Source organism: Rhyacophila brunnea, unplaced genomic scaffold (genome assembly GCF_057557595.1).
Source record: "Rhyacophila brunnea isolate RB1 unplaced genomic scaffold, BYU_Rbru_1.0 scaffold_7, whole genome shotgun sequence".
Taxonomy (NCBI): Eukaryota; Metazoa; Arthropoda; class Insecta; order Trichoptera; family Rhyacophilidae; genus Rhyacophila; species Rhyacophila brunnea.
The window spans coordinates 26752032-27328747 of NW_028233339.1; the positions used below are offsets into that span (position 1 = coordinate 26752032).

The following is a 576716-nucleotide window of genomic DNA, read 5'->3' on the forward strand; positions in this document are numbered from 1 at the left end:
CATTCAAGCTGAAGAGTGCTTTGCGAGTGCTCAAACCACTTCTGAAGCCAAATTGTGTGTCATCCATGTCTTCTTCGCATTTTCGAAAAATCCTATTATGGATGATTTTTAATAAGACTTTTAACATGTGGCTCATCAAACTTATTGTTCTAAACTCGCTGCACTCCTTTGCATTCGCCTTTTTTGGTAGAGCGATGAATGTCGATTTCAGCCAATCATCGGGAATTATGCCCGTTTCGTAAATTTTATTAAACAAATCAACGAGAATTTCTAATTGATCTTCTTCTAATAATTTTATCATTTCGTTGTAAATATTATCAGGGCCGACAGCTTTACCATTTTTAGAATTTCGTATTGCGTTTATTATTTCTGCCCTATTTATGCATGGGGCTTGTTCACATTCATTAAAAGTATAGCCAATAGGTCCCCTATCATCATCAAACAGATTTTCATTATATGTCTTCCAACGAGTCAGCTTCTTTTCTATATCTAATATAATATGCCCATCTTCTCAAGATAGTTGATGAGGTTCCTTTCGTAATTCCCAATGTTTCCTTTATCTTCTTGTTCATATTAAAGGAATCGTATTTTCGTTGGAGATTTTCAATTTCTTTGCATTGGTCGGACATCCATTCTTCTTTAGCTGTACGAATTTTACTTTTTATGGTATTATGAATTCTCCTATATTGAGTTTCATTTTTATTTTTCCATTTTCTTCTTTCGTCCATTAAAGACAGAATCTCATCTGTCATCCATTTTTGCTTCTTAGCTGTTCTTTTATATTCTAATTGATTATTAGATATGGAGGAGAACACATTTTTTATCCTGTCCCACTTGTCTGTTATGTCAGAGGATGTAATTACTGAAGTTTTTATTTGTTCTATTTCTGTGTTCAGTGCACTTTTTACTTGTCGTTTGACTTCGGGATCCTTCAGTTGATTAATGTCAACACGTTGGGTTGCGCGTGGTTCCCTCAGTAATCTTTTTAATCTAATTTTTGCTGTAGCTACAACAGGATTGTGATCAGATGAGATGTCAGTACCTGGATAAGTTTTAGTAGATGTTACGCTATTTCTGTAACGATTGCGAATTAATATAATTATAGTCTATTTGATTTCTTACAATGTTATTGCCATCATCTTGTGGGGATTTCCATGTATACAATCGCCTTGCTGGAAGTTTGAATAATGTGTTACAAACAACCATTCTCTCTTCCTGGCAATATTGTAGTAATCTTTCTCCTCGATCATTTCTTTGTCCTAGACCAAATTCTCCTACTAACTCTCCACTTTTACCTTTAACAATCTTTGCGTTGAAATCTCCTATAATTAAGGTAACTTCATTATCTTTCGTCGATTTTAGAATTTCATTTATCTGTTGATAGAATTCTTCTATAACATCGTCATCTTTGTCGTCAGTTGGAGCGTACACCTGTATTATATTATTAACATTACCTATCCATGATTTGAGTTGTAATAGCATTATTCTATCAGAGTAGGGAACAAAACTATTGACCGATCTGTTAATTTTATCGGTCACTATGATACCCACTCCATTTCGATGGTGGTTATCATCATTTCCCGACTAATACAAGGTGCCGTTGTCAGTTTTAAATCTGCCGTTTCCCTTCCACTTCACTTCACTGATACCAAGGATGTCTAATTTTAACCGATTCATTTCCATTATAACGTTGCAATTTTCCACTTTTAAACATAGTTCGCACATTCCAGGTCGCAATCTTCATAGCCGGCCCGGGGATTCTTAGCACCCTCTAACCATTTAAGGCCTGCCGGGGACTGAGGGCCATGCAATTTGATTTTCCAGTCATGATGATTAGTTAATGTGGTAGTTTCCCGTTGCTTTCCACATCGCAGTGTCAAAGCCATTAAAGCCGTTGCGACCGTGCCTTCAGTTATCTAAATGTAAGCTGTACCGAAGTCCATCCTTTCCACCTTACATCAGTACTGGTAATTGCTGCTGCCCAATACCAGGGATATTTATTGACCTCCCAGTCTAGATCCGCTGTGTACTGCGATACCAGGGTCACCTCTAGGAGGATGTGGTGCTGGCACCACGCACAGACGGTCTCGGTAAGGGAGAGGCTAATGATCTCTTTTAGATCTATATTACGCATCCACTTGCCTTGTAGGACAGCGAGGACCAGTGTCTGGTTTACTCAGAACAAAGGTACTACCTCTGCAGGCCTACTTAGCCCCCCAATTAATAAACGGTGTGTTTATTCTCTAGATTAGTCATAATTTATTTATTTATTATTATAGCCTGGAATGATTATAATATATAATTGCAATGTCGATATTATGTATGTATTTAATGTTTTATGAAGCTTATATAGCTAGTATTTGAACCAAAGAAATTGAAGACTGGAGAGGGAACACGCCATCATTTATGTACTAAAAAATACGAATCGGAGAAAGACAGTTGGTAATGTTGGTATTCTGTAGCTGCTCTTCAAGTTCATTTCAGAGTTAAATATATTTAGAATATCAAACAAAAAATTGTATTTATATGAAGTATGTAATAGAGTATATGTAGCGATTTTATAATCTATATATATAAAACAAAGTCGGATTAGTTACACCATTTATAACTCAAGAACGGCTGGACCGATTTTTATGATCTTTGATTTGTTGGATTTGTCTCCGCCCCGAATAGCAGAATAACTATTAAAACATCAGATAAATCACGCAAAAAATTAATTATGAAGAAAATTAATTTTCTCATACATTTTGACATTTTGAACAATGAACCTCGCGCATTCTAAAATAAAAGAAAATCACAAAAAATTTAAATCCGTAGATATACAACGCCTTCTCTGATACATGACAGAAACAATAAACAAACAAACAAAAGAAAGAATGATAGTCGAAATGTCTAACTGTCAATGGTGTAGTGTGCCCAACATTTCGTGCTTCATGTCAATAGCTCAATTTGCTTGAAAACGATACGAGTTACACCATTTATAACTCAAGAACGGCTGGACCGATTTTTATGATCATTGATTTGTTGGATTTGTCTCCGCCCGAATAGCAGAATAACTATTAAAACATCGAAAAAATCACGGAAAAAAATTGTGAAGAAAATTCATTTTCTCCTACATTTCGTATGGAGCGGCTTTTTTGATGATATCTCGAGAACTGATTGACTGATTTTGATGATTTTTTTTGTGCGTCATTTTTTCGTCGTTTGTTGTTCGTTTTGTACGTCAAAATCGAGACGGAGCGCTTCACTTTCATTCGGTTGAACCAACCCAAACTGCGTTCGGAGGAGTATATTCATTTACGCGATACAATCAGCACCGAAGGACATGCAGCTAATGTTGGTCGATTGACTATTCTACTGGCAACGTACATTGGCAGCCCGCGTCATATGCATGAATATGCGCAATATGCAATGACATAATATTATGTTCGTCATTACGGTCGTCCAGATCTATTCATCACCTTTACATGCAATCGGAAATGGATAGAAATTGTTCAATTGCTGTCCCCGGACAAACATCAAATGATCAGCACGACATCACCGCACGTGTCTTCAAACAAAAAATCCTGTCGCTGATGAACTACATTGTTAACCATCGCGTCTTTGGGGATACTCGATGCTGGATGTATTTGATTGAATGGCAAAAACGAGGCTTACCGCATGCACACATTCTTATTTGGTTAGTTGAAAGAATTCGACCAGACCAAATAGATGACATCATATGTGACGAGGTTCCTGATCCCGAAACCGATCCAGACCTGCATGATGTTGTAATTACTAACATGATTCACGGACCGTGTGGCGCCATCAACTCCCAATCACCGTGCATGGTCGACAGCAAGTGTTACAAGCGTTATCCACAAAATTTGACGGCGGAGACTATCATTGGGAACGATGGTTATCCACTATATCGGCGTCGATCACCCGATGATAACGGTAGAACTATCACAACGAAAGTGAAAGGAAACAATATCGTGGTCGACAACACTTGGATTGTTCCGTATTTTTCACTTCTTTCCAAAACATTCAAGGCGCATTGCAACGTGAAGTATTGCAATTCAGTGAAGTCCATCAAATACATCTGCAAATATGTCACCAAAGGCAGCGATATGGCGGTTTTTGGTGTTTAAACTCCCAACACCAACGATTAAATCATGCACTATCAAGTTAGTCGATATGTGAGCTGCAACGAAGCGATTTGGCGTATTTTCTCATTCCCCATTCATGAACGTCATCACACCGTTGTACATTTGGCGGTGCATCTGGAGAATGGTCAACGAATTTATTTCAACGCATAGAATGTTGTTGAACGTGCTGAAACACCTCCAGCGACAACATTGGCCAGTTTCTTTTCGATTTGCCAAAGCGATCCGTTTGCACGAACGTGGCTCTACTCTGAGATGTCACGTTATTATACTTGGAACGCTTCATCGAAGAAATTTTAAATGTCGGAAGCAAGGCGATGCAGTTCCTGATCATACGGATGTGCGTTTTGCTGATGCTCTTGGTCGCATTTACACAGTTCATCCGAAGAATGACGAATGCTTCTACTTGCGGTTGCTGCCGGTGAATGTTCGTGGGCCGACATCATTTGAATCACTTCAAACTGTCAATGGTATAGTGTGCCCAATATTTCGTGCTGCATGTCAACGGCTCAATTTACTTGAAAACGATACTCATTGGGACATGACAATCGCTGAAGTAATTATTGTTTCTGCATCTCCAAGTCAGACACGTACATTATTTGCTATCATTATTTCGACATGCTTCCCATCCATCGAATCCACCTGAACTGTGAAACAAGTACAAGGATGACATGTCAGAAGACATTTTACATTGAATTCGTGTCAGTTCAGGGAATCCCGATCTCGGGGTGAATGAGTAGATACATAACCAGGCTTTGCTTTTGATCGAAGACATGTGTTTCCTCATGTGCGGCAGTTTGTTAGTCAAGTTAGGAATGCCAACGCCACATCGTGGAATGAACGACGCTTTCAATCGAGAATTGGAACGTGAACATGAATATGATTGAGATGCATTGAACCAATCAGTTCGAACGAATGTACCACTGTTGAACCCCCAACAGAAGGAAGTGTACGATACGTTAATGAAGGCAATTGATGATGAAAATGGTGGCTTATTTTTCCTCGATGCGCCCGGTAGAACTGGGAAGACATTCCTCATGTTCATGATTTCGCCACTGTTTGTGCGAGATCCGAAATAGATGTAGGAGTTGCTTCTTCCGGGATTTCGGCCACGTTGCTAGGAGGATGCTGAACGGCTCATTCAGCGTTGAAATTGCCGATAAACCTTCAAACGACTCAAAAACCGACATGCAACATTGCGAAACATTCAGCAATGGCCAAAGGTTTGGAAGCAAGTAAAATCATCACCTGGTATGAGTGCATAATGGCGCACAAACGCGCATTGGAAGCACTCAATCGAACTATGAAAGATCTGCGATCAAGATGTTTTGGAGGCGCAATGATTCTACTATCTGGCGTTTTCCGCCAAACACTACCAGTCATTCCAAGATCGACCGCTGCCGATGAAATAAACCCTTGCCTCAAATCATCGACTCTGTGGCGCTATGTGAAGAAACTTCAGCTGACGACAAACATGCGTTGCATTGCTAAACGATCCATCTGCCGAAGATTTCTCCAAGCAATTGCTGACTATCGGTAACGGCCGTGTTCCTGTCGACGAATCGAATGGATAGATTTCGTTTCCGCTGAATTTTTGCAATTTCGTCTCAACGAAGGATGACCTCATCAACAAAGTGTTCCCGAACATCATTGCTAACCACAATCAACAAATCACAAGGCCGATCCTTGAGTGTTTGTGGCCTGAATCTAGAAAATGAATGTTTCGCTCACGGTCAATTGTACGTAGCATGATCACCATCCACTTTGTTCGTTCTCGCACTTGACAACAAAACGAAAAATGCCGTATAGCACAAGTTACTTCAATGAAGGGAATCGACCCGAGTGCAACCCATCCACCAAATAGTTTAACAGAAAGTAGTGTAACAATGCTACGCGAATCATATCTATTCGCTTCAATAAAACAAATGCCTTGCTGCCACACGAAGTACATTCATTTCAATGTAATTAAAATGCTTTTCATTTTGATTTGATTTTTGCACATTTATTGAACTTAATTAATTTTGAGTATTCATAAAAACTTAATTAAATTCAGCTAATAAGTTAACACAAGATTTCTTGATTCAGAGGCGGTACGAAGTTCGCCGGGTCAGCTAGTGTTATATAAATTAAATTATTTCAGATTTCCAAAGATTGAAGTTCTTCGGAAATTGTGGATTGATGCAGTCGGGCGGGAGAGCTGGGTGCCATCTAAATATTCATTACTGTTTGGGAAGCATTTCTTGGAAAGTGATCAGATAAAGATATCATCAAAAGATATCATCATTTAGCGAAAAATGCAGAGCAACCAATCAACCATATTAGACAAATATTTTAATAGATTAATTATACGTAGGAATCAATAGTTTTTCAAAATATTATTTTCTCAACGCTGACTTTCATACATTATATTTCAAATAAAAACATTTTCGTTTTAAATAATCGATTTTTTTGTATGAATTCATATTATATATGCAGGGCTTCTCTGATAATGATATTATGTTAAATAGATAAAATATTGTAATTAACTATATAATCAAATTTTCAACATACCTACCTGTATTTTGTGTCTAATAGGTTTATATAAACAAGTAATTTTATACACAATATGTCAAACACGAACCCATGTTATATTTTTATTTCATAAAATATTTTTAAAATACACATGTGTAAATAGGTAAGTACTTAATATAATAAACTTTTTTTTTGTTTGTAATTAACTGTAATCATTTGTGTTTTTTATTTAACCGTTTTATCTAAACAATAATGCTATGCTATTTTATATAGAACAATATGTAAAAATAAGATCATGTTTCTTATTCCAATATTTAACCATTTGCTATTAACTGATTTATGTTTAATTTTTCAAAATATTGTGTTTTTTGTGTTATTAAAAATAAAATACTTACTTCCTTTTGCATTATTCTTTCTTACCCTGAATCCTAATAAAGTTTTTATTGCGGGAACTTTTTATAATGAAAATACGTTTATCATAAATTGGTTGTAAGCTTGTGTTGATAAAAAAAATACTCAGTGGGGCGTTTGTATGTCCGAGTATGGCCCATTTGCAGCAAAGTGTACCTAATTTCAGAGAAATACAACTTTGTCTCACAAAACGAGTACACACTGACATTTGTGTGCTGCCTCTGGTACCTACCGCTGGGAGGAGTCCAATCTCTTTGATTTGAATACTTTTTTTGAACACTACGGTACCAATTCATTAAATAGCATTTTTAATCTAATGAATGGACCAAAGAATTTATTAATGTATTATGGTTGAAAAGTAGACCTTAACCTTTTTTATCTATGATTACTTCACAAAAAGAAATATTTACAGTACAATATCAGTTTTTTTGATGTAGCGGCAGATAAATGAGCAACTTTAATGTTTAAAAAAATTTCAAAATTTTCCCATTTTTTAAGAAAAACCATTTTCAATGCCATAAAATTAGTATTAACATAGTTATACACAATTAATTGTACTTACATATTGTTATAATTGTAAAATAATACATGCTTAAAATGTTTAATATGAATTCATTTACTGGGTTTTTTCAGGTTCATTCTTTAGATTCTGTGTTCAATTACTGGGCTTTTCTGTGTTAATTTATATATTATTTTTTTATTAAACAGAGATGTGTTGCACATTATATCTATTAAATCCATTTAAATCTACACAAGTTATAGATGAGTACAATATTTTTTAAAAGAACCTATTAGAATAAGTAAGTAACTTACTTTTTTAGAAATTTTACAATTGTCCAAAGTCCTTAAGTGTGCATTCACTGGGCGGCTTACCCTAACAGTCCTTTTATTAATTTCTGCAAATGGTGAGGTTTTGTATCCGTGTGTTGTATTTCCCTGTGTACGGCCTCCTAAAGATGTTATTGATAGCATGCCTGAAGAATGGCTATTAGGGAAACCTGATACAGGTTGGATGAAATCAGACATTTTTTGATTACTTACATGAAAAAGGGTTTTAACCCTTTCAAAGCGTCAAGAATACCGCTTTAATACAATAGAGCGCGTCATGATTTCAAGTTGTGATAAATCACAATAAATGTCAGTCAAACATGTACAAATACAGTCATCAAAAATATTTTAAGTGTTCAACGGTGATTATGAATAGTCGCAATATTTTTAACGATCTTAAAAATAAACATTTGTGACCTGATTATGATAAAGAATGACGAACAAGCCGCGTTATACAAAAAGCGTGTGACTTACGTTTCAGTCGCCATTTTGTTGACGTGTCGGCTCCGGACAAGTGCGTCGATGACAGAATTATGTTCAAAACTTCAGAGTTAATGCAACCGTAATCCCAGACCACTTAATAAATTATGAGAAATCCTTTTTTACACCCCACTTGATAATATTAATGGTTTATTTTGATAACATGACAATACACTATTCACTAAACAGAACACATAATCCACATAGTTTCAAATGTTATTAATTTATAAATTTCAACATCGTCTGATATGTAGGTAGGTCATTTTAGTATTTTTGAAACACTTAAATATTTTAATAGTTCACCTTTTCATGGTATTCTCTAAAGCACGGATACACGCATAATGGCACGTTACACTCGGAACACATGTATCTGGAATATTTTTTGGTTTTCGGCTTTTTTTTTGTATTCGCACAAAGATGACAAACTCTGCAAGGATTTATCCGTTTATTTGCGGGAGGAATTATGTCCGGCATATGCTTTGCCATCGCTCTAGCTGATAAGCGCAGTGGATGGTCGACGGGTTGCTGTGCGCGGGATGTGGCTGGAACTTGATATTTTTCAAATATTTGCCTGATTACTTTTAACTGAAAATTAGCTAGACCTGTTTTTTTGCCTGTGATAGTACTAAACAGAATATATGAATTTAATAAAAACAGATCTATGATATGGAAAGCCACCTTTTTGTACCATTTTATTGATTTTCGCATACAACTTAGTGTACTTAACATCATATCAGCTTTATCTACAGATCCCATACATTTATTATATTGGATAACACATGTAGGTTTCAGTATAGGCTCTCCGGTCTGCCTATTGAATTTTCCTGTGGGTGTAAATGAATCATTGTGCAATGTAGTCAACATATGGACTTCGCGCCGGTCGTGCCATTTTATAGCCAATAGCGAGCTACTATTTTTTGACTCCACTTCTCCTTTCTTGAGCTTCCTAAATGTTGGCATATTTCTTCGATTTTTTCGGACTGTTCCGCAAGCATTTGTTTTTTTTTCGTGAAGATGTTTAAATAAGTCTGGGCTTGAATACCAGTTGTCAGTCCACATAGTATGACCTTTACCGAAATATTCGTTCATTAATGTCGTTACCACAGCTCCCGAAATGCCAAGTCCCTGCTCATCGACAATATCTGTTCCTTCCCCGCAATATATTATGAAATCTAATATATAACCAGTCATCACATCGCAAAGAACGAACATTTTTATGCCGAAACGGTGGCGTTTTGAAGGAATGTACTGTTTAAACAGCAATCTACCTTTGAAAACAATTATGCTTTCGTCGATACATAAGTTCTCGTGCGGCATCATTGTTTTTTTGAATATTTCTCGGCAATGGTCGATCAGAATTTTAATTTTATGTAATTTATCTCCAGGAATTTGAGTATTGGGATCCGAAAAGTGCAACATCCTCAAAAGCAAAGTATATCTGTCTCTTGGCATTACTTTCCCGAACATTTGGCTGGATAAGAGTGGATCGGTTGACCAATGTTCCTCTATTGTGATGTGACGATTTCTAGTCATCAACATACTTACAGCAAAAAAAATGTACATTTCTGGGACGTCTGTGTTGACCCACTTATGCATTCGTGATTTCGGCGATGGTTCTTGTCTTCTAATGTCTTCTGTATAATAGTTATTTGTTTCGATTACGATTCTGTCCATTATATTTGAATTCAAAAAATGCTCAAAAAATTCTATTTCTTTAGAGCTATCTGATAAATTTGTGTGCGGGCTGACTCCAGAAAAGAAATCATCAAATTCGTGAACAACTGGTATGAAAGGTCCAGTAGTCCACGAAGACAGATCGTCAACATTACGATTTACATTTAAATTAGAGGCGGCGGCAGCAGCACTTTCTGATGGGGCACTGGAAGTATCTGAATCATCGTAGTACTCATTTTCACTCAATTCATAATCTGAATCAGGATCATGAATTGCTTCTCCCATTTCATCGCTCAAATTACCAGGGATATCCATTTTAAAATAATGACAAAATATCGACCACACACAATATGCTATCACAAAATGTTTTTAATTTTTCCGATACAGAAATTTTCAATTGTGTGAAAATGTTTATTTACTTAACATATCTTTTCTTTATAAATGACTGATAACTAAGGTAAATAAACAACTTTTGTCCGTTTTACCTATTAGTATAATCAGAAAATAGTATTTAAAAATGTTAATCAACAATAAACAAAGAGAAATATTGAATCGCGGACTCTTATATTTAAATTACACCTTGTTCAAATTATTTTCCGAAACTATTAACTCGCGGATAATATACTAGCAGGTAGACGAATGAATGCAATCTCAAAAAGCATTCCTTTTGTAAAATGTTTTGTAAATTCACTTTGATCAATGTAACTTTCTCATATTCTATATAACAGTTTATGCACCAAATAGTTTTTCAATCACTAAAAAACAATATAACATATTATATCGCGAATTCGTATCGCTACAAACGCGTCAGTCAAATATCTTCGGCGCACATGCACTAAGAAGCGATAAGACACTAATATACCCGGCAAGTTTGAATTGGCCCGATGACTGATATTTTTTTATCCAAGACACGCTCCCGAAAAATATTTATTTAAATTAGATAGAACAAAAGTTTAGGCTATTCATTGACAGATGTCAAGAGAAGGATGATTTCTGAATAAATTAAATCAATATTAGATTTTTTCGCGCCTGGCCGAAAGCAGTACTAGGCAAACGAAAATCGAAATGACTTTAGTCAGCTGACGCGCGGATGACTTGCGCGTATAGGCTGACTAAAGTCAGTTGCCGCGTTAGAAAGGTAAGTGGTTAGAAGATAAATCAATAAAAAAACCAGTTCTTGTGTTTGTTGACGGACTTAGTCTTACTTAGTGAGTATTGTGCAGACAATCAGATAATTTATACCCACTACCTCCGAATACTAGTATAATGCACCGTGCTCGAAATGGACAATTCTACGAACCGGAGCGCTGCATAATCTTCAAAGAATATCAAAGAGTGTTCGATTTTTTGTTGCCATCTTAAACCGATGAAAGAAATAAAAACAATCTTTGAACTTTTGACATTCACAGCATTATAATCAAGTTATGAGTATGAATACTTAAATTTTTTCTACAAGGTAACTTTGATAATTGTATCTATTTACATCCTTTATTTTCCGCCCTTAATAAAATGGCACTATTGAACTGTGCATTATCTGCATACTTTTTTATCATATGAAATGGTGGGTTTCCATTGTCCATCAAGATTTACGCGAAACCAAACTTTGTACCATATCAGTCGTAGCGGTTCTAATTATGCACAAAACTCTTTTATTCGGCGCTCTTGTTTAAATTATAATATGTATTTCTCCACCGTTGATCCTTTTAATAATTCACCTGTTTCATTTAAACATGCCATCTCCAAAATTTTGTATAAATAGATATATAATGTATTTACTTATACATATATATATCAATACGTTAGAGAATGAACCACGGAAGTCACGTTTGGACTTTTGTTCAGGATAGTGATTTTAGTGTAGGTTAAATGTTTGAAACTCTATAACTTTCTAAAGAACTATAGTAATTAGGGCCTGTAAACGGTATTATTGATAATTAAATTTATTTTTGACCATAGTATAGATAGAAATACCAAATTATTTAGAATTAATGAATTAATGGACCTCCGTGTTTTATGTTCTAACATATAATGTAGAAGTACCACTAAGCAATACTTCACCTATAGATAATACACGGAAGTCCATATAGGTAGGAATAAATTATTTTTATTTCCTGTGTATCATATTATTAATAATTATTTTATTATAAATACACAAAATATTTCAGTAAGTCTAAATATGAAAAGGAATTATATATTTTTTAATTTACATAAGTACAAGATTATTTGAAATTTATTATTGCTCTAGAAAAAAATCGACGTAATGAGAATTATTCCTGGTCATTCTCCGGGACATCAGTTGATGAGGAATTATATGGAATTCTATCATAAAATTCTTGAAATTCTGGAGATATCCATTGTTTCATAGTTTGCAGATCTTAACCGGACACGGTGGTTTTGCCTCGAAGCTCTTGGCCTAATAGAATCTCCGACTTGCTTATGTGCCGAATTGCAGGATGCCGATCATATCCTCTGGGAGTGTCCCCATATTATGTCGGTTGAAAGGGAAGAGCTTCTAAAGTTTCGAAAATTTGTCAGCTTTTAAAAATTTTGCGGCGTTTTACGGCGAGCGAGAAAGTCGGATGTCCACAGTTTGGAAATCTTCATCGGAGAACTTCGCCTTATAACGTAGATAACCAGCGTCATCTTAAGATATAAGTAAAAAAGAAAGAAAAAAATGTGTGCCATCAATATTCTTTTTTCGAGCCACAAAAGGAGCTGAAGATGATGCATACAAAGAGCAATAATTGTTTATATAATTTAACTCCATGTTAATAACTTTAAAAGGCTTGTTTTTTTTACATGTCCCTACAAATTGAACCCAATCCCATGGAGTAACAATCTGCATACCGTTCAGCATATTTTTTGACGTTATGTTATAGAGTGGTCAGTGTCTATCTCCATGTGTGTATGGCCTCGTAATAGGAATTTGTGATTTATGATTTTCAGCGTAGGAATGGTTTTCAGAAACCAGGTAAGTATATGAAAAACAATCATGATATTCTTATTTTGGCCAGGGCAATTAATTATCATACCAAATCGTCAACTCTTCAATATTTGCTAAAACATTGCTAGATGCCCATTTCATCAAGCAGCAGCCGATTTTATTGCCACCCCATCCACTTTTTATTTCATCCACATCAGTGTTGTGTCTCACTCACCACTTGCATCATCGTAAATTGTAAAATTCAGAGTCCACAATTTTCTCAGATGGAAACTATATGGAGTAGGTAAACACTTCTCAAAGTCAACCATTATTACTTTCATACTGGTAATTTTTTCTCTTGCAAGAGTTTTATCAATATTATTTAATTGCAGCTGCTTCCTGTATGTGGTCTTCCAAAAGGTGTCTTTTTATTCAAAAGAAATATTGACATCTTTAAGACTCATCTTAAGGCTATCGCAGGCGTCACAGGTATCATTGCTTGGCAAATCAAACCCGAATTAAATTTTTATTTTATTTAATTGAAAATCCATTTTGAATAGGTATATGGCGATAGAGCCACAATTTTGGGTTCATTCATGTGGTAATATTCTTTGGAGAATAAATCAAACATTTTTGTAATACTTGTTTATGTATAACTAGCTGCATCACCCGGCGCTACCCGGGAGTTACGTAGAGTGCAAGGAATTGAATATAAAAAAGTAAAAAATATAATATTTTAGATTTTAATTTTTTTGTACATTTATTGCATTTAAATATCTAAAAAAGTTCTACAAATTCTATTTATTATTATAAAACTGTCCCCGGGGTGCAACGGGTTAAAACTGACATTCGAGACCCCGACCACGCACTCCGGCTCTTATGCCACTACGTACATTGTCCGTGAGTAAAGCATTCCGATCTACGCGTAACACGTCGCCCGCGCCAACCTGGCGGTTATTAGTTTTTTTAATCTAACTTTGCCATTTGACCTCCGATCAAGCTGAAATAAACGCCAGTATTTTTTAAATGTACACATTCTAGCGACATTTTCAATAAAAAATGGGGGTTGCAGCATTAACTTCCGCGTTTCAAGACCTTGTACGCGGCGACTTTTTTTCCGCAATAACCGTAAAACAGTCCCCGGGTTACAACGGGCTACATCTGAAATTTGAGACCCCGACCAGCACTCTGGCTTGTCAGCCCCCGTCTACTGTCCAAATTTTGTCGAAATCCCACTGCGCGTGTGGATTTTTAAAAAGAAAAACGAAAATTATAGTATAGATAATACGTACCTACCTAAAGTTTGTTGGACTTCCGTGTTTATGGAATTATTATAATGGTTTATTAACATTTTTCTTAGAACATAAACATCGTAAAAAGGACACCCGTTATTTATGCACTAAAGTGAATTGGACTTCAGTGATTTTTCAATTAGCTATATCGGTTAATTTACTACTTATGGACTTCAGTGTTTTATTCATTTGTGTAATGCAATAAAAGAAAATTTTCTGCATATTTAACTCAGAAACGGTAAAAACTGGACTTCCGTGGTTTATCCTCTAATGTACAGATATATATTATATTCTTTTATTTTTTATGTAACTTTTTTATTTTTCTTTTGTATATCATTTAATTACCTATTCATTATTCTTCCTCATTTTTCTCATGTAATCTTCTTATATAATTTCTTTATATTTATGTTATTCGTACTCTCTATCTTGTTAGGCTTAACTATAAGTATTATAATGTATATACGGAAACTTTGCTGGTTGCAATAACTTTTTATTATTATATTTTAAATTTCTGTAATCAATATGTAACTGTTTGTTTTCCTTAATAAATAAAATTAAAAAAAATTAAAATCAACTTAAAGTTCATCTAGTCAATTTATATGCCGCACTTACCCTAACTCACCTTACCTAAATATTTTTAATTTGTTAAAAAAATGTTATGACTGTCATAATTATAGCGCCTGTACATGTTCATGGATTTACTGCCACCAATAGTGTGTAAATTAACTATCGCGTTAATAACTGTTTATACGTAACTGTCTCGCCAATCTCATTCTTCAAGTATAAGCAAAACACGTTGTTGTCATTGTATGGTGCTATTTGATAGCTTGTAAAAATTGATAAAAGTCTAAATGCTCTGCACGGCATAGTTTATATTTTTTCCGGCAGGTTCGCCACTATTGTTCTACTGCAAGTTCCAACTATCGCATGAAAATTCAGAAACCTCTGAACTTTTTTAATCCTTGCATGCAATCTTGCACCTTGCACTATAATATTGTGTACTGTCAGCAGCATGGCGTGAGATAGACACATCACAAATTTGGTCTAATAGTAAAAAGTCAGCTATTTTACTTTCATTCTATTATTTTTTTAAATATGTGGTTGTGCGATACAATTTAATGTGATTGATATAAGTACTTAAATGATAATTCACATGCAGAATTTGGAAAACGCTACTGTCGAGCATCACACTGCTCTTATCCTTAGCCATAGGTAGATGTTCCCGCTTCAGGATGTGGGGGCAGAAAATTGTTTTTATTGTAAAAAAGGTGATGCCATGAAAAAAATACAATAGTTATAAGTTCAAAACCTACCCAGTTCCAATAAACAAACACCATGAAGACCTTTTTCACAAATCACGCATATTGTACGCGATCTTTTAACGAGGCCACCATGCAAAATTTTTCTTTTCAGCTGGGTAGTTTCCTAATTCCACAACTTTGTATTATCCCTCGTGTGGCATAACCGATTGTTTCCAATAACTGATAAAAATCAAAACTCTGTGCGCGGATCGTGCATTTCGCTCGCTCTCGCGATCGCCCGTATGAGAGAGCGAGAAAGAGATATGTCAATTACTTGCCTCGTTATCTATTCAAAACGATAAATTAATTACGAAACGTGTTTTCATAATATTCCGATTTCACAGAATCAATTAGAGTGGTAAGGTGTCTAAAAATAATACAATACTTTATCAACAATTATTGGTAGCAATCCTCAACCGGATTTTGCACAACATCGTAGCAGCCAAAGGGTTAAATTAACGTCCTTACAACGCCGAGATCCTTTTTATACTAGATTATACTTCAATCTACTTCTCTTGAGCTCCCTCTTAAAGGACTGTTGCTACATGGCAGTAGAGTTGAAATTATGTAATGGTGTCAACATTGGAAAAATCATGGAACCAAATTTTGAAAAGACGGTTAGTAAGTGTCAGATTCTCAATTCTTTTCAAATCTCCATTTGGTCCTGATAATTGAGATTATGATTATCACTGTGGAGTCTGTGTAAGGATATGGGTGAAATAAAATAAAACTTCATGCATACTATTAATAATAGGTATTAATTTATTATGTTTAATTTCATATGTCAAACTATTGGAATTGATAAGAAAAATAATGTCTGTACAAATCTTTGAACTCGTAAAGATAATCAGTAACAAAAGATGTACTTATACTATTATTATTGATAATATATACATGTAACCATATATTTCAAAGATAATAATGTTTACTTGGCATACATATTTCATTGTAGTAATTTTACCAAATTTTAGATATGTAGTATTATTATGTTTTATATTTTTTTTGTATCATTTGAACTCAAGATATTCCATGCTTATGCCGCTACATGAATTTGAGGGATCCAACCATTGTGCGAACTATTGTTTATATATGAAAACGTCATTGCGACTTCAAAACCAACTACTTATTATTTGCAAAATTATTTCTTCTTCTTCGACTATGTCCGATCCTAATAGGATCATATGGGCCTCCGCAGAGTGAAGGTTTGTATTAACAGATTTTGTTTTTACGAGAAATGAATGTCAGCCACTTGCTCAATCTATTAGGTCCATACTCCGAGTCATACACAAATTGAAAAACAATATGTGTACTCGTCAGACCCAGGTCTCCCAAAAATTATTTGGGAGAAGCATAAACATTGTGAATTTTAAAGACTACATCCTCATACTACAAGGAAATGTTTTTTGAAACACTTCCGAATATATATTGTAGAACTGTTTTAAAGAAAATATTTCCATGATCTAGGGCGCAGTCATTAAAATTCGTGATGTTTTTTGTCCTACTGTATAGTTTTGTAAAAAGTACATAACTGGTTTTGAAGGCACAATGACGAAATGCAATGTGATCAAGTGTTTGCAGTTGATGAGGAAATAATCATCAATTTCAAAAAGTTTATTCTGTTGCATCATTTAAAGCAGTGCTCCGCAACCTTTTCTCACCAATGGCACACCAAAGGTCTTCCCAGAATTCCGTGGCACACCACACGTAAAATAATTTATACACCAAAACATGGACCCCATATCCTGAAGCGCGTGCCCAGGCCAGGATCTTTGGTGAGCCCCACTACCTATCGCTGAAGTTAAAGACAGTCTCATATTAGTAGCAACAATATTAACACCAACGCAGTACAATAGTATAGGCAACTTTTTTTTTACTATTAGAGCAAATTTGTAAATTTGCCCTCCAAGAATGATTGCACCAAAATTACATTGATTTATGTTTTTTTATTTGATAAATAATATAATTGAATATACATAACACATGAGGAAGAATGTACATATTTCCATGTTTTTGTATTATCACTATACATAATAACTAATTAATGTGATACCTGCGCTTGTTTCAATGAACGTAAACATTTTATATATTTTGGCTTGATATTTAAAAGAGCAAACCGAAGTTCTTGGTCAAGACCCTTCAAGCACGACTGCTTATCATTTTTAATTATAACTTGAGTTAAAAAACTTTGCTCACTTAAATATGTCATATAAAATGGGAGTTGAACTGCGATAGCCTTGTAGGAAATCCGAGGATATTCTTTATTAATCGAAATCCAGAAAATAGTCAATGGAACACCGGCGAAGTTCATTTTTTGCATCCCGTCGTTACTCAATCAACAAATTTCTATCGAATGCATAGGGAAAGCGCTTCTACAGAATTTTCAGCATTGGTTGCAAAAGGATTTCGAATCTAGTCGTATTGCTCCGTATTGATTGTATGAAAGTAATGATGAAATTTCTTTTGCAGCAAAGTTAAATGTTTTTGAACCGGATCCAAAATTCATTGCTTGTTTTCAATGGTGGTCTGTTAAGGTCCTTTGGTACATTTTTAGAGATCCTTCTCGTAGCTCCTTCCGCCAAATTTCGAGTTTATTTGTGAATCCTTCTAATTTATCAGAGCATGTCAATATATTCTCATTCTGACATTGCATTGTTTTATTAAGTTCATTCAGGTGCTCAAATATATTACCAGCTATGTACGCAAATTTGGCTATTAAGTAAGTATTGTATAATATGCAAAATAATTTGCATTTTTTTTTTGAAGCAATGCACCGCGGCACACCTAGCATCGTCTTGCGGCACACCGGTTGCGGAGCACTGATTTAAAGTATAAGCCATATTTTGAAGTGTGGCCTTACTATAGAGGCCCTTGATTTAACTGTATTTATAGATTCTCATAAGTCAATTGTATGAGTACGAACTCGGGTGGATTCATGACGTGTTATAAAATTTTTATACATTTTAGATATTAGTCATATACGTACAGATATATTGTGCATATCAATATTGTTAAACCAAAGGGAGTTGTTGACAATATTTGCAACTTTACAGGAGAGCAATTTGAAAAACATTTAACTTCGTCATTGAACAATTCTTGTTGACATAGTTTTGCGACACTGAAGATGATGACATTCTAAAATCTAAATAATTAGAAACATTGATATCTTAGAGGGTTCTAATTAAAATGTGTAGCAGATTCTGAAGTCGGCATGTCAGGAGTGGGGCTTGGACTGGAGCTGAAAGAGCTGAGCGTGTCTCGGGTGTCTTCTTTCATTTTGAACTGGTCGAGGTGGCTTTTGGCCGCCAGAGGGTGCTGCTGCTGCTGCATTTTGTCTCCTCTCTCCTTGTCCCTGGGGATGCTGTGACTTCGCTCTTTGTCTTTGGATGAGGATCTGTCTTTGCTGCTGTGCTTGTGTTTGTGCTTATGCTTGTGTTTCTTTTTGTCCTTCTTGCGCTTCTTCGACTGAAACAAATATTAAATTATGGGCATCTTATAACTTTCATATCTTTTGTTTATGAATTATCCTTTGATAATGATCTTTATACCATTGACTGAATGGAAGGTTCCAAGCCGATGCAGGTTTCATTCTCAAGGATAAGGATGAGAGAACAGAATCCCGTTGAATTGAAAATCAGAAAATTGAAAAAAAATTCGAATTACGAAATTGGTACAGAATGTATGACACAAGAAAGTAAAACATGAAAAAAGGTTTTTTGTAGCAATTTTGCAACATTGTTTCTGTATAGGTAGGTAAAAATTCTTTCAGTTTATCGAATTCATAAAATTAGTGGAAATCGCTATAAATAGATTTTATGAATTTTAATGAACAGTACCTACTCTGTCAGTAATCCACTGCTCGATTATTCGACAACTACTATAATCCGCCGTTATTTTTACTAGTTGAAAGCACAAAATCAAGCTCTATAATTTGCCGGCATTCGTATGTCAAATTCAGTAGTCCGCCGCATGCCTATATCAGCTGTCCGCCGTCGTATTTAACGTAGCTGAGGCATGGAACAACCTACCGGGACGAGCAATAGTTAATCGTGGAAAAAGCTGTGGCCCTCCATAAATCAAGATGATGAAAACTGGGAACTGTAAGACTCAGTTCCATTAGATGAATTGATTCAGAGGGCAACTGAAAACTCACAGCTAACGCAAAATGTTTTAGAAGAATGGATAGCAGAAAGTTCTGAGGAGTATGCGCCACTTCTAACTGAAAATGAGCTCATAAATATATCAAGAGGCTTGGATTCTGACGATAAAGACAATAATTGTACACTGACTGCAGCTCATACAGTTAGTTGAATCAAGAGATATACAAAAATGAGAATCTATGATATTCACCTTTGAAGAGGTAGGCGTGTCAGGGTTTGATTGGTTGAACATTCCAGGTTCAAAGCCAACAGGACCAGGTGGCCCTTGCAGTCCAGGAAGTGACACCGAATTCTCCGACAAATATTCTCTTTTACTTTCATCCTGAAAAGGTTTAAATATTAAAACAAAATGATTTTGAGTCGCTAATCAATAAAGCACTAAATACTCAGTTGTCATGGATCGGTAAAGTATTAGATTAGAATTTAAAAGGTTTAATTATTGACTGACCTGTCATAATGCAAAATTAATTTTGTTCACTTTTACATCTTAATAATACAAAATAAACTTTTTATTCGATCCACGGTATGAGAGTCTATAATTTTATTCTCTCCTTATCCACAATTCTAAACATCCTATGTATAGTTCATGCTACAAGCTACAGTAATACATACTGCAAAACCACACTGAGTTCGCCCAGAAAAAATTGATAGTAATTATTACACATTATGAATAACATACATGATTAAATACAAACAAATGGGATTAACCTTAACCTTACCTTTATGACATTATCGGTGGGCAATGGAACTATAGCGCAGTCATTGTCATCGGGTATTTCCATTTTGATATCAATGGGTTCTTGCTTGATGATATTTTCGATATCATGGCTGGTCACCGGGTTGGGCGCGGGAGGAATCAAAGAGCTAGGTATGGGTATCACAGGCTGCGGCGGGGGAGACTCTGCCCTTCGTTTAACTGTGCCTATTTCGGTTTTGATTACTGTACCCTTCATTGGCAGGGTAGGTTTTGTCTGAAATCAATAAGACATTGTAAAATGTAACACAGATAAATCGCCCATAGATGAAATATTAATAATTGAAAATGAAAAACACTCATTTTATCTACCGTCTGATTGGCTATTCAGAATAATTATAATTTTTTCATGAATGTATTTAATAAAACAATGAAAACAAATAAGCATGACTGACAAAGTTTAGTGTGCATTATTTATGTCGGATCTCCACAGCCTACCTCCATCCTTCGCCACTGTTAAATAATATAATAATATGAAATTGTGCCATCGTGGTAATTAACATTGGTTTAAAAGCACTGTGAAATAACTATTGCTAAACTAAAGTGACTTTTTTATTTTTGTTTATTAAACAATATCTACTAACATCTTCAAAAGGTGGCATCAGTGCTTTTTCTCTTTCCCTCTCCAGTTGTTTCTGCTTATCTCTCTCGTTTTGCCAATCATTCTCTCTTTCCCACTTGCTCTCCTTGTCTAACTGTCTTTGCCTCTCTTTTTCCCTCTCTTTGTACTCCCGGTGATGCGACTGTCTCATCATGGCCTGAAGCTCGGGTAGCGGCAGACAGATGGGCATTTTTGAACCGTACAATGTATAATACAAGTCGACTATATCGCATCTCAGTCTAGAGTCATTCGAGAGCAGTCCGGTGATGTTGTTCCACAATCGGTGGACCAGGCTTTCAGTGTCCAGCCTATGTTTGAGGGCCTTTTGGAAAGGTGGCATCTTCACCATTAATTGGGCGAGACCGTGACGAACGGCCGGGTCAGGGTCGCTTTCCACCACAGTCAAAAGTGAACTGAGGTCTTCCGCTCGACCATCTACCCGAACAAAATCAACTAGACACTCCAAAGCTGCTAATCGTACATCTGCAATATATTAAAAAAAGACTTATTCCATTATTAAAAACACGTTATTTGGTCATTTAAATTAATAACCTGGATAAAATTATTTAAATGCAAGTATAAAATTGATTGAATTACCGATGTATTGCCCATACTCCGCATAGCTCCTGAATAATGTCGGGGTACTGGGTAAATGACCACACTGCTGCAAGCGTCTAACGGCTCGTAAACAACTGACAGTTGCGGTGTTTTTATAACACGGTAACACCTTTTCTAAATTGAGAACTCTGGTTATTTCTTCAAGCACCAGTTTTGTATCGGCTGATAAAGATTCCGCAGTTATAGGGGCACCCTACAAAAATATCAATATATACATAAATTATTAATGGTTAACTGAACTGTCATTTACTTCATTATGATATTGTGGTAATGCATTGGTTACCTGGTGTACTACGGACACTACAGGAGTAATGGTAGCGGACAAAGCATCGACAAGAGTTGCTCGGTAGTAATTATCAGAGTAGTGATTCTTGGAATTATCATTGTACTTGAAAAGGTCGAGGAGAAAGCGGTTGACTTCAGGTGGGCATATTCCGTGAGTGTTTCTAAGTCCTGTAAGGTAAAATATTGTATAATTATAATATTGTAATGTTTGCATAATATTGAATAATTATGTATGTCGCAGATATCTAAACCCTATCCATGGAATAAGCCAAACCGAATCGTTTATTACCTTCCAAACTTACGCTGTTTCCGTTTACAACCATTTACTAACTAGTCGAGTGTTCATGGAAGTGCTTGCGAAACTGTATACAGACATCGCTTCGTGTTCCGTTATGCTTCACTCAAATCATAGTGTTCGGGTATGCTCGCATATTTGGATCAAGTATTCATTCTACCAAAATCAGAAGAATATCTTTCTCTGTGGTCACTTTTTAACAAGTTTGATGTCTATGGACGCTTAAACGTCAAACAAAAACGACACAGGACGTAATTTTTGCATTTTGCCGCGAGATACCTCTAGTAGTAATACAATGCCAATATTGAAAATGAAAGTTGTTAAAATCGCTACGTCATTTACATACTCATTATTTCTTATATTTTTAGATTAATACTACATTATGGCCGGATAATCCGAATGCCGAATAAACGTTATTGAATAAATATAATCATTACAATATAAACAAATGAAAGTAAATGGTTATCGTGATAGTATACCTACCTACCATATAATTATTATACATAAATCGATTCCAGCATAATCATGTGAATTGAGTTGTTAAAAATATTATATTATCTTTATTTGATTTTCATGAATCTGCGTCTGATGAGTATTTACTAACGAGACTCTTAAATTCGAAAACGTCGCCGCTTTTACGAAATTTGCGGCATTGTAAATTAGCTTCATCTACGAAAGCAAAGTTTAGTACCTATAAATAAAGCATTCATGATTGAATAAAATGAAGCACCAATTATAGGATCAATTGTAAAATAGATAATACCATTAGACAATAATCAAAATAATTCACTGAATCATAATGAAATACGGAAGAAAACAAGTACCTAGGTATGACAATTATCAACAAACGCGGGCTGTCAGTTGCAATCTGTCAAAAATCGACTCTGCCGAATTTAGCAATCGGTTCGCTAAACTTATGGTAGAGGGGCATTAGGTGTTCGGGTTCGGCAAGATGCTTATGTACAAAATCTCCATGAACGGAATTATACGTTTTGCACGCCATCTGGCGTAAAATCGCATTCGAAAATATTGGATGAAAGGCCCTCTAGTAAACATACCCAAATAAATCAACCAAATATAAAATTCATCGATAAAATACAAGAACAGATATTGAAGGTACTACTCTCGATAAAACACTACTCTGCATTACACTAGTACATGTCAGTGGCGGTTGTACTAACACCATAAAAGTGCACTGCGCTCCCTCTAAAGTATGACCTAGTGTTTATTTGTAATTCATAAGTCATCGCTCACTTATTGCAACACAAACTATTGTACGACAACATCTTCTTGGCTACGCTTCTAGGCGCTGCTGTCTACTAAATGGGAGGAGCTTCTTAGTTTATAATGGAATTCCGGGTAAAAATGGGCGGAGCATGTTAGTTCACAGTTTTAACACGTAGCCAAAAAGATGTTGTCATACAATAGGCATATATATCAAGAATTCCATTCATGAGCTTTGCATGTTAATGTCTGGTTTCTGGAGCCCTGCCGCATTATTATTTTGGCCAAATTACAGATGTGAACATGCGTTGAGTTTCAAGCAAGGTGTAATGGCAAAAGTTTACAAACAATTATATAATTTGGTTGCGGGTAGATGTATAAAGTTCTGGACTAGTCTTAACAATATTAACGTGTTAACAATACTATGTATAAGGAATTTAACAGGTGTGTAGATAGAAACCAAACTGAAAAACGGATGGTATTCTTACCAGCCATTGCGACGGGAATAGTCTTTTGTAGAAAGTAGTGCTGGAAGTTGTCAAAATTGTTTTGCCGGACTATATGAGGAGCCGCAAATGATCCGAACATCTTTCTAAATATCGTCAACATGGCGGGGGGACCGGTCCAACTGCCTACCATTGCATTGGCAACCTGGGAAGTAAATAAAGATAGATGATTAAAAAAAATGTTTATAAACCTACGATAGCGAGTTGTATTGTTGTATAGCAGCAGTGAATTAACAGCACAAAGAATGCGGTACAATCTGTAAAATAACAGAAGAGTCCAAGTATGTACAGAAGTAACTTTTGTGTTGACTTGAACAAGAGCTATAAACAAGTCTGAATCGTTGACATGCTTTTATAATGTGGAGAAGCAGGAAGACTGACAGATAATGAGAGAATCTTGGAGGTATGGGATAATAGCTATAAATTAAATCCATTAATTTGAAGAAAAGAATAATTTAAGTATGTATGTATGTATGTACAAAATAACCGAATACCGAAACCAAAATAACCAAAATAACCGGTAGTCAGCTCCGTTACTGGTTCTATATGGAGGATACAGCGGTTCAGTAAATCAAAGTGAAGTTGCAGAAAACGGTCATTTATTCAGAATAATCAGTACAAGCAGCGGAAGTACAATAACAGTTGTGGATGATAGCTGCCGGCTGGTATTGACAAAAGTTTTACAGCTGATTCCGTGAGAGAAATCTGATGAGAAGTGAATTCGAGCTCATATTTTTACGGTCCCAAGAGTGTCTGTGAGATTGCTATCTTGGCATCCATTGTACGTCAGCTATATTCCCCGATAGACGTGAGAGCTGGTGGCGGAAGTGCGGTAGGGATGTATATTGCAGACCAACTCAAAAACGACACACAGAGTGATTCTATACATTTAAACATTTAAAATAAAAACAGAGCATTCGATGGTAACTTAACTTGAAGTTAAACTTAATTGGTGGTACAAGACTGGCTGAAGACGTATCTGGCTATATCCTTGGGTGGCCAAAATGAGTTAGTATCGTAAGATAACATACCTTGGTGAGACACTGTGCCGCTTTGCATCTAACTTTATAGAAGACTTGTTCATTTTCGATGGTCTCTGTTAATGCAGCTCTGGTGGCAGCAGTGGAGTACTTGTCAAGCGCATAGATGGCCTCATTTTGAGCGGTCACGTCTCTCTCGTGCCGCAGTTGGTACTGCCATTGGTAATCCGGTTGGAAGATTACCACACTACGCAGTAGAGACATTTCCGGATCGAGACGGATCCATAGGACAGGAGAATCACTGGAAAAGTAGCATGCATAAATGATATTAAAAAAGTTAAATTGGACAACGTATTATAACACTTTTCAGCCAGCTCACGTTTTTAACCGTCAACCCATAAAAAAACACATTAAAATGGTGGACGAATCCAATATCCTAAGGAGACTTTTGCCCAAATGATTCTTAGTATGGATTTCTACAATTTGTCAGTTGTTTTTTCTGCCAGCTCAGGTGCGAAGGTACTTATCATAATTATCTTGCGAAAATAATTTTAGCTGAGCGGCGTATTGCAAACAATTGATAATAACATGAACCAATTAAGATTCTCGAGTTACCACTTTTATTGTTCTTTTTGTCACAGCAATTTTATTGTAAGCAATAGTGAACCATTTTATACAATGCGTATAAAAATACATGTTTTAATAATTATATTTCTAAGAACTTTTTCGTAGGTACGTACAACTACTATGCATACAAATACCAATTAATTGATACCTACAAATGTTGAAAGTTTTTGTGCGTGGACCTTGAAATATTCTAAAAGTATCACATTGATACCATTACCAAGTATGTGTATAGTATCAAAACAATAGGTTTTCTGGAAATATTCGTTTGAATAATTATTATATAAGTAATTATAATATATTATGTTATTATATATTGTGTATTGCGTCAGCCGTAATTGCATTCTTCTAAAGGTTTTGCACTTACGTTCATTATACATATTACGTTAATACATTTAGATTTAGAATATTACAGAGCTACTAATCCGCAATGCCACACATTTTACTACTTCCCGTGATTAAATTAGTTATAAAACCTTAAGTAGATAAAATGTAGGTTACAGTTAATTTAAAAAAAAGTCACCGCCCGTCCCATTTAAGGTTACATGTAAATTGTACGTAATGCATTTCACCGTGGCACAGTTTGCGGTGAGCTTTCTATCGGATCGGATCTAAAGAGATGACCGTATACTATAAGATAAGGTATCCAATTTTATTAGATTCAATATGAATATTAATTCAATAATGAAAACCTAACCTAACAAAAAATTATCCAGTAATCGGCTATTTCCAAAATTTGTTTGCCACTGGCTTCCTGTAAACCGACAAGAACCGTGTTTTATTTAGACATGAATTTTATCTCAGTACTATACGACCTAAAGAGGTTGAACAGTCTTTCATATACGACCATATTTTTTATTTTTTTTTTTTTTTTTTTTTCTCCCATACAATATTTCGGATACGGCGAACTGTGTATGTACCTACAGATTTCCAGACACGCCCATTTATTCATGTATTTAGGTATTATTATTTGATTTAAAAAGGACGAAAGGACGGCCGCTGGACAAATGCCGTCATCCAGTGGTACCCAAGGGGTACGAAACGCTCAATACACTTGGTTAGACGTTTCTCAATTTTTTTTAAACCGTCAGAAAAATAAGTTTTCGGAAGGTCCTCAAAATAAGCATTTGTCCGATCGATGACTTCTTCATTTGAAAAAAAACGTTGTCCACTTAGCCATTTTTTTAAGTTTGGGAAAAGGAAAAAGTCACTGGGGGCTAAATCTGGCGAATACGGTGGGTGGTCGACCAATTCGAACTTCAATTCTTCAATTTTAGCCATTGATCGTAAACATGTGTGAACACGGGCATTGTCCTGATGAAAGAGGATTTTTTTCCTGTTTAAATGAGGCCGTTTTTCTTCAATTTCGTTTTTTAGCTGGTCCAATAAAGATGCATAATAATCCCCTGTTATTGTTTTTCCTTTTTCCAAATAGTTAACGAAAATAATTCCACGTGCATCCCAAAATACAGTAGCCATAACCTTACCAGCTGATTTTACGGTTTTCGCCTTCTTTGGACATGGTTTGCCTTTCGCAATCCACTGCTTTGACTGTTCTTTCGTCTCGGGAGTATAGTGGTGTATCCATGTTTCATCTACAGTCACAAAGCGACGAAAAAATTCATCCGGATTGCGTTGCATGAGCGACAACAGGGCTTTAGAGGCCACCACCCTATTGCGTTTATTGTCGACTGTGAGCAAACGCGGCACCCATCTTGCAGAAACTTTTTTCATGCCCAATTTGTCATGTAAAATAGAAATGACGCTATCTTTTGAGATCCCTGTAACCTCAATTATCTCACTCAACTTTAATCTTCGGTCACTTAACACCATATCGTGGATTTTATTGATCATTTCTGGTGTAGTCACCTCTACAGGACGTCCTGAGCGTGGTTCATCCTTTGTTGATGTACGACCACGTTTAAATTCATTTAACCAGTTATAAATAGTTGCAAGTGAAGGAGCAGATATGCCGTGAACTAAATCCAACTCATTTTTTATTTCCTTTGCTGTTAACCCTTTTATATTAAAATGTTTAATAACAGCTCTAAACTCAATTTTCTCCATTTTTGTAAACAAGCAAATTTTTTTTTTTAAATGTACGAAAATAAAAAACAACAACCCGACCAATCTGATTGAAACTTCGCAGCATACTGAATCGGTAGTGCCGCTGCATGAAAACAAACCGCTTACAGTACTAGTCGCGCCACCTGTCGGCTTTTCTAAGGACTTATTGACCCACCCTCGTAGCTACATAGTTTGAAAGCACATCAAAGAAAACTGAAAAGATCTTATTAAAAAATAATATGATGCCCAGCAGGATACAAACCTGCGCCCACTGGATTCACGCCAATGTGCTCTGCCAACTAAGCTACCTGCGTTATATTCAATTGCGATGTAAATCATTCATCACAAATATATTCAGCTAAGCTGAAATTTTAGAGATACATCCCTCCACAGCTATTATATATTTTCATATGATACATTTATTTTAAATATGTTAACATATTATTATAAATATTATTAGCTACCGCAATGGGAAATTTTGTTGAATAAATTCATATGAATAGTCTGTAGGTAGATACAAGTTTGACATACTGTGCACGTATTATGATGACGAAGAGTTTTGATTCTTGGAGTAAAACATGCAGAGTTGTTCGAGGTAGATTGTAGATTTACCCAAGGGCCAAAACATCCTCCATGCAAATAACATCATATTACATAATAGTAATTTGGTTTGCAAAATTACTTAGTGTTTTATCAAAATCTATTGTGATATTTCAGCCAAAATACAAAGTACAGTGCACAAAATGTAGAATCGAGTGCGATGATGGCATCGCATGCACAAGTAAAATCACTGCCATATTTGAATTCACACATTCAGTTCGGATGCGATGATCTCTGGAAGTTCTCACATACTTGTTATTTTTTTCTCCGCCGTAGATCACATTAAATAGTTAATGAACTACTGTGACTGTATTCTTCAATAATTTGTCTAAATAAGTAGGTACTAAACTATACTAATACCATCGCTTTTACATAATGAAAATTCCTCGGTATTCATAAAGATACTATAACAATAATATTTATTTCATAATTCATTGTACCTACTACATCGTACACCTTATTTTTCTGAAAAACATAGGTTCCATAAATTATTAACGCATTTTTTAATTAAAAAATGTTGTAATATTAGAGTCCGTCCCCAAAAAAAAAGAACTCCGGCTGACCGGAGTCTAGTTATCATAAATCATCTTGATAATACATATCTGTACATTTAATAATCTACAAAATCGACTATTTGAGTGAATCTAAAATTGTATTGAATTACTTCAAGTTTTTGCGGGCAATAATAGAGTAAAGATTGCTACAAATGAATCTGCAATGCAACAGGACTTACGGCTAATTTAAACATTGGTCGATTAATCCTTTTTTCACCTCCACTTTTATATACTTAGGTCTTCCAGAGAAGGTTTTCTTCAATATTGTTAGTGGAAGGACAACTTTTAATCAAATTGAGCTATGTATATTACTTACTCCATGGCAGTGAGATCCATTTCCACTTCCTCTCCAGTACAGAGTGGAATCTTCTTCTTTTTATTTCTTCGGCTCTTCGAGTGGCACGTGATGTCAGCTTTTACAACGGTGTTTTCGATTTGAAGCGTATGCTTGAAGGTTCCATCCAATTCTTGGAGAGTCAACAGAAGCGGTCCAACGTATTTTCGAATTCCTTTTTGGCCGACCGCGTCCTGCCTGATTTCCAGTTCAACCGTATTCCTGTAAGAGCGAAAGATGATACAAGATGGTGACAGGAACGATTCGATATTCAAAATCTTACTTATTATCTCTTGGTGATTGCAGAACATAGAATATAGTCTAAACCAGGGATGGCGAACCTATGGCACAGGAGATGATTTTGCATAGCACGCGAATGTTTTGTGTTGCAGAGAAAAAAATAGATATATAATTTAAAAGATATTTTTTTTACAAATAGTTTTACACATACCTAAATATATATTATATTAGGTATAATATTAAAAATGCCTATTTTCTTCGGGGTTTAAAATATTTTTACCAATACCATTTTTCAATCGATGGGCAAACGGAAATGACAAACTTCATGCATAAATGACAGATCGCATTGTATAAAAAATAATAGGCAGCTGATACTCTTGAAGAATAAGCATTATAATTAATTTAAATTGCATATATGTGTCCTTAGGTTTTATGTGTCACACATAATATTATAGCACTGACCTCAACAGACGGAGGGTAAGCCGTGTCGAGAACCTCTGATTTTGATCGATTTACAATCATTTTACAATGCTTGAGACCACTGTTAGCGAGAGGATGCCTCTTGTGATCCGAGAAATTTTGGCGTCAATTTATGCGTAAAGAACCAAACTAAGTAGGTATTATAATAGTAATAATACTCAAGAACTCAATTGCTTATAATTTTTGAACTTTTTAAATAGAATTCTTATAACTATTTTTTCATTTTTATCCTGTTCGAACTACTCGAAAAACTGGTCGGCACATCAGACAGTCAAAAAATAATATTTGGGAAATTTTGGCACATGTACGTAAAAGGGTTCGCCATCCCTGATCTAAACCAACTATTAATTGTTGCTAATTCTCGAATCCATGAATTTCTACCTGCTAGATAGCTACTGGATAGAGGTATAATAGTAAATGACTTATACATATGAAGATATCTCCAAATGCACAGGATTTCATGAAATGATAAAATCACAAATTGTATACAAGTCATGATAAAAATGAAATGGAAACCGTCGACACGGTGAAATGGTGAATGCTCTATTGTTAATTCTAATGCTATATGTGAATCGACCATGCCATGAGAACTAAAATACAGTGTTGCCAATAAAATTGTCATTAACAAAAATAAGCCAAATAGGGTAAGATAATAAGTTAGAAACTTCACAAAGTAAAAATAATGGCTAGAAACTAACATTTCAAAAAATAATTCATGATTATTAACATGGTTTTTACGAGAGCAAAGTATGAAGAAGAATTTATTGTTTCACAACCAATAATTACAGCTAAAAACCATCGCATGTACAAAATTTGGTCATGTCGAAAATAATTTACATACCATTTATTTTATTGGCAAGATAAGGCAATATAAGGTACAAAAGGCAATCATGTTAATTTTTAAGAAAATCTGGTGTAATATTCTAGGTTTTATGAGAAAGTTAAAGCTATTTGTGATGTCAAAAAACGCTAGATTTAACACCTTATGACAGATGTCTATTCAAAAATACTAGATTTTTTTGTGAGATCTTGGGTCTTTTCTTGAGATGTTGGCAACGCTGCTAAAATATGAAGTTTTCGAGTATGTTATTTAAGACTAAATATTTTGTAGTAAGTGAAGTGCAAGACCCTGTCGGTGAAGAATTTGTGAGACTAATTTAGTTTTAATAAGTTAACCTTGTTCAGAAGATGAAAACAGCTAATATGATATTTAACCTTCATTAGACGTTGAAACAGAATGGCTTAAAAAAAACCTTTCTGATTAAAATATATTTCTTCATAATGTGACGACAGCATTATGCTCTGCCTGACGTAGATAACAATATAAATGGAAATTACCGTTTTCTGTTGAATACCGAGCTGAGTGTGAATCGAGCGTGTCCTCCAGTCCTCACCCATTGGTCGACAAAGACGGCCATGTCTTTTCCTGTTACTGTGAATATCGCCTTCACAAAGAGATTTGTTGAGAGAAGAAGATTGCCCCATAACCCACCGCTGATTCTCGTCAAAGCAGCATTTGACGCAAGTGAAAGTTGTTTGTTGAAAACCTGCAGAAGTAGTTCTTGGCCAATGCGCTGTTCCAACATTCTGAGGACCAAGTGAGATTTCTTCCTCATTACCTATGGATAGGAAAATAAAAATGTTATTTCTACACTTCTGGATAATATGTTGTGTACTTTTGCCAATCTCTTTTTCGATATTCATTTTTTTTCTTATTGACATAGAACTACGTCCTTTTTGAGTCTGAGTGAGGGGGTACGAACAGAGTTTCAGTTGTCCCAAAAAGTACTGCACTAAAGCTAATCACTTGTTGCATTGACGACGAATGTCGCTTTTCAACAATGTTGTAACTGGTAAGCAGTATGTAAGAATTGCAATGAAAATTCCCAGGATATTAGGGAACAAAATACAATCGCGACTGGTGAAATTCACGAAAAGGGTTAGCCGAGGGTTCAAAAATTGAGAAAAGGCCACATATACCAGAAGCCAAACGAAAGCTGAGTGCAAGAGTGGAAATTCGCAATGCCCAATCTCGCCATCTCAACTGTCAACTAGCAGGGCAACCGACGTCACCCTACAGTGCAAGGTCATGCTTCTGATAATGAAATTAAGAATATTGAAACAAAATAAATGTATAATTTACAATACTGATGGCTTTCATTTACTATACAGCCTCAGATGTAGCTCTATATTTAAAAGTTATGCTCCATCACTGGAAGTAGCTATTAGTTGTATAAAATGCAGTTAACATCAGCATACTATAGGAAGACTTAAGTTGTTGCTTCAATTATATTTATACATACCACTAAATATCATCTTCGTAATAATAATCTTTATGGTACAGAATCTTCATATAAATAAATCTGTCTAATTTTATCCAGGTAATTCATTCATCACGAGATTTTTATTATGTAAAACATGAAACCCAATCATATTTCATCTAAATATTTGTCAGGTCAGTATACACACCTCTACGTATCGTGGTGACATTGTGTGAATATTCCTGACTGGGAAGTAAAAAGTGTCCCGAGATGAGGCTGATGGCCCAGCAGCAGGAGGTTGCCAGGGATCCAGAACGATTCCCCCGTAAGTTTCTTCATATGTCACCATCTGTAATTATTTACATCTAAGAATTTTACGCCAGTTTTTCACTCAAATAGTAAATTAAATTGTGTCATATAAATGTAAATCGTTATTAGGCAAATAGGCATTTTTAAATGCCTGAAGATACCTGAGTTGACATCGCTCGATGCCTAGTATGGTAGCACTTTTGAAGACATTACAAAAATCAAGAGTTTTTCATTCGAATATCAAATATCAGCATCTTAATGCCATAGTTGTGTTGATAACTTCATTTCTGTTCATAATTAATTCAAATAATGTTATTTAAAAGTAAATCCAATAGATGTATATAGTTAGTGAAAGAGCAAAAGACCGACAATTTTTAAATATGAACAAAACGCTGTCTGTACACTGTGTCAGAGTGTATAATTTTAACATGATTGTAATTTATAAAAGCAAACCTCTTGTAGCTCATGCTGTATCCAATCTCTGTATTCATTATTTCCGAAGCATTTCTTAGCATACAATCCGCACAGGTATTCAGATATACCTTTGGCCAGCCACAGATCCGACCAATTCTGCATGGTAATAAAGCACCCGAAAAACTGCTCTGCAATTGCTTGCGCCATGGCTTTTCGAGTGCTATACGTTTGGTCAATTATCGCTATGGAATGCAATAAGTGCGTACTCATTATGGACATTGTGGTATACGCAGACACATCTTGTTCAACCTAAAGAAAGTAACATCGAATAGATTAATTATTAAATCTTTATCAAAACTATACTATGATGAATAAACTAAGTGATTTCAATGACAGTCAATTTAATTTTACCTCATCAACAAACACTTGTTTATAGCAGGAATATGGGTATCGAGTTGACAGTGTCTCTTCATAGAATTCAAAAGCCTCGTGCATGTATCGAACAGAATTTTTCAGATTTGGTAATAGATGTGGAAGACAGAAATGGGTGACTTCATGCATAAATGGATCAACGAATATGTCAAAAGGTCTGAAACAAAAACAGTACAAAATTAATAAACCATTAATTAAATTTTTTCAAATATCAACTGGAAGAAATAACTAGGGTTTCGTCATTGAACTACTTCCGCCAGTTCATAATATGGGTATGATGAATTTGCTGCTAAACTCTTTCGGCTTGGCCAGATAGAAGTGCACACATTATCGTTTTCAGGATGTCGATCATATAAATAAAGAAGGATGAATCACTCAGGCTGGTTATACTGATAGACTGCGAGTTTGGTTAAATATTGCAAACTGGAGTCCCAGTAGGTTTTAAGTAATAGAAGTTTGACCATTACATATTAATAACTGTCATACTTTCAGAATGCAACAAATGAAGTCATATTTGGGATACGTCCCCTAAGGTCAAATTGTGGTGTAAAATTATGTATATTATTCATTGCACATGGGTTTATAACATGGCATAAAAAGAAAGAAAAGAGGTTTAACAATATAATAAAAGACAGGGTAACAAGAAGAGTAAAAACGTACATGGAAGTAGGTCCACAGGCGAGCCAAGTTGACCCTTTTAAAAAATATTCAAAGCAATGTCTTGGGAGAACTTGGGATAGTATCAGGGAGTTGTGTTGGGATTCGCGATGTTAAATCACTCATCTCTTATAAGTTTTTAAATAAAATATTTACCCAATAGCAAGCGCAATATTGGGAGCGCATGCTGGTGTGTTCACAACATAATGAAATGTTTTTCGTCTGAGGTCCATTGTCAGGACCGTGTCAATAAGTTCCCCGCAGGACACAGCTGTGAGGCTTTCATCTACCGTGAACTCCAATTTCCACGTGCAAGGCTCTGCGAAACTGTCAACGCAAGGAAACCAAAGCCTTGCAGAATGGCCGTATGTAAACATGTGGGCGGATTTCTGTAAGTGAAAGAAGGATTACATAAGTTAATTATTAGATGATTCTTTTAATGTTCAGCTGAGATGAAATAATAAATTGAATATTATTCATATAGCGGAAACATTATTAACCTCGATGAGTGATCCTTCTCCTTCCGGTACAACGAAATGGACGCCACCTTGAGGGCTTTCTAGAGAAAATTCAATGTTGATACGCAGGCCTCGGCCTTCCCCCACAAGATGAGCAGCCTCAGGGGGAACCGCAATATGCAGCTCGCCTGAATTGTGGTCCGGGTCAATCTTTTGAGCTGCTACCAGATGGTTCGATGAAAATACTTCCAACGATCGCCTACGGATGAGAAAATTAATAAATAAAACATAGGTACAACAGTTGATTGTAGCTGTGCATTTATTGTGAAGATAAGCAGTAGGTACTAGCTGTTTGCTATCATCAGAATCGCAGGGGTAAAATTATACATTTATAATACTCGTTTTAAAATATACTAACGTTGTCGGGTTGGACTGGCATATATCCAGAAATGGATCACAGTAATTAAATGTTGCTTCATATTGGTCATTTAAAGTCACTCTGTAAATCCGACATTGTTTGGCGTTCAGTCTTATGAAACGTAGATTATCACGCAACGGTACAATAGTGAGCTCGACGAAGCCCTAAAATACATAAATCACATTAAAAATACAGTGTAATAATAATAGTATGAGTTTAGACATTTTGATTAGTATTTTGATAGTAACAATCATTAAAAGAAATTTTTTGCAAAACTATAATGATTAATTACTTACAATTATGCTCTTCCTTTCGAAGCTTATTCCAGTTAGCCCAAGAATTTGATGAGCTGTAATATAGTATAACCTAATTAATAATTTGTACAACTTTTTTCAGTAATTTATCGTTTGATGGAAAAAACTAAAAAAGATACTTATAATTTAAATGGCCGAACATTATCGGCTAATCTCTCCTTCTTCATCGTGGATAATGTATTATAATTCCGCCTATCAAGTTATTTATCAATCATAATAGGAGAATATCAAAAAAATATTTGCTGGGTTTCCAAACTTGATGACTTTTTTACAACCGAGCTGTTGTGAATTTTTGACAGTTTGTGTACAATGAAGTTGGTCACACTCACACTACGATAAGATTGATACTGCCATATTGTAGTAGTCGTTATAGCATATACTGCAAAGTGCGTATTTACGAATACCTCTATTCATATTAGTGATACCTGATACTATTTTTCAAAAACTAATAAAAGGAGTTTTACCTACCATTAAAACTCTTATTATTCGCTATTGACTCTGAAGTCCCTTGAGATGTTGATCGTATTTTTTGCCTTGTGTTCTTCTGTGCTGGCCCCTTTTTACCCCCTTTTCTTCTCGATTACTTATCTCTCTGGTTGCTCATCTTGTTTTGCCGGCTGGCAGGACTGACGCTTCTATCGTAGCGTGCTTTGTCTTTGGTTATTCAATTAGTTGATTGTTTTCCCTTTGTTCAGAAGCGAAAAGATTTTGTCAAACGTTTAAGTGCAGTTAAATTGTGAAATTTGTGCAATAATGGAGCATAATGAAGCCAGCAACGTTGCGGAGGGACTAGCGATGGAGACCGACTCGAATGAGTCGGAATTGCTGTTGGACGATCCAGTGGGTGAACTGAGGGCAACAGTAATGTCACTGGACAACAAGGTATCGCAGATTTTTTCAATCTTGACCCAACAGGGTCTGCCTGCAGTGGTGCCTACTCCGCAGAGGCCGACGGTAAACATCGACTCTCCGGTAAGTTTTTTACGGCCACCCGCAAGGCCTGAAACAGCGGAAAAACCCAACAGGATTCCGTTGCCTGTATTTAGTGTCGTAGTTCAGGTAGTTCAGTTCAGCTCGGGTAGCGGAACTTACCAGGCTCCAGCTGTTCGACACAGATAATTGGGCGGGGTGTTCGCTACGCTGAAACCCAAAAACAATATTTGGCGGCCCCGTGTTTCGTTGAGTTGGGACTCAACGATGAGTTACGCCCCTACGATCGTTTATCGCAAACGGTACATCTAATGGAGCGTACGATCACCGGCCTCCAAAATGCGATGCTCGCTCAAAAGGAGTGTATTCGGGACGCGTTACAGCGAGTGGTCGACTCTGTCAGCGACCACAACATCGGTCCGCCTCCTTTGGGACGGTCGTAAAGGAGTTCAGGCCCTCTTCAGCACTCAACAAAGTGTCTGAGGACGTCACCCGAATCCTTTGTGGAAAACGGGCAGAGTTGGTTCAGACGAGGCTGAAGAAAATCCTCTCCGGTATAAAAGACACCTTCACCCGAGAGGCTCTTAACAAGATCCCACCTAGCGCCGAACATATCTTCAATAAATATAAACTGGCAGTGTTCCTAGAAAGAGGTGGGGGTCGTGAGAAGGTCTTTGATCAGACCACCAAAGTGGTTGACCAGGGCAGGGAGAGTCAACCTAGCACTTCGTCAGGTGGACACAAGGACACCTTTCGGAGGCAGGGATAAACGAGGAGGATACCAGACCAGGTTAGGGGTGGCTTGCCGAGAGGCCCACGCCTATCCAACCGACGTTTTCACAGAGATAACCGAGGTGGTGCGAAGGGCACTTACCCTAGATGCAGGTGACCGGGTCTCCCTCACCACGTTCAAACACAACAGAGAAGTGCACATCACTTCGTCACCACCTACAATTGCAGATCCGCCACGTCCGCAACCCTACTAAGTCTTTGCCGACAGATTCTGGAAATCACCAACCAGGCCAGTAGTATATCTTTGACTGCACAGTACCTTCCAGGCAAATACAACTGCGTGGCAGACCATCTCTCACGCAGCAAAATTATCCCAGAATGGCACCTAGTTATGGCGGCTACAACTCCCATATTTCCCAGACGTATACCTGTTTGCGTCCAACACAGCCCATGTTGTTACAACGTGTGTCACACGAATGCGCCAAATCTAATTCCCGCCACCGAATCTAATTCCACAGGTATTGGCACACCTGAACACGGCAAGGGGAAAATATTTACTAGTGGCGTCCCCCTGAGAACGTGGTGAGTGAGACCCGGTTACCTGCGTTTAGGGTAAGTGCCCCTCGCACCACCTCGGTTACCTCTGGGAAACCTCGGTTGGATGAGCGTGGGCCTCTTGGCAAGCCACCTCTTGGACCATCCTCGCTAGGTTGACTCTCCACCCTGCCCTGGTCAACCACTTTGGAGGTCTGATCGAAGACCTTCTCGCGACCCCCACCTCTCTCTAGGAAAACCGCCGGCTAATTTTTGTTGAAGATGTGTTCGGCGCTAGGTGGGATCTTGGTAAGATCGCGTAAAGGTGTCTTTAGCGTATTTCGCTCCTCTCGCGTAAATGTGTTTTTTTATTACCGAGAGGATTTTATGCCGCCTCGTCTGAATCAACTCTGCCCGTTTTCCACAAAGGATTCTGGTGACGTCCTCAGACACTTTGTTGAGTGCTGACGAGTTCCCGAACTCCTTTACGGCCGTCTCAAAAAGGTCGCACAAAAGGAGTCCCGAATGCACTCCTTTTGTGCGAGCATCGCATTTTGGAGGCTGGCGATCGTACGCTCCATCAGATGAATGGTTTGCGATGAACGATCGTAGGGGCGTAATTCATCGTTGAGTCCCAACTCAACGAAGGACGGAGCCGTCAAATATTGTTTTTGGGTTTCAGCATAGCGAACCCCCGCCCAATTATCTGTGTAAAAAAGCTGGAGCCTGGTAAGTTTCGCTACCCGAGCTTTTTCTGGCGTCGGAAAATCAGGCTCCTGTACTATGACACTAAATACAGGCAACGGAATCATGTTGGGTTTTTACCGCTGGTTCGGGCCTTGCGGGCGGCCGTAAAAAACTTGCCGGAGAGTCGATGTTTACCGTCGGCTTCTGCGGAGTAGGTATCACTGCAGGTAGACCGTGTTGGGTCAACATTGAAAAGATTTGCGATACCTTATTGTCCAGTGACATTACTGACGCCCTCGGTTCACTGACACTCACGGGGACCTCCATCAGTAATTCCGACTCATTAGAGTCGGTTTCCATCGCCAGTCCTTCCGCGACGTTGCTGTTTTCATTACACTTGATTTTAATGCACAAATTCAAAATTTTACTGTACTTTCGTAAGACTCAATTTTTTCGCTTGCGAACAAAGGAAAAAATTAATCAACTATGAATAGCAGAGACAAAAAAGGACGTCACCAACGGAAGCATCAGTCCTGCCAGCCTGCTAAACAAGATGAGCAACCAGAGAGATAAATAATCGAGCAGAAAAGTGGGTAAAAACGGCCAGCACAGAAGAACACAAGGCAAAAAATACGATCAGCATCTCAAGGGACTTCAGACTCAACAATAATAATAAGAGTTTTAATGATAGGTAAAACTTCTTTCATTAGTTTTTGAAAAATAGTTAATAGCGAATAATAGCATTTTTCTCAATGTTTGGTTGCGTTTTATTAACCCTACACTGCATGACATTTTTTATTAATGAAAAAAAATATATGTGTTGTGAATTATGATAAAACCACGGGAAAATATAAAAAAAAATATTGCCTCTTTGTATTTTTTTTATTCAAATAAACAATAGGCAAGGTAAACAAATAAACTGCACGCAACAAGGTGATGAACATTTTTTGTTTTTTTTTTTAAAGATATGAAATTTTTCAAACAGTTTTTGTTTTGTTCTCCTTATCGTTATCTGTAATTCATTCTGGAAAAGAAATTAGTATTTGAGAAGCAAATCATAACTGAAGTACACAAATAAATCAGTACGTCAATGCATGATGATGCCAAATGGCATCACAAAATTTTTTCGAATTATTTTTATGTATTTGATATTCAGCATAAAAAACTATAATATAATCATAAAGTATATACCTGAATGTATCACGAAATATTTTTTTTATGTTCTTGAATAGACTTTCTTCGACTAAAAAGTATATTTGAAACAGGTGAATACTATGCATTGCAGCTGTGAGAGGTGGGACATCATGCTCATCTTGGAGAATTAAAACGTCGACCCCATGGATACATAATAATATAACCTTACTCGGAGATTCATGGCGTAATAAGAGTTTGGTCTATAGTGTCGCTAAGGATAAAAGCAATATGACGATATACAGTAATGTTTTCCAAATGGTGTACGCGTTAAAATTGATGTGTATATTTAGTGTTTTTTTTGTATATTTTAATACATAGGTACACTTGAATTATAGAGTTTTTGAGTATCGCTACACAATTATTATAAATTGTATTGTGTAACCATATAATTTTAAATAATATCATTATTGAAGGAAAATAGCGCCGCAGGCGAATTTTTTGCTATTAGAGCAAATTTGTGATATGTGTTTATCTCACTTATCGAGCCCGGGCCCCAGGCTAGAGCCCTGTCAGCCCCTCCCCTTGTGGGGGCCATGGTATGGATACATTACTAATAAAATATACACCTACCACTAAGCTAAAACATACAAAATTAAATTTAGATATCAATAAATAAATAAGCGAATAAATATAATATTAGTTAGACACTTACCCAAATCACCAGTCTGAGATGCCATTTGGCCAATTTGGCCAAATGTCTGACACATTTGGTTTGTATCATTTAGTTATACCTACGCAGATGTATTATTTTCACACCATTTTTTCTATGATATTATTGTTGTACCCTACAACATGTAAACAAAATAATTTTCCTCATTATTTTTTTAATATAAACCTAAATTTAATCATAAATACACTATTAATTAATAGTCTCAACATTCAACCGTTGATGATTGAAATAAATTACAAATCCACACTATTATCAGCAAAAAATATGTTTACAAAAAAAACGACTTAAAAGAAGGTATTGCACAGTATTGTATTCACAGCACGATAAATATGATTTAATCTAGGTAGATACCTACTAGTGTACATTTTTATTACAATTAGCTGGTACTTAACGTAAATACCTATTATATGCACGAATACTAATTGATTATGTCAAATGTCAATAAGGATTAATAATCATTATGAATAGGTATCTATTTGCAATAGGTACATCCGGCAACTTTTAAATCTCGCGAGTGACTGGCAAAAATATTTGGATAAATTAAAAAATACGGTATGTATCTACCTATAAATCTATACGATAAATTATCCTTGTTTCGTTACCAACGTTGATATTATAATATATAATATTATTTTCTTTTAATAACTATGGCGCGAGATAATTATTGGCTTTTGCGCAGTATACCTACCACTGTTATGAAAGGAACTTTTTAATCTGAGTAAATGACATTATATTATTATGACTGATTTATTATTCGTTTGTGGTGTTTTACATTCATAAAACTATTCATAATGTGTCTAGGCGCCAAGTTTATTAGGATTTGTATACGAAACCGTGCAGTCAAAAATAAAATAAAAAAATCACAAGTGGAGCGTGGTGACATCATACTAAAATCGCTGCGAGTACCTACTGGGTAATAATAAAAAAAAAGCATCCGGAACAAAACATCCCAACGATCAGGTTATAATATAACTAAGTTTAGGTAGCTATTTCCATATAATACCAAATGATTCTCCTCGATTTGCCGCCCTTCGAGTATCTGCCGTCCCCAAGCGACGCTCAATCTGCCTACCCCCACGGGACGTCACTGGTCCGTACAAATCCGCCTAGACAAAACCGAACGGTAAAAATACAAAAATATATAAAACAAGTGTTGTAGTACTGGTACAGGCGGATTTTGTTTGACGGCAATGTCCTGGCAGTTTTCTCGGGGAATCTATACTACGCGTATTTTAAAGTTTTCTTTCGCACACCCCTTCTCAAGATAATACAGCTAAATAATAAATACCTACCTACCTATGTATTTTACTTGTTTCAAATTATGAAGTTTCCTCGTAGGAAAAAAATCTTATTTTTCAACTTGGCGTGGCCAAAACATCACCAACTTGTTTATATTTCAATGCTAACTGAGAAACATTCCATACATTTTTTTATATTAACTGCGACTCGTCGCCATAAAGACATATTATTGACAATGTACGCTACGATTTACGTCGACGATCGACCTAATACATATCTTGTTTTACTCAATAAATGACAATATGTGCCCATACCTACCTACCATATTGTTTAAAAGATTTTTACGATTTTCTCATCTCACAATTAAGTATTAAGTATATATATATCACAGATTATTTTTCTAAAACCTACATAATTGATAAAGCTCTACAGAACAAATTTTCATTTTCCATATAACATCTTCTTCTTCTTCCACCCTGTCACGTCCCAACATTGGGGCATAGGGCAAGCACAAGTTGGCGCCACTTCCCTCGGTCCATCGCCAACTCTTGCGCCTCCCGCCATGTCGCACCGTTGCAGAGTGAGGGAGGGCCGGCCACGGTGACGGAACCCTTGAGGCTGTACCACAAGGGTACGAAGTGTCGCACTCTTTGGCGGCATCCGGAATACGTATCCCAGCCACGTAAAGCGTCTCTTTGTGATAACTTCAATCACCAAAGGCTGTTGTGTCTGCACACGAACTCGGGTGTTTGTAACGTGGTTGTACCAATGTACCCCTAAGATTCGGCGGAGACATCGATTTTCAAAGCTCATAAGCCGAGACTATTGAAGCTTAGTAAGATGCCATGTCTTACAGCCATACAGGAGTACAGGTAGGTAGGTACCTATTTCAAAAGTTTATGGTAGGAAGGGTCTAACCGTCTAATATTTTTGAATACCTACCTTAAATTGAGATTGACATTACAAAATGTGATTATTATAATGTAATTATTACATAAGGCCAAATAGCATTTTAGTGAGCAATAAAATTTTCCAGGAAATATTTAAAATCGTAGTGAAAAATGGTTAACCTCAAAATGAGTTTCTGCACGGTGTACTTGGTTAGTTTTTTTTATCGACAGGTTCGTCACTATCGTTCTACTGCGCAAGCGCAGATATCGAACAAATCCAACTGTCGCGTGAAAATTCAGAAGTTTCCAATTTTATTTTATTTATGCATGCAATTTTTTCAATTTGCATGATAATACATGTTTACAAGTGTACATTCCTTATATCCAGACACTCCGAACTTCGAGCCAAGCGATAAACACCAGGCCGGCAGGTATAACTTATAGTGCTCACCTACGAGTTATTACGAGCTGTCGCATCCACGAGTGGTTATCGGATGCACGTGGCCTAACGGTCATCATTATTAGGATAGTTAGTATCCGTTTGTGTTGTACGCGTTATTTTGTCTTTTAGTCATGCCGCATCAGAAGATTAATGCAAAAATTCGATGGTTGTACCAATTCATGAGTGTCACGGGTCTTCCAGTGCACACAGGCCTTACGTGTCGTAGAATGTAGAGAGAAGTGAGACCAACCTGCTGAGAAGGCTGTACGACAGTCAAATCATCCGAGTCACGATCCTCAGTCACGAGGTTCTGACGAAGAGGAAGAAGAAGTGATATTCTAATATTCTGTTCACCTAAATAGTTTGTATTTTTTCCGTTCCTGAGGGGGGTCCGGACGTATATTATCTATGGTCCGGACCCAACCCCCCCCCGCCCCTAGTGTGCGCGCCCTACAGTGTTTTATAATAAGTATAATATTTTTATATAGCGGTTATCGATTAATTATTGTCATTGTTTTATCGAGATATATCACTGTTGAAAATTGAAATTGAAATACTCACCACAGTTGTATAATGTACCTACATAGTTATAATAACTGACTTGTACTACATGTATTACTAACTTGTATTGTGTTGTTAATTGACGCCATTTTTGGTCAGAGGGCTAAATTCACACGCGCCCTGTTCTGCGGATTGCACCATATAAGGCGCCAACTCGCATACACACGATCATGTGAACTCAGTGAACGCTCGTCGCGGCTAATGAATTCACAAATACTTTGCAGTTTTTTCTACTACTTAGTTTATAAATTACTTATAGGTGTGAGGGGTGTTGGCCAAGCTAGTCCAGTATGCAAATCGTATGACAAAATAGTAATAAGAACGATCTTAAGATATTGAAGAAGGCCTTCTTCTGCCTGATGTATTTTGTAGTTTCCCCATCAAAAACGCTGAAGGAAGTTTTCTGTCTATTAAATTCTAAATTTTGATTGATTGTAAAGTAAGACTCCGTTTGAAGAAAACGCAATACCAGTGGCGTAGTTACTTGTGTAAAACATTGTGGCCTAGTCGGACAATGTGCCCTATATCTGAGGCTGATATTTGTCTATAACTATTATATTTTATAATTTATAATCGCTCACAAAAATATATTTTTAGATTAAAAATAAATTATGCCGAAATCTAAAAAAAAATTGTACGCATGTTAAAAAAACGCTCTTAATATTGAGCGTGGACATACAAAAAATTGATCAAAAAAGCCGATTAGTTTGGATTTTTTTAAAGGAAAAGCTAAAAAATACTATTGACTTAGAAACACTAAGCCGGCTCGCACATCTAAGCTCGTCTCGTCTGCAATGTGTAGAATACGTCGATGTGACGTCTCGTTATTCACAAAACACACGTTGCCAAATGGAGCTCTGCACATTGGTGGAATGCGTCATTTTAGTTTGAAAAAAGCAGCTGGAGTCACATGCAACTATTTTCATCCGACATGCAGCGCAGGTATAATCCCGAAATGGACTTTGGCGTTCATTTTGGGTTGCCGTGTGACCTCACTGTCCTCGCACGGTCTTGCCTATACACACATATTATGAAAATTTCATGTTGCGCTCAGTTTTGATTTATAACTATTTGAGACTTGACTATCCCAGTCGAGACGATGTCCGATGTGCGACTGGGCTGAGGGGTTGCATGGTTTTTGCATAGGGGCTAATAATTCCAACACCATTGGGCAAGGCAGAATCTTCTACCATTTATTTACCACCACATATCGATGTGAAAAATCTTTCTCGTCAATGGTCACCATCAATAATTCAAACATCAAGAAAGATAGAAAAACATCAAGCAAAACTACTGACGTGATAGTGTAATTAAGTAATCAGTGTTAATCTGCAATTAAGTGCTAGTGTTGTTGTGAATGTTGGTTCATTAAATGTCAATAATTTAATACTTAATGAGCAGTAGCAGTCGAACAACAGGGGTTATCAACTTCACTGAGAAAGGTCTCACACTCGAATACGCATAAAAAAAAAAAATGAGTGACACCGAACTGAAGAAGCGGCGTTCTCCACGACGCCGACTCATAAATAGCGACACCCGGGATGACTCTTCTTCATCGAGGGAAGACTCACCATTCACCCCCAGTACGCTTCTTAAGAGAACACCAACTTATTCAGAACCAAACAGTACCAAGATATGCTCAAAAATAAATTCCACTGAACTGCTGAATCAAGCAAATGGGCTGTTTATTTCCATCAAGGAAGCACTGGCTGCTCTGTCGGCTAAAAACCTAAAGGAACAAAAAACAATAATCCTAGACAAGATGGATACACTGATGCATTTGTTCGCCGCAACAGTTGCCGAATCAGCAGAAAATTCAGCATCTGCTAGAATTCTAGCACAACAAATTTCCACGAATGAAGGAACTGTTCGACAAGCAATGGAACTCATAAAAATGAAAGCCTTTAAAAGTTCGACTTCATCATATGCAGGTGCTGTAAAACAAACAATTCCACCACCTATATCCCGTCTAGGCGCTGCAGTACGTCCGACCAAGCCTGCAGTACTGGTTTTCCCGACAAATGACAAAATAAAAGATTCCGCATCAACAAAGGCCATCATACAAGAAGCGATAAATCCCAAAGAGTTAGGAGTGAAAATTACCGGCGTACGATTGGTAAAGAATCGTGGGGTCGTAATAAATACTGCCACAGAGTCCGACTCAGAACGCCTAGCAGCCGCACCAGGCTTCAAATAAAACAAACTGGAAGCAAAAATCCCACCCAAAAGACTGCCACGTATAATCATTTATGATGTACCCCGGGAAGTTGAGGACGAAGACTTCCATCAATCAATCCGCGAAATACAATTACCTGCCGAAGTGTTCACAAAAACAACCATCCGCAGTCATCTTGCAGGACCTCGAGAAGGCCCTACATGTCACCGAGTATTTTATGTCCAACCAGCAGTAAGGCACCTATTAATAGAACAAGGTCGGTGCTATTTTGAATGGTCGTCACACAGAGTGCGTGACTTTACTGGTATAACATTGTGCACACAATGTTGCATGTATGGACATCCGAGCAAATTTTGTAAAGAGCCTCAAGTCTGTTCCCACTGTGCATCATAGGGTCACATATCTACCGAGTGTCCACAGTCTAATAAAACACCAATATGTGCAACTTGTACACGCTACGGGAAGCCCGCTAGTCACAAAACAGGGGAAAAACTATGCCCTGCACAAGAAGCATATTTAAAAAAGTCTCTCAACTCAATTGATTATGGCTGCTAAAATAAAATTAGTACACGCCAATATCGGTCATAGCCAGATAGCAACAGTCGACCAATGGACATCAGACCAAAAGAAAAATCAAACTTCTAGGAATAAGGCAGTCAAAAATATTATTTTTCTTCAACAAAATCTTCAGCGATGCCGCTCAGCAATGGATCATATAATAGCTCAGGCCAAATACTATGATATATTACTTCTTCAAGAGCCTTACGTCGGAAATACGGGCAGAGTAACATCTCCCCATAATCTAACAATATATCAGGCCGACGGAACATCGGAAAACCCCTGCAAAGCCGTAATAATCGTCTCCAATCCTAACCTCCGCCTTCTTTGGAGAAGCGACATATCTGACCAGTGCAATGCATTTGCAACCTTGAAATCTGGAACCTTGCAGCTAACGATTGGATCAATTTATATACCACCACCATCCTCAACATTGGTAACACTCCAAAAAATTGAAAAATTAGGAAAAGATAAAGGCGAATATATAATAGGAGGAGATTTCAATGCAAAAAGCAGCTGGTGGGGGAGCCCGAAAAATGACAAAAGAGGCGATGAGGTCATCAGTTGCCTAGCCAGCATTGGGTGGCACGTATGTAATGAAGGATCAGTTCCAACTTACAGCACCTGGCGGAACGGGAAACATTTAAAATCTCATATCGATATCACTATCTCTTCACCAAACACAACACACAAAATTGCTAACTGGACAGTAGAAGACCAACACAACCCCATCTCAGACCACAACCCAATCACCTTTACTTGGAACAATACAATTAGCGTACTCTCACCCATGACCGACTCAACACGCATTTTTATAACAAATGAAAAAACCGACTGGAGAAAAATAAATGAATTGTCAAGGGAAAACATGGCCGAGCTTAACATAGATAAACAGTTCCTTGAAAACATACATACAACTCCTGAACTCGACACTGCAGTGGAAACGGTCACCTCGGCAATCTCTATCGCATGCCATAAAATACTCCCACAAAAAACGCAACATGATATCAGGAAAAATCCAATCTGGTGGAACGCTGAATTAACAAAAATGAAAAGAATAACTCTCAGATCAAAACGGAAATTACAGAACTCAAGTGACATCATGCGACCACAAAAGCTCACTGACTATATCGACAAAAGAGAAGCATACAAAACAGCCATTGAGGAAGCAAAAATTAAAAGCGCTAAATTATTTTATGAATCTCAGACGCCAATGACAGCATGGTCTTCGCTATACAAAATAACAAAAAAAACTAATGCCAGCAATATTCAATCGACACTTACTACAGAGGGAGTAAAGCACTCATCCGCAAAAGACTCTGCAAAAGCCCTAATGGAAAAATTCTTTCCATACGATGATCCAACAACAGATACACCGATTCAACACTACATCAGACACACATCAGACAACCATATTCCGGGCGGAGAGGATGATATACAATTCACACTTACTGAGATCCTATCCGCCTTACAGAATATGACTCCAAAAAAGGCACCTGGACACGACAACCTCACATTAGATATCTGCCAAAATTTCGCAAAAAACTTCCCTGAAGAAATTCTACTACTGTACAATAAATGTCTGACACTCGTTCACTTCCCGAAATCCTGGAAAATAGCGATCATTAAGGCCGTTCCTAAGCCTGGGAAAGATGCCATGGACACAAAATCGTACAGGCCTATCGGCCTCCTTCCCGTTTTCGGAAAAGTGCTAGAAAAACTAGCAATTCAGAGAGTGCACTGGCATCTTACAAAAAACAACAAATTGAGCACTAAACAATTTGGCTTTACCCCTCAAACATCAACAGAACACGCACTAAATAAAGCCGTACACATAATCTCAACGCATCTCGAATTGAAAGAATCACTCATAGCAATTTCCCTAGACATTCAAGGTGCATTTGATAACGCATGGTGGCCACACATAAAAAACGCCCTTGCAATCAAGTCAACACCGCCTAACTTGTACAAACTGTTTTGCAGTTATCTACAAGATAGGGAAGTAAAACTAAAGTATGCAGACGAAGAAATAAAACAAGACCAAACCCAAGGTTGCATCCAAGGCTCAACTTGTGGCCCAACACTATGGAATATCGCCTTAGACAGTCTATTAACAATACTCTTACCCCACAATACACACATACAAGCCTTTGCTGACGATGTGTTAATATTGATAGCAGCAAAAGACACCGACGAACTGGAATTAAAAACCAATAGCGTGCTTCAAAAAGTAAACTCATGGGGTGAAGACGTAAAACTAACCTTCTCAGATATTAAGACAAATATAATGTTTATCAACAAAAGGAAAATACGAACACCAGAAATCCAGTGGAAAGGAAAACCGAAAGAGTTGGTCGATTCCTTTAAAATTCTTGGCATAATACTAGACAGGCACATCAATTGGGCGAAACACGTCGACTACATATGTAAGAAAGCAGCTCAAATGGGAAAATTCTTTTTAAAAACAGCAAGAGCCACTTGGGGGGCGTCTCCTGAAGTTTTAAAAATCATCGGTCTGGAATAAAGCAACTCACAGAAAGTCGATCAAAAAAAGACTGAATTCCGCGCAAAGACCTTTCGCAATATCAATTTGCAAGGGATATCGCACAATATCGCTAACGTCAGCACAAGCTCTGGCAGGAATAGCGCCAATAGATATAAAAATACAAGAACTTACAGGAATATACCAAGTTAAAACAAGCCACATACTTCCCCGACACTTACCTACAGACAGAACATACGAAAACAAAATACACTTTACACAACTTCAAAATATAGAACACATAGGAACAGTTGACGAAGACACTAAAACAAAATACCACATCACAGGATTGGAGATCTACACAGATGGCAGTCTAATCGATAACAAAGTAGGGGGCAGCTTTTGTAGCCTACGAAAATGGAACATTAATAACACCCCGAAAATTTAAGCTCGAAAGCTACTGCACTGTTTTCCAAGCAGAAATATTTGCTATCAGAGAATCTCTCGAGTGGACACTCAAAAGATTAAAGTTCCACAGACACGACTATGTAAACATATTCTCAGATAGCCAATCCAGTCTGGTAGCTCTCCAAAACCCATCATCGACACACCCACTTGTAAGAGACATTTTAACACTGTCAACACAGCTTCGAATGATAGGAACAAACCCCAGATTCTTCTGGATAAGAAGTCACACAGGGATAGCCGAAAACGAGGAAGCTGACAAATACGCCAAACAAGCCACAACAGACAAAAGACCTTTAACCTATACACACTTCCCTCTGAGTTACGCAAAACAAAAACTAAACGAAGATACCATAGAGCTATGGAACCACAGATACACAGCATCCGCCACAGGATCAATAACGCAGAAATTTATTCCAAACATAAACTGTGCCATCACTCTTGCCAGGAATTTAAAAATATCACACGAACTCACACAGATACTAACAGGCCATGGATCGGTGCGAGCTTATCTAAAAATATTTAAATTGAGGGATGACGACTGTTGTCCATGTGACGGCAACACATCTCAAACTGTGTGGCATGTCATCAATGACTGCCCTATACTAGAAAGGGAGCGATGGACTCTCAGGACTCGATGTAGACAACATAATCACGAAATTGACCTCCAAAAGCCTCACGAAGCACTAAGCAATAGAACAACACAAGAACACTACACAAAATATTTAATCCTGGCCATAAAGAAAATTAAAGATATAAATGGAGGCACCTAATTAGCCCCACATCAATGCAACTAACCCACCCAACCACCTTGTACGAAAAAGCAAGGGTATGGTTATTATTAAAAAAAAAAAAAATTCAAACAGTTAATAAACTTTTTTAATTCTTGTTGATCAATGCGAGAAGCTCATTCAAGAAGCACCGACGTAGACATACAAATATTTTGTTCTCTTTAAATTAACGCCAGTATCTCATTGAAATATATGAATATTTATGTACAATATATATATTAGATATAGGAGGACTAGACAATTTTCCAAGTCGCTTTTGGCCCACCAATCCAATTCACCTCTGAATAGCTTTAATCAAATTGGTAAACATCACATTGTAGGACTATAATAATATTAATTATACCCGAGTAACCAATGCTTTTTGTCTGAGTGCACGCTGTGCATGTTGTGTTTGCACATTTTTCCATGGCGTATGCTTCGCTGTTCTCCCATTTGATCGCAATAAATTCACCGATTGACTGATGGGCGCAATTATAATCAGCAATACCCAGCGATGCCTACAACTGGTTTGCGAGATTGGATTGCTCGCGATGCAGCCGTCGATGTTTACACGAATTTTTTTTTGAGAGGATTTTTCTGTTTTTGTTACTGTTATAATGGCAACATCGGACATAGCGGGAATCTTTTTTCAAGAATAAATGGATTTTAACTAAAGTTTTTGAAAGACATTGCAACACGTTATAAAATCATGTCCATTTGAAATAAATACCTAGCCTTAAATTTTGTCAGCATGGAGTTATTTTTAGGTTATATTTTCTTTAATATAGTTAACACAACTTTTAAAAAGTACCAAATATTATTAGACTTATTTTCACGATTTAAAAAAGCTATTGTATAGCCCTTTACAATTTACATTACCTGTCTAGGTAAGCGTAAACGTAAAGGGTTCCGCAACCACTACAAAATATTTTTTCCCCTACCATCAGTTTTTCCATCCAAAAAAAACAAAATTTCGTCAGGATTCAGGACACATTTTTTTAGTTTTCTTTCAAAGATTTTCTAGAATTTTTCCAGTTATATCGAATCTATCTTCGGTATTGTAACCATACTGGAGGATATACCTACTGAAAAAAAGTTTAGGTACCTACCCATGGCCCCCACACGCTTAACCGGGCCCCCAGGCTAGGATCTTTGGCGGGGCCCCCTACCTATCGCTAAGGATAAAGGCAGTGTTACGCTATACAGTAGCATTTTCCAAAATGGTATACGCGGTAAAATTAATGTGTATGTTTTGTGTTTTTTTGCATATTTTAATACATCCATTTGAATCATGGAGTTGGCGATTATCGATACACAATAAAAATTTATTATTATATTTATTTATCGTATAACCACATTATTTTAAATAATAACATTGAAGGAAGCAGGCGACTTTTTTTTTTACTATTAAAGCAAATTTGTGATGTGTGTTTATCACACTTATCTGGTGGACTCGCCTCGCCGGGCCCCTCCTGAGCCCGGGCCCCCAGGCTAGAGCCCTGTCAGACCCCCCCCCCTTGTGGAGGCCATGTACATACTTACATTACCTACACATTTTTTAAAGAAAAATTGTCATTAAATATTAACATAATATACCTACATTATGCATGGAAGTTTTGAATTATTAAAAAATAATTACCTGTACGAATTTCGAAACAACTTATTAAACTACATTTTAATGATAGAATTAATCATGGAATATGTAAGTAACAACTGATATAAATCGGATAACGAAGACACATTTCATAATGTATTTTTTTAATTTTAAGGATATCTTTGAATTAAAAAAAATGTTGGTAATATTTTAAGATACGTAGATACCTACTGATTAATTATGAAGTATATTAAAATTTAAATAATCATAAATTGTATAAAGTTATTTTTTTTGTATCTAGGCATCGCTATTAGAGTAACACTACGCTAAATCTAGATTCTAGAATTTGTGGTTTGAAGACGAAATATTTTTTTCCGAATCTGTCAGTTTTTGACCCCATAGACGTACAATAAATATTCTTCACTAATACATTCCGATTAATTCATAATTTTATTATTGTCAATGAAGTAATATTATTACCTAACTAAAAGGTTTTCGTTTTATTTCCCCTGTAGATTTAATTTAAAATTTAACCGATAAATTTGAATTGTTAATCAAAAACTTTTTCGGCAATTCATTATCCATTCAATTGGTTTGAATTTTTTGACATTTAGATAATTACATATTTTAATTCTGATTTAACATTGATAAGTTTTTGATATTTTTATAGATTGATTATTTCGATAATGGTAGATATAGATTAGTTAATCTAGTTGTCATTTTTGTGGTAACATCTTGATTTAAAATGTTTTTATTGTGTAAAAAACACAATCGATAAATGGATTTCTCCCAGTACGAATCCAGTGTAGAATCCAGATTCTAGAATCTAGATGTATGTAGTGATACTATACATGTAAATCAGCACACATTGCATGAAAGTTGGTTTTAATAAATATTTAGTTATAATTATTATGTAGACAAAACATTCATTTTCAAAATATATTTTACTTAATTTCTTTTATTTTGTTAACTGTCAATTCATGGTTGAACTGCATTGTATTGTTGTTTTAATTTAATAAAACGCATTTTTTTGTAGTACTTATTCCACTTTTAATCAATAGATTCGGACCGGTTGAATCTGTGACATTGAAAATGTCTCTCTGTGGCGGACGAAACCGGTCCTAATCTATTGATTAAAAGTGGAATAAGTACTTATTATTTTATTAAATTAAAACAACAATACATATTTTACTTAAAAGTGGTAAACACATTTTATAAGTTATTGCGTAGAATATTGAAGTCAATGCTAAATTTCTTGAGAAAGGATTCAAAGTCGTCGACAAAGACCTTATATTTATAGACAAAGCCTTAATATATGATATGAAAATGAATGAGGTTACGAATAAAATAAAATTGGATTTAAGGAATTTTCACTGTAGATTCATTTATAGCAAACTTCACACTGTTTTTTTCCGAATCTGTCAAAGCTTTTTACTACAATTATTTTACATTCAATAAAACAGTAAATGCAACAAATTATCGATTGTGGTTACAAATAACCAAGAGAAACTCATAAATTCATTAATAAATATATTGACGATGTTGAACTTGACATATGTTCGACTTGTACCGGAGCCAAAGTATTGATGATTCATATTATAATAATATTATCGATAGGTACAGCTATGAATACACATATCATGTTAATTATTATGCATACGCATCAAAATAGACCAAACCATAATTATTTTGATGAGCAATCACAAAAATTTCGTTTGTCATGTACATAATAAAAAAATGTCAAAACATACCCCATCAACTATGAAGGCTATAAACAATGATTTATAGTCGCCATATTTCAATGTGCCAACGCGCAGAGTATTTTTTTTTTAAATTGCCACCAATTCAACCACACTAAAAATCATTATCATACTCAAGACTTAAGGTAAATAATTATTTATTCAATGATTCTAGTGGTGGTTTTCTATGAAGTAGGTGAGCGTAAAAAAACAATCTTAGCATACAATTAATAATATTGTAAAAAAAACGGGGGAAATTAGCTGTACCTACCTAAGTAGATATTTGTTAAGATCGAAGGTGGTTTATGTTTATCGCATACGGAATATTTTTGCGAAGGGGGATCTAAACCTGTTAGCGTCTCCTGCCTCATCGTAAGTACCCAAGACCCACCACTGTCAATGAAGATAATATTATAATAAACTATTTTTTTTATTTAATGAATTCACGAGAATGTAACGTTTTTACATACTTAGTTTGAGAATGTTTGAAAAAATACTGATTGCCAAAATTAGCCCAATTTAATATGTAAAAACTACTTTTGTCGTAATTAGATAGGACGCTTGCTGGTTTAATTGTTAAAGAACATTTTTGCGAATCCAATGGATACGGGTACGACTACCGTCGGGTGTCGTATTTTTATTATTGCAACGTTTTTATTATGTCGTATTCTTATTTGTCCGGTGATTGTTTGTCCGGTACAAATCTTGCAATCGATTTTTAATTAACTTCCCGACTAGCTAGACATTTGAAACTTTTAGGATATATCAGAACACGATGCCAATGCAATACTTTTAGCCATCTTTAAGTAGAATTAAATTCATTTTCAGTTAATTCTGTTTTGTATGAAAAGTTATTTTGGAAGAAATCCGTAGTGCAATCCAGTATTATTGGTTGTTAGGAAATTATTTATATATACGTGCGTTATTATGGAAATCAATATGAGTGTCAAAATGACATTTCATTATTATTTCTATCAAATACATTTTTTTTTGATCGTTTAAGCTAGTCAAGTCAAGTTTATATGATTCAACAGAAAATTTAAAAACGTTGTAAGTATATAAAAAGTTTTTTTTATCTTGTAATTATTATAAAATATTTTTTTCTAGTAACTATATTATCATCTGAGGTATTTTCAAATTATTTAGATATTTTAATTTTGTTTTTAGATTTAAAAAGAAAGTAACGAAACTCTGATAGACTGTTGTAACCACTGATGTTTGTTATTGAAAGTTCTTGTAAAATAATGTTACCTTAATCGATTTGAATTGTTTAAGTTTAAAAGCCGCGTGGGCTTTGCGGCACAAATAATTTTTATACTCAAATGATAAATGAATCGGGCCGCGGAAACAACATGAAAGCAAGCAAGAGATTATTAAAAATATTGAAATAATAGTAAAACATATTTTGTAGTGTCCGCGGAAGATTGATGATGGAAGAAAACATCAATAATAATTCATATCGACAGCCATTGTCAGAATTACTCAAGTATTAATAAAAAATGTATGATATATCATTCGTTCATCTAATATGATTGGATTGGGTTTTCGCTTATGGAGATATAAAAGAAACACATAATGATATTATGTCAAATATTAACAGTAATGTGTTCTGCTACCTCAGCGCTTCCAAACCATTTCACGCCATTGTACCTACTTTAATGTTCACTGAAGAATACCTGTCTACTTCCTACGTACCTACCTATAACTTATTTTAAACATACAAATTAAAATAATATGTTGTATCTTTCCCTAAAATAAAAAAAACAGATGCATTTATTTAAATGATTTACATTGCACATTTGTCTTGATTTTTCTATCTGTCTGTAACGTATAAGCTATCTGTCTCTGATGCACGCGTGCGTCTTTGTTGCGCGATCACATATATGTAATACACATTTTGCCCATCTCTCACGCGCATTGATATTCAAATCGACGCGTTATTTGGCAATAAATTATGTTAGTTATTCTATATTGCTTTGCTTATGATTTAAAAACTCGCATTCATGTATGCTAAATATATTATTGAGCGCATCGACAAGAATGTTGACAGGTGGCAGTGCCACCTGGTAATTTTAAGCTTTTAATAAATAATGATTTTGAAATACAAGTATTTTCGTAAATTCTACTTTAATTTTAAACTTAAACAATCAAACTTTTAATTTCAATCATAACATCATCTTTCTTCTTCTTTTGCCATATCCGCCCCTTAACTGGAGCATATGGACACCACGCGGCGCCTCCAAGAATCCCTGTCGCTCGCCAGTCTTCTTGCTTCGTTCCAGGTACACTCTGTAGATTGTATTTAGCGGCCTTCCAGGACGCCGGAATCCGGTCGGCTTGAAGAACAGGCAAGCCAGGTTGAAGTTCTCTTCTGGCATCCGCAGCACGTGGCCGAGCCAGGTCCAACGTCGCCTCTTCACTTTCAGCGTGATGAGAGGCTGCTTGGTGCGTTCTCTTATCTCCTCGTTGCTCCTAAAGTCATATCACCGAACACCCAGTATTCGTCGCAAACATCTGTTTTCGAAGCTCAGTATACGGTTGCTCTGAGCCTTCGTAAGGTGCCATGATTCGCTACCGTAAAGCAACACCGTCAAAATGCAAGCGTCGAATAGGTGGCATTTGGTTTTGACCGAGTACAATCGTGAGTCCCAGACATTCCGCATCATAATCATAACAAACTTTTAATTTAAACCATTATAATGGTGTTCTACCACGTAAACGCCAGTTAATCTATATAATATAGTACCTACCTACTTAATAAATAATTACATTATACAAACAATTATAATAAATAACCACACAAACCTATATTATTATTATAATATTATATCGATGTATTTATTAACTACCCAATCCAATTCCCAATCCTTTTCAAGATTTATAATTGCCATTTTGTAAGACATTGCTGATGTTGCAGTGTTAAACGGAGGTAAACTTATAATGTTATTGTTATTTATTTCATTTCCTGTAAATAATATTTCATAGATAGCAGTGGCGAAGGGTGGAGGTAGGCTGTTAAGATCCAATATAGTGCACACTTCAAATTTTAGCATTTTCGCATCACACTGAAGAATACTCATATAACTTGTTTCAGACGACTAAATTATCATATTGTGTACCTACATTTCACTAAACTAATATACTTAAAACTTATTATTTATTTTTATTTTTATCAGGGGTGGGTTTATTATGTAGTCTTCAACAGGTAGGTATCTACCTAATTCCATGTGTAGATTTGATAAAACATAATAGCTATGTTATAAGCTATAAGGTATGTCAATTTAAAAAAAAAAACAACACCTTCACGCATCAGCACTTGATAATATTTTTTTCTGTTTTACAGTTTACTATAGGTGTATGTATATTATCATCAAAATAAAATTATAGAATTAGCAAATTTATTTATTTAAAGTTATAATTGAGTTCTGTACATACATAAACAAAAACACATAATTTTTATAACAAAATGTAACCAGTAGGCTAATAATAATAATAACTAAGGAACTATATCTAATTTGAAATTTAACAGTGGTACAATTCTCTGTTATTCATAAATCAATAATACAAAAAAATAATCGTATTAAACATTTGAAAACAATAAAATTAATCAAAGAAATGGCCGGATATATTCTCGAAACGAGCTTTATTAAATGAAGGCTGTGTTTTTAAATCTGTTGTTTTTTAGCGTTGCCTTTGATCGATACAGTTCCAATAATCAAACAGGATTGATAAACATTCACAGACTAGCTTACCTACTAATATCTTTTACGATTTCGTGTCTTGTCCGAATCTGATATAAATCAATCATTTTAACTAGCATTATCAATTATTATTGTCTTACATTATAAGCAAAAGAACTCTTAATACAATAATACATTTAACAATATATTATTTGAGACAGGTAATTTAAAAAAAAGGTTCACAATAAATCTCCACATCAATTAAAATAAAGCCATTTTACTTTTATGGATTGGTCCACATTCTAATGATGTACTTATATAGATAATCGGATATCAATATGATGCAAGAATAATATATAGGTACTAAATGAATACTTTCGTTGGGACCTCATGTCTGAGGATCTTGACCAACATGATTATTAAGCCTTGGGCACAGGTAACAGAGAATTGAACTGTTCTGTGGCTGGGGAGTAACCATCTTGATGGCTCGGTTTTACTTATTTCGGCGCCTGTGTCAGTGGAAGCCTCGCGATACTCTCGATTTGAACCGTCCGCTTGGAATATTTGTTATACAGGTCTCAAGCGTTAAACCCATTCACTGCGTCCAACGCAACTGGTGCGTTGCCTATCAGGTGGCTATTCGATATAATTAGCATGTTATTCAAATGTGGTAATTAAATATTAATTAAAAGGTCCGCAGCTGCATGCTGAATTCGACCTCGTGTCTCAGGTTTAAGAGGTTGGTTTTCTGTCTGCTGTTTTACTGTTGGAGAAAAGTAAGTACATCAAACTAGATATCAAAAGAAAAACTGATAAAGTGACTACCTACCATTCAAGTTGTTACATTTATTACAAAATAAATTATACCGGTAGTTAATTACTAAAAAAACTACCCTTAAACTAACTAAAAGTATGCAAGCCGGGTGTAGTGAAATAAAAAAAAAATACCAGACAAAAGGCTTAATCTGTGCACCGACTGCGCTTCCAATCGAATCGGGAAAAAATCGCACGGCGAAGCCTTTGACCAGAAATTAACGCGTCATATCGAGCGGAGCCTGATTGGAAGGCTTTAGGGCTGCCAGATGGCGCTCGCGTTGACTGACAACCGGATATAGGCCCTCTCTCATTGCACTCAGTGGACGGTTTACCCCCACCCTCCATTCACACATATACGAACGCAAATACAATGCACAGGGCCGCCACGGTGGTAAAGGCGCCTACGTGTGAAAAAAATGCCGCCAAAAGATAATAACGAGTAGTTATTTAAGTAGTATAAGTATGTGACCCACTCATTGCAGGTCTCACGTCATAGTAAAGGCGCGGGACGTGACGCTGGACAGAACTTGTGTTTTCCCTATGATGTTGATAATAATGTAAAGTATGTTAAAAATAATCTTTTTAATACTCATAATATATCAAATTTGTTCACATTCTGCATACGAAACGTGGGATTAAAAAAATGTTTGTTCATATTAGGTATGTCTCAAAGGTGAGAAACTCTTCTGGTAGACATCGATCGTTTAAGAAACCGTATACAAGAGGTATTTTCTTTTTTTAATCGACAAATTTACGCTTCATCTCTATATAGAAAGGTTTTCTTCACGATATTTAGTATGACTTATTTAGTACAAAAAGTTTTTTTTACGATGTACCAAGATCATATTATTATGGGCATCCACAGAGTGGAAGTTTGTATTGAACAGATTTTTGTTTTTATGAGAAATGGATGTTAGCAATTTGCTCAACCTATTAGGTTCATACTCTGACTCCAAACACAAATTGAAAAATAATGTGTATATTTGCCAGAACCGGGATTAGAACCTGGGACCCATGACATTATTACCCGACGAGTAAGCCGCTCGGCTATCGTGGGCGTTAAAAACGTACGAATAGTACCTATATGAAAATTGCACAACATGAAAATGAATGTTTTAAAGAATAATTAAAATAAAACTATTATTTATTTATGAGATGTATTCAATTGTAGTCATTTACGATGTTGTTAATTATTCTTAGGATATGGTTGATCGCAAGTAGTTGAGTCTGTGGCCGCCCTGTGATTTGGGCGCTCGTATGCGCTGCACATATAAGGGTGCGGCGTCCCTGCGGCCTGCATACACACACCACGCATACACTTACACTCTCGAACGTTTCAATTTCGCTTGATGAAAAAGTTACGTTCGCTCACTAAAAGAGGGATAGTACCAATTCCGAAACGAATTTTTGGGAAGGCTAACTTTTCATTATACGGGTTCCAAAAGTTTCAATATATTATAATTATATGGTTTAACTCAAAGAGCTTGGACTATAACTCCATAAAATTATAATATGAAAAGTTTACATAACAATATTAGATGGTGATTGTGCAATGTTTTAATGTACTTGAATTTGAAGCCTTCGGAGAATTCATTTATTATGTACCCTGGAACTTGGAACATTGAGCGACATTTAGGATCTATTTTTATGTTTTGGTACTATATAAGTAGGCAGGTACGTATGACACATGGCGATTTTTTGTGATCGTTCATTTAAATATTCTAAATATTGATGACGTTTTTTTTTGGTTACCTCTCCATGTGCAATAGTTGACTTTGTATGGCATTTATTTAGCGGTTAGAGTTACATCAGGTGCATTTCAAATTTCAATGTCAATGTTTTGATTTGGGTATAAGTCGAACCTGTTTCACAGTATAGATGCCGAATAGATTAAAAACCTGGAAGAACAGCATGCTTCTGGTCGAGGCAGGACCAAGTGAAACATATGCAGATGCTGGAGTGAATAAGGCTCTATTCTAGGACGTACATAAACATACAAGAGAGTAAAACAAAACGAAAATAATCTATTTGTATTTTGATACGAGTTATTGGATTTCTATGCTGGATACCTATATACTATTTTATTTGGATCATTCCCAGGTGTTCAGGATATAATATATAATTCTGAATGCGTAGCTGAAGACTGTCAGCTTGGGTTTTTATAATAAAATATTATATTTATCACGCCGTTAAGCCAGAAGAAATAGTACGGTGAAACAAACTAATTTATCATTGTTTCAATGTGAGTCATATATACCTACCAAAACTCAATATACCTGTATATAATTATATACAATGTAAGAAGTCACGACAATTGTTTCAAAAATAAATACGATAGTTCTAAATTCAAATGAACTTTTGAAATAATACTAACATCGAACGAACAGAATTATTGTCGGAATTTGGTACTCGTAGGTAAACATGTAAATAAAAATATAAAAACGTATTAATAGATTGTTTTAACCAAAACATTAAAAGTTATTTTTTTATCTATGTTAGCACGGTAAAGTTTTCGTTAATAATTTCGTAATCCAAAATAACACGGATGTCACTCGAGGAAATTCCGTGTAGGTACAAGGCGATTATCTATAATAATATTGGTAACACAGCGAAAAGCGTGCGACACACGGCACTGCGTCTTACTTCATTCCAAATACGTCCGATTAGAAGTTCCAATTAGAAATTTGTTATACAATTGGAGAAAATAATCGGATGCATTTGGAATCAGGTATATCGTAAACGTCATTTGACGCTAAATTTTCAAAATCGCTGCATCTCAATTCTCAATTTGTAATTATTGTAGTACTCTATCTAGCTGTAAAACAATTAACACGGGGATGGTTGTCAGCAATGTTCCCTCTAAGGTGTGCGCGTGTGCGCGCGCACACTTATCAAAATGTGTCCGCACACATGTTTTCATCCCCCGCACAGTCCTCACACAAAAATATTGTTAAAGAAAGCAACAATTCAAGTGAACAATACGATTGCTTGCACAGTTACATAATTTGTATATTATAGTACAATTCTTATACCTATTAATTAGGTATAGAAAACTTATCCCCTAAAAATGCGATAAATTTAATTTGGAATAGCTAGAATCTCCATAATATCTGGAATCGTCAAAACAGAAATGCCATCTTCAATGCATTCGCAAAAAGTAAGAATTGGTGATATGTTTGTTTATTCGGAAACAGATGATTGTCAAATGCATCATATGCTTCGCAGCAATTATGCAAGAAGAATAATTCACGTCTGGAAAGAAGTGGATTGAATGGAGGTTGTACGAGTATCTTTTAAAAAGGCATTTAAGTCAAAAAGTACACCGGGATGCTGTTACGAAATTCAAAAATTTGAAAAGAGGTAGACTTTTCAAAATAATGACGGAAACGAAAGAACGAAAGAATAGGATTGATCGCTGAGCGCAAAAATTCTGGTTGCAATCTAGTCCAAGTGTTAATTTGATAATGTACTATTGGATATAAAAATAAATGATTCTGTGCATAGACTATAGATACATCATTCTGTGCTTTCTGTACAAGATATTCATAATCATATTGTATCTCAATACACAGATATTCCCGAAAGCTGGGTAAGTAAAAATTATGCGTTCGAATTTGTCGAATGCATTTTTTGACTAATTACGGAATTCTGCATGTTTAGTATTTAATATATTTTATCAACGAATACTATGGAATTTTTTCTTTATTTAATTTTTTTTATGTACATCAAAAATTATCGTTTGTGTTATTATTATATAAAATCACTGAAATTAATAAATACATTAAAATATAAGTTTTAATGAAAAATTGTATTTGTGTTTATGGGGGGGGGGGTAAATTTACCGCAATGGGTACGCACGCCACTGCTCAGGTGCGTTGATGATCCGCACACACAATAGAAAAATTAGAGGGAACGTTGGTTGTCAGTACCTACTAATTGACAGTATTATAGATTATATAAGTTAAATTGCAATTTTATTAATGCCTTTGAACGATTATTCATTTCGATCGTGAACTAAGTAAACCCCATAAACTAATATAGGTACTGATTGATAGTTCTGCCGAATAAAATAATTATATTAGTAAAATTGAAAAAAAAACTTGGACTCGAAAATTGGACGAATAGCCTTTAAAAATATGTACTGAAAATGTATGGTCGTTAAAACATTGATGCCATTTTCATCTCACTCAGTGTTACTGATGCGGATTATCGTCAGTAATATTGACCGTATAGGTAGGCCGTAGGGTTTGCTTGTGATTATGTTCAACATTATACCCCGTTTACACGTGCATGGATTTGCTGCTGACAGTATGTATTATCGCGGCCATAACAAGAGAATGCACGCGAAAAACACATATTATTTTCGTACAAGATGCAAGATTGCATGCTTGAATCAAACATGTTCGGAAGTTGAATTTAAACGCGACAGTTGAGATTTATTCGATATCTACGATATATTCGAGCCTACGCAGTAGAACGATAGTGGCGATCCTGCCGGAAAAAAATCGAAATACACCGCGCAGAGAATAATTTTGAGGTTAATCGATTTTCACGACCTGTCAAATGTATGGTACAGTAACAACATCGCGCCTTGCTTACATTTGAAGAATAAGATTGGCGAGACAGTCACCACTTTTACGTGTAAACAGTTATTATCGCGATAGTTTAAAATACACACTATTGCTGCAAATAAATCCATGTACGTGTACAGGAGCTATTACTCTATTAGACAGTTACAGACAATGCGTATTATAATCTGTATGTACATAAGCGTGCATACAATGGGGGGAGGGGGTTTCGGGTCCGAACAGTGTTGCCATCTTTTTCTATGCTGATTATAGTACAAAGGCATAAAAATTATAGTATTTCTGATAAATGTATTGTACAGGAACATTTTTCGTCTTGAATTCTTTAAAATTATAGTATTGTACTATAATTATAGTACGGTTGGCATCACTGGGTCCGAACCTCCAACAGGAACGGAGAAAAATGTGAATTGAATATTACTTGATGCGGCTTGATGTTGCGCGGACGCTAACGATCCTAATAATTATGAATTATGACAGTTGAGCCACGCACATCCGATAACCACTTGTGTTAATAATAAGTGTAGAGTGCTTAGGTATGGGGAATACGAAGTTGAAGCGACGAGAAAATATTAGTAGCAGGCAAGGTACATGTAGAAGTCAGTGGCACATGCTAGATTTCGTAAACTTTCCTGTCACCTCCCGTCGGATTACAATTAATAATTGAACAATGTCATATTATACTATTGCGTGTTACTAGTTACTACGCCAGGCAGTTCGTGTCGTTTGCAGATATTATCATACTTTAGATTAGTCGGGCAAAGGTCCCACTCAAAAATATGTGTATATGGCTATTTCTTTGATCAGATTAAACCAGCTCTCGGTCATTGTTTGTCTACCGAGTAACTCAACCTGTTGAAAGCAGTACTAGCTATACCGGTGGGTTAAATTAATTTACTAAAGTAACTATTATTATCAAAGGCCGTCTTTGCGATCCAATTGAAATCACCGGTGGGTAGGCGAGTCAAAATGCAAGAGTGGCCTAACCCACAGAATCATCCCTTATCTCAAACGGTTTATCCGCACTTAACTTGCAGAATTAAATTTACCCTCAGGCAAGTGCTATCCTTTCAGTGTCTTTGCCACCGAAACCGGTTTGGCTGTGAGATAATTCCCAAAGCTTCCGGAAGGGGGAGACGGCCGTAAGAGGGTTAGGCAGAGGGACGAATTAAGAGTATATCTACTTAATAAAGTTTAAAAAATAACAATATGTATATGGGTAATCAGAAAGTTAAAGTTTCTTGGTTAAGATACAAATTTGTATAATTGAATCAATCAGTTTTGATATTATCTTCTAATCTTCCATTGGTGCCGTCTTCTATCGAAGGTTGGCGGTCAGACTGTAGTAAATCTACTTAATCATGAGCTAGTCGTACCATAACCATACCACCCCACCAACCAACAACGTCTTGGAGATTCAGCGATTCCTAGGTTGATACGGTTTGGCCACTCACTACCCATGCGTTTATGTGCCGGAGAAAATTGTACCTATTTCTCATTAAGTATTTTTTTAATGATCTATTAGAATTATGAAGTTTTAAAATAAATTATAATGTTTTAAAATAAATAAATCAATCTTTATTGTGCTATCAAATAATAGGCTAATCGCACGGTGTACACTGCAGAGGTAGTCAATCTTTTTACACCTACCGCCCACTTTTGTATCACTGTTAGTAGTAAAATTTTCTAACCGCCCACCGGTTCAACAGTAATGGTGATTTATAAAGAAGGGAAGTAAAAAAAATATAAAGCAGAGTTACAGCAAGTTAAACCATATAATAATAATTACTTACCAAATACTTTATGTCAGACTTTCGCTAAGTTTGGCAGAATAAATATTTATAAAATAACTTACTGTAGTAAAATCTATCTTTTTATTTATACTTTGTCATATAAGCATGAAGTCTGATGAAATTACATCTACTTAATTAAATTATTAATGAGATCCCTGAAGCTGATGCTGCGAAAAAATACTGGATATCTATGGAATTTTATGTAAATATAATCAAAATGTTTTTAAAACCCCTACCGCCCACCATGCAAGCTGGAACGCCCACCAGTGGGCGGTAGGGACCAGGTCGACTACCCCTGGTGTACAGCATCATGAAACATTACATCTGTCCTGCGACGGGGTATCATGAAGACTGCAGGGTTATGAGTGATATTGGCGGTAAAATGAAAATTAATACTTACCTGTATAGTCAGATTGTGAACGAACACACGAAGAAGTAAAAATAAACGGCATAAAAGATCAATCACTCTTTCCGTAATTACGTCGCTGTCATAAACGAGGAGTCTTGAATCCAGTGTAGAAATATGATAAGGCTGTGGCATTTCCTTTTACTTAATTGTAAAAAATATCCCACAACCCATGTTGTCCCCATTTAGTCACAATGATTGATTTATCATATTATTATCACGAGCGCAGCGAAAAAAATCATATTGATAGAAGTGTAGTGGGCCGGAGCGACCTGGGATTATTTTTCCAGGCCGGAACGCGCTCCAGCACATCTAAAACAGTACCACAGAACAGAAAATAAATAGAATTCCGATAGGTAATATTCAATACACTACATTTTGATGCAGGGCTTTGAATGTGTGAGTGTCCTATGAAAATGAAACACGCATTATGCACGTACATAATGCGTGTAATACACCAATATTAAATGGGCGTCAATGAATAAGCCGAGAGCAGTTGTCAGTATTCGACGTATGACGTATTATTGACACGTGTTTAAGTTTATCCCAGATCATTCCTTACACGAGAGCAGTTCAGGTCAGTTCGCAAGTTCGCATTATTCCCTGAACAGTACACACAATAATAATTGTGAATTGCGTGAATATAGAATTATGTCGTTATTATTTAAAAAAAAATCGAGAACTTAAAACGAGTGAAGTGGGCGTAAAATGCGAGAGAAATGATAAGGCAGTCCAATTTCGAAGAGATAATTATTTATGAGATAATTAATGTACCTATTACCTTTTTTTACTAACAAAGTAATAATTCCAAATGATCAGTACCTAAACATTGAAATATTGAAAAATGTCCTTTTTAAAAATCATGTGGGGAGAGGTAACAGGGTCCTTTTTTATTTAGCACTACATCACTGCTTAATGGTCACAATAGAGTTAAAGACGGAATGTTGTTTTACAAATACTTCAGACGCGTTTTCATGATTTTACAAAAACTTATAATATCAAAACGATATACAAAACAAATAACTTGATGACACCCTGAAAAGTGGTGTCAGAGAGTGGCACGTGATAGCCCAGATAACGAAGATGGCAATTTTTCGCTGCTGCAGGGTTAAAGCTCCGTCCGATAATGGCGGTATAACGCTCGCCGCAGGGTCGTAACAACCCCACGCCCGCCCGCACCGAAATGAAGTTATCGTCGTCAAAATCGCATTAATTTTATGTTGGTTTATTAGTTGTTCGGCTTCTGATCGCGCCAATCGGTAAACTTTTAATGCACGCTGAGGGATTGCGGTCATTTTCGGATATTCGCAGCTACAGGTGAGATACAAGTACAGTAGTCATGTCATATTCCATATTATTATGTCAATATTTCAACAACACACACTTTACGTATAGTGAAATATACCTACAGTATGTGAAGTAACCATGTTATGTAATTTTCATCCACACTTTGATTCACAAAATAAATATTTTCAGCAGTACGTTTATGTTTTTGACGGGTTGGATTCTTAACATCACAAACATTACACTATCTGAGAAAATTTATTTATTAAAAAAAAACATAATATGTGCTCCCTTTATCCCGGTCATCACCGCTCGAAATAGAAAGGTTTATGAACTTGAGCACTCAATAATTTTCCAAGTGTGCGTTTTTTCTTAGGTATATATCTTATATACTACCTTAGACGGACAAATATAATAACAGTCTTTAGACATATTATTATGGTACGCACTACTACTAAAGATTTGGGCAGGAGGCTGTTTAGCGCCGCAGGCGATAAAAACTAATTTATAGAAAAAGTGCTGTCAAAAGTGATATTATTATTTTCCCTTGCTTTAACTACCGCATATAAGCTACGCATAGTTTTTCTACCCCCGCAGGACGTCACTGTGTTAAACTTATAAACCGTGGAGTTACTTCTAAAAGTCTCGAAATCATGTTATGGAGCAATTAAAATTTGAAATTTTGACGTGCCTTCTAAAACCATGCATAATGCTAATTTACTTGTGCTTTATTTGCATGTTCTATATATCGGATGAGCTTGATTTTTTTTCTAGCATACATATTTATACATTGAAGATATCGGAAGACGAATCCTGTAATATCTAATTCCAAATCTTATGGGATTGGTAGAAAACTCTCATTGTTCAGAATTTATGTTATATTATCGCCTAAAAAAATGTAGCAAAACAACACAAAACCTTATTATTGTTAGTAAAAATAAGTGTGTTAGACAAGTTTCTTATTAATCTGTATTAAAAAAATATATATAAGTTAATGTAATGATTTGCATAAGAATTCCCGAACCGGAGCGGTAGTCTCAAGGATTTCACGAATTAGGCCTGCGCTCCAGTGCGTTACGATCCATTTCGAGCACGTCGAATTTGTCGATGTGGTTTTATTGTCATTTAAAACACTGATAAATATAGACAAATAGCCTTTTTCTTTTCTTGGAATGTAAAACCGAAAAGACTTCAATATTAAATTAATCTCTAAAATAAGTAACTTTATATTGATGATTACAACTGATGATAAAACACATTATATTAAAAAATAATAATATATACTTTTTAATAAGCAGCATACGAGAATATCTGGTTACAAAAAATTTGCTTTTTCAACAGTTTCAATTTGAATGAAGCCTGCACTCTCGTTTTGAAATGCATTCCGGCTTGTCTCGACATATTACTGTCATTATGCGTGCAGCAAGATCTTGACAACATGTTATTATTGTATTCTCTCGTAAGCTTTAATGATCAAAAATGGCGTCCTCATCGGCTACCGTCGGACTAATGATAAAAAATGAGCATGGAGTAATATTATGCAAATAAGCGAGCTGGAATAAGTACAGCTCTATTCAAATGCTTGTTGTTACTATGTATATCAGAATACCTGATAATTATTGCCTGTTTCACCTGGAAATATACATAATTACTACTTGATATTATGAACTACGCCTTACAACGATTGATCGGTACCTACCTACCTTCTGTGGTGAATTAATCTGTAATAGCAACGTATTCAGTATAAAAGTTGTACGCTATTATAAACCCAACGATAATTGGTTGATTGATATGATATAATCAGGCGTGCATGCAGAAAAATGGTATGCTGAGGGTCCATTCCGTAAAAATATCCATAATAATTTATTATTGATTTTTAAGGCGGCGGAAGGGGGGGGGGGGGCAGGGATTAAGAAAATCATGCTAGTGACACTGATTTATAGATTTTCGTCACTTCAACCGTAGACCACCACCCTTTCGGGGTCCATTCCCCATACTCAGATACTTAACAATTTCAGACTAGCGATGACCAGCTAGACTGTAGCTGTAACTTCGGATGCTCACCTACGAGTGACTTTCTGGTGATTGAAGTTTTACATGGTTCTATAATTCTTTCACGTGCCGAAGTGGCACTCGATAAATTAAAGCTAAAAAATAATTAATCAGACCTTATAAAAATAGTAGAAAAAATTGCAACTTTTTATGTAAAATAAATGCTTTTTAAAAGTACAAAAAACTAATCTATTTAATATTTTATTAAAAATATGCATTTATTTTAATTATTTAACATTTAGTTTATGTGAATAGCGTTGATGCTCTTCTAATATAATAGTTTAATCGAAATTAAACAGGATTTTATAAAACAAAACATGTCTAAATGGAAACATATTGTTAATCCAGTCTTAGCGACCAAGTTGAATGATTGAAGTCGCTCACTGCTCATTGGAATATTACCTTCGACTTTGAAGTCGACAAGTGGTAATAAATTCAAGTCTCGTGTGTTGTTTTATAGCAGTATACTTATATGAGGCAATGCTGAAAGCGGACTTCATCAATAAAAGATTGAGTTGACTGACAATGGAATACAATTTAGTTATACTTACCGTCGTAAGTTCGCTCGAGAGTGCTACTCAAAAGTTTGTGAAAGCTCTTCGAAGAATTTCTTTATCTAACTAAATTATTCGTTGCTTCGAAAAATATTTGCTTCCTTCACAATAGGACGCAGAAAATTTAACAATCGTTATTTACGATATCTACGGTTTATATGTTCAAATTATCTATATATAAAGAATACATTTTCTTTTTGTGCCGTCTTCTGTCAAAAGTTGAAGACCATATTGCAGTACCAGATACTTTAAAATACCATGAAATTACCAAGAGAATCTTCCTATATCTACTTCTCTGCTATTTTTTACCTGCATTATGAACTAGAGTAAACCATGCGTATATATGGCCGATGTACGCAGCTTATCTATGCTTGACATTAGCCATAAGTTTTATTAGCTTATTGATAATTTAATCTAGTCAGGAAATCTTCTTGGCACGCCTATAATATCATCATCATCGGCACTACAACCCAATGTGGGTTTTGGCCGCCTCCAGGAACCGTCTCCACTCTCCTCTGTCTGCCGCAAGCTCCCTCCACCGCCTCAGTCTCAGGGATGCTGTGTCTCTTTCTATACAGTCCAGCCACCGCAGTCTAGGTCTGCCGACCCTCCTTTTCCCTTCTGGTCTGTTGAAGAGAAGCCTCTTTGGTGGTTGGATGTCTTCCATCCTTGAGACATGGCCTTCTCAAAGAAGTCGCCCCACTTTGACGTGTGAGACTACAGGGGGATCTTCATTCAACGCATATAGCTCATGGTTGTACCTTCCTCGCCACGTGCCATCCTCCTCACATACAGCTCCGAAGACTCTTCTTAATATCTTTCTTTCAAAGATATTCAGCTTCCTCTCAATTTTTTTTGATAAAGCCCAGCATTCCGACCCATAGGTTAATATGGGTCTGATAAGGGTTTTGTATAACTTTGTCTTAGTTTTCTTTGAGAGGAGTCTTGATTAGGGAATCCAATCCCGGGATCCCGAGCTATTTTCGATACCTATGAATCCCGGGATTGATAAACATAATCCCGGGATTTCGGGATTGATTTTTTTTATCAATTTTTATGGAAAATATAACAGAAAAAATACTTTTAATACAAAATAACTACATTAGAAATAAACTGAGTTTGAATGAAGTTTGATGTGTAGGTTGCCGATTCATTTTATTTTTTCACATAGATTATTAAAAATGAGAAAGATTGGTAAAAAAACAATGCTTCGCACTTTTAACAAAGTAATTCCACCATGATATCATTCGTTTTACGGCAGTTTCATATTTGGCTGACTAATTAGATTTATGAAGCGGAAAGGCCATAAGTACGCCATGATTATTTGCTTTACTATTTTAAATCTCGCTGATCTATTCATTATGTCTTTACTATCAGAAATAGCAATCTCATATTAAATTCACATTATTATTTATATTATAATATTATTTACTCCATTAAACTTGTGTATTTCCAAGATTTAACGTATACAATATTAACAATAAATGTCTTAAATAGTATAAATTATACTAGATTTATTTTTGACCGATTTTATCAATGTTATTTGTAAATATAAAAATTTTATATTAACAATGGAAAAAAATCCCGATCCCGGGACCAGTCCCGGGATCCCGGGATTGTCAAATTGTAATCCCGAAATCCCGGGATCAGAATTTTGGCTCGGGATTGGATTCCCTAGTCTTGATCTGAAGTGTCTCTGTAAACCGTAGTAAGATTTGTTTGCCAGAGTAATCCTTCTACTAACTTCTTGGCTGATGTCGTTTTGAGGGGTAATGCGTGATTCCAGATATATGAACTCGTCGACCCTTTCGAACTGATACGTGTCAATCGTGAGTGGTGAGCTTGAAGGAGCCTCACTTGCAGGCAAGTATTTTGTTTTTTCTTGATGACGCCTATAATACAGTCACTGGAAAACCTCCAGTCTTCTTATGGTCATTAGAAATTAGTTAGGCAGTTAGTAGCAGTTTTCGCATTCCAATGCAATCGCGAGAAAAGAAATTCCATTATAATAATATGTAAAGTTATAAATATTTTAATTCCTTGGATTACACTCCATGAACTCCAATGTTGTCATTATTATCATAAAAACGTATATATGAATAAATATTTTAACCTGATATGCACCTCTTCAAACACTAAACCCGGACGCACATACGAATTTGACACAGCGTGATTTTGTTGTCGTCAAAAACACGTCATTTAACTTAATGTACCTACTGCCGTCGATAGAGAAGAAAATTGTTGTTTTCCGTGGTCAATCACTCGCTTCGGCTAGTCACGTGACGTCACTATCCTGGCATAGTATGTGCGTAAAAAAGAGTTGCAATGTTACCGGTTTTATTGATTTGTGAACATGTAACAATCGAGACGATTTTGTATGTGTGACCGGGCTAAAACAATTATATACATAGAGAAATAGCATTTTTTGACTGAGGTAGTAATAATGGATCATTTGATCATCGGACTTCATTTACAGAATGTTGAAAACTATGAAAAATAAAGGTATGAAAAAATTATAATTGTATATTTAACTTTGAAGTCGATTTAAATGCACTTGGATCCTTTTAATCCCCAACTCAACGTCATGCAAATGTCTGCGTAATTATCAAGAGCCACATTTGAAGAATCACAATTATTTTATAGTTTCTAAATTCTGCTTTTCCTGTTTACGTCACGTTGACTTATCTACCGGCTTCTTTTCTTCGCGGCCAACACCAACACGACTGGTTCAGTTATCATAATAATTCTGAATTACAATCGTGCATCACAAACCAACGTGTTGTCTTATTGCGGTGTTGCAACTAGCGGACAGCGCTCCTCAAAGTGTTTTGCGGTCTGCGGTCTGGGAAAGTTGTAAGACCGCCGGAAAATATCACTTAAATTTTGCGTGATTGCTCGCGTATTTCGACTTTATTTCAAACGAAACCATATTTATAAAACGTGATACTTTTATATTGGCTTCATTAAAATGAATTCATTTCATTAGGTACAATAATAATTGTACGTGTTAACCAAACTGTGACTAATTTTGTAAAGAAGCTAATACAATATTAGATGATTGATAAAGATTTTGAAATCTTGAAACCTTTTTCTATAAAACCTAAATATATGAAAGTGAAGCACCCTACGATGCTGAGTCCCACACTTTGTAAACTCCTTTCCTATGCCCTGTTATATTACTCTTTTTGCTGAATTGATTCGAATGCACATATATTTTACCAACTAATATTACCTAGTACCTACTAATAGTATCTACCAGGGGCATGCGGTCCATATATACTATATGTACATATCAGTGGCGAAGGGTGGAAGTAAGCAGTTAAGATCCGACATAAATAGTGCACACTAAACTTTGTCAGCCAAAAGTATTAGTTTTCACTGAACTAAGACTACAATAATGTAGATAGTGATTGTTAGTTTTTTTTTTAATTCAATTAAACTCTACCTAATCCAAGCCATTGTAAATACTAGATAAAAAATATTCGTTTATCTATAAATATATAAAATTATACCATTCAACCATACATAACTTTAGATATTTTATACATAGATAGAAGAATATTTTTTATCGATCTTGGTTTGGTATAGGCAAAGGAACTTTAAAAAACTAACCAACACCATCTGTAATATTATGTATTTTTAATTCAACGAAAACAAATAAGTATGACTGAAACAGTGTGCGCTGTTTTTGTTGGATCGCCCATAGCATGCATACACTTTTATGGTTTGGTTTAGGCAGGGCTTAATTGAATTTTAAAAATTAACCAGTACCCTCTGCAAATTATAATCTTAGTTCAATGAAATCAAATAAGTATGACTGAAAAAGTTTAGTGTGCACTATTTATGTCGAATCTTAGCAGCCTACCTCCACTCCTAGCCACTGGTACATAATATTAAAAATAACAATTAAATTTCACAAAAAATACATATACCTAATATTATTAGGTATATGTATTTTTGTGAAATTTAATTGTATGTATCAGTCCGCAATACTATCCGCCAATATTCGGTCTGTTACAAAAGTATAATTCGCTAAGTGTAGGTACGAGTATAATATATTATTTTACCTAAAAGCAAAATACATCACCGGAATCTACCTAGTCAATGAATGCTAAATATTGCAAATGGTAGTAATCTTCTTTATTCAAATTTAACTTAAACAAAATTTTCCCCCGAAAATGGATATTTTGAAGCCCAAAGAGAACGACACAAAAATAAATAAATATAAGTATCTTTAAAAATAAAACAGCGAAACGGAAATCGTGACAAATTTAGTATCCAGATCATTTCACCTGCTGCAGCGCGCGCCATTTTGCAAAAAAAAAACGGCAATATGAGAATTTACCGAAAATGAAAACGATTTAAGTGGATAACAGAACAGATGATTTATGTGTCATATTTTTACGGTTTTTTACGAATTCTTAAAAGACTTTTTTTTCCTAACGTAGCAATAGCAACTATGACATTCTTCTTCTTTCTTTCACCCTGTCACGACCCAGTGTTGGGGCATAGGGTAACCACAAGTTCGCGCCACTTCCTTTGATCCATCGCCAACTTCTTACGCCTCCCGCCTATGATATTAGAATATTTAATTTAATATATATTTTTTTCATTGGTTATAATCCTTGGCCTCTTCACAAAAAGTTTTCTAAACATATTTTTATTACGATAAAAGCTTCTTCTTTTTATGTTGAGGCTATCTTTGCTGAAAGCGGTTAATCATCAGAACGATATTATCCGGGTAGAGCCAGATTTATCATTAAGACTCAGCTGAACAGGAACAAGGTCATTCATAGTTTAGTCAGAAATAAACCTCAGCGTTGAAAGGACGTCATTTTAATTCAGTCTAACCTCAAAAACCTCTAACCATCGGGGATTTATTTTAAGAAACGCAATAATTATTAATTACAATTCTCGGTCGAACGAATATCATTATTATTATTCCCTTCAAACATAACATGTATGCGACGTAATCTGAAACCGGCCGAACGAATACAGGGCTGTCAAAATAATATGAATCTAATTTTACGTTTTAAAGAGTTACAAATTTAAAGTTAAAAATAGCTTACTGTACCGATGGAATAATTACATACTTCCAAGCGTCAAACGGCATACAACATTCATCTAAAATAATTATGAAAAGACTAGCTGATTATGTTATGTTATTTTTGTATTGTTCTTATTTTTTTGCTTATCAAAATATTTCACATATTATCTGATGATGTGTATTTTGGATATATCGTCATATGTATCTGGTCTCATTAAAATTGCTATTAAGTTGATATAACATAGGAAAATCTGTAAATCATTAAAATGTTAATTTCGTTATAGTTTTTAATTAAACCGGTGCAATTACATATTAGATTTAAACACTGTTGTACTGTGTGACTTTTATAATATCAGATAAAACTGTAGGATGTCAGCAAAAGAGTAAACAAAACCCAGCTCATGGGATAACCGAATGGTAAGCAACTGTATATGTTATATTTTCCCGCCAAATTGCACACAATTAAAAACAATTTATCATAAAAACAAGTAAGACGTCTTCGACAGCCCTGGGTGATTGATTCGATAAAGTCGGCAGTTTTTTTTGTCTTGTTCTCTGCGATCGCTAGCTTTGAATAAAAAAAAATCTATGGGTGACCATTTTTTATGAGTATAAATTATTTCTTGCATTGGCTTTTATTAATTAATAATTATTGTACCTACCAACTAAAAGTAAAGTTGCGTTACTTGTTTGTAAAAGTGTCAGACTAAATTAATTAAACTAATCGGGTAAGTAATAAAAAGTCATTAATTGAGTTAGCATTTACTTGGTAGAATTCCATTTTAAAAGAAATGAAAATATAATTAATTATATTTTCATTTCTTTTAGTAAAAAGTCACTTTCTTTTATAATAAACAGACATCACTATATTAATTTTTTTTTAAATATGCATTAGAATTAAACAATATGTACCCATTTTTTTTAAATAGTTATGTAATAGGTCTTACATATTCAAAATAAATACTATTCATTAATAATGTTTTTTGGATAGCACATGAAATAAAAATGTAGGTAGATATGTATTTCAACATCCTTCGTATGTTTAGCTCTCGGACAATTTCAGGTTAAAGCGTTATTAATATATTATTATTAAGTTTATATCGTGGCTATCCATCATATTGGTTGCAATGTTTTCCACCAAACACCTGATTAACAAATTGAATTTAGTAACATTTACGTATATTAGAAGATATCATTTTTTGGTCACCCCATATTTTATACACTTTGACAGTGTTATGATTTAAATTAAATAAGAGATCATTATTATTACTTTAGACCAAAGCATTGTCGGCGACCTTTGCATATTACCAGTAGAGCAACAATTCCGGACCACATGTAAAAAAATCATATTTTCAATTCTCAAGGGCAATTCTGTAGAGCGTCCCCTTAAGGGGGCCGCAACTTATTAGGCCCAAAAGCATAGTCATAATGAATGCCTAAAGCGTCAATTACATTGAGCTTCTTTACGAGCTGTTTGTTGGCGAATTTAAAAGCAGGCGATACAGCTACTGCGATTTGATGATTACACACAAAACTTTCCATTCGCTGAGAAGCCACAAGCCACTGACCATTTTGACAGAACGTAGTTCGTTTTTTTACCGGGAGGTTGCTACTGTGCTCTACTGCGCAGACGCAGTGGGCCCACACGCCGGCGTGTAGCGTGTAAAGTTGACCGGCTTTCAACTTTTCTCGGTAGAGTGTTTACAACCTGCTTATTAGCTTGTTCGATGATTACACTGGGCGACTTTACAGGCAGATTGTAAATTCGCCAATAAACAGCTCGTAAATAAGCTCAATGTAATTGACGCTTAAGTGGCGTTAAACTTGAAAGTCGCTATAATAATAATAATATCTTGGTATTATTCAATTTCTGTAATCCCCTCAGTTCAGAGTGGTGGGCTCTGGAAGATGGTTCATACCGGTGGTTTTAATAGTCTGATTGATTCACCATATCATAGTCAATCATATGATTGATTTAATACATAGTAGAGAACAATATGATACGTAACTAGACAATACGTCTATCTATTCCTTGTGTGACAGTTTCGTAGTATCACGTTGTTTATTAAGTTACATGTTGCGTTATTGTTTGGCATGTGCACTGTCGAAACCAGGAGATATTAATAATCTTCGGTCTTATTTTTAGCAGCATTTATTTTGAACTCAATTAATCACCAATTTGGTGGACGTTATCAAAACTGAAATATTTTTTTTATAACATTATTAATAAGCGAATGCGACGGTAGAATGTCCTTGTATAAATTCTTTGGTCAAAAGTACATAACTGGGAAAATATATACCTAGAATAATGTTGTTTTTCAAATGTGTTTGAATTTAGATTGTAGAACATGGGCATTATAATATGTTGAGTGACTGATTGATAATTATTTCTGGTAAGAAACTTTTAACAATTGCTACAAATAATAATTGTTAACTGCAATATATAATAATAATTACTATTGTCATTTGTTGGAAATTATTTTAATTGTGATACAATTCCACATTTAAATGGGAAAGTTTTCTCTGTAAGTCATTGTTTGTTGCTTTAGACATGCTTATGAAAATCGGAAAACTGTGACAGAGAAAACTGACACAATCTGGGAACGTTTTATGTTTGTGGCATAGGCAACGTTTGTGTGTGTTTTCCCATCGTAAAAAGGTTAAAATCTCCAGAGTCCATTGTTTGCGATGTAAAAACGTACGGAAATTTAATGGAAACCGAACCATGTCCTCGAACAAACAAAAAACATGTCCCCACTAATAAGAATAATAATATGTTGTTAAGGCACATTTTTTACGAGTTCTAATTTTATTTTTATGCGTGTGTGTGTGCTTGTACAGATCCCTTTTTTTATATGAATTTTCGTGAAAATGCAGACCACACTGAAATCGGATCACGTTAAAAAATATCTGATTTATTTGGGTTATACAAAAATATTGTTTATATTTTATGAACTTGGGTGTGTGGGTGGGTTGGGTGAATGGTTAACGTTAACAACCATTTTTAGTAAAAGATGTGGAAATATTACTTCCATTCTGTGTAGGCATGTGTAGGCAGTGACCTCTAATATAGTCTACAGAGTGTACCTTCCAACCAATCAGAATTTTGACGCTTCAGGATAACCTAGACTCTAGAGTGTAGACCGATCGTATTCAAACTATCCAGTGTGGTCCAGTGTGGTGTCCCAGGGTACCGTAAAAACAGACAATCTTAATTCAATTTGCAGATTCAAGATCACAAGGATAGATTAGTATGATACGGTGGCTATATCCTGCAGTTGATAATAAAATTAAAAATGATAAATGAATTCGGATTTCACTTTACTTCCGAATGACCAAATATCGTGTGAAAAGCTAAAGAAAGGCTATCAACGCAATTCTGAAGCGATTTCTTTCAATTGATTGCTACGTAGGTAGGTACGTATTTTAGGGCGCTGTAAAACGAAACAGTTTGAGTTCTAGACCAAGACCCATATATTATTAAGAAAATTGTATAGTACTGTAATTTGACAGAAAAAAAATTTGAAATCTGATGGATTTTCTTTTATCACAAAAATCTATTTTCAATTCAAGGCTCGGACCGTACGGCAAGCACAAGATCGCACCATTTTCCTTGGTTTCCAGTTACATGTTGAGCGTTAGATACTTGTTATCGCCTGTTAAGTCTACACTATACAGGACTATGATGTGTTTAAAATTATGTATTTAGTTTAATACTTTTGGAGAAGTATTTGGTAGCGTCCCCGTATCTGAAGTAATGTAAATGCTAGTTCGACTTCGGCGTCCACAAAAAAAATATATTTTTTCAATATAGGTACAACTGAATTGAAGATCTTGGCATAAAAACAGCAAATGTCACAAAGGTAATTTTTTCCAGGAGAGGGTAAAAACATAATATCTTGGTTGTCAAACACATTTTTAATAATTTGACAATGAAGATTCATGGAGGAGCCTTATATGCACTGTATGTATGTAAATAAAATAGCAAATTGATGTTTGTTAAATAGATATTTAAAAAGAAATGAATGTGACATTTGCTGTTTTTACACAATTTTTGGACCTTTGTCGTTTTTATAACAAAATTGAAAACATGGAAAAGCAAATAGTATGAATAAAATTATAATTTTATTAAATAAAACAAAAAATATATATTTCTGTTATTTTTTAATCATAATACTACATTTAAGAAGGTTTTGACACATCATAACCAATTATTAAGCTACGTACTTACATGTTTTAAAAAAATCTTCAATTAAATATTTAAAATAAAATCAATCATGTGCATATTACTACTGATTAGTCTTGATCACTCACACCTTCACTGTCTTCTTCAACGTTATCATTTGTATCATTGTCACACGGCAAATTTTCATAAAATGATGCATTTATTGGATTTTGTAAATACTTAGTTAATTTTAAAATATCTTTTTTCTTTGCGCCTTTCAATGGAATTAATCCATCATATGCTGGCTTAAATGCAATCGTGACTGGCATTTGATGTCTTTTCACTATATTGAATCTATCCCACAGTCCAGAGAAACTGAGATGTTTGCAAAGCACTTCTCCCTTACAATCCTTGTCTATTTTGTACATTCTAACTTGCCTAAGATGAAAATCTCTGCCGAAGGATGACTTAAAGTAAGGCTTTAACGTATCTTTAATATTTAAAAAATCTTTTTGCTCCGGTTTCTCCAGAATAAAGGGCCCAGGAGTTTTTCTGGCATCCAATACAACTTTATCCCAATCCTCTGGCACGTCTGCAAGGATTGTTTTCCTTGCACTGCTGAACAAATGAAAGTCAGCGTCATTTGGTAAAAATGTGTGCCCTCTGATAGGAAATATATGGATGACTCGTTCAATTTTTTTTAATGCATGTACCACCATATACCAAAACCAAATCATAACAAAATTTTTGTTTTGTCCAGCACATCCGTCACTCAAAATATACAATGTTTTCGTGCCTGCTGGCAGATGGTGGTTTATGTAATGTAGTAACAAAGATGTTACATCATTTTGACCTCGTTTGGCGAATCCTTACGTGTACATATATACATAATTTCTGGCTAGGTCATGTATCCCAAAAATGTAATACCATAGCTGTCTGGAATAAAATACCGCATTTGTTACCATATTCGGTAAAGGTAAATTTTGCATAAAATCAAACGATATGACTGTGGTATCACTTGAACCACTTGCGAGTTCTTTTAATCTTCGCTTCGTTGTAGTAAACTGTCTTCAGAGAGATCGGGTAATTTCAGTTTGGTTGTAACTGAATCACAGTATGAACACGTATCGCTTCGAGGAGCTCCAAATGACAAATTATATCTAGTTGTAAATACTCTGTAGTATGTGTCATAGTTTAGTTGAAGCCTGTATTTACTTAAAAACATCTCGTGCATTTTCATAATAGTCAAATTTTTCGGAAGATACCTAACATTCTTATTTTTCGCGAAAGAATAATGACTTTGACGTGCCTTAAATGATTGTATATGAATGTGAATCAACTGAATCACTGATTCAGACACAGCTCTTGGGCGATTTGGATGCTTTCCTCGTTTGTCCATAGGAGCCGAACCCGAAAATGTGATGTTGTCTTGAATACGTCGCAGCCGGGAATGCGTAATACCATGTATTGCCACAAATGCCTTCATACAGACTTCTTCGTTAATACCATCAGATGTAGATCGTATCTAAAGTAAATAAAGAGAAAAAATAATTAGTTTTTCAAACACATTATCATTAGGTATAATAGGTGTAATGCCTAATTTGAATGTACATTTTTTATTAATTCAATGAATACTCACTTTATATTTATATGATGCTGAATGCTTGAATATACCATGATCATTGACATCATTTATTATTATCGGAGTATTTTTTCTCGGCCGTCTTCTCTTGATCGGTACTACTTCTATACATCCAGATATATAGCCATCTTGTTGATTTTTAGAATTCATTTCATAAAAATTCTCAAATATTTCTTTCCGTAAATCTTCATTTATTTTTGTAAAACAATGAAACCTCTTGCACCTGGAAACATAATAATCAATTAAGTACAATCCTACATAATATACTTTATTACAATCATACATACATTTACATAAAACAACATAGTAAATACAATGCTTTGCATTCGAAAGAAGTCATAACTTCAAAGTAATCACAGCCATTGTGAACTAAATTTAATCACACAAACTATTCAGCATGGTAAATATTTTAGTACGTATAATTAATAATGTATAAGTTTTTAATTGAATATATGTTATGAATACATAATTATTCCTACCTGCAATCTTCACCGATAACTTTTTTTGAGAGTCGTTTCCCAACATGATTGACATGATCACTTCCCTTTATTTTGGCGGTTTTTATTAATGTTTGCTTGGTTTTATTAACTTTTCTCTTACGAGGCGTTTCGGATGTCTGTATCCTATTACATTCCATGATAAAATATACAAACAATCGTTAAGGAACTTCATAAAATGGCAATGCCAATGACTGAACGAATGAAAGATAATTTTGACAGGTCAGGCACTAACAAGTATGGAATGTATACTAACGCCTAACGCCGCCTGGTGATAAAAGTGTGGAACTACTGGACCTTTGTTGTTTTCAAACAAAATTCCTTGGACTATTGCTGTTTTTAGAAAAGTGGCATATTTTTGAGAGCGGATTTGAGGGACTTACGATTTTTTTAAAAAAATATATCTTTGCACAGTTGTATGTAACCATACAGAGGGAATATAGAAATGCAATAAAATGAAAATGGAAAAAAGTGGACATTTGATGTTTTTATGCCAAGATCTTCAATTTTGATTTAGATGAGCAAAAACTCAATCTCAACGGCTAACAATCGTTCTTCATAAAGAGCCTGTTAATAAAAACCGACTTCGTGAAGATCCATTTGCACTTTTTATAAGTGAAAAATGTAGCTATATATATTTATTAAGTATATCAGATTATGATATATTATGTTATATAATATGAGCTAAGTTCGCTAAGAAGAAGAAGTGACAATGGACTGGATATGTCGCTCGGCGAGTGGACAACCGCTAGACAAATGCCATCATATTGTGGTATCCGAGGGGCAACAAACGCCCACAGGGATTCCCTAAAAACCACTTTATAGATATAGACGAACTCTTAAAGTTCGGTGGATGTACGTGGCAGCGAATAATATAAAATAAGAGGTCTTCATCCAGAAGTCGATCGACGCTGGCTCAGCTGGCTGACGATGATGATGACAAAATATGAACCAAATCGTCTGTTTCGTAAAACTCGTAAATCTTATTTTGGTAAAAAGCGAGATCTTTATTGAACATCTTTGTAAAATGCTTGTAGGTACCGATAACACGAATAAATATTTATAAATGAACTCAGAAAAAAACACTCTAAATTTGTATTCTTATAACAGAAATATTGTAAACTAGGTAAATATCAGGAATTGTTGTCATTTTGAATAATGTTTAAAAAATACTTCTTAATCGCGTAATAATACAGTACTTTATTATTTTATATCTACTAAAATTGTGATATTTTTGATTAATTATCCTGGTGTCTTTTTGATACAAGATTCAAAAGAAGAAAAAGAAAAGTTCATTACACAATATTCATGTAAAATATAATGTGTACACAGAGAGAAATTCGAATTTAGAAGACAATATGATTAACAAAATTGATAATCTGAATTTCAGGTTAAAACGTCCACAAATAAAAACTTCGAGCCAACTCCAATTTATCAGAATAATATTTTATCCAAAGAGCCAGTTTTAAAACATTCATTTTTCAATTCAGACATAAACATTATTTATATTCTTTATAGAATGACATGACTCGTGACTCAGCGAATATGATAAATTGTTTAATGTCGTTAAAGTTAAAAACACAAAAAGACAGGTAATTTAATGTAAAAGTATATACGTACACCTTGAACGAATCCCCTTTGCTACGGTAGATTATATTAAATTCAGCCGCTTTCATCAGAGTGTCCTTTGTCATAATTTAGTCCTGCGCGGAACGGATTGTAATCCTGACCAGCCGCCTAATCGTTTATGTTGTTGCTTTTTAGTTAATGCTATCATCATCATAAGACTAGGAGAGAGGTAGAGCGGGTATAATTCTTAAAATAATAAAAACATTTCTTTATTCAATTATTATCCAATATTTGTGAAGAATTAGGCCCGTTTCAGACGGGACACCTTTGTCACGCTCGATATAATATAGGAGGCCTTTGTATTCGAATAAAGGGGCCTTTGTACTATGTTTATGAACGCCCCGGAGTTAATGAGTCAACGCATAAATTCGCGTTATAAATTTGAACATAAAACTGACTGCGGTAATAAAAACAAGTGTATCGGCGGCTTGAAAATGTAGCGGCCGACGGAAAAGTGTACTGGTCACGCGTTGACTCATTAGCTCTGGGACGTTCATAAACATAATTCAAAGGTCCCTTTATTCGAATACAAAGGCCTCCTATAATATTATATCGAGCGCGACACCGGTGTCCCGTCTGAAACGGGCCTTAATGTCAATATGTATACTCTAATAATTGGAATAACATAAACTTTGTATGTCGTGAACGCTTGTCGATAAAAAAATCGTTCTCAGTGTTCTTCTGCCAACTGCAATTAGTTAAAATGATTTCGGTTATAATATATTTGTACAATTGTTTTGTTAAATTTACCGCACATGAAAATGTAATTAATATTATATGTGTAAGTGTAAACAAAACTTTAAATGCTTATCTTTCAAATGTGAACAACGTATTATCTACCACTGTATTAAATATAATACACCTCCCCATAGGCTCCTTTCACTTCTGAATTAATCATATTAAAAATATTATTTTCAATAATAAGAATCCGATGATGATAAATCTTGTATGTATCCAGTATTGAATAAAAACGACGATAATTTCAATTTTCGCAACCACAAGGACCTAGGAGTGTTTACATCGATTCAATTTTTAAAAAAGTTAGTTGCTTTTCATTTATTTAATTATAAATTATATATAAACGGCGCACGTGTGAGAGTAATAATAAATAATTCGCACGTTCCAGAGTTGGATTGGTAGTTTAACGGGTAGGACTCACCCAGACAGTGAAAGAGTTGAGTAAAAATCCCAGCAGGTCCATTTTTTCTATGATCATCTTTAATAGTTTCTAAGGTTATTAAAAATGTCGTATCTTTAATAGTAATAATCAAGTATTTTTAAATGTTGTGTATTTTCAGTAGGTACTGGATAAAAAAAATTTAAATAACAGTTGAACTTAACTGTACGTAATATATAGATTAAGTCATGTCGGATGATAAAAAAATTAATTCGAATTGATAATAGTTTTTTGTAGGAATTTAAATAATCAAGTATGCATATTAGACTAGCGCTAGCCCCAAAAGACGATATGTGTATGTATTCACGTATATATTTTAATATTGTATTATCGTAAGTCATTGTAATTTAAAATGATCGGTCTATTTGACGTTGCACACCTTTTCTATAATGAAATCAATATTATCTAGATCGATACCTAAGTCATTTGAACCAAATATAATTAAATAATAATCAAAAAGGTTTTTCATGAATAATGCATTATATGTAGGTAACCATACGAATGGAAGAGAGGCATAATATTATAACATTTTTATAATACAGTGTTGACTAGATTTAAATGTGTGGCTTAGGATCAGAAGTTAAATATAGTAAAATACCGACTAAATTAAACATTTTTTGTTTGTTTTAAAAATATGATTTTATATACGAAAATCACATCTCTGTGTAAGTAGGTATATGAAAACATAGTGCATGTTATGGAAAGATGATTTTTTTTAAATTAAGTGAGATTAAAATTTTAGTTAATACCTAGTATTAATCTAATATCTTAATTAAAAAATAAAGTGATTGCAATATATTTAAAATATAGGATATATGTCGTTAAATTATGACATGTAGGTAAGTGAACAATTTTAGTCTAAATGAAGGTTTCGTTTGTCACAATAAAGATAGAATCCACTATGTACCTATATCCAATGTTACACTTCAAAGTAACATTAAATTAAAACATAATTTTCAAATGAACAATCATAAATGTAATAATTACAAGATAAAAAGAACTTTTTATATACTTACAACGTTTTTAAATTTTCATCTCAATATGCTTAAACTTGTATTCCATAAGAAGTAAATAAAAAACAAACAAATACAGAATACTGAAATGTCATTTTTATTTCCATAGTAACGCACGTATATATTAATACTTTAGTTGCTAGGACCACCCCCTAAGCAATCAATAATAGTCTTTTACGTTTTACGGATTTTTCTGAAATAACTTTCCATACAAAACAGAATTAACTGAAAATGAATTCAATTCTGCTAAAAGTATTAAAAGAATGCATTGACATCGTGTTCTGATATATTCTAAAAGTTTCAAATGTCTAGCTAGTCGGGAAGTTAGGTAACAATCGATTGCAAGATTTGTACTGGACAAACAACCACAGGACAAACAAGAATACGAGCTAATAAAAACGCTGTAAAAAACATAGGTAGTAAGTTATTGTAATATTATAAATTTATTCGTTATTAATTTAAATGTATCTTCTTATATAGGACCTGACAGTGGTTCCCAAATTCATTCAATTCACGGCGCCCTTGGTACATTGGATTTTCGACGGTATCAAAAGTTAGAACATGCATGTAAATACTCACAATGATGTCGCTAGATTTCAAAATCGGCCAAGTCCACATTTAGGTATTTTTTTTTACTTTTTTGTGAATTGCTGAAGAACTACTGCTTTCTAACATTTATGCATTATTGAAATGTGGAACTTATTAATTTTAAATATTCTATAATCGAAAAAATATAAACTTTCACCCTCGTGACTGTGTACTTGAGATTTTTTTTTATTTTGTTAACTGTCAATTCGTAGTGGAACTGCATAGTATTGTTGTTTAATTTAATAAAACGCATTGTTTGTAGTCCTTGTTCCACTTTTAATCAATAAATTAGGACCGGTTTCGTCCGCCTCAGAGGGAAATTTTCAACTAAAATCCTAATTTATTGATTAAAAGTGGAATAAGTACTACAAGAAAAAATTGCGTTTTATTAAATTAAACAACAATACTTGAAAAAACAAAAAGCTGTTTTTCTCCTATTCATCTATTATGGAATATGAAATCTAGCGCCACTATAAATACAAATATATTTTAATTCACAAAAAGTTTTGTAATAAGCAGGATATTAATTATAGCAATCCCATAATTGATAAATAAATGGTAATTAATCGGATGAGTGAGTCTGTCTTTCCACTGTATATTTTCTCAAATATTGTAATCAATGAGCATTTAAACGGTTAAAAGGATTCCCAAGTCTCACTTCAGTGAATATATTTAAATATTCTGACCGCTGACCTAGGTGATGAGATCCCGACTTTGTAAAATTGTAAGTTTCTACAAGTTTTACATTTTAAAGCCGACTTTTTTCCAATAATACACAACGTAATAGGTTATGCTCATCAATCTGTAGTCAAATGTTTCATTCTATAATGTTATTCAAATTGTTGAAGGCGATTAACGTTCCAAAATGGGTATGTAAAAAAAATAGACAAAAATCGCTCGCTCAAAGGAGCCAGCGATGTGTAATTTGTATTAGTATATCGTTTTGTGTAAAGAAGCGGTGTGAACGAACTCACCGAAACAGCGTATTGGGTAAAGGCGATTATAAAATCGACAAAAGGTAAAGTAAAAGTGTATCAGCCACCAAGAGTCAGCGTTTAACTACAAATTACATAGTCGACAGAGGGACAGGCGGACAGAGTCACTCCGTTATCCAATTGTACTATTTTCTTTACATGATCTTCTTCTTAAGTTGTCACTACAGTCCATTTACAACGATGGCTGACTGCAAAACCAGCCTCCATGCATTATAATAATATATCCAGAGATTTCTCAATTCAGTCGGTCACAGCCAGTCTCTCTGCATCTCTCTTAAGCGGTTTCCACCAGCGCTGACTTACCGAGGGTCAAAGTCAGATCAGAAAAGAGGCGCTTGAATCCAAATGGTATTAAATGAACTATGTCTTGGGCCTTATAGATAACCAAGGTGTACGTTATTTTATAGTGCCACATACAAAATAACAGCATTATTTATTCGGCGGAAATCATTTTTCATGTAGATATGTGGCAGATTATGTATATGTAAAAAGTATTTTATACAGTGTTAAATCAATATACTGATTATCAATAATTGAGTGAGTGATGTTCTCTCTCTTCGTTGTCTCCTCACTAACAGAATACAGCGATTAGATAGCAAGAAATCATCTTTGAAAATGATATTAAAATATACCGCATAACCAGTTAATTTGGTAGAAAAAAACAGACATGCTCTTAACAAGTGCGCATTAATATGCGTTAATAAGGTATAACACTCGTTAACTTTACTACAGTAATGTATCCATTCCATTTGGAATAGAGATAGCCCGTATAATGAAATATAAATAAATATAAGTTAAAATAATTGCATGTAATTCATTTTCACGTACTACAGGGTTTTACAGTTAGGTATTTTCAGGTTTATAAACGTACCGATTCAAACTGTTGACACTTCTAGTACATTCAATCTCTGAGACTCAGAGATGGGAAAATACGAAATCAAAATCGTATGCAACGAACACATCGTTACACCATTTTTAGCTCGACACATGGCTGCACTATTTAGATAAATACTTAGATAAAAAAGCGTTTTTATTCAAACATAATAATATAGCTTCATATTAGTTCGTATAAAACTTAATAGATTTAGAATAATATGAAAATAGCCATCTATGCCAGGGTTTCTCAATATTTTTTGATAGCTAAAAATAGTTCAAACATGTCTACTTATTGATGGGCGCACTTACAATTTTGGTAATGCGCAACCATTCTCCAAAGATTGGCCACTTTTAAAACTTTTGAGATTTTAAAACAGGCTAATTTTTTGACCATTTCCGATCGTAAGAAGATTATACATGCTATGGGCCGCCGCAGAGTGGAGGTTTGTCTTAAAAGATTTTTGTTTTTTTACGACAAATATATTATGTTAGCCACTTGTTTAACCTATTAGGTCCATACTCTGACTCGAAACACAAATTTAAAAATAATATGTGTATTTGCCAGACCCATGATTCGAACCTGGGATCCACGTTATTATAAGCCGATACGTTAGCCGCTCGGCCACCGTGTGCATGGGATTTTGAAATTACCCATGAAAAAATAGTCACTGACATCAACATTGACAATATTGTTGAATGTTTATAAGTAAATGATTTACTTTATTTTTGGTAACAAGCAAAGTCTAGCCCAGAACAAATTGCTGAGTGTGTGATGTAAGAAAACCCACTTTTTAAATTTCTAATATATTTTGACAATCAGTGTAGGTACTCATATTCTACTCTGCCGTGTATACCAAAATTGCATAAGTCTAGTTGGTTTCAATTTTCAAACTCGATTAACTCAAAATCAATATGTCTAAATTAAAAATTAGAAATAGGATGAAGATATTACAAAATTTAAAATAAACACTATTTTCTCGTCATATTTCAGGTGGATGACTGAATTACGCCGGAGTGAAAAAGTCACGGTAGCCTGGGGAGATATTGCGAGCGCACCCTTTAGTGACGGACCGTGGTAGAAGATGAAGGTCTCCCCACTCCTCCCGAGCCTTCCAGCGCTCGCGGCCGCGGCGACGGAGTCGCCTCTCAAAAGCCAGCAGACGTGAGGGATCGCCGCGCACTTTTTACCCAGCGCAACTTTATTGCTGAGGACGCGAAAGCATTCGACTTGCGGATCGGACAACCGGCATTGCGAGGCGAAATGAAAAATCTGTGTTTTTTACGACTCGCTGTTATTAAGTTTGATCGATTTCTGGAGTAGTCGATGGGTCACTGTATAGTGAATGTATATTGTATACCAATGTTTCTTAACCTTTTTACATCCGCGGGCCACAAAAAAATAAAAAAATGTTTTGCGGACAATCAACATTGGAATAAAATAATAAATATTTATATTTACACAATTTTTGAAACAATTGTCGAAATATAATACAACCCCACTTCAAATGTTGGATTTCAAGGTAGCTATTTTTGAACTGCAGAAAATTTATGCGGCCCACCCAAAAATCTTCGCGGACCACCGGTTAAGAAACTATGGTGTATAACGTATACGATGAACGTGTTAGAGTTTTTTTATTTCTTCTTCCAAGTAAACTAAAATTAAAGTCTTATAATTAATTAGCTAGCGTTGCCATTTATTATACCTATATCAAAATGAAGTTTCTGGAAAACTGAGAAAATTTTATTTTTTATGATTCTGCAACACTGGAATGCATAAAAATCACAGCATATCGAGAGTTTTTTTAATGTAGTGAACATCTTATAAACAAAACAAAATATAACTATTTTTAATAATATACCCATGTAAATTTCGTAAATAATAAGCACAAAACAGATACTAAATAGAATTCAGATTGGCTGTATAAGTATATACCAAACAGTAAAGTTTGACGCATGGTTTTGAATGTGTGAGTGTCCTACGAAAATGAACCACGCATTATAGACGTGCAATAGTGTGTGCAATATACCAATATTAAATGAGCGTCAATTCAATGCATAAGCCGAGAGCAGTTGTCAGTATTCGACGTATGACGTATTCTTGACACGTGTTTAAATTTATCCCATATTCTTCCTTAATCGAGATCGGTTGTCTGCTTCTCCTCACCCGTTAGGTATTTCAGTTCCCATTATTTTTGAGTTTCCTGATAATAAACATTGTAAGTCAATAAACTCAGAGTTACAAGAGGCATGTCAAATGAATACCAAAAGACAATTTATTGTCCGTTACCTTACTTTCTGTTATCTCTATTTCGTTTTTGCATATATAAATTAGATCGCTGCAACTTTAATTGGTGAATTCAGGTGGGAATGGAAATACTTGCCTTCCTCGACGTGGACTTTGTCGGATTTCTCAGCAGTGTTGCCAACCGTACTATAATTATAGTATTTGTACTATAATTTTGGTCCGCGTACTATGTACGATATAAAATAGGTATAGTACGCCCAAAATACTATAATTTTGAAAATCGTACTATAATTTTATATAAAAGTACTATAATTCTGCATTTGCCATTTCGCAATCGAGTGGTCTTCGAAAATTTGGAAATCTGCGGCCCGCGGCGAAATTTTTCCCAAAAAAAACAAGCCGACCACGAAAAATCGGGAACCTGCGGCCCGCGACGAAATTTTTTTCCTAAAAAAAAAACAAGCCGACCACGAAAAATCGGGAACCTGCGGCCCGCGACGAAATATTTTTCCTAAAAAAACAAGCCGACCGTGAAAATTTGGGAACTTGCGGCCCGCGACGAAATATTTTTCTTAAAAAAAACAAGCCGACCATGAAAATTTGGGAACCTGCGGCCCGCGGCGAAATATTTTTCCTAATAAAAACGAGCCGACTATGAAAAATTGGGAAAATTTTCATTTTCAACAGATGACAACGCGTACTATATTTTATCTCCAAATACTATAATTTTGGAGGCTCTGTAATATAATTCCACTTTTAAAATATGGCAACACTGTTTCTCAGTCATGCTGCGTCAAGATTAGCGGCCAGTCATAAGCTCTGCGTCGCATTATTTTATTCATTTGATCGGAATTAAAGTAAGTACCTAGTTAAAATTACAAAAAAAACATGATTAAAAAATTCCTTGCTTATGCTCAAAAAAATCATTCCAATCAATATTTATCTCAGCATTAAAATAACAATACTTCAATTAGTTTGATTTTAGTACAGCAAAAGTCATTACTTGACTTCACTTGACTTGTTATACGATTTTTTCGAAGGATTACGAGTAGAAAACAGCTTTTGAATAATATAGAATTCCGGTTAGAAAAGACTTTTGAAGAAAAAAAATGGTTGTACTGTCGATAGTCTTCCCGGCCATGGAAAAATATCACTCGACATGTCTACACGTCATCTATAGAATGATATCAACCGAAGTGCCCCCAACGACCAACGAAGTCGCAACGTATAAACGGTGTTAATACCTACTGGTTATTGTGGAAAGACCAAACCTTCACATATTTGTGATACATTATATAAATATATTTTTTAGTAAGTAACGAATAAACGATTTATTGCAGTAATTAATTCTAACAAAATGCTTATGATTTTGGTGGGTATGTATTGTGACTCCTGCTACATGTATGTATGTATGTAAATTTAAAATAAATGGGTGCAGCATTTTTTCATTAAATTTATCTACATCTTTTACATTCAGTGGCGTCCCATTGAGTTAGACAGGCTATACTCATGCTTAGTGGTGACTGGTGACTAGGGAATCCAATCCCGGGATCCCGAATCCCGGGATCCCGAGCTATTTTCGATACCTTTGAATCCCGGGATTGGTAAACATAATCCCGGGATTTCGGGATTTATTTTTTATCATTTTTTATAGAAAATAAAATAAAAACTAAAATATAACAGAAAAAATACTTTTAATAACAAATAACTAAATTAGAAATAAACTGAGTTTGAATGAAGTTTGATTTATACCCATATGTAAGTTGCCGATTCATTTTATTTTTTCACATAAATCAATAAAAATGAGAAAGATTGGAAAAAACAATTCTTCGCACTTTTAACAAAGTAATTCCACCATGATCTCATAAGTTTTACGGCAGTTTCATATTTGGCTGATTAATTAGATTTATGAAGCGGAAAGGCCATACACCACGATTTGCTCTACTATTTTAAATCTAGCTAACCCATTAATTAAGTCTTTACTACCAGAAACAGCAATTTCATATTAAATTCAGTTTAATTTTTATTTTACAATATTATTTACTCCATTAAACTTCATCAAGATTAAATCAAGGTTGAACAATTAACATAATTAACAATAATAATTACAAGATAAAAAGAACTTTGTATATACCTACAACGATTTTAAATTTTCTGTTGAATTATTATACTAAATATGCTCAAACTTGTACTTGATATGAATTAAATAAAAAAAAAAACAAACAAATAAATATAAAATACTGAAATGTCATTTTGACATTTCATTTTGATTTCCATAGTAACGCAAGTATATATTGATAATTTAGTTGCTAGGACCACCGCCTTAGTAACCAATAATAGTCTTTAACTTTTTACGGATTTTTCTGAAATAACTTTCTATACAAACAGAATTAATTGAAAATGAATTCAATTCTGCTTAAAGATGGCTAAAAGTATTAAAAGAATGCATTGGCATCGTGTTCTGATATATTCTAAAAGTTTCAAATGTCTAGCTAGCCGGGAAGTTAGTTAAAAATCGATTGCAAGATTTGTACCGGACAAACAACCACCGGACAAATAAGAATACGAGCGAATGAAAACGTTGCATAAAAATGTCTTAAATAGTATAAATTATCCCAGATTTATTTTTCACCGATTTTATTAATGTTATTTGTAAATATAAAAAAAATGTATTAACTATGGAAAAGTGCCAATCCCGGGACCAGTCCCGGGATCCCGGGATTATCAAATTGTAATCCCGAAATCCCGGGATCAGAATTTTGGCTCGGGATTGGATTCCCTACTGGTGACTGACTAAAAACTATAAAACGTGATAGATAAATGAAAAATAGACAGTAATAGTTTCGTGGCAAGGAGTTTGTTTTTGCCTGCGATGGTGATAATGCTCACTTCCCTGAGACGTCGGAAATTTAAATAATTTTATAACATTGATAAAATATAGGAATTTACATCCAATTGAAGTTTAAAAATCGAAGCAGGCAGAATTTTCATTCTAGTTAAGGGATGCACTCTGCTTATAGACGGCAATGGTTCAGAGACGCGCCAATGGTTGCTGCCACCTGGGTGCCAGCTCAAAATTTCTCCCCTCTAATATTTTTGTCAGCTGAAGTCAAAGAAAAGTTGAAACAATATTGTTTTACTATCATCAAAATATTGTCTTATTTTAGAAATGAATATTCAATGAAATGAAAGAGAATTGCGCCATAGGCGACTATTTTCATCATATGGTTAATTTTATATAATTGAATAACATAATAATAATAAAATCTTTTGTCGGACTTTTGTAGCCCCTGAATCCTGCTTCCCGAATGTTTCGCACCCCTAACACACCCGCTTGGCGCGTTCCGGCACTGGTTCCAATAATGATGTTTTGTTATTGTTATTGTAACATTTGTAATATGTAGTTAGTATTAGTGTCTACATTTCCGTATGAAATATGAAATTTATTTTAGTCGATTAGGTAGGTACGATAACTGTGGAGATTGCTTATACCGAAGGTCACTGCCTAATAAGACTGGCTTAATTTAAAACAAAGTAAACTTTTCACATTGATTTACTGTAGCTAAAATCAAATTTAAACCGGATCTGCAAAATTTGTTTTAAAAAAAAAATCTAGAAATAAAATTTATCGCTCTATTTGATACTTTGCCTACTTGTTTTTTGATGTCCCGGTTTTAGTGTATTCGTGTTATTTTGATTTAGCGAAAAAATGTGGCTCGTGTTCAGTGTAAAGTGTAAACAACCTGACAAAAAAAGCCGTCAACGGCGTCTTGTCTTTTATGTGGAGATAAGCGACAAGCGGTCGAGACCAAAGCGCATGATCTGTGTCCAATCGACGTCCGCGAGATGATCGACCCTTTCTGTCCAACAAGTAGCTTTTCATCTCTAAGCTAAATCTAGCTCATAGTAGATACCCCTAGTAGGTTGATACAAATCAGTGAATTAGTTTTCCTTATATAGACTTTAAATCTATTATCTAATACATAAACCTAAATGAATATATTTAATTTTGTTTACCAAAATAACGGAATATAATTATTTTTTTTTATGAAACATAAGAACCAAATGTTTTATTTTACCAGTGTACAAGCACAATTTAATTGTATTCTTGTTTTTATAAGGAAACGATATTATTTATAATCAAATAAAAAAATGTATTTTTGTTAATATAGAAAATATTTGTCGAATTGAGGAAATCCATTGTGCAGAGTATAATTATTATAGCATTATACATACTGCCCGTGACTGCCCGAATATTCTGGTTACTATGCTTAATGCCACATTTAAATTTCGCCATCCTTTGAGCGACCAAGACTTTCCATCCTTCTCGATCTTCCGCTTCTCTCAGGGCAGAATGGATGGTGCCTTCAGTCAGCTCTTTCACTTGGTCGCTCCATCGCGCAGACGTTCTTCCTCTGCTTCGCCTTACCTGGAGGCTACCCAAAACTACCAGTCTCTCCAGGTTGTCCGGTCCGCGCCTGACAATACGTCCAAAAAACTGCAGAATTCTTCTCAGACATATCGTCGAGAGTCGTTCCTTCAGTCTCTGGATGATTGACTGGTTCGTCCTGTGCTCCGTCCAAGAAATGCGAAGCATTCGGCGCCAACACCACATCTCAAAGGCATCAATTGCCTTCCGTTCTCTTGCCTTCAGGGTCCACGACTCGACTCCGTATAGAAATAATTAATAAATTAATAATAAAAATAATAAATAAATTTAAAAAATAATAAGTACTGTATAACTATGATAATATGTCTTCGACTTCTTCTGCGAAAGTAAACTGTTAAAAGTGTTGAGATTTTATATGGAAGAGTGCATTCTATACATGGAACTAATGGAAACTGAAATACCTAACTGGTGTGGAGAAACAGGCAAGCGATCTCGAGTGTGGAAAAATATGGGATAAACTTAAACACGTGTAAAGAATACGCTTGTGGTTCGTTCTGACAACTGCTCTCGTTTTATGCACTGACACTTATTCAATATTGGTGTAGTTGAAGGTTGCAACACACACTATTGCACGTCTATAATGTGTAGTTCATATTGTAGGACACTCACATATTCAAAACCCTGCGTCAAAATGTAGTGCAGTTGGGTGGGAATAGCCTATCGGAATTATATTTATTGATCTGTTCTGTGATTCTATATAGTATATATATATAATGGTATATGCACACTGGCTGGGCTGGGTCTAATGTGGATGCATTGATTTAGGTTTTTTATTTTATATATATTTTAGGGAACTTCACTTTGAACGATAACCATGAGAAATAGAAATAGAATTCCCGCAAACTGTTATCCCATAAAATATAATTTCCAGTCCAAAATATTTTATTGGTCCTCAACGGGTGAATGACAAGTATGTGTCTACATAGTAGGTAGGTACATACATAATTCTTTAACACTGAACAGTACCGATGGCGAAAATAATTTGAATCAGCTTAAGTGCAGAATGATCATCGATCAACTTTTGTATGTACAATATTATATTATAATTTATTCATGCTTTTCATACACTATATTTATTACACAATCTATATTATTGTATGTCTGTTACATATTTCGACCGAGATAGTTCGCCGAATTGTTTGCTGACAGGTACCTAAATAGAAAAAACTGGTTCTTGAGAATAATATATTGTCATATTTTTTAGTGGCTACATAAAAGTATTATTTTAACAAATGTAAACGCTTAAAGAAATATTATATGTATGTGATACAACAAAGAACTACTCATTTTAGTATAATATGAAAATTATCGATTATCTACGTATAGCAAATTTATAAATTTGATGGTCCATGTCACAATCTTATTATCTACCTCTACCACAATGAGTAAAATGTTTCGATGTTTATATACAAATGTGATGCACAGAGATTTAAAGTCCTACATCAAAAACATAGGTATTAGGTACTATTTCTATATTTCGCATAACTTTTCGACCGCGTTTAGGAAAAAGGGCGTAACCCACACAGATCAAATTTTACAGGAGACGCAAAAACGTTTTTTGAATGATTTTGGTTCAATATTGATAAAAAATAGGCACAGACATTGGGTTCATGATGATTGATGATTTTGTGTAATATCTTTTCGATCTACTAATAATTAAAGAAGTTATTACAGAAAAATCAATAAAATTGAGGGTAAATGCTTTTTTCCTTAAATTAAAACTTAATTAAAACTCAATTAAAACCTGAATTTAGATAATAAATCAGCATTTGCGGCTTACTTCCTTTTTACATAACGTGTATTTAGTTGTATATATTGTTAATATATAATAAAGGCACTTATCTCTTTCATTCTGTCGTAAGTACTTACCTACTGCTATTCGGCAATTATCTTCTACATAGATACATCATGTATTTCATCATATGATTCTGGTTACCTATGTAATTAAATAAAATGTATTTTTGATTAAATCAATTAAGATGTTTTTTTCGAACTTCTACCCGCCTACTAAATCCTGCCGCCTGGATGATTCGCACCCCCTAAACCCCCCGCTTGGGGCGTTCCTGCAAATATATACATAGGGTGTCAGCTCCAGGAAGAAGAAGACGAAGTTTTACCTGAACAAGTGTAGTACCAACAGACTAGTGCAATTTGCAATAAATTAACATACATACGTATATTGTATTAAAATCTAATGGATCTTCCCACATCAGCGTTTTGCGAAAAACCGTTCTCTTTTACGGTACATAATATATTCAATGCGTAGGCATTTAATTGTTCCCCTATTGAACCGAATGAGCAATAAATTCTAGGCGCTATGCCTATACTGAAGCAGTCTTACGGTAAAGTATAATATAATTAAGCCACTTTGGGATCAAACCCTTTTAATGGCCGTATGTTACAGTAATTGTAGGGCTACATAAAATGCTGACCTGAAAAATATTGTATCATGTAAAGTAAAATAAGATTATTTAATTGATATGGTGTTAAATAATGTGTAAGACATAATATGTTATAATACAATTACAATGCATCATCTAATGCACTGCTTTTAAAAATTTTATAATCTGTAAATTGATAAAGTTACATTAAATCATTTTTCCATAAAATATGATTTTAAATATCGAAAACCAATAATTATCACTCTCTCTCACTATGCCCATGTTTACCTTTACATTATCGTAAGTTTGTTTTTTTTATCTTGTAAATTAGCAAATATTAAGTTTGGTTTCATTTTAGTGGTTTCTGTTTGTTTACTGATAATTTTTTATACTTATTACACCAGGTGGAAAGTCCATCCAAAGATGTACGAAATAATATCTAATTTAATCTTATTAATCATTAAGGACTCTAGTTGCTCGTGTAAAAATCAGAAAAAGAAGGAAATTGTCTTGCCTGTCAAGTATTATTACCATAATAAGTCATATAAATGGTCAGTGTATTTTAAAACCTTTCAATAAAAAAATAATCTTTTTCTTGCTTTGAAAAGTTCATCGCAAATAGATCATTGTCATAGACGAGTGTTGTTTCTTTTCAGATTGTATCTGTCTAAATTGAACATAACGTACTTTTAATATAATATTTGAGTTAATTACTTTTTTGTAAAGAACGATTTTTCCACTTTTTGGCATATTCAGGTTATAATTTATAATAATATGCATGTAGGTGGATCTGCCACTGACATCTCTAAAACTAATAAGATTTTCTTTAATTGTGACGATATGCTGCATGGTTCGCTCTCTTATCTCATTGTTACTTATTGAACAGTAACCCGAAAACTATTGAATTTAGCAGGATTATCTATATAATTTACTCGTTAGATATACCTACTACTATCAGTGGCGTCCCGTGGGGGTAGGCAGATTGAGCGTCGCTTGGGAGCGGCAGTTACTCGAAGGGCGGCAAATCGAGGAAAATCATTTGGAATATTTAGAAATAGCTACTTTAACTCAGTAATAACGAAAATAGCTTTCGACTAAAAATTTGAACTCACTGGTTTTGTCGGGTTCGCGATATCTAGTTTACTTCCGTTGCCCTTCGAAGTCCTTGGTGACCAGAAACGACACGTGCAGATTTGCGAATAATTAGTCTGATATTTTGTTAGTATTGTATCAACACAACACATTTATTAGATATTGGACTCATGAAAGGATGATAAAAATAATATATAAAAAAATGAGGCGGCATTTTGGCGCTGCCTAGGGGCGGCATTTTATCAGGGGACGTCACTGACTATTATTTGTATTGGAAATCATGCAGTACATAAAGCTTATATTTACAGAGCTTTTTCTTCAACACTTCAATGTGAGTTTGAACGAATTTATTTTGTCGGTAACGCGTGCACCAAGCAAGCGTAAAAAGTATCTTGTATTCGTAACACATAATAATTTAGCGTCGAGCGCGAAGTCAGGGGCCATAAAATAGCGATCGGCGAGCGCGACGGCGATTCTGTGCGCAGTAATTTACCAGAACTCGTTCCCGTTGAATGGGTGACCGCTGACTCTTAATGTCACAGCTTCTCGATGCCCTATTCATGACCACACATTGGGACCAATTTTATTCCATTGCTGTGCATTTCGACGAATTAATTTTAATACAATACTAAAAAAATCGATTAAACTAGAAAATATTTTTCGAATTACTTAGCTATTAAAAATTGACGTGAAATATTCAGCGGTGTAGTGCTTATCAAAGAAGTTCCGTAGCGTTGATTAATTATAATAATTTTTGACCGAAATCAGTCAGTTCACATAAAAATATCTTTATGTGAATGATCAAATTCGGTAAAGAAGCAAAGACTATAATTTTTCCCATAATCACTTCAGAATTGCTCTGCTTAATCGCTTTATTACATTTTTAGGCCCAGTTTATTGGGCACGTAGGTATACCTTTAAGTTTTCGATTTATTTCCCAAGTTAAAAATAACATCAACGTCATTTTCTATAATCACGCGATTCTATGTTAGGGCGGGTTTAATAATCATTGATTTGTTTCGGAAAACAGCATTTATTCTATGATCAAGGATACAGACAGCGTACACTACAGATTTATTCAGAACTACCAAACGAAAACGAACATAACAGTTTTCTCTAAGGTAGTTTTGACATAAAATAAATAATGAAGCTTATTATATTCGTAACTTATTGAAGCTACTCCCGGTTATGAGAGCGCCAGTTCCGCCTTTCCTTAAAGGAGGCAATTTAGTGGATGTTATGATAATGGTTCGAATTTTCAAAAAATACCTTTACTTATAAGGAATAATTTAATATCTACTGGCTTTTTTGTTTTATAATAAACTTATAATGAATTGTGCAAATTATTAGTTTATTATTTCGTCTGTAAGAATTTAAATACAGTGCGAGAAACGAGACACGTCAATAAATAGTTAGTAATGCAATGGTAACAAATCGAATATATGAAATTATCCGTAATAAATCTTGTAAAATGTAAAATATATGAAATCCACGGATAACACTTTGGAGGAAAAAATCATGATTGAAGAAAATATATTGGTACGAAAATAAACTGAACAACGTCAGTTTTAGAGTTAATCTGTATAAGCAAGTGCTAACAAACTGTACGTTACTGAGTAAAGGGGATGGATAGATTCAAATACCGTTGATTGAATAATACCATCTGCATAAGGTCATCTTCGAGCACGCGATATATCCTGATCGGTGGACTACGGGTTCGAATCGTGTAGTTGTATGAAATGTATGAAATACATACGTCACACTGTAGATGTGCATAATGTATTTCATTGATGATTTTCAGATTTTCCAATACCAACGCTGTAGAATTAAAGGTACGTCACTTATTTATATAAATCATTAGTGGGCAGATCAGGGTCGTAAAGAGCACCCGCCATAAGTGCTGAAACCGCACCACATATGAATTGGAAAACCGATCGTTAGGCAGATTTTAAAACGATTTGGTTCGTATGATGTCGAAAATGTTGGATTAATCGAAAATGGGCAGAGAATTTGTTCACGTCCAATTATTTCAAATTATATTTAATTAAGATAGCCTCGTTATAGTAGGTATTACGTATTAACAGCGATTGTTTATAAGTGTTTGTAATAAAATTCAACTTAAAATGACACTTAGGGATATTATATAGATTTTTATATGTGCAGATTGGGTGTATGTTACACACTAATGTTTTATATAAGTATATATTATGTAATGCACGTGAAATACAATCTGTTTATTTTACATTTTCAGTTAAAGCTTAATGTAGTATAATATATATGAAAATAATATATACCGATACATAATAATAATTTACATAATAACATATTTACAATAATAACATTTTTTACATATAGTTTTGTTACAATAATCTTTTCGAATGTGATTACTGTAATTACAAGTGTTTTAAAATTAACGATGTTCTTATTTTGGTATTTTTAGTAAATAATACTGAAAACTCGTTTTTTTATTTCTTCGACAGATCTGATGGAATCTTGTTTTTTTCTGAACAACTCGACGTATTCAATAATACAATGTATGTAAAGAAATCATGTGAACTAACAAAAACACTGTTTTGCGTAAACGTCTCGGAATGAGCAAAGTAATTTGCTCGCGATTCCAGAAAAGGAGCACTGGTCCAATTTTATTGTAAGAAAACATTTTCCCGCGCAATTTGCAGAGCACCATTCCGTTTTAAAGTTTATTTGAATCTCGAATTACACCTGCTGCCTGTAACCCACTGGCCAATCGTATCGGCCAATTACATGAAATAAAAAGCTGCAAGAAATTTGAATAAGGAATTAAATTGGTGAAAATAATAAAAGCAGAAAAGTTTAAACAAGCTTCAAGATTTTTTCCGACAATTCAGATTCCTTTGACGTTGGAAAGTAATTATAATTATTTTTCATGACCCCTGTGAACAAAATGTAAAATTCCACGGAAGAGGGAGGTGGAGGAATGTCAATTTTCGTTACCTCCTGATTATTTATATTTTTTGGAACATCATTTTTTTTTCATTTAACGCAATTTTCACGATTCATTATTAGATTCGTACAGTAAAGAATGTGTGGTGTTACATAGTGAATTATTTTGATACTTCGTAAAAACATCAATAATTACAAAAGTTTTACAAAAGGACATTCAGAAAACAAGAAAGGTTATACAAAAGTACATATATTACTACATATTATATAGCACCCAGGATGACCGAGCGGTAGCGTGTCGGTTTATAGTCGAGGGTTCATAGTTTGACTTCCGGGTCTGACAAAATTACATGTTATTATTAAATGTGTGTTTGGGGCCAGAGAATGGACCTAATAGGTTGAGAAAATAGGTAATATAATAATATTATATGAAATGAATATTATTCATTTCTCGTAAAAAATACAAACAAACAAATCTGTTAATTACAGGGGAGGACAAACTGCGGCCCGCGGGCCGCATGTGGCCCGCCGGGTATTTTTTTGCGGCCCGCCATAATTAATTGTACTTTTGATTACGAATAACTTTTTTTATAATTTTTAAAAAAATATTGACAATAGATTAAAATTTGAAGAATTTGTTGTTTCGTAAATGTATTATCTCAGTACATCTTCCTTGCGTCTCGTCTCGCACTATGTAAGCACTATTTTCTACGTTGAACATAGATTTCAATAGATATTGATAGTGTACCGACAGAGCTACAACTTGAGATTATTAATCTGTAGTGTGACACTGATTTAAGAGAATTGCATCGTCGTGAAGAAATCTCCAAATTTTACAATGCCCTTAATTCAGACAAATTCGACCAACTTAAAGATTATGCAAGAAAAATGTTCGTTATTTTTGGATCAATCTATATATGTGAACAAACATTTTCGATCATGAACCTCAATAAAAATTCTTTACGATCAAATATCTCCGATGCCCATTACAAGAAGTTTTGAGAATATCAACTGCAAAATTAACACCTGAATTAAAAAAATTGTTCTACAGTTTCATTCTTCTCATAAATTTTTTTGTATGTTTATTTTTCGTGATAATAAATAGTGTAGGTATATCTAAAAATGGTATTTTACTTGCAGCCCGCCGCTCATTTTGAATTCTTGAAATTGGCCCTCCATCCAAAAAGTTTGCCCCCCCCCTGTGTTAATACAACCTCTACTGTAATATTTAAAATGTTGGTATGTGTCATTTTATGTGTTTGTATTTGAAACATCAAACTTTGCATTTATATCCAGTAGGTTTAATTTTATCTTTTTTTTATATATTCTAGTATTTAACATTTTAGTGAACAAACATCGCATTGTGAAATTTTTCACCTGTACCTATGTGTCTTAGATCCAATATGTTTCAGAAACATAATATTACTATATGTTTAATTCAGATATCTACCTACTGAATAAAATTTTCGTTTTTATTTTTTATTATTAAAAGTCTTCCAGAATATGTTTACAGCGTATTTTTAAAAATAAATAAACATTCATTTGGAGAGTGATGGAAATTTTTTGTTAGAGATATTTGGCTTTGGTGATTGTGGTAGTATTTAATCTATTCAGCCACTAATTGTGTCATCTACTGTCATCTCATATTATCTTCCTTGCAGTGTTGCTGAAAAAATGCACAATTTTTATAATATAGGAACATTAAGTAGGCATGTGTTTTACGGTTTTGTAAGTGATTTGAAACCAAAGTACTTTGATTTTCGCTGGTTACCAGGTACTAAGTGTCGAAATAAATTAACTACGTAATTAATACAACGACTTATTTTCTCCGCAGTTTTCTTTATGTACTGTATACCAAAGAAAAACTGCTCAAAATTATTTAATAATAAAATGTAATAATTATTATCGTTAAGTTCCGAGTAAGTTAACCGCAATATGCCCGACCATCTGGCCAGAAAATATTACGTTGATTACGGAATATCCAGCTAGGAAACCGGCAATGTATTATAAACCGTGCTTTTGTAATCTGGATAGGGATAAGTGATAATACTCATAGTATTTTGTGGTAAGTAAAGCGAATAATAATATGTCTCAACAGAAGGAATAATATCTCTCTAAATTCAGCTTAAGAATATGGTATCTACCCACCTTTATCAAAAGAATATTAAATGGTGAATATTCTAATATACTAACTTCGATAAACATAACTTAATATTTATTTATAGATAACTTAATCCAACCTAACCTTGACTACTTTAACATATGAGCTAACCTAATGTAGTTTAAAGTTAACTTCATCTAATGCAGTGGTTCTTAACCTTTACGAAGTCACGGTGCACTTTTGATCATAAGAAGAAAATGCGGTGCACCAAAATCAAACGGTCAGAAAACAAAGAAAAATATTCGGACATAACTTTTATTACAAATTAGACAGATTACATACAGTCAAAGAAAAAAAATATTAAAGAAAATATATTATATAATTACATAATATGTACCTATATGGAAAAACTGTAGCTAAAATTTTATTAACCTTAACAAAATGGAATTTATTTGATGTGAAAATAAATTAATGTGATACCTACCTGAGATTTTCGGATTTTGCAGATATCAGAAATATTAGGTCAAATATTTGATAAAGCTACCCTCAATACTTTATCTAAATTCGTAAGTTTTTCTCGTTTTTTAATTTTAATATTAGTCATTGTTGAGAACCCAAGCTCACACAAATATGATGTTGAAAACTGTTATAAGATTTTCAGTGCCCTCATGACGTAGAGACCTGAATATTCGTCTTGGACAGAAATTCAAAATTTCTCCATAGTTATTTCAGAAAATTTAATTTAAAATCCATTGACAATGTGACCGATTCTTCTTCTTCTTGGTACTAAAATTCACAATCACATTAGATCTTTCGTCTGCTGTCATAATTTTGCGAAGGGCTTTTTGGTATTCACTATTTCGCGGAATTTTCTGATTTTATCTTTTTTTCGTGGTGCACTTGCAACAAGCTAGCGGTCCACCAGTGCTCCACGGTGCACCGGTTAAGAACCACTGACCTAACGTAACCTAGCTTAATCTAATATTGGTAACTTAGTGGTAGTGAGAAAAACAAGAGAAGTGTTTAATATTATTATTATTATAACGTCTTAGTTGACGTAAACTTAATGTCATTATCTCTGCATTTGGCCATAAGGGCTGTTACAAGTGGTTTAGAAACCAAAGTGCATGACCAATCACACGGTAGGACTGATAATCGGAGTGTGCTTCTTTATATCTACGGTGCACAGTCAGAGGTATGATGGGGATGCAATAACGAGCTGTATCTATGGCTTATTTTATACACACGTCTATTAATACTTGGTGTATACCTACTTGACTTACCTCAGTCATCGTATCAGTGATTCGCGTCCCGTTGTCAATCGTACTATAATTATTATAGTATTTGTTCTACAATTTTGGTATCTAGGCATACTATATACGATTCGACTACATCACAATCATTTTGAAATCAGTAAGTATGTACCTACTGTGAAAAACAATAATATTTAGTATGTATATATTTCATTTTGTATATGAGAAAAACGTCGATTGCCAGGTCGAAAGACGTACAAATCGTATTATATTTTTATAATTTTATTATTCGCCATTTAAAGTGGGGAAAGCCGATAAAATTTGTCTAGAAGTTAATAAAGAAGTTGTAAGATTGGGAAACAATAGATGAAATTATTAGTTCATATTTATTTAAAGAAGTAGGTACTTGTTGATTTTATGTAATGTTATAAAATGTATAGATGTCAAATGAAAATAATACCGCATAAACTATTCAATGTCACCAGATTAACTAATGATTATTTAATGACTTATTATATATTATATACAAAGTATACTGCGAAAAAGTTGAACAGAGTGGGATTCTTGGGATCACATTTTTCATTGTCCGGGTGAGTGATCTCATCTATTAAAATATCGATCCGTCTTTAATTCATGAGAATTATTGCTAATAACTGAGTACGTTATCTGAAATGCGCTGTTTATACGACTAGTAACTTGCGCGAGCTACTCGCCCGTTGAACAACTGCCTCCTCACGACGCGGCTCCCTCCGGTATCCAGTTACAAGATCCAGTGGTCGTTTGCCCTGCCAATTATTGCGAGGGCAAGGGCCATTAATTACTACGCTGTGAAATTATAACGTGGCAGTCGGCTTGCTCGCTTACTCGCTGCTCGAATTTAAAAAGCGAAGCTATGATAACAGGGCTAAAGACACGGCAGTACAAGCCGGAAGGCTTTAACGCAACAAGACGACCGTCTTTTAATTTCCAGTGCCTAATGAAAATAAAACAATTTTTACTGTGGAGCACTTTACATTTTTTTTATGGCGAGTAATAACTGAACACGAGTTTTGACGAAGATGAATAAAAGATACAAAGTAAGTCAAACAGGCAATGAATAACGAAAATACATATTTTTTACAAACATCAAAAACATACGCAGGTATTAGGAAAAAAATAGAAAAAAGTTGAACCGATTGAAACTCGAACTCAGTTTTTCAATTTAAGGGTGAGTGCTTCGCCTCTGAGCTATCTGTTCATGCGAATTATTTCTTATAACTACGTTTTAACATAGGTACTTTCAGAGTAATGTAGGTATGTTTCTGAGATTTTTCTGAATTATGTGTTATCTATTGTAAATAATCTAAAATTCTTAACTCTTATTCATATTCAGTACCTATTGAATAAAAAAAATGCCTAACGGTTGAATTATTTTAAGAATATATATTATTAATATATATTATTTAAGCATTTTAAGTAGACCTAATGGGATGGGCATATGGTTAACAACCGTTCCTCTTAAAAATAAGTTAACCACTTTATAAATTATTAAAGTCCCGACGCCGACTATATTCAGGCCATGGATGGTATTCTGTGTCTGTGTGAATACCTATTAGATATCCCAGCGGTCATATTTTTACCCCATTTTCATATGTTTAGGCTTCATCTCTATATTAGAGAGTTTTCTTTAACATCTTTGGATATAACATAGGTACATTAAAGAGATTTTTAAGATTTTTGCAAATTACTCGTATACTTATATAAAAACATTATGTAGGTATACCCTTCTATAACGGATGGTTCAATTGTGTTGCATATATTTTTAGAAGTTGTGAAGAGGTTAAAAAATATCAGTTTTCATCCGGAAACAAACAATGTTTTGCGTTTAACTATTCGAGAGTAAAACAAATATTTTATATAGAGTACCCGAGGGCGAGACTTTATTTCAAGCAAACTGCTCTCTAAGAAAGGAGAGAAGTTGCATTCCTGTACAAGTCATTGTTATTTTAAACTGGCGTTGTTACCTAGCGTTGATTTGTTTGTTATCCTCCACGGTCTATAATAATGCACTCTATGCAGTTTTCTCTACACGGCGCCGCGCCACGACTGCTCCCAGAAGCGTGCCGTTAGAATATCAAACTTTGTAAATGCAATTTGTACAGTATTGCTCTGAAGTGTTGTAGGTGAGAAAGCTGTGTGAGTGTGATAATAATATTATATTCGGTATAATCAAGAAACGTTATTAATAATTGTATTTAGCTAGATTTTTATGGTATATTGATTTTACTGTTTTACATCTTAGATTTTGGAAATATTCGTAGTCTAGATTTTTTCTAATTTTATATTCTGAAATCTTGCATATTTATATACAGTTTGGTATGAAATATATATTAATTAAAGGCAGTTTACTATTATTTTACCTGTTGAGTGAAATTTGTTACACGTAACAAGCTGATTATTTTCTATCAAAAATATCACACCAACGTTATTAAGTTAGACGTGTTTTGTGAATGACAACAAAATAACATCTAAAAATTCGACGTGTTACAATAGAGACCGATTTCTATGTGCGACATGGCTAGCAAAAATAATATCACATTGGAAGATAGATAAGTTATTTTTTAACTCAGATTAGATAATTCAGTATTGTGGGTGAGAAAATCGAATGTTTAAATTATGATTACAAACGTAAATTGAGCAATTGTCAACATGCAGTGAGTTATTTATTCCTGTCTCTCATTATTTGTAAAAACATGGAACTTTTTTGGTGAATTCTAGATTATGCCTTGATTTTCAAAAAAGAACTAAATCTAGAATCATACAATGTTTACCGTATATCGTAGGTATACAAAAAATAAGAGCCGGTAAACGGGATGTATAAATGCATATAAGGAGCATTTGGCCAGCTTAATTCCGATGTGATTATAGGTAAATGTACGTATTTTCCGTTTTACTTAATGCGGTGGAATTAAATCTTTAATATGTCGTCGCTTTTTTTTGTCTATCGATAATCGTTTTCATTGCTGATTTCGGTACCTATTCGTTGAAAAATTTAAGAATGTGCTTTAGAAAAGTCAAAGGGGATTATCAATAGGATTTTTAAAGACAGCGACCTGCACTATTTTATTTAGCACTAAATCACTGCCTGGAGACAGAGAGCTTATCCACCAAGCCATGCTCTGCGAAGTCTCGCTTTCAAATTGAATTTCAACAATAATAATTATAAATTCTAATGGATTCAAGCTCTGTACTATTCCATTTAAGTCGTTTTTGCGACCCGGGTTTCGCCTTTCGGCATCTTCAGGCGTCGTGTACACTCACCAAAGGCAAATACACACTGACGGTCGCAAAAAACGACTTAAATGGAATAGTACAGAGCTTGAATCCATTAGAATTTAAATTCAAATTCCATCAAGTACCTTCGGTCGAAAGTATTAATAATAATTATGCATAGGTTAGGAGTTAGGACGTTAGGTACTAGTCTCCTTCTTTGTTGCACCCCCTGAAATGCCATCTCGTACCCTCTGGAGGTGTGAGTATCTAGGTTGGGAACTTCCATTCTAGCGATATAGTATATCGCGCTATATATCTATAAAGATAGAAATTAATACAAACTACTTCCTAATAGCTACATCAGAAAATATAATAAGATTCAATTTGAATTTCAGTTTGGTTTGTGCACTTACCGGCATATTAAGAGGCTGAAGACCTTCCGCCCACCTCGTCGCCTCCACCGCCCGCCATCACATTTCCACCACAGAGTCCTGGAGGTGGGCGGCTGCAAATGACGTGCCTGTATTTGCATGCAATAGAAATTCCACGTTATATTATCTCCTGTGAAATTTACCGCTTGATTGTGTCAGAAGGCGTTTAAAGGGACCTGCGAATACCCGCAATGGACAATTACAAAGCACGGTTCCATGGAATTTGTAGCAAAACACTTGTCGGAAGGAAAATTAACAGAAACCAAAATACCGATTTACAAATGGAAATAAAAGCAGTCAAAATGAATGGAATTTTCATCGATCAGCTCTTTGGCGATGTGATAATTACGTTTATTTTAGATATATTCATTTAAAAATAACAATGTTATATTATATCAGTGCCTGTCACACTGTGAGCCGCGAGTGGTTCCAGGTGTGTCACGTATTTTCCATCACTTGATTATCAAATTTACTAGACATGATACTTATATGACAGTACAGACCTTGCTATTAGATGTTAGCTGGAGGTATTTTGTAATGCATTGGGTAATATTTTATACTAGATTAGTGATTTAATAATTTAATGACGGGCTTGAACTGTGTCGAGACGCCTTTTAAATATTGTGACGAATCGATTGCGTCACCTGCGTCAAAGAAAATCGTCGCTATATTTTGCGGACTAGTGAAACGCTTTACTACTGTACGAAAACATCTTGGCTACGCTTCCAGGCGCTGTTGTTTACTAAATGGGAGGAGCTTATTAGTTTATAATAGAAGTGCGGTTAAAAATGGGCGGAGCATGTTGGTTCACAGTTTTAATACGTAGCCAAGAAGATGTTTTCGTACAGTAAAAGTGATAAGGCGCTCGAAAATCAATATAAGTAAAGATTGACTTGAAAACTATTACCGAAATCACATTTATGGAAAATTACAATGCCAATGTTTTGAAATTAACAGTCTTGAAGCGAATTCCATTAATAGTGGTGAAAATGGAAACAGTGAATCATAATAATATTTAATTGTAAAAGTTTTACTCTCGGAAACTTAAATACTTGACAGAGGCAATGAATTCACTTCCATTGAATCGAGCTTGGCGAGGATTTGAATTGGTATTGGTCGAAGTACTTTGGTATTTCAATTCAATAAAAACTTTTTAGAATGCCGTTCAAGGGAACTTTGAATTAACTTAAGTTTGAATATAAACGAATATTTTACAATAATAATACATTCACAGTAAAATAACATTGTCAATAACCATTTATAATATTTTTTTATTTATTCAATTTACAATACAAGAGATAAAAGAACAGTATTTTTTATTGAACATAAGTTATTAAGAACTGCACATACATAATAGAAAAATATTTGTGACGAATGGGACTTGAACGCACATCCATTGAAACCAGGGTAGTGTGCTTTACTGATTAAGCTATCGATGTAATGACTAAACATCGATATAGGTATTATCATAACAATATGCAGCTAATGTGTTATTTCAAATTGACTTAATACTGTCGACCATTTTAATGACGTAAAAATATTTTTTTTGAGATGAAACTAGCATTACTGTCATTATATACTGAAAATAGACATTTTAATTAAATTGTTTGTGTATATTATATATTGTGGTGGTTGCTTAAAAGAATAAAGAATATTTTACAAAGCATGGAAAAGATGAGATTGGAAGGTTTCTGAAGAAATTTTTGTATTCTGAGAATATTTTCATTAATAATTATTATTTGTGGAAACAAAACTTTTACCTACGCAACAGTGGCGTGCGTTCCATATATGCTGTGGATGCGGAGCATGCCCAAAATATTGATAAGTATTATGTATTCATCATGCAATTGAGTAAGTACCTAGTAAGAAAGAAAAAATATATTCAAAGTGTAAATCTTACACGTTATTTCAAGATTCAATTAGTTGCAATACCTTAAGGCTTCGGACACATAGGCAGGTGCTTAGCTAGTCCTGAGCTAGATGTTATGCTTGTCTACTAAAAACACTACTGCCACATTGCAGGCTACGTGCTTAGGTACACATTCATTTGACATTTGGGAGCGCTCAAGTCAACAACGATATGTCACTCTCAAAACTAACCAGAAAGCTACTTCTCACAGAGAATTTAAGTTTACAATTTCGAAAGTCTCAAATTCGAACTTGTTGGATGCATTCTTTCCATGCGTCGTTATTCATAACCTCAAAGTATACGGTGTTTGACGTTTGTCATACTGAAGAAACATCCGCCATCTTGCAAAATCCATAGACAATGGCAAAATCACTAGGTGGCACAATAAAAATAACCAACACGTTTGTTCGCCGGGAGACTCACGAGGTGACTCATAATCATGTAGCGAGGCGCGAAGCGTGCAGTGTGGCCATTGCGATAAAATAATATGCGTTCGTTTACTAGGATATGTCACCTAGCACGTAGCCACCAAGCAAGGCATGTGTGGCAGGCAGGCCTATGTGGCCGAAGCCTTAGTGGCCCAAGTAGACAATAATATAATATTTCTTTAATTATGCTAACTGTCAATTCATGGTCTAAATCCATTGTATTATTATGCCTCGAGGCGGATGAAACCGGTCCACATATAAAATAAAAGTGGAATAAGTACGATAAAAAATTGTGTTTTATTAAATTAAAAAAATAATAAAAATATAATATTTAGGTACTTAAGTAAATTATTTTTTGACAGAATATCTACTAAAAAAGTCATCACATGCCACTGCTACGCAAGGCATTTTCCACATAGTCTTTTGGTAATTTTAATCAAGTGTTACTAATCTTGATTCATAGACGGTGTCAGGTTCCCTGCACATTTTAGTTTTAACACCTGTAACTAGCTCTTGAAAACATATTTTTTTATTGAATAATTAAGTAGACATTTATTTAACATACGTCTTGAATGTTGAGGTAATTAATATCATCATTACCGTAATAATACGGAAGGAAACAACACTATATTGTGAGATAAAGCTTACCTGCGAGGGTAGGTAGTTAATTCCTGCGAGATAACTTAATTACGCTGCGGCAATAAACCAATATGTATGTGCTAGAAGCTAGAGCTAGAGACAAGGCGATTAGCAGAGTACTATCGTTATCTTATAACACTATCAAGACATAGGTAGTAAAGTTCTAATACGTAACAATGTCTTGTGATATGTATTTATTTATGTTTTGGTCTTACGTATAGGTCAGGTAGATTTAAATAAATTATTGGATGTTATAACTCAATCAATTCAAAGGGATTCTAATATGCATGTAAATCGAATATCGGCTGGCATGATTAATAATTAATAATTAATATTTATTATGTATATATTATATATATTATAATATAGGTAATTGTGCCACAGATGCCATCATGAGCGTTTATATATTTTTTTTACGAAAACAGTTTATTCCATGTATCGAATGAAATAAATATACGTTCGTTACGATTTTATAGAGAAAGTAGACGAGGAATTTTAATCAGTTTATATCTACTACTTCTTAGTTTTAATTTATTTTGTTCTTAATACAATTTTTTTTATTGCTGGATTGAGAATTATCATGCCTGAGGCTTTATATAAAAAATAAAATAACTATCTTCTCATTGGAACTTAAATATACTTATACACAATTAAATCATTATTTATGTGTACATATTTAAATTCTCACCAAGTATTAAATCACAGCTTATAGTATTGATCATGAGGAAACGGAAGAAGTATTGTACTACACTGCTGAGGAATTTATTGATGAGCCTAGTCTGCCTGAAGTAAGAAGAGCATTAAGAATGCTGAATAACAATAAAGCACCCGGAACCGACAGGATAACAGCCGAGCTGATAAAGAGTGGTGGCCCGACACTGGAAGCAAATATCCACAAGATAATTCTCAACATTTGGGAAAAAGAAATATTACCTGAGGAATGGAAAATGGGTATAATCGTGCCTATTCTGAAAAAGGGAGACAAAACAATGTGCGATAACTTTAGAGGGATCACAATTCTAAACGCAGATTATAAAGTTTTCTCATCTGTACTGTATAGCAGGTTAATGATCTATGGTGAGGAAATCCTGGGAGAATTCGCAGGAATACAACCTGACACTCCACCACCTGTGTATTGATTTTAAACAAGCTTTCGATGCTGCAAAGCCTAAAAATACTGGGAATTCCCTTAAAACTAGTAAGGCTACTAAAGACCACACTGACGGATACTCAAGCAGTTGTCATTATGCAAAATGAGCAAACTGAAAGCTTCAAAATCGAATCAGGTGTGAGACAAGGGGATGCGCTATCCACTATGGTATTTAACCTTGTGGTGGAATCCATATCTCGTGAAACCAACATAAGAGGATGGGTAGATAACAGTACAACGCAGAGGTGCGCTTATGTTGACGACATAGTAATTACAAGCAGATCCAAACAGAAGATGATGGACCATAGTGGCGCTATGAAAATAAAAGCAGAAAACGCTGGGCTGCAAATAAACCAGTCAAAAACTAAGTATATGGTCAGCACACGCGATCAGGTACCGCTGCAGAATATAGACATAGGACAGCATGCATATGAAGGGGTGGACAAGTTCACGTATCTCGGATCCAGCCTAGATACCCAAAATAAGACAGCAGAGGAGATAAAAATCCGTCTTATCTCCGGGAATAAATGCTGGCATGCCTGCATACTGCATGGCGAGTGATGGGGTCGAAAATTCTAGGCCGAAGAAGTAAACTTCTAATTTATAAAACAATTATAAGGCCAGTGGTCACTTATGGCTGTGAGACTTGGTGCTTAACTCAAAACGAGGAAAACAAATTAGCTGTCTTCGAGCGCAAAATACTCCGAAAAATCTTTGGACCCACGTTGGAAAATGAGAACTACAGAATAAAAATTAACCACGAGTTGGAAGAGCTGATTGAACAGCAAACAATCATAAGATACTGTAAGTCCCAAAGACTACGATGGGCGGGACATGTGGAGAGAATGCCTGAAGTTAGAGCGCCAAGGATCATGACGAAGTGGCTACCCCAATGGAAGAGACCCAGAGGCCGTCCAAGAAGGAGATGGGCTGACGCCGTAGAAGTGGACTGGCTTCATATAGGAAGACCCGGTAACTGGAGAAGTGTGGCGAGAGACCGGAGTGAGTGGAGAGCGGTTGTGGAGGAGGCCAAATCCCACCCCAGGATGTAGCGCCGTGGAAGAAGAAGAAGTTTATTACATGTACCTAGACAATTATAATAAATACCTTTTTTCTGTCGGCGCATAGGCTTTTCGATCTATTAATTGTTAATTTAAAATTTGTAATTTTCATACATTTTGATGCATCGTTATCACAAACTAAGATTATATTAGGTAATATTAGGTTAGGGTAGGTTAGTTTAGGTTTGGTTTGGTCTAAAAAGAAAGTTATAAAATCTCATTACGACATCTGCGGTACATTTACCAAATATATTACGAAGTACCTATATTAATTCGTTTGTTTGTTCCTTCCAATTTTAAATTTTTACCACATATTGAGATATGTAGGTACAGTTTTACTATTTTGGATTCGAATTTAATTTGGTGTTCTTTTGTTTGACTTTTACAGCAGCTGTCAGAATTATTTTTATGTTGACATTATTATACGGTTATTTTGTTTAAAATAAAATAAAACACAATAATATAGTGCTGATTCCACTTAATTTAATATTAATCTGGACCGGTTTTGTCCAATTGAAAAGGACGTTGTCAACTGGTAACAATATCAAGAATCAATAAAATCATTTTATATTACAACTGGACGTAAGATGTAAGTACACACTTGTTTCATATTCACGATACAATATCTATTATGGTGCTCAAAATCTATCCCTCGATCAACGCGTTGGATATGCCTGATGTAATCATTCCCCCACGTCCAGAAGTGGGCCCCCAGGGCAAGATTTTTGACGCCCCCCCCCCAGGCTATTTATAAGGTTTAACAGTAGCGCTTTCTAAATGGTTTTCGAAGTAAAATTACGGTTATTCAGTGTATTTTTAGCTAATTTTTGTATTTTTTAATACATCTAATTGAATTATGGAGCCCGGCCACCCCTCCTCCGAGCTCAGGCCTCCAGACTAGAACCCTGTCAGCCCTTAAGGGGGCCGTGTATGTAATATATTGTATTTACCTTTTACAAGAATTAGACACTTTTGCACAGGATAATAAGATTATAATTTCATTCAGCAATGATTCATTATAACTTGTTTAACTTCTGCCGTAGTAAATCATTGCAAACTTGTCAGAATGAAGCCACATAAAATGCAATGGGGAAATGAATAATATTCTGTTTGGTTATTTTTCGGAGATTTCCAACAGTTTAGTAGTGCTCGTACCACGACGCCCGAGAAAATATCGAGCTTCATATTACCATATTATTTAGCGAGGCATTTTATTTATTTTCCGTAACGGCCTCGTAATGCAGTTTGCTAAACGCTAAAATATGCTGCCTTCGCATGAATGTTATTCGTTTTGTATGAAGGCTACTGCTTACTTTACTTTAAAAGCTGCTCGCAGATTTATGTCCGTTGGGTACCCGTCCATTTTGGATAGCGATGGGAAACATTTCATACCTTCAAGATTATTATTTTATTTTTCGTATAATATACCATTTGCGGTGGACTAGTAACAGAACGTCAGCTTCTTAAACCGTAGGGCGTAGATCGAGGTTTGTATCCTGAATTATTCAATATGTGCTAATAACTGACAACTATTTATTGTAAAACATTGCAGGGACAATAATTATAATAACGATTCCATTTTACAGACCGTTTTGCTAAATTCTGCATATTTTAAGGCACGGCTATTAGACTGCCATTTTTAGAAATTTGTACTATATAGTTATCGTAAATACTCCTTTACACGATACTCGTGCAAAGAGATTAAAATGGTAAACTGGTGGTGGAAATATGTACTAGTGGAAAGCTAATAACTTAACTAGGAGTCGAAAGAGCTTTGGATGATCTACTGATGATAATAGTGCATATTAGTACCATACATGTGGTTCAATAAGTTACTCTGTTACTCTGTCATGCTCCAGTATCGTAGCATAGGACACATGCATGAACGCTTCAAATCCCCCGTTCGAATGTCACTTCTCATGCCAGACAGGCATCGTGTAGATCGTTCTTGTATCAACGCTGTCATGCACACTCCCATAAAATTTAATCATAAAAGTAATTACAGAAAAATATATCGATATGTCAATAACGGTAATAAAATTAATCAGAGTATTATTAAAATATTTCTGTATGTACATACAATATTTCTAAAGCTTTTTGTAATGAATATTTAGCGAGCACGTAGCAATCCTCTTCGAAACGAAGTCAATATTGAGTTTTCCTATAAACCCTCAGACTTATATTTTAATCTGACATAACACTTCGTAATGCTGCAAATCGCTCGAAATATGCAAATATTTCTCATCCTAGTAGGTAGGTAGCACTTACTCAAGAAACTGGCTTCACGTACAACTTCAGAGTACGAATTGCTTAATACTTTTACAAGACGATTATAGTATGAAAGTACTGTGTGGAACTGGGCGATGGTTTTTACAAATATTTTTTTATTTAAAAAAATATTAAATAAAATCAAATTTTCAAAATACCTACTAACATTATACTTAAAAAGATTTGGATGTCAAAAAAGTTTTTGGATTAAAATATAACTTTGATAATATAATCAACAATTAATTATAATTAATCGCAAAATAAAATAAAACTTACATTAAGATGTGTTTTAAACAATATAAGGCAATTATCAACTCCACCATATAAATGCATCATAGCCATCGGTAGAGGACAGAGGTGCTACTTTTAGTCCTGACAAAAATCACCTTGGAGAGGTTGTCATCGAACAGTGAGTTTATTCAGGCTGAGATGATGATGATATTATAATTTTTTTTTTCAATTTTCGCTGTGCAGTAGTAACTTGGAGTCATTAAATTTAGCTTAGCAGATAAGAAGTTAGTGCGCGGCTCATAGAACAAACTATGATAAAGGTATGGCTGGCTGAGTGCAAAATTACTTTACAAGATGCTTGATACCGTGGAACGTGAGGTTGTTTGCTTTCATTAATGTATTTGCAGCCATTAAAGTCTATGCAACACATAAAGTGGCGGAAGTTAAAGATTCATATTTTATTATTTAACTACGTGGTCACTCGTAACGGGTATCATTTTGATGCGAGTTCATTCTCTGGTTAGTGCTTTGATATTGATATTAATTAATATTATGGTCGTCGTAAAATATATGCAATTTTTTATTAAGATTATAACAGAATACACCTTTCGAATTCCAGCCTAATGATAAAGATATACATACAATATAATTATTATCTACCCATTTTACTTATACTTCTTCATGCTGCTTCATACGAAAAGAATATAAGAGTTTTCTCGACAACCTGATAAATATCTGTAAGAAACTAGAAAAAAATACCAAGTGCGCAAACAGACAGATTGTATTTATATGTGTGTGTGCTGTGTTTTGCTGCGTTACAGACAGATAAATCAAGAGAAATATTATAATATAATTATAATACGGGGACGAGCATTTTTTTGATTCCTGTGATTAGACAAACACAAATATAATTATGCATTTTTTTATATCTGCTACCGACATTATTTAAATTGTATACCTACTTACGAGTAAAATATTTTTTTTATATACAATCATTAAAGTTAAAAATATTAGGTAATTGTGTCCGATGGTTATGTTTTATATAAGTTTGTATAATTTATCTGATTTATTAAGATAATAATATATACCTACATAATTGTTTAGTTGGCAACAGTTAAATTCATGGCTTCCACATCCTGAACCGGGCCCTCATGCTAGAACCATTGGCGGGCCCCCCTACCTAACTAAGGATAAAGGCAGTGTGATGCTCTACAGTAGCGTTTTCCAAATGGTGTACGCGGTAAAATTAATGTGTTTATTTAGTGATTTTTGTTGTATATTTTAATACATCCATTTGAATTACGGAGTTGTCGAGTGTCGATACACAATTAAAATTTTTATCGTACAGTCATATGATTTTAAGAAATTATTGAATGAAGCAACTTTTTTTACTATTAAAGCAAATTTGTGTTGTGTGTTTATCTCACTTATCTGGTCGACTGGCCTCACCGGGCCCGTCCTGAGCCCGGTCCCCAGGCTAGAGCCCTGTCAGCCCCCGCTTGTGGGGACAATGCTTACATTAATAGATGTGTTGCCAGATTAAAAAAAAATATTCTAATAAGATTTTTATACTATAATATGACGAAGCGACCGCTTCATCTACTTTGTGGAAAACCGTCACCAGTGCCATGCGGTTTATATATTATGCTATGGTACATAAAAAAAACATTAATTTTGTAATTTTTTTTTATATTAAAATAATTAAATAGATAAAAACGTTTACCATAATAGTATGTCAAAGACCGCTCTGGAGATTTTTTCTATAAAATAAAAAAAAACACTAAACACGGTTTTCAATTCATACCTACTACGTCGATAGGTACATATAATTTTATTTTAATATCATATTTACTGATATAACACGACAATGGTAATAGTTACCCCCAATTTGGAAGAAATTGTCATAGAAAAGAGGGGCTTAAAAATGACCAGTACGGATGATTTGACGATATTAAGTACCTATACTTATTTTGTTGTGTTCGTTACGTCATCAGTGTAGACCCCGCTCAAAATTCTGCATGTTATATGGATACGATAAGATGATATCTAGTTCTAGTAAGATAAATAGCTGTGCTCAGGGCTCAAATTTGGGGCTGTTGCTGTTCACGATTTTTATAAATGACATAGCATTGGTAATAAAAAATGCTATGTTTTTGTTGTTCGCTGATAGCTTGAAACTCTTTTTGGAAGTTGACACCTTGGACGATTGTCGAGATAATATATTAGACTGGGGCAGGCGTAACAAACTAGAATTATATATTGATAAATGCAATCGTTTGTCGTTTACCAGAGCCTCAAAAATGTTGTTTTCCAATACTCGATGCATGGCAGAGTTCTATCACGAACATCACCTGTAAGGGACCTTGCCATTACGTTTGAGAGTAATTTGACATTTATTAGCCGTATAGTTACCATTTGTAACAAGGCGCTTAAAATGGTGGGCTTCGTCATGCGTACTTCCCGTGTCTTTTCGGATGTAACGGTATTAAAATGTTTGTTTAATTATTTAGTTAGAAGCATGCTTGAGAGTAGGTCTATTGTTTGGGCACCGCATCAGTTGAAGTATGGCCTTATGGTCGAGAGGGTTCAGAAGTTCTTGAGACACCTTTACTTGAGGTTGTATGGATACTATCCGTGGTTTTATCCGACTGACTTTTTCTTAGGTATGCTTACATACCTACTGCAGTCTGCAGTTTAGAAGAGATTTTTATTTAGCTACGTATTTTTTCGACTTATACGAAGTTTAAGAATTGAATTGAAGTGCATGCCAGATATCAAAAGGCACCACACAGTTTCCGTAGGGTAGGCAGATTGAGCGTCGCTTGGGGCGGCATTTACTCGAAGATCGGCAAATCGAGGAGAATCATTTGGTATCTATATAAATATAGGTAGGTACCTACCTAAACTTAGTAGTAATGAAATTATCTTGAATAACTCAGCTCACTGATTGGAAAAAATGTATTAATTAACATAAAATGTTCAACAGGACTGTATTATTTTTGTCGGGTGTGCGATTTCTAGTTTACTTTCATTTCTTTTCGACGTCCTTGGTGACCATAAACGACACGTATCTATAGATTTGCGAATAATTACAGTCTGACTTATTAACCAGTGCGCACTGAAATTGCGTTGGTCGTCGAAACTAAAGATGCACCCACCTCTTACAGATTGTCCCACCTACCGCTCCTGGTCCACGATTTTATATCGATTTAATAATGCCCAAGCCTTTGCAATCTTTGGTTAAAAATATCATCACAAATGTTTCCATGTTTTGTGAAGAAGAAGAGCGACACGAATCGCCCTTAATTCCTCAAGACAGAGCAAATTATTGTATCGGAAAAATGACATGTAAGAACCCACTGTATTACCAACGTCAAAAGATTCCCACATTTGGGAAAAATATTTATAAATTTAATTTTGTTTGTTTTAGTGGTATACCTATATTGTTGGTAATGTATCCATACAACACATTTCTAGGATATTGATGTCATGAAAGGATGATAAAAATACTGGATATAAAATTGGGGCGGAATTTTGTCTAGGGACGTCACTGCCACACACCACTGATCACCGCTGTTAGGTTATTGTATTTTACTTAGATATTTATTTCAGCTAGGTTTACATGAGTCACGTGCCCGTGTATTCTAAATGAATTATAACCTACCCAGTAGTCTGATAAGTGTGTTTCCTTTGTAGATGAATCGGCCGCGTCCTGAGATCGTGCTGCGTCTCCGGTGAAGATTGTTCGCTTCTAAATGGAGATGTTCGCGAACGACATGCAGAACGCGGTCCCGATGAAATTTATTCAGCAGTAGGCGGTGTTATGATAGCAACGCGTTACTTACGGCGGCATACAACCACAGCGTAGTTGCAAGTTGCAAGATGCAGCTGGGGATATACAGCTAGAGACAATACATTTCGCGAAAAATAAAATTGCATGGACGCCTATGTATACATTGGAGGTAGACAATATTAATATACATACATACAATGAATATTTACGATCCAATGTAAATTCTCGCGTAGCTTTCAGATACTATAGATTTGTATTATAAAATAACTTTTAATATGAGATACGTATGTGATTTATTTATTTATTTACGAAAACAAAACATTGTGGACATAAAAAATCTAAATTCAATACGTACACAACATGAGATTTACATTATAACAAATATTACCCTCACAAGAGAGAAGAAGAGAATATATAAAATAATAATAATAATTACAAGATAAAAATAACTTTTTATATACCACGTTTTTAAATTTTCTGTTGAATCATATAAACTTGACAATTCTATCTATTAATGAATACTTTTTTTTGAACTAGATAGAAATACTGAATAAATATTATAGAATACTGAAATGTCATTTTGACATTTCATATTGATTTCCATAGTAACGCACGTATATATTAGTAATTTAGTTGCTAGGACCCCTTAGCAACCATTAATAGTGAGTAGTAAATATTACTTTTAACGAATTTTTTCGAAAACATACAAAACAGAATTAACTGAAAGTGAATTCAATTCTGCTTGAAGATGGCCAAAAGCATTAAAAGAATGCATTGTCGTCGTGTTCTGATATATTCTAAAAGTTTGAAATGTCTAGCTAGTCGGGAAGTTAGTTAAAAATCTTGGACAAACAAGAAGAAATTTGTACTGGAAACACAAGAAAAAATCTGTACCGGACAAACAAGAATACGAGCTAATTAAAACGTGGTAAAAAATAAAAATAAAAACATAAGTACTTAAGTACAATATTACACAGAAAAATATAATTTTGAAAACAAAAAACTTACAATAAATAAAATTTCGAATACAAAATACATAGCACGTCATCGAAAATGTCTAGGTCTTTGGGGAGCGCATTGACTAGAGTTTGCTGAAAACCTCAAATGGAAATAAGTATAATGTATTAGTTGAAGTAAAGATAATCGCTTGGTAAATCTAATCATTCAGTAGTACCCAAGAGATAATATGAAATTTTTGTAAGATATACTTACGTAGGTACCTAGAGGCTGCGTATAGACGAATTAATTGTGAATTTCTGCGGGAGTTCAAAGCAACGCAATTCACAAGGACGAGAAGAATGGAAGCAGCTTGGAGAGGCTTTCATTCAGCATTTGAATGACCTAGGCCTATGATAATGGTAAAGTACGTTTTATTACAATACACAATATTCTTGTCGCTTATTGAATTCTTTCTCATTGAGTAGTTCATCTTCATATATGAGCACAATGTCGATTCATCATCACGGGTTTCTTCTTTACAAAAAGTTCTTGTTAGCCATTCAACGCATTGCATTTGTCCATTCGTCGAGAGACATGTACAGACCATTGCCACCTCCCCAGCTTGGTTATATCTATCATTTCTTTCTTATCAGTTTCATTATCGATTTCTTTATTTTGCAGTGTTTTAGCAATATAGGTACACAGAATGCACATTTTCATACAACCTTTTTTCTAGTATTATCAATTTAATCAAAGACATGCACGTAAACAAATAAACATTGATTATGAATAGTTTACAGATATATTCGATGTTTTTTTATAATCCGCCGCGGATAGAAAACAGGTGTTAAAATACTTATAAACAAGTTATAAGACCGCATTTGGGGGGAAATTTGAACTGTTTCATACCTTACCATAAGTACTGACGTGTGGTCTAGTAGAATGTTGATTAAAGTGCGCAAATATATCGGCTGTAGGCTGTCCAAACTACTTTTAATTTGATGGTAACATTATTTGCAGGTGTGCAGCTATTTTTCGAATTTGTATTGTTTATATTGGTCCGGACTCGGTTAAAAAATAAGTAGTCATCAATTAACTATTCCTGATTATTTGTTATCTATAATTGGAAGTGAAACACTATTTTCTGGTTCAATTATTGAAGTACATTAACAACAGGTTCTCCCACGCTAATTTAAAAAAAGACTTCTTGAAGTGTGACGTCAGCGACCAATGATCTAGAAACGATCATAAGAAGAAGAAGAAGTACGACTGATAATGACGCTGACGATTATTCTTCGTTTATTTAATGTTGCTTAACTTCAAAATAATATACTACAAATGCTATGTGAGATGATGATACCCACGCAAAACCACTTCACGGAAGACGAAGAGCAGAAAACGTCAACATTTTCGATCGCAGATTAATAAATTATGTGAAACTAAATAAAATATATTTAATGGCAGATCTTCTTTTTATACAACATGGTAAAAAAAGAGGTTTCTTTTTTAACAATTCTTCTACGATGGCCGAGTGGTAACGTGTCGGCTTATGACATCGTAAGTCCCGGGTCTGAAAAAAAATCTATTTATATATTTGAAAAAAATATTTTTTATGTGTAGATACTTGAATATTTTGAGCAAGTGGTCAACATCTATTTCTCGTAAAACAAACGTTTGTTAATACAGCCTCCACTCTGTGAAGGCCCATATAATCCTCTTACGATTGAACATGGTGATATAATGTATGTAATGCTTACAATATCTTTGTTTTCTTTATAATTGCTCCAATATTAAGGAATGAATAAAATAAATCGCTTGTGCAACTATGTAAGCCGAGTCGCATATATATGTACTATCTCGTTTCAATTGCCAAATGTCGAATGTGTAAACGTAATTTTGTTGGCATTCATAAAACTCATGTAACTTAACATTTTTGGTTGAATAAAACGTGACGCATGCAATAAATTTGGAAACACACGGCATGAATGTCGCTTTTGTGCACTACGCATAAAGTCCATACACTATTTTACAGTGCTTTCTTTTCGTTTTCACGTATCAAGCGAGTAGACGTCATGATCTGCGTGTGTCTGTCAGTATCAGATCACGAAAGACCATAATGATATCAGGTTAAGAAATTTAATATTCCCCCAGTTAAATCTACTTCCAGATCGAATCGCTGAAGACAATTTTAGTTTGACGTAGGTATGGAAGGAAGAAAAAATAAACAAGAGTATCCTAAAAGTTGGTATGAAAATTAGTAGTCCTATTAGTACTTACACACGTTTAGGTTATATTTCTGTACAAGAAGCTTGAACAACTTTGGGTGTAACTAATTTGATTGTTTGTAAATTTTATTTATTCAAAATTATAAAGTAGAGACTCCAATCCGTATTATCGAACGTTATAGTGGTGAAACAAAGCTGTTAATACATTATTATTGTGTATTGTCATTTTTGTAATTAAATTTCTTCATTTCGCGGTGAAGTTGGGAATTGATTTTTAAATAAGCTGGTGGTAGTAGGATAATAATTTTAATTTATAATATTAAGACTCGCAAAGTAAAAAAAATGTTGTCGATTCCCATAAACTTGATCATGAAAGACAGTTGGTTCTAAGCTGTAACGACGACTGCAAGTAATCCTTTTATCTGGACAGGTTGATCGTTCGAAATATGTATTACCTATTTATGCAAGTAAATATATTATCTATTTGCTCTAACATAAATTTAAAAAATATATAATTTTATTGATGAGTTTGTTTTCTTCCGCATATTTTACTTTTATCATAAGCAGCCTTTTCTAGATATTTTGTACTTAAAGCTCAGTTAAATTATATACATGAATATGCACTATTTGTGACTGCCGATGATATGAAACACAATATAATAAAAGCAATTGACAAAAAATATACTTACTACAATATACTATAATATATTTAATATTAAGCAGTGTTAGCCAATCATGTTGTCATTAAAAGTTTCTTTGACCAGCTAAAATACCGGAGTGTCCTTCATTCACAACCCCCAAATATATTAATTCAAGAATATGGATACATACGCAAGTATAATATATGACGTCAAATTATGGTATTATTAATATTAATATTATTGACCGAAGGTACCTGATGGAATTTAAATTTAAATTCTTATGGATATTATTATTATAAAATGCTTAAGAGATGGAAATACAGATAAATAGCATAATATATTTATTTAATTGAAATTATGGAATTAGTTGCCTTATCTTGTCGGAATTTGGCGAGTCATTTATAGCGGGCGATAGCTTAAGCTTAAAGCTTAAAGGATACACGCACTGATCTGGACTGTGAATGATGTAAGTTAAAATTCCACTCGATTTAAGTTTTTTTTTCTAATTGTAATCTAATTCTTTTTCTGAGTAAATTATGTATTTTGTATAAAATTGTCCTGAACTTTGTGTATATTCAGTAATAAATAATAATCATAATAAATAATATAATTAACTGTTAACTGAATTTAAAAAAAAAAGTGAACATCGATTGTCGAAGGATTATGGTCAAAGTTTTTTTAAACATCGAATTTTTACTGTATGCTCCCTGTGGGTAACAACACATAGGTACAAGTAAGATCGATATACATAACAATATTTTGTGTATACAACATAAAATTTCATTTCATTATTAATCAGATGTCATGTACAAAGGCAACTTTTCTAAGTCGACGTTACTATTTATTTAAGTGTAACATGCTCTTCCAGTATGTGAATACCATTTCATACAATGATTGCAGTAATAATCCACAAATTCTGCCAAAATACGCTCCTAAATAGAATATTATTTAATTTAAAATAAAATATAAAATAAAACACACGTTTCTTGATAGTGAAAAATACTGTAATATTTAATTTAATGATTTGTAGATCTCACACATGGAGGCTAATGTGTGGATGTCTTAACTCTTTACGTGAAATTGACTCTAAAAGAGAGACTGTTTCTTGAAGCTTCTCAGCAGGTGAGCGGCACAAGAAAAGTTTACGAACTTGTTAATGTGATATGTACGCAAAGCTTTTTGTTGGTACGGTATTCCTAGGAAGCCAAACATGGTTCCCAAAAACGAAATGTAAGTATAAATTATTTTTTATACTGTTTATATTTCTTCGATCAAATGAAAAGAAGGTTATGTCGTTTGGATACGGGTACCTACGATAACTTATACTATAGGTACCAGTGGTGAAGGGTGACTTTTGGAAAGAGGTAAGCTGTGGAGATCAGAGAAAAAGGGCACACTTGTCAGGTAACTTACGGGAAATAAGAAGATAATACTTACGATATTACTACTGATGAATAGGTGCACACTAATGACAACGACACACTGGTCATAGGTGTCACCTCTGAATTTGTCAAATTATTTAAATCATTTATGGCAGTAGAATTCCACGCAGACTTTTCTTTAGCAAACAATACGCATGGCCAACAAAAAAGTATGTTTAATGTATAACTGCCAGTTAAAAACAAATATTTATCATATAAATTATTGTGAAAATGTCTAATATAAGTTTTTTTGCTGTATTCAAATCTAAATGAACCCTTGGAAGGTCAAGCAATGATAATTTTTAATTTTTGAAGAAACGTCAAACTCGGGAATGATTTTTTTTAAATGCAGTCGTTCGCACAACATCTTCGATCGAGACACTAGACAATTTAATAAATACTTATATATTTAAAGCACTGACGAATGATTTCGGTACAATATGAGATAATTTATCCACATTCAAAACACAGTAATACACTGAATTTTGTATTATAAAATAAAAACTTTATCACCGTCTTTGAAATGTCAATATGACATGAACTGTGAATAGCATGTTGTTATGTTTGTCTATGACTGAAGTAACCCAAATAATAATCGCGAAATACAATATTTATTTTTAATAACAATTTATAAATTATATGTGATCGAACACAATAATTATTTTTTGCATAAAAAGATAGTCATCGACAATAAACGGTTCGGTGACAAAACAGAACAAGACAAAACAGAACACGACAAAACAGAACATGACAAAACAGAACAGTGACAAAACAGAACAACGATAAATATAACTATGACCTTTCAGGAAAAATATAAATTTAATATTGAAATTGCCCTATCTCTATTATGTTGATAGATGTTTAATAGCAGAGATTTTCAATACGTCATAATAAATCAAATTATATACCTAATTTTTGCATTACTAATCGCTAAAAAGCCTCAAATAAACTTAACTCGGTGTTGCCGGCAAGCTTAAGATGGGTTTTGGGTCAAAATCCCGAATGGCTGAAATCCCGAAAGATTAAATCCCGAAAAATAATTAAGAGAGATAAAAGAATGCTTTTTTTTGTCTCCTGTAAAAAATTGCGCAATCGTAACACTTGAATCTTGAATTGCGCAAAATTTACAAAATGTATGATTTTTTGTCTTTCTTGTAAAATATGCGCAATTCAAAATAAGTGTTAAGGTTGCGCAATTTTTCACAGGAGAGACAAAAACCCATTTTTTTCGTGATTTTTGATTTCGTCCGGCACCCCGATTATTGGTTATCATACCCATGGTTATCAAAATCAAACAGATAAATTGTGGTATTTACACCAAATGGCCAATATGCAGTGATTACATTATACAATTTTATATACTCTATATATAAAAAATGCATTATTTTCAAAATAACGGTATTGTAAAAAAAATGAAAGTATATATTATCCCTTGATGATTTCACTTAAAAATCGATTTTTTTTTATATATACGTACTTATATGTATTTCGTTTAAAATTTAATTAATAAATAGATTCCACAAAAATTAATGTTTCATTTTTCCCCTGTCTGTTCTGTTTTGTCATGTTCTGTTTTGTATTGTTCTTTTTTGTCATGTTCTGTTTTGTCTTGTTATGTTTTGTCCGGTCACCGTCAAGTTTATATGATTCAACAGAAAATTTAAAAACGTGGTATATAAAAAGTTCTTTTTATCTTGTAATTATTTTTAAGGTTTTCAAGCTGTATCTAATTTTATACGATTTAGCTTGAGAACATCTGTTGAACGTAAAGTTTTCCATTCGAATGGAAGTATGTATATCCGAGCGTTTCTACCTTAGAGAGGGCATCGCTCGATATTTGTTTATTTTGTACTTACATAGATTTTGTATCACACTGGGCGACATGCAACCGTTACATATACTATACATAGTTCAACAGAGTTGTTGCATTACTTTCCCGAGCACTTTGGAGGATTTATCTAAATAATGCTAACGGATACTACCTACCTACATAACACACATTAACCATGCATTTTAACCTTTAGCTGTGCAGTTTTAATTATTTATGTAGCTAGAAAGTGGATTATACTTGCGACGTGTTCTGATAATAAAGTAGGTATTTATGGTTTGGTTGAGGCTTAACTTAGGTATTTAATAAATTTTATGAGAGACGATAATAAAGAAGAAATAATGTTATTTTGAATAATGGCAATAAATATAATATGCCATTAATTATATTATAATAGTTGGAATTCAATACATGAGACACTTATGCAAGCTTAAAGTTAAAGCTGAAATAAAAGCTTAAAGCTTTTAACGAATTAGAATGAATATAAAAATAATCCATCATTTAAAATCGAATTTATTTTAGTAACATATATGGTAGGTACTTTTAGATTATACTATTGGGCATTGGCATCCAAGGAGTCGGTCGGAAATGTATGTTTTGAGTTATTTATTGCATGGACCCAATGCTTTAGGTTGGGTTAGGGTTAGGCTACCAATCGTTCCTCATATTATTTTTTACTATATTTCTTCCAATCGTCATAAGTCGATCTGTAGGAATGCATGTGGTTAAAGCTGGTGACATCCCGTGGGGGTAGGCAAGACATGCGTTGCATAGGGACGATCTGGTCGCTTCATTGGATACCAAGAAATATTAGTTTAAAAAATAACCGAAGCATAAAATATTCCGACAACATCACTGTTGTCGAATGTAAAGTCCATTGTAATACATACTAATGTGATAGTGGTTTTTCGTACAGGAAAAAATACAGCGCTCGAAATGGAAAAGTTTACGAACCGGAGCGCTCCGCAGTTTTCTACATCAATAGATAGTAAGCATAGTTAGAAGACATAGTTATCAAATTGTATGTGTATTTCATAAAAATAAGTATGTTAGATTTTCTATTGTATGCCATATCTAGGCTCAGGCGGTCAAATTATTTTTTTCCGCGAGACGGAGCGATAATTTTACCAATTGTACGAACAGGAACGGCGCTCCGGTGCGCTCCGGTCCATTTCGAGCACTGAAAAAATCCCAAAGGTGCCTCCAAACCTGGTATTACTTCAGACCTGCACGTAACTAAAACCATCATCGTTTGAGATTATGTTTCGTAGAATTAATCGAATTCTCAGTATATAGTGTGTATGTAAATTTAAAGATATTTGATGCATGTGTATGCTTAGTCGAAAATAAATAAAAAAATATGTAAGTACGTAGGCACCTAATGAATTTAACAGTGAAAGGAAATGGCATACGAAGTGGCGGGGTACACTGCAAGAAGCCGTACACTACACTGAGCGCAAACTAAAACGCTTTTTATGCCTATCGTATTCGCCTTACGTATCGCACGGCTACTCGCAGTGTGCTTTATCACTAAGTCTGCTTAACGGTGGCACTTTGCTTGAGGACGTCACTGGTTTAAGCAAATACGAACTGGAAATCAACTGTAGCAGCTAGTTTTTTACGTAAAATTATATATTGAATTATGAATGTAGGTACTCTATTTAATTAATAATAACTTATTATTGCCACGTTTTTCTTAGCTCGTATTCTTGTTTGTCCGGTGGTTATTTATCCAGTACAAATATTGCAATCGATTTTTAACTAACTTCCCGGCTAGCTAGACATTTGAAACTTTTAGAATATATCAGAACACGATACCAAGGCGTTCTTTTAATACTTTTAACCATCTTTAAGTAGAATTGAATTCATTTTCAGTTAATTCTGTTTTGTATGAAAAGTTATTTCGGAAGAAATCCGTAATCCAATCCACTATTATTGGTTGCTAAGGGGGTGGTCCTAGCAACTAAATTATTAATATATACGTGCGTTACTATGGAAATCAAAATGACATTTCAGTATTCTATATTTGTTTGTTTGCAAAATAGCAAAAAAATGATTTGTTGACAATTGCCTTATTTGTCCTAAATTATTAATACATAGAATTGTCAAGTTTATATGATTCAACAGGAAATCTAAAAACGTGGTAAGTATATAAAAAGTTCTTTTTATCTTGTACTTAATAATTTTTATTTATTACATTCATATTTAGAAGTAGGTATGTATTGTCAAATTGTCGGTCAGCGTGGCCAATATAATAATATATAGGTATACTGTCGATATTATAAAAGCAACAATATGGAAAAAATGTCATGACGTTTTCATCAATTCTACGAAATGGCATTCATATTATTTATTCATGGAATAATATTATCGCAAATATTTTTTAGCACTGTCGGGTCGTTTGACGAATTAATTTAAAACAGTAAAAAGTGATTGCCATGTTTGTTTTGTCATGGCATGGCGTTTGAACGATTTTACAAATCCATTATGGCTGGAATAATAAACGATAGCAATCATAAAACATGGATTAAAAGTTCAAACGCTGCAAAGAATTAATTTGTAATATTGATTTTTACGGTCAAATGTGAACAAGTTAGGTACCAACCTTTTAGATTTTGAATAAAACAAAAAATACATATGTTTAAATACCTATTACCCTCGCCGTTAAAATCACGTTTCCATAGATATTGTGCGATAAAGCTCTTAAAGCCTTAAAGATTTAATTAAAGCAATAAAGTTGGTGACTGGAAGAGTGTATATGAAATTTACTTGTATATAATATATACGTAGGTATATAAATGAGTGATATATAGATTACTAAGTACTACTAAATTATTACATCATTAATTATTATGTATAATCTGTAAACAGTGGCGAAGGGTAGGGAGGTATGCTGTGAAGATCTGACATAAATAGTGCACTCAAAACTTTTTCAGTCATACGTATTTTTTTTTTAATTGAACTAAGACTACAATTTTTAGATAGTGTTGGTTAGTTTTTAAAAATCAATAAAACCCTGCCTAAACCAAACTATAATAGTTTTGGTATGCTATGGGCGATCCGACAAAAACGATGCACACTTGTTCAGTCATATTATTATTTGTTTTCGTTTAATTAAGAATAAATTTTGCAGAGTTGTTGGTTTGTTTTTTAAATTCACTAAGCCCTGCCTCAACCAAACCATAATTGATAAAAAATATTCCTCTAGCGATAAATTATCTAAAATTATGTATGTTTTAATGGCATAATTTTAGAAATTTTATAGATAAACGAATATTTTTTGACTATTATTTACCGTGGCTTGGATTAATTGTAGGTACAGGGTTTAATTGAATTTTATAAAACTAATAACCACTATTTACTCATTTTAGTCTCACTAGTGAACTATAGTGAACAATTATTCAAAATTTATCTTGATTTGTAAAGAAATATTTTAATTACGAACATTAATCTCACTAGGTACTTATATAAATTGCTATCATAAATGATATTTTTGTAGAAAGTCACCACAGAACAGATAATAAATAGAATACCGATAGGCTATATTCAATACGCCGCATGCTGATGCAGGCTTTTGAATGTGTGAGTGTCCTACGAAAATGAAGCACGCATTAAAGTGGGGCCACACCGGCAACAAGTCGCGCGACAACTCGTTAAATTTTACGATAATTATCATGCTTATCGTAAAATTTAACGAGTTGTCGCGCGACTTGTTTTCGGTGTGGACCCGGCATTATGCACGTGCAATAGTGTGTGTAATACACCAACATTAAATGAGCGTAAATGCATAAACCGAGAGCAGTTTTCAGTATTCGATGTTAAACGCATTCTTGACACGTGTGTATGTTTAACCCGGATTCTTCCTTACTCGAGTTCGTTACCTGCTATTGCCTTACCCGTTATGTATTTCAGTTCCCATTATTTCTGAGATCCCTGGGAGTCACAATCTTAGTGAGGTACCTACATAATACAATAATACATGAATTTTTAGGCAGATTATTCATTTTCGGAGTTTTATCGAGAGTAGAGCACGTCCTCCGAATCATATTATGTTTTATAGGTTATTATAGTTACATAGGTTGAAGTAGTTTTGATCAGGTTTGTTTTATCATTAATAAATTTAGTGTCCATTTGCATATTAAAAATCGCAGAATGTTTTCACCTAATAGTTATTATTTTCGTGGTTAATAAATCATATTGTATTAATTTGACGTGTTTTCTATTATTTATTTATTGCTCTGTTTACGAGTATTGCCGTTTCATTTCCACATAAATCACTTTGTGGATATATTTCAAAACAATGAATCAAACATGGCGATTAAATATGGGTGTAATATCGCATGGCTAACATTTAACGAGAGCCCACGGGCAAAAAAGTTTCAATTAACATTTATCGGACTGTACCATAGCATATAAGTATCCACATTTACTAATGCCATATCCCTGGGGGTGTAAATATTTATTTGATTTCGATTCTCATTTATATTTTTATACGATGACTAAAAACTGCAACCAGAAATTTATTATGATTTATGAGATTATCGTTATCTTCATTATCAACATCACCGTTGTGGATAACAATCAGATATCAACAGATGTTTTAACGAGCTAAACCTAAAGTAGATTTTACACTGTCAATATTTCTGAAAGTAATACCGTAATACCACGGACATGTTTTATTATTTCACGTTGACGTTTGGTTAACATAAAAAAATATTATTTAACCACGTCCTATCATAAGAAGAGTGTATAATGTATATTATATCAATATATATGTATTATAATATCGTGTTTATAATAATAATGTCATGTTTGCTTCGTATGTATTACATTGTATATTTTGCATGGTACAAAAGTTCATTGGCGTTGCAATTATTTAAAAAAAACTTTGCATAGTTAAAACACTTTACTTGCGTAGTATTTAAGAAATATCTGCAATGTTATGAGGAACTTGGGTCGGTGGCTTAGTTGCCCGAGCCCTCACCTGGAAATTTTGAATACTACTCGGTCCAAGATTTTTCCCTGTTTTTTTAAATAATGTGTATTTCTGAGACTTTTTCCGTTTTTAGTGAACTTAAGGACATTTTCTTGTCATGGAAAATTACGAATTTTACGATCTCGTCTCAGATCTAATTATATTATCATTCGATAAAATAGAGATATTTTAATGTAGGTACGATGATTTTCTTATACCTACGACTTATCAAAGAAATGAGACAGCTAATTTGCATGATAGTTATACACTATTACTCATTGCAAGATTAATGCGTCTAATAACAATCGCCTAAGGGGATAAACGACTCATGCAGAAGCGCATGTCTACACACCCTTGCCAATAACGGCTTAAGGCTCTATTTTAATTACAGTAATTTGTCAGTGCATGTGTGACAAGACAAGCCTGGATCAATGATCATTGCTTGAATACACTCCCGATAATATTATATTATTATTTATGGTTAGCATTTTCAATGACAGAATTTTAATATATTATAATTTATTTGTTTAACAAAAACAAGTAGGTGAAAATAAATAGTGCGTGCCAGTGGCGTAAGCTGTCTGTTGTTTGGTTGGATTGGACGATTAGAATAACAATACGCGCTTAGACAGTGCAGAGTGGGCAATTTCTTACAATATTGAGGGTTTTTAACCAAAAGATTGATGTCGATCTGATGGTATAGTGAAAATGAGTTATTTATTATGGGGTTAGATTATTTAGAATGTCATCTCCAGCGTCCAAAAAGTGGATTATCAAAAGTAACAATTATTTTTTGGCAGTGTAATTAGTAAAAGATATAGGTACGATTGTATTTTTTTAAAATATAACTAACGCTAAGCAACGGGTGGATTGTTTTATTTTTAACAATTTTAACATAGACGCTTTCTAAGCATTTTTATTTCTCCAAAGTGTGTTAGTAATTTTCATACAAATATTGGTTATTATTACAGACCAATAATTCCATATTATTTAAAGATGTCTTCATGTATTTTTTATCGTGTAAAAGGGTAAAACTAATTATTGATTTAATTTAATAAAACACATTTTTTTGTATCTACTTATTCCACTTTTAATGTGAGTACTTATTCAAATTTTATTAAATGTGGAATAAGTACTAAAGAAAATGCGTTTTATTAAATTAAATCAATAATACAATTCATTTCCACCATGAATTGACAATTAACACAATAAAAAAGAGGGTAAAACTAAATTACCATCTTTGTTCCTAAGCAGAGCATAATGTCGACCTCAATGACATTAATATGGACGAAGCATCTGGAAAAAAAATGACACTCACTTTTTTGTCGGGTCTGCCGAATGGCATAATCTGTTCTAACGCCATTATATTAAAGGTGATATTGCTATAAATTCCCGATGCTTTTAGTCGGGTCTGCCGAATGGTTCGGTTCGAACGAGTTCGCTCAAATGAACATTGACACTAGAAACACTGTTCTAACGCCATTACAAGAAAGGTGATATTGCTATAATTCCCGATGCGTGATATCGCATAATGGAAATTGCGTGACGTCTGCCTATACATGTGCGAATGTCGCTATGAGCGAATTTACTTGCTAGCGACTGTATTGAGCGCGTTGTCCATTAATAATGTCATTGGTGGACCTCGATAAAGTGGAGGTTATATTGCCATATTTTTACGAGAAATGGTAGTTAGCCATTCGCTAAACTCATTGGGTTCTTACAATGTATCAAACAAATATTGAAAAAACGACATGAATTTTACAGGCAATTTGTACTTAATCACTTTAATTAGGCCAAAACCATCTGACCGCATCACAAATGGCAGAAAATTTTTCACTTCATTGTCGAAGCGGTATTTGCTACAAATTAAAATATAAGTAGGTTTTAATTTAAAACAAAAATCTCCCAAGTAGATTAACTTTCCAATGTGTTTAATAGTTTTCCTTTCTATAAGTATTTTTACACAAATTACCAAGCACGATTTTTCACGTCACGTCAGAGTAAACATGATATAATCGTTTAGTATCGGATCTTCCTGATATATAATATCCTCTGATAGATGTATAGGTACTTTTGTCACATCTGTATATTGTGGTTTATACATAATATTGCGAGGTTTGTGTACACGTTTAATATGCGGGAATTCTCGCAAACAGCTATTGTTGCCTCAAATTAAATTCCGTCTGGTCTCCTTGTCCGGGAAAATTGAATTTGGAAATTGACACCGACTGAGAAGCCGGCGATTGGTTGAATATTCGCGTCAAATTTAGCCAATTGAATGGCGAAATTACATTTTCGCCGTCAAATAGAGATTATGGAGTATTGAAAATAGATTGTACAGTCGTTGTCTAACATAAATGTTTCATTATCTAACAATTAAATAACGAAGTGACGTACCCTTTAAGGACAAAGTGAGTTTTAAGCTGCTGGTAATAGCTTACTTGTGATATTAAGAAGGATGTATTTTAAACACAAATAGCTAAAACAATTTGTATTGTTATGTCTATGCTTTGTATTATAGTTTTACATTTTCCAAGTCTTCTACGCAGTTCCATTTTAAAAAACACTATTTTGAAGTAGATGACAGATGAATAAAAAAAAATGAAAACAGCGTTCCTGTCATTCGCATTACGCACTGAAAAAATAGTTATAAATTTAATTACACGTGCAAATTATATTTTGTGTTGGTTGCTTAAAATAATGGGGAACATTTTGAAAATCATAAAAAATATTTATTGGAAAGTTTTATTATGATATTCTGGCCATTTGGATGATTTCACTAATTATTAATGATTGTGGAAATAATATATATTTTATACAGATAAGTCATTTTTCTTGGCAGCGTTAAAAATATGATGGGATTAGGTACCTCCTAGCTTTATAGGGGAACTTTAATTAATATGTTCTATTATTTTATATGAGGCACGTTCTTAGATTATAGATGCCATACTTACATGTAATGGAAGCTCTACCTTAGAAGCTCAAGGGGATGATACCCGCTAATCATTACATGAAAAAGACAACATAAAACAAAAATCTGTTTCATTAACATAAACGGTTTCTCCTAAATATACGACATATTTATTGTATTACAAACCAATCAATATAGGTACCTACTTATTGTAGATATTAATTAAATATGTAGGCACTACTTGTCTAAATTCATTTAATATCGATGTATATAAATTATGACGTGTAGTAAATCAATTTTATTATTGAATAATATGTTTCAGTATTTCCTATTCCTATTAGTTTTTTTAGAAAAGAAATTTCTGAGTTCCCTGGTTTCTATTGACATCGACAGGACACACCTTGCTCTGTACTACTAGAATCAACGGCCAGCGGCGGTGATTATGCTAGTCATCCCTTCGTCATACGAAACTGCAGCATAAATGCTTGAATGTATTGTGTACAATGATATAAGTATGAAAGTTTGAAAGCTTCGTGTGATTTTAAATGATACCACGATGGGTATTTTTGTTTTTGAGAACCTAGCGGAAAAATACGAAGCTTGCAATTTGAGATGTTTTTTTTGTTAATTTACAGTTTCAACTGTATTAATTAATAAATATCTATCTGAAAAGATTAAAAAGTTTTTTTTTTATGTCAAAGATAAACTGACAATTGTAAGAAAAATGTGAATTTGTCACATAGGTATTTGGTACATAGGTTACTTTATTAATACATTATTTTTATGGTTATATTTATTATGAAAATTTAGTTTATTAAGATTTAAATTTTTCACCGGTTAGATTTTTGGCTAATTCATAGTTTAAATATTTTTAAATAATATAAAAATATAAATGTGTATAACTTGAAATCCTTTTTATTTATATGAAATCTTATTTAGGTATGGTCCCAATATTTAATCTCGAAGTTTATCTAAAAAATCTTTTTTGTTTTCAGATACATATTTATTAATAATTAATACAGTTGAAATTGTAAATTATCAAAAAGAATTCTCAAATTGCAAGCTTCGTATTTTCCGCTAGGTCATCCTGTTGGCATATAGGATCCCCCTTAAACATAACCAATATTTCAGAATAAATCAGTGTGGTATTTTAAATATCGTACATTTATGAAAGGCAGAATTTCGTAACGATGCCTACAGGTATCTTCATGTGAATCCATGTTCATGTATGAAAATGCTGTAGGTAACGACTAAAAAAATGTTTCACCATCATTTTGCTTGATGATAAAGCGTGTTCATAAACACACATCACCGCGGAAGTGCTGTAACTTGCAGCAATGCATAAGTGCAAAAATTCGTTTAGGATGACCATTCGACGAACAATTAAAATAACTATTTTAATAGAAAAAATGGCGTTAGTGTTAATTGGCAAGTAAATGTAAGTAGAGTAAAGCAATATGATAAAGCAATTTTATTGGTTTCGCCATATATCTAAGTACTTATAATATGTTCGTTCACTAACTCGCAAATAATAGTTGTAAGTACGTCACATAATAACTCTTGCTGACGGACTTTCGAGATGTTTTTTTTTTTTAAATCTCAGTGAAATACTGGCTATAGATTAATATGCGATTAAACTAACCATATGTAATCAATATTACAGCATAAGTGAATCCGAACTCCGAAATTACTTGCTGCAGGTTTAATCAATACCTAGCCTTAATAATCCTTTCCAGTTTCATTTTCATAATATTTAACCCTTTATAGGACAACTTTTTTTTTTAAAGATATGTGCTTAATTATTTTTTTTATGTACTTATTCTATATTCATTTTGATAAACAGAAAAAATATTTTTTTTAAATGTATATAGTTTTTTCGTAATTATCGATTTCCCAGCGGTCAGTTTTCTGACCGGTGTCCATTTAGGTAAAAAAAAATATTTGTTCACGGAAATTTTTTTTAATAATAAAAAGACAGTTTTTTTAGGAAAAAATTATAATTTCATTTATTTCTGTAATAATAATAATTACTTTATTAATTTTATAGAAGTTTCTCAAAATAATAAACATTTCTAAGGCCTTGTTGGCTTTTTCTTTTGTTCAGATAATTGATACGGCATAAAACACGATATGCAAAGGGATACTTTGCAATTTATTACTGAGCTGTGTATCACTCTCAGCGTAGTACTGCAATAACCACATCTACGAAGTGCACATTTTTCTGGATAATGATTTGAATTGATATCGTCAGGAAATGGAGGTCGACCAATCCTTTTTCGTGAAGTAAAAGATCCTATCAGCTGATCAGCCAACTTGTTTCTAAAGTGAAGATGTGTAATAGGTTTTTTTTAATTATCCTACACAGCTTCGTATTCTGTAATTCCTTAAAATAATCTCAGGAATGCGTCTTCACCCATGTCTTCAAGGTCTTTCGCACTAAAACCTCCGCTTCTCCCATTTTCCATCCTCAGACAATAAAAACAAAATTTTGTTCTGCAATATAGGCTTTTACTTATATATATATATATATATATATACATATATGTTACGCCGATTGTGCGAAATTGAATATTACACGAAATGGGCAAAATTTTGCCTAAATCATGAAAAATGCTAGCCCGTTACCTTATTCATGAATTAGACAAAATATCTGGAGAGTGCGTGAATTCGGCAGTAATTTTTCTGTCTAGTTCATGTCTTGGTCTTGGCTTAGCGCCACGGTGGTATTATTTGCAACTAAACTAAATGTATCAAAATGCTCGTGCATTGGTCAAAATGTACATATTATATTATCTATGGTCAAAATAGATGATCGCGCTCCGGTGGTATTTTTTGCAACTAATCAAACTAAACAAATGTCATTGATTATAATATAAAAATATACCAATCAATATGTAACTGCAATGACTTTCATATCTATTTACTATGCGCAAAGAAATCTAGAACTATAATATGATAACGGAAGAATTTTATTGAAAAGTATTTTCGTGATTTGATTCGTGCTTGGTCGATTGAATGTTTGTGATAGTTTGTTGACACTTGATAGCTAACCTCAAAATGGACATTCAGTTTAATACTTTAATTCAGAATTACAAAACCAAACCTAACCTAATAACAACACCCCCTCAACGATACGCCACTGCGCAATTCGTTGATGTATTTTAGTTCAGTCGGTGAGGGGTTATTAATAAAAATAAAGACGATATTTCTTTTCTCTTGAGAGTGTGCTTATAACTCTGTTTATTTTCTTTTTCCAATGTACACGTTCCGTTTATATTTCTGGTACAATATTCGTACGATGCAGGTGAGGCGACAGACACGTTTACTTCGGGTGAATACGCGAGAAATTAATCTCACCCGTAAGTTAACGGGATGAAATTATTCCACCGGGTAGTACTTCAGCGTTCAAGAGTTCGACCGTGAGGGATATTTCCCACCCGTAAGTAAACGGGATGCGAAAATCTCACCGGGTAGTACTTCAGCGTTCAAGAATGCGAAGAGATGCGCGGCGAGACTGATGAGACTGGTCCAGAGTGTTTGAAGAGAGGCTGCTAGTAGAGAAGATGTTGTTCCCGAGGGATGATCCGGTAGACTGATAAAAATCTTTTTGTTTTTTTTGTTTAGTATATTGCCTTTTTACTTTTAATTGGAGTCCCGGGGCTATGCCCCCTATCTCCTTCATCTATGTATGATGGCGTTGAGAGGCTTTGGCAAGGTGCTTGTCCTTGTAATTGCATACAAGTGCACGCACCGATTTTGTACTCACATACAAACATTTCTTCTTTGTTGAGATAGTCAACAAAAAAGAAAGGGTACAAACATAAAATACAAGGTGTAGGATGATGATATGACCCAGCTTCAGGTCAAATCATTGGTCTAGTGGAATCCGGTGAAGATCTCTGCATTGACATTGATAGTCCGATTGTCCAACCCCGCCGAGCAGTATTTAGTCTTTTATACTTGAGTCCCTGTGTTGAGTCATGATAAAATGTGTGTGTATTTAAATGTTTTAATACTAGGGAGGAAGGTTCCCTCCGCCTGCACTTATGTCAGGCGGCGGGGTGCCCTTCATCTTTTATTATCCTCGGGGGGAGGTCGGGTATCAATGTCTTTTCTTGTTGCACTGAAAAATAACAGATTAGTCGCTTGGGTAAGAAGGAGTCTGTGGTGAGGATGTGAAGGAACTATGGTGGATGCTTGTCCAGCAGGATTGCCTTCGGCCTCCTATAGACGTAGTCTGTGTCGCTTCCATTTTCGATTAATAAATTTTTAATAGACGCGTTGGGATGGTTTATCATGGATTTGTAGAATCTCTTCGACAACTTCATGATATGTTCGTGGATGGTTTCAATGTTAAGGTCTCTGTGAAGTGTGGTATTGCGTACATACCACGGAGCGCCCGTGATTCGTCGCAATGTCTTGTTTTGAATAGTCTGAAAGAGTTTAATGTGTCGGGGATTTGAGTAAGCCCATATGGGGCTTGCGTAAGTGATTGTTGGTCTGGTGATTGCTGTGTAGAGCAGAAGTTTTGCTCGAGTAGACAGTTTACTCTTGGGGCCCATCATGGGTCGAAGTCTTGCGTTAACTATTATGGCTTGGCGTTTTTTCTCTTGTATGTGTTTATTAAACGTGAGTTTGTTGTCTATCGTAAGACCTAGATATTTAACCGACTTATCCCAAGGGATTATGTGGTTGTGCATCTTGAGATTTATCATTTTAAGGCGGTGCCTATTCGTATGCCTGGCAAAGTGAATGGCAGCGCTCTTAGCTGGATTAATCTGAATACGCCATTTATCGCACCAGTTGGATATTTGGTTTGCCGCTGTCTGGACTTGCATAATTGCTTTGTTGAGATTGAGCGATTTGCTTAGGATAGCTGTGTCATCTGCGTATTGGGCAACGATGGTCGAGCTACCGTAACTGTCGGTGGGAATCGGTATGTCCTTTGTGTACAAGTTGTACAGGGTGGGACCTAACACGGATCCTTGTGGGACTCCGGCTGTGGGTATTTTTGTTGAGGATCTAATTCCGTTAAGTTTAACATTAAAGCTCCTATTCCGGAGAAAGGAGCTTATCATGTTGATCATGGCTGTGTCGAGTCCTGATTCTGAGAGCTTGACTATAAGGCCTTTGATCCAGACCTTATCAAAGGCTTTTGCTATGTCTAGAAAGAGACCTGTTGTAAAGGTTTTATAATTAAAAGCTTTAGTTATGTATTCGATTACCCTAAGTAGTTGATGGTTGGTCGAATGTCCTGCCCTAAATCCGTGTTGGATTTCTGGGATGAGGTCTGCTTCATCGATCATGATTTGAAGTCTGCGTTTTATGACTCGTTCAAAGATTTTACTTAAAGTCGGTAATAGGCTAATAGGTCTGTGATTTTCTGGACACGTCAGGTCCTTGCCGGGTTTTGGAATAAGGACTATGTCCGCTACTTTCCAGGCTGCTGGGAAGTATTGGAGCTCTAAGCTGGCGTTAACTATCTGCGTAAGTATTTCTATACCTCTGTCTGGGAGGTTTTTGACGGCTCTGTTTGTAAGACCGTCATTACCAGGGGCTTTTCGGTTATTAAGCCACTTAATGAGGCAACCGATTTCCGTGACCGTGGCCGGTGTTAGAGGATTTGGGGGAGGATCTGACCTCTTATTGTAAATATCCCTGGCTTTCCTGGTGATTTGTCTGACATGATTAACTATTTCAGAATTATTCCTGTCTATAGTGTTTGGAGAGAATTGTTTTGCTATGCTGACTGCAAATGCTTCAGCTTTGTCTATAGAAGAGTATACTGGGCCATTCGGTCCTTGAATATGTGTAATCTTCTGCCTGGTCTGTCTTAAAAGTTTTGTTAGGGACCAGTATGGTGGGCTGCCCTTGACTAAATTATTGACTTTTTGGCACCAACTGGCGTCATCAAGTTCGGCTAATTCTTTCCTAATCTCTGGTATCAACCTGTTGTAAATCGTTTTGGATGCGCGGAGTTTTTGCTTCTGCCATTCCAAACGTGCTTTATTTTTCTCTCTGATTTTATCTTTAAGGCGCTGTGATATGTCTGGGCGGAGTGTATGATTTGATGGTCTAACTACAGTGGCTGCGTTTACGGCATCTAGTATTTCGCCCGTGAATGTCGCGACTGCGGAGTCTATGCTCTCCTCAGTGTTGAGAAGGGTTGGTTGCGTGAGCTTTTCCTCTAACGATGATTTAAAGTCTTCCCATGATGTTTGGGTTCTGATACGTCTGTTAATTGCTAGGACCACATTTGATGGGTCTCCTAAGTGTAAAAGTACCGGCTTGTGGTCTGAGGATAGTTCGTTAACTACGCTGATTTCGTGAATGAAATCAGTTTCCGCGAGTAAAGCAAAATCTAAAATAGAAGGTCGATGTGTGTTATTAGCTGGGTAGTGCGTGGGCTCAGATGGAGCGGCTATGGTTATGTTATTATCGTCAGTGAATTCGTAGATCATTTTACCTCTGAAGTCTGAAGAGCGGCCACCCCAAGCTAAGTGCTTAGCGTTGAAATCGCCCGCAATGACTACTGAGGTAACGTTAGTGTCCAGTAGGCTATCTAGATCTGTTCTGGTAATAGAATCGTCTTTTTTGAAAGGAGGAACGTAGACTGACGTGAATTTAACGCTGCCGGAGGAGCGGGTATTAACTATGATTGAGCATGATTCTAGTGCCCGGCTTTGTGTGGTTGGAGGTGCCTCACAATGGTCTATATGAGACTTAATAAAAATAGCGGTTCCGCCGCCCCTGTTGGTTGGTCTGTCCGTTCTGTACGTGGTGTAGTTTGGAAAACGGATGCGGGAAGTAGGTTTAAGGTGGGTCTCGCTAACTAGGAGTATGTCGATGTCGTGCTTGGATAGGAAATTGATGATTTCCCCCTTATCAATAATTAAGGTACCGCGAGCGTTCCAGATGGCCGTCTGTAGTGAGGCTGGATTGGTCTTAGTAGCCATTTTGCTGGACAAGTTTCGTGGCTTGGGCTACCATGGCGGTAGCTTGCTCCATAGTTTTTTGCAATTGGATAATTGCAGTTGCCAGACTTTTTAGGTCTGAACTGGAGTTGGTGGAGGGCGAGTTGTTTGTAATCGGAAATTGGGTAGGGAAAGCGACTGACCTGTTATTAGTGTGCGTCGTCCTACCGCTGCGATGGTCCATTTGTTGGGGTCGTGTGTGGGTTTGGGCTTGGCGGGTCTCGTTCTGGGTAGGCTGGGTCGGCTGGGGTTGTCTCTGCCATGGGGGAGACGGCCAGGTTCGTCTGTGGTTGGGGTTGGTCTGTCCTGGGCGCGGGAATTTCGGGCAACCCCGATAGTTTGCTGGATGAGGGCCAGCGCAGTTTGCGCATGTGGCCGGGCCCATCTCCCGAGTGTGATCGCACTCGTGAGTCCAATGGCTTTCTGCACATTTCACGCACTTTGGTGGTGCGTGGCAGTGGCTGCCCGAGTGGGCGAAGCCCTGGCATCGGTGGCACTGTCCGGTGGCTGTTTTTCTCCTTAGAGACTCCACCTTGATTCGGTGGTAAAGTAGAGTCTCTAGTTCGAATATGCTCTTTCCCGCGTCGCTTTTTTCCAGGTCGACCAGTACAAGTGGTAACGGCTCCTGGTCGAATCTGCGGCGCATCCTCTGGACGGCAATTACCGGAAATTGAAGATCAATTAGTTCTTCTTTTACATCGTTGAGGTCCGTTTCTGTCGGTATACCTCTGATGACGGCCTTGTAGGTTTTCTCTTCCTCTGTCTTGTAAGAATTGAATGATATCCCTCTTTGGTCGAGGAACGCCACTGTTTTCCGGTATGTGATGATGTCATCGAAGTCGATACGAGTATTGTCCTTTTGTAACGTTGCAATACCTGGTGTTATGCCGGCCAGCTTCATGTCCTTAGCGATCGTTGTATAATCGCGTCTGGTGTGTAGTATTACTGGAGGGATTTTGGTTTTTTGGGCGTTTTTGGCGGGCGCTGCGGTATTTTGTTTTGGTGGAGTGTGATTTTTCGGGGCTGGCTTCTTTTTCTGAAGTTGCTGTGGTGACTTCTGAGTGGCGTTTGGGGTGGTCGGTTGCCTCTGTCGTTTGCGAACGGCTGAGGCGAAGGTGGTGTCGTCATTCAAGTCTTCATATTCCGAGTCATCTTGAGTGGCCGCTATCGTCTCTTGTGAGTTTGGCAGGGTCTCTAGTTTCTTCTGGGATGTTCCTCTCTTTGATTTCTTGATCTTGAAGTTGAAGTTCGGGGCGGCTGGATGGCTGGTCGATGGGGTGCGACATTGGGCTCTTGTCGAGGGGTCCATGCAGGAGATCAGTAGGCTGAAAATGGAACGGATAATTGTTTGAGGGTCTTGCCGTTTGTTTGTCGTTATCATGTATGCGATATTCTGGAGAGTCGTCGCCGGGTCCTGTTCCAGAAGTTGCCTGGGGGTTGGAGTTGCTGGGGTCTCCATCAGGTGATTTATGTCTGCGGTAGCTTCCTCTCGGATCTCATCAAATCTGGGCGATGACATGTTTATAGTTGAAGTAAGTAAAGTGATATGAATTAAAAATAGAGGAGAAAAGATAAGTTATATTCAAAAGAAATCTTTTATGGCAACGATGATGTTAGTATAGTAAGTGGCAATGAATTTAAGTATTAATTTATGGAAAATAAAAGAAAAAACGGAGATAATGTATGATGGATGCGGCTGTGGACAGTGAGTGAGTAAATATATCCAGATGTGTCTGGCACTGGCGTCAACAAGATCACAGTCGCCGAAATCACTATGTTGAGATGATGACTGCGATCGAGCACAACACCACACTGAACAGAGCAGCGCCTTTGCCACTTGAGATACCCGGATTCACGCACTGAGACACTGTCACTTTTGGTATAAGGCACTGGCACACACTTGATATTTCACTTTGGGGATGATAGAGGAGAGGAATTCAAAATCTGAAATCGTTTGACGTATTGCAGCTCTGCTATGATAGCCCGGATGAAAACACTAGTTTGGTCTGCTGTCGTTGTCTATCTTGAAAAAGACTATACAGCGGCAGGAAGATGTCGGCTAGGTATTTTCTGGCTGGCGAAAAATAGCAGTGGAGCAGTAGTATCAATCTCTTTTGCGATGGTCAGGATTATTAAATTTTTTCTTTTCAGAATAAATTCAACGGTAGAACTGAGATCGCCGAGATGCCAGGAGTAAACACACGATTTGATTAGCGTTTAAATTACATGCATTTACAACTACTTACTAGGTACCTATTGACATAATAATAGGCCCTGTAATTATCATCCATCGACCTTCACATAAATATTTGTGATTTTACGACGTAAACCTGTCTGTTGCCTTTACCTTTAACAATTTTACATTTATAATAATAACAATTTGGTCTTAAAACTACGTCTTATATAGTAATATGAAATAATATTTTACTATTTCCAAAAAATAGCAAGATACTACCTCTCGCAAAGGAAATTCGACTTGACTTGACTTTGGATCATCCTTCAGTGGTTATGGGGCTCACATACGTTCAGCATTATCCCCTTCGTCTCTATTTTTTGGTCGCTGGTGAAGGTTTCTCTGAGTTTACGTGTGCGATTTTACTCCGGGACTTGAGGAGACCCGTTTATTTCGGGGTCTTGAGGAGACCCGTTCGAGTCTTGAGGAGACTCGGGTGAGGTTTTTCGATCCTCTATATGGCAATGGGTGTTGTTTAAATAATGATTTTAATTTTAATTTTTATTGCCAATGTGCAAGAGTATATCGATCGGCGATATTTTCCCCGCATTGCCTTATTTTTAGCCGCTGTTTTTACACCGCACAGCTGCATAAAGGTCGTGTTTTTAATCCATTTGATCAGAAATTGGCACTTATGAACACAAAAATCGAACAATATTTCATAAAAATTAAATTCAAAAGGCTCTAATGAAGTTATTAGTTTTTTTTTCTTTTCGCGCGCAAAACATTTTTGCGTAGGCACGCCGATGCATATACCTATTAATGCACCGGCTGGCCGTTTGGCTGTTGTTATGCCGTAATTGCAAGTATGACCATTCGCAGCATTCTCACATACTTACACCGACGCGCACACATACCCATGCGTTGGCTGGTGTTGCCATGTTATAATTTTAAGTATGGCCATTCGCAGCATTCTCACATACTTACACCGACGCGCACACATACCCGCGCGTTGGCTGGTGTTGCCATGTTATACATTGATTCTATAATTATTAGTTTACTATTAACGAGTTTACGGATTGAAATATTATTCGATTAGTGTGTTCCACAAGACATATTAATTATTTACATACACTTTTAGTACTAATCACTCGCTACCGCGTTCTTCTTATTTATATTTTGACAAGCATTCTTCCCCATTTATACTACTATACCATTACATAATAAACTTATATCTAACATTTTATATTACATAATCACAGGTTTTATCTTATGGAACAAGGCAAATTTACATTCATCATTCTTGCATACTATATTACCTTGTTCGTAGCTATCGACGCCCCGTTCGATATGTTTACATACCGAACGGGTAATACAAAGCCTGTGAACAGACAAACAATTATATATGATTAGACAAGGAAGCGTTTTAGGCGTTTTACTAAGCCGTATAGTTAGAGATCAGGTTTACATGTCGGCTTATTACTACCTAATTTATAATGCGGATACGCCTACCTACAGGTAGGTGGTGACACTAACCTAACCTAACCTAACCTAACCTAATAATAATAATATTATATTATGTCCAATTATAACTAATAAAACCATCCGTATTAAATTTACTTTTTCTTCTGTCATGTTGACAGTTCAAGAATTCCATACCCTGGCGAATTCATGTACCCAGCAGAAATTTTACCTAATTCATGAATAAGGCAACAGGCTTGACTGTTACATGAATTAGCCAAAATTTTGGCCATTTCATGTAATAGTCAATTTCGCACATTCGGTGTAACATATATAACATTCCATAACTATTTTATTTCATTCTGTGATATGTATTTCAAAAAATTATTACAGTTTGAATGAAAACAAAAACAATTATTTTTACCCGCGATTTTTTTGGAAAACATTTTGAAAATTTAGAAAAGAATGACACATGTCATCAAATAACTCGATAGCCACTAATTATCCACAAAAAAAACTAGTAATTGTGAAAGTTCTCTATATTGTTATGTGAAATTAGATGTATTGTGGTTTAGAAATTATGTTTAGTGTTTACATTATGTAAATCAAAAAGGGTCCAAATTATACAATTTGAGGTTAGATTTTCGACATGCCACTCAATAATTTGATATTATTTAACTATAACACATACAATCTATAGGTGAAATACAAAAAAAACTATATATTTTTATGTATAGTATAAATTTACATACTTTGTTTTCAGAAAACAAGTCACAATTTTCGAAAAACAAGAACTTAAAAACACTGTTGTTGAAAAACTGGCAGCTATCATGTCGCTAAATGGAGACTGGTCAGATAACTGACCGGGACACATTTTTCGTAATATACTCAATATGTACGAACTTCAGGGCTATTGGTCAGATTCAAGACCTCTGTGCATTATCTGATAATGATTAAAACCCATAAGGGTGATTATAACTTGTAAAATTATAGAAATATAGACCTTAATGTTGCCGGTCTCAAAACTATCCGTTTTTCGCTTATGACCTATAAAGGGTTATTACGCTCTATTTTAATAGAAGGAGGTTTTCGTCAAAATCATTCAGTATGACTAGCTTTATCTGCGTATAGTGCACTATTTCCGTCATATTCTATGTTAGTCGGAGTTTTTATCCATAATAATTATGATTAACTTAATTATGATAATAATCCTTTTCAGTTTCATTTTCATAATATTTAAGCTCTATTTTAATAGAAGGAGGTTTTCGTCAAAATCATTCAGTATGAATTAGAGTTTTTATCCATAATAATTATGATTCAATACCTTGTCCGGGTTGGGGAAAAAAGCAACCAAAAATTTATAATTATTTTCATAAAAATGAGAAAAAACGTCATCAAAGCATACAATAATTTATTTTAACCGTGCTGAGTGCAGTTGGATGAAGTCGATGAAACAAAGTTTGGCCACCCCACAATGTGCAACTGTATTATTATTACATATTGCAGTTTAGCGAGATGGAATCAACGGCGGCCGGCGCGAGCACTTTGCCCTCTGCACGTGCTTGCCGAGCTGCCTGCAAGCCAATTGTTCTTTACGACTGGCTTAAAACAACTTCCAAAAGATGAGCGGTCATCAGCCATGCCATATATTACCTATTTCACTCCACCTATGAAACAAAAAGCAAGCAGAAGGTCATATTATCATGTATCTCAGAATATCGTTAAATCTAATGCATTTTGTTATAGCTACCCTGCGGCGTCCTCTGCTGAGTTTTATCGTAAACTAAATAATGTCAAGATAGTTAGGTATATGTTATTTTATCAGGTATTAAAGACGTTGACGAAAATCTGCATACATAGACGGAGCCTCAGTTGAAATTGAAATAAAAAAACTCATGGTCTACTGATTAAGTTAGCTACGAATCAATCTCGTAATTTCTCTGACATAAACCGCGCATGACTTACTAAATTGTTGCAAGCTTGAATGACCTGTTTATTTTTTAAATATTCTATCACTCGTGAACTTTTCAGTTTGAATAGTTTGACAGATATATTAAACAAATATGTTTCAGTACCTTAAATTAGTATGTTAAAAGCAAAATTATCCATTATTTAATAATAATTGTGATTGTTGATAAGATGTAAATAATACCTTCTCAAATTCGATTATTTAGCCACGAAAAAAACATTTCCATACCTAAGATATTTTCCATAGAAAATTAGTGTTCGAATAAATCAAAACAAAACATATTTTTAAATATAATAAAAAATACGTAATATAATGTATAGTTTTCTTATAAATTCTAAGTTTTTTTTATAAATTTATCATAGTTGCTGTTTTATCCTTAAAATAAGCATAACTAACGCCATTAATTTGAATATATTTTTTAAATTCTATCGACACAGATCAACTTTTACAAATTACGCAACACCAATATCTGCTAACTGCAAATTGGATATTGCACCTTTATTATGTGCACTTTCAGCGCGTTTTGTTGTTGCAGTTACGATAATGCAGCTAACAATATGTTGGTAAATCAATATATGACGAAGACCAAAGGTATCCACAATGCAATCTATATATCGATTTATGGACATTATTTTTTTATTTGTATTAAGTATAATATGATCTTGTTTTCGTCTTCTTCACGCGAGGTTTTCAATGGCTACAGAATGACGCTGCAGATGGAAAAGAATACACAATTCCCCCCAGGTTGTAGTGTAGAATCTCGTTGACTTTCATTGTTCAATATTTTTCGTTTCCCGCATTTGCAGCGTTGATCATACAGGTTTCTCCGAATCACCTGTATCCTACCATGAGTCGCTAAGGGTTCTACATGTTCGGTCGTAAAGGGTGACTATATGGAGGGTGAGATGGAGATTCGCTGCTGGGCTTAGCCATTTTTTGACACCTTCAGAAGGTAAATTCGGTGGTGCGTGGTTGTTGCCATAAATAATAAACTTGTTTGGCACGTTTTATACTCGTCATGAAATGCCGCATTATTTTTTGGGTATGTAGTCTAATCAATACAATCAGTAACTTTGCAACCGATAATGAGAAGCGTCTTTATCCGACAGGTAGGTATAATTGATTAACCTTTTCGTACATTTATTTGTGTTACTGATGCAAGGGAAAAAAATATAGGGATACCATTGGTAGACAGGGGATGTGCCCAAATTGTAAGTACAAAGCTAATAATATGATAACTCGTTCGCTAGGGGTATAAGTGTCAAAAGATAACTTATATCATGATTAGGAAAATCCACCTCACAAATCATGTACCTACAGGGTAATGACCATGTAACAATTGAAACCACAGCATACAACATCCAACCTCCTACGCCAAAAAGAACATAGAATAACTAGTTATTTAGTGAATTGCCATTATTACTATACATATTAGATCCATTACTTTGCGCCTTCGGCGTCAATCATTGTTGTCGATTTGAAAATCGATTGTGTTTAATGTTTTTTCTTTTCATCTCGAATAGAATTAAGCAGTAACGTTTGAAATATCTCACGTAAAAACAATACTGACGTTGATTGATCTGCATACTTGTTCATTTATTATTTCTGTGTTTAGAAAGGTGATCTCATTTATATACCCACTGCAGTCGATAATAATATAACTTACTATGTTATTATCCTGGGTGTTAATATTGTAATCCATTTATGCCTCCTTGGCAATATTTCTGTATTATTTGCTATTATTATTATTTTTATTTATCTAAAAAATCGTAGCAATCATACCACTACAATATATATATGCATTATAAGTGTGACACACTATATTATTACGTCACTGTTCTGGCAGAAGACACTAATTCGAAAAAAATGACATATTGAGTTAGTTATACCAAAATGTTCCTTATTTCAAACTTTACCGTCTGGAAACCTTCTTAATAAATAAACTTTACACTTTATTTTAAAGTCATCCTTTTTACGATTACTTATTCAACTCACATGATAGACCATTTCAAACATTTTAACAACTTCAAACTCAAATTACTCAAAACTAGTATTCTCCAGTTAGGGTGTTCTGCCAGAACATAGACGATTAATTAGGTTTTGTTGCCAAAACAAAACAAAGTAGCGGTAGCAATCGTAGACATTTCCTTAATCATAACCTAGTTAGATCAATAGTGTCTATTATGATTTATTCAATTGCGACAATGTTTCTTGTAATGTATGGACTGCGTTTATATAAATAGCAATGACTATCCATAATTCGTTACTCATCACGAGTCCAGTCATTCGACACAGTCAACAGTCATTCGACTAGAGTCCAGTCTCGCGGCTCGATGAATCTCTCGATAACATAAATCTCATCAATACATCCGTATCCGGGATTATAACATCACTCTGTCATCTTTATCATTGTATTTATTTATTCTTGTTTCGATAATAATAAACTCTCTCCTCGAAACTTCCAAGCAACCACAATATTCTCTCTCCACACCTCATCATCCCTTCAGTTTATTATATTGGAAACCGCGGAGAATTATGACATGTGCTGTATATCCGGATGATTTTGTATGATTCTAATGATTAGAACATATTATTGTGTCATATTGAAAGAAAAATTATGGATACCGGTATTGTATCGGAAGAAAAATAGTGAAAACGTCATGTTTTTCAGATATCCTTCTATTCTCAACTAATTACAATAAAAAGCCGTATGACAATTATTGCTAATCCGTTTTATAATTTTTGGATTACCAATGTGCTCATGTGCATCATTATTTATCTTATGCAATCATAGTTTTGGCTATCCATTCAACGCCTCCTTATCAAAATGTTTTCGTTAGTCTTTTCCACCTGATCGCGTCCACAGAAAAAATATAATTAATTTTATTAATATTTAATGTACAAGGTTTGCGAACAAAGTATAGTTTGCATAAGCTTAGTTACTGAGGTTTTACGCGAGGTTAAAACAGCGACAGCTTGCTTCTACTCTGCGATTTCTTGGGTGTGGTCAAATCTCGACTCACTCGCTTGATCCGGTTTCAGCTCAGCGACTGCTTTCGTTACCTCAGCAATTATCTATCTAACAATAGTAGAGTTATTAATTATATTTTCATTTTGTTTTATATCCACGTCGTGAATGCTAATTAAAATTAAGAAAAATCACATGTTATAATTTACTCATGTATTTATTGCCTGTCGAGGAGGTATCAGTAGGAAAAATATACGAGTTTATCAATAAACAGTTTATCTTCAACGAAATAAATTATTAACATTACTGAATTCCTCTTTTTACGTAATGTTGTCTGTATTGCCAGCTAAAATACTATAAACATGTTTTTGATTATACTACATACCTACCTAATATGTTTTGTTTTAAATTTTCATTTTTTGCATTGCACTGCCACCGGTACGGAGTACAAGTTTACGATAACTGTTTGTAATGTAGAATAAGTATTCAGCTCCTGAAAATTTCAGAGCATGAATCAGGGCGCGGACGAATGTAGTTGCAGTGACGTCCCTAGACAAAATGGCGCCCCTAGGCAGCGCCAAAATGCCGCTCAATTTTTTTATACAGTTTTTTTATCATCCTTTCATCTTTCCAATATCTAAGAAATGTGTTGAATGGGTGCATTACTAACAAAATATACTTATACATTCTCAAAAGTTTTGACATTGTTAGTAGGTACAGTATTTTCTTACATTTAATTTTTGCGATAGGTATGTTAATTTATTATGTCTATAATCTTCTATAATCTTAATCTTAATCTTAATTTTATAATCTAAGGTCTTGAGGAATTAAGGGCGATCCGTGTCGCTTTTCTTCTAATGGAAAGATATTTTTGTTATTAAGTACTAAGTTTATGTAGCTATTTCTATGTATACCGAATGATTCACCTCGATTTTCCGCCCTTCAAGTAACTGCCGCCCCCAAGCGACGGTCAATCTGCCTACTCCCATGGGACGTCACTGTGTATTTGTCAATGAAAGGTACTCTAAATCAATCCTGAAAAATGCAATTGTACCTTTCTCTTATGACACCTATGTAATATGCAGAAACAGGGATTTTTTAAAATTAGTATTGGACGATACGTACGGGATAGTAAATTCAATTAAAAATAAAATAATAGATAATATAATGCCATAGAAATTTAAAGGTAATAATTTATTGGCTATGGTACGTTACTATTGCGATTAAAGTTGATAGAAACACCTATTCAAAAATTAACGCAGTAGGTACGTGATTTATCATGATTAAGATAACATCTTAAAACTCCATTGACAGACTCCATCAGCAATCTAGATAAAGACAGATATATATATTTATATTAATAAACCACTGTATCCTACATTAAATTCTAGTGTATTTTATGAAAAGCACTTATACTATTTACAATGAAATTTGAGTGAGATCCACTCGTCAATTAGGAGACTGCACGAACAGAAGATTAACCGATATGTACCTACGCACGTAAAATATTTTCGATTTCCTTTTACTAACCTAGTTTGTAGAACGGGTTTTATTCCTTCAGTTTCTTGTGGTTGATGATGGTGACGATCCTGAAATATTATATCAATCATTTCTGCGACAAAAATTCTTCAAACCTCACGGTCCTCTCTAGGATAGTCTTTCGAAGTAGAAAATCATGTATGCATTTATCTAATAAATATTACGTGTACCTAGATGTTTTTCATTAATACCTTAGTATTGATGTACCTACTTATTGCTTTGTCACAATCACAATAATAAAATCGTGGTTTGTAGATACGGTCAAGCGTGGAAGGCAATGTCAATGCTCTCAGTTTGACGTTTGTTTTTATAATGATATAACCCCTTAATTTATTCATTATTTAAAAATATATTAATAATACGAAACAAAAACCTAGTAAATACTATCGGCAACTTATTACTTATCTAAATGTATCTAATAATTTTAAAAGATTTTTTGATAATATTTGAAGTCATAAATTATGAGAGTAAACGGTTTAATATAGTCAACAAGTTGACCAATATATAATTTTGGTTTATTGTATAATTTTGAATACTAGCGACATAAATGAACCAATGAAAACAAGCGCCTAGACGATCAACTTAGTATCTGAATCGTTGCGTGTAATTGTTATTTAAATTTTAAGATTGATTAGGTACTCATCATTTAATCGTGTAATTAATTTACCATTAAAAATTTAAATCTTTAGACATGTTTAGTATAAAACGATAGTTTGAAAAACAGGTCTTCAATTAGTAGTGGAAACTGAAAAGGTAGTAGATAGTATCATCAATGAAGTTAGTCTTTGTAATTGACTAAGAACCAATCCTCGACAAAGTGATGTTCATATGCTCAGTCATGTAGCGAATATGATAAAACAAAGCAACTGCAGTATATACTATATGGTATATTTATATAACATCGGGTTTATAAGATCTCCAATGATATTACTATTAAGTATAAACAATGTGGAGAATTAATAGTTGTCGAGTAGGAGTGTCTGTCCATTATTACTTTCTGCGTCGTGACCGGCTACCAGACATGACAGGTAAAGGCGCACTCCGAGAGGTAAGGCGTACGACACTCGAGGCCTTGGATAGGTAGGTACCTAAACCAAGAGGCTCCCTGCTGCTAAATTTATCATTGGGGCATTTCAAAAATCGACAAAGTTAATTAGTTTGTCCGGAAAAACAGAAGCAGAACAATATTAATCAAGTTTTACGAGCCATAAACTAAAATTTAGTATAAACACCGCGGTATCGATCTTTATGGTTTATGGGTAAGATAGACAATCAATTTTAAATATACCACTTTATTCATTAAGTGTATCACAATTAATAAATATTTCCAGCCACCGTAGCCGAGTTAGTAGTGTGTCATAATAACAATAAGATGGTTTTCAATTTAATTAAAATTGGAAAAACATTTTCATTTTTCACAACGTTTTTATTAGCTCGTATTCTTGTTTGTCCGGTGGTTGTTTGTCCAGTACAAATCTTGCAATCGATTTTTAACTAACATCTCGACTAGCTAGACATTTGAAACTTTTAGAATATATCAGAACACGATGCCAATGCATTATTTTAATACTTTTAGCCATCTTTAAGCAGAATTGAATTTATTTTCAGTTAATTCTGTTTTGTATGGAAAGTTATTTCAGAAAAATCTGTAAAAAGTAAAAGACTATTATTGTTTGCTAAAGGGGTGGTCCTAGCAACTAAATTATTAATACATACGTGCGTTACTATGGAAATCAAAATGACATTTCAGTATTTTATATTTGTTTGTTTGTTTGTTTTTATTTACTTCATATCAAGTACAAGTTTGAGCATATTGAGAATAATAATAACAACAGGAAATTTAAAAACTTTGTATATAAAAAGTTCTTTTTATCTTGTTATTTTAAGTTTAAATTACAATGGTTATATGTAGGGTCATCATACTGAAGGAAAAAGTCCGTTTCATTTGACTGTTTTTCGGAAAACGATCCCAGTAATTTATTTTCTAATTCTCAGCTTGAGATAGGCATTGGCCCTCTCAAGTTTCTTCTCAGTCAGGTATATCCTCTGCGATCCTCATCCGGAATTCTGATCGCTCACGTCTCCCAACACTTCTTCACTCATACGGCTTCGTATGAAAAGCTTTCTGGATTAGTCGGCTGAAGTCCATTCGTTCAACAAGACCAGTCCGTTTTGATGGTTTGGAGGACTATGTTAAATTCCTAAAATTCTACATATACGGTTCAGTCTCGACTTCAGATATCGATCTCAGTATCTTTATTTTGAATATCCGTTTTCAGATTTGTTACTAATTAAAATATTATTATGTATATTAAAAAATTATACTTAACTAGAAAATTATTATCAAACTTGTTTACTCACTGATTGCATATTTTTTTGAAACGATTCATACGAGTATATTATCATTAATTTAATAACTACAGACTTCACATTTGACATTTACAACTTGCAAGTATTTTTTAAATGTAAGCTTAATTTAATTGAAATTATCGTTTTCAACGAAGTATGAATTAATCTTATAAGAAAATAAGAATTCTCTTACAGTCGACGAGTTGTATCGATAATTTATACACAAAACACTCGTGAGCGAATTTAATTGACGCTGAACTAGATGAGTGGAAAGAACAACTAAAATGAATCCTTCATCCAAGGATGGTTCGATGACTAACCTGGCCGTTATTTAGTGTTTATTATTTGCGATATTTTCTATTATTTTATTCTGTGTGGGGAAAAATATATTATCTGGTAGTGAAAATCAGGGTAGGTATTTATTATTTAGGTGAATGACTGTTTTCAAAACATGATATCTTGAATCGTGAAAATGACTCGCAAATCACAATGAAACAGAGAAACTAAATAATATAAAAAATGAATTACTCTCAAGAGTTTTGTATTACATACTTTAGACATTAGAATAACTTTAGATGTAGAGATAAGACTGCCTGCGTTCAAGCAACCTAGTGGAGTAAATTTGTACTATTATATTCTAAAGGAATAAACTTCCGAAGTAAGGAACGGATCCATTTCAAGAATATTACTCAAAGCAAAATGAACTCAGCGTACTTATTTAAACGGAAAGATAAACATCATTCAGATTTGTCTATGCCATAATAATAATGAAACTATAATAGTGTTAATATTTCAAAAACACTGAATTAATAGTTGTTTATACTTAACTAAATTTAACACACGTCTCGCTAACTAAAAGCAGAGCTTTACTGGTAGTATGAATCTAGATATTTTTTATACTTACCTATTATTGTAATATTATGTACTTATGTTGTTTTTATTTTTAAATATTGTTAAAAATAGATTCATATTTAATAAACTTGGCGTGTAGAGACACTTGTTTTATCTTTGTCAGTAAGTATATACATATGGGCGTACATACTTTTTAAATATACTTTTTTTAAAATTGTACTATCTACTTAGTGTAGAGCGGTTTTATATGGAGGATTCACGTATCCGATACAGGTATGTTGGACAACTTATTAAACTCTAACTTACTAATCAAGAGAATGTCAGTGTGAAAAGCTCCATTTGTTTTATCCGTTATGTGTAACGGGTACGTGAATTCTATGTGTGAAACCGTTCTTAAGGTTCAAATAGACTATATGACGATCGGGCACATATATGCTAAGAGCGTTTTAGTGTCTATGATCAAATCTATGCCATTCCGACATTTATACATACATATTGTATGACAGCTATGACATCGTATTTACACTCTGTGACACCCTATGACACAGGACGCCAACATAAGAAACAGGTTTTTCGACATATATATGACCGATCGTCATAGAGTGTATTTGAAGCATAAGGCCTATAGCCTTAGTTGAATTGGCAACAATAGACAAAATAATGTATGCGTTCCGCTATATTGTTTTTGCACAAGATTGTTAGTTGCAAACAAAATAGCAGCCTCTTTCGATGTTTTGGTTCATAGGTAGAATTACCGTACAATATGTATATTGTAGGTAGTTCGATGTTGTTTTGTGTTTGTTCATATAAAACTAAAATATGTTCTTACTAAACAATGATGGTGAAATATATGAAAAACTCGTTGTATGCTTGTAATACTAATGCGAAGCTTTTTATCTCAGTGGTCATTCATGGAAACAGATATAAAAGTCGTCAGTCGTATGTAGAACTTATAAGTCACACTATTTCACATACTTATATGACGGGACAGTTCTTTGAAACAGTTAACAAAATATGTTTCAATATATAGAGTGAGTTTCGGTAATATTTAATTACGGCGGCTGAGCGGGTCGTGAAAAATTACTTACATCAGCTGGTCTCACCCACCCATACTATAATGGGTCTTACAACAATAATGATTTTGGTAAAATCAACGGTTAGTGGCTGAACGTTCCTTTATTTCCGAAACCGTTTGGAAACCAGGACGAATCATACGAGCTTTACGTATATATTATGAAATAAAACTGTTTTAAAGAACTCTCCTATAAAATATTTATATTTGATTTGAGTATAGTTCTGCATTAAACTGACAGTGAAATAACCATAAATTAATCTGCAGTACAAACATATTTTAATATCACTTTCATACTTTTAGTCTCATAGAAGAAATTTTTCTTTGGGTTAAGTTAAGTAAAATTAAAAATATTGTATTATGTAAATTGAAGTTGGCAACATCATAAAAAGTTGACTCACCCTTCAAATACCTTCTTCCACCCTTCACTCTTCTTGATATAAAACAACACATATGAAGCTGCTGTTGGCGCAACAGACCACAGAAAATAAACTAACTAGATACATAAAGGTAATAATTTAATAGTTTTTTTTTATGAGGTTGTCAACTTTTTCTGTGTAAGGTATACACGATTTAATAATAATCGAGTGAAGTCTTTTTATGATGATCTCAGACCAGCGGTGACGAAAACAAAGCAATGAGAGGCGACCAGAAGTTGTCTTGTCGTTAATTTTAATTAAAAATAGCGAGAAGCCATAAAAATCGATTGAAAAATTTACATAATTATATTTTGTTGATAAAAAGCGAAGATTTCGTCACTAAAAGTATTCTTTAATTGGGGATAAATAACAATGCGATTGTCAGATAACAGGAAAGAATGAACTGAAAGCGAAATACAAAAAAAAGTAAGGTCATCCATTGGCGTACAGAACATTTATTATTAGATCTTGAAGAAAATTTATCCAATGACAAATTGACGGAAATGGCCTATGGTCATGTTTTCTGAACCGTCATCAGCGTGGATCAATCCACTGTTGGATGAAGGTCTCTCAAAGCTAATTTCATTCCCCGCGAACCCATTCATTGCGTTACCACGTACTCCCACACAAATTAACTATATAATATAATGTAAATATCAAATAGCCGCACTATATATTCGATTGATAATGTCTCACAAATTTTTTCGTGACCAAAGACTATATTAATTAAAAAAACTTTGTAAAAGATTATTAAATTAGCTGTAAGTTATCTCGCACTGTAGATTTATTTATAGCAAGATCATATTTGTGTGATTTGTTATTTATTTCTTAGGGTCGCCTCGATTTAGTGTTACAAGCATGACATGTTTTTTTTAATACAGTTAACCATTATTGCCTAAACCATTTAAAACATTTTGATAAATTTGACAAAAAAATCGCAAATTACAATAAATTACCATGTTCGATCCTGACTGGATCATATGGGCCTCCACAGAGTAAACGTTGTATCTACGAGATTTATATTGATGTTAACCAATTGCCCAAAGACACCATGAGAATTTGCCAGACCCAGGAATTTATAGACCAACACGTTACCGTTCCTCCAACGCGATAATAGTAGAAATGTCCAACATACTATCCAACGGATCGTAAAAAAACCGACATATTGTTTACACCTTCTCACTGCGGCAACGTACTTGTCCGTCGACTAAAGGGGTCTAGTTATATTGTGATGCCAGAGTTTTTTTATAACTTGGGCATGGCTCACGGCTATAACTACTGCCGATTAGTGGCGAAGGGTGACTTTTGAAAAGAGGTAGGCTATGGAGATCTGATAAAAAGAGCACACTTGTCAGGTATACTTACGAGAATAGTACGATATTTACTACTAATGAATAGGTACACACTAATAAATGACAACGACACACTAATTCAATGAAACTTCAAAAACTCATTGACGACATAAAAATGAGCGATGTGTTTAAATTACGTATTTTTCAAAACATTTATACCCATCAAAAATCATAGATAAAATTTATTTTTATTTTTAAAAACAATCTATACTCATTTATTAATATTCGATTAAACGTCGTTGAAATTATTTTTTTAATTATCTAATTATTAATGATTTTGGACAAAGTGCGCAGTCGTGACAACAATATTATGCGCGAATGTTTTAGGCTCTGTGATAGGAGCTTACCTTATTTCATACAAATCAACAGACTTGCTGAGGTTACGAGACGTAAAGTACGAAAAAAATTCAGAATTATTTCACACATAATCGAAAATTTATTTACGTCCAAGGTAGATGGCGCGCTGTGGTATATTTATTAATACCTTTGCAGATTGTTTTGTAAACGGTGTAATACTGTAATACATTCTTACATATACGATGGCAAAATCTCAACATAACATAAAATAATGAAGTGATTAAGTATATAAATATGTCAATATGCAATTAAAAAACATTTTTCTTAAGAAGGTAGGCTTTAAATACCGCCACTGCTGCCGATGCATGGTTTTATAAGAAATGCATTACTATTGTTTGGCATTAGTTTGTGTGACATTACATCCCAGTATAATTTTAAAATTCATATCTCCGTGTGATCAATTTTTCGCCCGCGCCCCATGTGTGTGATATGTTTTATTAATAATTCAAATAATATGTTCAAGTAAATTCATTCAATCACGTTTGCGGGACAACGGCGTTCATTATTGTGCTCTATAATAGGTTATTTTAAATTTTGTACTTTGTTGTGATTGACAAATCCATGTATTAATAAATATTTGTGACCAGCCGACTATCTGAAAATTCTTGTTATTTTTGATACAATCTATAAATTGATATCTTGCATGGTCTATTAGCATATTATTTACTCAGTGGAATAACGACGAAGAAGAAGAAGTTACACTACCTACTGTAATTGAAAGACTTATGGTTACTTTCAAAATGAATTACAGAAATCTTGAGATATGGGATGTTATCACAAGGGTGGTAAGAGGCGAAATAAGACACACATTATTATTTACTTACGGTCAGTCCAATATGGAGTTAGTACAATTATTTAAGAATATTATTACAGCTATGATTATAACACAATGTTATTTATTATAGGATACTGGCGAGAAAGGTTCAATCAGGTTGGTACCTGTCTAACGTCCAAACTTATTTAAACAAAAATTAACCAAGCCGTAATTGGGTGTCGGTTATTGGATTATGCCTTTCGTTTGCATTATACCTAATGTTGGTGACACAATTTATGTGAAAATATAACTTTAGCCTGTTTACAAGTCGCTTATCAGAGTTATACAGAACTAAATAAATTCATCAAAATATCTTAATTATTGTGTAAATTGTCGTTGTATTGTTGGTCTCCAGTAAGGCAATATGTACATATATTGTTTTTTTTAACGATACACTCACTAATATTAAACCGACGCCACTGAAAATGGAAAAAGGTTTAAGTTAAAGTCGTCCAATTAGGAAATACCGAATATCGCAACATGGATGACAAATCCCAACTAAATTAGAAGAACCGAAGTTTACAATTTATTGGTGAGTATTTCTTTTATTTGCTTATTTAAATAAAAATCGACCTTAAACCGCGCAGTTCCTGAACGTTGCGAAGAAAAGTCGAAAAACTTTTTAGCGACGATCAAAAGTATTGTTTATTGAGTGGTTGGTAAATTTGTTGATATAATATTTTAAAACTTTGAATTTCATAAAAATTAAGTAAGTATCTACATTATTATAATTTACTAATAATACTTTTGGATTGATTTCATTTAAAAAAAAAAGCATTCTTTTTATCTAGTCAGATTGGGTAGGTAGTAAAATACAGATATTATATATTTTGTCTACATATTAGGTAATTATTACTTGATTTGAAGATAAAGAAACACAAGGAAATATTTTGTGGTATCAATAGGTATCATAATTTACGGCATTACAACTCTTGGCAGGTCTTGGCCACCTCCAGAAACTTACTCCATCCTGCATGATCCAGCGTCACCGCTGTCTTTTAATAAGTAAGACCGCGAGGCTACGTATGGGTGCCACAGGTTGCACCGTCTCATATAATATGAGCATTCCGCCGGAGGTTATAGGCACGAGCCAGGTGATTATCGCTATAATAAAGATACGCAATGTTTGGGCATAGAAAAGGTAGCAGACGGGGCAGCGGTACCGGGTTGATGGTTTTCGTCATGCAGCATACGGTCGTCCCATACAGACAGTATGAGAAATTAGATTATGACGCTTTCCGTATAAATATCAATTATAAATTATCATATTACGGATCCCCCCAATCCCATGTCATTTTCTGTGTCAACTCAAATATTATCATTCTTGTTTTAATGACAATAATCGAAGTGAAACGCGAAAATGTTAATTATAAAGTTAAGTGATAACTGATAATGGTTTAATTTAAAATCTACCATGTAAAAAGAAAACTACACTTTACCGTTTCCTGTGGAACGATTGTAAAGTTTTTTATTGTACTATTTTGGTCCTGAGGCTTCATAGAATGATTCCAGCCCGGTATTTTAATTGGCGGCAAACCAAAACGCGAGAGTTAAACCCCTCCTTCTTCCCAATCCCTCGGCCCGTATTGTAGGTTCTCACAAACCCTTTGACATCACCTCAAAAAGAGTCCGCAGAATAATTGGAAACGCCTCCTAAAAAACCACCCGCTTTGTAATTGCATATTTTGGTGGAATATCGATGAAAAAATATTATTTGAATCTGATCAAAGTAAATATTCTATTCTATTATCACAAAAAAATGCAGAGTTGGTTTTATTGAAAATATAAAAAAATCATGTTTAATCAGATTATAGAAATAATTTATATTAAAAGCTTTAATATTAGGATGTATGTATCTATTTGTATTTTAGTGTATCCACATTATGATTTTCCAATAACCGCAAGTCCGAAAATCCCGCATCCGTAGCGATCTAACCTGGACTATCTCGGTTTAATAATGACTCATGGAGTCCCGGAATTTCGTCCCGGTTATATTATAGTACGTACTTTTTATCAAAACGCAATAGATCTAAGCTAATACATAATAAAGAATATATATACCTACACGTTTGACTAAGAGAATAAGGTACCTTTTATAGATGGGTCACTTCATATCACATGAATTGTGAATTAATTGCAAATAGTGTAAAAAAAGGAGTCAAAAAATTTGGTTTGTCTGATTTAGACCATTGTTTCCAATTTTAATCTTGGGTTTTTTTATTCAATAAATAATTCCATTTTTTTGTCCCGATTTGGAAAAAAATAATTATGGTAGGTATGCCGAATTATAGTGATATCATCATGGCAAATACACCCGTGATCTATAAGGTTAGTATCATCTTCAGTCATCAGCATGTTTCAATTCACTGCTACATACCTATAGATATAGGTACTCCTTGCTCTCCACAATTATCGGTTCCCTATTCTTAGCTGCCACGTAATTCCGCCGTTACCGAATATTTCGTCAATCCAGTGACTTGTCCGTCGTCTTATATCCTTCAGATACCATTGAATTATCGCATTCATTTAGTAGCCATCCATTATACGAGCTATGTGTGAACAAACCACGAGGCTCAATGACAGTAGTGTAATTAGTAATAGAAGTCAAACAATCGCAAATACACAAGCTTTGATAAAATCACAAATATTGTGACCTCAACAGGAAACGAACCTGGGGTTCCCCCAATACGCCATACGCACAAGACTACACGAGGACTGCGCTTAATTACGTAGCATTCTATCATTTTTTGCTCCTTTATCTATTTTATCCCTTTTCTGTCTTCACACTCGATGTCTAGCATGCACCTCATTATGCCAAGTTGTGTAAGTTTTAATTTGTAAACTTATCTGTTACTACGAGACTAATACTACACGTGCACGGATTTTCCGGTACCAATAAGTGTGTAAAATAAACTATCGCGATAGTAACTGTTAATACGCAGAAGTGCTAACTGTCTCGCCAATCTTATAACGAAACGCGTTGTTGTCATTTGTATGGTGATATTTCACAGGTTGTGAAAATTGAAAAAAGTTATACCTAATGCTAATGCGAATCCTCAAAATTCCTTGGACTGACCGGGTGCCAAATGTTGAAGTTCTTAATCGAATGGGGAAGGACCGAGAAGTTCTACGTAGTATCAAAACCAGAAAACTACAATACCTCGGCCACATTATGAGAGGACAAAAATACAGCATTCCCCAACTTGTCATTCAAGGAAAGATCAATGGTAAGCGTAGCAGAGGATGGCGCCGCATTTCGTGGCTTACGAACCTCCGTGATTGGTACGAGTGCAGCTCAACCGAACTGTTCCGTGTAGCAGACGACAAAAATAAGATCGCCTTGATGGTGGCCGACCTCCGCTAGGGGATGGCACAATAAGAAGAAGATACCTAATGCTCTGCGCGGCGTAGTTCGTACTTTTTCCGGTAGGTTCGCCACTATCGTTCCACTGCGTATGTGCATACGTAATGCAAGTTGTAACTATCGCGTGAGAATTTAGCAACATGCACGATAATAATTGTTTCCATTTGTATTTTATCGTTGTAGTCGCGACAATACGTAGTACTGCTGTCAGTAAATGCACGTGTAAACGGGCTATCAGTTTCAAATGCATTGAGCATTAGAAGCCATCACTTGAGACATATGAGAGGTCACTCTTAAAAACATGATTAAAGCATAGGTATGTTCTCCTTTTGCATAATTAACTTAATAACCAATGGTCTTTTTTTTTACTAGAGTTAGTATTTTGAATTTACTAAGAATAATTAATTTATTGACAAGCTGAATATATTATGCTTATTATTTTCGTCTTTTATTAATATTTATTAAAGAGTAAAACAATATAATCACTGGCTTATTTTAGAAGTATCCCGTATTACGTTAGATTATTAGGATAAATTGGATGAGAAATTTTAATCTCATTCATCTAGATTAGTGCGTACCTCATTACGAAGGGTCTATGTCTATCCATTCCCTTAAGAGACATATTATATTACCTGTTACTGTACCTCTAATGAAGTTATCTTTATTGGATTCCAGAATGAGGTATTTAATTTGATTGAAACAAACGATAGGTGGCACTAACTAAATATACCTTGCTTTCTTTGGACGTTTACATTGTCCTATGTATTTAATTTAGAAAAATTAACTTCGTTTTTCTTACTTCCTGAATTATATTTTCTTGTTTTATATATATAAAGAATTAGATTCTTTTCATATAAGTACATAGTTTATGTGGTAGGTACTTAAATAGATTAAATTTTAGGGTCCGGACCTTCCCTTAGGAATTTATTAAGGTAAATGGAATACTAATAATTATTCTTCGTCAGGATCTCGCGACTGTGACCCAAGTGATTTGACTGTGAAACAGCTTTTTCAACAGGTTGGCCCCAATTCTCTCGGCATTGTAGGAAGACCCGTGGCACTCAGCATCCAATGTTTGCTTGAATATTCTGATGCGGCATGTTTAAAAGATAAAACAGCGCGGACGACACAAACGGACACTAAAAATTATAATAATTATGATCATTAGGTCATGCGCATTCGATAATTACTTGCGGATGCGACAATGCGACAGCTCGCCATAACTAAACTTGTTTGTAAACACTCTTAGTTATAGCTACATTTCAGGTGTTTATCGTTAGATTAGAAGTGCGGAGTGTCTGGGAACGTACCCAGAAAATGTGTGTTTTCGCGGTTGAAGCACCGAGAAGCTATAAGTAGTAGGTGGGGTAAATGTAGAAATCAGCGGAAATCAACCTGCTAGATTTTCTTAACCCTGCCTCCTCCTGTCGCATTATTATTATATTATATTACTAGCTGACCAGGCAAACGTTGTTCTGCCATATAAATTATTTCTAGTGAATATTTTGGTTGTTAAATAAAAAGTAACGAATGTATCGTAAGTGTGTGGGGATGGGATCTATGACAGAAAGAGGAATAGAGCACTATAGACGATGACCGCCGATAAAAACAAAAAACATCAACCATTCATTTTCTCAATTCAAAATGAGTAATGATGTTCATAATGAATGAATTACCTGTTACAGGATCTCGTTGTTTAATGTTTATGCAATATCCGTCTTGTCCCTTTCAGAAAATTAGCGGATATTGGAGAGCGTCGTATGAACGGTGTGTGTCAGCGATGAACTCCAGATTATTGTTTCTTCTTCGAATCACGATTTCTCGCGTCGATGTGCGGTCGCCAACCATAATTCCAGCAATGTCGTCAACAACAGTCGCATTGAATCGACGTACGTGCTCTCCAGCTGGTGTTTTATCAGGATTGATGACAATAGCGTGATTGTCACTTTGCAATTCGTGCATGTGTGCTTTGAAGAATTTCAATAATTCATTGTGCTCATTCAACAGGGCGTCCAGTTCGCCGACGATGCGCCTGGCATTAGGCGAATTGAGGCTATTGTAGCCGCAACGTGCATCCACATGATTGATGTCCTCACCGCCGCGCCCATGAAGTAGATTTGTAAAAATGTATGTGGTTCATTTGGCATTAGCAGCAATGAGCCTACTTTGTGGTATACTTGACCTTTGATTTTGAACGTAGAATGGAATTGTTGACCATTTGCCGCAGTATTGTGAACTATTTCTGTTGCTCCGGACGAAGTCATTTGGAAGCATGAATTGAATGTGCGAATGGACTTCAGGAACAGGTTTGAATCTGGAACCGTGCCAATGAGCAAGCTGTTCAATGGTTCTGGTGGTATCTCAATTTCTGGTAGTTGCACTTTTCCTGATGCGCAACACATCCCGGCTGACTCATGTTTGAATTTGAGCGCATGACAATGGGGACATTCTTTGTCCATAGCACCTGTTATGTGCCATTCAAATTTGTAACTGTTAGTGAGTCAGCCAGTGGATTCGACCGGCTGAAACATGTTAAATCTTGTTCATTTTTTTCTTAAGTTTGTTGCATCATCTCTATTGTTTCCTTCCTAGTAGTATTCCAGAATACAAAACACTCTTCAGTTGGACTCCTTACAGGAAACACGTATTGTACTTAGTAATATTCAACCTTATATTAGTATACCAGTAATAATATGTTATGTGATTTTGTGTTATAAATCGGAAATAAAGGAAAACGTTAAATATAATTAATAATATCTTTTAATAATTCCAACCCATAACACACCAATCAGCACTTTCGGATGAGCGGAATATTCAATATCTGGCTCGTACTCGAATGCGAGACGAAGGAACGAAGCGGATGTAAATGTTCGATGTACTTGTTGGCGTTGTCGGTCATTTGCTCTGCGTGTGTTAACTACGAACCGGCGCGCTTGGCTCCGTTCCAATTGTCGTTGTTGATTTCGTTCAGCTCGTGCCTCTTGTGATTGAGATGCACGCAATTGCGACATGCTTACACGCACGTTTTTGTTATCTTGTTGGATTTGTTCGTCTGTTCTTTCTACTCTACTATTTCGCATGTTTGTTGCTTTATTCGTTCGACGGCCCAAATGGCCCCCCTTGTGTCTTGCTGGCATTGTGCACTGTAATACACGCACATAAAAATAGATAAATTAAAATAAATCGTACAAAATTTTGCACGCACTGCGTTGTGATTTGCCGAATGAAATGTCAAAATGACGCGACGCTTCTCTTGAATTCTTCTCGGACGTAGTGCCATCTGTCATTCAACAACATAAATAATTTCGTTCTGTTTGAAATACGAACGACGGTTAAATTTGTTCATACAAAATTAATAAAATTGCGAATAAAAAATGGGAGAATGGGGGTTCGAAAGTGAAAATTTGAGGTTATAGGTATTTTTTTATGCCAAATAATAAAAAAAATACAAAAAAAAAATTGTCAAAAAAATAAAAGAAATTTTTTCTGGATAGAGATACCCTAATCACCTAGCGGTATGAAATATACTTGTTGACCTATTCTCATACCTAACAAATATACATAAAAAAATTCATAAAAATCGGTCGAGCCATTTCGGAGGAGTTCGACCACAAACATCGTGACACGAGATTTTTATATATATAGAGAAAATCAAGTATATACATAATATATATGTATCTACCTATTTACAAATCTTAATAAGAAGAAAAATTTTGAAAGTAGATTCCTTGGAGTTCAAAAAATTTTCCCCTGCGGCACTAACGAATTCTAGATGTATCAATTTGTTTTTTTTTACATGTAGGTACCCGTTTAAAATTGCAAAATAATACAATGTAGTAGTATCTGGTGTAATGAATAAACTTAGTAAGGGGTGGCATTTTGCACTTTTTAAATGTTTCTATCAATTGTAAAGGTGGTTTTACTGGGTTTGACTACGAGGTTTGAAGAACAGCTATTTGTATAACATGCTCTAATTCTCGTTACACTAATTGATATTTTTAGGGCGCTGTGGACTTACAGGTAGGTATGAAACGTCGCTATGAAACGAAAAAGTTTGAAAAACACTGTAGTGAGTGCTTCAATCATTACACGAAAAAATTGTTAATGTGTTTGTTATCTCGATTTTAATCCACCTTACTAGACTAATATAAAGTAGGTACTATTAAACAAGTATCACAAAAATATCTGTAGGTCATCTAAAATGATTATAATAAATCTTCATTAAAATTTAAAGACACGACCTAAAGCTCAGCGCGAGCATTAATCAATTCAGAATGTTGCCACTACTCTAAAAGGTGTTTATGTATTCAATTAAATTAAATATGCAACTGGTTTTACATTTTTTTCAACAAAAAAAATCCCGAATCCATTTGCATAAGCCGCCGCTTAATTGACTCTTTTAAAAGTATCATTTTTTAAAAAAAGCGATCTTCTCAGATAAACTGAGCGCCCATAAATTGTTATTAATGTGACTTTTGAGAGAATATTAATTTAATAATTCAAATTTATGATAATTTTTCGTAGTGTGAAAACACGCGTCAATTTTTATTTCATTTTAATACTGAATAATTATATTGATATATTAAAAAATTGATTCAATAATAATCATAGCATTAATTAATATATAATAATATAATAATTAATTAATGTAAGGCATATATTTAAATTTAAAAAATATATATGGTAGGTAGAAAAATAGTAGGAATCGGCAAAAAATGATCTATTCATTTCTGACAATGAAATTTTTTAATCAAATTAGATTTGCTTCCGAAGTGAATGAAAATGTATTTCTCCCACAGAAATTAAAGCCGAATCAAAAATGCCCTTTAATTAAATAAAACCGAATCATCGGCATTATAAACCGAAACGAATCGGCGGGATTATTTTTTTTTGTTGATGTTATTTAATTTTTTTTCGATTTTTGCTTACTCACTTCAAATAAGTTTTAACGCCTCTGCGATATTATTATGGAGAGAGCAATTTTTAAAGTAACCAATACGATACGAAAAATAATGTAGGTATTCAGTAAGTAGGTTCGAGTTTCGAGTATCTATATTATTTTTTTATATATGCTTAATAATGTTTTTTTTTCATAATTAGGTAGGTATAGATAATTTTTGATCACGGAGAGTTGACGTCTTGGTGATATGGATGTAAAAAAAGTGGAATTAGTTAAGTACTAAAAATTGCGTTTTATTTCATTATTAATACAATGCATTTCCACATGAATTGGCAGTCATCATCATCAGCCGGGGTCAATCCACTGCTGGATGAAGGCCTCCCCAAGCTTCTTCCAACTCTCTCGGTCCTGTGTGCTGCCACGTATTTCCGCCGAACTTTATCAGTTCGTCAATCCAGCGGCTTTTAGGGCGACCCTGTGGCCGTTTCGTGCCCCATGTGTGCCATTGGATGACGGCATTTGTTCAGCGGCCGTCTTTTCGGCGAGCAATGTGCCCCGCCCATCTCCATTTCAGATGTTTGGCAACGTCTATTACATCGCGTACTCCTGTCTGCTTCCTAACCCATTCGTTTCTCTTACGGTCCTTTCGCGTGACGCCCAACATACACCTCTCCATGCCTCACTGTGCGACTCTTAGCCTTTGGACATCTCTTGGACATCTCTCGTGTTGAGGGTCCACGTCTCGCAGCCATATGTGTGCACGGGCAGTACACATTGGTTGAACACCCTACGCTTAAGACATAATGGTAGGTCATTTTTGAAGATACTATTCAGACGTCCGAATGCACTCCATCCCAGCTTTGTTCTGCGAGCAATTTCATCGTGCATGCTTCCGTCTATGGGCACCTGCTGTCCGCAGTATGTGCGGTATGTGGGTATGTCCGCAGTATGTGCAGTATGTGTGTAATTGGCAGTAAATACCATAAAAGAAAATTAAATGATATTGATGTATACACGTGTACCAATTGAAAATCTCTTTCAGTGATTGTCTGGTCATGCTAAGTTTAAACGAATAAGTGTACGTCCTGAGTGGCAGCGTTCGGCGCGGCAAACGTGTCTTTTGGAACGTGTTTTTTAAAACAATGTCTTTTTTTGGTTATAAATTTATACGGTTATACGTTTGAGTTGCGCACAACGCTCAACACTGCGCCGGCACTGAGGCCTCACACTAAGACGAAATCACGTTTAATCAAAATAATTATAATGCAAGCCAAAGACATTACTTCTTCAAAGTAATCATTTTTGTTAAATTTTGTACGTAACCAAGATGAAACTGGTAATGGAATATAAAATATTGAAAATGTACTATAAAACTAATTTCTTTCAGTCAAAAAAAACAGTAAAGAAATATTACCTACTCTTACCTCACAATTGTCATTTTTTTTTTAAATGATTTTAACTAATTATTAACTTACATTACTTGCAGTTGCTATTACCTACTAACTATTAATATCTACCAAATTTATATTTACGTTTTTAAAACTTAAATTTATATTCTCTTTGCAAAGAACGAAGTTCCTTGCATAACTGTATACCTATGTAATCAATGTCTCGTTTTGATACGCATCGATGAAAAGATAAATAGAATCTTCCAACCTGCACACATTTTTTTGTGTCTATGTTATAATAGTCCCAGTTGCATCCTCGTTAATTTAATCCTGTAGTTAACAAAGAAAAATGCACAGGTCATGCGTAGAAATGAGCGCACACCAAACGTACTATTTCGCCGAATTTCAAAGTCATCGTCAGGAGGTTCAAATTATTATTAATTTATTGTTTGGATGCTGTTACCCAGGGTGACACGTAAGTATGTAGAAAATGTTGCATACGAATCCTTAATAAAATTCAAAATTCAATAGCTTTTCTTTTCCATATACCTACCTGGGAATGACATCCGTGATGCCGAGTTCTCATGTGACAATTTTTGTGGTATCGAAAGGAATGCTCCCACGTATCGAGTTAAATTAAAACGATAGTCATAATCAAGATGGCATAAAGTGAATATTTTGTTAGTTAGTGCGTTTCTATAATTTATGATATTTTAAGTGACATGTTAAAGTAAAACGTTGTTGATATACCAAAACAAATGCAAAATGCAAATCGAGGCGAGTTTGACATGCCGATGCGGTTACTTGTCTAGGCAACCGGTTGACTCGAATTCTGATTAACTGTTGAATCAACTAAAAGTAGAAAGAACCTCAATATCGTTCAATTCAACTTGCAAATTGATCAATTTATTGAAACGTGGTTCCCATTTATCTATTGACTTTCAGCTCCCATTCAACATCCAGTTGAACCACAAAAATCGCAACACGAGAACACGGTATTAGGAAGCCGGTGAAATGAGCTTTTAGCAAGCAAAAACAAGCGAAGTAGTCATGATATAGATATCTTTGTAGGTATTCGAATATTGTGGTAATTCCATTTTGTTTGAATCAGCTGATAACTTGGGTTGTAAAAATGGATTATTCTAATGGTCGAAAAATATATTATTTATATTACAGAAATATAGTTGGACGAATCAAAGTATTTAAAAACAAAATAATTTAGACGGCTGCAGTTAATAATGAAAGGTGACCCTATCCACCTGTCCGCAAGTTATCTGGCCTTTATAAGGTAGTCGTCGTGGGTCTGTCAGGTTATCTATGGGGGTCTGAAATTTGGCTTATACCTCGCACCAGACGCAGTGAGATAAATGTGTTATTAACTATTTATTGGTTTATTGAATAACTTTGTTAGGTAGGTACTAACTTTCAGAAATTGTTTAAATTTGTAGTATAGGTATGTACCTTCATAGAACCGCTTGTGTTAACTGTAATAATATATTTACAAAACTTGTCTACAATAATGTGAGGATATATTTTTATAATCGATAAAGAACATAATATTATATTTTAGCGTCTGTATTAATTTAAGACACACCCTTTTAATTTGTCAAATATTGCATTGTGTGTACCGGGTTAGAATCTTACCACTTGACAATTTTTACAAATTGTTTTAATTATACTATGTACATTTCAATCCAGACTTGGATCTGATAGCTTGATCTGATGGCCAAATACCAATCCCGGATCCAGTAAAATATTAGGTTCAAAAAATCCCATATCTCACTTTTGTGTCTCATTGTTGTGTTGTTCCAAAGGACTTGTAATTTTGCTTCACTACGGCATTAATTGTAAGATCTCTATATATTAAAAGAAATGTTTATATAATATGTTTTTTTAATTTCTCATTCTTGTCGTGATTTGCACACACGATCGGTTGCAGTTTATGATTTATTTGTGTATTTAATTCGCTATCATATTCAATGGCTGAACAACTGAGGTCTATCATCTCTCTATATATTCTATCTTGTGGCAGTGACTTCCAGGTATCTGTTATTATCACCCAAGTATCTATCCAATCACCGAAGTTTAATCCTGTCAGTTATCTTGTAACATTCTGTTGTTCAGGAATCAGGATACACGTTGGGCTTGCCCGTCGAACTCTAATAATGTTATCAATGTGGAGATACATTTTACTTGGAGAATATTGTAGAACCCCAGGTTGTATTGAATACGTTTTTAACCACCTAATAGTATTATTAAATATGAGGCTATTGGAAGCAACAGCTACAAACTCCAATGTCACTAATGCGTCAATTACATTGAGCTACTTTACGAGCTGTTTGTTGGCAAATTTAATGACACACAAAACTTTCCATTCGCTGAGAATCCAACAAGCTAGCGACTATTTTGACAGAACGTAGTTCGTTTTTTACCGGGAGGTCGCTACTACGCTCTACTGCGCAGACGCAGTAGGCCTACACGCCGGCGTGTAGCGTGTAAGGTTGACCGGCTTTCAACGTTTCTCGGTAGATTGTTTACAATGTGCTTGTTAGCTTGTTCGATGATGACACTGGGTGATTTTACAGGCAGGTTGTAAATTTGCCAACAAGCAGTTCGTAAAGTAGCTCAATGTCATTGACGCATAAATCGGACTTTGTTACCTTTGCTTCCGATAGCCTCATCTGATTCCAAACCTTTTTTGATGAGTTGAGAAAATTCTAGACTGTTCACGAAAGTAGCAACCATTTGCTGCTACGGCTCTTCGCTTTATTTCTTCACTGGTATCATTTTTGACTTATACGTATTCTGCTATATACTTAACCAATTTACATAAGAGAGTAATGTAGTACTATACCTAGAATCGTACCTAAGTAGAAAATATAACACATTTGTAACAATACGTAGTATATTTTGTTCTCACTTCTACAAGAATATTCCAATAGGAATGATATATTATGTTTTCTTCACTCAAACTAGGTTGCCGATTTAGACATCGTAAGTTAGACGTCTATCTTTTGGTGAGTAATGCATTAAGCTCTAAGAATTTAAAAACGTTCACAATCGATGTTTAGTACTAAAAAACTGATTTATGAAAATTCAATCTAGTACTAATTCGACATAAAAAAATTAATAATGAATTGAGTCAAATTGAATTTTAGAATGCACGCTTTGAATGATTATAACATTATTAAGTTTAAATGTATTTATTACTGGAATAAATATTGTATAGTAGCTATCGAAGATGATAAAATACTAAAATTCTAACAAATACGTTTTTAAGTTCGTGGAAAAAGAGTAATGACACGTCTTAGGAATACGGCATCGGTATGACTTTGCTACTGACTTAATGAGGGCGGCTTACCAACTGAAGAAGTGATTTTCTTATTTGAAAATAACGACCTATTGTTAAACAACCACTACTTACTAATCTTGTCTTCAATATTACTAAAAGATCCAAATGCTAACATTAACATGTGAAAATGTTTAATGTATAATGAGGCTTGCTTTATGGAAATCTATCAACGAGACGATGCAAAGAAACTTCAGAGATTATTATTTTTTTTCTATAGGGATGCTGCAGTATAGTTAGTTGTTTTTTTAATTGGATTTAACCAGCTATCAATGTATTTATAATAGCGCTTATCTAGTTACACCATTAAAAGCTTAATCATTTTATAGTAAGGACAAAATGAAAATTTAAATAAATTATTAACACTAGCTAACAAGATGTATAACTTTAGTTAGGTAACCTACGTATATATATTACACAACATATTATTCTCTGTAACAGCTGCCTCTGCGATTCTGTAAGTAATACTAAGTAAGTTACAATATATAATTTAAAAAATATCTAAAATTAAATACTTATTATATTTTTTTAATTATATGCTTGAAGACTGAAAACGAAACACCTTCAAATTCTAGTGCAATTTGTCTATTAGTAACGATAACTTATCGGTAGATCTTTCGGTAGGGCATTGAAAAAATACACATAGGTATGTACGGATTATTACAGTCTTTGAACGCTTTTGCCTTTTACATCTTGTGTTTGAACTAACGGAATACCTATACGACGCATCGAATCTATAGGTAGATATATTGCTACAACATTTTATAATATTATTATCATTAGTAACCTGATAATATGATGTAATTGTAACACATAGAATATGTTTTGTATTAGGATATACTTTGTTTAAATAATCGCCAAGTAAGGGTTCTTCGCCATTAGATTGTATACAAATATTTGAAATATTTTTTTATCGTGCTATTTTTCGGACTTTGAATGTAGGTATAAAATGCTATTTTACAAAACAGGTGATTTACTTAGTAGTATAATTCATGTCGAAAACAATTAAAATCAATGGTACAAATTATTAAAAAAAAAATACCTAATAGTGAATATCCGTACCATGGCGAGGGCTCAATTCAAGATAGAACCTCTGAGTCAGGACGGTGAATAAGTAGTAAGAAAAAGGTTCTATGTAAGTCATGCAATTGAACGTATTCAGCAGGATAGCAGTAATGAATATTTATCAAGGATTATGTAGGTACCTACTGAATTATACTTAATGCCAAATATTTAAAAAATCAAACCTATTAACCCAATGTTTACGGGCCGCACAAAATTGTGTTTTTGCTAGTTACTTTTCGAATGCAAATTAACACGTTAATTACAAAATTAATTAAAAGGGCCCGTAAGCATTGGGTTAATCTCAAAATAGATTCCACAAACACTACAGGCTAACATTTTTACTAAATATCTAGTGTGTCAATTATTTTATTATTATAATGATCATTTCCAACACAAGTAAAGTAGAATGAGAGAAATTATGATAAAGCTACAAATAATAATTAACGCCCACTTTGTAGATCAAGTTCCAGTAATTCCAGCCCGCCTACGTGAGTTCTATGTTTCAGTACATACCTCCTTTAACTATCTCCAGTGGTATGCCCAGTGTAATTTTCACAGAGGGTTTAAAAAATACTACATATTATGATACATCATGTTGTCTGCAAATATGATGGCTACATATAAAATAATTTCATAATAATATATAGCGTATTGCATACAATTCGGTTTTGTGATGGGTATTACTGTGCTGTCAACATATTTTATGACACGGAATCGTTATAAATACTCATCATTAGACCATCAGTTGTCTGAATAGATACTATTTTGAGACAATAATTAGTCTTCAGAGATGTACTATATTGTTTTATAGTATTCGATTAAAACATTAATTGTTAAATCGGATAATACTGCTCTGTCAGAATCGAAAGTTAGTTTACTAGAAGTCAGTTTATATACATATATAGTTAATAGATCTCAGTTTGTTGTGTTATTTGTTTTTTAGCTTATCAATTTATTGTTTTTATAATAGCCAAGTATCTTTCAACCACCCCTATATTAGTATTAAATGTATTTTAATGTGTCAAAAAAAGCACGACATCATAAAATCACATTTTACTTTGTCTATCGTAACTTACACTTTATGTTACACTTTTTACGAGTTTCCTTCTACTTTATATTAAAAATGAATATAAGTACATATATTTGAATTCATATTATTAATAATCTCGGATTGTTTACAGTAAAAAAATACACATTTTTTAGACTCTTTAATTTATTAATTCGTTTTTGTTGTGATATACCTATTTATTATTCATTGTGTATTTTTTATTTGTATACTTTTACTATTTATTTTCTCAGTTGTTACAACATTCAGTTCTTCGATCGACGATGTTAATTTAGTATAACTACCTACATAGTACGTACATATACCTACATACCTACATCGAATATATACAAAATAAATAAACAGTAAATATGAAATACCTACTGTATGAAAAAGGTCCATATTTGACAATATGTTATTCAAACAGAGAGACATTGATTAATAATGTATATATTTTGATATTTATTTTTGCACGACCTCCTAGAACACAGGTTTCAAATCCTTAGGGGTCGCGACTCATGGGTTAGTAACTCAACATTATTTAGTTAGCTAGGTAACTTCACATCCCGTTGGTATTAGTATCAAAATTAATAATTAGCATTATTTTTAAAGGGTTTGGTGGTACATTGGTAATAAATTCAATGATGTGGTACAAACGTGCGTAATATATTAATAATTGATCATTACCTATAAATGTTAGAAGTAGAACACCGTTATAATAATTTTGAAATAGAGGAGGAAGAAACAGTTAATATATTATATTTACTGAAATATTTTTGATTTATTAAAAACTTTGTTTCCAAATATACTGTTATTTAGTAATTTGTAAATTCTGCAAATAAACAGTGTTATTATTTCGTATCTTCACTATTTAAAAAAATATTACAAGATAAAAAGAACTTTTTATATACAACGTTTTTAAATTCTGGTGAACCATATAAACTTGACTTGACTAGCTTAAACGATCAAAAAAATATGTACTTGATATGTCATATTGATTTCCATTGTAACGCACGTCTATATTAATAATTTAGTTGCTAGGACTCCAGACCCCTAGCAACCAACAATGGTGTCGAAATAACTTTTCATACAAAACAGAATTAACTGAAAATGAATTCAATTCTACTTAAAGATGGCTAAAAGTATAAAAAAATGCATTAGCATCGTGTTCTGATATATTCTAAAAGTTTCAAATGTCTAGCTAGTCGGGAAGTTAGTTAAAAATCGATTGCAAGATTTATACCGGACAAAGAACCACCGGACAAATAAGTTGTAACAAAAACAAACACGACATTTTTTATGGGGAGTAAAGAAAACGAGTGATAAATCGCATGCCACTGCAAAATGCCTATCTCTTAATGGATGATAGAACGGTGGAATCTTAATTGTGTTTAAGTGCTTTAACTTCGTTAAAAACTGTTTTAATGATAATTTAATTATCCGTTATACCAGTTCCCACATTTAAGGATTTCGGTTAATGAGCCCGAGAGGTATACCTACTTCTTATGTAAGAATGACCCGATAATTAAGTCAGATGGATAGATTTATGAAATCCATGTTAGAATAATTATTATTATTAATCTACCTGGCTGAATTATAAAACAAGCATCAATAATCTTGATGAAAAGTGATAATATTCTTGCTTCTACCCATTATATGGAAATATTATTTTTTTAAGTTTGTTTATACTCGTACCTACAAATTATTATAATATAATCACATAATACATGATTAAATTTTATTCTTCAGTGAACAGCCCTCATTTTTTACAACGTTTTTCTTAGGTCGTATTCTTATTTGTCCGGTACAAATCTTGCAATCGATTTTTAACTAACTTCCCGACTAGCTAGACATTTGAAACTTTTAGATTATATCAGAACACGATGCAAATGCATTTTTTGAATACTTTTAGCCATATTTAAGTAGAAATGAATTCATTTTCAGTTAATTCTGTTTTGTATGAAAAGTTATTTCGATACCAGTGTTGGTTGCTAAGGGGTCCTAGCAACTAAATTACTAAATAATATATACGTGCGTTACTATGGAAATCAATATGAAATGACATTTCATTATTCAGTATTTCTATCAAGTACAATTTTTTTTGATCGTTTAAGCTAGTCAAGTGAATAGTAATATGATTCAACAGAAAATTTAAAAACGTTGTATATAAAAAGTTATTTTTATCTTGTAATTATTATTAATTCGGGCAACATAACTACTGCTATATTTTAACGCTCCAATACTGTTAATGCCACGAGCTTCCACGTAGGTACATAAAAGCGCCACTGCGTCGTCTCCACTATGGTCTATACCAGTGGTTCCCAAAGTTGACTGGGCCCCGACCCATCTAACAAAAATTTCCAATCTTGGGACCCACCTCTTACCTGTCTAAGAGAAAAGAGGGTATAAATATTGGTAATGCTCAGATTCCCTAGTGGCGAGTCGTGGAACTACTTAATGCTGTCTTATTTGTTCTAATTGAAATAAAAAAAATATTTTTTATAAGTGTTACCAATATGAATGAAAGACTGTTGAAATAAGAAACACAACTTAAATAAAAAAAAAATATTACTTAAATACCTACACCTACAAGGTTTTTTTACAAAGTTATTTCAATGGGAAGGATGCATTTGTTTCTTATTTTTCTTCATTACAGTTTTAGCATCAACTTCAACTTTAGTTACTTTTAATCGCAGTGAGTTTGATATATCCAATTTATTTCGGTATTTAGTTTTAATGTTAACCATAGCCGAAAATCCGACCTCACATAGATATGAGGTAGTAAAGAGTAGGAAGATTTTCATAGTTTCATCAAACAGGCAAGGATAATTATCAGCAACTGAGAGCCAGAATTTCGTTAACTGTTTACGATTGAAACTATTTTTCAGTGACGTATCTTCTGATAAATCAATGAGTTCTTCACTTGCTTTTGTTGACATACTAGTTGGTAAGTCGTCTTGAAATGGGTTACAAATCCAACGCAACGAATCAAGCCATCTGTAGTGCATTGGCAATTCAAATTATTATTATTTTATCACAATATTTTCCGTAACTAAAGTTTATTTCAATTTTTAAGAATTATAAATAGCTGAATGAAATATCAAATTTATCACTTTCTATTTTTTTTAATTCATGTATACAGTGGCGAGGGCCCACTAAATATTCGCTCGCGACCCACTGGTGGGTCGCGACCCATAGTTTGGGAAACCATGGTCTATACTCTATAATATACTCCGCTATCTTCCTTCAATTCAGGATTTTGATCAATTTCGATCGCTTGCGCTTCCTAATTCACGTTGTCCAATCACTAAGGTCTCATTTTTTTGACTAGATAGTTTTGTATCAAAAGCTTTTCGAGTTCGTACACCCAACTCCATTCGTCAGCGTGATCAGCTCATCTCAGTGTTGATGCTTTGAATTATATTGGGTTCCCCGAATTAGTCGTCGACTTCGTGGTTCTGATGTACCTATTCGCCATATTATGCCATCTTCATTATAGGATCGCACCTTACTATAGCAGGAGTGTTCGGCTTGTAATGTAGTCAAAGCAAGGGAACAGATAAAAATAATATGCAGTATCCGTCCATTAACAGATGAGTCCTTTATTTGAACACGATTTCTTACGTTCCTCGTATGGCACTGGCTTCTCATCCAGGGCTTCGATTTCCGTTTACAATATATTGTGATTTTCAAAAGCATTGCAAAGTATTTTGCAAAGCACTACTAATATTTGTATTTCCTATACTAGACTTCATATTTACTCAATGAGGCTCATCGATGTTAACAGGTTGGACACCTATGATGTATGGTAGATGCCCTTTTCTCGTCGCATTATCATTGTCATTGTCATTTCTTTTCCTTCAGCTGAACGTAAGTGAATAAATAAAATCAATATGATGTGATGTGACCTGTCGATTAATGAAATAAATAATAATACATACCTACCACAATATAATAATATGCAAGAGTGAACACACCCATACATAAGGGAGATGTTCGGGGAGCTTTCAAAGCTTTCGGAGGCGAGAATATTAAATTTCGACGCAGTAAAAAAGATGTATTCGAACGTCTGCTGCTATAAAAAGATAAAAAATACTGGGTTAGGAAAATGGGATTTGATTCTTGTGAACGCTGCGTAATGGAAGAAACTTTCAGTACTTTTCTAGAATCCTCTGGGAGCTTTCTGGCGTTAAAAAACTTTAAGAATTTAAATAGTCTATCAGATCCAAACAAAGTTATAAAACCATCGGTCGCCTACTGTAGAATAATTGGGGATATAAGTATATTGAAAAAAATGTGTAGGTATAACTCATTTCCGGGTACATGGTCAACAGTTTTTTTAGAAAAAAATGCTGTTATCTAATAATTGCTCTTCCCGTTCTTGCACCATATGAAACACACATTGAAAAAATAATATTTTTTGGTAACAAAGCATACCGCGTTAACTGCGTTTTATATTTACTACGGCGGAAGGGTCGACAGGCAAGCGGGGGTCAAACGCATCGCACCTAACAATACCGAATATGTCATCGCCTGTCTATGTAGTAATATAATCTAATCTCTAAGTTAGTGTCTATGTAAGTAAGTAATGTAATGTAATAGTAAGTTAATCAAATTAATTATTTTTAAGTTCATTTAAAGGTTAATAAAATCAAATCTAATATATAAAAATCAATATTTGTTTGTTTGTTTGTTCGTATTTTATGCACTGCCATACCGTTCATCCGATTGCGATAAAACTTTGTGAACTTATTGCTTGCACTTTCGCGAAGAGTATAGGCTATATCTTATATATAAAAATGAATCTCTGCCTGTCTGTCTGTCTGTCTGTATGCCTGTCTGTCCCGTATGCGTTCCTATACCATTCATCCGATTGTGATGAAATTTTGGTGAGTGGTTGTATGCACACCTGCAAAGGTTTCTGAATTAGAAAAATCATCATCTTCTTCTTCTTCATTATATTTTCTTTTATTCGTATGGTTCTTTCGTCAGTTGTTGTAGGCATACCCGCAAAGGTTTCTGAATTAGAAAAACCATCTTCTTCTTCTTCTTCATCATTATATCTTCTTTTATTCGTATGGATCCTATACTATTCATCCGATTGCGATGAAACCTTCGTCAGTTGTTGTGGTAACACCCGCAAAGGTTTCTGCATTAGTACAACCATTTTCTTCTTCTTTTATTCGTATGGTTCCTATACCATTCATCTGATTGCGATGAAACCTTCGTCAGTTGTTGTGGTAACACCCGCAAAGGTTTCTGAATTAGTACAACCATTTTCTTCTTCTTCATTATATCTTCTTTTATTCGTATGGTCCCTATACCATTCATCCGATTGCGATTAAACTTTCGTCTGTGGTTGTGCCAACACCCGCGAAGGCTTCTGAATTAGTACAACCATCTTATTATTCTATTCGTATGCGTTCCTATACCATTCATCCGATTGCGAAGAAATTTTGATCAGTTGTTGTGCGCACGCCCGCGAAGGTTTCTGAATTAGTACAACCATCTTCTTCTTTTCTTATGCGTTCCTATACGGTATAGGCTATACCATTCATCCGACTGCAATGAAACTTTTGTCAGTTGTTGTGCGCATATCTGCGAAGGTTTCTAAATTAGTATTATATAAAATACAAAGTTTGTTGCTTGTTTGTTCCATCCAATTTAGTTTTTTTTTTTTACTACATAACATTAATAACGTTTGCATATATTGGATACGATTTTAATTTAGTGTTCTTTTGTTTGACCTTTACTCATATTAGAATTATTGCCATATGGTATTACACAGATATTTTAATATTAAAAAAATAATAACTACTTATTATTTTTTAAATATCTAAGATAAATATAACCACGAAGCGACCCTGTGCGAAGCCGCGTACTTCAGCTAGTAAATAAATAAAATTTGATTAAAGATGGGAAGTAATAATATGTATTCTAATAATAAAGATACCGACCTAAGTTTTCTTCTTACGAATAATTCTGAATTCCTACCTACGCAATTGAGGATGTTTTCAAATTCTGAAGTTTTTCAGGATATTTATTTTTAATAAAGAATGATACATTCTTAGATGTCATTTATCTCTTTATTAAAAACATAACTATGAAAATGTATTATTATAATCGTTTCGCAGAGATCACATATAGAAAATAGCCTTTGATCGAAACGTTTGTCGGGTTGAGATGAGTAAAAAAAAAAAAAAAACAAAAATTGCTAGGTAACTCAAGACACGAGCTAAATAAAAGACTACTATGGAAGGTCCACCTGTCATATTATGTTTTAAAAAATCTTATCATTTTTTTTTAAATTCAACAATTAATTAATGTCCTGGCGACAAACACATTATAATCTTCGTATTGCTTAAAAACAAAATAATGCAATTTCTGCAAAACCATATTAAAAATGTTGACAGTTAGTTTATTTTTGGGTTACAAATTAGCAACTTTACATTTGATTAGCACAACCACAGAACAAACAGATTACGTGTACCTACAAATAAGCACAGTATTCTTTGATTCAATGTAAATATTGGTTAAAATAGAAGATACGTCTTTTTTACATTGACTATTCGATATGGATCTTGACCGCGGTTGATCCTGACAGAGGTTTCTAAGCATATTGTAAATGAATGTTAGCCATTTATTCGACCTATTAGAATTAGATCCATATCCTGGATAGACACGTTGAAAAAAGTAAGACTGTGAATTTGCCAGACGAGGGGTTAGGTTTGAACTATGAAATTATTGGTTCATAAGCTGACACTCCACCGCTCGTCCAACGCGTGTTATTATAGTGTGATTAATATGATATTCATACTCACATAATATGGGTAGTTTATGTGTAATCATGTAATCACTAATTAAGCATTTATTTAATATAAAATAGTTAAAAAGCAGAGTAGGTACCTACTTAATAAAATATGTACAACAGTGGTTGATTTTTTTTTCGTTTCACGAAGTAGGGAAGTATGTACCTACTTACTATTTATTAAATTAAAATCAACTCTAACTAGGATTTGTAATATCGAATGAAAATACCAATACCGGTATTTCGGTATTTCCAATTGAATACCGGTATCAATTCATGAAAAATATAAAAACAGGAACCAAAAAATATACTTACCTACATATAAAAATCTCTTGAAAATATTATTATTTTAAAGCAAAATTATCTAAATAAGTAGGTACTTTGAAACATTGAAAATCGGTAAAGGATGTTAGAGATGCTGATATTTACAAATACCTATATTATGTATGTATTATTATCGTGGCCCCCACAAGGGGGGGGGGGCTGACAGGGTCCTAGCCTAGGGGCCCGGCGTTGCGAGTCGACCAGATAAGTGAGATTAACACACATCACAAATTTGCTTCACCAGTAAAAAAAAGTCGCCTGAGGCGCTATTTTCCTTCAATAATATTATTATTTAAAATTATATGGTTATACGATACAATTTTTAATTGTGTATCAATACTCGACAACACAATTTAAATGGATGTATAATAATATACAAAAAAACACTAATTTTACCGCGTACACCATTTGGAAAACGCTACTGAAGAGCATCACACTGCCTTTATCGTAAGCGATATGTAGGGGGGGCCGCCAAAGATCCTAGCCTGAGGGCCCACTTCAGGATGTGGGGACCATGATTATTATAGTATAGTTTGGATATATTAAGTATGTAGTTGAAAAATTGGCACTTTCTTCTTCGAATGATCCTTCAAAAAAAATATTTTATGACGTGTTCTAGGATGTTGTTTTATTGCACTCTTTACACTTAGGTACACTAGGTGCGTGATTAAAGTAGAGAAGTTAAACCAAACACAATAGTGCTCACTTTTTTGTTGAATATATTCCTCTATTATTCTATAAGCTACTATTGGATGCCTAAATAAACTTCTAACAATTAGTCATAGGCAAGACCATTATCGAAGAATTATTATTTCTAATATAAATATTATAATATAAATATTCGCCACTAAGGCTGAGGTTACTAATGATCATACAAATGAACAGTAGGTCTATTTAAGCGCAATTTCAGATACATCTAAAAATATACCAATTTCTAAGACCCGCGGGCGACTGGCGAAAATATTTGGATAAATTTTAAATTAGGACAGTAGGTAAGTACCTAACTGAATGTAAATCGGTATTGTCTGATTTTTAAAATCGGTAAGTACCTATTTCGGTATCGAAATTATTGGGATACCGGGTTTGAAATACGGGTACCTATTGCAATCCCTAACAACCCATATTGAAACCAATGATTAAAAAAAACGAACACCATCGCGGTGACTCCGTGGAGTTGTTCGCTCGCATATTTATGAGTACAATACCACTGATATGGGTATAATATTATTTATAGTAGTTAACTATTCGCCCGGAAATGAGCGATTTGAAAATAACAAATAAGTGGAAACTTATGTCAATTGATCTAATAAAACCACAAGTCTCCATTTATTACCTTGATGTGACCTTTCGTAAAAACGAGGAAAACTGCGAGATATTTGATTGTCATCAGTAACCATTAAATTTTTATAGATTTTCGTATAAGTATTGATTTGTGAATTAATGTTCCTAATGATGGCGGAGGTATTTTATGTGATTTGTCTGTAATTTTTCATTTTATAACAAGATCTCATATCGTTGTTTTAAATCGTCTTTTAAATACGAATACCTAACCATTATTAATTCATGCTATGTTGTCAGGCGCGCACGCAGAAAATGGATTTGGGGGGGCTCCATTTCGAAAAATAACTATAATAATTTAGGAGGAGAGGGGTTAACAAAATCGAGCAGGTGACACTACTTACTAGTTTCAACCGTGGACCCTCATACTTTTTCAGGTACATTCCACATACCCATACACTCAGCTTTATTATTCTAGCGACGAGCACATGGGCTGCAGCTATAACTAAAGGTGCTCACAAGAGTTATAGCGACGTGTTGCTAATGCCTAATGGTGATAATTATTAGGATTATTATAGTGTGTTTGTTGCGCTATTGGATGCCTCAGAATGTTGCACCAATTCATGAGTGCAACCGGTCTTCCAATGACATAGGCCTTGCGTGTCGTAGAATGCCAAGAAGAGAGGGGACAACCCAGGGAACTCAAAATTAATGGGAACTGTAATACCTAACTTAGGCTTTATGGCTGTTAGGCGATAAACTACGGTGCTTCACTACTTTGGTCCATGGCGATGGTTTTTTACATTTATATTTATTAATCTGTTCTGTGGGACAACCCGTTGACAATACTGTTCGAATGCCAAATCACCGGGTCATGATACTCAGTCATGACTCATGAGGTCCTGATGAAGAAGAATGAATATTCCATTAACTTAAAAATATGTAGGTTTTTTCGTTCCTGGAGGGGACTCGAAAACCCTCTCCGACAGGGATACGCGACAACTAAAAGTTCATAGTAAAAATAATGTTTAACTGGGTAATGAATCTCAGTATGACCATTAAATATAATGAGTAGATAAGTAAATATGTTATGAAAAATCGCTATATGCAGAAATGTCTCGTGACTTTATTTTATTAAAAAAATAAAAATTAAATGGTCTTAATACAAATCAGAACACCACTATTATTAAAAAACCAAAGAAAAATAATAACCCTTTTAAACATGAATTCAATTAGTCAGAATATGATCCCATGACGTAGAGTAGACGAATGCTTTGAAGTCTTAACCTTTTTTCCGCTAGCAAGCTGTCCTTCATCTTGGTTTAATGATATTATGGAGATTCTGTGTCACAATATGTTATGTTGTGTTGCGGTTGCATTCCCATTTTTATTCCTGTACCTATTTTAGGTTTTTATTATTTTAGGAGGGGCGGTAAAATAATATATGATGGCTAGGTACATATCGACTCTTCCTTAGTCGCGCACACATAAAAATGGTTTGGGGGGTCGATTTTGAAAAAAAATATCCATAACGTATTTTTTTATTTACTTATAAGGCGACGGAGGGGTTCTACGTTAAAGTGCCCACCACCACCCGTCATATATGCACAACCGTGGATATGCACGGCCGCTTTCTATGACGCTTTAAACGTGTCTGAAAGAAGTGATTTTAAGTGCTCATTCCGTCCCGAGACGGAGCCGCACGGGACTGATGCTGCAACCATGCACCGTAGTGCTGAAAGAAGAAAGTTAAGAAAGAAAATGTTTGTTTTTGGACTGGCTCTGCTGTCCGCTGACGTTAAGCGCTTTGTGTACCCGCATACTGAGTGTCACGAATTGAAATGGATGAGTCTACAGAAGAGTCGGGACTATCCCGCTCCCCATACGACGCTGCAAATTTCTCAAATGCCGCAAAGTTGGCCTCGGTTGCAACCAGATCTCCATGACCAATTGGGCCCGTGTGAGGACGGACCCTGGCAAACAGCTCCGCTCGTTCGAATTCCATAAGCGGGCAATCCCAGAGGATGTGTTCAACATCTTGGTGGTCATGCCCGCAGGTACAACCCGGCCCATCTACTATCAAGCCAAACTCGTGGAGTCTGGCGGCGAAGTTGCCATGGCCGGTGAGGAACTGGCTAATCCAGTGCGAAGGTTGGAGTCTTCTAGTTTGGTGCCTGCAGAATACGTCTGGAAAAAAACGGTAAGTGTGCCGCCCCTTGGGGGAGGCGGTCCACCTCGCCTGCCATGCCGCAAATGCGGTCTTGTACACAATGTCACTTACAGTCTTCCTGTAAGGAACGTCCTCGGATCTCTGCGGTGGTGTCAGATGGACACCGGCGAGTATTGTGCTGATCCCCCTCAAGAGGAGGGTGATCGATCCTCTGACTTGGACGTGCAGATCGAGGGGTAGCACCCCCGCGAGTACGGCAAGCGCGTCAGTAGAAGTTGTGCGGTAGGCTTTGGTAAGCGAGATCAGCGCAAGTCGCTGCCCGCTTAATAGTGCGCGTCTCACGAGAGTTAAGGAGTTTACTCGAGAATGCCAAATGCTGGAGGCGTAACCGGCAATTCCCATGAAAATTGCGCCGTATGCAACCTTAAGGGCTCTAGGCTTAAGTCCCCAATTGCTGCCCGCCATTCGGGCCATTCTCTGATAGGCCGAATTGGCCTTAGAGACGGCCGTCTTGGCGTGGTGAACGAAAGACAGCTTGTCATCAAGAATTACTCCCAGATACGTAACCCTTTCGGAGAAACGCACTGAGGTCTGGCCAAAACGAACCGTGGGCGGCCGTCGAGTTATGTTGACCCGAGAACTACCCCTGAGGAGGACAGCTTCCGTTTTGCTCGGGGCAAAGGTCAGCTTGTTCAGCAACCCCCAATTAAGGATTCTGCCCAAGGCGTCCGTGGCTGCACGCTCAAGTGCCGGTCGGCTGGTCGCCCCAACAAGCAGGAGCAAGTCGTCGGCGTACGCAACGAGCGTGCAGCCCGGAGGCAGTGGCAGGGACAGAACGTCGTCAAACAGAATGTTCCACAGAAGGGGTCCCAGGACGGAGCCCTGAGGACACCCCATGGTGGTCCTCCTGTGAATCAGGCTGGGGCCGGAGTCGTAGGTTATCTCCCTATTGCTGAAGTAGCTTTGAACTAAGGCAAAGAGGTCCCCGGGGATCTGTTTCAGCCTAAGCTTTGCCAGAACCAAGGGCCACCACGCAGTATCAAACGCGCCCGCTATGTCGAGAAAAATCCCGGCAACGAGGTCCTTGCCAGAGCTCTCAACAGAATCGATCACAAAGCGAATCGCATCCTCGGTGGACTTTCCGGGTCTAAACCCAAATTGTCTTTGCGAGATTGGACAGTTTTCCGACAGGTGGGACTCAATCCTGCTGTTTATCAATCTTTCCAATATCTTCCCGAAGACGGGAAGGAGCGTAATCGGTCTATACGCTTTCGGGTCACAAGGAGGGCGACTGCCGGCTTTGGGGATCACCGTGAGATGACCCTTTTTCCAGCAGTCGGGGAATATGCCACTACTCATGCATTCTTTGTAGAGTTGCGTGATCTCGTGTGAGGCAAGAGACCACGCCCTTCTCGCTAGCGCGTTATCTATGCAGTCAAGCCCCGGGGCTTTGCCAATCGGGAGGCTGGCAAACAGGATCCCTAGCTCGGACATGGTAGTGGCTGCGGATCGCGGAGTGTTTAAGGGGAGCAGCGCATAGACGCGAAGCTGCTGAAATCGGTCGTTGTCAATGTCGAGCGACTCGTTGTCCTGCGGGATAAGAGCATCCAACAGGACTGTGGCGGACTCTTCAGAGCTATTGGTGAACGATCCGTCGGGGCGCCGTACCGCCGACATGACTTTTCCGGGCCGTAGGCCAAGCTTCATCACGCGGAAGGGGGGGCCCCACGGATCATTGCCACCCATTTCAGTGACGAACTCTCTCCAGTGCACCTTCTTAGCCTTACTGATTGCCTTTTTGAACTTGAGTCTAGTGGTCCTGTAGGTGACCGCAAGCGGATGGTCCGCGTGCAGCGGCCCCTCCAGCGATCTTCGCGCTGCTTGTAAGGCCCTTCTGGCCCTCCTCATCGTGTCTCTCAGTCTTGTCAGTCTCGGCTTCCACCAGGGTGCGAGGTTCGGCGGTCTCGGGGTCGTCCTTCCGATAGTGCCCTCCGCTTTTTCAATAATGAGATTCGTGAGGTCCTCAGCCGCAACGTGCATGTCCTTTGGCGGAGGACGCGAGGCCATCCTGTCCAGACCCTCAGCAAACTCGCGGTCAAAACGTACCCAGTCGGTTCCCTTGGTCCTGAAACGCCTCGGCAGTGACTCGCTCACAAGTGGAGCGAGAGACGCGTGGCCCCTCTCGGTCCTGTAGGCGAACGTGATCAGACGGTGGTCGCTTGCTGACGCTTCCAAATGGACAGTCCAGTTCACGACGCGTCCGGCAGAACCATTGGATATCAAAGTGACATCAATGTGAGATTCCCCATTGTTGGTAGAGAATGTGGCTGGACCATTAGAGTTATTCAGCACCGTCAGGTCGTGAGTTGCCACGAGTTCCTCGAGGGGCGCCGGATTGTCCCGGCCAGACCGCGGCCCCCGGGGGGCCCACAGCCATGATTGAACGTTGACGTCCGCTCCCACTATAATCTGTTTGCCGCGGCATGCAACCAGAATTTTATCGAGCTGCTCGACGCATTTCAGGATGTTTACGCTGAATTTAAAGTAAGAAGAGACCACCACAATGGAGTTCCCCGATCGGTCGGAGACCTCCGCTACGGCAAAGAGTTCGCTCGACAAGTGGGCAAGGTGTAGCACCACTAGGGTAGGATTCGCAACGAAGATGCAGGCCATGGACCCCAGGCCGTGGTGCATTACCCGACCCCCACTGAAACCCAGGTTGGGGCCGTAGGAGTAAGGCTCCTGCACCAGGACCAAATCGATGTCCATTTCCCGAACCGTCTTGATCAGCTCCGCCGTTATAGCCTTCCCTTTGCCCGCATTTAACTGACCGAACCGAATCATTGAATCGAATAATCCGTTCGGTTCCGCTCCTGTGCCATTGCGTACTTGCGCGCTGGGCAATCAGGGTCGATCGCTGCATGTTGATGCGGCTTCTTGTGCCTGGCGCAGGCCGGGCACTTTCCGGGGGCCTTAATATTAGGGCATTCAGCCCTATCGTGTCCTTCCTCGGTGCAATGGCCGCATGTGGCGCTTCTCGCCGAACAATTCTTTGCCATGTGGCCGTATAAGTGACACCTTGTGCACTTGACGACGCCACAAAAGTCTTTGGTTGGGAAGGATTCCCATCCCATATATATGCGCCCGTCATTGATGAGCGCTTCCCTCACCTTTGCCGGGACTGATATCACCATGTGACATTTTCCGATTCTGGGGCCTGCCCTGTGGCTCAGTTTAACATGGCGGTATGCCTCCGAGGGGAGACCCGTGACCTCTTGAGTGTTGGCCTTAATGGCTTCCTTAAGGTCGTCCTCCGTCGTCTTGACCGGCACGTTGAATACAATTATCCGCGGGAGCCTTTTTCCTGCGATTTCAGCCCGGAGACCGGCCTCCTTTAGACCAGGAGCGGCGGCCAGTCGTTTGGCCTCTTCCTCGGTTCTGGGGTGAATGATTACCCCACCTCCACGTACCATTCTCAAGCCCGTTATTTGGACTTTTAGTTCCGCGGGCACGATGGCTTTCTTGACGACTTCTTTAGTGGCCGGAGACTCCATTCCTTCTTGTGTAGGAAAAAAGAACACGCCGGGCCTTGCGGCGGTTGTTGGTGGCACAATTGGCCATTCCGGAGAAGTCTGTCTGACCGGCTTGGCGCCTTTTCGAGTGACGTCGCTCCAAGAATACTTGGTTCCTTCACTGACTGCGTCACCAGTGGCAGCGGCAACCGCGTTTATGTAGGAGGCACGATCTTCCAGTATGGCTTTGCTGGATTCAAGCTTGATTGCGAGAGACCAAGTCTCCGCGACGACTGCCTCCAGTTCCATTGTTATCGCCTTAATTGTCGATGCGGGGATATTTCCGTCGCCGGTGAGTAATTCTTTCACTCTTTGGATTGCTTGAGCAACCTTAGTAGCCCCGTTTTGTGAGTCCGTAACATCCGAGTCGGCTATCCTATCCCCGGGAGGGGCAACGCTCTTTGGATTCTTGGCGTTTGGCCTCGGGGTTTCCTCGGAGTCCTGTGGTATTTCCTCAGCCAGGGAACGTCTTTCCTTCCTGACCTTTTTGACCTTCTTGTTGGCCTTGGTGGCTGCCGCCTCTTCCTTCTCTTTTCTTTCTGTGGCCGCTTGGCGTTCGGATGCTTTGGCTTTCACGGCAGCTTCCGCTAGGATTTTTTCCGCTTTCAGATCCGCAGCCTTTCGAGCAAGGATTTTCGCCTTTGTGGCAGCCTCCGCCCTAGTTCTCACCGTTTCCTTTTCGGATTTGGTGGTGTCAAGCACTGCATCTGTGTCAGAGTCCTCGGAGGAGGGGTCGGATTGCGTATTGTACCAGTCCTCGGGAACTATTGGCTTATCCCCTCCCGGGGGCGGATCGACTGCAGGTTTTCCCATGCCGTTGCTTTTCTTGTGGAGTTGCTGTGGAGAAGCTTATTATATAATATATATATATAAGATTAGTGGCATAAGTAAATGACTAAAGTAAAAGAAAAAGTAAAAAAAAAAAAAAATTTTAAAATTAAAAAAAAAATATATTTTTCAAATTATTGAAAAAAATATTTAAAGAAAAAAAAAATGTTATTTAAAAAAAATATTAAAAAACCATTTAAAAATCCTTTTTTAGAATTATAAAAAAAAAATTAAAAAATATTTCTAAAAAATATATATAAAATATATATTCTTTATTAAAGAAACTAGGTAAATGATAATATTCAATTCAATAAAATAATCTAAATTAAATTTAAACTTAAAATATATATGCAAGTAATATTATTAATAAAAAAGTCCCTCGAAGTTTTCGATTTGCTCCAGTAGTTTCGAGAAACTTCTAGAAGGATTTGCAGTTAAGTGTAATTGCTATGCGGATTTCGAAATTCGATTCTTCCAGATCATTCGAGAAAGTTCTGGAAATCGTTCAAATCAAAACATGAATAATTTGCACGTGTTCGGGGAATGGTACAATACAAATTATGGTTTTTTGGAGCTAGAATCGGTTGGTCTGAACTGAATTTCTTCGGACAAACACCAAAACGTTGAGGGCACATACGCCTGTATCCCACAAACAATTTATCACTATAGCCCAAAGGGGGCCTTCACAATGTCACAAATAGCACAAAAAAGACAAAAAAAATGGTTTTTCACTCGATTCACGAAGAACCTTGAGATTTTCCCAAAACTTTCCGACGACTTCGAATGCAAGGGGGCTCCCGTCGACGCCTGGGAGCAAAAACCGACTTTTCTGAAACACTTTCTCGTGACACTTTATCAAAAAACTAACATTCAAAAAGATTTTCCGGCTTTACGGCTTTCCGGAGGAATCTCTCGGAAAAGTTTTGTATCACCAGGTTGACATTCATGAGCCAAAACAGAGAAACCTTTTTTTTTTCAAAATCGGATGACTTTTCGATTTTTAAAGCACAAAAGACCCGGGAGCTACACGATGTACGTCTTACTCGAGAGTTTGTGGCAAAGCCAGTGACGGAGGGGGTCGTGTTAAAAAATCTAGAAGGTGCTATTGACTTCAGCCGTGGAATAGCACAGTGTTCCAGGTAAATTCCCCCTACCCAGACACTCCGCACTTTAAATGTAGCGATAAATACCTAGCCCTAGCCTGTAGGTATAAATAATTGTGGTCACCCACGAATTATGTTTAGTTGTCGCATCCACAAGTGGATATAGAATGCGCATTGCTTAACGGTCATAATTATTATGATTATTGGTGTCTGTTTTTTTACCGCTTCGGAATAGTAAAGGAAATATTGGATGCATCAAACATGTAGTTGCACCAGGGAACACATACTTAATGGGAACTGAAATACCAAACGGGTGTGGAGTAACAGTTAACCGATCTCGAGTGTGGAAGAATATGGGATAAACTTAAACACGTGTCAAGAATACGTCATTCTAAGCTTGTCCTTCGTTCTGACAATTACTCTCGGTGTATGTACCTACTGACGCTCATTCAATATTGGTGTAGGTATTTGAAGGTTGCAACGTCTATAATGTGTGTTTCATTTTAATATGACACACACATTCAAAACCCTACTTAAAAATGTGGTGTATTGGGGCATAGCTTATCTGCATTATATTTATTAATCTGTTCTGTAAGTTGCACCAATTGATGAGTGGCACGGATCATCCGTATCGTAGAATGCCGACAAAAATGGGGTCAACAGTCAAATCATCCGGATCATGTTCCACAGTTATGAGGTATGGAGTATGGAGTAATATTCCATTCACCTAATTTTTTCCGTTTATAGGGGGAGATCCGAACCAGAAATCTCCCCGCCCCTTGTGTACGGGCCTGATGCAGATGTAATTGTTGCACTCACTGGTGTGATATTTCTGGGTGATTGCGATGGTGATTCATAACTAGTAGGTACCTACATATTATTTTCTTCAGGCGTATATGACACAAGAATACATGTAAGGTATTACAAAAACATCATTATGTAGTTGTAGTACATTTGGACTCTGGATCAGTTAATAATATTTTGACGAAGTGTTTCTTATGAGCGGCGAAGTTTTTTTCTGTGTGGGAAGAAACGAGGACGCACCAAAGAGGATTGATTTTAACAATTTAGATTAGATAGATAACAAATCTATAAATTTACATATTTAATCGCTCGCAGGCCACTGGTCCCATTTTTATACGACCAAATCCTCGCAAGACAAGTGATAATGGGACCAGAAGATGGGCCCCGGGCGATGTTTTAATATATTGTACTATATACTTACATGAATCGATTTTAAAGCTTGCTTGCCTGTCGGTTGCCTTATTTAAATTACGTAGCATAAAGCTTACTGCAATTAAACAGAGAGGAGGATTTATTGTTTGGAGATTTTTAAGCCTCGTCTGGCGTTAGAGAAGTAAAAAGTACAAGAAACTCAATAGAAGAGAAAAAAATTCACGCTCGAATGAAAACATATTGGCAATACTGGCAACACTGGAAATACTATAATTACTATAATACTATAAAGGGAACCCAACTTTTTTGAGGTTGGGAGCTACTTTTTATCTTAGTTTTCATGGCGATCGACTAAGAATGTTATAAGAATTTGTGTTGTTGCTTTTTTAGTCCTTCAAACTTTAAAATGTTAATTTTAAAAGGAAATAATTACAAGCTAAAAAGAACTTTTTATATACGTTTTTAAATTTTATGTTGAATCATATAAACTTGACTTGAATACGATAAAAAAATGTACTTGATAGAAATAATACTGAAATTTCATTTTGACGTGTCATATTGATTTCCATAGTAACGCACGTATATATTAATAATTTAGTTGCTAGGACCCCAGACCCCTAGCAACCAATAGTGGTGTCGAAATAAATTTTCATACAAAACAGAATTATCTGAAAGTGAATTCAATTCTACTTAAAGATGGCTAAAAGTATTAAAAAATGCATTGGCATCGTGTTCTGATATATTCTTAAAGTTTCAAATGTCCAACTAGTCGGGAAGTTAGTCAAAAATCGATTGCAAGACTGGTACCGGACAAATAACCACCGGACAAATAAGAATACGAGCTAAGAAAAACGTTGTAATGTTAAATATCTGCAAAAATATTTTTTTTTATATTTTCGTATTTTTTATGGAATTGGAGAAGCATGTAATAATAGGAAAATCTATACTCAGTTTTCCATCAATTCAAATATATTTTATTGACATATTTGACATTGTTTATCATTGGAAATCTTCAAATAGTTCGGCTTATAATTTACTTATTGCAAAACGCAAACAGTAATCAAGTTGATCATCCGTCAAACGTGTTCAGGAAAAGAGAGATCCAGAAACTAAATGTATCACAGCGTGATAAAAAAATCACATATTGGGCATTATGGAAATGACGAAAACGGACTCATTGGACAAGGGATAACACAAGGGAATATGATAAGTATAAGTACTAGTGTTTGATATATTTTTTGTAATGGAAATAGGTAGATACTATGATAGATAGCTCGATACTTGACAACTCCATAATTCAAACGAATGTATTAAAAAATACAAAAAAAACGCTAAAAATACACCTTAATTTTACCGTGTACGTGTACCTGTACACGTACACCATTTGGAAAACGCTACTGAAGAGCGTCACACTGACTTTGCCCTTAGCGATAGATAGGTGGGGGGGCACCAAGGGTCCTAACCTGGGGACCTGATTCAGGATGTGAGGGTCATGGTATAGGGACTTCGAGGCCCGAGCTACAGAGTGATTTAATCTCTCCCAAGATAGGTATAAATACCTAAAATAAAAACCATAAATTTCAACTATCAGCGTATCTTGTAAAAATATCAATGTCTCTCTTTCCTGGAATCACATCGTAAAACTAAAAAGATTTATTATTGAAAATGGCAGTATTTACACATAATATTTCTTTTTCTGTACACGTTGGTATGTAGGTATCTGTTCGAGTAGTTATTTTATATACTTACCCCTTTGACGTCAGTTGTTCGAAATAGAAATCGTTCGAAAGATGAACCTAGAAAGATGAAACGAAATATGTAGTCTATTTCTGCGGAAGTGGAGAGGCCTTCATCCAACAGTGACTGATGACGATTTATAGTTCACCGTGGGCAAAGGTTATTAAATTTTATTTTTGTATAAAAGGATGGCTTTGAATAATTCCTCACAATGAAGAAATGATACCAGTTTTTACTGTTGTAGTGTAGGTGACCATACAATTAAGATTCAGATCGTAGGTACTCGTCGGCCACATTGAGATTATTTTGAAAGTTGCTTCCGCAGACCTGATCTAAAACAAAACTCCGAGTAAATTTACTGTTAATCTGCTCCAGTTCTACGGCCGAGCATTTGTGAAAGACTTTCTCGTTGTTTTTTGTGCTTACATTATTATTTTTGTTTGTTTTATAAATTATTATATGGCGACTGCTTGCATACAGGTAATTAGGGATTCCAATCCCGGGATCCCGAGCTATTTTCGATATCTATGAATCCCGGGATTGATGAACATAATCCCGAAACTTTCGGGATTGATTTTTTTTTATCAATTTTTATGGAAAATGAAATAAAAACGAAAATATAACAGAAAAAATACTTTTAATAATAAATAACTACATTAGAAATAAACTGAGTTTGAATGAAGTTTGATTTAAGTATACCCATGTGTACCCATGCCGATTCAATTTATTTTTTCACATAAATTAATAAAAATGAGAAAGATTGGAAAAAAACAATGCTTCGCACTATCAACAAAGTAATTCCACCATGATCTAATACGTTTTATGGCAGTTTCATATTTGGCTGACTAATTAGATTCATGAAGCGGAAAGGCCATAAGTACACCATGATTTTCTTTACTATTTTAAATCTCGCTAACGCATTCATTAGGTCTTTACTATCAGAAACAGCAATCTCTTTTTAAATTAGAATCAGAATTAAATTCACATTATTATTTAAATTACAATATTATTTACTCAATTAAACTTATGTATTTCCAAGATTGAACGTATACAATTTTAACAATAAATGTCTTACATAGTATACACTATACATTATACTAGATTTATTTTTGACCGATTTTATCAATGTTATTTGTAAATATAAAATTTTTATATTAACAATGGAAAAAAATGCCAATCCCGGGACCAGTCCCGGGATCCCGGGATTGTCAAATTATAATCCCGAAATCCCGGGATCAGAATTTTGGCTCGGGATTGGATTCCCTACAGGTAATATACCTACATATAATAATACTTTTCTAATATCATCGTGACAATGTTGTTGGGTCAATCTATCCGAAAGGCCGGAGGGCGTGTTCTAGAAAAGAGATTGACATCGATGGATGTCTAAAACTAGTTTAATGCCCTCTTGAATACGATCATCAAGAAGTCAACAAACAATAATGTAACTTGTCGGCCTGATGCTTAATCGGCTCTAAAAAAAAGATACAATATAAACTTCAGACGACTATTATTCTCCCTGCATGACCCGTGATATGCGGCGACGTTCCTTGGGGGTGGGCAGGGCATGCGTTGCACAAGGATGGCACAATATTATAAAGGGCGGCGAATGAAGCAACAAATACAAATATGTACCTATATCAACTTTTGTGTAGTGTAAGTAGTAGCAGTGTTATTGTTTGTTTTAGTTAGCCGAAAATAAATGATTAAATCGGAAAGTAGGTAGGTACCACACGAATTTCCAGACACTTTGAAAATTAAAAGGGTCGGCATTCTAAGTTCACTTAAGGGCGGCAAAATGCATAAGGACTTCACTGGTGACATGGTTAATGTTTATACTACGTGGAGGTATCTTCATTATTTGAATAGATTGGTCACCAGCCAGTTAATCGAACGTTCATCCAAACGCACTAGATTTAGCATTGATATTGATTTAAAATAATTACAAGATAAAAAGAACTTTTTATATGCCACGTTTTTAAATTTTCTGTTGAATCATATAAACTTGACAATTCTATGTATAATAATTTAGGACAAATAAGGCAATTGTCGACAATTTTTTTTTTTTTTTTTTGCTATTTTGCAACAAACAAACACATATAGAATACTGAAATGTCATTTTGATTTCCATAGTAACGCACGTATATATTAATAATTTAGTTGGTAGGACCACCCCCTTAGCAACCAATAATAGTGGATTGGATTACGGATTTCTTCCGAAATAACTTTTCATACAAAACAGAATTAACTGAAAATGAATTCAATTCTACTTAAAGATGGTTAAAAGTATTAAAAGAACCCCTTGGCATCGTGTTCTGATATATTCTAAAAGTTTCAAATGTCTAGCTAGTCGGGAAGTTAATTAAAAATCGATTGCAAGATTTGTACTGGATAAGCAACCACCGGACAAACAAGAATACGAGCTAAGAAAAACGTGGTAAAATAGCACGCGAGCTTGACCTAATCGAGGGATTCGAACAAACGATCCATGCAACAAAATGACGTTCTGTCTTATGCGATGTACCCATAACGTTGGGAGAATAGCTAACTATTTTTCAGTGGTGAATTATTCCACATGCTATCTATACCTACAATTCAAAGAGATTCGGACATAGAATGGCTTCAAAGTCTTCAAAGTGAACACGCATTTAAGGGGGATCATATTATATAATATATGCCAACAGAGATCCTAGCGGAAAATACGAAGCTTGCAATTTGAGATTTTTTTTTGATAATTTACAATTTCAACTGTATTAATTAATAATAAAGAAAAAGGATTTCAATTATAGTTATACACATTTATATTTTTTATAAAAATGAATGTTTTTTAAAATAGATATTAAAACTATGAATTAGTCAAAAATCTAAATGGTGAAAATTTGAAAACTTAAGAAACTAAATTTTAATAAAAAATATAACCATAAAAATAATGTAACTGTAATAATGTACCAAATATGTGACAAATTCACATTTTTTACAATTGTAAATTTATCTTTGACTTTAAAAAAATTAAAAAAAAAATATTTTTAATGTTTTCAGACATATTTATTAATTAATACAGTTGAATTTGTAAATTATCAAAAAAAATATCAAATTGCAAGCTTCGTATATTTCCGATAGGTTCTCTGTTGGCATATATGATCCCCTTAAATAATAACACAAATAAATTGTAGCTTATTGCCCCATTAGGAAAAAAACTTTGTTTTAATTCCTAAGAGAGAGAATTAAATATGAGAAAAGGAAGCCCGAATTCACCTGCGGCGCTATTACACAGTAATGGTTAAGGTGATTCATCAGTGAAACGGCAAATAATTTTCAACCATAGGCGCGACGAAATTTTGCACTTGCTCCCATTCGGAGAGAGAATGTAGAGCTGGAAACACGTCATTTTGCTTCGTGATGGCGACGGCCGTAATAATTCTTAAATCGTGTAAAGATGACTTAAAACGTTACCCATTTACTTTAAAAAGAAAACATGTCAATGAATATATTATTATTGTTACTGATAAAACAATGAACAGAACATTAAATGGACACATGTTGGATTTATAAGACAAATTATATTTGGTTTTGGTTTGACATGCCTCATTTGCACCCGCGACCCCAATCCGCGCATCGCCTAGCGACGATCTTTTTAGACCGTGTCTCAACTGAGGTATGGCCTTAAGCGGTTGGTTAAGGTCTTAAAATATTGCGGTTAGGACTTCTATACGTATGACGTATCGATGGAGGTGCATCGTATTATTGTATGTAGGTACCTACTACGAGTAGCTAGCAGGTCCCATGCACTTACTGCCCAGAACTTGTAGGGGTAGATACCTACGTTAGTACAAAATTTATTTAGGTTCGTCGGTCCTAACTTCAAATTCAGCGTACGGCAAAATTTTACATGTTGATTCTTTCAATGTATGTTTGATCTAGCTAGACCCTGTATTAAATTGGTTTGGATAGCTAACGATGGGGAACGGCGGGGCCATTGTCATGTCACCTTTTATATTTTTAACATATTTATATTTTTATTTAAAACTGATTTAATTTGAAGCTAATTAATAAAATTTATGAAGCAGATTATATTTTAGACAACTTGTTCTTGTTAGTATAGTTTAATATAGTGAATGCAGTCAATGAGTCTTTCACTGAGGGTGGATATAAACTGAATAAAGAATTGTAAATATGTAAAGCTATTATGATTGAGTAGGTATATTATAAAATAAACATTGATAGGTATTATTATGACGTATGGAATTCCTCAGACTGGCTGGAAGGAAGTTTGAACAATAAGCAATAAATCAAATCGTTATCAAACGAATTGCAAGGCATTCACTATTGCACTGCCTGCACTGCTTATTAACATTATTAACTTAGTAACATAACAATAATTACGTTATCGCACAGGCAACATTTTCGCGAGGGGGCCTTCAACTCTGTCAACGTCTCCAGCTTCCATGTACCTGCTACTGAGTGATAGGTAATTTAACAATGTTATTTTTTGTTTGTTTAGTTTAGGTTTAGACAGACTGTTTAAGCCGCGTTGACACGGTCCAAGTACACTTGGACCGAGTGCCTTCCAAGCGCACTCGTATGAGACATCTTCATACTAATTATTCCTATCCAAGCTAACTTGGATGAGTAGGACGCGGTCCAAGTAGCTTGGATAGGAATAATTATTAGTATGAAGCTGTCACTTGGATGGCACTCGGTCCAAGTACTTGGATCGTACTTGGACCTTGTCAACGCGGCTTTCGCTTTAGAATGTTTAGTTTAGATCGAAGTCATTTTTGAAGGTAATAGGTAGGTAGGTTCTACATACATATTATCACATTCTACAGAAACTTTCATAACGTTGAACTCTATTATGTATCTACTTACCTATAAAATTATTGGTAGACCCGACCTATGGTTTGTTATGTTTTTGTATGTCTGTTTACGGTTCGCCCATGTTCCGCTATCGCTACGGCGTTGTTGCCCTCCACACCGAGAATAATAATAATAGCACACAACAAGCGGCGATCTGTACCTGCCAATTACCCACCACCATTATCAAGCGAGAACTATAAGAGAGAAAAAGAAATAATACTAAAACAAAAAATCTTGACAGAACACTCGACCGCTTTGCGGGCCAGGTATATTGGCGCGCGCCCGACAGAGACGGAGCGATCACGTGGCGCCTGCCTAGATAGCCGCGTCTCTGTCGCGCAGCATTTTGTAGGAGGGGAACAGGTCCAAGATGGCGGCGCGGGTGGCAGCCGCGCGTGTGTCAGCTCTCGACTTTTATTTAGTAAACTCGCGACACACGGTGAGCACGTCGATAATAATTTGCCCGTGTGACAGTTATACATCGATCTATTGTTTTTCGGCGGGAGTTCCTAGTTTAAAATTGACAGAAGTCGTGAAAGTGTTTTGTTATTGTTGATGTGCGCGCGCATTACGTACACATGCTGAGGTGCAACAAGTGTTTGTAAAATATGGGCGCGCGAAGCTGGAGAAGGGCCGCCCAGAGCGGAGCCGGCTGCCTGATTCTAGCCTATGGAACATTGCTACTTTATCAGGCCGGTACTGGGTCTGTTCCCAGCCCTGCGGTCAATCAGATTCCCGTCGAAGCGAGGGTTGCTGTGACCAACCCTCCGCCGACGGCGACGGCCACCCCCAGACCGCCGGCGACCGCTCTCGAAGATCTTTTCATCAGTGTAAAGACGACGAGGCATTATCATGACCTCAGGCTGCCCATCATTTTGAAGACCTGGTTTCAACTAGCAAAGGAACAGGTTGGTAATTTATTGTGTACCTATACTATTTCATAACATGGTGACGTTCTGTAAATTGACGGACATAACTATTCGTCGTTATAATTTAAAATTTAAATCTTATCACCATACTATTAATTAAGTTATCTCATAATGAGTTCATACATACTCATATCAGAGGACGCTAAATAGTGAAACCAAAAATCAACAGAAAATATGTCGTAGATAATGAAATTTACCGATTTAAAATGACTCAATGTAATCAAATGACATTGGTGGATACCTAGTACTTATTGAATGTTTAAGCCAAGGGTATACTAATTTCTATAATATGCAGTTCCCGCCAATGGTTTTACAATTAAATTTAATATACGGATTACTGAGCGAAACCGGTCGTCATTGTTTTCTATGAATTGCGGGTGATTTAATATAATCTCATGATCACACCTTACGTTTGATTTAATTCTCTAGTAAATTTATTCAAACCGAATCATTAAAAAAAAAGTTACGACAATGATTTTTGAAAGTATTTGATTCTAACACCAAATTAAAAATAAAAACCACTTATGTATTCATTTATGTATTCACTATTGTATAATTTGTCCACCGGGTGTTAAATTTGCATTATTAATACGAATGACAATGCATGCCATGTTTAACCTGTTTTTGTTGTTATTTAAAATTGTGTGTCCTCAAATTTCTGAACAGCGATATGTATTTTCATGGTTCATTTTACCAATGTTCTCTTCTCTCAATTTTAAATGCAAAATAAATCGACTTCTCAGAAATTACTCTCATATTCGATTTGAAAGTTTAAAGAAAGAAACTCAAAGTTTATGAAACGTTATTAAATTAAAAAAAAAGTGTTCGGCGTCACTGAGCATCTACTTTTGATACGACATTAGGTAGGCTCTTAAAAGTGCCAATATTCGATCACGTATCACCTACCCATGTAGGTATATCACTCTTGTCGCGGATATAAAAATATGACCCCATATTGTATCATCTGCATCATTTGCATATTGTACTACCTATTCACACTACCATAATAATTATATCTCTATATACGTAGGTACACTGGGAATGTTCTTCGATGCAGATGATATAATCGATTCGTCTGAAGATTTTAAAGGGGGCCTCGAAATGGTTCAAACCGATAATGTGATTGGGTATTAAATTATATAAAATATGTCTCACAAATTGAGTAGGTATACAATTTTGCCCAAAGAATATCAAAATCTCTGCAATTAACATCAACCTAAGTATAACATAACCATTCAAACATATACCTACCTAAATACATACTTGTACACAAAATAAAGCACTAATAATTTTAGTTGACATTGTCATCTTCAATAATGATCGGAGATCGATATACTAAACGTATTATTTTAATTTATTGTTTAATCGTAGAGGACCTCAAAACTTACTTACATGGATATGATTAGTGGATCATCTGTGCCATGGATAAAGAACAAATAAATATAACTATCGTATATACAAAGACTAGGTAATATAGTAGGGACTCTACCTACGTGGAGTCACTACGGCAGAACCACTAAAATGACTAAAACCTATAAAATAATGAATAATGCAAGATTATTGCACTGTCATTTCCGCTAATGTTAGCAACCCTTTGTTCAGCTGTTTCATCAAAGTATTTTTGCTAACCATATGTTGTGGTGTGTCCGTACACTACCTTACTGTGTATAATACAATATTATGTTTTTTGTATAATATTATGTGATATGTCAAGCAGAACCTTACGCTTTCCACACTCAAGTTGATATGGTTCGATGAGCTTTTAAGGACAGGGCTGTCAATCTTTTATATTTTACTATTAATAAGAATGGTTATCCTTAGTGACTAATATGCTTACATTTTAAGTAGGTAGTAAGTTTAAGTAGTTATCTACCTATAGTAAGTACCTGGGTATCTAAATGCGTGGCTAAAAAGATTTATTATAAATTATAAGGCCTTAGAACACATTATGGACATAAAACGGTACATTCTTGAATGGGCTTTCCACTTTATCTTCTATTTGTAATAATATCATGTAACATGTAGTAGGTACCTAGGTACTCACTTAAGTTACAGATTACAATGAAAAGCGTATACTATTACATATTGTACTTACTTAGCGGCGATTTCTTTTACGCTGTTGACACAATCGATTTTTTTAAAAGGTTACGAGGAGGAGGTTAACAGGAAACGGTTCAAACCTGTTAAGTATAGGATTATACCAAAATAAAAAAAGTTGCGCGTGTCTTACAAATTGAGTACTTATTAGATTACATACCAACCTATTACTAAAAGCATAACAAAATCCCTGCAATAAACAGCAAATGACCCTATACACCGCCATCTTTAGATTAATCCTGAGCATAACTTTTTGCATAAGCAACGAGTGGTCCACTGCCATACTATTTATTGATAACGTACTTGCAAGCAGAGTTTGGTATTCTATACTGACTGAAGAGTATAAATATGTTATTAGTTATTGTCGTTTAGAATCGACTGTCACATTGACATTTAACGTCCTAGTGTATTATGATATTATTATACACATAAGAAGTTTACTTACTTTGATCGTCACTTCGAATTATTAATAACACATAACCACTAAATCAGATGAACTCCAAGGTCTCCAAGATACGTTAATATAATCTGAAAAAAATCTGAAACTCAGACAAGTGAACACGACAGACGTGTCAGTATGAGCACTCTATAGACAATAACAGGTCATCCATAGACAACGGGAGGGGCGAAAAGTAGGACCAGTCGTGTAATGTATCGGCTTCCTTCTTCAGTGGGTAATGCCCTATATCGTAAACACTCGAAACAAATACGGTACCTACCTACTTGTACCTATACTTACAAACAGATATATCACTCTCATCCAATAATTGTTTTTAGTTACAGCATGTTAAGAAAGAGATTTACGTTGACATGTTTGTTACGTAGATACGTTGGTAGTTGGAAGTTATGATTTTTATTTTATTTAGTGTCGTAGGGAATCCTCAAAATCTGTCAGTGCCTCGGGCATCCACGTATCTAAATCTTCCACTCTACTTACTTCTGACACGTCAGAATAATAATATCAAATAAAAAAATATATAATATCATTGATACCCCTCTTATTTGACCATAAGACAGCACGAAAACAGCTGAAAACTTGGTCGGGCACGGCGGCACATACGCGTGCGTGGGAAAATCATGACCGTGAAAAGCTGCGATGATTAAAATCATCAAACCAAATACTTAACTACCAAGTAAAAATACGACTGAACTCATTTGCCTGCAATTACTTACTTAAACGCTAATAATTCAATTACTAGCTACGGAGGTTGACGTAGGTAGAGTTATCAAGGAAACACAAATTCAACTTGGGCTTAAATTCTACTGGAACGAAATAGGTACTAAAATACTTATTATATATTCAGGTACGTAAGTACTGTTAGGGTAGTATAATTACATAAAACATTGCATATTATGTAATGGGTTCTTGCAACTTGCATTATGATCCATACTTTAACACCCAGACGAGATACACGGGAGTTATAGTCAGATAAGTCAGGGTTCTAACCTGGGGGCCCGAATTGGCGGGTCGACTACTCGACTAGTTAAGTGAGATAAACACACTCCACAAATTTGCTATACTAGTAAAAGAAGTCTAAGAATGGCAATATATATTTTAATAGGTATTTCAAAATTGTGTAAGTAAATGTAATTGATACCTATGGTACCTACGTATTTCGTGTTGTTTTATAAGCAGTTAAGTAAAAAACAAACAAGTTCCTAAACGTAACTCAATTTTGACGAAACAGTGACTTAAGTAGGTATATATTATACTTAGTCAATTAGGGCAGTATTGAGTATGTACCTAATATTTTTTTTAAAATAAAAAAAACCATAATAATATTATTATGGTTTAATTTTGAAGTGTTTGATTATAATAAATTGTCTCGCTCGCTAGTTCAACTAACCGTGGATAGGCCAAAACGGGCAAAATTTTTGCATTGATTGCTCAAACAAGTACCTACCTACAATTATTTGATTTACACGGGGAATTTTATCGTTAGGAGTCGTCAGCATTTCGATGCAATTTCATCTTCGACGAAAATTTTGTTTTATTTACTAAGCACATTAATTATTGTAATGCATTATACAATCTAAACAATTATTATTGAACGGATCTGGAAAGAGACAAACTGTATTCCTAGCAGTGAAACAATACGTTTTGTGATGCTCTTCACACCTACTTCTTTTTTCTTGCAAATATCCAAATAATTGTAACACTCATACAATGCAATATGATTACTTCAGTATTTTCATTGTGAATTGTGATTATTATATTATTACATAATTGGATTGTGAAAATCATTGAGCCTGCACCATGTCGATTGCCAGAACGTAAATAATTCGCCGATTTTTCAAGTATTGTATTTAATAGGTACACATTTGGTGTCTAATCCAGGGCAATCTATGATATACGTACCACTCACATTTACTCCTTTTATAAAATAATTACATAATGTAGCTGCACTCGAGAGTGTGTATCCTTGTAAATAAATTATTACCATTTATTTCAATATCCAAGTATGGGCAATAACTAGCACTACAATCGAAGTTTATAGTTTCGTCTTACGGTCAGTCTATAGTGGTGATCGAGCTGGTCCATACCAAGATAAATCTGCTCGTGTAAAACTCATAGAAATGTCTGTAAACAGTAAACACCTGTCACAACACAGATATCCATGTCTAGATCGTGTGTTTCATACAAACACATGTTTCACCTGCAATCATTGCTATTCAATTATATCTAGTTTCGACGGTCTCTACGTTCTACCTACAACAACATTGTATAAGTTTTCGTGTTTTATTAAAGAATAAAACTATTCCACCAACCGCGCGTCGCAACTTCCGATGAAATATGTACTTAGCTACCTACTAATATTAAAATAAAATTACCCCCAAACACCTGCTTCTTTGTCAACATTTTTTTGGATATTGTTATGTTTTCCATCTGTGACGGTCGACGGAATACCTAAACAATGAATGTTCTTCATATATAAATGCATGGCCCCAACAAGGGGGGGCTGACAGGGCTCTAGCCTGGGGGTCCGGCGTGGCGAGTCGAACAAATAAGTGAGATAAACACACATCACAAATTTTCTCTAATAGTAAAAAAGTCGCCTGCGGCTCTGTTTTCCTGTATTAATGTTTATATTTTTAAATATGTGGTTGTGCGATATAATTTTTAATCATGTCATTACTTGATAACTCCACAATTCAAGTGGATGGAAATATAAAAAATACACTAAATCCTACTTTACCGTGAAGTCAATTTGGAAAACGCTACTGTAGAGCATCACACTGCTAACCTTGGCGATAGGTAGGGGGGGCCGACAAAGATCCTAGCCTTGGGGCCAGTTTTAGGATGTGGGGCCATGTACAAATGTGTGTGAACAGTTGTTATATAATACTAGCTGAAGTACCCGGCTTCGCACAGGGTCGCTTCGTGGTTATATTTATCTTAGATATTTGAAAAATAATAAAAGGTAATTATTTTTTTAATATTAAAATATCTGTGTAATACAATATGGCAATATGAAAATAATTCTAATAGGAGTAAAGGTCAAACATAAGAACACTAAAGTAAAATCGAATCCAAAATATGAAAACGTTATTAATGTTATTAATATGTAGTAAAAAAAAAAAAAAAAAATTAGATGGAACAAACAAACAACAAACTTTGTATTTTATACAATTTTCCTTCACCTTCGCCTTCACCTTGGCAGGTGTGCGCACAACAACTGACAAAAGTTTCATCGCAATCGGATGAATGGTATAGGAACGCATACGAATAGTAGAAGAAGATGATTTTCTAATTCAGAAATCTTTGTGGGCATGCGCATGACAACTCACCAAAGTTTCATTGCAATCGGATTAATGGTATAGGAACGCATACGAATAGAAGAAGAAGAAGATGGTTGTACTAATTCAAAAACCTTCGCGGGCGTGCGCACAACAACTGGTCAAAATTTCATCATAATCGGATGAATGGCATAAGAACGCATACAAATAGAAGAAGAAAAGATGGTTGTACTAATTCAGAAACCTTTGCGGGCGTGCGCACAACAACTGGTCAAAATTTCATCACAATCGGATTAATGGCATAAGAACGCATACAAATAGAAGAAGAAAAAGATGATTGTACTAATTCGGAAACCTTTGCGTGCAAGGGCACAACACTTGATCAAAATGTCATTGCAATCGGATGAATGGTATAGGAACGCATACGAATAGAAGTAGAAGATGATTTTGTAATTCAGAAATCTTTGTGGGCATGCGCACGACAACTCACCAAAGTTTCATTGCAATCGGATGAATGGTGTAGGTACGCATTCGAATAGAAGAAGAAAATGATGATTGTACTAATTCAGAAACCTTCGCAGGCGTGCGCACGACAACTCACCAAAGTTTCATTGCAATCGGATGAATGGTATAGGAACGCATACGAATAGAAGAAGATAGAATAGAAGAAGAAGATGGTTGTACTAATTCAGAAACCTTCGCGGGTGTTGGCACAATTACTGACGAAATTTTTATTGCAATCGGATGAATGGAATAGAAACGCATACGAATAGAAGAATATAGAATAGAAGAAGAAGAAGAAGAAGAAGATAGTTGTACTAATTCAAAACCATTGCGGGTGTTACCACAACAACTGACGAAGGTTTCATCGCAATCGGATGAATGGTATAGGGACCATACGAATAAAAGAAGATAGAATGAAGAAGAAGAAGATGGTTGTACTAATTCAGAAACCTTCGCGGGTGTTGGCACAATTACTGACGAAAATTTTATTGCAATCGGATGAATGGAATAGGAACGCATACGAATAGAAAAATATAGAATAGAAGAAGAAGAAGATGGTTGTACTAATTCAAAAACCATTGCGGGTGTTACCACAAAAACTGACGAAGGTTTCATTGCAATCGGATGAATGGTATAGGGACCATACGAATAAAAGAAGATATAATGAAGAAGAAGAAGAAAGAGAAGAAGAAGAAGATGGTTGTACTATTTCAGAAACCTTTGCGGGTGTTAACACAACAACTGACGAAGGTTTCATCGCAATCGGATGAATGGTATAGGAACCATACGAATAAATGAAGATAGAATGAAGAAGAAGAAGAAAATGATGATTTTTCTAATTCAGAAACCTTCATGGGTGTGCATACAAACACTTACCAAAATTTCATTGCAATCGGATGAATGGTATAGGAACCATTCGAATAGAAAAATATAGAATAGAAGAAGAAGATGATGATTTTTCTAATTCAGAAACCTTTATGGGTGTGCATACAACCACTTACCAAAATTTCATCGCAATCGGATGAATGGTATAGGAACGCATACGGGACAGACACACAGACAGACAGACATACAGACAGACAGACATTCATTTTTATATATTAGTATAGCCTATACTCTTCCCGCAAGTGCAAGCAATAAGTTTACAAAGTTTTATCGCAATCGGATGAACGGTATGGCTGCGCATTCAATACGAACAAACAAACACACAAAAAATATTAATTTTTATATATTAGATGGTCGTTTGTACCTGGGTTTAGGCATAATGAAAAATATAAACATCTTGAAATCTACAAACATATTGTTAATATTATTTACCTATATACCTAGTACATAAGTATAATTATCTAATATCTATATCATATAGAATTAGATCCTATGATTATATACTACGGAATAAAAGTGAGAGATAATCAACAGAATTGTAAATAAGTGCCTACATCGTCTCTTTTACGTTATTCCGTACAGGTTTCGCTATAATATGGATTTTTCTATGCTTTATGTTGCTAGCTGCAAAATACGTTCTTTTTTATTGTGGTTTTATTAGAAATTACCATAAAACGACGGAATTTCAGTCTTTGAAATTTATACACGATTATGTTTTATGCCTTTGTTGCGCTGGGTATTGTGTTGAATGTTTTTGTCATGGCAGTTTTATGAACTGTCGTCTGTTACAATATAATATTATTTAATACAAAAATAATGTAAGTACCTAGGTACTTACGTTCTAATAATAATTACATTATGCATATTATATGCAATTATTTTATCCCTTTAGACATATCTTTAGTAACAACTTACTTATAAATACATATTTGATATGGCAATTAAACGAAACACACCGAAAGCGTTGACAACGTCATAAAATATTTTCATAGTTTAATTTACCATAATTGCGGTTATTGCGTTAACAGTGTTATTATATTAGTATTGTCCTTTTTCCAGATTTACTGGGTGAGTTGAGCAGAATTTACTGTTTATGACATTGTCAAATTGTGTGGGTACAGTACTTATGTCTGAAGATATGTCTCTTTAGCATCTCCTCTTGGAACTAATTAAAAAAATACCAGAAATTGAAGAAAGCATAATTGGAGACAAAATATGTACGTGCGTACGATGTCCCACATATTATTTATATACGCGCAATTTCCATGATATGACTACAGACTACACTGATGTAAGTACTGTCACTCTCTCTAAGTTAGGCATAAAGCCCACCAAAAAAAGCGTTCGGTGCGCTCACTACTGAGTAGGCCCCCTCCCACCCGCGCATTACCCTTCACCTATGTAATAAGGGGCCCAAGAAGCACAAAATAATTATTAATATCAGCGTCTCTCATAACAAAGCAATAAAAATATTATATTATTTCTCGGGGCTTGTAATTACGCAATAACTAAACAATGAGTTCTCTGTTATTAAATAATGCCTTCTCGCCCGTCTATCGACGACGCTTCCAGAGCGTGATTTTGCTGGCCGTGTTCAATGAATGGACTACGTTGTATTTTCGTTAATTCGTCCGGCTGAAAAGCCACACAACGGTGACTCATGGGGCAGGCGGGCACAATGCGTCGTCAAATCCAGTGTGCGCTGGCGTATTTGATTACGTTGTATTTTCGATGATTCACATAGAAAATGCGCGAGCGCCCCGCAAGTCTGCTTTAGTGGACTTTATGCTCAAGCCTCTTTCAATATCTGGCCCATATTTGTCTCCGGCTTAGAATTCGTAAATGTGATTTTTAATTTAATTTTGTCTGGCTTGCATAGATACAGCATGATTTTGTGAGTATATAACCTCTGGGTGTGAGTTATTCATTCTGCGCTGTTATGTCTCAGATTGTCTATTGTTCAACTTTGATTCGTTTCAGAGACAATAGGCGAGTCGCAAATTCATTGACGTTTCAATGAAAAGTGTATCAAATCGTTCACAATCCGCCGTTTGTATGGCGCAGAAGTCTGCGATGCGTTAAACATTAAACGATCGTTTTGCGGTGTCGTAAATGCTCTCAACGCTCGATTAATTTTCTACCGAATGCAGTGAATGCGCCAGTGGTCGACCTCGTGACAAGACACCTAGCGATCGGTATTCTCTGCTGCGGTCGGCGAGATGCCATGAAAAAAACATTGTAACCGACTACCAAACTTTACTAAACTATGGAATACATAATAAACGTAATTCAATGTCATTCGTATCAGACGGAGACTACGACGCCCTTCAATGTGGAGGTTAAATTATTATTATTAACATATTATGTATGTATTTTTATACAGGCGTTGTAAAGTAAACCATTCGATCTACTCTTAAGGGCCCGCTGAAGAGCCCGCCGTTCAAATATAATTTAGTATAAAAAGGACCTCGGCGTCGTAACTACGTCAATTTAAATCGATCTTTTCGCAAAAATCACTAATCATCGGAGATTTTATTTCAAGAAATATTATTATTATTACCGATAATTTCTGCCGCGCGGAGAATTATTATTATTTTATGAACACCTGCGACATGAAGCCGATCAGAAAACAGGGCTGTCAAAATAATATTAAGCATTCATATTTTTTAAATGTTAATTTCATCATGGTTTTTAATCAAACCTGTGCAAGTACGTACTGATAACTTGGGTGGATTTTGTAGCAAACATACTATTGATATATATACGGGTATATTATTATTATAACCCAATTCAAATTGAACATAGGTTGATACTCAAATACTATTATAGTATGTTTATGATTTCGAGAAAATAATACGATGGTATAATTAATCCATATCAATTATTTGAAAACATTACATTCGCACTTTGCACAAAATTACAAACACATTCGAAGTTTGCCGCACACGTACAGACCACGTGATATTTGTTTACGCAAAATCGTCGCTTTTCAAAATGGCGAATTTGATTACCAGATTTTACTGCGATGAATCAGTATGTTCCTTTTTGTCTTTTTTTATTCGTAGGTTTGTTTACTATGTACACCGAGAAATTTCCATTTATAAACTCGGAAACGATTTTTACAGAAGAGTTTTGGAATATAATGCAACCAAAACTGGAAAAAATTCTATCATGGGTGTTGACTTCCTGAATTAGCTAACCCCAGGTCCATGCCACTACGTGAACCACAGTGGATATTAAGCCATTTCCACACTGGCAACAAGTTGCTGGCAACCTCATTAAATTTTACGATACTTACCATAATTGCTTAAGAAATTTTACAATAATTATCGTAAAATCTAACGAGGTTGCCAGCAAATTAACTTGTTGCCAGTGTGGACCCGGCATTAGATGCACAAAACTTAAATAACATATATTATAAATAAAAATTTAAAATTATAAATATATATTATGATTTATGTCTTCGACAGCCCTGATGAAATAAATGTGAAATATGAGTCGGATCAGTCACAGAGCAAATTTATTAACACAAACAACTTTGACACGACCTTTTTATATTAACTAGTAGACCAGATATTATGGACCACATGTTAAAAAATCATATTTTCAATTCTCAAGGCCATTTCTGTAGAACGTTAAGAGGACGTTCTACAGAAATGGCCTTGAGAATTGAAAATATGATTTTTTAACATGTGGTCCATAATATCTGGTCTACTAGTTAATATAAAAAGGTCGTGTCAAAGTTGTTTGTGTTAATAAATTTGCTCTGTGACTGATCCGACTCATATTTCACATTTATTTCATCAGGGCTGTCGAAGACATAAATCATAATATATATTTATAATTTTAAATTTTTATTTATAATATATGTTATTTAAGTTTTGTGCATCTAATGCCGGGTCCACACTGGCAACAAGTTAATTTGCTGGCAACCTCGTTAGATTTTACGATAATTATTGTAAAATTTCTTAAGCAATTATGGTAAGTATCGTAAAATTTAATGAGGTTGCCAGCAACTTGTTGCCAGTGTGGAAATGGCTTAATATCCACTGTGGTTCACGTAGTGGCATGGACCTGGGGTTAGCTAATTCAGGAAGTCAACACCCATGATAGAATTTTTTCCAGTTTTGGTTGCATTATATTCCAAAACTCTTCTGTAAAAATCGTTTCCGAGTTTATAAATGGAAATTTCTCGGTGTACATAGTAAACAAACCTACGAATAAAAAAAGACAAAAAGGAACATACTGATTCATCGCAGTAAAATCTGGTAATCAAATTCGCCATTTTGAAAAGCGACGATTTTGCGTAAACAAATATCACGTGGTCTGTACGTGTGCGGCAAACTTCGAATGTGTTTGTAATTTTGTGCAAAGTGCGAATGTAATGTTTTCAAATAATTGATATGGATTAATTATACCATCGTATTATTTTCTCGAAATCATAAACATACTATAATAGTATTTGAGTATCAACCTATGTTCAATTTGAATTGGGTTATAATAATAATATACCCGTATATATATCAATAGTATGTTTGCTACAAAATCCACCCAAGTTATCAGTACGTACTTGCACAGGTTTGATTAAAAACCATGATGAAATTAACATTTAAAAAATATGAATGCTTAATATTATTTTGACAGCCCTGTTTTCTGATCGGCTTCATGTCGCAGGTGTTCATAAAATAATAATAATTCTCCGCGCGGCAGAAATTATCAGTAATAATAATAATATTTCTTGAAATAAAATCTCCGATGATTAGTGATTTTTGCGAAAAGATCGATTTAAATTGACGTAGTTACGACGCCGAGGTCCTTTTTATACTAAATTATATTTGAACGGCGGGCTCTTCAGCGGGCCCTTAAGGGTCCTTTTAGATTTAGACGATCAGTTGTCCGTTCAGTCTCAGTTGACAGTTCAGTTGGGAACTGTCTGACGTGCGTGTTGCGTTCTGCGGTGACTTCTTGTTCTCTGCTCACTCCCGAATCGATCGAGATTCGATCAGTTTTACGTTTTTATGGGCGGCAGTGAGCTCGCCGACCGCTATGAATGCCGTAACTACCTCAGAAAGAGACTTTTTCGTCTTTATACTGCTGCGCCACCTGAATGACGGAATGCAAAAAGACACGGCCGTTACTGTTTGCAGTATATTTCCAAAGCAGGTAGGTATGTATTGTGTTTCGAATAATGAGCTGTTCAGTTTTCTACAATGTTTGCTCGAAAATAGCGAAATTTGATACCCACAATATGCGTTATCGGTATGGATTATTTCGCAAGTAGTCAAATTATTTTTTAATGATACTGCGGTCAACTTTTGTTTTCAAACCGGCATCTATATTTAAAAAAAAAAAAAACTATAATATATTCCATCAGGATAGGAATCACGCATACGCTGATGCAGGTGTAGTTAACCTTTTTCTAATAGTGACACGCCATGGATGTGACGTCCACAATTCCGAACATCTTAAAATAAAAAACAAATTTTTAAAGAAAATATGCATTGAAGTGTAAGAAACACAACACTATAATAATATATTATGTTTGAACTGTGTACTTGTACTATACAACACTTCGTTCATTATTCAACACAAATAATCAACCAATACATTGAATATTATTAAATATTGATTAATCATAAATATTTTGTTTCGTGATATACCTATTAAAATGTGTTTATTGTTCCATATTTTTGTTTTATGTTAATGATTTAGAATATTTGGTTTAGTGTCCTTAATGAGGTATTATGACATATTAACTCATTTAGTGCTGACAACGCGACTGGCGCGTTTGCATTAGTTGGCCATTAGATATAATTAAAATGATATTTAAATGTGGTAATTAATAGTAATTATCTGGTCAGAAGTAAATGTGTATTTATCCAATTTCATTGATTTTAATTTAATTGTTATTGACATAATATTATTGGATGGATAATTCAATGGTTGGTTATTGGTTTATTATTTGTGTCACCTTTTGAGTTTGTTTTGGTAAATGCCTGTTGTAAGTATAAAGATTATTTAGTTGAAAATGTCCCTCTAAGGCGGACGAACCGGTCCAGTTAATAAAAGTGGAAAAAGTAGATACGATAAAAATTTGCGTTTTATAAAATTAAATTAATAATACAATGCATTTCCACCATGAATTGACAGTTAAAACAACAAAAGAAATGACCTATTATAGCTTACTCCCTTCAACAGGCACTCTTAGTCACTGTACAAGACAAATGTTTTATACAACCCTGTAGGTAATATCGATTCAGTGATATTTAAAGTTTTGATTTAATTTTACGACGGTGTTATAGCGGATCGTATCCTAATCTATCAAAACAAAACTGTTTTCCATAACGGTTGTATTGTGTGCTTAGTTATTCAGGCGACCCCGAGAATGACATAGTTCACGGGATATAAACTTGTTTTGTAGTCGCTGAAATGCCCACCTACGCGATAACAGGGTCCATTCTGAATGTCGCAGCTTCCCTCATTTCAAATTCCACCCTCTATCAGTGTAAATATTTGGCATTCGTAAACCATTTTGGGGTTGTTCCACGATTGTCAGATAGACGGGATTTATTTTGAAGCGTATGCTTTGTCGCCACCTAAGCTGAATAGTAAGCCTTTAATAATGCCTCTCACTGCAGAAGTAGTGTTAGATACCTATACTATTTTTTATGAATAATTAGGAAGGTAGCTTTTATTCGTATTATGTTTCTTGTAGAAAATGATCTTCGAATAAGAATTCGTACATAACCAATTCATATATAAATATGTATTTTATGGGACATATCTACATAATTTCTAAAAACTATTAGGAAAAAATATTTCTAGGAATCAAATGGGACTCGAATCTCTATGCATTGGATTTCCATCAATTACCCAAGTCTGCACAATATTTACTATTTTATTAACAACTATGCGACCATAATAATAATATGTCCAATGTGTTTTCTCATTTGGTGACCATTTTTTGTGATTCTAAATCTAGGTATTTTAAAATGATTCCTAAATCGCGTCGGAGTCTCTCTAGATATTTTGAACCAACTGGGATTTTAACTCACATTAATCGAGATCCATGATCTATGGTGCCGTCTTCCATCGAAGGTTGGCGACCAACTTGGGGTACATTTACCTATCCTGGGCCAGTCCAGATTATCAAAGCCAACCCCTTAGACATTGAGCCACTTACGGAGGATTTTTTGAAAAGTATCTATTGATTTATTAAAAAAAGTATTTTATATGTTAATTTTAATGTCAAATTACATGTTTTTAATTCCATTACTGGATGTCGGTAGTCACTGCACTCAACTTTGAATAACGTGTAGAATGAGTCTTCGACACCGTTGTCAATATCATAGATAGGACATAGGTCGTATCCTTCGATTCCGCCTTCAGCTTTGTCGATTCCTCAGAGACTTGACTTCTCTTCGTCGTGTATCAATAGCATTATTACTAGGGTGGATGTGTATGAATTGCTCAAACTCAGATTTAACCCTCGTGAAATGTTTGACTACCCCGCCTCTGTCGATTCGTTCTCCTTCCATTCCAAAGGGGTGGTTTTTTTTAAACCCCAGAGGTAATCCTTCTGAGATACCGGAGGTGACTGACTAACTGAATGGAATGAATTGGCCGTTTGAGAGATAAATTGGGGTAGGCTTGTTAGTTTTTTTTGTTGTTGATTAACTATCTAGGAGTATGTTCTGTGAATAATGATTAGCGCTTTAATTTAATTTCAGTGAATAGGTGTATTCGTTTTGAATACATGTTGAAGATAGCGCCCAGCCGTAAGTAGCAGGAAAACCTATTTATATAATCACAAACAATGATAAAAATGCGTTGCTAGGTATATAGGTAGTTAATATATGGGGGTACATTACACAATAATATACTTATCAAGGCAGTGCTAAACTTAGGCAAAGTGCACAGTGCGTAGTAGGCGGCGCCTTTATTAATGTTAACTTAATTCCTTTAGATGTATTCTTTCGTTTATTGCTGGTACAAAAAATCCTCTTTCAATTAAAACTCTCACTACCTCAATATTACGTAATAATTAATCGATAAATTATTTAAACACGCCTCCAGTACGCGTTGCCGCCATGACATGTACGTCACTTAGAAGTCTTCTATATGGGACTACAGCGACTTCCATGTTATCGCCGATTTCTAGTTGTCGGACAGTACTAGATACTTTTCTATATTCTGAATGTGCCTCTTTTTGCTGTCACTACTTTTGAAAATTATGAAAAATACTTTTGATGACTTATGTAGTCATTAATAACGTCGTTAATGAAATTGGTTATAAAAAAACACTGTTGCATTAATTGATGTCCAAATCTGCACACTGTGCGATTTTCATGTTTGTTTTCTTGCATTTATGTATGAAAGAAAAATATATTTTTTCGATAAGAAAATAATAAAAAAAAAATCACTCAACTGATCACAACACAAATCTTGCCATGTGAATATTTTACCTAGCCGGTGAGTTTGGTTAGTGGAGCGATTGTAAAGGAATTCCCATTGGATTGGTACGTTGCGAGCTTTTCCAGTCATCAGGTCGATTGTTATTCAGGTCGCCGCATGTTTATCGGTGTTTATGTGTCTCAGAGGCTGTATTTCTCCTTCGGAGGGCTTCCCCGAGGACCTCCCTTCGGTACTCCCTCCAAATTGGCACATTTCGAACCTCTCGATGCCCGCCCGACCGAATAATTGGGTGTATTCCTGATCTGCCTCGGCCTCAAATCCACGCAAGGAGTGTTTTTTAAATGCTCACGTTTCCGGACGTTTTCCTTTTATGACAGAAGAGAAACATTCGCTTCTCGATTCTGGTTTACCTTTTCTCTCGTCCACATGTTTTTATGTACTCAGGAATAAAGTGAGTGGTCATGAATTACTTACAGCTTTCTTTAATAAACATTTCAACATATCCTAACCTAAGTTGCATACATTGTTATTAGATTAAGTAAACAAGTCTTCTCTAGTTCAGGCCAAATACCATTTTCTCAAGATCAAAATAATGAACATTGTATTATAAAAATTATTTGAAAGTAACAAAATCAATTTTTCGTATATTTATGAACATTTAAAATGTTTCTTATTGTTTGCATAGACATTCAATAGTTTTGATGCATTTATGGATACCTTAAATTTACTAATCAAGGTTTCTTTAATAAGTTTGCCATACAGATTACTCAAAAACTTAATTTCAAGGGAAATTTATGCCGGCCAAGAAAAATGCCCTATTGAAAATAATTCGTCTACCCTTGAAATACCCTGAAAATATTTGTGTAGCACAAGGCGGTCGTAATTCGGATGAATATTTTCCTGTATTCATTGGGAAATGAGAACTGCCATTTATAACCGCAGTTTTTGTTGTTTTCGTCGTGAAAAACTAAATATCGCATGGGACCTTAGACTATAGATACATCATGGAACGAACTTCTGAGCATATAATACTGCAGAATTAATGTTTAATATACTTATCCTAGCTTATATTACAGCAATCACTGGATCGGAAAGGCATTAATCATTGATAATCTGTCACCGTTTATTATTTTGATGCAGTATCTAATTCCGGCCTCGTTTTCCATGGTCTCCGAAAAGTCTCAGATGTCCGTATCTGCCATCTGCTATCTGTAATAAAGTATATTATGTTATGACAAAACCAATATTTTTGTAAAAAAAATGCTCTAAAGGAAACAATTGTAAATGTTAACAAATTGTCCATTTTGTATAAGTTACAATATTTATTTAACATGTATCAATTGACACCAGCCCCACAACTTATTTGACGGCACATTCTTTATAAGCACGCACTAGCTAAAAGCACAACCTCCAATCCTTACCATGTTAAATTAAGGATTAAAAAAACATAAATCAACAGCGCATATCATGTGTACAATAATCAAAGTTAATTTGATATGGTCGTTCAACACAAAAGCACTGCTCCGTGAACGCATTCGACCAATGGGGGAGCACTTAGGGGGACAGATTATGTATGAATAAATCTCATGTCGGGTGCGGGCGAACGCTCAATGTTATACTCACCATGCACCGTGGGAATCGAAAGCTCTGCCCTCCCCTATCTCGCGCATGCATTTATTTACTCTATTATCATTCGGTCCCCTCTGTGGTATGCGAGCCCCCCTCTTTCACGAGGACAAATTATTGTTTATATCCAGTCGTTGTCGCTTTGTGTTATTTATTGTTATCAATGGGCCACTCAGCCTGGGATAGTTTTTGTCCGACTCGGTGTCGTGTGTTGGTACGTTATACTTATTTTCACGCAGTGCCGTATGCACATATTACCTATTTGAAATGTTACGGACATAGAGTAGACATCAGAATAATATAATGTTTAAATAGGTCCACAATTCGTAGTCGATTTATGTAGGTATCTTAAGATAAATTTTACCATGTCGTGGTTATTAGTCATTCGCTCAAAGCATGCGATTTATAACGTACAATATCTGTGTGATAAACTAGCTAAAATATATCGTCGTTCGGTTTCTAACTTCCCGTAAGTGAAATATGAATTTAATGCATTTTCGTCTTTTATCACAATAATTAGTATGTTAAATTTTGGTCTCTAATATTTAAAAAATCAAGTTAATTACCATTTCGGTCCTACGCGGAGGCCGTGGGTCATGCAATATTATGTATTTTTACCAGCCGCGGGATTAGAGCCGTGATTTAGGAGACGGGTACCACTCTAAGAACTCATCTACCGTTTGTGGACATTGTTATATTTTCATCCATCGACCAGAGTCTTTGCTATCCGGAATTCTATCTTGCTTTTTATACTAACATCATCGCACCGATATGATACCTCATGCTTCTGATGAAGGTTCTATAATAACATCATGATTTTTTAGATTGCGTTGTGATATATTATTTTACATTTACGAGGAAGATATTCGAGTTTGGTAATTTTATGATAAATTTTAAATACTTGTCTATTTTTGTACATCGGAGATCTTTGCGTAGGTAACATTATTTTTGATTTAATCTGAAAATATAATACCTACTATATTTTCTAGTCGATATAGATAGTTTTGAGAAATTTAAAGACATAAAATAACCATGAAACAATATCTTCCGTTTGGTTGATAGGTATACATACATTAAGTTTGTAGTCAGTTTTAAGGCCAGTAGCCGAGTTGGTAGGACGGCCGATTATGAAGGGAAGACGTCTGTCGCGGTTTCGAACTGCGGCTGTACAAATAAAAAAATGCATGTTGTTTAAAAATGTGTGTTTGTTTCGGTGCAAGGACCAGGCTATACTTCAGTTGAGGCATGGTCTAAAAAGATCGTGGCTAGGCGATGCTCGGATTGTGCAAATGACGCGTGCCGAACGAAATATAATTTTTCTTAAAAATTCAACATGCGTCTATTTAATGTTATATTACTAATAATAATAGTATATTGACATGTTTTCTTTTTCAAGTACATAGTAAAGTTTTTTAGTCATCTTTAAACGGTTTAAGAATATATTCATCCGACGCCATAACAAAACAAATCGACGTGCGCACACCTCGACCGTCGGTCTACGATTGGCGACAAGTGCCAAATTTCGTCGCACCTACTGTTGAAAATTATTTGCCGTTTCACTGAAGTACGCTCTTAACAAGAAGGGTTTGAAAAACCAAGAGTATATTTTTTATATGAATGTCATATTTAATTAAAACTGCCTTTTCTATTAGTCCATGTTTCATAGCGCCGTGCTGCGCCGCCACTGCAATTCTTGGTTGTTTTATTGTACATATTATAAAATAATGTTTTCATGCCGCGTGTCATTCATTTTATTCACTTGAATGAAAGCACCACCAACATATGGGAATACTATTAAACTCGATACCTACTTACTTCCATACTTATTGACTAATGTTTGTTTCCCACGATTAGTGCATTTATTTCGCATTATAAGTAAATTATTATTATGTAACTTGTATTGCTTCATTGTTGTTAGATTATTTCGGTCATTGTTTCTAAGATTCCATCGATTTATTTTGAAAAAAAAAACTGTTAATTATTTTAACTAGGTAAATACTAAATATTTTTAAAAAAAACCTGTTTTTTTAACTAGCGCAATTTTTAATATTCTTAAATCTATTCTAATATCGCTGTACAAACTTGGCCAGAAGTATAGATCAGGGATGTCACATTCTTTTCTACAAGTGTGTTACATTTTATCAAAAAATAAAGTATAAAATAGTCGTGTGTCATTTTCTACATTCCAAATTTACCCTAATTTGATCACCATCACAGTAGCTCTTCTAACGGTTAAATATTTCTTAGCTGCCACATACATATACCGAATTTTATGAGTTCGTCTAATCTGCGTGTTTTAGGGCGCCCCTGTGGTCGTATAGAGCCCCTTGCAATTCGAAGCGGCGAAGTGACATGACCAGCCCATTTCAATTTTATCTGCTTAGCGACCTAGTGATCACATCGAGTACGAAGTACCATATATATTATATATGTTTTAATAGGTATATTTACACAAATCAATAAATTGTAAACTGTTATCAGTTATTTGTTATTAATCTAGTGTTTATTAATGAAATCTTTTTTGGGATAATGGAATACGCGCTTTATAAGTTAATCCTATACTACACCAACATCTGTTTATACTTCTAAAATGCAGAAACAACCTTCTTTACCGTCCCCATATAGTGAATAACCTTATTTCACATTTTTTCAAAATGGATAAAGTTGGGAAATAATATTTTCCCCCATAGTTTTAGAATACTCATAATCAAAAAATATTAATATAAGACGTAATGTTTTATCTCATTCTTTGCAATAATTATTTCACATACCTACATACATAAATAATTTTGAATTAATAAAGTAAGTATTTACATAATTTATTATTATATTAAATGTAACAATGGATCACATTGTTTCGATGTCGCATTACGTAAACATCAATGGAGCAATAGTTATTTAGTTATTAGGTTTTTCCATAATTTTGACATTTCATCTGCTATATGCCGTTCTATGGACGTACTGTTTATAAATACTTTGTAATAATTTATAACTATTCTAACCACCACAAATCGTGAACCACGATCACTGATATAGTGACCGGCGCGAAATCTTGTTGGTACTAACTCTAACAACTCTTGCAAATCGCACAGCTCAATCAAACATTAACTAACTTTATACCTTCTAGATTTCGTGTCGGTAATTATAGTGTTGGCAACACTCTTTCATTTGCCTTATCTTATCGCCCCGATCGATGTTTATTGTTTACGCGAATGCAAAACTGCGGCTCGCTTATACGCGGAAGAGGTTCCGAAATTGCGACTGCGTGCGGCGAAATGTCGGTCAGCCGAATGGCTAATGAACAATGATGGTATTGCACTGAACAATCCTATTCAATTAAACCGGACCCCGAGTCGATGGGCCGTATAAAAACATCCGTTTTATCAAAGATCTAAAGTATGAAACACTATTCATTTCACGATGTCATGCTCTATGGAGCGTAGGCGTCAATCCGCCTCAAAGTATGTGGTCAACTTGACATTTTTCTTGCCAGGTCCAGCATTTTTAATATGCATCTATCGAGCAAAATATGCATCTGGTATATAGCGTAAATCTAGCGTTTTTCGACACCACAAACAACTTAAAATTTATCAATAAAGTTAACTGGAATCTTACTGTAGATTTGCTTAAAAATGAAAATGCTGGCTTTTGTATCTTATATAATAATAAATTAAAAAAATAAGTTTGATATTGAAGCGATGACTACATTTCGAACCGACATTCATTTTTAATCGTATGACATTTATATTAGTTCATAAATAATATTTTTTATTCAATCTTGGGTTTCGTGAATAAAAAATCCTATGGGGAGGAGCATCATAACATGTTTCCATGAAATGGAGGTTGTTTTAACATATTTTGTTTTTACGAGAAATTGATTATTTATTTATTAGCTCCATTCTCTGGATCCAAATATACATTGAAAAAAACAAACATGCGATATTTTTCAGACCCCGGTTACCACTCGGACATCGCCAATGGATTTTTTAAAAAAAAAATTATTCTTCAGGCAAAATTAATCATTTTTCTGCCTACTTGCTTATTTTATCAAGGTCGGTTGGATAAATTGGACATAATTTAATGGAAAAAAATATTTGTGCCCAACGAGACTTGAACCTGTATTCATTGGATTCCGACTAATGTGCTTTACTAATTAAGCGAAATTGACTAAAAACTATGCGCCCGATGTGTTATATTTTACATAATATATTTTTATACGTACCTATACTTTTTACAATAAGTAAAACACAAATAAATAGCTATATTTTTCTATTACGGTTAATAAACAGGAATCACGTCTACCGCTGTAATATTGGCAATTATATCACCCACTGACACGGTGGAGTGTCGAACTGGGGGATAGTCGTGCAGGGTCGGCTCGCGCGTGACCCACTCGACCCGCATCGGGCTCCAACGGTCCGCCAAATGCACTTCATTAAACTGCCTCTCAATACTGTTTCATGAAATAAATAACAATATTATTGAATTATGCTGTCTGGAGGTATATCATACGCCGGAATATGAAAGAAAAATTGTATACAAAAAGTCGTCATCCCAGCTCCTATGTGTAGGTACTTACTTTTGTATGTGCGATTTATTGAGTTGATCGAGTTTGAATATTGAATTGAAAATAATTACAAGATAAATAGAATTTTTTATATACCACGTTTTTAAATTTTCTGTTGAATCATATAAACTTGACAATTCTATGTATTAATAAATACTTTTTTATACTTGATAGAAATACTGAATAAATATAGAATATGTACTGAAATAGCAACCAATAATAGTGTTTTACTTTTAACGCATTTTTTCCAAAACATACAATACAGAATTAACTGAAAATGAATTCAATTCTGCTTAAAGATGGCCAAAAGTATTAAAAGAATGCATTGTCGTCGTGTTCGGATATATTCTAAAAGTTTCAAATGTCTAGCTAGTCGGGAAGTTAGTTAAAAATCTTCAATCGTCCAATACAATATAATAATATGTATAATAATAATCTTGGACAAACAAGAAAAAATTTGTACTGTACACACAAAAAATTGTACTGGACATACAAGAAAAAATCTGTACCGCACAAATAAAAGTACGAGCTAATAAAAACGTGGTAAAATATGCGATGTTGGTTTATTTACATGGTAATATAGGTAAGGCTGAGTAGAATTCCGGGTAGAATGATTTACGGCGATTGATAAAATATGGAAATCGCAATCGCAACAAAACGACACACATTATTTGTAGCAAGTAAAGTAAGTCCTTTTTGTATACCTAATACAATATTGTGTCGTTTGGTAGTATGCAGGAAGATGGGAACCTAACGGTTGTAAAACACAGTGTTCCAATTATTAACCACACACAACAAACCTTTATATTAAGCCTTAAATTAATGCACCACGGCAATCCTTTAATTTATATATTACTTTTATAATCGACCACATTTAATGTGTATAAGTATTAATATAAAATAAATTAACAGTGGCACCTGTGAATAAAAGCTATAACGATTTTGTCAGTACAGTTTGTCAACTGGAATTCTCTGCAACTTAAAAAAAAAATCATTCTCACATAAAATATATAAAGAATAATACAGTTTGTTGCTGTAAGGCAACACCATGCAATTAAAGGTTAAATCTATAATACATTCGTGGCGACGTTACATTTAGAAGTTCGGCTTCAGGGATCTTGTTTTTGTTTAGTTTATAACCGACCGCGTTGAAATGGTTGAAATAGAGTGTTCTATCCAAGTTGTTATATATTTTTATTTTAAACAATATTCAAGTCATTATGAATACTTAGTTATTATACAAGATTTAAAAATGCCATTAAAACAAGAGGATTATTTAATCGTCAATTAAAAAAATATATAAATCCATATTTGAATCATGGGTTAGGTGTAGTTGCAAAAGATGCGTAGTTGTAATGAAATATCGACATAGAGTTGGTAGTTTGATTGGTGAAGCACAACCCAACGTGCGATATGTGCGTAATCTTCCAAATTATGTACATTTTATAAAATTGCGCTATGTTCTGAAAATTATGCCAGTTGATTTAATTTGAAGCCTTTCCGTCGATGTGTTAAATCTTACTAGAACCTTTTCATTTACGCAATCATTGCAGGAACCATTGTTTTTTGTCCATTTAATTGGTCAAAAACTGTCTCTGTTAAGGTCTCTTGAATAAAAACTAGATTACCCATGAAAATGCACTTTTATTTACTTCAATGTTTGAAATTGAAACTGCTCGCTCTTTGGCGTGCATGCGAATTTCACTCGTGCATATTGTTTTTGTTGCCTATGTTATTGACGAGTGCTTGAAGTACTGTAAGTACGAATGTAGAGTGGAGTGAAGTGCGGAAATTGACTCCACTCAACTCGGAGTGAAATGGCGGGTTAATTCTGACAGGTCTTTTGTGTGTTCACCCGCAAACTGCAACACAACAATACCTGTGATCATTATTCTGTATTACCTAAGTTAATTCGAATTATTTCGAAAATGATCTTTAAAAGCCATTATTATATAGCACCTTTGCGTAAAAAAATAACTTAGGTCATCAGTCAATTATTTTATTCTGTTAAAAATCATTTTGAAACGCTTCCTAAGCAAGTAAAATTTAACTAATTTCACGTTGAGCATAAATTGATGTAAGTAATGGCTGTTTTACCTATTCGAAGCAAATTAAAACAACACCAACATTTAAGTGTTGCTTACTTTTAAAAAGTGCTCATCTGTAAAGTGAATATTATATTATATCACATTGTGTAGGTACTATTTTTATCATTTCGGATGATGTTAATCAAACACTTTTCCAACCGTATTATATTGCTTGTAATTTGTCAAGAAAATTGAATTTTATATTTTATTAATGAATATTCTAATTACATCCGAGTTGTATACGTATACATTAAAAAACATCGTATTGTCGATTGCTTTCAGCGACCGAAAACCATGTTGATATTCGTACTTGTAGTGAGAAACGATTGTCATGAATGATAACACATTTCAGATAATTAAAAAAATCGATTAGATACCTAGGTATCTACAATTTTTGATAGTATTAATTTTATATTACCAATTATCATAAGTACATTCATTAGTAAAAAAACACATTAGCTTACTTGATATAAATAAACTTTTATTTTTTTAATTCCCCAGGTCACTGTTTTGTTTGTATTTTTATACTACGTCAGAATTCTTCGCGCTCCATCACGTAGCAATAATTGAAAGGTTCGTAACGAAACAATGATTTAAATAAATTTAAGCGTTACGCATAAATTCCTGAAAACTGAGCGATTTTAATTTGTATCAGACGAACTCACTTCATTATTATTTTAAGGCTTTTTTAAAAAAATAGGATTGCAAATAAATGAAGAAGTGGCGAATGCACATAATTAAAGGAAGATACAGTGAAAAAATAGCACATTGAAGAACTTATTATGGAGAAATTTACTAAACTCCATTACTATTTATTTGATATTTCGTTTTTTTTTGCTTTCTACATAGGTACCTATGCAATCTTTCAAACACATTATATTATATTGTATTATATTATAATGTTCTTCAATCATCTGCACATTTACCATGCAAATTGCGATTTCGATGAATTTTGTGAATTATGTAAAAATAAATAAATTGTATCTCATACCTACGTACCCACAGTCAATTATTATCAGTACTTATTGTGTTTTTTTCTTTTTTTTCAGGTAAACAAACTTACAACCTTACCAATTATCTCGGTGCTTGCGTGACATCAAGGTATTGTTTTATTTAATACATAATATATTATTACCTATGTACATCCATTTTTGTTTTTTACTCTGAAATCCTTGTTATATTTAAAAAAATACCAGAAAATCTAGAAAGATCATTTAATGTAGGACCCTCAATTCGTCACACAGAGAAAAATCCTATAGATAATATATTTGTTAGTAAAAAACGACGTCACACGCATATCGAAATTTCTGACCCCCATCCCGCCTTCGTCTTCTTTCTTTTCTTTTACCCTCTTTTAAAAATCTTTTACCCCAACTCTCGCCCAATTAGCTGTAAGATAAAATCAGTATATATTTTGTTGATTTTGTGAAATCACATTTTCTTCATTCTCCCCTCTATTCCCTTCGTTGCAAATCATAACATTATTTTACATCCCCTCACCCCCTAGAGTTTGACGTCACACACGTAGACCCAGATTGGGACGTATGTCGGTATCAGATGGTAAAATAAAATGGGTAACATTTTACATCTTGTTTGTTGCTAATCCCTGGGTCCCAAAGTTGGAAGAAATACTAATCTATTCTAATAAAAAAATCAGTCCGAGAATGCGATCCCTAGTACCTATTATTTGTAATAACACATAGGTTTATTTAAAATATTCTATTTCAATATCTGTAGGTATCTATATGGAAATATGTAATAATTTTAAGTCTTATTTCCGCGAGTATTCAGCAAACTACCAGTTGGTACATAGATTTATATGCAAATTCTAACAAGTAATTACCTTTCCTTAATGGAAAAGCTCCTTTCGCGTAATTAAAATACATAATACCTCGCAACGGAAAATGAACATAAGAATACACTTAAGTTAGGTACATTATTGCATATTTTAATTGAATAAACAAAGATACGTATTTATTTAATGTTCTTTTGTAGGCATTTGAGGAAGTAGAAAGTATTATTTTAATTGTCATTTCGTTATTTTATACTGTAGGTACCATGCGTTGTTATTTCAACGGTAACTTCGTATACAAACTTTATTATTACTACTTATATAAATTATATTAAACGACTGTACATACATAAAGTGACAAAATCATCAACAGGCAACATCTCTCGACTCGCCCCTTTAGTATCGGAAAAATAATACAAATTAAGTTGTTGTTAGCGCAACAACCCATTGAAATATAGTAAAATAAATTATTATATACCTAATAGGTACATATTATGAGGTTGTCAACATTTTCTCTATGCCTGGTTTTAGATCAGATACTAGAATATGTTAACCATTGTCTTAGGCCTTATGCCGGGTCCACACTGGCAACATGTCGCGCGAAAACCTCGTTAAATTTTACGATAAGTATGATAATTATCGTAAAATTTAACGAGGTTGTCGCGCGACATGTTGCCAGTGTGGACCCGGCATTAGATTGACATCGGTCGCAGCGTCTAAAGAATAAAGATAGCGCCGCAGGAAGTTTAAACAATTCATTAATTTCTGACAATCCTATTATTGTACGACATCTTCTTGGCTACGTGAAGGAGTCGTTGTCGATTAAATGGGAGGAGTATGTCAGTTCACAGTTTTAACACGTGGCCAAGAAGATGTTGTCATAGAGTAATTTAATACATTATACGACAGATTTAATTGTTGCACTAGTTTTTCATTTACAATACTTACTTCCTCTCACGTTATAAAACTGTTTTTGAAACTCATCTATCTCACATAGGCAACTGGTTTCAAAAATACTTTCAGGGAGATAATGTGCAAAACACAAGTATCCATGGTCGGCATTGGATGAATAATTATAAGTAGCTTCAGTGACGTCCCGTGTGGCAAGAAGGTCATATTGTGTTTCTTTGGGAGTGGAAAATTAAGAAAAGAATGCGAATTAATCCATTTTTTATTACAACGTTTTTCTTAGGTCGTATTCTTGTTTGTCCGGTGGTTGTTTGTCCGGTACAAATCTTGCAATCGATTTTTAACTAACTTCCCGACTAGGTAGACATTTTAAACTTTTAGAATATATCAGAACACAATGCCAATGCATTTTTTTAATACTTTTAGCCATCTTTAAGTAGATTTGAATTCATTTTTAGTTAATAATTCTGTTTTGTATTAAAAGTTATTTCGATACCATTATTAGTTGCTAGGGGGTCCTAGCAACTAAATGATTAAATAATATATACGTGCATTACTATGGAAATCAATATGATATGAAATGACATTTCATTATTCAGTATTTCTATCAAGTACATTTTTTTTTGATTGTTTCAAGTCAAGTTTATATGATTTAACTTTAACAGAACATTTAAAAACGTTGTATAGGTATAAAAAGTTCTTTTTATCTTGTAATTATTTAGAATATATTCCGTCTGCGGCGCTAACGGTGTTTATATATATTAATAAACTGCGTGTATCCGTTGAAACTAGCGAAATATTGTAGTAGAAGTTCGCATCCAATGGCGTTAGATACAATTTAAAAATTGGTATTTTTAATGAGTCGTGAAAAAAAAGAAACGCGAAAGGTGTCCACGAGACGAAAAATTTAGAAAACCACTGGTGCAAGGTCAATGTACGATTCAGTAACTTGGGTCGATTTATGTTGATTATACCTATACGGTTTTTTGAAGAAACAAAATTAAAATCAACGGTGAAATCAGGATCCACAACTCGAGTGTGGAAACATCATTTTCGATTGTTATGTCTGTCTCACAATGATATGCATTAAGGCTTGTCAGTATATAAAGCGCAATCCATATTTGAGGACAGTCGGCGCGCTTTGTGTCCCTTGGTTTTATGGCCTAAAGTGATAAAGTGAATCCTGCACAAAAACTGCTACCACACCCGGTAGAGTAAGCCAGGTCTCATTATTTTTTTGTTCACAGTCTGGACTGTATAAATAAGATGATATTAAATATAGGTATTTATCAACCAATACGTAATGAAACAAATCTTGACTGAATTATATTTGCCATCTTGTTACTTGATAAGATATAATATATAGTAAATATTTTATGTATATTATAGTAATCTTGAGAAGTCTTTTATAGATAAGTTGAGCACTCGACATTTGAATTAGAATGATGATAACGACTGACAATGACGTGTAACAGTGGTCATTTAATGGTCAAGTAACCACGGCCCGGCGACGTCTGCAGGTGGGCGGGCCAAAGCAGCAAGAAGATTACTCTTCCGGCCACTGTGTTTGCTGAGGCGGTGTGGGAAACCCTCATGGGAAATGCGACCGAAACAATTGCCATTTTTCTAGACACCGCTCCCGCGTAATTGGGGTACAATCGGGCACTCGAGAAGTGAAAATTCTGGTGCGGAACGCCTCTCGTGATCTCATGCTACTCATTCGTCAAACCATCGCGCCGGCTTTATCAGGCCGTGTAATTAAAGCCCTTCGTAGACAATGAACAGGAACCTTGTCTATCGTTTTGAAAGACTTTACAATTTTTGGTGGATCAAGCGTCCCAACTAATTTATTATTTAGTATGCTATTCTTTTCCTATAATTTATCGAGCCTTTGACTGCGACTTGCTGTCATACTGCCTCTAGATACTTCTTCCATTTATACAGTTTTTACAGAAGGTTTCCCAATAAATAATCACTGTATATTTCTATATCAGACATGCTTAAATTCAAGTGGACTGTGATCTACTATCCTATAATATCAAAACTGGCAGTTATCTGCCACCAAACATTGGAATTTCTGTTTATACACGAAATTATATACTGATTCTTCTCCTACACATTCACAAAAATGTCATTTTCAGAGTTAAAATATCAATTTGAAGAGGTATTGGTCGGCGAGTATTTTTTAAATTATAATATAACTGTGGGGATCCGTATCCTTTCTTTATCTCACTCCTGCAGCGGGTCATAAGTGATATAATACGAATTAATTGATATAACGAGGTCACTCGGGATTCCTCGTGGTTAATCTGAAAATTACTTTCACGTAAACTGGTTATGGAAATAAAAATTGGAATGGTTACTTAATTGCATTTTCACGATTCAATTCGATTGCTTTATCGACCAAAATGCACCCTGGGATCGACCGGTCTCTTTTACATTCAACCTTGTGTATCATTGAGTCTTGAATAAAAATAATTTAATTAATATTGTAATAAAGAGATGATGCAAAAAAGTACAAATTGATTTTTACAATGCAAAATCAATACATATTATATAGTTCTTTACATAAGCTTGTTTCTCATCATCATTGATTTATATTTATACTATGTTAAAAGCCTCCTCGTTTTAGCGAAGGAAATTGTTTTTCGCGAAAATGGCAACTTTTAATTGATTTTCTCTACCTGGCGCAAGTTTCCGACCGGGTCCGGATGTTCCCACTAGAGACTGAAGTTTCCTGCGTTGAACTATATAGGCCAGGAAAGTCGTTTCCGAATTTATCATTCATAATGGATTCTTTACTGTATAAATATATATTATACACCAGTATTATTTATAACGTGCCGAAATGATGAAAACGTGCGACATTGTTATTATCACGTTAGCTGAGACAATAGTGCAGATTTCACACACTGTTAGCACACACGAAAATAACTGATAATAATATCTAAATCAAATTTGTAATTTATTTATGGTCTTAAATTTATTCAGGGAAATTATTATGGGAGAATGTTTCTATTGTTTCTTCGTATCTCGTGCATATTTTTAACAAAGAATGAAATATACGTTCTTTTCACAGTTTTCTCATGCGAAGTATACGGGTGAACTATGTTTATAATGTATGTTATGAGATTAGATAATTATACGTTATATAGATAATATTAATTGTACTCATGATTTAAAAAAAATATTGAATTCGCCCCGCACGACACTCGGTCTTAATCGAGCGTAACACGAGGCCCTGCGTTTGGATGTGAAGCATCAGCAATTTTTTTACGCCTGGGAATGTCTCTGGAGCAGATACCCAAGACTAAGGTCGCCACGCACTTAAGTGTAGATATTTCGACTTAGTTTACAGAGACTTTCTAATAAATGTGCCAATGAGAGAGAGGAGCATAGTGAACTAACAAAAACAAATGATTCAAATTAATAAATATATGGTACAAAAAACAAGTTAAAACAATACGGACAGACTAAAAACTCTGATACAGAATAGAAATAAATAGGTAACTAACCTTATTTGAGATTACGAATAAGTGGTTATCCTTTCCAACTTTTTGTTCGTTCTTGTCTCCAGCCGTGTGGTATGTTCAGAAATCAGGTCAGTTTTAAGTTTTTCTTCTAATTTTCCTCTATTTTTCCATAAATGTACTTTTGACTGGAAATGCACCAATACAATACCTATATTATATGATATTATTACCTAGTCAAAATAATTAGTTCTTCGTTTTAATAGTACTTTTATCTGAGCTTTTTTAATGACACCACTTATTTCAATGTTATTATTATAATTTTAATTCGAACACATCACTCGATTACATTGTATTATTTTACATCAATTATTGATAACAACTCTCTGCAAATTAGTTAATAGTCGTATCATATTTACATACTTTACCACAAAGTCACATCCCATTTCTATCTAATACCTGAGTAAAACGAAAAGAGCTTGAGAGGAGTATTATTCCTTCAAGTATCATTCGAGAGGACGATACCTATTTTACCTGTACCCTCTCTTGATTCATTTTCTACCTGAATATATAATATAATATAAGGTGTGCGCTCTAGATAAATAATATGTTAGTCCATAATCTTGCGAGGTTTATCTTCCGACGACTTCCGGGCGATAACGCAAAAACTGCAAATATTTGTGTACATATAGGTACATAATATTATGTTGTTTGACATTTTTATCTATAATAATTCTATAAGATAAGAATATTTTATGAATGAAAGTAATGACAAAGTAAATACTTTGAAATTTTGTTCGACTCTAATTGAAGATCTTGGCATAAAAACAGCAAATGTCACAAAACACTTTTTTTTCAGGAGAGGGTAAAAACATAATATCTTGGTTGTCAAGAAAAAAATTATTAATTTGACAATGAGGAATTATAGAGAAACCTTATATGCACTATATGAATGTAAAAAATATATTAAATTTATTTCGGTTAAATAGATATTTAAAAAAGAATGAGTGTGACATTTGCTGTTTTTACACAATTTTTGGACATTTGTTGTTTTTATTGCAAAATTGAAAAGATCAAAATGTAAATAGTATGACTAAAACTATAATTTTATTAAATAAAATAAAGAATATATATTTCTGTTATTTTGTAATCATAATACAACTTTTAATAAGGTTTGGACATATTATTTACCTATTAACAAACGACTTTAATGTATGTAAAAAATCAAGAATTAAATATTTAAAAAAATGTTTTAATTATGTGCGGGTTAATAATGATTAGCTTCATATTATTATTATTGATTTAATTTGATAAAACACATTTTTTATTATCTACTTATTCCATTTTAAATAAATAAATCTGGACCGGTTTCGTCCGCCTCTGTTTTTCTGCCAACTGTTTTCAATAGTTGAAAATGTCCCTATAAGGCGGACGAAACCTGTCCAGATTTATTTATTAAAAGTCGAATAAGTACTAAAAAAATGTGTATTATTAAATTAAATCATTAACACAATGGATTTCCACCATGAATTGATAGTTAACACGAAAAAAGAAAACCGATTAGCTTCGTCTGACACCTTCACTATCAGCAAATTAAACGATGCATTTATTGGGTTTTGTAAATATTTAGCTAATTTTAAAATATATTTTTTTAGCTCCTTTCAATGAAATTAATCCACCATTATGTTGTTTTAAATGCAATCGTGACTTGCATTTGATTTTTCTTCACTACATTAAATCTATCCCACAGCCCAGAGAGAAACTGAAATGTTCGCAAAGCACTTCTCCCTTACTAGCCTGGTCTATTTTGTACATTATTACTAGCCTACAATTTTTTACCGAAAAATGCCTGAGTTTTAACCTATATTTCATATTAAAAAAATCATTTTCTCCGGTCTCTTTAGATTTTATAATGAAGGGCCCAGAATTTTCCTTATTGCATCCAACTGAACAATAATGAAAGTCACCGTTATTTGGTAAAAACGTTGCATGGTTTTGTTAATTTTTCTCTTTCGAGACGTTTCAGATGTCTATGCTAGTAATATCCATGATAAAATATAAAAACAATCATAAGAAAACGTTATAAAAAGCAATAATTAAACGACTCAAGGATAATTTGACAGCTCAGACACTAAATTGTATGGAATGTATACTAACATTACTAACGCCGCCTGGTGATAAAAGTGTAGAACTACTGGACCTTTGCTGTTTTCACACAAAAATGCCTGGACTATTGCGGTTTTTAGAAAAGTGGCATATTTTTGAGAGCAGATTTGAGGGACTTACGATTTTTTTTAAAAACATATCTTTGCACAGTTGTATGTAATCATACACAGGGAATATAGAAATGCAATAAAATGAAAATGGAAAAAAGTGGACATTTGATGTTTTTATGCCAAGATCTTCAATTTCCTTCCGCGAAAGATTGACACCGTACAAACTTGATTTTTGTTATTGTGTAGGTACCTACTCGAACTTAACCAGGCGACAATATTCCTACATGTTTTGGTACCTACTCTGTTTACATGCTAATGCATTTGCCCATGTAATTTCTTATCATTGAATAATACTATTATCAAGTGCGGTTTACTTTGTACGATGTATTTATTCAATACCATTAAGTATAATTTTATTTCATTTTTATTCTACGTGTCTTATCTCTCTTTACATTGACAATAGCTATAGCGATTCGGTCTGGGATAAATACCTCCATTCGCCATATTTTGTATGAGTAGGTTTGAAGTCTGTCAGTTGACAATTGCGATAGTCAACATTAATATGAGGATTAACTTACTTTTCATTTCTTCCCAGATATCGAATTCCACTGTGATTTTACTTGATCATTAGACATTGCAATTTATTACAGGACATGGTGATTTTAATACTTACCAAATAAAATTAAATTCCTCTCAACACCTCCTCGCATTTTCCTTGTGGAGATCATGATTCAGAATAAAATTATCTGATTATATCGTCTAAAACAGACTCACCTTTTAATGTATGCAATTTTAATTGCTGTGCTCCAATTGGTCATGCAGAACTTATTTCCAGATAGTAATTTCAGAAGGCTCAAAAATCTCCGTAATCTAATATGTAGTGGTGAACACAGGTCAATTAGATAATTTTAATCAGTTTATACTGCACCCACTATTGTAAGTTTTATCCTAATGTAATATCGCATCATGTGACTTTGTTTAAATAAGTGTAGTTATTTGAGTGTATCCTCGAGGAGGCATTATGTTTTTCATTAGCCGTCGGAAAAAGCTATCTAGCATTTTTTTCAAATTTACATTCCAATTCAATTCCACGCCCAAAAGCGAGAATATAGAACGTTTTTTTCAAGATATTTAATTTTGCATTGTTTCACCGCGGACGAGAGTTTGAATTTAATTTTTACCAGGTATTTATCAGAGCGGTTGTATTGGGATCAATATCCGACTGTGTATATTATGTCCCTACCATCATCCATAATTCAAACGCTTCTAGATCAGTGGTTTCCAAACTTTACGTTACTACGCCTCCCTTTTAAAACAATCTAATCTTGGCGCCTCCCCCCCTTTATTTCATTAAATACATTTATACAATTGTTTTTTTCTACTAAACGGGTTCGATATATGAATTTCATTGCATCTAATGCAGAAAATTTCGTTTCGCATAAATTTGATGTTACGAATAGTAGCAGTACCTACTTGCATTGCTTTTCTTGAAAAAGTATTATATTATTCTTCAGTTCGATTCAACCAAAATTAAACAAAGGTTTTTGTTTCCATATAGCCATTTCTATTAGTCAGGAAATACACTACAAATGATTATAAAATAAAATTCTACATGTGAATTATCATCTATCACACATAATCACATCACATTGTATCACACAGACACATATATTATAAATTGTTAATATTCTGTAACTGAAACAGCGCCTTTTTAAAACAGAGACTTTTTTTTACTAATATAACGAATTTGTGGTGTGTGTTTATCTCACTTAACTGGCCGATCCGCAATGCCGGGCCCCCAGGCTGGAGCCAATAACACAATAGTATAGAAATGAGGTATAATAAAATTAGTCTACATATTATCTTCATACAGGTTTACAAACAACCTAACTTTTTTCAGGACTGTTTTTTATGTAGTTTATAACTAGCTGCCTTTCTATAAACTATGCACTTGCAAACCTGTGGCTACATTATTGTGTTAAACTTTTCGCGCCTCCCTTTGCAAGAGTCGGCGCCTCCCGAGGGAGGCGCTTCCAGTTTGGAAATCGCAGTTCTAGATCTTAAATCAGGCGGATTTTGGTATTTTGATCTAAAAGTCACGCTTCGGCACGATATAATATTAAACATACATACTTTCGTCATCTTTCGGTCTTAAATATTTTCGGAAAATGTATGACAAGTGATGTTTTCGTAGGTAGGTATAGAAAATTGAAGATTTCAGTATCTTACACGTTACTAAAAAGTATCAACCGACATAAGTACCTATGCATACACTACATTCAGCGATATTGTTTGGTATTACTTTATATTGCACGGCACGTCCCATTGAAATGGTCGCTTGTTATTTTCACAAATGCGATTCAGTCGCAAAGATACTTGTACTGGTCGGACACAGCCAGAGGTATTATTTGTTGCCAGTGGTTTGTTATTGTCATAATTCTAAACAATAATTCATTGCGAATTTAGAACTATCGAGCTTGCGGTTCAGACGTTATTTGTTATTCCTACCATGGCTCTATAGCACAGCCTGAAGGCATTATATACTGAGCAGCTTGTCAAAACGATTGTTCAACGGTCAAGTAATTTATTAAAATGTTATCTATATGACTTGAGTTCTTGTTAAATTATTAAATATTAACGCATGATAGTGGATATGCGACGTTTTAAATTTTCATTTTTCGTTTTTAAATTTAAGTTTGAAAATAGACTGTGAGGATAGAACGGCGGGAGTGTGGGCTCACAAACACTAACCGTGATGCTGTCTTTGCACGATGAGACTTCCACCATATGCACTGTCTTATTGACAAACATTTAGTGAATTATAACACTGCCAGCCAATTTTTACTATGTAAACACTTGTAGGTCAGCTATTTTTGGAATACAATAAATCCCTAAAAATATGAAATAGGAACAGAACGATAAATATTTGTAAAAACTTACCAAACCATCACGTCTCTCGAGTTTATCGTGAATATTTTCACACTAAAATGATAAAAAAACATTGTTTAGAAAATATACACAAACAGTTTATTCAGAGGTTATGACGTTTACAAGAACGCACGAGTTAACTCGTCCACGGCCTGGCTTGACGTACTTCTTTTGACGAGTTAACTCGGCTCTGGCAGTGATCATTGATACTTATCGCAAATACTTGTTGTAAAATGCATGTACCTACTTGTTGCATGGACTGGCGGTAGCACACTTATTAAATTGTTGATGCTTTGTTTGATTCTTGAGCAGGTGTACAGGGTTTCAGTGGTTGAATCACTCTGATTTGACACTGCACTATGCGCGATGATTCTTGTGTTGTACTATTGTACCGCGTGAAGGTAGTAATGAAGTTGAAAATAAGCATTTGGCGCAAATATATAATAAAATCGACTTTCAAAATGAGCCCTTACATAATAATTGTTTGTTTTATGACTTTACATTTTCCACAACTTCTTCTTCATAAATCTCTTCACATTATATCAGACGCCCTCACCCTTATTATGACCTGGCGTGATATTATTAGGGTATATTATAAAGACGACTTCTTGATAGAAAAATATGTAATGTTAAACACTTTTATATTCTGAAAGGTTTGACATGCTCAAGAATTTGTAGGTATATGGCCACCGGCAATGGTTCTTCGACGGTATATTATAATACCTGTAACTTGCAACCATGAGTCGCTTCTGCAATTCTGATCCTCCCATTTTACCTCGGCTAAACATGTTACCGAAACACGCGACTAACTTAAGTGGACATTGTTGAGCGAATACGTTTCGAATAGGATTTGCAGGGGATCCAGCTCAATCTGTCAATCGCAAAATCCTGGGATTTCGGGATTAGTGTTTATTTTTGTAAAACATAACTGATTTTGGTGAAAGCTTCCGACAAGAGACAGTTTAAACATATCTATACTTAGGTATCAAATCTATATTCTAATCCATAACAATTGCGATTTAAGTTATTATAGCTTAATATGTAGGTACCTATTTCAAAATTTGGTCGATTTTATCTTAAAATTAATATTAAACTTGGAATTACAAAACACTGTTTTTCTCTTACTATAAAGTTTAACATATGGCAGTACATCGTAGAAATGGGGGTTGTAGATTGTATACTTTCCGAAAAAAAATGTCTTGATCCAGACGTACCAACGTATTATTGATTTGGATTATTTTGGATGTATTTGGATTACGGGATCCGCACGTTTATACATAAGTAAGCACTTAACTATGCAACTTCTACCCTACCCACTATATTATAAAAAAATAAGAGTCATTCTTAAATACCAGTTTTGAAAAAGTGTAAAATATTATTTCATATTTTTCCGTTGCGCGTGGATAGGATTTGGCATTCAATTTTATATGAGCGGTATGAGCGCGTGGCAGTGTTCGCGATGAGTAGGGTTTGGAGCTGTAGTCTGTATGGGTGACGTTAACATGCGATCGCCAAAAGTTACATCGATGCATGCGCGAAAATTGCATCTGCCTTGCTTTCGTAGGGTTTGGCAAGACGCGTCCCGGCATGGTCTCGCCTGTGCGCACGGATGAGAGTTTATTGCAATATACCCGGCGGTTTTGATTTACGACGATATCCCAGTAGAGACGATTGTCTGTGTGCGACCGGGTTGAAATGTATCTAGAGGTAATTTTTCAACTAGGTGCAATTTAATTATTTATTAACGAAAGATTTTTTTATTATGAGGCGACCCTGGCAGACCTAGAGTCGTTTACGAGGGTCCTTTTATTGTTCATACACTGAGTTCATGTAATACGTAATTTAAAAAACAATATATAAATTTCTGCAGTGGTGTTAGTATGTATGTATGTAAGTGTGTTGAAAATATAACACTATGGTTTTAGATTTAGTGTATTTTACATATTCAGGATAGTTTAAGTTAACAGTCGCTGTATCTCCAAACAGTTGGTTATATTTATAAGTGTTTTATAAATTTTTCACACTTCTTGAATATACTTTTTTTAATAGTTTTAATATTCTTTAAAAGTGGGTGTTCTATAGATTTACAAAAGAGTGACTGACTCCGATTCAGTGGGTCGTTAAAAAAACTCGATTGCACGGAATTAATGTGTATCTTATTTCGATCCAAAAATCCCTTTGCTAATTTATTAACCTGATGGTTTGCTGTTTCTTTTAACTAACTCCCTAAGAACTGTTCGCTTACAATGTTTACAGTTTGTAAATAGAGAAATCGTGACCGGTGGTAGTTGGCATGTGTGGTCCAGTATCATAAACCAGCACATTTTGTTTTTTTTTTGCGTGAAGGGTTGCAAGATTGCATCACGTCGACTGGATAAAGAGATTCATTTCGCTCAAGCTCGGCTTACTTCTGCGCACTCATCAAGTATTCACCGCACGCCTATGAACAGGACAGGACGATTACAATAATAATGTTTCTCAAACTTAGCAGGAATTTATTACCACTTTAACTTACACACTTGTATAAATAGTGGGAAAATGTTACTGGATTGGTGTGAATATTATTGATTGTTAGTAATTAAGTCTCATTTTAGTTTACTGAGTGCATCCGTTTCAAGTATCGGACATTTTATTTATGGAACAACTCTAAATATTCACGTTGCATTGGCCGATAATAATAGTCCCTTGGGGAGTGAATTACTCCAAGATTTAATTACTGAGAGTCTGTAAAATGTAAACATAGACTGGAATTCCATGGGTGGACGCAGGGGCGGCTCTTCCTTTGGGTACCTAGGGGACAGACCCCGGTCCCCTCATCATCATTCTATAATCAATATTCAATTGATATTCATGTTATACGTTCTTACCATAATACATTGATTTTGTATAAATTAATTAAGTATATATTTTATTTGCACCGTTTACCCATCCCTAATTCTTGTTTCGTGGCGCAACCCTGTTAATGCTTCAGTCTACCTACGTAGCAGGTACGTACAACGATAATGTCGGGTCACAGTTCTGAGAACTTTCCGAGTTCCCTTGCAGCCGGGACCGTCTGGAATGGACCCCGTCAAATCAAAACAAATATTTATGCAAGCAATGCAATTATGAGACTGTGTAGAGCATTAAGCACGTCATATGCACGTTTCGCTGTACATGTATTGGTGCTGGCTAAGGGTCGCCACTAGAAATACCCACTCCTACATAAAAAATGTTAGTACCTAGGTAAAAGTTGACGTACATATTATTATTATTATAATAATACAACATATGTCACAAGTTGTTTTAGTTTGCCAGTCAGACGTCAGTGATTAACGGTCATCCATATATTTAAATATGTTTTAAATTATATTTGTTAATACATACTCCCTATTAGTATTGTGAAGTTTGATTAGGATTTGATTTTTGAAATTTGTAGATATTTTTCATCTCACGTTACTAAAATAATTTTGATAAATAATATTAAGTAGGTACTATGATGAATGAGGTGGATTATTTATTGAAATATAAGTTCAGTACATTGACATTTGAAGATAAACTAGAAGTGAAACGATTAGGGCCTCATCAACCTAGTGATTTAGTTATTGTGTATGAACTAGTGAAACCAAAAAAAAATTGACATTTAAATCGGAATGGTTTACTAAAAAAACGTGGTTGACTGCAAGTGTATCCTTAAAAAGACTATTTTGTTTTCCTTGTTTAATTTTTGGTGGTGAAACTGTTTGGGCTCAATCTGGTTATTCAGATTTAAAACATTTATCAGAGAGGCTAACTTCACACGAAACTTCGTCGTCTCACATGAAAAATGCTGTGACATTAAAACTTTTTGGTAAATCAAACATTGTTGAAAAATTAGACAGTGTATATAGGCGTAATATTCAACGCCATAATCAAGAAGTTGACAAAAATAGATATGTACTTTCAAAAATAATTTCTGTGTTAAGACTTTGTGGTTCGTGCGAAATTGGAATCCGTGGCCGCGATGAGACTTCCGAATCCTTGAAGCCGGGAGTGTTTTGCTCAGTGTTCCAGTTACTATGTGAAGATGATCTAATATTAAAAAACTATTACGAAAATTCGCCGTCATTTAAAGGGACTTCAAAAACAATTCAAAATGAGCTTTTAGACTGCATGTACGATTTATATAGAGAACTCCTCAAAGAGGAGATATCTACCACGAATTTTGTTTCAATCCAAGCGGATGAAACAACCGATGTTTCTTGTAAAGCACAGTTGGTTATAATATTAAGGTATATTACTAAACTTGGGACTGTTACTGAACGATTTGTGCAGTATTCTAAACTAGTGGATAAATCGGCCAGTGGCCTGACAGCAGAAATAAAGTTAGTACTGAGTGAATGTGGAATCAAACTTATGATGGGGCGGCAGTAATGAAAGGAAATTTAAATGGTGTGCAGGCACAGATTAAGGTTGATTTCCCATACGCACATTTTGTGCATTGTTACGCTCATCAATTGAACCTTGTAATGCAGCAACTGTGTTCGAAAACACACAAGGAACTAAAAATATTCTTCGGTAATATTTCTGGGTTCTCATCATTTTTCTCAGTGTCCACGAAACGCACCTGTTTATTAGACAATGTTGTGAACCAGAGGATGCCAAGACCTAGCGCAACAAGGTGGAATTTTTCTGGGCGTATGATAAACACTGTTTATGAAAATTTGAATGAGATGCGGGAGTGTTTTTTTAAATTTCAATAAGATCCAGGGTGGGATACAGTAACTTTAAGTGAAGCATGTGGACTCTTAAATCTTTTATACGATAGGTTATTCTGCTGCCTTCTTTCATTTTTCGCGCAAGTTATGCCGGAAGTTGACATTTTATTTCAAAAACTTCAAAAAGTTTCCATAGATAATATTTCAGCAAACTTAGCTATAACACACTTTAAAGCAGCCATATTAAAAATAAGAGAGAAAACGGATGAATTGGGAGACCTCTACGCTGATTTAACATGTAAAAGAAATTTTTCCGCTAGTGATTTGAAGCGCGTGATGAAAGAAGCATGCGATGTCATTGTTGTGCATGTCAGCAATAGATTTTCAAATACTGACCATCTTACCGCTGCAAGATTGGTGGATGTGAGATTTTTCAAAGATTTTTCAAAAAAATTTCCCGATAAAGATTTTGATATAGCGGTTAAATATTATCCATTTCTACTTAAAAATAAATTAAGAACAGAATTACAAATTCTGTATGGACATGACGAACTCACTAGTGATGTAAAATCCGCCGCTTGTCTCTTAGCGTCATTGGACGAGAATAATGTAAAAGAGATATTTACTGAAGTCACCAAACTTTTAGAAATTATTATCACGATACCAATGACGACTTCAGAATCAGAAAGGTGTTTTTCGACGCTGAAACGTATAAAAACATCTTCAAGAAATATAATCGGTGAGTAACGGCTGAATGCGCTTTCCATGTTATCAATAGAAGACGAATTCATCAAGTCCGTTCCTGATTTCAACAACAAAGTGATTGACCGGTTCGCCAAACTAAAAAATAGAAGAGTAGAATTTAATTATAAGACTCTTTCGGACACAGGAGGCATATGAAGATGAAGTAATAGCTACAAAAGGTATGTTTTCTTTGAATTATTTATAGAATCTAAAGCAACAGCTACTATACAAAATAAATCACTTAAGTACACACAATTAATGTTAGAATTCAAAATATTAATAAAAATAGAATATACGTTTTGATTGACATTAATTAGGTATACATATAATATGTATTTCATATGATATTTCACGCCATCTGACCCCACTTACTAAAATATGCTAGAGCCGCCACTGGGTGGACGATATGCTTCAAGGAGTCGGAGAGAATACTAAATAATGTACATAGATTGGTGTTTATTTCACTCTTGTTTATATATTTTACCAGAGATTCGCGTTTAAATTTAAAATATGTGTTAAGTCATAAAATTCAATGTGTTTCGGATTAGTTGCCACAATACTGTTTTGCGTAGTATCTAAATGAATTCTTACAATATCATTATTACAAATTCACTGAGTGGTGAATTTCGGTAAGTATAACGTCTTTCCCCTGTTGAGATTGTCTTATAAATTCTTCAAATGGGGAGATCACTCGGTGAGTTTATTGGAATTATGTATACCTATGTTACTGTTTTTACTTACCTTTACTTTAATTTACCTTACTGTTTTTTATATGTGTTATTTCACGGTTCTCATTATATTATGTTTCATTTCTTGAATGTCTTGAATTTTGTAATATTCATTCATGTTAATAAATAAAGTGAATTGAATGAATTATCATTTAATTATGATTATTGATTACACAAATTAACTCACATAATAAGCTGGGATTGTTAGGTAGTAGGTACTTACTATTATTGTAAAATGAGAGCACATTAAAGTACCAACATTTGTAAGTAGTATTTCCGCGTTTCACGGACAAAATTCTTTGCTGAATAATTTGATTTTAAACCATCCAATACGAACCAACATTGAAATATTTACTTACCTATATACATACTGAAGTAATCATGCGGTCTTGGCTATAAAAAAACTTTATGCCTAACTTTGGTTTAAAGCTCAACTTCGAAAAAGTTTAATAGCCTGTAATTTAGCGTGGCGTTTCTTTAAACTTTCATTATTTTAATATGATTCCATTATTTTTTTGTTAACAGAGAAATTCATTTAAAATATCGAATTTTACATAATTTACTTCATAAATAACACGAGCGATGTCGTATATTTAGTTCAACTTTTTACAGTTTGAATAACTCGTTTTTTTTTTGCAAATAAAAATGGTGCAGTATGCGAAAACGGACAAACGACGTCCCTCGTTAGGGCGTCTTTCCACCGACGCCAATAGAAAGCAAATCCCAGTGACAATGTCGCCCACTTAGCGATACACTGTCCAGGCCATCCCCGGGGCTTTTCCTCTCGTGTCCAGTTTTATCCGTGACTTGGCAACGGCTATTGTAGTTTCTGCGACGTCCTGGAAATATTGCCGGCTTATACCACTTCAGAGCAAACTGCCATATTTCAAATTTAAATTGAGCTAAATATTGAATAAATGAACCTTTTCAATAAATTCAAAATATAATCGAATTTATTTTGTGTTACTTTAATTATTTTTTTGTTTTCCAAGACTGAATGTATACAAGATTTAAGAATGCAGCATTATTAAAGTATTGAAAATATATGACTTGAACATGTTTCATTATACAAATAATGTTGGATCGAGTGGGATTCGAAAGGACGTCTTTCGCTATCCGGGCGAAGGCTCTTACCAAAATAGTTGTGAAAAGAAAGGGTATATTATTATAAGTACATATTATTATATTCTTTTTAACACTGCAGCAGACCTAGAGGCCCAATGACAGTAGTGTGATTAGGAATATAAGTGAAACAATCACAAACACCCAGGCTTTGAGAAAATCACATACATATTTTATTGTGTCCTCATCGGGAATCGAACCCGGAGCTTTCGGATGAAAGGCCAGCGCCTTACGCGCCTGCCGACCTATATCTCGCCATCTCAGATAGCGTATTAAGTCATGGATAGGGATTCCAATCCCGGGATCCCGAATCCCGGGATCCCGGATCAGAAACAGCAATCTCATATTAAATTCACATTATTATTTTATATTAGAATATTATTTACTCCATTAAACTTATGTATTTTAAGATTGAACGTATACAATATTAACAATAAATGTCTTAAATGGTATAAATTATACTAGATTTATTTTTGACCGATTTTATCAATGTTATTTGTGAATATAAAAATTTTATATTAACAATGAAAAAAAATGCCAATCCCGGGATTGTCAAATTGTAATCCCGAAATCCCGGGATCAGAATTTTGGCTCGGGATTGGATTCCCTAGTCATGGATACAAGGTTGGTAGGTACTTAAGTGGGTAATTTAGTGGTAAGAGCCAAGAGACGTGTTCGAATCCGACATGGTTCAATATATATTTAAATAACTGAGGATTGTCAATGTTCTGTCTGGCAATTAGTACACCACCATAAAATTCCAATAAATTATTTATTATGATATAAGACGGATTTCGTCTAATATGTTTGTTGCACTACGTTTTCTTCATTCTCTTTTTGCATTATCCACTATTATGAGTTATTGTCGAAGATTTTTCAGAATTTCACTTTCGCAGACACCACTTTTCGTATTCTTGTGGTTCCTCTTCAATTGACGAAGGTTTGATCCATTTCTTCAATTTCTTGGATTTTCAGCAGTTAACACTGTAGTACTAGACTGTAGAGCATTGACATTGGTTTGTTCTTGAAAATAACTGGTTCCCGACGTACATTAAATTAAATACGGTGATTTGTATCGTTCAATATATAGTAGTAATTTCCTCAAAGTAATTATGTTTTTTATTCGTTGTCTATTCACTAATTAGCAACGTTATTGGTTCGTCTATATATAAACTATTTTATTACTACTGTTTATTTTCGAAGCCACTTATTTATCAATAAAATTTTATGCATCTAATTAGGTGGACGTTGGTTTTATATATTTAAATATTATTTTATGCCATTATTTCAATTTTACATTGCAAATCGCGGCGGGTCTATCATTCATACTTCAAAAGGAAACTGACCTTTTTTTGTAGTTTCATAATGGTAATACAGTCATGTAAATTTTATTCCTTTTTGTCCGTGTCCTCTCCTTAAATTGAGCATTTGCCTACCACGCGGCGTCTCCAAGAATGCCTGTCGTTCGCCAGTGTTCTTGCTTCTTCCGCCGTGTACACCCTGTGGACCGTGTAAGTCCGGTTGGCTCAAGGCAGGCGAGACTCTCTTGAGGCATCCTTAGTCTGTGGCCGAACCAGTACCTACGTCGCAACTTCACATTCGACTGGACGATTGGCTACATGGTTCGCTTTCTTATTTCCACATTACATTTTAAAGCCATACACACATTTTAAAGTCTTCGTAAGGTGTCATGACTCGTTATCATATATAAGCACTGTCTGAATGCATAGGTGAATGAAGTAGGTACATATAGTAGATGTAATTTGGTTTTAACTGAGTACCTACAACCGTGAGGCTCAGACATTCCGAATCGGATTGAATGTTGCTTTTGCTATTCCCATTTGAATAGCGAGCTATCTTTTCGAAATGCCATCTCCCGTGATGCCCCCTAGGTATTTGAATCTGTACCTAAACGTATTTATTCAAACAAAATAACAAAATGTTCAAAAATCGTTGTTAGTAGGTATTGCTGAATTAATTAAATGTAAACTAATAAAACTAAGTAAATTTAATATTTAATTGTAATTAGAGCAATATAGAGGGATTTTAAATTAAAAATATTAAAAGTATGCCAATTTCAATTTTCGATTTTTTATTTTAATATATTATGTAGTATTTTTAACATTTCAACTTATTTTGAGATTCTTTGTTTCGCAACAACAAGTAGGCAAACCAGGGGACTAATAAATTTTTTATAGGTATCTACTTTACACGTAGGGATCTACTAATAAATACCCACGGCGGCCTAGTTGGTGGAGTAACCACTTCTAAAGCGTCGAAACGCGGGTCTGATTCCGTGGCTAGCAAAAATGCATGTGTTTGAACCAATGTGTTGTTGCGTGAAAGGCTAGCGGCCATGTCTGGTAAAAAGTTTGTTAATATAACCTACACTTTGTGGATGTCCGTATGGCCTGATTTGGAGCGAAATGATAATTTATTTAAATACTAATACTCTTTAAAAATTTTCTTTAAAAATTTGTTCAGTAAATGTGAAGTTATGTAATATATAAGTATCTACATGGATAGGTATAGGTACCCATCTATAATTTGAACAGTTTTCAATAATATATTGGGCCGTTGAGAAAATTCTAATGAGTTTTTTTTTATTTTCTTGGCATAATGGCGGGTGTAATGTCCCGCCCTGTATTGCGTATAATCATCTTTATGGTAGCATTTTGGCCAGAAGCAATAATTTTATTGTGGAGCTAAATTCCGAATTCGAGCGATCAATCTAGACCAGCAGAAGCACTTTTATAGCTCTATTAGCTGCCTTGGATCCAATAAAAGATAATTACAAGGAGGGGGATCAATTGAGAATCAAGGTCATATAACGCTAAGACCATTAATCTTGATGTGGAGAGTCTAATCTAGATTCTGCGCGATCTTATGCAATTTCGCTGAGAATTCTCTAGCCCAAGGGTTATCAACCTTTTTGTTTAATTTTAAATATAATATATTAAATAACCTGGTCGAACACACCTGTATGATCGTTTTTAAATGTAGTTACCAACTCATACTGACATTCGAAACAGAAACACTTATTTAGAAACACTCATTTATAAATATTATCGACTGACGGTACTTAATGGAATTTGAATTAATCTAATTGATTTGGGTGTTGTACTATTCCATTTTACTTATTATTGCGACAAGGATGCCGAAGGGTGCGCGAGTCGCAAAAAATACTTATAATGGTATAGTACAAAACTTAAATAAAGTCGAAACACATAATATTATTAACAACATCACATCGGTTAACTTGACGTGTCGTTTTATTTTTCTTTATAATTATTAGTAAGTATTGTAATTATTAGAGTTAATAAATTCGCTCGTTCCACATTCACACCTATGTAAGGTTTTATGAAATTGTCAGTCAGTGGCGACGATTCAATACTAAACAAGATTTAAGAATGTAACAATCTTTTAAAAGAATTACTGAATTATTCGTTGAAAAAAAAATATTACCATGTGCAAGCACGTTATACAATTTAGAGAAATACACCGGTTAGTAATTGAAGTAATATTAATACTTTGATTTGAAATACAGAAGCCGACTGACTGCCAAAAATTAACAAAACTTAGAAAGCGTTTCAGAGAATATTGTAAAAAAAATAGCTAATTTCGTCTCCATTAGGTAGGATGCACATAGGTCAGTAAGCTGAGCACGTCGCTGGGCGTCTAATTTTTTTCAAAAGACTTTTTCTAATAGTTTAATATTTCTCCGAGGTATTTTCAAATTATGTATGTTCATAATACAATGAATTAAATTAATGCAGTTGTTATGAATAGTAAAATTCACTTTTTATTCCATCTGATCGTTATATGAATACAACGTGTGAAACGGCGACATCTTTAAATATTATGAAATTATTTGTATGTAATCGTAACGAATATTTGTTTGAAGACCAACGTTTGAAAATTAGTTGATTCTCTAAAGTTATCGGGTGAAGCCGAATAGGTATGTGAGAACAAATCGCTGCGCGTTACTTGGCGTTTCTGTCGACTGTAGGTATAATAATTATTATAACATAGGATTGATGACTGAACAAAATCGTTTAAATATGATGGAATTCTTAGATTAATTTCGTGGAGCATTAGCAATTAGTGATCGCGACACAGTGGTTGAGAACCCGTGCTAAAGTTTGACGAGTTGTTTTAGTACATATCCAAATACTTGGAGTCTCCTCGTATTTTACGGTTCACTTACCACTATCTTGTTAATGTATCCACTCGGCTAGAGTTTATTTTTGGGTGAGAGAAAGAGTTGGAGAAAATTAACAGAGTTTGTCAATTAGTATTCAAACGAACTATCTTAGTATTGATGCTATTTTTCGCATCATAGTAATAGCGTATGCAACGAATTAACGGAATTATTTATCCATATTATTATTTGTTAATCTTATTATACATAGGCCATTTTTTAAATGTATCCATCACCATATGGCATATATGAGTCACAAGTCCCGCTTTGGATATTTTTAAAACCCCCTTTTTATAAATTGCATGACATTTTCTTGCAAATCGGTCTACTTGCCATCATCGTTTTATCGCCAGTAATATGACAAAAATGTAAAATTACATAGTATATAGACGTATAATTGTGTATGAAACAAAAACAGTTTTTGTGATTTTTAAAAAGAGCGGATTTGTGACTCGATGACTCGTATATATAATATATATATTATTGGACAAAAATTGCTTTATCAAAACTTTTGAAAATATGGTAAGCGGGAGTTTATTTTAAAACTATAAAACACAAGCAACCCCCAAAATTTTTATCAAAAAATGTGAGTTAAGGCTATTTATTTTAAGCGGACAGTAGAACACGCTTTGTATGAGTCATGTGTATCCTTGTCAAAGTCAAGATTCTATAAAAGTTCCTGTTTTCTTGAAACGTTTCATTTATGGCCATCAAATAGATTTCCTTTGATATTATTCGCAGAGTAGGTTTTTTCTGTATGTATTTAAATTATTCACTTCCTCCATTGTGACGGGCGATTGGCGGTACACGGGTCATAGAAGCCAGCGTTTTCAGACAATTATAGTACAGGTTTATAATATAATAGGGTTTCCGTAAAAATATCTATCGTAAATGTGTATTTTTGTATTAAAGTTTTCAAATTTATAGAATTTTTGGTACAGTTCGGTTATGGGGAATACAGCGGCAAACACGTTTTGAAAATAGCCGATATATTGGAATATTTGATGGGTAAACATAACCTAACCTAAACCAACCTAAACTAACCCAACCTAACAAATAATCCAGTAAATCGGTTATTTTCAAAATGTGTTTTCCGCTGTTTTCCTCATAACCGAACTGTACCGAATTTTTATTTTGTTTGGTGTAATATTTACTAAAACTAACTATTTTACATTTTGCGCGTTATCAAGATTATAGTACAACACTATAACTTTAGTACAGTTGGCAACGTCGACCGATGGTCTATCGGCGGCACAACTTTCCACCACTTTGTTTTTTGGTTTCTATTATTTCCTCTGTGTTGCAACGTTTTGCTTTTCCAGCCTTTTGCACAACAGTTCTTCGGCGCCACTTCTTTTTTGTTTATTTTTACCTTTCCTTTCACAATTTTATTCCTTTCACTGTATTGTTTCCGCAAACAAAGCTAGAAAACATATGTTGCACAAAGTTACCCTCAAAGCGAAGCAAAGTTACGTATACGTTATTTACAATGCCTACGGATTAAGCCTTTTTGTATATTATTTACGTATTATATTCAGATCGTATGCGTATTTTATATATCAGAAGAAATAACTGGTACGTAGGTACTCACTTATATGAGCCAGTCAAAATGAGGTCAGAAAAATTACCTTTATCTACCATAACATAATAATATACAAAACATGAAGTCGATAGAACCTGATAATGCATATACTTATAGTAAATTAAAAAAAATGATTTCAAATTGACTAAAATTCATACCTATAGGTATGTGTGTTTAGAGTTTGTGGGCCCAACACAGCCAGTGGAGTGATTTTACCTTGAAACGACAAATTTATCATTGAGTACTTGTTCCGACACATACAATATTGTATCGACCTTGCGACTCGTGTGTCTCGACTAGGACTTGAAATCCCGATATTCCACCCAATTATGCGATTCCACAATCTCGGGGTATATTATCATTGTTTTACATTGGGGTAACATGACGAGAAAAAATAAAAAAAACAAGTTTATACATATTTTTTTATTTAAAGAATAATTTGTTGACTTTATTTTATATTCCGTTTGTTGTTATAAGGTCATGCCATAATAAACGACTATTTATATTTTACTCAATAAGTATACATATTCTAAATATTCTGAAAATGTGAAAGATGCATTTATATTGACTGCTAAATCATTAAATAACTAAAAGATTCACTGAAGAAAGTTTGATAAACTATGTTAAACTCTTTAGTGAAGATTATTTTGTCCTAATGCGCCAAAAAATCCATAGGAATTATTATTAGGAATGGATTCCCTAGTCCCGACCCTGGGGCTCTATAGATTTTTTTTCAATAATACAGAATATTATCATAGTACAATATAAACAACAATAACACTTGTTTATTTTTGTTAATATATACTTATTGGTTCTATAGAATTGTGCTATTTAATGAATAACACGGCAGCTTTAAACTGACCAGGTAAGTGATTAATGGGTCCTTTATCATCCATCTGCATACTCAAAACAAAATCTTCTCTCCTTGGCATACTTACAATTTTTCGTCTTGCGTGTCGACAGGATGTTTATAGCTGCGTAGCAACGGTGCGGGGAATCTTTGAAATTCTTTGTCGTCCAAAGACTTTTGCGACAGGTGTACGGGAACAATTCCTCCGGACACCTTTATTAAGTGTTTTTACCTGCTTGCTAACGTTTCGTCTAAAAAGGCAGACGGGAATGAATGAATGACAACTGTGTGAGGTGAACTGAACAATATAGATATTTTGAACACGGTAAGAATTTTTGGCAAAATAGAGTAGTAAATTTTCTTCTATTGTAAATAATTTAACATGGTTAAAATTCATTCACTTGGATTATTGTTGACACTGAATACGGAAGCCACTGGGCAAGTAGGCGGGTGCTTATTTTGTAGTATTTTTGTTCATTATTTATATATTGGCGTATAATCTGTGCACATACCTACAAGTTATAAAGCAACTCAGCAAAACAGTACAATTGATATTACTCTTCAAGAAATAAAACTGTTTTTACGCGTTAATGTACCTACTTAAATATGTATTTTACAAATTATATTACTACATAATACTTATTACAATAATTGGCTCTGCAATCCGATGTGGATAGACAGATAATAATAGGATAAAGGTTTTATAACATTTTTTTAACGAGAAATATAATATGTTGGCCTTATTTTTAAGTCAATAAATAGTCCATGCTCTGGATTTGGCCAGATCCGGGATTCGAACCCGAGACTTGCCAAGCTGATATGTTAGGTACTACTCGGCCATCTAGCCATCTCGGGCCACTAATTTTGAAATACATATTTAAAAATGTATGTAATTATGAAATTACACATCGAATTGAAATATGATAAATATTTTTTACAAGTAAAAATTAATTAACAAGACTGATGATAAAATTAGCTAAAAGTCATTTCGTATATTGCAGATCATTATTTTTATTGTAGCACAAAGCTTACAATGTCATCGCCGAAAATGCAAAGCATTTCAACAATATTAAAATTACTAAATATTAGTAAGTGTTAAAAATATTTAGATGAACAAGTACAAATCATCGCGCAACTCTTTCCATAATAACGAAATGTTAAACGTTTCTTAATACTCCGCACTGAAGTGCGGAATTTAAATTTTTCTATTGTTACCATGGATAGATTATCACATTAAAAGCGTTGAGGAATCGCCATCAAGTGCTACGATGTAAAACGTTCATAAGACTCTCCATAGTTATTGTCCAAATTCTTTGGGAATAACTAATTTATTATGGGTGTGTTACGTACTATTCTGCCATTTAGTTATACAAATTGTTATTATTGGGACTCTCCTGCGAAGTAACTAGGTACTCGTATATTCATCTGCATCGAGACTTCATTTCTCGGTCGTTCCCTCATCACCTGAGTACCGAGTCCACAACAAAATGGTCCTCTTCTTCTCTAAGGTCACAGTAAAGACTCAAGATTAACACTAGTCATTAAAACATGTATCTCCATATCTTAGGTTTCACAATAATTAACCTTGATATATATTATGAATTCTTTGTATGCCGAATGAATTGAACCATCGTTTTAGTGGTATCACTTGAATAATGGTATAATTATTGTCCCTTCGTAACTCTTTCTACCCACCGGAATCATTGATAGCCAGATCGAGTCTTATACACAGGCATTCTTCATATGGGCCTGCTTCTCCATTCGACACACGCCCTCGATATGTTTTATTATTACATCGTACGTGCATCGCGCTTCTTCGCACCGACGATTTTTTACCATCATCATCGATTGGTAGAGGTGCAACGATTGTAGGCTCCGTTTCATGCTGTCATTCCGTTGGTGGGAAAAAAACTTTGCATATAGTAGGATAAATTAAACTTTTGACAATAATTGATTCTTAATTCAATATGAACTGGTCGTGTTGGCGCATATTTTTATTGACTTTGTAATAGTGGTACATAACTCGCTGAACACCGAATAAATTAAAAATTCTAGGATATCAATATCCTAAACTAAACCTTTACTATGTACGTCAGTCGTACGTGGTAAAATTCTTCCGTCCAGTTTCTCAAGTTAAGTCTTTTCGGCGGCAAGAACGTTTGTAAGCAAACATTTTCCACAATGAAACCAACGAAGTTTCTACACAGAAACTGCTTACGAAATCCTCAATATATTGGTACCTACTGAAAGTATCATAGCAACCACCAATATTGAGATTGGTCATTTTTGACAGCATCTTACTGGCGCTTTTCACCTTGTAAATATATAGATAGGTACGTAACGCAGAGTGAAGAGGATTTATTTATATCGAGTATAATCACAATACCGAAGCTAGATTCAATATGCATAAAAGAATTTATATTTATGCATATTTTGTTTTCTAGAAAAATCTCTGAATTGAAATATATTATATAGGTACCTATATGCTTCTTAATATTTTTAGATATGTTACTTACGTTAATTAAATGTATCTTTAAACTTGAAATTATCAGTTGATTGTATTGCATAGAATATAATATAGTAGTCTTTCGCTAGTTGCCCCTAGTTATTAGACTTCCCCTCACTCAACACAGCACATGATTTCAAAATGATTGTTTTTGTTCTACTGGAAGGTTGTGTGGTTTTGACTCTCAAGAGTCAAATTATAAAATGGATACATCGGCTATACTGATAAAGATTGTGTTTTACTATCTTTGGTGAAGGTAGATAGATAGACGTGTGACTTGACATGAATTCTTGGGTGGAACGATTTGTACTCGCGACCAAAACGCGATCTGTTGGTGGTCCGATTCGACCTGGTCCCTCCTCCGAAACTACAATGCACCAATTTAAAATGTTATTTGTGGTCGGTTTTATCGGATTATTTAGGGATGCAGCTGTCTTGCACCTTACTATCTATTAACTGTAGACATACCTCTGCTACTAGTTACGAGCACAGTGCTACCCAATCTAATAATTATTGTAATGCCTACAATGGAACTCTTATTAAGCCTCTGCATGGTGGCATCACGATATTTTCGAATTTCTTTTATATTTCTTAAAGCACCCACTGTGCTTAATGTCACGTCAAATAAGCAATGAAGGTGCACCAAATTAACAAATTTAATGTAAAATTTATTTAAGGGTATATGTATGTACATGTACCTACACAGAGTCGAGGTGAAATATAAAAATAAAATTCTAGACTTATCTAGTTCAACACCAACATGAGATGGCAATATCCATTTTAGTGGACTAAACTGGTTCTGTTCATCCCAAAGTCCCACTGTTCTTTAATAGAATATTGTGGATAAATTACTATCAAATTTGTATTACGACAATTGTCAATAAACAACACATAATAACTTCAATAGTAAAAAATAAAAAAATAAATAAGGTTTACGTTTCCAATTTTTTTTAAAGAGGGTTCTTTTGTTACTTGTGCTTATACTTAGCTGTGAAAATAAATGAATTTACCTTTCAATTGTAATTTCAATGTATGTTATTTTCATGATATGTAGTTTTATTCAATCTTCTTATTTGTTCCTACGTTATGATTGTTATTACACACTGGAGAATGCTATACCTATATCAATAGGTATTTTATACATATATGAAAGATTGCCCAATATTATATTTCCTGTAATTTTCCATCTTTCTCTTCTTCGCTATCGATCTCTCATGTTTGTGCCTTGCTGAAATCCAACCATTTTTTGAACGATTAAATGTTCCACCCTTAGCGTCTTTTTTCCCTGAAAGTTACGAAAACCTCAGCCCTACCAGGTTTAATTATTTAATTGCAAATAAAATTGTATTATAGAATGCGTCGTAGACATAATGTCGTCGTAGACATAATGTCGTCGTCTGGATGATTAATTCGTTATATTGTGTTCTATTCAAGGAATTCGAAGCATTTGATTCAAACAATTTTCAAATTAAAAGTTTTCGTTAACGTAAATTTTCCGCGATTTTCCTCAATAAAAAGTACAATATTAACTGTGTTACATGGGTGTAAGAATTCATTATTATTTTCTGTAGCGTACCTACTTAAAACTAATCTAAAATGTTTTATTCTGTATTCCAATCCTTAATTGACAATTTTCTGTCCCAATATAAACTCACAAAAGAAGATAATGAATTCAATTTACAATGTATCATTGCCGTTTATTTTTCAACAAGCTTCTGTCAGTTTACAGGTAGTTAGTAAGTTAGTACCTAATCTTTAAATCTTTCTTTTCTACCGACTCGACGAACACAAATGAACCACGGTAACGTGGTATATTAATCCTCTATCTATGCATGGAAGTGGCTTCCTTTTTTTAGCTTATCTGGTTTACAGTTTATTTTGTTTACGGGTGGGATCGCCTTAACTCACCTTATTTAAGAGGCGATTGAAATAAAGTGGCTTTAATTAATATATCTAGGACGTGTAGGATTTTGTTCCAAGTGAAATGAGTGATGGTCATCTATCACGCAGTTCGTTAAGACTATTTATGTCTGGCTGGCCTACGTTTTAAAGGCCCTAATACGATGAAGATAATGTCGTTAATTTTAATTAATTGGCTTGTTTTTTTTAATTACTGTGTTAAAGTATACTCCCGTTACTAATCAATCGAATTGTCAATGCCCTAACTAAGGGGTGATACAGTGAAAAGAGAAAATTATATACTTTGGCGCGTTTCGCCGTAGGCACTACGTCCGAGATGCATATAGTAATATAAATATAGAGTTACTTTATATAGAAATAATCGTTAAGATTCCATCAAGATAAAATATCAGCTGCGAAATTCTTAATTAGTGGTGTAACATCGGGTTTCGCAATCATAATTATTGTTTTTATTAAATTTTTGATACGGCTTATTGAATGCTTATTTAATTATGAATTTCTTAAATAAATAAGTTTGAAGTATTTATCGATGTTCATATAAGCATGCTTAATACTTGCATTTTCCTCCACTACCTTCCACGTCTCTACACCCATTATGCAGGCGTATACCGTGTCGTAGCGATAATGGGACAACTGGGCGCCAGGACAATTAGACGCCGCACTGTCGAATGAAATAAATAGACGTTCGTTACGATTTTATACAGAAAGTAGACGAGGAATTTTAATCAGTTTATATGTAAGTACTACTACGTAGTTTTAATTTATTTTATTTTTAACATAATGTTTTTTTATTGCGGATTGAGAATTATCATACATAACTATCTTCTCATTGGAACTTAAATATATTTATTTATACACAATTAAATCATTATTTATGTGTGCATATTTAAATTCTCACCAAGTATTAAATCATAATTTTAAAAGTGGGTAGATACCTACCTGTACCTATAATTCACGAAAGTCTATTTATTTTCGAATTTCATTCGATTGCGTGGCGCCCAGTTGTTCTGGCGCCGAATCGTCCTAAATCCGTCGTAACAAACGTTATGCGCCCGTCAAAGTTATGAACACTCTCAGTATAATACTGAGAGTGTTCCAGGACTCCCAGGACTAACTTCGCAAGACGTCGTATGGCGTGAACTAAAGTGTGCGCGATTTCTATTTAGATATACTCAGGGCTCGAAATGGACCGGAACGAACCGGAGCGCCGTTCCGGTTCATAAAATCCACAAAATTATCGCTCCGTCTCGTGCAAATATTAATTTGATCGTCTGAACTAGATATTTCATATAATAAAAAAAAATAACACACTTATTTTTATAAATCAGATTTACAATTAATGTAGTATAGTATAATGTAGTTGATATTTTCGTAAAATTGTCGAGCGCTCTGGTTCGTAAAATTTTCCATTTCGAGCGCTGGATATACTTAATATATTACGGTCAATCCTCGATGAGAAAATAGTTTCTCGCTCGCCGGAAAATGGCACAAACTTTTCGAAAGCTGAGAAATTTTCCCTCGTAGATACCATGTCGCAATAGCCGACATGTGCAACTGAGGGTCGGACCGACTTGCGACGGGCTTAATACTGTTAGCCTTTCGTATTTGCGTATATAATCGAAATTTAAATAAAATTTTCTTTGTATATTTGTATTCAAAAAAAGACATTTGTGTCAGGTTAATAGTTAATAAGTTAATAGGTTAATAGTTTCAATGACTGTTCTTGCGCATGTTTACATGGTTGACTAGCGTTTAGGGAATCCAATCCCGGGATCCCGAGCTATTTTCGATACCTATGAATCCCGGGGTTGATAAACATAATCCCGGGATTTCGGGATTGATTTTTTTATCAATTTTTATGGAAAATATAACAGAAAAAATACTTTTAATACAAAATAACTACATTAGAAATAAACTGAGTTTGAATGAAGTTTGATGTGTAGGTTGCCGATTCATTTTATTTTTTCACATAGATTATTAAAAATGAGAAAGATTGGTAAAAAAACAATGCTTCGCACTTTTAACTTCATCACCATGATATCATACGTTTTACGGCAGTTTCATATTTGGCTGACTAATTAGATTTATGAAGCGGAAAGGCCATAAGTACGCCATGATTATTTGCTTTACTATTTTAAATCTCGCTGATCTATTCATTATGTCTTTACTATTAGAAATAGCAATCTCATATTAAATTCACATTATTATTTATATTACAATATTATTTACTCCATTAAACTTGTGTATTTCCAAGATTTAACATATACAATATTAACAATAAATGTCTTAAATAGTATAAATTATACTAGATTTATTTTTGACCGATTTTATCAATGTTATTTGTAAATATAAAAATTTTATATTAACAATGGAAAAAAATCCCAATCCCGGGACCAGTCCCGGGATCCCGGGATTGTCAAATTGTAATCCCGAAATCCCGGGATCAGAATTTTGGCTCGGGATTGGATTCCCTACTAGCGTTAATCTCCCGATAAACAACCAAATACATAGGATATTATAGCAATTCGTGACATGGCATGCGATGTGTGTAACTAGGTAAACTATTATGCGCTTGCGAAAAATGGTTGTGAAAATTGTTTTGTTATTGACATAGGTATATTATTGTTTGTGTCTATATAATATATGTTTTTATTCATTATTTTTTTCTATCATTCACGCAATCATTATTAAAATGTCATTGACCATTGTCATTCACTATCAAGATTAATTAAAAATATTTAGTACCTATCATTTAGGTATATCATTCGTCATCATTATTTTCGCGCCAAACTTAGCGATGATCATCGTATTTTATTCCGAGAAACGATCTGCCAACTTCAGGATAGTTTATTCAAGCTACTAATTTGTGAAAAGCAATTAAAACCGTTTAAAAAATATGATCGCGAGAGATCAGTTTTAGAGCAATTGGGCAATTAAGCTGTTATTCACTTCAGCACATTCGCCAATTGTTTCCACTGGAGTGACTGAAGCAATTGTTCAATAAATATTTTAAAAGCCGTTTTATTAATTGGAATTTTATATTGCCCAGCTGTTGTCGACGTTATAGTTAAACTAACCATTGGTATATTGAACCTTTTCATTTAATCATCATCATTTCTGGCAAAACCTATACGCTTGGCCAATCCAGAGGCGATCTTGCCTTCACAGTGTTTCCGGCTCCTCATTGCACCTCGACCTCAAAATGCTATTTTATATAAGGACTCTCCTCCCAAACATACATTTCTTTGAATAGTGCTCAGCGTTCAGATCCATACGTTATTGGCCTCAGGAGAGCTTTCTAGAGTTGTTTTGGTTTTCTTTGTAAAGGGCCTGTTCTTAGAAGCTTTCGGACACCAAAATAGTAGGTACTACTTGTTGTCTAGGTTGAATCGTTGATCTATTTGGTTTTTTTTTAATATATTATGTCTCTTATTCATTTGACAATTTATATACTTTATGTTATTATCCAATATAGCCCCTAATTTTATGTTAAACGCGTGTACGAAAAATTCTAATAGTGCATTATAAAAAGCGATAATAATATATAGAAATAAGAAAAAATATGAATTAAGCTAACATAAAAGCTACATAAATGATAATTTCCTAAATGCTTCCATTTATACTTAAAAATCGGGCTGTATACTGAAACAAATAACGTATACCGATTTGTTTTTAAATTACTAAACTATTTATAATATTAATACTATCGACTGAAGGTACTTAATGGAATTTGAATTATAATGGAGTAGTACGAGTACAGGGCTTAAATCCATTAAAATTTACTGAAATATTGTTTAGGTTTCGATTAAGCAATGTGCGGCAATCAGTTTATAGTGTACTCTCCCTTAAAAGCACCAGCTCAAGCGCATATTTAGAGAGGACACTGGTATTTATTACGGTGGTTTCCAAACTGAATGAACCGTTTTTATGACGAATAGTTGTTAACCGTTGAATGCGTGCTCTAATTCTAAACATACATTGAAAGTATGTACTAATATGTATATTTGCGCTAGCCGAAAGGATTCCGCGACAGCTTTATGCCACTGTGAGAGAAAATGTTAATATAATAAATACACCATCATAATAATGAAACTTCACGTTTCCTACGGTGGTGCAGTTTAGAGAGCGTCCAATTCTGAGGCTATGGATGCGGGATTGATAGCACGTCCTGCAAACAATATATTTCCGGTGCGTGTTTAATCCGGAGCAAGCATGCAATAGGGATTATTAACACCCATTCCTCAAAAACTCCATTAATATAACCTCCACTCTATGGAGGGCTCCGCTAAGAAGGATAAATGTGAATTTACTTTTACTTCATTTATAATGCTGGCTTAAGTAATAATTGGAATTCTACACAATGAAAATATTTCAACGGTTTTTAATTTATTTTAATAATAAATTGGAATTTTGGGGGCCATGTTTATAAATATGGAAAAGTAATTTCCGACTCGGGCTTAGGGCAGAAATTCCTTTCGCATGTATTTGGGCTGGTTCCGCTGATTTGAATTACCTAAATCCTCGCAATAAATTCCAATAATATTTTGCCTTGGAAGCTTTCCAAATAGGCACAAAATTAAACTGTTGAAATATTAGGCCCCCTCCCCACTAACGCCACACTATACCGCGCCCAACTAAATGGAGAGCAGCGCCAGAGGCGGCAAAATACCGCGGCAAATTTATTGCCCTTTGCCGCCTTTTTTATGTGGAACCATTTAAATTGTGACAAATTGACATTTCTGAATGCTATTCTTTTGTTTTTTGTTTTAATCTCTACATCTTAATGTCGACAAATTCTTTCTTCATTATACGATTTTATCTTTCTACGGGATTGTTAAAGTTTATTACATTTTGATTGACCTTAGCATACCCGTTTCAAAACGGTGCCATACTATTTTATTCACGTTATAAATATAATAAGAAGATTTTTTTGGTTCATTGTTTGTCCTTTAATTGCCGACCTTTAGTAGACGGTAACAAAAAAATACCTGAAAATCATGAAAAATGGCAAAATTGTAGTATCGACTTACATACTTTCTGCATTTGCAAAATTATATCACAGACATATTTACAATTTAGTATTGATTGCATATTTCCAAATCCCGATGACAGACAGGGGTTCCTACAAAGTCTACAGGTTGTTTCTGCTTAGCTGCCAACGATACCTCAAGCCTTAATATGGTAATAATTATTAGTTAATTGAAGAGATTTCTTAATTTATTACATTTCCTTAGATAAAAATAATATGCAGTGGCGCAGCAAGGAAGGGTTGGACGAGTGGCGCAGTGTCCCCGGGCGCAGTCCGCGTGGGGGCGCTGTAGTAAAGTTTCTTTTTGAACGTGCATATATATAAAAAAATATGTCATTTCGTATGTCGACAACTTCTAATAATAATTTAATACATATTAATTAGAATCAGTGGTCATCGAAACGTTTTTCAGAATAATATTAATTTTCAAAAATATTAAAAAAGAGTCGACGTCGAAATTTATAAACCAAACGTAGGTTATGTTTATGGGTATTGTAGATACAAGTATGCATTTGCGTTTTGCATTGCGTAAGGGGCGCATTTTTTGCCCGGGCGCAAAAACACGTTGCTACGCCCGTGTAAAGATATGCCAGTTGCAATCCTAGATTATAACTAATTTGGGGTAGATATATATAAATATAAGCTATTGTTAATAATATGTTGTTGATTGTAGATATATACATATTGGAATGTTGTGAATAATAAATAGGTATTGAAAATATGACCTCTTATAAAGGTTTAGTACGCATGAACGTAAGTATTTAATGATATTATTTTTAACTCGAAGAAAGATATCAAGAATTCTTCTACAACGTTAGTCTTTTCGTGGGGAGATAAGCTGACATGATTGTAATGTAAATGGCTCCGATAAGAAAAGCTGTTCGGAAATTGTTTGGAGAAAGTCGCAGGAAGCCGCGATGACACGCCCACGATACGTTTTAGTCTTTTTATCAGCACCACAGCGCCACCTGTTGATGGAAGTTCAGCATGCAATGGACTGGCTTGATTGCTTTTGACGGCATCACCTTATCTTTTTTACTTTCATTATGTAGTCGTTGTTTAGATAAGCATATTGAATTTCGAAAATTATCGGATACGATATTGTGAATAAGGTATTTGAAAAAAAAATTGAAAAACCAGATTTTAACTGAAAAAGGCTAGCGATTGTAATACGCCGATTTTCCAGTTTTATCTTAGTCCTGACATATAGTTAGTTCGTGTTAATTCGTTGTTACTGTGTTAGGAATATTAAAAAACATTTCCTAATATTTTCAATGGGCCATTGTTGGTGTACTTTCATTATTCCTCATTAAAATTTATATGCAAACAGTAATTATTATTTTTACATTGGCTATAATTATATACAATTTTAGCAAACCACCATTGATCTCCAAACTTTCATGCGGTTATGGGATCGGAAAATATGAAAAACTATAAAACTTACTGTATAGTAGGCATGACAGACTTTAAGTAGGCTGTGATATTCTGTCCATTATCAAAACTGGCAGTGATATAACACTTTTCCATTGTTATTATATTTGGCTAAGGATACTGAACCATTCAAAATTAATCAACTACAGTAGTTCTCTGTCTGCCACCGTAAAAAAAATGTTCAATTTGCTATTCGTCGTGAAAATTATAACTTTTCAGTTCTCACTCGTCGTCAAACTATTCCTCCTAATCTGAAAAGATCCTACTGCGCGACGGTAAAGGGAAACTACGCCTCATGCGATACGCATACGCATACGATGCAATACGAATCAAGCGATATAATGAGGCCAAACGGGGTTCTTCGTAGTTATATTATTTAAAAAGACTTTTACGGAAAAAAAAATAATAAATTTGGACGGTTAGGTAATACTTCAACTTAAAATCTAATGAAATTATATTATATTATTACAACCGAATGTACACGATTTTTACATTTTCATGACTCAATTCATATGGGCTCGAAGCAATGGATGCGTTGAACAATCCTGGTAGGAATATATTATTATATATACAGTGGACATTAGCGTTTTATGTTAGTATGGTATCTTTAGAATTTATTTAAACGTTATTAACTTTTCAATTAGCACTGGTCACCGTAATATTAGTAGGTAGTAAATTATCAATCGAGAACTAAATGTGAAATTTTTCGTACAGTAAGCAACATTTTTGGGTAATTTAACCGGTTTTTGTCTAATCGCAGAATTTTATGAATAAATATAATATCATATATAATTCAGTCTGGAATTGCAATAAAAAAGAAAATAGGTTTTTTTAAAACGTTAGTTAATGGTATGTTTAAAATAAGATGGGTGAAGAGTTGCTTTTATCAGCATTGATTGTTACTTCTCATAGAAAGTGTTTTGTTTACCCTTATTTGAAGTACGTATTTCATTTTCTTACCCGAAGAGCATTAATATCTCTCTGTTGACGTTATAATTTATAATACATCAGTCTGGGGAGTAAGTCGTCTCCGCGAAGGAGACTTTGTTATTGAAGATGTGGTCCTCCCTTTCGGCGCGGGTCGGGTTCAATTAACTCGCTGTTTTTGCAGGCGCCCCAATCCCTTCGCGTTAATTCAGGAACCTTTATTGAATTATCTTCAGCGGTTGGCGTTCGATTAATTACTCTCGCTTTATGGAGAACTGGCTGGCAGGAGCGTGCGTGAAAATATATCGCGAGGCTGGAATAGCCTGAAAATCGATTTTGAAAAAGGATCCATGTGACTATATGAAATTGAAACTAAAAAAAGTATTATGACTTAAGATTTAATTAGTTGAAACTAATTTCGTGCTGAAGGTTCATTTATATCAATTTACACTCGTATTGTGTCTATAGTCTATCGTATTGTTATCTCTAAAGTCTAAAGTATATTTTCCTGGACCTATGATAAAAACTTCACACCATTATTTAGTGTTACAAACATATATACCACCTCCACCCCCACCTCCACAGGCTTCCCCCACACGATATAAATATTTAAAATTAAATTTTACTCAATTTTTTTTAAAATATGACCACTTAAAAACATAAAAATGACAAATTATCTAACTGCAGTATTTTACATGCATAAAACTTGCACGATACAATAATAAGTAGGTATATGTACGATTATATACATCTTTTAGAGCAGTGCACTTTTGGTTCCTAGCCCCTCCTTCCTTCCTTTTCAACCACTTGAATCTTGCGTCCACTTTAAGGATCACTGATATATATGAACAGTCAATTAGGATTAAGAGGCAATTTTTAAACTTGGTAAAATCCACTTTTTGAAAATGTGAAAAAATGCGATGATTTTACTCCTCCTTCCTATAAGGTTTGTGTTTACTAGCACGAAAACCAATATGTCTTTGATCGCGTTCATGATGTACGGCACTTAGTAAAGTTACGTCTGCTTCTGCGATGACGTGATTGGTTAAAATGGATTTGACGCTGTTTGAAAATAAACCTGCTGGATTTATTCACTATTGATAATTATTCCCATGTGTATTAAGTTTTTTTAAGCAATTTGATGTTGAATTCAGCGAGTTCTGAAAATCAAACAATGTCTTATATGGATTGAATAATATTTCTACGTAATAATTTACTTTAAGCACTCCACTGCGTATATATTCAAGTATTTTATTTCGTTTACCCCTTCTTCCCATTAATTGAGATATCTGGTCTGGTGTTCCGCCGTCCTAAGATGCGTTTAAGGTTCTGTAATATTTGATTTTGCCAAATTAGATTCTACGGACGCGAAATCGTATTCTTTCTATTCGATTTTCGCTTCAAATGCTTGATACGATGATTATGGACAAAGGAAGAACGTTTTTATAATTAAAAAGACTGTTCTGATTGCATTAATTCAATTTTCTTTGTAGAAAATACACAGCTGATCTACTTCTGTGTATTTTAATATTATGCATAAACAAAATAATACATTTTTTATAAGGCAAGCGTAGACTTAGTAGAAGACGTAGAAGATTTATTATAATATACTAGCTGAAGTACCCGGCTTCGCACAGGGTCGCTTCGTGGTTATATTTATCTTAGATATTTGAAAAATAATAAGAGGTTATTATTTTCTTAATATTAAAATATCTGTGTAATACAATATGGCAATATGAAAATAATTCTAATAGGAGTAAAGGTCAAACATAAGAACACTAAATTAAAATCGAATCCAAAATATGAAAACGTTATTAATGTTATTAATATGAAGAAAAAAAAATCAAAATTGGATGGAACAAACAAACAACAAACTTTGTATGTTATATAATAATAATTTAGAAACCTTCGTAGGTGTGCGCACACAACTGACAAAAGTTTCATCGCAATCGGATGAATGGTATAGGAACGCATACGAATATAGTAGAAGAAGATGATTTTCTAATTCAGATATCTTTGTGGGCATGCGCATGACAACTCACCAAAGTTTCATTGCAATCGGATTAATGGTATAGGAACGCATACGAATAGAAGAAGAAGAAGATGGTTGTACTAATTCAAAAACCTTCGCGGGCGTGCGCACAACAACTGGTCAAAATTTCATCACAATCGGATGAATGGCATAAGAACGCATACAAATAGAAGAAGAAAAAGATGGTTGTACTAATTCAGAAACCTTTGCGGGCTTGCGCACAACAACTGGTCAAAATTTCATCGCAATTGGATGAATGGTATAAGAACGCATACGAATAGAAGAAGATAGAATAGAAGAAAATGGTTGTATCAATTCAGAAACCTTTGCGGGCGTGAACACAACACTTAATCAAATTTTCATTGCAATTGGATGAATGGTATAGGAACGCATACGAATAGAAGAAGAAGAAGATGGTTGTACTAATTCATAACTCTTTGCAGGCGTGCTCACAACAACTGGTCAAAATTTCATCGCAATCGGATGAATGGTATAAGAACGCATACAAATAGAAGAAGATAGAATAGAAGAAAAAGAAAATAGTTGTAACAATTCAGAAACCTTTTCGGCGTGAGCACAACACTTGATCAAAATTTCATTGCAATCGGATGAATGGTATAGGAACACATACGAATAGGAGATAGAATACAAGAAGAAGATGGTTGTACTAATTCAGAAACCTTTGCGGGTGTTGGCACAATTACTGACGAAAATTTTATTGCAATTGGATGAATGGAATAGAAACGCATACGAATAGAAGAAGAAGAAGATAGTTGTACTAATTCAAAAACCATTGCGGGTGTTACCACAACAACTGACGAAGGTTTCATTGCAATCGGATGAATGGTATAGGGACCATACGAATAAAAGAAGATAGAATGAAGAAGAAGAAGAAGATGGTTGTACTAATTCAGAAACCTTCGCGGGTGTTGGCACAATTACTGACGAAAATTTTATTGCAATCGGATGAATGGAATAGGAACGCATACGAATAGAAGAATATAGAATAGAAGAAGAATAAGAAGAAGATGGTTGTACTAATTCAAAAACCATTGCGGGTGTTACCACAACAACTGACGAAGGTTTCATTGCAATCGGATGAATGGTATAGGGACCATACGAATAAAAGAAGATAGAATAAAGAAGAAGAGGAAGATGATGATTTTTCTAATTCAGAAACCTTCATGGGTGTGCATACAACCACTTACCAAAATTTCATTGCAATCGGATGAATGGTATAGGAACGCATACGGGACAGACACACAGACAAACAGACATACAGACAGACAGACATTCATTTTTTTATATTAGTATAGCCTATACTCTTCCCGCAAGTGCAAGCAATAAGTTTACAAAGTTTTATCGCAATCGAATGAACGGTATGGCTGCGCATTAAATACGAACAAACAAACACACAAACACACAAATACACAAATATTATTTTTTATATATTAGATATATATATATATATATATATATATATATCAAACTGAGGTTTATTGAAAAGTCTACATTTTTTTATTGTCTTGTCAAAATATACATATATAATATTCGACTTTCCTTACCTGAATATCAAAACCTCATTTTTTTGTGGATATTCGACTTATTATTGGATTAGGTGTGAGATACAACTTCATACTGGGTTCTAATGGTCTCGATATCTCCGCTGAATATTAGAGGTACAATGGTACGACCGCGTTACAAACACTCGAGTTCGTGAGTCAGTCTTCACGTAGCGGGAGGTGCGAAATGTGGCAATATATCATGGGAAATGGCGCGGCTTTGTGATTGCTCTGTGATGCTCCGATGCTTTAGCGTCACAGGGTGCAGTAGGATCGATAGGTTTAATACCAATATTAGGTAACGTGGTGCGGTATGAATATAATATATAATATATTCACCCTATTATCTATTCTCTCTACGGTAAGCATCCATTAGGTACGCATACAAAATTAATATATGATTTCCAACAGATAGTTCCAAACGGTTACATAAGACAAGAATTCAATTTCTAAATACTGCTCAATTTCGTATATAGCGAATCTGCGAGAGCATTTGAAAATAGTAAAGTTTAAAAGCTTCTGCTGCCACAGGCTTAGCGACCAACCACTTCCAGATAGATAATTCCGTTATGAATTGACTGAAAGCTTACAACGCCACAACACGTCGTAACCGCACCAAGATTAGCTTTTCCTCAGTGTGAGCTTTTCGTTAATGTTTTTAAAATTTCCAATGTCTGTGTTATTAAGATTATGTTGGTATTATGAATTTTATGATTAAGTTTATCAACATTATACCACGTGATGACAGCTGCCAGTCACTTCAATTTTTGTGTTTAATACAGTTATAATCGTATTTTGGGACTTGAAAACGAATTACCTCAGAAATTTACCTATTAGAAAAATCCTTGACAAAATTTTTGACCTAGTGGAGTTCTAACCCATATATCGAAGTCCGAACAAGTGCTTTACCAATTAAGCTACCTCCTCGAGCCATTAATAATGGTAACTATTTAATGTTACTTTAAATCAAGGTAATAAAAATACAAATTTTCTTTCATCGTTATATTTTATTTATTCAAGACTAAATTACATATACATGTTGAGGCTGTGTCTCAAATTAGGTATGTATTTTCAGTGAAGAATGTTGCATTCTTATATATTGCGTATTACAGTTGTGTGTAAAGAATAATTTATTTAATTCATATTTTACTTAATTGATTCATGTTGTGTGTGCAAGAAAAAGGGAGCTTAGTTAGCATTGAAAATGAATTGAATAATGTAAAATTAACCACAATACACTATGCTTAAATGAAAAACAGGGCAATTAAAACAACAGTTTTTGATTATATAAATTCTACACTTCGAGATGCCATACAAAGTTTTCAAATCATATTTTGAAAATAGTGATTTTTTACGTATCTCCCCTTTCTTTACGCACACAGAATGAGCTATAACTATAGTGAAATGATAAATTTTCCATTTCAATCGGTTATATAAGTGTTCCAAATTTATTACATTATATATTATCGTTATTATTGTTTTTTGTGGAATTTATTTATTACATCGTTCTTTCTAATCGGAATCAGCGAAATCCCACTCACTGTTGTATAAAAATATGACTTAAACGTCCTAAACAATTAAATATGGTATGTGATTGAATGAAAATAGCCTCGTTAATTTGTCCGTTTGAATTTTTAATTAATATAGGCTCGCATCAATGGTTTGTTCAATTGCAATAAATTTGTTTCGTGAAAACGTATAATTCAGCGAATACTTACCAATATAGTTTATTACCAGATTTCCCGATAGTTGATTCATTTACAAATGTTGAAAATAATATTATCATATAATAAAGCACCACTATCGGAAGCAATACCAATAATATGCACACTGATAGATGCGGTCCTTCCCCATTCAATACTGATATGCGTTATCGACATCCTATTTTGATGTTCACGTAATCAATTATAGGTGTAACAGTCTGTTCAGAGATGTCATATCGATAAAAGGGTTCAGAGATGTCATATCGATAAAAGGTATTGTCGATTCGATATTTCCAAGTAAGTACTATGTCGAAAGAGACAGTTTGTAGACCATAGATGCAAAACTTTTTTTTTTTATAGGGAAGCCAAATTTATTTATTTGGTAATTTTTAGAAGCCTCCACAGTATGCAAGTGCCTTAGTTTTGACATTATTTTATGTACTTATTAACATACCAGATATTTTTATTTTACTCTACATTACGTTCCTAGATATTTAGACGATGGAGTCGTTGGTAACTCTGGTGAAATCACTGACTTATAGTTTGTTTAGATTTGTTCAAGGATGATAGTTTTATTGTCTCCGGACATTCCCATATAGCATTTTTTAACGGATAAGAAGAATTGTCATTTATATTTGTTTGGTAGATAATATTATTAATAATTAGTAGTAAACATTGTTTGTAGTTGCAACCTTCAGTATGTTATTGAGATTATCATTGTTCGAGCCGTTACTGTGTAATGACTTGTTTATTTTCATCAAGAAAAGTGCTTCCGAAAAGACACTGCATAGGATATTTCACTTCAATACTTCAAAACAGTGGTATTTTGTGATATTTTGATCTCGATTGGTTGTTGTTTGCATGACAGATGAAACACCAGATCAAGTAATTATTAGGATATTATACTACGATTTTTTTGTCATAATTTATTTGTCGGTAGGGCCTGGTAGGGTCCAATAAAAATAACATTACTATTGTACGACTATGTAGGACCTCTTTACGAAGTATCGTGTTGGTATCTATTAAGAGCATGCATAAGTGAAACGGCAAATAATTTTCAACAGTCGGTGGGACGAAATTTTTCACTCGTCGCCAATCGGAGACCAACAGTCGAGGTGTGAGCACGTCAATTTGTTTTGTGATGGAGTTGGAGGAATATATTCTTAAATCGTGTAAAGATTACTAAAAATGTTACATATGTACTTGAAAAAGAGCACATGTCAATGAATATACTATTATTATTACTAATATAACAATAACATAACATTAAATGGACGCATGCTGAATTTTTATGACAAATTATATTTCGTTCGGCTCGCGTCATTTGCACAATCCGCGCATCGCTTAGTCACGATCTTTTTAGACCATGCCTCAGCTGAAATAAATAGCCTTAATATGCCGGTATTGTATCGGAAGAAGAGTATCAATATCCCAAAACGCATTGTATTCAAAGTGACATTAGTTACAATGCGTTTTTGGGGTACCTACCTTTATGTTTATATTGTAGTAAGCTTACGTTTGTTGCGTAGTTCTTTACACACTCACAATTCAATCAATGACCAGTGTGATATTTATACAGTTCCTGTTGGGCTAGTTGCGACCAATCACGAAGCGTGACGGGGTGACACTTCGTGGTCAGTGTTCGCGTCGGTAATTAGCGTGTCATAGAGTTTGCGATCACAGAATCCTGACTGGATTATTTAAATCTCGGGTTTTAAAATGGTGTTTTAGCGATTTGCTTTTAAGCGTTTTTCATCATAAATAAGCTATTATTTTGAGCTAAAAAATGTATCTAATATAATGAAAATTGCTACTTTTTCATTAAATATTTTAGCCACAAAATCATAAAAAAATGCAATCTAGCTTATTTACGTGTACATTAATCTCCTTACATATATGAAAATTATATTCACTTTATCAGGGTTTCCATCTCGGATATTTTAATGAATACCTACCATTGTTTTTTTTAGTGTACGGGGGTGCATTACTGCTGTTTATATTTTATTGGATGCGTTTACATTTAAATTACCAATAATACCTAATTATGTAAAGATATTAAAATTAAAAATATTTTTTTTGAACAGCTAAATAAAGTTATGTACTAGGTAGGTACAATTAAACAAAACTTCAATATTGCGACCATACCGACGTTAGATTCGATATAAATAAAAAGCATTTCAAGTATATCTACACTTTTTTTTAAATGTAAAAATCGATCGGATTCCTTAAAAAATTCACACGCTATACCGTGTTTTTAATTTTCAGTTTGTGTTTTACTTGTAATAAAAAATGTTTTTCTTTTCGAGGGTTTTTATTTTTTTAGATACCTACGTATTTATTAATTACATAAAATGTCTCAAATTGCAAGTTTCACATTTTTCGTATTGAAAATTCGAGTCGACATAAATAATGAATACCAAATTGCGGACTTGGAGTTTGTACGTAGTATTTTGTTAACTACTGTATCTAGTTTGTTTAACAGTCTAACTAAATTAATATACTTCTGTATTATTTTCAATATAAGTTTGCCTCTTGAAAAGAGAAAAAAAAAACAATTTAGCGCTGTTTTCCATTAAGTGCGATATTTCACAATGTCAAGGAAAATTACTTAAAATGATAAAATATTGCCGGGAACGTTGACTGACAATGACAAATTGCAGCGCAGACGTACTTCCCTTTAGTGTTCCAGTACAATGCCCCTCTCCCATCTACATATACATCAGGGGGAGGCAAACTTTTTGGATTGAGGGCCAAATTCAAGAATTCAAAATGAGCGGCGGGCCGCAAGTAAAATACCATTTTTAGATATACACTTTTTATTTTATAATCACGAAAAATGAAAATTTCAAAAAAATTAATGAGAAGAATGAAACTGTTGTACATTTTTTAACATTTTTTTTAAATTCAGGTGTTAATTTTGTAGTTGATATTCTCAAAACTGCTTGTTAATGGGCATCGGAGATATTTGATCGTAAAGAATTTTTATTGAGGTTCATGATCGAAAATATTTGTTCACATAATATGTGAATTTGTCTGAATTAAGGGCATTGTAAAATTTGGAGATTTCTTCACGACGATGCGATTCTCTTAAATCGGTGTCACACTGCATATCAATAATCTCAAGTTGTAGCTCTGTCGGTACAATATCAATATCTATTGAAAATGGATCGCGTACTATTGCTAAACTTGTCTCAATTTTTCGGAAGTAACCAAATCTTTGTGAAAAATCGTCATTCAGAGCTTTAATAATTTTACCATATTCTTCAAATTTATATTCTGATATATTCAGCAACTTCAAAGTTGGAAAGTGGTCCACGTTGTTATTCGATATTTGTCGAAGGAATAACTAGAGTTTTAATTGAAATCCATTCAAACTTTTTACCATATCATGCATATATTTTTTTTCCTTGCAACGCGGAGTTAAAAGTATTTAAATGTGTCACGATGTTCAACGTAGAAAATAGTGGTTACATAGTGTGAGATGAGAGGCAATGAAGACGTACTGAGATAATACATTTACGAAACAACAAATTCTTCAAATTTTAATCTATTGTCAATATTTAAAAAAAAATATATATAAAAAAGTTATTCGTAATTAGAAGTAAAATAATTAATGATGGCGGGCCGCAAAAAAATACCCGGCGGGCCACATGCGGCCCACGGGCCGCAGTTTGCCCGCCCCTGATAAAGATAGATGGAAAAGATAGACAGACATATTGCGTATACTTTTGAAACTGGATCCCATTATCTACATAGAACCGCGAGATCAAATTCTAAGTCAGGATATGTGATACGATTTTAATAACATGCACGAAACCATCCGACAGAAACCGCAATATAATTTGTTCATATCTCGGATAACATTAGGTTATATAATTTCATTTTTTATAATAGGTACCATAACAAGATCGCTCATTCACACATACAAAACCAACAGATCTCGGGTACATAGATTCTGCAGAATTATAAATCATCATAATATTCCTTGAGTGGAACTGTTTTATTCTCTTGCCTCTTTCAAAAATAAATTTATTTAAAGCTGCATTCACAATGCCTTCATTATAACTGTTTTATAGACATTTTAATATCTCCCTCAACTGTATGTGATTTAATTATGCGTATCGTTATTAAAATCGTCACTTATCCATTTATTTTGCATCTTATAGATAGCTCATCAATATTGTATACCTTTGTGATTGGTCCTGTTGATTGGATGTAATAAAAAAGACATGTGTGTTAGAATATTGATTATTTGAATTTTCGATTAACCCGGTTTCAATATTTTCATCAGTCCACATTTATCATTATTCGCACGGCTTTTATTCCTAATTACTCCGCATAATCATATTATAAATTGTTGTTTTTATTTAATAAAACGCAATTTTTTTTACAGTTAACAAAATAAAAGAAATATTATAAATTGTAATATGAAAATAGAACTAAAAAAGTGATGATCACCAACTCGGTTTAATTGTCATCGGAATGGCTTCATTTTAAAAAGTCTGCTTTTAAAACGAATGAGACCGGACGCGATTTATTTAATGGAATTATAATATTGATAGAGTACCTGCCTACTCTTTACGTTCTATAAATTTTATTTCGAATTAAATTTTTAACGCAGTTACAATGTAAAATAAAGATAAATTTGTAAAAGGTACTTGGGTTCCCTTATAAAAAGCACCAAGTACGTCGTCATCCAGGTTAATAAATTGCAATAACTGAAGATGCAAGGAAAATGGTTAGACGAAACCTTCGCTAACAAATCCCGTTGTGGCAAAGATTCCACCATTCATTTTGTAGTTATCGTGTTTGTATCATTCAATCTAGATTCGATACTACTATATATTTTTAAATTAATTATATTAAAACATTACCAATATGTTATTTTTTTCGAACCTACTTATGCAGCTCATGGCCGATAATAATAATAATCTTGCTATGTAGCTTATCTCATAAGATTTAAAATAAAATACCGAAGTAGTTCTTAATAAAAATAGATAATTTCTTACACATATTTTTTTACAACACATATTATTTAATTTGTGAGAAGTTAGTTACCTTGCTCTGTTTGTAACTGAACGTAATCCATGCGTGTATATTATATATTCACAATAATCATAAATACGTATCGATGTATCTAAATTATATGACAGGTACAATAATAATATACTAGGATTATATTATATCTAGATTCTCCAATCACGCGCCGATTAATAATATTACAAGCAAATTATTGGCTCATTAAAATCCAGTTCAGTAATATAATGGAATCATATAAAATGATTTTTCACTCGCCCCGGTCGTTCGCCATCATAAATGCCCGAACTTGTTTAATCGAGAAATTCGTATCGCTCGAAATAGTACCAAAGTAGGTATAAACCTATACTCGTTACTAAACTAGTTTATGTCTAGGTTTACTATTCTCGCATAATTGTAACAGCAAAAGGGCAACAATGTCTATTGTTACACATGGTATACAAACTTATAACATAAGTTAAACTAACATTGAGCACGTTTTGTAATACCTACAGTTAATTTACGCTTACACACTGATTAATATGTTATAGTATTACTAATCAATTTATTATTGTATTTAGTTCGGAGAATTATCTAAAATTTAATTGAGTATACGTCGTAATAGCTATCGACTCAGCTACACAGGTGTATAATTAAGTTTAGTACACATTCAGAGAAATGCTACGTATAGGTACCTATTGAATAGTGCATAGACATTCTGGTACCTAATTAAATTTTCCACATTTGTCTAATCTTTGCGTATTTACACTTATTTATGTTGTCATCTCGATTTTATTAATCATGTCAATATAATTATAATACTTATATTTTTATGGGTAACAATGGCAAACGGGTAAATGTATGTATGTAACAAGATAACAATACTATGTTTGGTGCATTATGAAATTTAATAATAACAATAAAGATAATTATTATTTGATATTCATTTGATTTTTTTTAATATGTAAGAAATGAGAGCAGTAACAGAATTTTAAAAATATTATAACAATTAATTTTCCGTATGTACGTAATCTAGCGTGAGCTTTTATTATAAGCTCTGCGATTATCGAGCTTTTATATCAACTTCGAAATACATCTTTTTGTGCGTTGATATCTTATTTAAATTGAAAATGTAGTTTAGGTCTTTTTGTTTTATTTTTGTTGATTTATATAAAGCCATTTATCGTCGGCATCTGTTGTCAAAACCTGATTTGATTTGCTATCGACATAAACAATTAATCCACAAATAATATCAGTCTGATTTCTTTTGGCTTAGTATGGAATGCGCTGTCAACGACAATGGTATCAGACTATCAGCAAACCTGTTATGGAATAAACTCACTTCCAGTCAGACTGGATTTGAGTGTCTTAAACTATTGCACTGTAGAAATAATAATAAGAACATTGCGACAGTTTCCCACACTGTGGTAAGATTGTTTGCTATGTACGTTCTGGCAAATTGATGCACTATCGTTACAGATACTTTTTTCATCTTCTTCCTATGTGGGTCCTTGGCCTTTTCCAGCATACATACGCCTCCAACCAATACTGTTCAAAGGAGACCAATATCTTTAAATCCAACTCTACACTATTCCGCCCATCTTGTACGAGACCGACCAAGTATTCGAATTCTTCTCTACACCTTTGTATTGAAGCCGGAGTGCCTTTATGGGCCTTACATGGTACTTATTTTAGCTTTTCTTGAATAAGAAAAATGGATCTTCAGATAATAATTGAGGGTTAAACCATTATACAATATTATATACATCATGGGAAAGGACAGAACGTAAAATGTTTCTCTGAAGTGGCGAGTCAATTGCAAATTCTAATGTAAAGGTAATGGTATAATATCTACATGTATTGTCAAAAAAAACTTTCAAATGGTGTTATAGCCATACCCTTTTATGATGATATGATATTATTTATATGGTTATAAAAAGTTTGATTTGTACGGCGAGAAACGATATGCATTAATAATGACTACCTAATACACATTTCGTACAATGTCTATAGGTTGTTCAGACTAAACTTTTAAAGATACCCCAAATTCTTAATTGCTTATATCCGTCAACGCAGCGCTTATATATAGTGTAATTTACATCTGATCCAAACCGACCTAGTATTCGTGTGTACTAAGACGCACTATATTTAGGTTGTGACACTAAACTGTAAATTTCAACGGTAGTGTTAGGTATTGTTCATACTTCTAACTCTTTGTAGAAAATTATGATTATCGCATATTCAAATAAATGCTAATCATTTGAACGAACTATGCAATCCAAAATCTTCATTAATTGTGAATAGGTTGCTTGGTTACTGCATTGTATTCGAAGATAATCAATAACTAGCGCTATCACTGTAATTCGCAATTAAGTGCCACAGCCTGGATGTAGTCTCCTTTGGTGTCAGCACGGGAGATTTCAGCGCCGTGTATCTTAAGTCTTAATCGTAATATACGTCAGCCAGGTTGGGATTCCTCTATAAAAAAATGTTCCGCCAAGCAACAAAAGATAATGAATCACTGATGTAGATATGTACTTCATGCAGTAGTTTGATTGGCAGAATTATCTGTGAACTCAATATTCAAATTTAGACCAGTTCCAATATTGTCCATTTATGAATGATTTGACATAAAATAAACTGCTGAAATTGAATGGTAAAAGCTCAATATATCGTCAATGTATTGATCAAATAGTCAGCCATACTCAGCGTTAGCAATTATTTCCATCCACTCCCTTGACCATTATTTTGACTGGGTACGTAGTATATCAATGCTGGGTACCTAATCCTGCCATCGGCTGTGCTTTGGATTACTCTGTGTGTTTGCTTTTCCACTCGATAATCCATCAATATTGTGGTCGAATGAGTTTGAAATAATGTTGTATTCATATCGTATTCGATTTAATACTATCTATACATATCTACATAGTCGCATCAACGTATTTGAAGATTTTTCAATTTATGTAGCGTAACACGTTGATATAGTACCTACAGAAAACACTATTCCTTCAGTGCCGACGAGTCATTTCAGGCGATTATTTAAAGCCTACCTTCGTGAGATATATAAATTTAAATAGCCTAAAGACATTTCCAAATTAAAAAAAAAATACCAACAGAGTCATCTATATCTGTCTGTAAGTATTGAATTTAGAATTCACCAGCACAGATATACTGTACCCAAGCTATTGCATCTTATATTAACGCATACTAACACATACATCGAAGTATTTTTGAACGTACTCGTAGTTTGATGCTATTTGTCCTTCACATCTCAAAACTGTCTACTTCATCATTGATACGACCCAAGCGTCCAACGATAACGTCCACGTACCTATCTTTGCGCACATTGTGCAATGGGTATGTTATTTTATGTACATCATGGGTGGCCAACCTTTTCAGCAGCCGGGCCAGATTCTTAAAATTAGATTTCCTACCGGGCCGCACAACCGATTTTTTTTTATTATACAAAACAAAAAAGAAATATATAAGTACGAGGGTGGGTCAATAATTCCTTAGAAAAAAGCATTAAAACAGTTTTTATTTTTGTATTTTTTTTTATTTCTTAACATAATCTCCTTGGAGCTCAATACACTTGGTTAGACGTTTCTCAATTTTTTTTAAACCGTCAGAAAAATAAATTTTCGGAAGGTCCTCAAAATAAGCATTTGTCCGATCGATGACTTCTTCATTTAAAAAAAAACGTTGTCCACTTAGCCATTTTTTTAAGTTTGGGAAAAGGAAAAAGTCACTGGGGGCTAAATCTGGCGAATACGGTGGGTGGTCGACCAATTCGAACTTCAATTCTTCAATTTTAGCCATTGATCGTAAACATGTGTGAACACGGGCATTGTCCTGATGAAAGAGGATTTTTTTCCTGTTTAAATGAGGCCGTTTTTCTTCAATTTTGTTTTTAAGCTGGTCCAGTAAAGATGCATAATAATCCCCTGTTATTGTTTTTCCTTTTTCCAAATAGTCAATGAAAATAATTTCACGTGCATCCCAAAATTCAGTAGCCATAACCTTACCAGCTGATTTTACGGTTTTCGCCTTCTTTGGACATGGTTTGCCTTCGCAATCCACTGCTTTGACTGTTCTTTCGTCTCGGGAGTATAGTGGTGTATCCATGTTTCATCTACAGTCACAAAGCGACGAAAAAATTCATCCGGATTGCGTTGCATGAGCGACAACAGGGCTTTAGAGGCCACCACCCTATTGCGTTTATTGTCGACTGTGAGCAAACGCGGCACCCATCTTGCAGAAATATTTTTCATGCCCAATTTGTCATGTAAAATAGAAATGACGCTACCTTTTGAGATCCCTGTAACCTCAATTATCTCACTCAACTTTAATCTTCGGTCACTTAACACCATTTCGTGGATTTTATTGATCATTTCTGGTGTAGTCACCTCTACAGGACGTCCTGAGCGTGGTTCATCCTTTGTTGATGTACGACCACGTTTAAATTCATTTAAAAAGGAGCAGATATGCCGTGAACTTAATCCAACTCATTTTTTATTTCCTTTGCTGTTAACCCTTTTATATTAAAATGTTTAATAACAGCTCTAAACTCAATTTTCTCCATTTTCCATTTTTCCATTTTCCACAAGCAATTTTTTTTTTTAAATGTACGAGAAACACAACAACCCGACCAATCTGATTGAAACTTCGCAGCATACTGAATCGGTAGTGCCGCTGCATGAAAACAAACCGCTTACAGTACTAGTCGCACCACCTGTCGGCTTTTCTAAGGACTTATTGACCCACCCTCGTATTATATATTAATAAAATAAAACAAAAATGAGAATCAAACATTTTTATTAGATCATGTTCAAACACGCGCGTCAATATCATTTTACTCCCTACTTCAATTATAGTTTGTCAATTTATGGCTACGGCCGTATGTTGTAGCTTAACCACTGGGGAATGACAAAAGAAATGGCGTATTTCAAAAAAACACTACCTTATTCTTAGGTCAATAATTATTATAAAGCAATCATTATTCATAAGATGTTTATCACACTTGAATGGTCAAAGACATAGCTTATAATAAAAATCATCTTCAAATGTGTTAATCTTGCCGATTTTTTGAATAATAAAATGCCTAATTCTTGTCAAATTTGGGATCACAGAGATTATCAATATAATTTTTTATCGTGAATATTTTACAAAAATTATCTCGTAATAAATTATACTAATGGTTTCATAAATGCGTTTAAAAATTAATAAACGTAAAAAATCTTAACACCACTGCACAGTTATATACCGAAATATGACTATATTCTAAAACATTAGAGCGAGAGGTTTAAAAGAATACTATTTTATGTAAAAAATACTTTATGCAGTCATCAAATGTTTAAAATAACTATAAAGGATAATAAGGCTTCAAAATTATATAAATAGATTTTCTACAACGTTTAAGGAGTGTCCAGGATCATGGTTTGAAAATACAATAAAAACTCAATTTTGACCTTCGACGAGCATGTCCCCCCTTAAATAATGACACATCGCATTGTATAAAAAATTGCAGGCAAATCATTTTAAAGAATAATCATTACGTTTAATGTAAATATACGATTGCCTAGGTCGGTCCTTAGGATCGGGGAATTAAACATAAAAATATACAATCAACAAACCCTATGAAATTAATTATCGGCAGTCATTCAAATATAATAACTGCTTGTTATTTTACCTCAAACATAATCTCTAAAAATGGAAAACCGCTCAGTGATGGAGAATATAATATGAAAGAAGAGTGGTTTAAATGCTTCCACGATCTCTTTGAGTAATTTGAAAACAATGAAAAAAATATTCAAAGAATAAAAGATTTGTCTTCGTCTAGACTCTAGAGATACGGTGAAAGATAGAATATCAATAACCCAATTGTAATTTTAAGCCTTTTTAATAGAATTCTTAACAATTTTTTTAGAAAACTTAATAAAAATTTTCGCCTTAAAAAAAACTGCTTGGCACATCGGACAAATTGAAAAATATTATTTGGGAAATTTTGGCACGCGTACGTAAAAAGGTTCGCCATCCCTGCAATCTAATATATTTTTAAGGTTCCCCATCTTGCGTTGGGCTACATACGCGTTTGGAAAAAATGTGTTCAGTTTTAAACTATTTTCATAATATGCATTTGGGTAAGTAGGTAGGTATATGATTATCACGAAATAATAAAATCTGTATTAGAGGATTCTGGTAAATTAAAATGTATATTCCATGTAATGTATACGCCCATTTAATTATTTAATACGTCAGTGGTGTAACACAAAAATATTGAATATTTTAGGGAGGTTCTGCGCTTAACTATTTAGTGAATCATGACTCATGACAGATTCTAAAAAATCATATTCGCCTCATATAAAAAATACCACTTTGTTGATGATAACTGACAGTTTTTGGTGGAAAGACATCGTACTAATTAAAATGAAACGCAATCTGCAGTACCTACTTATTCCACATCATTCACACAGTCAGTTGAGAAAATCCTATTGAAGCGCACGAAACCGGTCCTGAGCACTATTAAATTATATGTAATACATAATACTACCTATTGCATTTTATTTTATTAAATAAACTATAATATAATTATAATACGACACATGTTTCTGTCACATAGTTAAGTAACAAAACTTTCTTTAAAGAGTTTATCAATTACTATAATTGTATTATTGTCAATGTGTTGAGTTTGATAGAAAATATCTATAGACCTATAATGTGTCTCGGTTTTTGTGATTGTTCATCTATATTACTAACTGCACTACTGTCATTGGGCCTATTAAAAATAATATCTGTTTTTTGTAAATATACATAACATGGAATGTTGACTGTATTTGCTCTTAAAGAAATTTCCGCCTCAACCCAATATAATTTTATTATGTGGCATGGTCGTTATTGTTGCGGCTACAAGCGATAAATAAATTTATAAAAGAAGCCGGGTTAGTGCGAGAATTATATGGACGCAAGGGTATCATCACAATATTGTCGTGTTGAAAAAGGGTCTCTCGCAAATAAAGTTTGAGATTCTGTGATCCATAGAGTGTTTATGAAGTGTGTGTATACGTTAGCTAGACTGCACTAAATTTCATTTCTATATATTTCGCTAAAAATGTCACTCGTTTTATTCGTGGTGAGATCTTAAATCTTCGATTGACATGGGTCTGGTAGGGTTTTAAGAAAGAACCTGTAAGCATTATAAAGTTCAACCGTTGACTCGTATTTAAGAAAGATTTATTTCGAATAAACCCGTCAGATGAATATTTTTTATACCTAACATTTTTATAACATCTTAAACTATTAAATACTCCATTTTTGTCATTTGACGTTGGCGGTTACTAATTCTTAGTAAGAACGCCCTGATGATATTCGCTAGGATTTCATACGTTGTTTTCCCTTCCGTATCTGGGAAAATAGATCGACGGCATATTTTATTTTCATTTCTATTTGGAAACCGACCATAAAAAATCGATTACCGAAAATATTTGATCTACAAGATCAGTCTCAAAAAATAAATAGGTGAGTGGCTTGTGAAGTACGCCGCTTCAATGATTTCCGTCGTTATCTACACAAATAATATGTCTAAAGCTCCATGATGCTTGCTTATAAATAGTAAGCAATCGAAAAGACATTTTGTTATCATATATCAGCGTTTTCGTGTAGGTATTCTGGACCGCCCCCGAATAAGACGTCTGTGCGCCCACGTGCTGCTAACCCATTACCATTTTAAGTCTATTCCCCGAAACAATTGCCAATTATGGCGAAAGCGCTTTCGGCACGTGATATTACTTCGTGCTCGGCGATCAAATTGTAACTACATTTCATTAAGGGTGACTCTGGTATTAAACGCCTCTAAAGAATTAAGGGTGGGACGAAACTCTCCCTAATCAAGTCCGAGAATGTGATTGTTTAGCGAATTCTCAGTGGAACTAATTATTTATTGTAGTGTAGATATATTTTTTTCAATTAAAATGACCCTATTATGAATGTTAGTGAAGTTTTTTTTAGTGAAAATAAAGGTATGTAAATTTAAATCACACCAGTGACAGGACGTTCTTATGTGAATATATAATATTACATAGTTATGTATATTTCACAATATATAATTAAATAGTATGGCTCTTGAATGTCTCACTACTCATCAGCAACATCTTCTTGGCTACGTGTTAAAACTGTGAACTAACATGCTCCTCCCTTTTTTCCATTATTAACTATCAAGCTCCTCCCATTTAGTCGACAACAGCGCCTAGAAGCGTAGCCAAGAAGAAGTTGCAGAAGAGTACACATGTACACTTACACATTGGATATAATTTGCTACCATTAGGTACTGCAGAATAATCGAGCCGTCGAGTCGCAATACTCGCTCAGGAGTCTGGACATTGGGATATTTATTTTGTCATGATCGTTTTAATATCAGTGAATAATATGGTTAGAAAATAAAATTATTTATTTTAATGTAGTAGGAATGAAGAGATCGTACGATTTTAAAGTTTTAATTAGAATTATAAATTAGTATTTACATTAGAAACAGCAAAATCCTTCTACGAGGCGTAAAAAGATAAAATTGACTTGCTTTACCCGTTTAAAAAAATAACACTTAGGTACTCGTTGCTTCTGCGGAATAATTAAAAAATAACAGTTTTTTGTCAGTCAAGTTTCAAAGCAGTTATTTATTACCTGCCGTTTCAACTCTTAACAATTCTATAAGCACTGTTGCTCAATAATCTTAGTTATTATTGTTATGTATTAACTTGTAATTTAAAAAGTGCAGCTATCCTTGATTTCAATTAAAGTCTTTGTCTTAGCATTATTTTTATTGAGAGTATCATTTCTTTGTTAGATTAATATTTTTAATAATCTTTAAATCCATCAACCGTAATTATAAAAAGTGGTAAGTATTTGATAGTGGTGTAATAAATGTGCAAAAAATGGAAAGATTGCCTAATAAAAAAAGTAAAAACTGGAAATAGTTGTATTAACATATTTTCACTATATTAATTAAGTCCATATTATAAACCTTTTCCGAGCTATTCCACATTTCATAAGCAATTGATTTATCAGCACATTGAATCCCTAGCTGACATAAACTTTGTAAAGACAATTTTATTTGAAAATATAAAATGTAATCTATTTTTTTTTAAATCTCTGATTTCTTGATTGATTGATTTTCTGATTTACCACAAAGAAATACGAATTAGTTCAGTAGAGCTTTACACGACCCTTGTTTCGTGTTCTTTATAATATTATGAAAGTTTTGCGCTTACATACAAATACGACTTATTTGATATTATTGAGCATGATTGATTTATCGTTAATTATTAAGATAGTTTATATTTCCAAAATCAATACATCAGAACATGAATAGTTGATGTATCTAAAATGAAGCAGATATGCAGAAAAATAACATACCCACCCGGTTAGAATATGATTGTGAATTGTATTATTTGAGTTTGGTACATATAAACTTAACACCGAGAGCCAATGTTTTACGTCCATTTATACAGATAAACGTGAATACGTTAATTAAATTTACATTAATCATTTATTTGCTACAAAGAGACTACGCATTGTTCCCTAGTCACCAATGTACCTACTTACATAGCTACGCTAAAGCTCGGGAGGTTTCAATTAAAAAATTATTTATTTACAATTTCAACTCAAATGAATGATTATTCCGGTATTTAGGTTATTTAAAATGAAAAGAAAACATTGTAATTCTTGTCACAGGGCTATTTCAAATTTAATTTTGTTTAATATTATTACTTAAATTGGTTGTGTGAGTTGCATAAAATATAAATAATATATTATGCATTATATAAGTATTGATTCTATTGTTTTTTTTATTTTTCAGATTTGGTTTTTCACTGATGCTGACAGCTCGATTTACCAAGAAAAAACAAGTAAGTCTACAATTATTATGCTCTTTGCTATAAATCATTTTTATGTTTCAAATCATTTATTATCTTTAAATTATTAATTAGTTTCGCTAGCCGTAAATAACAAGAAAGAGCTAGACTTTTTTGTTGTTATATTATTTACAATCTGTATTTTTTACTAGCCATTTGAAAGTTATTTCCAATCATTCTTACGGTCTTATATCAGAACGGGTAATAAAATACGTAGAATGGTAATTGATATAAAAACTGAATAATAAAAAACTGGAAAACACACTCCGCCGCGTTTAAATAAGTTTAATATGTAGATCAACTCGTTAATAATGTTTTTATCTTATGAATACGCGTTTCAACTCGCTGGGGGCTGTCTACAAAAATCAATTATGAAACCATTTTGTTAAATTGTAATGGAATAGGAACCATAACAGTTAGGGATGTACCTATACAAAAATAAAAAATAGCGAGTACGCATCTCATCGAGGTTCATTACTGATCTAAATGCATGTATTAATTAGGTTTTAGTTGGAGATTTCAAGACCACATATTTTTAAACATATAACAGTGTCATAAGTAGAAGCACTCGCTATTTGAAACTGAAATGAATGTAATATTTGAATAAGGAAACAAAGGAGCATCACGTAAAGCAGTGCTGCTAACAATAGAACTGTCATAATATCTACCTATACATAACGTCAATGTTTTTTCAACAACATACTTATCTAAATATTGTTTTCAATGTCGATTATTCAACAAAAATGTGATGCCTATTCTTTATCCCATTTAAATAATTTCTCTTGGTGGATAAGTAAGTTATTTGCAGTCAAATGTGAATTGGAGCGCTTGACATACTATGTACCTAGGTACATCTATTCTCTATTGGCAGTCGTGTTTATTAATGGCACATATAATATATTATATTGTATTGAGTAATTGAACATTTTTTGTAATGTGCGTGGACACCATTTTGTGAAGATGGCATTATTAACGTGTGCGCAAAATCATATTAAATATTTGGCTGCCATTTTCTATTGCGCCATGTAGTTTGTATGCGTGCTGTGTGACACGCGATCATGGAAAAATTCTATATTGCATTTTAAACATTGTCACTTGAGGACGGAATAATTCCGATCCCTCCTTAGATTCATCACTTTCAGTACACGGGTACAGAGGACACTTCATGTCATTTAAGATAAATGACGGCAGAGCAAGTCAAGATTCTTTTTATTTTCTAAAACTCTTACTTTAATTAAGCACTACTTCGGGACAAGGAAGTGTGGGACTAAAAATTTTACATTCTGACACGTTTATAGCATCATGGAAGGCGGCCGTGCACAAACCGCGGCTGCACATGCATGGCGGATGGAGATGGGGAAACTCAAATCATTGCCACTTGAATGTTGTTCACAATACCTAGATAATTATTGGAAAAAAGTCAATAATTTTTGAAATACAGTATCAATAGTATCCATATTATTCATTGACTGATTATGGTTTACTGAAATAATACAATTCAAAATTTTATTTCATCAAAAAAAAAAAATTAAGTGGATATCATTTTATTTATATTCTTTATGTAGGTAAGTATCGAGACTTATAGGGTTAGCCAAAGTGAGCAGTGGGTGTGACTACCTCCAAAAATGGACCGCTCCAGATAACCAGTCCACTTTGGTAATGAATTGAACCAGTCTTATGATTTAAAAATAAAATTTTAAAGCCTTCCAGCCTTAATTGGTTTTCTGTGAATAAATTATTATATTTTCTCAGTCGCGTTTTCGTGTCAATATATTTTTTAATTGCACAACTGTCTTTTTATAATACATTTCATTTCGACATGCGATCGTTTTTTAATCTGGAAATGCTTTGTAATATCGATAATTATTAATATATCCTACAACCTCTGCCAATATTACTTAATTTATGATTATGCATTGGGATAACATGACTTATGCTAATCACACAAAATCGTTCACATACGTACTAATATTTCACATATAGCAAATTTTTAACTTAACAAACATAACTAGATAGTGGATAGGTATATGGTTTAGTTTATATCATATAAAATACAGAATTGAGGAGTAGGAGACGAGACCACTTCCGGGGCTGGCATCATGACGACTTTTCATGTACACGTACACTATCGTTACAGATAGTCAAATCACAAAAGAAACTGCGTTCGTCATATTACAAAAAAAAACTGCAGAATGCGTCTCAGACATATTGTCGAGAGCCGTTCCTTTATCTGCAGTCTCTGGATGATTGACTGGTTCGTCCTGTGTTCTGTCCAAAAAATATAAAGCATTCGGCACCAACACCACATCTCGAAGGCATCAATTGCCTTCCGCTCCCTTGCCTTCAGGGTCTATGACCCGATTTCGTGTAAAGATATGGCGACCACTAATGTTTGCAATATGAAATACCGGTAGTCATTCGGTATTGCAATCCGTATATTATGCACGTACGTAGTGTTTTATTTATGTATTACATTCACTTTGTGTTCACGATATGAAGTTCTTCACCCCTGTTTCGTTTATCTTTTTATAAGTAAAGTTTAATATACGTACCTACCTGCTATATTCAAGTATTAGCATAAGTAGTTAGTACTTAATAAATCTCACATAGCGGCTCTCGTGGTGCGGTGGGTAAGGCGCTGGCCTTCCACCCGAGAGTTCTGGGCTCGATTCCCGGTCATGACAATAACATTAATGTGTTTTTCTCAAAGCCTGGGTGTTTGTGATTGTTCAAAATTACTAACAACCACAACCACAAGGACATGGTTATTAATAATTCTAAAAAAAAAAAAATCTCACTATAATACTTTCACGCTCATAATTTGATAAAGTAGGTATGTGTCTTATATTATTATATACAGGAACCACGATGATTATTTTGTATCTACTGGACAAAATTTTGGTCTACCACTGCACAATAATATGTTGTATTTGTCAACTACATTATTTATTAACAAAACAAATAATAAACCAAGTTGTCCGAGTATCAACGAGTCTTGGAAATATTATATTTCTCTTTATATTATGTCCAGACGATGAAGTTACATTATACACTGCCTGTGGACTGTCAATTATTGAAAGTCTTGGAGATTTTATCTCTTCGGATTCTGCTGCAGCTTGTTAAGACTGGTTTACATCACAATCCAACGTCGACACTTGTCACTAACTGGCAAAAGGGCGCCTTTAGAATTCTAGTTCCGCCTTCGTTACACTAATAACATTTTGTTCATGGTTTTGATGAACTTTTCTGCTGTCGGACATTTTTCCATTGACTTTGTATGCAGCATGACGTGAAACATAACATATGAATGTAGTTGAAAAAATGAGATCTACCTACATTAGAATAAGGCTCATTAACACAATTAATAAGTAGGTACATAACGCTATTTAGTTTCAAAAATTAACTCTACTTGCAATAATACTGTAAATAATAAGAAAATTTGCGATCATGAGTGCTTCTTCTTATGCGTTAATTAATATTGAGTTTAAGCGATTGGCCTAGCTAGGGTATTTTATACCTACATGCAGGCATTTTTATACATGTTTCGCGAAATTCATAACAAATGCGTTTAAATATTAAAATTATGTATAGTAAAGTCATACATGTGTTTGTCGTTCGTATTTTAAATTAAATTTTCTTTGAATCGCCGTGAAGCCATATTTTTTTACATTTAATATACATTTAATTAATATAGTGAATACATAATCCCAAAAAGATGTCGGTACATGATTTTGTATTTCTGAAGAAAGCTGCAGTACGTGGTCATTTTTAAGTAACCAAAAATATAGTATTTTAATGTACGTAATCGGCGTACGATAGCAGTATATTATTTAAATTTTATTAATTGTTTTATGGAGAACCAAAATTATAGTAAGTACAATACTAATATGATAGGTACACTTTGCAACATTGTTGTACCTACCCTTATAAAAAACGAACCTTTTCGCAGAGAGTAGGTCCCTACATATTTACCTATCACAATAATACATAGCTTCGTCAACCTTTGAGGGCGCCCCGATTTCCACATTTACATATCAGCATGCGTGGCTTACATTTTGAAGCACAGAGTACGTGTCTTGTATTCTTGACTTGCGATAGAATTTATTTGATTTTTTTTGTGTAACAGGGAAATCCCGCGTTATGTCACGTCGCTACAGTTTCCCATGTTTTATTAAATTTGTTCGTCGTCGCGCTATTTTCACTGTGGCGAACTGGCTTACAATCTAGCAGAGGCACTGTTACATTATATTTGCGTTTGTTTCATATTGTGTATTTTAAATTGAACCGTACCGAAGGCATTCGATATCGAAAATAATATATCAATATAATTTGAAAATATTCCAAATGTAATAGTACCTTTAAAGAGATTCGGTGTTTACTTTATGGAAATTCACAATACCTACTATATTTTTTTTATTTCGTATGCACGACATATAAAACTGAATAACGAGATGTGTTTCATTTGCATAGTAGTTACGTTCTACAAAGTATGCTCTCCCAACTTCACACAATACCTATTCCCATTACATATTCACACCCCTTCTACTCATCTATAACTTTGAAATTTTACCAGCTGTTCCGCGTCCTCACATATCATACACATCTATCCCTTTTTCATTATATTTTACGGTTATATAAACCACATTTTGAGGTCGAATAAGTCTCAACGTGTCACCAATCAAATATGACAGATTGTGACCAAGTGAAGGACATCACGAATTTTCCCATTGGCCGTAGTGATATATTGATATATCATACGCAGTGTTAACAAATGTCGTTCACAAAAATATGCTAGTTAGGGTAAGAAAAAATGCTAGATTTTCTCAAAATTAAAGCTATCTCGAAACTAGATTTTCAAATAATTGAATCATAATAAATTCTAATGGATTTAAGTTTTGTGTTATTGCATTTGAGTCGTTTTTTTGCGACCCGGGTTTCGCCTTTCGGCATCTTCAGGCGCGAAAGGCAGGTCGCAAAAAACGACTCAAATGGAATAGTCAAAACTTAAATCCATTAGAATATAAATTCAAATTCCATCAAGTATCTACCTTCGGTCGATAGTATTAATATTATTAATAAATCATAATAATTGTCAATAATGTTTTCACTAGAATAAATTATTTACGTTATTATAATTATATCTGTGATTACGTCACATATTTATCCTAGAAGATTATCGAGGGAGGGGCGACATATCCCCCTGCCTGGTTGGATTACATCATTACATTTTATCAACATCTAAATTTATTCTAACTGTTGCATGGGTGAGGGACCGCAGAGTGCAGAGCCATTGTAAAGGTTAACCCAGGTATCTGACCAACGGCTGAAAAGACTTGGTTGCTTCTTCAGGTGTATTTATTTTGCGTACTGTCCAAACTGGCAGCGTGTTTGAACGTTATACACTTGACCGATTCTTGATTAGGTCATGTTATATCAGACTTACCACTCTTAGCGATAGCGCTCATAGAACGCGTCGAGCGGGCGAAGTCGGCGAATGCAGTGTTTATTCATAACCATAATCACACGTCTCTTCCCGCGCATTACCCTTCACCTATGTAATAAGCGGCCCAAGCAGCACAAAACAATTATTTTTACAGCGTCTCTCATAACAAAGCAATAAAAATATTATATTATTTCGGGGCTTGTAATAAATATTTACGACGACATTATTCAACCAGCGAAATATGACACGGAATAAAATAAAACAATGGGTTCTCTGTTATTAAATAATTGCTTTTGGCCCGTCGATCGACGAGGCCTCAAGCAGCGTAATTTTGGTAGCCGTGTTCAATGAATGGACTTCTTTGTATTTTCATTAAATCATATCGCCGAGAAGCGAAAAACGGTGACTCATGCGGCAGGCGGCGCGCAAGGCATCGTTAAGTCCAGTGGGCGCTGGCGTATTTGATTACGTTGTATTTTTGATGATTTACGGCGCCACTTGTAGAAATTTTGCGCGAGCGCCGCACTCGCTGCGTCAATGGGCTTTATGCCTATGCCTTATCGTTATCAGTGAATCACATTCATAATAATTAATGAGTGATGTATCAGTTTATAAGCCTCGCCGATCTATTATAATTGTAAATAATGGCGGTGAGACTATAATATATCAGTGGGGAGGGTGGGGGTAGGCTGTTAAGATTCTGCATAAATAGTGCACACTTAACTTTGTCAGTTATATTTATTTGTTTTCATTGAACTAAGAATACAATTTGCCAGACCCAGGATTCAAACCTAAGACCAACGGCACTATAGGCCGACTCTTAAGATGGTGTAGGTTAGTTTTTTTTGCCTAACGAAACTATAATCAAAAAAAATGTTCTTCTTTCTGTAAAATATCTAAAATTATGAATGGTTTAAAGGCATACTTTGAAATACTTACATATTTTATAAACAAACGAATATTTTTTACTATAATCTACTATGGCTTAGATTAGGCAAGGTTTAATTGCATTTTTAACAGTATCTACACATTGTAGTCTTAGTTCAAAGAAGAAAAAAAAAAACGTTTGACTGACAAAATTTAGTGTGCACTATTTATGTCGGATCTTAACAGCCTACTTCCCCTTTTCGCCACTGATATATACATATTAGTCGTTAGAACAAACTAATAGTATTCACAGTTTTTATCAATAATTTGTATTTCGATCGATTATTCCATAAATGTGTATCAGGTGTCATGACAGAATTGTTTGATTATATCTTTAGAGGAAATTTCACGTAATGTTTTTTCCGATTTCAACACATCATTAATTCGAAGATAAACAAAATAACGGCATCCTGACGTTTTTCTCAAAATGGGTATTGCATTCATTACCCAAAAATGATATGTCTGCCGATAAGTAAGCATTTCCTGCAGAATATTTTACATGAAATTATACTTAAAGTAAACTGGTTACATTTTAACTCTCCTTATAGGAAAGAATACAGAATTTTTGACAATATTTACAAGTGGCTATAAAAACCAGTAGCGTTGCCGCGAATATCCTATGTTGAATAATTGTTTATTTTTATTCATCTATTTTACTTCGTACTGTATTCAAAATTTCCACTTCTTCCATTCTTCTGCCGATGTTCTTCATTTAACTTCTCTGCAAATCTTCGAATGTTCCTCAGCGTTTTACGTGGATTTAATAATTACAGTGAATAAATTAAATGCTTTGATGCAGTGGCACAATGATAGATTCGTTTTAATGGTTTCATTGACTATTTTCTATCTTACACCAAACATTACGCACAGAGTCAGAATCTGTTATTGCTTAAAAAATCAACGTTATTCTTAATAAACACGATCATATACAATAAAATATTATAACGTATCGTTACATACAGCTGCAGTTTGATTATTGGCTTCATGAAAAATGTGTAGACCACAGAACAGATAATAAATAGAATTATGATAGGCTATTTTGATGCACTGTTTTGAATGTGCGAGTGTCTTACGAAAATGAAACACGCATTAAGAACGTGCAATAGTGTGTGTAATACACCAATATTAAATGAGCGTCAATGCATAAACCGAGAGCAGTTGTCAGTATTCGACGTATGACGTATTTTTGACACGTGTTTAAGTTTATCCGGGGCTCTTCCTTACTCGAGATCGGTTACCTGCTACTCCTTACTCGTTAGGTATTTCAGTCCCCTGGTGTAGACAGTAAGGGCCCCGCGAAACAAATATTTTTGAAAACCAATATCTTAAATGTTTTTGTGGTCCGTGGAGTTCAAATCCCGCTCGTTTCTAATTTTTACCTAGGATATTATTTTAATATTTATTTACTGTTGCATGCATTGTGTTTCTGAGATAATATATTATTTTAAAAATTAATAACTATTACAGTCTCCAACAATCCTGACTTGTGATTTATAGACCACTAAAATGGCTGACAGCGCAAATCTATTTGTCTTCCAATAATTTATAACAAGATTGATACATTATCTAACGTAAAATGATAGTACCTAACCGCCTTTGTTAACATCAACTTTCACGATACAATAATAATTAATGGAGGAAATTAATTATCTAAAAAAACAATCATTAGAAGAGTGTTTATTCGTGCATTGCTTCTTTACTTCTTATAGAAAGAGTATTTTTTACAACTCGATTATTATTTAAATTAATGTTATTCAACTAAGAATGAGCTGACGCTGTATATATCGTGATACTATTCGTATTATCATGCCGAAGCAATTATACGAATGTGCGGAAATATATATGAAAAAAATGATGATTTTTTGTATATTAAATTCAAACTAACCGCAGTTTCCTATCATTACTGTCAACTATTCATTGAGATGCTTTCATTTTTAAGTGCAGGCAATTCTAGTTTTTGTAAGTTTACTATTATTTCTCCAATTAAACGAAATATAACAATGCTGCATGGGAACGGTGATCGTGATTTGGATACTAAAAAATAATCTGGTGATATTGCCATTACAACGTTTCATCGATTATTTTTCTAAGTAAATCAAAAACGAAATAGATTTAGATAAAATTCAATAGTTAGACGATTTTACGTGGTAGGTGTAGAAATATACTAATCTAACCTAACCTTTTGACATCGATTTCGACTGACATTTCTTTAAAAAAAAAAAACTTCCCAACTTTAAATTTGATAAATAAACAAATATTCTAAAATACATTTAATAACTATCACGGAGTTCCACATTCTATTCCAAAATAATAATGCTTTGTTTTATTCATTGGGTGTCCCGAAATGCTTTGCTTTCTTTCGTTTCACTGTGCTCGAAGATTCCTAATAATAATACATATTTAGTTCGATATACTTATATATTTTTCAATCATGTCGTATCTAATTCACTGAATCAGCGAGTAGGTATCTACATGAAGATGTTATTAATTAAAGCCTAAATTTATTCTGGAATTTAATAATATGTTTCTTATCTTTCATGTAGGATTCGGAGCTTGTTATTATGTATTTATAAGATTCTCCAGATAGGCTACTGTACGTTTTCGAATAAATTAAATGATATTCTGCCTTTAGCGGTATGTTTTTGAAATTTTTTTGTTTATACTGGACCAACTTATATCATTTGTAAATATGTACCTATATCTACTCATTGTGGAGTCTCAAATAGTATGTAAAAAAATACAACACACGTAGTTATCTTATGACAATCAATGCGCAGTTAAATTTAATCAAATTGAGAAGACACTGTGAAGTCAATAATTATTATTGCTCAGCCAGGCGATTTATTACAGAAGTAAATGGCGCTGCAGACAAAAAATCTCTAATATAACGTTGTTCCTATTAAATAGTGATAATATTTTTCAAGAATTGTGTGTCAATTATTATTAAGACTGCACACATTATCTATCTTGAAGCTATCTTTTAAACTCGCGCATAATTTAACCAACATACTCGTCTGAACCGGATGTGTGGCATCAGTTTTTAGGGATTAGGTATCTATTATAAATTTACAATATAATTTAAACATATCTTAGCATAGCACTGTACGCTACGTCTGCCATCTTGATTGATACATCAATTCACGAAACTTTGATGAAACAAGGGTTTTCCTAGCCTAGCCCTTTATTTATTACAATGTGAGCCGAAAATTGTATTTGTGGTATATTTTTTTTCATCTGCGGACAACACGGGTACACGTGCTATATATTGTAGCACTCAATATACCACTACCATTGAGATGGAAAATTTGGAATCTCTTATACCCAATTCACCGGGTTTTGTCAGTTTTCGTAGTTGGTGGTACGTTTTATGTATCATATATTATGATGTCATTAAGTCCTCGACTTTAATTATAGATTGAGGAAAGTGAATATCGACGAACTAATCTTTTTTTATGTAAATCGTTTTGTTAATGTTATTAATCAGAAAAATACGTCCATTCAATCCTTGTTTACAAATACACGAATACCTAACTTAAGTAGATGTATATACTAAAGTCTAAACTATTACAAGTCTCTCCAGGCTAACGCTAACAGGAGAATTTTATTAATTCGTTGAATAGGCGGCATTCGGTTGTAACCGAGAACATTCGCGGGTTCCAGATATTCTACTTGAATTTGAATGTTACTGCAGCCGTTACCATTTGTATAGCGATCGAAGAAGTGACGATGGACCTGGCTCGGCCAAGTGTTACAGATGTCTCCAAGAGTATGTTAACCTGGTCTGCCTATTATTCAAGCGAAGCGAATTCCAGCTATCTGAAAGGCCGCTAAATATCATCCACAGACATGTCCTGGAAAAATTTATATTATAGATATATATATTAATAATAATGCTAGCGAGCTTCAGATATTTTTGAAAGAGCCATGTGGCTTCCATATTGTCTAACGAGCAGATATCAGTAAAGAAGATGAATATTGAATATAGTATATTGACAATTTCACATTGGGTAGGTACGATAACAATCATGGATACCTATGCTTCAGCAATAAAGCCTGAACTCTGTGAAGACATTCCTCCTCAGCCTTCCAAATAATGCCAAATGAGAAACTACCACATGGCTGTATGCAGTACCTACTGCATGAATGGTGATAAACCGCCTACGGGTAAGTGTTCCCCGAACCAAGGTCAATCATCAAACCACAAAGTGGACCTTTTCCTTTATTGGGTAAAAGAAATCCTATTGGGGAACTTAATAGGATGCATTTGGAATCGAGTAGATCGCGGTGGTGTGTTACCAATTATTGTAGATAAACGCGTTGTTATTTTGGATCAAGAGAAATAACGAAAACGTGTTACCGTGTTAACTATTTAGAATAGCTCTGCAAGTAAAAATATTATTTCTAATTTTGGAATTGCTACGCAGTCCCAAGTACTGGATTTGATTCTGAATGGTATTTTGCGTATTTAGACTGTTGGCATTCCAGCCGATTTTGACAAAAGTTATTTGCGTTTACAGCCAACGGTTCTATAAACCCCATCATTCCAAGTTCAGTGTTTTATCGACTTCGCACAAAGGAACTTTCCTTTTTACATGAAAAGGGTTAAGCGGCTTAAAGCCTGTTTGTTTGAAAGTTTTGCGTGCTTGTTGGGCTAAGGTTAAATAAATTCAATAGGTACATTTCTGTAGATCATTTGACTTTGCAAAACTATCAACTAATAAACGACTGTTAATACTTTTAATGTTATCTATTTTTGGAGCAAACTTTTTAACCGGCGGCTTGTAGACGAAAATACGTCAGAGTGAATCCTTTATTACACGACATACCTACACCAGTTCGATTACATATAGGTTCGTGCGTAAAATATTCTATGACATGACAATGTAGGTACAACCCTTTGACAACACGATGGAAACACTTCGTAAAACGTTTTATTTTTCTGTTACTTATCGTTTTGGTGTTTTATAAATTCGTATTGTTTTTTTTGAGGTCATGCGATGCTAAAACAGGTACCTACCTACCAACGATTAATTCCCAGTGGCGGTTTTTCTATATATTGTTGCTATATATGAAATAGCAATTTATTTAACAGACAAAAAAACATAAGGGGACTCCCAAACTTGTCAGGGATTCGAGCCTCCGCATGCTTAAAACGCCACCGACCACGCCGTATTTCAACAGTAATCCTTGAGTAGGTACCTATATTTACGCTGACCATCCTTATAATATGAATAAGACAATTCCTTATTTGAGCGTGGTGCTCTTTTATTAAAATTTATTTAATTTTGCATTTTTTTTCAAAATCATTTAAATTCATTCCAATATATATACACGGGGTAAATTAATATGCCTACGATTTCCGTCAAGAAAATTGATCACCATAGGTACCTTTGTATTTTGTTGAAAATTTTAGATATAGTGTAATAAGGGTGTGTATTGTATTCTACGGTGTCCACTTGAATATGGAGATAATCTATTTCCGTCAATACCCTGTATTAAATCAATGATACACGGCCACAGCCACTTCCATCCCACCCGTAAGCACAAAACTGACAAGTCGGGCATGGAATATTCTCTCAATTATCATAATATTATTATCAAGGTTTGCGTTTGTTGTACACCAGTATGTTAAATGTTTTTGTGATCATATTTGAAGTTTGACGTACTTTGTATTTATATAATAAGTATATGTATTTTATGTTAATACGTTATTATATTTCTCGTTAGCACTAATTAGTCATTATTCATTTTCTTATTAATTAGCTAGTTTAGTTACTGTAGAAGGCTTTAATGTGTCCCTAATGAAACATTGATACTTAGCGTCTGTGTGTGACTGTGATTTTATCAACGCACACACTGAAGATGAATGATTACAGTATTTTTGCAAGTGTGCTGTGAACCCGGTATACTCTAATTCAGTGATTCCCAAAGCGAGCGCTGCCTCTTCCTTGGCGAGCATATTAGAATTTCCAAATGGGCACTAGGATCCAAAAAAGTCAAATTGTGTTTTACAGTCATGAGGCTTGTGCATGTAAAAGAGATAACAGAGATTTAAAATTATATATGTATAAACATATCCAATATAGGTGGTTAATGTAGTTGTATGTACATATTATTAAATACTCATACTTTCTGCTTGCTTGTAAATGATTAAACATCACATTGAAATTACTCTTCACCACTGTGTGTCATTTTATGTATTTTAAGTTTTTGTTTGTGCAGTTTTACATGTTTTCAGAAAATCTAATTTTAAAGATTCGAATCCAAAGTCAGCAACTCAAAAAACAATGTTCGATAATGGTATGAAATTTTTACCCAAATTATCATTTTAATTTAAAAAAACGTACATTGTTAAAGAAAATTGATTTTTTTAAAATATGGTCTTCTACAATTCGGTAATGTTCAATGACATTTTGTATTTTAACCAGGTATCTACCCAGACATTTCCTCATGAAATTGAAAATGATGATTAATAAAATAAAGGGTTGTTCGATATTTTTAATGAAACATTCAGAATATTGTTCGCTTGGTTTTTACTGAATCATATAGAATAAATCTTTCTACACGAATGGTCGTGAATTAACTCAAAACCTTAAAATGTGCACTAACTCATATATTATAAAATATGCTCTTAAAGAGAGATACAGTGCGAAAAACTTTGAGAAACTGATCCAATTGTACCTACACGGCAGTTCCCACACATACGTGACGTCAATAATTACAATTTTCTCTCACTACCAATAAAGTAGGTACACATTATTACGTCGCCATGTTAATAATACCTTACGACAGCGATGATGAACCCTTTCCAAGGGTGACAAAAATTTAGGTGCTACTAAAAGCCAGAATTTGCTAGCACCACTTAACTAAAATTATAATTATCGAGTCTTGGGCCAGTGTAGGTATATCTTATTTTCTTCTTTTAAAATATACAATGGTGTCGTGACACGGATTATCAAAAGTATCCCAGTGTGTATTTTATGTGCCTGGGATGGACTAGTGTTGAAGTTTCTGCTTATGATGTCGTGGACAAAGCTTTTCTCGTCTCGGAAGTTCTCGAGAAATAATTTTAAAGTCTCTCCACTGAACGTAATTTGTTTTTCGAACAAAATTACTTTACATTAAAATTTCTCGAAAATTCTTGAGATCTTGATAAATTAATAAACCGATCTCGAATTCTCGAGAATAAAAAAATCGAGAAATCACAAGCTCTTGTCGCGGATCTCGTGTTCAACCCCCACCTTTATCAAATTCATAATATATTGTTTTTCAATGTGTGTTTGAGTTCATAGCATAATATACCTACCTAATAGGTCGAGCATGTAGTTACTATACATTTCTAGTAAAGGAAACCTCTTTGGGAGGCGATCAAGGTCCGAACGAAATTTTAGAGTATGTATTATTTACTGATGAATTATTAAGGTGTGATATTAAACATTGGCTGGTTTGTAATGGGTATTGTTCGACCGATTCTTAAAACGCACGTTATTTTTAATACTAACTTTAATTTTTTCAGACATTTTTCTAAAATGTTTTTGTTTTTTAAAACCAATTTCATGAGTGTGCTCTGGCATTATTGAACACTCTTCAGCATGTCACTTTCACTCACAAGTTTGTCATCACTGCACTTAATGATAGGTATGTATACTAATATACCATTGTATCGAGCCTAATGAGGTATCTACAGTAACTGGTGCCTTTCTCCGTATGATTACTTAAAATATTATATTTACCTTACTCTTAAGCTATTACCTACATATAGGTTGATTGATGCCATGTAATCTAAATTAAATATGTATAGCAGCTACTCATTGTATGAGGTTTACACTGTTCATCAATATGCTAACATTTTTTCACTTTTTAAACGGCTAGGTTAGACTATTATGTACTTAGATTTGTGACTGGTCGGTACTAGCCGATAAATAATATTTCCCCTTTCATTCAGTTGTTTATGTTATTCTTGTATTTTTTAATCTTAAACTTCGTTTACACGTGCATGTATTTACTGCTGACAGTACGTATTGTCGCGGCCATAACAAGAAAATGCACGTGTAAACGTGTATTATCCTGCAATATGCAAGATTGGTGTATGAATAAAAAAAAATCGGATGCTTCTGAATTTTCCTGCGTAGAACGGTAGTAACTACATCGTGCAGACTCATTTTGAGGTTAATCGATTATCACGACTGTCAAATATAATTATGTAGTGTCACAAAGACATTATCGCGTCAGCATTTTTACGTGGTAGTTTAAAAGTCGCGATATTTTAAAATACACACTATTTATTGGTGCAAGTAAATCCATGCCACCTGTATAGGCGCTACTAGACACGCAAAACCGAAAAATATCGCTATATGATGTGACAAGTACGATGTAAAAATAATGCATCCGTGGATTTACTAATTTTACTACATCATTAGAAAGTGATATACCTACATATTAAAAATGAAATTTCTTTCGTTTATTTTAGCAACATCAATTGATGATATGTTTTTTTTAGACGGATTTAAATATATACATATTTAATTAATGTACGTTAAGTCTTCCATAAAACTTCGCCGTGTTTATTGATCTGTCTAAATGGGGCGTGGTATAAAGAAATTCGTCAAATTAATTGAGATTCAGGTTTTAATCTGCGCGTGGAAAAAATCTTGTTTGGACGGATGCGGCTTACTGTCAATTATAATAAATTATTAAGACATGCAGAGTCTTTGAATTGAGTCGTATTCGCTGCACAGTTTTTATAAGTAAAAAAAATATTTACTGCCAATTTAATCAATTAAGACGACCAGAATGAGCTCGAATAAAAACACTATGGAAGAAATATTGGACGTTTGCTTATTTATTATTGCATATTTTCGATTAGTATAATTATTTAGGTCCAGTAGAGGTCATAATAATATGACCTTATTGTTATCTAGATAGGTAGGTATCAGTGGAGTGTATGACTTTTTCTTGCATGGGTATTGTTTGAAAAAATCATATTTAGGTACTTACCTACTACATATTATGTACGTATATACCTCAGAGTAATAATATAGTTTATATGTACCTACCTACTTTTTGTAACTTATTTAATCATTGAAAGCAAACGATGAAGTAGTATGGTGTGGGGTTGTGATATTGTTAAGTGGTTACGTTTCAACATTCTAAACATGTTTACATAATAATTATATTCATTATATTATTATTGTATGTAAATATATACTTAATGACAATTAAGTACAACAATCTATCGTGAAAGTTTAGTTTAATAAAATTATGTTTTTTTTTCCATAAGGTAGTTTTGGTAGTAGTTTCTAAAATATTTCTGTATCTAAAACATCATCTATTTAATATAATAATTAGCTTAATATACGGTCTACTAGTTGGGTTGAGTTGAGGTGGTTATTATTAGGTATTTAACAGTAGATATGTACCTATTGTTTTATTTTTTGACAATTTTTTTCCGTCTTGACAAACTGTGTCTTCCATACATTCTAATTCCTTATAAATGGTACTCTTATAAGTAAGTACACAATTTTATAAATATTTCGTTCAAAGTAATCAGTGATCCTGATCACATTTCAGAATGGATCACGGTGTTGCATTTTACTGATATCACTACCTATGCACCCATTGATTATCCTATGCAATACAGCAGTGTTTTGTAATGCGATATCCGCAACTGCCGTTTTGTCATAGTTGATTCATAATGAAAATCATTTTGTATTGTTAACCATATTGATAATACGGTGTGATACCTACTGTGGGAGACATTCCACAGTTCATTTATAATTATTATAGCATTATGCAAAACCGTGTGTATATAATATATAGAACATAATATAATGAAAAGTTCCCACGAACGTAGAGCATTGATTAGATAGTAATAAAGTTATCAGATAAGATATAGCAATATAAAAGTCTTGTAGATATATTAAAATCGTTGATGTGATCGTCTCGAAACTTTAACTAAGTGGGTATTTTCTTGAAAAACTACAATCATGATAATATAATACCAAATTAATTATATAATTCACCATCTAACAACATTTGAGGTGAAACATAATATTTAGGTGCATTTAAAAAAATATTATTGGTCTAATCTCACCCCATTTCACGGTACATTATTAACTTCAGAAGAGTGTATCATTAAGTTATTGGTCGATACATTATATAGGTACGTTAATCATATTAAAAAAAATACTTTTATTTCACTGAAAATAATGGTTAAACTATTAACCAATATGCCTGCATTTAAATATTCCAGGTATGGAAAAAGTATATAAAAATATATAGGTAGGTACTTACAACAATCTAAATGGCACATAGGTAGCAGTGAAAAATAAATAAATAAATTTATATTCCGTGTTTGCAAAGTAAATAAATTTGAATTAGTCTCTTTTATGGATTTGATTTTTAAACGGACTACAGTATTTTATTCTTACAAAATACGTAATGGTTAGTTTAATTTTATATTTTAAGTAAGTATACCTAATGTGTATTACGGTAAAGTATGAAATAGATGCATAAAACATATTATTATCCCATCAGTCATCTCTATCGGATTGTAATGTAGGTGTTCTACGTTAATGGCAAGAATGAGAGAAATCAAAATCAGATTGGAGAACTATCGATATAAAATCACGACATTCAAGATTTATTTGAAGTTTAATTAATGAATCATTTTTTATACAAATGTCGATAGTGCAAATTGCAGAGATAGGTACCAAAATTGAATAATTATTATGATTGATATCAAATTGCCACTCCAATAACAACATTCGCTATTAATAATTGAGATGACATTTACGAATCGAATTATCGAATTTCATTTTTATTTTTCTTTTTTCATATAAAAAATTGTAATAATGAATACAAGTTATAAATAGGTAGGTTATTGTAAAAAATATTGGTGCCTAGCGTGTTGATTCACTGCGGAGCATTTAAATAGCATGCTAATTATATATAATGGCCTCCTAATCAGGACACAACAACTGTGGCGTTAGGATTAACCCGAATATTTTTGTATTTGATTATCGTTGACATTTTTAATTACGTAGGTACTTACCTACTTTGTTTTTAAAATTTGTTTGTATAACTACATTAAATTTAGATTGTATATTTTATATTTTATATGAGTTGACAATGTCCGATTGAACCGGACAAAAACGTTCCTGATGTTTGTTAAATAATGTGGAATAAGTACAACAATTGTGTTTTATTCTAATTAACGCAATGTTTTCCACCAAGAACTGACAGGTTAAAACCATTAAATATTATTTTTTCGACTAACTACCCTGCCAAAAAGCTTGAGTTGTAACTTCGTCACGGAATCAATAAATTCTTGCTGGCGCAATTTTGGGACGCTGAAGATACTGACTTCATAGATAGCTACTTGGCACGATATGTATAATGTTGGAAAGGAACTATTATTATTGTCATGCCCATTACCACAGTATAACCGCACAATATTTTAAAAATATTAATGAGGGTTGCTAACTGAAATTTATTCGACTACCTAGTATTTTTTATTCTTTAAATACGAAAACTTTATGTTCACCAAATTGATCGTTCTGGCGTCGTAGTGTTTGTTCATACATTGTCCGAATAAAAATTAAAAAAAATACACAATTATTATCATTATTATTCTTGCTGTACAAATTCACAAATTGGACGAAATGAGGCGATTACGCCCGTCGACATGGTGATGGAGTCACCGGGCTCTGTCCGGAGTAATTGATTGCCAACAATCAACGCTGATGATCACCAAGTGTTGCACAAACGATGTTCATTAGTTCGAAAAAAATTAACAACGTAATAAATAATAACAAGCGGTTGCGCAAACATTAGGATCTGTCATGAAAAAAGAAATAGTAACCCAAGAACGTTTTTTAAACCTGAAATGGTAACATTACTTCATGTAGAGGAGTTACATTATTAGTTCTGGAACTTGTGTGTTTTCGGAAAATATACACGAACGTTCGGCGATCCACGGCAGTCGGAGTGTAAATAAATAAAGTTCCTAAATCAATTTTGTGAAAATTTTTCATTTCTTCATACCCCGCTTACCCGCTGAAGCCGAAGATTGCCGAACGGCCGCAAGGACGAAATGTGGTTCCTAGACCATGGACGGTGAACCTATTTTTACAAAGGTGTCATATTACGAGGGTGGGTCAATAATTCCTTAGAAAAAAGCATTAAAACAGTTTTTATTTTTGTATTTTTTTTTTTATTTCTCAACATAATCTCCTTGGAGCTCAATACACTTGGTTAGACGTTTCTCAATTTTTTTTAAACCGTCAGAAAAATAAGTTTTCGGAAGGTCCTCAAAATAAGCATTTGTCCGATGACTTCTTCATTTGAAAAAAAACGTTGTCCACTTAGCCATTTTTTTAAGTTTGGGAAAAGGAAAAAGTCACTGGGGGCTAAATCTGGCGAATACGGTGGGTGGTCGACCAATTCGAACTTCAATTCTTCAATTTTAGCCATTGATCGTAAACATGTGTGAACACGGGCATTGTCCTGATGAAAGAGGATTTTTTTCCTGTTTAAATGAGGCCGTTTTTCTTCAATTTCGTTTTTTAGCTGGTCCAATAAAGATGCATAATAATCCCCTGTTATTGTTTTTCCTTTTTCCAAATAGTCAACGAAAATAATTCCACGTGCATCCCAAAATACAGTAGCCATAACCTTACCAGCTGATTTTACGGTTTTCGCCTTCTTTGGACATGGTTCGCCTTTCGCAATCCACTGCTTTGACTGTTCTTTCGTCTCGGGAGTATAGTGGTGTATCCATGTTTCATCTACAGTCACAAAGCGACGAAAAAATTCATCCGGATTGCGTTGCATGAGCGACAACAGGGCTTTAGAGGCCACCACCCTATTGCGTTTATTGTCGACTGTGAGCAAACGCGGCACCCATCTCGCAGAAATTTTTTTCATGCCCAATTTGTCATGTAAAATAGAAATGACGCTACCTTTTGAGATCCCTGTAACCTCAATTATCTCACTCAACTTTAATCTTCGGTCACTTAACACCATATCGTGGATTTTATTGATCATTTCTGGTGTAGTCACCTCTACAGGACGTCCTGAGCGTGGTTCATCCTTTGTTGATGTACGACCACGTTTAAATTCATTTAACCAGTTATAAATAGTTGCAAGTGAAGGAGCAGATGTGCCGTGAACTAAAACCAACTCATTTTTTATTTCCTTTGCTGTTAACCCTTTTATATTAAAATGTTTAATAACAGCTCTAAACTCAATTTTCTCCATTTTTTGTAAACAAGCAAATTTTTTTTTTAAATGTACGAGAAACACACAACAACCCGACCAATCTGATTGAAACTTCGCAGCATACTGAATCGGTAGTGCCGCTGCATGAAAACAAACCGCTTACAGTACTAGTCGCGCCACCTGTCGGCTTTTCTAAGGACTTATTGACCCACCCTCGTATAACGCAAACATCAAAAAATAAAAATAGTCGCGGCACAATGGTTTATTTTTTACAATTTTTCCTAAAACGATTATGTACTTACTTATTTCACCCTGTCACGCCCCAGCTATGGGGTATATGGCAAGCACCGGGTTGCGTTACGACTCGCGCCTCCCGTAAGGTGAGACATGTAGCGCGTAGATCGCTTTTTAACACCGCTGTTACCGACGCTGAGTGAGGGAGGGTCGGCCACGGCGACGGGAACACTTGAGGTTGTACCACAAGTGAACGGAGCGTCGCACCCTATTAGCACTATCCGCACTCTCCATACCTATATTTTCTACATTTACTCATTGCATACTTATAATTTATTATGATTATAAAGCTACTAAACTCTTCTATATAGAATTTGAACTCTTTGAAAATCGTGAATGTAGCATTTCTTTAACTGACTACAAATTGGCATTCATGTTGTTTATCGATACTTGTCGTTATTTTTATAAATGCGAGTATGTACTAAGAAGCTTGGCTATTAGACGTAAGAGCAGGTAATAAATAAAATATAACATTTACAATTCACTTATTTTTCTTTTGTATTTTTGGCAAGGATCTATGTAACTGTTGTATTTGGGTGTGGTCTGTTTTACTTGAGTTCATAAATCTGCAGTGGAATTTTTTTGAGGATAAAGCTGCTTAATTTTATTTTTATTCTATTTATACATACATACTTACTTACATAACAGTGATTATTCTGAAGTGTATCGTGATTAGGAATCTAAATGTACAAAATGAACAAGTATGTAAAAATGAACACCTGTGCCCAAAAATATGTATTTTTTTGCTGTTTTTTATGACTTGAATATTTTCAATCAAATTCTCAACATAATTTCATATTTTGGGTTAAGTAATTTCAACTATAAATGACAAACCTACTCGAAAATAGTATATTATGAAAAAAATAATACTTAAGTAACTTACATTAAATTATTTTCCTTTATATTATTTTTCCATCATGTTCGTATGGAAATTAACACTTAATGTGCCAGTTACGAATTTTTTAATTAACATTCTTGTTTATTTTTTCTTCTCTAGATGGCCACATGATCAACACAAATTGCTCATCATCACACAACCGCAATGCGCTTTGCTGCAAAATGGCTGTCGAGTTCGACGTGTTCCTCGAGAGTGATAAAAAGTAAGTGATATTACAATTATAAAAAAAAACATTCTATTGTCTGTGTAAAATTAAATATTAATTACCCCCAATGCTCTTCACGAAACCGACTAATTTTCTTCTGCGGTATCTCCATACAATTTCAGAATCAAATTGTCAATATTATAATCAGACATTCAAATCATCGATCTTCTTTTTCCCCATAACGTGTGTTTAAATATCAGTTAGTTTGAAACTTATCATTTTGTGTCACAAGTCATTCTTAGTTAACAAGTGATGTGATAGATTTCCCTGATAGTTTTGATTATTGTGTCTGTTAGGTACCTACAACGTGACTACTCAGTGTGTAGTTTACAAATGAAAACTCATACAAATTAGCACTCAACTACTAAATCAGCACTCAACTACTAAATCGACTTTATGTATGATATTGATAAAGGTCCTATATAATCTTAATACTTTGGACGCGGAAGACGCACCCGGCGCGTAATGAACAGGCGGCCGATCGATGTACTTAACGTGAATTTTAAAGGGGGGCAATTAAAAAATCATTACCTACTCAGCAGCGAATGAGTTAATTGACATATTTTATAGGTAGGTATATAAAAATATGACATTATACGTTCACGCATTCAAAATAGCATATAATCATGGTTATCTTATCGTAACCGGATAATAATTGACCGCGAAATGATATGACTAGTTTATTAAGAAAACTATTTCATAAAATAAGTAATCACTATAATTGAACAAAAAACAACTTGTCTATATTAACCATTTTCCCATATATAGTATTTGTTAATTCAGTATTACTGATTGGAGAGTTTCCATTAGAATTTTGAATAATTCGCGCTTACAATTATTTAAAAAAAAATGACTTGCACCAGTAGCATTTCCTTTTTATTTCCCCTACATAATACAGAAATCATTTGTTAAAAAAAACATTTGTTTATTCAACAAATAATCTAGAAGATTTGAGAATGTACCCAACATTCCATATTTCGTCTAGAAGTGGGTAGATAATTATATTTGAGATGTTTTCAAATTATGTACTTCAATTAAAATATAAGATGGGTAATAAATACCTGTCTACGGTCAATCGTTCGCCGTGTAAATTTTTCTGTAAACCTTCTGTTATACCGTAGGTCACGTCTGTTCTACACAGAAGATTGTGTTTCAACTGATTAAACCTTGATTAATTGAGAGTATGCCTATAGCTGTAATATACACAACAAATAATTAAACGATTTAATAATGAAGTTTTTATACGTGTAACGTTTTCACACAGTCCAATGTCACGATTTTGATAGCCGATAAATTCATTGTTCATCTGTCATGTTATTTTCCACCTATTAACAAACAGTATTTCAAGTTAGTTTGTTTTTAGTCTCCGTTCACCCGAGAGTGTTTTCTTGTTAATGTTAAGTCCAAAGTGACACAGTCGAGAACCCACCTGCTGCGACTTAATCACCAAGCCTTCTTCAGGGCGAGTTATGACGTCGCCGGCGTATAAGATCGGATTAAGATTGTTTGGCAGCGATAAAATAGCGCGACGGCACTTAATGGGTTAAATCACGCGCGGGGCACACAATCGGATTATGCCGGATTAATGTCGTCTAAAAAATAAAGAGATTATCAAATCTTTCGAAATAAAACCTGTGGAATGGACGCCTAATGTAGGCATAATCCCGTGTCATTTGGACATGTTTTTAATGAAGCGGATTTAATGAGATTTTTTTTTGGGATGCTGGATTATGTTTTTTCATGTGGAAATTGTATTGGTCAAGTAATTATAAATTATTGACGAGTTCAACTGTTTGAAATTTGTTATATTATTTATATGAAAAGCTTGAATTATTATTATTTGTGGAAATAGTAGGTAGTTAAAATAAACAAATACTATAATACCTCTCAAGATTTGTATATTTTATCACTTTCAACATCGTGTTTTTCTAGTAAAAAATATAGGTAAAATCATATTACATAAAAATTGATGAATATCGTATCATGTATATTTATTTTCATACTTTTTAGTTGGGTTAGTTAAACCTCACAAACTATTTACATATTTTTCTACAAAATCGTGGATTATATTATTATATTATAACCTAGGTCTTAGAGGGAGTCATGCGAACGTTCTGTAAGTATTACATAATTACATTTTTTGATGCACTGTTATTTGACTCCTTTTTATCGTTCATTAAACTATTGTAAACGGTAATGGTTCATTGTATATATTATTCAAAATAACTGTGTTTTCTTTTGTAACATTAGTACATATACATCGTTTTTATCTCGGTGCAGTTCTGGTAAATAAATCTTCGTCGAACTATCTACGAATGACACTGCTACAAAATACGAAATGACTTGCAGCTAATGTAATCATTAGCCATAGTAACATTTTTTCAGTTTCACTCTCACATACCTATACGATACAGTTGTATTCAATGGTCGCTAATCGTTAGGAAAAATGACGAAACTTTGTTCGGCTATAATCTATTATATTTGAATTAGGTTCGCTTAAGTTAGGTTATCCATTGAAAATCATAATATTATTTATATTTTGAAAGAGTGACAAAAAAGACAACTAATTATCAAGCATTTTTTATATCTTTCGAAATTGCCTTCAGCGATTTCTATGGGTACATAAGTAGCGAGAGTTCTCCGTCTAGAAAAAGATTCAACATTCTTTATTGTTTTAAATAATTTTATATTTACCGAGCAGTTTTACCAAATATACCTGCATAGCTGAAAATGTCTAATTATGTAGACCTCGTATTTTTACATTCAATTAATTGGCCTAATCAAACTACATTTCGTACTATCAAATAATGAAAGGTGGCATAGCGGAGTTGTAATATTTATTGACTCGATTATTTTCGGTTATCTTCCATAAACCAATATAACCTGTATTGCACCTGTCCATTAATACCTACCTATTATTGTTTGCCAAGAATAATTATTTTTACTACAGTTCGTGCTAAGCCTGATTTATTTTGGATTTATTATACAAATGTAATCACTCTGTTCTTATACATTTTAACGTCAAAATGTTTCATGCAATTATTGTCTAAACTACAATCTCTGTTTAGATGTATACAATAATTATCCCACCGAAATAAAAACAATACAATAATTAAACCATGTATTATAAATTACAAACATAATAGATATATTACCTACCGAGTTGTTGAGGAAAACTCTAGTCTATGCAGATTAAACGAATACTATATTGTCCGCGTAAAGCTCTTTTGAGCTTTCTCACAGTTCCTAAATAATATCATTGATTTAATTATAATCAATAACATATACTAATTGTACCTTATGTAAACTTTGAAATGATTCATGAAAGTGAAGCCGAAAAAGGGTTACTTATTAAAACGGATGATTTATGGTGAAAGTAATTTTGTATTTCAGATTTTTGCAGAAAAATTCACGCTTATGACCTGAAATTTATTTACCTGTCCCACACCAATGTTATATATAATAGGCCAGTATTAGTTAATGCAAGTTTTAAAAGAGTTTTTTTGATTTAATCCATCATTTTTACATTTGGATTAATTTGATGAAGGAGCTGCATTTGGTGAATTACAGCGATTAAAAAGTTTTTAGTATGTATCTATGATGTTTTGTTTTTCTTACATATAAACCATTTAGAGCGCGCGCCCACTACAATGTCTCGTGTGCGCCCACTACAATGCGACCCCAATATACCTCGTACGTACCCCACCCGCAGAAAATCGGGAAGACTGTAAGCTTGTATCGGGTATACCAAGGACAAGTGTATGGGGCGCGCTCTTGATAGAGTTTCATTGTATAAATCAGTACCTACGTAATCTTTGTCGTTCGTGATGCACTAAGTATCTCCTATTATCATCAGCTATCGGCGAAAAGTATTAATATTAATCAACCCAAGTCCAATGACATATATATAGGTAAAATATGTACCTGCATAAGTATGTTACACAATAATATTTATAACAATTCTTGTAAATACATTTCCCATTAACTCATTGTCTAATGAAACAGTTAATTAACGAAAGTTGATCGCTCGCTACTTGAAAAATACTAGCTACTCCAGCAAAGTTTTTGCCATGTACCTAAATGCGTGATAATCGATTTCCTTTCGTTGATTGGACGAAGCTATTTCCTAATTATTATACAACCTGTTGAAATAAAAAAATACATTCAAATTATAAGATGTAATTAATGTTAATGTCCACAGAAACCATTGTGAAATAATTAATCGAGTGCACGTTGTGAGATGTCTGTTAGGATTTTGATTTATTCATAGTTTCTTTCGTCGCTCTCTTTGGAATTTAATTCTTTATAATTGTATTATCTTACGTGTAAAAAGAAAATTCTCTTATAAAATAAGCTTTATATTGTTATTGTAGACTAGACTCAATTAAGCGTATTATAAAAAATATAATAGCTAACGTATAGAGTCTATACGTTAGCTATTAATAGAGACGACAGACCAGAGGTTTTATTTTCCTCTCCCATCGAATATTAAGATTATGCTACTAACAGATTTACTAAGTAATATGGTATAATATCTGTGATACCTACAAATATAAATAATGTAGGTCGGTATATTATTATATTATCAACGTGGCCTGCATAATTTAGGTATGAGTTTTTCTGAATTTTATTTTTCAGCATTGGATATATTTTCTGTTTTATCTACTGGATATTTTTGTTCGTGTTGAAAATGTTGAATTATTGCCATGTAGGCAAAAGTTAGACCGATCGATCTAAGTTACCCGAATGCTTAATGTATTTGTTTGGATTTTTATTATTTGGAACATTATAGGCATCTACTTGCGATACTTGTTTTAATTACATTGTATAGTAGGTACTAGGTACCTACTAGGTATCTATCAGCAGAAATAAATGTTTGTTTCAAATTCAGAAACGAATACTATAAACATACCACATACGCGTGAAGTTCGATAGTTTTGACAGAAAATATCGTCACTGTTCTGGCAGAAGACACTAATTCGAAAAAATGACATATTGAGTTAGTTATACCAAAATGTTCCCTATTTCAAACTTTACCGCCTGGAAACCGTCTTAATAAATAAACAGTCTTTATTTTAAAGTCATCCTTTTTACGATTACTTAATAAACTCACATGATAGACCATTTCAAACATTTTAACAACTTCAAAGTCAAATTACTCAAAACTAGTTTTCTCCAGTTAGTGTGTTCTGCCAGAACAGAGACGGTATGACGTAGTTAGAGCGACGCCGAGTGAGAGAAAACGATGCAATGGGCTTGTGGATTTAAAGAATTACGGTAATCTGCGCAATTTCGAGGTTAAGTTGTTCCACTATAATTAGATTACTCTAAACGGGCCAAGGACACTAAATGAGCCAAATATTGAACTTGACTAACGAGAGACTAAACGTGTCAAAGTGTTCATACATCGTAAAAAAATAAAAACTATTATCTTAATATGTACTTCTGTTGATATTAGAGGCCGTCCATATATGACGTCACGTCATAGTGGTGGTGGAGAGGATCTGATAATATAAGCTAAAGATTTGTGACATTACAAACCCAACAAAATATGTAGAGGTTTTACCCAATTCTACAACTAACACGTTATTGTCTATGCACATGTTTAGAGCATAGACGATGATGGGTTGGCAACGACAGTTGTCTAGAAACCTTCAATAGATGTAGAGGTTACAAGGACACTCAGCCCTTTTCCAAATTATCAAGAATCAGGATAAACATTTACACTCAAAAACATAGTTTAATATAACTTCATGCTATCTGCCGTGTAATACCACTAATGTATTTGTGCCATATAAACGATATAAATACCTACGCGTGTTTTCCTTCAACACTACCCATACAATATCACATGTCACAATATACAAAAGTAACCGTCTGAAAATAAAATATTAACGGGGGTAGTTGACTAAACAAATAACAACCACTCCTATTAAATATCAACTCATTTTTTTCCGAGAACAATAATAATCTCCACGATAACATTAGACTGAAAGTGATAATTTTCAATAAAACTATTTTGTAACGACTTTGTAATATTATTTTATTATGGTTGATAGGTATCTGCCTAACTAAATATTTGTATGATTAAACTGTTCTCACCAGTTTAATTTGGTTGCTTAAATAAATTAACTTCATTGTTTTGTTTTAACTTGCATCATTATTTATGCGACTTGATTTATTATTCCTTTCGCAAATTTCCCCGTTCACATGTTCATATTAATTACTCTGTTCCTCCCCATGTGCTCGACGTCGGCGTGTCATTCACCCCATTCTAGTCATAACGGAACAGATTTCGAAATAATGTCGTTCCTTCGCGAGACTTTTACTACCCATTCACTACTTATAAAGTATTCCACTATCAACACAGTGTTATCGTAAATAGTATTATAATAACATCCTTTATTTTGTTCGTAAATCTACAATGTTACATGATGAGGGTATTACACTCTCTGATTGGTAGGTATTATAAATCCCAGCATCTATAATCTTAACTAGTTAACTCCATAACATCTGTTCCTTATTTTTCTTGATCCGAGACAAACTGCGAAATGTTACGGAACAATTCTTTATGCATGGTCGTTTTCTAAACCGCGACTGAGCACCTTGTAAATAATGATAATATTCTGCTATTTCAGTAAACGTTTGCCAGTACTTTTGACATTTCATTATTTTGTCATTTTTTGAAAATGTCTAATTATTGTAATTTTGTAATTACATAAAAATGATGTATACGCTATATCGCACTATTTATGGTTGTATGTATGATAATGTCAATATACTATTATAGCGTTTATAATATAATGTCACGTTTGTATCATAATACGTATAATGTACATTGCCTTTGCAAGTTATAATTCTTGTCCTGTATTCTGCTCTATTTAGTTAGCATGACTACCGAGGCCAGCGTTTTGACATTTCATACCCCGAGATAGTTAACTATTGGAATGCGTCATAGCATTATTATCACTATATTTATCGAGGTTGGAGTTAAATGTTATTTTGGAATAGAGTAAATATATAAGTATAGGCTATTAGTTATTCATACAGTATTGTGCACTTACTATATGGATTCACTTTCGGATGAGTGGTTAATCGTTGATGTGACGTGAATGATGAGATGGTAAGCTGGTGCTGCATTCCAGGACAGTGGTTCGTTCCGATAGCGAATTTGCTTACAACAACGGGTTGCTGTTGACGCTGTTGTTGGACTTGACGTGTTATCGCAAATCTGCAAACCCAATGGCGTGCCCAGACAATGTTATATCGCCTTTACTCTTGTGACATAACCTTTATCCCAGCTTATCGACTTGTTAGTAAGCTGTAGATATATACATAATATTATATTATGTCATACCAATATCTTGTTTTCTTTTAAATCAATACTAATTGATTGTTGAAACTTACTTAAATCGCGTCTTATAGAAATATCTTAAAATGTGTACGGAAAGGGAAGCGCTGCTCAAGTCGGTTCAACCAGCTGTTGGGCCCATCGGACCGCCCGATCTGGTCGCCACAAAAACAAGTCCCAAAGTTAGGTCAAAATCATCCCAAATATTTTTTTTTGTTTATTTATTACAATGATGATATTGACTGGTATTCTGATCTGTAACATTAACTTTATATGAAGAGTGGTTAGACATAGGTAGAATGGTGTCATATTATTTTGGCAGTGCAGGCAACTCACTTAGGTGATGGTATCGATACTTTAAAATGCCAAAAGAGTCTGTCCTTCCTCTAACAAATTGTTACTTTTCTGCAAGTACATTACTTAAATGATGAAAAACGAAAAATATTTTATAATGACAAGGGACAGTCGGAAGCCAACAGCGGTGGAGTGAGGTTGTACAACTTCGCTTGCGTATTCGGGACGCTATTCGCCTGGTTACTCGCGAATGGTTATAAATACGGGATACAACAAAAATAATATTGTTTGTAAATGAATTTGACAATAAACTCAACATGTGTGGTCCCATGTGATTTTGACAATCAGTGCCAGTGCTTGAGAAAAAGTGAAAAATATTTATTGTTGCACGGATAGTGCACTTTGTGCGGGGAGTGCGTCAAACGCTGTGAAGCGAGGGGTTGTCCACACTGTTTTTTGTTCACACTGTTGCGCGAATTCCAAGACCGCGTGAACGGCAAAAGCAATAAAATGGAAAACACCACGATGGAAGTGAATGAAACCAAAAAAACGAAGAAGAAAAGAAACGATGATGAAGAGGAAGTGGTTGGAGAAAAAGAAGAAGAATGGCAGACGGTGACCTCTGGAAAAAAACCCAGAAGAGACTCTGGGGTCACTCCAAAGGGAAACCAAAACATCGTCATGATAGCGACGGGAAGTAAAATTCCATTAAAATTGAAAATAGCGCAGATGCTGCATAAGGCAGGAGTAAAAGTACAGAAAATTTACAATACAAATTTAAAGACGTACATCCAAGTAGAAGACGAAAAAGAAGCAGATAAAGTGAAACAAGCTGGAGAACTCAAAGATCTCGGTTTTGTGACCAAAGAGAATGACTCCTGCTCTTATGGAGTAATAAGAAAAGTCGATATTGATATGGACCTCCAAGAACTGCAAATGGAAATCAAAAGTGATGCAAAAGTAATCAACCTTAAGAGGTTGACAAGAAAAGGTGATACAGGAGAGCTGACAAAGACCTCGTCAGTCAGTATTAAATTTGGGGAGAAAATATTGCCGAGAACAATTTACATATATGGAGTCTCTTTTGCTGTAGAACCGTATGTATTCAGGGTTATGCAATGCTACAAATGCTGGCGATATGGGCATATCGCGAACAATTGCGGACGTACAGTAGAAACGTGCCCTAAGTGTGGTGAAAACCACAAAACCTGCGAAAAATATGTTAAATAATAGCTATGCTGACATATTAAAACAAAAAAAAATCGTAGGAAGAGATGAAAGCGAAACAATTCAAAAAACTAAGGAAAACAAAAAGAAAGAAGAAGCGGTGGTAGAAGCTTCAGGCTCAACAATAATATCTACAGGTAGTAGCGTAAAGCCTACAAAAAATAAGAAAAATTCAAAGGGGAAGACAGAGGTTAACGCGATGGGAGAAATTATGAAAGTCTTGCTGAAAGGGGGAGACTGGCAGCAGATCATTAAACAACTAATAATTAAAGCAGTGGACTGGGTATGCAAACAATTCAAAGAAGGACACTTAAAGGAAATTCTAGGGGAGGTTCTGGAGCAAAATGGATAATAAAAAACAAATTAGGATTTTACAATGGAATGCCAGAAGTATGAAGCAAAAAAAGGATGATATAGAACTCTACTTAATAAGACAAAAAATTTCAATAGCATTAATCTCAGAGACTTGGCTGAGGTCTGAATTAGACTATCTGAAATTCAATGATTACACGATGTATCGAAAATACAGAAGGGATGGATACGGAGGAGAGCGATTCTGGTGCATAAAACACTGGCGTCTAAAGAAGAAAGAAAGAAAGACGGAAGAGCTAGACAAAATAATTATAAAGCCATTTAACAGAATAGGAGTGAGGACCTGATCGAAGGATCCCCTTCTAGAAGAGAAGAGGCGATATGACAGCGAGTCGCAGTCAAAGCCTCGGTAAAATCACAAAAAAAAAAAAAAAAAATAATGACAAGGGTAGGTTTCGTTCGTTTAGATTAGTTTACAATGCTTAAATGTTTAGAAGGTCACTGTCAATACCTGTTTATACAAATCAGTTTTTTTTTAAATCGCGGAATTTGCAATGATATTAATATTTTTGGTTAGCAAGCAGTTTTGTAAAACTATAGATACAGCACCCCAATCTTGACGTTATTAATAGGAACCCATCTACTATATCATCATATTACCTGATACGCCCGTGTCGTAAACGCCTCAAGGTAGTGTCGAATGTGGTGCGATCGCATGTTAAGTCTCTGCACCACGTCGTAATCGCAATATACTTCTTGTCACTCTGACTCTGGCACTTAGCGTGTTTATGGATACCTACTCAGTATGTTCACCCTCAGATACATTGTGCGATATATCCAACATAAAATAATGAGTTTCAATCCGTGTCTGTACGAATACATTGTGGCCGAAAACATATTCTGTAAACATTACAAATGGCAGAATATGATTGAGCATTTAAAAATTAAGTTTTGAGTTGCGAACTTTATTTTAAGACAGTGATTTTCCAATGAGATTGAAATAGAAAATTCTACGTTAATTCGTATAAAATATTGTATAAAAATAATATATCAGTGGCGAAGGGTGGATGTAGGCTCTTAAGATCCGCCATAAATATTGCACACTAAACTTTGTCAGTCATACATACTTGTTTTCATTGGAATAAGACTGCATTTTACAGATGGCGTTGGTAAGTTTTTAAAATTCAATTAAACCCTGTGGAAACCAAGCCATAATAGTCAAAAAAAATACTCGTATATCTATAAAATATCTAAAATTATGCAATTAAATCATACATAAATTTGGATATTTTATAGATAGAATAATATTTTTTATCTATTATTGTTTGGTTTAGGCATAGCTAGATGAATTACAAAAATACACCAACAATATGTGTAATACGTATTCTTAATCTAACGAAAACAAATAAGTAAGAATGAAAAATGTGCACAATTTTGTCATATCGCCTAAAATATACCAATACTATTATGGTTTGGTTAATACAGGGTTTAATTGATTTTTCAAACCCAACCAATACCATCTGTAAATTGTAGTCTTATTTCAATAAAAACATATACATTTGACTGAAAAAGGTTTATGTGCACTATTTATGGCGGATCTTAACAGCCTACCTCAACCCTTCGCCACTGTAATATATACTGCGAGTGGTTGCGTATGCGCTGGAATTGAGTATTATAACTTGTTCATTGGATCGACAGGCAGACCCGAAATAATATACTTACACTTTTTTATCGATTGTGGAGCTGTTGAAACCTGCGATGTGACAATTTTGTCGAGATATACCAATTATACTTATTATATTATGCTTTAGAAAAACAATTATAAAACATTCGATTTCACATATATTATTTTAATAATACCGTAACACCTCCAATTTACGTAGTAACCACATAGAAGCTATTGCAAACCATTTACTACATATTGTGATTTAGACCTATTATGTTATTCACAAACTCATACAAAAAGTAAGGCGTATCTTCATGTTTATGCTTATAGAGCATCCTTTTGTCTCTCCTTTAACATTTTTAAATGTTGTCACATGTCATCGACGACTGGCGAAGGGTGGAGGTAGACTGTTGAGATCCGCCATAAATAATGCACATTAAACTTTGTTAGTCATACGTATTTGTTTTTATTGAACTAAGACTACACTTTACATAATATGGTGTTGGTTAATTTTTAAAAATTAATTAAGCCCAGCTTAAACCAAACCATAATAGTCTTGGTAGGTATATTTTGCGTGATACAACGAAATTGTATATTTTTTTTCATTCATACTTAGGTATTTGTTTTCGTTAGATTAAGAATACTATCAGTATCACACATATTGATTGTTAGTTCATTTTTTTAAATTCATTAAGCTCTGTCTAACCAAACTATAATAGTTAAAAATATTATGCTATCTTTAAAATATCCAAAGTTATGTATGATTTAATTGCATAATTTTAGATATTTTATAGATACACAAATATTTTTTGACTATTATTTATTGGTTTCGCAGGGTTTGATTGAATTTTAAAAATTAACCAACACCGTCTGTAAATTGTAGTCTTATATCAATGAAAACAAATACGTATGACTGACAAAGTTTAGTGCACACCATGTATGGCGAATCTTAACAGCCTACCTCCACCCTTCGCTACTGCGTTGTATTGATACCGGGGAATCCGTTCTGTGATTGATTCAGTGATGAATCCAGTAATTAATTATCACTAACAATTAATTACATACAGTGAAGTATTAAGTCAAAATATTGCCCATATAAACTGTTTAAAGGTGGCCTATAAATACTCCGCATATTATGTACATTTTTATTAGACAGTAGTATACATTGCAATAATATCATCTTCTGCATTTTCGTATATTACGTTCCTGCAGTGCGCGATGTAGGTATTTAAATTTCCTGCCTCTGCTTTTGCAGCGAGTGTCGCATACTAACTTTTTGTTTGTTTTACTTCAATCGCGACGCCATCTGCCAACCAGATTGAGCAGCCATGTGATCCGCGAACGTTCAACACCGCCTCGCTGACTCTTTATATTATTTTCTAGTCATATTGTATCCACCGTTCAGGCTAGCACTACAATTAGATTCTTTATCAGAAAGAGTACCCAACAATAGTTTAAAAAGAATCCAGTGAAGAACTGAAACAACAAATATCACAAATCACAATATCGTATCCCAACTCCAAAATCAATAACAAAGCAATCAATATGATATGTCATATTCCGACAGCTAATTGTCCCGGGATATGAACTGTCAGTCGTGATGTTTTTAACGCGGGTTGTGATGACCGCTTTAACTCGTTTAGAGAGAGATAGAGTACGAGTATTGCGAATTGAGAGGCGGATGATTTTGTAAGTTAATACAAATTTTGTCGCCTCAAGTCAACACCAAAGTAGTTAGAGTAGCCCTGTAAATGTAGTACGTCCAGTCTTTGTATAATTTGAGAAAACCGAATTTAAAGAATCGAATCGATTGAAATTCGAGTGCGAAATGCACATATTATTATTTATTGTCTTTGATTCTTTGAATAAGATAAAGTCTCTTCAAAAACACTGTTTGGCCGTAGACTATTTTTTATACAACATAAAGGTAGTGTTAGTGCCGACTAGCATTTTGTGCATAATAACTTAATTTCGGTATCAAATGAATATATTTACAATGTTTGTACACTATCTCATCGATATGTCGTTTGCGTCATAAACATCTTTTTTTGAAAAGATGCATTGTCGAGGAATCATTTTTTTGTTAATTAGACAAAAAGGACATTTCCTCTTTATTAAATCGTATGTCAACTTGTCGCAATATAATCATGAAACCTCAGTGGCTATTTTTTTGTTAAAAAAAACCATTAAAAATCTTAATAGGTTTCGGCACTGTGAAATTGACTTGTCAAGAAGTTCCTTATTAAAAAATAACGTTTCCACAAAAAAATTTCCACCTATTCCGGAGATTTCTTCATTAAAAAAATATTTATTAATATTATTAATTCTCTCAAGGGGGGACATGCTCAGCGTAGGTCAAAATAGGTGCTTTTGTTCTATTTTAAAAGCATGATCCTGGACATACCTCAAACGTTGTAGATAATCTATTTATATAATTTAAAGCCTTATTATCCTTTATATTTATTTTAAACATTTGATGACTGCATAAAGTATTTTTATTACATAAAATAGTAATCCTTTAAACCTCTCGCTCTAATGTTTTAGAATATAGTCATATTTCAGTACATAAATGTGCAGTGGTTTTATGATTTTTTACATTTATTAATTTTTAAACGCATTTATAAAACCATCAGTATAATTCATATCGACATTATTATAGTGAAATATTTACGATAAAAAATTATATTGATAATCTCTGTGATCCCAAATTTGACAAGAATTAGGCATTTTATTATTCAAAAAATGGGCAAGATTGATACATTTGAAGATAATTCTAAAGATACTAATTATAAGCTATGCCTTTGTCCATTCAAGTGTGATAATCTGATAAACATCCTACGAATAATGATTGTTTTATAATAATTGTTGACCTAAGAATACGGTAGTGTTTTTTTGAAATACGCGATTTCTTCTGGCATTCCCCAGTGGTTAAGTTACAACATACGGCCGTAGCCATTAATTGACAAACTATAATTGAAGTAGGGAGTAAAATGATGTTAACGCGCGTGTTTGAACATGTACTGTTTAGAAAAAAAATCGGTTAGGTCGAGGTGGTTAAGTTTTGTGGAAATACGTGCAAACCCAACGTAAAATACTGGAGGGAATGGAGTGGCCTTCGCTATTGATCGGCAATTGATTAATCCAGGCTGATGATAATGATGAGGCACCTACCGTACACTTTCATTTCAGTACATAATTTAAAACATTTTTTATTAACGCATTTGTAAGGACATTAATAAATTCCTATTTCAAACGAATAGAATATAGCTGTTCATTCATCTAATTTTGTATTGTTTAACAAAGATAATATCAATCAACTTGAGAATACATATCTGAAATTAAAAGGGATACAATATGATACACATCGATAGTGGATTGATCCAGTGTGATGATGTTTTCATTCTTGGAAAAAATAGTGAATCAAACCAGTTTTTTTCGTTTTTTGTCACGTTCTTCTAATGTAGTTAGCGGTGAAAAATCCGGCAGATCAAAAGATGACATGACATGTAATATAATGTATTAAATTGAAACCAATTAATTTCGTTAATGTTTCGAACTCGTCAGAATTCATGTCGCTTGCTAAACATTATAGTGTCAGCTGTGTGTAAATAATAGTATGACGCACGAGATTTTTTTATCGCAATAAAATAGTTCTCGCGGACTTTACTTTTCTCACTGTCTGTTCCCAGAGAGCTTCCGCTTAGAAAGTTGTCTCATTGTAATGGCGCTCTGAATTATTGTCGATGTAGAATAAACTTATTTTAAACTTATATTTTTTATTAATTCACACAACTTGTTAAATTATACGCGACTCACTTTGTCATAATATGCTGTGATTGCTTAGTTTTTATCTTTTGTTTTTTGGTAGTTTGTTTTTATATTTCATAATGCTTAATTAAATATTATATAGCCGTATAATTGATGTAGATACCTACATAATCTGAAGGTAACATACGTCTTTTACCTCACGCTCTCGTTACTTTGGCGAGGATTACCTGCATCTTTTTTTATTCTGGAAAAAATCCGAATAAGAAATATCATATTTTAAATTTTAAAACATCATGTGTTGTTATCTTACCTGTATGTTACATATTTACAAAAATAATGTGAGTGCAATCCGTCCTGATTCTTTTTTTTATATTACTTAAGAAATCAACAATTAAGTACAAAAATGTATGCAATGATGTGTTATTTATGCATACAAGCATTGTAAAGCTTAATTTTCCGTATAGATTGGCGTTTTTTAGAAGCGCCTCAAACGATGACATGCGCGTGAGCCCCAAAAAGTGGCGCCACTTTTTCATCAAGTAGGATAATGTCTAAAGATTCTTTTGCGTGTGTACAATATCAATAATAGTAAACTAAGTGCAAATATACAGTTTCTTCACGTGTAAAAGAAAAAGGCATCTATAATTTGTATGTTGTCGCTATCGCCGGCAGTGTTTATGTCGGCCTTGTATCGGATTAGCCCCGGTCCCGCTAATTTTTGTTATTCTCTCGAGCAAACGCTTTTTAATTTCAGTGGGATTTAGTCATAATCTAATGAGGCAGTAAACGTTTTAAGTTTTAGTTAGTTTAAGTTAAGTATTGATAATGTGAAAATCGAAACACGTAAACCGACAAAATCTAGAATTAAAGTTAAATTAATGAATTCTACGTAATATTCTGATATTAATAACATGGGTTATGGTGTTATTTACAGATTTGGTTACGCTGTGATTAAACACTGAATATTCCTTTTTATATAAATACATAGTAAATGTAATTTTTAATGAGGTTATCGAATTTTGGTTTCCCTCTTATTGGGTACCTAGCCTTTAATTCAACGTGATGATTTATCAATTCCGATTGAATGCCTAGCCGTGGCGCGGCCCATTGTGATTTTGATTGCCTAGAAATATAGCAACAGTCATTTGTACGTGTGCCTACGTGTGTTTACTATTAGTCCGTGTACCTATCGTAATGAGATTAAATGATAAATGAAACACAGATTGATTTGTGCCGGGGCCGGTGTTTGCTTGCGAAGGTGGGGTATGGAAACTAATTAAATCGGACATGTTCGTCGGGTGGGTCAAATCTCACAGGTACTGTGGTACCACTTATCGGATGTAAGTAATGATTGGTTTTATATTTAATTTATTTTTAAATCAGATTTATAACGGCTTTAGTTTAAATAAACACAAACATACGGTACCCATTATGAATATTATGATGCAATTTTGGTTTATTAAAATATGTTTGAATATGATTAATTTCTTTATTTTTCTCACATGCATCAGTAAGAGTATATAATTAATTATTATGTACCAGATCCTGGAGGAAGATGAAAAAAAATGTCATTGTTTTAGTTTCGCCATTCGTTTATTTGGCAATGCATATTTTGTGCTTAATTTGTTAAGTAATTCAAAATACATACATACATAATATAAAACGCACGCGTTATAGTCTGTCTATAATATAAATGTTATCATTTTCAGTAAAGTTTTCTTAAAACTGTTTCAATATAAACGAAATATGGCCATGTACCTATATCAAAATAATGTACAATTTATTAATTGGCATGGCATAGCTGCGTGCCACGTATGTTATTTTTTTTGAAATAAGGAATATTTTGAAAATTGGTATACTTTTAACCATTTTAATGAATTACATAATACTGTGTAATATTCTCTGTCAAAATTCAGCTAAAGTAATTAATTAGATTTAAGCTATTTTATTATTTGCCCTATTATATTTAATTTCACAAGGAATAATATAATCACTTTGTTTAAGTTGATCGAGAATTTTAAAACATCCATTAACATCGCCTAAAGCGAATCAATGATGTTTGGTTGGTGACCAGTGGCGGGTTCAGGGACGTGGAGGCCCGATGCGCTGATTTTGATTTTGAGTTTTGACTAGATAACATTTTGACCCGTACGACACAAAAATAAAAACCACAAATTACACCCTTTAACCAAAATTAATTATTATTAAGAACGGATAAGTAGTGATAACAGACACATTAGAATTATATTAGTGGTTTTTTGTGTGTGTAGAAATACGTATCTGTTTGAGTAGGTATTTATGTTATGGGCCCGTTTGATGTTAGTTTGAGTGATTGGTAATATTTTATGCAACAATTGTGAGCGATAAGTACGTATCTTTTAAGGTTTTTGTATATTTTTTATTTGTTTGACATGTTTGAACTGTTTCGAGGCCCCCTTTTAAATCTTCTTACGAATCGATTGCGTCATCTGCGTCAAAGAAAATTGCCTTTGTGACATTTGCTCATTATTGGTTTACTAAAAAACCATGTTTATATATTGTTTTATATTGTAGGTAAGTCAAAGTTGCGCACTGAGATATCCACTATCATCTTAATGCTTCAATGCTCGCTTGTTCTGGTTCGCTAGTAGAAATGCATTTGAGCATTGGTTATTAGGATAATTTTAAAATGTAAATAATTATTCGAAAAAAAAATCGTGCCACACCAATAAAATTACTACTTCATCTAAATTCTAAATAGTAGATGCACTAAAAAGTTGAAAAGGTTACTAACTACCTACCTACTTAAATCTGATCTCGTCGGGCCTGACACTTCGGCTGAGTTAAAACAGGAAATTAAAACAGTTGGAAGCAGACATGACGGCTGGTTAACGATCGGCAATCAAAATTTTAATTGATCCACTTTGAATATTATTGTCATTAATAGGAATGCAGGTTATCTCGTTAAATGACTTTCTTAGATGCGATTTACTATGTCATTTAATATTCTCGTTTCATTTGAAAGCCGCCTGTTTGTGTAATATGTAGCTTTCATTTTAAAATAAAACCACTTATATTTTATTGGGAGGTAATAGCGATTATGCTCACTACTTCGTGGTTCATTTATCTATCATCAGACAGTTATAATGTGTATCCAATATGTAAACTACATATTATCAATTGTTGATACTAACTAACAAGAAATCGTAAGATTTTTGATATTTTTGTTTGTTTCATTGTTTAAGTATTTTTACCCGCTGTCTAAATTTCATCACATTTTTTAAAACGCTGTGAAAAATGTTGATAATTGATTTCAGTACCTATGTATGGTTTTCTCACCGAATAATTCCTTATTGAAAGAAATGAAAAAAGTTGTTTGTATTTTGTTGGTATTGTTACATCACATTCAACAATCTCCCTTTTGAGAGAACGAAACACATTTGTCATAAGTAATCAGTCATTACATTATATCAGACTCCCCACCTTTGAGCATGGTGATATATATTATAGACAATTGATGTGTGGGGTCTATAATGATGTAAACCTGTAAACTGTGAATTTGGGATGGGACGACTGGACTCCGGACAATTGGACGCCGCACTGTCGTAGACACGTATACAGAACGTAGACGAGGTATTTTAATCAGTTTCCATCTACTACTTAGTAGTTTTAATTCATTTTACTCTTAACATAATGTATTCTTTATTGCGGATTGAGAATTACCATGCCTAAGGCTTTATATAAAATAAAAAAACTCTTTTTTCGTTGGAACTTAAACATATGCACGATTAAATCATTTTTTACGTCTGCATATTTACATTCTCACCAACTATTAAATCATAATATAATCATTTAAATATAAATAATAATATTAAATATATTTTTTTAAAGTACCTGTAAGTACCTAACGTCTATTTATTTTAGAATTCCGTGGCGTCCAGTTGTCCCGGTGCCAAATCGTCCTAGACCCGTGAATTTTATACGGGATATAGTTACGAGTAATTAAACCGTAAATTACAAATTATGGTTTAAAGTAACATTACATTATATACATAATAATAATCTGATAGATAACAAAAAAATCTTTCTTAACTTTTTTTTCAAAGCACTACGGTGCATGGTTGCAGCATCATTCCCGTGCGGCTCCGTCTCGGGACGGAATGAGCACTTAAAATTACTTCTTTCAGACACGTTTAAAGCGTCAAGGAAAACGGCCGTGCATATCTACGGCTGTGCATATATGACGGGTGGTGGTGGGAACTTTAACGTAGATATTTTTACCATGAAATATTCCAAGCATTCTTAAGTGCTTTGAGATTAATAATATTAAAGCTGTTTATTATAATTTCATGTGACTGAGAAAGTAATGTCCAGCTTATGGAATAATATACCTGATGATAATTTATAATCTATTGGGGGTGCAGCAGGCGGCTTTATGAAAGGACATGGGAATGAAAAAGCTTACGTATTTAGATCTATTAAATGAGCTTTATAAAAGAATCCCAAAATGGTATCGGTACTTACATCGCTGTATAAATTATATCATATGAAGCTTCCAATTTGATTGAATCTTTTCAACGAATGGAACTTTGATTGAATGCAGCATGCCCCAAATTTTGTATAAACCAGTCTCTGATCCTCAGTATACAATTTGTTTTTGAATGTAGCCTATTCATTTAATGAGAGTATTTTTCTTGTAATTTTAAGCCATCAAAAAGGGCATAGGCGTTTCGTTTAGGGAGAATTTAAAATAATGTGAATTACTGGATGCGCATGGATTAAACTTGGAAACGTATGAAGTAATATGGTACATTTTTGACATAATAATGGACACTGCACCTGTGTCTGCTCATATACTATATATATGTGAATATGTTTCTCTCTACTCGACGTTGCAATAAGAGTGCATATTGAAAAATAGGCGTTGCTGTTTTTAAAGAATTCTTTTTCTATTTTGCTAATATGATCGCTTAAATATTTCCGCATACAGTTTACAATATAAGAATAATAATTTATATATTGTATGACTCAGTGGCGAAGGGTGTAGGTAGGCTATTAAGATACGACATAAATAGTGCACACTAAACTTTCTCAATCATACGTATTTGTTTTCATTTCATTTTTTTTATCGATTATAGTTTGGCTAGGCAGGGCTTAATGAATTTAAAAAAAACTAACCAACACCATATGTAATATGTACCTATTCTTAATTCAACGAAAACAAATAAATATGAGTGAAAAAGTGTGCACTGAGGGGTTAAATGGATTTTTGAAAACTAACCAACGGTATCTGCACGTTGTACCTAGTATTAGTTCATTGAAAACAAATACTTACGTATGACTGATAAAGTTTAGTGTGTACTATTTTTATCGGATCTTAACAGCCTACCTCCACCCTTCGCCACTGAGTATGACTGTATGTGACTGAAATTGTATTTGATTTACACTGTTATAAGGGTGCATAGTTGCTTTCGTGTGTTTCGATATAAATAAAAAGGATTTCAAGTTATACACATTTATATTTTTATAAAAATTGATGTTTTTTAAAATAAATAAAAATATTAAAACTATGAATTAGTCAAAAATCTCTACGTCAAAAAATAGAAAACTTAATAAACTAAATTTAATAATAAATATGACTATAAAATAATATGTAAAAATAACGTGGGACCCTGCACCAAATTCACATTTAATAACATTTTTCTTAAATTGTAGGTTTATCCGTGACTTAAAATAAAAAATATTTTTCCTTTTTAATGTTTTCAGATACATTTTTATTAATGAATACAGTTGAAATTATAAATTATCAAAAAAATGTCTCAAATGGCAAACTTTGTACTTTTCCGCTAGGTGCTTCTTTAAAAAAGGCTCAGTAAAGGCTTCGCCTTAATATTAATTGTATTACTATTTATTACTCACGATCTGATTGGCGTGTTTTGTACAATGTAATAATCTAATAATATAATGCTGTACATTTGGTATGAATGTATAATGTATGTAGCAATATAATTATTATTCAAAAATTAATACGCGTAATAATATGTATGGATGACGATATAAATACCTGATACATATATTGGGAAATGTAACAACTTTAATCGAATCGAACGTGATTTGAATTTCGTATTTAGACACCTTGATGTAAATTCCTATACTTTTTTTCACGACACCGTATTAGAAGGTGACTACAAAAAAGAAGCACGGTGTACACTTAATAAAAATAGAATTCAAACTAATACTATCTACGTACAATGGGTGCGCATGTACATTGTAGGTACATACCGGCCATGAGGTGCGCCTGAGATGCGCATTGTCCACAATAACTTCTTACAGATTCAATAATATAAGATATAGAGCGATTTAAGACAGATGGATTATCATTTTTAACACGTTTTTATTAGCTCGTATTCTTGTTTGTCCAGTACAAATGTTTTCTTGTGTGTCCAGTCCTAGCAACTAAATTATTAATAATACCTATATACGTGCGTTACTATGGAAATCAATATGAAATGTCAAAATGTCATTTCAGTATTCTATATTTATTCAGTATTTCTATCAAGCACCAAAAAAAGTATTTATTAATACATAAAATTGTCAAGTTTATATGATTCAACAGAAAATTTGAAAACGTGGCATATAAAAAGTTCTTTTTATCTTGTAATTATTATGAGTTAAGGAAACATTTGATTACATTTATATTTCTCTAAGCGATGGTTTACATTTTAGAAATCGTGGTTACTATAGCGAACTTTATAATTTGGCGTGCGCTGCCCATTTATTGATTATAATAATAGAAAGAACTCGCGGCCATTACGACGGACGATGGGTGGGCTTCGCCACCAGACGTTTTCGATGCACAGTGATTCTTTATTTCCCCGTGCAACCTCACGGATAATAACTTGTTATTTTCGTAGTGATACTTCCCTTATCCCGCTTTATCTCGATTCCACTCTTTTCACACCCTGATAGCACGGGCTATGCCCACTCACTAGGCGTTGCGATGATCAACACCATAACTTTCCTTTTCAATGAATCTAATATTTCAGCTGTTATCATTTTTCTACTGTACCTATATTCAAATGCAAAATCGCTAACATCATTCACTTTAACCACTGTCTTTTATATTTCCAACTCAATAGAGCGCGAAACTTGTGAATAAATAATGTGTATAAAATTTTGTACGTATATCATTTATCAATTCATTACTCACCTTTATGTGATGTGGTTATAATGATAACATATTGTGGCTGACCATCCGTGCGTGGAGCAGACGGTTCCATACAAATCTTAATGAAACGATTGAGAGGAAATGAACTACGTGATGTGATGCTGATGATGATGGACACTGAAGGTGTTGTCAGCTTTCAAACTCATCCAAGTCAACCGTTAACGATTCCTTTTTGTGAACAGTATTGATTGTATATACCCTACATCTTGAATAAAAACAATACAAGTATTTATTATATTTCAGTTATGAACTATGTTTGTATAGTAATGGTAAAATATTATTATATTCAAGAACTAGTACCTACTAATCAGATTGTTTAGTATATTAAAATAATATATATGAAAAACTTGCGACTCTTTCCTAATTAGCCCTATAGCTAGGCAATTTTAGTGTAAAGAAATGTAGTAGGTACTTAGATATATTCTTTTTTCTATTCAGTGGATACTTACAAACTGCGATTAAAATCGCCAATTCGTCTTTGACCACCGTTTTATTCCTTGGTTTTGTTACTATACTAGGTGGCTGGTGCAGTATTATTTATATTATCTGTTGAAACAAAAACTTCAAAACTTATAATGGTAAATAATACAATATATTAAATTTTCTCGTATATTTCTAAAAGTCAATGTTAATTACATTGAACTAACATAATATGGCCTTCTCCACCCTGTTATAACTTTATAATGGCTTATTATTATTATCGTAAAATTCTTATGTCGCATATTGCGGAACATACGGAGAATCTTTACTTTCTTTTACGTATACGTATTTCTTGACAAGAGTTTTATATTAAGCGTGCATATTAAAAATGCGACCCTTATTTTTCTCCCCTGTCTTATAGTTTGACTGAGATTAAATTGTTATAGAGAAAGACTTCACTCGGAGAATTTCATGCAGTGCAGATCAGTGGTCGGTAACACGGCGTTATAGGATACCTTATTCGGTTCATGCTGGACATGTAGGTACGTTTTAGCTGATGTTTTAGACCACGCACACGGTGGCCATTAGACGTTACCACAAGTCGCATGGTATGCGTTCATTTCAGAGCCACTTTGGACAAGGGGATTTTAGGTACACCTCCCTTATCTTACCGGATTGATGCAATTTTAGTGAAATTGAGATTCGTCGTGAACAGAAACAAAAATAACGAATATCATAACATCGAAGAAGATTATTTAAATTACTTCGCAATATGAAGATTTCTGATTTAATGATATTTTATTAGACGCCTAAGTAAATGGCTTAGCAGGCCTTAACAGACACTTCAGTTTGTTAGAATAACAACATTACGTAAAATAATGTATTATAGAACAGGGATGGCGAACCTTTTTAAGTACGTGTGCCAAAATTTTCCAAATGATATTTTTCGACTGTCTGACGTGCCAAGCAGTTTTTTATGGCGAAAAACTTTTTAGTTTTCTAAAAAAATAGTTTTTAATAGTTCTATTAAAAAAGGTTTAAAAATTACAAATCAGTTATTGATATTCTGTCTTTCACCGTATTTCTAGCCGAAGGCATATCTTTTATTCTTTGAATATTTTTTCCTTGTTTTCAAATCACTCAAAGAAATCGTGGAAGCATTTAAACCAGTCTTCTTTCATATTATATTCTCCATCACTGAGCGGTTTTCCATTTTTAGAGATTATGTTTGAGGTAAAATAACGAGCAGTTATTATATTTGAGTGAATGCCGATAATTAATTTCATACGGTTTGTTGATTATATATTTTTATTTTTAATTACCCGTATGAAACCTTGTTATTAATATTATTATGAAAATATCTATGGAAAATACCTAATAACATACATAACACTATAATTATTAGAATATGCTTTGTTGACAAGATCTAAGATCGCTTAGACACACGATAATTGAACCGTGTAATTTATATAATATGATATAAAAACACTATGGACTAAATAAGATTAAAATATCACTTGTTTACGCTTTCTATGGAATGTGTACTGTGTGAATGTGTCCTTGGAGTTTTCTATAATATATTATGTTATATCACGTCATTGAGGATAAAAATGTTGCTGATCCCTGGTCTAGACACTTTTCTAAGAGATATTATCTAAAATGGATACAATATAGTTTGAAGAAAAATATGTCAGCTACTAAGCCGCTATAAATTATAAATCTCGACGCTCGAATAAATAAAATAAATACACCTTAAGCGTTGTTAATAAGTTTGTCTTAGATTCAAAACTTCTCAGCTGATATTTATTAATGGCTATTTATTTTGCGAAAATGTTGTACGTATAAATTTTGCCGGGAGCCTTTTCTTAGTGTAGGATTAATATAAAATATGTGGGTGTGAAAACTTTCAGTGAGTAAATCACACATTTATGCAACGTGTATATAATTAATGCTCTTACAATTAAACACGTATTTTATGGTTTTAGAATGGCACCATATTTGATTTATTTTTCTACAAAATTTATATCTGCTTCAAATGCAAAATTCGATAATGAATCACGTGATACTTTTTCATAGGAATTCTGTGCGATATAATAAGACATCTGACAAAAACTTCCTTGTTTCTTATAATATAATACTTATATCCCTACCTAAAAGTATAGAGAATGCTGTCAGCATATTGTGTAATATTATTTAAAAAATATATTGAACGAATTTATCAATTGGTATACACTACATTAGTAATGATTGTTTAGTGACGCATCTTTCGTTCAGATGGTGAGCTTCATCAATTAATATTAGTATCATAATTTACCTTTAATATGAATGTGATCGAAGTACGTGTAGTATAATAATCTATACCTGTGGTCATCTGACCACAATTCTGTTGTAGCTATAGTAAAAAATAGATTAAAAAGATTACTGAGGGAACCACGCGCAACCCAACGTGTTGACATTAATCAACTGAAGGATCCCGAAGTCAAACGACAAGTAAAAAGTGCACTGAACACAGAAATAGAACAAATAAAAACTTCAGTCATTACATCCTCTGACATAACAGACAAGTGGGACCGGATAAAAGATGTGTTCTCCTCCATATCTAATAATTAATTAGAATATAAAATAACAGCTAAGAAGCAAACATGGATGACAGATGAGATTCTGTCTTTAATGGACGAAAGAAGAAAATGGAAAAATAAAAATGAAACTCAATATAGGAGAATTCATAATACCATAAAAAGTAAAATTCGTACAGCTAAAGAAGAATGGATGTCCGACCAATGCAAAGAAATTGAAAATCTCCAACGAAAATACGATTCCTTTAATATGCACAAGAAGATAAAGGCAACATTGGGAATTACGAAAGGAATCTCATCAACTATCTTGAAAGACGAAGATGGGCGTATTATATTAGATATAGAAAAGAAGCTGACTCGTTGGAAGACATATATTGAAAATCTGTTTGATGATGATAGGGGATCTATTGGCTATACTTTTAATGAATGTGAACAAGCCCCATGCATAAATAGGGCAGAAATAATAAACGCAATACGAAATTCTAAAAATGGTAAAGCTGTCGGCCCTGATAATATTTACAACGAAATGATAAAATTATTAAAAGAAGATCAATTAGAAATTCTCGTTGATTTGTTTAATAAAATTTACGAAACGGGCATAATTCCCGATGATTGGTTGAAATCGACATTCATCACTCTACCAAAAAAGGCGAATGCAAAGGAGTGCAGCGAGTTTAGAACAATAAGTTTGATGAGCCACATGTTAAAAGTCTTATTAAAAATCATCCATAATAGGATTTTTCGAAAATGCGAAGAAGACATGGATGACACACAATTTGGCTTCAGAAGTGGTTTGAGCACTCGCGAAGCACTCTTCAGCTTGAATGTTCTAGTGCAAAGATGCCTAGATGTTAATGTTGATGTTTATATGTGTTTCATCGATTACGAGAAAGCATTTGATACTGTTAGACATCCTAAACTTCTCGAACTCTTACAGGAGAAAGGCATCGATGCAAGAGACATTCAACTGATAGCTAACTTATATTGGAATCAAACAGCGAATATAAAGATTGAAAACGAAATCAGTGGAGAGGTAAAAATTCGTCGCGGTGTAAGACAGGGTTGTATATTGTCACCTTTGCTATTTAACATGTACTCGGAAGCTATTTTCAAGGAGGCCTTACAAGGTGAATCGGTGGGTATTATGGTTAATGGCAGATATATTAACAATATACGATATGCCGATGACACTGTGCTGATTGCTGATAGTTTAAAGAGTTTACATCAACTGGTAGAAAAGGTTAATGAGGTCAGTAATTATTATGGTTTAAAAATGAACCTCAAGAAAACAAAACTATTACTAGTATCAAAAACAGCGACACCAGACACCAACACAATTTTTGTCATTAACAGCGAACCAATCGAACGTGTGACCCATTATAAATATTTAGATACATGGGTCAATAAGAAATGGGACCAGTCTCAGGAAATAAAAACTAGAATTGAGATCGCAAGGAGCGCCTTTCTCAAAATGAGACGCCTCCTTAGCAATCGAGATCTTAACCTAGGTCTGAGACTGCGTATGGTACGTTGTTATGTGCTCTCAATAATTTTCTATGGTATGGAAGTATGGACGCTAAACCAAGAGATGTCACGGAGACTTGAAGCTTTCGAGATGTGGCTGTATAGACGCATCCTCAAAATTCCTTGGACTGATCGGGTGACAAATGTTGAAGTTCTCAATCGAATGGGGAAGGACCGAGAAGTTCTACGTAGTATCAAAACCAGGAAACTACAATACCTCGGCCACATTATGAGTGGAGAAATATACAGCATTCCCCAACTTGTCATTCAAGGAAAGATCAATGGGAAGCGTAGCAGAGGACGGCGCCGCATTTCGTGGCTTAAGAACCTCCGTGATTGGTACGAGTGCAGCTCCACCGAACTGTTCCGGGTAGCAGACGACAAATATAAGATCGCCTTGATGGTGGCCGACCTCCGCTAGGGGATGGCACAATAAGAAGAAGAAGTGGTGAATACCAAGTAACCGCTGAATATATTGAAAAGCTTAATAATTACATTTAAATAATAAAGTAACACAATCGTGTACATTCTGATTTTAATGGTCAAGAATATAAATGATCATATTTAAATTATTTATTTACACTTTAAGCTAAACGTTAAATAATCGTTTACGATTTAGTCATCGACCACTATTCCACTGTAATTGAGTGGATGAATATAGTTTGCAATAGTCAATATAATAATGAAATAATCGCTATAAGGGTGCAAACCTGTAAACTGTAAAGCATTGTTTATAAACTCATGATGGACTTAAAATATATATTACTAAAAATCAATTATTATCCAATTTAGTTGTCTATAGAAAATTTTAGGAAAGTAGCTCCTATTAAATTGTAAAGTTTTTCTTGCCTAATCTCTTAACTTCAAATTCTAAACTTCTGCATGGTTGGCGCACGCAATACATTGAAAGTAGATGACCTATTTTGATATTGGTCGTTGCGGTAGTTTTGCAAATCAAAAGGATTGCATTACTTGTCATTATAAAAATCTGGAAGAGAAGTAATCTGTAAAACACATAAAGGTCGAGATACATCGCAAAACGAGGTCGGTAATGACTTGAAAATCGATAGCTGGGACAGTCACTGATTAGAGTGAGAACTAGGGCGAAGATTATGAATTTTATTGTATTATGCAATCTAACACAAAAAGACGGTAAAAGGAACTTTTGATCATTACTTGACGAATGATTTTTCATTGTATCTCCTCTATTCGGTTCTTCACCTTTGACGTTGATAACTGATAATCGGTATCTTGTTGTGATCCTCTAACCAGTCTAACCCACAAGTTAATTCCTTCATAACGAAATTAGCAGTGTTGTTTACCTATTTGATCCCATGTCTGCTTTACACAATGTTAATCAGTATTTACCGCGCTGGAGTAATCCAGGGGGCGGTAGTAGCCTAGGAAGCAATCTAGGAGGCGAATCTTTAACATTGCAAGAATATCTTATAGCAGTAGTAACAATCGAGAAATTGCAATTTAGATTCAATGACGGCTACCAAAAGTTCTGGCTGCAATGGCAGATAGATACCTACACTTTATAATGGATTCTGGGCAAACGTTTGGTTATTAATCTGTGAGTAAAAACGAACTTGACTGCAAATAACTGCCGTGATTTAAGAATGCTGATGTCAAAAATAGAGCCGAAAATTAATAAATTTGTGTTAGCGCACCAGATTCATCGCTCTAATTAGGATTATTTTAAATAATTTTTTAATTTTAATTATATCTCGTTATCTTAATTTTCTAATATATTCCGTGGGTAGAACTATGATAGATTTATAAAGGGAAAAAATTGTCACTGCATCTTTCTATTTGTTCGATTAAGGAAGGTAGATTTCCACAGGGCCTTGATTTGAGTATCTTTGCCTGAGTGGGCATAAAAGCAGGGAAATATCTGCTCCAAATTTTATTAAAAATATATTTTTACTATTAAGTCTCCACAATATGTAAACCCTTGTTTGCCAGTGTCCATTTTAATATGTTGAGTGCTGCTCAAGTCTGTAGTGAGCAAATATCTCGGGCGACTTCTACATTTCGTTGCCTATTATAATGTCTTTTGTGAATTTCGCTGGAGTGAGTTTCGCGGTCGGGCATCCCTGAATTTTGCCCCCGGATATTGTATGCAAGCGCAGAGGATCGTGGTCACCTCTTAATGTTTCATATTACTATCATGTCTGGCGCCAAACAAATCGTCGACAGATTGTGATTATACTTATTGCTTGAAACTTTTAAGGTAAGTATTATATAACATAAAAATTTGCTTAGTTACTAAAAAAAGACACTTGTTTTTTAAGAAACACGAATAAATATTTATTTCGAAATATGTATATATTTGTTTATATATCTAATTTTATTAGGTTATTTTATAACACAGCGCAAACAAGAATATCAATAGTTTGTGTCGTAATATTGAAGAATTAGTAAAAGCTGCAATCGCCTGTCTTACTACTACTAGGTATTCGTAATAATATCTAACTATCGACAAGCTATTTTATTTATTAATTTATTTTGAAATTCTATCGCTAAACATAAATTATTGCACATGCTGGGACTATCTCGGCTTAAAATTAACTCCAGCAAAATATTTCACATGCCGGATAATAATTTAAAAGATATTAAAAACTCCATTCGTTCGTGCACGGTAAAAAAACTCAATCCAATGAATATTACTTCCAACTCGAAAATAGTAAAAGAAAACTACAATACGGTTGTATTTACTGGACGAAAAATCAAGATTAAGAATTCATACAATATCGTGTATTTTTGAAGTCCGTATACTTGCATTGCCGGACCACTTCGTGACATATGTTCAGCATTACGGTCTATATAATAATTACGTGGAAATGTAATATGATTTTATTTGAAATTCAGTTTATTCAATGGAGAATTGTTTGAGGATTTTGGCTGAACGATGTCCTTTTGCTGAAATTGGTCTTTATTGCTCACATCCCGAGGGCACCGCTTTGTCAATATAAAGTTGGACGATGGTTGTCATCGTCCGCTGTGTGCTGTATGCAAGCTCCCAGACCCTAATCGCTCTGTCAACTAAATAATAATACAATAATTTCACGTCCAGTAAATACTTGAGTGGACCGGAGAAAACTTTTGTGGGCGTGCTTTTATTCGAGTCTATTTATTTTAATAAATGCCCTTTAATTATTTGTTTAACTTTCAACCCGTAGTTTGTAAACATAAATAATAAGTAATAATGCACTGGTTTATAGTGTTGCATTGTTTTAACAACGGGCTCGCAACGAAATGAATCGATGATGATAATAACTCAGTAGTTAACAATCAAAACTGGATATGTCCACTATAAATAAACAACCGTAAACCGTACAGAGATAAATGATCTTGTATGCAATGGTGTAATAAAAAATAAATGTTTCTTTGCGAGTATCACTAACGTTGGACATGTTTAAAACCTCTTTCCAATATGAAATTGATGTTTCTTGGCTATTACTGCAAATCAACCAGATGTGTGTGTAATTATATAATTATATTCCTGTAATAACTGATTTTAGGTACATATGGGACATGTACAGGCTTGTTTGTTAACTACCTACTGCTGGTTCGATTCGAACTAATCATTATGATCGATTGTGTCATAATTTTGTTGTTTGTTTTGTGAAATAGTAAACAAATTGGTTACAATATTGAACAATTGAACAGTCTACTTAATTATTTAGATAGATAATATAGTTCTTAAAATAATTTATACCTACTACGTAAGAAGTAAGTAACCGATGTTGAAGTTTAAGTAGAGATAGCCAACTCCAGTTTAAAATTTTAAACGAACAAACCGGATTTATAAATTTATCACGCGTTATAGAACTGCATTTTCTTTCAGACGAGATATTGGGTTCTTTAGTATTAAACTTTATCGGGTAAGTTTAGCCAATATGAACCTAGGTCAAAGTGTAAAGTTCCTCTTTCATTTAAGCGAGTCTTTCGTAAATACGAACATAAATTTGTTTTATCGGGAGCATTTATCCGAGTGGCGTAGATATAGGATTTATTACGTTTTGGAAGCGTTTTTGGGACAACAGAATTCGTTGTTTTTAATGTAGATAGATTGCTTATGATAAAAGTGTTTTCTTACTTCAACTACCAATTTTGTATAGCCTTACTCCAACAACAATTACACTGTTTTATACAAGTTAATACATTTTCATAAACAAAATAGTCATAGTCAGTTAATTTATACAGCGAATATAAAGAAAAAAAAATGTTACCACAGTAATTTAGTCGTATTCCTTACCAACCAAAGAGAGTCACGCCCAGTTTCTCGGGGGCCTACAGCTCTGGTGACCAGTGGTGTAGTGGAGCCGGAGCGCGCCGGGCAGGCGCTCCGGAATTTCTTCAAACAGTTGTAATCAATATTATGTTACACACAATAATCTTGAATCTCGTGATTATAGAAATATGTGTTGATGTAATTTTTTAAACAAATCGAAAACTTATAGTTCATGAATCATCCCAACCATGGATGTCAAGGTGCCTTTGCAATGCCTATACTCTTTCATACTATTATTACGGTCAGCGGTATTTCAAGGTCATTTTGCTCAGCCGTAACGTTTTTGCAATTATTTTCAAGATTACATTATTAAATTTCATATATTATTTTGTTATATATTAAATAAATAGCTACGTTAGTTTAATTTATTTAATTCCCAGGACCTGTTTCGTTTGCTATCGACAAACATTTTCGACTGAATTTGTTTAAAGCAAACGAAACCGCTCCATGTAAAAAACTTAATTTACTAAATGTTATATTAAAAATGCTTTAAACGCTTACATTGTTGGACTCTACCTACGTATTATTTGCAGCTTGATAAAGGATATTATATATATATTTAAATACCGAATTTGCTTACTAGTTATATTAGCGTTGAGAAGGCAGGTTCCGTCAAATTTCTATGTCATGAATAATTATGAAGTTAAAAAATCGACATCTGAATATTCTATCTTCTTTATTTATTTTGTAAATTTATCTAAAATCAAAGCGTTTTCTTCAAAAAAACGGCCTGTCTTTGAGACAGGGTCCATTAACATTGCAAATCCCCTTATACATTTTCCTGCCTTTTTTAGGATTATGGTCGCGTTTTATAACGCACGTGATCAATTTCATGACCGGTGAGCTTTCGCTCATTACTTAACTTTATCATCTTCCTATTCAACCTTATTTTTATCTTCTGGTTCCTCTAAGGTCTAGAGTACTGGAAGTTAATGAGAAAAAGCCTTTCCCCACGGATTGTTACGAACGTGCTCGCTGTCAGTCAGTCAATTTTCCATTAAAGATTTCGATATATAAAACTCATTTATGTAATATTTCATTATTTTAAAAGTGAAAGGGTAGCATTAATTGTTGACGGCTATTTGCCCATTAAGTGGCCAGATTGGTTACCCTGCTTCACACTAGGTAAGTAGGTACACTTTACTCTTGTACTTGTTCTTTTTTAACAAAATATGCGAAATTACCATTTCTTCTCCAAGATGGAGCACACAATCGTCTGCAAAGTGTTATCTTAATAAACTTTTGGTTAGCCATTCATTCATCCCATTAGGTTTATTAGGATACTGGGAGAAAATCTGCCAGGAAGTCTATAATGCATCGTGATTCCAACGATGATTCACAGAAAATTTAACCCGTTGATTGATAGATATAATATGAAATAATTCCTGGTGATTTGAAGCCATTCAAAATTCGACAATATGCTGTATTCGTTTTAATGTTAACACGTTGGTTTTGGCTTTTTAAAAACGATATTTTATCATTACCTACTTAATTAATAATATATAAGTATGCATATTGAATAAACAACGTGTGAATTTGACTTGATTCTAACCCGTGACCCCTATAATAAGGGGTAGTCGATATAGCCAAATATACAGGGGTAATGTTAGATATATACATACTCATCAATATTTTTCGTTACCTTCAATATTTAAAAAAAAATCTATTAGTTTTTTTTAACTTTAAATATTATGTAATTTTGATACATTTCTTAAAGACTAACTAAAAAGCTGGCTCCGTACATCAACTTCTGTGAATTGATCCATTTATACTACCCAGCTACAGTACCCACTTTTTTAAAGATGTGTGTATAAAATATTCGCAGCGAAGCGATGTTAAGCCAAAAAATCTTACACAATTCTGAGTACGTACTCATGAGATTTGACAACATCCATGAATACAGATTTATATGTAAGAAATAATATAGAGATTTGGACAAATTTATAAACGTCTCCGTGCATTTTTAATAAAGATAAGCATCAAATAACATTTGAAGTGTAAATAAAAAATCCTTCGCAATACGTTTAACATTTTCACGGAGAATAAATAACATGAACTTCTGTTTTTGGAAAACTTAATTTTGTCATCTCTTACCAATGAAATGTAGGTACCTATATTAAATGAAACATAACTACTTATATAGGTAGGTACTATTTTATTAAGATATTTTAATGATTAGAATCGTGTTCGTTATTTTTAAGATATGCGGGTAAAGCAAGTAGAGGTACCCACTAATTATGAATTATTTAAATTTTTATTGATTCCCTTTTTATTTGACGCATGCACAATGTTATTGATTTTGAAATAAGCAGTCAGTACCTACCTACACTATTTTTTTGTCTTGCTTCAGTCATGTTTTTCGTGAATAAAGTAGGTACTTATTGCAACTTCTTATCCTCCGGCCACATTGCATTACAAAAGTAAGAGAGTCACCGGGAAATTAATTAAATTTGAGGGATTAGTGTACCTATTAATTATTTAATTGATAACAAGTTTCACCTGGATGGCGTATTTTTTAAAGATCGCATACAATCTAATTGTTCGCATTACTTAATAATACAGAAATTAAAAATGTGTGTTGACTGATGGAATTACATTTAATAACACACGTGTTATGAAGGATTTACGGTGGTTACAGGGATATGAGTAATAAAAATTTAACGGGTATGTTATGTGTTAAAAACTTTATGCTTAAGTACCTAATACTAATGAATTAATTTTCATCTTTACTGATGCATTATTATGTGGATAACACTAGCTATTGTAGAACGTGTTTTTTACGGTATGTTGATTCCCACAAGTATTATTGCATGCAGAAAGAGAGCTTATCTCTTATCGTAATCTCCGTCATTTAAATGGTTGTTTTGGCTGTCTATTTCGTTTTTGACAAAAGAATTATGCAGACAAAGCTTGAAATTCTCTAACAAAAACGGAAAACAATGCAGGATTACAGCGATACCGTGCGAATAAATAAGCAATGCGCTCAAATAAAAAGAGCAAATCTGAGAATCATGCTTTGCGGTGGTTTCGCTGTGTGCTTAAGGGATGAAGGATTTCCAGAAGCCACCCCGCAATCATTCTTATCGCGAATTACCATTTATCTTGCCATTGTTTGTTTCGAAATCGCATACAACAGTAGCATCGTCTTTTTGAAGGATTTCGGTACAGGTTCGCGTGCTAAATCGCTATCACACTTGCTGGTTTGTAAATAAAAAATGATGCTGCGTTATTGTAAATTGTGGTGAAATTCATCATGCAAGCAGATAGGCTTTGACTATGAACGGAGGCGTAATGCAAAAGTTTCCAGTAAGAGTTTTGGGTAGGTAGGTGTATACATATTTTGTTAAAATATCGTGGAAATTCTAGATAATGTTAGTACCTAACGATACGTTGGTAATACAGAGAATGAAATAGCGTGGAATACTGATAACCGTTGTATTTAAATGATTTTTCACCTGCATGTGTTTTTAAGTGGTGAAACGTTTCGATTATATGTATAGGTAAAACGTAAAATACTTTATTTTTGAGTTTTGTTGAAATATAAGTACCACCTCCTTCAGCGTATTATATGTAATACAGGGAGGGTTCTAGTAAAAAGCCATAGATTATTCAATGGATATGATCCATAAGAGGACACCCACGTTATTCTTGTTTGTTGTCACAAAACTTATTAAGGATTCAGTATATTTTTATGTAACTGGAAGAAATTCGTCAACATGGTATTTGCAAGGTGGAAAACGTTAAATTCAATCATAAAGCAATGAGACAATATATAGTAGAGTTAGAAGATACATACCTTTAATGACGATGTGAAAGTCTGTGTCGAATATCGATCCATGAGTATAGTACATGACTTTTAAATGGCTTTAATTGTATAATAATATTTCTCATATTACTTAATTACATACTTACATACATTACTTAATATACAAATTAATGGCTGAGTACCGAAAAACATCTCCATCGAAAAATCCATAACTTAAAAATTCGTGTACAGTTCTGAGGTCTTAAACGAAGCTTTCTCTTTTTAGGATAAAAGTATTTTTTCAACTGATCGTAAAATTATAACGAGACCAGTTACCACTACACGAAATTAACAGACATATTTTTCTATTTGGTAGTTTTACTAACAGTACGTTTTCCTGAATTGTATCCAATTTAATATTTAAATTACATTCAATTCAGAAGCGTACATTTGTATTGCATTGCTTCTATCGCTGTATTTCGATCCATCGATCTGCATTTGCAGTGTCCATTCTCTCGCTTAATAAAATACATTCTCACTGTCGAGAGTGTAATGCGGGCAAATCTCTGTGTTGTCTCCCGGCTACGGTTTGTTTTGTTTAGCTCTCGGTGGAAGCAATATGCTAATTATACGCTATCTCTAGCATTCGAGTGAGATTTCTACACCATTCATTAACCTCAGGAGCGAGGCACGTAATGTTTGAAATAAGACCTAAAACAAAGAGCCAACCACGCCATCGCGAGGAATTCTAAGCAAAACACAAGAGATATCAGCTTCGAGACGAAGGCGTGCCTTCGTTGTGATATCTAGCTATTTTCTCAATATTGATCACCTTGATTAAACCTTCCCCACACCTACACACGGCTTCTTCGTATTTAAAATAGCTTGCGAATACGTATGTACGTACTTAATCGTTTGAAACTTTATTGTGATCTCTCTTAGAAAAGTTTTGACGTACGACTGTTTAAAAGATTGCCGATCAAGAATGTTGAAATTGATTGAAATAATTTCAAAAACTTTTTATCTCTGCTTAATTAAAATGTTTCGAAACTGTTCAAAAAGGTGACGTTTAAAAATACTTACTTTTAAAGGATATCAGAGATTTATAATTAATTATTGTCATTTGCGGCTTAAAGGTTTTGATTTTGTGAATTGCTTGCTAGCATACCTAACTTACGGAAATAGTAATTGACCAATTAAATTAAAATATTTATTATAAGTATTCTAAAATACCAAAGCCGGTTTTCAATGGTGCTGAGTCTGTGAAGCAATATATTTTTTACAAACTTGATACTATTGATTGGAGGTACTTTATTACACTATAATTGATTAGAGTTTGTATTATTTAGTTAGAATTGCTTTTAGCGAACCAGATTTCATATATTTAATATAAATAAAGAAATGTTAAAATGTGTCAGATACCATAGTAGGTATATAGCATTCACATTTCGAATGGCGAAACTCGGGTCGCTAAAACCGAATCCAATATTATAGATTCCGACAAATATAACTTGAAATGTGGCGATTTTCAGAACTAACGACAATACCTACTCATATAGCAATTCGTAACACTTGCACCAAGGTAACACCCCAAGTTATAAATTTAATGTCAGTGTTTAGTACAAAACAATGATCAATTGGGATTTTAATATTTACATGTTTTATGTTACGGACTTAATACCTACTAAAGGTTAAGTAGATACATATATAAATACCCTTTCTCACAAAGGAATGCTAGGTAGGTATTATAGCATTGTTTTAAAAGTTTTTGAGAATACGGCCGTACGTACCTATTATAGCTTCTTTTACTTCAATACGTTTAATCCTGGAATCCGGAATTGTTTCAAAAAAAGTTCTCAACATTTCACATAATTTGTTGCAGAATTCACGGTCCAACTTTTAAACAGTTATCATGTTGTACAATTTCTTTTGTAGCAAATTATAGATTATACGAACATCGAAAAAATATGGCTTTTATACAGTGTTTGATGATGGGGCGGCTATCATAGAATAATTATTGTAGGTTGATATTTTTAGTACCTATGTTATATTTATTTTATCCATTTGGCGCCACTGTTTTGCCTGATTGCGAGCTAATAATTCCGCGGCGCACGCCATCTCTGATTCGAAGTCTGCAGCAGCGGTGAAGGTGTCTGAATTAATTCACAACTCTTCAGCTGCAGGTCGTGTGATACCAGAAGGCGACCTGTCCTTGTGGTGTAACCGCAGTCGGGAGTGATTGCATGTTGGCTGGCAGTTAGCTGTTCGCCCTAGCAACGGCTTACATTGATTCAGTACCTAATAACAGCTGGGGAGAAAAAATGTGTGACTAGATAAATTATTAATTATCGTTATTTTTTCTATAGTTAGTTAAAATTTCCTCTGCCACTCTACATTTGCAGAAAAAAATAGTATGTACTTACGGTTTAAAAATGATGAATTTAGAAGAAAACTGTATACATATTTCATTATGATGCTTTGTTTTTTCCCATAATGAAATGATTATTTGTATATAATATAACAATCATATTATTAGGTATATGGGTAGGTACCATAAAATAGCATTATTGTAATCGTTTAAAATTTAGGGACAAAGCCTTATATTCATTTATATAAATTTATCAATACAATCCTACATTAAAAGCTTTTAATTTAAGCAATTAAAGCTTTTAAGCTTTCGCTGTTCTGTGCCGACTACATTAATTAGACTTATTGTGTTTATGGTGTATTTCATTTATCGTTAGGTACCTACACAAAATAGGTCTTTCTCAAATATTCTTTCGCTTATTCTTTGAAACCTTCAAAACGATTCGTAACATCTAGATATCACAATCGATTACAATGCTCATACAAGTCTGTCACAATTTGAATTATTCATAGCGAATGAAGATACTATGTATATAATTTACATGAATATTCATAATACGTAGATGTAGATATCTAAATTATTATCTTTGCTAGTAGTTATTTTCAATAAAGCCTATTTTCGAGAGTGACCGTATAACTGTGTTTCTGTACTCGTCACGTCTACAGTTTTGCTGTGTCAATCAATCCCTTGCTTCCCTGGGCACTTTCCGCGGTGTTTGATAGTTTATAGTGTACAGTTTGATAATATGTATGTGTAATACAAACCTCCACTCTGTGGAGGCCAATATTATGATTCTATTAGGATCGGACATGGTCAAGAAAAGAAAATTTGATATGACGTAGGCATTTGCAAGCTTTCACTAGGATATCAATGTTTATGGTAAATTGCGGAGTTTCTACACACGTTTTTTGCCTACTATTGTTTTTATCAGGCGACGTCGTCAAGATGGAAACGCGGGTCCGATGCTTCCCTGTACTTGAATTAATTTGTTGTATTAGGCCAATAGGGTGTGCAGTCGATCATCCCAGAGTTCACTGGTGGGGCTGCCACCTTAGGGCCCGTGAACATGCCCTGGTTTCTGTAGGTGTTTTCCTTCCCTAATGTTTCCACATCAAAATATCAATGAAATCATATTAGGTAGATACCCATATTGCAACTTAACGTATAGGTATACACGTTTTTTTACATTTTCACTAGATACCTACTGTATTCATATTGGCTTATGATGCCATCGGACATTCTTTCGATATAATATCAGTACTATCAACCAAATATTATTATGCATTCATATATGAACAGTACATTTTGTAGGTATTACATAATATTATTTTTGTCTCTTTGGACAGTACCTACCTAATCTGCGTCAATTGAACAGTTTGCGAAGCTTCGGCTGCAAAGGGTGAAGCGGTTAAGCTCCTCGTCAAATATTTATGTTGATGCGTGTAGTATTTGCCATTAAGGCAATACTGGTGCTCGCGGGCAGGTATTAAGGATATTGAATTACACAGGTAGATAGCACATGGTAGAATATAATAACGTGTAATACACACACTATTATTGGTTCATCGAAGTGGTCAAACAAAAATTTCTTGGCAAATGGGAGTCAAATTTTCGATTAAAAGTAGATTTACATAATTAATTTTAGATTGTGGAGGCAACGATGTCAACGCTTGTCTTTTGACCCGTAGGTTTCTGTTCGAATTACACACCTAGTTCAAATTTATATACTGATTTTTCACGTATCTATTTGTGTGTTTTAATCCAAGGAAGGAGCTAATTGGTTGAGCAGATCGATCATCATTGGTCCTCGTAAAAATTCTTCGATTGCGACGCGAATATTCTACCATGAATAATGTTTTTTTTTTATAATCAATCAATTAACTTGGAATTTATTTTCGTTATATAATACGACGGCGCACTGGAAGACGACGATTTCGGTGGCTGGACGGGGTAGGAGTAGAAAACGACCTCCAGACTCTCGGTGTTTCCAACTTGTATTCCAGAGCATTGGGGTAGGGGTAGCGCCATTAATAAAAATAATATGAACATTGAAGAATATTAATCGTATTAAATGTTTTGTTTTTTTTCATTTGTTACACCACGATGTTATCGGAAATGTATTATCAATGTAAAAAAATCAGTCATTAAGAAATATTGTAAATTATTAAAAGTTTCTTTTCTCATCTATATCTGTATGGCATCTATCGACCGTCAGTAATGTTAATTAATAATATTTTAAGTATGGCGATTCACGATAGGTATTTCCAAATTTGAACCACTGGATGGTAGGTTGTTTAGTAAGGTTCTGCCTATATATTATTATGTAATTGATTTTTATGTTTCACAGAATTACAAGAAACGAAAATTGGTCACGATCGTGCACGGTGTTTTTCAAATTAAATCGCGACATGCTTTCAGGACGCATGGTCGTATAAGTTAATCGATTTATTTTAAATTCGGTTGAAACAATGCCCCGGACGGCAGTAAATACTAAATTCATTTTCACCCCCTGTCAGATATTGGATCGTAACAATAAAAATACTTCCTGGCAAATGTTAATATGTATGTACATTCGAATAGATAGGTAGTATTAGGTACCAGTTACTTCGCGTAAAAACAGAGGAGCCGATTAATGGTTATGTAGCAGCTCCTTTCTTACTGTAGAAAAAGGTTTGACGTCCTTGATTTTTTTCGGTGTACTGGGAGGAGAACATACCATGATGAATGACGACGGAGTTTGCTGTTAGTAGCATACGATACTTATGTGATAGGTGGTACGTGCTCGCTTTACACCTAAATGTCCTAAATGCAAATACCGAAATGCGGGTTAATTCAGTCAAATGTTGCCGTACTTCCCCTTTTGTAGGCTGTTGAAAGCGCATCTCCAGTTTCAAGTTACATAAGCATACACGTGTGAGGGTAAGGTTTATGTGTGTGTTCGTACATACGTAGGCTTAACTACCCCGCATGCAATTTAATCCATTATTATCTTGGATTTCGATAATGTAAGTAACCTGACCTGGCAGGTCGTTGCTGACATTCAATATTTGACTAGCATATGGCTCAAGCAGCCATCTTAATAACTGCACAGATGAGACAAACTAATCACTAATTAATATTAATTTTCAATAAAACGTCTTGATTTATATAGGAATTACCCTTTGGCAATGGCGAAGGGTGATTTTTTGAAAGACGTAGGCTGTGGGAGTAACCATGCTTGTCAGATATATTTGCGAAAAATAAGAAGATAACCCAATATTACCACTAATGAATAGGTACGCGAAAACAAAAAAAAAATCAAAAGCTTACTTGGTTTGTTATAAGTAGTTCATAAAAATAACCAATTAGTTTGAATTACTTATGTATTTTCCTAAACATTTATAGACTTAACATACGCTCAAAATATATTACATATAATCTATGAAAATATCCGTTGTTGTATATGTATTATGTTCCATAACAATTTATAATTTAACCCGTAAAACTAGACATTTTAAAATACTTCTATTTACTCAGACTTAGGTAGGTACAATATCAGATATCTAAATTGTCTAATGAGTGAACTAATAAATAAATAAAAATCATGAGATAAATTAATTTATATTTTTAACAACATTCAATATATATTTATGTGATTGAATCCCATAGAAATTATTTTTTAAATTATCTTCTTATTAATTATTTTGAATAAATGTGCTCTCGCGACATAAGTGCTAACGAAACAGCTTGTACATTTGTATGCGGGACGCCAGACATTTTGAAATAATGAGAAAAAACTTCATATTGAAAAACCCGTCGATTCACGCGAAAATAATCCTATACAATATGTGAAGTGAAACGCGGTGTGTTCTATTTTTTTTAAACTTTCGAGAGATGCCATAGATGGTGGTTATTGAAATATGGGAAAAGATCGTAAAATTATGATAATTATACGATAGATGTCTTTGGGCATATTGAATATATTATTATTTGTGATTATATAAATAGGTCAACATGAAAATAAAAATTATTTTACTTAAGAAGGTAGGCTTTAAATAATCGCCTAGTATGGAGTCTTCGCCACTGCCCTTTGGTATGGACAGTTCAGTTTTATTTCTAATATGCCTAAGATATTTTTTTGTCTATTAAGATATCACTAATAGTAAATAAGTATTTAATTGATATATTAACAGAAACGACTCTAATATACGACGATATAAAAAGACTCTAGTACAAAACTTAAATCAATTAGAATCTTTACGTGTGATTTAGATTTTCTTTTATTATTGTAAGTAAAGATTAAAATCGAAAGTGTGTGCTCTGTTGCTGACGATTTAAAAATAACGATACAGTGGCAGTGACACACATTGTTTAAATACATTTATTAATATGACCTATTACTATCATAATTAATAGCACATATTTTGACACGATGTAATTAATAAGTGGTGTAATAATGCTACATTGTCAAATTTTCTATCTGACAATCACAAAACTGATTTAATCTAATCATCCATTAACTTGTTGACCGAAATCATTTCAAACCATAGAGTCAGAAATAATTATAGAGTGATGGTATTGTTCGGCTATATGCTGCCGTTTTCTATGCGTTATACCAGGGGGGGGCAAACTTTTTGGATGGAGGGCCAAATTCAAGAATTAAAAATGAGCGGCGGGCCGCAAGTAAAATACCATTTTTAGATATACACTATTTATTATCACGAAAAATAAACATTACAAAACATTAATGAGAAGAATGAAACTGATGTACATTTTTTAACATTTTTTTAAATTCAGGTGTTAATTTTGTAGTTGATATTCTCAATGCTGCTTCTAAATGGGCATCGGAGATATTTGATCGTAAAGAATTTTTATTGAGGTTCATGATCGAAAATGTTTGTTCACATATATAGGTTGATCCAAAAATAACGAACATTTTTCTTTCATAATCTTTAAGTTGGTCGAAATTGTCTGAATTAAGGGCATTGTAAAATTTGGAGATTTCTTCACGACGATGCAATTCTCTTAAATCAGTGTCACACTGCAGATCAATAATCCTAAGTTGTAGCTCTGTCGGCACACTATCAATATCTATTGAAATCGATGTTCAACGTAGAAAATAGTGGTTACATAGTGTGAGACGAGACGCAAGGAAGACGTACCTACTGAGATAATACATTTACGAAACAAGAAATTATTCAAATTTCAATCTATTGTCAATATTTTTTAAAAAATATATAAAAAAAGTTATTCGTAATCAGACGTACAATTAATGATGGCGGGCCGCAAAAAAATACCCGGCGGGCCACATGCGGCCCGCGGGCCGCAGTTTGCCCCCCCCCCCTGCGTTATACGAACATGATGCAAAGATGAACCCAACTTACTGTTCACAATAAACCAGAAGATATACTGTATTAATGCTGTATACTGATACCGTCTTTGTTCTTTTCTCATGTCGGCTACTAATTTTCCGTACAGCACAACTAAACGAACTTATGAGTCGACATTTTTTTTAGGCAGAAACATTATCATTAATCGAAACACATTGCACTATTTGGCTCATCGCCCATTAGCCAGACATCGATCTACCGGCGTCACGCCCGCCTAGAATCAAAATGTAAAATGTAAAAAATGCATTGCGATGGTTACGCACACGCCAAATACTCTCACTTCACTCAAAAAAGTAAATTGATCGTCATAATTACGTCAATGGCTTACCTTATTCATCTAATTTTATTGAACACTTCTGAGAAATACGGGTATATAACCACTAGAAAAATCTTTAAAAAAAAATATACGACACCCAGCAGAACTTGCGCCCCCTGGGTTTCGTGCCCGTGTACCTGATCACTGTGCGTGTCCTATCTAATTGCTTCTAATCTAGTTAACTAGTAGTTTTTATAGTACTCTCCGAAGTGCTTTCTAAATTGTGTTACTCATTGGTAATCCGCTTTTATATTTTAAGTCAAAGTATTAATATAATCTCATTAATTAGGTACTAACCGGTGTCAGGATTACTCAAAAATTATTTTCAATCATTCAAATTAATTCAAACAGGTTTATTGGTAATTTATTATAGTGAAGTACCTGTACAATGAAATTAATAAGTAGGTAGGTACTAGGTATCATACAGAGGTTTTATCTTGCATTAAGAGGGGAGGGGGTTGGTTCTCAGGCCGAAGCAGCGTTTTATAATATTATGAACAATAACACTTGATTTTTTTTCCGTTTGTCATTTTGAATAAGATGGTCTGCCGTCTTTGTAAGCGGTGTTCTTTCTATCGTCGGTAAGAGCGTTCACTTTGTCATTCCATTCTTTGAACGTATTTTGCGTGTCCTGCCCACCCCCGTTTTGATATACTTGGCATTCAATGGTCTTTTGGATGTAAAAAACGTCTGACGTGAATGAAATTGATTAGTACCTATTCCTTTATACTTTTTAAGTCCATCTAAGATGCCTAATCTTACCGAAGATGCGCTCTGTTCATTTTATTTATTTATTTTTAGACAACGTCTGTACAATATTGTAATATTAAATTTCTCAAGTAGAGCACTGCTTTACACGTGTCCATTTTTCACGTGTCATTTAAATAAACTAAGTATTCTTTTATTCAACAAATAATTCACAAGATTTAAGAATGTAACATTCTAATTATTGAACATACATAATTTTGAAAAAACTTCTGAGAAAATATATTATAACTAGGCTTAGGATTTTTGATGCTAAAAATGAATAATACGTGCTAAAAATTTAAGTAATCTTATATATTTCAACAGTTTAATTTATTATTTATTCACAAACAGAAAACGCTTTATTGCAATAAATAATAAAATAATGCTTCAAATTTTCGAAAGTGAATCTTTGACGATTTGATCTTAGCAAATTTTTATACATGGAAAAACCTCTTTCCACTTATACAGATAAAATGAAACTATTTCTGAAGTAGATAAAATTGAAACATCTGATGCATCTGATGGATTTTACAAAACAGCTTTAATATTCTGCAGCGTTTTGAAGTCCAATATTTTTATTTAAAACACTATTTAATTTTGTACTTATTTTTATTCCAATTCGTCCAGGAACATTTCTCATTTTTGCAGCAGTATTGTTTAAAATATTAATTTGTTTCACTAGTGACTTTGTAGATGATTCTAACATTTCAATTGTGTTTACCAGATGACCATAATTTGAAATGATCAATGCCAATTCATTTTTTATGTAACGGTTTTCCATTATTTCTTTTGCTATTTAAGTAGAGTTGGAATCTTCCCCATCAAGCATCTCCATAATTTCTTGTAATTTTTCCAAATTCGCAGTATAGTAATTTACTGCACTAAGCTAAGTTCCCCACCTAGCTATCACGGGTTGAGGGGGTAGTGATTGAAATTGAAGTTTTGTGTTTATGTGAAAATATGTGCTTAAACCTAGAATATGTAAAAATATGTAATTATCAAAAAATATTTAAAAATAGGTGCTAACAAATAGGGCTTATATGTTTCAAAATTGTTTGAAACAGATAGATATTGTTGATATTTTGTTGTGGGGCCGCTCAAAAAAATATTTAAATACCAAAGAATCCTAAGCCTAATTATAACCAATAGAAAAAATCTTTTTGAAAAAAGTTTCCTGGGGTTATTCAAAAAGATTTTTTCTATTGGTTATAATTTTCTCAGAAGTGTTTTCAAAATTATGTATGTATTATATTTGTATTAATATCGTAAATGTAAACACGTATGATATTTTTCCAACTCCTAAATTACAGCTTTTTAAGATGCAGAGACAGATTTTCCAACTAACATGAAATTATGAACTACGATGAAGATACACCTGTAGAATCATAGAAGTTCATTTTTCATTTTGTGGTTATTTTTCTACTTGTTGAATTAACTAACAATGTACTGCCATAGTAGTAAATCGACCGTTTATCTTAATTATGCGAAGCGAAAATTTCCCGAAGCATATTTCAAAATAATACAATAAGCGTCTGCAAGATAATGTATAGCTTTTTCCCACTTAATATGCCTAATACACATATCTACTATTAATAACGACAAACAGGCAGATTATATAAGGGTTGTTAGTGTTGTTACATTGTTGGTTTCATTTCGGGATAGGCCCAAAGCGGTATATTGTGTATTTTCGAGATGTGGTGTATTATAGTTTTGTATAAGGGTGAGTATGATTATATAAATGTTCTCTTAAAATCTTACGATGAGTAGTTTTTTACATTTTTCATTGGTAACATTCATACCTTGTCATATATTAAATAAACGAACCTTTAAATATATAAGTACACTTTTTTGTGTGCATATAAATTATTTTGATACAGCAAACAAAATTGCGAGGCTTTATTTTGTTTGGAAATTTTATAATTCATTTAATTAATTATATTTGAACAGTCTTTAAATACATATCTCAAAGTTATCATATCAAACGTATTTGTACATAATATTATTATCTACTTTTATAATTCCAACTTATATAACTGGTATGATATTCCGTTAGTTTACTTGTCTACCACACTTTAACTACTTATTCTCTTTATACTTATTATTCCATATTATCTATTTTGAATTCTTTACCAACGTAGCTAGAATATTTATGTATGCACTCAACTTTCTTTAGATTACATTTGGTTAAACATACATAATTTGAAAACTTGTCATGCATATAGGTACATACGTACTAGAAAGAATCCATTTAAGAAAAAAAAATTGACACCCGACGGGACTTGAACCTGTATAACCGCTGGATTTGCACCAGTGTGCTTTTCCAATTAAGCTACGGATATTCTACTTAATTACGATATTTTTAATTAGTAGTTCTTACATGAAATGCTTATCAAATTGCGTTAATATTGTGTTAATTATTTATGTTCAATATTGTTCTCAAATCTTGTGAAATATTCGTTGAATAAAATAAGTGGTTTATTACATTTGAAAAAAACAATATAAAAGAATTCTCGAAATTTGAACGAGATTGCAAGCCCTGCATTGGCAATTGACTGATTTTGTCTTACGCGTTTGTCAACTTGAAGAAGTGCCAACCACGCTAAAAGTAATCCTCTTTTGTATGAGGCATATTATTGGCCTTGGGCGGATTTGTGGAGAAGCTGAAGCGAAGCTATTAAGCCATGAAAGTAATGAGTTGTTTTCAAGAAAAATATTTATTTGGCCCTGTGCAAATACCGTCAAAGCCAAACATATTAACAGTGTTATTTTTGTGTCCCGCCCCACGGAGCTTCGGAGAGCGAAATCAATATTTGAAAGTAGGCTGTTTGTTTGAACTTCGCTCCAGTTTTGTTTGATTTACAAAACGAAAATTTCAATTTATTTTGTTTTGGAATACACTTGCGCATCGGCCGAATGCACATAATATTTAGGCCGTCGCAGTAGAGCTATAAATTTATTTCACGAATTTATGTATCCACTGTCCGATAACTCACCGGTTCCCCTGATGTAGGTATGTGACGTCCCTGTATAGCGACTTAGAATAACTCAGTAATGATAAAATTGAATTAGTAATTGTAGACATCAAATCTGTGGAATGAAAAAAATCCCCTCTTTCTTTCATGTGCATAGCTATCATGACCCTCGCTTCTTTCATTTACTATACTATACTGCAGCTGAGGTATGGTCTAAAAAGATCGTGGCTAGGGGATGCGCGGATTGTGCAAATGACGCATGCCGAACGAAATATAATTTATCATAGTAATCCAACATGCGTCCATTTAATGTTATGTATATTATTATATTACTAATAATAGTAGTATATTCATTGACATGTTTTCTTTTTTAAGTACATACGTAAAGTTTTTTAGTCATCTTTACACGATTTAAGAATATTTTCATCCGACGCCATGACTAAACAAATCGATGTTCGGACACCTCGACTGTCGGTCTCCGATTGGCGACTAGTGAGAAATTTCGTCGCACCTACTGTTCAAAATTATTTGTCGTTTCACTGAAGTACGCTCTTAAGGTAGGTAATAATTTCGCAACCATAATAAATTAGTTGTAGAATCATATTGTCGAATTTCATTAAGCGCATTGAATTCCACAACCGATAACATTATTATATCTGATCGTATGAAAATGCTCAAAATAATGAACGTTAAATTTTCCGCAAGTAATTAATAAATTACAATATTATATAACAAGTACGCGTCGGATAGATCAATATAACTTCCACTCCAAGGAAACTCATATTATGCTTCCGTTAGGAATTAACATGGTAGGTAATTTACTTTAGTTTAAAATCTCCGTATATTATTACAATTTATTTTAAATGTTGAACTGTTGTTGATTCGTACTTATGTATTTATCTTGTAGAAAGTAACCACCATCCCCATCCCCAGTTTAGAATGTCGAGCAGCACTCGCAATATACGTGTAGTTGCAGTTTGTGCAAGGCTACCTTTATGACGCTATACACGTCGTGTCTAAATTTGATGAATCAAAGTTATACTTATATCAAATAAAGAATATCTTTCGAAGGTCCGTTACATGGCCATTATTTAAAAAAACTCACATAAAAATAATAAATATGGTCGCTATTTTTTCCTGTTTTTCGCGGTCCGGTTTTCTATCTACCCTCCATGTGTGAGGCAGAGGTATCGTATTAAATACAGTGCGAATTGTATACTTCAGTTTACCTACATTCACCATTTTTATAGCACCCACATTAAATTGTATGTGTCGACATTCATTTAGTTAGTGCGATAAAATTGTTCTGCCGTTAATCATTACGAAAAATTCGCACCCCTTTAGGCGGTTCAAAACTTTTGCTACTCTACTCCATGATGTAAAATAATATAGCAATGAAAGTTGAAATACGGCTCCATAAAGCAACATTAAATTAAGTAAAACAAAACGAAATAATTCAGTATATATTTACCAATACCTTTTTGCAGTGCCTAAATAAAGGGAATGCTTTGCATCATTTTGAATTTTATAACCACACTTGGAAAGAGGACGATTGTTATTTTTTTTAAAATAAGTTTTATCAATTATATGTGTAGGCAAAAGACATAACAATAATGAAAAGCGCGATACCTTCTGGGTGTAATTGTAAGATGCTACGATTCTCGATCTAGTGCTGAGTAATATGGGGTAAACTTAAACATGTATTAAAGAACATGTTATTTTCAATATTAACGTCACCCTGTGTACCATAATATGCATTGAAGTTTGTCACGTAAACGCAGCCCACATTCAGTATTCGTAATATTTGAAGACATTCAGAGGATTTTGTAGTGGCTTGCTCCTCATTAAGTTATGAACTAAAACTGACGACAAAGTCTTAGTACACATATTACCCATAGTGACTGGGTTTCGCATTTCGCTGCTCTATGTTATTGAAAATGAAGAATTTGGAGTGCGTTTGGATCTAAGCTTTATTTTATATACTTATTATATAACTATAAAATTTTATCATTAAGTATCACTGAAGTGCCATTTATAATTTTAATTCACTGCATTTAAGCACTAATTTTAATAACATTATTATTAGCTGCACAAGGTCTCGGTCCATCGCCAAGTCTCGCGCCTCCCGCCATGTGAGATCAGTGGGTCTATTCTATGCTTATCGACCGCTAAAGTGATAAAGTGAAAAATATTATCAAACTTAGGGTAGGTTTGTATCAAAATATTAGCACTTATTGTAACAATTACACGAAGCCGGTTTTTATTGTTGCAATAAGTGCTATATTTTAACAGCACCTATCTTGCTGCTGTTAAAATATCGCACTTATTGCAACAATAAAAACCGGCTTCGTGTAATTGTTACAATAAGTGCTAATATTTTGATACAAACCTACCCTAAGTTTGATACTATTTATCAATTTAGTGTTCGATAAGTATAGAATAGACCCACTGCAGCGCGTAGATCGTTTTTGTAGCACCTCTGCATGGTGAAATAGGGTGGTCGTATTAGAATAATAACACTATTTAAATGAAACAATACTTTTATAATATTAATACCACATACCTACCTACTTAATGTTAAAGTGAACAATTTTATTCTTCCCAAATACCTTTTTGTATGTATGTATGTATTACTTAAAAATATATATATATGAGGCAGGGTGAAGTAAGGGACATTTTGTTTTTATTATTTTATTTCTTTCAAACAGAAGTTGTTGTGATTATTGAAGAAGATTCTCAATTTTCAATATGTTTTTTTCTTTTATATAATATTATGTATGACGTCATTTTTTATATACTTATATACTTCAATAAAATCGCAACTTAAAAAAAATATTCTTTATATCTCCAGAAACTTTCTCCATATCGGATGTTCCCGCGCTGTTGTTGTCTATTGCTTTTGGCTGATCGTTTTAAAATCTGCCGTTTCTCAGTCCAACCATTTCAGTCTGGGCCGTCGATGTTTTATTTTACCCTCGAAGGATTCGTACATAGTCCAACATACGGATAGCTTCTTCCACATTAAATTTGTAGTATTTTAATGAAACCAAATAATTTAGGTTTTTTTGTACTATATTTATTAGACAGCTATACATTTAATATTTTAAATTATACTGTAATATTAATAATAAGAAATAAAACTCTTGGCTTTTAATTTATTGTGAAAACATTTCGTTTGCTAGGCGAGTTAATAAGGGTGTCCCACACCTGTTTCGATTAATTTATTAGTTACTTTCTAGTAACACGTTACAACTTTTGTAAGTTTCAGGCATATTTACCGCAGTTATTATAATTTAAATGAGAATTAAGCTGGAAGATTATAAATTAGAAAGTTTGACATTCTCAGACCCTACCCAAAAAACGGCAGTTAAAGTAAAGTTTGAGTCCAAAAACTTGACTTAACGACACTGAGTTTGTTTGCTAACAAAAATAAAAACCAGATGTCGGGACTTGTCTGCTTTGCCTCTTTATTAATATGAGAAACAAAACTAGAGATAGTTTTTTGAAGTAAAATTTTGGTACCATGCCAGTTTGAGACGAAAATTTGCCACGAAGTATCAGTGCAGCATGATATGCGAAGAGGTAAGTACTCGATTCTGAGATAAACGAACATGGCTTTGTAAAATCCATAATACAGACCTTTTGAAAAGTGTGAAATGAATTTTGTTAACTTCCCAGATCATACCGTCGTTGTTTTGTAAAAAGGGCGAATTAACCAAAATGCTACTTTACAGGAGGAGGATTTTTAACTTTTGACATTTATTTGTTTTTTACCTGTAGATGATTATAAATATCTAACAAGTTAATAATAAAGCTTAGAATAAATAATGTCATTATAATAGGTATTATTATATAATATTTTAAAAGGCCTAATATGTCACATTTGCTTTTTATTTCATAATTTTAATTAATTTAATTTTAGTCGATTATCGTTTATAAGTACTTTCATGTGGAGATAAAAATTCGCCGTTTTTACACAACAAAGCTAGTGGGGTACATATTGTATTTTCATTAAAATCTCGATTTCGCCAAAATGGTTGATTCGCCCTTTTTACAAAACACCGACGATACATTGGTTATAATATGAACATAGTAAAGTATTTATCTTCGGTGAGGGATAAAGTCCTAATAAAACTCGAAATAGTTTTTTCTACGTTTTACTTAAAACAAATAGGTTTTATTAGCAATTTGCGATTTTCACCGTTTGTTATGGCTAATTTTCACTTTAATCTTAATGGGCATTATTTACTTATGCCGCGCGTGGATGCCATTTACCTATATTATTTTATTAATTGTTTTATAGGGTTCACAAGAAATTGCGATGCAAGTGATGTACTTAGGTATACCTTATAATCTCAAATTTAAATCTTTCAATGTGTGTGGTAAATATGGATGTCCTCGGATTTTTCAGTTACCTACCACAGCATGCCTTCTCTCAACGGGCACTGGTATAACAATACTGAAAGGCGAAGCCCGGGTCGCTAAAAACTATTTATTAAGTGGAATACCTAGTACAAAACGTATATCAATTAGAATTTCAAATTCCATCAAGTACGTATCGGAATCCTATGTTATCTTAATATCGATATTATCTTATAACTCAATATTTGGCCATGGAGTAGACTTGGAATAATGAACGATAATTATTTCTAGGAGGCTCGACGCGTCTACATTTCGTTGAAATTTCAAATTATTACATGACGATGTTTTACATCAAGCACCACCATGATGTTATTTCAGACGCTTATTGAGCGTTTCATGTCAATACGTTTAACCTTTACTTATCACGTGAGCGATGATCTGAAATTAACCAGAAACCACTGTGTGCTGTCTGAGATAATGGAAGAGTATAGCTGAGTCGACTTGTCATGGATGATTGGAGATTCTATGAATATTTTGAATGTTAGGCATATCATAATAATACATTTAATCATTTTAATGGTCAACTTTAACATAAACAATACTATAGTTAGTAGTGGTGGTAACGACGAAATCTTAGTTGAATGATAGTACATTATAATAAAAAAACATTACATTATTAATTGAAATAAAACAAAATATTTAGTATATACTTATTTCACACGTTTCGTCCGGTCAATTGGACATTGCCAACTAATACACAGTACAACCTTACAGCAATGTATCCCAACAAATTTTAGAAACAAAAATAATTAAAATGTGAACAATAATGAAATACAAAGTTCCAAGAACTTCTCGTAATTCAATTATTGGCATGACTGATATAAAACACACATGTAAAGTTTTATTTATCAAAAAAATAAATATATATATAATCATAAATATGTATTAATATAATATGAAAAACTAATTGAATTCAATATTCTATAAATACGTTATCTTCAAAACTAATTTTATTTACTTCACCTAATGCATATAGTTACAATAATTAATATCGTTTTGTAAATCAAAAATAATACCTTCAAATATTTTAATTAATAATCAATATCACGTTTTTACGAAACATTATATATTACAATAATCTTCTCTTCTTGGTCGTGCACTCATGGCTGATGATCGTGACCACATTTAAATTTCGCCATCCTTTGAGCGACCAAGACTTTCCATCCTTCTCGATCTTCCGCTTCTCTCAGGGCAGAATGGATGGTGCCCCCAGTCAGCTCTTTCACTTGGTCGCTCCATCGCGCAGACGCTCTTCCTCTGCTTCGCCTTCCCTGGAGGCTACCCAAAACTACCAGTCTCTCCAGGTTGTCCGGTCCGCGCCTGACAATATGTCCAAAAAACTGCAGAATTCTTCTCAGCCATATCGTCGAGAGCCGTTCCTTTATCTTCAGTCCCTGGATGATTGACTGGTTCGTCCTGTGCTCCGTCCAAGAAATGCGAAGCATTCGGCGCCAACACCACATCTCAAAGGCATCAATTGCCTTCCGTTCTCTTGCCTTCAGGGTCCACGACTCGACTCCGTATAGGAATATCGAGAACACTAATGTTTGCACAAGCATCATTTTTGTGGCAATCGAAATTCCCCGATCCTTCCATATAGTGGTAAGGCGTGTCATCGCACTTTTTGCAATTTGTGTGCGCCTTCTTATTTCCGCTTCGCATCCGCCCTTTCCACTGATGGTCGATCCAAGATATACAAACTCATCGACTGTTTCGAGGTTTTGGAGTGTACTTGGTGTTGGTAGAAGGTTGGCCCGATCAATAACCATTAACTTGGTTTTATTCCTATTAATAAGGAGGCCGTATTTGCGACTCTCTTCCTCTACCCGGTGTAGTAGCTCTGAGAGTTCCCTTTCATCAGCAGCGATTAGTGTGGTATCATCTGCGAATCTTAAGTTATTTATTTTCTGGCCACCAATTGTTATTCCGCCTTGCCAATGATCTAGGGCTCTTCGCATTATATGCTCTCCATATATATTGAATAACTGGGGGATAAAACACATCCCTGACGAACTCCCTTCTCGGTTCGGAAACTCTCAGAAAACGCACTATTTACTCTATAATATGTACTGAATTTATAATTAGAATATTGGGTACTGTTCGGTTATACCGGAGGCAGCGGAAAACGCATTTTGAAAATAGCCGATAAACTGGATTATTTGTTAGGTTAACCTAACCAAACCTAACCTAACCTAACCTAACCCAACCTAACCGAACCTAAACTAACCCAAACTAACAAATAATCCAGTTTATCGACTATTTTCAAAATGCGTTTTCCGCTGCCTCCGGTATAACCGAACAGTACCGAATATTGTTACTTATTCATTTAATACCTACACATATATCTATCAGAGGTTCAATTCAATTCAACGGATCACAATATAATATTGAACATACCCATATTAGAACGTCTTGATATATTATTAAAAACGGTACTTTTTGAAAAATATTTGTACGTGCGTGAGTGACTTCAATCTGTAGGTAGATATCGCATCCCGAGTAACGTGTTTTACCAATTGAGCAACAATCCTGACTATTGTCGTGAAATTGCCTAATCGTTTGTATTTATTATTATTGAATATTTAATTAAGAAATAATAAAATAATCTTTATAAAAAACGTATAAGTAATTAGGTACTTGCTATTCAAATGGGTTTCATTGTTACTATATAGAAAACCTCTTCCAGTATTTTCAATACCTACGTTATGTTATCCCAAACAGATACCGTTTATGCTTAGGTATTAGCTGTATCAGGTACATATTCACATGAACGGCACTCATCATTTCTGTCCTATTTAATATTATCGAGATTCACATTTATTGTAATAGAGTAAATGAATACCTCGCTTTTCGGTATATGGACTACACAACCGAGTGAGATGTTACCAGTTAACATTAAAGTAAGCCTAAGCATAACGAAGCCAGACAGATTTTGTAGAAAATAATCGCCCAGTTGTTATCCGTAACTGCCCCGACAATTAATATCATCTGCAGCGGTCTTGAAAACTTCAATCCGATACGTTTGACCTTTTGATTTATCATCCCACCTTCTGAAGGTTAACGAATAAGCCAGCCTTAACAAGTTAACCCATTTGTCTTTTCTCTGGCAATAATAAATTCATTGCTTCGTCGAATTATTTCATTTGTAGTTCTTTGAATTACAAGAGCACAGATGTTACTCGCCGTACTTAGTGATGTCTGATCGATAATTAATTGGCTTAGTTTTCAAATAGAAAGGCTTCAATACATAGATACATAAATACTGCTAAGTACCATCGCTATTGGCATTGATAGAGAATAATTTGCTCAGTACAATCTTAATGATTTATAGTCATTGAAGTCGATACAATTAATTAATAATAGTATTTAATATATAGTATTTACTAAGGACCTACCTAAAGAATTTTTGATATCTGCGAGCTTAGTTTAAAGTAAACAACCTATAGAGTATAGACTTTTTATAGAAGTGATGAAGGTATGTAATTATTGTGTTCTATCTTTTCATACCATACAAATTAACATTACACGATTATAATATTATATAATATATTAATACTTACCATAAAAGGGTATTATTGTATTCGTCTAAGTAGATAGATATCTACTTAGTTTGAATAATGAATAGAATATTAATAGGGTGCATTCGTTATATACGAGTGGCGACTTTCACCGCTGATTTTTATCGTAATAGATTCTTGGGTTTCCACCGCGTGTACTTCTTCATTCTTTCTCACGTCTCTCGGTAAAGGCCTCTGCAACAAGCCCGAAACGTCGAGGAAAGAAGGAAGAAGTACACGCGGTGGAAACCCAAGAATCTATTATCATATTAATGGTGTTAGCTATTGTAAATTATTTGTGGAAAGCCATCCCATTACAAAATCACAACAATAATAATATAATACATAGGGCATAGGCAGTTAAATAGGTACTTAATCAAATTAAGGCATGATTTTATAATGCTTGATATAAATTAAATGAATAAATTAGTACCTTCTTTCCATTTTGTTTTATTTTGTTGTAATACTATAACATAGAAGATTAAGAATGCTAGATAATAAACGAGACATTTTGTTATTTATCATTGCTCATCTTTCTTGTATCAACGAACACTCCAAATCACTTGAGCTACCGTCCTACCGTCCGGTCATTCGAGACGAAAATAAAGGGACAATTATCTCGGAATTATCTTCACTTTGCAGCGTCGTCGTCTTCTTCCCACCGCTCTACACGATTCACTCTCACTCTCACGTAAACGTCCCACCGACCACGAATATTATTATTACCCCAGTAACGGAACATTGAAGAGGGTCGCGTGCTATTTTATGCCGTTGTCCTAAAATCTAAATACATTGTTCATTGTTTTATTCGTGGATACATGAAGACTTTTAAAAAAGAATTTATATATTGATTATGCTACTTCCATTTTGTCCTGATGATATTTTCTTCTATCTAACAATAATTTGGAAAAGCTCATAGTTGACGGGAACATAAAAGGTCGACACGTAAGTGGGAGAGACCAAGTGAAAATATGAGCCTCTTAATGCTCTCGATTATGCGAGTTGCGGAATGCAGGGATCGTTGGAGAGATATACCACCGTGAAGCCTATTCCAGACCAATGTAGGTACATATGTCTGCATACAAATTATACAATGGTTTGAAAACTTTTGCCGCTATACGAAAATATGTGTTTTTTAAAATACGAAAATATTGCTATCAAATGAAAATGTACTTTATACAGTCCACATTGTAATAAAATTAAACAACATTCCACAAAATCACGCGTCGATACTTCCGATGACACAATAAAACATCCCTGGGATAATTATCATACTTCTTTGTTTGTTTGTATATTTGCACATGTTTTTGATTCGCTGCAAAATTTAAAAAAAATGGTCATTTGTATAAAAAGCATTTACACAAATGATTTTAAGCGATGTATATTTGTTTACGGACATTGTGTGTTGGTCTGTCCCAGGCAGTGTGGGTGTGTGTCTACAGGTTCTTTACAAGGATTGCATAAACTATTAATTTGATGACTCTTAGTTAGTAATGAGAGTAGAGAGAAATGAAGGGAGAACATCACAAACATTGATGCTCTGGGCGCAATTACACAGTGTGTAAAAACGCAAGTTCAATTAGTCCGCGGAATGATACCCGGTCCAACCTTCTCGATAGTTGACATGTCTAAAGTGAATAATTGAGATAAATTCGTATATGCCTAAAGGACATTGAAAAGAATCTTTGTGTACAATAATCGTCTTTGAAACTTGAATTACTTATGTTTTCCAGGACCGAGTTCATCTTTAATTATTTATTGTCGTTCATAGTTTGGACCGGCGATATATTTTCAATCATCTACCATTCTTTTAAAATTGTTAGTACGCCATTCTCCCGGCGACATGTAAACGTCAAATTGGCGTGACAGATAATAATTTCTTTTCATATCTTATTCTTTATTTTCCTTTCCTGTTCTTCTCATACCGTCGCAGAGTTAATTTCACGTTAGCGTAATGTCAGTTATTATTAAGGTAAATTAAGGCGGTGTGGCCGACTTGGGGCTTATGAAAAACCGACATACTTATTCAAAATTTCGATTTTCCGTTTGCAATTATTTTAAAAAGAAACGCATAATACTCATATTTAAATCTCGTCGGATAGGTCCTATATTATATTCTAGTCTGTTATATTCTAAATTTATTATATACATGCCAGAGCTCGTGAAAAAGAAAATTTAATTCTCTAGAATTCGAGATAGGCTTATTGATTTCTCAAGATTTATTTTTAGTTTTCTTGAATACATTACTCTATCTATATATTATCAGTAAAATTGAACACTAACTAAATTATTTTTTAAAAATACATCACTTTTAAAAACCCTTCAAGACCAATGCATTTTTGCTTCTCTCGATTTGTATTTATTGAATAGTAAAGCCACCATATTATTGAGTGACTACAGTTTATTTATTTCATATTATTATTGAACTTATAAATAACATTAAGTTGATATTTATTTTTAACATAATATATTATATTTAATATCTGTAATAAAAAAAGTATTTAATATCTGTAATAAATAGATATACTAAATCATTTTATGCCATTTTATTGTAGGCACTGTTATTTATTAATATTGAAATAAATTTAGAACGGAAATAATCATAATAAAAACACGTTTACTGACCATAGTTAAGTATAATCTCTGCATTATGAACTTAATATACAGTTTTGAATCGCTTCTATCTGACTACGGATATTAATTAAGTTCGTTTTGATATATAAATAGGTACTTAATTAAATACTATTATCATTTTAACAGTAAATGTGTGTCAGATCTCATGGTATTATTGTGACTGAAGTAGGTGTACAGTATTAATAACTAACTAAGATGCCCGTCATAATTTCACAGACTGTGAAGAAGATGCTCGCCCGAGTTATGTATTCAAGAATAATAATGTAATATATTCAATGAAGTAAGTAAGTAATGGAAGATTTGATGTTTTACTTTTTTCTACTAACACTTGGTATAATCTAATTTATCTCAATATAGTACAATATATATTATTAAATAATGTGGAAAATCTCGTAGGTATATTTTTTAGTTATTTTTTTTTGTCGAAAATCACTTGTGTGTTTGTTTACACAGAATTCTGAGGAATACATCGGTTCTGAAAACTGGAAACATTGGGTCGTGTTATATTGAATAATAACACGTAGCAGGCACCCGTTCAACAACACAACAGCGGTGACCTCCATGATACTTTGCGATTAATCATATTGTACTCATGAAAATATTACTTATTTAATCGATTGAGTTGTTTAATAGCCACTATATCAATGACAGTCAGCACTGTTATTGACAGCTGACTGATAACGTGACAAAAAGCAAAATTTTAGCGGAACACAGACCGAAACAAACATCAATAGCAACACGACTTCGGTGTTGTATTTCAATATTGATTATGTTGAATGCCAATCAAATTTTCATACGCGGACCAGTTTTGTTGTATCCACAAGCATGACGTACCTTAATGCCGGTTTGTTTCACGTATTGAAGAAATAAACTACGGTAGGTTATTGTTACATATTCATCAGTGGCAGCTGCTTTGTCATGATACAAGTGCACAGCACTCCTAACAAATTTATTAAAGAAAACATCGTTCAATGTATCACATTATTATATTATATTACCATAATGCACTTTTTAATAATTATAGTTTTATTTCATTTTAATTTTAATCTTACCCTTATGTTATATAAATAAATGAATGGTAAAAGGTATTACGTTATTGACATTAATGTGGAATGTAGATATGTAATCATATTATGAACAAACAAGTTTAACATGATCACTTTGACATATTATGTATTTGAAGAGTTTATTAATATAATTACTCAGGTGAATTAAATTTCAGTTGCCTAACAAAGTAATGTATTTTAATATTGCATTGTAACATATGCAATTAATCATTGAAAGGGAAAGCTTTGTTTTGCACTTAAAATTACTTTCCCATTAGGTAATTACCTATTATGAAAATTGTAAATCTAGAACTTCCATGACAAATTGCTCTTAAATTCGACCCTATCCTAATTTATGACGCTTTGTTAGTTAAGTGAGGTTTAAACGAGCTCTAAATTGTGCGTAAAATGTAGTCACATGGCTTAATTAAGTTAGTATATATTAATTAAATTAAAATCTCTTAAGTGCTGTTGTGACGTCGTAAAAATGTACGGGCTGGAATTTAATGGGCTAAGCAGACCGGGGAGAATAGCCCAGTCGGGCTTATTCGAACTGTAAATAATGCCGTGGCCAGAGGAATTGGTATACCAGGTAATTGGGAATACAGGAAACAAGGGTTGTTGCAACTGGACGGGACATAGCAGCTGTGGAAAACTCACGACCTGCGAGACCAAATAATATATATACATATTTGTAACATAAATGGAAATCCATTAAAACAGGATACAACAAATATCAGTCTGTTTTATTTTATGTAAATTTAGCGTGAAAACCAATTGTTATATTATAATAATATAAATAATTCGTTGTAATGAATGTGTACACAACTATTCTATTATATAAAAAGAAAGATAATTAAGTTAAAATCTGCAATGTTTTTGTCATAATCAATTTTTGCCTACTCATATATCCAGATACTTGTGCTATTGCAATTGTGGGGCGGTCCTGTATTTCAAATATAAGGTCTCTAATCAATTTTAACATAAACTAACTTTTTTCAAACGTTGTTATCGATCACCATTCGCTTATAGAATCCTCATGGACAGCTTCTAGATAGGTATCTGTGTAAAGAAAAACATCATTGTCGTCGATTACATATTTATCTTATTATTTTTAATACTGCAACAGACCGTGAGGCTTAACGGCAGAAATATTTGGTAGAAGTGATACAATTATATACGCACCCAGGTTTTGAGGAAATCACATAAATGTATTGTGACCTCAACGTGAATCTAACCCGGAGCCCTTGATGAAAACCCAGTGCCGTGCGCGCTGGAGAACATGCAATATAAGTGCACTCAACTCACGCCATCAACTTTTTTTATAGTTTTCCTTCAAGCAGACCTGTTGTCCTGGTACTTCCATATATTATTCCCATATTGTAACATATCATAGTTCGGAGATTGTGTTTGATGGCTCTCGTAATAGTGCGCTGCTATTATATGCCTGCCAGACAACATAATTTTATGGATATTACATTTTCTTCATCAAATATTTATATGCAATTATTTTGTTAATGTGTCCAGTCCACCATCCCTGGAGTACAAAGCACGTTGAATGTTTGCGAACACTGGGTTGAATTTATTGTGGGGTGGGTGGAAACGTAGGAGTAGATATGGTTTGATGGGGGAACGGTGCGTGGGCTGACTCCTGATGGCACGTTAACCTCAGAGTACCTCACAACAGCCAACCATTTCAGAAGGTTTCCCTGATATGCTCTTAGCGATTTTCTCCATTATGGTGCTTTAGCTCATATACAACATGGGAAATGTTTGTTCGTTTTGTAACTTGATATCACTGTGTGAAAATTCACAATACAAAATAATTGAGGCGTGATGCCTTCAGCTATCAGTGAGTTTAACATCAAGACAATATTCTGGTCGCCAAAAACGATTCAAATAAAACAATACTAGACTTATGGAATATGTTCACATTGCGATAATAGATTTTCATAATGTGGGTTTACCGAAGAATCGGAAAAATCCTCAAGAAATGGACACAAATGAAATGAAATAATTACTAGATAAAAAGAACTTTTTATATACAACCTTATTAAATTTTCTGTTGAATTATTATGCTCAATATGCTCAAACTTGTACTCGATATATGAAGTAAATAAAAAACAAACAAACAAACAAATATAGAATACTGAAATGTCATTTTGATTTCCATAGTAACGCACGTATATATTAATAATTTAGTTGCTAGGACCACCCACTTAGCAACCGATAATAGTGGATTGGATTACGGATTTCTTCCGAAATGACTTTTCATACAAAACAGAATTAACTGAAAATGAATTCAATTCTACTTAAAGATGGCTAAAAGTATTTAAAAAATGCATTGGCATCGTCTTCTGATATATTTTACAAGTTTCAAATGTCTAGCTAGTCGGGAAGTTAGATAAAAATCGACTGCAAGATTTGTACTGGATAAACAACTACCGGACAAATAAGAATACGAGCTAATAAAAACGTTGTAATGTAAAATGATGCGTTCGTTGTTTGTGGAATATTTCACAAGCACATACTTGCTAACCTACTTTTGATTCATTCAGGATTCTATATCAACATAATATACGATATGACTGTATTTCTAATTTACTTACCTACCTATTTTCTTCTGTCTTTCCCTTATATTTCAGTGGTTTTTATTATATTATTTAGACAATTTGATTTCAAGTCTGTATGGTCATTTATGTATAAATTTTCAGACACGTTTCAAAACATATATTGACATTAGATGCGTACACAGTGTTTAAATATATTTCATCAAATTTACAAAATATCTAATTAAGTTCACAAATTGGATTTAAAAAGCCCAGAAATCTTATTTTTGTTAGGAAACGAAAGTTATTAAATTATTTGACCCCATCAAACGAAGTGGCAAATTTAATTAATACCTACTATATAATAAGTCAACCTAGCCGACCTTAGTCTAAGATACAGCAAACATAAAATATATTTTAAATGTATTGATATAATAATATGTAAGTACAACATATTGATCTGTAAAATATATTACAAATCATATATTATTATGGTCAGCATACTTTTTGTCACTTTTATATTATTAAAGTGAGACAAGTTGCTAACCATAATTCCATTGAAATGATGGACACGCATGTTTCCCGTTCGATATTTACTACAGTGTCATATTTTGCCCTCTTTGTGCTTTAGTTGGGCGATGGAGAGATGGATTCTGATTATTGGCCACTGATAACCGGTCGGCTGTGCCATCAAAAACAATGCACGTCCAGAATAATGCATGAAGGCCAGAGACGTCACAATATTCGATGCGTACGTAGGGTTGCCAAAACTAGAATTTGTTTAAGATTATTCAATATTTATAATATTTCCATCAATATTCTCTTTTAAACATTCAGACTTTATAATTAAGATTTGATCAATAAATGTGGTTAATTGTGTATTTTAAAATACTGACAATTAACAATGTTATATCAAATTTAATCCACACTCTTGATTATTTAGTTGCATTAATGATCATGCGTAATGTAAGATTTGTACCATAATAATTAGATTTTAAGAATACTTTCTAAAATTTTAATTGATGCTAAAATCTGATGAAATTTATGTACCTACCTAGATACTAGTCCACAAAACGGATTTTAGCGACTTGAGATTCGTCTTCTCCCTTTGATCTCTAGCGCATCTATTCTATACACAAGACTGCTTTCGGCCTTTACGACAGCTAAATAGGGGAGGAAAGTATCGAAATATTAACACTTGTTGTAACAATTACAATAAGTTAGCCGTCTGAATAGTCAAAACTGTCTATCTCACTATACAATTTATCACAGCCAAGAGAGGTGCTGTTGAAACATAACACTTATTGTAACAATTACAACTAACTTATTGTAATTGTTACAATAAGTGCTAATACTTGGATACTTTTCTACCCTAGATAGCGGCCGAAAGCAGTCTTGTGTATAGAATAGATGCGCAGGCTGTATATATTATGTTCCTGTTTCCCGAAAAAAATAGTATAAACATCTTACTAATTAAAAATAAAGTTCAATTTTCACCAAAAATCGTAAGTAAGATTTCCATTAAAATCAACACAATACCTACGCCTTTCATAATACACTGTATTTCCTGTAGTGGAGGTACGTAACCCATTAATGAAATGATTTGTTTACTTATAATAATGGATAATAAAGATAATACCTTTTATTCACCTCCTACTCCTTTGAAGGTCCGTGATTATCGTGACAATACTCACCCTAGAGCATTCTGCCCGTAACGGTGATTTTATGTTGTATTCAAATCACTCATAGATATTTCAACAATGAGTTCTTTTTCCGTCAATTCCTTATTTCCCGATGATATTTCTTCGGATTATAGAAGCTTTTTTATAAACCTGGCAGAAAGGACACGCATTCTTAGAAGTAGTTTTAAATTAATTATCAATATGACAGCCCTGCTAGTAAAAGAATGCAACTGTCAATGCATTATTTGCGGTGTGGCTTTTTATCGGAATCAATTGAGAAATGTTTGTTTTGAAAATGTCAACCGATGTGCGTTTTTACAGACAACTTACGCGGTACGTGAAATTATTTTGAGACAAAATTAACTCGACGATTGCTCCCGCGTTTTCTTATGAATTATTAATATATCGCAATGACAATGCAGGAATAATAATATTAAGCAGTACATTTTAACCACACAATAAAGTTCTAAGTCTACTTACAAAATTTAATATGTAGGTACTTCCATTTAAAACACCTATAATGAAATGCATACTTCTGCTATGAAAATGCTACATATTTGCATCCAATTTGAATATGTAATACTCGCTTATATTATCTCCCACTGTTATTGTTATTACAATTACTAAACATTACTATGCCGAGCTTTTCACACACAATGCTCAATCAAAAAATCAAATAAAGAGTGATCAATTTATATCAAACAGGTTTTAAAATGGCGCTTCGTAACAACACCTATAAATAGTGTACACAAAATGAATGCAAAACGTCTCACCATTACTTATATTTTTTACGCCGTTATATTTCTGTTGCCATTGCTGACGGATTTTTTTTGGAAACTGCATCAATTAATAAATTCACGGAGGGATTGTGTATAATTATGTATCGCAGAGGAATATTGTCGGCGCGCTGGAGCGACCAAGTGAAGGAGCTTACTGGGGGAAGCCTTCACCCTGCTCTGAGAGAAGCAGAAAACCGTGACAGGTGGAGAGTCTTGGTCGCTCAGAATATACTTTTATTTGAGAGTAAAGTTGTCATGATGTTAAACCATGAGGGAACGACTAAGAAGAGAGAGGTATATTATTATGTATTTGAGATATATTATACAAAAGTTTAAACCTCCTTCGTAATTTTCTCCACTCTTGTTTATCGAATAGCATGATTTAATAAGAGCAGTTGTCATTGAATACATCAGTATGTATTATTTCCGATTGTTAACGGACAGTTATTTGTATTATTATTTTATATCATGCTATCAACAAATTTCCAGATAGCAGGTTTTTTATGTGTGACCGATTTTGCCTTGCACGCGCCGTTTCATATCCGTACAAATCCAGCTATCCGCGCTGTATTATTACAGCAAGAGCACAGGGCTAGCTATACATACACCTTAGTAGTGTGGCAGTATCGGTATAGTTTATAAAGGTCCGTTTTATTGTCATGATCAGAAAGAACAAAATAGATCTCCTTGCGTAAATATTATTGTCCAATTTATTTATACGAAATGCGAAAGAAAATTGACCGAAATCTTCATACCGATTAGCATATTGCCGAAGCGGTATTTTTCACGACTATTAAAGAAGTATTAATTCTAAATACGGTGAGTACCTACTATGTGGTAGGTACATACATATTTATTAAAATGTAAGTATTAGAAGCATTCATAATGACTAAAAGGTACCTTAGTGAGTATCGACCATGGAACTCAGAAATAATGGGAACTGAAATACCCAACGGGTAAGGCGATAGCAGGTAACCGTCTCGAGTAAGGAAGAATCCGTGTTAAACTTACACACTTGTCAAGAATACGTTGTACGTCTAATACTGAAAACTGCTCTCGGTTTATGCATTTACGCTCATTTAATGTTGGTGTATTACACACTCTATTGCACGTGCGCAATGCGTGCTTCATTTTCGTAGGACACTCACACATTCAAAAACCCTGCTTCAACGTGCGGCGTATTGAATATAGCCGATCGGTATTCTATTTATTATCTCTGTTCTGTGGTATCGACCCTAATTAATATTGAATATTTATTTCGAATTAATCTACTCTACTCTAATCTAAATGAAACATACTTGTGATTATTTTTGGTATGTAGCCATGTTGGTTATCTCGTCCTATAGATTTCCAGCAACCTTTTAGACCCTTTATTAATCCAGCGTCCCCAAAAACATATAATTGTATGCGTAATTTACATATTACTAAACATGGCCGCTATTTTGTTTTTGGTTAAATTTCAGTCGGCTCACCTTTGGTGACGGTTGGTGGTGGTGGTCTGGACAATGGGTGAGGACATGATGTATGTTACGTGCGGTGTTCTCATAAAGTTCAGCTTATTTCCTTCCTCGTTGGACTACAACAGCAAAACACAGGACGGATACTGAACTGATGTGTGTAAATATACCTTTATTATGACAAGACATTCCCGCGCAACAGTACGGTTTGAATTCGTTACAGGGCGTACTGCAAGATACTATGTTACGGTATGCGGGGTATTATTGGAAATCTCTGGTTCCAAATATCTGTTATTAGTTTTGCGTTCTTGCGACTCGGGTACGCCCTTTGCATGCATTGAAAATTGAAGATTTTCCTCTACGAGACGTGAATATTTTTCATAATATGATTATTATTATAACAGAATAAACCTTTGTTGTATCGTCACTGATCAATAACAATAATATTTTAAATTATATCATTTGGTTACTTCGAATTCTTTACCATTATTAATATTATATTTTAAAAAAAACACCAGTATAAAAGTATTTAGGCTGCAGAAAACTACTACTTATGCTTAATGTTTTTATGAACTTCTGGAGTAGAGTTAATTCTTTGTCGGTCCTATAGTTGTAATAAAGTTTTTGACCATTTTTTGTTGATATCTAGGTAATTATTATTTTAGTGAGCCAAAAATAATGATTTTTACTCTAAATTATGAAAGACGGTACTGAAATCGCAATAGAATACACAATTTCATATAAATCTGAAAACAAAATCTGTTACTTAGGTTCTTTTCTAAAAAAGGTTAAGTACCTTTAGACATTTCAAAAAATATGCAGGAATCGCCATTATCATAATGTAAGCAGATTTCTGTTTTAATTAGGTACGTGTATAACGTTTGGCTACTGATGCATTGGGGAGAGAAAAAATGACGTACTTATACCTACGTATATAACGCAGTTTGATAATTATTGATATTTTTTACGAAACAATACAATTTGTATGAGACGATTCTCGCCGACTAAATTGAATACGGCAGTGTCATTTTAATTTTCACATATCTACTTCGTCAATGCATGATACATGATAATTGATAATAATGCTTTATAAAAACATGTGTATAGTATTATGTAGGTGTGTTTAATTTACAATACGTAATATGGACGTGAAAATATTTGTTGAATTATGTAAATTACATATAAATTATAGATACACTATACAGTATACATACAGTGATAGACCTGGACTATCTTATTTGTCTTGTAAAAAGTTTGGACTATTTTTGTTTGTTTTCTATGATTTTACGCTTCCCAAACATTGATATTTGGCACGGTTTCATTAGATATTAAAAAATAAATAATTTTGTAGTTGTTGGAAATGTCTTTCTAATCGGACGAGATGGTCCTGCTCGTTGTTATGTTACGTGAATGAAGAAATTACTACCTATATATTGCAATTTCTTTTGATTGATACCTATATCGTTTTGATTAATGTAATTCAATATACCTACATACTTAATTTGAAGACATCTCATGCATACCTATACCCACTAGATAAATCTACTTTTTTTAGATTAAATACGACACCCGACGGGACTTGAACCTGCAACCGATAGTTTCGCGCTAGTGTGCTTTTCCAATTGAGTAACGAGCATCCTACTTACGATGAATTTAACTAATAGGTCGTACATGAAATGCTTATTAAATTGCCTTATAATACATGAGAATGACTGTATAATACAATCTCAAATCTTGTGAATTATTATTCGTTTAATAAAAGAAATTGTTTATTATTATATTATCATTCGCTTTATTCAAGTATTTCCAGAATTATCTAAAACTTTATAGCTATTTTACTTCTAATTAGCTAATATTGAGTTATTTGTTCGAAATGGTATTGGTTTGCTAACGGTTCCAGTAAAAGTTATAGGTACAGTGTGGTTAATCGCAGTTTATATGAGAATTATGAATTCTACTGGCTGACCCACTTCTGCAATAACATTATTCTGGAATAATTGAAATATTTTTCTTATCATTATTAAGAATTTTACTGCCTCTTGCGTACCTATTGCTATTATTTTTTATGGTCAGCATTTTATCATAATTAGTATTATTTATGGCCCATTTGTGACTTTTATGAACACACCTTTTTCTAATAAAGCAATATTAAGTATGCGATATATTAATTAAAACAAAAACGTATTGGACTTACAACTTTCATTTTTTATAATATAATGGCGGAACACGGGCAGACATGTTTTTGTACAATAATTTGATTGGGTTCTTGTTGGTGTGGCGGGCGTCCGATCTGAATTTATTTTAATTGAACGTTTTTAATTAGTGCGCTTTTACAAGGAGAAAGTATGGCCATAAATAAATTCCCATCAAATACGTTTCGACACAGATAACAGATCGGGTCAAAATTATATTTATTATAGGCGTTGGTGTAGTCAGTGTTATAATAATTGTATAAAGTAGGGATGTGCAATTAAAATAGTAAGTAAATATCGTTTCTTTATACTATACCGATTTAATTGATTTTCTTTGAAAAGTAAGACTAATGCTAAAAATTAAAATTTTTTAAACTCCAAGCAGATATAATCACTAATCACAGCCACTGGTGTTAAGTGGACGTTTGCACCGCATTCTGTTTATATGGAACGTCCGTAAACGCTACGTTGCGACTAGGGAATCCAATCCCGAGCCAAAATTCTGATCCCGGGATTTCGGGATTACAATTTGACAATCCCGGGATCCCGGGACTGGTCCCGGGATTGGCATTTTTTTCCATTGTTAATATAAAATTTTTATATTTACAAATAACATTGAAAAAATCGGTCAAAAATAAATCTAGTATAATTTATACTATTTAAGACATTTATTGTTAATATTGTATACGTTAAATCTTGGAAATACACAAGTTTAATGGAGTAAATAATATTGTTATATAAATATTAATGTGAATTTAATATGAGATTGCTATTTCTGATAGTAAAGACATAATGAATAGATCAGCGAGATTTAAAATAGTAAAGCAAATAATCATGGCGTACTTATGGCCTTTCCGCTTCATAAATCTAATTAGTCAGCCAAATATGAAACTGCCGTAAAACGTATGATATCATGGTGGAATTACTTTGTTAAAAGTGCGAAGCATTGTTTTTTTACCAATCTTTCTCATTTTTAATAATCTATGTGAAAAAATAAAATGAATCGGCAACCTACACATCAAACTTCATTCAAACTCAGTTTATTTCTAATGTAGTTATTTTGTATTAAAAGTATTTTTTCTGTTATATTTTCCATAAAAATTGATAAAAAAATCAATCCCGAAATCCCGGGATTATGTTTATCAATCCCGGGATTCATAGGTATCGAAAATAGCTCGGGATCCCGGGATCTCGGGATTCGGGATCCCGGGATTGGATTCCCTAGTTGCGACTGATGGCCGCTCTTACTTCATCTGTATCTCGTCGCATCCACATTGCCAATGCCCAGACATTCCGCGCTTATGAACACCTAAACTAAACTATGAGTCTTGACCTCTCGTATCAACAAGTGGCTATCGTATACGTGTGGTCGAATAGTTATGAATTTGTATTAACGACTTATAAATGCTTTATTTATATTTTCAGTGTTGTTTTAGTCATATAGAAAATGATTAAAAAAATCGAAATCAAGATTCAAAATTTAATTATTATTGTTATTAATTATTTTTTTTATTCAACGAATAATTCACAAGTTTTCAGGTTGTAACTTTCGTTATTAAATAGTCTATATAATTTGAATTAAACATATTATAATGTAAATATAAATATATTTTTCTGGGTTTCCAAATTATGTAAGTACCTACATGTAGGTAGGTACTTATTCGTTTTTTTTTTTAATAGTTTCAAAATTATGTTTTTTTTTGTGTTCTACCTACACTTATGAGATGATTTTGATGGCTGTTATTAAAAATAAAATAAAATTTGCTTTGATTTTGAATGGAATTGATTTTTATTACTTTACTCGAATCGATCATTTTGTAACATCCCTATACTACGCTACCAAAATTATGATGAATATTAATTAATAACGGATGTTTAAATATTGCCGATACCAGCAATTAGGTTTTAATAAACGCAATATTTTATTAATCTCTTTGAACTGTCAAAAGAAACGAAAGAAATCAATAAATTGCTCTGTAGTATTCATTACATATTATTGACATCACACCAGATTACATTAATGGGTTATAATATAAACAATTCATTATATTATATAAAAATTATATAAAAAAAAACTATTATTAGTAGGTAGTTAGTTGTAATCTTGGTATGGTAAAATAACATTTTAAAGATATTTTGTATTATCAAATATTTACTGGTTTTCCAAAAATATTGATCATACTAATTGACATTATAAATACATACAGCAATTGAATGCCTCCGACCTAAAATCGCTTACGGACAAGGAGAGGATAAATGTTTGAATTATTATAATAATTTTTTTCCAGATTTGCCAATCTTCGGTGGCGCTAAAGTAATTACAATTACGTACCTACATTATTTCTCATGATACTCATATCTGACTTATATTAATAGTTTCGCCATTCATAAGCTGCCTGAACTGCCTGGCGTGACTAAATTAAATTGAGAAACGCTGTTCTAGAATATTATTTATGTTCTCAACTAATGTGATCAATAATAATATACATAGTTTGACAACACGTCATTATTATATTATTAGCAAGTGCAAGTACGTTTGGGATTTTGGAGATCCTAACGTCGACTATTATTGGTATCTTGTGATTCAAACCTCAAAATCCGGTTGTCCAATTTGTCCGGTCAAAATCCAATTTGTGAAGCACTTTATGTATGAATACTAGTTAATTTCGTCGTAATTAGGCAGAACGCATGGGTTAATAATTGTTTAAGTACATTGGACAGAATCCATTGAATGCGGACTGGAGTCTCGTCCAACGTGCTATTATTTTCAAAGATTTTTTTCTAATTATCCTAACTCTATCCTAATTCTAACCATCCCGATCATATTCCGACTACATTCTGTGAGTTAAGTTTTTTTTTTTTTTTTTTTTAATTTGCTATATTGTAGTTATCAATGAGCAGATTTTACGACGAGCCAAATAAATGAATACATTATAGCTTATATTTACCATCGATCGTAGAAAGAATACATCCTTCGGCCATATTTTGTCAATGAACATTATGATTTTACTCTAGCTAATAATACTATAGGGAAACGTGGAAGGCAATGAAGACATGGGCAGTAGGAAATTCTGCAGTGTAGGCATCAACCTTCAATAGAAAACGTCGCCAAAGGAAAAAAAATGATGTTTAAAAAAATGTGGACTAATTTCTATCAAACCGTTTATGGTAGGTTTTGTAGTTTCATCTGCAATGTTCCGTGCGTCTACAGTAAATATAAGATAAGTACTAATATTAATACTATCGACCGAGGGGAGGGTACTTGATGGAATTTTAATTTAAATCCATTATAATAGGATACTAAGTAAAAAAATTGACAACCGTATATAATAGCTAATTTATATGCTATTGACAAGATCGTAGTAATTTACATCATTTATGTGCTTACAATAATAATTTATTTATGTATACATTTAATGTGCAGTTTTATTTTTTAATGCTGGAACTAACCGACTTTTTATCTCGATAAATTAGTAATTTTATCATGTCCCCCGCGGTAAAAAAAAACGCATTAATATCCTTGAAAGATGGCATTTATATCAGCTGATGCATCTGCATTTTCGATTTCGAAATGCCACCGTTTAATTACAGTCCAAGTATGTTTACAATTCGCGATACCTGTGTGAATAAATTATCTTTATTTAAATATTAAAACCCCCCCAGGACCGTACAAGTTACACAAAAATACTCCAGTAAATGTTAAATAAAATGAGATTTTTCTGATATCCAGAAAGCTTGTATATTTGTTCTTTTTCAATGGAATGAAATAGAATAAAATAAAATAAAAGCTTTTCCCTACTTTATATTCGAGCTTAATTGAATTATTCACTATATTATCTTAGATATAAATGAAGATTTATGATTCATATTAATTGCTACGTTACTATCGAGCATATTTATATTCTGTTTCTCCCCCAGTAAGATTAGTTCAAAGTTTATGGAAAATGGTTTTAACAAACTGGATGGGAGTAAGGATGAGATTTGATGAGTAGATGAAAATAAATTAGATGGACAAATCGAGATTGAATGAAATAGGATAACATAATAACAGGTAGGTGGATATATCCATTTAATGTTTCCTTTCAAAACGTCGTTCAAAATAATATTTGAGTCACACTGTATTAACTAAATCTTATTTTTACATTTACAAAAAAATAAACCTTAAATGTGCACATGTCTTTTGCACAGTTCCGTTTAAAAAATCAGATAAACAAAACAAATGAAAATAGCATTGCTGTCAAAATAAAAGAGTTATTAATTAAATTATTCGCGTATATTATAATATATTGAGGTGGTTCCTTAAAATGATAGGGAATATTTTGAAAATCATTAAAAGACATTCTGGCCTTTTGTTAATTATTAAGGAAATAATGCATAATTTTACATGCGCAAGGTATTTTCCTTAAAGGGGTTTCTTTTCCTTTACAGTTTACAGGGTGATTTTATGCAATCTTTTTCTCGTGGTTTACATGAGCCACATACCTAAATTATAAGTGATTGCATAACGCTCCTAATAAAACGTATTACAGGTAGGCAGCAACGTAGATTCGCACCACTAGTAATATTTAACACAATAATTTGCGACAATTTGGAAAATTTACCAAAGACATTATATTGTGTATATATGGCATATTATGCAGTAAGTTACTTATGGTATATATGCTACAGATAAATAATCTATACTACATAATATTATGTATAATGGATGCTCTACTAGGTAGGTATATTATTAGGTATTTTGCTATTCATTTAATATTAATATTAACGTGCAAGCTTTCAGAAACAACAATACTTCTAATAAGTAGCTTATTATAACATCAGTATATAAAAGCTACATGTAACTAATACATAGGTACTAAGTATGTGTGTTCTTGTGTTTTTTATTAACTTTATTCTCTATTCATGTAAAGTTCTAAAGCAATCCTCTGCTGGCTTCACTCTTAAGCGTAATCCATAGGATCGGATGCATTTGAGCAAATGCAATTTCCATCTGATATTCGAGAAACTGATTCTCTTTACTCGATAAAAGCTACTGAACTCGTTTGAAGCTTTCAAATCGGCTTTCAAAGCTCGTTTATCAGTTGCCTTAACGTATTTGCAGTTTATTTACTTGACATGTATGTATCTACCTCTATTCGCGGAATATCTATAAAGTAAACAATTATTTAATGTTTTTTTTTATAATTTACGTTATACATCTAACATGATATTAAAGGTCGTGTCATTTAATTACTTTTATCTATAATGGTAACACCCATTAACACAATCACTGCGTACGTTTTAATTAATTTTTAATTACCACATTTAAATAACATGCTAATTGCATCTAATGGCCGTTTAACGGGGACACGGCAGCCGTGTTGTCCGCGTCGAACGAGTTTTAAAGAACTCTGGTGTTTCATACGATGTTTTGTAAGTATTTGTCAACGTGGCATGCAATGGTGAATTTTGTGCATAACGTGGGATGACTGAAATATAACTTACTTAACTATAGGGCGGCAGTACGAGGGCGCAATGTAATACAGTTTGGCAAATGGGGCATGTCGGATGATCGGCGAACTCACCTTGTCTTGAGGGTTGAAAGTCCCGCATAGTCCAAATATTTTTTCAAATATGAATGTTTCTGAAGTTCTATATTTTTGTGTTAACTGATTCAATGATTTTAAGTATACACACGACGTGCACAAGATAATACGAGTAATAATAAAAATTGATTCCGTTATATTAAACGTCTGATTTAATATGATGTCCAATATTGTGTGGCTTTATTCTTCTTTGAACTTTTTTTTATTAATATCGTTGATGCTGTTTTAATGTCTTATCTATAATATGCCTATTTCAAATGCCAGAAGTTAAAGAACTCATGGAAGCCATACTGTATCAACACTGAATTATTATTCGTTCCCACAAGGCAAATGTCGCCTCTGTACATTAGTATTTTTATTCATTTTATATCACCAAACTTTGCTAATGATAAACCGAAGGCCTGCATTAATACCAGCTTTGAAAGTTCTCAAGAGCTTTTTTCTTATCTCAACAACAAAAATAATAATATAAAGCTCGCCTTGTATGACAGCGATCATTGTAGCCTTGTACGTATACTTGAGAATCTTGTGAGAAAGCTTTTAACTTACTTAGTAGGGGCAGCTGTAAAAAATAAAATTAATTACACATTGCATATTATCAATTCTCATACCTTGACAAACTACCTCTTCTATTTATCTTCAATTCAATTAAATTTTAATATACGTACTTACAATTTTTTTCATAGCATTAGCTACTTATTATATTTTTTTATATTTGCACCGAATGGGAGTTCATTTAATTGTGAAAAAACCTTATACCTACGTCTGCAATCACAATAACTAGGTTACGCGGACTGTGGGTATAAGCTTTGTTCAAGATATATCTTCATTCTACCGTTTGTCTACGGAAAGGTCTCAACACCGCGTTACCCCCAAATATACAGACATATTTTTTAATGTTAAATCTTCCTAACTCCATTTTCCCTCCATTGGGTGGTTGAGCGTCTTCCATTCTTGAGACGAAAACTACCCGACGGAGTTGTCCCAATTTAACATGCGAAAGTATAATTGTCGCCTTGGTGATGAACTGCTCTACATCATATATATTATTTAAAAAATGATTTTATTTAACCAAACCACGAAATGTTTGGTAGCTAGTAGAAGTGGGTACCTAGTGGAGAAATTTGAGACGTATTTTTTTAACTGTCCATTTGTTAATATAAATTTTACGAAATTGAAATAGGTCTGTTCGACATCAAAGCGACGAATTATTGAAGAGGAAATTTATATTTTTAATTTGTCAGTGACATGGTCGCGTATTCCCATGTTATATAAAATTATAAGATGAGAGATACTTAGCACAAATATGTTATACCATTCCAAGTGCCTAGGGTAAGTGACCGACCGTACCGAGTCTCCTTCGTCCTCAAGTAAAAGCCCGTTAGCAGAGGAAGTTATTTTGCAATCTGATGAAAACGTAATATTAAACAGGCATCAAAGTTTTTAAATTAAATATAAAGTCGGGCGCCCGCTTATCTTGTCTGAGGTCACAACATGCTAGACCCGTGTGAGTCGAGATTTAGGTATAATTTATTTTTATCAAGAAACTTTACCATTATCCATCACACAGAAATTTTATTTTGAAATAATATAGTTGCTCAATATTGATAGCCAACTAATCTGAATAATCGTTTTGTTTTGTTATGCATTAATTAATTAATTAAGCAAAATTCGCACAAGATTTTTCTCTTAATGTTTTGAATAGGTAATCAAATAGATATTGTGTCATATAGAGAAGATAAATAATAAAGATACAATATTAACCAGGTATATCATGTACTTATAACCACGGTGTATCCTTTTGAGACTTATTTTATGCTGTGTACCTACCGCTTTCAGACTAAATAATTTTAATTAAAGTTACGCACTCATTAACACTCCTATGATAACTCAGCATAAATTTAAATACCGTGTACATATAAGATTATTATATACGTAGGTACTTATTTCCTTGGGTCAGTGGGGAACACGGAGAAAAATATTATACCTATAGATTCCAAATATAATATCTCAGAACGTCGAAACTATTGAAAGATATCTTATGCAATACTTCCTGGCGTCTCGTTATGTTGTATGTATTACTTTTTTTGTTGAACTCTGAGCCATTCAATATTCGACAATATAATAGATATATATAAATTAATTTTGGGCGGTTTGATTTGACATGAAAACTTTCCATGTTTATCTTATGTCACATTACTTTATCTTTAGTAGATATACCTACTTACATTTTTAAATATTGTTTATATTCACATTATGTAAATATAATATGATAATGCATTGAAATTCTAGCTAATGGGGCGTTGTTGTGTATACAGTGTACCTATTTATGGGTGTATGCTTTCAATAAACCTTTTTTTGTTGTTTCTACTTGTTTAAATTATTCCGAACACGACTTCCTAGTTCGATCTAGATATTCAATTACATACAATGAAAACAACTTTCATTCTTTCCCTTGGCACGGTCTCTGTTCGATATACTGGAATGAACGATAAAAGTATAGTGTGTCCATGTCTCAATCAAAAAGTATTGGACAATCTAAATTTTATTTTGTAATAAGTACTTACATTGACAATTTCACGCTAAGTCCTAGGTACTTCATATTTTGATAGATTATTGTTAATTAACTTCATTATGCGACCAGTGTTTTAAATTTGTTAATATTTTCGAACCGTAGTCACAATTATCTAAAAAAAACTTAAAATATTTTCATGTCCTACAGTGTTCAGGATCAAGGCTTCTTTAAGATGTTATATTTATAATAATATGTCTCCAGCTATTCCCTAACCTAACCGAACTTATGCTAAACTAATGTACGACTTTGTTAGTCGGTGCTTTTATACAGTATGCTACTGGGAACTAAGATCACTGTGAGTAAAATAACAGCCATGGGTCGTTTCATATAATGAAGTAGACAGTTCTGAGATCTCAAAGACAAATAGCATCAAACTCCACTCATAAAATTTGGATTGTCCCAAGATTGCCCACGATGACCGAGTGGCGTAAGCGTCGGATTGTAATGTCGTGGGTCGCAGGTTCGAATCCTGGATCTGACAAATACACATATTGTATTTCAATTTGTGTTTGGAGTCAAGAGTATGGACCTAATAGGTTGAGGAAGTGGCTATCATCCATTTCTCGTAAAAACAAAATCTGTTTATACAACCTTCACGCTGCGGAGGCCCATATGATCCTTTAAGAATCAAACATGGTGAAGTAGTTAAATAAAAAAAGAGTCTTTAAAACCCTTTGGCTGCTACGGTGTTTTTTTTTTTAAATCCGGGCGAGGATTGCTACCAATAATGGTCGATAAATGAAAGTATTGTATTATTTTTAGACTCCTTACCACTCTAATTGATTCTGCGAAATTGGAATATTATGAAAACACGTTTCGTAATTAATTTATCGTTTTGAATAGATAATGAGGCAATTAGATATCCCGCGCTGCACGTACTGTTAAAAGTGATTGACATATCTCTTTCTCGCTCCATCATACGGGGGACCGCGAGAGCAAGCGAAATGCACGATCTGCGCACGGAGTTTTGATTTTTACCAGTTATTGGAAACAATCGGTTATCCCTCAAGAGGGATAATACAAAGTAGGTGAAATTAGGAAACTACCCGGCCGAAAAGAATTTTTTTGCATGGTGGCCTCGTTAAAAGATCGCGTACAATATGCGTGATTTGTGAAAAAGGTCTTTATGGTGTTTGTTTATTGGAACATTTCAAATACCTATGTATTGCAAATGATTTTATTTGATTATTTTTTTATACTTAAACGAAACTGTTGTTATATATTATCACAAATCCACTTTACTTTAAACACTGAGCTGAGTAAAAGACTTTCCCGTTGTTTCAAATGGATAAAATAAAATAAAACATTGTCCTTCCACCAAGAATTTGACTGTAAACAATTTTTTACATTGTAAACTGTAATTTGTATTTAGAATTAATGTTTTTATTGTAAAAAGGGTGATGCCATGAAAAAAAATACAATAGTTATAAGTTCAAAACCTACCCAGTCACAAAACATATATGAATCGGGTTATATTATACAGCCATACAACTAAATAGATGGTAAAACAATGTTTCGTACCACTGGTGCACTAGTATGTTCCCAAATCAACTTAACATTTCATGTATGAAAAGCAAAACGACGATCGTTAGCATTTCTGGCCATTATCAAAAACAACGATATATCGTTGCGTAGCATTCTAAGGGTTTTAACTCCTAACTTCGCCGCTACTTCATACACTAGGTTTTTCCACATTCACCTATAATAATTGATATACAACCGACAAAGAACATATTATTTATGTAGGTACTATTACTTATAATATTAATTTGCCGATATACTTGGATACAGTATATCTACGTGTATGTCAATCCTAAAGTCTTCGTCACTTATAATAGGGCATCTCCAAAAATCCCTGTCAGTCAGCTTGCGTCTTACTTACTAGTACTACTTCATCAGATGTTAATAAAGAATATCAAAATCTATAAAAAAGAATCAATTTAAATTTAGTTTGTATTCAATGAATTTATGTAGTAAATATAATAATGTCAATTTGACCAACGAGTTCTTACTACTTTGATATAATTTAACTCGTTATATCCCGACGGCGCGTGTAGCCACGGTGATCCTAAGGTATGATGGAAACGGGCACCGTCATCTCGATACTCGCGGCCAGCGGAATATTTTTTCAAATAACAAAACCAGTTTGTCGTATGCAAACGCGCGCATAATAAGAGCGCTGCTTGTGTTTTTTTTAAACTCCCTATCGAGTGCCACCGCCCAGTTGCCGATTCGGCCCTGCTTTGCCTCGCCCATGCCAGGCCCGCTCAGTAAATTGACCGTTGTTAATTGGGGCCACCATTCGATCATTTTCTGTAGCTATCCATTCTATTATAAGAAATTCACCTGACAGCTGTATCTGACAACTTTATATTGATTACAAATTGATTTTAACATGTTATCAAATCTGTTGAAATACGACATCAAGTAGTCATTCAATAAACGATTGTCAATAATATCTATTAGTGTCATCCTGTTATAATAAATGTTCCACGCATCGTGGGAGGTTAGTACAATGTTGGTAGGTACCTAATTATTTTATTATTCATAATTAGGCATCTTTTTCGCGAATCTGTGATAAGTAATACTTAGATGCATAAAAATAGAGATATGGCGCTTCATTTAAATCTTTCTCAAAGGAATTTTTACCCATATTATTGGGTGTTGATATTTATAATATTAAGGGCCCACGTGCTGTATAAAGACCGAACATGAATAATTTTTGAGCATTTTTGTGAGATGCACAATCTTTAGATTGTCTAAGAAATGTGTATATGCCACTTCTCATAATGGGAGTCTATATTAGGTACTATAGTTATATAAATACTTAAAAAGAGTATTATTGTACTGTCACATTTATCCGTGATTATAGTACTTTTTAAAATCATTCTATTAACAATACACGTTATGTATACCTATATAATATTTACTGAAGATAATGTAGTCAAACATATTCGGTAAAACTTTTTATTCGAGTTTTCAATTGAATTGTAAATTTTGAGAAATTGTAACATTTTTCGTTCTATATTTGCTATGCTACCTATATAAATATTTTGTGATGGCATTATGTCAAGGTCCATTTTTTTCTTCATTCAGACAAATTTAATACTTTCATATTACCTAGTTATAAAAATAACATCATTAAACACATTATTTAACAAGGCATATCTTGGCTCCTTATAGTGTATACATCCATATTTTAAACTCTCGAACATGATCTCCCCGCCAATAATAAATTCCGGCCTGAATCAAATGAGTCGAATCGGTTGCGCGCGCAGCCAGGTCATCTAATAAGCACCCTCTGTTTGTGATTAATGGAAATGTCAGGCTTCGAGATCAGCGCTGCCACACCACAAATGATAGGTACCTACATACGGATATAATGCACTTGCATACAGTATAATTTATTATTTTAACACCCACCAACCTTTCGATGTTATTATATATGTGATAAGTAGATTACAATAATATAATAAAATGACCATTGTAGATAGATAAACAGAAGATTGGAAATTCTCTTTTGAGAGCAAGTATATATATATAGCTATATTTTGCAGGACGTATTTTAAGAGTAAGCGTAAAACACGGAAGACTTTTCTTATTTTTCATAGTAATGCCTCAGCCATACAGTAGTTTACTACTTTACTGTTGTACCACTTCTATCCTTCATCAATATTATGAAATTGCTACGAGAGACTATTATACAACTAACTATTTCTTTTATTCAACGAATAATTCACAAGATTTAAGAATGTATCATTCTAATTATTGAACATACATAATTTTGAAAAACACTTTCTGAGAGAGTATATATAACCAATAGATAAAATCTTTTTTGAAAAAAGTAAGCCACCCCGGGGTAAACCCGGGAGATACAGGGTTCGATTCCCCGTCGGGGTGGCTTACTTTTTTCAAAAAAGATTTTATCTATTGGTTATAATATACTCTCTCAAAAAAGTGTTTTTCAAAATTATGTATATTATACAACTGTTTATGCTGATTCTTCATTTGATAATATCACAATAATTATCGAGCTGGACAACATTTCACTAAATACTGCTGTAAAAAAACTTTAAATCAATCTCGATTATTTTTTAAGGACAATCAAGAAATTGGCTGTTTCATTTTTATTATCTTTATAGCGAATATCTTACCATTCCATAGTTATAAAGGACAAACTATTCATGTTCTATTTGATAAAAGTATTAGGTATAATCGAATAAAAAATGTGTAACATATTATTACTATCGTAAATTGGAAATACACTTAGTATCTAAACCATGGTTTCCCAAACTTTGGGTCGCGAGCGAATATTGAGTGGGCCCTCGCCACTGTATACATGAATTAAAAAAAATAGGAAGTGATAAATTTGATATTTCATTCCGCTATTTATAATTCCTAAAAATTGAAATAAACTTAAGTTACGAAATTCTGGCTCTCAGTTGCTGATAATTACCCTTGCCTGTTCGATGAAGCTATGAAAGTCTTCCTCCTCTTTACTACCTCATATCTATGTGAGGTCGGATTTTCGGCTATGGTTAACATTAAAACTAAATACCGAAATAAATTGGATATATCAAACTCACTGCGATTAAAAGTAACTAAAGTTGAAGTTGATGCTAAAACTTTAATGAAGAAAATAAGAAACAAATACATCTTTCCCATTGAAATAACTTTGTAAAAAAACCTTGCAGGTGTAGGTATAAAAGTAATAATTTTTTTTTATTTAAGTTGTGTTTCTTATTTCAACAGTCTTTCATTCATATTGGTAAAACTTATAAAAAATATTTTTTTTATTTCAATTAGAACAAATAAGACAGCATTAAGTAGTTCCACGACTCGCCACTAGGGAATCTGAGCATTACGAATATTTGTGCCCTCTTTTCTCTAAGACAGCTAAGAGGTGGGTCCCAAGATTGGAAATTTTTGTTAGATGGGTCGGAGCCCAGTCAACTTTGGGAACCACTGATCTAAACGTTATATCAATTAATATTTGAATTAGTTTCTTCGAGTTTGAGAGTTAAAATAATGCGTAGGTAGACAGACATGCCATGCAAGATTATCCACAGTAATTAAAGTGAGCCTAGACCCGGATTACATAGTACTTACCCGGTACACTAATAACTAGTTAGTTTGGACGAGATTGTATTGAAGATTATTTTTATATTGATAGATAGTCTGTTTACTCAAAGTAATGATTCGAACAATATTGAAATTATATTGAACGTGTAATTTATAAAGCATGCAAGTGTGATTATGCAATGTGTGGTGCATTTGAATATAATAGTTCTAGGAAAAACAGAAAATATTACATATTATGGATAGCCTTTTTTAGAGTTTATTTAATTAAAAAGCTGTGTAATGGAAATAACATCTAACATCCCATTTCTTGCATATTTATCGGGATACAAGGCAATAAAAGCAGAGTTTGTCATTTAAGTATAACATGCGGACATAAAAATATATTCCATGTGGTAACCTGTTCGTAGTAAATCAAGTTTTTCGATTGCAGACTTCGTTCATATTAATTAACGTATTACCATTATTTTCCAATATGAAACAATCATAATTTTCTACCAATGGTCAACCATATTGTATTCGAAATATAAGGACTAACTAGAAGTAGGTACGATCGAAATTCACAGTTTCGTGCCGCGACCTGAATGTGGTGGGCCTTGTTACATTATGCTGGGTACACGTTTAGAGCTTGTCCAGATGACGCGTGCCTCGCCGCGAGTGCATGTGGACAGCTCAATGAGGTGATCTGTACCTCGACCGCGCTTTGAGGTGACATGCGGCGAGTACATGTGGATGGCTCAATGAGGTTACATGTACATGGAATGCCCGCGAGTTTTTACGCGCGAGTCAAATCGCGCATATCTGGACAAGGCCTTAGCCAAGGAGACATATCGGTAGCAGAGTTCGCTGAATCACCATTCACCATGTTTCGTCCTAAAAACCTGGTTCGTACAAGTTATGACTCGTGTACGAACGAACCTTTGTATGTCTTTCTGGATTTTATGTTACAAATAGCTGGTGAGACGGCATTAAGATAATATCATCTCGTTATTTTAAGATTTATTTTCAATACCAAATGATATTACGGACGCCAGCAATATAATATTATATTATCGTAATTATTTTCCTATAATAAGTTAACGATCACAATATTGATACACATTACCCGCACACCGTGGACGGCAAGCGATTGCTCGTAAAATAGAACATTAAATTTGTATGGAAAATTATCCCTATATAATATATTATTATCGCCACTGCCATTCCGCAAATGGGTGATGAAATCTTAGACAAAAATTAAAAAAAAACATGAATACATATCAATTACATAATATTACAAAATTTAATTATATTAAATTCCTTAGGGTGTGCGATTTTTAGTCTTAATTTCGATTTAAGTAACCGATTTTACCAGGAAAAAATGAGATAATCAAATCAGAATAATCGTTCTTTAATTTTCCTTAAATGTCAATTTTACGGTTTTCTCTCGGAATTATAAGGTTTATAAAATGCGATTAATGATTAATAGCTAGTAGTACATAAAATTATATGAAAAATGATGTATATGGCTAACATTTAAAAAAAAACTTGATATTTTAAAGAATCAACATTTTGTTATCGATTTTTATTACCCGAATCAAATCGATACTTATTGTGAGAATCGTACATCTTTACTATTAATTTATTATGAATAGTAAACACATCTGAAATAACCATTCCTTAATATTGGTTATTCTTAATTTAATTGTTTTAAAGTTATGATTTTTACAACGTTGGTTCTTGTCATCCGGAACTACAAATTTAATGTAAAATAGTCCACACATTATACCTATTACCGAACTAACGTGCGATATTTTGTATTGTATTTTTAAAAAATCTTGAAGCAATTATTATGTAGGTAGTTAGTGCTAAGAATATAATATTTAACCCGTTATAATATTCTCTCTACGTTCACCGATTAGTTTATTTTAGAGCGAGTTTTCTAAAAGACTGTCTTTAATATTTATTGCAAAATCCCATGACAGCGAGACCACTGTAATTTAAAACTGTAAGGCGTAAACCTTCGGTTACTGGCCTCGCTGGTCGTCGTCTATCTCTGGTATTAAGTATTTCCTTACTCGGAGAAGTAAAATAAATGGTTTGGCTATTTGCGACCGTCTAATTCATTCAACTATAAGGTGAATTTATGGAATTCCGTGAGTCCAAACTAACTAGGTACCTATCTACATAATATTAATATTTATGTAACTAGTATCATTTAACTTGACGCATTGTGGCCAGTTTACTTAGTGCAATACGTGTATACAGCACTTTGTAGAAACCCGATTGTCCGGACTATCGACGGACTGAAACTTCTTGGCTTGCTCTGCTAGGTACTATTTCAGAACGTGGATAATTAGAAATAGTCGATGTGTTATTCCTATAACGAGAAGACGGCTTATAGTTTTTCTTCAGAAGTTTTATGTCATGAAATTCGATGTATATTATGCACATTCATTTTCCCAAATCCAATAATGATAATCGAGTAGTATCTACTACTGAAAGATGTGATAATATTACCATTGATAGCTTTTTCATAGTGTTACGTCATTGGTTAAGAGCATACATCAGTGAAACGGCAAATAATTATCAACAATAGGTGGGACGTAATTTCGCACTCGTTGCCAATCGGAGAGCGATAGTCGAGCTGTGAGCACGTCAATTTGTTATATGATGGCGTCGGATGAATATATTCTTAAATCGCGTAAAGATGACTAAAAAACGTTATGCATTTACTCAAAAAAGAAAACATATCAATGAATATATTATTATTATTAGTAATATAACAATAAACATAACATTAAATGGACGCATGTTGAATTTTTATGACAAATTATGTTTTGTTCGTCACGCGTCGTTTGCACAATCTGCGCGTCGCGTTGTCACGATCTTTTTAGACCATGCCTCAGCTGAAGTATAGCTTTAAGTATAATAAGGTTTTTTCTGCTCTTCAATACCTACAGCAAATATATATCCAGCTGTGTATATGTATCTCAACTCAACCCATACGAATTATACGAGTAAATTTTTATGGGCCTCGGCTGTATGTATAATATGTACCTATGTTATCAATGTTTTGTCGAAAATTTTTAATGTTATCCTAATCTATGTGAAAATCTGTTCGCTTAATGTAAATGAATAAAATAATAAACGAAATCCCGTTTCTTGTACTGCTGAGATAGAAATGGATTGATTTTGTAATTTGTTATAGTCATACGGCCAGAATCAGCGACACAGCTGTTTTATTGTATATCTCTCTGCCCCTCGATGAAAAACGTTTATTATTCGCTATAAAGTTGCCACACTTATTTACTTTTATTACCGAGGCACGCACATAAAAATCTTTTAGAGTTTTGGCACCCGGTAACACTGTAACAGAATATATTGTATGCAGTTTAAGAAAACCAGAGGGTGATATTTTATCACTTTGGTAGAGATAACTTCACGATGTCGCAAACTCGCCAGTCTTTTGATTTATTGAAACATTTTACTTAGTTAAGGGCCCGCTGAAGAGCCCGCCGTTCAAATATAATTCAGTATAAAAAGGACCTCGGCGTCGTAACTACGTCAATTTAAATCGATCTTTTCGCAAAAATCACTAATCATCGGAGATTTTATTTCAAGAAATATTATTATTATTACTGATAATTTCTGCCGCGCGGAGAATTATTATTATTTTATGAACACCTGCGAGATGAAGCCGATCAGAAAACAGGGCTGTCAAAATAATATTAAGCATTCATATTTTTTAAATGTTAATTTCATCATGGTTTTTAATCAAACCTGTGCAAGTACGTACTGATAACTTGGGTGGATTTTGTAGCAAACATACTATTGATATATATACGGGTATATTATTATTATAACCCAATTCAAATTGAACATAGGTTGATACTCAAATACTATTATAGTATGTGTATGATTTCGAGAAAATAATACGATGGTATAATTAATCCATATCAATTATTTGAAAACATTACATTCGCACTTTGCACAAAATTACAAACACATTCGAAGTTTGCCGCACACGTACAGACCACGTGATATTTGTTTACGCAAAATCGTCGCTTTTCAAAATGGCGAATTTGATTACCAGATTTTACTGCGATGAATCAGTATGTTCCTTTTTGTCTTTTTTTATTCGTAGGTTTGTTTACTATGTACACCGAGAAATTTCCATTTATAAACTCGGAAACGATTTTTACAGAAGAGTTTTGGAATATAATGCAACCAAAACTGGAAAAAAATTCTATCATGGGTGTTGACTTCCTGAATTAGCTAACCCCAGGTCCATGCCACTACGTGAACCACAGTGGATATTAAGCCATTTCCACACTGGCAACAAGTTGCTGGCAACCTCATTAAATTTTACGATACTTACCATAATTGCTTAAGAAATTTTACAATAATTATCGTAAAATCTAACGAGGTTGCCAGCAAATTAACTTGTTGCCAGTGTGGACCCGGCATTAGATGCACAAAACTTAAATAATATATATTATAAATAAAAATTTTAAATTAAATATATATATTATGATTTATGTCTTCGACAGCCCTGATGAAATAAATGTGAAATATGAGTCGGATCAGTCACAGAGCAAATTTATTAACACAAACAACTTTGACACGACCTTTTTATATTAACTAGTAGACCAGATATTATGGACCACATGTTAAAAAATCATATTTTCAATTCTCAAGGCCAATTCTGTTTAAGAGAGAGTATTTCAGAGTTTACTTAAAATAATTGTTATGTTTTAATATACCGTCGCGTCGTCGTATAATATGTGCCTACGTACATGGGAAATACTTAATAATGCTGAATATTTATTTATTGGCAATAATATTCTTCAAAATTACATATTTACTCGAACAAGAGTTAATATTCATAATATATACATAACTATATTAAAAAAAATCGATTACGTATTCTCATATATTATAAATGTAAATGTAATAAAACAATATACAATAACATTAAATAGTATTGTCTACCAGTTTTCTTCGCATAGCTGTGTAAAACAAATGATTTATTTTTAAGAAGAATAATTAGGAAAAAAATACATCTTTCATATGTACATACTTATTCCGAGTAATAGATTATAGTACCTCGAACAACAAAATTTGATTCATAGATGACGTTAGGATTGTCAGCCCCGAAAATACACATATTAGACAATTACTATAAAAAAATTCGGACCGAGTGGTATGCCTGAAAGGTCTATCTATGCCAAGATTATTTCTATAAGTACCTATTAAAAAAAATGACGTAACTATTCTTAAATCGTGATAATAATTTCACAGTTCGCAGAATTATACGTATTAGAAAAAAGTAGATTTTTTTTACTGAATGAGGCTTAAATTGAACCCATCCATTGTAGTCCGGGTGGTGTACTTTATCGGTATAATTCGTAATCATGTCAGAATTTCCCAGCAATAATTATGCACGTGTTATTTTAAGATGTGGGTTTTCAATTTTTTCTATTATACCGAAGTAAGTATATGTTTCTGAGGTATTCCAAGTTCAATAAAGAGTGTTGCATTATTAAATTTTGTGTAGCGTGTATTTAATATAAAAATAATCTATTTAATGGTGACTGTTTATTAATGTATCACAAATATTTCACAACCTGTAGTTATTTCAGGCTGGTTTTCGTACTTACAATATACGTGTCAGCTAGTTTATAGATTCTGTTTGACGAGCACTATCTCGTATCGATCCTTCTCAGTTTATCTTATCTCATAACCTGGTACTTCTACCGAGAGTGCCTCCTGTCGCGTTATGGCTGCATAAAATACGTCTTAATTCTTACCTGGTCGTATTTTTAAGAGCCTCCATAGCACACCTTTACGATCTGATTGCATTAATCTCTGTCTGCGCTCGTTCTTCGTCGCGTTTATGAAGTCTCCTTCAATATTACATAAACGTACACAATATACGACATTGAATGGAAGCACCAAAGAAAACGGTAGAGTCGCGGAGAAGGAAGACATTTAAATGTATAAGTTTATAGGCTTTGAATTGCGATAATAACATAACTACTTGAAAGCAAGTAAAATATATACTATGTAGGTATAAATTAAAAATGTAGCTACCTATTATAAATTATGTGTGACTTATTTTTAAATAATTCTTAAATTTTCCCGAGACATTGCGTACTTGCAATTTTATTTCATTCTGTTGTCATATTATAGACATAGAAAGTACTTACCAAATATTTTTATACAGGGCGTAGTATGTGTATCGAGTGAGTGCCCAATAAAATAATCTATAAAATTACGTTCATTAAAACTCGCTCTCACGTTCGTGGAATATATCGATATCTGAAGCATTCCTGTTGAAAATAGCTAGTTTTCTCAGAATTGTCATAATGGTAGGTTAATTCTACACACGCGTATTATTTAAATTTATATCATGCATAGGTAGGTATGTTAGAAAAAAATACAAAATTTCTTTAGTTCGAACAGTTAAATTTGACTGAAATACGTGACAACGCAAGGACCATAATATATGAAGAATAAGTGTCATCCAGCAATAGATCGGCGACAACTGTCTGTCAATGATGATATATTATATTATATACATTACTAGCGTAATAGTTACTGAAAGAGTTGTAATATTTCTTAACTAAGTCCCGGTTGTATTTCCTAAGAGTTAGTTAAATTACCAACCTTACTGGAAACTTGCGAAAAGTTGGATTTCGACGAACTCTGTAGCTCCTTTGTTCTTCGCGAGCGCATCCTCCTTCTGGGCGACCCGCTTCCTATTTGCCGACCTCATATTATTATCAACACTCGAAATGCCGGAAGATGCTACACTGGATGACATCGTAAATTTTCACGGTTCGTCGGCCAATGTGGAAGAGCCATCCGGTTTCCAAACAGAATCAAATTGACAGTAACATCGGCAGCAGATAGTATCCAACTTAATGTTGACAAGGCGATTCAATTTAACTTATAATATTAACTTTATAGAATTGTAGGTCATATTTCGAAATAATCGTGTATAGTATACGCGATATATTATACACTGTATACCTACAGTGTATAATATATTGTAGGCCGTAGGCATTTGTGTTTATGACATTGAATATGCACGTATTTTTTATATCGTAAGCAATGAAAACGTTTTGAAAGAAGTTTCACACTTAGTACCTACCTATATTCAGTGTAAAATTAAAATATGTTTATGTAGGCACCCAATAGTCAATGTATATAATAGGCCGTTTACACATGCACGAATTTACTGGCGTCAGTACGTATTGTCGCGACCATAACGGTGAAATAATGTAAATATAAACACGTATTATCGTCCACGTTGCAAGACTGCAAGCATGGATAAAAAATAAGAACTACACCGCGCAAAGCATTTTGTCGTTAACCAATTTTTACATTCAGTCAATGACAATGACAATAACGCGTCTCGCTTACGCATAAATAATAAAAATGGCAAGACAGTCAACACTTTTGCATGTAAACAGTTATCATCGCGATAGTTTCATTTACATACTATTGGTGCCAGTAAATCCATGCACGTGTTCAGGTGCTATAAAGATAAATTGTCGAACAAATGCATGTATTTACCTGCAATGGCGATCATCGCGTAAGCGAAAACGCAGGGTTTTACTTACGGTTGTACTTTATATGGGGAAGATTTTGAATCCAAAATAATGATAAATGCATCGTAAATATGTCATCGTATGGATGAGGTTGTTTTCTTTGCTCATGTATCGGTCTATATTCTATATTATGAAAAGTTATGATATTTTTAATATTATGTAATCCATTTTTATGGTCTTTTTATTCATGTTAAACATGTTAGTCAGTTAGGTCACAACTCTCAAGTATCCAATGCATCGACAAAATAGGTTCCTCATAAAGAAAATCTGTCAATATAACCTTCGCATTGCGTGCGCCCGGTATGCTCAGTTTATGAGCATGATAATTTATTTTATTAATTAATAGAACTGACGTTTACGCGAAGGTATCGTAGAATTAACAAAAAAACTTTTTCAAACCCGTTATAAATTCCCCTTTAGTTTCCTGATAGTGGGGTTAGACTTTAGTGAATCTATTAATTTATTAGTTCAGGAATTCATATTTTTTATATAATATTTGAAACATAAAAAAACTGGAAGTGTACTTATATAAAGAAAATAATTTGAACTGCAACCGCGTATCAAGAGTTTAATTCAAAGCTTTGAGATTTGGTAAACAATTATAAAGTAAGTAGAAACAAAGCATGGCGGAAATTAATATAAACTGAACACTTTTGAGCGAATTAGTATGATCCACAGACGAAGTTGACGAAACATAATTTTCACAAGTTAAATGCCTATGCAGGTAGGTAGGTGTTCATGCTATTGTGGCTTTTATGACGCCACAGGTTTCACTTTAATAAATCGACCATTTTAATATCGCTTGTGACGCGAAACGTTGCGTTTCGCGTGCTATAAGTATGGGTTAATTAAATGAAATTGTATTTCACGTGTAGCAACATATTTATGTAGGTACCTTAAGTTGGTTCAACTACCAATAGCAAAATATAATAGGGACGTATAATTGTCGCTGATGAATGAAAGGTAATATTTACGCTTCGGTAGGTATATCCTACCTATAATATATATATGTACTTATTTGATTAGGCTTAAATCATTAATAGGATTCATCATTCCTTACAATATCTTAACACTAAAGTAAGCTCGTCTTCTAGAATATGTCAAAAACAATCACGAACATTTGTATAAATCGCCTTTGTTGATATGTCGATAGAGTTAATTTTTAAAGTTATGTATTTTTGGAATCAACCTATTGTCGCGACGTAGCTGCAGGTTAGTCGTATTAAAGTTTCCGTATACAAAGTAACGCAGTTTATATATTTGACCCTTATTAGATTACAATGCAGGTAGAGTTTATTTTTCAATCACTGTCATCTGTATTTATTTGTTTAGGAATGAATTAAAAATTGTTTGAGACGACAATATCACTGTGTTATTTACACACTGAATTTAATACATGAATGGATTGGTGTTAAACAACACACAATAAACATTTTTATTCGACCAATAATTCACAAGATTTAAGAATATAACGTTCTTCATTGAATACATACATAATTCGGAAACACACATCCTTATTGGATTCCAACAAAATATGTACTTTACAAAAATGTATTACAAAAATTTACCCATCTGCACAATATTTTGTTCAAGTTTTTTTCTGATGTGTACCTATTCCGAATTAAGTAAGTATATTTAATAAATATTTTTTTATTCAATTTATAACCCACTATATTTAAGAATGCAACACTATTGACCACACATAGAGTTGGGTTTCGGGAATTTCCCGACGGGAATTCTCGAGAGATTTTCGAGATTTTCTATCCCGAATCTCGAGAATTGAAATTTTTAACATTTCGGGAAATCCCGGATCTCGAGAATCTTTTCTCGGGATTCGGGATTTCTTTATTATCAAATATTAATTGAAAAAAAAAACGATTTCATATATGAAAAAAGTGGACAGAAACACAAAACGTTCAAAGACTGATCGGGGCATTTAACACAATAAAGCCAACGGTGACTCAAAATGTGCGCAATTTTTGCAACATCGGGGAATTTTGTGTCTCAAAAGCGTACGCGATTGCAGACGCAGCGAATGACAGTTTGTGCTTTTTGAAATCCTATTTTAATAAGCAATGTTTTGAATTATCTTTGTTTTCCTACTTCTATTTTGTTTGTATTCTTACAAATAAAAAAAATCATATTTTTTTGGAATTTGTCTGTTTTTACACTGATTTTAGGATTTTTACAGTTTTTTTTTTTTAATTTCTTGATATCTCGAGAAATCTCGTGAAATCGCGAAACCATCAAATATCACGGTCTTTGACAAGTATCATTTTTAATGGTGATAGTTTTTAAAATATTCTTGATGTATAATGGTACTTACCTTACTGGCATGTGTCAATAAACGATATTCTATCATTTGGGTATGATCACTTATCTTCACTTATCGTTTCTCTCAGCAAAATTATTTACATAAATACTCGCTGTAATCGGTTACACCTGAATTATTTATAGGGTCCATGGCTGTGTTGTTTTGATCGGTAATTTGAGGTGTTTTTGTCCTCGTTGCTTGCAGCAGGATGCACCTGCAGTTTGTTGCGGCCCTCACGCAGTTTACTGCACACAAATTCGTTTTTCTTTTTCTTGATTCGGCTCGGGACTGACGATAATAATAAATTTGTAATTAAATTCAGCCGGGTGAATTAAGTGCTGCATGAAGTAAGCAGGAGCTTTAAACGGAGACAATAAAACACCGTCTATAATCCGTAATTATTTTAACCTAGGCACGTTGAGGTCAATCCACTTTGAAGCTATATCGCGCTAAGGACATGAATCTCATTCAAAGTAATTTTAGTAGCTATTACATTAGTCGAGATGAAGAATTTTATAAACGCTTGTGAGGCATTCAAATACAACACTCGTATATTACTTAATATGAGTTAATTTTTGATAGTAACTAAGAGTTTCAGTGTGACTACTCCTACGTGCAACTGGAGGTGTTCGATTATGCTGTTTTGCATGGTTTAATTATAGCTGTAGTTAATTCTCACTAAGAATATGAATAATAATTATAATTCATTTTAGTGCTTATGTAGTTATTTTACGAGCAGGTTGATTAAATAAAATAAATATCTCATGATGCAAAGGCTGGCGTCACAATACACCTTTGTGATTTTATTTGTTTATGTGATTGTTTCATTACATTATAAAATACACTACTGTTTCACCAGTATTTGGCGTCATGGATGATTTGATAACAAAGTGTCGCACCGTTACATATGGAGGAGCTGCTTTTAATTCATTTCAGCTAGCCACGTGACGTACATGGCCTCGCCTATGCGCACGGAAGAAAGTTGTAACATCTCGCCCAGTGTTGATTTATGACTATACCCGATTGGAGACGGTTATCTACGATAGTTATGTAATCAACGCAGTACTGAACTACCTTTTTACTAATAACTTTTTTTCTTATCCACAGATGGTTTTGTCATTTCGACGACGACAACTATGTGAACGTCCCAAGATTGGTTCGCCTGCTGCAGGATTACAGTCCTCAAAGAGACTGGTACCTCGGAAAGCCCTCAATCCAGGCACCACTGCAGATTCTCAATAAAGATACATCTAAGGTAAATTAATTCTTTCACAGTACAAATTTATAGAAACTACATTTATATCGTTAACACCGACTATATATATTATACTTACTTATAGAATATACCTAGTAGGTAATTGAAATGACGATGTTTGTTCAGGTTACATGTAAATTGTACGTAACACATTTCACCGTGGCACAGTTCGCCGTGAGCTTTCTTATCGGAAAGAGATGACTGTATACTATACGGTCTCCAATTTTATTAAATTCAATCTGAACATTAATTCAATTTTCATAGGTGATTTTGGCAAAATTCATGAATTCAAGAATGAAAACCTAACCTAACCTAACAAATAATCCAGTATATTGGCTATTTTTAAAAATTGTTTGTTGCTGGCTTCCTGTAAAACCGACAAGAACCGTGTTTTATGTAGACATGAATTTTATGTCAGTACTATACGACCCAAAGAGGTTGGATGGTTGGACAGCCATATATTTCCGATACACCATTTCACGGTGAAGTGTTATACGGCGAACTGCATACGTACAAGTTTCCGGACACGGTTTGTTTAATCTTTGATATATTATGATGATGATTATATGGATACCAACAGATTTAAATTGTAGCTTTAGCTTGCGAATAAGCCTGTAAGTAATTAAAGTATCCAATTCTTTTTGACCAGTCAAGGGGTGAAAATAATTTAGCAAAATGATGATGATGATGGCTGCGAGCGTTGCAAGGTGGCTCTCATTTGTTGTTAATATGAAAACAGCCATTGAATTTTAATATTGAGCTTTATCTGAATCGCACGTAAGGTCAGGCCGGTGCATAGGATTCGCGCAGGAAGTCCATCTTGATAGGCAAATGCGAGTCACGACTGGCTCCAGGATATCAGCAGCCTCTGATGATGGCCAACAGTATTCAGTTCGATGGAATGGGAAGATAGGAAGTATTGGAATATTAAGCATCACAAACTGTTGAGGTCGTTAGGAGAAGTCGACAGAGGAGTACAACACAATAATGCTATTCAATATCATTTTTTTAATTTTATCTTACGTAGGTACTTTGTCGGAATTTTAATAATCTATCAAGTATACATATTATGCAATCGATATAACATGGAAAATGTTTTTCACTTATACCTATTGAATTCCACGAATTTAGTTATTTCGTCGATATCGAATTCGAATGTAACACAATTATCAAGAGTAGGTATCTTGGTCTTGTTAATGGTATTGCATCGGATAGAGCTATCGACTTAAGACTAAATTTGTGAAATTTAAGGGTGGTTTTATTATCCTACTAATGTAAATGCTTTCCTTCTCAATTATTAATTTCTTTTATGGTATTAACTTCACTTTATGCCAGTAAGTACGTAAATACGATTACAATAATGTTTTCTAATAATCTAGATAAATGTGTTTGATTAAATTTTGAACAGAGATAATGTCTTAGAATTTACTTTATTAGTATATTAATTTTACATCGTATAAATAAGAGAATACTGGATGAAGATAAGGGATGTCTTTATCCACCAGTTAATCGACCCTAGCTGATGAAGATGATAATGTAACAAATGCTTATGTATTTTACGTCAACAATAAACAACCTGTTTCTAGAAACAAAACTTCGAAGACATTTAAATTTTAAAATAGGTAATTAGGTGCGTCGTATAATTTAACATTTAAATTATTTATATAAATATATATTTTTACTAAATGTTTTAAATACTTATATAATTTATTTCATTCGCGAATAAACTATTACTGCTTATATAATATAACGCCACTGACTTTTTGTTATTAAATAATTTTATCTGCAATAAAATACTGAATTTGCCATTCGGCGATGTAAAGCTTGAATATTTAAAAACAGTAAAAAAAAAAAACTTTTCCAGTTCCACCTGCCTATGTGTTAATGAAAGAAAATAAACAGTAACCTTACGTTACTGCAGAAGAATATGACCGGATGTGAACTGACTTTTACTTGATAATAATATAACGAGTCTCTTCTGATGTAACCATTAAAATATTAAAAGCTTCTTGAAGGCCGGGTGCATAAATGAAGTTTTTGCTTAAACTGAATAATATTTATTATTATTAATGACTCTAAAGGTGAATCCTTCATACCATGTATAGTATTTCATTACGTTAAGGAACGTTTTTAACATTACTTAGCCTTAAAGTTAAAGCATGTTTATAATTATTAACAGTTTAAATTGTTTACACGATCATAAATGTATCTAATATTTGCCGCTATAACTGTGATCCTCAGAGTATAATTTAATTTTTATATTTGTTACTACATGAATTTACGACAAAATACAAAAGTCAGTGGCAAGCATAGTTATTTACTAGTTTTTACCGACATCATAGATATACTAAATAAATAAATAGATGGAGTGATTATTTACAGAAATACTGCGAAATAATTGGCCATGAAATGTAGGCTAATGCCGAGAGTCTTGAGAACATCAGAATACGTCATACGTTTTTCATAACAGTCGATTTGTGACACTATATGCCAGTCAATGCAATCGGCATATTATAAAAACATGCTTCATTTTCAATCGACGTATGTTCCATGCCTGACTTATAATAATTATTATATTATTATGTGTTTTACTAAATATATTTCAAATACTGAAACATGTTGTAAAGTTAAATCATAGCGCTATAACATAACGAAATAAAATATGTATCAGCAATGTATTCGAACGCATTCCCAGAACATTTTCATAATATTATTTCCGTATTCCATGTATTTCGATAGCACATTGTGTCAGGCTCCCATGAGGGTTACGTCGGTATTCCTCGCCCGCAGAAGCATCGAATTCTCGTATTATTCAGTGGGTCGGTTTAGATATCTGGTCCTCCTCGCCAACAATACTGCTCTGATGAACCCTTGCTTTGACCTGCTATTCTTTAGTAGGTACTTACCCACTTTAATGCATGCATACGCTACTCGTGATCTGATGGCATTTGCATTTCTCGTTATAAGTAACACAGAGAGATATGAAATTCTTTCTATTGTTGTTTTGGAATAATGTATTGTGTGTGCATGTAAATATTTCTTAACACGATACGACATTTATATTCTAATAACCATGTATGAAATGGTGACACGTAATTTGTACGAAGGGGAATTGGCCGAAACCACTAGGCCGAGTCACAAATGGCAGAAATGTATTCAAGCCTGGTGGCATACAAATTCATCGCTTAGTTTTTTGTTGTAATAGTAATTTAAAAATGTAAATGCCATTTTTTGAGATAGGTAGGTACATACGAAACTCATTAATCATTAAAATACAATATTATTCAAATTCGATTAAATTATAAAATTGGAAATTAATTCGACATCAATATCTGATAATATTTACCGTTAATAATTCAAAATTTTACGACTTTTATTTAAAAAAAAGTACTGCAAACATACTTATTAAATAAATGTTAATTTTTAAATTCGTTCAAATTATAGCTTCGGAAAAGTTCTGATCGATAAACACGTCGTGTTGTGTTTTGATAGACATCTGAAAAATAAGGTGTCGAATTAGAAGTTTTTTTTTGAACAAAAATGTATCTGTACATATTACTTTACATTTGATTTTGTTACCAAACGAGCATATTTTATTTACATTTAAAAAAAATACTAAAAACGAAAGCTGTTTATTATAATATACTTACGTGGTGTTTTCAGTCCATGGAAAATACTATTCATTTATTTGTAGAATCTGTTTGTCAACTATATGTAGATACATGATTGATCATATAAAATTTACAGTTATGTATTTTCTCCGTGTTTCCTGTTTTTATAATGTTCTATATTTACGTTATACTTAGTTACATGATAATACATGGTAGATAACTGCATGTAGATAAACAGTGACTGCACATTTTGTTTGTACGGTCTAGCGAAATATTTCAATACAATCTACCTAATATAGGTAGGATTTATATAGATAAATCATTGATTATTTCAAACTCTCCGCAACACGATTTTCATTTGGACAAATCTATTGTCCGTCTGATCAAAACAAGCGAGACTGATTTTTTAAACAGACATTCGCGCATACTGTGGTAACCACGGGTTTAATTTAACTAGAACATTTATATATATAAATTAAAATTAATTTAAGTTTCGTTTCTTTTGTGGGGATTTGTTGACATGGTGTTGATATCTGCGAACAGTGAGCGAAATACATCAAAATAATATTGTTTTATATGTATTGAATATATTTTGTTGGATTGGTCATTCATTTTTTTTAAATATTGGAAATGAATGCTAGATCATTCTCCAGAGAATGTTTGATTTTCAGAATTCACCAAATTCAAATCGTCTGAAAAAATCTACTAAATATAATACTTAGGTATAAGTAATTTTTGATAGTAGCTAATCCAGGAAGGTTTATTTTCAAACTGCATCAAATCGATTTAAACCAATCACGTCACCTTAAAGGCAGAATACCATATTGCTAAATGTTATGTATTACAAAGGTGATCAGCGAGACGATGATTTTGTTTTATTGCTGGTAGACAGAAAGTTTTTATGAAAGGAGGAATGAAAATATCGCATTTTTTTTACTTTTTGAAAAAGTGGATTTGACCAAATTTGAAAACAATTTTGTGATTATATAATATTGATATATTATATTATAAATTTAACAATTTGCTTCCGATATGGATAAATATTGTAAAGATATTATTTATGTAATAATATATTATTTAAGTTAGTTAATAGCATTAAAAATGATAGAATTTAGTTGTAGTTGCCGTTTCAGTTGAAATACTAGGATTCTGGCCACCCCAGTTAATTCCAATATTTTCGTTCCAATACTAAGCCTTGAAACCCAATTATTTCCAACACAATCAATACACCATGTCTGCTTGCAATATTAATAAAAAAATAATCTAATAATGATTTAATATTATTTATTTCCTCACTACGAATTAAGAAATTATGACTGTGCGCTATTCGTCAGAACACAAAAGAGTGAAGAATTGGATCGCAGCATTCAAAGAAGTAATAACTCCTTTCAGAATATAATAATATTATTTCTTGGTATATTGTTATTTTTTCTTGTTTCAGGCACTTGTAATTAATTGCGTCTTTTATGATTTTGTTAACAGCCCAAGATTTCGTTTTGGTTCGCGACGGGAGGTGCAGGGTTCTGCCTCAGTAGAGCACTCGCTTCGAAGATGATGCCCGTGGCTAGGTGAGTTTGCTTCTTATTACTTGACTGTGCTTATTACTTCAACACTGCTTTGTTAGTTTTAATTTTAATATTTTTCATTGTGAAGAGTGGCACATCTTAAAAAAAATGCGACTATTGTCAATGCCTGGTTATGTCTTTTCGAGTAATTATGTATACTTTATCCGATACCTACATTTTTTACACATGTGGACCACTGTAAACAGGAGAAACGTTTTGCAGACCTTTGCGGACCACTAACAGAAATATTATTTGCATAGTAACGTATACTAACGTCTGATCGCGATTGATTTAATCACGTAAAACTATAAATCTATTTTAAGAACAAAAATACAATCCACAAACACTCGCAGGTGCATGGATTTTGAAGATTTTATTGAAATTCTTAGCATACGCGTCGAAATACGTCAAAAATTAGTGGATAACCATAAAAATATAAAAATGCTGCGGACCACCGGTTGAAAAACACTGCAGCTTCAATTATTTAAGTACATACCTACAATTAATGTATTTAATACAACGTCATCAGATCCTGTGACGTCCTTAGACCAACTGCCGCTCTTAAGCAGATTTATAATGCCGTTCTTTCTATTTTTTTGTTTGACTGCCATGTCTGCAAATTCTTCATGCACTTACTTTAGGTAACATACAAATACCTACACCAAAAAATTGATAAACATACTATTACTAAAAATTAGAGAACTTTCATCGAACTTGCTCACAAACAGCGGTGGTTTTTTGGCACCCTAGTGATTTTTTTTTCTGTACGATAAACAGTCATTAAAATATGTATTGGGTTTTACAATACAACCGTGGTTATGTTAGCGACCGCATCATATGCTTAATGGTAAACCGACCAACACTGCTCTCAAAAGCTGTCATATTTGTATTCGTTCCTTCATTCGCCGCCCTTTATTATGTGCCGCCCCTAAACAACGCATGACCTGCCTACCCTCATCACTGTCAGATGTACGTACATACCTTATAACCACAGAACAGTTCCCTGCTTATAACTTATGGACAAATTTGCAAGTCTCCCAAATGGAAAAAACATTTTCAATTTAGTAAATTCACATTATTATACATTAACAACTCATGTACGAATAATAATTATTTACCACTAAAAAATCGAATAGCAAACGAAAAAAGCGACTGGCTTTTACTTATTACTGGGTTGCATTCATATTTTACGTCACTTACACTCCAGAAATGCTACCATACATAAATAAGGACACTTGGATGGCCACAGAGTAGAAACCCGATAGAACGATGACTCAAGTAGTTAGTAGGAGTAGTACCGAATCGGGTAGAAAACCTTCATCAACCCGTATTCTAAAAATATAATATATATTATTATATTAGTAGTAGTACAACAACGTAATTAAAATGAATGCATTCTACTATATTATGTTATCTTTTAAAACCCCATGGATAATGCCTATGGGAAAAGGATTGTTAGAAAACGAGCTATAATTGAACTTAGTTATGCGGAATGTTACCAGTCCACAATAATGTCGAGCTGAAATAATGGCACTTTAGCAACAACATGATATTAAAAATGTATGTAAAATTGTAAATACTATTTTATTTCAATAATAATTTGTTTGCGGCTTGGCTATTTTTAGCAGAACGTAGAGACAACCTTCTCGTATCTGATCTATATCATATCTCATTTTTTATTTTTTTGTGGACTGGCTACTTTCTGCATAACTATGTCCAATTAGTATAATATGAGAAAGCGACAGCTGATAAAATTTCCATGTTACCATTGTGCAGACGGTGGGAGTTTTAATGGAAAATGTATATGCCTTATTTTTTAATGTATCTTAATTACGGGGTATATGAATAACGTCAGTTTATATATTATACTAACTAAATACCCATCAGAAAATATAAAAATTCCATACACAGATTTTAAAACCCAGTTTAAACAAACAATGAGCGAAATTAACGGTAAATATTTAGAAAATCTTGGGAAAGAAAAGGGAACACACTACTATCAAAATTATTATGGTAATCTCCTAAAACTTGGTTTAGTAAACTTTGTAAAATAAAGCGAGATGTAATAGTGAAAATAGCTAGAAACTGGTCAGGGCATTACAGTCTCAACGAATCATTGTACAAAATTAAAGTGGTAGATAGCCCTCAGTGTCAGTGTGGTCATCCCACTTAAGATCTTACCCACATTGTCAGGCAATGTGATGCCTATGACCAGGAGAGAGAGGTGTTAATGAATAAATTGGGAAAATGCAGGTTATACCCTCTTTTCACGATTAATTCGTTCCTGGCAAAACCAAATATTTCAGTTATGAAAATTGTACATGAATTTCTCCAAAAATGTAACGTAAATGTCTAGTGTGTAGTGTAACAAAAATGTAATTCTGTATTATTAATAATGTAACTATTTATGTCTGTAGTTAAAAAAAGTGTATTTTTACTGTTGTAAACCATTGTAAAGCAGAATAGCCTTCCATTCGGAGAAAGAAATTTTCCAAATAAAGAAAAAAAAATATACAGTATAGGTACTTATAGTTTTTCACAGAATAACGTTTACCCATGTTTAAATAAATAACATCAATTCAATTTTACGTCCTACCGTCTTTAATGCAGTGCTTAAGTGGATCGGATTAGGTTTCTCTCTAGATTATTTTTATGATTTTTCTAATTTTATTGGGTCATTTGCAGAGATAGAGAGGAGAGAAAAGAGAGGCAAGTCAGTCAGAATTACGCTTACTTTAATATCACGTATTTACTCTAAAAGCTTTCACCCGAAGCTCTGATATAGGACGGCGCTATGTAACTCTGCAGTGCGAAAATAAAATTCTTTGGAACCAGGAGAGTTGGGCTGAGCATTAGTAATGCGATAAAGATAAGAGGTGTACGTAGGAATTACACAGTACGATTTCAGGCTTATGCATTTACTGCAGGTTAGAAACATATCGGGTGGTATTTAATGTAATTTTAAATAATTCGGTATTTGTATAATGTATCGAGCTCAAAGTGAATAATTACTGTGAAGGGTTCGATGTGGACGTTGGTACCTATAAATATTATAAATTCTCTCTGATTTGTTGATTTAATAATCTGACAGGAATTTCTATAAGAACAAAATATTTACATAATGTGATATTTATATACACACTCACTTTAATAATAGTGCTTACTGTCAATTCTTGGTGCTTATATATACTGAATATCTACTAATTTAATTTACTTGTTTATGAACAGAGAATTTTCTTTCAATTTGATAAATAGTTTTAAAAATATGTAGGTATTTTGTATAAGTTGACAAAGTCCTATTAAAGCGTATGCAACCGGTGCTGATCATTACACATTTATGTAGAATAAGTATAATATATTATAGTGTTTTATTTCAATTTAAATATACACTTTAATCGAGACTGTCGTTTAGAGAATTAAGATGAAAATGTACAGTTCATAGAAAGGCTTCTCGATAATAATTATTCTCTCCGATAAATTTACCAATTTAATTCTTAATACTACATAGTACCTACTATAGAAATGTATTCTCTCACTAGATGGCCTTAAATGTTCAATCGGGCAATTATTTCGTATGTAGGTATAATTCGTAACCCCAGACAAATTATTGTTTTGAATACTAGTACTGTAGAATATTATGTATTACCATATTATTGCTCATTTTGTTAAATTATTGTCTTAGAGGAAAGCTCCACAATATAAACGCCGAAACTTTTGTCTTTGGAGTTTACGCCATGTAGAAGTTCTCGTATTGGTATGTCTATGAGTTTTCGCAACGTAGACATATAGGTAAAATTATACACACATACACTATCACAGAGCTACCCAACCTGTGTGGCGCTATTACTCCACAGTCAAATGGATGGGCCAGATGTAATAGTCAATGTATCATCATCATCGGCTGGGGTCGATCCACTGCTGGATGAAGGCCTCCCCAAGGTCGCTCAACACTTCTCGGTCCCGGATGCAAGATACAGAATTCAAGTAAATATTGCGTTGAACTTAATTAGTTCGTTTTTTAATGTTTATTGTCAATTAGTGTTGCCTCGGGGCAGATAATGAGATTATTTCAAGCGTCGAGTCAGGTATAAAATGTTTTGTTTTCCCAAACAAGCTTTGATTTGATTTTATATTGTATTGGTAATCTAATTAAGCAACTTGCATAATTTTAATATAGGTACTTAATTATTCTTTTGTTGCTCATACAATTAACCGATTTATTTTGTAAAATATAGTTCTCCATAATGTCATTGCAAAAACCTTTTATTATTAAGAATTGCTTCAGGTATTTTTTCATGGTAAATACGAAATTGATTTTTTCTGATTGGGAAGTACTGAATCACACACATATCAAACACCCTCTTGCACACGCACACACGCGTACTCGTAAACCGATAAATTTGCGCTTTCATTCAAAGTTTGAATGAGTGATTTCACGCTATATTGTAATTTATAATAACAATGAAAGTAGGTTGTGCGAGTGTTTCCGTTAATTTGATGATGGTGCTAAGTATACTCAGTGCCAAGGAGTAATTCCGTTGGTGTTTGAGAAAATGTATGTCGCTTGGACATAATCAAGCTCTATTTTATATTTTTGACTAATCACAAAGTAAGCTGGTGTTACATAATTGTTATCGTCATGCGTTTTATTACCTGACAATTTGTTTTGCTAAGGTCGCTTAAGAAGTCAAATCTGACAGTGACTGAATCCTTATGCGATTAGTGCTTGTCTATTTGCAAAGGAATATGTTTGTTGAACATTATACATGAAGTTAACGGTCGACAAAATTTCAGCGTGGTTTAGCTGATTGTCTTAATGATGAAATAGAAAGCTCGAGGCTAAATTCCTTTGGGACTTGTCTCTGAAAACTTTTCTGCCTAATTTACCTACCACCAAACTATCCCGAACATTACAAAGCTATTTACAAGAACGAATCATGTAGATTTTTGGCTTTCGCGGCTTAGTTGATACACATATTCGGTGTCAAGAAATTTGATATTCAAATGAATCGGGGTCGTTGCCGGTTTTGTCAGAAAGAATCTACTACCTACGTTTATTATCATAGTTTTATTAAAGTAGGGAAGTTGTAATCAACAATTATTCCAGATTTAATGAAGATTATATTTTCCTTATAAGTATATAAACGTATAAATAATTAATATTTTGAGCTAACAAATTGATTTTGTCCCTAGATATTGCAGAATTACACTGTCTAATATATATAAAGAAAAACAAATTAAATGTGCAGGTATTACCAAGATAACCCCTGAAACTTAATTTTGAAAAAAGAGTGTCGGATATGGTTTTATACTTCAAACACGAAACATCCAAATCAAAACAATCAAATCACACTACAATGCATATTATTTATACTTGATAGAATTTGAATTTAAATTCTAATGGATTTAAGTTCTGTACTATTACATTTGAGTGGAATAGTAGGTACAAAACTTAAATCCATTAGCATATTATTAAATTCAATATCTGTGAAATGACAGATCTTTTCCACGTGCACTCTAAATTATAGTGTTTCTATTGGGAAAAAAATATTGAAAAAGATAAAATATATCTGCAGGGTAATCGGGTACAAAAGTTAAGAGAATTTTCCCAAAAATGTGCTATTTTTTGAGACTACATATTATGAAATTACCATAATTTTCCAGTCTGGAGCCTTGTAATTTAAGGAGAAAAAAGTTGACAGCAATGCTTTTCCATTCCAAAGTTTCGTGACTTGCACATTCATATTATAATCTCCTTTGTTTTAGGCCTTTGGGTGTATTTTAGAGATACTTACATACTACTATTCACGAATTTACGGCCTTCAAACAGCTTCAAAACTTTTTGGATTATGCTTTTGACGAAGCGATACCGTTTTTATATATATGGGTACACCAACTGTACAGAATGTTCTATATTGTCTAAAAAAATTGCCTAAATCTCATTAATATTTTGAAGGGGAAGTATTAACCATTCTTATTTTTATTTCATTAACCAGCTTACGTAGAAGTCATTTTAAAATTGGAAGCCTGCGTGACATCGTCACTTAATTCGTATCATTGCATCGCTCACTTTCTGCCGCTAGAGTGAGAGAAAGAGAAACTATGAATCCGCGTGCCTTAAACTAATGCGTAGTTCCTCTTACCGTCGCTCAGTAATCTCTTTAGGCACAGTATGAGGTAGTTTGACGATGAGTGCCGAATGGGAAATTGAGTGGTAGATCACTCTCAGTTTTGATACGGATAATAAGTAGCTCACAGCCTACTCGATGTTGGACATCCATTGTATATAACGGCGAATTGTATCGTGAACTTTTGTGAAGGATTACTATGCCGTCCATGATTTAAAGATATTTAATTTGTATCGACTTATTCCTTGGTTGTTGTAGTCACATGGCACAATAATGTTGCGTAACATCAACACATTCTGTGATCGTCTCTATATTATTTTTTTATTATTATTTTATTTACTTAATTTATTACTATAATAAAAAAAAGTCACTAAATCGGTCTAATGTTGACTTTAATTTGGCATATTATGAATTAATTAATTTGAAAATATCTTCACATTAAAAGTACGATGGTTTATGGAGTTTATGCTAATGAAAACATGCATATTTAATGAATCATCAATGTTACTTGATTATTTAATTTTTTCTGGTCACTCAGTATATCCGACGTTTTAAAAGAACACCCCTGTAGGCAGGTAGACAACAGGTGCGCTTATTAAAGTGTCCCGCCGTGCGACCCGCTTTAATTAACATCTGTGTTCCATCCAAAGCGACACCGCGGCAGCCAGGTCGGGAAACTCTACCAGTTTTCCCGCCCGCCTTGTATATTTTTGATTCTCCGTTTTCTTTATGGTCACCCTTTTGCGCGCCTTATGCAGACATTTTTTAAGACGCAAGTATATAGTGGTCGACGTCAAAGGAATTATAATATCTGAGCGAAATATGATTTTGTATAGAATAGGATTCTAGATAAATATTAAATTACTTACGTTTTGGTTCCATGTTTTCACTCCACAATAAACCGTATTTTCAATATTTGCCAACCTTCTTGGCAATGAGGTACCGCCACGCCGCCCTCTCTTGTCCTCATTAAGGAGTGCCAGGGATACCGAGGTAACAGTAGGTATACATTCATATTGCCACAGTTGAGGTTAAAGTTATAATCAGCAGAAAAATAATTTCGGATAACAGTCTTTGTTAGTAAAATATATATATATATATGAAAAATTAAGATGTTGGTATATTTTCTCTCTCATTGGCTACGTTGAGTACCTAGTTTGTCTCACCTACCTTTACCTTACCTTTGTCCTTTTAAATTGTTTTTTTTTCTGAATTCATTTGCATGAGTAAAAAGCTGTCGTTTCAGCAGATAGTCTCTGAATGGCAATAGATGTAGTAGATATATAATTTTTAAGTTTTATAATTTTATTTTAAAGTACCTAAGCTTCGACTACCTACTTTTGAAATACTGGGTAGGTACATACGTACTAAATTTCCAAAAAAAATCTGCTGTTGTATTTAAGGTAGATACTGGAGATTGCACGAATACGAGTGAGTCGGTAACCAAAGAGTAAATCGAAAATTAAATATGCGCTTTTAAATTCTCTATTAACTATTTTCAACATTCTGTAAATGAAACCTCATTCTCAAAATAATGATCCTTTATTACCGGTCCGCGTAAAACTATTGATATTTTTTTTATCTTTATGTTTTTAGTGTTTGGAGGAGAGGACAAGTCAAGTTACTATGGAAATAATAACGGTATTTTATACAATATATTCATGGGATATTCAAATGTTTTGATTTTATAATACAAAGCAGCTCCATGTCTAAATCCTGTTTCACGCATAAATAGGTATACGTGATGTGAAAACTTTTCCTAACTATTTTTTTAATTATATTTATCTACTATTTGTACACGTTTAATCTATTTTCATATTTTCAATACACTATCTTACTAAGACGACTAACAACCATTATTTTACGTTAACAATTTAATTGAGTTATGGTGTGATTTACCAAATAAGTCCATATAACACTATTGGTTGTCGTTGCCTGTTAGTATGCTGTGTGTTTTGAGTATTGAGCACTTAGCAGTATTTGATAATTTCCATGTTAGAACCACCGCACATTACGACGGTCGGTTGGTGCAACGCGAGGTGACGGCCGGTGGGTGATTATATTATAACCATTCTCAGGCCGTGTACATTGTGTACCTACTGTCTGGGTGTGGAGAAATATAAAGCGGTGAAGAGAGTACCGACTAGTAATAGGCGTGGTAAGGTACGTACGGAGTCGAGAGGGGATCACTGTGCGTCAAGAATGTCTGGTGGTTAGCCGGCCGACCGGTCATTTTTGGGCCATTGCGTCGCGTTGCACCTACCGACTGTCGTCATGGGCGGTGGCTCTTAGAATACATACAATTAATACTCACAATTTGAAGGCGGTTACAGCTAATGTTAATCACAGCAATACCTACCTAAAATGTTAGCTACTCATGGAAAATAGTAACTACCTAAAATTATTTTTGTGAAAATAAAAGAAAAAAATGTCTTGATTTGTTAAAATTATAGAACCGTGAATTGAAATAGGTAGATGTGGGTTTAATTGCAAGTTTATTTTGAGAGGCCATGTAATAAATATTAGGAATTAATTTTATGAACATTTATTATTAAGGAAAATATAAACTGTATTCAGTGTCTCTTTTCAACTTTTTATGTAATGTTTGACGAGTCTTGCTTCCGGTATTGCGATAATGTTAATTTAATTTTATGTGCAAATAATTTTAAGAACTTTGATAATTTACATTCTCATAACTGCTTAATTTTATCTGAAATTAAGCATGTTTTCGTCATCTCCACATTGCAAATTATTATTACAGTCGTTACATTATATTACTAGACTAATTTCCTCGCAGAGAATAAATAAAGTCATGTTTTACAGGTAAACAATTTCATTGGCTATATTTATCTTTGCGACATGACATTTTAGTAGTAGCAATTAGTGTGATATAATATATTTTGTTTATATTCTAAAACTTTAGTTACTGCTTTAAATCGTCATTATCCAAGCGTTATATGCTTGAAGTATTTATGTGAATATCAAAGAGAATTGGGCCTCTTCCATATTAGGGTTGAGATTGAATCCAAATACATTTGACGTTGTTATAATAGAGTTGATAACCACATTTTGGCATAACTGCTGATTATTAATAGCATGCAATCTCAAAATAATATTTTGTTCAAGGTCCTTCCTTATACTTGTGAATTAAAGGTGTGGCAATTTCTTTCGCTTGGTGGTGATAAGAACCTCCGTGTACCGTAATTTTCACTCACGAAGAAAAATGAATGAAACCATTCTACAAGTAGCAGAAAACAATTTGAGAAGAATGAAATTGTTATCGATTTAGCACTCGGCCAAAGCGGTAATTTGTATGAGACACTGACATATTACTTCGGAAATATAGATAATTTAACATTAACATGGTGGATACTTATTTACCTTTCAGTCATTCTGAATGGATTAAATTTGGTCTACCTACTAGCATTTTAGTGTATTCGTACAAAATTACATGTGAGCGATGTGAACATTATTCCACTGGTGTGTTTTTAAATAAATTTTATTTTTAAAATAAACTAAAACTAATGGATATTAGGGTTTACAAAATGATATCAGTTATTTTGGGACATCAAATTAATTGCCTTTTGTAGAAATGTTGTCACTTGTTCTTAGTGACCAGAATCGTCCTCTCTGCTTTCGCACGGAACCGCAGTGTTTTATGTTTGCGCTACCTGTTTTCAGTGTGCCTGTTTACCTGTGCGTTTAATTTGGCAACATTCCGTCTTGTAAATTTTCGTCTCTAATGAGGTAAAATTTTTGACATACCTTTCGCTACGCCAAAAGGCGAGATTTATAAACGAAACTCCGCGTATTATATTTTTGTCATGGGAGAGCATGGTGGGAGCGTTTTTGCAAACAACAGACTCACGTGTTTTTCATTTCAAATTAAAATGTTTTTAGACTTTGTAGAGATAGAATGTTCATTTTCTCAAAATTTTAATTTAACACAGAAAATTCTTTTTATTTAATTTGCCTTTTCCTACATTTTAATTTAGTATGCATTTTGCAATTTTATTTTCTTATATTTTAGAAACTGGTGAAATTAATAACTGCTCTTTCTTTGTTTATAATTGACATTTAAAATGTCAGTTTCATGCCCTTATTTAGCTTAGGGCTATAATTAATATTTCGAGTTTTAAAAAAAAGATCCCAAGATAACCCTTCTGGCTATGGATCACGTGACGCAATTATTTAAGTAATAACGATTAATAATGATGCTGTTGTATTCGAGGTCGCTAAGCCAAAAGGACGTACGGGATGCTTTGGTAAAAGGGTGTGATTTATCGAGTTAGATTGTTTGAGGGTAGTTAGTGACAAATATACGAATAAACCATTTAAATTCTTTTTTTAAATGGTTCTCTTGTAAAAATGTCATTTACTTTTCATTATACAAAAAAACATTTAAATCAAAATATAATCTATAGTTAGATAGCTACTTGCATAGGTACATTTGTACAATTACTTAACAAGATATGAAATTCAATGTAAACAAAATTACTAAACATCCCTGTTTGATTTTTATTATCATATTATAAACAATGGTAGAAATCGAAAATTGCTGTTGTGGATGAGGGACTTTTCTGATCAGCTTTCCCCCGAGCAGACCGCATCCTAGCAACGTGTTTTTAAATGTACCTCCAACATGTAATTATTCGCCCGCAATTTTTATTTAGAAGAGGGGCTTTCTTTCCTCAAAATTGAGTTCCTTTTGCCCATTATATGAGATTTTACTAATGATTGTATATATGTGATAAATTTTACGTGGTCTTTAACTTGATACATTCTCTCTCTCAAGTTGAAATCATCCCCTGGTAGCCAGCGGCGGCTCCTCTAACACCATGCATGTGCGCTGCACTGCTTTTTCCTAAACATCACTCAATGTGCAACAATGCTATTCATAAGTCATCACTCATTTATCGCAATTTAATCCATGTAAATTTATACCAAAAGCATATACTCAGTAAACAGTCACCGAATTCGTGCGCTCGTCGGAACGCACAAATATGGATCTTAGTTTGCCGTTCATATTACATTGGGTAATAACAGGTCAAGCCGACACGTGAAAACGATAAATAACGCATGAATACATAAAATTTTATGACCATTAGGGACGCAGCTCAAAAGTTACGCGGAAAAATGTAGTAACTGAGATTTAGCAGGATTGATAAAAAAATAGATTTTTTTTATTTAAATCTCATATAAATTCATTGAAAATAGGCTGATATTGAATAAAAATTGATTATCAACATAAATATTTTGGATCGATCCTTTATTCCTTCTATATTTGCAAATATTTGAATATAATTTATAAAAAATTAAAATCTCAGTTACCATGTTCTTTCTCATAGTGAGTGAATATGTATAACATGATGTCATATTTTTAACAATGCAGGCATTTTGCTGGAGTTTTATTGCTTTTTGTAGACGAAGAAACTGACGATTTGTCGAGAGTCGAAAAATACGTACCTACCTATTCAAAACAATCGATAGTTTTGTTTTAATATTTTCTTCAAATATTATTTCTTACATACAATTCAGTATGATTTCTGCGGTCGTCGTTATAGTCGGCTTTTTTAGGTGTTTTGTCACGTTATTTCGATAGTTTTGTTCATAAAAATAAATTCATAACAATATATATACTTATTGTTTAATCAGGGAAGTGTATGTGTTTTAAAATGATAAATTTTGAATAAAAGATTTAAAATACTTAATACTTATAATTATAGTTCAATTAGTGAAGTGTATGTGTTTTAAAATGATGTCGGTAAACGTAGACTTTATCAATAATAATAATAAGAGTCAGAATAAAAAAAGGATGGTCCGATGACATCTGTGGAAATTGAAAAGTGTTTTTCAACCATTAAAAGAATTAAATCGTCTTTCAGAAATACTTACCATGAATCAGGACTGACTTAACATGTCTACCTGTGTTAAGCATTGAGAAAAAACTTTTACAAACAGTTCAAGACTTTAATGAGAAGTGATTGAGGTGTTCGCTAAACAGAAACAACGCTGAATTGATATGCTTTTTAAATAAGGTAAGAAAATTTTGAGTGCACCCCCAATGAAAGCAATTTTGGAAACCACCGGCCGCCACTGTTGGTAGCTAGCTCTCTCTCGCCGTTATCGTGGAGTGTGATAAGAGGATGGAGGAAGTACAGTACAAATACCTAAAAATAATTCGTTAGGGTAGATTTTAATTCGAAATAGTTACATACTATGCTACTATATATATATATATATATATATATATATATATATATATATATATATATATATATATATATATATATATATATATACCTAGTAGTGTAAATAATATGACGTAATTAATAATATGGAATAAGCAACAAATATGTTCCCTGATAGACGACACAGCAAAGCTCGATCATACTATTGTATGTAGGGCTATTATAAAATATCCTTTGTTTATATTGATAATATTCTGACAGATTATCTACATAGTATAATGTTATGACTTATGAATAAGTAAATAATTACTAAAACAAATTTGTGTAACAAATAACATTCGTTTCAGTTAAGCAATTTAATTACATAAGTATTATATTATTTACATTGTGTCAATTTTATTTTATTTTCTGGATGTCACTGATAAGATGAGTAGATTAAATACGATAAACATAAAACTAATTAGTAGTTGCGATTTGCGAATAATATAAAACAGGTTAACAAATTTGGCATGATCATTAAATTGAAAATTTATTTACTAATTTACCATTTTAACGTCACCTTTGATGGAGATAACAATAGTGGTTTTAATTAAACATTAGTATTTAATTATGTACCTAAATTTACATATCCGATGTAATCTATCGTTTATATTTAAATTGACTATTTGATGTCGGCAGTTTTATAAATAAAAGGTAATTTATTCCATAGATTTAAGGATATTATCGAAAATAATAAAAATGTGGGTGACTTTTTTCTCGGTCGAAACGCTTGGCCTGACAAATATATGGAAGCCATTACAAAACCGATAAGATCAAATCTGAAGCCAGATGAATCCCAATAACAAAGAATGCTCTATCAAATAGGAAACACACGGTTGTCTTGAACGAAATAATTGTTATTTTGTATTCTCATATATTCGATATTATTTAATAACTACGTTTAAAGCCTATCTAAGAATGTACAAAAAATATCTATCTTCTTGTTACTTATTAAGAACTTTATGCTGGCATGGAACGAGCTACATAATCCCATTATTTGTTTACCACTGTATTGCATAGCTAATTACATTTTTAATTATCAACCTGTATAAGCGCTCGTCCAGCGTAGGCGCGTTCGACGGTGCGTTGAGCGGCGCGCGCAGCTCAAACGTATAACCGTGTGTGAAAATGTTCGCAGACAATGTCTTTTTTTGGTTATACGTTTATACGGTTATTTATACGTTTGACGGGGCCTTAATATCCTTACACAGTAGTAGAAGCAACCTGAATTCCAGCCAACATTTTAATAATTAATACTTAAGGTTAGCAATAATCAGTAAATGATTTGTGTACAATATTTGTTATTATATTGTTAATAAACTTATGAATTCCATAAATATTAGACTTGTTCTTCTCGCATACACGTGGCAAGCACACGTTAGACTTTTCGAGATTTTTGTGAAGGGACTGCGCTCGGCAGTCACCTAAAACTGCACTGTCACAGTTAGGGATTCTAATTCCCGGGATCCCGAGCTATTTTCGATACCTATGGATCCCGGGATTGATAAACATAATCCCGGTATTTCGGGATTGATTTTTTTATCAATTTTTATGGAAAATAAAATAAAAGCGAAAATAAAACAGAAAAAATACTTTTAATAAAAAATAATTACATTAGAAATAAACTGAGTTTGAATGAAGTTTGATTTACCATGTTGCCGATTCATTTTATTTTTTCACATGAATTCAGGGCTCGAAATGGACCGGAACGCACCGGAGCGCCGTTCCGCGTCGTGGAATCAGTAAAATTATCGCTCCGTCTCGTGAAAAAATAATTTGACTGTCTGAGCTAGATAAGCCAAAATGAAAAAAATCTAACGCATTTATTTTTATAAAATACTGATTAAATTCGATAACTATGTTCATATCGTCAGAAAATTGTCGAACGCTCCGGTTCGTAAACTTTTACATTTCGAGCGCTGCATGAATTATTAAAAATGAGAAAGATTGGAAAAAAACAATGCTACGCACTTTTAACAAAGTAATTCTACCATGATATCATACGTTTTACGGCAGTTTCATATTTGGCTGACTAATTAGATTTATGATGCGGAAAGGCCATAAGTACGCCATGATTATTTGCTTTACTATTTTAAATCTCGCTAAACCATTCATTATGTCTTTACTATCAGAAACAGCAATCTCATATTAAATTCACATTATTATTTATATTACAATATTATTTACTCCATTAAACTTGTGTATTTCCAAAATTGAACGTATACAATATTAACAATAAATGTCTTAAATAGTATAAATTATACTAGATTTATTTTTGACCGATTTTATCAATGTTATTTGTAAATATAAAAATTTTATATTAACAAAGGAAAAAAATGCCAATCCCGGGACCAGTCCCGGGATCCCGGGATTGTCAAATTGTAATCCCGAAATCCCGGGATCAGAATTTTGGCTCGGGATTGGATTCCCTAGTCACAGTGTAACATACAATAATTGTATAAACTGAAAATAAATCTCGCCGTTTCTCTCAAACCATACGATGTTTTTATCACTACGAAGTCCAACACAAGCAACATACGATGTCCTCAGACACCCAGCCGAGCGAGAGGGAGTACATAATGCCCCCTCACTTGCAATTCGTGAAGTAATCCAAATGACCAGAATGTCTTCTAAAAACTTCAAATAAATCTTTTCCGCGCTTTGAAAATGTTCCCCGTTATCTTAAGTAACCACTACAGTATATAATATGCCCGTATAATATAATTAATAACTACTTTTTCTGTGTGTAATGCTAATGATAGTAACGATTTTACCACGTTTTTCTTAGCTGTTATTCTTGTTTGTCCGGTGGTTGTTTATCCAGTACAAATCTTGCAATCGATTTTTAACTAACTTCCCGACTAGCTAGACATTTGAAACTTTTTGAATATATCAGAACACGATGCCAATGCATTATTTTAATACTTTTAGCCATCTTTAAGTGGAATTAAATTAATTTCCAGTTAATTCTGTTTTGTATGAAAAGTTATTTCGGAAGAAATCGGTAATCCAATCCACTATTATTGGTTGCTAAGTAGGTGGTCCTAGCAACTTAATTATTAATATGTACGTGCGTTACTATGGAAATCAATATGAAATGTCAAAATGACATTTCATTTACACAATTTTTTTTGATAGTTTAAGCTAGTCAAGTCAAGTTTATATGATTCAACAGAAAATTTAAAAACGTTAATAAAAAGTTCTTTTTATCTTGTAAATATTTTAATTTGTTTTGTTCATCCGTCATCGACTTCAAAATAATGTTTTTAAAATTGGAACTGCACATAAACATGTAGGTACGCATTGCTGGCTTCAATTAGTAGAAAATGTAAACTTATTAGCAATAATATGATTGATAAATAATACCTACTTACTATAGAAAACACAAAACAATTTGCGCAAATAGTTGTTGCATTTGCAAGAAATTATTATGTACATTTTTTTGAGTGGAATTCCCAAACTTTTTCGGTTCACGGCGCCCTCGGTGCATCAGTATTTTTCCACTGCACCCTAAACCGAAGTAGACTCTTTTTGTGTTTGTTTTTCCTATGTTTTTTTTTTCAGCGAACAATTATTTGAAGATTCCATGGCACCCCTGTAAAACACACACGGCGCGCACTATGGTAACTCCTGAACTAAACACCTAATCAATTTAGTGTAGATATCAAACTAAATTGTTTTCCACGCATTTGTTTCTATGTACTACTGATTTTGTGAATACTCTGTTCTTTACACAGCTACCGGCTTATTTGATTTCACGGGTAACAGCTTATTAAATTTATTATTGCGGCATAATCCTTATTTACCGGATAGTAAAAACACTTATTTACGAAGTGAAGAAATTCTTCCCAAGGGGAAGTGTGAATGGTGTCTTAATGGCGCTGTGTATCCTCCTTTTTAAAATTAAATTAATTTTTCTCATTGTATTACGATCACGTGATAAATAGTTTTTTTTGAGTTATTCTGGCTTTCACGGTGCGTCCAGGCGTGTATGTCGAAAACGAGTTTTTAAATACAGCAAAGTTAAAAGCGTGTATTTAGAAGTTCATGTTTTTATTTAAAATGTAATAAATGGGATAACATTCATCTTAATTTGATTTGGAAATATATCTATTATTTATTGAATTACATACATACATGAAAAGACAGAAATGGTTCAGGTACTTTTAGACATATTATATAAAGCGGTTTCACACATAGGATTCACGTATCCGATACCGATTTTACATTAAAACAAAATATGCCTTTCACACGATACAGCATCATTATGGATAATTTGAGTTGCTGACGAACCTTGTTGGGCCGCTTATCAGTATCCGGTATCCGGGTAGGCGGCAAACACTACAGGCAATTATTGCGATTTTCACACTATTGGCATATCATACTTCTATATAAATTGTAAATTATAAATTGAAACGCTGTTTGTTTTTCGTTTATGCCGGCAGTGTGTTCACCGTGTTTGATGGCGACAAATCTATTTGTTCGCTGGAGAATTTGAGTGAACCGCGACAAAAGAGTGTAGGTACCTAAGTATTTACGAGTTCATTGATATGTTTATAATATATATATATATATATTAGAATAAAATAAACATAAAACTGGTTTTTTTTAATGAAATGATATTCTCACATCAATGTCAACGATAGTTTTTTTTTCTTGATGAAATATTACATTGTGTATGGGTATGCAGATGCTTATCAGTTATCACATACGTGCTCGTGCACCAATGACCCCCGTTTGAATACTCGTTAGTAAAACCATTATCCAAAATACCTGTATATCGGATACGCGAATCTCACTTCTAGTGACTGTTAGCTATTAAATAAAATATTTTTATACATATTCATTAATGCTTATAATTAATTCAATATGTAACATTTTTTTTATTCAACGAATCATTCACGATAATTAAGAATGCAATATTCTTTAATGAACGTACATCTTTTATAATATGTGTGTTTCGATGTAAATTCAATGACTTTTTATTTTATCCATTTCGGTCTCATTTATAAATGCGATCATATACATTTACGAGTACCATTTTCGCTTCTAAGCCAATAATACAGAGTACGTAATTATATTAATAGACTTTTTATAGAGAATACTTGTTATTATGTAATGGCCCAACCGATTATGTCCTTGCTCAAGAGTCTAGAATCTAGATTGAACACATGTTGGAAAACCTAATGTATTTTTTCCCTTAGCACGAAACTCTAACCCGCCCTTAAATGCTTAAAATTAATCTGTTTTTTACTTTTCTTATATTTCCTTTGATACAGTGTAGGTACTCGATTATCCAATAAGTACCTAAGTATTAAAATTTATCGGAATTCCATTTTCATTCAGTTTTAATTATTAAAATGTTTTGGGTTAGGGTTTAATATTATTAACTATCAATTTAACGTACCTACGTTTGGTTTGGTTTTGTTGTGTAACAGGTTGAATGTTAAATAATTATTGCATATTTTATTAAACCATAGCTCTGAAGGCGGGAATAAAATTCTCTTGTCGTTATCTACACCTTGCTATAAAATATTGGTTATCTATATGAATTCGCGGCTCGGATTCTTCGGGGGGCGGAGTGCGGCCGCCCGCAGTTAGGGGGACCTCGTTAAAATATTTGCGGGCGCAGACCGGCGGCCAGTGGGAATGCCCTTTCGACGGGGGCCCCATTAATCCGAGACGAGAGGGGCGGAATCCCGCCTCGAATCTTTCACATCATTATCGGATTCCCTGGTGGAATTTTTTGTTCGGATTCCCGGTCAGTTAGGCGGAATCTCGGCGACACTGTGACACATTGGCTCGTTATTATCTATTAAGGCTGCCGGGGTTTATAATTTTGTTTACTAGGTTGAATGAAATTTCTCTGAACGAGAATATTATATTCCGAGAATAACATTGGAGATTAACCCGCACCAGGAAACAGGCACAGTGTAATGGCTATAATTTTTCTTTTTGTCGTAAAATATTTACTCTCGTGAGGGGAGTCTTTGTAGGTGCTTTAGAACTAAAATGGTACATTCGATATTTTAAAAAGTATATTTTAATTGGAAATAAGCATATAAGTCAAATATCGTCTGAAATGCTATAGGTATTACTAATAAACATAATGCTATATAACATATAATTTTGAAAAACACTTTCTGAGAGAATATAATATAACCAATAGAAAAAATCTTTTTTGAAAAAAAAGTAAGCCAACCCGACGGGGAATCAAACTCCGTATCTCCCAGGTTTACGCCCTGATCCGTGCATTACCACTATGCTACGAGGTGACATACTAATTGCGACAAATTTTAACTATTGGTCAATTTTAATAACTACTCATCAGTGCTCTTCCAAATCAAGCTACGAGTACTTTGGCAATCGATTTTTGTTTCTTAAATCAAAGTTGGTAACTATTTACTATTACTTCGATTACTAACCGACGTCGTGGAATTTCTCCAATATTTTTTAGATGTAACTACTTTGCACTTGCTAATAATTTTTATAAATAACTATTTCTTTTATTCAACGAATAATTCACAAGATTTAAGAATATATCATTCTGATTATTGAACATATATAATTTTGCTATATGTTACGTTTGAAAAATGGGCTGAAAAATATTACGTTTGATTGTTGAATGTATCAATATCAAGTGTTGTTTTTTCCGTGTATACTCCAGGTAATCACGTAATCTCTAAGCTAATCCGCATCAGCTATTTCAAATTTATAATAATTATTAACAAACGTCCAGAAACGAAATTGAAAACACGAATGCCTGCCGCAAATGGAAAATGGTAATCGAATTCGCGTTGTAATAATTTTCCCGAATTAAATCAATTATTTCCACACAAAGCGAGAATTGATTGATACGCTTATTAAAATAATTTCGTAGCCCGCTACACGGCTACAGTATGAAAAGAATCGAAAAAAATAAACAACGCCATCTCTTGAGAGGACCATTTGTTATTATTATTTATTATGTACATTCGTTCCCCATACTATCGCCTGTGTATTCCAACAAGAGTATGTACATTGTACAATGGATTTTTTGTGTTCTGGTCCAGTGATTTTTATCTTTAATTGTGCCCGCTCCGGCATTAGTTGTTATATTGCTATTTAATTGGTTTTTCATTGGTTCGGATCTTTGATAAGCCGGCCAAAGAGGACCCCCGTCGCGGGCGCAATAAATGCATTACCCGCCAAAGTATTGCATTATATTTTTCATTTCGTTTTATTATTGCTCAATAAATTAACGTTTCGTTGATCTTTGTTACCCACTAATCGAATACAAGAATACTGTGGATCACCCATCCTGTACGGTTATCATCCACCCTGTTTTCTTTACTTATATCAGGCGTCTCCAACCCGCAACCCGCGGGCTGCCGGCAATGGAGGGCGGAAAAGCTGATCGCACTGAAGGTTTTTCTTTGGAATAAGATATAAAAAAGGACTTTCGACGGAAAACAGTTAAGTAGGAAGAGCTAAAATATACGTATTTTCCTATGTGTGGCCCAGGAGAATTCCTCTTCAATCAATGTGGGTCTGTGGCGTCAAAAGGTTGGTCACTCGTGATTTATATATTCCTTAGTGTAAAGCCAGATGTTTGAACTCGGCAATAGAGGCAGACGGCAGCGACAGGCGACACTACTACTCACATATAGGTAAATCAGTATACAGTGGCACCATGCAGTTGTTTGCTCGCATGGAAGTAGACATTGCAGCAAACAATCCAAATACACCCGCGAATCGCCTATGGTGCTTCTGTTACTGATTTACCTATATCAGTAATGTTGCATGACGTAGCGATATATGCTTTAGCAATTAGACCCTGATGATGCTCAAAAGCGATCGGTTTCGCTAAAAACAATTCATATAGATAGCACGAAACGCAGATCATTTTTTTGATAGCGTATAGAACGGATGACGAAATTCAAATGTGGTCACGATCCTCAGCCATGAGTGTACGACCAAGAAGAGAGAATCTTATATAATGTTTGAACTTTAACAAATCTGCGAAAGCCTCAATGAATAATACTTTTTCGCTTTATAAGTTTTTTTTTGCTTTGAAATAAAGTTCACGTAACATTTGCGGTCTATTAGGTATGAGTACAGTATAATATAACACATTTTGAATAGTGAGCAATTTTCATAGCATATCCGAATGGATTTGAGAGGGTTGACTATGGTATCCGGTAATAGTTTTCAATACAATATATGTGCAAGTTATTGTAAGTAATTTGGTAGAAACAGCTGAGTCACTGCCGCTCGTATATTGGAAACCGCTTGTACGCCAAATTTGATACATTGTATTGTGTGGAACTACTCGCTTTGCCCATTATATGTGAAACAATCATAATGTCTGTCGGAAATAATCAGATATTTACTAATTTATTGGTTTTTGTTGTAAAATCTAGAGGTAGGATTTAAAAAATATATATTATAATCAATAGATTCTCTGGAATCTAGATAATGCCTAACATTTTAAAGAAAGCCAGCACGGTGTAAACCTGAGATCAAGGATATACAGATAGAGCAAGTTATCTATTTTTTTTTTAAATTTTTGAATGCAAGATTTGATATCATGATGTTGAAATTAAATGGCGAGCAAGTCTACAGGTAGGTAAACATAAGAATATAATTACAGCAAAACACATATTTATAAAACATGCGTAGGACCAATTATTATGGCATAAGGTCGACGCCAAGATAGACACAACGATAATCATATGTGTGTTGTGAAATAAATAAGAACATTCTGGTGCATTGAAGGCAACATCCAGAGTTATCACATAAAACACGAACAACGTTCGTGAAGGGTATGTGAAACTAGGATCCTACAGAGTTATTGTTCGGAAGACTCGCTAGGCGCCACCCTCCTGCTAGATCTCCCGAAAGATGGAAAATAGCACACCTAAAGGCAGTGGCGACCGGTGAGTTATTTTACTGGGAGTTCACTTTTTTTAAAAGTACCTACCTATTTTATTATTCATTTGTATGAGAAATCCATTCTTCTGTTTTTCAACGACACAAATTTTTTCGAAAAGTTTTCGTAAATGTGTCAATAGGTACGATTTTTTAATATTAAAATGTTTAATAATGCTGAGGCAACATCAGCAATATAAAAAAATATCCAAGCTGTAGATAACAGATAATTAATACGAATACGCGTTCGGGAGGCTTGAGTGGCGCTCCAAGAAGTATTGCTATTTCACGCTACCGCCTACAGACGAACATTATTGCTGTCGCACTCATTCTCATTACAAGGCATGATTACTTGAGCGCCCTGGGAATGCGCTCCTGAATAGCGAGGCATTTGGCAAAGCGAAACCACACGGTACGATGTCGGCGCCACCCGTGAACATGAACATTGTATATTATATTTAAAATAGCCTGTTAAAACACATACTTATTAGAATTTGTTTTTGTATATGAATTAATGACTACGATAATAGACGCTTAAATTCTTATTAAACACTTTTAACGAATCAAATATAAATGAAATACTTATTTAAAAAAAAAAAACTTTTCGCATAAATTAAGTGGGTGTTCAGCGCTCTAGCGCTCTCAAGGGCACATCTCCACTGCCTAAATGTATAAGTCTAGATCTACAACAAAAATAATAGGAAGATATATTTTCGATCGGCAATTGTTTACTCAATTCAGTTTTTAGATTTCAAATTGTTTTCTAAAATATATAAGAAAAGAAAATGCATGCAATCGATGCAGTGGCACTTCATTAAGTCTCTTCCAAGTGACCATGGATCTAAAATCTACATTGTTGACTGTCCCAATATTAATTTCACAATGTGTTGTGTAATACATTATGCCATCTGGTGACATTGCTCTTGTTAACGGGCGAAACTGATTCTGATCGTAATTAAATGAACTACGGGGATTTCTTCATCATCTATCCACTTCTTACACTTATATGGATTAGGTATCGCTTACCAGTGTTCTTGCATCCCGTAAGGCGTACACCAAATTGTATTTATAGCCTTCCAAGACGCTGGTAGGTATTCGACCCAGAGAAAATACAGGCCATGTTGTCGATTTAGTATTATTTACATCATACGTTTACTTACCTAAAATAAAAAAACACAATTTTAAATACACATTGATTATGATTTTTCACGAAGTAAATGCCAGATCTTTTAAAAAATGAATAGAAAAATTGAAAAAGTAAATTAAACTTAAATAAATATAGACGATATAATTTGTATAATATATTATAGATATACCCACATACAGATCTCGAAATGGACTGCAGCGCACTGGATCCCAGCGCCGATTCGTTAAATCCCGAGATATCACTTCGTGTCGTAGAATTATTTGTTTATTGTCTAAAAGGTAGCTGGCCATATAACGCATAATCAAACACATTATTACATATTTTTATAAGCTGCTAGAGTGCTGCCTACACATTATTTAAATATCAAGTGACCTTTTTGTGAAACTGAGTTAGTTATTTGTTCCATAGCATATTAATATATATCTTATGCTTTCTGCGGAAGGCGTTTAATTTAAATCTTTCTCTAAAGTGACATCGACGGATATTTTTCATATTTTATGTCGCTCAATATGTTATCGCATAGTGCGAAACATATTACCATCATATGAAAATACATAGCTCTCGATAAAAAAAACAAATAGGCACATAGAATCGAATGAATTTTGTACTGTTGACTTCACACGGCGAGCGGCGAATGAACAATTTCGATGTAATCAATTGATAAAGCGAGCTCTATTCGCTAGCCAGCCCCACGTCAATAGAGTTCGGCCCGCATGAAGCCTCGATTATTAATCGAAGATAAAATTATTAAATCTTGCACAGTTATTCTCATATCTCGCGAGAATCGGTCGATAATTGAAAGCTTCAAAAGTTCAACTCTCAACAATAGAACCGGTGGCCTCTTAGACGCAAGTCATAATGGACAACGCCTAAGCGATCGCCGCGATTTGAACCTGCCTTATATTATGGGATGGAAAAATAGACTATGTTTCATGTAGAGTTTCCGTTGGTGGTGCGGAATTATTTTGACGAACATTAGTCTAAATTTAGCTGTTTTCACGTGAAGATAAGATATTATAAATAGGCGCTTTATTATAGTTTTTCTTGGGGTTTTTCTAAAGTTTTTTTTGTTAATTTGTTTTAAATTCTATTTTTATTTACTTAATTTGTAATACTTTTCTTATCTAACTACAACTTGACGTATTACGAGTGAATTATCATACTGTAAGTTGTGCAATGATTTTGTGTAATAAAAATGAAGTATGTTTTTAAAGATAAGTCAATTAACATAATATTGTCACTGTTCTGGCAGAAGACACTAATTCGAAAAAATGACATATTGAGTTAATTATACCAAAATGTTCCTTATTTCAAACTTTACCGTCTGGAAACCTTCTTAATATAAACAGTCTTTATTTTAAAGTCATCCTTTTTACGATTACTTAATAAACTCACATGATAGACCATTTCAAACATTTTAACAACTTCAAAGTCAAATTACTCAAAACTAGTATTCTCCAGTTAGTGTGTTCTGACAGAACAGAGACGATATACGAACCATAGAAAAATTACCACAAAGTGTGCCACGACCGCGGAGGTATATTCGCCATAGGTGATTCTTTGACCTACATTCAATTGAAAGTCATCATATTGTGATTTAAGTAATTTAATTTTTAATTTTACGCATTTACCAACTACTTTTTTTTAATCTCATGAAACTCACTCTATTCAAGGGACTTTTGTAAGCCTACTCTATGCTAAAATATTATTGCATGATAATTGTAACTATCGTAAATAGGAAATACATCTGATATTTATCTGACATTGAATGAATTTTACAATCCACATTCAATGTACAAATTTAACAGGTGTCTGATAACTTGTGAGTGATCGGAATCATCATATGAAACAGATTTTGGGACGCTATATAGGTATATTATAGCTTAACAGATTTGAGTAGAAAATGACCCGCGGCATTTTTTCACAGCTTGCAATCGAATCATAATATTCTTTTTACGCGGTTTTTTAATTGTTTGTATGGCTTTGTGGTTGTACATATCAGGTGAATTTATTAACAATGACATATAAGTACCTAGCTGTTAAATAAGAGATATTAAGTAGGTACATATGTCAAATGATTAGGTACCTACCTACTTCAATTTTTTTTGGATATGTTTGATTTTATGTATTTATATAATATCCTATTATATATGTATTGTACCTATTCTCTTTGAAAATAGATTTGTTTTACAAGATCATATATTGCAGGGGTGGCGAACCTATGGCACGCGTTTGAAGAGAAAAAAATACTTACCTATAATAATAATAAATGACAGATCGCATTGTATAAAAAATAGATGGCAAATACTCTTCAAAAATAAGCATTACGTTTAATGTAAATATATAATTGCATAGATCGGTCCTTAGACTTTATGCATCACATATAATATTATCACACTAACCTCATCAGGGGGCGGAGGCTACCGCGCCGCGAACCTCTAATTTTGATCGATTTACGATGCTTGAGACTACTGTAGTGAGAGAATACCTCATCTGATTGGAGCAATTATCATGTCAATTTGTGCGATAAGAACTAAACTAATTAATACATTAACAAACAATTTCATTTCTACCCACAAAAAATGACTGCACCAAATAAGAAACAAAAACTTGGTGAAGCTGATAGTAGTAATTCTGACAAGACAGTTTCAAAATCGGTGGACCGAAATGTATGGCGTAATTGAAAAAAGCGATAAAGCTATTATACGTGTGCTATGTTCTGTGAGTGGTATTTAGAATATCATCATTTTTAATAAGTTTATTAAAAACAATTTTTTCCTCATGAGAAACTGCTCGTCACGTCAGACAGTTGAAAAATAATATTTAGTAAATTTTGGCACGCGTACATAAAAAGGTTCGCCAACCCTGTCATATTGCATGGCTATTGTAGGTATTTTTAAATTGTTTATTATTAAGTCACAGTATGTTCCTATCTACATACTTAATATGTTGCACTTACAAAATTGGATAAGACTAAGAAAAGGTTAGTTTACCATACATTTCCATTTTAAACTTGAGTTTCTATAACGACTCGGGAATCTTTTACACAATATTTTCACATGTAAGTATGTGGCACAATTTACGCTCACTTAATCTTAATAGGCATTATATTTTTATAAATAAGTAAGTTTTAAATTAAAAAAATAGCGTACTTTATAAATTATAGTTTAGTTGTTCCTAGCGGCAATATCCAATTTACAGATAGCAATGTTGTCATCAAACCCTCCGTTGGAAGAAGATACAAAGAAAATATAAATAATGTGAAGTAAACCAAGAATTATTTTAATTGCAGAAAAACGCAGTTAAAGTGACGCTTAGAGTTAATTAACCGAACGAGGCTATTAACAACGTGAGAGAAAATATTTCTTTATTTTCTTATGAATGAAAACAATGCAATTCCTCAATCGAAATCCATACCAGTCTTTTACCTATCTTACTTATGATTAATCTTCGATTTCACACTGATAAAAAGTACATCAGATGCTGATTATTAATGTAATCTTATTACAGATGGGCATTGTAAAGTCGCATGGATCTAAGCAAAAATTCGATTCGCGATGGAATCAAATAAAATCCAGCCGGAAAATCTATTTCGAAACGCGCTGCGAGAAATGGCTACAGCGGTCACTCGGGCAGTGTGGATAACTCGATTTGTGTCACAAAGCGAAGGAAATAAGCAAAGAACTCTTTGAGATATTCCGAATGATCATTTTTAAACGCTTTTAATCAATTTCATACCGGGTTTTTCATTTAGTACTTACTCAAGACTCGGCGATTTTTTATTATGTTGATTAAGTATCGTTATTGAAATAAAATCCAGTAGGTAGTGATACCAGTAGTGGAGACTCCATACTAGACGATTATTTAAAGCTTACCTTCTTGAGAAAAATATTTTTTAATGTCATATTAACGTTACATATTTAAAAATAACTTAATTAAATAAAAAAAATAATTTAATTTGCCAACGACATCTGTCGTATATGTAGGAATGTATTATACATATATAAAGAATCATCTGCTGAAGGTTAAAAAAAATGCCACAACGCCATCTCTCGTCAACTGTATGTATCAAGTTATTGTGCGAGAAATGGAGATTTTCTTGTATGAACATTACCCCACGTGACATTAACCCGTCTACCATAATGTATGCAATACCTTATATAGGCTCTTAACGCGAAGCTTAGCACATTTGCGCATAATATTATTGTCCATGACTGCAGTTTTGTCAAAATTAATTAAGTTATAATATGATAATTTAATCATCATAAATCAGTTTTAACTAATTAAGCAAATTTAACTAATTAGAAAGCCGTCCGTTTCACCTTGGCGAAGATTGTAGTGATTCAGAGCGCGTATATATGGCAGGCTAGTTAGTAGTTCATGAGATAGAACAGCCGCCCAGACTGTAAAATGACGTTTGGCTCTTGGCCAATTTTTTTTTATAAATATGTTTACATAAAACTCTACAATATCACACACCATACTTTTTTTATCGAACTCTCGTTAATAATAAATGAGTAACACACCCATAGTAGGCAGATATTATGTTCAGCAAATATACAACCATCCCTACAAGTGAATAGTGAATGATTCAGTTCGAAACACATGCATAATATTATGTAAAAATCTGTGATACAAGGAAACGGCCGGATCGCATTCGCATGCAAGTAAATGTTTTAGGCACATGCAAATGCAAAATGTTTGCACTGTCGAGATGTAAACACCCGAAGAGTTGTCGTCATGCAGAGATGAGAGACCGTACGCCACACACTTCACAACTCCAACTCAACTTGTGAGTGGCGAAGTAAACTTCACGCTACTCCTACTTTACTAAGTTTACTAAGAACGTTTTCAGACATTGCAAATACTTACTGTTGTATATGAACGTGAAGGGTGAAGTTTAGTTTGTTGTGGTGGCGAGTCCAGTTCGTTTGTTCCGTTTTAAAAGAGCTTTATTCCACTACAAACAACATTTTATATATCATGCACTTACAGTTAATTCGAATAAGTTTTCCAATCATTTTAACTTTTTAATCTACTCTACTATTTTCATCGGTTAAATTTAACTGACAGAAGACTGAAAATTAAATGTGTTTAAATTCTAATTGATTCTAATAATATTTTATATGTGGGCGTGTCTTCAAGACATCAGACATGTTATCAATTGATGCATTAGCTTTCAGATATTACATGTATGGTCAAATTCTTCACCTAATTATGGATCATGCCGTATTATATATTAGTTTTCTTTTTAATATATTAGGTGTCACTTATTATTGGTATATCGCATCAACTAATGTTTATAAAGTTTCCAATACTTTACCTAGTTATGTTGCTTTCGAATAATGACATTTTAATAGGCTTGTTGAATGTATTAAAATTGGGTATATATTCTGCACTGCTAAGTAAAAAGACAGTCTTTTTAGTTTTAGTAAAATGAGATCCCAAGTTTTAAACTACAAGTTTTAAACTACATATTATGTAAACTTATGGGATTTTTGACATAATAAGTAGAATTTTTTTAGTCACAACACGCACAGAACTACATAAACAACTTACAAGGGTTCCTATTTGGAAATCATTGTTTGCAGTTGTCACCTATTTATTATTGACTTTCATTGCTGGGAAATGAAAACAAACGCCAAATAGACTTTATAGTCGCATCTTCTCTAAATTTTGAGTTCTGTGGATAATTATTATAAGATTATTGTAGTGTATTCTGAATGTAGCAGTTTAATGGCAGCTTTTCGAAGATGACGAAGAAGAAAGATGGAAAATTACCCCCATTTTTCGTCAAATTATAATTTCGTGTTTGGGTGAATAATGACTTTTTTGAGTTGAAGTTTTTACGTGATTTTGTAAAAAAGATTTTTTTTTTGTAGTGACCTCTTGAAATGATTTTTCTTAACTTTTCAATTAATACTTGGTCCATTATCAATTAATTAAGATTTTGTGATTAAAAGAATCATTATTAAGTAATTTAATTTATAAATTGCCATTTTAACATCTTTTTCTTTTTTAAGACTGCTAGTAGGTATGTACCCTACTTCAACGATTTTTTTTGATTCGAAGAATAATTAACGATGGGCTGACAAGGGAACTTTTTTTTCGCACGTTGACTAAACCCGTCCTTTTCATTTCACAAAGATGCCCTATCTATTCACCTGCATTCCTCCCTCCGCGTATCTCGCTTGGAATAAAATAGCGCAAATTACAATACGTGAGGCAATGGCAAAGCCTCCATATTAAGCGATTATTTAAAGCCTATCTTCTTAATAAAAATATTTTTTAATTGCATATTGACATACACTTTATTAAATAAAAATAATTTAATTTCCCAACGACATCTGTTGTAGATGTAAGAAAGAAGGGATGTATTATAAATAAATACAGCTAACGGCACGTCAGTTAAAATTTTAAAACAATATGCCACGGCGCGAAATCTGTCTTGAACAAATTATTTGCCTGGAAAAGTGATGTTTTTTCTGTATGGACTTTATGTCACGTGACTTCAGGATGTCTGGAGTATTGAATACAAAACGATAGGTTCTAATGCATAGTAAATATTTGCGTATAATATTGAAATAATTAATTAGATAATTTAAAAAAATAGTTTTTGTGGCATTGAATCACATATAAATACAAATAAAGTAGATTGTTTTTAAAAAATAAAAATAATGTTATCTAATAATTTTTGATGTGTACCTATAAATGTTTAGGAAAGTATATAATTTAATCTCATCGCTCAATTTAATTTCGTCAGCGAGTTATTGAAATTATCGAATTAGTGTACCGTTATCATTAGTGTGTACCTATTTATCAGTTGTAATATCGTATTATGTATCTTATTTCTCTAAGTTCCCTAAAAGGGGTTACACTACATATTGGGGTTCAGAACATGGATTTGTTGTAGCTAATATTTTTATAGTTAGGATACTCCCCCCTCTTATTTTAAAAATACAAGTGGGTATATTAAATAGAGAGTAAAACACATTGGGCTTAGTTAGTTGGTCTTCACCTCTGTTGAACTATGGTATAGTTATACGTCCCAGGTATGTCAATGGGCATGATTGGGCCGCCATATTTCTTCCACTAATTGGACGCGGATCGGCCTATCAGCGGCATCCTTCACTCAATCTCGTTTCTTGTTCTATTTTCGGACGCCTCCAATGTCTTTTCACATTTGGAGATGTTAAATGTCTGACGTTGCTTCTTTGTTTGTATTATCTTTAATCTGAATACAGCGGTCGACAGCATTTTCAATGGTGCATTTTTTTAATTAGGTCTTAGATATAGAAAAAAAAATGGTTGACAAATTTGTCAATTCAAAAGACTTTATTCGTCGTATATGTCTGACATGACAAGGTTGACAAAGAAATGAATAAAAATTACATGTACCTATCTACTTACCAATAAAATATTTTCATCTTGTGAAAGGCATGTGCATAATACCCACCTGGGTAGAACTTTTAAAAAAATAACTACGTACTGTAAAAAAAATGTAAAAATTTAAAAAATGTAAAAATACAATCGACAAAAAGACCGTAAAAATGTCATTCTGTTCGAATGCATTTATGCCCTTTGTGAATCGGTCAGATGGTTTCGGCCAATTTTCGTTCGCACAAGTGTTTTCGTACAATTAGTTACATGTAATCATAAACACTTATACTATTATTATTATATAGGTACTATACTATTGGTAATAGTCACAATTACAGAAGCATATGTACGTAATCGTCTTCATACTCAGTCTTCACCAAGTTGCGAAGTAACTAGTTCCGTAGGTATTTTAAAATGTAATTAGTTCTACAAGTACATTTAAACTAGATGTATGCAATATTTCATTGCGTTGTTTTTTTAAACCATCGTCAGAAGTTTTTGCATTACAGGGCCATATATATTTCACATCATTAAGTGTCTTAATTTAAGACACAATATGAGAGCATTGCGGATGGATATATGGAGAGGGTTGTTGGAGTAAGCCAGAACCTACTCCGTGTTTTCGCGCTGCTGATGATGATGACCAGACCATTAGAGCGGAGCTCGGAGCAGTGGGGCAATGAGGTTTTACCCGGAGCACCGACAATTTGTAATGCTCCATTGCTCCTGATGTTTTTTTATTATGACATTTTCGTCCTAAAATCCAATGAAAATATTATAATATTGACACTTTGCAACACTGAAATTATTTAAAATACTGCCAAGTCACAAATAACCTCACTTTTTTGACAGAAGAGGCAAATAATGAAAGACGATTTGCTGTCGGTTTAAAACCTACGACATATAATACCTATTAAAACTTTTTACCCGGAGCGGAGCAGATCGTGGATCGGAGCTGACCCAGGATTAGGTCCCTGAGCGGAGCAACTCAAAAAAGGGTCCGCTCCAACCCTCTAATGATGACACTATCGAACGGGGATGGGTCATGTTTGCGAAGCTTTGTCGCGATTAATATAGGTACAGTGTCATAATCGCTTGGCAGATAATAACTCAGCGTATTATGGAAATGCCACTTGACAGAGCAAACTGTACAGGTTATGTCGCGTGACGTCGCATAATGATTCAATTAGACACGTGACGCGGGTCGCTCGCAGGTGAGTTTGTAACACACAAAGGTTGTGCCGCTACAAAGGGTTGAATAGTCCCGTACTCCCACCGTAACGAAGATGCGTCGCAAAATGCTGTGTTTATAGTAAGTAATAATATAGTTTACTGACACTGTTTGCATTTCCCACACGCGCGCGAAATTGTATCAACGTGTTGATTAAATTTATTTTCAAACTGTGAGCCGGTAAGCTGTGTAAAACCTCCCAATATGACAAAATTGAAATTTTACAGATTAGAAATAAAAACTTTATTAGCACAAAAAATGTGCTTGAATAATTTAATTAATATATCTAACTAACAAATAGTAGGGGCTCATCATCAACGAGTATTTTTAATAATTCCGATATTATGATTGTTTCTATTATTAAAACAAGACATGACAAGACGTAGGTTTCCAAATGTATTTTTTTATTATTGTGGTATAACTATCGAACATTAAGGGTTTCACTGAACTAAACGGTCTGATTAATTGATATTAATCGGGTAAATGAGCATGTGCAAAAAAGCTACAGATACAATAAGATTTACAGACTAATTTCGTCGATGAGCCGTTGCCACAGTTTTTGTCAATTTTGTTAAAATGTTTTTTTTATATTATCTAAGTAGGTATATGTTTGTTTATACTTTAATATAAAGAGAACATATAAGTTGGTATATAAAAAAACCATTTTTACAAAATTGACAGTCAAGTTTGTCTACTAATATATTTTGCCTTGTATTTTCCGTAGCGTTTCTCATACTACTTATGTCCCTTTACCCGCAAGGTTTAATTTTTTCAATCGATATCTTCACGATATCACCACTTGCCACTTGAGTAGGTGGTGCACATCCCACCGGTGGCTATATGTGTGGACCGATTTTTCATCGCTAGAAAGTAAGCTTGGTATATTTCAATATGGCGAATTTACACTAGCTGTAAAATTTCTTACTCCTATGCTAACGCAGCGTGTGCGGATGTTCCATACAAACAGTATAAGGGATGCAGTCTGTAACTGGCGCTTACCACCGGTGGCTTTGGTTAGCGATTGTGTCATCACTTATATCAATATAAGTCGTACCGTACGTTGCTGATTTTTCAATAATTAAAATGAACTAAACACATTCAATACCGAAATAAGCCGAATATGTAAACATATTATAACATAATTATTTATCTCCCTCCAACTGTAGGTCTTCTGAACACCTTAAACTCACAATATTTTGCAAGAATTAACATATAATTTTTATGTAATGCCTCGTTCTCACGTGAAGATTTTTGTCGTTCAACTGTCTGTTGAATATTGAACAAGACATCGAAAGGAATGTTCCCACGTATTTAAGTTGAACCTATTGTCGTAATCAAGATGGGCGTTGTGTTTAATAAATAAATTTGACGTGGCGATACGAATTGTTATCATCTTGGTTAAGTTCTCTAGCCAACTTGCTAGGCAACCAGTTAATTCGACTGATAATTCACATTTGATTCGACAAAAGTAGAAAGGGCTCCAACTTCGTCAAATTTAACTTACAATTGGTTGATCAACTTGATTGAAATATGGTTCCCACTTATCAAGATTTTCAACTATCATTCAACATATAGTTGAACGACAAAAATCACCACGTGAGAACGTGCCATAAGAGATACATCCAGTTTATTTTTATTTACTTTTGTTTAGTTTTACCTACGTAAAATTAACGATATAGGAACACGTGAACTTAATAATATTATGGTGTCGCCGACTTATCATTAAGATATTATGATTTTTTTTTTTTTGTGAAAGGAGGTTTTAAGTAGGTACGATATTTAAGATTTTTATATTGTAAAAAATATTCACATTGTTTCATTATAGTTTTATATTTCTCGCAAATATCCTAGGTACCTACCTGTTTTAGCCGTTTTATCGGCATTCCTCTGCGGTTATTCTCCGAGAGTAATCTCACGTTTTCATTACTTACATCTTAATTGTTAAACAGACCATGGTCTAATAACTTTAATTAATTTTAAGTGGGTTCTCAGAATTTCCAAATTAGACAATGTCTGGCCTAGTCGTGGATAATAATATCCATTGTGCGTATGCGATTCCTTTGTAGCTGAACGCTTGGTAGTTTTGCTGTACGCAAACACCAAGCAATTATCTCGCATTTTAATCAACTTGTCAGCACACTAAGATTGTAATAAGCTTTTGTGGTTTCGTTCACTGTTTTTTTATGTATATTGTGAATACTAAAATACAGCACACTTCTATTCCTAGTTTAACACTCTTTCAAACAAGTGTGTCTTTCATCTAACTAAAAGTAATTAAAAATATTCGACTTTATTGTCAGTAGTAGAATTAATTGTAATTATTGCAATTGATTTGCTCATTCGTGATCTTATGATATTACTACGATCTTCTCGTGATTATCCACATGAGTTGTATATAATCATAGATATAACTATACATAATTCAATATTTTGATCTAATGATGAAAGTCTGTTATTAGTAATTCATTATTTTTACTATACTGCCGTGCTAAGTAAAAAGACAGTATTTTTGGTTTTGGTGAAATGAGAACCCAAGTTTTAAACTACATTTTCTCTTATATTATTATGTGAAATTATTGAATTGTTTTCACATAATCTCAAAATACTACCCACCCCGGTTCGTTGTTTCTAAGATTCAGAATCATCGGCTCTAAAACAATTATGGGATTTTTGGTATTTCAGGATTCGGTTTCGCCTCTATTTCCAGTCTGAAATAAAATAATTCATTTATAATTTTATTTAAGTTATATGTAACCCCAGTTAGTGATAAAAACGTCGGTAGATGTAGTATTGACAAATGTAATGCCTGCAATTCTTCCCACGTACGACTTTTCACATTTGGGTCTACCTGTATGCGTAAAACCCAGACAGGCTTTACAAACAGTAGCTTATTCAAAAGCTTGCCTATAATCCATATTAAGTACATTTTCTTGAATGGATCGAGGTGCCCATTCATTTATCATCCCATACGACTAAAAAGCTAGCATTCTTCAGTGTACGACATGCTTTTAATCAAACGTTCTTAAATGTCTTGTCAATGTGACCGGGTTGTATAGTATGGGTTATAGGTACTATAAAGTATAAACTATTTACTATTTTATTTAAAATTGAGGAACGCTTTCGCGATACTCGGATAACTAGATTTAATGTTGAGTAATATTAAATGTGTATCGATCCGATCGGTGTAATGGTGGGTGCTTAAAGATCATTAATCTGAGCGCGATTGATGTAAGTACCTATTTAAATAGATTTTTCGATAATAAAAGCTTTTATTATAGTTTATTAAAAAAAAAAAAAGCTATACATGCCATAGCTTTGTATCACCTAGTTAGTCGATACTGATCCAATTTTCAAGGCAAACGGCCCTCCATCTATGACGATGAAATATTTACAATGTGTTTATAATTCAAAATCTATCTTGATCTTGAATTAACTTATTCTTTTATCATAATCGTAGGTCTATCGATTCAATAAACAGATATATTTTACCATAGAGCCTTAATTTTCTGAATTAAATTTTTTTTTTTAGAAAACTTATTTTATTTTTAGGTTTCTACATATATAATATATACAAATTACTAATAATATACTTAATTAATGTTATTATTATTTATGTCTACACAGTGGTTTGTCGGCAGCTGTGGCGTAGTGTGGTGAATCGTCAAAGTTTTCCCGAAAGCAACATTTATCATAATGATATGCATAATACGCGAACCAAGAGTGTTTTATGATTTCTACGACAATGGAATGTTTTGAAAATCTTTATACCTACTGTAATATGAAACTTGAACAAAACAGTAGCATAATTATTATATTCAGTTTCGTTGGAACAAATTGAAAACTTGCTCGCGAGTAATCTTTTTAGGACTAGTCTAGAAATGTATGTTTTTTGTTCATTTTTTTAATGAACCCCATCGACCCGTGCCTAGATTTTATCGTAGACACTGTTATACTGAACCTTTTTTTATGTACCCACCATAAAATTTTAATACATACCAGCAAATAAATTTTTGCAGTGATTTTAAACCAATGTTCCATATTGTAAATTGTATATAATATGGTAGATAATTATTATCGTAGTACCTATAATTTTGTTGACGATGACACTACAACATGTTTTCATCAACACATTTTCAATTCAATTTATTGAAATTTATAATACTTACAATTTTTTTGGTTAATAAAGAAATTCATGCTATCAATATTATACTGACATATTCAATATATATTTTCATCGTTATTATGTGGGGTGAATGCTACTCGGAGTGGGTCCTGGCTTCCTACAACAAGTCCTCCACCTGTCTATTTCGAATGCGGCCGCTTTTCGATTCTCAAGCATACGGTAGTCATCGATTGATAGCTATATATATATACAAAGGTTTGGTTTATATTTTCGTCTCCTGTATGAGTAAGTATTATTATATTTTGTGCAGAGCATGTCAAATGATTTTTTCATATTATGATTTAAAAAAATAACATATTCTTGGCTCGTGCGTCAAATGTTGATATTAACCGTAATGGCATTCGAAAATTATAACCATGTGTTACGATGCATGTAAATGTCATAAAAGAGAGATAACGTCTTTGAAATGTGGCAGACTTTATCGTTTTGATAATAACCTGAAGAAGCTGTCAATATTTCAACGATTTTAATTTATAATAATTTATATGTTAAAAAGCTACATCGAAACATTCCAAGAGGATGATATTTTTTATTATTATTAGGATTCTCTAGGATGAAAATTATGTACTTAATACATTCTTAAAATATTTTTTTACGTATACTTATAATATATTTATTTACTTATTACTGCATATATTAAGACGAGTGAATATCATTTGATCTAATTTATGCGAGGTAATCAGGCAAAGAGGCGTATTAGTGTAGTAAAAAATGCAAAAAAGTGCAAAGTTATAAAACTTATACTCTACTGTCGAAAGATTAACTGTTTCTACTTTATATTATATATTTAATATTTTTTGATGTTTAAAAAACAGGAGAAGAAAAAATAGTTTAATCAAGGCGTCCGTTCATTAATTAAACATTAATTTAGAATTAAACCCAATGTTTAAATTTAAATACATAAGACCAACTAAAACTGGCAAATTACTGGTATGACATTGCATGCATATTGCATACATATATTTAACTATATCGTCGGTGTTTTGTAAAAAGGGCGAATTAACCAAAATGCTACTTTACAGGAAGAGGATTTTTAACTTTTGACTTTTATTTGTTTTTTACCTGTAGATGATTATAAATATCTAACAAGTTTATAATAAAGCTTAGAAAGAATACTGTCATTATAATAGGTATTATTATATAATATTTTAAAGGCCTAATATGTCACATTTGCTTTTTATTTCGTAATTTTAATTAATTTAATTTTAGTCGATTATCGTTTTTAAGTACTTTCCTGTGGAGATAAAAATTCGCCGTTTTTACACAACAAAGCTAGTGGGGGTACATATTATATTTTCATTAAAATCTCGATTTTGCCAAAATGGTTGATTCGCCCTTTTTACAAAACACCGACGATGTATAGATAGATTAAGATACTAGGTACGCATTTATATTAATTTTCAACTGCTTTCAAATAAGCGTTTAATTAATAACATTCGTTTGAATAAAGATCCTAATCTAGAACTATTTTTATAAGTACCTATATTCTTTGCTTTTAATGTGATTAGATTATAATATATATAATAGATTATAATCTAGGTTATTTCCGTTGTATTAAATCATACATATTAGAAGTAAAAACTTCGTACATATTGATTTCCGTATTTTATTTCAGTACACGGTTTTTTCTTTGAGATTGACATAAGCCATAATACAATACTGCCGTTTGGATATAAAAACTTTCTCGTCAACCTGACGGAAATTGAAGTGGGGTAGTTTTAGATTATTTTTTCAAGTGTGTCATAGCTTTAGTGCTGTTCCATGTATCCATGGCTTTAAGCTAGGGGTGGAAATATTTTTTTTACTGCCTCAGTAGAATATTTGTCCGTAAGCTACGTCGTTGAATGGAACCTGGAAGGCACACAGCGGGTTATGCCCGTTTTTTTTGCCACGTGTTGTCGCGGGCATGCAGGGGTGTCACTCAAAAATCAAATAAGTACGGATATTAAGACACAATAACTAAAATCATCACCATAATATTGTATTATTTTCCATCCCTCATTAATGGTTTATTATGTGGTTAGTTATTTTCCCCCACTCCTTTTCCACTATAAATCTGACGCGTATCTGCTAGACTCGTCGACCATCCCCGGTCTGGCAAATTCACATGTTATTTTTCAATGTAAAAACAAAAAAAATGTTAATACAACCTCCACTCATTGTATCGAACATGGTAAAAAAAAGTTATTTTCAAAAATTTTCATTGAAATGAATAAATATTAATTGCGGTTGTTTTATCATAGTATGTTACTTACTACATTATATTATTACGTTTGACGTTTTGTTCATATTGACTCGGATGTCTTTAACTTTTGACACTTATTACCCATTGAAATGCCCATAATGTTCATTTAAATATAATGAAAATTCTATTTACAAAATATGCTAGGTATCGGCACGTAGTCATTACTATGAATAGGTCTATCTACACGAATTTCATTTAATTTTGTTGAAAATCCATTAAAATGACACGGTTTATCTATTCGCAGTGTTACAATATGTTCTTTAACATAATATTATAACATATCACAACATGTTCCAGTTTTAATTACGTGGTCCAGGGGCCGACTTGACCCTTTTGTCCATTCAGAGTAAACTTTGTAATATAATCTTATCACTCCACAGGATAAACTGATCATCATACATGAGTAGATTTTATGAAGTGCTTTGACTCTCGCTTATACCTATCGACTTTTTAAGCGGCTTAGCGAAGCCATGCATTCGAATATAAATAGACTATCAAAGTAAATAAGATGAACTTTCTAAAGTAGCGGAAGCAATATAATTATTTGTATCCCCGATAGTGCATCTGGAAATAATTATAACTAACTATACTTACCATAGTTCACTCCATGCTGTAAATGAGGTGCATCTCCAGAAATAATATAATACACAGTTATATGTAATAATAATAATATGTTTTTTGTATACCTATACATATATTCGTAAAGTAAATTTGACCTAATACTTCTTTAAATGTTAATAACGGGTGTAGATTTTAGAGGTATAGAACTTAAAAATGAACTAAAACACATAAAAACCATGGTAATTGCCACGGTATTGGCTTTATAAGAAAGATAATGCATTAAATTAGTGTTTAAATGTGATTACGGGAATATGGGCGCCACGGCTCGCTCGAAAAAAGCTCAATCTGGAAGTCCAATTTTCGATCATTTTTTGGAGCATCTGGGATGAGGCCGTATATCATTAACATTGCGGCGAATATTGGCTTCCAAGTTGTCTATCGTCTATCGTTTGGTTTATCGGCGTAGCGACTTCACACATCCCGATCTTGGAATGTCAATTCACAGGTCCATAACGTCTCATCGAATGTTTCCTTCAATAATACGATTGTGGCGCGCGCTATGTGGCATGTTCCGCCGTCTTGTTGAAACCATAGCTCTTCCATATTTATGTCATTCAATTGGGGGTATGAAAAAGTCGGTAATCATGGATTTATAGCGCTCTTCATTGACTGTAACCAGCCAGAACTGGCATAATTTTTGAAGAAATACGGACCAATGATTCAATCAGCCCATAAAGCACACCAAACAGTTACTTTTTGTGGATGCAACGGCGTCTCAATAATGACTTGTGGATTTTCTTTACATCAAATGCGGCAATTTTGCTTATTGACGTAGCCTTTCGACCAAAAATGAGCCTCATCGCTGAACAACATTTTGTGGACGTAGCGCACGGTAAGTTTCGCGAACTGTACTACGATTTTCAAAATAAATTTGCACAATTTGCAAGCGTTGTTCCGGCACAAGTCTATTCATGGTCAAGTTGGCTTTCGGTGGAAGAAGTGTTAACAATTCGAAAAACATACCTCTAAAAAACACCCTATATGTTATTTACGTAAATATTTTAAGAATATTGCAGTTCTACCATTACGCAATACTGCTTTATTGGCCGCTCTGTAACTTTAATTAGTTACAAAACCATATGAAGACGCAGAATATTTGTAACAATTACCCAGTAGGTAAATGTGTTTCTTGAACACCGCCGCGTGGCATGGAAATGTGAATGTTGGGCATCACGCAGAAATATCATTAAAGAAATCAATCTAAATAAGAGAGGCAACAGTGTAAAATATACCAAACTGTCAAATATCAGTGGATCCGCTGGAGAAATGAGTGTTATACGACGGTACTAATCGACCACGGGTCCACCTTAAAGTAACCCATTGTGTTCTATCTTTTTTTTTTTTTTAATGTTTTAATGTTATAAGATATGATATGACTAGGTGTTCTAATACGTTTATTGTATTATATAACTTTACTGAGTATGCTTTGATTTCTGTACTATAGGATCTGTCTATGTATGACTATAAATCGGTTCACAGAGTAGACACCAGGTATTATTTTGACACTTTTCCCCTACATAAACATTTTCAGAATATAACCCAAACTTTGCGCTTAATCAGCCGGAACGTCTGTTTCAATTTGGACTTTGCAGTCAGCGTTGTTGTCCTTGTTATGTAATGGATATTACTTTCCTTAATTAATAGCTTTGGGCGCTTATGGCACTAGATACGTACCTGCCAGAAATTTGTCACTCAGAATATCTTCAAAATTGAGATATTTGGGATTGTAAATAACTATATCGTCAAAGCTATCGACATATTAAAACATTGATTGACTAATAGATGCTTTATCTAAAGAATAGATCGCCCTCATAAACTCGCCCTCGATTGTGCTTACACACATGTTGTTCTTTCGTAAACAGGTGGATGTGATGATATCTAAACTCTATCTACAATGCAGTAAATATTTTGTGACTACTTTCATCATCATTGTTGTTATAATCTGCTAACGTGGCTGAAGGTACCCGCTTTAATATTGCTACGTTGCATGTTGCATGGGGTTGAAATTTGAATTCAACCTAAATTTAAATTAGGGTGCTTATTACAAACGCCACTTTGATGTTTTTGGCGTATTTTACTAACGTGTCCACTTTAATAATCACACACACCCATACATTAACAATATAAAGCGATTGAGCGTGCATCGCATCTTCATGACATTCTTTCATTCTATTTATGGAGCTTACCAAGTTTATTCATCAAGATTTGACAAGCGTCTACGATCCCGATTGTTGCATATCGAAACATGCGGCATTTGTAATCTGTCGCTGGGAAGAATGTAAGTCATGTTCAGCATTATAATCGACTGAGATACCTATACCGAAATTGCTGCGTGAAGGCGTTGGGTCTTTGGCTTTTCGCTTCCAAGTGTTTCCGGCTGAAATGCTTAATTAATTCAAAGATCCAGTGGCTTTTAGGGCGGCCCTTCCGTCGTTTCGTGCCTGTTGAGTACCATTGGAGCACGGTATTATTTGTCTAGCTATTATCCCACTCGAGCATTATTAGAATACCTATGTTGAACATGCAACAGGTTTGTTTATTCTATTGAATGTATTTCTTCAGATTTTTATTAGTTTCGCTAAGAAATTAATCACAATTCACGCGGTGGTTTTCCAACTACTCACACCTCTAACCAGTGTCGAACTTTTAGTGACGTGAAGGCCCGACTAACTGAATGATTTTGATTCCCCCACAACGAAGAAAAAATACAATACAAACCATATAGGTAGTGTATCTATTTTATTTGTATGTAATTTGGTCTTATCGCATTTACTTTTCTCAACATGCCTACACTTAACCTAGTAGGTACGTAGTAAAAATATCAAATGTATCTTTTCCTGGAATCACATCCTGTAACTGCAAATATTTTGTATTTACATTCACAGTGACGAACGCATAATAATATTAAGTGGTTTATTTCAGTTTAACAATTAATTATTGATAGTCCGTTGTCGAGATTTTGCTATGCTTTGGGTAATATTTTTTCAGATTCTGGTTTGAAGTTTTTCGAGGTAGGTACCTCTTTAAATCCTCTGACGAATCAATCGCGTTATTTGCATTTTAAAAAACGCCGATGCATCTAGCGACAAATAAATACATTTTACTGAGTGTACGTGTTTTAATTAATCAATGCGTATCCTAATCATTAAGAAGAAAAATAAACCGTTTTTTAATGCTTACATATAAATTAACAATTTAAAAAAATCTGTTTTAAAATGTTGATCACTTTCATTGTATTATGTTATTTATTGTTTATGTTTATCATTAGAATGTAGTTAAATCATTTTTATCCAATGTATCAGCATATTTGTAATAATTCGTAGTTTTAATGTATTTTTTAAAATTAAAAATGATTGATTTTCATAGAAAATAAAAAAGTGTATATTATGTATTGTAGTTTGAAATCCTTTTAATTTATACCGAACCATTATTCTCATGATAATTTTATAATAATTATGCGTTAGTACAATTATTGATAAACAATATTCTTGTGCCAACCCTAATAATAACAAAATCTTTTTTATATCAGTTCAACCGGGGGCGTCAGTGGCCCGTCTTCCAGGGCGATGGGGGTCGGGCAGGTGCGCTTAGACCCCTTTTGTTATTTTTGTTATAACAACCCTATGTCAAATCTCAGACCACATGCTTGACACACGGGGCATCAATAATTTACCTGTGCGATACAATATACATCTTTTGCTAATCTGTTGCATCATAGTGCACGCACCTTGTTAATTTGAAAATTAATATGAGAACTTTATGTCCTAGTACAGTTTTTTTATCCTTTTGTTGGTGTTTATATACGATCTTTGATATTTTTCTTTTTATAATATCGCAAAGAAATAACGTGTATTATAGGTACTTATTATTAAGAAACTTGAGTACCTACTGTCTTATTCACAGCAACTTGGTCTAGTTTATATATTTTATTCTAACTCGAAACTTAATTAAAGCGTGTATTTTATAAGAAATTATCTTATATTAAATTATCAGTAATTTGGTAAGTACCTACCTATTTAATTTCCTTCTTATTTTAAATTATCATTATCAATTCTTCAGCTTAAGCTAAACGAGATGTGAAGGAACTGGACCGCCCCATAAAAGGTCATATGCCTCTTGGATCGATGACTATTTTTAGTCAATCAGAATACTACATTCCTGCCAAATATCAGATTCTTCTTCCTACCTCTGACAACGAATATGCCTATACAATCGATTCATCATAACCAGTCTAATGATATTTAAAATTACTTACGAGTATATTAATTCGTCTTGCGCTTGATTACAATCATTTTTCTATGCCGAATATAAACGTTAATTTAATTAAATTTAATTGGTACAGGTCTGTTTGCAGGAAGCCAGGCGAGAACAGCGGCAATTTTCATGATCGATTTCGGCAAAATTCATGAATTCAAGAATGTTAACCTAATCTAATGTCACCCCCCTCCCCCCAAATTTGACCATTTGTTTGAGGTCTCCTCTGGATACCTATTGAGGCCGGAACCATTTCCGGGCGGACTCATAGTAGTAGTATGGCAGGATCGATTGCGAATGGATCAATTTCTAGCAATGAGAAGATTTTATAGCCAACTTTTTTAATAATAGTACTTAAGGCTAATAATAATGAGTAAATGTTTCTACGCCGGTCTTCTTAGCAAGGAAATATCAGATGTCCTTTACCGGCAGCTAATGTTAGTAGATCAATACTCTAATACTAATGCATAGATATTTTTCCAATATTCATATTATTACACTTGTGATTCTTGATCACACGTGGCAGCCGGATTCTGTTCGATTTTTCGAGAAAGATTTTGTGAACCGTCTTGTCAGACACCCCCGGCCGTGCAAACTGTTAGCACGGTCCGTCCCTTGCACATTTTATAATATAAAATTTATATCGGTACTTATACTTTTATTCAACATCTAACAACCGTAATTGTATTCAGCAATAAACCTCTCCGTTTTCTTCAAACCGTATCCGTATTTTTATCGCTCCGAAGACTACCTAAGCCACAGACGATGTCTACTGACACCCAAACAATCGGGAGGGAGTACCAACACATTTCCCCCTCTCAAATTCGATAGGAAGTGAAACTAACCTAACAATCTAGAATATCGGCTATTTTCAAAATGTGTTTGCCGCTGGCTTCCACCAAATAGACAAGTACCAATTAATTATATTGATTTGTCAATTTGTTTTCTTTCGTCTTTTAGATTTATTAAAGTACAACAATGTATTATTACTTTTCAGCATTTGTATTTATTTGTGTTTCTTCTTTATATCTCTCATAAGAAAGTTGGTGTAAGTTTATTTGTCTACATAATAAATTCATCTACGTAATTTACATTTAAATAGTAATACGTCGTAGAAAATTTTTGTGGCTGTCATTTTTATGTTTTGTGTGGGACTTTTATATGTATATTTTTATTCCATTGTCGTCACAAAGAGTTTGTAAGACTGGAACTTTTACGAAACACTGCTCCGTGAGTGAGATTCCACGTAACTTTTACGTGCATATTTCATAAATATAAAATAAGTAACTACGCAAAACTTTTAGTCGGAGTAAATCTTAATTTTATTTAATTCGATTAAATTTGTTTAAATATGTATTCATACATATTGATATCTATTCAATTACTGTGTATTGTTTACCTAGTGTCTAACAGGCTGTGACCATGGCTGGATAAATCGTCTCATCTAATATAGTCGTACAACATCCCTTCTTCGTAGTCAGTTGTTGGTGTCGTTGAGGGTTGTGACGTCCACTGATCGGAACAGATCCGTTACCCTTGAGTCTCGACGATCTTCAGCTATTCTCGCCTGCAATCTGTAGCTCTTGGGACTATATATTTCGGCGCTCCAGCGGGCAGAATATCCAAAGAACCGACCTCTTATTCTATAACAAATTTCTTAAAAGTGTCAATTTTAGTATAAGTAATAAAATATAATAAAATTAGTTCGTCTTGTATTGGTTTAGTGACGTCATATTTACCCCAACTCCCCCTATCACCTTTGCCCAAAATCTTCAAATTAACTCCTCCCATGATAACATTACCTATATAATATGTGTATATATACGATTATTATTATTTTTACATTGAATCACAACTGTAATGTTTTAATACCAAACGAGTGCATAATGTTTTAGTCAGTCCGGAGAATGTCGATTAAAAATGCGGTAACTTTCAGCATGCCATTGGCACGGTTCGTCTCTTTTGTAATAATGAACACTGTATTCAAGCATTGTCGATTCTTCGAATTGGTTGAAATTATTTAGTAGTATTTCTGTATAAAACATTCTATATTATTAATATTAATACTATCGACTGAAGGTAGGTACTTGATGGAATTTGATTTTAAATTCTAATGGATTTAAGTTTTGTATTATAGAGTCGTTTTTTGAAGCAAAGGCAAACACACACTGACGTCAGGCGAAACCCGGGTCGCAAAAAATGACTCAAATGGAATAGTAAAACACTTACATCCATTATAATACTATATTATGTTTATTTACTACATCTATGATATGTCTCAAGGCTGTTTTTGGCATCATGTGTATTTTTCGTTGTGTTTTATATTCTTTCGATGAATATCTCCAAAAATACTGACGCATGTTTGTAGTCAATCTCGACTTGGGGGAACTAAATAAGAATGTAATCGCTTATTCATAATCCAGTCGTAAAATCTGCTCGCTTTATGTGCTTTTTCTCCCACTCAGATAATGATATGAAATAAAAATAAAATGAATTTTCTCCTTCTCTTTTGTTACAGCGGGGGAAAATTTATCAGCATCGGAGACAAGATTAGGCTCCCGGATGACGTCACCATGGGATACATCATTGGTGAGTGATAGCTTTTGATTATGTCCATTGCTTTCAGATGAATGTTTCATAGATTACTTGTCAGGTAAACTGTAATGCTATTTACGAGAAGTGGGCAATGAATACACATTTTTGTTTTTTGTTCATTTTTGTCTCATAAGATTATTTCAATAATAAATATTCATTTTTACTGTACCTGTAGAGCCTTATTCCAACATAAAGATTAACCCCAACATCATTAAAAGAGGTTTTAAATATGTTATGTCGTATTCCAAGACGCATGAACTGACAGGCGTAACGTTTTTTTTAACGCGGGCCTCAATAAAATGTCATTGATTATACGAAATATTTTTAATGAATTGCATTTGCGCCATGTAAAATATACAATGTATTATAAAACGCGATATATAATACAACAATGACTCAGAGCTCGAAATGTACCGGAGCGCCATTCCGGTTCGTGAAATCGGTAAAGTTATCGCTCAGTCTCGTGGAAAAAAAATAATTTGATCATCTGAGTAGACACGACATAATATAACAAAAAATCTAACACACTTAGTTTTATAAAATACACATAAAATTTGATAGGTATCTAACCATGTTATTATCTTCAGAAAATTTCGAGCGCTACGGTTCGTAATTCTCATTCATTATTGCAGTCACTCATACTCATTCATAATTGCAGTTCATTTTTTAGATTAACCAAACAATCTGTACTTCTGTAATCTGAACTTCAGATTTTCTGGCAAAATCTTCTTGATATGTACCTACTGTCTTTCCGACTGGCACCTCCACCCTTAATTTGTCCCACAAGGAATTTCGAGAAGACTACGTACGCAACTTGAGAATATGCATTTTCGGAAAAAAATATTTTTAATATTACTTGTTATTAGCGTAACAAAACAAATGTTGGTCAAATAAATTATGATAACTATAATAAGTAAATATTTTCTATGTGATAATATATAATATACTTTTTAGTTTTATTTTGATTGTTTTCTTACTCATCTATCGTGGTTTCGCTCGGCGGATACAGTATTTCACGCCCTGCGTTAAAAAAAGATAATATAAACCGTCGCCATATTGACGAACACTTTTTATGTTTACTTCCCGTATCTCGTATGAAAGGTTTTTTTCATTTAAGCTTTAAATCATACCCCCCGGGCCATCGCGTTATATTTTTTTTAAACCAACAGGAAAAATATCGAAATAGACTTTCACTTCGAACTATTTAAAGATAGAGGTTAATTGTTGGGTCGATTACAAATCACAATTATTGATTAAAGAAACGACTCAAAGGCAAACTTCATAAAAAGTATATTAATATTGTAATATGCATAGGGAATATAGCATTGAGGACATTAATTTGTAATACTACTAACAGTTATTAAGCGCGTAATCTCATCGGGAATCGATCCTAGAACGCCTGCTACGAGAAGCCAATGCTTATATATCATGGCCCCTAATGAGGTTATGTCTTTACCATATTACTGCTATCGACCGAAGGTACTTGATGAAATTTGAATTTAAATTCTAATGGATTTAAGTTTTGTACTATTCCATTTGATACCCAATATCAAATATACTCAAATGGAATAGTACATAACTTAAATTAATTATAATTTACATCTTTACGTTTATTTATTTATAAATAATACAATAAGTCCATATTTGTATTATTAACATTAATTTGTTTAATTATAATTCCAATGTATTAAACAATCGTCTAACTTCGGAAAACTGTCAAGACGTGACGTGTTATTTTCCGGTAATTCGATCGTAATTAGTAATATTTCGGCCTATAACCCTCTGTTAATAACCCCAAGTTTTTCTGTTTCCATAAAGTTTATGCGAGAATAGTTTTAAAAACTATTTTTTTATCAAACTTTCGCCTGATGATCGTTGAAGTAGAAAGCGTGACGCGTTGTGCAAGTCTTAATTGATTATATTCAAAGCGAATAGCAGAAAGTTTGTTCATTTCTCAGATAATACTCGAGTTGGAGCTTTCTTTGACGCTGCGCGTAACGTATAGCCTCCGGAAAGCTCGCTGGCGAACAAAAAGCTCGATTGAATATTATCGTTTCGCGCCATTGAATCTGTATTGTCAGACGCCGCGGCCGCCAAGTGAAATCGTCGTAAATTCAAAAAGTGTCATCTCTCCACGATCTATTATTCATTCCTGGCAATAAAACCTGCCGCGGGACTCTTTCGAATGGGCCTGCGAGCGCTCGTGGTCGGGGCGAATTTGATACCGGTCAAATTAATTTAGTGTAATAAAATTCACTATTCATTTTTATTGGACCTTTGCGGCTGGGCAGTGAAATTATGACGGGTGTAAGAAAAACTTTGCGGTTTTAAGCGATGTTTTTCTTCTGAACGGAGGATCGCTGCAAACTTTGAAAATAAATTCTGATAAAGATATGTAGATATAATTTTCTATAATTTCAATTCCTTGTAGGTATATGCAGATTATTTTATCAACCATTTTCTAAACATGAAGTTTAGTAGACGAATTTCAACACCAAATCACATTGAAAATGTTGAAATAAAAATAGTGGTTTCTTCAAGTATTCTCTATCAATCAATGTTATCCTTGATAACCAAATAGGTATATAATAATTTAACAAATTATAGGCGGAGACGGAATATGTATATATTATGTCAATCATCGATACTGCAAACTGTCCTGTAGAAATCTTTGGAAGACGCAAAGTCAACCCCTTGTCGTAATTACGAGTAAGTATATAATATTATGAGTATCAATTTTAATTACCCAGTGTATTATATTTATTTAAATGCTAAGTTATTTTCACACTAAAGCATTGCATCGCAGTCGTCTAAACTTTTACAGATTGCATTAATGCATTTTCCGACTCTGAAATACTTTGTCGTGTTTATGTAAATTCCTATACTATACGGTCTCTTCAGTTATAATATTTCAGCAATGCAATTCCTACTCTCGTCTTTTTCGTTCCTCTTTTGTTTTCACGGCGTTGCAATGGGATTCCGTTTTGGACGTTGACAAACTTTGAGAAGAATAATAATTTATTGTAGTCACTCTTTTGAATATTTACACTGAAGGATTTTCCATGAATTTATTCTACCATTTCAAGTCGGGGTAATTTTCAGCCTGTCTTGGCAATAAATTCTGATAGAACAAAGTTTTCCAAATTTTTTTAAATACTACCAAATTAAGAGCCTCAGCCTGGGCGGTTCTCATGGTACAGTGCTTAAGGCGCTGACCTTTCATCCCGGAGTTCTGCCTTCGATTCCGGTGAAGTCAAAATATATTAACATAATCTAATATGTAAATTCCTCAAACCTGGGAGTTTTACCACTATTATTGGGCTACTAACCATTATAATCTGTAAATTGTAGTCTTAGTTCAATAAAATCAAATACGTATGACTAACAAAGTTTAATGTGCACTATTTATGGTGGATCTTAACAGCCTACCTCCACCCTTCGCTACTGGTAGGTACATACAACCGGTAGCGACCGCACATAATAATGTATTTTCATCTGTATACCAAACAAATTAATATGCTACTTTTTAAGCGACACCAAACAGGACAAAGACCTCTTTTTACTTTTTATGCAATCTGATATATTTTATAGCGAAGCGTGATTTAAAACTTTTCGGTTAAGTTCGGGTATTCGGGTTATAAGTCGGAAGTTTTCTGAATACCCAAGTAAGTTATCAAAGTAAAGTGTCTCTGCATACATAAAGCAATCCACTTTTTATCTGATTCAAATTATGGTCATAAAAGATGGTGGCTTTCTTCGGATTTGGTGGGTTTTAAAGCATACGAATGAAAGTGCAGTGCAGTTGTATAAAGTGACGTGACTTTTCTAAATGACGCGTGACTTCAGTATAATGCTCCAAACCTCAATCTCAAATCATTCTAAGCAAACCTTTTTATTTTACATTTTTCGGATATATTGTTATCATGTCGGGTTTTCTACCAAAATATCAACACCCATTTTCCGACCATGTCCGATCCTAATAGGATCATATGGGCCTCCACAGAGTAGAGGTTTGTATTAACAGATGTTGTTTTTACGAGAAATGGATGTCAGCCACTTGCTCAACCTAGTAGGTCCATAGCCTGACTCACACACAAATTGAAAAAACAATATGTGTACTTGCCAGACCCAGGGGATTCGAACCTGGGACCCACGGCATGATAGTTCAACGCTTAAGCCGCGCGGCCACCGTGGGTAATAACACCCATACACAATAATTATTAAGACTGGTGTACTTAGTTTAATTTAAAAAATATATATTTAAAGTATGAAGCTGATATTTAGTTTTTGGTCTCGTTATGGAGTTTTTTGGTCAATACGGAGGTTGAGGGGTAAATTGCTGCCAACTTTCAGCTCCCTACCTCGGAGACTACCACTTGTAAAAATTTAATAGTTTTAAAAACTATTAGGTAATACAGTGAAGCTGAAAAAGTAGTACTAAAATGGTGATTAAATTAACTGCAAGTCACTTCGCATTGCAGATTTACGTGTAAAAAAAAACCTCAAATTCATATCGCCCGCATCTGTTTGTAACCGCAGTCGTTTTAGCACTATTTTAAATTCACTCAATTGGTCTATAATTTATTTTTGATGTAGGTAAGTACCTAAATAATTATATCTCCCAGATAAACTTTCATTTGATATTAATGCATGGTATTGGTTTATTAATTAATACGTAAATCGATAATTTTGAATACAAAACATTGTCGACTTGTACCGGAAATAAAACATTGATATTGTAATGTAAATGTGGCCTCATGAATTGGTGTAACCATCTAGGCATCCGATGTTTTCTTCAAAATATTCTGACGTGGCATGTCTAAAAGATAATACAGCGCAGATGACACAAACGTACACTAACAGTCCTAATAATTATGATCGTTATTACAAGCTCATTCGACATCCACTTGTGGATGCGACAAGTCGCAATAACTCGTAAGTGAGCACTCGCAGTTACACCTGCAGGCCAGGTCTTCATCGCTATACTCAAAATGCAGAGTATCTGTGTATGGAAAATGTGCCCAGAAAAGTGCGAAGGTTCACGGTTGTTCACGGTAAATTCGTAAGTCGGTGGCACATGCCGGATTTTGTTAACTCCGACCCCTCCTGCCGCATTAAAAAGTAAAAAATAAATTATTATGGATTTTTTTTCGAAATGGAACCACACCCCGAACCATTTTTATGTATGCGCGTCGCGCCCTAACTGAAAGTGCCCAACCGTAGTGGCTTGGCGGGCGCGGCGCGAAACTCAAACGTATAACCGTGTGTGAAATGTTCTTAGACAGTGTCTTTTTTGGGGCATAATACACACGGTTATACTACGTTTGAGTTTCGCAAAACGCCGCCGCGCCGCGCCCGCCAAACCACTACGACCGAGCACAAATGTGTTGAAATAGGCTATGTTCGATTAATGGAAATGTTAACTTTACGGACTAATGCTATTCACCCGCTCAAATATGCTAATTGAATTGGGTGTTGAAAGTTTACACGAACATATTATAATATAATATATATCGACAAAGTGAGTCACTGACACTGATTGCCAAACCATTGTTCGTCGTTTTAATAGTATGCATTAATATCATCCCTCTATGATATTTTAATTTTCCTTTACGCAAACTATGGTTATGCATTCATAGTATCTACATAACACAATTAGTTATATAAATATTCTAATCTTAAGTGTTTAGCCTGTCAGGCCTTTCCAAAACTAGTTTTTGTCATGTGTGACAGCCGTTTAGTTTGTACATGCGTCAGTTTCCCACCGCTGCTGCAGCAGGAGTTTGAGGGTTGGTTTATGATATGACGTCAGACGTGGTTGACGAGATAAAGTGGCGTGTCTTGAGCAGGGCTCCCTCGCTGCATTTTATATGACGCCTCGGTTGAAAAGCGTGACATCTCAGAGAGGCAAATAATGTTACACTTTATGACACGGGTGTTTTTCATTTTAAAATATCCATTTTTACTTTAAAATTTCACTGACAATTGATTATTTATACGATAGTTTTTTCATTCAATAATAATCGTTTATTTATTTTATATATTTATGACTAGAGACGTACACGTGTCTTCACGTGGCTTCGTTTCACTAAATACGATTGTCGTCCTAAATAGGTATAAGCATAGGTACTAAATAGATATTAAATTAAACAAAAAATTTAATTAACTATTTTAAAACAAAATTAGAAAAGGGGTATTGCTGAAATAAATTCGCTTACTTTAAATGCCGATTTCGTTATATTTTTATCATTAAATTACATTTATACTGAATATATTATAGTCATCGTATTTTAGATTATTGTTTGTCGTGTACATAAGTTTAGTTTTCAGCCGCCTTTTGACGTCACATTCAGAACGTGATAGATTAAACCTAAAAATAAACGTATGTGATACGGTTCTTTACACATTTACTGCATTTAAAAATAAAATAACGAGACTTACTAGTAAAATTTATTTGGCTATAACATTATCATTATATTGGGAATTGATTGTTTAATCTATTGGGTAGCTTTTTATGAATTTACTAATTATTTTTTAATTGAGTACTTTACATGTTCCTTATTTAGAAATGTAACATAGGTACTTATATTGATTTTAACGAGTCGTTGTTTAATAAATTCCTTCGTAATGCCGAGAAACAAATGTTTCTTTGATAATAAAAAGATTTTGAATAGTATAAGAGTTTGTTTATCTCCATATAAATAATACAAAATGTTATACATAATGTTGAATACTTAAGTAATATTGTCTTTCTTTTTTTACAGAACACTTACTGGGTAAACCCTTGACGGTGGTGGAGCAATTCCACTCTCATTTAGAGCCGATGAAGTTCCTGCGAAGAGACACCCTTCACGATCAGGTGTCCTTTTCCTTTTCAAGAAACAAGGACGAGTGGAATGTCGTCAGCCTTGATGGATTCGACGAGAACTATGATCCCAATAGGTATGTCTTGTTTATATCAATGTTTTTGGCATTGTATCAATTTTATAAGTCATACTATTAAACATATGACGTTCGGCATTTCTAACATATTGAGGATTCACTCTCGTACAGTGATGGTGTACGTGTACCGACAAAGTATTATTATCTAAAGCTGACTTTTTGAACTAAGCGACCACGACACGGTCAATGAGTTTAATGTTTAAAGAGTAATAGGAAGAATTAGTTCAGTCAGTTCTACTCACCGTCAATCGGATTGATCTTTATACTGGATACGAGGGCTGATACATACTATTTATGGCGTCATATTAAAAAAATGGAAAAGAGTAGATCTTGATTCATATAAGATATATTAATGTTTTACCTTCTCATTTTTATGTGGCTCGTTCTATAATAAAAAAAATATCCTATAACCTATCCTGCTGTAGATACCGCAGTTTATCGCACATTTTTTTAAAGCTAGGTACCGCATTTTTTGCAGAAAATTCATGTGCATGTGTAAGCAGACCCCTACAGGGCGTCACACCGCATCGGTAGTGGTAATATCGAAATAAAGTAGGTATTCATAGATAATGCGATGTGAAAAATTCATTTGAACACGGTATTATTAATCCTCGCCAGTTCCATCCTAAAATAATTTTTATAGCTTATTTATTTATTACTATAAATATTATGAATCCTTTATAAAGGTAATTTTCACTTCTCTCATCATTTGGAGAATGGAGTAGGTACGAGTAGGTACATCGTTTGCCGAAATAGGATCAATATAAGAAACTTTAGTCAACGCTTATTAGAGCAATAGTAAGTTCGTCGTAACCCGTAATAACTTTATCGTTAAAATAGATATGCCTAAATTAATGCAAAGCTATACATATACCACATTAGCATTAGGTTCGATAGTTTTGAAAGTAATATTATGATAGTGGCGTCAAGCGGGAAAACGCGATGCAATAGGCTTGATTTACCTATGTGCAGTCGGGAATAGTAATGGTATTAGCATTAGTGCGCACTAAAAGAAATTACATATGCGTATGTTCAATTGTTCCAATAAGTATAGATAGTAAAGTTGTAGTAATCAAAATTTGAAAGCTTTGTTTGTGGCACCAGAGATGGCAACACCGGCGACAGGCGGAAAATAGAAGAGCAGGAAACCATAGCAACCAAAAACAATAGAATATAACAAGAAAGAAAAACACCGGGCCATTGTTCGCCAGATATTTTACCCGTCATTATTTTTTACTTATTACATAATCGATAAATAAAACATTAAAGTATTATTGTAAAGCTACAAAAGTAAACAATTTTCATTATTGAAAATATAAATTTAAATATGTAAGTACATTATTTAGAAGAAAAAAAAAACATCAGAAACATGTACCTACTTATATTAGAAGAAATCTTATCACATTTTTTAAACAGTTATTTTAACTGTTTCAGGGTGTGGATATCCGTAGTGACAAAAGCTTACACATGATTTTAGGTATAATTTGTTCGCCAAAATAATATGTATCTGGAATAAGCTTTGTGATTTCCTGTTATGTATTCTGTTTATTTAAGTTGAAGTGTTAATTTTTAGCCTGATCTGTTAATACATATTATTATAATAAATAGCGTGGTCCAAATAATATACAATAATTGTATTTTGTTATATATTAATTAATAGTATCCACAAATTAATAATACGGTGTTAATTAGTTCAAATGTATACCTAATGCTAATGCAACTATTATTTCTATAACGTTGGGCACCATAAACGATTAGAATTCCATACGTTAACGTAAACAGTTTAAACATTGAAAATTATGTAGACGTGTTCATTTTTTATCGGCTAATACTCCCCATAAGCCGAGCGTATCTTTTACAGACTTACATCTTGATTTATACGCGACTGTAATGTACCCATAACCCGATATGACTCCGGGCACCTACCGTTCCTATTATAAAGCTAGCAATTAATAACCCCTCCGAACAATGTAACTCATAATTAACTATGATATCTTTTCCACAGGTTTCTTTCACTGCACTGTTTCCTATTCCCGTACGCGAGCTTCTGCCCGAGATAATACCACTCGAAGACGAAGATACCGGACTGCAACTACTTTCTCACTCTTACAAAACATTACCCAGCCTTCGTCTTGATACGGTATGGCTAGAAATTGACAAGAGTTACTACTTTATACCAAGTAGGAAAATAATATTAACATGAAGAATAACGTACCTGTGTTAATTTGTGAAGTAAACACGTAAGATTCAAGTAACTTGGCTAAAGTTTTGTTAAGAGAAAATAAATTAGGAAGCTAAAGTTATGACTTGAAACGTGAGTGTTACGTGTATTTAGTCACGTTAATAAACATGTATACACTTCAAGTTTATTCCACCAAAAGTGTATATATTTATTATTACATGTTTTAACTTTGATTGAACTCCACATCGTATGTTAATATCAAATATCCGTTTTTGTTTCTAATTAATAAGCAAGTCATGTAATATTTATTTATCCACGAGTCATACATACTCTTAGTTTTTGTGGAGGTAAAGAATTTGAAGTGATCTTTTAAAATTGTATTCTGTGTTTATTTATAATGTCCTGACTGAAGTATCTGAAAGACATTGTTTTGAAATGAGTTTTTATTTCGTGGGACAAGTGAATAAAAATAAGTATATTATTTCATCAAATGATTAACGATTGGAAAGTGGAATCACCGAGTAAGAGTAAATATATGAATAAATACTTATTTGTATTCAAATGTAGTATTATATTTTTTACGGGAACAATTTAGGCAATAAATACGGCGCTGTTTATATTATGAAATAATGTATTTATGTATTACAAAGTTATAAATATTTTTGTATTTTAAAATAATTGTATTTGTAAATAACCAAGAGATGTATAAAGCTATATTCCTTTATTATTAATAGAATTGTTGTTAAAATAGTGGCGCTTTTGTTGTGTATCTATTTGTTGTGACACTCAAAAATGCTCTCTTATAATCGTTTTTATGTTTGATTCTTTTTATTTCAACCCAACAAAAATACTATACATATTTTGAATATTCCATTAATTTTACCTTATATATTCCATTGTATAGACCTGTATGACTTAGAGTACTTAGACCTTTGACTAACTCGCATAACATTCATATTGTTACCTACATTTTGCAACACAATACTATTAACAAACATACGTTTTTTTCAATATAATTATTGTAATAGTTTATTCATTTTAAATGTATACTATTATAATATTAATATTGCTTGAAAATCTTATAACACTAGTTTTTGATATGTGCCTTAATATTTAGGATAGTTAAAGTTCTATTCACACATCAACCATACACAAAATACTCATCTCAACGACCCTCATCTGCTTTTTTTGCCCAACCAATCTGAAATTATCTTCAACGCAGAATGTCCACAGAGTTCGAATTTCACAAAATCCATACCGACAGGTATTCGTGTACAAGGTATTTTTGTTATGAATTGTCCAATAAGTTATCTGTGTATGTCTACCGTTCAGAAGATATCGCGTTGCTCATAATAACCACCCGTGATTTTTATAATTTGTGTGCTGTATTTCGAGCCCACGATATTTTTCACCTCTGTGTGTTAAATTTTGGTGTCCCTTTATGTGGTCGATCCCAGACAAATATTTGATATCTCGCCGAGCGGGGGGTGCATCGTAAAACCATTTCAAAATAAATAACCATAGCGTGCTGCTGAGCAAACATTAGATTTTCTGTATGTAGGTAGAAAGATACCTATATATATTTATAAAAACAAAGCAGTTTACGTATACTCAATCCATGCATTATGCAACTAAATTCTTCAGTTGTACAGAAATCATGTGACATCAAATGTCACTTTAACAATTATTACGAATTAGCATTAACTTTTTTACATTACAAACAGTCAACGAGGCCCATCTACATTGGAGTAGATGGTTCCACCAAACCATACCCGGTCATAATCGGTTGTATCACGGGATCCTAAGTTTAATGGTTAGTTACCCAAGACTAAGGTCGCCATGCTCTCAAGTGTACTAACTCACCAACTACAGTAGTGAAACACATAACAGAAACACCCAGGCTTGAGAAAATCATACATAATATGTATTGTAACCTCAACGGGAATCGAACCCAAAACACTCAGTATGGGAAAGCCAATGTATTCCACATTGGCCTACTAATGACACCAATCATAAATAATATGCATAGGAATTAATAAATGTACAGCCATCTGGTTGTAATAGTTTTGTTAAATTATTCATTTTACATAATATACAGATTTAAAATACTTTATTGTTTCATAGATAAATATCTCCCTATTTTTGTAATGGTATCTACTAAAAAACTACCTATGTGGGGCCGGTCTAGATGCTAAACAATGAATCAAATATCAAATTTATCAAACGGCCTATTAGTTGTAATAAATCTGTGCTGTACCAATATCATAAGGAGCTGATGATTAAAAGAATCCTAGCCTATCCATGTTTAGTAAATTGACTTCATAGTTAAATATCCCATTATAAATTCTATGAAAATAGATTGATATTTCTTTATTTTTATTAGTGTTGTTTTCAGGGATACATGTAACGCAATAACATTCAAGTTGTGTACGCTACCATGTAAATACACGTTATACACAGAAGTGTAACCCAATGCTAGAAATGAAATGCTTAATACTTTGAATACAAAGCAGTTACGTGTTTGAATCTTTTTCCACGCGTGAAAAGGTATACTGTGAAGTGAAACTCACTGTTACTTATAATTCCTTTAATTCTCGGTCCCTCTTGTTAATTGTAGTTATATTAAGTCCGTTAATATAAATTCAACTTTTGAGGCCCGTATACTCCGCTTAGGAGCGAAAGATGACATTTACTTTTACCTACGGATTACACTTATCTACTGTCTCGTGCAATCCGTAATGACGTATTTGAAATAAATCGATAAGCATTACTTAATATAGCTTCTTCCAGTAAAAGAGAATCATTTGGAAACTTAAAAAAAAAACCAAATGTTCTTTAGATTACTCTTAAAATTAATTATTTAATACAATTATTATCCCCTTTGTTTACCGGTATTCTTATCTAAAACACCGGCTATACTTTGCAAACGCAACACGTTTTTTTTTAATCAAGGGTAAAACAGAAAAGTTATAATCGTATTGAAATTTGTTTCTAATGAATTTTTGATTACTTCAAGAAAGTTTTTTTACGTCACGGAAATAAAAGTGCACTCAAGATTTAATTTTTTTTCTTATTCATAACTTTTCCCGGTTGATTTTTATGGACTTTTGAATTATTTCCATTTAATGAGAAAATAAATCCGTAGTTTTATGAATGCTATGTTCAAATTTTTTAAAAATCAGATTTTTATTGCTTTTTTTATCGATTAATAAAATAACTTGAATTTTAAGATAGTGAGAAACACATGGAAAGATAAGTCTTGCCTTATTATATGGTAAAAATGTTAGTGTCATATTTGGAATAAAGAAAACCTCTTTATTTACTGTATATTGTAAAAAGCATATTATAATATTATAATGATGTTGTTTATTGAGAAAACGCAATGGTAGCTGTTTTAAAATGTAAAAATGTTTTGTTAAACAAAAAACTATCTGTGATGCCTTTTGTAAATATTATTTAAGTTACTAGTTATTGTAATATTATCTAATTATTTTAAGTTGAAAATTAAATACACACTTTTCTTAATAGCCACGTTCATATTTGTTTATTATATATATTTTTTGTTTATTAAATCGTGTTTGAATAACTAAATCATTAATTGATTACGCTTCTAAATGCTATATTATTTGTTCATTACAAACTTAGGCCAGAATGCATAGAATGTCGAGAAATCGAAGTTCTTTCAAAATACACAAACGAATTTTTTGTTGTCGGAAACAAGTGCACGATATTACAAAAACTGTTGATTTTAATTTCTGGTTAAAAAAGTCGCGTGCGCAACTATTTGCTAATCAGAGTTTAGTGATATGCCATGCATCTCGGCCTTATAAAAGGTACATTATCGTTTCAGATATTATATTAAATGTGAAATAAATGCATGTTTATTGGTAAGCCGTTCGTGGCGATTTTTGTAGTTAAATATCAGTTAAACGTCAATTGATAAGTGGGAACCACATTTCAACAAAGTTGATTAACTTTGAAGTTGGATTGAATGGAATTAAGGTATTTCCACTTTAAGCCGTTTATCATTAAATTTGAGCCTACTGGTTGAATGAGCAAGTAGATAACAACTTGCATTGGCACTTCAAACGTGTCTCAACAAACGAGGTTTTTATGCTTTTTCATAAATAATCTTTTCTTTAGTTGACGATTTAAAATAATATGAACAACATACGGAGGCAAACGAATTAAAAACAATATATATGCCGACTAGATTATTACTCTTTGTTGAACTTAAATTGATACGCGGGAGCATTCATTCCTATCGATTTCTTGCTCAACATTCAACATACAGTTGAACGACAAAAATCGCCACGAAAGTGCGTGACATTATGAATGTGATAAGAAAAGCACACGTATGAAAATATTGCAAAACACTTTTAAATCATAATGATATTACATGTGTCTAACGATTGTGTTGTACAATTTTTACCTTATCTTCTCAATTGTTCAAGTTTCATCTTTTCTCTAATTTTAAGAGAGTACATGTATATTTTTACAATGACCAATGAATTATAAAGACGCACAATTGTTACATATTACATATATTAAAAATAATTAAGGTTGTACCTTACTATTGCCACTCGTCGATCTCTACCTTTCATAATAAATATTAAACATAATTAATTGTTCGTGCGTTACAAAACAAAATTATGCAATAAACGTAATCTTCCAATACTTGTGATGTAACATGTGGGGGAGAAAGAAATATATAATTTTATATAAATAATAGTCATAATTTATAGGAATATTAATATCAGTGTATTTCAATATAAAACATCTTCTAGCCTTCAAAAAGAATTCTGATCGTTTGTAAAAAAATATGTAAACATTCCTAACATGGAGCGAAATTATTTTTGTGTCGCTTTTTATAATCAAAGAAAAAAAAAACTATTATATTTAAGGTAAGGCAGAAGACGCTAAATGATTTTTATACTATGGATTATCGATTGTAATTATATTATTTTATTTGTAAATAATTATTTTTATCTATGATTATATCCTGTAAAATTATTGTTTATATTATAAAGGGTAATAAATATTATTTTTCATTTATTAGTATTTCTTTTATTTTGTAAATTTCATCCCAATCCCATCTCTAATATTTTGTATATGTATTTAATTTATGAGTACTCAGCGTTGCATGAAAAGTTGCATGTAGGACATAACGCGGAAAGTTCACAAAAAAAACCAATGTGAAAAAGGTTGGCAAGCAGATGAAATGGCAATTGGACCCTAAACAACTGCTAGAAAAATGCCGTCAGTTGTGTGTGCCGTAGTTGGTACTAATGTATGTAGGTACTAAAATAATGCATGTAAATGGCAGCGATGGACTAGGGATCGAGAAGAGTGGAATGAGCTAAGGAAGGCCTTTATCGAACAGTAGATTGAACCCAGGTTAATACTGCTGAACATAACAAAATGATATGCTGTAAATAAATTAATTGAAATTAACTATAATTTAAATTCCGTTATATTTAATTATTATGAAATTCTACGTCAGTGGCGAAGGGTTGAGGTAGGTTGTGAACATCCGAAAATAATGCACACTAAACTTTGTTAGTCAAATGTATTTGTTTTCATTATACTAAGACTACAATGTTTAGATAGTGTTTGTTAGTTTTTTAAATTCAATCCAAGTCATAGTAGACAATAAAAACAAATGCCATTAAACCATTCATAATTTTAGTTAGTTATAAATATAAGAATATTTTTTATCGATTATGGTTTGGTTTGACAGGGCTTAATGAATTAAAAAAAAACTAACCATCATCACCTGTAATGTGTATTCTTAATTAAACAAAAAACAAATAAGTATGACTAAAAAAGTGTGCGCTATTTTGTCGGATAGCCCATAGCATACCTAAACTATTATGGTTCAGTTATTATAACAGCCAACCTCCAATCCTCGCCACTGGTATACGATATTTGTCATTAAAACTTTTGTAGTTTATATCATATAAATACCGTTATTCTTAGCTATACTTAGGTAATAATGTAAATTAATGATACTATACTATATGCAGAGGGTTCTTCTAATAATGTTATAGCGTAGAAGTTTTTTACATTTTGATAAAGAGATGTTAAAAGAAGAAATAAATCTTGGTATCGGTGTAGTTACTATGGATAATTTTCTTGTATCTCCATTGGTATTACACACTTCAATGTGTTCAAACTTCAAACATGTGAGAACGGTTTTGTCGGTCCGTTCAGTGGCCAGATTATTTATTCAGCATCGGTTCCGTCAAGGACGTATGCCCTGATTCCACGTTCAAATATTTACCCCGCTCCAGGATTGGCTGATGAGTGTATCAATTACCGACACGTGGTTTGTGGGAACGATTGCATAATATGTACATTCAGTAGCTACATTACACGGCAGTGGAACTCAACATAGTTACATCTTGCTTTATCTTATTGGCATAATATAATTGTCAATATTATTCAAGCATTCAAGCAATTGAATATTTAAATTTAATATAAGTTTAGATAAGATATTCCCAAACGGTGTACCACAAGCTCAGACTTCTGGACTCTGGATACTGTCCATACATTATAAAAATGATTGGGAATAAAAGCAAAAAATTTTTTTGTGACTTTTGTTTATTTTAATTATGTATAAAACGTTAGGAGAGCATTGGTTTAATTACTGGCTGTTAATTTTTACTTTATACATATTGCCACTCTTGAGAGAATGGCATTTTTATTCAATTAGCCGAAAATTAATGGCGGTCTGCAAATAAACATATATTTAAAAGATAGGGAAGAAGAATATAGCCCGAAATAGCCGTTGACAACTGAAAAGATGAGAATTAACATACAAATTGTTTCTAAATTATCATAATTCTACCACGTGAATGTTATTCCAATTATTACGACATAGTATGAGTTGTATAATAAAACCTGTTGTCACAATGGCTTGGAAACTTTTGGATCTTTTGAACCTTTGAATCAAAAACATGAAAAGAGTGTCGAGCTCATTTGAGCGGAGCATGCAGCACGGTTTTTTTTAAAAATGTAATTAGAAAGACTTAATCTGGAAATAGATTTGACATTTTTGTGTAAAATAGTTTTTATACAATTAATTGTATTAAAATGTATTTGTGATTAGGCGTGTTTTACGGAAGACTAAAGCGATTATAATATTCTGTAAATTATCAATTTCAGACGTGAAGTCATATATGGCAAAAATCTATTTTCCCGTCCACCCCGATAACTCAACTAGGTTCAACTATTTTTGTTATAATATTCATTCTAGTGGCCTCGCGGATATTTTCCCGCGACGTTGTAGTAGCATTGTAGATACACGAATTATTGGTGGTCATATTATTATGCTCTGTCTGGAAGCGGATGTCGAGGAAAAATACTCACATACTATTTTTCTGGCCATTCCATATATGGAGGAAACGCCGAGTGTGGGTCACGACTGCTGGATATACCTACTGAGTGGAGTCTGGTCGGTGTCAGGCCATATTTGGTTAACGCAGCTAGCGGCAAGAGTACGTATGCCCGTGTTAATTGAACCGAGACGCGAGTAAATCTGTAATCTATTAATTACCTGACATGTCTAAATACTGGAACGTTATTATTATCGTAGGAGTTTCATTGAATTAAAAATGTCGCCTTTTCTATAATGAAATTTAAATTGTTTGGAATTTTCCGAGTGCTGTAGCAGTTGTTTATGACGATAAATATAATATATTATATTATTTATTATTATATGACTCTGTGGAAAGCCCATTTAAGGATATATGATTTTTTTATTTATTATCAGGGACGTATCTCATGTAAAATAACGTTGGTACCTAACCCAATTATGTATTATCATTTATACTCTTGCGCTTATTAAAAGTAATATGTCCAGATTAATTAATAATTAATATAGTCATTAATACCATGAAAGGTACAATGTTTTAGATTGTATCTTATTTCCGAACATGTCCGATCCTAATATGATCATATGGGTCTCCACAGAGTAGAGGTTTGTATTAACAGATTTTGTTTTTTACGAGAAGTGGATGTCAGCCACTGTGAGCTCAACCTATTAGGTCCATACCCTGACTCACATATAAATTGAAAAACAATATGTGTACTTGCCAGACCCAGGATTTGAACCTGGGACCCACGGCGTGATAGTCCAACGTTAAGCCGCGCGGCCACCGTGGGCGTCTTAATACTAAATGTTATATTTATAACTGTATGTATTTTAATAATAATTCAATACATTTAACCTTATTGTATTTAATTTTAATAATAATATAAATAATTAGATTATATATTTAAAAAAAAATAGCTTTTTTAAATGATAAGGAATGTCATATTATATTTTGAAGTCTGAAAAATACTAATCGGTAGCATTGTTAAATTTAAGTTGAGTTAGTATTGTGCTTTTTATAACGAAATAAAATAACTTTCTCAACAAAACATTTCGTAAAGAAACGCCTGAAAGGACCTCGAAATTTTATTCGACATTTTGTGGAAAATGAGGGATTTCCTCAGGGGACAGAATCTCACAAACTTTTCTTTATTGGATTCGCCACGACTGCGAGTCCTCAGAATTCGTCTTAATAGTGTCAAATAACCGGGAATGTACTGCCAACTTTACTTTGATTGGATTTATAAATGATTGGCCCCTCGTGAATACTTAGTTGCTTCACTTTCTATCGGTTGGTATAGTTCTCAGAGTACGATTCAAAGCTGCGCGAATAAAGGAAAATTAAACGAATTTACGACCACAAAGAGCTGTTAAAAGAAACACTTAATAACAAAGAACGAATTACTGAATATAATTTAGAAACAAATTTCGGGTTTTTATAATAAAGCTGGTTTACTTTGGTTGTAATTTTCAAAGGAAAAATACAATCGATAATAACACAATTATTTTTACTTCATCAATCAGTTTTCAGACTTCGTAATTACTTCGATTCAGTTGCAAACTTCATCGTCAAATACTTAATTTTGTTTTGAATAGACAAAGGTTGGAAAATTCATCTGAATTTTATTTCATCTTTTTGTTGTTGTTTAATAAGAATTACCGCATTTTCTTTACAACATATTATTCGCAGTCTACTTTGTGATTGATTATTCACGAGTAATGAAATATATTATAAGTGTTGTCATTCCGTCATATAATCAAGTTATTTTTTCATGAGATAGTAAAAACCGTTTAATTTTAGTTATAAATATTAGTGCGTCATTATCATTGTACATAATGACGACGATTCCAATTCTTTTCAGATCCACATTTTTTCCTTTGTATAGACATAATTTTGGTTTTATGAAGTATTTGTGGATAATTTTTTTGAAATGATTATTCGCATTTATGGGTGCAAGCATCTTAGTCTTAGAGAAGTCGGTAATTCAATAAGTGTATTATAAAATAGACATTTAATTTTTGACCAGAATGAGATTTATGAGTTTAACAAGATAGATCCACAGTAAGTATATAAGAATCCTTGTACGTAATGACGTCTTGTAGGGGTAGGCATGTCATACATATACAATATAAGAAAAGGAGAAAATAAAACATTATTGCAGTAGTTTCCGTAGTAAGGAGATTTTTTTGCCTGCTCTAAACGTCAGCAAATATAAATGTTTGCAGTGCCTTTTCTAGCAGGTGGAAGGCCACTAGGAATGGGGCGCGAATATTATAATATCCTTATATAAAACGGATCACGCAGCTTTTTGATCGGTCCAATTGCCCTAATACCGGCCGTGCATATTAGAAAAGATCTTAAATATTTAATGGTTCAGATAATGTGAATTTGTAAATAATTTAATATTAAACATGGAACAAACCGGTACATTAACTCTGATTAAGGGCGGCACTGTATACGTTTTTCCAGAAGTTGCAGATAATAATGTAGACTTTTTCAGTATATTCACGGTTTGTGAATTTAATTTTACATTACCCTGTTACGAATTCTTCGACAAATTTTCCATGAAGTTTGTTTGACTACATGTCCTGAATTCATGATGCGATATCAGCGAAGCAAATGGTCCATTCAGCATCTAGTCTCCAGTTTCGCGTACGCCTCGTAAGTAGAAATGCCGCAATCCTAATACCGAGGCGTTTGTTTATGCACCGCAAAACCATTTGGGGGGGATGCAATTTTTGGTGTACCGGCATGCAGTGGTTTTGCGACGTGACAACATGGCATGTCGGTATTTCATTCATGAATATTTGTATGCTTTATTCGGACATTTCGCGTCGAATAAACTAAGTTTGACATAGAAGCTGTACGTAACGCTTAAATGGTACAGTTGTCAAACTAAGTTTCTTCTTTATTTTCATAATAATTCTTTTTTAGAGGAGGATTAGTGGCGTGAAGACCAACCTGAGAATTTTTCTAGTCAATTGGCCAAAAACTAAATTATATTATAGGTTATGTATAAGAATATCATTTAAAAAATATATATATTATATCAATTAAAATAAACAACAATATATCTTAGTATGTATGTACTTTATCCACATTACTTAATTTAGATCTAGAATACCACTCAAATGAACATGGTTAATTAATGTTTGTCCATGTGATTGAATAAAATCGAAATACATTATTTGGATAGCGCACTATATTAAATTTATATTGTATTTTAATACAAATAATATAATAGTTTTACACCAAGAAATAGCACCATTAAAGTGTATCCTGTTGTTGAATATTGAACGGTTAGTATTACGATAAAAATATAATAAACTATAGTAACATCTATCAACAGAAGATAGAATTTAGTACTCGTCACTCGAATATCATATAATATTGAGTCGATTTCAAACCTTCCAATCATGCAGTTTAAACTTGCCCTCTCAATTAACTAGTCGTTCCTTTCTTATTGTAGTTGTCTTAATATGACATAAAACTATTAAATATTATCTAAATATATACATCCTCAAAATATAATACAGTGTACAAGTATATAAAAAAAAACAACCTTTATAAACAGTCCTGTCTATAAATTAATTCTATATACCTACACATATCAACATGCTTAGTAGTTGAACAACTACAAATGGTGTCCCCTTAAATGAACGAACAACTGCAAAACACAACATGATATTGATAAGACGCGAGGAACATTGCATATTATGAGCATTCAACAGTTTAAAATTTCTGTGATACCTATACCATAATTTTTAACAAGGATAATTGTTTGGTTTGCCGTCTATTTGGAAAAGGTACGCGTGGAAAACATTTAAGATGTTAAAATACTCGTAACATAATATCAGTTTGCTGTAATCATGCTTGGAAGACACACGATTTCGTCAAGACAGTGATCGAATGAGAGCAATGTCATTTTAGAAAAAAATTAACAGTGGCATTTGAGCTCACATCTTTGACTGTATATGACTGTATATGTACTGAAATATATTAATTTGAATCCTACCTAGTCTAGGTATCTAATTTCTTCGATTTTTTTCTAATATTACTAATGGATGTTTCTAATATTTTCGTAAATGATGTATTTGTATTAGCATAATATTTATTCTGTCACTACCCTATTATTATTTGAATAACAAAATGTATTAACCATACTTATATATTTTATATAATATATTATAATATATATTATACGGTAGTAGGTACGTAGTAGAATCAGCACGACCTAATTGTGTTGTTCAAAATGTTGATTAAATAAATATACGCCAAACCTCAAAGAAAGGAGGCTTTATGTTATAATATTTACATTTATTATCCTAGCATTAATTATTAATGCTAGCATAATAAATGTATATATTTGGGTTAAGTTAATAATTTACCTATACGTAAATAGGTATTCGGGCTTATTTTAATTCAACATCGTTTAATTGAGAAGTTTGTTGAATAATCTGCCGATATACTGAAGGAGTAATTTGATTAACGTTATTAATTATTAGATTTCATGGTAATCGTAATCTGAAATTACAGTTACGTTTGCAATGTTAATGTAGTAAATGTCTTAATTATTAAGTTATTATTACAAATCTTATGTAATTGACAGCACGTGTGATACGACTAGATTACCGATTTGTCAATTTCACAATCTTTAAATTGTTAATCAGTAAAATATTTGTTAGTAAATTAATCGGCAGAAAATTATTTCGATATAATATTATAAATCCAAATTCCACTTCTCTCAGTCCTGTGCGTTGCGCAGCCACGTACTTCCGCAGATATCATTTCATCGATCCAGCGGCCTCTAGGTCTACCTTGCGGACGTTTTGTACCTCTTGAATACCACTGGATGACTAAATTTGTCCAAAGATTATCTCTTCTTCGAGCTTTGTGTCCAGCTCATCTCCATTTGAGGCTTTTAATGAACTCTATTACATCGCAAACCCTTGTCTGCTTCCTTATCCACTCATTCCTCTTATTGTCCTTTCGCGTTATGCCCAGCATGCACCTCTCCATACCACGTTATGCTACTCTAAGTTTCTGGATCTCTCTTTTACTTAGGGTTCATGTTTCACACGCATATGTGATTACGGGAAGCACTCACTGGTTGAACACGTTGCGCTTTAAGCACAGTGGAAGGTCATTTTTGAAGACATTATTCAGGCGGCCAAAAGCAGGCTAGGCTGGAGTACTTTTGGCCGCCTGAATTACATGTATAAGTACTTACATATTAATATCACAGTCAGTGTCGCCATCTTTTTGTCAGCGAATTATAGTACACGGTCCCAAAAATATGACATTTTGTCAAAAATTATAGTAGGTACGGTTGAAAATGCATCTAGGTTTTTTGCTTTTCACAAATAATAATATTATTTTTACATTTTATATTATTATATTTCTTCGGGTCAAAAAAAGTTTAGCGGTGGATCAGAGAAAGTCTATTATTTCGTTTCGAGGACTTATATAGTACTCCAAATTGTATGGAGATCCCGAAATTATCGTAGTTTTGGTGTATTTTACAACGTTTTTATTAGCTCGTATTCTTGTTTGTCCAGTACAAATCTTGCAATCGATTTTCCTGACTTCCCGACTAGCTAGACATTTGAAACTTTTAGAATATATCAGAACACGATGCCAATGCATTATTTTAATACTTTTAGCCATCTTTAAGCAGAATTGAATTAATTTTCAGTTAATTCTGTTGTGTATGGAAAGTTATTCCAGAAAAATCCGTAAAAAGTAAAAGACTATTATTGGTTGCTAAGAAGGTGGTCCTAGCAACTAAATTATTAATATATACGCGCGTTACTATGGAAATCTTAATGAAATGTTAAAATGACATTTCAGTAGGTATTCTATATTTGTTTGTTTGTTTTTTATTTACTTCATATCAAGTACAAGTTTGAGCATATTGAGCATTATAATACTAACAGAAAATTTAAAAACGTTGTTTATAAAAAGTTATTTTTAATGTAAAAATGAAAACTTAAAGAAAAAATGACCTTTTTTTCGAAATAAAAATTATAGTATTCTGAATAAAAATATTTTTATGTTTTCATACATATATTTAGAAACTTTTGAATTTTTAAACAATTTTTATACATGTTATGTGGGCAGATGTATTTATGTCACTACTAAGCTTTACGTTCGAATATACGTAATATAATCACAGTCAACACTTCGAAATTTCACGTCCGCTAGGAGTCTTCCGGTTAACTTGCAAGTGGAGATTTAGCTATTCGGGAAATCGAGTGTCGAACGTCCGGGAAATCCGGAAATACCACGGAGAGCATTCACGTCACGTTTTAAAATCGGAATAATAATAGTTTAAATTTGCCGCCTTTACCTCAATCGGTTTTCAAATAAGTTTATTTATTACTTCACGAAGTTAAATCGTTCAACTTTGACGGACAGTCAGCTGGAAAATCATGTTTGCTTACTTGCAATACTGTAGCAACAGGCATACATTTCATAAAACATGTTATGTAAGTTTGTTTGGTGTTTTTTTTAATCAAAGAGTGTGTATTTTAATGTTGTTTTTTTTAGTTTTAACCTCGTTACATATTTAAACAGTAGGATCAAAAATATAGGAAGGTTAAATATAATATTAAATTTAAATAACTGCAAAGTGCAATATTGTTTTATTGAATTAATTGTCTACTGTTTACGTGGTGGTATCAGACGAGACTGTCAGTCGTTGTGGTGGGCAGACAGCGTAATATATGTTTTAATATAGTACTACGATTCTTTGGTCACCTAGCTAGAAAGAAAATGGTTCATCGTCAGCGGAAATGTTGAGGATCCATTCGACCATTTGAAGAGCGCTACGGGCATCGAAATACTTTATTCAGGGTTTGCTGGAGATATAGGTATTACGAAAAATTCTAAAAAAAGTTATAGAAAAGAATTTGTAACCGTGAATAATAGAATAACAAAATACTTATGACTTATTTTAGTAAATTAAAATAAAGTAAATTACCATGTTCGATATTGTGTATGAGGCTCAATAACAAGGAGGTTATATTATTAATAGTTTTTTTTAAATGATCGCTCAACTTATTGGATTCTTGCACTAAATCAAACAACATGCATTTTTGCCAAAATGCTGGTTCAAATCCTTAACCCACGGTTTCAGAGAAAGGCGCTCTATTAACCAGACCACCATCGGTGCACAATTAGCAGATTATATGCCTAAAATATTCATTATAAAATTCGTTTCTTTACAATATTAACAGAGCATGATATTATGAACACACACGAATTCCTTCGGAATAAAAATCACACTGACTTCACAGTTTGCATTATGAAATGTGATAAATGTTTTAGATTTAAGCAATCAATTATTATGTCGCAAACAGTATTAATTCTTCTACTAATCTATCTCCAAGCTACTATGAAACTAAAACTTTCAAACGTTCAAAAACGATGTTTGTATCTAGATTGGACAGCTAATGATTGTGGTAATATAATTTATACACATCAAACGGCTGTAAGATAAAACAAGAGAGACTTTAAAAATACGAAACTGGTTCTACAATACAATAAAATATGATGTCGAAAACAATCGCAGTTGGGCGAATGTCCGTTGCATGAATAATGACCGCTGTCAGGGGCCAGTTTTTTGTCAATCACTCGATGTCCATGGCAAATATACATTCGATTGATCAAACTTGTTCAGGAATATGCTCCCACTGTAATCGGAACCCAATTGTGGTAGGATAAATAAAAGTTGAAAGATGCAGCAGGCACAATTTCCTCGAAGCCAAGCAGCCGATGAATTAATGTTGCCGCGCACTACACAGAATTCTCCGCGTAACATTGTTACAAAATAAATAAACACGAACCGCTTCTTAGAATTATAGTACTAAAGTGTTCTAACCCCGACCACCTATCGGTAAGTAGGTACCTACCTAATGAGGAGGGGATGGCAAGTAGGATTTGAAAAATGTGTAATTTTTTTTTTGAATTAATAATAACCATGTCCTTGCGTTTTCGTACAAGGTGGTTGTTAGTAATTCTGGACAATCACAAACACCCAGGCTTTGAGAAAAATACATAAATATTGTGTCCTCGCCGGGAATCGAACCCAGAACTCTCAGGCGGAAGGCCAGTGCCTTATCCACTGCACCACGAGAGCCGCTATGTGTCAAAATATTATACTTAAAATAATTATTATTACATGATTTAAAAAAAAATATTATGATATAAGAATTGGAGCACTAAGGATAACAGCAATAGTTCATTAAATTACTCGGCTTGTGTACTTATTAAGTCAGAAGATTTTCAGATAAATAAGAACTAATACTAAAAAGGAGTGATTAATTTTCAAGCATTTTAATCGATTAATTGTTACCGAAGTTTTTGAATGATATTGAAGAACGTTTTGCCATTTCAATAAAGTTATGGGAAATAATTACAAGATAAAAAGAACTTTTTATATACAACGTTTTTAATTTTTTTGTTGAATTATTTATTATGCTCAATATGCCCAAACTTGTACTTGATATTAAGTAAATAAAAAACAAACAGACAAATATAGAAATACTGAATACCTACTGAAATGTCATTTTGATTTCCATAATAACGCACGTATATATTAATAATTTAGTTGCTAGGACCACCAAGCAACCTTAGCAACCAATAATAGTGGATTGGATTACGGATTTCTTCCGAAATAACTTTTCATAAAAAACAGAATTAACTGAAAATGTATTCAATTCTACTTAAAGATGGCTATAAGTATTAAAAGAATGCATTGGCATCGTGTTCTGATATATTCTAAAAGTTTCAAATGTCTAGCCGGGAAGTTAGTTAAAAATCGATTGCAAGATTTGTACTGGATAAACAACCACCGGACAAATAAGAATACGAGCTAATAAAAACGTTGTAAAATGGTTCATGTCGGTTTACAGGAAGTCAGCGGCAAACAAATTTTGAAAATAGCCAATATACTGGATTATTTGTTAGGTTAGGTTGGGTTTTCATTCTTGAATTCATGAATTTTGCCAAAATCGGTTATGAAAATTAGCGCGGTTCCCGCTTGGCTTCTTAGTATAAACCAACTTATACCGGAAAAATTTATCCGTGATGCTCGTATTTATAATTAAAACATATTATATAACCAATTTATATCAACTATTTATTTGTAAATATCCACTTTATATTGTACTGTTTTCTTAATTTTACCATGCATTTAACTAGTTAGTTTAGCGTCGATATTATATGCATCAGAACCTTTATACAGCGCATAAAAAGATTATACAATTGATATACCTAATATGTATTATGAAATTTGTAAAAACGTGAACTGGTATAAAAGCTGCATATGAATATTTAAGATGGTGACAGTGGATCGTGATATTGATGCAGTATGGTAATAAATTACTACCAGAGCTCACGTATTTTAAGTATGACTTTATCATTGTTAATATACAAACATTGCAAAGTAAAACTCGTTCGATTATTTCTAGTAATATTTTTTCTATACACATTTGGGCGATAACAAAATTTAATAACAATAATTTAAATGAACTAAATGCCTAATGATAAACGATTTAATGATAGCGATTGTCTGTTCCTTGTCTGTTGAATGAGAACGATTGGAGATATGCAGTAATACATAAATATTCGTAGGTGTCCTTATTATAGATAATATTAATTTACGGTTGGTAATACCAAACAACAAAAAAAATATTAATATTTACTTTTCACATATAAAATGTCAATAGTAAATATTTTAAAGCGATTCCTAAACATGAAATAGCTACCAGTCAAGGTTTGAACAAAAACGAACCATGAGTGCGAGTGAGACAGAATATCCACGGCTGAAATAAATATCTTTTGTACACATCGCCGGTAAGTATTGATTTGAATGACTAGCCATTTAAAAACTGCGAGACCTTGTTGCTGAAATTTATTGTTTTTGTGATAAGTAAATATAAAGTTAGTGGTAATAATTTTTAGTTAATTTTTTAGAAAATATGTTTAACTATGTTGTGTTTAAATTTGATAGCTATATCGGGAAGCAACATGATGGTATAACGTTTCATAGTTAAGTTAATAATTATAAAATTGATCTACTGTACGTTATACGCGAGAAACACGGCTTCATTTTGCCGAACAATACCCACTCTCTTTATATTATTACTCTGAGCTACCAATGTACTTAACTTTTCGTGAAGAGATAATATGATACAGAGAAAATTTAGAAACTATTTACACGTCATGTTTATTGCATTTTCTTTACGATTATGACTGTTGATCACATATTATCTGGAAATAGAAAGTGGGTGTACCGGGAAGGTTAATATGCAAATAGTAGTGTAGTACGGCAGTTCTATTAGTGGTATATATCGACAGAATACGAGGCATGTAATTTTCTGATATTTTAAAATTTATTTTATATTTTAAAAGTGTTCAACGAACGAAAAATTTATAACCTTTTTTTTTAATTATCAGTTCTCTTTAAATCATCAAAATATATAATTTTTAGAAATATAAATTGACAACAAAATCATTAAAATACGTGCTTCGTATTTTGTCGTTAGATACCGCTAACTGTATTGCAGACAATTCGTTTAAAAATACTTTGTTCAACTTTTCGTGAATGATTCTGGGATATAATTTCTGCGACATTTACTTTTGGTCACGACCCACCAAATGGGAAACATTGGAATACGATATCAGTGCCAATGTGTTATAATATTCATATATGGCGTATGCGAATTGTATATTATGTTCGTCGTCTTTTTAATATGTTTCTTTGAAAGCGACGGTTTTTTTGACAGATCGAGTTGCCATAAAATCACTTTGTCAAATAATCCTGTCATTCATGACGGCTGATAATATTACAAGATTACACCGTGTTAGGTAGGATCACGATTTTCTCTGCTGTTTGCATTTAAATTATTATATTCATACATGTAAACTTGTAAATTTTATTAAAAAAATCATAGATAATAATATTATATCGCTTCTTATTGATTTTTTTTTCAATATTATAATTTTTCACGTTAACATTTCTGACAATCATATTGACATATTATAACCGATATAACACATATTAATGCAAATTTAAAATTACTTTTATATTAATAATAATCAGAGCTGAAAATAGAACCGGAACCAAACCCCGGAACCTTGAAAACCGATCCATTATTTTGGAATTGAAATCCTTTATTCAGAATCTTCAGTAGGCACCTCGAATCGAAATAAGAACAGTTTGTATATTACGTATTCTAACAAAATGATTTACATTTAAATAAAGTGTTTGAATACCTACAAATTGTGGTGTTTATAATATTATGTTTCGCCTGGTAAGGATATTTTAGAAAAAATGAAGGCAACAAACACCTACTTTTTGAATGTTTTAATTAAAATAAAATAAATATAACTAGGTAGGTGGGTGAGATTATCGATTTGTTAAATAATCAAAACCGAACCCCATTCCTACCCAGACAAATAAATAGAGGCGCTGACAGCTTTATGTCACTATTACGACTAATGTACTGACACTTATATTATCATTAACATATATTGTGATTGTTTCATAACTACCACACTACCTACTGTAGATACGCTGCCGGATGAAGGCAATTTCCCATTACTTCCTTACTTCTCGGTCCCTAGATCGTAACCGTCACGTATTTCCACCGGACTTGATTAGGTTATCGATTGAGCGGGTATTAAAGCGGCTCGGCCATATAACCATTATAAACCACTGGGTAACAGCGTCCGTCGACCCTCATAGTTTAGTATTTCATCCGGGGCAGGTTCTAGTCCCGGTGAGGACAGAATAATATATTTATGCGATTTTCTCAAAGTATCGGTGTTTGTGATTGTTTCATTTTACTAACTACACTCATAGCGTATTGTAGTCTTAAAAAGAATATATTATGTTATCAAATCGCCGAGCGACTTTCCGGGCTGGCTGACTTCTATCACACAACTCTTGTCTGTAATTCGTTTTTTTTGGTATTTCCCGTGCTTTTCATTTTTTATTACTTATACAATAAGGGTCTATTATTCACATGCATACATTAGCACTGGTAGTTACATAATACGTCATAATATTGGTTGAATGCTTATCGTTTTGGGTTTAGTTTTGAAGATTTTGAAGATAAGACTTTTGAAGATACCTGAAATTGGTTGTTTGTTTGGTTTTGCTTATTCTGTATTTATTCTACATGTGAATATAATAATATTATTTTGTAACTAAATGATTACACAATTTACACAGTACAAAATATTACGAAGTAAGTACCTATTGAAAACATTCGCAAAACATTTAAAACAATTTTAGATTTGGGTGCGGCAAATTGAACAATTCATGATAATTAAATAATAACATTAACAAATTACTGAAACAGAATGAAAATAAAATAAAGTTGGAAATAATTTATTCGTTGAAGAGTTAGCCATTGTATAAGTTTTAATTCAACATAATGAAGCAATTAATGAATTAATAGAAATGGCTTTGAAGTTATTTAAGCTTAATTTTAACTGGACTGTTTTATTTTGTGTCACCTACTTAAATTTATTATACATCTACATCATGGTTTCCTCTGAGAGTTGGGAGAGGGAGGGGATGATGTGGAGCATATCGGTAATAGACCTAATAATGTTGCCATTGCACGATAAAATAATTAAAAAAAAAAGTTCACGTTATCCGCAAAAACACCACATTATCTACACATTCTGCTGGTCGAAAAATATATTGGTGGCGGTGAGATTTAAAAAAATAAATGAGAAAATAATAATGGTCTACATTATTTACAGATATAAACATCAGAAGACGTCATGTGATCACGTCTCACAATTGACACCTGGCGTGCACAAGACAAAGATACATTTGTATCACACTACCTTTATCACCTGTATTTATCAAGACGCCTTTTCAACTGCATTTATTAAGCCAGACTGCCAGGTTTTTTTATATATTGGGCCAAAGAAAACGAAAAGTCTGGTGCATACTGGTATAATGTATAATAATAATATAACCGAAGGAGATTTCATGACACATTCATTATTGAGTGCGCACATTTATATTAGATAAATTTAACTGATAGTTTTATTTTAATTTCCAAAGTTTTTTTACTTAACTTTTCATAAGGACAATTTCAAATTTAGAAACAGTGATAATTTTAATTATGCGATTTAAAATAATGAAATAAATGTTGATATAAAATATTTTTGTTATTATTCAAGAATATACATAAGATTTAAGACCGCTACTTTATTTGTGAACTTGGAACAACATCAAAAACGTAGGTATATAGTATACACAAAAAATCTTTAATAAAAATGTATCAAATTGGATACGAACCTATATCCAACCTGGATTGCGAAGGATGTGATTCAGTATGAAAATAAAGCTAAGATTTTTTGTAATACCTACGTATGTTTTTGAGGTTATCCAAAATCATATATTTACATTCAATTGAAGACACAAGTGGATGAAAGAGTTATGTTACAAAATCAAAATTTTGAGTAAATTGAGGTCAAAGTTTTTTTGATGTATTTTTTTTTGAGTTGAGGATAATTTAACTAGTGATGTATTTAAGTGGTAACTAAAAAGCACACAAGTTTACTTACGTCAGAAATAGTTTGTTAAAATCTTCAAATGTGTAATTTATTTATAAAAACGTGTACGTGACATCCACTAGAGAAAATAACAAAATAAAACTAAAACTAAAAAAAATAAAGTAGCATAGTACCTTCATCCCTTGCCATAATGCCAGGACCAATGATTATTTTAAGATGTTTGATACATCCATATAAAAGATGGGTACATAGCACCTACATCCACTTGTGACTTTATTTGTGAAATTAATAAATTGTTGTTTTCTTAAACAGGATCTCCAATCGATTGATTAATTCTCTAAAAATATTGCAATCAATAATCTGAAGAATGCAGAGATTTAATACACACATATTATAATATATTATTACAATTTGTTTCTAATAATACACGTCATTTCTGAGACTAAAAATACGTAATCATAAGACGTATAATAATAATAAACATATTATAGTACTTATATAGCTAAAGTTATATTAATATGAAGCCATTAGAAAGTAATTAGGGACCTTTTCTATTATGAAAGATCGTACTGTTTATCCGTCAGATCGACCTTGAGTCAATCCGTTATTTGTTTGTGGAGACACGAAAAGCCCATCGCAAAAAAGTAAACACAGCATATCTTCACAAATTCTGATAACTGCAAAGTAAGCTCTATTTTTTAGCAGTAAGAATAGCGGTGGGAGATATTTTCGTAAAAAAGTGTTTACAAAAGGCAGATAAACGACAGAGAAGAAAAATAATGCGCAGAGAAAGCAATAAAGTGAGATACTAAAAATACTAGAAACGGGAAATGATGCCCGACATCAAAAATATATCTAACCATGCACCCTCAGCCTCATAATTTGATAGAAAATAAGCCTAGCATTATATCGTGTTAGTAATAAAACGAATGACTTTATTATAACTTATAAATAATAACATTCATAGTAATAACACTAATAACGTAATTTACCGTGTAATTTATTTCTGTTTTACTGATGATATGTGAATATTTTAGCTCGCCCTCTACTTTATTAATCTCCAAAAAGTGTGACAAAAAACCAAACAGAAATATGTAGGCACACATTATTTAGGTGAGAGAGAGATATTTCAATCACGATCAAGCAGTGTCGATCGGCCCACATCATGCGTACGGTTGAGCAAAGGCGCCTTTTTACGATGACGCTTGTCAATTTTGATGACATTTTTACTTCGATATTATGCTCTTTTATTGTGTATTATTCTGACTACTCTTGTAAAAATGAATTTATTACTAAGTGAAACGTAAAACAACTTGACTAGTTTATTAACCGATTAACTTAGTAGTAATAAAATGTTCGATTTATAGACATCCTTTCCACTGATCACTGTGACACAAAATTAGTTTACTAAAATGAAGTCGGACAGAGATATATCTACTAGTTACGCGATATGGTTACCAACGACAATTATAAATCTTTTATGCGTCAAATACATAATCATCGTGTTATGTGCTGTCACGTACTGTCACTGTAATGTCGTTTTTCTTAGTACCTATTTAAAATGTTATCAGACTGATGCTCCCATCACGTAGCACATTTTGAATCTTTTTAAACGAACATTGTCAGTTATGACAATCTGCTGAAATCGTCAGAACAACAATGAAGTTACCTCACGCGTACCGCGCTACATCGGTAACCGCATGACGCAATAAACGTTTTTTTATTATTTTCTACATGCCTACATATTTTTGACTCATGTCAAAATCGCGGTTTTTTTGTTTTTAGTGGGTTTCTATTAAATGTTTATCTATGTATGGTATTTACGTATATTATCTATGGTCTCCAGGTTGGGTTCTGTTAAAAATATTATCTATAGATGCAATATCGTACGCAGGTAAACGTAGAAATTGTCTCCATCATTGAATTTATAGAGATAGTGATCACTCAAAATATTCTGCGGAATGACGAAACCATAGACTAAATTTGTTGACGTACCAACATTAGAGCACAACAACAATACGTGACGTGATCATAATGTTATTGCAGCATTAGAGTCACATGTAGGTATAATATGTATCCTATTTTAGTTATCATACGGCAATTGAGTCGACTTTACCCAAGCATTGTGTATAATATTGTAAAAATAATGTATTATTTAATATATTTCATTTATTTCTTCCTTCTAAGTGAACCGTACAGATAACGCACGCATACACCTAATCCTTAAATCATGATAATACTAATTGGACTTATATGTACTATGGACAAATGAGACACCTCAAATAAAATGTGTCCTGGTGTTAGAAATTTGAATCAGGTTGTAAGTATTATTTTCTATGGCTGCAATATTTTAGGTACAATGGCTACAAACATTTTCCTTAGTGCTTTCACAAATTAAAATGAAAAATACAAAACGTGAATGTAACCTCAATATTTTCACCCTTTTTAATTCCTCGGGGCGTAACACAGAATGCGAACAAGAGAAAATCAATTTTCAATGGAGTTTCCTTGTACCCACTCATATTCGCTTTTCCTCGTCGAATTAATTTCATTTGTATTTCGACAGCGTTCCAATGGAAATTTTTAAAACAAAAGTTTCTGATGGAATTTAAAATGGATTATGGGAATTTGTTAAAGAAAATAATTTTGTAACGTTTGAAGAAAACAAAAAAAAAATTTTAATAACTGATGATAAAATTTTATAAAAATAATGAACTTAATTTTCTCTCCACAAATTTCGACGTTATGCGTTAAAGCTTAAAAGTTGTGGAGCTATCCCTCACGATCCCAAATGTCTGAAGATACAATTGTGTTCTTCAATTGTTTGAATCATATATTGGAAAACCTTTATTTTATTTATCAATCATTGATGTTTTTCTATCTCAAAATTTAATTGTCATCATCTTTTTCTTACTTATGCAGAACTCTCTGAATACAATACATTTTGGAGAGTAGGGCGTGTTCTTTTGTTCTATTTAATAGGGTAAATGGTAAATCTAATAATGTTCTATAAATATATTAGTCTCCAGGCCTATTCAAAGTTTTATGAATGCTAATTTTAAACTAACGAAAATACCCCGTACCTACGCATAAAACATTTCTGACGAGAGTGACGGACGGAGTTTTTGTGCGCTAATTTTTGTTTTATTTCTGTTGGAACAAAAGCGAAAAAGTTTTTCCATTTATTGTAATGGGTATTTAGGCACGCGTACCTTTCGACCCATTTTATACATCAACGTACGTGTGTAGGTACCTTATAAAGCTATTGGGGTGAGTTTGGCAATACTATTTTTGGTACCTACTGATAAGTTTTTGGTTATACAGTAGAACCTCAGTATAATGGACTAATGCGGGTGAGGGGGTGTCCGTTTAAACAGAAAGTCCGTTATATAAAAAAACACAAACAACATCTTATTTATTCTTCTTCGGATGATAATATATCTAGACGCACCCGTTGTGGAGTGACGTTAATGTTCGATATCGACGCGTTTGCTTTCGGTAACCATGTTTTGAAAAAAGAATCAAGCTTTGTTGGCACTTTTGAATTCTGTTGTTTTTTTATATTCAACTTTCTAAAATTACGAAAATGCATGTACCTAATACCTATAATTTATTTTCGTTTTATAAGAAATAATCAATAAATTTTATTAGATTATTATGCGCAGAACATTGTTTACAAGCGGTGACACTTGGATTTAAACATGTATAGCATTAACAGGATGATTTTAACAATTTTCACATTTGACCGAATATTTTGTCCATTATATCGAAGTCCGTTATATCGAGGTCTTACTGTACTTATGCCTTACCATTCTGTCTTCATTTTCCACTGCTACTATCGAGGACCATGGCCCCCTTTAAAATATGTCTTGGTTATGTGAGTTATGTCTCTCCCTGCATTTCGTTAGTCGCGTAGATGAAGGTATTGAGAGACCCTCTACTTATGCGGACTATTGTGTAAGCAACCTCCTTTGATGTATCCTTTGACAATGAACCTTCTAAATTAATGTTTTACCTTCTGGCTATGTGGCAAAAGAATTATTGCAGAATGGGTTTCTTTCAGAACTGAGGTATTCTAAATTTTCACTGCCTTATAATTTTTCAATTTTTCATTTACTTTAGAAAGAGAGAAAGTATGATTACGACAAAGTGGTTATGAAAAAGGTATGATTACCGCTTTTATTTCTCTAATATTTTGATGCAAACTTTTGATATTACTATTTACATGGCTTTAAAAAAAGTTTTGAAAATTTGATATTTAAAAAGGAATTTCAAAAACTGTTTACTGTCCGTTCTGTGCTTTCAAAAAATCATTTTTTTTATTTTAGTTATTAGACTTTCGCCATAGCACACAATACCAACATATTGCAGTTTGCATTTTAGTGAAGCTTCCTTTTAGTTAATACGACGTACCTACCTATTAACACCTTCATTTATGACGGCACCCTTCTGGATTTGTCCCCCACTTGTGCAAGCTCGTAAAAATCAATAAGTGACAAATTTAATCCTCATTTGAACTGAATAGTTTTTGAAGTTAGTTTCAGCCTCCCTGTCGGACTAAGAAGACGTGTTCTTCAGCAAATACTTTTCCCTGCACACGCACTGTCTAATCTCTAATAGAACAAATATTTAATGTTGTACATACTCATCTCTTTAATTTCTATTGTACCTCAAAAAATCCCTTCAGCAAAACAGTGGTACTACTGAACCACTTCTTCACCAAATACATTCCACCCCTCTCTTCTGTGAATCCTACTCGTATTTATCCTGAACCAAACGTCGATGTATTACTACCTATCCAATGTGCGTAGTATTAATGATTATTTTTGCTGTGTATTTTATTGTTTTAAAATTGAAAATATGCTAAAATGGTCCAATCTATCAAAAGGCAAGTGCGTAGCTTTCAACAATAAACGCCTAAGCACTATATTGCAATATCTTATATTATATAATATAATATATTATAGTTCTTGTCTATTTAGTGAAAGCCAGCGGCAAACAAATTTTTAGTTGATATACTGGATTGGCTATGAAAATTGCCGCTGTTCGTGCCTGGCTTCCAGTAAACAGACTTGTGCCTAATATATTCATGCCAATATACACACATTAGTGTAACTGTAAGTTAAAGGGTATAACAATAGTCAATAATACCTGGATCCGTATCCCATTAATCCAAATAACTTAATGTTGGATTGAACTAAAGTTTGCACATTTCGATAATGCATGTGCGTGCGTCCGAAATAAATTGGTTTCTGAATTCGTGAAGTTGATACCCGTTTCCGATGAAAGATTCATAAATACCAAATAATTTCACCTGAGCATTCTGCTCACTCATACATTCACCAAAATGTGCAATTAGATTATATATACAGAATTAAGTTACTAGGGTATATCTTCTTGTCTTGTAAAAAATAATTTACATATTATGTATTAGAAATTTGTGAAATTCTCTTCTGCATCGACCCTAGGCATTTCCGTTGAATTCCTCTAAAAATTAATAATAATGTCATAAAAACATGGCCCCCACATCGTGAAGCAGCCCCCCGAGCCAGGATGTTTGGCGGACCCCCCATACCTATCGCTAAGGTTAAGGGCAGTGTAATGCTCTACACTTAAGTATTCCCTAAATGGCATCCCCAATAGAACCCCAGGGTTCCTCAAGGTAAAATTAAGGGCGTTCTGTGTATTTTTAGCGATTTTTCGTATTTTTATATAAACTCAATTGAATTATTGAGTTGTCGGTGCACTCGGCATTCAAATATGAAGCATCACCATCTTTTGTAGTAGTCAGGTCACATGCGACCCTTTGATATATTTGATAAATAGCTATTTCAGGAAGCACACTAAAAATAATTAAAATAAATTTCCATACGTAAAATATCATTTAATTATATTACATAGCCACATATTTGTAAATGTTAACATTTTCCAAGTTAAATAGCGCCGCGGGCGACTTTTTTTTACTATCAGACCGAATTTCTGGTGTATGTTTATCTCATTCAACTGATCAACCAGCCACGCTAGATCAACCTCCCCCCAGGCTAGAGCCCTGTCTAAATATAAATATGTATGTAGGCCATGCATAAATATAAATATATTTAATACACATATAATATTCTTTTAACACTACAACAAGCCATGAGACCCAATGGCAGTAGTGTAGTAAAACAATAGTGCTGTGGTAAAAGGTCGCATTATTATTTTGACCTCATCGGGAGTCGAATCGCTTAAATAATTATATTTAAAAAAAAAACTATGGTATTCCGTTTATTCAGAATCTTTCAAGTAAGCGGAAATCGCCTGAATAAATTGCCGCGCATTAGGTGCTTGGCCAACGTGTTAGTCTTTTCATTTTTAAAATCATTTACCCGATATGCAATCTTTGCCACCATTGAGAAGAGAACGCATGCGGAAAATATATCTGCGCTGTTTCCTCTTTCCACTTCGCTATACCTTCTAATTCGTTTTCGACTTGATTGGGTCCAGGAACAGATTTACGGTTGAAAGGGTCGAGGGTTAGTACATATTGACTCCCCTAAATAAACTGCTTATTAAAATGTCGTTTTAATAGTTTTTTTTGCTTTGTTTTATGATATTATATATTTTTCAACCAAAAATGTTTTGGCTGATGCCTGCTAAATTGATATTTTTTTCATGCCAAAACATCTGCATACTACTGTGGCTTCTGATATATCAATTATTGCACGGTATATATTTTTTTCAGTGGCATATTTCTTGCAATTGATTCGGACATTTATATATTTTATTAACAATAGCATACTTTTACACAGCTGTTGAACCCTACAAATTAAAAATTAATTCGCTTGTGAACAGTTGTTTCTTCTATTTGAAGGTAGTTTTATAATTTAAAAAAAAAAATATTTTTCGGCCACCCGGGCCTTTATCAATTTGGAGGCCTTGATCGGTTCATGGTATACTCAGATGAGCACCTAATTCGTATTTCCTTTAAATACTACCGGTGGATATCAAATCATGCATATATTTGTTAATGTGGAACCAATCCTCGTCGTGGAACAGAGGAGGTAATACAATTGTGTTTTAATATATTTGCTTTGGTAAATTTTTTTAGTTACCACCGGAATCGTTTCGAAAAATAAGGTCTACTAAAATATGCCAATCCCGACCAACATGAAAATCCATCAGATACATTCTGTATCCAATCACAACTGATCGATTTGCCAGACCGTGGTTTTGGTTATTACGCTGAGATTGTCTGAGCTTGTATTACAGGGAACCGTTTATCCTTTCCAGAAAAAAAATATTTTAACAACAATAGTTTGTGTCTTTAAAATAAATTGAATGGATGTCATTTATTTCGATCTCACAATATAATTGTTTAATTTTCACAGTTTTTTGGTGAAATGAGTGATTAGACGGGATTCGAGGATGAATTTTAATGGATTTATAACCTAGCTTAAGCAGAATACGAAAAGACTAAACCAGAGTAGGTATATGAGGCCACCAAGCTAGTGAAATGGCAATGGGCCAGCCATGACCCCACATCCTGAACTGGCCCCCAGGTCAGGATCTTTGGCAGCCCCGTACCTATCGCCTAGGTTAAAGGCAGTCTGATGTTCTACTGTGGTGTTTTCCAAATGATGTTCGAGATTTAAAAAAAATCAGTTTATTTGTAGCGATTTTTTTTAACACATTGAATTATGGAGTTATCTAGTATCAACACGTAACAACCAGAAATTGCATCGCACAACCATATATTTGAACATGGGAATAACCCTGAAGTAAAATTAGAGATACTTACTATTAGAGCAAATTTAAAATGTATGTTTATCTCATTAATCTGGTCGATCCGCCACGCCGGGCCTCCCTGAGACTGAGCGCCTAGGCTAGAGCCCTATCATCCCCCGCTTGTGGGAGCTATGGGCCAGACATGTTGTTCTAGTTTATAACTGCTTGAAAAATGCAGTCATACGCTGGTTTTCAGAGGGTATTCAACGACCACAGGGCTTACCTAAGCCCATAAATGGTGGTGACATGGTGTGCATAAATGATGAAGAAGTCATCATAGAAAGTAATGTATTCCATGGAAATCAAATTAATTTTAATGTAATACAGACTGCGCCAGAAAATAGGTGCACGTTACGTTGCATTGTGTTGCAACCAGTGCTGGCATTGTTTGCATCGAGAACAATAAACAATATTATTATCAGGTGAATATCTGCGAAGCAGACGGCAACCGGCGTGAAACACAACAACTTGTTTTCAAAAGCAATTTAGATGCAACTATTCCATCAACGGACTGGCAGATGTAAATTGAATACACTCATACAGTGATAAATAAATCTGGATACAAGAGTAAAACTGGGGTACCTATACGTATATCCATATATTTATAAAGAGGCATACAAGAGTACGCGATGTGATAGATTTCGCTAACTAGATGAAATGATAATGGTCGACTGACTGAATGGACGACTGCTGGATAAATGCCGTCATACAATGGTACATAAAGGGCACTGAATGAAGACAAGAATGCTCTAAAGTCCGCTGGATAGACGAGCTTTACTTTATGAACATCTCAGAAACATACCAATTAGAAAAATATTTGTGAAAAAGTATTGACACGGAGCGGATTCATTGGATTCCGGTCAACGTGCTTTGCCATACCTAATCATGACAAAATTAAGTAATAGATATGCGACTGAAGTGTTCAAATTTCGTTTATTATTTATTATATATAAATTAAAATAAGGGAGGAAAAAATTTTTTTGTTGGTCACTTCACCCTAAATATTGATGATTATCTGGAAATATTGAAGCTGATTCGATGGAAAACATGACTGCATATCGATTGCTTAATCTGCAGACCAGCTAACTGCATTTCGGCAAATTGTTCAGAAAATAGAAAAAAACTTAATAATTTAACTATCGAGCGGAATTTAACAATAACAAAAAATACACTTGGTAATGTTTTTTATTTACAAATAAGCTGCTATACGAATTAAAACTCTATTTTAGCTTCTCTTTTATATATAAAGAAAATTTATACAAAGAGCGGAGTTGTTGCATTTACGATATTAACATACTTTATAACATAATACCATCAAAATCTTATTTTTCGTCAAAATTGAAGTTAGGTAGCTGATTTAAGCAATCAACTTACTTAATTGGGGCGCATTACTAGCTAGTATCAAGGGTTGCTAGTCAATATATATTCATATGTCTGGTACCGACAACATAATAATTATGAATTTATACTAACGAAAAAACATAATATTTTTCATATTTCGTTGCATCTATAATTGAGTTTAAGGTTTCATAACTATGTATTTGTGAAAATTAAAGTAGAGAGTAAATCTAATCATTTTTATGAGTTTAAGCTTATTAACAAAAAGTCGAGTGGAACCGTTCAATTAAAGATTCAGATATCGCAATCCTGAAAACTTATGATTATATGCAGATAAAACGTTGTACGTATTAATAATTTATTATTGACATTAATTTGTTGCACCCAATAAAAGTATTGAATCCGAAAAGTGTCGATTACTGGATACATCACTGAAACTGTATATTGTATAATATGTACTTTCCTATGTTATTTTAGATTGCACAATAAAATATAATACCCAATACAATCAATCGTTATATTACTTCTCTATTCCATTATAATATAGATCTATTATGGCGTAATTGAATTTTGCGAAACTTGAAGGATTTTCATTACAGATATTATACCCACCCACCAACTGTGGATTTATAAACGGATAAACTTGTGAGAGCATACCAGTCAAAGCGAGTAGGTAAGTCTAACTTTAGCTCACAATTTTTTTTTTTTATAATATTGTATCTAGTCTTTTTTTAATATAAATATAAACCCCTCCAATTATAGTATCGGAGTTCGATTCCAGGTGAGGTGACAATACAGTCAGTGTTTTATTGATCCTCTCACAGTTGTTGCCACAATTAACTTTCAAGACCTCTTGGGTTTTAAACAATAGATTTTTTTAAATGTTGAATGGTTATTAGCCATTTGCGCGACCATTGAGACCATGCTTTGCATCAACATCATATTTAAAAACAACATATTATTATTATAAATTTTACCAGACACGTTGGGTTTCACAACCACGCAATCATAGATTATAACATAGATACCTAACTCAGATAAAAAATAAAATTTACTCAAAATTATAACAAGGGTAATAGAGTATAAATTATTTTATTTTTAAACATTTTATTTATCATTTCATATTTTCCACATAATATGACACGTATGTCGTTCACACAGAAAACGTTATTACGTATTCTTCTCCCTTTATCGAGTAGTATTTTTATCCCATCATCACCTTCTCCAACCCCACGCAACTGTAAGCCTAGTCGCACATTGAAAATTGTCTCAACTGGCATATAGTCATTAATCAAAACTGGATGCAATGTTCCAACTTTCTTCCGCGCTTATAGGCGAGGCCATATCGGACAGGAACTTCACGCGGCTAGCCGAAATTAATGAAAAAGCAGCTCCTGCATGTGTGTCGGTGCGGTATTTTTGTATTATACCAGATCCCCATGTTGCATGAAACTTTTTTTCTTGTGAAACAAGCTGTTTTTTTTCAAACTAAAATGTCGCATTTTAAGTCTGCGGAAAATTACATATAAAATATTACGTATAACAAAGTAACATCGACATAGTCGACGTGTAGACGAGTTTAGATGTGCAATCCGGCTAACCTATACCTAAACCTATGCTTGATGGAGTTTATTATGTTTTAATAAATTTAATAAAACCACGTTAACGCATAATTATTTAGCGTAAAGATTATTATTTTTATTTCCTACTTTTAATATAATTATGATTGAGGCTTTTTTGAAAATACCCACAGACTGGTTTTTATTGTCTTGAAATTTTGTTGGCAAGATCAAATCACTTAAGAATACATGAATACAAATTTAAATATCTTAATGGAACTGTTTACAAAACTATATTGTACTGATATCAGATCAAAAGCGACCATAAAAATTGTTGTTTATTCATGACGAGTTATTGCGACTCTAAATATTTAATAAATCAAGAAAGATTCTCAGGAATATTTTTGATAAATGATGCATTGTGAGCATTCACAATTGATGGGAAAATAAAAATTATCAATATTTTGTATCTTTGAGAAACTACTGTTGTGATGAAACTGGAAGATTGTAACACTCCTATAATACGTACCTAATATCACGAGCAATATTAGAGTCTACGTATAGTTTGAGTGACAAAATATATATTGAGAGTACACCCACGATAACCGCGTGGCTTAAGCATTGGCCTATTGTATAGTGGGTCCCAGGTTCAAATCCTGGGTCTGGCAAGTACACATATTGTTTTTCAATTTGTGTATGAGTCAGAGTATGGACCTAATAGGTTGAGCAAGTGGCTGACATCCATTTCTCGTAAAAATAAAATCTGTTAATACAAACCTCCACCCCGTGGAGGCCCATATGATCCTATTAGGATCGGACATGGTCGAAAAAAAGAAAATTTTTGCGTTGTTGTGATCGGGTCTCCGGTATTTTAATATTTTTTAACCATTATTAACCGTTCAATAGGATTTATTTTTCTCTACATTTGGGTAAACGTGTGTTAACCATCAACATATGGCAAGCTATTAATACTCTGAACCGAGGGTAATCTGAATTTAAATTCTAATTGATTTATGTTTTGGATTCTTGTCTGTTTAGTGGCAGCCAGCGGCAAACCAATTATGAAAATTGCCGATATACTGGATTATTTGTTAGGTTAGGTTAGATCATTCATGAATTCATGAATTTTGTGGAAATCGGCTATGAAAATTTCGGCTTTTCCCACCTGGCTTCCAGTAAACAGACTTGTACCAAATTTTGTATTATTCTATTTAGTCATGTTTTTTGCAATGCGGGTTTCATCGTTCGGCGTCTTGAGGCACTGTGCACACTCACAAAAGGTACTGACAACGAACACTTACAGTTAATTCTCACTCAAATAATAAATTTATTAAATTAAAGAATGTAGAAACTGTATTACCAAGTCAAAAAGACCTCAGCGACGTCTTGTATGTGTGATCCACCTTAGGTTAAATTTAAAATCAATATGTCAATGATTTCATGTTATTTGTTTTTATTTACATACATCCAGTGGTGCGTGTATCGTAGTGTATAATATTTTTGTATAACCTGAATTGAGATATTTTATTATTATTTAATATATTGGGAAACCCACGTTACATTAAGTACACCAGACAGAATATGTTAAGCTCCAGCTGTGTCGATGAGCCAAGCGATTTAAACATAATATTGACAAGCGCTGTATTACGAGTACGTATATTGTTGGTGAGTTCGGCTCTGGAACCCAAACTAACGCAATGCTGCTAAATCAAATTATAGAGCGGTTCATGTTAACTTATTATACAGAAATTAATCAACACAATAATATAATCGCCATTGAAATTGATTCTAATAAATGAAAACTGTATATCGGTGTACATATTCTGTTTTTATTTAACGTATTAATTTGACAACAACTGATTAAATGAACAATTGATTAAAAATACAAACAATAATTATAATTAATAAAAGATAATTCATATTCAAATTATTTATTTATTTATAACCGACGTATGTATTAACGTTAAAAACAATATTTATAGAAAATATAGATACGCCAGTATATTTTATAACATACAGAGAAATAAAAATATTGCACAAACAATAATAATAATAAAATTATTACAATCAGGTCAAATATTGTAATATATATATAAAAAAATGCAAATTTTCTATAAAATAGAGAAAATAGGAAAACTACAAAAAAATCATGAGCTTTTATAATAAATGAAAAACAGATTAAGTTGGTGCAAAATGCAAAAAAGTTCTTTTATTATAGTGCCTGATTACCCGGACGAAGGTATTGAACATTTCAATAGAAGAACTATTTCAAAGAGAATGAATCCTTAGTACTTAATAATGGATGGAGTAGACTTCACCACCAGTCGTTTAACACAATCTTGACGTCATCAAAGTTTAACATAAAAATAATATATAGGTAATGTTATTTATTATATTGATTAAAATTATAACTATGGTAGCCATGGTTTGTTAGTGGAATTTAGAAAAATCTTCAGTTACTTAACTATTATCATCTGCAAGTGAGTCTGCAGCTTTGTCGGTAAAGTTCCCAACTAAAAAACGATAATTATAATATGCGTATTTGAATCCCACTTAGTACAAGATTTTTTCTATATGTTTCCTGAGGTTAAACCAACGTGAAACTAATAGTTCAACATGATTGTGAAATCTAGAACCTAACGGAAAAACATGAAAACACGATCGAAGTATTGAAGTAAATATTATTTTTGAGAACTCTTGTAGTGGTTAAAGAAAACTAAATATAGCGCGTTCGCATTGACGATACGATTTTTCATTAAGGACAACGTTAAGAAGTATGATCAAGAAACTTAGTGTGACCGACTTGGTGGTAGTGAGAGACAGTTTGAGATAGTGATACCTGGAGGATAGTTGTGCAGTGCAGTGGACTGTATCACCAGCTAAAGTAATTAAGCAAGATGATTTAAACTTATTTTAACATAAATAGCTTCGTTCGTAAACAATTAATGGGTTTCTTAAATAAATTATACATAATCACAATTTTACTATCGTAAAAGTTTATATTTTTTAGTAAATATATAATAAAAAAAAATACTTTCAAGAAAATATTATGGACTGTAAATACTGCTACCGAGAATCAAGCCACATAAGTAATAATTAGATTTTTATTTACGCCCAGTTTCTAACTGCCATGTTTTCCGGTAGTATTTTCTTTAGAATAATTTTCCGATAGCAATGCTTCCGGGAAATCGTGCCAGTGTATACTGGTTATAAGTTATAACCTCCACAATGTTTATAGCTTTCAATGTTACATTTAGTATATATGATGGGTTCAGGGAAGAAAAATGCTTCGTCACATTTTTTTCCCTATTGTAAACTGAATTCTCAATTTTATAATCAAGCGGTATACGTATGTAGGTTCTTGCGACGTTCATGATTTGATATTATCGTATTTGATTTTTGAGTTGATCCAGGTAAAACTCGTTGTAGAAACCAATTTCAAGAAACAATGTAATGAAGTGTACTAAGTGTATCGAAAAAGATTCAGTTTAGTTGGCCGCATAATGTGTTGTTCAAAGTAAAAAGGGTGTGATACTATTATGTGATGTCAAAACGGTGATTGTAACAGCGTTAAATGTCATGAATGGTTAAATTTGGCAGCCCTTAAATTTGGGCGTACGTTATGTGACAACCTAAACAGCTATCGATTACTAAGTCAATCTATAGAATTTATTGGAATTTATTATATAATTTTGTAAAATAGGATTCCCATAAGTACCTAACTACACATTAATTATTACTATTTTTTATGATATATATGTAATAAAACCTCGATAATCGTCATCAAAAGAAATTAATCTGTCCTGTTTTTTTTTAATACAAATGTGGAAAAGTTACTATAAACATATTTATTTGTTAATAATTATTATGTTGTTATTTATTATACTACCATGTCTTCTCACCAAGAAATAAATGCAAACAAAATTAATAATAAGGTTATTATTGCTAATTCAATTTGTGTTAAAGATAAATTAAAGTAATTTTTATCGAACAAAATAATAATTAGAATCCGTATTGTTTTAAGAAACATTTTAAACTAATTAAATTTGAGTAATTTTTACTTCTACTGTTTATCAGTGTTCATGTTTAAGATAAAACTAGCTTAAAAAACGAAATCTATCACATGTCATGTAATAGAAACATGCTAATGCCGAATGCGTAACTATTAGCAATCGGAATTAAGGCTAAGCACGCGGCGCTGCATAATGCAGGTTTTAAAAGAAACCATTCTAAATGGATCCAATTAGAATCAAGTAAAACTACCAGAAATTGTGTAAATAATGTTGTTACAAATTCGAGAAAGCGGATATCGTTGACTTCCATTTTACGTCGCCTCCACACATTGTTAGCGAAAAACTATTCATGAAGAAGCGGATTATCCGATTTAATGACGTTGGATGCGTTAAAGACTTGGCAGAGGGATGCCTCCATCAAAGGCAGATACACATATACTTACATATTTTTTCCAAATATCAAATCATCAATTATTAAAACAATTCTCAATTCTATTCTGAACATGGTTGCTTCACTGACAGGCTCTACAAGCTTTGTCATGTTACTCGTACAACATATCAATGTAGTGTTGAAATACAAGATGAAAACCACATCCTCTGGGAATGTCCTAAAATATGTACGGAAAGAGAAGAGCGCTTCAAGTCGATTCAACGAGCTGCTGGGGCCATTGGAATGTCGGAGCTGGTTGCGTCATATTGGCAACTTGAAGATCTCTTCACTTAAATCAGCGTTTCCGCTTTTCGTTTTCGTTTGTATTATTAAAATAAAATATTTTTTGTCAGCACGTGCTATTTTATTTATTTTATCTTCGGTCGCAAACCAAAATTATTACCCTAAATTGGGTCGCAGATCAAAATGTTAAGAAACGCTGAAAGTCTTAGATAGTTGTATTAGATTTTGTTACTAGCTACAATTTTTTATTTCCCTCTACGTGGTCCTTTCTACCATGGGTACTCTTAACTTAAAGTCATGTAATTTCAGTCAAAGCATATTTATTTCGAGTGATTATTGTTACAAATTGCAGCGCTGTATGTGGTAGCCCTTATGTATATGTTTATTATTTACACGGACGTTGATTTTCTACATTTTAATATTTGAAAAACCATTTTTTTATAAAAATTAATTACATAGAAATCCATAGTTTTTCACGAATATTTTCCCAATTTCCTGCGCTAAATGCAATATAAAATAGATTGCAAGCGAACTGAGAGGTTTGATTGTGATAGATTGTGTTGTTCCTCCCCAGACGTTCGCATGGTCGTGCCCAAGGAAGTGACACGACAGAAAAGAGTAATGTCTGAGCGGCAATTACTAGCAGTTTTCCTCCTGCAGAGAAAATACAAGTTTTGCAAAGTGAAATATATGTGAAAGGTTTTGTTTTTAAATAACAGCGGAAGAACTGTGGCAAGGAAAACTTTATTATATTTTCAACAATTATAATTATAGACTTTTACAGCAGTTAATACAGTACAAAGCTCTAAAATAGTATCATTATATGCAGCGCTCGAAATATAAAAGCTTACTATGAGGAACGCTTAATAATATTCCGAACATGTTAAGTGTTTTCAATTTTTTATTATTATTAAGTATACAGGTACTTTTTTAGACCGATCACTGTAATAACAGTAAGAAGTCTCTATAATTAGCGACGATTAGATCATATTTTTTTTTAATTTGTGTTTGAGACAGAGTATGGACCTAATAGGTTGAGCAAGTGGCTTACATCCATTTCTCGTAAAATCAAAAATCTTTTAATACAAATCTCCAATCCGTGGAGACCTTATTAGAATCGGACATAATAAAAAAGATCATGCAAAATTTGTTGGGGGCGCGGGCATAAAATATTATTAATTTCTAATTTGTATTATTCTGTTTTCTTCTTATATATACTTACCATAAGCAGTGTAACTGTCTAACCCCCCAAAGATTGTAAAGGTAAAGACTACTAGGCGATTATTTAAAGCCTACCTTCTTAATAAAAAAAAAAATTAATTGCCTATTACGTTTTTCAATAATAATTTCATAATTTTATATTCTACCAAAAATATAATTTGCCTTATCGTACCAATACAACACATGTAAGCGATTACACACGAGTTGTAAAAAAAACACAGGCACACAATCTTAAAACCAGAGGCTTTAGGTATGTAAGCCTAACATGTTTTCTATTGTATTCATTAAACTTTTTCGCGTTGGCTCCGATCCGAAACGATTCTTTCGACTAAAATGCTGAAATACCGCGACAGTAGAATTTTATGGGCCGAGATTGACCCGCAGTTGTGCATTACTGTTTTATATTATTTATTTTAGTGGTTATTGTCTTTTTTTCGTGAAATCTAACCAAGTTATAAAATATATAGTGGAATACAAAATTGTTAATAAAAAGTTATTTACTATTTCCATCTGACATGAAAAACACAGTATGGAGATATCTCTGACAGTCTTTTTTACTAGGATTGGTTTTTTAGGCTTTTACTTAACTCATTAAGTTCGTCTACTGGGTGTGAACACACGTATTGATTTAAAAAAATGTGAATTTGAATGGTTGGTTTAATTCCGAAAAGAAATATTACAATTTGAGTAAAATATACAATAATATATATTGTTTTGTTTAAAATATAATAATAGAATTGTTGTTGTTTTTATCCCTAGTAAACATCGAAATGAAATTATTATTTTTTCAATTAAATTATATAACAAAATAAAATATAAATGCTATATGTTTGTATAATGTTTATGATTATTTATACAATAATTAGTTAAGTACATACAACGGTCGATTGAAAAATTTACCGTGTGTATATTAAGTAGGTATACAAAACTATACTTGAGTTAGGTGAGTACACACCTACTGACAATATTATTAAAATGAATACGCTTCAATGTATACGGTTTTAATTACAAATAACAAAGGCAGCTGGGGTGGGACGTGGGACTTTCCACCCGGCTAGGGGAAAACTAGGGATGCTAATGTGACGTCACGCCAGATGACGACACGGGAAAATGGCGTGGGAAAGAGCCAATTTTACATAATTACAAATTCAACACATTTATTTATGCGGAATAATTTCGCACACATTCTCATACACCCACTTACTTTCATATTAAATTTATGCTCAACTTTGGGTAAATCATCATTTCGTCATTTTGTAATTTCATCATAGGCTTTCGAATACTTAGAAACAATATTAATTTAAAATATTTTTATTAGCTCTTCAGTCACGTACTTTTTATCACAATATTTGTTTTATAATACGATGAGTATTTACTTTACGATATTTCTATTTCAAGCAATGAATAATAAAGTTAAGGGTTAAAATAAATATATATGATTTAGTAGGTACATACTTCGAAGAAAGCATCCTGGAATATTAGTCACTAGCAAAGAACGAAAACTATACTTATTTGGTTTCACCATAATTAAGCAATTGAAAATATTAACTATTTCATTTCGTCATTTTTTTGAATTCTAATTAGTGAAAAATGTATAAAGAAACAAATAAATTTAAATTACTCTACACTCATTCACACCCTTTTCGTTTAGCACTTCATTGTTATAATTTCATTAAACTGTCAGTATATAATATGTTTGACAATTGAATTACAATGGTTTGTAAATCTCATTATTCTTCCTAGCGCTATAACATAACCCTATGTGGCTATTGGCCTCCTCCAGTATCTACTTATATCCAAGTCTGACCAGGGCCGCTTCCCTCTAATTTGGAAGCTTTGTACGAGGGTTTCCGTTTACCTTCCAGATTCTTGTCGTAAAAGTCTATCCTGTGTACATTTCCCAGTCATCTAAGGCGGCCCAATTTGATGGACTGCACAATGTGTGGGTCCCCGTGTAAAGCGCACATCTTGTAATTGTATCTTCGCCTCCACCCCAACTTTGTGTCATTGATGTGTCCGAAGATACCGCGAAGCACGCTCCGCTCAGATGAGCCAAGTCTTTCCATGTTTATAGCCATACACCAACTTTCCGTGTCATACATTAAAAGGTGTCTTATTGGTGTTTCATGGTTTGTAAATTATATAATATTATAATAGTATAGACTAGTCTTCAAAAACCCCTTACTAATATGATTGCAAAATCATCAATTTTACTGATTCGCTGTTATTGGACTATAAAATAATAAATATCAACTGGTAGAAATTACATTGTAAATAATAAACGATGTAAGTATATGTAACATACGGCTCAGACAAGAACCAAGAAGCTAAACGGAAAGGTTTTTGCGCAAGACTGCCGGACCCTAACAGCGACAAGGGTTGAAAGGTGACAATTAACCGAAATACCCTCCCTCCTGACGACACCCTTTTTCTTACGGATGGAAAATGTTCCTGTTAAATATCGACATTGAGTCTTTTTATACTTACAAAAAACCGTCCAATGTTATATATACGAGATATAGCCATTTATTTCTAAACTTAACATGAACATAAATTTATTTTATAGTGTTAACTGAAAATTCGTGGTGGAAATACATTGTATTGATTAGAATAAAACACAATATGTAGTACCTACTAATTCCACTTAGTTTCATAATAATCAGGACCGCTTTCGTCCGTTTTGAATAGGCGTAGTGAACTGGTACAGAATATACAATAATAAAGATATTTTTTTACCATGTTCAATCCGAAGAAGATCATATGGCTTTCTACAGACTGGAGGTTGTATTATCAAATTTTTGTTTTTACGAAACATGGATGTTAGCCAACCTCCACAAAACACCAAGCTCGACCAATTAGGTATATACTCTGGATCCAAATACACATTGAAAAACAAAATGTGATATTTTTGACAGACCCGGGATTTTAATTCGAGACTCACAACATTATAGGTCGACACGTTACCGCTAAGCAATTGTGGACATTATTTTATACTAACAGATAGACAAAGTCGAATTAATACTTACTACACATCGTGTTTTATTTCATAATTAATATAGATATTATCAAAAGTAGTTTTAGTATAATAGTATACATACCATGAGGATAATATTTACCAGATATCCTGGACGCTAAATTCGGTTGGCTTGAAGAAGAGGTGGCCGATCTAGGGCCAACACCATAACTTCACCTTAAATGTGACGAGTGGCTGCATGGTCTACTCTCTTATCTCCTTCGTAAAGTCATACCCAGTATCCGCCACAAGCATCTGTTTCGAAGCTCAGCATTTTATTATGTATTGCATGGTAAATTGTAGTAAATGTTGTGTAAAGGATATTGCTAAAACCCTTATCGTGAGTTTAAAGTTCACCCAGGATTCCGGATTCTAGGAATACAATTAATTATAGAAGTGATAAATCTGGTTATTATTATAGATGAAATATAATTCATATTAAAATTATATCTATATATAAAACAAAAACTCTTCTAATAAGAGTTTTGCTAGATTTACTATTCAATTTTAATATAATTATTTAAATTACCTATAGCTAATTAAGAAAGATACTACAAAACATTGTTTTAAAATAATGTAATGTACCCTCACAAAGGTTAATAAGTTTTGCGAGCTAAGATTTCAAAATTTTCTCGGTATGCTGTCCTGATTTGACCTTTCTCTTGATGTCATGTTTTTTTACTAACCTTCGGTATAGTAATTTGAAATGTGCTGTATTATATATACCTATAATATAGATATCTAGGTGTACTATACGTCCCGATTTGACCCGGATTATCCCAGTTTGACGATTAGGTCGACATGTCGGTCGGTTTGCAATTTGTCCCGGTTTTTAAAACTTATTTTCTGATCCACATGCATGTGATAATTTGAGCCATATATTACAAAAAATAAACTATACGGACATATATATTAGTGCAGGATCCCATAGATCCTGCACTATATTATTTAGAAAGCAAAAAGTTTATCTTGATGTACGGCAGATTGGTGTACTAAAACCCCTTCTCACGTTTCCCTATTCCTTCCCCTCACCATGAAAGCATTATTTTATGAATTTCTTATTTGTGTGTAGTTTATTGTATAATGTAAAAAGTTTTGGAAAGTTGTATGTAGGAAGATTATATTATAAGAAGAAAACTAACAAAAAGAGCTTATTCGCCCATAAACAACGTTGACAAAATAATCACGGCGATGACAGGACAAATCATTTGAAATTTAAATATTGCCGTATAACTAAAAATATTCTAATTCAATGAGGAAAAAATGCCATACGTCATTGTATTTTATATTTCTGTCTGCATCAAGAAACTCGGGAAAAGTCTCTGGTTTCCTGGCAATACTCTCACCATATATCGATAACAACATAGCGCCGCCACCAACCATCAAGTAAACTTGTCACATTCTAGCCAAGATGGCGTCATATGATATCACATCAATTATTTGCATTTTTGTTATTGTTTGGTTTGTCAGTCATCGTGCCAAAACGAGGATGTTGATAACTTTTGTTTTTTCTTCGACATGTTATTTATTTAGATAATATAACTTTCAAAACGTCTAGAATAGTAACGAAGTTTTACGATTTTATGAATGGTCAAAACCAAATGATTTATGTCTGACGTATGCCTTTCATTTTTGATTCCTATTTGAATGTCGTATTTTTTTATTCAATAAATAATAATTCGTATCTTCTAACTTGTTTATTTTATTCTGTCCCGGCTTGGAAAAATAATTATGTTAAGCCTATAATATATCACAGATTTAAACTGTAGACGTCTTTTCGCGTATTTTTATAGAATACCCAAAGACTTTACTTTGTATGCTTTAGTGCTTGTAGAGTTGTAGACGATATTATAATATTATACTATACAATATATACATAACAAGACAGTGTATATTTTTCTTACGTACCTATGTTTTTTCAGAGGCCAGATTAAATATATGTACTTATGTCTAAGAGAAGTACTGAAACTTTAAATTATGAAAAATGATGTATCTATTTTTCACGAAAATCAAATTCTGGAGTGCAAGAAGGTCGCTAATTAATATTATTTACAGTGATGCTAACATGACCTGTGTCAATATGAGAAAATTAGTGAGCAGCTGGCGATAATTAAATAATATTTTTATAATAAAGAATTTGGATCTTCAATTAGAACAGATAAAGAACTACTCCAAGCTGTATAATCAAATGTATAATGATAAGATTAAAAACAAATAAAAATTTACGATTGATCGTATGTATTTTATCAAAGTTATTATGTTATTTTGTAAATAAACGTAATTTTACTGGTAGTTAGTAACTAGATGAATTCAGGCACAGAGGATTTTCACTGTTAAAAATAGATATTTTCTTTTTGACGTTTATATTTTTATACCTGTATAATATGATATCATTATATTATAACAACATAAAACTCTTTGTTACTTTGATACAATGCGAAACAGATATCAACCCACATGGTATCAATGTTCGATATATCTTTTTATTTGATTATTGCAATCATTCGGTCTGGTGGTCGTAGACAAATATATTTTCTTTCAAAAAATATAATGTGACATTGTTATTACGTCATATGGCACCGCACAATATATTATATAATATTATATTAGTTTATTCTTTATTTGTTTTTTTTTGTATTTAGGCACTTATTTTCATTATTTTTATTAGCTGTAAATTTCGTCCAGTCCATAAAAATTGATAAACGCGAATATTTGAGCGCAGACGACAAATTAAGATTTTAATTCCAGAAATATTGATCATTTCTTTGTTTTATGCTTTATGGTTCTTATAATATTCAGGAATAGATACAAAACAAAAATTTACGATGGTTACTTATTCAATTATCTATAGAATCATTCAAAATTCTTTGTATACGATCACAGTATGATATGTTTCTTTGAAGGTTTTGCCGGCGATGTCATTACCGGCAGCGTTGCCAACTTTTAATAAACAAATCGACGTTTTACCTGTCAGATGTAGCATTTTTCGATAGGCATGCAAAAAAAATCATCTAGCTTATGGCGTTTTTATTAGCGTTTTTTGGCGCTTTCAACAGGTTTAAATGTGCTGAAAACCAGCTAGATATTTAGTTTATTTATTCAGATATATTTAATGAAAGTAGGTCGGTACTAAGTCATGAGTCATGACAAATAAAACAACACAATGAAACAATAGGCGCATTCTTGGCGTTATAGTGATATTATAATGGTACCTATCACATATTATATTTTAACGTGTGCTTAGGCATGTGGTATAATATTGACGATTATCGGGAATTCCACTTTCTGGTAAGGTATTACTTAATTATTACTTATCGGAGGTTGTTAGATTAATTAATTAATGTCTATTTTCTGGGTTCTGGGAGAATGCGGTGTGATTTTTACCCATATAGGTACCTATTTTTTTTTTCAATTTTTGCTTACACTTTTTTCGATTGGCAATAAAAGGGGCCTTGAAATTTTATTTTCACAAAATCTATCGTTTTCTCCTGCTAAATATCTAGATTGTTTTTGTAACCCATCCGGCATGGTTTTGTCAACGACAGTAATTGGTAACACTGATTACTTGGCTTCGCAATACACAATATGTTGTTTTAGTTGCGTCTGTTTTAACCTCGATCGTTTAGACATAATAAATTATTGGTCTTTGGCATATCTTGTAAAATTATTCTGTTGGTCAAGTCCCATTCTATACTTTTAATCTAAAAAGTATATTTTTGAGGTTGTTTTCTACTTTCTTAAATAGTACCTGCTGTTTTAAAATAATAAAACTAAGTGTAAGGTTACTTAATTAAAAAAAACATATACAAAATAATTCTTAGGTATATTAATTGTTATTATAGTAGCGAAGATGTTGTGGTGTTAAAATAATGGAATGTACCTACTTACCAGTCGGCAGAGTTTTACAAGGTTTTACAGAGTAGGTTAATCATATTATAATTGGCTGGTACATAATAAAGCTTAACTAGTTTTAAACTAGAATCCAATTTTGTGCCAAAATTTTGGGTTTTGGTGGAATGAGATACAGGGTGGTAATAAATTTCATTCTCTATTGACCCGTGAATGGACTCCCGCAGGAAAAGAGATGAACCAATTTCTACTAACATAACCCTTTTTGTGCTAAGCGTGACAAATGTCAGTAAACGTTGTACAATTATTAATCAAAAGTAATCTCGTTAGGTACGGTTTTTAATGGTAAATTAATTATTATAACGATTTAAGATTAAAATAAAAATGTTTATTTCGTGCAGACGAAAATTATAACAAAAGCAATTATGATAAATCAGGCGCAATAGGGTGTATCTGGTCTGCTTTCAGGATTCGGCGACTAGCACTGTATCATTATTTACAATATCGTCTGTTTCTAATTTAGCTTCTTCATTTTTCGGTTACGTTTAATCAGTTACCAGTTATTATTCCAGTTAGATTAGTTAGAATATATATGAAAGCTCGTTAAATCACTACGTATGTTATCTAAAACTGACTCCATATCCACATTCTCCCACAGATAATATTCTATTTTCGTCGTTTTATATGCACATACACAATATATAAAACTAAATATTCTTCTTCTTCGTCGAGACTTTATGACTGAGGATTGTGACCCGGATATCTGACAGATTTTTCCACGACTTGGCTCCATCCATCTCGGCTTTCCGCGGTATGATTCTTGATTATGTTTATCCATCTGAAGAGAGCTCTCTTTTGATCCCTCATCTGTTCAACCTGACCAAGAGTGTCATCCTTTTTGCGGACTATATGACCAAAAAATATCCTATAATATTAAGATGAATGCTCTGCCTACTAGGGGTAGCTAGCGAAATAATATGATTCACTTCACTGTGAGACAGTTAATATTATTATTAATATTTAATTATTACTTTTATAGTTGTGTTTATCACAAAATTCAGTTCATTTAGTTTTATCGAAAATAGCGAAAATCTTTTTTTATAATTCATAGTTTTAACATATTTCAAATCTATTACAATAAACATTATTTTTGTAGGTATAACTTGAAATCCTTTTTATTTATATCGAATCTAATTTCAGTCTGGTCATAATATTTCAGTTTGATTTTCATTTTCACAGTTTTGAACGTTTTTTATTGTAAGTTTATCTTTGACTACACATAAAAAAATATTTTTCTCTTTAATGGTTTATTAATGTACCTACATATTGATTAATTAAAAAACTTAAAATATAAATTATCCATAAATTGTCTGTGATTACATGCTTTCTATTTTTACGCTAAGCGTATCTGGTAGGTGAAGCTTTCAGCGTAATGGGTAAGGATCATGGGAAGATATGTGATGGACTGAAAAAATCTGAAATGATGATTACAAATATTTTGGGAAATATATATTTAACATAATATTATATCTGTATGTGTGATCTTAATTGTGATTGTAAAACTGAAATACATATTGAATTTATTATAATTTTTAAATCATTTTAAAGTTGTATTTATAATAAAACATTGGTTTATATATTTAAATGTTTCTGCATAATATTCATAACCACTGTGGAGTTTTGAATATCTTTAGAATGACATTATAAGGAAAAATGAAATTGAGTCAAATTTTGCAGTAATACAGTTTATTTGACATCGGCATTATGCGATCTATTATTATTCATTTGGTTTTATTGGTGGCGAAATTTCCTTAGAGAATAGGCTACAATGGTACAGGCTCGAGAATTCATAAATCACCGCGTGGGAAGTAGCAAGTAGCAGCCTAAAAGTAGCGGTGAACTAAATAATTGAGAAATCGCTTTCCGCGTGGCGTGGTTGCAAAATTGAAAATATAAACAACACGGCTCGCACCCTGACACTAGAGGAACAATAATTTCACTGAAACAAAGGAAATACTTAGAATAAAATATATACCAAGCTACCGAAAGGCATGAACCACAAATTTCTTTCTATAATGGTAGTCTTTCAAGAGAACTTGGAGTCCGCATGGGTGTCGTGAATCTAAGTTCAAATAATTTAATGCATGCGTGCTACCTGCGCTACTATATGTATAACTGTGACATGTGGTATCTTGCCAAAGCTTATCTTGACTTCAGAGCTTTGATAATCGATGTTTCATGACCTTTTATTTGATGCTGAAGCGTGATAGGATGATAAGTCATATAATACAATAATCATAAGATAAGTCAAATAAGGCTGTTTGTATGGTAAAACGATAATGAACGTCAGTTTATCCAAAATCTTTATGACACGAGTATTATGCAGGTGGGTTATGTAATAATAATGAATTATTAGTAAATGTAATCAACCCGTTTTATATTACTTACTTTTTTAAACTTTTCCTGACATACTGTAAAAATATAAATAATAAATTATTTTGTATTCACTTATCTAGTCAAATTATATTATTATTGGCTTCTTCAATCAACAAAATGATAATATGAAGGTGAATAATAATATTAATGTAGCTACAGGTATTATACATTGCTGATTCTGAATAAGAAATAATACAAATATACGATATCAACAACAGTAACTAAGTTACGAAATTTTAAACTTGATTTACGCTGTTTTTGAGAATATTACAGAACCATAAAACTTGAGAAATAATGTACTTTAGTTTCTTTTCTGCATAATACAATCAGCAGATGACTTATAACTTAGTGGGATTTGTGCATTTATTTATATTTGTGTATCATTAGAACACTTAAAAAAATAAATATATTTTTAACTATTAGTCAGTGACGTCCCGTAGTGGTAGGGAGCTTATATTATTATATTGCTTAGAGTGGCATTTTATTAACGGCGGCGAATGAAGGAACGAATACAAAAAATGTTACAACTTTTGAGAGCAGTGGCGATTTTCCATGAAGTAGTCGATGCGGTCGCTTCATTAGAAAATGGAAGCATAAACAATCATAATAACATAACTATTGTTGTATTGTAATATCTGTTATAATACATATTGTATTGACTATTGACGATTTATCGCACAAGAGATTTTTTCACAAAGGATTTTTTTTCATTCCTGTCAGCGCCACATACTCTCACTTATCTACGACCACCGCTATTTGAGAGTAGGTTTCGTGGAAATACTCTAATTTTCTACCTTACAAATCTTCAATTTAAAACTAAATAATTAAAAGAAAAAAATAACTTTTTATATGTAACGTTTTTAAATTTTCTGTTGAATCAAATAAATTTGACTTGACTAGCTTAAACGATCAAAAAAATTTGTACTTGATAGAAATACTGAATAAATATAGAATACTAAAATGTCATTTTGACATTTCATATTGATTTCCATAGTAACGCACGTATGTATTAATAATTTAGTTGCTAGGACCCCAGAACCCTAGCAACCAATAATAGTGTTATACTTTTTAGGGATTTCTTCCGAAATAACTTTTCATACAAAACAGAATTAGCTGACAATGAATTCAATTCTGCTTAAATATGGCTAAAATTATTAAAAGAATGCATTGGCATCGTGTTCTGATATGTTCTAAAAGTTTCAAATGTCTAGCTAGTCGGGAAGTTAGTTAAAAATCGATTGCCAGATTTGTACTGGATAAACAACCACCGGACAAACAAGAATACAAGCTAAGAAAAACGTGGTAATGAAAGGGACGCCATTCTAAGTGTGCTGAAGGGCGGCATTTTGCTTATTGACGTCACTACTATTAGTCCCTAAATTCTACAACTAATCATATTTCTAAATATATTTCATGATAATATATAGTCGTAGTTAACGTTGTCATTATGTAGTATAACTTAATAGTGTTGGGTGAAATTAGTGAAACTCAATGTAGACATTACGACGTTTTAAAATCAATTTCTCAAAAAATCAAAATCAAGTTATTATGGTGAAAATAATATTATGTAATCTTACAGATATTACATGATCTAATTCGGTTCGCCAAATTATCGATTTATTTTGACGTATCATTAGAATAAAAATATGAAATAAATGTCCCTTCCTGATCGTAAATAATAGTCGCATTACCCATCGGAAGCCATTTCCCATCCCGCGCTCCCAATCGAGGAGTTACGAGTGCGTGCGCATGACATTTATGTTTCTTCGCGGCCCCTTAGCAGTTGGTGGTTTACAACTCCTTACGCCAAGTGCGTCGTCCCCGGGCCGGGGTTGACGACGCATGTCTTTTCCAGTCAGGCGTGTCGGAAACTTTGTTTAAATTATGATAGCGGACTTCGGGAAAAAATAGAGCCTGTGAGATAGGGATGAAAATTATCCTAACAAAACAATTTAATTAAATTTTTAATTGGTCTGTAAATTAGTCAGTTTTATACGGTTTTATGAAATATAATAATTTTATACTAAACATTATAAATTAGTTATAAGAAGTAGCTTTTTAATAGGCTGAAAACATATTCTGAAAAAATGCTAACTATAACATGGTTTATAAAAAATAAATTTCTAATATGTATTTGGTCCTTGGTCAATTCACAAAAAGTGAAATATTTGTTATTTAGCGACAGGTATACGATTTACCAACTTTAGTGAGTTATTTTCTTTGAACAATACAAACTATGTATTGAACTAATGATGAAAAACGAACACAGTCATTCGGCTTGAGAGTGGGTCGATTTTTTGGGCCCCGCATCAGTTAAAATATGACCTTATGGTGGAGCGAGTTTAAAAGATCTTTATGAGGGTATATGGATACTATCCGTGGCTTTATCCAACTGACATTCTCTTAGGTATGCTTACTTACTATAGTTTAAATGCTAGTCCCTGATAACTATCTTAGAAATCGGGGGCATCAGTTGTTTGTTCTTCCAAGGAGCAGAACGAACCTGTCATTGGTGATGCCAATTGGGATGGCAATAACTCTGTTCAACCAAATCGCTTCGGATGACGATATATTCCACCTACATGAGGATGAATATAAGGTGGACGTTGTTTTATAAATTCTTAAAATAGGGTCTGCTTAGCTCATTCGGTGTACTTCTTTGTACCTATCTAATTTATATTTTTTTGTATTTACACTTTTCTATTGTTTAATAACTTAATACTGATCTACCTATTTTTTTAAATAATACTGTTTTAATAATAGTTTTTTGTTTCTAAATGTCATGTTATGAACGTCTTTAATTAATAATTTGTAATGTTCACTATAATATGTAAAAAAAAAAAAAAAAATAAAAAAAAAAAATGAATTTTAATATACTTACATAATGCAAAACGAATGTATTCAGTATAATTAAAAATAACGAATTGAAGATATTGTATGAAGTCGGATGTCCAAAGTTATTTTAGAAGTGAAAGTTCTGTAGTTGGGACTGTTGGGATACATAAAAACTGCAATGATTATAAAATATGGAACTACCTATAACAAACGAATAATATACTTTTAGTAACAAAAAGTATAATACACGGAGATAATAAATACATATTATACTATTGAGTGTGTATCAAAACAGTTGCAATATTTTACATTCCACTCTCGTCTAAACAACTTTATAGTGTGTTACACCCGACTTTTAGCTTTTGACGTACATACGTATCCTTGGTTTAGCTGGAATCAAGGATAATATATTTTTAATTTTAATTAGCGTTTACGTGATAAAACTCTATTATAATGGTTTTAACATAATATAATATTATCAATTCTGTAATAAATCATTTAGGATTAATCAAAACCATATATAATATTCCCATGCTCAGAGTATTGACGTATGGGTAAGAACACTAAGCACTCAGTAAACTGGATGAGAGGAATATGGATATGTTGGACTTTGTCTTGCGTACTTTCCGGGTCTTTTCGGATATTACGGTATTAAAAATTATCTATGACTCCTAAGTTATAAGCAGATTGGACTATCGTTTGGGCCCCGCATCAGTTGAAGTACGGTCTTATGGTGGAGAGAGTCCAAAAGAAATTTTCTCCTCCTTTAGAGAGACTCCTTTACTTTCGGCTGTATGGATATTATCCGTGGCTCTATCCGACTGACTTTATCTTAGGTATGCTGACATACTGGATCTTTATTTAGCTACATATTTTTTCCGACTTATACGCGGCGTAAATGTGAACTCTGCCATTTTTGGTGGTGTTGGCTTGTGTGTCTCTGATAATTACCATAGGAATCGAGGGCATCCGTTGTTTGTTCTCCCAAGGTGCAGAACTAACCTGCCATTAGTGATGCCAATTGGGAGGGCAATAACCATGTTTTATTAAATCGCTTCGGATATTTATATATTCCACTTACGTGAGGGTGAATTTAGATGGTTTTATTAAATTCTCAACACATCACCTAGTTGCATTATTTACGAGTAATAACCATTTAATGCGTTACCGAATGTATTAATAGTAAGTATTTATTGTATCTACAACGGGTTTTTACAAACACTTTAAAATATTAAAAAAAATGTTTTTATACTTGATCCTTTACTTCGGTAGTAAGGCTTTTACCTTATTTTATTGTATTAATTTATTATAATATAAGTGAGAATTTACTGTATTTATTGTAATTGTGCATATACCATTGGCGAATGCTCATTTTTCCTGAAGATGCTGAACGGCGAAACCAAGGATTACTACAAAAATATTATCTTATAAAATATTAAATATTATCAATTATGTGATAAATAATTAATATAATAATAATATAATAATTAAAATCACATTAATAAATTAGTATAAGGAAATGGAGATACTCTGGTGAATAATGTAAACGAATTTTTAAAACGCTACCTTTTATTTTATTCATTTTTTGCGAGAATTTTCAAAATATATATTTACATTTTTACAAAATTTCCCACGGCCAAAGAGCGGTAAGTGAGTAGCTTTTTCACCAAAATGCACGAGTTATTGTACTAGTGAAATATTTCCACCGAAGTGAAGTGTGCTCAGAGCAGTGCACCTGTAAAAGCATTTTATCTGTGTCATTACCATAATCCCGTTGCATTTGGGAATTGCTACTAATGCGCGGCATGCTACTGACGTTTGATGCATTCTAAATTAAAAGCATTATCCAATAATTGGGGCATAGGTGGTGGTAACAATAAAACAATTAATTGCACAATGCGCTAAATAATTTATTTCTCATCCAAAAACCATTTATTTGGAGTCAATATGAATATATAATTTACACTTTAACGCATTAAAATATATAAATTAATATAGATTATATGAAAGTATAATATAATGTTATCAATACAATAAATTAATACATCAGCGGGTCTATTCTATACTTATCGACCGCTAAAGTGATAAAGTGATAAATACGACGGTTAACTAGGGTAGGTTTGTATCAAAGTATTAGCACTTATTGTGACAATTACAAGTTGGTTATAATTGGTGCAATAAGTGCTATATTTTAACAGCACCTCTCTTGGCTGTGACAAATTTAGACAGTTTTGACTGTTTAGACGGCTAACTTATTGTAACAATTATAATACCTCAATACAAATATTATGAAATAAATACTATCACTTTATCATTTTAGCGGTCGATAGTCGCCTTGTGTATAGAATAGACCCGCAGACATGTGAGACGATGTCATAGGCCTTGTCCACATAGCGCTTTCGATTTGCGCGCATTCCGGGTGCATGTGACCTCATTGAGCCGTCCACACGCACTCGCGCCGTGACGACTTTCGCGCGCTGTCGAAGTACAGGTGATGAAATATGATAAATGCCATATAAATTATTAAATGGAAATAAGCTGAATGGGGTGAATGGATATTGAGAGGCCCCTAGCGTCCTTCGGCGATTGACTAAGTGGGGTCCTTTTTCTACGTTGATGCACCTTCAAAATATTTTTTTTTGCCCTCAAATTTATAATTATCACATATTAAAATAGTCAGATGATCCATATTTCAAAATAAGTTCGTGTTCTAATATAATAAAACTATTGAAATGTGTAAACTTCTCATTTCCAAAGGCAGCAGGGGGTAAAATTTAATAGGTATATATGTGGGTAGGTTTGTTGTAAAGAGATAATTTCTGTTGTTAATTATTTTCCTCTGTGTTGTTAGGTTTGTCCTAAATTGTCCTTACTATATACGACTTGTCAAGCGCCTAAGTGAATTTGAAGGTTTAATTAAATATATATTCAATTCTGTTTGGTTTACTTTATGACATGTATGTTACGTTGCAACCAAAGCCTTTTATGTTTTACCCGTTAACACGGTGCAAAGGACGCCTACGGTGCTCGCCAAAGCATGAAAGAGTGTGGGCGGATCAGACCTGACCGCTACGTAGAAGATTAAGGATATAAAGTAAGCGGATGTGAGCAGGAGACAGGTGTGAGTGAAGCCAGGTAGGCGGGTTGTAGGCCTCGTACGGTGGGCGGAGTAGGACGGTGTATATACAGACTTCAGGATTTAGTTGTTGGTGGCAGGATGACACGTGATAGTGGTATCCTGTCGTATTTATCAAAGGTTTGTTTCTACTTTTTAAATTGCTTACGTTTTGGAAAAAGGAATGGGGTTATTTATTCGTTTGGCATTTTCATTGTAACTAAAATTACGTATACCTTCTATATTTCACTGCTATATTATTATATAAAAAATGTTCTAGAAATAACGTTACATATTTGTATTTAAGTATTGTCTTCGTCATATTATATTAGAAATAATATCAGATATGATAACTTCAGATTCAACCTAAATTTAGGACTTTAAAGCCACAATTACATCACCATGAAAACTTTTCATCTAGAACAAAATGCGTTTCTTCTAACCTATATTTTCCTCTGAAATATGTCTTTTTAATTATTGTTATAATTGCATATTCCAAATAACATCAAGAAAATATTCTAGTATTCATTGTTCGATTATATTAAAAGTTTTATTTTAGATTTCGTTCAAAAAATAGTTCATTACTTCCAGACAAGGGAAAATATTTATGAAATTACTCAGAAGAATGATTTACTATAATGGATATACCTACTATGTTAATAATGCTTTTATGCACCGCACTTTGAATAAATGGGTAAGATCATTTTCATAAATCCCCGATATTACTATGTGATCACGTTCACAGATTGTGTTTATACTGAGACGTTAGATTAGTTGCCATGAGTTTAAATAATATAATATCATATAATGATTGAGATGAAACGTTATTGTCAGTTACTAAATATATTCGTATTCTATAGAACAGTTTATATATATCTAAATATCAGTATATATGTATTCGAGTGACTTACTTACATGTGTATAGAACACGTATTGAAATATCGAATAGATCTTTATTTGGGTACGTATTTTTTACGACTTATAAGGGATGTAAATGAGATCTATCGAACTAAATAAATATTTAAGCAATCAGGAGCATCAATTAATTGTTTGTCAAAAATAACATGCCATTAGTGATGTAAATTGGGTGGTTAAATTATAGCTGTGTTCAACTAAGCCTTAAATATTGATCTAACTATATTTCGTAAGGGTGTGTTTAGGTGAATATTGTTTTATGAATTAATAAGATGAAGAATGATTTATTTATCTCATTTTCATGTACTCATGATATATGATATAATATATATTTTTTAAATTTTGGTATACAGATAGGTACAATTTAAATCACATTGTGTTCACGGAGTTTTATTATATTGTAAACTTTATATTAAGCATGATAGGTTTCGAACTTCCGTACACTTAGGTACTTATTATTATTGTAATGCCCTACCTACTATGCAGTTGGCCTTAAGGTATGTATGTATACTTCATACAAACTATGGTAAATCTGAATCTATCCCGCTGGTCACTCGGGAGATTTAGAATCCAAAATTGTATTAAATTTATGCAGCTCGGTCGGTATGTAACACGATGTTTTAATTAAGGTTTAAATTATCAAAACTTCTATCCACAATCAGAATAATTTTGCGTGCATAATACATTTGGAATAATTATAAATCTTTTGATAAAATAGCAAAGTGTTAAATTATGTATAAAATAGGAAAATGGTTATTAGCATTTGGTATTAAGGGGGAGAGGCATGCCAGCAGAGAACCCAGCGGAAAATACGATGCTTGCAATTTGAGATTTTTTTTTGATAATTTACAATTTCAACTGTATTAATTAATAAATATGTATCTGAAAATATTAAAAAGATTTTTATTTTTTTTAATTCAAAGATAAACTTACAATTGTAAAAAAAATGTAATAAAATGTGAATCCTTTTTATTTATATCAAATCGATCTTCAATATTGGGACCATACCTAAAATAAAATTTGATATGAATAAAAATGATTTCAAGTTATACACATTTATATTTTTATATGTTTTTTAAAATAAATATAAAAAATATTAAAACGATGAATAAGTAAAAAATCTACACGACGAAAAATTGAAAACTTAATAAACTAAATTTTAATAATAAATATGACCATAAAATATAATGTAATAATAAGATGTGACCCTGCAACGAATTTACATTTTATTACATTTTTTTACAATTGTAAGTTTATCTTTGAATTACAAAAAAAAAATATAGAAAATCTTTTTAATGTTTTCAGATACTTATTTATTAAATAATACAGTTGAAATTGTAAATTATCAAAAAAAAATCTCAAATTGCAAGCATCGTATTTTTCCGCTGGGTTCTCTGCTGGCACGCCTCTCCCCCTTAAATTTTTGGAAACAGTAAATAAAGTAAAAACTGTTTAAACTATATCGTTAAGTGTAATTATTGTAAACGTAATGATTCAATAGTTTGTATATTGTATGGATTAAATATCTATGTAATTAATTGAGATGGCATTTAATTAGTTTACAAAAGTATTTTGTATACGTAAGTATTTTGAATAAAATATTCTTAAAAGTATTCCTGAAAATTTACTTATGCACCTAAACAGTATATGCACTGGAGCGTATTTACCAATTAAATAATAACCCCCCTTGATTGGAATGCGCATATTAATTTTCCGTATGACACAAGGACCGCTCAAAAGTCATTTCAATAACTCGGATTCCACGCGGCGCCGAAAGAATCGAAAATAACCGAAGTTATTTGATCGGCAGAATTCGGAAAAGCATACTTCGTCGAAGAATTTCATTACAAAAAACTCATTTCGAATCTCCACCCGCGGGGAATTCCCCCGGTTACAATGATAGTTGAGAACTTGTCAAATAGTTGGTCGTTCCGCTGCTATGACCCGCGGCTGCGGATCTTCGAGGAAAATTGCTCTCGCAAAAGAGGGATTGTAAAGTTTCAAGTACACCAAACATTCCGAAATCATACGAATAAAATTTTAGTGGTATTTTAAACTTAAAAAAATGTTGTGATAATTATCATTAGTAAGATTAAAGATGTAGCCACGTGTATATCGTACGAAACAGTTACAAAAAATAATATAATGTGGCTCTATCACGTCAATTATAGTTAAAATAATATATTTAAAGTAGGCAATGCTACCGTTTTGAGGATAGGCTTTATTGAATTATATCTCAAAACCGTCACCAGAAATCATTGCAATTATTATAATAATGGCGGTATACCTACCACTAAATTTATAACATGAATTTTATTAATGTAGTTAAAAGTTAAAAAAAAATGTTTTTTTTCTTAATTAAATCACGTGTAAACAAATCTTCAATAAATTGCATTACATTACATACTTCATATTCTATCGTTAGATTCTACTAGAAGTATTACACCCTTCCTTAGTAATATATGATCATTCAATAAATTATGAGTTGTACACATTAAAACATATATTTCAATAGAGAAATATTATTTGTTTTTAGTAATTATTTATTATTACGAACTTTCTTTAAATTCTATATTAAAGGTTAATTTATTGTAAAATATATCGTATAAGCACAATATGTATACAAAGTATTCAATACATTTTATTTATACATATAAATACACAACTATGGATAATTATAGTTTTTATAATATTTCAAGACAATGAAAGAGTGCTGTATATATATTTACTTTAATTTGTATACTCAAAAAATGTATAGATTATTTAAAAATATTATAAGGTCACGTGTACAATATCATTTATTTTAAGTTATAATATATAATATTATATATAGGTATGTTGAGTGGAATGCCTTTAGCAGTTTCAAACTGCAAGCTTTATGCATCAGCGAAGACGGCAAGAAAGATCAAAGAAATGTGTTCTTTCCAATTTCTTTGGATATAAGTCATTTTTATTGTGTTTTAATCTAAGGAATTGAAAAGCGTGTTCGGTCAGAAGTCATTAGAAAAAAATATTGCAATGTTTGAGGACATCTAAGTATCTATTAGTAGGAATCGAAAATAATAAAACTATTTATATTATAAAGATTGTTCTACGACACGTGCTTTGCTAGTAGTATCGTAAAGGAAGTTTTATGTGGTTAATAACAACGGGGGGAGGGGTCCGTAATCAAAGACGCCCCTTATGTGTGCTCCTGACACTTACTAACACCAAAGACCAAAGCAGAGCCAGTTTAATTTGTGTTTAAAATTCGCGCCTTTCAACAAGGCGCTCCAAGAATAATCATATAAATGTGATTTTTCGAATGTGTAAATTAGTACCTACCTATCGAAATAAATGTGCTTGGTCAGATCTGACCCTAAATGAAGGATCTATTATTAATTACCTATGAGTCCACTCACTCGAATTGAAATCACGTCGAATTTTCAGCCATTTACCATAAGGTACCAAAAGGCTCTAGTGACACTACTTACTTAAATTTTGTAAATTAAAACCACCATTTTGACGACAGTTATTAAATACCTACTGCTAACTCGATAAAATGTGCTCCATTTAATAGTAGCTAACCACAATAACGTGGAATAGATGGTAGTGTGTTCAAATATGCACCGCTTTTATTTACTCAAAGCTCCATATAAAAGCTTCATTGCTGCGGAGTGGAGAACTGGTCACGTGACAATACTTATGCACTGTCCGTTTGCAAATATGTATTGCTGAAACAAATACAACTGCATTTATCCCGTGTATCCACTTTAATGCATACGGAGAGGATGTGATAAAAGTGGTGAACTTTTGAAATGAAATTCAATTTTATAAAAATTGTTTTCCCCATTTATAGCTTTACCCAGATAACTATAAAATATATTGTAATTGTTTAAGGTATTTTTTTTAGTGGTAATTTTTTAGTTATTTGTACTTTTATGGTTAGAAATAGAAAGTTGAGAGGTTGGGTCAATATGATCTACATTGGAATAAAACAAAAACAATGTAAAATTGTAAATTAAATATCTTCAACGAATTGGAATTCAACCAAAGGATCTTTCGCACAATAAAGATTAAGTTAAATAAACAGATGGATTGAGTTGAAAAATATACAAAAAAATTGTCACAAAATCAATGCCGATTTAAAGAACCGTAAATATATAACACGTCATGGTTCAATTCTTCATAGCGATCAATATGTCAAACTACTCTGCCACCCAATGCGATTATCATACTAAAAGTTACATTTTTTCAATTAATCTATAATGACCGCGTCCGTGTCGATGTTATCGATTAATTAATATAACTAGTGATTGCAATCCGATGACGCAATCATCAATCCCATAATTTTAGTATTTTCTCATTCACGAATTTATATTTGAATGAAAAGAAAAAAAAACATTAAATCTGTACACTAGTCACTACTAACGCAAATAATGCAGAACAAATATAAGAATTTAGATAATCGTTACGATGCTTTAAATAATCATTTTTGGTGTATTAAATCTAAACTAAACGTCATTGTTATCGTTTCTTTTGTGTTACGACAACTACTAATTATCATGGTGTATTTTTATCATAGAGTTTTATAGGATTTTTTGAAGTTTTTCTATGAATCTATGAACTAATGAAATAATTCAACACAGAGAGGTGTGTTGCCATTTTGGCAGACTTGATTCGAATGCGTAATCATTTAGCGAATGAGAGAATTCAATTACCAATGTATCAGTGATTTAATTCTCATGTACAACAGATACCAATGTAGCTATGTACCTGTATATAGAGCAAGTGAAATATTATTACTATGTAAGTAAGTATAAAAAAAACATATGGTTAGATTTTCTTTCAAACTTTTTATATTCCGTTCATCATAGCTTTAAAAGGCATTGAATATTTGTAACTAAACTATAATTCAAAAATATATTTAGCTTCTATTTACAGAAGTATATAATATATGACTTTCAAAAGATTCATATTTTGTTTTATTTATTATACATTTTTCATGTAAAAATATTTCGAAACCTTTTGATTTTTTGCGTTTCACCGAAGTTTTTACATAATAATCTACATAATATTTTTTTTATTTGCTCTGCAATTCGATCTAGATAGATATTGGCCTTGCGGTGAGGTTTTCGAGAAATGAATGTTAATCTAAGCATACATTGAATCGTCGCACATCGGTCTCTTGTTATATAATAATAATATACATTTTTGTGCTTATCCTGTTCTGTTAAAAGATTATTCGATGCAAAGAAAAGCCTTTTTACCTCACGGACACTCACTCACATGGAATTTCTTCTCTGCCACCGGAAGCCTGTGTTAATATTTGAGGAGTTTGTAGTCACTATTGTCGCTGGTGGCTCTGTGAGTAAGTTTAAGAGGATATTCAAAGGACGACAAGTTACTCAAAGGCGAGCAAAGTTTGCCATTATTGCGAAACACAAATGACACATAGTATGCAGGTAGTCATGGCATTGTGAAGATTACAATATACTTAATGAGAAAACATCTCAGTCTTCACTTAATACTTTTAATTCATTGTCAAATTTTGTTAATCAAAAATGTTATTTTTCAGCATAATTTAAGACTAGTCGACAACCATCTAAAAATCACGCAACCGATGGATTGTGAATCAACAATTAAATTTTTTTCGTAATAGTGATAATATATTTTTTTTCGTTTTGCAGTGCATACCTACATATAAAGAATTTTCAAAGTTTTTCCCGTCCGGAAAACGTTTTCCAAATAATGATAATTAATAAAGAATTTGATTATCACTTAATTATAAGAAAAGCCTTAAGTGAGAAACGCTGCTTTACAGGATTTAGAATAAAATGAATAAGTTTTAATGATGATGCAAGAGAAAAGCGCAATGTGCCTAATAAAATAAGAGTCGGATGGGTAAAACCAAAATTAGTTTTCTGTTCATAAAAATTATCTGGTCGCCTGCCAAGCCGCGTTAGAAGTTATACTTCTTTGGCGTAACAAAACAAAATAAGCTGTTACCTGAGTCTATTAATATTACAGTGGATTTGGTTGATGAAAACGTACGCGATTCACCTGTGTCTTATATGGCACATGATAGTTGTAATTTAATTATTGTATTGGCCAAAACTCATCTTTGCCACACAGCGGTTATAATCGATTCAGAAGTGCCCATGATGAGTTAATAAAAAATCAAATTTTAACATATTTTTAAAATTATTTACCAACTCAACATTCACAAAATTTATTTATTTATTGAAATATAATTTTACTCATTAATAATACTTAAATCAATATAGCCTCAAATCTTGATACACAATATTTACAATGAAAAATAAATATACACTCCAATATAAATATAAATTAACAGTGTAGAATGTTAGTCTCCAGAAATTTGTTTATGTTACACAATATTGGTTATGTTTACAACAAGTGCTCTTTACTTGGTTTTATTGAACGACTGACTAAATGACACTATGCGCATGCGCATGTACCCTTGAGACCGAAATGAATATAATCATAATAATAAATTATGTGTTACATCGGCGCGCGCAACTTCATCACACGCCAAAAATACACTCTGATCTGTTTTCCCAAACGCGCCAAAATAAGTATAACTTCAAAAAATATATACATAGTAAAATTAACAGGGTACCATTTTATTTATATGGAACGTCATGCCCGATCGATGTCGATTCTCGACTTACCATGTCGGCTTAGCGGGGGTCGAATTTGCCGTATTAGTAAAAAGGTTGAAAAACACTGACCCATTTCTTACACTAATATCAAACTTTATCACGTTTATTATACACAAGTAAAATTCGCCTCGATGAGAATTCATCATTGTTGATATACGGGTGGTTCAAAAACCTGGACGATTAGTCGTCCCGTCGACTGACAGAAACTTCGAAAAGGTATTGAAACAAAATAATGCCCCAGAATATTTTTGGTCCAATTTGTCAGATCGATATTTGGATAGCTTTGTAACCCTTATGATGAACCAGACGTCGTCAAATTTATCAAGATTCAGAGTTTCCAATGTGCTGGGTATAGTATCCGTAATCATGATACAGACCCTTTTGAGGGTGACTGGCTTTAAGATTGAAGGAAGACCGCAGTTATGGTACCTACCTATCTAAATATAATGGGAAACGATCTTTGAGTCCTTAGCTTCACCTATTCGCTGAACGATGTATAAGGCATAAAAGACTGAGTTTTTTCGAAGAGGGGCTGATTCCATTCTGTCAAGTAATAATGATAAGTTTGTAACCCTGGCTCGAAACCAGACTTAATATTTAGCGACTATATATTATTTTTTATATCCATTAGTTTTAGATGGTTTCAATAGAGTAAACAACATTTTGTGTTTCAGTGCATTACTTTTTACAATACTTCCTATGTTTTTCCGCGAAAGTTGGCACCAATGTGAATAATATAATAAAATATACATATTGTTAGTGACACACCAGAAACATTATATATATATATTTTTTTTTATAAGAGATAGCAACCGTTTTCTTTGATTCATTCTTAATTTCTCCGTTTACTCGATGCAATTTTGAATAATTATTGTATTTACTGTTTAATTTATTTACACTTTCTATATCAGACTGTAATTAGAATCCGCATGGGTGTGGCGGGCTCTGCGTTCAACCAACTTGGAGTTACATGGAGGTCAAGGCTGTATTCTGTGACGACCAAATGTCGTTTGTTTAACGCGTGCGTGCTACCTGTGCTCCTGTATGGCTGTGAGACATGGCATCTTACTAAGCTTCAAGAGTCTCGGCTTTTGAGCTTTGAGAATCGATGTCTCCTCCGAATCTTAAGGTTACATTGTTATGACCGCGTTACAAATACCCAAGTTCGTGAGCTGACACAACAGCCTTCGGTGATTGAAGTTATCACGAAGAGACGCTTTACGTGGCTGGGACACGTATTCCGGATGCCGCCAAAGAGTGCGGCCCTTCGTACCCTTGTGGTACAACCTCCCTGCAGCGGTGCTACAAGAGCGACCTACGTGCTGTAGGACATGGCAGGAGGCGCAAAAGCTGGTGATGTACTGAGGGAAGTGGCGCCATCTTGTGCTTGCCCTATGCCCCAATGTTGGGACGTGACAGGGTGGAAGAAGAAGAAGAAGAAGAATTAGAACCATGATTTCTCGCATTGATTTATTTTATATCTTATATTTATCAATAGCATATATTTCTGTGACTGTCCTATGACCGATGGGATATCTTAATATATATTTTTTAAAAATCATTCATTTTTGATAACATTCTTTGAATACTTATTAAGTTAACCATAAAACTACATTACTATTTACATACATATTATAACACATTTACACGGGATTTTTACACAATACTATAAATGTGTTAATTGGATTAACATTTTTACATATCATTCAGTTTCATATTTTAAATCAACACTGATTTGCTTAATAATGGAATTGTTAAAGGTATTTATATAATTGCAATAATCTAACTCTAATACTTTTGAGTGATGGTAAATCAAAATAATTATTTAAGAAGTGATTTTTAACTGATTTCATACATAATGATCATAGTGGGGATAGTTCATAAATAATAATAAGAAAAAAGATTATTTTAACTTTAATTTTTATAAATACCACATTATTTATGAACTTCGTAGCTTTTACAGTATGTGAACACTTGAATAGTCCTTACTAGAAGTTGTGCTAAACTTTGCTGAGAATTTACGATGCAAAGTGCCCCCGGAAGTAGATATGCAATGCGAAAATACGAATGCACGGTAGAAAGACTTAAAGCACGAAAAAAACACCATGAAAGAAAAATCTGCTGGCGGAAGTAATTCAGGAAAGAATGTTTTTTTTTACAATTTAAATAAAGCTCTCTATTTTCTTTCATGCAAATTTGCCAACAGCAATAATACAAAAGAGCTTTTTAGAATCCCTTCAAAAAAGTGTCGCAATAAAAAAAAATTGATTAAAATTTCAAATTTTTTTCGAGATTTCATTTTACATTTTTCATTTATTCAAAATACAATCTTATAATTATTTTTTCACGCATATATCGTATCACATGACAATTAACCTTAATTAAATCCATTACTCATTTTTAGCAGACATTGAAAAATGTATTTCAATTTATAACGAACATTCTATACCTATATACACTGCGTAAAAGCCTGCTTTGAAAAAATATTTTTTAATTAAGATTTAATGGTTTACGTTCTTATATTTAAAAGCACCAAATATTTTTACGCTCTCAATTTATTTTATACATTATTTTGTTATCGGATAGTGAATGATATTATATTCATTAATTAATAGACGTTTTTAAAGGATCATAATAAACAATTTAGTAATAATCAGTCGAATTCGCCATGTTTATGTCATTGTATTTGTCATTGTATTCTATAAATCCGACAAAAAAATCACAGTAAGGTGACAATTTTTTTTAACATAATATACATTATACCCAATGATATACAAGGATCACTTTTAAAATTGCTGAATCGACTAATTAAATTAAGTTATTCAACATACATGATCATGACAAGCTACGCACCGAAAGGAATATTCATCGATAACAAGCACGTATTATTGAAACATTCGTATGTGTCTTCTGGGATAGTTAAAACTTTTACAAAATTCTTTAAGCACTTAATAATAATTGTTTACCAATAGAATCTTTTCTATCCACTGAATATGTTCTATATCATGCAACATTTAAAACTGTAACTGAGGCCTCATTGGTATGTTACTTTTAACAGCTAATCATATTTCATATAACAACATATTCTTAGTTTTATTTTACCTACCCCTAACATGATTATTGTATGACAGGGTGACTTTCTCGCTCCGTCATAAATCTAAACTATTTATATAATCAATTACGATTTGAAAACCAACATGTTTAACCTTATTTCCGTATTATTTCTTTAAATGTTTAATCATATTTAATACTATAGAATATATATGTCAGCTTGATCAAATCACGTAGGTCGTAGATTACCAGTCTTCTTCCTTCCCATGAAGTATCCGGGATGTGGTATCAGTAGGTGATATATAAAATATTAATACCCATTTATCTAGAAATAAAGATAACGCACGGCTTGTCCGCTTAAAATTAGAAAATAAAATTAGGCAGATATACATAATAGAGAATCAGACCGGTTCGATTTGATTTTTTGTTTTAAAATCAATGAAATAGACAACGGTTAGATATAGGCACCTGCTCGTTTACCCAGACATTCCATTAATATGAATTTGTCTGTCTATTTAGAGGCGTAAGTCAGTATCACACTTGATTGGGTGATCTAATGAATCCGCGTGATCGACAACATGTTGAATGTAGGCGCGTGTCTTTCTTTCCGCACCTCACATCATCACTCCATCACTCCATCACTGCATCACTTACAAGTGTGTTATTTTATAGAAAATTTATCTTGTACCATCAGAACTGCTCATGATGGCCAGCTGATGTAACTTATAAGCTGCGAGAGTTTCATTGATTTTAAACCAATAGCTTTAAATTATACCGGAATATACAGGCAAACAACAATTCAAAAAAACATTTCATGCTTAGGTATCATGGCAATATGAACAGGTAGAAGATTGCTTAAAAGGTAAATATTTCGAAATCACGTACGTACACTTAAATTCATTATTATATATTATTATCTCTAATGAGCTTTTTTGGATTTTTCGGGACTTGAGTCGACTGAATCATTTAAAACAAAATCCAAAGTAAACAATAAAATTCAAACGACATAACAATAAATCATCTTTGAAATATTGCTACGATTAATTAAGTCGAAACGGTTCTAGTCAAAGACCAAGTATATCGTTACATGGCTACTTCACGCGCCTTTTCTCATAAAATCCATACAAACGACCGTTGTTTGTCGTTTTTAAGGGTGAATTTTTCATCCCCCTAATGCGAAAAGGGCGCATTTCATTCGGATGGTCCCTGAAATGTGCACTCATAAAGTCAGTGTAATACTCTACCCGGCCGCCGGGAAAACCCCTAAAGTTAGATATACTGAAATAACTAAACCTGTCATCTTATTAGACTCTATGCGTTTTCTTTATCATAAAAAATCTACAAAATTTTCTTATATGTACGTTTATCGAGTAAACGGTATGACACTTTCATTACCTACATTAGTTAATTAATATTATAAATCGTTATTGTTTTCAAAAATTATTTATATGATGTTTCATAGGTATTTTTAAATATGGTTGCAGAAAATATTGAAAAATAAATTATTCGTGTGTCGAAAGTGAAAAAAAAAGAACAACATACTTTACTTAAAGATTTAAATTTACGGCTAAATAAATTAAATAAATTAGAAATGGCTAGTACTTTTCCATTGACATTATCTAATCTATTGTACAGAAATATGTATGTACTCATCACGCTTTATTAGTGTATAATTCTTATTCTATAAAACATGTAAATGAAATCGTTATTTAGATAAATAAAATACTTTTATTTATTATACTATGTATATCTATAATTATAGTTTTGTAGATATTCATCTTACATATTTATATACTTACTTAATACAATCTAATAAAATAGCAATTATTATTTGACACTTTGCGGGTGTTTCGCTTCTAAGCTATAGATATAACATATCGGTACCAAGAATATAAAACAATAAAGCGATGGTCTAATATTGACACCTCGTCTCTGAAATTCAATAGTTTCCATAGAGGGAATTGAAATAATACAAATAATCAAGTAGGTAAGCAAATTAAAAAAAAACTAAATTGTATTTGCACTAAGCGTATTGTTGTAAAGATATAAAATCAAACAATACATATAAATTTGAGCTATGTATTTAATACACAAAAAATATTTAATTTATAAGTTTACCAGTGCCATAGCCTACGATGGCCGAGCGGTCACACGATAGGTATATTTTAACGTCTTGGGTCCCATGCTCAAATCCTGGGTCTGGAAAATTCACATAGACCTACAGTATGGACCTAATACCATCATGTAGTGTGATCTTATTATATCGAACATGGTAAAAAAATGGTGCTATCGAATATATTAGCCGCACGACAGATAGAATCATTAAACACAACGTATATACAGCTTTAAGATATATTTTAATTTGTGAAAAAATATACAAGTGAAGTTGTGTTATTTATAATACACTGTCTACTTCTGAAGCCGTAGACCGCGGGCTAAAATCTAACAGTTGGTGGATCAACACGTATTTTTTTCAATCTGTGTTGAGACCCAGAGCATGGAACTATTAGGTTGAGTAAATGATTGCCAATAATTTCTCTTGAAAAGAAACCTTTACTAACGGCCCTGATTCACATTGGATTAGAGAGTTATCGGAGAAATAAACCTAAGAAGTAGAAATATTTTTAAAATTGAAATCACTCTTAGTATAAAAAGGATTGTATTGAAGGAATAATAGTATAACAGTTAAATAGGTAAATTTTTTTTTGTGATTTTTTTTAAAACGTATAACTTTTTTCGATATAAAAAAGGTAGCTATATTGACACAAACTCACCTCAAGGCAAGTGAGTAGATTCAGAAGCTAAAGCAACGCAGCCGGTCCAGTTTATTTGCGTTCAACAACAAGAAATTGCGTCATAAATCATCGGGGCATCAGTCACTGGAGTCAGGGTCCACAGGCCACAATGGCAAGTTTTCCTTAGGAGTACATACGACAGTCCTCGCACAATAATTTTCCTACGCGCGATCCATAAATTTCAGCCCTTGAAAGCAGTGGCGTTATTGCCTGAAATAAATCAACCCGGTATATTGTATTTTTCGCTGAAATTGTTTGTTGTTTGATATATTAGACTGGCTACGAACACTCGACATAGCACGTATTTGTGATGGTTAGATGATTCTGAAGCTGCTGCCGGCCTAATGGTCTCCAAGGGTAAGTAATCCCCAACCTTTTGCACAATAAAAATTATCCATCGGTCTGTTACACGTAGATTTTATACTCTTAAATATCATAATAAAGATTAACGCTTCTTCCACTCCATTCTTTCCTTATTTTTTTACTTTTAAGTATTTTCGTTAAATTTAATCAACTTGCCAATTCGTTTTAGGGTAACCAAGCTGTCTCGGTAATCAGATCGAAAAATTTCCAATTCTGAAGCCATATGTCGAATATTTAAATCCTGCGCCTAGATTTTTTTTTTGTTCAATTTGTCATTGGATTCAGAGGATGGGTCTAATTTATTATGTATATAATTTACAGCCACTTCCCGTCAATATTTTTAACAAATCACTTCGAGGGACGGCCAATATTGGACATTGGATTGTTATGCATAAAAAAAAGTTTTCGTGTAGTACCTCTTGGGCACCTACACTCTATGACTAGTCCTCATACAGCAATTAATGTCTATTCGCCTAGCGAAATTTCTTATCCATTGCTTTTTAAGAATTTTGACATTTAGTATGATTTTAAAATTCAAATTGATTTTTTTTATTTACAAAATAATTTAATTAATAATTTAAGACGTTCACAATATATTTAAAAACAGTATAAAGAGTAAATGTAAAACATATAAAGTAGATACATGGAAGTACGCTAAATGTGCTAGTAGACCCTAATTTAATAATTTATAACACGACGTGTATAATGCAATCTATATAATACTCATATAGGTGAAATATATCAACATCGGAAGCAATTTGGTTGTAAAAAGTTATTGCCCTCCCAATTGCCATCACCAATAGCAGGTTAGTTTTCCACTTTGACCTTGCACCCTGAATAAACAACTAATTCTCCCGATGTCTAATATAGTTAAGATAATTAAACCATATACTTAATAAACTAATACTTTTTTTAAAACAGTATGTATTTTCCAACTACGATTAAAGCTAACTGAAATTTACTAATTTTATTTATTTATTTAAAAAAACGAAATATTGTGGACATAACAAATCTAAATTCAAAACGTGCGCAACAACGTGAAACCAAAAAAACGTACAATTTTTTGATATGCCCATATTAAATTGTATTTGTTTTCAAATATTTTTAATCTTCTGGTAACTTAAAAAAATATATGTGCCAATAATACACACCTGTTCCCTTTATTCAATAAAAATCATTCATTATGTCAATTTAACATTAATATAGGTAACACGAATTATCTTCACACCACGATTGCTGTCATTGCTAAAAAACTGTTATATATTCATGTATATATTCTGTTGTCACTTCGAATAATATTCTAGTAATTATACTATGAAATAAATCAACATCTATGAATTACTTTCATCGCACGCTACTGACCGGAAGTAAGATAAATTCGGAGCAAGGAAGAGTGGGGGGCGGAAGTGCGGTGTGAAATGTAAGGGGGTGTGAAAAGGGGGATGCTGCGACCGTCACCCGAATAAAAGTACCCATTTTTATTTCTGCCTGTTCCACTTTTGCCTCTCTGCTCCTATATTGTAAGATAAAACAGGCTACTCTCTCATTATTTGATTTTTAGCCATTGTCATTTAAAAATTGTGGTTTATAGATAATGTACATTTCAAATAAATATAATATTGCATATTAGTAAGTTTTATCGTGACGCGTAAGCCACTCGGCCATCGTGGGTAACCTGCTCATTGCATTATGAGCCACTTACAGATATTGGGTGTCGAAAAGAATATCTTTAAACCCAGTATGTGGGTTTAAATCTATCTGTCTAGGTATATATCGAATACAAGTATCTGTCGGCTTTTACATTTTTTAATATTATGGGGTAAGGTGAACTATATTTTATTATTGCTAAAAATATGGCTGAAGTATACAGATTTTCCGCGATTGGTTGAATATAGAGGCTGTGATCGAGAAAAACTCAAAAAAGCCCAAATTAATTTTCCAAAAGTCAATGAGATTCCCGAGACAACGAGCTAGGCTAAGCTGCAAAACGCAACCGAAATAAATAAAACAAAACATTGAATGGAATTTCTCAAAAAATATTTTTTTTTAGTAAAAAAGGCCTCAAACGAAATTTCTTAAATTTTTCAGTATTTTTTTTTTGACGAGAGGAGTGAGTGAAGTTCCTTAAATTCGGCGATAAGTTTTTTAGCCGGGTGCCAAAATCTGGCGGAAGAGATAATTTTGAAATAATATTTCTCGATAATTTAGAGAATTCTCGATCTCATGTTCTCGAGAAAATAAATATTCTTGATTTTGAGAATTCTGGAATCTCGAGAAATGAAAAAAATGAAAAATGCTACTTATAAATAAATTCTAAGTAGTTTTTATAATGGAACACTCTATATATATGAGTAATCATATAATGTGTATATATGTACGTGTAGATGTATCCTGCTGACGGATTGTGCCTATTTTTCAGCGAGATGTTTTAAATCGGCAGGATTATGTTTGGCGCACTTTGTTAAGAGGGAGGTTGTTAAGTCACTCGCTTTTTGTTAAATAAACAAAATATAGCAAAGGTTTCTCTCTGTTTGAAGTTAGAGAAAACATGCTACAATATTTTTGTTCTATTATTTATTTTTTGAATCTACTCTATTTAAAATATGGAAAAAATCTAATTCTATGTACGTTGTATCACATTTCGACAGTGAATATTTTTTATTTTGAATTAAGCTTTTGTTGTAAGATGGGTTGAATACAGATATTTGACATAAATTTTTATGTCGAATAATATATCAAAATATGCATATTAAACCCCGTTTCTATAATGTCACATTAGGTTACACACCCATATTTATATTTCAGCCATTTCTAGAATCATCAGTATTACATTTAATTTAAATGTTATAACTTAAAAAACAGTAAATACATACAATTGATAGATATTCATTTGATTTTATTTACCAACCGTAAATTATAAATGAAAATTGCAAACAAAGCGTCACATTCCGTTATGAACAAAAGAAATCTATCTGAAAGTATATGTGACAAAGAGGGACATGCTCAATAATTTCGATAAAGAGTTTTTTTTATCTGTGGTGCGATCAAGATAGTATTATGACTTGAAGGATATAATAATTTATGGAAATACTAGTCAATCTCGTACGGTAACCGAAGGTGACATCACCGAAATGGACAACATTTATTAGCATCGTAAAAGGAAGTTTAAAAATCCAAAATCTTCTCTTCTAAGCAAAGGTACCTATTAATAATTATGCAATTAAATACAATTTACCAAAAAAAATGCTATGACAAATGTTTAAAGTATCTGTTCACAGTTATAATGCATTTTTTATTATAAAAACAACATCAATAATTATTTTAGGAAATAGAAATGTATAACTTAAAACCTTTTTTATATTAATTTAACAGAGCGTCGGTACTGTGATAATGCCTCTAAAATGAAAAAGTCTAAAATTATCATTGATTTACGTTTTTTACGTTTCTATTTGAATTAAGTTAGAATTAAGTTTATACTTATAGAAATGTCATTTCACGTACATGAAGTAGGTACCTAAGTTAATATTCTAGTTTTCATATATTACGAACATTGTTGTTTCGTTTGAATACTTGATTTATCATTAAATTTAAATTTAAAATTATAAAAATATTTGAAGAGAATATTTCAAAACACTTTAATATAGAAACACATATTATGATGTGTATTGACCATAATATTATAAAATCGTTCATGTATAGTTAAAAGATAAAGAAGTGTAAAATGAACTATGGATAGCCTAAATCTAACAGTGGATCGATCCTTCTATTGATGATGATTAATGTATAAATTAAAATAAAGATTTTAATAACACGATAAAATTTTGTACTTCAATAATTTATAAAAGACGCGGCATCCATTTACAGATATCACTAATGCCAATTTCGCAGACTCTACAGGCCATTAATTCCGTTCTTTGCGAAGTACGAAGCAACATTCCAACGTAAATTTCCCGCTCGGCGTCCATTGAAGCGTATATATTCCTGGGAAACCTTTATAAATAAGCCCAGAGGCCTCGTGAAAGGCCAGGCGCTACCCTTCCAAGGTGATCCCGCGATAAAAAAAGTTAAACATCCATTTAGGCGATAGGCCTTTTTCGGTCGAATCTCGGGTAACATTGCGGAAGGGGATCTTTGAGGCCTCGACGACTCAACGCTAATGTCTTGCCCTAGGATTGATCTCACTGGAATACGTTCAACTATTTCGGATGAGATTTTACCGTGTGTTATTGGATGACATCATGTCAATGAAATGGCAGAATAAAAATACAAGTAACCTACGAGACATTTTTTAGAATTGTATTTATGAAATATATTTATTAGACTATTGTTATTAGTAAACTTTATTACTGTTCTGTTCTTCGTGTAAAAACGTCATTATAATGCTGCACCTTTTTCTCATTATAAAAATAAACATTTAATTTTCACATAAAATATTTTTATATCATATAATATTTTAACTGTCTTCGTTCTAAAATTGAAAATAAAACTGTGCTTTATTTTTTTGTTATTTTTGACATCACGTGTAGTAGATAGATTTAATTAAATATTTGCCTTATATCATATTATAGTGAAATATGTTCAATAGAAATTTGTATTTGAGCTTGCAATTGACTCGTAATTTTGAAAAAAAAAATATTTTTGCAATCTGTTGTTATGATATAAATTCATTATTATTTTATCAAGGGCATTTGCTTTTATTTATTGAACGTTTTCACATTTATAATAAACCATTACCAGTTTCGTGTATTGTTTAAAAATAGAATATTTTGTTCTGGTCGTTTAGCGCTGCAATTTAATTAATTATTATTTATCTATAACATTATACATTCATAGTTGATATTGTTTAGGTGGCAAGTTTATGGTTGATTTCGTTTGTCCAAAAACATTAATAATAGCCTTCTACATTAAAAAAAATATTTCAACAATTTATTGCTAATTATTTTGTTCGTGACGTGTATAAAATTGACATTAAAATAATCTTTCTTTTTTCTCTTCTGTTATAAACATTTTTTATTGGTAAGCACATGGCATGTAAAAAATGCAATCCTAAACATTTATGAATCCAATTAATAATGTTGGTATGATAATTGAATTATTAAATTGATAATTGACGGAATTTGAGAATACCTCAGATACCATAGTTATTAAAAGTAATCTCTGCAAGATTGGTGCTTGGGTCAGGTGCTTAGCATTTAGAATCCTTGGCATGACACAAGATTTTTTTCTAGTTTCTTTAATTATAATAAATAATCTGAGTTATTATTATAATTACTGAGTCTTTTAAATGTAATATATTTTATTTGGTTAATAATATACTACATTTTTAATAATTTACATAATCAATCTATAATAAATCAACATTAATTTTCAATTGAAATAAATGTAGGTATTTATTTAAATCTGTAACATACAAAGCAGGTATCTGCTTAAAAAATAATACTTAAAGAAAAACAATATACGTGCTAAGGTGAATTTTTATATATTTTAATATATTATAATATAATATGATATAATAACCGTCTTAAACTGTAAATAGTAAATTATGATAGTGACGTCCATTAGGATACGTTTAGTGGCCATATATTGAAAGGTTAGGCATTTAGCATCAGGTCTTAGCGTTGGCGAGTACGGGAAAATCCTCGGGGTGTTTTCCATCTATAACCGCCATTAGTTCCAGTAAAACACGTCTGCTTTCATTTTGTTAACTACTTGTGGAATACCAGTGTTACTTACAAGTAATTTATTATAAGTACTCAGTTGAGTACAATATTTTAACTAAACGATAAAACATTTAAGCAATGAGTAGGTACTAATATATTATGTAATTTGTATACAAATTTCAGCATATATCGAAGTAAGGCAGCTGCCATAGTAACCAATTTGTAATAATATCTATATTAAATATTTTATACAACGAATATACCTATTACAAGATTTAAAAATATAACATTCTTTGATGAATATAGGTACTTACATAATTTTTGAAAAAAAAAACAAGACGCCCAGGGGGACATCCACTGGATTCGCGCCAGTGTGCTTTAATGATGAGCTCATTTGAATGTTACGTTCTCAAAATTTGTGAATTATTCGCTGAACAAAAAATAGAGATATCCTGACACCGGTTAGTAACAAAGGTAAATGTTATTTTGATATAAAACATAAAAACCGACTGCCAAAATCAATACAATTTATCAAGTGCTTCAAAAATGTAACAACTACTATTTAATTTAATCGTAATTAGATAGAACACAGATGCCTCGCTTGTTAAAGCACATTGGCGCGAATTCAGTGGATGTGGGTTCAAGTCTCGCTAGCATCGTATTTTTTTCAAAAGATGTTTTATAGTAGTTGTATATATCTGAGGAGTTTTATAAATTATGTACCTAAGTTATTATAATGTTTAATTTTGTATTTAATTAATAAAAAAATAGATTTAAAAATGTCGTAGGTAGCTTTTCGTTTTTTAATATAATATATATATCATTTGGAACACCTCAGAAATATACCTGAGGATCCAATTATATAACATAATATTGAAAATGCATAGTATTATTATTATCTTACATTTCTTGAGTAGAAATTGACTTTTAGGTAATTATGTCCTCGTTTGAAAGTTAATAATGTTATAAACAATAATTTAAATTTGGCGAGTGCGAATCTTATTAAACTTTTAAAGTCGGTGAAAAGTTTATCGCGAAGTAAACGGCCAAGTTAAACGTGCATTTAGTGAAAAGCGTTCTTCCGCTCTCCCAGTTGGAATCTACGAAGTATATTATATCATAATGCTATATAGAGAAATGTTTGTGCGTGCGAATAGCAAATTGAAAGAGTTTAAGCTCGAGATAGCGGTAGAAGGAGTCTCGCGGTGTAATTACCCACATATAAAGTGAGAGTACATAGTGTCAGTGAGGTAGATTTTTAACTAAGTTTATTATAGTAAAGTTGTAACAAATAATTACACCGAAATAAAATCAAAAATATAAAAACGAATTTGATAGCGGTCAAAATTTCAATTTTATTCATACTTTATTAATAAACTTTATAGGAAAGATATACTTGTCACGATAATCTCTTGTCTGTTATTATTCTGGAAAGTAACATTTAATGGTTCCATTGAATATATTAATAGCATAAAAGCATTTCATTTTAAACGCTATCGTTCTAAAATTGAAAATATAGCCATATTTCTGAGTTCCGTGATTTTACTGATTATAGCAAGCAATACTCAAATTATTATTTTTTCATTTTTGAAGCACTGCACTTTTCAATTCTGCATTTTAATTTAGTAAAAAATAATCGGTAAATTTTTCAATTCACTGGTAATTTTAAGCATTTCAATATTTATCATGTTATACCATATATATATCATGTTATCTAATATATATCTAATATATAAAAAATAATATTTGTTTGTTTGTTTGTTTGTTCGTATTGTATGCGCTGCCATACCGTTCATCCGATTGCGATAAAACTTTTGTTAACTTATTGCTTGCACTTCCGCGATCTTATATAAAAAAATGAATGTCTGTCTGTCTGTCTGTCTTTCTATCTGTCCCGTATGCGTTCCTATACCATTCATCCGATTGCGATGCAATTTTGGTAAGTGGTTGTATGCGCATCCGCAAAGGTTTCTGAATTAGAATAATGTCACCACCTACCTGTAGGTAGGTGTCTTCGCCTAATAAATTAATTAGTAATAAGCCGACATGTAAACCTGATCTCTAACTATACGGCTTAGTAAAACGCCTAAAACGCTTCCTTGTCTAATCATATATAATTGTTTATCTGTTCACAGGTTTTACGCTACCCGTTCGGTATGTAAACATATCGAACGGGGCATCGATTGCTACGAACAAGGTAATACAGTATAAAAGAATGATGAATGTAAATTTACCTTGTTCCATAAGATAAAACCTGTGATTATGTAATATAAAATGTTAGATATAAATTTATTATGTAATTGTATATTAGTATAAATGGGGAAGAAGGATTGCCAACATAAAGACGAGGAATGCCGTCGCGAGAGATTATTATAAGAGTGTATAAGTGTAATTAATATATTTTGTAATAGTATGAAAGAAGAAGAATAACTGTAAACATAAAGAAGAAGAACGCGGTAGCGAGTGATTAGTATTAAAAGTGTATATAAATAATTAATATGTCTTGTGGGACACACTAATCGAATAATATTTCAATCCGTAAAATCGTTTATATTAAATTAATAATTATAGAATCAATGTATAACATGGCAACACCAGCCAACGCGTGGGTATGTGTGCACGTCGGTGTAAGTATGAGAGAATGCTGCGAATGGCCTTACTTAAAATGATAACGCGGCAACACCGACAAACTGCATAGTAACTGAGCGCGTAGCAACCGCCAAATTGAAGCATAAATAAAAACTCAACGGTCGGCCAATCCATTGGTATGCGTGTGCATCGGTGTGTGTGCAAAAATGTTTCCCGCTAGACAAGAATTAAACGCGCGAAAACACATCTTAGCATCATAGAGTTCCTTAAATTCAACTTTTATGAAATATTATTCGATTTTTGTATTCATAATAAATATATCTGTTATATGAATATATGAGTAATATGTATTTGTAAAGGGTAAAGGCAACAGACATGTTTACATCGTAAAATCACAAATGTTTATGTGTAGGTCGGTGGATGACAATTACCGGGCCTATTATTATGTCAATAGGTACCTAATAAGTAGTTGTAAATGCTTGTAATTTAAACGCTAATAGAATCGTGTGTTTACTCCTGGCATAAGACTAAAACCGCGAGTTTATGCCGGAGATAGCTATTTAAATGCTCTAAATAAATTCATATAAAATCCATAGAATTAGATAGACGATATTTTATAACGTCAATATATCCATCCACGTGCACAGAATATATTATCTTTTGATACTTGGTCCTTCTGACAACCCAGTAAATTCCTATTAAATAAACAAGAGATATTACGCAGTACGAAATTAACGGACATAGTAGAATCTTTGGTCACCCCTTCTCAAACTCTTTGGACCAATTAGAATAAGGGAGGCTGCTATAAAAGAGGGCGCATCCGAGAGATTTTTATCAGTCTACCGGATCTTCTCTCAGGAACAACATCTTCTCTACTAGCAGCCTCTCTTCAAACACTCTGGACCAGTCGCACCAGTTTTGCCGCGCATCTCTTCGCTTCTTGAACGCCAAAGTACTCCCCGGTGAGAGTTTCGCATCCCGTTTACCTACGGGTGTGAAATATCTCTCGCGTTCGCTGTAATCGGGCGTCACGTTGACTTGTCTGCCGCCTTCACCTACATTGGCCTGTAAAAAAAATTTTATCTACTGGACGCTACATACCGAAAATAAACCGAGTCATTACCGACTTTTTCAAAAGGAAACAGCGTTATTATTAATAACCCCTCACCGACTGAGCTAGGAAAATTCATCAACGAAGTGCGCAGTGGCGTATCGTTGAGGGGGTGTTGTTAATAACCATCTTCTTCTTCTTCTATTTTATCTGCTTCTATTCACAATGAAACTTTGGTGAATGGTGCGCATGCCCACGAAGATTTCTGAATTAGATAATCATCTTCTTCTTCTATTCGTATGCGTCCCTATACCATTCATCCGATTGCGATGAAACTTTTGTCAGTTGTTTTGCGCACACCTGCGAAGGTTTCTAAATTAGTATTATGTAAAATACAACGTTTGTTGTTTGTTTGTTCCATGCAATTTTAATTTTTTTTACTACATATTAATAACATTAATAACGTTTGCATATTTTGGATTCGATTTTAATTTAGTGGTCTTTTGTTTGACCGTTACTCCTATTAGAATTATTTTCATATTGCCATATTGTATAACACAGATATTTAATATTAAAAAAATAATTACCTCTTATTATTTTTTAAATATCTAATATAAATATAACCTCGAAGCGACCCTGTGCGAAGCCGGGTACTTCAGCTAGTACCATATAAAAAATCAAATACATAGATAAACTCGAAAATAACATCACCCAACTTAAAGATACAGTCGACACGCTGCAAACACGCCTCGACAATATCGAAAAGTGGGACCGTCTTGAAAGTGTAGAAATTCTTGGAGTGCCCGAAGGAAAGTCAGAGGACCTCTCGCCACCAAACTGGGTAACGAGATAGGAGTCAAAATTAGCGCCAGCGATATAGTTTTCGCGACGAGGGTGGCCCAACGCTCACCGACCCCCAGCCGGCCGAAACCTATTGTAGCGAAACTAGCCCGCAGGCAGCTGAAAACTGACTTATCTCTGGCATGCGCAGATTGGCCTCTCAAGAGGGTGGTTGCCAATCATCAGCTCTAAACATTCTAGGCCCATCGTTCCCGGTGTACGTGAACGAGCACGTCACGCAATAACTAAGGCTCTCCTCAGCAAAACCAAAGTCATCATGAAAGACCTGGGGTTCCGTTTTACTTGGGTGAGAAACGGGAAAATATTCGTAAGGAAGCTGGAAACGTCTGCAGCTATCCTCATAAATTCGGAGGGGGACCTAGAAAAGCTGGCCAAAGAATAACGGCGATATTATGGACATGCATTTTTTTTCACTTATAGTAATCATTTATGTTTTCTGTTTTCTTCATATTACGTTTTACATAACACACACATTAACACAAAGATGTTATTACCCATTTAGTAAATATACCATTATAGATATTATCGTAAGCAACTTACTGTCACTAATTATTATCTTTACATCAAATACTTATAATCCAATTAGTCACCTACGTTATGTACTTTTTGATAATCTACTTTGAGCACTGTAATACTTATAATATACACAATTATCATCGGAACCTAAATCATTTATTTACTAGCACTAATTTGTTAATAAATAAAAATAAAAAACTATTTATCACATACCCTTATATTTTTGGCCTAAATACATTCAATAAGACTTTCGTAAAATATGCCTAATCTTACTATATATTATCAAAACACACGTGGACTTCGCTTGAAAACTAACGAATTTTCCAGTAGCGTTATGAGTAACGCTTACGACATCATAGGTGTCACTGAAAGTTGGCTGCAACCAGATATCTTTGATGCCGAAATCATTGATAATAGATACGATGTGTTCCGCTGCGACCGTAGCTTCACTAACTCTGAAAAATCCAAGGGCGGTGGTGTTTTTCTGTGCACCATGCGTACCCTCAACGCTGTTCATCAATGTTCCTGGCAACCCGAGAACATTGAATGTATTTGGGTAACTATTACCTCCAAATCACTCGGAACTCCTTACAACCTTCATGTCGCATGCGTATACATCCCAGGGAGGACCTCTTACCACTCACAAAAATTATCTATCTTTTTTCAATCGGTCTGTAGACTGACTGTAGAATATCCTGCTGATTGCTTCCTCATGATCGGTGACTTTAATATACCCTCTTTATCTTGGACGAAACATATTCACTCACAATATTTCTCGCCATCTCAAACAAATAACTTTACAGAATCACTGGTTGTCGACAGTATTTCGCTAGCTGGACTCAACTAATATAACGGTCAAACTAATATCCAAAATCGAACCTTAGACCTAATTTTGTCAAACACTGACGTAATAGTGCGTCACTCAAATGACCCATTAGTCTCAGAGGATACATATCATCCAGCTCTCGAGATCGATCTTCCTTATACTGTGCTAACTCCCGGAATTAAGTTAAATCAAAAACAAACACTCGCATTTAGACGCGGCGACTATACATCCATTAATAACTATTTATCTTCTGTCAACTGGTCTCAATGTCTTAGTACACCTCAAATTGATGATGCCGTAGAACGTTTTTATAACATTCTCAACAAAAGTATCGAGCTACATATTCCTAAAAAAGCTACAAAAATTCAGCATTTCCTCGATGGTATTCGACACCTCTTATCAAAATAATTAAACAAAAGGACAAGTACAATAAAAAATGGAAAACTCATGGTGACTATCTAGATTATGAATCTTTTAGTATATTACGGGAAAGGCAAAAGAAATTGCAGACAGAGTGCCACAATATCCGAAAGCTCCATTAAGTCCCACCCTAAATATTTTTGGACCTTCGTCAAAAACAAGCGAAAACTTCATACAATCCCCAAAAACATCCATTACAACGGCGTCACTGCTTCAGATGACATTGAAGTCACCGAATTATTTTCTACATATTTCTTGACAACTTTCAATTCTGATCCCAATCTAGATCCATGCCTATCCAGCATCAACTCAAATAACAACATCGCCGCGACGTCAAATATAATCATCACCGAAAACATCGTCCTGAAATACCTTAAAACCATTGATGTAAGCAAAGTCACAGGAAGTGATAATATCCACCCAGTTTACATAATCAACTGCGCAAATGAGCTTGTATATCCCTTATCCATAATCTTCAAAAAATCTCTCCGAGACGGCATATTTCCGCGCAAGTGGAAAGAAGCGTTTGTGATCCCAATTTTCAAAAACGGCTCCACTTTGAGAGCAGTAAACTACAGACCAATCTCGATACTATCAGTACTCAGTAAACTTTTCGAACGTATAGTATATGATCAACTTTACCCTGCTATATGTAAAAACATTAGCGAAAAACAACACGGTTTCATGCAACGCAGGTCGGTAGTAACAAATCTTGCAATATTCTCTAGTTATCTTCTTAATTCCATGGATAAAAAATCGCAAGTAGATACCATCTACACCGATTTTTCTAAGGCCTTTGATAGAGTTAATCATACTATCCTGATCCAGAAACTAGACCTACTTGGTATTCACGGAGATCTACTCCGCTGGTTTACTTCATACATTCACAACCGATGCCAAGCAGTAGTTATTGGTGGACACCGCTCAAACTTTATCTCTATTCCCTCAGGCGTTCCCCAGGGTTCTCATCTGGGGCCACTTTTATTCAACTCATATATCAATGACATCGGCAAGTGTTTTCAACGCGCAAACTATATTTTATATGCAGACGATCTAAAGCTATACACGGAGGTGAATAGCCTTGCTGACTGCCATAGACTGCAAGAAGACATAGAACGCCTAACATCATACTGTGACCAGAATCTCCTTACTCTAAATGCTTCCAAGTGTCAATCTATTTATTTTACAAAAAACCGTACACCAATAAAATTTCAGTATGAAATTAACTCCGCGCCAATCCCATTCACTCCGGTAGTCAGAGACCTGGGCGTCCTATTGGATATAAAGCTAAACTTTAATGCTCATATTGATCACATTGCACAAAAATCCTCAAAAGCATTATGTTTTGTTTTGCGTACAGGTAAGCCGTTCACCAACACACACGTCATAAAACTACTTTATTTCTCCTACGTACGCAGCATCTTAGAGTTCGCTTCTATTATTTGGTCACCCACCTATAAATCACAAAAAATCAGACTTGAAAAAGTACAAAAACGATTCATCAAGTACCTAAGATATCACAAATCATCACCTCCAACCCAAGTAACACAACATAATTCCACCAGCACACATAACTACAACATCAACTCCCTGGAATCACGACGCACTGTCCACGACATTAAATTCCTACACCAAATCATACATAACGCCATTGACTCGATCGAAATAGTGCAGTCCAGCATTATGTTTAAATGTACCCCAGAAACGCACGCGCTCTCAAAAATTATTCCATATACCTAAACACAACACTAACTACGCTAGTAATGCTGTATTCGTTAGAATGTGACTACGTACAATAATCTTTTCAGTGATACAGACATTTTACACCTAACATTTGACACATTCACAAAAACAATTTGTGATAAAACATACAAAACTAACTTCACACTACCGCAATAAATTCCAAAGCCTACTCCCACGCATTCTCACCCACATATACACACGTACGTAAACACCTATCTTATATTATATACTTATTTTAAAGTTGATTCTTCTCTTTCACTTTGTTTTAATTTAATATAAATGTAAAAATAAATGTGGGAACCCATTATTGGTCCTTGTATATTATGTAAAATGTAGTACTATGTACTTGCAATGTCGACTGTGAGGCTTCCCAATTAAAATAAAATAAAATAAATACCAACATATGTATTTTTTGTTAAGTTTATTCTATTCCAGTCAACAAAATAATGCATTCTAAAATCGTGTGATATATTTTGAATAATACAAGATATGAGGGTAGTCCCAGAAGTACCCGACCTAACAAAGAAAACACAAAAAATTTAAGAAAAAATATTTTTTTTTCTCTACGTAGTCTCTTTTTAGGTCGATACACTTTTCCCAGCGATGTTCAATAGCTTCGATATCCTCTTTATACTGAGAATCGTCGAGCTCCTCAAAATAGCCACCAACGGCAGACTCCACCTCTTCATTGTTGGCAAATCTTTTACCACTGACCCATTTTTTCAAGTTTGGAAACAGAAAATAATCCGAGGGGGTTATTCTGGTGAATAGGGTGCGTGAAGAAGCAATTTGAACTTTTAATTCATTGATTTTGGCCATCGCGATAACGGATGTGTGAACTGATGAATTGTCCTGATGAAATGAAACTTTCTTTTTCGCCAAATGCGGTTGTTTTTTCTTGATTTCATCACTCAAACGCTGCAATAAGTTTGCATAATACACGCCGTTGATTGATTTTCATTTCTGGAGATAATCAATAAAAATAACCCCACGCACATCCCAAAAAACTGACGCCATGACCTTGCCTGCAGATGGAACTGTCTTTGCCTTCTTTGGAGCCGATTCTCCCCTTTCAGTCGATTTTTTGACTGTTCTTTCATCTCAGGTGGGAAGTGATGGACCCATGTGTCATCCATGGTTATGGATAGACGCAAAAACTCTGCTTTATTGCTGTGAAACTTCGCCAAACACTCGATTGAAACATCCTCATGATGCTGTTTTTGTTCCATTGTGAGTAATCGCGGCACCCACCTTGCGTACAGCTTTCTCATGTCCAAATTTTCAGTCAATGTGTGATGTGCAGCACTTTTTATAATGCCTACCATGCCTGCTAGGTCGCGCAATATCAGTCGACGTTCATCCAATACCATTTTGTGGATTTTCGTCACCATTTCTGGCATGGTCACCTCATTTGGTCGACCACTGCGATGTTCGTCTTGGCAGCTCGTCCGAGCTCGTTTAAACTCAGCTAGAGTCGAATCTAGTGCCGTTTTGATATTGGTTGGACTGAAGCTTTTCAAATGAAAGTATTGTATCACATAACTATGACCAATTTTTTCCATGTTTACAAATTCACTGAGAGCGTTCAATTTTGATGGCTGACAAATAATTACTGAACAACATAGCGTCGTCAAACTTCAAACTTACGCTTTATAAAGTTGATACTTTCTATTATGGTCATTATTTTCAAACAACAACTGCTATCTATACGTCAGGTCGGGTACTTCTGGGACTACCGGTAATAAATGCTATAGATTTTGTAGACGTTTTTTTGTAGAATTTAGAACACCTCAAATAGCATAGTTATTAGCAATTATTTGTAAAAAATATTTATATGTATCAGTACCTAAATGGATCAGAACACTCATGTGAAAGACGTGACATGTCTAAATGTTTACTTCATTACTAGCGCTTTTCTTCATATTCTTGCATGTTTTCAATGCTTAATTTGTAATATTGTCACTATCAATCTAAACCCAAGATGGCCGAGCAGTGTCGGAATATAATGTCGTGAGCATCGTCTTCAAATCCAGGGTCAGGCGAAAAATCACAAATTGCTTTTAAATACGTCATTAGACACAGTATAGACCTATAGGTTGAGCATAATATGACTCCATCCATTTCTCGTAAAAACAAAAATCTGTTAAGGCAACCCCCACTTTGGAGGCCCATATTGTGATCTTCTTAACCAGTTAAGTGCCCAAAGCGTCTTTGGACGCCCTAATTACATCAATTCTTATGTTAATTACTATCAATTAACTAATTGCGGCATAGAAAGGATTAACATGGTAATAAAAAAACAAATTTTACTTCTACCGACTGCACACGCATTTTTCTTTTTAAAAAGGTTATTTTACATTCAATTTAAAATTTAGTTAAAATTGGTAAGAAGTATTTCGATTTGTTTAATAAAAAAAATACTTAATTCAATAGGATTTATTCATTCTACGTCGCTGAATGATTTTGAAAGTGAATTTCAAGTTTTCATCTCATTGTCCGCCCTGGCTTTACTTACACAGCGGTCGTTACGGAGATAAGGTTAAATGTTGTGCCTGAAACGTGGAGTATTCGCTACGAAAAGGCTAATATCAGTACAAGATCCAACGGTACCGACATTCTAACAGACAACGTTTACATCTAACTCGAGCCTTTAATCCAGGAGTTATCTCAAAAATAACTTTTAGCATAGATATATTAAATTTATATTATATATATATATATATATATATATAAATTTAAAAAAAATACTTTAAAACTTATAAATCTTATGAATTAACATGAAGTCCTAGATAACTATTTTTGAAATTAAATAATTTAGTTGTTTGTTTTCCCAGAGTAAAAAAAAAACTAAGCTGTCATTAGTAATGCTCATTGGGAGGGCGGTAACTGTGTTCAAATCATTTCGTTTATTGATACTCGTATATACCACTTACGGGTGAGTTATTGTTTTATATTTCTTAAAATATCCCTTTACTGCATGATTTTTTTTTTTTGAAAATTTTTATTTTTTCTTGGTGTCAAAATGGTGAATGAAGGAAAAATAATATTTTTTTTTTTTCGAAAAATCCATTAAATTTTGTATGTTACTGTGTAATGTCGCAGATTTATGACATTTGGAAATCTTAGATTTCAGTATGACAAAATACAAAACCAAATAAAAATAATTATAAAAAACTAATGTACATACATTATTTGATGTGTAGATATTTTTATTCAACCAATTTCAATCTTCTGTACATTTTATTTTATTTATTTACAAATGCGGATTTTCGCGTACATACGAATTTGTCAACTGTCAAAGCAGAAATGCAGAGACTATAATGCAGAAATGCTTTATTTCTTATAAGGTCTAAATAAAATCGGGGTAAAGTAGGATGTTTATGGTAAAACAGTTTTCTAGGCATCGAAAAAAGATATTATTTGATAATTTACACAGATGGCATTGGCTATATCGAAAAAGTTTGAAATGTCGCAAATTTGCGACACTATGCAGTAAAGGGATATTATACATTCATAGCTCACTCGTACCGGTGTATGTTCTCGTACTTTTTGTTCGTGCTACTCATACACACACATACATACAAACAACTCACCATATTATGAGATCCTGAGAGGATCATATGTGACTTCGTAAAGTGGAGGTTGTATTAAATTACGCTGATTCATTCACGCATTGAAAAACAACATATGAATTTACCAGACCCGGGATTTGAATTCAGGAACCACGACATTACAAGCCTTCACCGTTTGGCCATGTGAAGTCGTGTTAATACTGTTACTTATTTTTGTTATTTCTCTTTAATATTGAATTTAATTTTGAAAGATATATTGTATTTTGAGCCATACAACATTAGTGGATTTGACACTGCGATGTCTAATTTTACGATATTATAAAGTTGTCTCAATATAAACTGAAAAGAAAACCAACAAACTTTGATCTGAGCTGTGGAAGTAAGACGAAGTATGATGGAAGTAAGTGTCAGTCGCGAGTACTTAATGATTGAAAAAAGAATCGATAGAAAGGCTTCAAAATGGATATTTTCGCGAGATAACGTGACCAGGGAGAATAAAGCATGGAAAGCTTCTCTTGATTAAGTGAATAATGGTACTTAATTTTGGCGGTTACGCGCAAATACTTTCCTTTTGTAGATTTTTGTAGTCTCTCGGATTGCGACTTCTAACCGGAAGAAAATGTAATAAATTTGCCACAAATTCGGATGATTTATAGTGAAATCGTTTTTGGTTTATGCTCCGGCGAGATTTATATGAATTTCGTTCAATTGCTTTTATTTTCCTAATGGAATGTATTACTGATGCAATAAATTGATAAGAATATGTGACTAGAAAAGTAAACGTAATGATTAATAAACGTACACTTGGCCGAATACAAGCAATGTTTTGCAATTTGAAATAAAATATAACGATATAAGTAATATATATTATGAAGGGCAGTAATACAAGTTTAAGATTACTTTTATTATAGGTAGAACAATAAAATTATATAAATAATTGGTAATTCAGATAAAAAAAAGATAAATATTATTATCGCTGCCACAGAACTGATTAATAAATAGAATTCCGATAGGCTATAGGTACCCCCAATACACTACATTTTCACGAATGGGTTTTGAATGTGTAAGTGTACTACTAAAATGAATCACACATTATAGACGTGCAAAGTGTGTGTTGCAACCTTCAAATACACCGATATTGAATGAGCGTCAATGCATGAACCCAGAGCAGTTGTCAGAACGAAGGACAAGCGTATTCTCTACACGTATTAAGTTTATCCCATATTCTTCTACACTCGAGATCGGTTTCTTGTTACTCTACACCCGTTAGGTATTTCATTTCCCATTATTTATTAGTTCCCCTATCGTTGCTTTTTGAAAAAATAATACATTTTTGTATAATTCTCTTTTATACTATAATATATTAATTGAACTGGCGTTTACGTGGTATAACTCCATTATAATTATTTTGAAACAGCGTTATTTTATTAGGTTTATGTTTCAGTTTATGTTTATGTTTATGTTTATGGTTTATGTTTCAGGCTATAAACACATCTTCGGAACTATCAACTATAACAGCTGTAGTTGAAGATTCTTACAACCCTTTTCTAATCTCGGATGGTTGTGAACGAGCAAAAGGGTATTTTTATGCAAATGTCGTAATATCCTTTTTTCGTCACGTTCACAATAGTGGCGTAATCCACCTCTATCTTTTTTTAGTATGTTTATAACACAAACATATAATATATCTCGTATATATAATATATATCCCAGAGATTTTAATATCATTAAGCACAATCACTGCTGACCTTTTAATTACCTTTTAATTACCAAATTTAAATAACATTTAAATTATATCAAATGGCCAACTACTCTAAACGCGCCAGTCGCGGTGTTAGCACGGAATGAGTTAAAGAATTTTATTGAGTAGACTATTTATCAATCTCTGGACTTGTTGTTAATGTACTTTGTTTATTTCAACTTGCATGTACAAGAGTATAACACTTTCGATATGATCTACAGTATGGCTATTTCTTAAGAGATGTCTGGAGAATTGGAAATCTGCTTTACCTGTTGTACATGACTAAATACGCTGTTTATTATACCTGTTTGATTAACATATAATGTTGGACAGTCCCACGCCGCGCCGCAACAATGATGCATCGCTTTTTTAAACGGATCTATCCGGTCTTTACTATTTCTAAAAATACACTTCTGAAAGTAATGGATTTATAGAATTTATTAACGGGTAACATGAAGTTTGGATAAATAAGTTCAATGCTTTGTATCTTCTCAAAAGTATAGTTAAGAAACTTCCTGCATAGAAAAAAAATTAACTGGTCTTCCTTCGAATGACTAATGGTAGAGAAACGAAAAGAACTATCTCCTTATTTATACTGAAAAAAATCTTCTACATTTTCATTAAATATAGAAGTTCAACTAAGACCTGAAGTATATCACGAGGCTTTATGCCCCCTAGTCAGTATCGTAAACACAAATGGCCCAAATCGATAACAAACACAGACCTTTATTTTGGATTGTCCGATCCCCTCCGAAAATTTCTCCAAGGACTTAAAAGTACTATGTGAAAATTGCCGGGGAAACTTATTGTTAGGATAACCATAGAAGGAAAAAGTGTCGACCTCTTTTTTATTAAACCGTTTGTTTTTATGTGGCATTCACTTTAAGCTTGCGCTAACGACGGGGAGATTTTGATTGAAATTGATGAAATAGATTGAATTTTTTCAACATTATTTTATTTTAACAATTTGGGTTATTAAATTTATTACACAGTTTAATATTAAATTACGATTGGCGACTAGAGTAAAAATCGACAATTTACGAATAAGAACACTAGTCTTCTTATATTTTAAATATTATTTTGTATTCGATACTTACGGAATATGCATAATATTTCAAAAAAAATGTTAAATTATTATTGATTTAATTCTCATTTGGCCAATAGCTCAATTATTGGGAGAGCCGTTGCGAGAATAGTGAAAAAATGTTAGGTTCGTGTCATACTTTTTTTCTTGGATTTTTCTAGGATGTATGTATGGGATCGTTATTTCAGTACCATATTTCAGTAAATCTTTTTCAAAATTAATTTTTAAACGCATTTTAAAAACCATTAGTAAAATTTATGTTGACATTATTATAGTGAAATATTTATGATAAAAAATATATTTACAATCGTTGTGATCCCAAATTTGACAAGAATTAGGCATTTTATTGCTACAAAAATAGGCCAGATTACCACATTTGAAGATAATACTGATTATAAGCGATGTATTTGACCATTTAAACGCAATAAAGCATTTTATGAATAATGATTGTTTTATAATATCCAAAATCCTCAGTAGGTCCTGATGGTATACCCCCTTGGATTTTAAAGGGCTGTCATAAGTTGTTAACTGACCCCCTAATATATTTATTTAATCTCAGCCTAAGTACTTCTGTCTTCCCAGATTGTTGGAGCCTAACCCGTATTCGTCCGGTGCACAAAAAAGGCTCGCGCTCTGAAATAATAAATTTTCGCCCGGTGGCTGTTCTATCTGCACCAGCTAAATTGTTTGAGTCTATTTTGCATAGGTATATTTATAAACATGTAGACGGTCAACTGACTGACGCTCAGCATGGATTTCGATCAGCTCGGTCAACAATTACAATCCTTATGACGTATACTGAGTACATATCTCATTCGCTGAGCGTAAATTGTCAAGTGGACGCAATTTATACAGATATGTCAAAGGCTTTTGATGGGGTAGATCATGATATTCTCATTAAGGGGAAACATGCTCGTTGAAGGTCAAAATTGAGTTTTTATTGTATTTTCAAACCATGATCCTGGACACTCCTTAAACGTTGTAGATAATCTATTTATATAATTTTGAAGCCTTATTATCTTTTATATTTATTTTAAACGTTTGATGACTGCATAAAGTATTTTTATTACATAAAATAGTATTCTTTTAAACCTCTTGCTCTAATGTTTTAGAATATAGTCATATTTCACTACATAAATGTGCAGTGGTGTTAAGATTTTTTACATTTACTAATTTTTAAACGCATTTATAAAACCATCAGTATAATTTATATCGACATTATTATAGTGAAATATTTACGATAAAAAATATATTGATAATCTTTGTGATCCCAAATTTGACAAGAATTAGGCATTTTATTATTTGAAACAATGGGCAAGATTAACACATTTGAAGATAATTCTAAAGATACTCATTATAAGCTATGTCTTTGACCATTCAAGTGTGATAAACATCTTATGAATAATGATTGCTTTATAATAATCATTGACCTAAGAATAAGGTAGTGTTTTTTTGAAATACGCCATTTCTTTTGTCATTCCCCTGTGGTTAAGCTACAACATACGGCCGTAGCCATAAATTGAAAAACTATAATTAAAGTAGGGAGTAAAATTATGTTAAAGCGCGTGTTTGAACATGTACCTAACCGATTTTTTTTTTTTTTTAAACGGTACATGTTCGAACACGCGCGTCAATATCATTTTACTCCCTACTTCAATTATAGTTTGTCAATGTATGGCTACGGCCGTATGTTGTAGCTTAACCACTGGGGAATGACAAAATAAATGGCGTATTTCAAAAAAACACTACCTTATTCTTAGGTCAATGATTATTATAAAGCAATCATTGTTCATAAGATGTTTATCACACTTGAATGGTCAAAGACATAGACATAGACATATACATAGACATCGACATATACACATACATAGAAATATACATAAACATAGACATATACATAGACACAGACATACATATACATAGACGCAGACATATACACAGACATATACATAGACACATACATATACATAGTCATATACACAGACATATACATATATAAAGACGTATACATAGACATATACATAGACATGGACACGGACATATACACAGACATGTATATATACATAGACATATACATAGACACAGACATACATAGACATATACATAGACACAGACGCAGACACAGACACAGACACAGACACAGACACAGACACAGACACAGACACAGACACAGACACAGACACAGTCGTCGACAATTGGACGTTTTGAGGTCACCGTTAGTAGACTCTCCGCCAATTCGAACATTCTGGGTCTTCATATAAATACGACGAAGACCAAATCCATAAATTATTGTTGTGCGCTGATGCCGCGCCCCTCTTTGAATTTCTAGTCTGCCTGTTGAGTTGGTATCGTTGACCTATTAATGTATGCTTGAAGAATAAAAGAATCCTCAGTAACGATCCTGCTTATAATGTAGATACATTTTCTATGCTCAATTTTATTATTAGAGAAATACAAATTAATATTAAAAAAAAACCGCTGTTTACTTTGCATCTTTGATCAATATTGTAAATCTGCTTTCATGTATTATATCTAGTATCTACAGCAGTGCTGTAATAATTAATTTTACCTATAATTTCAATTTATTTCAATTTATTTATTTTTGTATAACATATTGTGGACATTACAAATTATAAGTTTAAGACGTTCACAACATGACATTTAGAAACAAAGATATATAAATATAACAGTAGTACATACAAAAAGAGATATATCAGTAGATACATTAGATAGGTACAAGGAAGTACACCGGATAAGTTAAGCAGACCCTATTTTAAGAATTTATAAAACAACATCCACCTAAACTCATTCTCACGTAGGTGGAATATATCAACACCCGAAGCAATTTTGTTGAACATAGTTATCGCTCTCCCAATTGGCATTACCAGTGGCAGGTTGGTTCTGCACCTTGGGAGAATAAACAACTGATGGTGTCTATTTCTAAGATAGTTATCAGGGACACACAGGTCAACACTGCCCAGAATGGCAGAGTTCTCATTTATACCTCGTATAAGTCGAAAAAAATACGTAGCTAAATAAAGATTTCTTCTAAATTACATACTGCAGTATGTAAGCATGCCTAAGAGAAAGTCAGTTGGATAAAGCCACGGATAGTATCCATACAACCTCAAGTAAAGGAGTCTCAAGAATTTATTCTGTACCCCCTCCACCATAAAGCCATACTTCAACTGATGCGGTGCCCAAACAATAGACCCACTCTCAAGTCTGCTTCGAACTAAAGAATTAAATAAAGTTTTAATACCGTAACATATGAAAAGACCCGGGAAGTACGCATGACGAAGCCCAACATTTTAAGCGCTTTGTTACAAAAATGGTAACTATATGGCTAATAAATGTCAGTTTACTCTCAAACGTAATGCCAAGATCCCTTACAGATAATATTCGTGACAAAACTCTGCCATGCATCGAGTATTGGAAAAACAACACTTTTGAGGCTCTGGTAAACGATAAAAGATTGCATTTATCAATATTGAATTCTAGTTTGTTACGCCTGCCCCAATTTAATATATTATCTATATCAAGTTGGAGCTGACGACAATCGTTTAAGGTGACAACTTCCAAAAAGAGTTTCAAGTCATCAGCGAACAACAAAAACATAGCATTTTTTATTACCAATGCTATGTCATTTATAAAAATCGTGGAGAGCAATGGCCCTAAGTTTGAGCCCTAAAAGGTCTGTGACTGATAAAGGCCGTACGATACGTATTGTTGACGGTTTCAAAAATAACTCCCGAATAGCTTCAAAAATCGATCAGACAATCCAATAAATTGAAGTTTTTCCATCAGGATGTCATGATCGACTTGTCAAATGCTTTCGAGAAGTCATTGTAAGAACAGTCAACCTGGTGGCCTCTATCTCGTGCCGATGACACATAATCGATAAATACCATCAGGTTAGTTTCCGTTGATCGGCTTGCTCTAAATCCATGCTGTTCATTTATTATAAATGACTCAATTTTTTGAGAAATCATGTTGTGCATAATCATCTCAAGAACTTTTGCTGGTGTGGGGAGAACAGCTAAAATGACAGTGTTAATTGCAAATTAGCGTTTATGTTTTTGGCTGATTTAGATATAACAGAACTTCGTTCTTTAGTCGAGGGACTAAACGATGTGCCAAAAATAACTTAAACTGTAACGTAAAATAAAACATTTGAAACGAAACAGGTTGTTTGGAAAGTAAATTGCATTTCCATTCGAGGCTCGTTTGGATTGCATTCGTAACAAAGTGACTTTTTATGTGGTGGTGTTATAAGTGGATTTCGATTTAGGTAAACACTGTCAGGCCAGCCCGGATATGTGTTTCGATAAAATTTCATGGTCTGAAACGACACGAAATTTATATTTAGTTGTTTGAAAAAATGTAAATGTTTATTTAATGCCACAAAAAATATAATAGAACGATTTTTTTCCTAAATGCATTATCATCATTTCTCGTGATTGATCCACTTCTGGATGAAGACCTCCGCATGACAGTCTCGGCCTTCTATGACTATATTTTTCCTGTGCTAAGTTATTGTAGTTACTATTGATATTTTGTCAGATTCACGTATTCTAGTAAGTATCTATAACTCCGCATTGGTTTCTTTTGTGGCGTTTCTGCATTGTACCTACCATGCCATGTTACTAATAATAAACTGAAACTACCAATCATTTCTTCTAAATCTCATTAAAATCTTTTCGATATCGAATCGTTCCATACCGGATTGTAGAGTCAATTATATAAAATCTCATAATTTATTGACTGGAATATAAGCAAAATTTTGCCAAATTACTCGATCAGATGGAAATATTTAATCTAAAACAAAATTTAAATTTTCAACTTCATTTTGAAACAGTAAAATATTCAGATCGTTATTAAATTATATCGATTAAGTTCTGTGTTGTTTCATTTTAATTAATAAATGTCTTTTCATCAACAATTTAAATTAAAAGTCGATAACATTATTGTTCATCGAAAATCGCTGAAAATTAAATAAAACGAACCATTTAGCCGTCCATTGTTTGTATATTGAACAAGGAAAGTTGTCAGAATTTGGCACATTTCAAAATTGCAAAAACTTTACTTCAACGTTATCATAACTTTATCAATGTATCATTATTTTATTTAGAATGTAATATTATTAGTTCTTGCAATTAACTCTTTCGCTGCTGACTATATAATGAGATTTTAATGAGCACCTTTAAAATGCACGTTAATTACATCGATCGGCCGCCTGGTCATTACGCGCATGTGCGTCTTCAGCGTCCAAAGTATTAAAACAGTAAAACTATTATAGTAACAGTCGTAGGTAAATATATGTCGGTATTTAGTTATAATACTTCTAAAAAATAATTTTTCTATAACGGCGATCCTCAGATTTTTTGCAACTAATAATAAGTAGCGGACCGGGAATATCTTTTACATTTACATCACAACACACCAGTCGCATGCCTGCAGTTTGAATGGTGCTTCATATGTTGAGCCGACATCATCGCCACCTTTGATATCTTTTACTAACTGTTCTTGTCCACTATGGTGAAGTCCCGACTCGCTCCATTTAGCCATTGCTTTGCACATGTTCAGGTTAAAATTAAATAACTTAACTTACTTCAAAAATATAAAAGTTAGTAAACAAATAAATCATATAGGTACTAAAATAAATTGTTATTGTTAATTTTTAATTGATTTAACCAGATCATAAATTTACTATACACCAAAATACTTACCTAACATTAAATTGAATCTTTTAAATTGAAATCTTAGTTTCTGCCAACGAACAAACAAAATAATCCAATATGGAGTCATTATATAAATTAAAATTTTCCAAATTGTATAGTAATTTGACTACTTACCTATATTTTTATATGGTACGAAATTACATTATTGGAAAATGTGCGTAACCTGTAATAGTTAAATAGGTATATTCTTAAAATTATCATGTCCAATTCGCCTATCAAGAATAACCTTAGGAAATATAAACTAAGGTATATTAAAAAGCAATCCAAAATTGTATTTAAACTTTGTGACGCCGATAATAAAAAAAACCCTTTGTAGAAAATCGAAACTCAAACCATTCGGTAGTAGATGAGTTTAACCCACTCATCATCTGGCAAAGTGGAAACACTCAGCATTCGTTTAATTTAACCCTCTTGCAGTGAAGTAGCCAACTGTGGGGTCAAATGTCAAAAAGGATAGTTGAGCTTGAAAATAGTATAATATAGTTTTTTTCAACGTACGCATTTCAAAAATTCTAATATATATCGAAAAAATATGGCATGTTAGGTACCTATAGATATAAAAGTAATGTTTAGAATATAAAATCGAGATTGGCAACCGAATTGCATTGTCTTCCTATTCGTATTCACTCTCCAGTATTTCGAACTCTGTACTGATTTCTCACGGTGACGTAAAATATAATCTTTACCTCACTGCTTTCAGAATTTTATTAGCTTAAATAAATAAATTATTCATGACTGGTATATACGTTTGGTCAATACAATCAATCTGTAATTTTATATAGAAAGATAGAAAATGCACTTTTTAGACGAGCATAGGAAATGCATAGTCATGACTTTACAATACTTTAAAATCTAGAAATCATAAAAACGCCGACAAATGTGCGCATGGTTCTTTATTATAAAGAATTAAAATAATTTACAATTATTGAACTATAAAATATCTCTCTGCAATAATCAAACATGTTGTTATTATTGTTTTTCATTTTAATTCATTCAAATATATGACTTTCACGCATTCCCTCCCTATGCTGGCTAAAAAGTTCAGTTAATTCAAGTACCTAGCTCAAAAAATAAATGTGTAGATTCAAAGAGAAAATAGATTTTTCAATCATTCATTAAATTCCTTTTTGTTTACCCTTTACCATCATTTAAATTGATAATTATTATTCCTAAGTATTTGGTAAGATTAATAGTACTTATTGTTACACAGTCATAATAATTTCATTGAACTACATGGAAATAGTTTTAATTTATCGTGACTACTCAGAATGACCACATGATTTTAAAATACGAGATATTTGCGCATTTAACTATCACGTCCATCGCTGTTTTTTTCTACCCCTGTCCGCATACATATAACCCCCCTTAGTTGTGTACTTAATGAACATCCTTGTTCGCAATTAACAGCGCACGTCCTGCTAATGCAAAGTGTTTTGTACCCAAGTACTCCACGAACGCGACCCCTTGAAAAGGTTTTCTGTATCTGTCTACTGAGCGTTGGAATCTGAAAATTTATATTCAAAAATGGCTAAAATCTAGATACTGGCTGATATTTAATATTCGAATATAATAAAACATGCTTTTAGTTTTCTGTATTCCTAATCATACTAATCTTAATGTATTATGGTCTTTTAATTTATACCTACTCTTCGAGCATAATATGATAGGGAAAATTACATATAACTATACATAATAGGTATAATATAAACAATACAACAACAATAGATAGGGACGTATTAAGATAATAGCTTCAATTCAGAGAAGCCATCGTGACCTTGTTCGCCAGTTAGGGCTAGAGGTAGGTATTTACATAATTTGATTTTTGTATTCATCTTTAGACCCAGGTTTTTCATTCAAACTATCAAATACCGAATAAGTTCAGTAGTTGTCGCATAATTTCTAATAAAATGCGGGTTTTTTTATTATGATTATACGGAGTCCAGATGAATGTTTCTCATTTAGCTCTGTCTACCAGTGAGCGTTTCTCAAGGTTTACTATATCCAAGCCGTGACACTGAACTGTACATTTCGATTGCATTGCTAATTATTGCTCATACTTAGAGTGCAATATGGTAAACTGTTTATACAAAACGATGATTGTTTTATATTGAATTGTATGGTAATACATACATTAATTGATTTGAATAAAATATACAAACGAAAATCTTCATTTTCTGTGAACAGGTTACCTCATAACTTGCAATTCAGTGCCCCGGCTATCTATAGTCGGCCTTGGTTTTGCTATACATTTTTGAGAGGAACTCTCCCAAAGAAGCTCCATACAGTGAACTTCTTAGATCGTCTAAGTCTGTGAAAGTTATAAAAATATAAAATAAACTCAATAAAGGCATAATGTAAACCTACTTAAAGAATCTAATTAGGGTAATTAAAACTTTGATAAACTTTTCATGTAATATTATTATACCAACGAGAGAATATAAAAAAATAATTCAAATCATATGAATATCTTATGAAAAAGTTGTCATTTAAAAGCGAAAGTTCGCAACGTAAACAGACTCACCATAGTATAATAATTAAGATCATTCAAGGGTTAAGTGTTACGGTTTCCTCGAGAGAAAGGTATTCCCCGAGACTGTCACGTTGTGGATACGTACCTATACGTAATTTGAGAGTAGGTAAATTCTCACCGATAGAAGAGGAAGCAAGATCAATTCTCTTTCACACAAACCCCCACCCTGCGGCCGTTGCTGATACCTACTTGTACTTTGGCGGACAGGAGGGTTGCACCTTTATCGATCTCGTTCACTTTTACCCTGACTTCTCAACTGGATGGATCTTTCAACTTAACCTACTTTTTGTACATGGCCGGACGGACGCCGGCCACATAAAAATCAGTTTTTCTTTCACTTTTATTGAACTTTTATTAACATTAATTTCTAAAATTCAGTGTCTACAATTTGAAGGGATGCAGAGCAGATGAGTACCCTATTATTTTTATTTATAATGTTTTTTTGTAGAATAGCATGTCTTCGCATAAAAAAGATCACCGAGTCTCCTTAATTTCAATTGTTATACTTGTCAAAATAAATTTAATGTTTTTTTTGCCTATAATAAACAACTATTGTTATCTCTAAATCTAGTGTTTTCTTTATTTACATGGTATTTAATTATGTACACACTTAGACAGCACTTGGCGCCCTTTTTATCAATTCAATTTTATCACACACTTATAAGTCTCTTTTATACGTAGTTCTCTTAGTCTATTTAAATTATTTTTTTTACATATTTTATAGATGCTAGTTCTCTGTTAATCACATACAATTGTCAGCGCGATCTCATGGCCCTGAATAATTCAATTATCCGATTTTACTATTCACGCTTAAATCTAATCATGCTCTACCTTTAACTTGCAATTTCTACAATTTATATTTTTATTCACACATTCTCTCCTCTATTTTATTCACATATTTTATAATCAATTTTATATCGCAAATTACAAGACGTAAGAAAGCGCCTCTTGTTACTTAAGTGAATATTCATATTGCAATGTTTTCACTTTACTTAAGCCCCGGCAGTTGCCCTCGTCACCCCCTGACAGAGGCATTAACTTTGCCCTGTTAAAACCAGAGCGCCGAAGAACCTTTTACTCTTGTAATAATTATATCATTGCTCCGTAATAGTTTAAGGTAAGTAACGCGCAATGACATCGCACAGTGATATAATTTATATGATAGCATTAACATTGGCGCAAAGAGCAAAATTCCAATTATTATTTAGTGAAAGGCAAAGCTTGTCTACATTATAGTGAGAAATGAAGTTAACTACAATGATAATAGCTAAAGTGAAAATATTATTCGACGAAAACGTAGGTGAGTATTGAATTAGAATTTCTGATCCTGGAACTACAAAGTGTAACTTATCTGAACAGACTTTTCACGAGGAATTATTGCTCAATCCCCATGAGTCCAAATAAATTTAAAAACCACACGTAGATTAAATCTCTACGAATTCATGAAATTGGTGACGGATTTGCATAATAAATTATCTTTATCATCTACTACGTACATTGCGTAGTTGCTTTCGTGTGGCCCCAGCCTTAGTTATTCAATAATTATATAATATAATTATCATAAATATTTAAAAACATTTCTGAGTGAAATTCGACACCCATCAGAATTTCAACTTGCGCTCCTCGGGATTCGTGCCCAAGTGCACTGGGTACTATGCTATACCTGTCTTATTTAAATGCGGCAAGGTTAATTAACGGTATATACTCTGAAGCGCTTTCTAAATTACGAATATTTCATCAGATCGACGACCTCTAAGTCATCGTTTAATATTGTATGTCTTCTTATTATTATAAAAAATCATATTCACGTACGCATTTCTCTTAAAAAGAGAAAATTTTTAAGGGAGATAATAATGTAACAAGAACAGATAGATCCCTAGAGTAAGATATCAAATTCAGAGACGTGGTAAAAAACAAATAATTATTGCTACCCAATATCTATATTCTCCCTTTCGTACTTGACAATTTGCCTGTGGTGGAAAATGATGTTTATATCATAATAAACGACCTATTCACGTTTATTAATCTACACGATTTAATTCTTTTCAATTTCACGATTTAAAAAAATCATCTATCGGGGTCGATCTACTGCTGGGTGAATGAGTCCTTTAGTTCGCTGCACTCATTTCGGCTCATATTTCTTCGCTACCACCTAAATCCATCGAACTTTACAGTTCGTCTATCCAGCAGATTTTAGGGCATCTCGGTGTTCATTCAATGATGCCTCTTGGGTACTGTATGACAGTATTTGTCCAGCGGTTGTCCACTTGCCGAGCGTTTGCCATTATATTTTGGATAGCGACGACAATCACACCGCTTAGTCTTGTTTGGCTAATTATCCATTTGTTTATTTTGTGATTCTTTTGAATTATGCCCAAATGCACCTTGCCATGTCACATTATATCACTCGTATTTTTAGGATCTGTTTTACACACATACGTAAGCACTTGAAGAACATAATATTGTTTGAACACTTTACGCGTAAGACACGATTGAAAGTCATTTATGAAGATACTATTCAGGCGCCCAAATACACTCATACTCGCTCAGTTCTGCAAGCAATCTCATCACAGTCAATTGAAATTAGTTGTACATGATAGACAAAGTTGTTGTCTCGCCCAACTTGAGAACCATTGATGAGGTTTGCTTGTGGTTCGCTAAAAGATGGACTTATTTTTTTGCCGCAAAATATATTAATTTTGACATGTTAATGCATTGTTTTAATAGGCTTTCCATTTAGAATACAGTATAACCCCTATTTTACGTTTTTTAAGGGACTGGAAAAAAAACGTAATTGGAGGAAAAATGTAAAAGGGGGGTATTGAAAAAAAGAACATTAAAATTTTATGTTTCTAAAAAAATAACGTTTTATTAAAAAACAACATTCAATTTAAATTTTTATTGAAAAAATCATGTAAATATGTATATTAGTTTGTTGCATTTTTGTTTTTTTGTTATGTAATTCTCTTTCAAGACTATATAAACATTTAAAAGTGTCATCTTGGATATCAGCAAAGTTTGTAAAGTAGGTTTTTAAACCCTCGGTGAACCTCATTGCTTCTTCTTTTGTTGGAATATCAACCTCGTCTTCATCAGACAGTTCTTCAGAAGCGCGCGTAACTTGCATATTTTGAATATTTGTGACGTAAATCGCGGGAAAGAAAGACGTAAATGCGGGTATTAAATGTACTGAAATACATCGGGACCAAAAAAATTACACGCAATTGCCGGGAAAACGTGAATACCGGGCACGTAAAAACGAAGTTATACTGTATATCTAAATATTCATTTCTCATGTAGGTATTTTATGTAGATTAATTTTTCATTTATTGATACATGTATTAAAAACATAATGGGATATTATAACGATAAAAGCGCATATGATATTAACATTTCCGACGCGTTACACGAGCTTACAGCTTTAAAGCCGGTTAAAGACTTAAATCCATTTTTATGAGGAGCTTTATCACGCAGTCCGGGAGCTTTTATCAGGCATTTTATTAAGCAGGACTGACCGAAGCTCTTTTCGCTTGCTACTAACGATAGGATAAATCTACGAAATGTTTGTGATACTGGAGAGAATGGGGTGGATTCGCAACTAGTGGTAGAAACATAGACTGTTTGACCGTCTAGAAAAAAAATACAACGATTCTGTGAAGCAATTTAGAATCGGTCGTATAGCGCAGTAGAAAAGTCATTGCCTTCAAATGTCTGGGTTGATAGATATTTGAATTGGCTTCTGAAGTACTTTGTATTCGAATTTAAGCCCGAATTAATAACAGACTACTTTGAATAGAATGTTTGTAATAAAAGAACACATCTAGTTTTGATATAGGTACTAACTTAGATACATTATATTTATTTTGTTTTTCAATCAATTAAAGATATTATTAAAAGAATTATAAACTAAACACAATAATTTTTAATATATATAATGAACATTGTTAGTTACGTTTATTTAGTTAAACATTAAAAGACACTTTACAATCAAGATATTAAATTATTAGTCTTACGTATAGTATTTTATTTTTTATAGTTTTTGTACCTTTTACAAAGTTATTTTTATCTATTTTATTTGGTATTTTTTATTATTTATGACAAGTTTTAAGGCCCCTTAATGTTATCTATGTAATAAGCAGCAACTGTGTGTTAAAATACAGTAATTGAGTTGTGCTGCGATGATATTTTGATCAAGCGAGCGTTTCCTGCGCTTCAAAAATACCGCCTGGTTATGTTATTTTAATAAATGGGTTACTTCATAAGGTTAAAATATAGATACATATTCATTTTCTATTGGGGGCCCCATTTGGTGTTATAGGTAAATTTACCCTAACAAGAGACACGATCTTATATAAAAAATACTGCATTGATGTTTTATAATATATTTTATTTTTTAGTATATCCATACTAACTATCACTTAGGGGGGACATGCTCAGCGTAGGTCAAAATGGAGCTTTTGTTCTATTTTCAAAGCATGATCCTGGACATACCTTAAACGTTGTAGATAATCTATTTGCATAATTTTGAAGCCTTATTATCTTTTATATTTATTTTAAACGTTTGATGACTGCATAAAGTATTTTTATTACATAAAATAGTATTCTTTTAAACCTCTTGCTCTAATGTTTTAGAATATAGTCATATTTCACTACATAAATGTGCAGTGGTGTTAAGATTTTTTACATTTACTAATTTTTAAACGCATTTATAAAACCATCAGTATAATTTATATCGACATTATTATAGTGAAATATTTACGATAAAAAATATATTGATAATCTTTGTGATCCCAAATTTGACAAGAATTAGGCATTTTATTATTTGAAACAATGGGCAAGATTAACACATTTGAAGATAATTCTAAAGATACTCATTATAAGCTATGTCTTTGACCATTCAAATGTGATAAATATCCTACGAATAATGATTGCTTTATAATAATTATTGAACTAAGAATAAGGTATTGTTTTTTTGAAATACGCCATTTCTTTTGGCATTCCCCAGTGGTTAAGCTACAACATACGGCCGTAGATATAAATTGACAAACTATAATTGAAGTAGGGAACAAAATGATGTTAACGCGCGTGTTTGAATGGGGAATGGGGTTTGAATCATTATTCGTAGGATGTTTATCACACTTGAATGGTCAAAGACATAGCTTATAACGAGTATCTTTAGAATTAATTATCTTCAAATATGTAAATCTTGCCCATTTTTTGAATAATAAAATGCCTAATTCTTGTCAAATTTGGGATCACAGAGATTATCAATATAATTTTTTATCGTACCTACATATTTCACTATAATAATATCGATATAAATTATACTGATGGTTTTATAAATGCGTTTAAAAATTAATAAATGTAAAAAATCTTAACACCGCTGCACATTTATGTATTTACTGAAATATGACTATATTCTAAAACATTAGAGCGAGAGGTTTAAAAGAATACTATTTTACATAATAAAAATATTTTATGCAGTCATCAAATTTTTAAAATAAATATACAAGATAATAAGGATTCAAAATTATATAAATAGATTATCGACAACGTTTAAGGAGTGTCCAGGATCATGGTTTGAAAATATAATAAAAACTCAATTTTGACCTACGACGAGCACGTGGCCGTTAAAAAATATGTAATAAAAATCACCGGGACACAAGGGAAAGACAGAAGAAAATAGGTAGGTAAGTTAATTATAAATACAATCATATCGTATATTTGTATATAATTCTGAATGATACAAAAGTAAGTTAGCAAGTAGGTGCTCTTAAGTATCAAATTGTACCTATCAAATATCTGATAATTATTATAACAGCGTTATTATCAGATATTAAATATTTGATACCAATCCGTAAACAAGCGTCGCATCTTGCATCTAAATGGTTTGGTGGCATACGTACAACTTACTTGACGCTAAAATTATCCACGAATAATGTGTCATTATTTAATATCGATGTTATAGCACCATCTCTTTCCGATGTTATAGCTCACGGTGAACTGTGTTACAGTATTGCATACAATTTACTCAATAACCCGATATTGTTAATTTGTATTTTTTTTAAACTTTGTATGTACACCTATGAATATTATGAATTTGGATAAATAGTTAAAATAATGAAATTTAAATTGATTTGCGGGATATATGATAATAGTATATTACATATTGAATATTTATGTATGATATTTAACTTGATATTGAGAAATTTATTCGCCTGCGGTGCCATTTTTTGTATCTGCTTTGCAAAAAAGGAGTTTCGTTGTGTTGTTAAACAACACATAAAAAATTTCCGTAGCTATATATAATTGCATTTATTATATAAAATTATATAAATAGATTATCTACAACGTTTAAGGTATGTCCAGGATCATGCTTTGAAAATAGAAAAAAGCTCAATTTTGACCCACGCTGAGCACGTCCGCCTTTAATAGGAAATTTTGGCATTTTCAGCTGTTGTTTTTTTTTATTACAAATTTTTATTCATAGTCGAAGTATCCTTCATGGATGTAAAATTATGTTAAAATACTGTTACGATATATTCGCCCAATTTCCTTGCTCTGGAATAAACGTATTTTTTATACACTCGAGATTTGAACCAGCACCCTTAGTATCAGAGATGGGTGTTCTATCAACTTATCCACTGTGGAACTCAATATCGAAACAGTATTATAAAATAGAGAAGGCATGAAAGATAAATATGTACAATACGAACAATTCCTGGGAAATATGAAATATATTAAAATAATAAACACAAAACGTATTTCAAGTAAAATGATTTATTATTTTTTATACATGTAAATATTTATTAAAACATAATTTACCCAAACTTTTATTAATAGAAATGACGTTGGCATGTTTTCAATAAACTTTTCAAATATACATCCATTAAAAGAAAATGTTCATTCATCATAAAATTGAATAAAGTTTCCTCAAGGAAATCTTTTAATAGAGTTTACGATAGTGTGTGTATAGTTTTCATATGCGTATGAACTCTTATGCCACTTAGAGATTTGAGTTTCGACTTGACATAAAGTTAAACTTTGTGAAAGTCATATAAATAAGTTTTCTATGAAACGAGAGGCCAACTAATATAGTTTATTCCAGAGATATTAAAAGAGAGTGATTTTTAGAGCCTTTATATATATGAAAATGCATCTTAAAATATTACTAATACTACATTTTCTATAAGTTATTTCTCATGACAGATATCAGTTTTGTCACTTATGTACTGAGATTTATTCTTAACGCGTACCTACAAGAGTTAAAGCAATGTATTGGTTTGATAAAAAATATTCGTACAATAAGCTATCATTATTTAGATGAACAATCGCAAAAAAGAGTACACAGAAAAGTTGCTAAAATATATGGAAAATAATCATATTTTTTCTATAGTTTCAATAAAATGTTGTCTATGAATGTAGTATTTTACTTACTACCAAATATTACCAGATGGCTGTACCATCTGTCAATATTCTCATACGTCTTCTATGTCTCATGCTCTTTAACACGTTTACATTCATGTTATGTCTTACTGTTTTGTTCTGGTGTTTCAGAGTCAATTATTTGTCGGTGAGTTGCTGCATCCTGGCGGAGTCTTTGTAGAGTCTTCTGACTTTGCCGAGCACGCCATCGCTCAACCCGTTCATTTGTTAAGCGGCGTTCTTCCACTCGTTCTTCACTGCCACGTAGTAGTTGCAGTAGGTTACAGTACCCTATCCCAATTATAATTACACTTAAATCTCTTGAATACCGCCAATTTTTCGATACTTATTTATTTTATTTCGCGACCCGATTAAAATAAACGGTTCTCCGATTTTTCAAATTTAGGATTTGCGTTATGATATTTAATATGGCTTCTGCTTGTCTCGCTCTCCCTTACACATTCAGTATTTTAATATTATGAACTATATTATTTTCATATATCTCCTATATAACAGTTTAATATTGTCACTGAAAAAAAGAAGGTTTAGTTAAGTTTAGTTTATAAATATACAATTTTTTCGTCAACATTATACAACCTAAAGGGGCCCGATAAACGAGCATCAAAAATTGCAGATTGCCGATACAATTGTCAAAAAAATGATGCAACTATTGCCCAGTTGCTGGGCAATGTATGACCCGTCATCAGTGTCGGACAAGTGAGGCTGATGTATTTTGTGCGTACACGTGACAGCAAAGACCGGCAATGAAGTTTCTGCACCATATCTCGTCCTAAATAATCACATATTAAACAAATCTAAAATAAAATAAGGATATGGATCGGGTTCTATTTAAACAAACGTGAAACAATAAGCAATATATACTAGAAATTAGTCATTGATAATTATTTAATTAAACACTTTAAAAGAATGACAAGAATTGACTTTTAGTAGGTATTTGTTAAATACGAAGAAAAAGAAAGTAGATACAGTTATGAAGAAAGCAACACTGATTACTATTATACTGCCAGTCACTCTTCGATTTTTGCCAACTGGAGATTCAAACAGGAGTTAAATGTATTTATCCAGGGTGTTCAACTCTTCGATTGCTCACATTGTTCCAGATCTAGACGTTTGTGCAGCTTTGCTAATTGGCCTATTCATATTTTGATCATTATTTATAGTTTGGCTTCCACGTTCCATAGTTAAAGGCGTAAATAAACCTCGTTAATAAGCTTCAATACCCCGTTGTTTGTTCATTTATTCATTGTACGTAGTGTGAATTGACGATTAGTAATAACACCATAATAATATCTCAGTTGAGGCATGGTCTAAAAAGATCGTGGCTAGGCGATGCGCGGATTGCGGGTCGCGGGTGCAAATGGCGCATGCCGAACGAAATATAATTTGTCATATAAATCCAACATGCGTCCATTTAATGTTCTGTTTATTGTTGTATTAGTAACAATAATAATATATTCATTGACATGTTTTCTTTTTCAAGTAAATGGGTAACGTTTTAGTCATCTTTACACGATTTAAGAATTAATACCCCCGTCGCCATCACAAAACAAATTGACGTATTGACAACCTCGACATTCGCTCTCCGAATGCCAGCGAGTCCAAAATTTCTTCGCGCCTATAGTTGAAAATTAGTATCGTCAGTGAAAAATCATAATAATGTAGGTATTGTCAAATCGGCTGTCACTATAATGTTTTTATTGTTGCTAGGGGTGAGGTCAAACAGAGATGTATACACGGAGCAGAACGAGAATGAAATAGATTTATCTAGCAATTATTGCCGTATTTTCGATTGCATTCGATATTACAATAATATCGACCAACCATGTTGCCAGAGAGCATCGGCAATATATATAAAGTTTCGGCAACGTAGACTACTATTGTCGTGTTTTGGGGAACTATTAACGGCGACACAATTGCCGTAAAAAGTAGCTCGTTTACGGGCCTCTTTAGTTCATCATAAACTCAAAATGGCAAAATGTCCGCATTTGAAGACGTAGGTGCATAAAAATTATTTCTGGATGTCACTATCGAAATGGTAATTTATATATATCAGATATTTTTATTATATTTTCTGTGCGATCCGATGTTTATCTGGCTCGCTATCGACGGTTTTTTATTTATTAACAGATTTTATTTACAAGAAATGGTCGACAGACATTCGCTCAATCTGTCACGAGTGTCATGTCATGACAACTCTGAAGCATAACACTCCCAATATCACCAACGTATCGTTTTTCCAAACGCCAAAGACTAGCCATGTAATTATATAAAAGTAATTATAATAATAAAATTAGAAAAACATTTTAAGATAATAAAACATTTTTTTAATAGACAACAATACTATGAATCTTAGCCGCCTCACAAATAGATTTGTTTCTTGAAAGAAAATGGGTGTCAACTAGGGAATCCAATCCCGGGATCCCGAGCTATTTTCGATACCTATGAACCCCGGGATTGATAAACATAATCCCGGGATTTCGGGATTGATTTTTTTATCATTTTTTATGGAAAATATAACAGAAAAAATACTTTTAATACAAAATAACTACATTAGAAATAAACAGAGTTTGAATGAAGTTTGATGTGTAGGTTGCCGATTCATTTTATTTTTTCACATAGATTATTAAAAATGAGAAAGATTGGTAAAAAAACAATGCTTCGCACTTTTAACAAGGTAATTCCACCATGATATCATACGTTTTACGGCAGTTTCATATTTGGCTGACTAATTAGATTTATGAAGCGGAAAGGCCATAAGTACGCCATGATTATTTGCTTTACTATTTTAAATCTCGCTGATCTATTCATTATGTCTTTACTATCAGAAATAGCAATCTCATATGAAATTCACATTATTATTTATATTACAATATTATTTACTCCATTGAACTTGTGTATTTCCAAGATTTAACGTATACAATATTAACAATAAATGTCTTAAATAGTATAAATTATACTAGATTTATTTTTGACCGATTTTATCAATGTTATTTGTAAATATAAAAATTTTATATTAACAATGGAAAAAAATCCCAATCCCGGGACCAGTCCCCGGGATCCCGGGATTGTCAAATTGTAATCCCGAAATCCCGGGATCAGAATTTTGGCTCGGGATTGGATTCCCTAGTGTCAACCAATTATTGGTCAACCTATCATGCCGATATTTTGCGTTCAAATACACATTTAAAAATAACATGTACATTATTTGAAAGATTCGGGTTTAAAACATGAGACCCACGATTTATCAAGCAAATACGTTACCTCTCGACCATTGTGAGCGCAAGGACACATGAAATATGTTTTTTTTAAGTTCTAGCAAACTCAAGTCAATAAGCATTCAATCATTTTTTACTTTAGGTTGAAATTCTATCAAGTCAATCACATGTCAATGAATTAAAATAATACAGTTATGCGTGGAAATAATTTTCATATATTCATCATTCTTACATTACAAAAACTTTTCTTTCATAATGGCTCCATGCAAAAAATGGATAATGTATGCTGCGGATAATGGAATTTCTATTTGAATAAATGTATCCCCGGGCATTTTTCGATTTCCATTCAACGATGTATGCTTATACTGAATAAATATTGCGCGATTCATAGCATAAAAAAATAACACAACGTAGTAATATATAATATATTTGAAACGATATACCCACTCAATAATGCCCATGTATATATTGTATGTAAATGGACTAAAAGGATTCAAACAAAATAATATTAATTGACTTGTTTATCAGGAACGTGTATTTTTATATTATTGCTTACAAAATTTTAATAAATTACGTAATATGACAATCATCATCAATTTTTAGTATAAATTACTTAATATAAAGTATTAAATTATGTCAGAAAAAGATATTATTAAAAAATTTTGGTATTGTGTCTATGACAGTTATAAATTCGGCAACACTACTGTACTAAAGAATATAACGCTATTTTGTTTTTTTTTTTCAAATCATATTTTTGTTTTATTTCATTCTAGCTGAGGTACACGGCTTTGCACGACGTTTCTTCATTGATCGATAATACACATTTATCTCACTTGACAAAATAATAATAATTATTACATTGTTCAATTTTAAAATATCTATATCTAGGCATACTACATGCCAAAATGAAAATAATTCTGACAGGTAAGTCAAAAAAATAGAAATTGAAATCGAATCCAGAATTTATGCAAATCGTATCTATCGTGAATATTCAAAATTGGAATTGAAAGGTAATTTGAACAAACAAAACTTGTATTTTTATATATAAATGTCAATTGAGACCAAGTAGGAAAATTAAATCAAACAATATTTTGATGTGTATATACGATGGCCGCGCGGCATCGACCTATAGCATCGTGGATCCCAGGTTTGAATCCTGGGTCTGGCAACTACACAGTATATTGTTTTTCAATTTGTGTATGAGTCAGAGTATGGCCTAATAGGTTGAGCAAGTAGCAAACAAAATCTGTTAATACAAACCTCCACTCAGTGGAGGCCCATATGATCTTATTAGGATCAGACATGGTTGGAAAATATATATATTGACAGAGTTATGTTTTTACGAGAAATGGGTGTTAGCGACTTGCTCAACTTATTAGGTCCATACTCTGGTTTAAACATACCTACATTGAAAAACAATATGCAAAATTTTTGTTGCCATTTTAGGCACGGTATTCGCTCGAACATCGTGGGGTCTTTTAATACAACCTCCACACCGTGGAGGCCCATATGCTCTTCTTAAAATCGAACATGGTTAAAAAAATATATATATAATATATAATATGTAGTAATCGTTTTTTCTTTTCTTTTCTTGTCATTGTATGACACACATACAAAAAAAATATAATGTAACCTAATAAAAACATATTGACCACTAATGAACCATAATAATTTTAAGAAGAACATAACCATCTACGACTAAATTAGTAATATTAAAATAATACGTATGAAAGAGTATTATTTTCACAACGCATGATCATCGTCTTCATCATCATTTTAGAATAATTGTTCTAATGCTCAATAATGTCTTTATATTTGATTGTATATAATAGTAATAACAGTAATAATTCGTTGCTATCGGTCTTGTATAAATTTATATGGTTGTTGATTTTGGTTGCTATGGTTATCTACTCTAATATTTTCCACCTGTCGCCGGTGTTGCCATTTCTGCTGCCACATCATCATACTCGTATATCACCCAACAACCCAAGGCGAGTTATAGCCTACTCCAAAAACTTCCTTCATCTCCCCCTATCATGGGCCTGTGTCATCCAGGTGTTTGCGCCGACACCGTTCAACCACCCGAGCTTGGGACTGTCAACCGATTTCCTACCTCGCGGTCTGGCATGAAAAAATATTATTATTTTAATATTTATTATTCTTTGTCTACGTCTGGTCGTTAGGTAGAGCATATGCTAACAAGCTACCAGCATCACGCTGCCCTTATATATTCATCACGTATATCTAGTTATTGATATTTCAGAGCGTGAGCTCTAGCTGAAAGCTCCAAATCTTTTGTAGAACATGACCAAGACAAGTCTCCTCCAAAATGCTGTATTTTTTGTTCATTTCTGACCTGTATCCACCACGAACATCTGTTCATTTGAAATGAACAGAGTATGTTTACGTGGTATTTTTACTACAATTTACGCGGTTTTTAAACATGTATTTTGTACATCGTACATTATGAAAACCAAAAAAATATTTTTGATAATAAAACTTTTTAGGGCACATAGACTTGTAGACCTAATCATGATAATTATTATTTTGCTTAAAATATTTGGGATAGGTAGGTTTATAAAAAAATATGTCACAACATAAATAAATAGTTTTAGAAAACTGGATATTTATGTATTTTAAAATATTTTAAACCTTTGATTTTAAAACATGTATTTCAAAATGTAAGTTGGCATTTACTTAAACTAAAAGGTTTTCAAGATGTTTGGACAACGTTCTTTTCGTGGGTTCGATCACGAGGTTTTATCAAAGCAATTTGTCAATCCATCGCGTTGTATATTTTAATACCATTAACATTTTCTTTTTCACAAAAAAGGGCCATTAAATGCCTACGACCAAACCTTATTGACGTGGTTTCTCAAGTGAAGGATTAGTCCCAAAGATCTTTTCATGAATAAATTGTCTTTTTTCGCCAAAGGGATATGCACTGACCCTGTCGTGTCTGACTCCGCATGGATTTGTATTATTTTGTTAGCCTGTTTATATAGCTGTATATTTCAACATTATAAAATAATCTATTGGTTAGTTCCATGATGTTTTCAAATTATCAAACGCAAAAATAATCCGTAATACTAAAATTCTATTCAATTATAAGAAATATGATGTGGCTGCCACTTACTGGAAATATAGTTAGACTGTATACGTGTGTATTATCAAATTACATTCATTGAAATATCAGGAAATGGATAATTCGGTGCTGCCAACTGGACATCGCCAACTGAACACCGTCGACTGGTCGTTGCCGACTTGATGCTGCCGACTAGATGGCGACTGAACAACGTAGACTGGTCGCGTAGGACATCTGCATACTGCCACAGATGAATGAAACGCATGACATGAATTTTATTATGTTTAAACTTGGAAAAGAAACTACAACGTACTTAATATTACTGTGGAATACCTATAATATGGACATAATATATAAAGGTTATCGTATTTTTTTACCATGTTCATAATATTGCGCTTAGTATACGACTATTTTGTATATCGGATAGAGCATGTTTTGATACTATTGTTTGTTATCAGAAAATGGGTTAGTATAATTGATGTAAAATAATATTAGCATAATTCATTATTTAGCTTCATATTGCATGGTGATAATATAATCAATATGATTCATCTATGAGGTGACGTAGACCAACTACATTGGTGCTACGCCAGCTGGTGCTACGGCGTCTACGACAGTTGCTACGCCGAATTATTTAAATACATCTACATTACATTAAATGAAATGAAACTAAAAATCTATTTATAATCGTTTGTTTTACATTTTTATTTTGCTTTCTAAATGGAGCATATGGCTACCGGGTGCACATTTTGGTCGCTAATGAGACTTCTTTCTTTATTCAATATAATGAAGGCATCCGTTGCTGGTTTGATTTGTTTAAAGTAGGTAGTGTGATTTTATATTTTAACTAATGCTTTATAAGTAGTGCTGTATTATAATGTACAGGGGCGAATACAATTATTTTAATAAGAATATGTTCACAATTTGTATTGTTATCTTTTTTAATTAACATCATACCCATTGATCAATGAATATTTTTAACTACGTTTCATAAAATATAATATATCAGCTGATAAATATTTTTTATACGATCATTAAAATATATGATGAATTTGTAAAAAATAATACAAGTAATAATTAGTACTGCGCTCAATAATTTATTTCTATTAAAAGTAGGTATATAAATAATACATAGACCGAATCTTCAGAGAGCACCGATTGTTTGTATTAACAAGATACACACAGAAGAATTTCCTTGACCGTAGTTCTAAGGACAAGACTAAAAAAAACAAAAATATCTAACGTCCTTCGGAGTTTTATCATTTATCTTGTACAAAAGTTTTAAAATAGCTGCTATAACTTTCAGTTTATCTATAAATGGAATTAGAAAAATATGAACAATTAGTTTAAAACTATTCCTAATAAAGGCTGTATAGGTATTTTATAAATAATTATACATGACGTGCGACCTGATACGTTGGTGGATGTTGATATTTTTATAATATTAAATTAATTATTATCAACTTTATCACTTTGTGACTTAAAACTGTTAGAAATTTACATATTTTTGTATTATTAAATTATCTTTGATCTAAAACAAAATTAATTCTACATTTAAAACGTCCTGCTTTGAAATCAGATAGTTCCAAAATTTACATAACGAGACATTAAATTCTACAAAATAATGTGAATCGTATATTTTGTTATTTTTATGATAAATAAACGGAAACAATATATCAAAATAAGTGTGCTATCTTATGGAAATATTTTTATATTCTCGTAGCAGTTTTAATGACAAACATTTACTATGTAAACTATAATCCCATCTGGGTCATTCATTGTATTTCACTTAGTTGTATGGTTTGTAAGAAATACTTATTTTAATTTTAATTCTCATACTGGGTTCAATATCGTGGTAGATTGTCTGCATCTGTGATATAGAGTGTATCTCAATAATGGCCACTGATATAACCATCAGATATATTTTTCTTTAAAGTTTCGCTTTCCTTAAACTTACCCCTGCAATATGATATAATATATGATTGAACATGTGTCATCTCATAATCTATATACCTATTGAATTTGCATTGTCTTTATAATATGTAATGAACTTTTTCTCTCTCAGTATTTCTCCATCTCGAACTTAATTTCTGATTTTTTGACATTATCATTAATACCAAATTTCAAAAGCGACTAATTCTTTTTCCATAGTATGTTCACATTTAGACCTCATAAAGAAGTGTCGCACTGTTAATACGCAGCGGTTTTGAATCCTCTTTATTAGGTCAAGGTTGTAATCCCAATTAAAGGGGTGATGGTGTGTGGCTGTTCAACCAACAATGTATTCTTTATTAGTTTAGATGATCTTTGTAACTTTTTATTTTATAATAATCATAATTTACGTTTTCGGTGATTTATTTATATTTCTCTGTCATTATTATGTAGATATTATAATATTATAATGTATACAATGCAAATTAAGAATGCCGTCATTTAACTTCGTTGGTATAAATTTTCATAATTTGGTAACACATTGTTAAGAATGTGAGTAATAAATTCATCGAATAATGTTGCCAGGTCAATGTGAAAACGAGCGATCCGACCAATCCACATCTCCTCTGACTTTCGTTGCTCGAATTTGGAATCTGGAATTCCCGCGACTCTCTCAGTATGCCGAAACCTCTCGGGACACTTTCTTATTCGCATTCGAACCTCACACACATACACACACAATCGATCGCAACGCTCGTTCACGCCGCGCGGGGAATCTATCATCACCACAATACGACTACACCACTTTGTTAATTCAAGTCATAATATTGAAATCGACACTGCATAAAGCTCCGATAAGTTTTTTAATAATATATTTTTCAAATTTTTACTGTACGTCTGTGGTTATCCGAATATCATAAAGTTTATAAAGATGAGACACTGTGGGTCCGGTGGCTGGAGGTAGTCTAAAAATACCTTTAGATTATTGGCGTTCCAACTGGTGATCCAAACTAGGGATTGCAATACCGAATGAATATATCAAAACCGGTATTTTGGTATTTCTTATTGAGTACCGGTATTCGTCAAAGTATATTATATAAACAAATAAGTACTTATATTATACATATAACCATTAAAAACTATTTTAACACTATTTTATATCAACCTTATGTCCCTACCAATATTTATTATGTTGACCTTTGTAAATATGTACAAACCATAACATTTTACAAATTGCTATTTTTTACAAAAATCCGGGTACAGAAAAATCACTCTGAAATTCAATTTTTGTTAGATGCACTATCAACGTTGAATCAATAGTGTTATATAATAATTTTAAATATTTGCCACGAATATTTTCTTTTTCGAAATATGGTAATTCATTGCGACAATTCTAAGGAGTTTGAAGGATTTTGTTTTAATGGTACCTATTTAATTTTTGTTGGTTTCAGTCAATATATTACAGTTTTGGCAACATAAAACTTATACAATATAGTAGTAAGCAATGATAAAATAACATTAAATTCATTTGTATTAATTAATACTTAAAATACCAGTATTTTGGATTTTTGAAACCGGTATTTCGGTATCGATAAATAATTGAATACCGGTTTTGAAATACCAGTATTCCAATCCATAGTCCAAACACAAAGAATAATAAATTATGAAGTAATTATTACAAGTGGCTAACGTCTCCTCCGGGCTGTGGTACCCTTGATAATAATAATAATAATAATAATATATTTGTTATACCTATTATACCATTAATCCAGTAATGGGTAGTATACTATGTATAAATGGTAAATTAAAACATTATTCTATAAAACTGAGATTTTTTGATTTCATTTATTCATTGGTCAATATAATAATATTCAAAATGGACAATAATAATTATACCTCTATATTTTTTTAGCTATGTCGTATTTCAATAGTTACGAATCAAATTTCAGTTGCTTAATTTTGTTAGCCATATTGTACAACGACAAAGTAAATTTTGTTCAAATTTTAACACGGCCAAATATGTGCAATATTTAAATGTCTATTAATAAAATTATGAAGCGGATGATAAAAATTTTATTTATAAGTTTTAGAAACAAAACATCGTCATTTCAAATGAAAATCTTACTAAAATACAGTGATTATAGCAACCCGCACCACGCCAGGCGAATTGTGTCTGAAAGGGCGCATGCGCCATGAATGCGCCAATTCCCTCCATCCCTTATTCCGATTCACCCCGAGAGTGCTCAGTGCACGGCGAGAGAGTGCGCTGTGCTCGCGCCGAATCGCGAAGGAAATACTCCACAATCCGTTCATTTCGGAACGTGCCAAAATAGCATTCGATATTTGAATACCGATAACAACGAAATTTGTCCTTGTCATACAATGGCGGGACATTTGACGTTTCGCTTCATGTCAAATGATATTTATGTGCCGTTATAATATTGTTTTTCATTGACAATACGAGATAAATTCTTGCTTGTTAATTGAATGCTTTTTGGCCTTATACTGTAGAGCGCTTTACGTGTGTGAGATTTAAGTTTAGCCTTGACACAATTTTTCGCGCGTTCTTGTTATTTCATCGGTGACGTGATTCTTGTTGTTGAGTTTCTCGCAAATTAGTTGTTGAATAAGGGTTGTTATATTGCAAAAATGTTGTGCAGTTTTTTTCGATTAGATTAAAATAAAACTGTAAGGGAATTAAACAGCAAATGGGCCGTATAAATTGTGATAAAATGCATAATTTATTCACAATAATTATGCCAAATGCTCAGTGCTAAAATTGACACTAAGAAAAGTTGTTCATTAAAATTAAAACTGTAGTGAAATATTAGATAAAATATTTAAAAGTTAGTCACGATTCTAGTTACCATAAAGGCTACTCTGTAAGTTATGTAATCGACAGTGTTATAGATAATATATATATATATATATATACATAATACACGTTCGTTCTTATAAATTATTGAATTACAAATATTATTATAATTTGTTGAAAAAAAAATGTAGTAACACTAAAAACAATTCTAACGTTCAATAAAACTGAAAATATATCTTGAATAATTTTTTATTTAACTTTTAAAGATACATATTATAAAAAAGTCAAATACACAGAACATTAATTAATAATAGTTGGCAGTATAATATAAATAATATTTACATAAATTAATAGACTATGAGGATTTATATTATTTAAAATAGTCAGGCAAAATACATTACTTTAAATAATCATAATTACTTGTATTGTATTACATATAACATTTACCATACATGTGTCTAAGTGAAAGTTCACGAAAATCGCTTTATAAAGAATTTCTTGAATATTAATCCATATTTGAAAAAGTAATTTTCAATCGACAGTAAATTGACAATAGTTGCTGATAACATATTGTTTAAAATTCCGTTTAAACGCCATAAAATAAATTAACTTTAAGGCAAACCCCTAAAAATCTGATAGGTAGATAAAAATGTGTTCATTAAAATCTTAAACAAATCTTAATATAAAAAAAGACATTTAAAAATAATAATCGACGTAAATATAATTTAAGTGTATCGATTAAATATAGCATTCATTTCGGTGAATATTATGATGTTCTCAAAAATGTTTATAATAAGAATATAAATGAAGGAATATTTAATAAAAAATGTGTAAATTAATATTAAATTAATATAAGGTTGTGGCATTTAGGAATTTAATATCAACATCAAATGAAAAAAAACGGTAACTATCGCTGTGGCAAAATTCTGTTCACATTATTATAGATGAATTTTGTGAAGGGTCGAGGCCAACCTTTGTAAGGGTTAGTCGACGAGAAGGAGATCCAGCCCGCGATAGGGACGCAGCTTCAATAAACGAGGAGGCTGCTCATCACAGCTGGGATGAGGGGAGGTGAGTGACTTGGAACCAAGATGATTGATTATTCCGACGATCGCGTAGTTTCCCATGTATATTTTTGCTACATGCTTATTACTGCTAGGGGTGCCTTTACCGGTATCATAAACGTTAAATAGTTCATAAATTATTTAATAATGGCTATTGGAATAGTATTATGTTTTAATACGAGTAAAACGCATTATTTTTTGAAACCTTAATGATGTACTCTAATTATTAACATACAGTTAACTATTTTTTCAAAGTTATTATTTTTATGTAAGGCACTGAAGCTTATGTTTCATCTTCACCGCTTTTAAGCACACTTCTCCAATTTAGCAGATATTCTACCATCCTCTGGTTAGAGAGTTGCAACTCTTTGGTAAAAATTGGGCTATATATCTAGCTGAAAATAATTAAAAATACTTTATTTAATTAAATTATAAAATACTACGTACAAAACAATTAATTACCATCGTTAGTCATAAGTGGAGTATATGTGGGCTTCAACAGAGTGATAGAAATATTAAAAAGACTTTTACAAATAATGAATGAATGGTAAAATATAAAAAATATATTAAATGCTAGGTTTGAATCAAATGCACATAAAAATATTGTTAGTATTTGCCAGCATGAGATTCGAACCTTCACCAATGATTTTGAATGTGTGTGCTCTACCAGTCCTCCACAATGCGTCAGAAACACTCGAATAAATATTAATGAGACTTTTCTATTTACATACGCACCTATACAAGAAAATGTTTAAAATAAATGATTTCTCTAACTCGTATAGGTACCTAAAATATTCATAAATAATGTGCTTTATTTTATATTATACGATTTAGGCATATAACAACGCCGATTTTCAAGAGTGGTGAAAATATTGAAAATTCGTTATTGACAAAAAATAAATTGAAAAAATTGTATGATCTTTATTCCTAGATGAAACCTAATATCCTAAAATACGAAGATGTGACAGGCAGCACCACCGCCAGAGATTCTCTCTTCTTATTAATTGGGTAATACGTTAGTAACGCAGAAATCAGCTCAGCAGGAAAATCTTTTTCATATATCTACAGTTATTTAAAATGGTAACATTTTTCATTGTAATATTAGTTTTGGATTATGACCATTCTAAATAATTGTTAAATTTCATGATCTACTAAAATTAGCTTTGCAAAAAGCTGCTGTTTATAGTCTGTAACGTTAAAAAATAGTTAATTTTTTACGAACGATAATTACCTATATTATATAATTTAATCGATTATAATACAACTTCTCACAGATGATTTAAAGATTTTTGAGATTTAAACAATATATAATAAAATTGTTTTCCGGAATTTTATAAACATACCGGCACATTTCGTTATTTAACTTAGTATTTATTACAACCCTTATGTAAGCATGTGTCATACATTTAAGACTCGGTGCTGAATAGACGCTTGTAGTATGATTGGATTAGTTTTTTTGATCAAAACGATATATATTTAGAACTCGTATAAAGCTATACACAGATGAGTAGATTTTTTTATATTTCAATTATGTATAAAATACAAAAGCTTTCAGTAAACAAATATTTGTTGCTATTTTTATTAAATAGGTCAAAAATGTAATTCTCATAGAATAATGGAATGATAAAATCTCTCACAATTTTGGCAAGCATTTCAAATAACTCCAAGGTCGAGCATTATTATTTTGGCTCTTATAATGCACTAACGTTTTATAGTTCATATTAGAAAAATATTAAAGTTAACCATATCAGGGTTGTTGAATTTATCTGACTTTTATTTTCATATTATATTGATTTTTAATGATAACTAATTATTGTTATTTATACCAACGAGCTTAAGACAGTCTTGTGCGAGTGGACATCAATCAACATCAAAGGCAATAATTTAAACATAAGTGAAAGCTTTAAATAATATACCTACTTAAAATATTAAAAAATATATTACTTTGACTGGTAGTTGTTTTTTGCTGTATGGTAACAAATAGTTATTGTATTGTTGTTTAAAGCGTTTCCTAAAATAATTACCAGCCCAATTTTGAATTTTTATGACATAGTTCTTTAGTATTAACAATATTCTTCAATAAAAAATATAGAAAATAGTAATGTAGGAAATAACATTAATAACTCAATCCAAGTTATCAGCACCAGGCAATACGTGAAAGCTGTTTTCAAAATGATTTATTGTCCTCCAATCTAACAGTCGTTGTTTTATGATATCTCGTTGTATTTTATTTAAGATGTGGTGGAAAAAGGTTTGGATATGATAATACAAATACATATTACAATAAGATGAGTGGATTACACCAATTATTCAGCTATTAAAATATAATTGTTTATAAAATTTTCAAATTGTTGTTTTGTATTTAAAAATAGTTTAAGGCTATACCTCAGTTGAGGCATGGTCTAAAAAGATAGTGGCTAGGCGATGCGCGGATTGTGAAAATGACGCGTGCCGAACGAAATATAATGTGTCATATAAATTCAACATGCGTCCATTTAATGTTCTGTTTATTATTCTATTAGTTACAATAATAATATATTCATTGACATGTTTTCTTTTTCAAGTAAATGGGTAACGTTTTTAGTCATCTTTACATGATTTAAGAATTAATACCCCCGTCGCCATCACAAAACGAATTGACGTGTTCACAGCTCGACGTTTGCTCTCCGATTGCCAGCAAGTCCAAAATTTCGTCGCACCTATAGTTGAAAATTATTTCATGAAGTCTATTCTAAATATACAATTTTCTTATCAATGGTTTTATTGATAATTTATTAATACGCCGAGAGTACTAAGCCAAAAAGATATACTTCAGGTAATCTTAGCGGAAAAGACTAAGTTATTTATTCGTTAAAATTGTTTATAATTCGGTCTTCAGTATTCTTAAAATGTATCAGCAAAATCTATCAACAGACTTACGTCACATGGTTTTTGCGCGCTGATACAATTACGTCGCGTGCTCTTTGCGTGTTGACTTGTCATAACAGATATTCTTTCTCAGGCACTATTTAGAGAAATTAAAAAAAAAATGCTCCTTCTTCTCACAATATTTTTACATTCGAAATAATATTCTTCGTCTGCTTCCGCAAAGGTTTAGGCATTTTATTGTTTATATAACTCGATATATCAAACACACCCTGACTTATGAGCGCGGGGAATGTAAGTTAATGCAGGGGGAAGGTTCCATTACTAGAAACGTTTGTGGGGTGACGTTGAAGACTTGATATAGAAATCTCACTGTAATTATTATTCTGTGACGAAATTGCAATTATTTTAGTAATTTCTGCAAGCCAAAAAACCTAAACTTTTGAGCAGTTCTTTTTGGGGTATTCCTAGCATAATTGTGGGCCATCATACGAGATACCGGCTCTACTGGCCCACAGAGGATGACCCGTATAAACACGACTGGCGACTACTGCTAACGTCATCATTATATGACTATCTAAAACTATTTCAGGGAAGAGTAAATGGACACTTGTAATTCCTTGGTTAAAATACACGACACCAGCGTTTTCCAATTATATATAGCTACGGAAATTTTTTATGTGTTGTTTAACAACACAACGAAACTCCTTTTTTGCAAAGCAGATACAAAAAATGGCACCGCAGGCGAATAAATTTCTTAATATCAAGTTAAAAATCATACATAAATATTCAATATGTAATATACTATTGTCATATATCCCGCAAATCAATTTAAATTTCATTATTTTAACTATTTATCCAAATTCATAATATTCATAGGTGTACATACAAAGTTTAAAAAAAATACAAATTAACAATATCGGGTTATTGAGTAAATTGTATGCAATACTGTAACACAGTTCACCGTGAGCTATAACATCGGAAAGAGATGGTGCTATAACATCGATATTAAATAATGACGCATTATTCGTGGATAATTTTAGCGTCAAGTAAGTTGTACGTATGCCACCAAACCATTTAGATGCGAGATGCGACGCTTGTTTACGGATTGGTATCAAATATTTAATATCTGATAATAACGCTGTTATAATAATTATCAGATATTTGATAGGTACGACTTGATACTTAAGAGCACCTACTTGCTAACTTACTTTTGTATCATTCAGAATTATATACAAATATACGATATGATTATATTTATAATTAACTTACCTACCTATTTTTTTTGTCTTTCCCTTGTGTCCCGGTGATTTTTATTACATATTTTTAAGTGTATCATTTAGACATAAAATCGATTTACGGATACCACATTTCACGGTGAACTACGATACGGTGAAACGCATACGTACAATTTGTAGGACATGAATATATCGAACAGCTTTACATACTTGTGGATACAGTGCATGGAATCACGTTGCAAACGATTTACCTACATAATATTATTTAATGTGCAAGTTTTCGATTTAAATGGCAAAAAGGCAATTTAATGAAAAGGCAGTGAGCTGATTCAAATATAGTTTCATTTTCCAGATATAAATAGACCTAATAATATCTACATTTTTTTTAAATGCTTTCATGGAACCCTAGATGCGCGGAAATGATAAATATAGATTTCCGACTGGTCATATAATATTATGTCATTGCAAATTTGACGCATGATACCTTAGTGTTGGCCGCTGGACGCTTCAGTCTTATATATTATATTATGTATTGTCATCTTTTACTCCACTTATATAATAAAAATTGTGACAGTCATCCAGCTCATCACATTTATGCGTCCGATGAATGTCCACCTTGATTGTAACGCCGTAAAAAGGTGTAAAGTCATTGCAGGTAGTGGCGGAAAAACCATATAAATATTCTATTATACGTTATCATATTACAAAGTGATAATAAACATATCTAAAACGTAGTACCATATCGTGTATTCTTTACATATTATATTGCGATAGTGCTACGCGACGTTATCTAACTGTTGTTCGCACATTCAATGATTTACTCTCATCCGCTCACCTGGGCTTACCACCGCAAAATACAGCAGCTCCCGTTGAAATGCTGTCAGGCCATACGTTATTTTCTTCCCAGGATCATAGCAGGCGGAGATCTGTCGCAGAATACGTAATTCATCAACAGGGATAATCTCCGTTTAGAATTCTTTTCATGAAAAATTCTCGAGGATATTACACTCTAGCTGTGTATTAATTATTTTCTTTTATTCATATCTTTGTGAAACAGAAAACTATGGCTCTATAATTCCAAACTCAGTGATGGTCTGAATATCTTGGCGTAGAGGCTTATTTTTTCAATGACCGAGAGTAAACCAAATTATATATATATTTTTTTTGTAACAATCTCAGAAATACACCAAAGCTTAAACACATAACAATCGCAATCTGGGAAGAAAAGCTTTATTAATTATATATACTACTTCTGATAAATTTACTAATAATAATGTCTTGGGTTTAAATTATTATAAAATATCGTTGCCAATATTGATGGCAGTCCTGACACTCTGAAAGAGGACGTGAAAAGGGTACAGTGGCAACACCCCTTTTGCCAAGACAGTTGGTAAACGTTTAGAAGGTACGGATTATTATTAATTGATCACCTATTTGGCAACGCCGCTATAGCTTATTCAATCATTTGATGTAATAAAAGATACATAAATCGTAGAGCTAAACAGATTACGAAAAATTATATATTTATGCAAGTGGACTTTGAAGTACAAACCAAATCACAAGGTAATTCGGTAAGGCCCAAATATCCTGAAAAAGAGACTTTAATCCTGAAAAAGAGATTAAAGTAAATGCGCTGCCCGCCAGAGGCACATATCGGAAAATTACGAAGCCTGCAATTTGAAACATTTTTTGATAATTTACATTTTAAAGTGTTTTAATTAATACATATCTAAAAACATTAAAAAGGAAAATATGTTTAATTCAAAGTTTAATTCAATGTCAATGTTTAATTTAAAAGTCAAAGATAAACTTACAATTCAACAAAATAATTCATTCATTTATATAATATAAAATAAAAATGTGTAGAATTTGAAATCCTCTTTATTTATATAAATTTCGTTATGGCATTTATTGAAGTTTGATTTTATATAAATGGGTGGGATTTCAAGTTATGAATACCTAATAACATTTTTTTTAATCGATTTGTTTTTAAAATACCTAAATCTACGTATCAAAACTATGAATTCGTCATATATATTTTCAGTATAAGAGAAAACTGTCCTCTGATCCTTTAACGAATTCGCATTTTATAGTGTTTTTTAATAATTGTAAGTTGATCTTTCTAATAGTAATGTGTATGTATAATAATAACGGCCCCACTACGGCCGAGTGGCTAACGCGTTGGATTATAATGTTGTCGGTCCCAATTTCATATCCTGGGTCCGGCAAATACACATATTGTTTTTTAATATGTGTTTGGAGTCTGAGTATGTGCCTTATAAGTTCTGCAAGTGGCCAACATTCATTTCTCGTAAAAACAAAAACCTGTGAATACAAACCTCCACTCCATGTAGGCCCATATGATCTTCTTTAGTCAAAATAATAGTATAAAAATATGTTTGTAATAAATTATTGTTTCTATAAGACTGTAAAAGCTGTCCTAGCTATAGCGTGAGAACTTCTGTTTTCTTTCAAACACAATACTTCACCGAGAAAAATTACGGCAAATAGTTTTTCATTATCAATAACCGAAGTAAGGATTCCAGTAGGTAAATACTTAATGATATAACTTGTATCATATAAGGTTTAGTAAATTAAAATTATATGAGCTACGAGTAACTCAAACAACCAGATACCATTAAAGTGATTAAGTAGTTCAATTGTACAGTAAATATTACGCAAATATTCGTACCCATTACATGATAAATCACTAAAATAGGTACTTACTATCAATATTCATAATCGTTAATCAAAATATATTTTCATTACTAAATTCAATCGTGTGGTAAGACTGCTTTTCCTATTCATAATTCAGTCTTCCCATAAATAATTCAGAAGGGTAAACGCGTATATAAACCTTATAAATATACATATTTAAATATACGAGACGCATTTATTTTGGTAAACAAATTTAGCGCTTACTTACATGTCGAATTTAGGTAAACTGCATAACAAATTAAATTTTATCAACTCTTATTTCAATACGTTACTATTAAATACATATATGGTTACTATACTTTCTTCTTGGTAGAATAATGATGATTAATTCTAACATTTACAACAATGGTTGCGTTTTTATCTCCGTAAAAATCATATGTCGTTTGTCAATGTATATTTGATGCAGAGAAAAGACCATATGGGTTCAACAATTCACTTGTTATCTATAAATTATGCTAATTTAACTATCATTCTGTGGAGCTCCATATGAATTTATATTTTATCTAATTCAGTAGCGAAATTTCAAACAAGAAATATGGGTTGAGATTGTTATATCATAAAACGTTATAGTTTATTGAAAGAAAACATACATAAATGTAAAATATAATATATCAATTGAACTGACGTGTACTAGGTGTTCGCTACTTAAACTGTTGTAATACTTAATGATTTATAAATCTCAGAAATAGGTATAATAAGATGTAAGTTTGTGTTTGTATATATTTGTGCGTATATATGCATGTGGCTGTGTGCCTGTGTATATGCATGTAACTATAGATGATAGCATAATAATAACACATTTTTTTTAAATGTTATAGTCGACCGTTCCGAGGATGGGTTTATAGGCCGAAATAGCTGTCAACATAAATAACTCAATAAAGCCAAATTAAAAAGAATAACTTTGTTTCAAAAAGGTTAAAGGTGTTCATTAAACTAATTACGTGGTCTAAGTCGATAACATGATAAATAACCCTCTTAAAAACTTGTTCAAAACGTGTAGTATTTTACAACTAGATTTTATGTATGGCTTATTAAACCATCTTGCGCCGCAGGCGACTTTTAAGCTGTGTATGAAATAATTTATAAGAAAAGTGTAAGAAGTTATGACCGTCTTCTATCAGAATATACAATATTTGAGGGATAGGTAAGATGAATTCTTAAGAATGTGATAGAATGTATAGTGTCATTTAAAAATGGCATAATATACATTATTTGTAACATGTTACCTCAAAAAATGGAATGGGCCATTCGAGCCATGTTAATATATCTAGAATTTATGTATAAAATATATACCTAATACGTCTTTCGAGTCAGAATTTTTATTTGAAGCGTAAATTATAACGTGTATAACTTATGAAACGTTCAAATATACCGAAAACGGTACCACTTGTTTTCATATTTATTTGACCAACTATGCCCAGTAAAAAGTAGAAATATAATATAATATATATTGAACATACATAACTTGAAAATACCTCAATACCCACTAGAAAAAACATATTTTGAAAAAATACGATGCTCGACGGGAGTTGAACCCGTATAACCACTGGTATCGCGCCAACTGTGCATTAATGTGTGTTCAATATATTATGGAATGTAACATTCTCAAAATCTTGTGAATTATTCGTTGAACAAAAGAAATGGTTTATTAATATATATATATATTACTAATGAAAAATGAGAAATACGGCAATTAAAATTTTAGTGGAAAGTTAGTATAATAATTTAAAATTTCAATTAATAGTCATTACTTAATTTCAATTGTAATTGTAAGACACCCTTTTGTCAATACAGTGAAAAGTAGCGGAGAAATTGCATCAATCAATTGAAACAATATTATAAAAAATGATGTCAATATTTTATGTAGGCATATTGGAAAGGATGCTGTGAGGAAGTTTCCATTACCCATATTCTTTAATACAAAATTTACACAAGATACGAAGCGCACGAATCTTAATTCAATTTGTTATTTTCTCAGGGGAAAAAATCAGGAAGAACAACACAGAACACGGGTAATTTAATTATTTTTTCCAACCATGATAATTTTGTTACGGAATAACGCTGGGTTGTAGGATAAAGGTTCCAACCCCTCTGACCCGGTTCTCTCTCGAACCCTCCTACCCCCTTTTCCAACATAAGAAAAGTAATAAAAGGAATACAGAACATTCCGCTAAAGAGGGTAATTTTTATCAGTATTATAGTTTTTTTTTCATTCTGAAAATTTTTATATCAGGCGAAGGTACCTGTAATAAAAACAAGTATTGGATTAATTTGAAGCTCTTTTTACATCTTCTGTATAAAAAATATACATTCACAAAAGTACTTTTAACAAAAACGGAAAGTATAAACTTTTTGTAATATAAAATCATTCTAAAAATATACGTAAAGTTTTTTTTTCATATTTTATAGAATGCTAGCAATACAGTTTAATATTGGATATAAGAGGATGTCAAATAAGAAAAAAAGGTTCCCTCAAGGTGGTGTAGTTGGTATAGAGCACTACTCGAATGCCGTGGGTTGGGTAGGCTAGAACCCCACCCCGTCTGATTTTCTTCTTTCTTTTTTGAATTTTCCAATGTTTGTTTGATTCACAGTAAAGACCCAAAGGGTTGGGTGAATTTCTAATTCCTATTCGTCACAAGTTTTGTTTATTTAACCTTATATTTATGCTCTACTTAAGAGATAAAAACGTAATTTACTTAAACCTTAAAAAACATGACACATGTTTCACTCACACTATTATAAGTATTTTTTTATATATTATGATGAAAACCAAATGATATAGATATAATATATAGGTTTTTATGTATATAAAAATATATAAACTATCATTTATTACCGCGAAGAAAGCACTAAAGATAATTTACTTTTGAAAACTTTATGAAAAGTAAATCAATCACTGTCAATATACATGGTGGAAAGACATTATAGCAGATACGAAAATTAATAAAATAAAACAATATATAGTGAATACTTAATTCATTTTATTTATTAATGATCAGAGCTGGTTTCGTGTCCGTGGCATTTTAAATAATCAAAAGACGTACTACTTTATATTGTAATTTAATTGAATTAATGACATGATTAATAAAATTTTCATCGCGGTACATAAAAAAACTTTCAACAGTATTTTTATTGTTTTATCCAATATTCTCCACGCTCCACTGTTTTTTACAAATACTGCTTATGCCAATGTGATCTAGCGTAGACCGTAGCATGTTTAGCTGTCATTATCTAGAATCGCTACTCTCCAAATCCCTGGTAAAAATTCTTTTGATACCTACATAAATGTCATTCTTTTCTTGTCAATAGTTGGCGTGAATTTTATGAAAAAGCCTCTTCTACAGATAACATCGGCCAATCTAATGCTATATGGTGTCATGTAAAATCATGGTATATAAGTATAGGTATAACATGCGCACGTCCTATTCTCCCACTTTTCTGTAGTCAGTTGGCTTCGTGTCATATTAAGTAGTGTGAGTCCAGACGAAATCGTTTGCTTCACCCTAAGTCTAGAATAACTAAAGCAGTGATTCTTGATCAGGTTAAAAAGGTGAACACGTCACAAAGGGTTTAACGTGATATGTTTTTAAACAATGAAGAATTTTCAATGATTTCCTTTGGGGTCAATATATAAATGGCATCAATTTATTCATTTAAGGAAAGAAAGAAAATAAAACCTCTTTTGAGAGTAGATTCTTCCTAAGTCACAAAAAATGGCGACAGAACAATTAAATGCTTATGACAATTTAAAACAGGATTTTAAAGATTTTCATTGCTTATTATATTCGCTGAATATAGCCATCCAGAGATGGTTATGATTGTCACTACTTACTGCTTTATGCATATATTTCATAATTTACCTCTCTGCATCTCATGTGTCAGTTAAGTAGGGGTTCCTCGAAATTTTATAAAACAATTTCCGCCAAGTAAAATGTTGGGAATCAATGAGACAAATGAGCAAGTCTCGTTTTATACTACTATAATATTATATTGTTAATTGAGTGAGTATGTGGCTTGCGATCTACATTTATAATAATTAGTATCTCGGATTAATCAAATTAAATATAGCAAAGGTTTCACTATAATGTATTGTCTAAAGCTTAAGAGCTTAAGCCTCAATTACATTGAGCTTCTTTACGAGCTGTTTATTGGCGAATTTAAAAGCGGGCGATTCAGCTACTGCGATTTGATGATTACACACAAAACTTTCCATTTGCTGAGAAGCCAAAACCAGCGACTAGTTTGACAGAACGTAGTTCGTTTTTTTACCGGGAGGTTGGTACTGCGCTCTACTACGCAGACGCAGTAGGCCCACACGCCGGCGTGTAGCGTGTAAAGTTGACCGGCTTTCAACTTTTCTCGGTAGAGTGTTTACAACCTGCTTATTAGCTTATTCGATGATTACACTGGGCGACATTACAGGCAGATTGTAAATTCGCCAATAAACAGCTCGTAAAGAAGCTCAACGTAATTGAGGCTTTAGACTAAAGTTTGATTGAACCATATTTTGTATGAACTCAAGTATTATTTTCAGAATAATTTTAGTATTGCTGAATATAATTATGTAAAATTTTTCATTTATGTTTTTATTTTCAATAATAAATATAAATGCCATTTATTTCCACTTCAACGGAATACCGATTTTAATAATTTAAATTGATGTGATTATCCACTGAACCCCGTTTATTTATTGGATGATTCATCATTCTTTAAAGTTATTTGACAGCTCTTCAAAACAAAGAAGAAATTACTTAACTTGGTCAATTTAAAATTGAAAACGTGATCTGGAAGCTAAATTAGCGAATTGGAATAAGCTTATTGTTTATTAGTTAATAATTAAATTTTAAAATTATATTTGTTAAACAATTAACAGTAGTTACTCATTGCGATGCATACAAATCTGGTGTTTTTATCTAACCTAATAATACACATAATATCGTCGGTGTTTTGTAAAAAGGGCGAATTAACCAAAATGCTACTTTACAGGAGGAGGATTTTTAACTTTTGACATTTATTTGTTTTTTACCTGTAGGTGATTATAAATATCTAACAAGTTTATAATACAGCTTAGAAAGAATACAGTCATTATAATAGGTATTATTATATAATATTTTAAAAGGCCTAACATGTCACATTTGCTTTTTATTTCGTAATTTTAATTAATTTAATTTTAGTACATTATCGTTTTTAAGTACTTTACGGTGGAGATAAAAATTTGCCGTTCTTACACAACAAAGCTAGTGGGGTACATATTGTATTTTCATTAAAATCTCGATTTTGCCAAAATGGTTGATTCGCCCTTTTTACAAAACACCAACGATATATTGTATAATTAATTCCATTAATATCACAAATGTTTCTTTTTAGTCAAAAGCGCACCAGAACCTGTCCAAATTTAGTTTTGCAGATATTCATATAATATTCTTTTCTAATATATATAATTCTGAGATTATTTTACATTATTTTATATTATACCTATTCCATAAAGAACGCTACATTCTTAAATATTGCGTATTATTTTTTTTATTAAAAAGTAGTTTAAATAAATAATTTTTATCTGATATTTAAAATGAGTATCTACATTCATAAATATAATATGTAATATAATATTTATCACATTACGTATTTTATGCTTTTAGTATGTTAAATTCATAATGCCGTAAATATGTTTGTACAAGGTGGTTGTTAGTAATTTTGAACAATCCAGGCATTGAGAAAATCACATAAATTTTTGTGTTCTCACTGGGTCGAACTCAGAACTCTCGGATGGAAGGCCAGCGCCTTACGCACTGCACCACGAGAGCCGCCAATATAATTAAGATCATAACAATTAATATAATATAATGTGATAAAAGGAAATTTTCAATATTAACCTTGTGTTATATGCAATGCATTCAAATATGGTCAACGCGGTTATAATATGTATGTACCTATAAATTGTACAAACCTACTAGAGCTTTGCTTGAACAAGGCAGAAAAAGTTACTGCCGGGAAAAACATGGATATTGCAATACATTCGAAAACCATTTCTCTCAGATAGTTGACATAATATCAAACTTTTACTCAGCCAATATTTTGTGGTCCACAATTTTTTTCTTCTTCTTCTTCTTTGCCCATATCCGCCCCTTAACTGGAGCATATGGACACCACGCGGCGCCTCCAAGAATCCCTGTCGCTCGCCAGTCTTCTTGCTTCGTTCCAGGTCAAACCAACATCCCGTAGCTCCGCCGTATACACTTTGTAGATTGTATTTAGCGGTCTTCCAGGACGCCGGAATCCGGTCGACTTGAAGAACAGGCAAGCCAGGTTAAAGTTCTCTTCTGGCATCCGCAGCACGTGGCCGAGCCAGATCCAACGTCGCCTCTTCACTTTCAGCGTGATGAGAGGCTGCTTGATACGTTCTCTTCTCTCCTCGTTGCTCCTAAAGTCATACCACCGCACACCCAGTGTTCGTCGCAAACATATGTTTTAGAAGCTCAGTATACGGTTGCTCTGAGCCTTCGTAAGGTGCCATGATTCACTACTGTAAAGCAGCACCGTCAGAATGCAAGCGTCGAATAGGCGGCATTTGGTTTTGACCGAGTACAATCGTGAGTCACAGACATTTCGCATCGAGTTGAATGTTGCTCCAGCCATTCCCATTTGGATAGCGAGCTCTTTCTGCAAAATGCCATCTCCCGTGATGTGTACCCCCAGGTACTTGAAGCTGTCAACGCTCTCGATGTTTTGTCCATCGCTAATCAGAGGGAAATCTGGATCAGGACAGGTACTATTGCACAAGACGTTGGTTTTCTTCGCGTTGATTTTCAAACCAACGCGAGAGGAGTTGTTATGCAACCTGTCGATTGTGTCTTGAATGCT

At 33.3% G+C, this 576716-nt stretch overlaps 2 protein-coding genes and 1 long non-coding RNA gene across 3 annotated transcripts; 1 reads left to right on the forward strand and 2 right to left on the reverse strand.

Moving 5' to 3' along the window:
- Positions 1–16569: 16569 nt before the first annotated feature.
- On the reverse strand, positions 16570–35433 carry Taf2 (TATA-box binding protein associated factor 2). Its single transcript, XM_085958141.1, has 18 exons — positions 35270–35433; positions 35130–35183; positions 34834–34997; positions 34458–34674; positions 34114–34346; positions 33280–33457; positions 32908–33177; positions 32354–32494; positions 31223–31503; positions 29147–29386; positions 25037–25286; positions 23988–24150; positions 21979–22148; positions 21675–21888; positions 21061–21560; positions 20442–20693; positions 19913–20044; positions 16570–19027 (listed from the first exon to the last, which is right to left on the reverse strand). Exons 1-18 carry the CDS (start codon positions 35312–35314, stop codon positions 18740–18742), a joined length of 3792 nt encoding a protein of 1263 aa, XP_085814267.1. The 5' UTR covers positions 35315–35433; the 3' UTR covers positions 16570–18739.
- A 41742-nt stretch (positions 35434–77175) lies between these two features.
- Positions 77176–79564, reverse strand: LOC147064675 (uncharacterized). The gene is made up of 3 exons (XR_015071896.1): positions 79315–79564; positions 78833–79058; positions 77176–78718 (listed from the first exon to the last, which is right to left on the reverse strand). It is a non-coding gene; the product is annotated as an uncharacterized LOC147064675 (long non-coding RNA).
- A 116216-nt stretch (positions 79565–195780) lies between these two features.
- Positions 195781–449451, forward strand: fng (Fringe glycosyltransferase). Its single transcript, XM_085958107.1, has 8 exons — positions 195781–196327; positions 277459–277507; positions 298396–298498; positions 389240–389387; positions 394481–394566; positions 439411–439481; positions 446252–446429; positions 448435–449451. Exons 1-8 carry the CDS (start codon positions 196028–196030, stop codon positions 448487–448489), a joined length of 990 nt encoding a protein of 329 aa, XP_085814233.1. The 5' UTR covers positions 195781–196027; the 3' UTR covers positions 448490–449451.
- The last annotated feature ends 127265 nt before the right edge of the window (positions 449452–576716 follow it).

Excerpts from the sequence above, each read along its gene's own strand:
- Taf2 (XM_085958141.1), bottom strand. The coding sequence starts at position 35,314 with ATGAAGAAGGAGAGATTAGCCGATAATGTTCGGCCATTTAAATTA. Across the intron at positions 35,184-35,269 it reads ATGTTCGGCCATTTAAATTA|GCTCATCAAATTCTTGGGCT; the intron begins TAAGTATCTTTT and ends TACTATATTACA. Across the intron at positions 19,028-19,912 it reads ACACGCCTACCTCTTCAAAG|TCGAAGAAGCGCAAGAAGGA; the intron begins GTGAATATCATA and ends TATTTGTTTCAG.
- fng (XM_085958107.1), top strand. The coding sequence starts at position 196,028 with ATGGGCGCGCGAAGCTGGAGAAGGGCCGCCCAGAGCGGAGCCGGCTGC. Across the intron at positions 298,499-389,239 it reads TTCCTCGAGAGTGATAAAAA|ATGGTTTTGTCATTTCGACG; the intron begins GTAAGTGATATT and ends TCTTATCCACAG. Across the intron at positions 439,482-446,251 it reads CACCATGGGATACATCATTG|AACACTTACTGGGTAAACCC; the intron begins GTGAGTGATAGC and ends CTTTTTTTACAG.